This window comes from Delphinus delphis, chromosome 3 (genome assembly GCF_949987515.2).
Source record: "Delphinus delphis chromosome 3, mDelDel1.2, whole genome shotgun sequence".
NCBI lineage: Eukaryota > Metazoa > Chordata > Mammalia > Artiodactyla > Delphinidae > Delphinus > Delphinus delphis.
This window is the reverse complement of record NC_082685.1, coordinates 16,979,386-17,549,229: the sequence shown is the minus strand read 5'-3', so window position 1 is coordinate 17,549,229 and position 569,844 is coordinate 16,979,386. Positions and strand designations below refer to the sequence as shown.

General features: G+C 50.0%; 10 protein-coding genes, 2 long non-coding RNA genes, 1 other non-coding gene and 2 pseudogenes across 29 annotated transcripts; 8 read left to right on the top strand and 7 right to left on the bottom strand.

The window, feature by feature from the left end:
• The first annotated feature begins 21,134 nt into the window (after positions 1-21,134).
• On the top strand, positions 21,135-46,470 carry PRSS38 (serine protease 38). The gene is made up of 5 exons (XM_060007133.1): positions 21,135-21,306; positions 21,501-21,663; positions 22,251-22,522; positions 45,597-45,739; positions 46,216-46,470. The coding sequence occupies exons 1-5, from the start codon at positions 21,135-21,137 to the stop codon at positions 46,468-46,470; spliced, it is 1,005 nt and encodes a 334-aa protein (XP_059863116.1).
• Positions 46,471-116,288: 69,818 nt separating this feature from the next.
• WNT9A (Wnt family member 9A) lies at positions 116,289-140,301 on the bottom strand. The gene is made up of 4 exons (XM_060006747.1): positions 140,165-140,301; positions 120,826-121,082; positions 119,475-119,737; positions 116,289-117,214 (listed from the first exon to the last, which is right to left on the bottom strand). The coding sequence occupies exons 1-4, from the start codon at positions 140,257-140,259 to the stop codon at positions 116,732-116,734; spliced, it is 1,098 nt and encodes a 365-aa protein (XP_059862730.1). The 5' UTR covers positions 140,260-140,301; the 3' UTR covers positions 116,289-116,731.
• Positions 140,302-140,776: 475 nt separating this feature from the next.
• Positions 140,777-144,950, top strand: LOC132421904 (uncharacterized). The gene is made up of 3 exons (XR_009518785.1): positions 140,777-140,889; positions 141,114-141,257; positions 144,774-144,950. It is a non-coding gene; the product is annotated as an uncharacterized lncRNA (long non-coding RNA).
• Positions 144,951-185,075: 40,125 nt separating this feature from the next.
• WNT3A (Wnt family member 3A) lies at positions 185,076-231,476 on the top strand. Its single transcript, XM_060006746.1, has 4 exons — positions 185,076-185,237; positions 203,323-203,564; positions 224,780-225,045; positions 230,854-231,476. Exons 1-4 carry the CDS (start codon positions 185,167-185,169, stop codon positions 231,331-231,333), a joined length of 1,059 nt encoding a protein of 352 aa, XP_059862729.1. The 5' UTR covers positions 185,076-185,166; the 3' UTR covers positions 231,334-231,476.
• A 12,963-nt stretch (positions 231,477-244,439) lies between these two features.
• On the bottom strand, positions 244,440-246,639 carry LOC138414018 (uncharacterized). The gene is made up of 3 exons (XR_011246386.1): positions 245,763-246,639; positions 244,914-245,112; positions 244,440-244,795 (listed from the first exon to the last, which is right to left on the bottom strand). It is a non-coding gene; the product is annotated as an uncharacterized lncRNA (long non-coding RNA).
• Positions 246,640-248,063: 1,424 nt separating this feature from the next.
• On the top strand, positions 248,064-266,217 carry ARF1 (ARF GTPase 1). 3 transcript variants are annotated; one of them, XM_060008207.1, is made up of 6 exons: positions 248,087-248,200; positions 256,438-256,575; positions 264,132-264,316; positions 264,392-264,502; positions 264,611-264,735; positions 264,896-266,217. In XM_060008207.1, exons 3-6 carry the CDS (start codon positions 264,169-264,171, stop codon positions 265,055-265,057), a joined length of 546 nt encoding a protein of 181 aa, XP_059864190.1. In that variant the 5' UTR covers positions 248,087-248,200; positions 256,438-256,575; positions 264,132-264,168; the 3' UTR covers positions 265,058-266,217. The 3 variants fall into 3 exon arrangements, with proteins under 3 accessions (XP_059864188.1, XP_059864190.1, XP_059864189.1); XM_060008205.1 differs by lacking the exon at positions 256,438-256,575 and having other exon boundaries at positions 248,064-248,200; XM_060008206.1 differs by lacking the exons at positions 248,087-248,200; positions 256,438-256,575 and adding an exon at positions 248,224-248,362.
• Positions 266,218-267,504: 1,287 nt separating this feature from the next.
• Positions 267,505-269,752, bottom strand: C3H1orf35 (chromosome 3 C1orf35 homolog). The gene is made up of 8 exons (XM_060006745.1): positions 269,578-269,752; positions 269,337-269,487; positions 269,157-269,202; positions 268,985-269,064; positions 268,702-268,774; positions 268,424-268,509; positions 267,789-267,914; positions 267,505-267,706 (listed from the first exon to the last, which is right to left on the bottom strand). Exons 1-8 carry the CDS (start codon positions 269,669-269,671, stop codon positions 267,649-267,651), a joined length of 714 nt encoding a protein of 237 aa, XP_059862728.1. The 5' UTR covers positions 269,672-269,752; the 3' UTR covers positions 267,505-267,648.
• Positions 269,753-271,609: 1,857 nt separating this feature from the next.
• On the bottom strand, positions 271,610-275,706 carry MRPL55 (mitochondrial ribosomal protein L55). 7 transcript variants are annotated; one of them, XM_060008197.1, is made up of 4 exons: positions 275,569-275,706; positions 274,651-274,728; positions 272,244-272,448; positions 271,610-271,840 (listed from the first exon to the last, which is right to left on the bottom strand). In XM_060008197.1, the coding sequence occupies exons 2-4, from the start codon at positions 274,674-274,676 to the stop codon at positions 271,691-271,693; spliced, it is 381 nt and encodes a 126-aa protein (XP_059864180.1). In that variant the 5' UTR covers positions 274,677-274,728; positions 275,569-275,706; the 3' UTR covers positions 271,610-271,690. The 7 variants fall into 7 exon arrangements, with proteins under 7 accessions (XP_059864180.1, XP_059864184.1, XP_059864181.1 ...); XM_060008201.1 differs by having other exon boundaries at positions 274,651-274,731; positions 275,569-275,643; XM_060008198.1 differs by having other exon boundaries at positions 275,482-275,619.
• On the top strand, positions 275,598-284,907 carry GUK1 (guanylate kinase 1). 8 transcript variants are annotated; one of them, XM_060008192.1, is made up of 9 exons: positions 275,598-275,871; positions 276,335-276,487; positions 282,040-282,153; positions 282,403-282,444; positions 282,553-282,649; positions 283,885-283,996; positions 284,098-284,182; positions 284,337-284,452; positions 284,593-284,907. In XM_060008192.1, the coding sequence occupies exons 2-9, from the start codon at positions 276,421-276,423 to the stop codon at positions 284,626-284,628; spliced, it is 669 nt and encodes a 222-aa protein (XP_059864175.1). In that variant the 5' UTR covers positions 275,598-275,871; positions 276,335-276,420; the 3' UTR covers positions 284,629-284,907. The 8 variants fall into 8 exon arrangements, with proteins under 8 accessions (XP_059864175.1, XP_059864174.1, XP_059864173.1 ...); XM_060008191.1 differs by having other exon boundaries at positions 275,604-275,871; positions 283,885-284,023; positions 284,104-284,182; XM_060008196.1 differs by having other exon boundaries at positions 275,716-275,871; positions 284,367-284,452.
• Positions 284,908-293,076: 8,169 nt separating this feature from the next.
• Positions 293,077-295,442, top strand: GJC2 (gap junction protein gamma 2). Its single transcript, XM_060006744.1, has one exon. It carries the CDS (start codon positions 293,183-293,185, stop codon positions 294,464-294,466), a length of 1,284 nt encoding a protein of 427 aa, XP_059862727.1. The 5' UTR covers positions 293,077-293,182; the 3' UTR covers positions 294,467-295,442.
• A 6,516-nt stretch (positions 295,443-301,958) lies between these two features.
• On the top strand, positions 301,959-314,940 carry IBA57 (iron-sulfur cluster assembly factor IBA57). 2 transcript variants are annotated; one of them, XM_060008188.1, is made up of 4 exons: positions 301,960-302,076; positions 302,203-302,299; positions 312,196-312,539; positions 312,977-314,940. In XM_060008188.1, the coding sequence occupies exons 3-4, from the start codon at positions 312,440-312,442 to the stop codon at positions 313,366-313,368; spliced, it is 492 nt and encodes a 163-aa protein (XP_059864171.1). In that variant the 5' UTR covers positions 301,960-302,076; positions 302,203-302,299; positions 312,196-312,439; the 3' UTR covers positions 313,369-314,940. The 2 variants fall into 2 exon arrangements, with proteins under 2 accessions (XP_059864170.1, XP_059864171.1); XM_060008187.1 differs by having other exon boundaries at positions 301,959-302,299.
• Positions 314,941-317,333: 2,393 nt separating this feature from the next.
• On the bottom strand, positions 317,334-361,551 carry LOC132422347 (E3 ubiquitin-protein ligase rififylin pseudogene; annotated as a pseudogene).
• Positions 346,214-346,286, bottom strand: TRNAE-CUC (transfer RNA glutamic acid (anticodon CUC)). Its single transcript has one exon. It is a non-coding gene; the product is annotated as a tRNA-Glu (tRNA).
• Positions 361,552-363,100: 1,549 nt separating the features above from the next.
• LOC132422346 (ATP synthase subunit beta, mitochondrial pseudogene) lies at positions 363,101-364,438 on the bottom strand (annotated as a pseudogene).
• Positions 364,439-377,522: 13,084 nt separating this feature from the next.
• On the top strand, positions 377,523-553,409 carry OBSCN (obscurin, cytoskeletal calmodulin and titin-interacting RhoGEF). Its single transcript, XM_069540562.1, has 95 exons — positions 377,523-377,659; positions 380,912-381,925; positions 383,081-383,350; positions 383,599-383,859; positions 384,593-384,901; positions 385,371-385,637; positions 386,083-386,367; positions 405,806-406,081; positions 410,684-410,959; positions 414,790-415,065; positions 417,322-417,597; positions 423,976-424,251; positions 430,630-430,905; positions 434,757-435,032; positions 437,815-438,090; positions 440,337-440,612; positions 444,234-444,509; positions 448,376-448,651; positions 450,907-451,182; positions 454,806-455,081; positions 462,660-462,935; positions 467,665-467,940; positions 469,258-469,542; positions 469,701-469,967; positions 470,129-470,398; positions 471,347-471,613; positions 471,918-472,184; positions 472,611-472,723; positions 472,838-472,991; positions 473,176-473,337; positions 473,435-473,539; positions 474,319-474,585; positions 474,825-475,094; positions 475,216-475,482; positions 475,574-475,840; positions 475,948-476,214; positions 477,249-477,521; positions 478,241-478,507; positions 478,716-478,982; positions 480,532-480,804; positions 481,235-481,501; positions 482,473-482,739; positions 482,852-483,115; positions 483,439-483,702; positions 486,114-486,377; positions 487,487-487,750; positions 490,981-491,199; positions 491,558-491,821; positions 492,144-492,407; positions 492,963-493,226; positions 493,546-493,809; positions 494,129-494,392; positions 494,716-494,979; positions 495,299-495,562; positions 495,885-496,148; positions 496,704-496,967; positions 497,287-497,550; positions 498,259-498,525; positions 498,739-499,005; positions 499,108-499,380; positions 500,001-500,273; positions 500,593-500,789; positions 500,961-501,036; positions 507,398-507,670; positions 508,474-508,749; positions 509,076-509,363; positions 509,499-509,771; positions 511,043-511,416; positions 511,936-512,794; positions 513,593-513,871; positions 528,213-528,291; positions 528,515-528,639; positions 528,795-528,992; positions 529,647-529,679; positions 529,819-529,917; positions 530,080-530,298; positions 530,705-530,777; positions 531,141-531,208; positions 532,519-532,638; positions 532,793-532,932; positions 533,312-533,512; positions 533,638-533,720; positions 533,998-534,171; positions 534,939-535,095; positions 535,435-535,551; positions 535,635-535,799; positions 535,906-536,064; positions 536,199-536,376; positions 536,947-537,060; positions 543,106-543,273; positions 543,754-543,856; positions 544,209-544,338; positions 545,182-545,290; positions 548,337-548,379; positions 551,535-553,409. The coding sequence occupies exons 2-95, from the start codon at positions 380,941-380,943 to the stop codon at positions 552,658-552,660; spliced, it is 23,430 nt and encodes a 7,809-aa protein (XP_069396663.1). The 5' UTR covers positions 377,523-377,659; positions 380,912-380,940; the 3' UTR covers positions 552,661-553,409.
• The last annotated feature ends 16,435 nt before the right edge of the window (positions 553,410-569,844 follow it).

Below are 569,844 nucleotides of genomic sequence, written 5' to 3'. Positions count from 1 at the left end.
TCTTGCCTCATTTGTCATAGATTAGGTGACCATAGGTTTATCTCTGGACTTTCTATCCTGTTCCATTGATCTATATTTCTGTTTTTGTGCCAATACCATACTGTTTGGATGACTGTAGCTTTGTAGTATAGTCTGAAGTCAGGGAGCCTGATTCCTCTATCTCTGTTTTTCTTTCACAAGATTGCTCTGGCTATTTGTGGCCTTTTATGTTTCCATACAAATTTTAAAAAATTTATTCTTATTCTGTGAAAAATGTCATTGGTAATTTTATAGGGAATGCATTAAATCTGTAGACTGTTTGGGTAGTATAGTCATTTTCACAATGGTGATTCTTCCAATCCAAGAACATGGTATATCTCTCCATTTGTTTGTGTCATCTTTTATATTTCTTTCATCAGTATCTTATAGTTTTCTGAGTACAGGTCTTGATTTTTATGTCTGATAGAATTTACCATTGAAGATTTTGGAGCCTGGACATTTATTAGTGGGAAGTTTCTACTTATTCAATCTCTTTATTTGTTGTAGATCTATTTATATTTTGTATTTCTTCTTGAGTCAATTTTAAGAAATTGTTCATATACAGGAAAAGAAAAAAAATTAAATATCTTACGTACCACATAATGAAATAACAAAATTTGACAGTATAGTAGAACAAAACAATACTGTTTTATATCTGATATCTCATATTTTGATATTTGGCTCTAGTTTAGTCATTGGTATAAATTTTGTTTTATTGGTTTATATTAAATATTTCTAATAAAAATGTGATTTTCTAGTTTTCAAAAAGAAAAAATAAATTGTTCAGTCTGTCTATATTATCCCATTTGTTGGTGTAGTTGTTCTTGGTTTCCTTTATAATCCTTTTTATTTCTTTAGGGTTGGTAGTGATGACTTTGCTTTCATTCCTGAGTTTAGTAATTTGAATTTTCTCCCTTTGTTTTCCTTGGTCAGTCTAGCTAAATCACATTGATTCTTTAGGGTTATCAATAAGAGTATAAAGTCATTCTTTCCCAATTCTTCAGGTTATTTTCTCCTATCTGATATTGGGCTAATAATTTCATAGTAGGTTATTCAGTGAATTAGTTGCTTCATAGGGAATGCATCTGGGATTTTCCCTTAAAAATATGATGAATATTATGCATCCATAAATTCTTTTTTTAAAGTGTTTTAATGAGAAATGCATTGTACATTTAATGTAGTGTCATCATTACCCTTATTTCTATAGTGATGCAATTTTGGTTCTTCTTTCATCCTTTCAATGGGAAGAGAAAATGCATCTGTGGTACCCCCTCTTAAGTTGGGAGGGAAGTCAGTGCTGTCATTCTAACACACTGTGGTGTCATTTAAAAGGTTTGCTTCACAGAGTTCCTCTTCTCATCTCAGGCTGCATTACTTGGTTCTCACAAGGTTCCTGTGGCTACATGTATAGATCCCATTCATGTATATGCAAAGGAATCATGGAGTCCTGATGTCACAAAGTCAAATGAAGAAATCCTAAGGCCTCTCAGTTCATAAACCTTTAAGGAATCTATCAGTACCTTAGGGGCAATTATCATTCAGTAGAGACTATTTTCTCTTACATCTAGTCCCTGGAAATCTTGCATCCCATAAGTGTGCTTCAGGACCACCACCCTTCAAGGCTTGCCAGATCCATGCCCTGCCTTCAGGGGTGTCTGAAATCCTGAACTCTCTTCTTCAATCCCTCACCAAGCCCTCAGGCTGGAGCACACTCCTATGGATGGCCCTGACTCTTCGGACAATCCATGAAATTGGCAGAAAACAAACAGCAATTTTGAGAAGAAAGCCCACCCTATTTGAAAAGGCAAGGGCAGGAGAGGGATGGTGAAGCAGCCTGGGAAGGAGGGTCTTGAGAAATTTTGTATGAGCCTGGTAAAGAGACCACATCATGGTAAAGAGACAAGCATAGTCACCAGGTGATGAATTTGCCCACAGGTCTAAGACCTATATTTTTAGTGGGTTAGGTGGACCAGATGGATAGGGAGACAACTCTTGCAGTCATACTGACCCATTCAATATGGCTGGCAACATTAATGAAACATAAGAATATGGCATGTTTCCATTTATCCTTGAGCAATTTGGGCCAGATCATCATTCTGATTTGTAGCTGTTTTCTGTAAGTACAGCACCCTGGGAAGAAGGAGAGTTTGCTTTCAGCTAGAAAAAGAGTAGGCTTTCCTGTCTCCCACCCTCACAACTCAGTCTCCAGGATTTCATGGCCAAGTGCCCAGTGTGGCTATGCTGGGAACCAACCAAGGTCTGGATCTGGCCAGCTTATGAGGTGTCTCTTTCCATATGTTCCTGCCCTAAAGACATGTCTCACCTCTCCTCACCTCACCTAAGTGAGCTGAAGAGTCCAGGGGTTATGATTCTGTGCATGAAGAGTTAACCAACACCATCCTGCAAAGCTTGAAGCTCCACAGGACAAAGGAGAACTGAGGAAGAGAGTTCACTTGGAAGCCTTTCTCTCCACAGACCTGTAGGCCAGGGATGCCCATGGCTGCAGTTCCCACACCTTTGGGCCATTGTGCTATAATGAATCTTGCAGCCCTAGGCAGTTATCACTAGCTCTAGGCCTCAGGATTCTGGCCTTTTCTGCTTTTACTTCCTTGCCCCAGGTAAACCCTTGCAGAGACTTTCCCATAATCCAGACCAAAGCATGCAGTCACATTCCTGGGGTCAGTGACTAGTGTCCCATACTTAGACCCAAATGCAAGCTTCTATTTGGTGAAAGCAGTCCCTTAAAAAACTAGGGCCTTTGAAAACCATTAGCTTTTCCTTCTCATTTCTTCTACAACCATCCACCCACACATTTGTGGCACTCATTTCACAAGAAAACTTTGTTCTATCATCTTGACACATAGCATGTTACCTTGGACACTTCCTAGGTAAAAACTCTAAAATTTGTTAAAAAGAGCACCAGGATACATGTGCATTTCAAGCTCCTAGAGAAACTCTGAACTTATGGCTGTTAGAAGAAGGGCTAAGAGCTAATGGACAAGAGGAACACTTTCTTTCATTTCTTCAAGCCCCAGTGGAAAACATGAGGTGTAACCAACAAACCAGGCATAATAATCATTGAGCATAAATGGAAGCAAACGCACTAGGGCAACATGCATTCATGTACCAAGTCTTATCCATGCACCTGTGTTTCATGGTGGAGACAAAAGTGCTTAAATTCTCACTCCTTGAAAATGAAAGCACCAGCAAGCATAGTAACAATCATGGCTGAAGTTGACAGGGATCAGTGCTGAGGTAGAGAATTAGGTGAGGAGATCCAAAGCAATGCAAAATAGAATCGTGATAGCACTCTTTCTTATTCCTGATTTCAGAGTAAATGCTCTAGATTCTCCCCAGTGTCAAATAAAATGGTGATAGCATCTTTTCCTACTCTCGATTCTAGAATGAATTCTTCTAACTTCTCCCCAACGTCAAATTGAAGGGTGACAACATCCTTTTCTATTTTCAATTTTAGAGTGAATGCTCCTAGCTTCTCCCAATGTCAAATAAAACAATGATAGCATTCTTTCCTATACCTGATATCTAGTTTCTGCCCTGTGTCTTATATGATGGTGATAGCACCCTTTCCCATTCCTGATTTTAGAGTGAATACCCTAGCTTCTCCCCAGTGGCAAATAGAAATATGATAGCACCCGTTCCCATCCTGATTTTATAATAAATAGTCAAAACTCCTCCCCAATTATAATGATGTTTCCTACAGGCTTTGTTGGTGGTGGTGGGTTTTTTTTGATACTCTCCATCAAGTTAGGAAATTTCCCTTCTGTTTCCACTTTACTAAGATTTTTAATCATGTGTTTATAATGACCATTATTAAATGTCTTCTCTATTGAAATGAGCTCTCTTTTATTCTATTAATGAGATTGTTATTCTAATAATAATTCTATTATTTATATCATTACATTCCTGCAATAAAGAAAATGAGAAATAACTGTCATATATAGATAACCTGGGTTCTACACTGAAAAGTCAGAAGAATCTAAAGAAAAATTATTCTAGCTATAGAAAAATTTAGCAAATTGACTGGATTGAAGATCAAATGTAAATAATCATATTGTATATATAAGCAACAAACATCTGGACACAAATTTAAAAAGATGACAGCATTTACCATACAACAAAAATATTCAAGTATTTAAGATAAACCAACAGGGACATCCCTGGTGGTGCAGGGGTTAAGGATCTGCCTGCCAATGCAGGGGACACAGATTCGTGCCCTGGTCCAGGAAGAGCCACATGCCACGGAGCAATTAAGCCCATGCACCAAAACTACTAAACCTGCACTCTGCAGCCCACGAGCCACAACTACTGAGCCCACGAGCCACAACTACTGAGCCTGCATGCCACAACTACTGTAGCCTGCACGCTGAGAACCTGTGCTCCACAAACAAGAGAAGCCACTGCAATGAGAAACACATGCACCGCAACAAAGAGTAGCCCCCACTGTTGCAACTAGAGAAAGCCTGCACACAGCAACAAAGACTCAACACAGCCAAAAATAAATGAAATAAATAAATTTTAAAAAAAGATAACAAAGGATAAGATAAATTATAAATAGTGAGATACCCAATGTTCATGGATACAAAGACTTAATGTTATAAATATAGTTATCTTCCAATTAATCTATAGATTTAAAGAAACTTATTAAATTTTGATTAAAATTTTTATTTTAATCAAAATCCTGACATATTTGTAAATATACACTAAAAACTTGTATTAAAAAGTATAATTTATGTGGAAGGGTAAGGTCCAAGAAGAATATGGTAGATAAATTTTCCCTCAAGATACCAATTTATTATTATGATGCTATAGTACATAAAATTCAGTTGTGTGGGAGATTGATGGAGAGCACCGGTTTGCCATGTGGCTGACAGACTCTTGATGCTCTGGCTGGCTGTCAGGCCTGAGCCTCGGAGGTGGGAGAGCCGAGTTCAGGACATTGGACCACCAGAGACCTCCTGACCCCATGTAATATCAATCAGCAAGATCTCTCCCAGAGTACTGCATCTCAACACTAAGACCCACCTCCACTCAACGACCAGCAAGCTACAGTGCTGGACACCCCATGCCAAACAGCTAGCAAGACAAGAACACAACACAACCCATTAGCAGAGAGGTTAATTAAAGTTATAATAAGTTCACAGACACCCCAAAACACACACCGGATGCAGTCTTTCCCAGAAAGACAAGATCCAGCCTCATCCATCAGAACACAGGCACTAGTCCCCTCCACAAGGAAGCCTACACAACCCACTGAACCAAACTTACCCACTGGAGGCAGACACCAAAAACAATGGGAACTATGAACCTACAGCTGGCAAAAAAGAGACCCCAAACACAGTAAGTTAAGAAAAATGAGAAGACAGAGAAACACACAGCAGATGAAGGAGCAAGGTAAAAACCCACCAGACCAAACAAATGGAAATAGTCTACTTGAAAAAGAATTCAGAGTAATAATAGTAAAGATGATCCCAAATCTTGGAAATAGAATGGAAAAAATACAAGAAACGCTTAAAAAGGACCTAGAAGAATTAAAGAGCAAACAAACAATGATGAACAACACAATAAACGAAATTTAAAATTCTCTGGAAGGAATCAAGAGCAGAATAACTGAGGCAGAAGAATGGATAAGTGACCTGGAAGATAAAATAGTGGAAATAACCAGTGCAGAGAGAATAAAGAAAATAGAATGAAAAGAATTGAGGACAATCTCAGCGACCTCTGGGACAACATTAAACACACCAACATTCAAATTATAGAGGTCACAGAGGAAGAAGAGAAAAAGAAGTGGTCTGAGAAAATATTTGAAGAGATTATAGTCAAAAAATTCCCTAACATGGGAAAGGAAAGAGTAAATCAAATCCAGGAAGCACAAAGAGTCCCATACAAGATAAATCCAAGGAGAAACATGCCAAGACACATATTAATCAAACTATCAAAAACTAAATACAAAGAAAAAATATTAAAAGAAGTAAGGGAAAAGCAACAAATAAAATACAAGGGAATCCCCATAAGGTTAACTGCTGATCTTTCAGCAGAAATTCTGCAAGCCAGATGGGAGTGGCAGGACATATTTAAAGTGAGGAAAGGGAAAAACCTACAACAAAGATTACTCTACCCAGCAAAGATCTCATTCAGATTCAATGGAGAAATTAAAACCTTTATAGACAAACAAAAGCTAAGAGAATTCAGCATCACCAAACCAGCTTTACAACAAATGCTAAAGGAACTTCTCTAGACAGGAAACACAAGAGAAGGAAAAGACCTACAATAGCAAACCCAAAACAATTTAAAAATGGTAATAGGAACATACATATCAATAATTACCTTATGGGCTTCCCTGGTGACGCAGTGGTTGGGGGTCTGCCTGCCGATGCAGGGGACACGGGCTCGTGCCCCGGTCCAGGAGGATCGCACAAGCCGTGGAGTGGCTGGGCCCGTGAGTCATGGCCGCTGAGCCAGCGCGTCAGGAGCCTGCATGTCCAGAGCCTGTGCTCCGCAGCGGGAGAGGCCACAGCAGTGAGAGGCCCGCGTAATGTAAAATAATAATAATAATGATTACCTTAAATGTAAATGGATTAAATGCTCCCACCAAAAGACATAGACTGGCTGGATGGATACCAAAACAAGACCCGCATATATGCTGTCTACAAGAGACCCACTTTAGACCTAGGGACACATAGAGACTGAAAGTGAGGTGATGGAAAAACATATTCCATGCAAATGGAAATCAAAAGAAAGCTGCAGTAGCAATTCTCATGTCAGACAAAAGAGACTTTAAAATAAAGACTATTACAAGAGACAAAGAAGGACACTACATAATGATCAAGGGATCAATCCAAGAAGAAGATATAACAATGGTAAATATTTATGCATGCAACATAGGAGCACCCCAATATATAAGGCAAATGCTAACAGGCATAAAAGGGGAAATCGACAGTAACACAATAATAGTAGGGGAGTTTAACACCTCACCTTCACCAATGGACAGATCAACCAAAATGAAAATAAATAAGGAAATGCAAGATGAAAATGAAACATTAAACAAGATGGACTCAATTGATATTTATAGTACATTCCATCCAAAACCAACAGAATACACTTTCTTCTCAAATACTCATGGAACTTTCTCCAGGATAGATCATATCTTGGGTCATAAATCAAGCCTTGGGAAATTTAATAAAATTGAAATCATATCAACTATCATCTTTTTCAACCACAACGCTATGAGACTATATATCAATTACAGGAAAAAAATGTGTAAAAAATACAAATACATGGAGGCTAAACAATACACTACTTAATAACCAAGAGATCACTGAAGAAATCAAAGAGGAAATCAAAAAGTACCTAGAAACAAATGACAATTAAAACATGAAGACCCAAAACCTATGGGATGCAACAACAGCCGTTCTAAGAGCGAACTTTATAGCAATACAATCCTACCTCAAGAAACAAGAAACATCTCAAATAAACAACCTAACCTTACACCTAAAGCTATTAGAGAAAGAACAACAACAACAAAAACAACAAATCCTAAAGTTAGCAGAAGGAAATAAATCATAAAGATCAGATCAGAATTAAATGAAAAAGAAATGAAGGAAACAATTGCAAAGATCAATAAAACTAAAAGCTGTTTCTTTGAGAAGATAAATAAAATTGATAAACCATTAGTCAGACTCATCCAGAAAAAGGGAGAAGACTCAAATCAACAAAATTAGAAATGAAAAATAAGTAACATCTGACACTGCAGAAATACAAAGGATCATGAGAGATTACTACAAGCAACTATATGCCAATAAAATGGACAAGCTGGAAGAAATGGACAAATACTTAGAAAAACACAACCTTTGAGACTGAATGAGCAAGAAATAGAAAATATAAACAGACCAATCACAAGCACTAAAACTGAGACTGTGATTTAAAACCTTCAAAGAAACAAAAGCCCAGGACCAGATGGCTTCACAGGCGAATTCTATCAAACATTTAGAGAAGAGCTAACAACTATCATTCTCAAACTCTTCCAAAATATAGCAGAGGGAGGAACACTCCCAAACTCATTCTATGGGGCCACCATTATCCTGATACCAAAACCAGACAAAGATGTCAGAAAGAAAGAAAACTACAGGCCAATATCACTTATGAACACAGAGGCAGTAATCCTGGACAAAATACTAGCAAACAGAATCCAACCCCACACTAAAAGGATCATACACCATGATCGAGTGGGGTTTATCCCAAGAATGCAAGGATTCTTCAATATATGCAAATCAATCACTGTGATACACCATATTAACCAATTGAAGGAGAAAAACCATACGATCATCTCAATAGATGCAGAAAAAGCTTTTGACAAAATTCAACACCAATTTATGATAAAAATCCTCCAGAAAGTAGGCATAGAGGGAACTTACCTCAACATAATAAAGGCCATATATGACAAACACACAGCCAACGTCATTCTCAATGGTGAAAAACTGAAACCATTTCCTCTAAGATCTGGAACAAGACAAGGTTGTCCACTCTTACTAGTGTTATTCAACATAATTTTGTAAGTTTTAGCCACAGCAATCAGAGAAGAAAAAGAAAGAAAAGGAATCCAAACTGGAAAAGAAGAAGTAAAGATTTCACTGTTTGCAGATGACATGATACTATACATAGAGAATCCTAAAGATGCTACCAGAACATTACTAGAGCTAATCAATGAATTTGGTAAAGTAACAGGATACAAAATTAATGCACAGAAATCTCTTGCCTTTCTATATACTGATGTTGAAAAATCTGAAAGAGAAATTAAGGAAACACTCCCATTTACCATTGCAACAAAAAGAATAAAATATCTAGGAATAAACCTACCTAAAGAGACAAAAGACCTGTATGCAGAAAACTATAAGACACAGATGAAAGAAATTAAAGATGATACCAACAGATGGAGAGATATACCATGTTCTTGGATTAGAAGAATCAACATTGTGAAAATGACTCTACTACCCAAAGCAATCTACAGATTCAGTGCAATCCCTATCAAGCTACCAATGGCATTGTTCACAGAAGTAGAACAAAAAATTTCACAATTTGTATGGAAACACAAAAGACCCCAAGTAGACAAAACAATCTTGAGAAAAACAAAAAAACAGAGCTGGAGGAATCAGGCTCCCTGACTTTAGATTATACTACAAAACTACAGTAATTAAGGCAGTATGGTACTGGCACAAAAACAGGAATGTAGATCAATGGAACAGGATAGAAAACCCAGAGATAAATCCATGCATGTATGGTCACCTTATCTTTGATAAAGGAGGCAAGAATATACAATGGAGAACATATACACGTCTTCAATAAGTGGTGCTGGGAAAACTGGACAGCTACATGTAAAATAAGGAAATTAGAACTCTCCCTAACACCAGACACAAAAATAAACTCAAAATGGATTAAAGACCTAAATGTAAGCCAGACACTATAAAAATCTTAGAGGAAGACATAGGCAGAACACTCTATGATATAAATCACAGCAAGATCCTTGTGACCCACCTACTAGAGAAATGGAATTAACAAATATAAACAAATGGGACCTAATGAAACTTAAAAACTTTGCATAGCAAAGGAAAACATAAAAAATACAACCCTCAAAATGGGAGAAAATATTTGCAAATGAAGCAACTGACACAGGATTAATCTCCCAAATATACAAGCAGCTCATGTAGCTCAATATCAATAAAACAAAAACCCAATTCAAAAATGGGGAGAAGTCCTAAATAGACATTTCTCCAAAGAAGATATACAGATTGCCAACAAACACATAAAAGGATGCTCAACATCACTAATCATTAGAGAAATGCAAATTGCAACCACAATGAGGTATCACTTCATACCAGTCAGAATGGGCATCATCAGAAAATCTACAAACAACAAATGCTGGAGAGGGTGTGGAGAAAAGGGAACCCTCTTACACTGTTGGTGGGAATGTAAATTGATACAGCCACTATGGAGAATAGTATGGAGGTTCCTTAAAAAACTAAAAATAGAACTACCATACAACTCAGCAATCCTGCTACTGGACATATACCCTGAGAAAACCATAATTCAAAAAGAGTCATGTACCACAACATTCATTGCAGCACTATTTACAATAGCCAGGATATAGAAGCAACCTAAGTGTCCATCGACAGATGAATGGATAAAGAAGATATGGCACATATATACAATGGAATATTACTCAGCCAGAAAAAGAAACTAAATTGAGTTATTTGTAGTGAGGTGGATGGACCTAGAGACTGTCATACATAGTGAAGTAAGTCAGAAAGAGAAAAACAAATACTATATGCTAACACATATATATGGAATCTAAAAAAAAAAAAATAAAGTTCTGAAGAATCCAGGGGCAGGACAGGAATAAAGATGCAGATGCAGAGAATGGACTTGAGGACATTGGGAGGGGGATGTGTAAGCTGGGACAAAGTGAGAGAATAACATTGACATATATACACTACCAAATGTAAAATAGATAGCTAGTGGGAAGCAGCTGCATAGTACAGGGAGATCAGCTCGGTGCTTTGTGACCCCCTAGAGGGGTGGGATAGGAAGGGTGGGGGGGGAGAAGCAAGAGGGAGGAGATGTGGGGTTATATTTATATGTATAGCCGATTCACTTTGTTATAATGCAGAAACTAACACACCATTGTAAAGCAATTATACTCCAATAAAGATGTTTTTAAAAAAATGGTATTAAACTGAATTCAGCAACATAGTAACAGGATTATACACCATGACCAAGTGGGATTGGTCCTGGAATGCAAGGTTGTGTTAACATTCCAAAATTAAATAATATAATAAAACATATTAATAGAATAAAGACCAAAACCCCACATGATTATCTTATACATGTAGAAAAAGCATTTTACAAAATTCAGCACCCTTTCATGATTTAAAAAAACTCAACAAACTAGGAATTTGAGGGAATTTTCTCACCCTTATAAAGAGTATCTAGGAAAAATCCACAGCTAGCACCATAGTTAATAATGAAAGACTGGAAGCTTTCCCACTAAGACCAGAAACAAGGTAAGGATGTCTGCTCTTGCCACTTCTATTCAAAATTAGGTGAGAAAATGAAATAAAAGACAATTAAAATTTTAATCCAGGTTGGAAAGGAAGAAGTAAAATGATCTCTACTTGGAGATAACATGATCATGTATATACAAAAATCCTAAAGAAGCCACTAAAAATCTGTTATAACTTATAATAGTTATAGGACATAAGATCAATAGACAGCAATCAATTGTATTTGTGTACACTAGCAACAAATAATCCAAAAATGAAATTAGGAAATTAACTCAATTTACAGTTGCACTAAAAAGAATAAAATATTTAGGAATAAATTTAATAAGAGAAATGCAAGACTTGGGAGAAATATTGAAAGAAATTAAAAATCTAAATAAATAAAAAGACATTCGTGTTCATGGATCAGATTTAATATTGTTAAGATTGTGTATTAGTTTCCTAATCCTGATATAGAGGTCTTTGTTCCACAGAGAGGAATGCTTCCATAAGGAAACACAACAATGCCATTGAATTGGAATTTAAGGCTGCCACCCAGCTAGTTTTTGCTCCTCATGCTTCTGAATCAACAGGCAAAAAAAGGGAGTTACTAGCTGGGATGATTAAGCCTGATTACCAAAGGGAAATTGGACTACTACTCCACAGTGGAAGTGAGGAAGAATATGTCTGGAACCCAGAAGAACCCTTACAATGTCTCTCCATATCACCATGCTATGATTAAAATCAATGAAAAACTACAACAACCCAATTCAGGTAGGACTAGTAATGGCCCAGATCCTTCAGGAATGAAAGTTTGAGTCACCTATGACCTATGAGATAAAGAACCATGACCATCTTAGGGTGCTTGCTGGGCAAGGGGAATATGGAATGAGTCGTGGAAGAGGGAGGTGTAAATACCAGCTAGGACCATGTGACCATTTGCAGAAACTAGGATTATAGGTGTTATGAGTATTTTTTCCTCATTTTTCTATGAGAGAGAGAGAGAGAGAGAGAGAGAGTGTGTGTGTGTGTGTGTGTGTGTGTGTATACGTTTCAGGATGCCAAAGAGAAGAGATAACATCACTCAAGGACCTGAATTTTCTCCTGGGAAAAGGGTTACTGCATTTTCAGTTGTACTCAGGATGGATACATCATGTTAGACAGAAGTATGGCTCTGCTGTTGTCTTTATTTGGAGATTAAGTATGGATTAGATATGTATGGGTGCCAAGTTGAGAAGGGAGGACTGTCTTGGTTAATTTTATGTGTCAACATGCCTAGGTTATGATGCCCAATTGTTTCTTCAAATGTTGTTTAAATGTTGCTGTGAAGGTATTTTGTAGGTGTAATTAACATTTACAATCAGTTGACTTTAAATAAAGGAGATTATCCCTGATATGTTAGTGGGCATCATCTGGTCAACTGCTTCTTATAAAGACACCAGTTATATTGGATTAACGGCCCACCCTACTCCAGTTTGACCTCATCATAACTTTAATTTCATATTCAATAACCGTATTTCCAAATGAGGTCACATTCTGAAATACTGAGGGTAGGACATATCTGTTGGGGAATACAATTCAACCCATAACAGATGGTAATACTCTCAAAGTTGATCTACAGATTGATTGCATCCTTATGAAAATTCCAGCTGGATTTTCTACAGAAATTAACAAGCTGACTCTAAAATTGATATTGAAAAATACTCAGACTAGCCAAGACAATCTTGAAAAGAAAAAAGCAAAGTTGAAAGACTTAAATTTTCATGATTACAAACTTACTACAAGATTACAGTAATTGTGACAGTGTAGAACTGGCATAAGGATAGAAATATAGATCAATTACAATTAAAAGTCTAGGAAAAAAATCCCCTTACACTTATTATCAACATTTTTTGGCTAGGATTCCAAGAAAATAAGTGAGAAAAGATTAATCTGTTCAACAAATGATGTTGGGACAACTGAATATCCCATGCAAATGAGTGAAGTTGGACCTCCTACCTCACATCATGACACAAAATTTAACTGAAAATGGATCATAGACCTAAATGTAAGAGTTAAAATGATAAACTGCTTATAGGAAAACACAGGAATAAATCTTTATGACCTTAGGTTAAGCAATGGTTTCTTAGATATGACACTAAAGGCCCAAATGGCAAAAGAAAATAGATAATTTGGACTTCTTTAAAATTAAAAATTTTGTATGTCATAAAGCACATTTAAGACAGTGAAAAGACAGCCCACCTACTGTGAGAAGATATTTGCAAACCATATATCTGATGAGACTCATATCAAGAATTTATAAAGCATTCTTACAACTCAATAACAAAAAAAGTATCAATGTGAAACTATCACAAACTGAAAGAATATTCAGTAAAGTAGCATACAAAAACCAAATAGCCTGCATATATAAAATGATAACATGTTAAGGAATTCCCTGGCAGTCCAGTGGTTAGGACTAGGCACTTTCACTGACAGGGCCTGGGTTCAATCCTTGGTCAGGGAACTAAGATCCCACAAGTTGGGCAGCACAGGTAAAAATAAATAAATAAATAAATTAATTAATTAATAACATGTTAGAAGATACCAATATCAGAAATGAAGGTGGGTGATAACTACAGGCATTGAAAGAATAATAAGGGGATATTTACTAACTTTATAAATGTAAATTCAACAACTCAAGTGAAATGGATAATTTCCTTAAAAGATACAAAGTACTAAAATTAACTCAAGAAGAACTCAACCATTTGAATAGTCCTATATGTATTACAGAAATTAAATTCATGGTTAAAAACTCTTCAGAAAAGGAAATTCTAGGCCCAGGGATTTTACTGGCCATCATATGGATGAACCTCAGTTGCATTATGCTAAGTAGAGGAAGCCAGACTTAGAAGACTATCTATATGACATTCTGGAAAAGGCCAGACTATGTGGATGGAAAACTAGATTAGTGGTTTAAAGGGGCTGGGGGAAGAAGGAGGGCTTGACAATAAAGGTGCACAGGGAAAATGGTGGTGGGGCTGAGGGGGTACAATGGAACTCTTCTATAGCTTGATGGTGGTGGTAACAGGACTGTATATATTTGTCAAAACTTGCATGATTGGCTACCATTTACTGTTTGTAAATTATATCTTAATCAAAAAGGTCTTGGCAAGTGGATGGCAGATCTATAAATAGTAATTGACCCAAAAGAATTAAGTACAACATGGAGAAAGCTGAAAACAAAATGATCTATAATACAGAATTCTCAAAAAGAACCAGTGTGTCTAGATCTGACTAGGATGGAAGAACTATTGGGAGAAAAGTGGTTTGAGAAGCAGTTATATCCCTAAAACTTCTCCCCACTCCATATCTCTAGTCTAGAGTACCTTACAGACTGTTGCAGAAATCTGGAGTTTTGTTTTCTGCCAGGAGTGAAACAGGTAATTCACATTGAGGAGTCTCAGGCCAGTTTAAGGCCCTGGATGCCAAAACTGGAAGGTTAGGAGATGACATACTTAATGAAGAATGTTAAGACATAGCCATCTTTGGGCTTCCTTGGTGGCGCAGTGTTTAAGAATCCGCCTGCCAATGCAGAGGACAAGGGTTCAAGCCCTGGTCTGGGAAGATCCCACATGCCATGGAGCAACTAAGCATGTGCACCACAACTACGGGGCCTGCACTCTGAACCTGCGAGCCACAACTACTGAAGCCTGTGCACCTAGAGCCTGTCCTCCACAACAAGAGAAACCACCGCATCAAAGAGGAAATCAAAAAATACCTAGAGACAAATGACAATGAAAACACGATGACCCAAAACCTATGGGATGTAGCAGAAGCAGTTCTAAGAGAGAAGCTTATAACAATACAATCCTACCTCAAGAAACAAGAAAAATCTCAAATAAACAACCTAACCTTACACTTAAAGCAATTAGAGAAAGAAGAACAAAAAAACCCCGAAGTTAGCAGAAGCAAAGAAATCATAAAGATAAGATCAGAAATAAATGAAAAAGAAATGAAGGAAACAATTGCAAAGATCAATAAAACTAAAAGCTGGTTCTTTGAGAAGATAAACAAAATTGATAAACCATTAACCAGACTCATCAAGTGAAAAAGCGAGAAGACTCAAATCAACAGAATTAGAAAAGAAAAAGGAGGATTAACAACTGACTCTGTAGAAATAAAGGATCATGAGAGATTACTACAAGCAACTATATGCCAATAAAATGGATAACCTGGAAGAAATGGACAAATTCTTTTTTTTTTTTTTTTTTTTTGCGGTACACGGGCCTCTCACTGTTGTGGCCTCTCCCATTGCGGAGCACAGGCTCCAGACGCACAGGCTCCGCGGCCATGGCTCACGGGCCCAGCCGTTCCGCGGCATGTGGGATCCTCCCGGACAATGGCATGAACCCATGTCCTCTGCATCGGCAGGTGGACTCTCAACCACTGCACCACCAGGGAAGCCCGGACAAATTCTTAGAAAAGCACAATCTTCTGAGACTGAATCAGCAAGAAATACAAAATATAAACAGACCAATCACAAGCACTGAAACTGAGACTGTGATTTAAAATCTTCGAACAAAAGTCCAGGACCAGATGACTTCACAGGCGAATTCTATCAAACATTTAGAGAAGAGCTAACAGCTATCCTTTTCAAACTCTTCCAAAATATAGCAGAGGGAGGAACACTCCCAAACTCATTCTATGAGGCCACCATCACCCTGATACCAAAACAAGACAAAGATGCCAGAAAGAAAGAAAACTACAGGCCAATATCACTTATGAACACAGATGCAGTAATCCTGGACAAAATACTAGCAAACAGAATCCAACCCCACATTAAAAGGATCCTACACCATGATCAAGTGGGGTTTATCCCAGGAATGCAAGGATTCTTCAATATATGCAAATCAATCACTGTGATACACCATATTAACAAATTGAAGGAGAAAAACCATATGATCATCTCAGTAGATGCAGAAAAAGCTTTTGACAAAATTCAACACCAATATATGATAAAAACCCTCCAGAAAGTAGGCATAGAGGGAACTTACCTCAACATGATAAAGGCCATATATGACAAACCCACAGCCAACATCATTCTCAATGGTGAAAAACTGACACCATTTCCTCTAAGATCTGGAACAAGAGAAGGTTGTCCACTCTCACCAGTATTATTCAACATAATTTTGTAAGTTTTAGCCACAGCAATCAGAGAAGAAAAAGAAATGAAAGGAATCCAAACTGGAAAAGAAGAAATAAAGCTTTCACTGTCTTCAGATGACATGATACTATACATAGAGAATCCTAAAGTTGTTACCAGAAAACTACTAGAGCTAATCAATGAGTTTGGTAAGGTAGCAGGATACAAAATTAGTGTACATAAATCTCTTGCATTCCTATACACTGACAATGAAAAATCAGAAAAAGAAATTAAGGAAACACTCCCATTTACCATTGCAACATAAAGAATAAAATATCTAGGAATAGCTTTTTAGGAATATTTAGGAATAAACCTACCTAAGGAGACAAAAGACCTGTATGCAGAAAACTATAAGATGCTGATGAAAGAAATTAAAGATGATACCAACAGATGGAGAGATATACCATGTTCTTGGACTGGAAGAATAAATATTGTGAAAATGACTACACTACCCAAAGCAATCTACAGATTCAATGCATTCCCTATCAAAGTACCAATGGCATTATTCACAGAAGTAGAACAAAAAAATTCACAACTTGTATGGAAACACAAAAGACCCCAAATAGCCAAAGCAATCTTGAGAAAGAAAAATGGAGCTGGAGGAATCAGGCTCCTGGACTTCAGACTATGCTACAAAGCTACAGTAATCAAGACAGTATGGTACTGGCACAAAAATAGAAATATAGACCAATGGAACAGGACAGAGAGCCCAGAGATAAACCCATGTACATATGGTCACCTTATCTTTGATAAAGGAGGCAAGAATATACAATGGAGAAAAGAGAGCCTCTTCAATAAGTGGTGCTGGGAAAACTGGACAGCTACATGTAAAAGAAGGAAATTAGAACTCTCCCTAACACTGCTTACAAAAATAAACTAAAAATGGACTAAAGACCTAAATGTAAGGCCAGACACTATAAAACTGTTAGAGGAAAACATAGGCAGAACACTCTATGACATAAATCACAGCAAGATCCTTTTTGACCCACCTCCTAGAGAAATGGAAATAAATCAAAAATAAACAAATGGGACCTAATGAAACTTCAAAGCTTGTGCACAGCAAAGGAAACCATAAACAAGACAAAAAAACAACCCTCAGAATAGGAGAAAATATTTGTTAACGAAGCAACTGACAAAGGATTAATCTCCCAAATATACAAACAGCTCATGCAGCTCAATATCAAAAAAACAAACAACCCAATCCAAAAATTGGCAGAAGACCTAAATAGACATTTCTCCAAAGAAGATATACAGATTGCAAATATACACATGAAAGGACGCTCAACATCACTAATCAGAGAAATGCAAATGAAAACTAAAATGAGGTATTACCTCACACCAGTCAGAATGGCCATCATCAAAAAATCTACGAATAATAAATACTGGAGAGGGTGTGGAGAAAAGGGAACCCTCTTGCACTGTTGGTGGGAATGTAAATTGATACAGCCACTATGGAGAACAGTATGGAGGTTCCTTAAAAAACTAAAAATAGAGCTACCATATGACTCAGCAATCCCACTACTAGGCATATACCCTGAGAAAACCATAATTCAAAAGAGACAGGTACCACAATGTTCATTGCAGCGCTATTTACAATAGCCAGAATATGGAAGCAACCTAAGTGTGCATCAACTGATGAATGGATAAATAAGATGTGGCACATATTGCAATGGAATATTACTCAGCCATAAAAAGAAAGGAAATTGAAGTATTTGTAGTAAGGTGCATGGACCTAGAGACTGTCATACAGAGTGAAGTAAGTCAGAAAGAGAAAAACAAATACTGTATGCTAACACATGTGTATGGAATCTAAAAAAAAAAAAAGGTTCTGATGAACCTAGTGACAGGACAGGAAGAAAGACGCAGATGTAGAAAATGGACTTGAGGAGACAGGTAGGGGGAAGGGTAAGCTGGGACGAAGGGAGAGAGTAGCATTGACATATATATACTACCAAATGTAAAATAGAGAGCTCGTGGGAAGGATCTACATAGCACAGGGAGATCAGCTCGGTGTTTTGTGACCACCTAGAGGGGTGGGATAGGGAGAGTGGGAGGGAGGTGCAAGAGGGAGGAGATATGGGGATATATGTGTACATATATCTGATTCACTTTATTATACAGCAGAAACTAATACAACGTTGTAAAGCAATTATACCCCAATAAAGATGTTAAAAATATTATAACTAAAAAAATTAAAATAAAAAAGAGAAGCCACTGCAATGAGAAGCCCGCACACCGCAACAAAGAGTAGCCCCCACTCCCCGCAACTAGAGAAAGCCTGCGAGTCACAATGAAGACCCAATGCAGCCAAAAATAAAATAAATAAATTTATTAAAAAAGACATAGCCGTCTTCAACCTGAGCTGCCAGAACCCTGCAGTAAGACTCCTGCCATTCAGGAAGGAGTTTGGGATCCTCTGGAGAAGCTGACAAGCCCAAGAGGGACCACCTAATGATACTGACATCAGCAGCTCTCCCATGACTCATCCTGTTCTCTCACTTGGAAGCTCAAAGTAAACAAGCCATGTCCACATCCCAGAGTTTCCAATCACCTTTTTTTCCAACACTCATAATTTCAAATAGACCAGATATCCAAGGAAAGCCTCTAAACACAGAAAATAAGCACCAAATCAATCAAGTTGAAAATAGCAATTCGTAGGAAACAAACTCAGCTGGGAGAAGAAAACAATTAAGTTATTAAAGATTTCAAGTTCCTTAAGGCTTAGATAAAAATGATGAATACATTTCATTTTATTCCTCCCACTGATCACAAGGCCACAAATCACCTACTAGAAGATTCTGAAATGTAGACAAAAGGAGGCAGACTAGCTAGGGATTCCAGGACTTGAAGAACAACCCAGTGGGGAGTTTCCTGGGGTTTTCTTTCCTCCCATGTGTCCAACTTGGGGTTAGAGAAGCCTGCAACCTCGAAATACCAACACATGATCACACACACACACACACACACACACACACACACACACACACGCCTTACGAAAAGTCAAAGGCCCAGAAAAGGGTTGCCCACCATGACAGAAACATTTTCGCCACTCTGCCTGTTTTTGGGGCAAACATGAGGAGAGCTGCACCCCTCTGTTCCCTAACAAGCATCGCAGACACTGAGTTCACTGGTAATAGGCTATGTTCCAACCACTTTGCCCCGCAGTAAGGTGCTCCTCGTGGAACCTATAAGCCAAGATATCTCAACCTCAGCATTATTGACATCTGGGGCTGAAAAAGTCTTTGTTCTGGAAGGGTATTCTATGCATTATAGGATGTATAGCAGTATCCCTGTAAAACCCACCAGATGCCAATAGCACACTCCCCCAATTCTGAAAATCAGAAATGTATCCAGTTATTACCAAATGTGCCCTTGCAACATCACCCCTGATTGAGAACCAGTGCTATCTGACTTCCACAACCCCCTGCAGGAAGGATGGGACACACAAGCCAGACACATTGTGGAGACTGTCTTCTCTCCCCACCTGTAGTAGGAGGTAACACCATTCCCCATCTCAAGCCAGCACTGAGAAGACCGTGAGGTGGAGTCCTGTCATCTGGGAAACATGCAAGTGGACAGACCAGAATAGCCCTGCAGAGACGTGATAAACTAAACTGCTGTTGGAACCACAGTCCACCAGAGTGAGCCAGAATGTGCGTTCTGAACCTAAACAGGTTTGCAACTTGCTAAAATATCAATAGAAGATTTAAGTGGGAACCAGAGAGTCTCATAGAGTAATACTCAAAATGCCTAGGACACAGTCCAAAATGACTTGTCACACTAAGAACTAGTAAACTCTCAATTCCAATAAGAAAAGACAATTAATAGACACCAACATCAAGCTAACATAGCTGTTGAATTATTAGACAAGGATTTTAAAGCAGCCATTATAAAAATTCTCCATTGAACAGTTATGAACACACTTGAAACATATTAAAGGACAAGGAACAATGAAGAAAGAGAAATTATTGGCAATACATATAAAAGACAAGGGATTAATATCAAGAAATAGAAGGTACAGAGATTTCCCAATACCTCCTACCCTAACACATGCATTGCCTGCCCCATTAACAATATTTGTGCCTTGTTTAATTTTGCTGTGATCCCAAAACTGCTATAGAAAATAAAATCTATTTTAAAAAACGAGATATAAGAAACAGAGTAGAGGTTGGCAAACTACCTGTTTCTGTACATCTGAACTAATGTACATCTGTACATTCTGAACTAAGAATGGTTTGTACACTTTTTATTGCTTGGGGGTAAAACAAGAGAATATTTTGTGAGACGTGAAAATTAAATGAACTTCAAGTTTCAGTGTCTATAAATACAGTTTTATTGGAATACAGTCCTGTTCATTTCCGTATGTATTGTCACAGCAGCAGAGTTCTGAAGTTTCCAGAGAGAAGTCTTAAGTAGTATAAGGCATTTTTCCATCGCTTTTTTCCCAACACCTGTATAACTTGCTCTATTCAATGGCACATTAGCAAATGTGATCAAGAAGAGGCGTGAAAAGTGTTTGTACATTTCTGGAATGCTGCAACTGAGACATGACCAAACCCCAGCTTACTGGCTGGATGTTGGGAGACACAGGACGAAATTCTTTCCATTGCATCAGCCAAGAGTGGGGAGAGAAACCAATGACCACCACCATCCGGGGAGCAAGACCACCCAGAGTCTACTGACTACCCTCTAGGGAATGAGACCACAGCGAGCCAGCCATAGCAGGGTTGGGGGGTGATGGAGGGGAGGACCATTGAGATCTGGCTCCCAGCTGAGGAGTGACAGAGCCGGTGTTTATGCTGTCACGCTTTAATGCCATCGTGTGCCTGGGCACTGTCGCATGTTTGTGACGTCACAGGTTGCGTGCTCTAGCCCTCGCATCCATGAGGCACTCCCACCTCATGGCCGCCGATCTGACCGGCCCTCGCACTGGGCCTGGAGAGTCCAGGACCCCGAGCCTCCTTCTGCTCCTGTTTCTCCTGCCTCACACCCAGGCTGCAGCCACGGCCCACAGGCACCCTGCCAGTGAAGGGGTCGCCTTTAGCCGTGATGTGGGTAGGACCCCTCCAAGCCCGGGTTGGCGGTGGTCCCTGCGGTGAATCCCGGCCTTCCTCCCCCCAAGGGTGGAGACCCAGTCTTCCGCGGCCCTCCCCCTTTTCCCTCCTCCCACTCACCCTCCTCGGCTTTGCCTGTGGCCAGCCCTGCCCGGGTGCCACTGCTACTCGCATACTCGGTCCTTCTTTCCTCAGCTTGTGGCCAGCGTCATAGGCAGGGGAGGATCATGGGAGGCGTGGATACCCTTGAGAAAAAGTGGCCGTGGCAGGTCAGTGTACACTATGCAGGCTTCCACATCTGTGGTGGGTCCATCATTGATGAATACTGGATCCTGTCAGCCGCCCACTGCTTTGGCAGGTGAGTGGGCAGTGCTGGATACCATTCCCATGGAGGTCTAGGGCTGCACGACCAACCACGTGGGTCACATAGGACTGGGACTTCTTGGAGGCAGGGGAGAGAGTGGGACCCAGCACACAGCTCCATCCACTACAGTTTCTTGCACAAGGCTGAGGGCTCCTTTAGGGACATCAGCTCTTCCAGAAAGGTGTGGAACCACATAATAGGATGAGAGGTGAGGAGAGGAGCCACATCTTAGATGAGAGGAGAGAAGAGAGGACAAATCACAGGATGAGAGGTGATGAAAGAGTTATCTTCATTGGCAGCTCATTGTACATCTGACAAGCTCACCATCCTGGGCTGTCCAGCAGGTCTTGGTGGGTCCCTGAATCCTCCATGGGCTCAGGTCAGGACTTTGTTGGGAGCAATTCTGCCAGACAGTCAGGTCCCTAATGTGCTGGAAGGGCTTGCTTTCCACATCCTGGCTGAGAGCTTGGATACCCAGGCTGCCATGCTCCAGGACTCCCTGAGTCTGTGATCTCATGGAAGCTCCTCTTCCCAGGTTCAAAGTGCTCAAACCACTATGCCTTTGTCCTCTGTCCCTACAGGAACAAGGTCATTGAAGCATTTGATATGTATGTGGGCCTTGTGGACCTCAGGGTTGCAGGCAATCACACCCAATGGTTTGAGGTGAATAAGGTGATCATACACCCCACATATGAAATGTACCATCCTGTTGGAGGCGACATCGCTCTGGTGCAGCTGAAAACTCGCATTGTGTTTTCCGACTCTGTGCTTCCCATCTGTATTGCACCCCCAGATGTGACTCTTTCGAACCTTTCTTGCTGGGCTACAGGATGGGGATCCATCTCCCAACAAGGTAAGAAAACAAAGTGCAGGGTCGATCCCATTATTGGAGCTTGTGGAAGGGATGATGGCTCTATGACTTTACAGGAGAGAACATGTTCTGTCCATTAAGGGGTTGCAAGTATCTGAGGACTGGAATCCCTATCCATCAATCGCTATCTGTTTCTCTGTCAATGTAGACTTTTGTTTTACTCCTGGCTGGCTTTGTTGTTTACAGAGAAGTAGTTACATCTACTTTGAGTGTGGAATGAATATTTAGTATACTGAGAACACAAATTTCCAAACATAGTTTTTCTTACGATTTTAAATTCAATTTAGAGATAATCTTTTTTTAACCTATGAAAAAACATTTTATTTATTCTAATTATCCATAAAAGCCTTGCACTTTCTTTCTAGGTTTAAATCTGCATAATTTAGAATTTTTATGGTTATTTAAAAGATTATTTTTAATTGCACTTGCTAATCAGACACAGCTGTTGATTTCTGTGCGTTGATCTTGTTTCCAGCCACCATATAGTACTCATTTATAATATTTCATCAGTTGATTATTTAATTGTTCTAGATTTTTTAATATCATATTTTCTTAAAATAAATATTGTTTCATCACTTCCTTTCCTATATTTTATCTTTTATTTATTTTTCTTATTGCAATGGTTAGAACCTCTAGTAGAAATGTTGCTAGGTCTACTTTTCTTGTTTTTTATTTTAATGGAAATGCTTCTAATGGTTTACTATTAAGTCTGTGGCTTGGTTTGGAGATTACAGATTGATATCTTACACCAGTTTAAGAAAGTTTCATATCTGGTTTACTTAAGTAAAAAAACATTATTGCAGTTAAGTGGATATAAATTCAGATTAGAATGTTAAAACTTTAAATGTTAAATGTAGTCCCCATGGTAACCACAAAAGGAAATTAAGAAGGAATTTAAACATTTCACTACAAAAAATCAACTAAATGCAAAGAAGACAGGAATACAAGAAAATGAGGGGGGAAAAAAGCTATAGGTCATGTAGAAAATAAGTAGCAAAATGACAGAAGCAAGTTCCTCCTTGTCAGTAATTACTTTAAATGTAAATGGGTTAAACTCGCAAATCAAAAGACAGAGACCAGAGTTAGGGAGATATAGCCAAGATGGTGGAATAGGAAGACCCTGAGCTCACCTCTTCTCACTGGAGCACCAAAATTACAACTACTGATACAAAAACTATTGATGAGAAAGACTGGAATCCACCAGAAAAGGTTTTCTACAACTAAAGATATAAAGAAGGAACCACAAAGAGATGGATAGGAGGGGCAAAGTCATAGTATAGTCAAGACCTATACCCTTGGGTGGCTGACCCATAAACAGGAGAATGATTACAAATATGGAGCTTCTCCCCAAGGAGTAAAGGGTCTGAGCCCCACATTGGGCTCCCCAGTCCTGGGGTCATGCACCAGGAATATTTGGTTTTGGAGGCCAACAGGGCTTAATTTTGGGAGACCCAGAAAGCTGTGAGAAATAAAGACTCTTAAAAGGCACATGCAAAATCTTACATGCTCCAGGACCCAGAGCAGAAGCAGTGATTTGAAAGGGGCGTAGGTCAGACCCACCTACTGATCTTGGAGGGTCTCCTAGAGAGGCAGGAGGCAACTGGAGTTCACCCTGGGGACACAGACACTGGTGGTGCTATTTTGGGGAGCTCTTTCTACCACATGGACATTTGTGTTGACAAGCATTATTTTGGAATCCTCCATCTAGCTTATTAGCCTCAGAACTCAGCCCTGTCCTTGCCCACCAGCCTATAGTCACCAGTACTGGGACTCCTCAACTCTAGCAACTAGCTGGGCTGGATACAGGCCCATCCACCAATAGACAGGTTACCTTAAGACTTCCTGAGACAACAGCCACCACTGGACATGGCCCTGTCTACCAGATGGCTCAGGACCTGACCCCACATGTCACTGTGCAGGCAGTAGACCCAGGGCACACAAGGCCCTGCAGCCAGAGACACCAGGACACAGCTCCATCCACCAGTGGGGAGGCACAAGCCCCAGAAACCCCTGGGGCTTGTCCCTACTCATCAGTGAGCTGGCTCTGGCCTCAGGACCAGCCTCACCCACCGGTGGGTGGACAACAGGCCCAGGACAACTGCAGGCACACAGCCTACTATGGCAGGATCCAGCTCACCTTCCATCAAGCTGGCACCAGCCCTGAGACAAGCTGGGCCTGAGCACTGCCCACCAGCAGAGCAATACACAAGATTTGGGGCCCCTAGGATCTGCAACGAGAAACCTCAGGACCTGGCATCTGCCCACCAGTGGGCAGACACCAGGTCCAGATCTCCTGGCCACTGGCCCCACACACCACCAGGCGTATACCAGCCCCAGAAACACCACAGCCTTTCACCCCAGAAACAGCACAGCCTTTCACCCTATCTTGTAGAAAGCAGCCAACTCACCAGCAGACCAACACCAGCTCTGAGATATCTTGGACTCCTCAGCCAACCACCCTGGGATCCAGCCCCACTCACCAGTAGGCCAACACTAGGTCCAAGAATCTTGACCCCACAATCACCCACACCAGAACCTTGACTCTTTCCACGAGTGAGCCAGCACTAGCACCAGGACCCCACAGTGTTACTCAGGCAGCCACCTCATGACCTGGCACCAACAATCAATTGGCAGCCTCCGCACAAAGCAGGGCCTGGCAACCAATCTGACTGGGGGTCAGCCATGCCTACCAGACAGTCCTCAGAACTCAGCTTGCCACAGTAGGAGGACCCACTCAGCCCACATATGGGGCATCACTAGAGCATATAGCTCTGGTGACCAGAGGGGATTACACTGCTGGGATGCATAGAATGTCTCCTACAAAAGGCTATTTATCCAAGGTGGGAAAATGCAGTCAACATACCAGATACATAGATATTAACACAGCAAATTAGTCAAAATGAGGTGACAGGGGAACATGTTCCAAATAAAGGAACAAGATGAAACCCCAGAAGAAGAACTAAGTGAAGTGGAGATAGGCAATCTACCTGATAGATTTCAAGGTAGTGATCATAAAGATGACCAAAGAACTCAGGAGAAGAATGGATGAACAGAGCGAGCAGTTAGATGTTTTAACAAAGAATTTGAAAATATAAAGAAGAACCAAATAGAGATGAAGAATACAATGACTGAAATGAAAAATACACTAGAAGGAATCAACAATAGATTAGATGATGCAGAGGAACGGATCTGCAAGCTGGAAGACAGAGTAGTGGAAATCAATGAAGCTGAACAGAACAGAAAAAAGAAAAAATAGAGAGAAATGAGGATGGTTTAAGAGACCTCTGGGACAACATCAAGCATACTAACAATTGCATGATAGGAGTCCCAGAATGAGAAGAGAGAGAGAAAGAGGCAGAGAACATATGTGAAGACATAATAGCTGAAAACTTTCCTAACTGGGGAAAGGAAACAGACATCAGGTCCAGGAAGCACAGAGTCCCAAACAGGATCAACCACACCAAGACACCTTGTAATTAAAATGGCAAAAAATAAAGATAAAGAGAGAATATTAAAAGCAGCAAGGGAAAAACAACAAGTTACATACAGGGAACTCCCATAAGGCTATCAGCTGACTTTTCAGCAGTAACTCTGTAGGCTAGAAGGGAATGGCATGGTGTATTTAAAGAGTGAAAGGGAAAAACATACAACTAAGAATAATCTACCTGGCAAGGCTTTCATTCAGATTTGATGGAGAGATCCAAAGTTTTACAGACAAGAAAACTTAAAAGAGTTCAGCACCACCAAACCAGCTTTACGAGAAAAGTTAAAGGGACTTCTCTAAGTGAAAAAGAGCCACAACTAGAACATGAAAATTATGAAAGGAAGAAGCTCATCAGTAAAGGCAAATATACAGTAAAGATAGTAAATCAACCACATACAAAGCTAGTAAGAAGGTTAAAAGATGAAAGTAACAAAACCATTTATATCCACAATAAGTAGTTAAGTAATACACAAAACAAAAAGAAGTAAAATATGATGTCAAAAACAGTAATCTTGAAGAAAGGGGAGTAAAAATGCAGTGTTGTTAAAATGCATTTGAAAATAAAAGATCAGCAATGTAAAATAATCATGTGTATATATAGAAGCATTATATAATGCTGACCACATGTTAACCACAAAGAAAATCTATAATAGATACATATATTTATACATCATTTATCTTGGAATATTTTGATTTCACCTTCATGTCTGAAGGATAGTTCTGTTGGATACAGAATTCTTTCTTGAAGGGTTTTTTCTTTCAACACTTTTGAGCCTGTTGTTCTACTGCCTCTGGCTTTCATTGTTTCTGGTGAGAAGTCAGCTATTAACCATACTGTTTATCACCATGTAATTGGTTGCTTTTCTCTTATTGATCTCAGGATTGTCTTTTGTCTTTGGTTTTCAGGAGTTTAATCATATTGTGTCTAGATGTGTATCTCTGTGTTTATCTTTCCTGAGGTTCAGTGAGATTCTCAGATATGAAGATTCTTTTTCATCAAATTCAGGATGTTTTGGGCCACATTTTCTTCAATTTTTTTTGCACTTCTCTCTCTCCCTCCCCCGCTCCCTTTCTCTCTCTTTCCTCTCCTCTTCTCACCTCTCTCCTTTCCCCTCTTTCTGGCAGTCTTGTTACATGTGTGTTGATGTGCTTCATGGCATCCACAGGTCTCTAGGGTCTGTTCACTTTTCTTCACTTTTTTTGCTCTATTCTTTTTTTTAAATGAATTAATTTATTTTTGGCTGCATTGGGTCTTCATTGCTGCTCTTGGGCTTTCTCTAGTTGCGGTGAGCAGGGGCTACTCTTCATTGCAGTGTGTGGGCTTCTCATTGCAGTGGCTTGTCTTTGTTGTGGAGCACAGGCTCTGGGCACATGGGCTTCCGTAGTCGTGGCTCGTGGGCTCTAGAGTGCAGGCTCAGTAGTTGTGACACATGGGCTTAGTTGCTCCACAGCATGTGGGATCTTCACAGACCAGGGCTTAAACCCATTTCCCCTGCATTTGCAGGCAAATTCTTAACCACTGCACCACCAGGGAAGTCTATGCTCTGTGTTTTAAATTAGATAACTTCTACTCATCTAGCTTCAATTTCACTGATTATTTTTTCTGCTATCTCATATCTTCTGTTGATCCAACCTACTGAATTATTAATATTGGTTACTGAACTTTTCAACTTTAGAATTTTCATTTTATTCTTTTTTTATAGTTTTTGTATTTCTGCTAAGATTCCCTATGTGTTGACTCATTATCATGATATTTTCATTTAACTTTTTTAATGTAGTTAAAAAAATTCTTTAAACATACTTATAACAACTGTTTTGAAATATTTATCAACTAAAATCAACACCTGAGGCCACACAGAGCTTCTTTATATTGACTTGTTTTTTCCTGAATATGGGTCATACTTTCCTATTTTTTGCATAGAATTTTTATTGTTGAAAATTGGACATACATAAAACATTGTAAGAACTTTGGATTCTGATTTTCCCTGAAGGTTTTGATTTCTTTTGCTTTGTTTTGAGTAATTTGCCTGGACTTAGTTTGCAGAATCTCTCTTGTAGTTTGTAGTTGCTGAGGTCTGTGCTCATCTTTTTATTCTTAATTCTTCTATTTATTATTTTTATTCTGTCTTCCTAAGTGTCACCACTGTGTCTTAATATCTCATTGGTTAGCCAATGATTTGGGCATCTCAAACTTCTAAGTCTTCCACCTTTGACAGTGAGTTTTGTGTGGAGGCTGGTGAACACATTTAGAGTCTGTGTGACTCTTGAGTCTGCCTCAGCTTTTACTTTTCACTGAGCCCACTTGTGCCTCCATGTTTATACATATAGTTACACAGTCATCCCAGGGATCAGTGGGGATTTATCTAGCCTTTCTATTGCTCTCTTATTTCCAGAGTCCCCATAAATTTCCATCAGAGACACTGTTCACCCCACCCAGAATGACAGTCTCCGACCAATACTGCTTTAGGTCTTCCTTGCTCATTTCCTACAAACCTAAATACTTTAAATGACAGTACAAAGTGTTGTTTTTTTCAGCTGTCCCCTCCAAATCAAGTTCTCTCCCTCTGGCAGAAAAACTGCTTTCCCAGCCAGCCCTACCAAGGTAAAACTACCACAGTGACAGAGCAGAGATAGAGGAGTGTCAAGAGTGGTGAAGCCCCAGACAACTAGGTCAGACTTTTGCCATTGTTACCCAAAGTTCTACCAGTTGTTCATGAATAAGCACCTCTCAAGTTTCCTTTGCTTTTGTTTGACCTATGGAGCCCTGAAATTTTTAAAAATAATTTTGTTCAGTTTTATACTTGTTTATTGGAGAAAGGGTTTGCTGACCTCTTTACTCCATCCTAGCCAGAAATCTCATGTGTAGACTTATTTCTAAATTATTATTTTGTACTGTCTGTTTGCTGCTTTCTTTTAAATATTTTCCCTGTCATTCTCCCTTTCCAATAGACTGATTTCCTTTTTTTTAATTAATTAATTAATTTTATTTTGGGGTGTGTTGGGTCTGTTTCTGCATGTAGGCTTTCTCTAGCTGCTGAGAGTGGGGGCTACTCTTCGTTGTGGTGCACGGGCTTCTCATTACAGTGGCTTCTTTTGTTGTGGAGCATGGGCTCTAGGCATGTGGGCTTCAGTAGTTGTGGCACACAGGCTCAGTAGTTGTGGCTTGCAGGCTCTAAAATGGAGGTTCAGTAGTTGTGGCACATGGGCTTAGTTGCCCCGTGGCATGTGGGATCTTCCCGGACCAGGGCTCAAACCCGTGTCCCCTTCATTGGCAGGTGGATTCTTAACCACTGCGCCACCAGTGAAGTCCCTGATTTTCTATATTACTTTTTTACTGTCTACTGTTCGGCAAGTTAAATTTCCAATTTTTGGGCTTCCCTGGTGGCGCAGTGGTTGAGAGTCCGCCTGCCGATGCAGGGGACATGGGTTCGTGCCCCGGTCTGGGAAGATCCCACATGCTGCGGAGTGACTGGGCCCGTGAGCCATGGCCGCTGAGCCTGCACGTCCAGAGCCTGTGCTCCACAACAGGAGAGGCCACAATAGTGAGAGGCCCACGTACCACAAAAAAAAAAAAAAAAAAATTTCCAATTTTTAATCTTCTTGTAGCTCTTCTTAACTTTTTAACATGCACACCTGAACATACATGAGTTATGAACATATATACTCATGTATGTTCAGTTATACATGTTATCCAAAGGAAAAAATACCCTGTTTCATATATTTATATATATGAACATATATGTTTTATTATTTCATATGTTACTTCCATTTTGTATGTTACTGTTTTCCAGTATTTTCATTCCATCTTTTTTATACAATCAAGATTATTCTCTTTTATTGCTGTTTTATACAGCACATGCTTATCTGGCTTTATGCACATGTTAATCTAATTTCTTTATTCCTAGCATTATACTTCTTTCAATTAGGTTTACTTTCCTTATTTCCAAAGAATATGTTACAACTCTTAAACAAGGATTAAAGGAGAAATCACGTATTAAATTAGAAAATATTTTGAGATGAATAAAAACAAAAACACATTACCAAAACTTATAGGATGCAGTGAAATCAGTGCTCAGAGGGAAATTTATAGCTATACAAGAAGTCAGACCTCAAATAAATAGCTTCATTTTATGACTTAAGGAACTGTAAAAAGAACAAGCTAAACCCAAAGCTAGCAAGAGGAAGGAAATAATGAAGATTAGAGCAGAAAAAAATGAAATAGAGAATAGAAAAAATTAGAGTGAATGAAATAAAAGTTAGTTATTTGAATAGATTGACAAAATTAACAAAACTTTAGCTAGACTGACCACAAAAAAAAAAGATAAAGTACAAATAGCTAAAATCAGAAATGAAACAGGGAACATCACGACTGACCTTACAGAAATAAAAAGGATTATAAGATAATACTACAATGAATTCTATGTCAAAAAATTAAATAATTTACATGAAATGGGAAAATTACTATAACAGTCAAATTATCAAAACTGAATCAAGAAAAAATAAAATTTCTGGATAGATTTATAACAAGTAAAAAGATTTAATCAGTATTCAAAAACCTCTCAACAAAGAAAAGTCCAGGACCAGATGACTTCACTGGTGAATACTACCAAACATTTTAAGAAAAATTAACACCAATTATTTTCAGATTCTCCAAAAAATAGGAGAGGAGCTCATTCTATGGGGCTAACATTACGCAGACACCAAAGCCAGACAAAGATGCCACAAGAAAAGAAAATCACAGACCACTATCCCTCATGAATATATATGCAAAAATCATCAACCAATACCAGAAAACTGAATCCAACAGTATATTAGAAAGATTATACACTACAACAAAGTAGGATTTATTCCTGGAATACAAAGGAGGTTCAACACACAATAATTGATCAATGTAATATACCACATTAAAAAGTGGAAAAAAACCATATGATAATCTCAAATGATGGATAAAAAGTATTTGACAGGATCCAACATCCTTTCATAATTTAAAGAAACAGTCATAAAACTAGGGATAGGAAGATACTTCTTCAAGATGATTGAAGGCATTTATGAAAAACTCACAGCTAACATTATATTCAGTGAAGAAAGACTGAGAACTTACCCCTAATATCAGGAACAAGACAGGATGCTAATTTTCACCACTAGTGTTCTATGTTGTACCAGACTCTAGACAGATACATTAGGCAATAAAAAGAAATGAAAGGCATCCAAATAGGAAATGAAGAAGTAAAACTATCTCTCTTCGTAGATGACAGACAATAAACAAATTCAACAAATTTGCAGGGCACAAGATCAACACACACACACAAAATCAGTTTCTATACACATTAATGAACAATTGAAAAAGGAAATTAAGAAAACAATTCTATATCATCCAAAAGGAAAATTACCTATAAATAAATTTATCCAAGGAAGTGAAAGACTGGTATACTGAAAGCTACAAAACATTGCTAAAAGAAATTTTACAAGATCTAAATAAATGTAAAGACAAGTCACGTTCCTGAATTGGAAAACTTAATACTGTTAAGATGTCAGCACTCCCCAAAGTGATCTAGATACTCAGTGCAGTCTCTATCAAAATTCCAACATTTTGCAGAAATGGAAAAACTGATCCTCAAAATCCTACGGAATTGGAAGGGAACCTGCATAGCCAAAACAGTCTTGAAAAAGATCAAAGTTGAAAGACTCACACTTCCTGATTTCAAAATTTTCTACAAAGCTACAATAATCAAAACAATGTGGTACTGGCATAAGAATAGATATATAGATCAGTGGAATAGTATTGAAAGCCCAGAAATAAATGCATACATCTATAACCAATTGACTTTTGACAAGGGTGCCACTCCATTAAATGGGGAAAGAGTAGTTTGTTCAACAAATGATGGTGGGACAACTGAATATCCACATTCAGAAGAATGAAGTTGGACCCCCATCTCACACCATACACAAAATTTTAAATGGGTCAACAACCTAAAATTAAGAGTTAATATAAAACTCTTAGGGGCTTCCCTGGTGGCACAGTGGTTGAGAGTCCGCCTGCCAATGCAGGGGACACAGGTTCGTGCCCTGGTCCGGGAAGATCCCGCATGCCATGGAGTGGCTGGGCCCGTGAGCCATGGCCGCTGAGCCTGCGCATCCGGAGCCTGTGCTCTGCAACGGGAGAGGCCACAGCAGTGAGAGATCCGTGTACTGAAAAAAAACAACAACAAAAAAACCTCTTAGAAGAAAACATAGGAGTAAATCTTCATGACCTTGGATTTGGCAGTGGAATCTTAGATATGCTTTGTCTTTTTTTTTTTTTTTTTCCGGTACGTGGGCCTCTCACTGTTGTGGCCTCTCCCGTTGCGGAGCACAGGCTCCAGACGCGCAGGCTCAGCGGCCATGGCCCACGGGCCCAGCCGCTGTGCGGCATGGGGGATCCTCCCGGACTGGGACATGAACCCGTGTCCCCTGCATTGGCAGGCGGACTCTCAACCACTGTGCCACCAGGGAAGCCCAGATATGCTTTGTCTTAAACCTCATGTTTAAGAAATCACACAGCATGTATTCTTTTTTCTCTTTCCTTCATCCTGCTATTTGTGAGATTCATCCACATTGTTGTTCATATCAGTAGTCGTCTTGTTTTTCTGTCATTTAATCTTCCATTGTATCAACTTGGCAAAATTTCTTTTATCCATGTTCCTTTAGATAGACATCTGAGTTGTCCCCAGTTTTTAGGTCATATGAAAAAATCTACAACAAATATTATTGTATAAGTCCTTTTGTGAACAAACGTACTTGCTTATCTTGGGGATATACTTGGTAATATAGAATGTGTTGGCTATAGGGTGGGGTAATTTTAACTCTATTAGAAACTGCCAAACAGCTTTATAAACTGGTTGTGACCTTTTATATTCCCATCACCAATGTATGAGAGTGCTAGTTGCTCCACATCATTGCCAACACTTGATAGTATCAGTCTTTTTCACTTTAGCTATGCCGATCATTGTGTCGTGATAGCCTCTTGAGGTTTTATGATTTGTAGAATTTTTTATGTATTCTAGATACACGTACTTTGATAGGTATGTACATATTCTCTGCTAGACTATGGCTTGCTTTTTTTCTTTCATATGTAGGGTCTTTTGTATCCTGCTTATGAAGATTTGCTTATTGTAAGCTCATGAAGATAATTTCTCCATTTATCCTAGAAGCATTATGAGTTTAATTTTTACCTTTAGTTATAAGATCCATCTAAAATTAATTTTTTGCATGTGATGTGAGGAAAAAAAACAAGGTTCACTTTTTTCTATATTGATATTCACTTGCTCTAGAACCATTTGTAAAGAATATCGCCTTTTCCCACTGACCTGTATTGGCACCTTTGTCAAACATCTTGTGACCGTATGTGTGTGGGTCTACTTCCAGGCTTACTATTCTGCCACATGGATCTCTCCAGTACAACAGTGCTGTGTTTACCATAACTTTATGATGAGTCTGGTCTTAACACATCCTCCACAGTTGTTTCTCTTCTTCAAGATTATCATGAGCATTCTGGGTCCTTTGCGTTTCCATATGAATTTTAGAATTAGTTCCCCAATTTCTACAATAAACCTGCTAAGATTTTGAATGACTCATTGTTTTCCATGGCTCTTGGCACTGTTCTCTGAGATATCCTGCTCCTTAGCTACTTCTTAAAAGGGCCTTGAAAAATACCACATTGAGCAAATTTCCCAGCCTCTCCTGGGGCCCAGAGCCTTTTCGACATTTCGAACATCACACTACCTTTTAGCCCAGACTGGCAACACTTTTACATGAACAGGTCTTGAGCTGTGTGGTCCTGCTGGTTATGGCTGAGCTTGCCTGTGTATCTAATGGTTGTCTCTCTATGGGCTGGCCTGTGACAGACTGAGCTGGAGTGCTAGACTCTGATTCATGCATCTTTCACTGTCCAGCAGGCTGCCCAGAAAATGTACACAGGCAGTGGTGGAGAAACACAACACCTTTTTTAAAACATCTTTTTGGAGTATAATTGCTGTAGAATGTCGTGTTAGTTTCTGCTGTATAGCAAAGTGAATCAGCTATATGTACACATATATCCCCATATCCCCTCCCTCTTGCATCTCCCTCCCATCCTCCTTACCTCACCTGTCTAGGTGGTCACAAAGCACCGAGATGATCTCCCTGTGCTATGTGGCTGCTTCCCACTAGCTATCTATTTTACATTTGGTAGTGTATATATGTCAATGCTACTCTCTCACTTCGTCCCAGCTTCCCCTTCCCCTTCCCAGTGTCCTCAAGTCCATTCTCTACATCTGCATCTTTATTCCTGTCCTGCCCCTAGGTTCTTCAGAATCTTTTTTTTTTTTTTAGATTCCATATATATGTGTTAGCATACAGTATTTGTTTTTCTCTTTCTGACTTACTTCACTCTGTATGACAGACTCTAGGTCCATCCACCTCACTACAAATAACTCAATTTCATTTCTTTTTATGGCTGAGTAATATTCCATTGTATATATGTGCCACATCTTCTTTATCCATTCATCTGTCGATGGACACTTAGGTTGCTTCCATGTCCTGACTATTGTAAATAGTGCTGCAATGAATGTTGTGGTACATGACTCTTTTTGAATTATGGGAGAAACAAAACACTTTTTGAAGCCTTTGCTTGCAACACTTCTGCTCAAATCCCATTGACAAAGCATGTCATGTGGCAAAATTCAGACCTAAGGACTGAGAAAATACATTACACCTCTCAATGGGAGTGACTGCAAAGACATATGGCAAAGGGCATATATGTAGGAAAGTATGGAGAATTGGATTAATTAATGAAATTCATCTCCCCTCAGTTTATAGTTTACTGCTTAACAGATAAACACTTAACATAGTATAACTCCATTTCCCCCTTCAATTCCTTATGCTATTGTTCTATATTTTTCTTCTGCACACTATATTGACATTATTGTTGCTTTAAACCTTCAGTAATCTTCCAACATACTTTTCAATAGTCTCATTTTTAACCTCATTCAGGAAATGATTGACCCAACGCTCAAATTCAGTTTACTCTGAAACCAGGACCACTCATCTCCTAGCAATATTTCTCGTCCCCCAGGTTTATCTTACAAATCTCTGCACCCCAACCTCTGCAGGGGAACGGGGGGATGCACACCCACGATCTCTGTAGGCCCAGATCATATGAATTCTCCACGATATTCTCATTCTAGGAGACCTTTCCCAAGTTCATCCCAGTCCTCTCTCCCTTATCAGACATCCAGTGTCATTTCATATGTCTGGTATCTGTCTATCTTGCTTTCTTTGGCCATCAGGGGCAGAGGATGGGAGTCATCCTAATTCATGGTTCAAAAAACATTATTCATTGGTTCATACGTGATCCTCTTTATGTTTGTTTGTAATAATATAATGCATACCTATGTAAACATCTCTCAAATAGGGAAATTAGTACAGTGTAACTTGTATCTGCTTTATGATCCTGACCCTCTTGGGTCTTCTCATTTGAGGGAACTTCTTAGCACAAATCTTTTTTTTTTTTACTGTGTTAAAATACACAAAATATAAAATTTACCACCTTAACTGTTTTTAAGTGTTCAGTTCAGTGGTGTTAAATACATTCACATTGGTGTGTATCCATCACCACCATCCATCCCCAGGATTCTTTTCATCTTGTAAATCTGAAACTGTATACCCATTAAACTCTCTCTCTATATATATATATATATTCTTTTTCAGATATTTTTCCATTACAGGTTATTATAAGATATTGAATATAGTTCCCTGTGCTATACAGTAGGTCCTTGTTTATCTATTTTATATATAGTAGTATATATATCTCAGTTTGTCTCCCCCCACCCCCACTATCCCCTTTGGTAATCATAAGTTTGTTTTCCATGTCTGTGAGTCTATTTCTGTTTTATAAATAAGTTCATTTGTATCATTTTTATAGATTCCACATATAAGTGATATCATATGATATTTGTCTTTGTCTGACTTACTTCACTTAATATGATAATCTCTAGATCCATCCATGTTGCTGCAAATGGCATTATTTCATTCTTTTTATGGATGACTAATATTCTACTGTGTATATATACCACATCTTCTTTATCTATTCATGTGTCAATGGACATTTAGGTTGCTTCCATGTCTTGGCTATTGTAAATAGTGCTGCTATGAACATTGGGGTGCGTGTATCTTTTTGAATTACTCTGGGTGATATGCCCAGGAGTGGGATTGCAGGATCATATGGTAACTGTATTTTTAGTTTTTTAAGGAACCTCCATACTGTTCTCCATAGTGGCTGAAGCCACCAACAGTATAGGAGTGTTCCTTTTTCTCCACACCTTTTTAGCATTTATTATTTGTAGTCTTTTTAATAATGGCCATTCTGACTGGTGTGAGGTGATACACCAGTAGTTTTGATTTGCATTTCTCTAATGATTAGCAATGTTGAGCATCTTTTCATGTGCCTGTTGGCCATCTGTATGTGTTCTTTGGAGAAATGTCTATTTAGGCCTGCAAAATTCATTCCTTTTGAAGGCTGAATAATATTCCATAGTGTGCATACACCACATTTTGGTAATCCATTCATTAGTCAGTGGACACTTGGGTTGCTTCCATGTTTTAGCTATTGTGAATAATGGTGGTATGAAAATGGATGTACAAATAGCTATTTTAGCCCCTGCTTTCAATTCTTTAGGTATATACCCAGAAATAGAAGTACTGGGTCAAATGGTAATTATATTTTTAATTTTTTGAGCAACCTCCATTCTGTTTCTCATAGTAGCTGTACCGTTTTATATTCCCACCAAGAGTGCACAAGTGTTCCAATTTCTCCACATCCTTGCCAACCCTTGTTGTTTTCTGTGTTTTGATGGTAGCCATCCTTATGGGTGTGGAGTGGTATCTCATTGCAGTTTTGATGTGCATGTTGAGCATCTTTTCATGTGTTGATTGGCCATTCATATGTCTTCTTCGGAGAAATGTCTATTTGAATTCTTTGCCCATTTTGGAATCGGGTTGTTTGGGTTTTTTTGTTGTTGAGTTTTCTATATATTTTAGATGCTAATACCTTATAAGATATATGATTTGCAAATATTTATTCCTAGACCATACGTTGCCTTAAAAAGGCAACTGTGGATAGTGTCTTTCGTGTACAAAATTTTAAAATCTTCATGAAGTCCAGTTTGTCTATTTTTTCTTCTGTTACATGTGCCTTTGGTGTTGTATCCAAGAAATCACGGCCAAGTCCAATGTCATGAAATTTTCATCCTATCAATATTTTTAAATCTATTGAGATTTAATTTGTGGCCTAAAATATGGTCTCTCCTGGAAAATGTCCCACGTGTACTTGAGGAAAATGTTTATGCTGTTGTTGGGTGGAATGTTTTGTATATGTCTATTTTATCTAGTTGGTTTATTGTGTTAAGTCCTCTGTTTCCTTGTTTATCTTATGTCTGATTGTCCTATCCATTATTGTGAGAGAGGTATAGAAGTCTGCAAATATTATTGTAGAACTTTCTATTTCTCCCTTGAATTCTGCCAGTTTTTGTTTCATATATTTTGATGTAAATATTTATAATTGTTATATCTTCTTGCTGTTTAGAGTCTTTTATTAATATGTAATGTCCTTCTTTGTCTCTTATAAACTTTTTTGATTTAAAAATCTATTTTTTTTTTGCTGATATTAGAATAACCACTCCTGCTCTTTTTTGGTTACTATTTGCATGAAATATCTTTTTCCATTTTTTCACTTTCAACTTGTTTGTGCCTTTGGATCTCAAGTGACTCTTGTAGTCATCATATAGTTAGGTCACGTGTTTTTAATCCATTCTGAAAATCTCTGCCTTTTGATTGGAGAGTTTAAGTCTATTTAGATTTAAAGTAATTATTGATAAGGAGGGACTTACTTCTGTCTTTGTGATACTAGTTTTCTATATGCCCCATAGCTTTTTTGTCTCTAATTTCCTGCATGACTATTTTTTTCTATTTAGTTGATTTTTTGTAGTAAAATGTTTAAATTTCTTTCCTTTTGTGTATATTTTATAGCTATTTTCTTTGTGATTATCTTGGGGATTACCTTTAACATTCTAATTGGAATTTACAACAGCTTAACTTCAATAACATACAAAAACTCTGCTCCTTTAGAGTTCCATCCACAGCCAGTCTGGTTGTTGATGTCACAAAATTACATCTTATACATTTTGTGCTCCCAAACATAAACTAACAATTCTTTTAAATGCATTGGTCTTTTAAATCATGTAGAAAACAAAAAGTGCAGTTACAAAACATTGCTACAATAATATTGGCTCTTGGGGCTTCCCTGGTGGTGCAGTGGTTGAGAGTCTGCCTGCCGATGCAGGGGACACGGGTTCATGCCCTGGTCCGGGAAGATCCCACATGCCGTGGAGCAGCTGGGCCCGTGAGCCACGGCCGCTGAGCCTGCGCGTCCGGAGCCTGTGCTCCACAACGGGAGAGGCCACAACAGTGAGAGGCCCACATACCGCAAGAAACAAACAAAAACAAGAACAAATAATATTGGCTCTTATCACTAACAATGTATTTATTTTTATCGAAATCTTCATTTTTTCATATGCCTTTAAGTTACTGTCTAGTGTCCTTTTTTTTTTTTTAACCTGCAGTACTCCCCTGAGCATTTCTTGCATGGCAAGTCTAGTGGTCACAAACCCACTCTACATTTGTTTATCTAGGAATTTCTAAGAATAGCTTGGTTCCTCCCCACTTTGGAGAGACACTTTTGCCAGATTAAAATTCTTGGTTTGACAGTTTTTCTCTTTTATCACTTTAACTATATCTGTCCATTGTCTTCTGGTCTCCAAAGTTTCTGATGAGAAATATACTGATAATCTTATTGAGGATCCCTTGTATGTGATGATTCTCTTCTCTTTTACTGCTTTCAGAATTCGCTCTTGGGCTTTGGCTTTTGAAAGTTTGATTATAGTGTGTTTCAGTGTGGATCCTTTTGAATTCATCTTTCCTGGAGTTTGTTGAGCCCCTTGGATTTTTATATTTATGTCTTTCATTAAATTTGCAAAATTTTCAGCTATTATTTCTTAAAATACTCTTTCTGCCCCTTTATCTCTCTCTTCTCCTGGGACACCCATAATGTGTATGTTGCCTTCTTGATGGTGTCCCACAGGTCCCTTAGGCTCTGTTTGCTTTTCTTCCATCTTTTTTTTTGCGGTACACGGGCCTCTCACTGTTGTGGCCTCTCCCGCCGTGGAGCACAGGCTCCAGACACGCAGGCCCAGCAGCCATGGCTCACAGGCCCAGCCGCTCCACGGCATGTGGGATCTTCCAGGGCCGGGGCACGAACCAGTGTCCCCTGCATCGGCAGGCGGACTCTCAACCACTGCGCCACCAGGGAAGCCCTTCTTCCATCTTTTTTATTTCTGTTCCTCAACCTCAATAATTTCTATTGTCCTATCTTCAAGCTCACCGCTTCTTTCTTCTGCCTGCTCAGAGCTGCCTTTGAATCCATCTAGTGAAGTTTTCATTTCAGTCATTGTACTTTTCAGCTTTGGAGTTCCTTTTTGTTTTGTTTTGCTGTTGTTGTTGTTTGCGGCACGCGGGCCTCTCACTGTTGTGGCTTCTCCCGTTGTGGAGCACAGGCTCCGGACGTGCAGGCTCAGCAGCCATGGCTCATGGGCCCAGCTGCTCCGTGGCATGTGGGATCCTCCCGGACCAGGGCACGAACCCATGTCCCCTGCATTGGCAGGTGGACTCTCAACCACTGTGCCACCAGGGAAGCCCCTCCTTTTTGTTTTGTTTTTAGATTTTCTATCTTGGTTGATAGTTCCACTTTGCTCACACATTATTTTCTTGACTTTCTCCACATCTTTTAGTTCTTTGAGCATTTTTAAGACCATGTTTTAAAGTTTATCTAATATATCTGCCTTTATGTCTTTCTTAGGGACAGATTCTGTTAATTATATTTTTCCTTTGATTGAGCCATTTCCTGTTTCTCTGTATGTCTTGTGGTTTTTTTTGTCAAACACTGGACATTTTAATCTAACAATGTGGTAGCTATGGAAATCAGATCCTCCCCCTTACCCAGGGTTTGCTGGGTTTAAAAAAATTTGTGTGTTAGTGATTGTTGTAGGCTGTCTCTGTGCAGAGGACCAGTCTGAGGTTGAGATCTTATGTTTTTTCTGAACCTTTACCTGGGCATGCATGGTTACTTTCTAATTTTCCCCATATATTCAGTTGCTTTTGAATGTCCTAGTCTTTAATGTCTGGATCCCAAAAACAGAAAAATGAAGGGAGAAAAGGGCCATGGCCCCATAAATTCCCTAGAAGTCACTTCATCTGGAGCAGGAGGTGCTTGTGACAATTGGGAGAGATGCAACAACAATGGCTGCCTCCCTCTTTGTGTGTACCTCTGTGATCAGAACAGCAATCAAAGCACAGATCCCCAATATACAGAGGACAGGGTCTTCTTTGCTCACCTTGGCTCTCACATGCTGTGTGCAAGCTCTCCAGGAATATGTGTACAGCCGCCTGTCCCAGGGGTGGGGGTTTGTAGCTGTTACTGTGCTAAGAGCTGAAATTGACTAAAGTTGACTGCAATTTACCCTCCAAGCCTTTAACAGATTCTAGAGTTCCAAAATACATCAGACAAATTCTGCCAGTGCAGTTGTCCTGGTGGGAGACAGATTCCGTGTTTCCTGCTTGGCCATCTCCCAGGATCCTCTCCACAAATCTCTCACAGACAATCATGGTATATACATGGATTCCGGGGCATAGAATCCACTACCCCTCAGGAACTAATGCCACAGATTGGGAAGGTTGGACCTAAATAAAAGAATGGCAGGTTCCATTCTCTTCTAGCTGGAAGCTGCCTTTATATATCTTCTCATCCTGTATGAGACCCTGGGCCTGACTTACCCTTCATTCAAGATACAACCACAGCATTATGGCCTTCCCTCAGCAGAACTCAGTGAGAGAACCATCTAGAATGCAAGAACATGCTCTAGGATGCACAAATCAAAAGTGGTCCAAGGGCTTCTCTGGTGGCGCAGTGGTTGAGAGTCTGCCTGCTGATGCAGGGGTCACAGGTTCATGCCCCGGTCCGGGAAGATCCCACATGCTGTGGAGAGGCTGGGCCCATGAGCCATGGCCGCTGGGACTGCGCATCCGGAGCCTGTGCTCCACAATGGGAGAGGCCACAACAGTGAGAGGCCCGTGTACTGCAATAAAAAAAAAAGTGGTCCAAGTAACCCTAGGGCCACCTAATGCAGTTTTGCAGTTTCTCAGTCAAGGCCAACAAACCAAAAATAACTAGAAAGTAGCCCCATCTTTATTTAGGTCGCTTAGATAACATTACATGCGTTCTGACTTCAATACAATACATATTTCTTCTTTATTTCCCTCTTCTCCTATTCCACACCAGCAAACCTCTGAAAATTACCAACAAAAAGAACTCTCTGACACTCAGCTCACAAGACCACACTGTTTCCCACTCACTCACCTCTTCTTTGAATGTTCTTCAGTGAGCTTCTCTGGTCTTTTTTTTAGCTTTTAGGATTGTTTCTTTTTCTTATAAACATTCGTGAAACTCTCAAATCAATACATTTAACATTTTCATCATCTCAAAAAGTTCTCTTACTGCTTTGCAGCCAAACTCTTTCTTCTAAGGTAAGTATTGTTCTCATTTCTGTCCCCATTAATGAGTTTTATATTTTTGGACTTTATATAAATGGAGTTACAGTACTCTTTTGCTCAATATACTCTGTAAGATTTATTCATGTTTTGCATGTATCATTAGTTCCTTTTTGATTATTGTTGAGGAATATTTAATCACATAAATACCAAAATTCATTTGTCTATTCTTCTGTTGACTGACATTTGGGTTGCTTCAGTTTGGGGCTATTGTGAATAAAACTCTTATGAACATTCTCTTACAACTCTCTCTACATATGTGCTTTCATTGCTCTTGGGCGCATACATGACAATGTGTTTACTTATTTATGCAGTTCTGAGAAACTACAAAGGATTTCCCAAAATGTATGTACAATTTTACACTGTCAGCAATGAATAAGAGTTACAGATCTCTTTGTCTGAAGAAGTCTTTATTTTACCTTCAGTTTTGAAAGATAATTCTAGATACAGAATTCTGGGTAGATGGTTTTCTGGTTTTAATTTGCTTTGCAAGAGGCTGCTTCATTTTATTCTGGTTTGCATAGTTTTTGATGATAAACTTGTAACTCTTATTCGTGATATTCTGTATGAAATATTTCCCCACCCTCCCTGTCTTCAGGCTTTTCCTTGACTTTTTTTCTCAGCCATTTGACTATGATTCTTTCTTTCTCTTTCTTTCTTTCTTTCTTTCTTTCTTTCTTTCTTTCCTTCTTTCTTTCTTTCTTCTTTCTTTCTTTCTTTCTTTCTTTCTTTCTTTCTTTCTTTCTTTCTTTCTTTCTTTCTTTTCCTTCCTTCCTTCCTTCCTTCCTTCCTTCCTTCCTTCCTTTCTTTTCTTTCTTTCTGCCATGCGGCCTGCAGGATCCTGTTTCCCTAACCAAGGATTGAATCCATGCCCCCTGCAGTGGAAGGGCAGAGTCCCAACCACTGGACCACCAGGGAATTCCATTGACTATGATGTTTCTAAGTGTATGTGTTTGCTTGTTTTATTCTGGCCTGGGGCTCTCTGAACTTCTTGAATCTCTGGTTATTATAGTCTTTAATTTTGGAAATTTCTTGGCCATTATATTTCCACATATTTCTTATCCCCTGTACTCTCTTCTTCTGGGAATAATTCCACATATGTTACGCTGCTATTGTCCCACAGCTCATAAGTGCTCTGTTTTGCTTTATTCCCCACTCTTTTCCTTTTGTGTTTCAGCATGGGTAATAGCTATTAACCTATCTTCACATTAATTGATTTTTTCCTCATTTGTGTCCAGTCTGCTGATACACCCAATGAAGTAATTTTTTAATCTCTGATAATGTGTATTTCTGGCATTTCCAATTGGTCCTTTTTTTTTTTGTAGTTTCCATATCTCTGCTTAAATTCTTCATTCTTTTCATGCTTGTTGTTTACTTCTTAATAATTTCTTCAACATATTAATCATAGTTATTTTAATGTTCCTTAAATATACTTTCAACATTTTGGTCATCTCTGGGCCTGACTGTATTCAATGTTTTATCTCTTGACAGTGGGTCCAGTGTTTTATTCCTGCCTTCCCCATACCTTTGTGTCTGTGCATGTGTGTGTGTATATATGTGTATCTTTTAATTTTTGGTTGAATGTTAGACATTATAGAAGAATATTTAAGACTAAAGTCTCTGTACCCCAAAATAGGGATTCCTCTTCTTCTGCCAAAGCATTAGTAGGGTGGGACAGGGCTGATTCAGGCTAGTGAGAACTTGAGCTGGGTTGTGGCTTCTGTTGTTGCTCTTACTGACTTCAGAGCACCAGAGGCCTCAGGTCCCTCCATGGTGGGCTGCTGCAATGTTGTGCTCTGTGTGAGACCTGGGGTGTTTCTCTGTTCCTGCTTCACCCTTCACTTCACATCTCTGTACATCCACAGCACATTTTGCCTGCCCTCCAGAAGAAAATTGCTGTTCTTGGTATTCATTACTAGGCTGCTATTGAGAAGGAGAAACTTGATCCCCTGACCCAGCCTCAGCCTCAGGCAGAGCTGTAGGTCTTAGATTTGGAAATGGACCTCTGTGCACCACTACTCTACCTTTGGGGCAGCTAAGCTCTGCTTTGTGTCTGTGATGGTTCTGAGAGAATCTAGACCCTGCCCTCATGTTAGCAGACCTCTCGTATTACTGATGTGGGCTCTTGGCACCTCAGATTTTCCAGGGATGTAGGGCTTGTTTCTACTCTTCCTCCAGAATAGTCCACCTGTACCAGGTCCTGAGGGCAGGAGTATGTGGTGGCCCCCCACACACAACCAGTAGAAGGCTTCTGCTCCACATGTGAGTAGGGAAGTAAGCTGTGTTCTTACAGGTCCCCAGTGGTAGTGGTCATTTTCTGAACACCTGCACTGAGGTGCCCTCTCTGTGGACCCCTGCCGTGCCCCGAGTATATTTCATGAGCTGCTAGTGGAGACCTAAGGGAAAGACCTACCAGTGAGTGCAATCCTCCTCTTGTCTGATTTCTCATCATTCTGAACTGGCACACTAGCCCACAACTGAAGAACTCATTGAAATTACAGCTAGCTGACTTCTCCCTTCCACTTCTGTGATACACCTCTTCCTTTGTGCTGTGCTAATAATTGTGCAGAGCTCATCATTCTGGCCCTCTGTCCACCTGGTTCCATGTGGGCCTTGGCATCTGTGTAAGGGATATTTTACCCTGCATCTACACTGTTTTCACTCAATGTCTTGGTTGCTCCACAAGACTCTCCACTCTTGACTCTGGGAACTGTGAAGTCTAACCTGGCCATTCTGCCCTTCCTGTGGAATTGTACATTCTGCACACATGGCTCGGGGTCCAACGGCAGACTTGGGGCACTGAGGCCCCCTGTGTTCCCTCTAGGGTCCTTCTCTCTGGAGCACCCTCCTTCTGGCATCTGCCTTTGCGGATTCCAGCTGCCTGTGCTCCTCCTCATGCCACAGCCTGGAGTGTGCCCCAGACAGGATGATGGGGCCCTTGTAGACCGTGCCTCATCTGTTCTCTTTGCTCAGGGGCCACAGCCCTGCCCTGACTCAGGTCCAATGGGAAATAATTGCCTGCTGGGTAGACATGTTTACTGCTAGCTTCTGGTAGAGGGAAGTTCACTCCCAGTCACCCCACTGTGGGCACAATGAAAGGCCTCAGGTAGATTTTTAGCTGGCTTAGTAGTTAAAAGTATTTCCTAACTGCATTTCACTGTGTTGCTTCTCCAGCATCCCCCACCCTGAGTTTTTTGACTCCTTCTATTGCTCTGCATTCCTATTTGCAATCATCTAATTCTTCCATGGCTCCTCTCCTGATATTAACTTGCCAACACAGCAGCAACCGCAAACACTGCTGATATTCTGCTTCCCATTTTCTTCCTTCGAGGTACACATTCGTTAGCTCTAAAACTGATTCCACACCTACCGCAGGCTATGCCATCCCCAAATACATGCCCCCACTTGATACCCAATCGTTTGAGTCTTTAACCTGTGAGAACAGCTCCTCTCCAGGTAGAGCAGGCCCACTTGCACATTGGTCAGGAAAGTGCAAGTTTTCTGGGAGCAATTACTATATCCATTGGCATAGACAAGGACACATGGAGTGACAACCCACAAAAATTGGAGGCTACTTTCTTGCACACACTGTGTCATGTGCTCACTCTCACCCAGGGGCTCAGCTGATGGAGCTGTTTGCACTTGAGCCACGGCAATGGGAATGTAATGGGCTGAACCAAGTCCTGGCTCTTACATCTCTCTTAGGAAGTGTCATGTGACATATGTTTAAACTTTATTGACCAAAGCCTGAGTCCCCATTGCAGAGAAAGGAGCCATGTGGAGGGTGGGAGTAAGAGAAGGAACTCCAGTGTGAGCCCACTAGGCCTTGGGGCTTGGTGTGCCCTGTGGAACAGGTGTGAGAAGACCATTCACTGGGCCTGCACTCCTTTCTGACAGGAGACACTTCAGACAAGCTGCAGGAGGTGCAGCTGCCTCTGGTCCCATTGCCCCTATGCCAGATGCTCTATGGACACACGTCCTACATTCTGCCGGACATGCTGTGTGCCGGGGACCTCAGGAACATTAAGACTGCTTGTGAGGTACAACCCACTGTGGGGGCGGGAGGCTAAGCCCAGGGATTTCAGATCTTCCATCTGCTTTAAGCCCGGGGCACTTCTGCCAGTTGGGTAGGTGGTCCCAGACCACCTGGCTCCTGTGGGGATCAGAAGTACATCTCCATGCAGCCATGGGTTGAGTGGGAAGCCACAGGGTAGCTTATGTGCAAATGGAACACAGGCCTCAGTCAGGCCCTGTGGACCCCAGTGCTGGCCAGAGCAGCCCAGGGCTCCACGTCTGCCCAGGGGCCATGCCTGCTGACTGTCACTCCATAGCACCCACCCTCTACTTGCAGGACAATGCAGTGAACACTGCTTGCCTGCAGCAGGGCCTCTTCACTGACAAGGTGGGGCTGCATGAGTGGGAGGATCCTGGCCCCATCCCACAGTGTTGGCACTGGGCCACCCTCATGCAGGAGGCCCCAAACTCCCAGTTCACAAGAAACTCCTCTTTTTTCCAGGGTGACTCTGGGGGCCCACTTGTCTGTGAATTCAACAGCACCTGGATGCAAATTGGAGTAGTGAGCTGGGGGCGTGGTTGTACATACCCTATGTATCCTGCAGTTTATGCCCGAGTCTCCTTTTTCTCAGAATGGATTCGTTATCACATAGAAAACACACCCTTACCTCTTCAGCCACTCCCTACCCTCTCCTCCACTCTGGGGGCTGCCATCAATGTCCTTGTGACTTCACTGGCTGTCCTGTCAATGTTGTAAGGACCACAGCCCTCATCCAGCTTCCTCATGGCTGCATGCCTCTGTTCCTACCCAGCTCCAGCCGAAGTCTTCACACACCTGAGCAAGGTGTGGGCAATCAGCCAGGCCCACATGCGAGGTCCAAGAGGAGGCTGACCAGGGCCACACCCAGGAAGGCAGAGGCTGGTCTCATCACAGAAGGGCAGGGGTACATGGGAGAGCAGAGCACATTGGTTGAGTGCTCTGGGCACCTGAGATTTGGTAAGATATTAAATATTTACAAAGCAAGTGTCCCAGAAGTCTTATGTTCATCTTTCTATCCAGAGTGCAGGCTCTCTCATGCACACAGAGTATGTTCATCACCCTGCCTTATCACAATGACAGGCAGAAGGGTGAGAGGAGAAGGATAAACCAAACTGCAGCATCTCTAGAAAGGATAGCCATACAAACCCTGGCGTCTGGATATAGAATCCAGGGTGTGACCAAAGCCAGGGCAAAGGGAAGGTCGTCATCTTAAAAACTTAGACCTATCAATATCAAAGAGTTTTAAATATTCAAACATCTAATTTGGGAAATGGAAAACATGAGCTGAGAGTTGGCACACAAAGGAAACTAAAAAAGATAAAAGCAGAAATAAATAGCCAAACATCAGAAAACACTAAAACTAGCATTTTAGAAATATAGATTTTGAAAAAAAATCAAGAAGTAGGAAAATAAATCACGAATATAATCAAGATATAATGTGAGGGGACTTCCCTGGTGGTGCAGTTGTTAAGAATACGCCTGCCAATGCAGGGGACACGGGTTCGATCCCTGGTCCGGGAAGATCCCACATGCCGCAGAGCAACTAAGCCCGTGTGCCACAGCTACTGAGCCTGCACTCTAGAGTCTGCGAGCCACAACTACTGAGGCCCGCGCACCTAGAGCCCGTGCTCCACAACAAGAGAAGCCACTGCAGTGAGAAGCCCGTGCATCTCAACGAAGACCCAATGCAGCCACACACAAAAAGAGATATAATGTAAGACCAAAAATACACAAAACAAGAAACGACAATTAAGCGCAGAAAATTTAAGAAATCATGAGAGATACTGTACACCTCTATATAAATAAATTCAAAATGAAAAGTATCACTTTTTAGGAAATAACTAATTTACCAAAACTAACCACAGTAGAGACAGAAGACTAGAGACCAGTTTCCATAGAAGAAATGGGGAAATTTAAGAAAAAATTCTCCATCCTAGTAAAAGTCCTTAGCTGAGATGGCCTCCTTGGGAATCATATCAGACCTTCAACCACAGGATTGTCCCAGTGCTGTCCATGCTGTTCCAGACACAGACAAGGGAGCAGAATGTTGTGAAGACAAAAACTGATCACACAGAAAACAATTAAGACAATCCAACTTGTCAATTAAAAAAAAATCCTGATGAAAGATTAACAAACAATTCAACATTATTTTTTAAATAGTACATTATAATCATGTAGGATTTATTCCAGTAATGCAAAGATGATTAAGTATTAGAAAACCGATAGATATAATTCACCATACTAATTGCTTTTCTAAGGAGAATAAAATTAATGAAAAGGTGCTTAACAAATTCAAAACCCATTTCCAACTTTTAAAAAAGGAATCAATGGATAATAAGATATATATACCTCAGCCTAAATGTTAGCACTTTCCTTAGTGAGGAAACATTGAGTGCCTTTCTGCTGAAGTTAGGGTCACAGAAATGTTGCTCCTCTATCCCCTGCTGCTTAATTAACACCGTATTGGAAGATTGGCCACCACAGTGGCACAAGAGGATCAACCAGGGAAATGGAAAAGAGCCTTTAAAACTACCTCCTATTATAAAAAGAGAGCATATCTGGAACACCCAAGAGAAAACTATGAAACTACCACAAATAGTAAGAAAATTCGGTAAAGTCATTAGATAAAACATGACAAAACCAGTCTATATTCCAGTTAGAAGTTACATAATGGAAGACAAGACTCCAATTATAATAACAAAAGAGATAAGATACCTATGACCTTAACAAGAAATGTGAACATAGATATGAGGAAATCTTTAAAATACTCCTGGGGGAAAAAAAAAACCAAAACAAAACATCACACATACATACAAAAGAAAAAGATTTGGATGAATGATAAGGCAGCCTATATTCTTGAACAGATCAACTCAAAATGTGTGTGTGTGTATTTTTTTTCTGGAGCTAGATAAATTGATTTCAGAGTTTGTATCAAAACACAAAAAAGTGAGAAAACCCAGGAATAAAACTAAATATGAAGGCCATGGTGGGGACTAACCCAGCAGAAATTAAAATATCCCATAAAGATGCTGCAATTATAACATGTTGTAAAGACTTGACAGTTTGTGTCTGTGCATACACACCAGTGGATAAAACACTCAGAACTGGGCCCAAGTACATGTTGGAAAACCAGTATATGGGAAATGTGTCACTTTAAATCACTGAAGGTATTTAAGTTTTCAAAAGTGCAATTCGGCATGGCCATAAAAAGTTGGTCCCAGAAACAGTATACATCCTGACCAAGTAGACTTTATTCCAGGAATTTTGGAATGATTGAACACTACAATTATTTTAATAGTCAAAACATAACCACATTCATTCCATGCAACAGTCACAAAATATTTGTTGAACACTGCTGTGTGCCAAGCACTGTCAGGACCTTGGAGTGACAAGAGGCACCTTGGCGTGAAGATGAGATGAAGCTGCACTCGGGGCCAGAGCAATGCATTCCCATCATTGTGATCTGTGATGTTTGCAACACTTGAGTATTTTAACAGCAATTGGTTAAGACAAACTTTAACTGCATTTGGTGTCTTTCCCTGCCTCTCCTTCATTCTCATCCAGGGCCACTGGGGATCCAGTTAAGGGAGAGTCAGTGTGTGATACATCTTCCCACATTGCACTTATTTACATGGTATACATCCTTCTGTGAAAAGGTGAGTAACTGCTAGCCATTTGGGTGCAGCAATGCTGCCAGGAACACTCATGTCCTGTACTGTGCGGCACAGAGGCACAAGCTCGTCTGCAAGCGAGAGTTTAGTTCTTACCACACAGGTCAAGATGGAAGCTCTCTGCTGTCAGGAATATAGCTGATAATGCAGCATGTGCAGTAGTAAACATACTAAACATCTCCTGTTTGAATGGAATTTCAGGAAGTACAACTTACAAATCCCTGTGTCAGTTGGCCAGAAAACTTAAAGTACACAATGGCAAAGTGGCCATTGAAGCTGAGTGCTTCATGCATCCCAGATGACCTGCATGCCTTAGTTCCTCTTCCTGGTCTGCCTTGGCAAAGTTTTGTTGGTTCCTGGTGAAAAAACAACACACTGTGGCTGCAGATGCAGCCAAACTGCCTGGAAAAGTAAGTGCTCCAATGACACAACTCCTACACACATGTCAGTGCATCAGTGACCACCACTCAGTAGAACAAAGTGGCAACTTAAAATGCATCTTGAATTGCTCTTGTGGAGGCCTTAATATCAAATTAATTTGTACATTTTTTCAGTATTCTTGATCATATTAAAATGCAAATAATGACAGGCAGGGAGTAACCTAGTCAAACAATAATCAAGAGAAAAAGAAGCCAAAAATGCAAACCAGAAAAAAAAAGAAAAGACTTCAGAGACAAAACTTCTCTTATTACATCCAAATGCAAACTAAAGACTCTGGTAGTCAAAATCATGAAGGAAATAAGGATGACAGTCATGAGAACCAGTTGAGAGAGAATGGAAATGACAACAGAAGAGTCGAAGCAGTTTATGAGAACAAGGACATTCTAATCATGAACTGAAACAGCAGAAGTGAAAGTGACAACACATAGTGAGAGGGCCAGAAGGGTGGGCACAGCTGGTTGTTTTGATGAATTTGTTGATCTTGGTAAGTCCCATGTTCTTCCACTGTGAGTGCAGTTCATCAACACTGCTAATGTGAAAGAATTTGTTTTTCAGGCATGATCACAATAATATTTACAGAGAATCGAAGAGAACACACATCTAGAAGGTTCAACCAATGTTTAAACAAGGTATTAGGTGGTCAAACTTTCATGATGTCTTGGTAAGTTCTCCAAGACTAAAGTTTCCACTTACTGTTTTGTTTTAAACTTTTTTCTTTTTTTATTGTGGTAAATACACATAACGTAAAAATTAGCATTTAGACCATTTAAAAGTGTACAGTTATTTCAGTGGCATTAAGTTCAGTTTACATTGTTGTACAACCATCACCACTACTCATCACCAGAACTTTTTCACCTTCCCAAACTGAAACTCTTTGCCCATTAAACAATAACTCTTATTCCCTCCTTCCCTAGTCCCTGGAACCCACCATTCCACTTTCTGTCTCTATGAATTTGCTACTCCAAGAAACTCATATAAGCGAATGACACAGTATTTGTCATTTTGTGTCTGACATTTCACTTAGCATAATGTTTTCAGGGTTCTTCCATGTTGTAATCTGTACCAGAATTTAATTCCTTTTAAGAGTGAATAATATTCCATCAGATGTATACACTACATTTTGTTTGTCCATTCATCTGTCATTGGGCATTTGCGTTGTTTCTACCTTTTGGCTAATGTGAATAATGCTGCTATGCACATTTGTGTACATACAAATATCTGAGTCCTGCTTTCAATTCTTTTGTGTATATACCCAGAAGTAGAATTGCTGGATCATATGGTAATTCCATATTTAATTTTTTGAGGAACTTCCATACTGTTTTCACAGCAGGTGCACCATTTTACATTCTCAGCAGCAATGTACAAGGGGTCCAACTTCTCCACAACTTTGAAAACGCTTGTTTTCTGATTTTTTATAATAGCCATTCTAATGTATGTGTAGTCTTGTGTTTGGATTTACGTTTCCCTAATTATTAGTGATGTTAAACATCTCTTCATGTGTTTATTGGCCATTTCTTTGGAGAAATGTTTATTCAAACCCCTTGCCCATTTTTTGTTTGGTTGCTTTCTGTTGTTGTAGAGTTTTAGGCATTGTTTATATATTCTGAATATTAATCCTTTATGTGATTTGCAAATATTTTTTCCAATTCTGTGGTTTGCCTCTTTACTCATTTTTAGATTTTTTATTGTGGCAAAATACACATAACATAAAGCTTACCATCTTAACCATTTTTAGTGTACATTTCAGTGGTATGAAATACATTCATATTGTGTGCAGCCATCACCAACATCCATATCTTTTCATCTTGTAAAACTAAGACTGTATTTATTAATGACTCTCCACTTCCCTTCCCGCAATCCTGCAATCCTCATCCTACTTTCTGTCTCTGAATTTGACTGCTATAGGATCATATAAGTGGAATCGTACAGCATTTGCTCTTGGAATCATACAGTATTTATTCTTTCGTGACCAGCTTCTTCCACTGAGCATGTCCTCAAGATTCATCCACGTTGTAGCATATATCAGAATTTCCTTCCTTTATTGAGCTGAAACTATTCCATTGCCAACACTTATGTTCTGGTTTTTGATAGCAAGCATCCTAATGGGTGCGAGGTGATATCTCATTGCTTTTGATTTGCATTTCTCTAATGAGCATCTTTTCACGTGTTGGCCATTGGTATACCATCTTTAGAGAAATGTCTATTTAACTCTTTGCTGATTTTTAAAATCAGGTTGTTTCTTTTTGTTGAGTTATAAGTGTTCTTTGTATACTCTGGGTATTAACTCATCACATATATGATTTGCAAATATTTTCTCCCATTCTATAGGGTGCCTTCTAACTCTGCTGATTATGCCCTTTGATGCACACTTTTTAAATTTAGTGTAAACCATTTGTCTATATTTGCTTTGCCTTTACTTGTGGTGTCATATCCAAAAAATATCATTGCCAAATCCAATTTCATAAAGTTTTTCTCCTACGTTTTCTTCTGGGACTTTATTAGCTTAAGGTCTTATGTTTAGGTCTTTAATCCATTTTGAATTAATTATTGTATATGATATAAGATAAGGGCTCAATTTTTAAAAAATGAAGTACAGTTGATTTACAATGTTGTGTTAGTTTCAGGTGTACAGCAATATATATTCTTTTGCAGATTCTTTTCCGTTATAATTTATTACAATTTATCTCTCCCCCACACCCCACTATCCCCTTTGCTAACCATAAGTTTGTTTGCTCCTAAGTATTTTGTTCTTTTTGATACTATGGTAAGTTGAGTTATTTTCATAATTGCATTTTTGGATTATTTGTTGCTAGTGTACAGAAATACAATTTATTACTGTCTATTATTCTTATGGCCTACAATTATTATTAGTTAGAACATATTTTTTATTGAAGCATACTGGATTTGCAATATTGTGTTAGTTTCAGGTATACAGCCTTTGATTCAGATATATATGTATATATATATATTCTTTTTCAGATTCTTTTCCATTATAGGTTATTACAAGATATTAAATATAGTTCCCTGTGCTATACAGTAGGTCCTTGCAGTTTATCTATTTTATATATAGTAGTATGTATCTGTTAATCTCAAACTCCTAATTTGTGCCTCCCCACCTTTTCCCTTTGGCAACCTTAAGTTTGTTTTCTGTGTCTGTGAGTCTATTTCTGTTTTGTAAATAAGTTCATTTGTATCATTTTTTTTTTAGATTCCACATGTAAATGATACCACATGATATTTGTCTTTTTCTGTCTGACTTACTTCACTTAGTACGATAATCTCTAGGTCCATCCATGTTGCTGCAAATGGCATTATTTCATTCTTTTTATGGATGACTAATATTCCATTGTAATATATATACCATATCTTCTTTATCTATTCACATGTTGATGGATATTTAGGTTGCTTCCATATCTTGGCTATTGTAAACAGTGCTGTTATGAACATTGGGGTGCATGTATCTTTTCAAATTAGAGTTTTTATCTTTTCCAGATTTAGGTGCAGGAGTGGGATTGTGTGATCATATGGTAACTATTTAGTTTTTTAAGGAACCTCCATACTGTTCTCCACAGTGGCTGTACCAATATACATTCCCACCAACAGTGTAGGAGGGTTCCCTTCTCTCCATACCCTCTCCAGCATTTATTGTTTGTAGATTTTTGATGATGGCCATTCTGACTGTGTGAGATGATAACTCATTGTAGTTTTGATTTGCATTTCTCAAATAATTAGCCATGTTGAACATCTTTTCATGTGCCTCTTGGCGATCTGTATGTCTTCTTTGGAGAAATGTCTATTTAGGTCACCATTTCTTGACTGGGTTGTTTGTTTTTATGCAATTAAGTCACATGAGCTGTTTGTAAATTTTGGAGACTAGTCCCTCATTGGTCGCATCATTTGCAAATATCTTCTCCCATTCTGTGGGTTGTCTTTTTCATTTTGTTTATGGTTTCCTTTGCTGTGCAAAAGCTTTTGAATTTAATTAGGTCTCATTTGCTTATTTTTGTTTTTATTTCCGTTACTCTGGAAGACAGATCGAAAAAGATATTGCTGTGATTTATGTCAGAGAGTGTTCTGCCTATGTTTTCCTCTAAGAGTTTTATAGTAATAAACTTTTAGCCAGACTCATCAAGAAAAGAAGGGAGGGGGCTCAAATCAATAAAATTAGAAATGAAAAAAGAGAAGTTACAACGGACACCACAGAAATACAAAGAATCATAAGAGACTACTACAAGCAACTGTATGCCAAAAAAATCGACAGCCTGGATGAAATGGACAAATTCTTAGGAAGGTACAATCTCTGAACCAGGAAGAAATAGAAAATATGAACAGACCACCACAAGTACTGAAATTGAAACTGTGATTAAAAAACTCCCAACAAACAAAAGTCCAGGACCTGATGGCTTCACAGGTGAATTCTACTAAACATTTAGAGAAGAGTTAACACATATCTTTCTGAAAAGGTTCCAAAAACTTGCAGAGGAAGGAACTGTTCTATGAGGGCACCATCACCCTGATACCAAAACAAGACAAAGATACCACAAAAAAAGAAAATTAGAGGCCAATATCACTGAACAACATAGATGCAAAAATCCTCAACAAAATACTGGCAAACTGAATCCAACAATACATTAAAAGGATCATACACAATGATGAAGTGGAATTTATCCCAGGGATGCAAGTATTTTTCAATATCCACAAATCAGTCAAAGAGTTAGACCACATCAACAAATAGAATAAAAGCCATATGATCTCCCTCCCTCCCACCCTCCCTATCCCACCCCTCTAGGTGGGAGGGAGGGAAACGCAAGAGGGAAGAGATATGGGGACATATGTATATGTATAACTGATTCACTTTATTATAAAGCAGAAACTAACACACCATTGTAAAGCAATTGTCCTCCAATAAAGATGTTTAAAAAAAAACAATTTGAACATAAAACAAAAAATTAAAAAAAAATAAACTTCTAGGATACACAAATAAACCTAAATTTTGATGCCAAAATTTAAAAAAACATATGGTCACCTCAATAGATGCAGAAAAAGCTTTTGACAAAATTCAACACCCATTTATCATAAAAACTCTCCAGAAAGTAGGCATAGAAGGAACATACATCAACATAATAAAGGCCATATGTGACAAACCTACAGCTGACATCATTCTCAATGGTGAAAAGCTGAAAGCATCTCCTCTAAGATCAGGAACAAGACAAGGATGTCCACTCTTGCCACTTTTATTCAACATAGTTTTGGAAGTCCTAGCTATGGCAATCCGAGAAGAAAAAGAAATAAAAGGAATCCAAATTGGAAAAGAAGAAGTTAAACTGTCACTGTTTGCAGGTGACATGATACTATACATAGAAGATCCTAAAGACACTACCATAAAACTGCTAGAGCTCATCAATGAATTCAGTAAAATTGCAGGTTACAAAATTAATACACAGAAATCTGTTGCATTTCTATACACTAACAATGAAAGATCAGAAAGAGAAATTAAAGAAACAGTCCCACTTACCATCGCATCAAAAAGAATAAAATACCTAGGAATAAACCTACCTAGGGAGGCAAAAGACCTGTACTTGGAAAACTACAAGACACTAGTGAAAGAAATCAAAGACACAAAGAACTGGAAAGATATACCATGTTCTTGGATTGGAAGAATTAATATTGTTAAAATGACCATACTACCCAAGCAATCTACAGAGTCAATGCAATCCCTATCAAATTACCAATGGCATTTTTTACAGATCTAGAACCAAAAGTTTTTAGATTTGTATGGAGACACAAAAGACCCCGAATAGCCAAAGCAATCTTGAGAAAGAAAAATGGAGCTGGAGGAATCAAGCTCCCTGACTTCAGACTATACTAAAAAACTACAGTAATCAAGACAGTATGGTACTGGTACAAAAGCAGAGATATAGATCAATGGAACAGGATAGAAAGCCCAGAAATAAATCCCTGCACCTGTAGTCACTTAATCTACGACAAAGGAGGCAAGACTATGAAATGGAGAAAAGACTGTCTCTTTAATAAATGGTGCAGGGAAAACTGGACAGCTACATGTAAAAGAATGAAATTAGAACATTCTCTGACACCATACACAAAAATAAACTTAAAGTGGATTAAAGACCTAAATATAAGATTGGATATTATAAAACTCCTAGAGGAAAACATAGGTAGAACATTCTTTGACATAAGTTGCAGCAATATTTTCTTGGATCCATATCCTAGAGTAACGGAAATAACGAAAGTAAACAAATGGGGTCTAATTAAATTCAAAAGCTTTTGCACACAAAGAAAACCATAAACAAAACAAAGATACAACCCACAGAATGGGAGAAAAAAATTTGCAGATGATGCCACTGACAAGGGGTTTATCTCCAAAACTCACAAACAGCTCATGCAGCTCAATAGCAAAAAAAACAAACAACCCAATCAAAAAATGGGTGGAAGACCTAAATAGACATTTCTCCAAAGAAGACATACAGATGGCAATAGGCACATGAAAAGATGCTCAACATGGCTAATTATTAGAGAAATGCAAATCAAAACTACAATGAGGTATCACCTCACACCAGTCACAATGGGTATCATCAAAAAGTACTAACAATAAATGCTGGAGAGGGTGTGGATAAAAGAGAACCCTCCTACACTGTTGGTGAGAATGTAACTTGGTGTAGCCACTATGGAGAACAGTATGAAGGTTCCTTAAGAAAACTAAAAATAGAACTACCATATGATCCAGCAATCCCACTCCTGGGCATACATCCAGAGAAAAGCATGGTCAAAAGTATACATCCACCCCAATATTCATTGCAATGTTGTTTGCAATAGCCAAGACATGGAAGCAACCTAAATGTCCACTGATAGATGAATGGATAAAGAAGATATGGTATATATGTACAATGGAATATTACTCAGTCATTAAAAAGAATGAAATAATGCCATTTGCAGCAACATAGATGGACCTGGAGATTATAATACTAAGTGAAGTAGGTCAAACAGAGAAAGACAAATATCTTATGACATCACTTATATGTGGAATCTAAAAAAAATGATACAAATGAGCTTATTTCCAAAACAGAAACAGACTCACAGACTTACAAAACAAATTTATTGTTACCAAAGGGGAAAGGTAGAGGGGGAGGGATAAATTGGGACTCTGGGATTGACATATACACACTGCTGTATTTAAAATGGATAACCAACAAGGACGTACTGTATAGCACATGGACTCTGCTCAATATTCTGTAATAACGTAAATGGGAAAAGAATTTGAAAAAGAATAGGTATACGTATATGTATAACTGAATCACTTTGCTGTACACCTGAAACTAACACAACACTGCAAATAAACTATAGTCCAATATAAAATTAAAATTTTAAAAATAAAATAAAGTAAAAGACTGCATAACAGAACATATGATTAGGGTGGAGGAGGTAGAGCTATATGCAAATCAATCAATGTGATAAACCATACTAACAAATTGAAGGAGAAAAACCATATGATCATCTCAATAGATGCAGAAAAAGCTTTCAACAAAATTCAACACCCATTTATGATAAAAACCTGGCAGAAAGTAGGCATAGAGGGAACTTTCTTCAACATAATAAAGGCCATATATGACAAACCCACAGCCAACATCGTCCTCAATGGTGAAAAACTGAAAGCATTTCCACTAAGATCAGGAACAAGACAAGGTTGCCCACCCTCGCCACTCTTATTCAACATAGTTTTGGAAGTTTTAGCCACAGCAATCAGAGAAGAAAAGGAAATAACAGGAATCCAAATCGGAAAAGAAGAAGTAAAGATTTCACTGTTTGCAGATGACATGATACTATACATAGAGAATCCTAAAGATGCTACCAGAAAACTACTAGAGCTAATCAATGAATTTGGTAAAGTAGCAGGATACAAAATTAATGCACAGAAATCTCTGGCATTCCTATACACTAACAACGAAAATCCTGAAAGAGAAATTAAGGAAACACTCCCATTTACCACTGCAACAAAAAGAATAAAATACCTAGGAATAAACCTACCTAAGGAGACAAAAGACCTGTATGCAGAAAATTATGACACTGATGAAAGAAATAAAAGATGATACAAATAGATGGAGAGATATACCATGTTCTTGGATTGGAAGAATCAACATTGTGAAAATGACTCTATTACCCAAAGCAATCTACAGATTCAATGCAATCCCTATCAAACTACCACTGACATTTTTCACAGACGTAGAACAAAAAATTTCACAATTTGTATGGAGACACAAAAGACCCTGAATAGCCAAAGCAATCTTGAGAATGAAAAACGGAGCTGGAGGAAGCAGGCTCCCTGACTTCAGACTATACTACAAAGCTACAGTAATCAAGACAGTATGGTACTGGCCCAAAAACAGAAAGATAGATCAATGGAACAGGATAGAAAGCCCAGAGATAAACTCACGCACATATGGTCACCTTATCTTTGATAAAGGAGGCAGGAATGTACAGTGGAGAAAGGACAGCCTCTTCAATAAGTGGTGCTGGGAAAACTGGACAGGTACATGTAAAAGTATGAGATTAGATCACTCCCTAACACCATACAAAAATAAGCTCAAAATGGATTAAAGACCTAAATGTAAGGCCAGAAACTATCAAACTCTTAGAGGAAAACATAGGCAGAACACTGTATGACATAAATCACAGCAAGATCCTTTCTGACCCACCTCCTAGAGAAATGGAAATAAAAACAAAAATAAACAAATGGGACCTAATGAAACTTCAAAGTTTTTGCACAGCAAAGGAAACCGTAAACAAGACCAAAAGACAACCCTCAGAATGGGAGAAGATATTTGCCAGTGAAGCAACTGACAAAGGATTAATCTCCAAAATTTACAAGCAGCTCATGCAGCTCAATAACAAAAAACCAAACAACCCAATCCAAAAATGGGCAGAAAACCTAAATAGACATTTCTCCAAAGAAGATATACAGAGTGCCAACAAACACATGAAAGAATGCTCAACATCATTAATCATTAGAGAAATGCAAATTAAAACTACAATGAGATATCATCTCACACCAGTCAAAATGGCCATCATCAAAAAGTCTAGAAACAATAACTGCTGGAGAGGGTGTGGAGAAAAGGGAACACTCTTGCACTGCTGGTGGGAATGTGAATTGGTACAGCCACTATGGAGAACAGTATGGAGGTTCCTTAAAAAACTACAAATAGAACTACCATATGACCCAGCAATCCCACTACTGGGCATATACCCTGAGAAAACCATAATTCAAAAAGAGTCATGTACCAAAATGTTCATTGCAGCTCTATTTACAATAGCCCGGAGATGGAAACAACCTAAGTGTCCATCATCGGATGAATGGATAAAGATGATGTGGCACATATATACAATGGAATATTACTCAGCCATAAAAAGAAACGAAACTGAGCTATTTGTAATGAGGTTGATAGACCTAGAGTCTGTCATACTGAGTGAAGTAAGTCAGAAAGAGAAAAACAAATACCGTATGCTAACACATATATATGGAATCTAAGGGGAAAAAATGTCATGAAGAACCTAGGGGTAAGATGGGAATAAAGACACAGACCTACTAGAGAATGGACTTGAGGATATGGGGAGTGGGAAAGGTAAGCTGTGACAAAGCGAGAGAGAGGTATGGACATATATACACTACCAAATAAGGTAGATAGCTAGTGGGAAATAGCCGCATAGCAGATTGAGATCAGCTTGGTGCTTTGTGACCGCCTGGATGGGTGGGATAGGGAGGGTGGGAAGGAGGTAGACCCAAGAGGGAAGAGATATGGGAACATATGTATATGTATAACTGATTCACTTTGTTATAAAGCAGAAACTAACACACGATTGTAAAGCAATTATACTCCAATAAAGATGTAAAAAAATCAATCAATAAATAAAATAAAATAAAAGACTACGTAACAGAACATATGATTAGGGTGGAGGAGGTAGAGCTAAGTTCTCATATTATTCAGGATGACTAAAAGTTCTGGTTAATTTTATTCTTTGGTTAAATTATGATTATAAATTACAATTTTTAGAATAAAAACTGAAAGAATAGAAACAGAGTGTATAATTATAAATAATAAAGGAAGAAGTGGAGAACTTTATCAGCCAATCCAAAGGCGGCAGGAAAGAAGAGAAAATGAACCAGCGTAAGGGAAGGAAGAATAGGAAGCATGGAATAAAGTAGTAGATTTAAACCAAACACACCAGCAATTACTCTAAATATAAATGTACCAGACACTCCAATGAAAATCAAGCATGGTCAGGCTGGTAAAAAACAAACAAAAACAACAACAAAATCCATATACTATTACAAGAAATGTACCTAAAACAAGAGAAGTTAATTAAATAGAAACTAAACATGTGATAGAGAGGATCTATAAAGTCAAAAGTTGGTATTTTGAAAAGGCTATTCACTTTTCAAAGTCTTTAGGTGGTGGTTTTTTATGTTTTATCCAAGTTTATAGTTGTTATCTGCAGGAAGTTTGGTCTGATAGGCACTACTTAGCCATTCACAGAAGCAGAAAACATATTAATTGATTAACAGAGAAAAATCATGTTTATTCCAATCAATGCAGAGAAGACATTTCATAAGCTTCAACTCTATTTTTGATTAAAATACACCCAGGGCAAACTGACTATACATCAGGGAAACATCCTGCCTTGGCAAAGGCTCTACGCAAATGTGAGAACATTCACTGTGGGAAAACATCTCTGTGCAGCCTTGTCCAGACTGGGAACTCCAAAAGAGTACTCAGCATGCCCCTTAGTGCTTATAGCATACTGACATCTTGGCCAAGGCTGAGTAGAGGAAGGACTGGAAGGGAAGTAAATCTGATGATATTTCAGATGATAGGCTAGCCTGTCCTCCTAGAAGAATCAACAGAGTCAACAAACTATTAAAACAATGTTTAAAAATTCAGCACGTTTTCCAGACACACAATCAGCCTACAAAAATCAATAGCATTTTTTGACACAGCAATAACTAACCAGGAAACATAATCACAAATAAAGATAAATGGAACTGTAAAGGACACATAAAACTTCTCTGGAGGAAACTTTCCAAATCTAATAAAGGCAAAGAAGGCCTAGAAAGTGAAATGGAAGATAAAAAGACATTGCACAGTCTTGAAAGAGATAATGCAATATTAATAAATGTCCATTTCATTCCAAATAAATCTATAAATTCAAAATTCCAAAACTTCGGTTTGTAAAAGAAATTCCATAGATTTAATTTTTAAAATGTATACAGTGGAATAAAGGTTTTTAAATAGCTAAGTCAACATGAAATGTAAGTGTGAGTATATGATTGAATACCTACTTCAAATCCATGGTGGTTTTCATAACAAGAGTTTGATTTTGGTGAAAGACAGATAGGCCAATGGAACAGAAGAGAGAGCTCAAAGAGACCCAGGTGAAAAATGTGCCCCTGACAAGGAAAGGCCAGGCTGTTTAGTGTAGACAGCATCAGGAAGAAGGGCTCACCACAGGATGGAAAACAAAACTGGTTTTACCAGTTCCACCTATGGCAGTGGCCTCTAGACGAATTAAAGACCTAAACACAAAACTTAAAAATAAACATTAATCAAAAATGCAGAACATCTCTGCAACCAAGGAGTGGAAAGGAGCTTCTTATACAGAAGTTTCAAAGCACAAACCATCTGGGGAAAAACAGTCATTTAATTCCAGCAAGTTAAAGAACGTCTTTTCAATGAGGGACCACATGGACAAAGTTCATGGACAACTGGAAGAATGTAAGAAGTCTGAAATGCCTAAAACCAACAGGTGAATAATGTCTAAATACATAGTGTAATCTTGCAAATCAGTCAGAAAAGGCAACAGCTCAATAGAAAATGGACTAAGGCGTGAAGACTCAATTTACATATGAAGAAACCTGACAAGTTGCAGTATATAAGCAGAGATGCTCAGCCTCATCACCAGCCACTGCTGCTAGGAACGTCCACCGGTGCTGGCCTGCCAGGACACGCAGGCACTGCTGCTTGAGGTGAATATACATTCACCCTAGGACCCAACAAGTTCCTGCCTGTATCTCCTTCCCCCACAGATCCTGAAAGGGACAGGGGAGGATTCGAATCACTGCAATTTTGGGGCTGGGGGGCGGCTGCCCACCATTAGGTAGGTGAAATGTGGTGAGCTCACCATGGAATAAGCTGCGAGGCAAATAAAATCAGGGTCTAGGGGCACACGTAACACCGCAGGTGACCTTACAGACCTCACGTTTGGAGAATAAGGTAAAACAGAATGAAAGCTAAAACGTAAACTGTTTATATAAAGTAAAAATGCATGTGTACAGGCTCAGTGGCTGGGGTGATCACTGTGGTCGTTTATAAAGAGTTAAGCATGCAGTTACCATATGACCCAGCAATTCCACTCCTGGGTATGTACCCAAGAGAAATTAAAACAGCTGTTCAAACAAATGTTTGTACGAAAATGTTCACAACAGCATTGAGTAACAGCCCAAAGGTGGAAACAACCCAAATGTTCATCCACACAATGGAATATCATTCAGCCATAAAAAGGAATGAAATTCTGATACATGCTGCAACACGGATGAACTTCAAAAACATGTTAAGTGAGAGAAGCCAGTCACAAGAGGACACATATTGTATCATCTCATTTATGTGAAATGCCCACAAGAGGTAAATCCAAATAGACAAAGCAAATTAGTGGTTGTTAAGGGCTGGAGTGAGGGAAGTCGAGTATGACTGCTAATGGTTATGGGTTTTCCTTTTGGGGTGATGAAAACATTTGGAATTGGAGGTTGCACAATAGTGCAAATGTACTTAATGCCCCTGAACTGTTCACTTTTAAATGGTTAATTTTATACGTGAATCTCACCTAACTTTAAAAAAAGGCAAGCTCACAGAATAATAATACACACATTGCAAGGACACATTCCAATAAAAATGCACCTTGAAAATATGTAAATAATTGCCTCAGGTGGAGGGGCTTCAGAGGACTGGTGTGGCAATAAGTGGGCATAAAGAAATGCATAGATAAAACTGAGAAGAGGTGGACCTGCCCACCCAGCAGGACAGAGGTCCCAAAGAGAAAAGGAATGAAGCAGAGGATATCCTCCCAGTGGTCAAGGGGATGGCTGGTAAGCCCCCCCGACTGTCCCAGTCTCTGGCAGCTGGACCTCTAAGCGCACAGCCCCCCATAAATGGACACATTCCCTGGGGCTGGCGGGCCCTGGGCGGCACTCAGGCGGGAGAGACGCCCAGACCTGAGGGACAAGAGAGATGGGAGGCTGCTAGCAACACAGGCTTACTTACCTCCTGGGAGGCTAGGCAAGCCTATCCACTGTCTGTTTCTCCTCTGTGTGGCGGTGCTCGATCCTCTCTCTCACTGCCTAGTAAGTTTTGCTTGAATGCCAGGGTCCTCTGCATAAGAATGGTGGAAGCTACGGGTCTTTTGGTTCCCTCTGCTGGGCAGGCAGCAGGCGTGGTCTGATGACCTTAGTTATATGGGGACGACCCAGGATCAAGGCTCTGTGCAGTCTGGTCACAGCTCCAGGAACTTCAGAGAAATCCTGTGTGTTCCCCAAGGTCCTACTGAGGTCTCCACATCAAAGACAGCTGGAAAATGTGTTTGTCTCTTGAGACTTTTGTCTTGAACCTTAATCTGCTGTCTGAAGTTTCAGGATTTCTCCTATTTGGGAAACAGTCTTTGTCTTTGTGGCTCTTCCAGCTTGTCACCCAACCCAACAAGCTGCCAGGACTCTGCTGGTCCCTCTTTTCCAGCCACCCACAGCCAAGCCAAGCCACAACATGGCTGATAGGAGGCCCAGAACTGGCAAGTGCCCTTGGAAAGGCCTTCCTGGTCCTCAACTCACCCCACCAGGGCTCTCTCCAGCACTCCTCCCACTGACTGGCCTTTGTTTCCCCAATACCACAGGACTGTGGAAACATTTATTCTGTCTGCAGAGCATCTCAGCCTGTCCTCTAACGCTGCTGCCTACAGAGCTGCAGTCCTGAGAGGCCTGGCAGGGAGACCCAGCCCTGCATGGAGACCTCCTCAGTTTCAGTGTTACTCAGGTCCAACATGTCCATCCAGTGGTCTGCTGCTTCTCACCATCAACACGCAGGGGCCACGGAGGGCATGGACCAGCAGGTTCCTCCTTGCATCTGCCCTGAATTTCTGCTGTTCCTTGGGTGGCTGTCTTGGCATGTGGTCACATGTCAGCTTGCCTGTGAGTTTGTTCCAGGCTAGGCCATTTTCAATTGCTGTAGGCCATGTTAGGTTCTGACAATGTGATTTTCTTACAAATGAGACTGTGAGGACGGCAGGCACATGGGCTGCGGTTTTCTCCTGCTCCTGCCTCCTGTGAGCACAGTGATGCCATAGGGCCACACCCGCCACCAGCTCCTGGGCAGGCAGTTTCCAGGCACCCTCCAAGTAGGGCCATCCCTCGGTGGGCTGTAGAATCAACATTTGATCTCTGGCCTGACAAGGCCTCTGCAGAGCCACAAAGTCCCTTAGTGGCCACTTCTGAAAGTCTCACCCAGCTACTTGTTACTTAAGAGAGAAGCGTAATTATTCTGTATATTGATCTCCAATCCGTTAAATCTGATTAACTCTCCAAGTGTTACAATATTTGTCTGTAGATTCTTCTTAGGTTTCCAAGTTAGGTCATCAATCATCTGAAAATAAAGGGACTTTACTTTCTTTATTTCCTTTGTTTGCCTTTCATTTTCTTATTACTCCTAGGAAGGCAATGATAGTTTTACAGTAGAAAACGCGTTAACTACGATTAACATCAAAAGAATAAAAGAGAAAACACACAGGAGCGTTTCTAACACTTTTGATAAAATTCAACATGAAATCATGATTCAAACATCACAGGTCCATCCACCTAAACCACACTGTGCACACAGGCAAGCATGCAGGCAGACCTGTATCCAGAGTCCTGGCGTCAGCCCAGCACTGCTCAGTCCCCTGCCAGCTCCAGCTCACACCTCAACGTTCCTCCAGGAACTGACGAAGTAAGACAAGAGGCTGCTTTCTCAGTCATGGCCTGAGCAATCCCACTGCCAGGGGGTCTTTCACAGTCAGCCCAGGAGCAATCTCCTGTCTCCCAATTTGTCTGTGTGGGTGAGTTTCTATACCCAGAAAGACCTGCTGCAGGCAACTGTGAAGTGAGCAATGCCTGGCTTGGAGGTGCTGAGTTACAGTGGCAAAAATGGCAAGTTGAATCTAGCAGTTTCCAACATTTCACTTGTTTGAGCAGGGGGAACTTTGAGATGGAGTCCAGGTGTGCACAGATCATAGGGGCCTAGAAGGCCTGGCCCTAGGGACTCCAAGAGCACAGCTTCATGTCTAGTCAGGCCCTGCAAGAGCAGCTGAAGGGGTGCTTGTGGGGCAGGGACCAGCAAGCAGGGCGCCTGGCGTCCAATGGACTGCAGCATGTGCAGATCTCAGGCTGGGCACTGGGCCACTCCCAGTTGGCCCCTTGGGGCAGGGGTCCTGCAGTGTGTGTATGCCTACCCCAGCAGGGGTTGTGGGAAGGGAGCCTCAAGGGTGATGTTCTTAGTAGCCCTCTGTTCTGCAGGCCAGTGTCGGGGATACCAGATGCCCGTGTGCAGAAGGATTTCAACTCTGGCCTTTGGAGCCTGTGTCTGTGAGTGAGCAGGCAACTGAATCCAGAGTGGACAGAGGAGTTGCTCCCCACCAGCCTGGTCTGCCCCATCCAGCTCTTGGTCAGCTCCCAGGGGATGCCTGACCACCAGATTCTGGTGGATTATGGTGCCTGGTGATCAAAGTGAGAGTTCAGGAAACAGGAGGGCCAATCTCCTCCCAGCCCACAGCAAACTCTTCTCTTCGGGGGAATTCTGGGGGACTGCTGGTCTGTAAATCGAGCCACATCTGGATGCCACGTAGAAAAGTGACAAGGCTGCCCTCCCTGTGTTCCCAGGCATTCGTGCCAATTCTCATACTGTGCAGAATCGATGGATTTCATATCGCTAAGTATACTGCCACCTCCTCAGGGGTGTCTCAGGCCCCACAGGGGACCCTGCTTCCCTGACCCTGCCAGCATCTCAAGGTTGCTCTATGTCTCTCAAGACACAAAGGGCTCACCCTGCTCTCCAGGCTTCTTAAGCTCCAGCCTTTTAGGCAGCATATTCTCTCTCCCCAAATTGCTTTACCTTCTGTCCCTTTGCATCTGTCATAGTGGTCACCACCTGGGTAAATGGACTGAGGAGAGACTGAGTACAAGAAGTAAGAACAGGCTTTGGGTGCCAGAGCTTGAAGCAAGACTAGAAGGGGTGTGGTCCTGAAGTGGCTGATGGGCACCCAAGGATTACATGCAGGAGACGAGGGCTGCTCTGAGCTGTAATCGTGTCTGAGATTTTATAAGGTCATTGAAGCTTTACAAAAAGGGAGACCCGGAATTCCTGCATTTGTTACCCTAACATCAGGCCCCTTGACCCCTTTGCACACACAATGTCTCAGTGTAGCAGCTGCTCAGGGCCAAGGCCTTTTTTTGTTCACCAGTCTGGGCTCCTTGGTCTTGCTGGCAATCTTGCTACTTAGGGTCTGCTTGCATTCAACACCTCTGTGCTCTCTCCTCTAGACTTGAGGAAACCAAGATGGTTGGGTAGCTGAGCTCCTCAGACTGTGGCTTCCTGGGAGAGCAGAGGAATGAGGTCAGAGGACCCTCTGCCTAGAGAGGGTAGCTAGAGTATAGGTTGAAAGCACTCTTTACTATTGAACACACACAGACATAATAGAAAAAACAAACTTGACATGTACACAACCAAAAGTCAGTTGGGAAATAGCATAAAGAAGGTAAATCTGACAGAAGAGCTTAGATCAAAAGAAATGGAATAATAGAGCAGTTGCTTTGATAAAGAAGATGTGGTACATATATACAATGGAATATTACTCAGCCATAAAAGAGAATGAAATAATGCCATTTGCAGTAACATGGATGGACCTAGAGATTGTTATACTGAGTGAAGTAAGTCAGACAGAGAAAGACAAATACCATATAATATCGCTACATGGAATATAAAAAAAGGGGGTATAAATGAACTTATCTACAAAACAGAAATAGAGTTACAGATGTAGAAAAAAAATTATGGTTACCAGGGAGTAAGTGGGGGAGGCATAAATTGGGAGATTGGGATTGACATATACACACTACTGTATATAAAATAGATAACTAATAATGACCTACTGTATAGCACAGGGAACTCTCATCAATACTCTGTAATGGCCTATATGAGAAACGAATCTAAAAAAGAGTGGATATATATATACGAATAACTGATTCACTTTGCTGTGCAGCTGAAACTAACACAACATTGTAAATCAACTCTACTCCAATAAAATTTTTTTTTAGCTAGAGCAGTTCCTAAAAGGACTTTAATTAGCATATTTAATATATTCAGAGGAATAGAGGATAGAGTAGCACCTAGGGTACAATGACAGGATGCTCTGAAGTAAATAGAGATGGCTGAAAATGTTAATTTGGGGAATTAAAAATATATAATCACTGAAATTTAAAGATTAATAGTGTCTACAAAGTATTGCATAGCAGCAAAACTGTCCTTCAAAATGAAGGAAAAATGAAGACATTCCTAGATCAGCCAAAGGTGAGGAAGTGTATTATGAGTAGACTTGGTCTATAAGAAATGCTAAGAGGAGAACTGCAGGCTGCAATGGAAGGACACTGGACAGTAGTTTGAAACTGTGCAAGAAATAAAGAACACTGTTCATCATAACTGCACAGGTGAATATAAAGGCCAAGTATTACTGTGTTTTGGTTTGTGACTCCCCTTATGTTCTTATATGATTTAAAAGACACATGCATAATACAGTAATTAGAAATCTATTATAATGGGCACACAAATGTATAAAGGATGTAATTTGTGTGAATGTACTAAATGCCACTGAACTGTACACTTCAAAATGGTTACTGATTAATTTTATGTTATGTGAATTCTACCTCAATAAAAACAAATAAATAAAATCAGTAGAACAGCTTGTCTTAGGCCAGTCTCCCCAGGAGCAGACCCTGAGATGAAGATTGTTGTGCAAGCAGATTATTAAGAAAATATTTCCAGGAGAATACATGCAGGCAGAGGGGAGCCAGACAGAGATGAGGAAGACTTGATGGAGGTAACATCCAGTAGGAGGTGGCCTCAGCCTGGCCTTGCATAAGGACTGTGAGTGCCACTTATGCCTCAAAGCTGTCTTGACCTGATTCAGGACATCTGGGCTTTCAAACGTTCATACCCAACTTTCATTGGCTGTGGTCCACCCTGGGGGACACAAACTTCCAGGAACTTCCTGTTCTCTGCAGGCATACTGGCGCCAGAAGTCAAGGTCAGCTTGCCAAAGAGGGGTCACAGGTGCTGATGATTGAAGTTCAAGTATACTATGGTCTAAGGAAGAGAATCCCTGGAACTTGGGTGGTCTGCAAGGGTCTGCTCCAGGACTTAAGGTCAGAATTGGCCTCACTGACAGCCCTGTTAGTTTGCTTGCATATCAACTAGAGAGAAATTCCCAGCATACAAAACAGATAGAAGTAAAGGTTAAGAAATATGGAGGACAACGCAGAGCAACAACATACTTCTAATAGCAACTTTGGAAGGAGAGAATAGATAGAATGGTAGAGAGGTAAAATCTGAAGATACAGTGGCCAATAATTTTCCATTAGTGAAAAGAAAGTTATGAGTCTTCTGTTTGATTAATCTCACTAAAGACCTAGACGCACATTCTTTTAAAAGTCCACCTAGACATATCTTTGTAAAACTTTGGAAAACCAATAGCAAATAGAAAAATCATAAATGTTCAAAATAAAAAGATAGAAAGAAAGAGATGCAAATTGAAATCAGACTACCTAATAAGGAATATATTGAATAACAGAAGACAATGCAGTCATATTCTCGAAGATGAAGGGAAAACAAATTTGAAGTTTCTACACCCAGTTAAATCAGTCAAATAAATACGAATGGAATAAAAATATTTTGTCAGATATACAAGGACTCATGATGTTTACCACACAGAATCTCACTGAAAAATACTATAGAATATACTGCAGTGAGAAGAAAAATGAGCTCAGAAGTATGTTCTCTGATTACAGTGAAATTAGACTGGAAATCAGTAACAGAAAGCTTTTCTAAATGAAAATCCCAACGTGTTTAAAAATTAAGAAATACACTTCTAAATAACTTTTGAGTCAAAGAGGATACTAGAAAATAGTTCAAACTGACTAACAACAAAAATGAAAAATATCAAAATCTGCTCTGTAAGACCTACCCTACAAGAAATGCCAAGGGCATCCTTCAGGCTGCAAAGAAATAGGTAGCTTGTAGCCATACAAAGAAATAGCAGTGATACAGGTACCTATGTTGATAAGCATAAAGACCTGTTGAATTATATAATGGTTTGTAACTTCTCTTCTTTCCCTATATGATTTAAAAGACAAACACATAAAACAATAATTATAAATCTAAGTTAATGAGCACACAAGGTATGAAGATGTAATTTGTGACAATGACAACATAAAGAAGGAGGACAGAGCTGGATAGAAGCAGGGTTTTTGTACACTATTGAAGCTAAGTTGGTAGTAATTAAAACTAAATTGTCATAAGTTTAACATGTTAATTTACTTTAATTTAATTAATTAATTTATTTATTTATTTACTTTTTGCAGTACGCGGGCCTCTCACTGTTGTGGCCTCTCCCGTTGCGGCTCCGGACGTGCAGGCTCAGCGGCCATGGCTCACAGGCCCAGCCGCTCTGCAGCATGTAGGATCTTCCCGGACTGGGGCATGAACCCGCGTCAGCTGCATCGGCAGGCAGACTCTCAACCACTGCGCCACCAGGGAAACCCTAACGTGTTAATTTTAATCCTCAAGGTAACCACTAAGAAAGTAACTAAAAAATATACAGAAATGGAACTGAGAAGTGAATCAGAACAGTTTCGTAGAAAAACTCAAACAAAAAAGAAGGCAGTAATGGAGGAATTGAGGAAGAAAAAAGATATAAGACATATAGAAAATAAATAGCAAAATGATAGAAGTAAGTCCTTCCTTATCAGTAATTATTTTAAACGTAAATTGATTAAACTCTCCAATTAAAAGGCAGAGACGGGAAGAATGGTTACAAAAACAAAAGTATGACCCATCCATATGCTGTCTAGAAGAGATTCACTTTAGATACAAAGACACAAATAAGTTGAAAGTGAAAGAATGGAAAAAGATATTTCATGCAAATATTAACCAACAAAGAGCTGAAGTGGCTTTACAGACAAATTAGGCTTCAAGTAAAAAATGTTATAAGAGACAAAGAAGGACATTATATATTGAAAGAAGTCCCAGTCCATTAAGAAGATACTATAATTATAAACATATATACACCTAACAAGAGATCCCTAAAATATATGAAGCAAAAATTGACAGAATTGAAGGGAGAAATAGACAGTTCTACAAGGATAGCTGAAGACTTTATGCTGCACTTTCAATGATGGATACAACAACAGACAAAAGATCAATAAGGACATAGAAGATTTGAACAACACTGTAGATCAACTAGACCTAACAAACCTAAACTCAAGCTAGCAGAAGTAATGGACTTGAGCTAGCAGAAGTAAATATTAGAACAGAAATAGAGAATAGAAAAATAGAGAAAATCAATGAAATGAAAAGTTGGTTCTTTGAAAATATCAACAAAATTGACAAACCTTTAGCTAGACTTGACTAAGAAAAAAGGATAGAAGACTCAAATTGCTAAACATTAGTAAGTGGGGACATTACTAATGACTTTACAGAAATAAGACTGTAAGAGAATGCTATGCCAACAAATTAGATAACCTAAGTGAAATGGGCCAATTCCTAGAAACACACAAACTACCAAAACAGCCTCAAGAAGAAATAAGAAATCTGAATAGACATATAACAAGTCAAGAGATTGAATCAATAAGCAAAACCCCTCCAACAAAGAAAAGCTGAGCACTAGGTGGCTTCACTGGTGGATTCTATCAAACATTTAAAGAAGAATTAACACCGATCCTCCTCAAACTCTTCCAAAAATTAGAAGAGAAGGGAACACTCCCTAATTCATTCCATGAGGCCAGTATTATCCTGATGCCAAAACTAGACAAAGACACCACAAGAAAAGTAAAAACAAACAATATCTCTTATGAATATAGGTATAAAAATTCTAAGTAAAATGCTAGTAAAAGTGAATCCAACAGAATATTAAAAGTATTATACACATCAACTATACTTCAATTAAAAAATAACTTTTAGGGCTTCCCTGGTGGCGCAGTGGTTGAGAGTCCACCTGCCGATGCAGGGGACACGGGTTCGTGCCCTGGTCCGGGAGGATCCCACGTCCCGCGGAGCGGCTGGGCCCGTGGGCCATGGCCGCTGAGCCTGCGCGTCCGGAGCCTGTGCTCCGCGACGGGAGGGGCCACGGCAGTGAGAGGCCTGCATACCGCAAAAAAACCCAAAAAAACAAACAAACAAACAAAAACTTTTAAAAAAATAGTGCATACCATGACCAAGTGGGATTCATTCCAGAAATCCAAGGATGGGTCAACTAACAAAAATTAATCAATGTAAAACACCATATTAATAGAATAAAGGGAAAACACACATATCCATCTGAAATAATGGGGAAAAAAAAAGCATTTGACAAGGTCCAGCATCAGTTCATATATAAAATAACATTCAATAAACTAGGAATAGAAGGGAACTTCCTCAAAATGATAAAAGGCCTATGTGAAAAACCCACAGCTAACAACATACTCAGTGATGAGAGACCGATGAGTTTCCCCTGAGATTGGGACAAGACAAGGATGTCTGCTTTCCCCACTGCTATTCAACAGTGTATTGGAATTCCTAGTCAGAGCAATTAGACAAGAAAAGGAAATAAAAGCCATCCAAATTGGAAAGAAGAAGTAAAACTATCTCTATTCTCAGATGGCATGGTTTTATATATAGAAAATTTAAAGAAGTCACACACACAAAAAATCAGACCTAATAAGTGAATTCAGCAAGGTTGCAAGATACAAAATCAACACAGAAAAATCAGTGTATTTGTATACACTAGTAATGAACAATCTGAAAATAAAATTAAGAAATCAATTCCATTTATAATAACATCTAAAATAATAACATACTTAACCAAGAATATTCACCAAGGAAGCACAAATTTGTACATTGGAAACTCAAAACATTGTTGAAAAAAATTAGAGACCTAAATAAATGGAAATACATCCTATGTTCATGGATTGAAAGACTTAACATGGTCAAAATGGCAATACTCCCCAAAGTGATCTACAGATTAAATGAAATGCCTATCAAAACCCCAACGTACTTTCTGCAGAAGTGGGCATGCTAGAATATGTCAGTTATATGAAACCAGAAACCACCAGCTGCCACATTCCACAGGAGGACCTCGAAAACACTGCATGTATCAAGGGCATATGGTGTACCCCAGAGAGCTGTCCTCTGTGGGCAGAGCCAAATGTAGGAGATACTGTTCCCAAACTGGGCTCCCTGGTAACTGCGGGGATGTTGGGCTCTGGAATAATGGAGGTCAGGGCAATGCATGACTATCAGAAGCAGGATGAGCAATTACCATCGTGGGCAGCAAGGTCAGAATGGCAGCCAGGGGAATCTGACCCTCAGGCGTCTAGAGAGATGAAATTGATAAGAACTTGGTATTTCTGAGGCAATATAGATAGGCAGATAATACACAAAAATATCAGAATTAGAATCCACTGGACCCACCACCTCTCCCAGCAGTTGGAAGCTGCCTTTGATTGGCCTCTGGAAGGTGTAGATTAGGCACCAGCTTAGAGGTAAAACCCTGCAAGCATGGGGCACTGTGTCTCAGAATGTGGCATGCACTTTAAATCAATGGCTGCTATATGGTGTAGAGATCTTGGTTCTGAAAAAGAGAGAACTCTACCAGGCAGTGCAGTGAGAGTCCCACCAGACTTCAAGTGATAGCTTCCACCTGATTGAGCACCTCTGCTGGCAGGGCTAATGGGCCTTGATCATCATGAGGAGTTGGGCTGGAGCCATAGAATGGAGGCAGGGGCAGAAAGAATATGTTTTGGACCCAGGCAATCCCTGGGGGTGTCTCTCGCTCTTCCCATGCCCAGTTGTGACTGTTAAGTGGCAAATGAAGTCACTATGGCCTGAGGAGTGTCTCAAATTCCTCAGGGATGAGGACCTGGGTTACCCCCTGCCCCAGGTAAGCCACCAAGGCCAGCAAAGGGCAGTGGGAAGTAGAATGGGGAGGAGGAAGGTGATGAGTATCATTGGGCTCAGGACCTACTGCAGCAGCAGGATCATGGTCTATCCCACTGACTGTCCTCTTCAACATTTTCTAAGAAAGTGTGACCAACAAAATCTCAAGGAAGCTAGCCAGACAGAGTGGATTTAATAAGAGAAGTGAGGATGTGGTGGATGCCCTTGGTTTTTCTCCCAGATCCTCTGTAGCAGCCGGTGTGCCCACAGCCAGCTGCTGTGAGTGTTGGCTGGAGCAGCTCACAGCTGCTCTTCTCAAGAGGGTTATACTTGTCCAAGTGGGAGTGCCTGGTCTGGGAAGCTAGCACCACCCCCCTGCAGGGCAGACCTGAGCCTGGGACCATGAAAGATCTGACAGGATGGCCAGCCCTTTGCCTTAAGGCTGCAAAAACTCTGCCACCAGCTCTTGTGCAAGAGTTTTCCTCTGGGCTTCAGTGCAGACCATATCCCGGCTTAGCTTCCTCTTCCGCCTGCACTGCTGCTCCACGCCTCTTCTCCTGAGACCACTCCCTCCCTCCCTGAGTCTGCTTTAACACATTCAATAAACTCAGCCTAAGACAGGTCACCATTTACAACAGAATAAAAAAAAAATCATCTACCTAGGAATAAATCTAGCAGAATATGTGCAAGATCTCTACCCAAAAAACTACAGACGGTGTTGTAAGAAATTAAAGAACCCCTAAATTAAATGAGAGCTATGTCATGGCCATGAATTGGAGCACCCAATGCAGTAAGGTATCAATTCTTCCCAAACTGGACTACAAAGTCAATGCTATTGCAATAAAAATTCCATTGTATGAATTTATAAGCTGATTCTAAAATTTATATAAAAGTACAAATGTACTTAAAACGTACAAAAGCACACTATCTTAATTACTATGATGAAGCTATAGTAATTAAGATAGTGAGGTACTGGTATACAGATAAACAAATGGGCCAAGGGAATGGAATAGAGAACTGAGAAGTAGACATATCTCCACGTGGACACTTGCTACAAGACAAAATGACTTCAGAGTGGTAGAGAAGGGGTGGTGCTTTCAATATCTACCTGGAAAAATAACAAAACTCAACTCTTACCTCTCTCATTGTCAACTGCAGGTACATGTAGATCCAATTGTGAAAGACAAAGCTGCTAGAATGTCTTCACAACCTGGTTGTAGGCAAATATTTCTTTAAAAGAGTGTATGCACACACAGAAAAGCATTAGCCATGAGGGAAAATATGAAATTTTTGATATTGTAATTAAAATTTTCTTTTCATCAGAAGACACTATTGAGATAGTGAAAAACCGTGGAGTTTAAGAAAATATAACTCATAAAACTGACAAATATGAAGAATTCCAAAAAAATCAAGAAAGACAGATAACCCGATAGAAAAGTGGATGAGACTTGACTGGACACTTCTTAAAAGAGGATATTCAAATAACCAACTTATTACTCATCAGGGAAATGCAAACTTAAATCATAGTGAGATACAATTACATACCCACCACAATACCTAATATTTAAAAAAAAAAAGACCATATGGAACAATGAAAATTTTCATGCACTTCTGGGAAAAGTTTAAATTGGTTCAATTGTTTTGGCAATATCTACTGAAGTTGAATATGTCTCCATCCTTTGACTTAACAAACCATTTTTAGGTATATACCCAAAAGAAATATGTGCACATGTACACCAAGATGTACAAATAAATTATGTTCATAGCCTCATTATTCACAATTGTCCCAAACAGGGAAAAAAACCAAATATCCAGCAACAGAAGAAGGTATTTTTAAAAGTGGTATATTCGTACAGTGGAATATTATACAGCAACGAAAATAAACAGATTACAACAAGCAACAACATGCATGAATCTCACAGCTCTAATATAGAGTAAAAGAAGGTGAACACAACAAAACACATACTGTGTAGTTCTATTTATATAAAGTTCAAAAAACAGGCAAGGCTAAACTATGGTGTTTAAGAATACAGGTGTTAAGAAAAGCAAATAAATTGTTATTATGAAGTTGGGACAGTGGTTGCCTAGAGGAAGTTACAAGGGGGAGGAAAGAGAGAGTTATTAGGAGGAGTACACAGATGCTTCTGGGCTGCTAGATGCATTCTATTTCTTGATCTGGGTAGTGTTCCCACCATAAAGGCATTTCCTTCATGATAACTTGCAGCTGCACAATCTTGTTTTGTGAAATTTTATGTATGGATGTTATTTTTTAAATGAAATGTTTTTAAAAATGAAAAACAAAGGATGCAATTACACAGCTAGCTTATAAAAGCAAACCTTCAGGAATTAGCAGGATTTTTTTAATGTAAAAATGTAAAATATAATCACTGAAATTTTAAAGAGAGATGCACATAGTGGATGGGTTCAGCAGCAGATTAAACATAGCTGAAGAGAGAAGTTGTGAAGCAGAAGGTGTATCCAGTGAATTTATCCAGAATGCAACAGAGAAGATGGAAAATATGAAAAAGAGATTAAGAGGCACAAGGGGATACAATGAGAGGCTCTAGTCTGTGTCTGGAATCTCTGAAGAAGAAAGTGGTAAGAATTTATTTGGAAATGGCCACAAACATTAAGAGCTATATATTAAGAGAATTTCCCAGAAGTGATGAAAAATATAAATTCACAGGTGTAGGAAGCACAACATATCCTACACCTAGACATATTATAGTAAAATTGAAGGATATCCACAACAAAGAGAATATCTGGCAAGAACCCAGAGAGAGAGAGGAGAAATCACCTATAAAGGAAAGACGTATGGACTTCTAAACAACAACAATTGAAGCTATTGTTGTAGCCTCCAAAATGGCCTCCAGTAACCTTCACCTCATTTGTGCCTTTTTGTAGTCGCCTCCCACACTGAATAGGGTTGGCCCTGAGTAATCAACAGGATATTGAGGAAGTGATGATGTATGACTTCCAAAGCTAAAACATGAACAGCATTCATGCTTCCACCTCGGTCTCTTGCACTGCAAGTTCTGGAGAAAGTCAACAGCCATGGAAGGGGAACACTCAGTAGACCTGTGGAGAGGTCCTTGTGGAGAGAAACTGAGGCCTTTAATCAAGAGCTACGTGACTGGCCTACCCTGGAAGCAGATCTCCAGGCCTTCAGACAGTATCCAACCTCACAATAGATCTTGAAGCAGAACAGAACAGCCAAGCCACTCCCAAATTCCTGATCCACAGAAACTGTGGAAAATTATTTTTGTGTTAAGCCGCTAAGTTTTGACGTAATTTGTTTTGCAGCAATAGATTCAATTCATTAGAATAACAGTTACAAAGTTTTGAGAGAAAATGAATGCCAACATAGAATTGTATACTGAGCAAAAATCTATTCCTCAAGGACAAAAGCAAAATAAAATCATTTCAAGATGAACAGAAATGGAGGGAATTTAACATCAGAGCCTGCTCTCAAGGAATTCTCAAGTATGTGCTTTGAGAAGAAGGAAAATAATCCTAGAAGGACAGTCCAGTGTGTAAGAAGAAATGATCAACAAACAAAACAGTAATATGTGGATGAATCCAAACAACCATTGTCCATAAGACAATAAAACAACATCTAATTTGTGAGGTTAAAGAAAGAACTAAAACATTCAACAATACTAAGTTGGAAAGCGATGATTGGAACTAAAACGTTCTAAAGTACTTTTTTGCCTTGGAGGTAATCAAATATTATTTAAGTCTCTGTTAAACAGTCAGGTAACAGCTCAAGAGGCAGCACTGAAAGACTAGAATCAGCAAGTATAAACTTCAAGCCTGTATAGAGAAAAATCAATAAGTGGGGGGGTGGAATATTAAAACAAAACTCTCCATTAAGGCAAGAAAGTAGAAGAAAAAGAAATATTGGTTAAAGTGGAAACAAAAACATAAAATGAAAGAAACAAGTCCAAATATATCAATAATCACAGTAAATACTGGGCTATTCTTACCACTTAAAACACAGGATCATATTGTTTTTTTTTTTTTTTTAAAAAAAACTACAACTCCAAGTTCTATGCTGTTTTCAGGCAACACAGTATAACAATGGAATGCAGGGAAGTTGAAAGGAAGAACACAGGGAGAGATACATCAGGCAAATATTGGCCAAAAGAAAAATGATATAGGAATATCTGACTCTGAGAGAACACATGGCAGAGAGGACCAATACTGATGGGGAAAAGGTCTCACATAAGCTTGCTCTGGGGCACAGGCACTCCTGCTGCAGCAACAGCAACACAACTTCCCAGGTGCTGGCAGCCCCCATAAAAATTCCCCATCTCTTAAGCCATAACACAGTTTCCAACACCATGTGTCATATATCAATGTCTCTCACTGCAAAACAATTCAATTAGAAGTTAATACCACAGGACTTCCCTAGGGGACGCGGGTTCGAGCCCTGGTCCGGGAAGATCCCACATGCTGCAGAGCATCTAAACCCGTGTGCCACAACAGCTGAGCCAGCGCTCTAGAGCCCGCAAGCCACAACTACTAAACCCGCATGACACAACTACTGAAGCCCACATGCCTAGAGCCTGTGCTCTGCAACAAGAGAAGCCACCGCAATGAGAAGCCCGTGCACCGCAATGAAGAGTAATCCCCACTCGCCGCGACTAGAGAAAGCCCGCGCTCAGCAATAAAGACCCGATGCAGCCAAAAATAAATAAATGAATAAATAAATTTATAGGAAAAAAAAGTTAATACCACAAGATAATTTTTTTCAATCCCCATACATTTGGAAAGAGAGTTTCTAAAGAAGTTTAGCAAGGTGCATGGATTTGAGACCAATATAAGAAGTCACTTAATCTTTCTGTAGCAGCAGGCATTAGAAAATACTATAGAAACACCATTTACAGTAGCAATTGCAACCATTAGCAAAAAAAGGTAGCTGAGAATCAGTCTAGAAAACGTGCAAAACCTGCATATCATAAAATCATGTCACACATCATCACACACTGCCAAGAGAGTTAGGACCCACGACCGGAGCCTTCCCAGGACCATCAGCCCCTCGAGGACCCCTCCCACATGGCAGCCAGGCACAGGACCGTCGTCCAGGTGTGAGCAGCCATTGGGCACCTGCTCCGTCTCTGCAGCTGCCTGCTGGTGAGCTCGGTATCTCCACACCCTGTCCATCTGACCCATCGCCCCCCCACCCCCGCCAGCCTAGGAACCCCCAGGCGGTGGGCAGCCATCCTGGAGGCTCCAGTGGGCTCGGCAAGCAAGTGTAAGAGGAGCAGGTGCAGCCTGTCCAGCATGTCATGCCCTCGGCCTCCTTGCTGATCACAGTGAGAACAGGAGCGCACAGGTCTCTGAAGACCTGAGGGGTGGAGGACGCTGAGGTCTCTTTATAAGGTGGACATTCATGAATGCCGCATGCTTGCGAAGGACGCCTCCCCTACCCCATTCCCGCCCCAAATCAGCGTCAGGTGTGCCCCACAGACGCAAGGTAAGGTCTGGGCCACCACACCTGCCATGTACACCCAGTGTACATGTACAGTGTACCACCCAGTGCCTGGGCCACCACACCTGCCATGTACAGCATCACCATCCTCACCCACAGCTGGTGCTCACAACACCCACTGCTGCTGCTAGTGAGTCTACAGTGAGTCTGCAGAGCTAGGCTAGGGTGGCTGGGGACAGGCTCTCCATGGGTGGGCCAGGCTGGGGTGGGGCCAGGCCAAGGGTGGGGTCATGGTGGGGGGGGTCATGGTGGGCGGGCTCTCTGAGTGGAGGTGGGGCTAAGCTTGAGGTGGGGCTCTCCATTAGTGTGGTCAGGGCCTAACTGAGGCAGAGCCAGGTCACCCTGTGTACTTGTGGCCCTTCCGAATCGCAAGGGTGGAGGTGGTCTGGCAGGTCTGTGTCCAGGAGCGAGGGGAGAGAGCAGGACCCCTGTCAGTGGGCGCCATGGGTGGGTGGAGTTGCCCCTCGGGGAGGCAGCACAGGGGTCGGATCCCGGAGCGGGCTCAGCGTGGAGAGAAGTAGAGGATCATGAAGTGCAGAAATGTCATGTGGCCTTTAAACCCGGACAAACACCCCTATTCCTGGACATTTTCGAAATGTATTGCGTATACAGTAGTTTCATTAGCCAACGATTCTGAGGGCTACCCAAGGATGAGCCATGGAAGTCGATTTGTCCCCAGTCTCCAAGGGACATGAGCATCTGGGCCGGGAGTGGGCCATCCTCCCCTGCTTCGAGGTTCTGGGATGAGGGACATCCCCGAGTCTCCAACATCAGTTTGCTTGTCTCAGCAGCAGGCATCTATGCACCCCATGTGTAGGTATGCAGTAAGAATTAGGGTAGGTGGGGGCACTCCACAGTGAGGGTGAGGGACTCTGTTGTCTGAGCCCCAAAATATGCAAGAATGTCCTGGGCCCTGGGCCAGGGCAGGAGAAGGGCACAGGAGATAGGACAGGAGGAGAAGGGAGAAGGAGGGAGATGGGGAAGGAGGGAGGAGGGGCAGGAGACAGGAGGAAAAAGGAGGGCAGGAGAGAAAATGTGGGAAGAGGAAAAGGTGGGGTGGGAGGGGAAAAAGGGGACAGAGGGAGGAAGAAAAGGGGAGAAGAGGAGAAAGGAGGGGGGCAGAAGAGAGAATGGGGCAGGCAGGAGGGTCATCAGAACCAGCTCCCACCCCTGTGTGGTCTGTCTCTAGGGGCCAGGGGAAGCAAAGGCTGCCCAGGTACAGATACAAGAGAGTCATGAAAAGGTTAGAGGTCAGGGACCTGCTCAGGGTTGGGAGCTGCTGGGGCAGCATGGTGGGGTGTGGGGGGTGGGGCAGGGCAGGCCCAGGTCTCAAAGTGGAGCGACACAGGTCTTTCCAGGACTTTCTGGCCCCTGATAGCTAAGTTAAGCTACCTCTTCCCCTCAGGTCCATCAGAATCAAGGATTTGAGTCCTCGTGGTGTATCACCAGCCCCAAAAAGCAAAGCTGGACAAGCCAGAGGACCAGATAAAGTCTTGTGTCCTGCCCGTACTTACTGAGCAAGTCGAGGGTCCTGGTCACGTTACAGCCAGAGTGCTTCTTGACCACCATCCTCACACCTTCCAGACATGGCCACTGGGAAAGTTCTGGGTCCTAGACCAGGCCAGGGGCCAAGCTGTGGGCAGGTGGGCCACCTGGGTGTGGCAGGGAGCTTGTCCAATTCTAGCTGAACACATAGTGTCTAAGTGTTCAATGACCATGCAGGTGCCGGGACAAAAACAGCCTTCCCCTGCACACAGATGGGGTGGGAGAATTGCAGGCTGAAGCGTCCTCTGCAAGGCTGCACATGATGCAGAGAGGGGAGTGGAGACATGGGGGTGCTACAAGGTGGGAGGAAGGGGAGGGGATCTGAGTCCACCCCTCCCTCTCTCTCCAGCACCACCTCCACTGTGGCCCAGGCTGACAGCTTGGCCTCTGAGCCTGTTATCCACGTGTCTAGTGGGGATGTGTGGAGAGCATCTGGTGTCAGGAGCCTGGGGTAGTGATAACTGCTGACCCCTTGCTCCCCTCCCAGGTTCTGCATCTCACACAGTAGTGTCGAGGTTTTTTGGGGGGGGGGCAGTCAATAAGACTCTTGTTCCTCAGAAGTTCTCACAGCTCAACAGAAGAGATGCTCTCAGGCCCTCGAATCCCAAAAGTCAGACAGCCCTCCCATCCCCCAACAAAGACCTAGCATTCAACCTGACGAATGACACAGCCCCACGTGCCAGCCTTGTCTGCACACACCTGCATCCTCACAGCCATGGCTCTGCAGGCCACCTGCCCATACTTCACAGGGGGGGAGACCCCACAAGGAGCCTGAACCTGGTTTTGTTCCTACCTGGGTGTAATGAGCTATTTTAACCTTTCTGAGATTGTTTTCTCACCTGTGAGATGGATCACAACAGGCTGCCATCCTGAACAGCATTCAGAGCCAGTGTCCACGGGTGGTGCCCCTCCCCAGCCCCTGCCTGCTGAGCCCCGAACCAGGAAGGGCCTGGAAGTTACCTGGGACAGATGTGTCCTTCCTGGAGGGCCAATGCCCAGATGGACAAGCAGGTGAGGGGACAGAGCAGGAGACAAAAACAGGAGGTCTACTCTGGCCCAGCACAACGCTTCTCCACAGAATAGCCTGTGAAGACCCTCCATCAGGCCCAAGGGTTCAGAACGGACAATACCTGCCAGCTGTACCTGGGTCAGGGAGGAGGCTGTGCCCCACCAACCTCAGGGTCAAGGCTATGACCTCATGGGGAGGCATCACCCCTTCCCCGCCTGCTCAGGGATAAGTGTCCAGGCCAGGCCTGTTCCTGCCCCTGGCTGGAGACAGGAGGGTCATACAGACCGCGCCAACCCAGACCCCAGTCTGTCCCTTTGGTTGTGCTGCCTGTCTAGGATTCCATCATGGCAGTCCCCTCCTGGAGTCATTCCTGAGACAAGGGTCATTTGATCTCCTGCAGGGCCCGTCACTTCTGAGTGGATGGTTCCTCAGGCCAGTTCAACTGCCGTTCCTGGCAGGGGCCGAGGTCTCTGGTACCCCAACCAGGGCAGGATCTGGAGCATGGGATGGCAGCCCCTGCGAGGAGAGCTCCAGGGCGCAGAAACCCTTTCCCCTCTGGATTAAGCAGGATACTTGTTGTTGGGCCTGGGAGACGACCTCCCAGCCCCACCGCAAGCCCCTCCTCTTCCAGGGTCTCCAGGGGCCCCTGATCTGCGAGGCAAAGGATCCCTGCCCTGCAGCTCAGCGCTGAACTGGCAGGCTGGGCCGGGCTGCGGCCCCACCCCTACACCGCGTCCCAACTTACCGCAGAGAACATTTGAACCCTGGCAGCCAGTCCCACTCCCGCCCCTGGCCCAGCTGCTGTGGCCACCGCTGCTGCTCAGGCCACCTCCGGGCTTGCGGGAGCCTCCGCCCCTTCTCCTTCTTGGGACCTACCCCCACCCCTCTGAAATCCCCTCTCCTCGCCCAGCCCCTTTCCCAGGACTCTCCCCCCAGCCCCTCCCCTTGTCCTACCCCTCCCTCTTCTGGGGACTTCACCCCTCTGACAGCACCTCGTCTCGCCCCGCCCCCTCCGGGGGACTCCCCCCACCGCCAAAGGTTTTTCCCTTTCTCCTTCCCTTTCAGGCTCTCCCAGGCCAGTTCCGTTGTGAGCTGCCTGCTCCCTGCTCCAGGGATGTGGGACAAAGAGGATGCGGCTGCTGTGAGCAGGGTAGGCCTGGAGCTGCAGATTTAAGTTTAATGTATGTCTCTGTGCAAACCGCAGGTGGAGTGCTTGCTGCTGTGGTCGCATTCTCCTGCCAGCCCTTATTCTGAGGAGCTCTGTCCCAGAAAGGCGCCTGTATACTCCAAGGCATGCACCCTCTTCCCCTCTGTAAGTGAGTAACAAGCGGGAATGCAAACCAGGACGCTGCCTTAGACCCCACCCATTCACCCAAGGACCTCTCCCACTTCTGCTTCCTCCCCCTCTTCATTACTGGGTGCTGCATACTGTCAGTGCTTAATAAGTGCTGGGGACGGACACCCCACTGTGGCCTCCGGAGGGGTGGGAGTAAAGATCTTCACCCCAGGAAACGGGTGGAGGGGGCAGCAGGGTCCCCTCACCTACCCACTGCGCCTGGACAACCCCCCACCCCTTCTACCCTTGACTGTCCTGGAGGTTCAAGAGAGAGGCCCACTTTAAGTGCTGCACCCCCAGGCTATGTCCTGGGCAGGCCGCCCCCTAATCCACAGCCCAAGGTCTCGCTGACCACTGAGTCCTCAGGAACCCCAGGGAGGGTGGGGCCGTTGAACCACCCCCTAATCCCCCAACCCCAACCCTAGCTGTCCTCTACCCTTCTGCCTGGCCCACGTTCCCCAGAGCCGAAGAGAAGACCCAAGTGGGCTGGCGCTGTGGGGGTCATGGGAATGTGGGCTGCTCTGAGCTCCCACCCCACCCACCCAGGCCTCACAGTCGGGGGACCTTCTCAGGCTTCTCTTGCCCAGTGGCCCAGGCACACGCAGGCCCTGGTGATCACGAAAACAGCACTTCACCTGCCCCATGCTCCTCCCGTCCCCCCACCCCCCACCGCTGCTACAACTCTCCACATAGCTTAATGCCCAAAACAGACTGAGGCCACAGGCGCTTGGAGGCTGGGGCCACGACAGAACCCAAGAGTGGATCACACAGTGTTCCTTCCCTCCATCTCCATCTCAGAGAGCTGTGAGTCAGCTGGGGTGGCCCCGACGGAGGTGGGGGGCTGTTCTCATGCGCCACCGTCTCCCCAGCCCTGGCCAGAGCTGGCAAAAATACATACATACATTCAATCTTTAAGAAAGTGGCTGATATTTCTGTATGGAATTACAGCATCAGCTCCCAGCTCCCCCCACCCCACGAAGATCTCTGGGATGCTCTCCCAGGACAGAATGAGCCCAGCCCCTCTCCCTCCAGGAACAGGAGAGAACTTCTATCCCACGAAGGCCTGGGAAGGGAGGGGACTAGGGAGGGGTGTTCTGCAGCAGCAGGGAGCATGTGCAGGGTGGGAAGAAGTGGGGTGGTGGCCAGCGGATATCAGATCTGAGGAGGGGCTGACTGGGTCCCCTACAGGACCCTTCTCCCCAGGAAGCCCTTCTCCAGGACACCCTCCCCTAGAACCCCCTCCCCCAGAAGTCCTGCCTAAGCCTCCCTCTCCCTGACTGGGGAGCCAGCCCAGCTCTCAGCTCCTAAGTGGGGCTCTTGGTTCTTTCTGAGTCTCCTATCCCATAAAAGGATCACCGCTGCGCACAGTCCAGAACCTCTGGAAACAGCTGACAGCAGCCCTGCAGGCCCTGCCAGGCCCCTGGCAGCCCTGGGCTGGGCGGATGAGAGAGGGGCTGCTCTGAGCGTGGGAAGTATGGGCTCATGACCCACAGAAGCATTACGGTTGCTCCGTCTCAGGTCTTGGTTTCTCAGTGGGCCTGGTTCTGGTCTCTGTGGCCTGGGGAGCTGCAGCCAACCTGGCCTTGAACGTGGGACAGCTGCAGCCCTGCCCTGCCTCCAGCCCTCCCACTGACTGAGGCCCAAGCCCCTCCCAGGAATGTCCAGAGGGACCAGGTGGGGATTAACAGCAAATGCCTCCTATTAATAAAAGGTTTGATGGGAATTTCATATGTTGATGCGGATCCTAAACATTTTCCAGGAACATCTGGCAGAGGTGGAGCCCTGTTTATGCTCACAATGAGAGTGTATTTTTCCAGGTCCTCAGCCTGTCTCCCTCCCTGGGCCCCAGTGGGGTCTCTGGGTTGCCACCCACCGCCTCGGCCTTAGCCCACCCCTTACCCGGGAGCAGAGAGTCACTGGAATGGGAGCCAGAAGCCAGGCCCACCCCTGGGAGGGGCCTCAAGTCTGATTCTTCCCACTCACCTCTGCCGGCCTCCTTCCTCCTCCTACCAGTACGGGAGAAGAGTCCTTCCTGGACGCCATCAGCCCTGCAGGTGCACAACCTGGGGAGGGGGGCAGCCGGGAGGCGGCTCCAGGCCTCTGCAGTATGGGTTGGGCTGGGGTGTGGCCCCCTCTGGCCCTTACCCACGGTAGCTGCCTCCAGCCTACACACACACACACAAACACACACTCTCACACACACGCGCACACACACGCACGCACACACGCACGCGTGCGCACACTCACACCAGGGCCTGGGGCTTCTGCGGTCCCTGTGGGTAGGCTCCAGAAAAGACAGGGCAAAGCAAACCAAGGTCTGTCTGAGGTGGTGACAGGAGAGAGCTGGACTCCAGGGGTAGGTTGGGCCCAGGGTAGACCCGGAGATGAGAGGTGGGGTGAGGGGTACCCAGGGCAGATCTGGAGGTGACAGGTCAGGGGCGGGTCCCTAGAAGGGTCAGCACCACCCCAACGCCGCTGTTTGACAGGCCCTGTGGCTGCCGGCGTCCTCAGCAAAGACCTCATTTGAGGCTACGTGGGGCTCAAAGAGATCTCGTGACAAGTCAGGCTCCAATCAGAACTATGCCAAGGGGGTAAGGGCCAGGCGAGACTCGTCCCCCAAGCTGCCTCAGCCTTAGTCCCTAATGCCAGGGCAGCAGGTAGACAGTGAGCATGGAGTCCTGGACTGAGGCCAGTGAGACTCGTTCGTACTAATCCCACCCATAGGGCCCCCGTGGGGGTTGGGAGCCAGCGTCATGGGGGCGGGGCTCCTGTCAGCGGGGCACAGCTTGTGCCCCGCCGTTCCCCCAGCTGCCTCATGCCATCTGTGTGGCCCTTGTAGGAGCCACTGTTTATTTGTTTTCTTTTCTCTTTTTTTTCTAATAAAATGCAGCGGAGTGGCGGCAGATGCCACATCCAATCTCCTTATAAAATGCATGTGTGTGTGCTGCGGGCCCGTGGGCAGCTCCAGCCCAGCAAACTGTCCCCACTGCCCTGGGTCCCAGTGGATCTCAGGGCCGGCCTTGGAGACCCCCAGACACTTGCACATGGAGGCTGGGTCGGCTGGAGAGCATACCTGACTAGGAGGGTATGGGTGGCAAGGTCCCCCTCCACTTGGGGCAGCCTGAAAGACAGCCCCGGGCACCCAAAAGCAAGATGGGGCCCACAGTCCTGGGCCCTAACAAGGTGCCCCTGGGGCCTGGGAGCACAGGGCCACGCTTTGGCACTGGGGCTCAGGGATTATTCCTGCGTCCCGTTGGAGTGAGTAGATGGGGAAGGGGACTGTTCTCTATCCCCTACAGCTGGGCTTGCGGTGTGGAGCGAGAGGGGCATGTGTGGGCCTGTGTGAGGGTGCCCGGCTGCTGTGGGGCGTGGTGGGAGCGTGAGGCCTCCCTCAGGTTGGGGCGGGCCCGCATGTAAGTCTCAGCACCAAACATTTGCTCCAAATTACAGCCAGTGTGTCTCTTAATGTTTCATGCTTTTCCTACAGAGCTAATCTCTGCTGCCTGCAACACCCACCAGACAGACATCCTCAGCCAATCCTGTGTGAATAGGCCCAGCCCAGCCCTCCCGGTCAGGGCCCAGGGGACATGCCACCCCCACCAAACCACAGTGGCGCCTGGACTAGGTAGACACACGAGATCGCCTTAGGCCCAGATGTACCAGGCTCCAGGTGTCCACAACCCAGATGATGCCCACAGCCCAAAGGACAGGAGGGTGGATGGTCTGGGGCCAGCTCTCCATCTCCACCTCAGCCCAGCAGCAGGGCTGCGTCATGAGGCGTCACCTTCAGCTGCCTGCCCCTATCCATCCGGGAGCCTGTCCTTCTGCCAGCACTGATAGGACCTCCTCTCCAGCACTCGGCACAGATAGCTTACCTGTCAGCCCGGTGCCCCCCACCTGCCTGCATGGCCCCACATGCCAAGGAGCCTGGGAAGGTGGGGCCTGACCTCAGCGCCTCATGTGGGGAACTTGCCCCCATCACCTCCTCTCTGTACCCACCCACCCTGGGGCCCAGCCAAGCTACCCCTGAGGCCGGCTGTGTCCTGGCCACTCTCCTGCCAGCTGGGCCAGAAGCCACTTCTCTCCCCACTTTCCCCTAGCCATCAACCCTCAGGGCCAGCACCTGTCAAAGAGGCCCCTCCCAGGAGACCCATTCAGGAAAGGCCCCTCCCAGCTTCCAGCTCCCACGCCAGAACTGTCCAGCCACACACACCCCGGCCTCCCTCCAGCCGACAAGCCCCCTACAGTCCCCGCCTGGGCCTGCCTTTTAGGTCTCAGAGTCCCCACCTCCATCCTGCTCTGTTTACCTCTAGACTCCCCTGCCCAAGGGCACTGGAAGTCGCCCTCCTTCTATGACCTCCAAAATCAGCAAGCTCCTGCCCTGCCCCAGGATCAGTCACACTCACCTCAGGTTTCCTAGAAATGTCATCGCAACCACTCTGCTGCCCCCTGGGTGGAGATGGAGGGAGCTGGCTGTTTCTGCTACCCAGAATGGCTTCCGTCTGCTTCCTTCTCGTCCTGAGGAAGGACCTCTGGCCCCACCCCTATCCTTTGGAGAGTATCTGGGAGTGGGCTGTCCCCGGGCCCTCCCCCAAGTCCCTCAGCCTCTGTCAGAGGCATTGGTCAGTGCCTCTTGGCAAGAATCCTCCAAGGACACCTTAATCCGCGGCCTGGTTTCCAAGGCCAAAGGCCCCAAAGTGCCTCCCTTGCCTTCCAGATGAAGGTCAGTGACCCCAGGAGGGAGGGATGGTAGGGAAAGGAAGGACCCACAAAGGGTGGGGGCACAGAGGGGATGCAGCTGGACCCCGCACCCTACGATGCAGCTGGGGGTTCTCTCCATAGGAAGGTATCTTCAACGTTTCCTTCCCTGGGTCCCAGCCACTCCATGTCTGTCTGTCAGTCTGTCCTCTGTACTGGGCCTGGGGCTTCCAACTGTCTTGCCTGGGGTCAGGGTCAGGACTGGGAAGAAATGAAGCCTTTTCTACGAGACTGCAGCTTACCTGGCCCTGAGTCACAGACCCTGTTCAGCATCCCCTTGGTGTCAGCTGCCTGCTATTTTCACTAAGTAATCTATAACGAGCCTTCTGTGTGAAAGCAGCCATTCTCGAGAGGGACCTCCGGGCCTTCATGCCCTTGGGGCTTATTTTAACTGTGAGCTAAGGGTAGCCATGCAACCAAGCAACTCCTAGGTGAGGTGAGCACTGCTGAGGACCCTGGACCACCTGCTCTGGGGACAAACACCACTGTGTCGCTCAATCAGCACTGTGGAGAGACCCTCATGAGAGACACTGAGGCCTTGGCCACACCAGCCTTCTCCAGCCCAGCAGTCATGGGTCAACCCTCTTGGAGAACAGCTGCTAGTGAGAGGCCTCAAGGCAGAATGGCCGGGCAGACTCCAAAAAGAGGAAGCAGATGGTTGTTGATAATTGCATTGGTCACTCAGGTTGGGGCTATTTCTTACGTAACCAGAACACATTCCCCCTGAAGCCACTGCCGGGTGGTTTTCCAGGTGTCCATGTGTGTGATCTGCCATCCTGAGGGTGAGTCATGCCAGGCCCACCAAGGCATGCAACACATGTGTGCCCACAGAGCTGCTAGATCCCAGAGCTCCCGGGATTGTACCCAGTCACCCCCCTGACTGTCAGTAGGGATATCTGTCCACATGTATCATAGCCAGGGTGTGACATGAGGGCCCCTAAAGGGTGCAAGAGAGTTGTTTCCCAGGCAGAGGGAAGAGGGAGGATGAGGATGCACCCACTGGGGCAGGAGGCCTAGGACCCAACACTGGGTGCCATGGCTCCTGACCCCCAGGAGCCCATAGAAGGTGCAGAGGCAGGCAGGGCCATGGCAGTCAGTTGCCCTGCCCTGGGGCCTCGGCCTGATGCAGCGGATCCCCGGGCAACCTACAAAGCCCACAGCTGGGGAGCAGGTAAGGAAGGCCCGAGGCCCCAACCTGTCGTGTGCACCACCCGTGAGGAAGGCCCAGTCATTCTCAGGGCCCCTCCCCTGACAAAGCCACACATCCATCTCTGTCTACCTCTCCAGCGTGGCTTCTCCAGGCTCCTGGTTCAGAAACGGGGTATTATTCCCTACCCATCCCCCCTCACCTCACCCACCCAATGCCAGAGCCAGTCCTGTGTGCAGATAGAGAAACTGAGGCCCAGAGGGCTAGTGAGGAGAGCCTGACTCAGTATGGTCCCCTGGGACCAGAAGTCACCCCCAGAGCTTTGGGGAGCTTCCATCCATCTGTCTGTGCAGGGGAACGCCTGTGGCCATCGCCCTGGGAGCTGGGGGCTACCCTGAGGGGCTGGGGGCTTTGTCCAGGTGGGCCAGGAGGAGAAGCCTGGTCCTGGCCCATACAGGCAGAAGGCAATGCGTGCAGAGCTGTGAAGGCTGGCCTGGAGTGAATGGAGGAGCCAGGCCTTTGTTCAGCCACACTTGCACACTCACACACTCGTGCTCACGTATGCACACAGCCCCAGGAGAATGCACACACACTCATGCACACACACAGTGTACACTCGTATTGATATGTGCATGCACAAACTCCCAGAAGAATACACACCCCCCAGGAAAACACACACGCTCACATACACACCCAGGAGCATGCACACTGGCACACGCAGGCGTGCACGGCTGCCAAGTGCACCATGGGCGTTCCCTCAATTTCTGGCCTGGAGCTGGTGAAGGCTGTCACCAGCTGGCCCCACCTCCCTGCTCCTGTACTCAGGGAAGCTTTATAGGAGGCAAGGTGGAGGCAGCCATCAGCTGGACCCTACACCAGGCCCAAGGATCTCAAGTGCCAGCCCAAAGGCCTGGATCCTGGGAGGCGGCCGCCGGGTCAGAGCACATACGAGAGGTGTGGGTGGCGCCCTGCGTGTGCACATGATGGACCCAGGGGCTTGGTTTACGATGGGGCTCCCGCACATAAAGGTGCCGTGTTAAGCAACGGCATAAAAATAATATATAGGTTACCGCAACATTTTTATGACCTTCCCCGGCCCTGCCCTGGAATGCTGGGATCCAGCAGGTGAAATAACACACATGTCAGCGGCTATGCGGAGCTGAGTGCATGGGGAGCCTGGGCAGCCAGGATGCTGAATCTGGGCCCTAGTCCTCCTGGGGAAGCAGAACCAGGATGGTGTCGGGCACACCTCTGAACCCCAGAGAGCCCGCAGCTTGGACCAGGGTGGTGCAGGGGCATGCTACAAGAGGGGATGCCCTTCACGTACTGTGGGCAGGCTGCAGAGGAAGACTGCACTAGAAGAGCCTGCAAGGGCTTGCAGCCACTGTGGGGACCAGAGAAGGGTGAACCAATGCAGGTAGCCTTGTGACAGGGAAACAGGTCCCTTGCATTCATGACAACCTCTGGCCGCAACAGGGACAGAGAGCGATGTGGGTGGTAGGGCAGCTGCAGACATCCCCCCCATAGGGGAGGGGCATCCCCCTGGGGACACTTTCCTTGTCTGCGAGACAGGAAGCTGCAGAGTCTGTGAGCAAAGCCCTGTAAAACACCTGGTCCTGCACGAATCCCACAGCATCGTCTGTCTTGGTGTGCAGGCCAGCCCAGGTCTTGGAGCCAACAGGAATTGCCCTTTCCCTCCAGGCCCAGGAGAGCCTGAAGATCTGAACTGACAGTTGGTAGGGTAACCAGCCCATGTGCCCACAGCCCACGCTCCCGAGTCCACTCACCCACCTGCACAGCGTACCTCTCTGGACCTGGGGGCCCCTCCTCTGAAGCCTTCCTGAGCTGACCACATAGATGCCAGGCTGAAGCCTCTGTGGCCACAGGCAGACTCTGGTCAGCTGCAGCCAGTTGTCCTGAGCTCCCAATGGCCAGCAGAACCTGAATTTGGAGACCTGCCAGGCTGGCAGGAGAATGTGGCCAGCAGGGGCAGGTGGGGCTCAAGAGGCTGCCCCTCACCCTGCCCCAGGACCTCTAGCACCCCAAGCTTCCCCACTGGGGCTGGTTGCAGATGGACAGGGTCCAGGCTCAGGCCTCTAGCTGGGAGGGCCCTGGCTTAGCGTGGCCCTGGGGACTGGAGACCGATCCTGGAGAGCCCTCCATGAGATGTCCCTGACACGAGTCCAGTCCCTGGGGCTGTGGCAGCCTGGGGCCACACACTACAAGGCCCCAGAATTGCCCTGGTGTCCTCCAACCCTGGTGTCCTTCAACCTCTGCCTGTTGAGGGACTCCAGGTGGGGGAGGCCTCTCTGAGTGTGAGGCACCATTAAGGAAGCTGGGAAGGGAGGTGGGGTCAGCCTGCCCCAGGCGACAATGGACTTTTTGAGGGGGGCTCCATGGGGCTCCCGAGCACCCCAGGGCCCAGGTGATCAGGAGTGGGGGGACCTGTGGGCAAGGCAGGCATAGTCCAGGAGTCTGCACACCAGGACAGGGGTCCATAAAAGTGGCTACGGGAGGGCCTTGGAGGGAATCCACAGAAACACACATGTCCCTGCAAGAAGCAGAAAATGCCGACCGCCCCCCACCGGAGGGCCCCTCACTTGGGCAACCTGGGCCACCGTGGGCCCCACAGCTGCTCACCAACCCCTCATCCATGCCAGACCTGCTGGGGTCCTGGGACTGCAGTGGTGACAAAGCCAACTGGAACTTCAGCCAAGGTGGGGTGGGGCTGGCCGGGCCAGTGGGGGATCAAACAGCAGACAAATATGGAATTTTTATAGTACATCAAATAAATGCCAAGAAGAAAAAACCAGGACCCCAACAGAAGATACTGGGACAGTACCCTCCAAGGGTGGGTTGGCTGGGACAGGACCTTCCAAAGACAAAAGAACAGAGCTGGGCTTCCCTGGTGGCGCAGTGGTTGAAAGTCCACCTGCCGATGCAGGGGACACGGGTTCGTGCCCCAGTCCGGGAAGATCCCACATGCTGCGGAGCGGCTGGGCCCGTGAGCCATGGCCGCTGAGCCTGCGCGTCTGGAGCCTGTGCTCCACAACGGGAGAGGCCACAACAGTGAGAGGCCCGTGTACCACAAAAAAAAAAAAAAAAAAAGAACAGAGCAGCCTATGAGGCCCCTGCTACAGAGTGGGACAGAAAAGACAAGTATGAAGGGCATAAAGGCCAAGGAAACCCAGCAGAGCTTACCCTGGGAGCAGGGTCTCTACTGCAAGAGGGGGTACAGGCAACAGGGTTTTGTGGTGTGGAAACTGAGAGGCCAGGTGCTGTGTGTCTTTGCACCCACTTTGCCCATTGAGTTTTCCACAAGTACCACCACAATATTTTAAGCTCTACACGCTGTGCTAGACCCTTGCACACCCCTGCCAGGAAATGGGGGCTCTCCCGTCAGAGCTGGGGACTGTGTGATCGCTTGGACATGGACGTGGGTGCTCGCAGTGACCTCCAAGATCAGGCACTAAAGGGGACACAGCCTCCACCCGGAGCCTGTGCTCTCTCACTCTCCCTCTGCCAGGACCCCAACCCCACCCACGCCATACTGTGAGGAAGCCCAGGAGTGGATGCGCCCCACAGGTCCCAGCCTGGCCTTCCAGCCCCTGTGACCGAAGGGAGCAGGGATTAGCTGTCCACCAACTCCTGCCCAGTCGAGAACCCAGAGTAGGACAAGTGCTGCTGCTGGGAGCAGCTGCATCTCAGGGTGGGGGTCATGTAGCCCCCACCCTGGACCGGATGGCCAGCAACAGGTGCTGGTCTCTGAGAAAACTATGGGCACCACTTAGGGAGCTGGTCTGGACCTGAGCCTGGAGGCCACAGGGCAAGGACTCAGAGAGAAGCGCTGTGGTTCTGGATCACACCCAGCCAAAAAAGAGATTGAGAAGGAATTCTGGGAATTCACGGGGAGATGGGGATGAAAGGAGGTGGGGGAAGAAGGAGGCAGAGGGCACCATAGGACTCTGGCGTGGGTTTTCTGGGTACTCCAGACTCCCCGAGCAGGCTGTACAGGACTTACCTTTTTTCTGCTTTCCTGAAGTCCACAAGAGCTTGCGTCACATTTATGAGCAGAAAAAAGTTATTAACCCCTTAACGGCTCCCTGCCCTCAGGCTAAGGCCAGACTCCTGGTCTGCTCCCAGAGCACTGTGGGTGCAGCTGCCCACAGGCTTCCTCTCTGTCTTGTCCCTCCTCCCCAAGGCCTCCCCGCACTGGCCTCCAGGCAGTGCCCCCCACCCAGGTCCACAGGGAGGCAGGAGAATGGGGTAGGGCCCTCACAGAGGCCTGGGGAGGGAGAAGTCTTGCCCCAGGAGACGTGAGACTCAAGCATCAGGCATACAGCCAGCATCCAGGTGCAAAGGTGAGACAGGACAGGCCACCCAAGGCCACATCTCAGGGTCCAAGGGTAAGTCTGTGGGGCCAGGACCCACATCCAGTGTCAGGGATGCTCTCGGTGGCTAGCTCAACAAGTTACAGCACAGAATCTGGAGAGGGCAGTGGGCCCAAGGGCCATCAGAAGTCTCAGGGCTGTGCCCTGGAACCGAGGAAGGACCTCGGTGACTCTTAGTTCCTGAGCATGGCTTCTGGGTATCTATGTGGCCCCAGGACCCTCGGGGCCCAGGAAGGAGAGAGTGATGTCCAGGAGACACACAGCTGGGGGGCGGGGGTTGGGGGTATCCCTTCCTGCAGAGACCAAGTGGCTGCAAAGCCAAGACCTCACTCAGCACGCATGGGCCATCACGAGGGAGACCAGGCCTCTCTGGGGTTTGATACCATGGGAGGAAGGTGGGTGTGCAGGGCGTGCTCTCAGACCTGGGAGGGTGGGCACTGTCCCCCACCCAAAAGGCCATAGGCTACCTCCCAGTGGTCCTGTCCTCCCAGGTTGGTGGGCAGTGGTTTGGCTTCAGCCCTGCCAGGTAGTGAGCCCATAAAGCTGGGAGAAGGGAGGAAGCCATACCCTGGCCTTGCTGCCCTTCCCCCAGGTGAGGCTCCCTAAGCACGTGCAGGTTCAGGGTGGAAGCCTGAGCAGAGGTGACCTGGCCAGAGCTCACACTCCGGCCTCAGCCACAAAAACCTCCACAGGAGCAGGACATGCCATCAGCACGGGGGCCCTGAGGAAGACGTGTGAAGAGCCTGTGGAGAGTAACGCAGGGGCAGCAGGGGGTGAGCCTTGAGCCTCCCAGTCTGGCATTTGCGGCTTTCCAAGGATTGCTCCTCTCGGCCACGCTAACCTCCACAAACCCGGGGGCGCTGTCCCAGCCCAGCCAGCGCCTCCCCCTGCGGGAACTTCCCTGGCCACTCACTTCTTCCTTAGAGCAGCCACCCAGAGGTGGGGAGACACCACTGGGGGTGCAGGGAGATTCTACAATATAGAGCCCTGGGGGTGGGGTGAGGCCAACCTAGGAGCCAGTCCATGTTGGAGCATGTAGGGGGTCCCCAAATGCCCACCCTTCCAGCCACAGTCCAGGGGTCCTCCAGCATCAGGGGTGCTGGTGCTGGACTCTCCACCAGCCTCTCCACCCCCACCACCCCCACCCCCACCCCGCACCCAGGTCTCAAATATTCACAATCTGGAAACAGCAAAGACAAAACAGACAAAACACAAAAACAAGGCGAAAGAAACCACTTATCCCCTGGAACATCTTGGACCCGTTTCTCCTGGACATTAATAAAAGAAACCTACGCCTTTGAAACACAGCTTGGGGAGTGAAACTTTTCCCTGTAAGAAGGGGAGAAAGTGGTTAGGGTTAGTCAGAGCAGCTACAGCCTAGAGGCTCAGGACAGAGCACGAGCCAGAGGGCCTGGGAACACAGACACTGGTGCCAGCACACAGGACGCATCCAGGGTGCATGGCGCCCACGATCCACTCAGGATACACTGCACCCACACGCACACACCTGCTCTCGTGGGTTGCAGAGCCTGCAGCTGTATGCACACACATGAGGCCCTTCTCTCTGCTAATTGGGAAGGGAGAACACTCCCCTGCTCATGACACACGGGCACACAGAAGTCCTCCAGGAGCCCACGCCAGCCACCTCAGCAACATGGGGGACCCCAGGAGCCTGGAGGGCAGGAGAAACTTGGGGACCCCTGGGCCACGCTCAGCTCCAAGCGCAGTAGACCAGGCCGCAAAGCACTCCAAGCAGGGCCTGAGGCTCACCCCCATAGCCCCTTGGATTCCTGGATCTCAGCTTTCTCCAGTCTCAGCTGCCTTTCCCAGGAGGGACTCTGTGGGCAGTGGTGGGCACGTGGGGCCTGTAAGGAGAACCAGCTCGGGACTCTAAGCCTCTGCTCCCTGGGCAGTCTCAGCTCTGGAGTATGGCTGGCCAGGAGGGCAAAGTCCAGCTGGGTTCCCAAGCCCTCATTTCTTACATTCTATGCAAGGGCCAGATCTGATAGGCAGGATTCTTCTCACCGAGTGCCCCTGGGCCAGCCACCAGTCCTTGCTGGGAGCCTCACCGGGCAAAGGAACTCGGGGTCTAGCTGCCCCCCTCAGCCAAGTACCCCAGGAACAGTGTCTGAGCTGTCAGCCAGCAGAGAGCAGAGGACAAAACATGTTTGTCTGTGGGTCGAGGCGAGAGGAAGGGCACAGAAGGATTCTGTGTAGCCTCAGCCTGCTCCCTCCCCTGTCAAAGCCTCAGTTTCCCCACCTGGATGTCCTCCTGGCATCCATCGGCTCAGTGATTCGTGCATTCACTAAATGGTTCATTCACTCGACCCCTGCCAGGCCCTTGGGGCTGGGACCCCAGCCGGCCCTGGAGGACCCATAGTCAGGCCAACCAGCAGGGAGGAGTGGGGGCAGACTAGGATAGAGCAGTAGCCAGGGACCTATCAGCCTCCAGGGGCAAGAGTCTGCCCTCCCTCCAGGGAGGGTAGTCAGGGCAGGTAGCCCAGGCAAAATGCATTTGAGATGGGCTTTGCGGTGCAAATAGGAGTTCACAAAGCTGGAGGGGTGCTCTGGGCAGCAGGGGACTTGAAGGAGGGTGGTGCCTGTGGGTTGGGGGCTCTAGGGTCCTATGGCTGAAATCTGAGCCTGGGAAAAACGAGCAGGGCAGAATGAGGGCCAGAAGAGTTTGGGCAGGTCCTGAGGGTGGTGAGAAGGGCAGGGTCTGTTAGACTCCATTAGAAATAATCCTTCCTCCTCTTCCAAAGCCGTGGCCCCTGTCACACCCACCCATACACCCCACATGGGCCAGCCCTCACCGTAGCCCATGAGGGACACAAAGATGCTGCCCGGTGTCTTGACCCTGCCCCACACAGTCTGTCCCAGGGTGTCCTACCACATCACCCCTTCAAGAGGAAGAGGCCTTCTGCTCGAGGACGGGCCTGGGGACCACTGGAGTTCAAATGGTCCTTCTTGGGCTTTGGGAAAGCTTCAGGGATCCCAGCTTCTCTCAGAGCCCCCCACTGCACTCGAGGGAGGCCAAGCAGAGTTCTGAGTCCCCCCTGCACAATCTGTCCCTTGGAGCCTCCCTCACCCTGAAAGCTTCCATGTCCTCACCCAGGAAATGGGTAAATGAAGGCCACCACACAGGACTGCAGCAAGGGCAACATGAGGCGCTGGGTGTGAGGTCCATGCCCCTTCCATGTCCACCCTCCCTCCAGCGGCCCACACCCTCCTGGGAGGGTGGATGTACATGCGAGGGCCCTAAACTGTTCAAAGTCAAGAAGAAGCAGAGCCAGCTCCGAGCTCACACTCCTTTTTCATGTATTCCCTTTGGATTCATGTTAGCACTTAGAACAACTCCAATTCTCAAGTATTAATGAACTATATTAATTTTTTTCTTTAAAATGTACTGAAATTTGATTCTTAAAATCTCCCTTACACAGTGGGACTACAAGGAAGCAGAAAGTCCTGATTCACGGGGGCAGCACATCCCCTGTGAAGGATCTTCAATACAGCACCCATGCTCCACAGGCTAGGAATGATGCAGAACTCTCTGTGACCCCCACCCGGGCCTTTGCCAAAAGACAGATTCTGACCCACCAGGTGTGGGGGGTGCTGAGAGCCTGGTTAGGGTGATGTGCAGCCCACTCTCTCAGCAGTAGGGGCCACAGCAACACACATCCAGTCTCGCCAGAGAGGATAGAGGTGTCTATGCCAGGCCAGGCAGGGCCCAAGTCAATGCAGTAGTTTAGCCCTCTCCTCATGGTCCAAAGATGGCTGCTGCCCTCTGAGCCTCACGTCTCTAACCCAGGCCAGAAGAAGGGAATGAGGACAAGAGCCAGAATGGACCACAGGGCCTTGCTTCTCTCATACAAGTTTCACCCAGGCAGGTGAGCAGGCCTCCTCCCAACACCTGCCTTCATCTCTTTGGCCACAGGGACTCCACCGGGGGCCTCATGGCCCAAGGTGGGGTAGATGGGACAGTACTGCTCCTCAGTGAGGCCCAGGGCAGACCAGGGCCAGGACTCAGAATGACACTGGGGTTTGGGAAAATGTCCCTGAGAAGATGACATCTGAGGGAAGGATCAAAGTGGGTGCTCAGGGGGAATCAAACCAGGCCTCATCCCAGGGAGTCTTTGGGGCCAGAGACCTGGCGGAGTACTGCAGAGTCCCAGGTGGGAGCTGTGGGAGGACATGATGACCTGGATTTGAATGGTGCAAGAACTGGGGGTGGGGGGCTTCATCAAGCGGCCAGGAAGAAGGGGCATTCCAAGGTGGGCAGGTGGGGTCCACCTGAACAAGAGTTTGGCAAAACCACCCATTGGGTGCCCGAGGCCATGACAGACACCCTAGTTGTAACATGTGCTTTTTCTGCCAATATGCTGCACAGGAAGCTGGACCCCAGGCTCCGGGGGGGGACAGGCAGCAGGAAGCCGGGCCCTGTCCAGGCCCTGAGGCTCCCACTGAGGTCCCAAGTGGCTGGAGCCAGGACCTGGGAGGAGTGAAGGAAGCAGGCCAGGATCTGACCATGCAGGGCCAATGCTAGTGCAGACATCCTTCAGCAGGCTCAGAGGCCCAAGGCTGGAGCAGACGAGCCAGGGGTCAGAGCAGTAGATGCCCACAGGGTCCTCATCCCAACGTGCAGGGGAGAGAGGGTCACAGTGCTGGGCCCTGCTCTGAGCACACAGCCCTGCGGTTTGAAGAGGGAGCCCTGGCCACACATATCCCCTCCGCAGGTTTCCCCAGCCAGGCTTGAAGGCCAAGGGTGAGGCACGCCTGCCTTGGCAGGTCCCCGTGCTGCCACTCAGGGCCAGCCAGATGCTGGGGATGAGGGCCTGCCAGCTACTGATAGGTTATAAACCAGCTGCCCTGCAATGGGAAATCCCTACTTCCTGGGCTCAGGAGTGAGCGGCTGAGAGCAGGGAGAGGAAGCGGGGGCCCTTGGGTGGGGACACACAGATGGATTGGGGTGTGGGCTCAGCCTAGGACTCTGTGTCCAGCTGACCCTACCCAGAGATCCCTGCAGGGTCCTCAGCCATGGGGAGATCCTTACTTCCCAGAGCAGCCCACAGTTCTGGGGGAACCATCTCCCACTTCAGCTCTGCCAGGACTAGACCCACACAGTGAGCCTCAGATGGAAACAGGGCCATGCTCTTCCTCCAGGCTGAGTGGCCCCCACCCTGGCTGTTCCCTCAGCGTCAGCCTCATAGACATCTAGAGTATGAATGAATGAGTAGATGAATAAATGAGTGGGTGAACAAATGAATGAATGAAAGAATGGATCCGTGGATGGATGGACGAATGAACAAATGAGTAGATGAATGAATGATTGAATGAACAAATGAATGAAGAAATGAAGCACCTGCTCAGTGGAGAAGGAAACGTCTGTTCCTTAGCAAATATCTCCTGGGACAAGGGGTCAGGGTGGCTAAAAGGTGCGGGCCAGCAGGAAGCCCAGCTTCTTTTCTCAGGAGCACCCAGGGACCCATCCTGCAGGAAATCTGAGGCCCCGCCTGCAGCCCAGCCCACGATGCTCATGCATGCCCACGGGTCTCTTTCCTCACCTGTTAACCCTGAAGCGGGTGGGGTGGCAGGAGGTAGCAGAGCCAGCCATCACCACCCCTGGGACTTCATGCATCATAAACCTCCTGGTGCCTCAGTTCCCCCACCTGTGAAGTGGGTCCACGTAACTGTCCTCCTCTGGGGTCGTCTAAAGGGGGTGGTATACACACACGGCCATGCAGCCATGCATAGAATCATGAAACTATACACAGAACTACAGATCCACACATGGAACCACAAAGCCACACACGGAAACACGAAGCCGCACACGGAAACCACACATGGAACCAGGAAGCCACATACAGAACCATAACACTGCGCACAATCACACCTTTTGTCAGTCACGAGAACCTTGCACACAAACCACACTCTCCCACGCACACACATCGGAGAACTCAGGGTTTCCTCTGCGGCTCCCAGAGCAGGGACCCAACAAGTCCCAAAGAGTGTGGTCAAGCCTCCCATGGTGTCCTCAAACCTAACCTGACCCAGCCCGTTCCCTCTGCTACGCCTTTCTGGGGCTCACCCCTCTGTGAAGCTCTTCCCTCCTCCAAGAAGCACTCTCTGAAGGCCCAAGAGAAAGTGAGAGCTGGGCCTCCCAGATGCAGATGGTGGCAGTAAGTAGCAAGGGGACTGGGGCAATGAACACGCCCCTCTGAGCTTCCTTGTCCTGTGTGCACAATGGACTGTGCAAGCACTCACCAAGGTTCCCTGCCACCCACAGCTCCATGGCTCGGCCCCAGGTGTGCAGAACTGCCCTGTGCCTTCATGCAAGGTGGGCGAGGGGGGTTCCCAGGGACCAGGCTGCTGGACCAAGAAGCATGTGGCCACTTTCTCTATGAAGCAGACTGAGATCTCAGACTTCATGGCCTGTTCCCCCAGAATCTCGGGATTTGAACCCCCTCAAAGAGCCCTCCCCAACCTCTAGGCCCACAACCAAGACAGGGCATCCCAAGTTTCTAGCCTCTCCCAGGACATCTCCTCTCTCTAGTACCCGCCCCCCCCCCCCAGGAGCATCATAGGCGGCCACCAGGCCAAGGGGGATACTGGTTGAGCAGAGGCCCAGCTTATCTGGGGAGCCTGTCATCTGAGGGAGGGAAAGCCCTGAGGTGACAGGAGAGACACTGAGGCAGCCACACTGAGGGGAAAGGTGTCCTTGAACAGGAGGAGGTGGACCCAATGAAAACATTAGGAGCAAGACCCTTCCAGCATGGAGCGCCAGCCTGCATGGAACCTGTGACAGAGACCTCTCTGTCTGCAGTCAGCCCAGATCCACTGCCCACATCCTGGGTCCTATAGCAAGCCAGGCCTGGGCGCTGAACAGAAGATAGGTGGACTGTCAGATGGACTAGTGGGTGATGAAGGCTTCGTTTCTGTATGGCCAAGTGTAGATGAGTAGGGTGGGTGGAGGTGTGGACTGGTGGGGTGGGAGCTGGGTGAGGGGGTGGGGGTGAGGATGGGAAGTGGGGGTGGACAGATGGGAAATGGACTGATGCGGACTGTTGGAGGTTCCCACTATCTAGGAGACCACAGAGCATCAAAGCTTCCACAGGAGGCCAGCTGGGTGGGCAGGGGCACAGAGGTCCCTCCTTTTCTTCCCCACGGGCACAGACATGCTTTCCATCTCCCACTTTGTTTGCCTCCAGCTCCCTTCAAATCTTTTGGTCCCATATCAGTATTTGACTCACACTGTTGTGTGCATGTCGGCTCCTGTAGCGTGTGCACACGCTCACACACACACATGCCCCCAGTCCATCTCAGCTGACCACACTGCTCCCAGACCCAGTCTCTTCACCTGTCACCCCCTCTGCCTGCCTTGGGCACCCCCCACGCCGCCTGCCCAGCAAACTCTATGAGCGTCTATTAAGCTAACTTCTGTGCCAGTTCTCCTTTTACTGACTCTAGTGGGATGGGGGTGGGAGAGCAGGAGAGGGGGACACAGGGACTCACAGGGGAGGGACCAGGCAGGGGAGACTGCCGGTCTTCAACTCCCACACGCTGCATGAACAGCTGGATCACAGGACCACACCACCCCCGCCTGAGCTGCTGATGCAGGGAGACAGGTTGGGGGATACAAGGACCCAGTCCTGGTGGGAAGAGCACAGGCCCCAGGTCTCCCAGACACCCCTCTACACACAGCAGCTCCCACTAGGCCCATGAGTGATGGACAGACCCTCACCTGACTCAACTCTCCCCAGCCAACCTCCTTGGGGCCCCTCCCCACATCTCGATGAGGACCAGGCCATTGTCACCACCCTGTCACCTCAGCTTCCCCTGGTTATGCTTCCTGGGTCAGCAACACCTGACACATTGCTTGCTTGCTAGGTCTGTCTGACCCTATCTCTCTGTCTCTCCCTCTCTCTCTGTCCGTCTCCCAAAATTCTTCTCCCCTCCGAGGGTGTGGGGAGGGGTGACGAGTTGTAGCCAGCAACTCCCACACCTGATGCTCTGTTGTTGCAAACTTCCCTTCATGCAGGGCCCGGATGCCAGGGGTTCAGCACGGGAATAGGGCATAGTCTGCTATCCATCATGCCCTGGACACGAGGAACCCAAGTTCCACTCTGGGACGGGGTAGAGCGGCAACAATCCACCCACGGCTATGGAGAGGAGAGCCCCTCTGTGGTTCTCCCACACTGAGGCCACCCTGCCTGACTGTGGGCTCCATGCCATCTGAAAGCACGAACCTAACAGCCATATACATGGAGTGCTCATGGGGTGACCACATGTCCCCGATTCCCCCATCCCAGGTGATCTTGTGCATGTGAGGTGACCAGCCTTCTCCATTCTTGACATTTTTCTCCGGTTACTTATTCCTTTGCTCCTGGGTCCCAGTCACTGTCTAGAACATTCTCCCCTGAGGTTGGTTGGTACCCATGGCTGGGGCTGGTATGAGGTTAGTTATCTGTTCTCCCCTCCACTGAGTTGCCCTCAGCTGATCACTGTGGTCTTCACCCAGTCGTGAGCCTATGTGGCGTTGGGCCTCAGTTTTCACCTCTACAAAATGGGAACGGAAACCTCTGATCTGCAGCCTTGAAAAGGCCTGTCAGCAGCCAGGCAGTAAGAAACATGTGTCCTGGCGGGTGTGGCCAAGTCATGGGTGGCCTCAGGCCCCAGGCCCCTCCTGGCCCCTTCCCAGCACCAGAGCCTCGTTACTCACACCGCCAGCCTTCCTGCTGCATCAGCATTGAGGTCCCTCACTAGTTCGCTCACTCATTCACACTTGTGCAGTTATGGAGCACCGACAACATGCAGGTCCCTCCCTCTGGGCTCACAGTCTCCTAGAAAAGAACCAAATCACACAGGAGGCTGACTGGGCCCGGGGTAGGCAGCAGGGTCTCGGCCACCCTGGTGAGCGACCCTCTCTCCTACAGGCTGTGGGAGAAGGTCTGGGGCCAGGGAAGGGGCAGGTAGAGACCCCCACCCTCCTGGTCCCTCTCTGTCCTGATGCCCCCGTGGCAGGCTGCCTCTGTGTGCTTTCTTCTCTAGTTCTGCCTCTGGCACTCCAGGTGCACCAATGCTTCCCTTGCTGGACCCCATTCCGGGTGAGCCTGTCCAATCCCGGCCCCTCCCCAGCCCTCCTGGCCAGCTCTGCTCCCCCCAGCTACAGGAGGATGACTTCACCCTGCCAGAATCCAGCAGCACTCAGTATTTACATAAACATTCCCCCACTCCTGGAACTGGAGTGCGGAAAGGCAGGCGGGCGATCGGTGGGGCTGCTCAGCCCCCCACACGCCCTGAGCTCCAGGCAGCCAGCCCAAACTTCTGTCCCTCTCTGAAGCTGCTTCTCAGGCTGCAGATGGGGCCAGCGAGGCTTCCCCCATGCACAAGCCCAACTGGAGAGGCACTTTGATGGGCAGGAAGCCAGGATTCCCGTCGCCCCCCTCTCCTCCAAGGCCAGCTCACCCTGAACCCAGAAAGTCCCCTTCTCCCTGTAGGCTTGAAGGACAGACCCACCCCACTAAGAAAAGAAACATTCTCACTCAGGGGGGCACCTTGGTCTGGGGCAGGCAGTCCAGGAAGACTGTCTGTTGGAAGTAGCGGCAGCCTTAAGTCTTAATTGATGAGAGGCAGATGAGAGGGTGAGGAAGGTCCAGGCAGAGTTCAGAGGCCTTGAAGAGGAAAGCCACAGGAAAGGAGGGGACACTGGCCACTAGAACTGGGCAATCAGGGCAGGCCTTACCATCCAGCCGGGTGTGGCCCCAGGCTGACCCACAGGGGAAGTGGCAGCCCCTAGCTTTCTGCATTTGGGGCTTTGAGAAGAAGACTGGGTGGGGAGAGATGGTGGGAACTAGCCTCACAGGTGTGGATGGCCAGGGAGATGGTGGTGTGGAAGGGGTTGCCCAGGAGAGAAGCCCAGTGGGGGCTGCAGATGAGGGCACCCAGCTGCCTCTGGGCCTAGCTGACTGACTCCTCTTTCCAACAACCCCAAGAAAAGGAAAGAGAGAGTCCTGATGGGAGGAAGCCCGGCTTCCTGCTTTGTGGCTGCTCTCCTCTGTTGACCTTTCCCGGCCACCATCCAGACCAGGACCCCTCTCAGATCTCAGAGCATGTTTCCCATCAGTTCCAAGCTGGTTCCTCTGCCCCCTGGTTGCCATGACATTTGATGTGGATGCGGGAGTGGGCAGCTCTGGGTGTTCCTTGCTGACACTGTTCACCAGGGGTTGGGGGCGCTGAGGGCCTATCTAGGCCTGGGGCCCGAAGGGCTGAGGCACCCCGGTCTTAAGCTTGGGAGGGCTCCAGCCCTCCAGCCCTTTGGGCCTGAGTTTCTCTACCCATGCATTGAGAAGGTTTGGAAGGCCCCTCCTGCAGGTCCAAGGCCAGGTAGGTAGACAGAGGGCTCTGTTTGTCCCGGAGCCTACAGAACTGCTCCAAGACAAGGGTCTTGGGCCAAAACGGAAGAGAGGCCATGACTGCAGCCCCTGCCCAACCCAACTTGAGGGGGCAAGAGTCCCCCCAGGGCCCTCAGAGATCAAGGCAGCTGTGGTCACTGGACGGAGATAAGGTGGGAGAAAGAGCAGAGAAAGAGGAGCAAGGGGGCTCAGGCGGCCTCAAGTGTTCACTGCCAAGTACTCCCAGGGGTAGAGGCTGCAAGCAGCAGGGGCTGTCCTGGACCCTACCCAGAGCTCCGTGCTGCAGCTACTTGTGCCGAGACAGTAATGCCAAGGTGCCTGGGCCACCTTGCTGCCCCAGGTGAGCAAGAAAATCCTCCCGCACACCTCACAGCCGTACCAGTCTGAGGCTGGCAGCCTACAAGACCCGAGACATTGTGGAGTGAGGGGAGGTCCATCTACTCCACCCACCCTCCACCTCCCCAAGACCTCTGGGGTCTCAGACACCACCTGGGAGAGCTGCAAATTCAGGAAAAGCTAGCCTCAGAGAATATAGAACCTGTCCTTAGGTCTGGGGATATGGAAGATGTAGCTCTCCCTTGGGGACTGGTCTAGGGGACACAGCACTGCCCTGGGTCTGGGGGATATAGCCCTCCCTGCACTGGGGTCTGGTCTGGGGCCCCGACGATGATCATAATGGCAAACTGGTCCAGATACCCAGCTGAGCCAGAAGCCAAGCCCTTTCCTGGCCATGACCTGGGCGGCTCCCACCCTCGGGGCCTGGGGAGGGGCAGGATTCAGCCAGTGTACAGCTGGCTGGTCTGCAGGCCCTGCATTCCCAGCACCCACTGGAGCATGTCCCTGCTGCAGTCCAAGCTTCAGCTATTCAAGAAATTTCCACTCAAGGCTGGGACCCACCCTCCCGACATCCTGGACCCCAAAGTCTGCAGGGCTGAGCCCTCGCCTGACCTGCTGCTCTGGAGGGCCCTGCCACCTGGGCCCATAGCACAAAGAGGGGGACACTGTGGGGGACTGTCCCTACCAGCACACCTCCGCACAGACCCAGCCTGGAAAGGTGCGTCACTGCCACCAGATGTGGCCCCAGGATTCCACCCAGCCATGTGGGCAGGGCAGGCCAGGCACCTCAGGGGGCCCTCGAAAGGCACCTCTCATGGTGCCCTCGAGCTGCATTCAGTTCTCCCTTTTAGGAGCATGCAGGGGGCTGGGGGGCTGAGGGACTCTCACAGCTGCCTCCCAACAGGAGGGCCAGCTTCCGTGGGGCCTGCCTGTCTTCTCTGAGTCTATTCTATTCAGGGTTTGAGCATGCACTCACCACCACTGTTACCGGCTCTGTCAGCCCCTCTCAGCAGGGTCAGGGAGAGCAGACGTATGGCCCCAGCTCCCTCCTGGCCCTGAGCGGGTACAGGAATCCCGCCCAACCTCAGTCACTGAGACATTCCCCTGCACGACAGATCACATACTTGGTAGAAATCAGGCCCAGGCCACAGTGGAAGACCATGTGAGCCCAGATGCCCGTTAATAAAACGTTCACAGCCTCCGTGTCGTCCTCGGTGTCATGTGTTCATCACATGTGGCCCCGGTGAGCTATTTGGCATGGAAATTGCCCTTCCCCTCGGGGCCACAGAAATCTCACTGGCTGTGGCCACCATCACCAATGACAGTGACCAACGTCCTTCCTGGCTAGGGCAGGGGCTTCTCCACTCCACCCACCTGTTGTGTGACCTTTGGTGAGCTCTCTCACCCTCTACCCACACCCCGGAAGTGAGCTCTGAGACACACGCAGGGTGGGTAGGGAGCAAACACTGTAGGAGCACCATGATTGTGGATCTGATGCTAAATCGTGGCCACAAAGAAAAACTGGTCAGGGTGACACTCAAGGCCCCGCCCCTCCAGGACCACCGCCCTACCCTGGGCAGGAGGCTTCGTGGGTTGAGTGCCAGGACTCTGAGCTGGTGGGGCTGGGTCTTCATTGCTTTCCCATGCTGGTCCACACCATCCAGCCCCTGGGTAACCCTGAGTGTGTGGCCCACAGGAGAGAGGTTCCCCAACTCCACATACCGGAAGCTTCCAGGCCCAGAACCCGTGATCTGCTAAGAAGCATTGACTTAACAGTAGCCCTGGCCCCATGTCCCCTGTCCCTCTCAGCCCCATGTCCCCGTGTCTCTGTGTCCCAGGTCCCTCTCAGCAATCTCAGCTCACTTACACAGTCACACGCACACAGTCACACATATTCTTATACACACTTACATAGTCACACATGTTCACAAGCTCAGACATCAGCCCTCTTCACCTCCCCTCCTCCTCGACTTCTCTCTCCCTCCCTCTCCCCCTCCAACAATGGGTTCCCACTGCCCCTCCCCTCCTCCTCTCCCACTTCCCCCTCTCCCCACAGCTGGGTCTTCGGGAATGCCCTCTCTCCTGCACCATCAGTTGCTCTCTCTTGCTCTCTTGTTCGCTCTCATCTAGAACATGGTGCGGGGGTGGGGGCACCCTCTCCCTGTGCTCTTGTCTCTAGGATGCTCTTACGCTGTGTTTGCTCCCACACGTGGTTATGGATATGGTTATCCTGTACCCGTTTGTGTACTGCAGTTCAGACCTTGCTCTGCACCTGAACTTTTCCTCCAGTCTGGGCTATCGGGCTCCATGGGGCAGGCTCTCTGAGGACCTGCTTGGCAAAGCACGGACCAGAGAGGCAACAACACCATTCACTCTCTGCCCCTGCAACTCCTTGCTCGCCTGAGTTGTGACCAGTATTCAGGTGTGAGTCCTGTCCTACGGTGAGCAGCAATGGGGAGGTCACTCTGCCAGGCACCTGAGCACCTCTACGCCTCACACTGCAAGCCCATTTCCTGCTGGGGGCAGGTGTTTCCTCAGGCACTGGCTGGGGCTCCTTTGTGGGCAGAAAGTGGAGACGTCTTTTCCCCTTACTCTCTTCGCAGTGGCCAGCAGAAATACTTCTCCAAATATAACCAACATCGGTGGTCTGCTTTTTCCTTATGGTTTGTGCTCTTACGGTGTGTTCATAAAGTTTTTCACATATATATTTTCCTCCATTAAGCTGAGAGTTTCAGTTCTAAAGTTTACATCCTTAATTTCAGCATCTGCATATATCAGGTGCTCAACAGGTGTTTGTGAAATGAGTGAGTGAATGATTCTTTAAACAAAAGGTCTCTGGACTGCACAACCTCTCTCTGCCCCTTCCCAGCCTGTCTCCCCAAGGGGTCTACATTCCTGTCTCACTGGTCCTCAACCTCCCCCAGGAAGCCATCTGTGGCCTGGCCACTGACTTGCTGGGGCCAAATCCACCTGCTTGTCCTTCCTTCTTTCTCTTGGTCACCTCAGAGCATTGATGACATTGTCCGCACTTCCTTTACTTTCAGAATGACTTTTTAAAGAGGTGAAATTGATTAAACCTATTTATATTTTTAAATCAAGCAAAACTAAAATGTACCATGAGAGTAAATCATTACCCCAGACTCCTTCAGTCAGAAGTAAACCTTGTTTACAGGAATTGAATTTTAATCCAGGTCTTTTCCAGGCATCACACATGGTCCAGGGATCAACACATAGGCAGAAGAAAGGAGAGAGCAGGAGGGAGGGAGGAAGGAGGAAGGGAAAGAGGGAGGAGGGAGAAGCCAAGTGAGGGAATGAGATTCGAAGATTTACTTGCTGAACTTGGGATAAATGAGATACACGCATGTTTCTAAATAATCCTTCTAGGATTAAAAGAGAGAGAATATGCGAAATGAGGACATTGGACTGGTCTCCATTCAGCCAGCACTGGTATCTGAGAATGGATCTGTCCCTCCTCCTGGCCCTCTCCTCCCCCAAATCCAGGTGTGCCCTCCGCAGCCTCCGGACTTGGCAAGCTTTCTACAATTTGCTACAATCCCTTGTCTTTATTTCAGTGGGCTCAAAACTCACTCCTTCCCCTCAACCCATGCTTTCTACCAAAAACTTCCCCATTCTAAGCTCTGTACTTTAATTTGTCTTTCCAGCGGCTGGATCTAATCACAGGGAGGGGACCTGTTTTGTATTGTTTTTCATGAGGGCCCACACATCCTGAATTTCATCAATCCTGAGACATCTGCCATCTTCCTTGCACCCCACCCTATTCACACCTCTGGGGTCCCCCCGCCCCTGCCCCAGACATCCCAAGGCTTCCTCCCCACTCTCTGGGTGGAGCCCTGTTCTCTGCATCCCCTGAATTGCTCTGTGCAGCACTTCAAACAGTTTACTAGAAAGGGTGTGTAACAGAAGTGAACTTTTTGAGAACTTGCCTGCCCAGAGTGCCTCTGTTCTGGTTTTTTTATGCAAGCTTGGCTAGGCGTGGACTTCTAGGTTGGAGATGACTATCCCTTGGAGCTTGGAAGGCATGGTTCCATTTTAGTTTAGCAACCCCCCCCCCCCAAATTGCTGATGATGGCCAGTATCTGTTCAATCCTCAGGGCTCTATGTGCACATGAGTTAGGAATGATCTGGGTATCAGAAAACAAAACCCAACCAGTGGAGCCTAAGCAAACAGACGTTCATTTGTTTTATTTTATTTATTTACTTTTACTTTTTATTTATTTATTTTTTGGCTGTGCCACGCGACATGCGGGATCTTAGTTCCCTGACCAGGGATTGAACCCATGCCCCCTGCAGTGGAAGCGCAAAGTCCTAACCACTGGACCGCCAGGGAATTCCCATGTTCATTTGTTTTAAATCACATGCACAGAACAGAAACAGAAGAGGCAGCATGGGATTAGAGCAAGAGCTCTACAGGGTCACTGGGGACTTAAGCCTTTTCTATTTGTGTCCCTTCATCCTTCATGTTTGGCTTCTGTACTCATGATCCCAGGATGGCTGCTGCAACTCCTCCATCACAGCCTGTGTTTGAGGCAGGAAAAGGATGGAAGGGTATACAAGTGATGAGCAAAATGGGCATTCTCTTAGCAAGCTTTACCTTTTCATTAGAGAAAGGACGCGCTCCACAGGAATTTATCACCACATCTCCTTGGCCAAAACTGTTAGGTGACCACCATAGCTGGAAGATAGCCAACAAGAAGTTGGCCTATGTTTTTCTCACTAGATTTCTTGGGCTTTATCTTTCATTTTTTTATTTAAAAACAATTCTTATTCCCCCAGCCATATTTTCATTTCCAATAGTTCACTTTTGTTTTTATTGTTCATTTTCCATAGATTCTACACTTGTTTTATGTAATTCCTCCACAAATCTTTCTAATGACACTGATGAGTTTATTTAAGACTCCTTTCTGTGCCCTGAATTGTTTCTATTTCTTCCGAAGTCATTTTTTGGGAATATCTCTCTAGAGTCCCCAGAGTGACTCTCTGAGCACTTTCATTCTGTCTAAAAACCCTAGAATCCAGAAAGCAAGGAAATCTGCATAGACTGATGGAACAGAAAAGCCAACTTGGTGGGGGCGGGGGGCGAGGTTCCTCCTAGCCAAATTTGGAAAAATGTGAACACTTGAAGAGTAACAACGTCATTGCATTGTAACATTTTGAATTAAAAAAAAGAATCTGTGTGTCCTTGGCAATGGGAAAAAGCAAACAAAAGTTGGGGAGGGACATTTTCTTCATAGAACAATGACATGTAATACATGTAGCAGAAATGATAGAATTTGGAAATTGCCCTTTCACAGGCACCAGTGCAATCACTGCTTGGAGCAGAGTATCCATGAGTCACAGGACCACTGATGGAGTAGATTTCTCACCAGTCACAGGAAGACCACGTGCCTGCATGGCACAGAGAAAGGGCAGTTACCACTTCGCCCATGACCTGCCTCGGTATCCCTGAAGGGGCAAACAGGTGCATCCTCGATCGGTCCTGGGTCAGAAAACAAAAACCAAAAACAGCTACGCAGTGATGTTTGTTGTTCCACTGATGTCGAATAGTCAGTGTGAAGACAATAGGGAGTTATGTGGATGAGTGCTTGTGTTGCTGGAAGATACACTGGAGAATTACGGGGCTGAAGTGTCAGGATGTCACCAACATACTCTCAAAAGGTAAACATAGATGTGTATGTTTTTAGAGAGTAAACAAAGCAAACGTGACTAAATTCACAACTGTTGAATCAGTACAGGATACATGGGAGTGTGGCGGGTAGACTACCAGATGTCCCCAGGACCCCTGGCCCTGTGGCTTTAAACCACAACTCTGGATAATCTGTTACGCGACGATACATGACTGATGCGCATCGTAGGATGGTCACCAATTCTCTTTCAAAGTTGGGGAGAAAACCATGTGGCTATGCACAGTTGCCCCTGTGATAAAATCCGCACTGAGGTCTTGTTGGCTGGTCCTGGCCAGCGCTGCCCCCAGGACCTCGCCCCACTCTAGGCCTTGACCCTGCCAGTCCAGGTTTGGGACATCCCAGCACTTCCCACACAGGCTATGAGGGCTGTTCCACCTGCCTGGTGTGCTGCTCCTGTCTTCTCATCCCCCATGGCATCAGGGCCTCCCACTGTCCACCCCAGTATCACGAAACCCCAACTGCCCCTATGTTCCTCCTCTGGCCTCCTGCATCCCCTCCCCCACCTTCTCCTTCCCTTCCCCTCCCCCAACCTTCTTCCTCCTCTGCCTTCCTCCCTCTTCTCCCTCCCCTTGCTTCCCACCCATCTCCTCTCCCCTCTCAGCTTCTCCTCTCCCTTCCTCTTCTTTTTCATCTCTCTCCTCCCCTCTCTCCTCCTTTCTCCACTCCCCTTCTCTCCCCGCTCTGGAAGGTGGGCCTCTGGCTGCCCAGCTAATAACCACAGCAGGAGCCTCCCGGCTCCACTCCCCAGCTCCAGCCGTTTCCATGGACGAGGGCCCACACAAACACAGGATGCTGCAGCTCCCCCTGCCAGCCCAGGACCCCCCGCAGCACAGGGTTGGTGGCAGATGAGGTCATTGCCACAGGGGCCCCACAGGCCTGTTGGGGGGGACTATTTGTTTGGCCTCGTTTCTGTGGCAACCTGCTAGACCCCTCCTTCACTCCATCCACGGGGGTGTTTGCTGGTGCAAGGGACGAAGCTGCCCCTGGGCCCCCAGCTCCACCTCCAAGGTATGCATAGGGAAACTGAGGCGCAAGAGCCAGGCAGAGGCAAGCCCCTGCAGGGTCAGGACGCTTGTCCCCAGACCGGGGTCTCCCTCTGCCCGGGAACTCAGGCGAACATAGGCCAAGTGGGTCCGAGGCACACAGCCCGTCGCCCAGAGCAGGGGTCCTGGCTCTGCCCAGCATCTGTCCTGCCCAGGGATCAGCACCCTGACCTATGTGCTGGACAGTGGGCCGAGAGGGTCCTGTCCCAAGAGAGGAGGCCCTGGGCAGGGAGCGAGGAGGGGCTCAGAGGGCAGGGCAGTTTCCAGAAGAGGCACTGTGGCCAGGCACTGGGGAGGAAACCACGGGCAGCCCAGGTGGGGAGGAAAGAGGCACAGTCACAGGCTGGGGTGGCTCTAAGAAGAGGGGGGTGGAGACAGGAAGCTGGAGGAGGAGCTGAGAAGCAGGAGGGCAGGTCGAGGCAAGGCCGTATGTTCAGGGCACCAGCACATAAGCCCACGGCATGCTGTTGCCACTGTCCCGTCTGTCCAGTGGCCTTTGCAGCAGCCGAGAGCCTCCTTAGATGGGGGCAGTCCCAGGAGGGGTGGCGTAGGCTCAGGCCAAGGGCATCAAGACCCCCAGAGCAGGGCCAGGAATGGGGGCTGTGTGCTCACAGTAGTGGGGTCCAGGTGGCCCGGGCCCGCCCACAGCCTCCCAGCTTTCCGTACGTCAGTGCTCTGGGCCTTCAGCCCTCCTGGGCAGCCTCCTTCTCACACCCCTCGTGGGCTGCCCCCAGAGCACCTGCTGTGCATGGCCTGGCCAGGCCCTAACAGAGCAGCAAGTGCCACTTCCTGTGGTTCCTACGGTCCCGGGGCCTGCAGGGTCTCACAGCAAGAGGCAACAGGCCCACCGTGGCCTGTCTGAGCTCTCGGGCCATGGTGAATTGGCCTCACTTTTTCCACCCTTTCCCTCCCCCTCATCTTCCTCTCCCTCCTCCCCTTTCTCCAACTCCTCCCTCCTCCCCTCCCCCTTCATCTTCCTCTCCACCTCATCCTGTCTCTGAAGTCATCCTGGAAGGCAGGTGGGATCCAGCTGAATACCTTCCCAAAGTGCAGGCCCGTCTGAGACGTTACCTAACCGCACCTTCTTACCTAATCCCCCAGCCATCTACTGCTTCCTGCGCCTGCCCCCACCCCAGCAGGGCCAACCTGGGCTCGAGCCCAGACTTGCCTCTGGCCACCTGTGGTCTTGGGCTGCCTCCCCAGGATGTGGTCCTACAGGGCAGGCCTTCCCCTGCCTCAGATTCTGGGCGGGCCAGCACGAGCTTGTCAGCGGGAGGAGGCCAGAGACAGGGGCAGGAGAGACTACAGTCACTGGGCAAAACGGGTAGCTGGAAAGGAGAGTGACAGCCTGGCACTTTGTCCTCACAGTGCGCACATTCACACATACACACGCACAGACACGTGGACCCAGCGCCCCCACATGTTTGCACACAGGCACACAGACACAGACACATGCAGCGTCAGCCAGGTGCACAGAGCTTATCCACCGCATATGGAACCCAGGATCGAGGGGAGACCTGGGTGCCCAGATAGGGATCCTCGGCAGGGGGCCAAGTGCCCAAGTAGGAGGAGGTTGGCCCTGGCAGGAGGCTGTGCATAGTGACCTGTCCAGCCTGTCCTGCCTGGCTGGCCCCTTCTCTCCTCTGCAGCCCCCACCCGCTTGCAGCCCTCAGCCTGCACCTGGGTTGGTTTCAGCTACAGTTTCAGCCACCCGTCACCCAGGAAGAATGGCCACATTCAGGCTGCCTGCTCTCTAACCCAGGCAGCTCGCAACCCTCTCGCACCCGGGGCACAGAGGCCTGAGCCCTCTGCCTGCCCCTCCATAGCGGTGCCGGGCAGGAGGTCTCGGTTTTCACAACATGCGAAGACGGGGAGTTGCCCCCACGGGCCCCCCACGTGGCGAGAGGGCCCTCAGTCCCCCTCTGCCCTGTTGCCACCCACCCCCATCCCTCACCTGTGGATCCCGGTGCCTGGCTGAGGGGCCTCTTGGAGCTGCCAGGTCACCTTCGGCCTGGCAGAGGGTCTGGCCTCAGGAGGAACCATCCGGTCTCCAGTGGCAGTGTTCAGGAGGGCAGAGAGGGGGTACTGTAACCCTTCCACCTGAGTACAGTGATTAGGCAGATAATTCCACGTTCCTCGTGCAGCAGCTCCTCTCCTGGGTATCCAGGGGGACTTGGACAAGACCCGAGGTGTCAGGGAGGTGACCTCCCAGGAGAGGGACCACCAGGGGTCCAGCAGGGCACATCACAGCTGTGGGGGAGGAGGACACACGAGATGGGCTCGAGGGAAGACAGAGGCCAGCAGGGAGGGTGGAAGGGCTAGGGACTGGGGACAAACTCGGTGGAAGGGGGTTGTGTTGGGCCCAGAGGGCCCCAGACTCAGAGCAGGTGGACGGACAGATGGACAGGCTGTGTCAGGGACTCAGTGCTGGGATGAGGCACAAGGAACCTGCTTCTGGAAGAGGTTGCAGGCTTAGAGTGAGGGAGAGAAAACTGGGGGTCGAGCAGGCATCCTGAGAGGAGGCAGAGGGCGCCCTCCGGCTAGCCAAGGGCCCCCACACACATGGGGGGGTCACATGCCCCCGTGAGATAGGGAGAAGGTGGCCAACACAGGGGCCTAATTCATGTACTGCGGGATGGGCTGAACCTTCAGCCGCTCTCTGCAGGAAACAGGCCTTGAGGTGATGAGGGAAGAATTGCCAAGAAAGAGAAAGTCTTCTTTCCTAACTGAGCAAGAGAAGGAGATGTGCTCTGTCCTGTCCACCACAGCGCCTGGGCCCACCCTTGCTCCACACTCCTTTCCCTGCTCAGGGACCAGGTCCCAGGTCTCCTGGACTGCAGTGGTTGGGGCTCTGTCCCCCAAAGTTCACATCCACCTGAACTTCAGGATACGACTTTATTTGGGAAAGGGTCTTTGCAGATTATACTTAGTTACTTGAGTCAATGATTTCAAGATCAGAGCATCCTGGACTGTCTAGGTGGGCCCTATGTTCCATGGCAGATGTCCTCCTAAGAGACAGAGGGGAGAAGACAAAGAAGACACGGAGATGGCCACGTGAAGATGGAAGCAGAGACGGGAGTGATGTGGCCACAAGCCCAGGAATGCCTGGAAGAGGCAGGAAGGGTCATCCTCTAGAGCCTCCCGAGAGAGCTCAGCCTGCCCACTTCTGGCCTCCACAGCCGGGAGAGAACAAATTCCTGTTGCTGTAAGTCGTGCCCCTCACCCTGTTTGTGGTCATTTGTTATGATTGCCCCTTGACTAATACAGGGGACAAAGCCCCCCAGCAGTCCCCACACTCCTGCTCCAGAGGAGAGAGTGAAACAGGGCCTCAGCAGGCACTCTGGTGGAGATGAGGGTTTGGAGGCTCACTGAGAGCACTGCTTGAGGGTGTGCTGGGACAGAGGCCAAGCTCGAAGGAGCTGGGCATGTGGTCCTCCAGTGCCAGCCTATGAGAGGATCCATGGGGCCACTGAGTGACAGGGGACCTGGGATATGGTCCCTGCACATGAGAGCTGCTGCATCTCCAGGTGCTAACAGGGAACTACCACCCCCTCCCACCTCTGGGGAGGGCTGGGCTGGACTTGGTCTGTGAGAGGTCTGTAAACCCTCTCGTCTCCCTGGGCCCTCCTCCCTCAGGCCTCCTCCTCACGCAGGCCCTTCTCCCCAGGACCACTGGAACCCCGCTGAAGGCAGCCAATGAGATGAGGCTATAATTTAAAAATACATTTATTTAGTGTTTCCATTTGTTTCTGTTCTGTTACACAAGGCCATTAAATAAATACATTCTCCAAGTCACTCGAGTACACACCTACTCGCTATACAGATGAGGTAGAGAAATCAACAGGCTCACACAAGACTTCTCTCGTGTGTGAATGCCCCTCTCCTCCCGCCCGCCTGGACCTGGCCTAACCAAGCTCGGAGTCACGTCTGTGCATGCTGAGAAGAGAGCAGGTGGCCGGGACCCGCCTGGCCCTCAGCATGGCTCTGCCCCTGCGGCCCTGGGGGGGTCGGGGGATCTGGACCCCGCCACAAAACATGTTTTCTTTTAGAGATCCTCTGCTGCACAGAGAGAAGCATGTTAATGAGAGGCTCCGTCAGCGGGAGTTGTTTCTTTGCTTAGCAAGACATTTTGATATATATTTATGTATAAACAAACCAGCCAGCAGACGTTTTCAATCTGCCTTGTTTAAAAAAATACTTTTCTTAATATTTATGACATAGAGCTAAATGTGGTATTTGATTAAAAAAAATCCTTCCTCTGACTTGCCGCCTTTCCAGACCCAGTAGTGACCGAGCTACAGTCTTGTCATAGAAGCATGGCCAGGTCTGCGTGCAGGTGGGAATGCTTGGGGACAACTGGGATGCACCCCAGCCTATCCTCACCCTCTCCAGCCAGGCGTGAAGGAGACTGAGGGGCAGACCCACATCGTCCACTGTCCCCTCCCAGGGTACGTGCCTTGGCTGCACCACTCTGTCAGCATGCACTTATTCATGGGGCTGTTCTCTGAACCACAGGAGAATAAACTTTACTATTTACACTATAAAACAGGGACAAAGAGACCCACATCCACATAAATAGGTTTTCTTTTAAAAACACAGTCCCCAGGGTTCCTGAAGCCCCCCTGGACTCCGAGGAATCCCTTCACTCAGTAGTTCCCGTGTCCACGCTGCCACCCAGCTCTGCGCTTGCCCAAACCCCAGTGCACACCCTCGGGGCACAGTCATAGAGCTGAGCAGGATGGGCCCAGGGCTGGAGGCCCCACCAACATGGGAAGTAGAGCTCCACACTTAGGAAGGGCACAGGGCAGAGGCCACACCCCAACCAACCACTGACCACAACCCAACACAGTGTGCATGATCACACACACCACACACATGCAGACATGCTTACGCACATGCGTGCACGCACACACGTATGCTCACACATGCACACGCAAAGCACAGACACCACACATGCACAAACATGTGCACATGGTCACACGCATACATGCATCCGTGTACGTACATGCACACCCATGCGCAGATGTGCTCATTCTCATGCGTGAACACACACCACATGCAGATAATATACGTGCTCACGCAATGCACTTATGCATACACACATCACATACACACATGCACACTCATGCATGCACACAATCAAACATGCTCATGCACACACACCACACACTCACGCATGCATACACACATGCACACATGTGTGCACACACCCTCAAACCAAATCAGGTCAGCGCTGGCCATCCTTTTCCCTTCCCTGCAAAATCAACAGCATGGCCAAGGAGAACGGCCTTCCATTTGCCACATCCTAACCTAGACTCTCTACACCCATGTCTGTCCCCGCCCTGCCTCCCCCACAGTGACAGAGAGCAAGCTGTGCCTTCCTCATGAAATGAACCTCCAAGGGGCTGGCCCTGCCCCTCTGCCCATGCCCACCTCTGGGGGAGAACAGGCCACCTTCTGCCACCCCCAGCCCCAGAATCTGCATTGAGGAGGCTAGAGTGTGGAGCCACGTGCCCGCAGGGTGCAGAGCAGGGCCCGTCCACTTCCCAGGTCAGCCTTGCTATGGGTAGCCGGCCTGGACCATGGGACCTGGCTTCCAGAAACCCTGAGGGTGGTGGCCAGACACAGCCTGCTTTACTTCTTCAAAAACAACGACAGCATGTCTCTCTGGATTTAGTGGTTTCAAACGACAAAGCAGATCAGGCGAACAGTTTAGGAGGGGGCGTGGAGGGGAGGGAGAAAGGGGCCCCTCCAGGCGAGGCTCTGCTGAGAGGGGGAGGAGCCACAGCCTAGGAGACTGCAGGGATGGAGAAAATAATAATTATATATTAGTTAAATAAAAATAACTTAAAAGTCACTGATATCACTCCAAAGAGAAGTACTCGATGTCAGAGGGGGCCGGCAGTAGAACCCCCGCACCTGGGCAGCCAGGCATCTGCTCTCTACCCTAGTGGTTTGACTCTAAGCCAGTGCTGGTGCAGGACAGGCCACAGGCAGCTCACACAGAGGCCATGTGGTCACGAAGGTGTGCCCACTGCTCCTCAGAGGGCACCCAGCGCAGGAGGGCCACCTGGTGACTCAGGGGGACACAGCTTGGAAAGCATCTGTGCAAAGCTCTCAGGTCATGGGGAGGGACAAACAGAGGGGATGCAGAGGTCAGACTAGGCCTTTGAGATGGGGAGATAAAAGGGCAGAGATGGCCAACCCAGCCAACTCCCTGGCCTCTGCCCCTGCCTTGTAACCAAGTATACTGGGGGCGCCCGGGTCAAGGACTCAGCCCCTGCAGGTCTAGACCCCTCACATGGCACACACCACCTGTACCCCTGCAACAGCCTGGCCAGGCCCAGGGGCTCAGCCCCTGCAAGTGTACACCCCTCACATTGCACACACTGCCTGCACCCCTGCAGCAGCCTTGCCAGGCACAGGGGCTCAGCCCTTGCAGGTGTAGACTTCCTCGCGCTGGGTGCACTGCCTGCACTCCACATAGCAGCACCAGCGCACCTGGCACTGGCAAGGCCGGGTCACCACCCGACTCTGTGTGTTGTGACCACGCCCGCAGCAGATACTCTCGCAGTTCTTCTCACGGTGGCACCTGCGGCCGGCAGTGCCTGGGGAGAAGCGGCCGGCCAGGCAGAAGCTGGGTGAGTCGTCCAGGTGCACTAGCTCCGGAGTGCGGGGCAGTGGGTCGCCACCACCCGTCCCTGTGGCCCGGCCCCGCGGTGGTGAGATGGCGCCGGCCTCGCCGGTGGCCTCATTGGTGGTGCTGCCCACCTTGAGCGCTGTCTCGTACTTGTGCTTCAGGCGCTTGCCCACCTCATGGAAAGGCGCCAGCTGCCGCCAGCACGTCCGCACGGTGCACGAGCCTGACACGCCGTGGCACTTGCATGTGGTCTCCACCCCAGCCTTGATCACCTGGGAGGGAGGTGGGCATAAGGGCCACTCTGAGCAGATTGGAGACCAGTCCCCAAGGACAACCCTCAGAGGGGCTGGAACTGCCATTCACCCCAGGGCCAGATCTCATGGCCCCCCAGACCCGGGCCCAGGCAAAGGGGGTCACCACTGCTCATCACCCAGGCCCCCTGGTACCCACACATGTCCCTCCCTCTCCAAGTCATGAACCACCCAGGACAGAAACCCCATAGCCAGCACCACACCTTCAGAGAGGCCACTGCAGCACCCTGAACCCACCTCCTGCACCATCATGGTCCTCCCTTCCCATCCCTGCATCCCAGGCTGCCCTCTGCAAGGCAGGGCACACCTCCCCGCTAGCCCCCCTGTCAGCACCCCCCAGGACCACACAGTCTGTCCTCAGCAGTCTGCTCCTTGAAAAAGTAAGGACAAGCAAGTTAGCTTGCCTAGTGGACAGAACTGGCCATGCCCCTGCCTGAGCACAGGGATCAGATGCTACTGCATGTGCAGGCACCATCCCCCACCCTGCTACTTGGAAAGTGGGAGAAAGCCTCCAGAGAGGTCCAGATGGGAGGGGGCTGCACCCACCGCACACATGCAGGCAGGAGCAGGCATGGCCCAGCACCCACACTCCGCTTGGGATCTGGGAAGCTGCCCAAGACCCAGGCTGGGCCCTTCCCCTCCCAGGACTTGGGTCCAACCTGCAAAGCCGTGGAGTCAGCCCAGCTGTCCCACGGGGCCTCCTGCCTGACTTTCCACACTGGGGTCCCTAGAGGGACACGGGGAAGAAGAACGGCAGGGGAAGGGGAGGTCCCTCTCCCAGTGGGCCCCAAGCCAGGCCTGAGCTCCCACACTGCCCCCAGGGAGAGTCGGCTCAAGGGGGATTAAGAAACATAGCTGCCCTCCAGCCAGGCAACAGAAGAGTCACATTTAATGATACTTTGCTGAGAAACCCGGACAAATTTAATTAAAACGAGGCTTACCCAGGACCAGTGGAGCTAATGGAGCACTTTCATATTCTGACTTTTCATTAATAGCTTACAAAAGAGCGAGTGCAGAGGAAAAGAAAGGGCCTCCCATGGGGGATTTAATCAGCCTGCACCCCTCCCCAGAGGGTGGAAGGAGAGGCAGAGCTCCTGTGGAATAGGGGGAAATTGATTCTTTAATAAGCCCACACCTCAGAACTCTGGCTTCTCAATAAAGAGGGGCTCAGAGTGAGGCTGGCATTAATGACCTCACGCCCCCCTCCAGCCCCTAGGCTGGGGCTCCATATCGCAAGGGCTGCCCAGCAAGCACGCAGCTCCCCCTCCCAGCCCCTGACTATCCCCCAGCTCAGGCTGGGCCTTGGGAGGCGTTTGACTGGCCAGCCTGTGCAGGGACTAAGAGGGTGGGGTGTTCTGTCCACAGTGAAGGTGGTGGGACCCGATGCCTCCTCCAGCGGCGTGGAGCCAAGGGGCTGGCGGGTGGGTAGAGAGTGGCTGCGGAGCCAGGTCCCCCCAGGTCCAGCCATGCCTGCAGCCAGCAGCTCCCAGAAGGGCCCAGCAAGAGAGCTGAAACAGTCCTTTTCACCTTGAGTCTTTTGTTTCAAGTTTCCTCGGAACAGTCCTGGCCACAGACAGGGTCCCTGAGGTAGCAGCCGCCTCCCCAGCTTGAGCCAGCCACACCCCCAGCTTTTCCCCGGGACCCCTGGACCACACACTTACCTGTTTGCTGTCCACCTAGGTCCCTGGTGACAGGACCACCCACCCCTCAGCCCTGGCGGGTAGGGACCAGTCCATTGTCTTCCTGGTTAGATGGTGCCCAGCAGGGAGACCCTCCCTGTGGCCTTGACCAGCCAGGACCCACCTGCCTGTTCACCAGCCAGCAGCAAGTAGGCCTTCTGGTTCCACCCAACCATGGGAGACCACGGGGCATCCCTCCATGGAGTTCCCCACCATGACAACTAGTATCCCTGCCCATCTGGTAAGTAATGAGCCTTATAAGCAGAAGGACTGGAGGCCCTGGCTGTCACCAGTGGCTGGAACAGAGCCCCAGAGGCAGCCAACTTCACCTCCTCCCAGCCCTCTCCACCACCAATGCCCCTCCCTCAGCCCCTGCACCCCAGCCCTTAAACACATATGCACCCTGCCCACCCCTCTGCACTTTCCCGCCCTGCTCCCCAACTCACACCACCTGCAACCCCACACCCACCCCATGCCCTGCCCTGTGCCCTGTGCGCCCCCCACCCTGCACCATTTCCCACTCCACACCCCACCCCGCTTGCCTTCACACCCACGAGGTTGTTGTGGAAATCCACACGGGCTCGCAGATCCTTGCTAGACCGCCGACCCAGGAACTCCTTGACGAACTTGCTGCTGTACTTGAGATTGTCCCCGCAGCCACCCCACTGCCAGGCCTCTCGGTTCTCCAAGTCAGGGGCCTCATCACAAGTGCAGCGCTCCATGCGGCCTGCACTGCACGCCTTGGCCAGTGCATGCGTCAGGCCAGCAGAGGAGATGGCGTAAAGGAAGGCTGTCTCCTTGAAGCCTGGGGTGGTGGGGGCAGGGGCAGGTCAGCAGGCCACAGCGGCCCCCGTCTCCCTCAGGTGCAGCCAAATCATGGCATCCCCAGGCACACATTCCGTATAGAGCAGGGTCTGCGGGAAGGATCCTTCCTGGTGTGTTCCATGCAGGGAGGGGCGTACCTGCCTGGGCTGCCATGTGCACCTGGGGACAGGAGGTGCTCCCTCGTGCCCCAGACATAGGACTGGTCAGGGGCAGGAGAGAACCCAGAGTGTACTGGGCCACAGGTGTGCCCAGCAATCGGAGACCCTATCCATCTGGGTCTCCAACCTACTAGACTGGCCAGGGCCCTCTGTGAGCCTTGCCATGCCCTGGGCCTCAGGTCCCTAGTTTTGTTTTTTTTTTAACATCTTTATTGGAGTATAATTGCTTTACAATGGTGTGTTAGTTTCTGCTTTATAACAAAGGGAATCAGCTATACATATACATATATCCCCATATCTCCTCCCTCTTGCATCTCCCTCCCTCCCACCCTCCCTATCCCACCCCTCTAGGTGGTCACAAAGCACCGAGCTGATCTCCCTGTGCTATGCGGCTGCTTCCCACTAGCTATCTATTTTACATTTAGTAGTGTATATATGTTCATGCCACTCTCTCACTTCGTCCCAGCTTACCCTTCCCCCGTGTCCCCTAGTTTTTAAAACAACGCTGTTGAGAGACTCAGATGAGAGTCCCCCTCGGCACCCTCATGCAGAAGGAGACACAAGAGAGGAGGCTCCGTGCTCTGGGCTGGGGCACCAGCTGGACCCCTGCTCCTGTGCCCAGGCACCGGGCCTCAGCCACTGCCATGTGGCAAGAGCCATCAGAGCTGCCTCAGGCCTTGTCACAGCTGACCACATGTGCCTTGTGCCACCAGCAACTGTTTCATGCAGGTGTGAGAAGGGACCGGGCATGGGGGAGAGGGCAGGAGGCAGGGGAAGGGGTGATCGGGGGGGTCAGATCCCACCCACCGCCCAGTCACCTGGAACTCAGCTGAGGTGCTGCACTAGGGGCGCACACCACGGCCAGGAGGTCCTGCCTCCCTGCTCCGGCCCAGTGTCCCAGCACACTCACCTCGCTTGAGCAGACTGGCCCGGTAGCGACCCTCCAACGTACAGTTCCAGCGCTCAAACCGGAACTGGTACTGGCACTCGAGAGCACTCATGCTGACCGCTTCCACCAGCGTTTCAGCCACACCGGGGTCCCGGCGGCACATGCGCCGCTGCTTGCGCTCCAGCTTCAGCCGGTCGCAGGCCTTGTAGTGTGCCTGGGCAGCTGCTTCCGGCTCCAGGGTCAGCGGGAGGATGGTCAGGGGCTCACTGCCCGTCAGCCTGGGCACAGAGAGGCCAGAGTGAGCCCTGCCCCAGAGGCAGAAGGTGGGCGCTGGGCGAGGGCTGCAGATGCTGGGGCAGCAGAAGAACCTGCTCGGCCGGAAAGCATGGTGGCAACTGGATAGGAGCCCCAGTGGGCCCACCTGGGGGACAGAAGGGGCAGCAGGCCCAGGGACGGTATAGAAAGGTCACAGAGAACCTGGCAGCGGAGGGGTGGTGAGAAGGCCGTGGGACCCTTGCCCACCAGGCATCCTCTCTACACCCGCTTGCCCCCATATCCACTCACGCCCTGCCCTGCCAACTGCTTGTGGACCCCTGCCTGGCCCCCTGCACGCCCTGGGTTCTCACACTGGCTGCCCAGTGAGCATAACTCGGGTATCCACACCGATGCTGACCAATCCCCAACAAGTCCCTTCAGGGAGTCACACCCCAGCTGACACCAGCCTCACTGCCCAGGTCTGATGACAGGGGAAGGAACACACAGCTAGAAACTCATACACACACACCTGGGAAGACTGCCCAGCCCAGGGTATTGGCCAAGGGCAGACAACCAAGGCAGGGAGCGGGCACAGTTGCCTCAGGCCGCATGAGACGTACATCTACTGTACCCTCCCCGACCCACTCCCATGTCTGCTTACCCAGCTTGCTCTAGGACCCCCACACTCTGCCATCCCCAGCTAGGGGTGCCCCCCACGGCCCTGTGGTCCCTTGAGGATGGCCCTGGCTCACTCCCTGTCCTGCAGCCTGTGCAGATGGCCCCCATGGTTCCAATGGGGTCTCCTGGAATATGTGCACCAGAAGGGGCCTCTCGTCCCAGGACCCAGGTGCCACCCGGGAAGTGGGCTCCTGGTCCTTGTGCAACTCCACCCCTTCTCTTGGCTGAGCCAAGGCCCTGGCCTGGGTCCGTCTTCCTCTGTCTGGCCTGCCTGCCCTAACTCCTTACCAGCTGCTCCATCCAGGGACTGACTGGCTCTGGCCTTCTGCCTGCTCTGTGCTCAGAACCATGGGCCTCAGTGTCCCCAGACAGACAACTGCACATCTGGGCTCCAGGAACGTCCAGGCCCAGCCCCACCCAGACCTTCAGCCCTCAGGAGGGAGAGGTGCCCACCTGGACGTGAATGGGGCTCAGAGCCCACCACTAGAAACAAGCCCCAGCCCCCACCTCTCACCTCAGCCAACCCCAGGAACCAGGGGTATCAGGAGTTCACAGATACTGGAGCCCCACACCATGCCCCATCCCATTTCTTGCTGTCCTTCCAAAGCCCCCTCAGGGGTACGGTGGCCACTGGGCTGACAAGGAGAGCTGCAGCTTTCTGCAGGGGAAGGGATGTGGGCAGGGCCTTCTAGAACCCCACCCTCTAACAGACTCCAGCAGTAATGCTGCAGGTTGAGGTTCCCCTGGGGACAACCTCGGGTACCACATTTTGTAGCTGCATGCACACACCCCCCAGCATGCCCTGCCCTGCCTAGTGGAGAGGGGAGTCGCTGCATATCCACCCTGGTAAGGGTGGGGCCCGTGCAAAGCAGAATCGGCCCTACCCTGAGGCCTCTGGATCCCGGTCCCTGAAGGAGTTGCCCCTGTCTCACCCTTGCTGATCAGCTCCCTGAGAACAGCAAAGCAGGATGCTGAGGCTTGGGAACCAGGCTGACAGGAGGCCCAGGCAGCACTGGGCAAGGAGGCTACCGGAACACCAGAGCTGACTGGTCAGGCCTAGGGGTGCAGAGCAGAAAGGACCACTACCCCCCACCTCTGCACACTTAGGTGCAGCATGAGTGAGGCCATGGTGGGCACCCTGAGAAGACCCACCCCAGGCCTTGGCCCTGCTCTCCACAGTGCTCAGAGCTAGTGTACCGGTGAGCTGTGGGAGAGCAGAGGTGGCAACTGCTCCCAACCCTGAGACCAAGGGCGTGGGTGAGCAGAGCCCACAGAGGCATCCCTGCCAGCTCAAGTCTGTGCAGACGTTGCTGAAAGACCCGTGCCCCTCTCCGTAAGCAACACTCTGAATCAGGAGGCCCCTGGGTGTGCTGTGGGAGGCCAGCATGGGTGCTGGCTAGAGGAGAAGCTCCAAAGGTCCCTGAGACACGGACAGATCCTTTGTGGGCCACTGAGCAGTGGGGATGCAGAGGCAGTAAGACCTTCGGGGAGAAGACACGTGAGCTTGGGGCTGGGACGATGCATTGGAGGGGTAGCAGCACACGGCAGCCCCAGTTACCTGCACCCCTTATCTAGCATTAGGACTTCATGCCTAAGGACATGGGGATGTGGCAGAGGCTGACGTCAGGGGGCAGTTTTGTGGACTTCCAGGCCCCTGCCTGAGGACAGCTGCTGCACTGGGGCAGGGTGAGCAGGCAGGGGCCCGAGGACCCTGGGCTGGAGGCCGGAAGAGCCATACTCCTCACACAAAGACAGCTCACACAGTGGAGACTTGTCCCCAGACAGGAATGTCAACAGCTGTGCCCAGAACTGCGTGCCACATGGCTAAAGCGCTGTAGCCTCCAACCAGCACATCCCCCAGGCAGGATTCAGATTAACCAAGCTCCCACCGCTGCCAAAACATTCCGGCATCCAAGAAGACCCCTACTGTAAGGCCATCCTGGGGGGACCTGGGGCCAGGCTGGAAACGGACGAGGAGAGGGAGACAAATGGCAGGTGATGCTGCCTTGCAGTCTTCCAGGAGGCATTGGGGGTGCCTGTGTCCAAATTCTGCACATGGGCACTGAGGACAGGGCCCCCCCCCCCCACCTGGTGCCAGCCTGTGTCCACACTGCACATGAGGAGCTAACTCAGGGGTCCCCCACACCCAGGGCCAGTCTACATAGCTACAGGTAGTTTCACTCCCACCTGGCCTCAGCATGTCCACCAGGGTATCAGAGGCAGCTCCATAAACACAGCCACAGGCAAGCTGACACTCTCCTGAGGCCAGGTGGGGTCTACATCTGTTCTGGGCAGAAGGATGTTGAGGAAGGGTCAGCTCAAGTCCAGGAATGGCCATCTGAAAATCGTGTGGCCACATGGCTGAGGCCTGAGGCCCAAGGGCCAGGCCTTTCCCCTGAGCCATCACCCAGCTCCCATGGTAGGCATGAGGCTGAAACCCAAGGGGGCAGCACTGCTCTACCCCCCGGTGTCCCTCATCCCAAGATGGCACATCCCCACCTCCCTTTTATGGGGGCCCAGCTGGCCCCTGCCCAGGCCCCCTTAACAGTCAGTGTGGACTCAGTGCAGCCAGCCTGTGAACTTATGGCCCGGAGTGCAGCAACAGAGGACAAACCCTCACGGAGGTGCAGGGGTGAGACAATGCATGGGGTACAGGGAAGAGGGTGGCCATCAGGTGGGTCCGGGCTCAGTGGAGAAGGTCCCAGGGACAAGAGGCAGAAACGACAACACAACGAGGAACCCACAGAAGTGCTGGAGGAAAGATGAGAGGTTCATAAAACATTCTTAGAATCAGGGAGGCTTTTGTCAGAGTGACTCAGAATCCAAAATGCCTTTAAAATTTAATAAATTAGACTATCTAAATGTACAAGAATCTCTGCACAGCAAAAAGTAGCATAGAACCCCAAGACCAACAGAGGAAATGCTGCAATTCAGATCCCAGGCCAAGGACCAAGTTTCTTTGCTTGTGTGTGGGCATGTGCATATGGGCACATGTGCATGTGTTGCATGTACATATGTGGACACAGGCGTATCTTTTCCTCTAGATCAATAACAAAGGAATCAACTGTTAATTGGATACAGGATATGAACATACAGTTCAAGGGAAGGGAATATAGCTGGCTGTTAAAAACTTATTTGCATTTCACTCAAAAAAATGCAAAATAAAACTATATTGAGGGCTTCCCTGGTGGCGCAGTGGTTGAGAGTCCGCCTGCCGATGCAGGGGACACGGGTTCGTGCCCCGGTCCGGGAAGACCCCACATGCCGTGGAGCGGCTGGGCCTGTGAGCCATGGCTGCTAAGCCTGTGCGTCCGGAGCCTGTGCTCCGCAACGGGAGAGGCCACAACAGTGAGAGGCCCATGTACAGCAAAAACAAAAACAAAAAACTATATTGATAGGTTATTTTTCATTCATCAGAGGAGTACAAATCAATGTCTGATAGGATTATTGTCAAGGACACAGGGAAGGAGGTGTTCCTCCTTGGCTGGAATTCTGGACTGACATATCTATAAAAATTCACCCACCAATTCTCTTTCTAGAAATACAGACTACAGATATGTTATATTAAAACATATAAGCAAAAAAAAAAAATTTAATGTCAGCAGCAAGAAAAAACGTACAAGTGTATGTCACTCACATGTTACCCAATGCAATCAATGCTGTCGTGCAAAAACACTGGAAGCACTGTTTGGTATTCAAAAAGACTGGAGATTGGCTGAATAAATGGGCTCCATCCACTCCAGTATTCAGCAGGCCTCAGAAATGCCGCAGCCCACCTGCTGTGTACACTCAGTGCAAGGCACAGGCCTACCTCTGCAGAGTACCTGCGTGCACACCTGTGGGTGCACGGGGCAACCCAGGATAAAGGCAGCCTGGGGCAGAGGAAACACGTTCTTCTCCCTTATGGCGTGTGAGCCACTCACACGTTGTCCCATGCACTTGTGGCCCATTCAAAATGACAAAGTTCAACATACAGCCAGTGGCATGGAGAAGTCCCTCACAGGCTCTCAGCCCTGTATGCCAGCCTGGAGCAATGAGCCTCTGCCCACACAGCCTATCTCCAGGGGCTGCGCCTTCCAGCCCAGAAAGCGCCCAGGCCACCCGGCACAGCACAGACCCTCCAACCACCCAGCTGCCCACACCAGTGCCCCTGCCACTGTGCTCAACACAGCTGCCCCTCCCTCTCTGTGGGCATCTGGTCTGAGACAGGCGGGTCGATGGGCACATAAGCCTGCCCAGGAAGCCCATGGAGGACTTGAGTCCAGGTTGGCTGCCCTTGCTCCACCTGGCTGTCCTCTCCCAGCGCTGGACCCATTTCCTGGGAAGAAACGAGACCTAAATGTTGGTCTGGTACTTTACAACACTCAGGTATCTTCAAAAGATATAATACACACATGGAAGTGAGCAGCACAACTGGGAAACACAGCTCTCACCCAGCTCAAGAAACAGCCTTGTGCCCAGGCACTCTCAACTGCCACCACTAATGTCATAAACAATCTCCTAAACATCTTCCAAAAGCTTCCCCATCTTGCTGTGCACATCCAGCTCTCCATCCAGCTGACACCAACATCTGCCCATGAAGTATGGTGGGGCCAGCATCCCTCCCTCAGGATCCCAAAGGTTCCATCTCCTCGCTGCTCTGTGATGTCACAGCAGCCTCACATGTGGCTCATTTCCAGGCTCCACCCTGGGCTAGTGTCACGAGCTCCTGACGTTTTACTGGGATTCCGTCAGGAGCTCCTTCCAACAGATTCCAAGGGCACACGTTGGCTCTGCATTTGCACACACGTGACAGGGTTTGCTGGGGTGGTCATGACTGCTCTGTGCAATTTTTTAAAATAAATTTATTTATATATTTTTGGCTGCATTGGGTCTTCTTTGCAGTGTGCGGGCTTTCTCTAGTTGTGGCGAGCGGGGCTACTCTTTGTTGCAGTGCACGGGCTTCTCATTGTGATGGCTTCTCTTGTTGCAGAGCACGGGCTCTAGGTGCGTGGGCTCAGTAGTTGTGGTGCACAGGCTTAGTTGCTCTGCAGCATGTGGGATCTTCCCGGACCAGGGATCGCACCCGTGACCCCTGCATTGGTAGGCAGATGCTTAACCACTGCGCCACCAGGGAAGTCCCCTGTGTGTGTAATTTTGAATCTCTCCATTGGTGAGAACAGCATCTCTCTCCATTTACTCAGGATTCCTTCCTGCCTCTCTCTGAAGTCTTACACGTTCCCCCACTGAAGTCTGAAGTCTTACAGCCTCCCACAGGGCTGGCCTGTATTAGAGTCAGTCTGTGTTCCAGAGTGATAGTGTATAAAAATAAAATAACTTTATAAAGTCAGTCTTCCCTCTGTTGCTGACCTACAAAAGTCCAACTGACCCTATGCTGATTTAGTATTTGGTGACCTTGCTATGTGTTGTAATTCATCTCTGATGATTTTCAGATGCTCTGTGTACAATCATGCAGTCTGCAGAGACACCAGTCTATTTTCTTACTATGCGGTTCTTCCTGCCTTGCTACACTGGCTAGGGCCATCAGCATAATCGTGCAGAATCTGCCAGCTACCCTCTGGGACCCAGCCTCCTGACCCCCAGCTCCATAGCCACCAGCCAGCACAGAGCATATGTGGCCATGAAGTGAAGGAGAGAACTGTGGGCACCACCACCAGAAAGTGGGGACCCTCATCCTTGCTCATCTCTGCTACCCAGACCCACCCCTCCAGACGCAAGGGTGCCCTAAAGACTGGCACTACAAGGCGAGAGACCAGGAGTCAATGCACTCACAGAGCCAGAACGTGATTGCTACATGAGAGAAAAGACTCCCATCATGCTTGAGGGTCTGTTAAGACAATTGGCATCACCCAGATTTAGACAACGGTGACGACAGGCATCCCTGTCTGACTCTTGGTTTTAAAAGGGAAGCTTTTGCCATTTCACCGTTAAGCATGAGGTTTGCTGTGTGTTTTTCTGGACACCCTGTATCAAGTTAAAGAAGTTCCCTTCTGCTTTTAGTTTGCTATGAATGTTTTTAAAATCACAAATGGATGTTGAACTTTATCAAATGTCATCCCTGCATCTTTTGATGTGTGATTTTTCTCCTTTAATCTGCTAAATTGAGGAACTTCACTAATTGATTTTTCTAATGTTAGACATTAAGCATTCCTGGAATAAACCCAGTTGGCCACGATGGGTTTTATCCTTTCTCTGTTTTGCTGATGTAACTTGATGATGTTTTGTCTAGGATGTTTGCATCCGTGCTTGTAATTTTCTTCTCCCATGCTCTTCCTGCTGAGTTTCAGTGCCTTAGCAGGAGTTTTTTTTTTTTTTTAATTTCCTAGAAGAGTTGTGTCAGATTAGAATCGTGTCTTCTTGACTGTTTGGTGGAACTTGCCATGAAGCCATGCAGGCTGACCTTTTCTTGGTGGAAACATTTCTTTTCTGGTCCAATTTCTTTTTCTTTTCTTTTAGAACACCTTTATATATCAAGATATAATTCACTTACCATAAACTTTGCCCATTTAAAGTATATAATTCAGCATTTTGTAGTATATTTGCAGATATATGCAAACACCACCACAGTCAATTTTAGGATATTTTCATCACTGCAAAAAGAAACTACTTAGCGTACTCTTTAGCTATTACCTCCCTATTCCCCTCCCCCAACTCCTGGCAACCACTAATCTACCTTCTGCCTCTGTGGGTCTGCCTGATCTGGACATTTCCTATAAAAGGAATCAAACAACGTGTGGCCTTTTCTGACTGGCTTCTTTCACTTAGCACAATGTTTTCAAGGTCCCTCCGTGTGGTAGCATGTAATAATATCCCCTTGTATGGATATACCACATTCTATTTTTCTACTCCTCAGGTGATGGACGTTTGAGCTGTTCAGTCTTTTTATTTATTTTATTGATTTAATTTATTTTTTGGCCGCGTCCTGTGGCATGAGGGATCTTAGTTCTCTGACCAGGGATGGAACCCGTACCCTTGGCATTGGGAGCGCAGAGTCTTAACCACTGGACTGCCAGGGAAGTCCCTGAGTTGTTCACTCTTCAGCTATTGTTCATAATGCCACTATGACCACTCATGTACACATATTTTTGTGAACATATGTTTTCATTTCTCATGGGTATAAACCCAGGAGTGGAACTGCTAGGTCATAGAGGAATTCCATATTTAATTGTTTGAGGAACTGTCAGATTGTTTGCCACAGTGACTATACCACTTTACATTCCCAATGACCCAATTTCTTTGCTTACTATAGTGTTAGTCAGTATTTCTATATCTTAAATCTGTTTCTGTTACTTTTTTGGTTTTCTCCATTTCCTCTGAATTTGCAGATTTATCAGCATGGAACTGTTCATTACATTCCCTTGTTTTTGTTTGCAGAATCTGTGATGATGTTCCCCGTAGCTGGACACTAGCACTCTGAGCCTCCTCTTCACTGGGTTAGTCTCCTCAGGTGTTTCTAAGACCTTCCCAGAGAGGGATCTGTTCATCTCTAATGCACGTTTTTTTTGTTGATTTCTGCACTACTTCTACTTTCTTTCGGTTTACCTTACTTCTCTTCCTCACTTTTGTGATGGACACTTGCTGAGTGCTTTCAAATGTCTCTCCACTTCTAAAATATGCATTTAAGCTACCACTGTGGCTGCTTCAGCCTCTCCGAAACTGCAGCCTCAGGGCACCAGACTGAGTCTGACACAGCCCCAGGTCACTGACTAAAACAGTCACAGCTCAGATCACTGTGCTGAGTCTGAGTCTCTCTCTACTCTCATTTCCCTCTTTACCTTATGGCCCATTGAGCTGGTGTGTTCTCTCTCCATCCTCTTATGTTCTCTATCCTTACATCGTGTGTCTCTCACCCAGAGCCTATAATTAGACTCAGGACGTGACCACAACCCCAATCACCTCAGCCTTATGCCTGGAACATTTCATCCACTGGGGTCCTGGGGTCTCAGTTTATCCTTTCTGCTGGCCATGCCTCTTCTTTTTCTTTTCTCCTCTCCTGCCTTCTTTTGGGTTATTTTCATTATTCTCCTTTTCCTTTTGTTAATTTGAAGTCATATATTTCCATTATTTTCATGGTTACCCTCAAAATTACAACATGAGTCTATAAGTTACCCATGTTCAATGTTGGTCAATACCACCCCCTTCTCAGTAATATGAGGCCTGAGAACACAACCTTGCTGACTCCCTGGAATTATATGCTGTTGTGTATTTTAGTTCTACATTTAGGACCCAACAGGAAGTTGTTCAATGCTCCCTTATCCCCTCCTTCCCTGTGACCTTCTCCTTGCTGTTCACTCCTTTTTGTGTCTGGAACACAGCAGGGCCATTTCCCATGCCTAAGCTGCGGCGTCAACATTTCCTTCAGAGCAACTCTCAATTTGTCTGAAAATGTCTTTATTTCACCCTCATTTTACAGTAATCTTCACCAAGCGTAGAGTTCTTGGCTGGCAGTTATTTTCTTTTCATGCACCAAGGGGATGGTCCCACCACCTCCTGGCTTTGCTCTCAGTTCTGAACTTAGCTGTCAGCCTGACAATCCTTGGAAGGTAATCTGTATTTTGTTTTTTGGGATTGCTTTGGTGTTTTGCAGTTGCAATCTGTCATGTTCTGGCATGAGCTTTTTTTTTTTTTTTTCTGCTTAGAAAGACACTGGGCCTCTTGAATCTTCTTGATTGTTCTGATCAGTTTCAGAAAAACTCTCAGCCATTCTCTCCATGTATCACCCCATCAGTTTCTCTTCTCTTCTACCTCTGGGCCTCTGGTGGAGCATGTGGGACCTCCTCACTGTGTCCCCAGGTTTCTCACCCTCTCTGCTTTCTGTGTATCCGCCTTCCCATGCCACACTCTGTGTAATTTCTCTTGACCCATCTTACAGTTTGCTAATTCTCTTCAACTGTTTATAATCTGCTTTCAAATCAGTCTACTACTTAAAATTTTTCCCAGTGCTATTTGGTTTTTCCAAACTTGCTGGGTCAGTTTTTGTGGCTTCTCATTCCTTACAGATATCCCAAGCTTATCTTGCTCCTGCAAGCACAGTGAGAGTTGTTTTATTCAGTGTGGGATGCTCTGTTTACTGGTCTGCTGCCATCATTTCTGCAAGTCCTTTGGCTGCATTTCCCTGCACACCAAGCTATCTCTGACCATATGCTGGTCGCCGTATTTGAGAAACTGTTTGCAGGAATAATCTGAAGCACAGGATAAAGGTCCCCAAATTCACAGCCACCTGGAACCTCAGAATGTGCCTTCTTTGGAATAAGGCTCTTTGCAGAAGTAATCAAGGTAAGGATCTTGAGACCAGATCATCCTGGATTAGGTCCCACGTTGCTGAGGGCTCACCCCGCTGACGAGCTCTGCAGAGAGCACACTCCAGCCCTGGGGCAACAGGAAAGAACCTAGGACAGACAGAGCCAAGTCTGGGGATGCCCAACCCCCTCTGTGGACCAGGCCTGAGGCTGTCATGCCTGACTGCTTGGGGACTACTAGCGCAGCCCCTCTGAGCACCCAGCCAGTCACACATCCTCACATCTGCCCCAAGGACAGCCAGGTAGCGGGACGGGCATTGTCGGAAGAGGGTGGGTGCAGGTTTGGCCCGCGCTGGTACTGGAGCCATCCTTGTCCCACATCACTCAGCCCCTAGAACACCTCACCCCTTCTCACTCACAGTTGGGGTAGGGGAACAGATTTCGATTGCCCTTCCTCCTGCCTACAGGCCCAGCCACCACAAGGGCCACCCTGCCCGCAAACCCAGCTCCCCAGGCATGGGGAGCTGAGACCCTGGGCTGGGCGGAAGGAGAAGAGGCCGGAGTTCCAGAAGCCACAGCGCCCTGCCAAGGAAACCTCAGCCCCACCAGACGGCGTTTAATTTCTGTGTGAATCAAATTCAAAACAAATTCCAGTGCTGAGAACTGGTTCTGAGATTAACCCTCCATCCTCCCGTGGCCTGCAGCCTCCCACCCAAGCAGGCGGGTGTGGGGTGGGCATAGACGCCACCAGAGCCTGGGGCTCCCCGAGAGCTCCACCATCACTTGGTGCCCTGCCGTGCCAAGGAGGAGGTGAGGGCCAAGGGATGGGGCTGAGCAGGGCGGGAGGGCAGCTCCCCGCATACAGGTCACACTGTGGCAGAGACCTTGTGTCTGTGACAGCTGTCACCTCCATCAGCTGTGAGAACTGCCAGGCCCCGACTTCCCCACCTCATGGGGCCCGAAGATTCCAGGGCACGAAGAGCTCTTAGTCAGTCCGCAGATCCATCACTGTCCAGGGGATTGCCTAGCTAAGGCCTGGCCACCCTGGGGGTCAGCTGGCAGACACAGGACTCAGCAAACTCCACTACACTGGGACCCACAGCACTGCCCACCAGGCCTGGCACCCCCAAGCCTAACAGAAAGGTCCTCATCCACACGAGGCCCCTGAAGCGAGCAGAACTCGTGGGACCCCCAGACTCTGAGGGCCACCAGCCAACTGCCCCCTTTCCAGAGCAGGACGGTGGAGCCCAGATTGGACAGTGGCATGCCGAAAGCCCCCAGGAAGGTGGCTGAGGCTGCATGGGACCCCCACATTCACTGACTGCCACAAGGAGAAGACGGGCTGCAGTGGCTTCATGGAGGAACCAGAGTGACCAGGCCACCTCTGTGCCCTGGTCACCACACCCCCAGGCCTCAGAGATGGCTGTGGACCCACGACGGGGCTGCCACAAAGGACAGGCAAGATGCAGGGCAGGTGCTCGGAGAGCCACCGGACCCCACCACCACTGCCGCCACTACCAGCATCACTTTGATATCTGGTTTCCTTCCTGGAGCTGGCCTCCCAGGGGCCTAGCACCATGCCAGACACAGATGGGGAACACTGGGACAGCCTCAATCAACACCCCACCCTGGGGTGGCCTGAGGCAGCCACTGCTGCTCCCTCTGTCCAAGAGGGAGCCAGGTCTGGTGTGCTCTGGTCTGGGAGCCCCTGGCAGCCTCTACTCTCGGGCCAGACCACTTCCCTGGCCACGTCTACCTCAGGTATCGCTAAGAAAAACAAACGCAGCTTGAGGCTTGCCTTTTTCCATTCCCTCGTCCGGCTGCCGGTCTCGAGGTGCAGGGCCTGCCAGCTGGGCGGCCGGGTTTCCTCCTGTGGCTAGGGGCACCAGGCCAGCCAGGAACCTCACTGGGAGGAGCAGGGGAGCATGGCGGGCTGTGCCCGCAGGTCACAGAGCCAGATGGCCAGCACACCACCCAGGTTGATACTGTCCTGAGTGGGGCTGCCCTCCTCTGGAGACCCTGGACCAGCCCACAGATGTCCGTTAATGATTAGTCCCTGCAGGAAAACAGGCTGGTCATCGTCCAGCCCACGCTACCAAGCCCCACTCCAGAGGCCTGCTCAGACCTGCTATGCACCGTGGGCAGCCACCTGCTCCCACCTCCCCGACCCTCGCTCAGTGGGGTCCTCAACCCCCACCTCCCACCCTGGGAGCTCCAGCAGAGCCCTCTCCCCTCAGCACGGCACCACAGCAAAAACGCCCGCAAAGCCTCTGTCCAACATCTAGGCCCCATTGTCTTGTGTCTGCTGCACCTGGCCCACCATCCCTGCGCTGGAAGGTGTAATGGCCCAGTCAGCAAGTGTGGGTGCAGCGTGGTGGAGGTTAGGGCCAGGGGTGAGCAGGGGGCTGGGCCACCTGGAGAACGAGCACCTCAGACCCCACACCAGGCTCCTGGGTGCAGAGCCAGGAAGCGGAGGGGCCCCCTCACAGGCCTCGGAAGAGTCAGCCCAGCGCAGTTTGGAGGAGACACCACAAGGGAACCTCCTGGCTTCCCCAGAGGTGAGCTACAGGTAAGGAGTGATACTTCTGGGCTATGCTCTGGCTTCCTGGAAGAGGCAACAGCTGAGGCAGACGCAGGAGGATGGGTAGCCCCATGAGGACAGTGGCCCTGCTCCCCACCCACCAGAGGCTGACCTTCAAGCAGGGACCTGGCCTCACCCACTTCCCAGACAACTGCGCCTCCTCTGAAACCTCCTGCAGTCTGCTGAGCCAGGGTGGGCACTGCAGGGGCACCCCCACCTCTGGGACAATACACAAAGGGAGCCGGGTGCCCCCCAGGCTGGGATTAAGGGGGCTGAGTGCCGGCCCTGCTGACAGGTGTCATTTTTCTACAGCCAGGAAAGCCAAGCCAGGCCCCTTATCAGCTCATCGCTCCTCCCCGAATTCAGGGCCCACAGCCCCCCGGGAGGAATCGTGTGTGTGCATTCTTTTCCAGGAGAAAAAATACCCACACACTTCTATTGTCCTCTATATCACAAGGCCCCTGGGGTGGGTGGTGGGCGCCACCCTCAGTCTGGGGCCACCCTGAGAGCCTGGGCAGGATCATGCTAGTGCCCATGGCTCTGGAGTCAGGTCCTGGACCACAGTGGCAAGGACGGGGGTGAGATTAGGCCAGCTGTCCTCCCGTCCAGACGGCCGCCGGCTGTGGCAGAACATCTGCTCACACAGCTGAGGGGAGCCAGATGGCGGCGGCTTCCTCCTCACCTCAGACCCCACCAAGAGGCCACCGGACTCCACAGCCTGTGTGCACGAGATTCCCAGCCCAGAGGCCCAGGCCTGGCCTGATGCTCCCACCTGCCTCTATCTGGTCTCTGTATTAGGGGGCCAGGGCAGGGCCCCCCCAGGAGCCTATGGAAGGGGACAATAGGCCAGGCAGGGGCCAACGGTTTGGGAGTCCACAGCCCCCCAGAGAAGACTGGCCAGGAGAAGGGGGGAGGCAGGAGGGACTCTGGAGACGAGAGATGCAAGGGGCAGTGAGCTCCCCAAGGGATCCCCTCTGCCTCCCCCGCCTGCTCTTTCCAACTGCCTCCCCATGTCTGCCCTGGACCCATAGGCTGGGAACTGGAACACCTAGGTCCCTCTACTGGCCACAGAGGTCCTGGACCATAGTCCAAGAAGAATCCCCCCTCCTTTGCAGGCAGGAAGCCCAGGCCCCTCCACACACCACCCCTCTATCCTCTCCTGTCCCTGGAGCTCCCTTCCCTGACCTGAAGCCCTCCCCACATCCCCAGGCACCTTCCCTCAGCCTGCTGCCCCTGCCCTGCATCCCTCGTCACCTGCTGTTCTGAGGTCTCACCCACAGGGCTTCCAAGGGGCCTCAGCAATCTCCCTGCCAGCCCCTCAGCTGCCCTGGACACTGTGGATAGGGCCCCATCGCCTGGGCCCTCCCCCACCTCAGCTGCCAGTGCAGGCCTACCCTCTCCTGACCCTCTGAAGCACACTGCTCTCCATGGCCTCTCCCTCAAACACCAGACCTGAGGCCTTGCAGGACTGTTTCGGGCATGTCTGTCCAGAGGTGGGTCTCCATGGGTAGCACCTGCTCTGTTGCCCAAACCCACGTGACTCCCCAAGCTCCTGCCTGCTTAGCTCACAGCACCACCACCCCTGGCCGGGGAATCCCCTGGGATACCTCTCCCTCTGTCAGCCCCTCCCTAGCCCCAGTGGACTCTGGGTCTCCCCAGCCTCTCTGTGAAAGGCTGACCTCCCCTACAGGTGAGCCCCAGCCCTCAGCCCCATACACAAGCCCGCCCAGCCCCTGTCAGAGCTGTCTCGTTCTCTTAGCAGGGCTCCATCTTACCCCTTGCCCACTCACAGGCTCACCGTACAGCCTTGTCATTCTACCATTCTACCATTAGGCTCGCTCCTGCTGCCCAGGAAATCTTCCCTCCTTCTTCCTACTCTAGGGACCAGCTGGGAGCCCCTCCTCCAAGCAGCCAGCAGGCACGTGGCCACACAGGACTGCCAGCTGAGCCCCAGGCTCAGTATTCAGAGAAGCAGAGGAGATGCCCTCACCTCCTGGCGCTGGGCAGTCGACCCTCCCTGACCCGCACTCAGAGCCCTCCCTCACCCCAGTGACAGCAGCCCCTCTGGGGCAGACCTCGAGCACAGTGCCAGGGCCCCCAGCTAGCCCCAACCCCAGACCAGGCTCCAGCAAATGAACAGCCACCTGCACCCTGGCCCCCCACATAGTCCACTGGGGGCCAAGCAGGGGGAAGATCTGTTGTGAAGACCCATGGGTGCAGCCCCTGTATGAAGGGGTGAGAGCATGCCAGCTCACAGGTCAAGAAAACAGGTTTTCCTCAGTCCAAGAATAGATCTAGAACATTTAAAGAGCTCTTACAACTCAACAGAAAGACAAACAACTGAGCCAAAAAGTAGGTAAAGAAACTGAATAGACATTTCCCCAAAATAAGACAGTATAAATAGCCACTGTGCACATGAAAAGATGCTCAACATCACTAGTCATCAGGGAAATGTAAATCAAAACTACAACGAGACACCACCTCAAATCGACCAGGGTGGTCAGAATTTAAAAACAAACAAAAAAATATGTTTTCTTTAAAATCAGAGAATTAACAAGCATTGGCGAGGAGTGGAGAAATTGGAACCCTGGTGCATTACTGATGGGAATGTAAAATGATGCTGTGGAAAACAGTTTGGTGGCTTCTCAAAAGGTTAAACGTAGCATTACTATACGATCCAACAATTCTACTTCTAGGTATGTACCGAGAAAAACTAAAAACATACAGCCAAAAAAAACGTGTACACCAATTTTCACAGGAGCATTATCCACGATAGCCAAAAGGTTGAAACTACCCAAGCGTCTATCAACAGATGAATAGGTGGAAGAAAACTGCCCTATGTCCAGCTAGTCAAATATTATTTAGTCACAAAAAGGAATGATGTACTGATTCTTGCTACAAAGGTGAATAAATCGTGGAAACAGCATGCTCGGTGAAAAGAGCCAGACGTGAAAGGCCACATATGGTATGATTCCATTTATATGAAATGTCCAGAATAGGCAAATCCACAGAAACAGAAAGTGGATTAGTGGTTGCCAGGGGCTGGGGGAGGGGGAGACGGGATATGAGGTTTCTGGGGTGATGAAAATGTTCTGGAATTAGATAGCGGTGCTGGCTGCACAGCCTTGTGGGTGTATTAAAAACCACTGAACTGTATACTTCAACTAAGTAAATTTACAGGATGTGAGTTACGTTTCAATAACAAAAAGACCTTTGGCCCTAAGGCCAATTGCCCTCCCCCATGTGCAATGGTCCAGAGCACCTCAGCTGCCTTTCAAACTGGCTCCCAGCACCCCTCATGGGCTAGGGAAGCCCTTAGTGTCACGCCTGGTGCTGCCTCTTCCATGCAGGCCTCCAGGCTACTTGGACCAGAGAGTTGGGACGAGCCCAGACCTCACAGCAGTGCCCCACTCCCCCACATCACCCTGCAAATGCTTCCTGTATAATGTGGAGTGCTGAAGCCAACACCACGAAAGAGCCTCAGGGCTCACCGTGCCCCTTCTTACTTCTATAGAAGATTAATCACGTTGGAAGCCTCAGGCCTCCGCTGGCCTGTGCAGCCCCTGGATGCCTGTCTAGCAGTTTCCCCAGGGGCCTCTGCAGGGGGCTGGCTCAGCACACACACGGGACCTCTAAGAAAGAGGCAGCAAGGTGCTGGGGAGCCCAGACCCTGCTCTGGCAAGCACAGATCCCCCACATCCCCAGATCCAGCCCCTGGCTCCAGGCTCAGGGGAGCACAAGGGTGGCTTGCCCCAGTGCCTGGGGCATCCCTTCCTGAGCAGGTTTCAGCACACAAGGCCCACCCTTTAGCTCTATATTCTCACCTGAGGATAACGCCAAGAGAGGAGCAAAGTATGGGAGAGCCCACCCAGATCTATGGGGTGGGGCAGGGGGCTTGGTGGTTGGCAGCAGGGAGGGGTGTCCAAGTTTGTATCTCAAACTTGCCACAAGACCTTGGGACAGTCTTTTCCTCCTTAGAGCCAGGCTCCACTTCCTTCCAAGAGAGCATCAGGCCAGCTGTCTAGGCCCCCAGAGCACAGACATCTCTGTAGCCCCAGGAGAACCAGATGGAAACACCACCTGCTAATCACACCAAAAAGAATGGTCAGGCCAGGGAGGAAGAGAGGAGAGCCCCTTTCCCATGGCAGGCAGGTGACCTGGAGGGCCCTGCCTGGTGGCCAGAGGCTGAGCAGGACAGCAGGAGCAGGGCGGGTTGGGTTGCAGCCTGGGGGGGTGGGGGGGGCGGGGCGAGGAGGGCTCCCACCACCCACGTGATCCTCCCCCAGGCCAGCCTCTCTGGGTTTCTGGGCTGTAACTGGAGCTGCCCTGCCTGTGAGCCTCTGTGCCAGGCAGAGCTTTCAGAGTGGGGGAAGGGAGAGGAGGGCTGGATCCCAGCTCCTTCCCCCTGTTCCCTCTGTACTTGGGGTGGGGAGGGAAGCCCCAGCACAAGGCACAGAGAGGCCCCCTGGCTCTGGCCCAGCCCTGCCTGGCCCTGCCTGCCTTGGGCCATCTCCTCCTCCCCCTCCCCTCTGGCTCCTGCCCCTTTATTAAGCCCGGAGAAAGGGCCCCAGACCCAGGCTCAGCCAGTCACTGCTAGCCAGAGGCTGGGCCTCCATGCCTGGTGCTATCCTGAGTGGACTCCAGCACCAGGTCCCTTACCTTCCCTGCCTGTGGGGCTGGCACAGAGCCTGCCATCCTCCAGGACCTCCATCCACCAAGCTGAGTCTTGTCTCTCTTGTCTGGTGGCAGGGGGAGGGGGGAAGTGGGGTGTACCCCCAGCAGAGGCAGCAGAACTGCTTTCTATGCTACCCACGGGGCAGGACTTGGGAAGCCTCATTTGAGGGGGCCTTTGGGATTAAAGAGCAGGGCCAGAAGGGCTAGCTGGAGAAGCCACAGGGGCTCCAAGCCCTCCTGACTTGCCACACAGCCACTGGCCACACTTCCCTGAAGGTAACAAAGTGCAGAGGAAACACGGAGAAAAAGAGGGATGCTACAGGGGTTGGGATGGAGGGTGGGAGCCAGGACCCTGAACGCCACCCTGTGGGTCTGATCTTCCCAGAGAGAAAAGGCCAGCAGCAGGGAGACTCCAAGCAGAGCACAGCGTGGCGCAGACAAGCCTAGGGTGTGTCTGAAGCCTGGTGAGCAGACCCATGGCTGAGCCCGGACAGCGAGAAGGCACAGCTGGCTGACAGGCCATCGTGACTCACCGTGGACCTGCAGCCAGACAGCCAGCCTCTGACCCTCCCTCTGCCCGAGAGGGTGAGGCAAAGGCTGCACAGATGGCATGCAGGGGCGTGCCAGCCTCTGCACAGCCTGGGCCCCAGGCGGGCCAAACCCACAGCCACAGCTCTGGCTGCGGGGTGGGGTCTCCAGGGTAAGGAGACAGGGAGCTGACCCTGGAAGACAACCCAGGAAAAAAGAACAGGAGAAGGGGGAGGGGGGAGAAAAACACAAAGGGAAAGTTTCCCATGAAAATATTTTATTTTCTTTGAGAACAGGATACACCTGCAGGGCTTCTCGCCCAGTCGGCCTCTCCCCGCCCTGGCAGTGCCACATTTCTGGACCAACGGGGCCCTCTGCCGGCCAGGACGCTGCGCGCCGGCGCCTGGTCCAGGGGAGAGGGAACAGGTGACGACGGGTGGAGGGCGGCAGCCCGGGAACGGCCGCAGGGCACGCAGGACAGGGACTGGGCAGGACGCGAGGGTGGCCTCGGCTCCAGGAGTGGCACGGGGTAAGGAGGCGGGGAGACTGGGGAGATCCGGAGGGCTGCCCACACGATGCCACCCAGACCCCGGTGTGCCCATCTGCAGAGTACAGCGAGGGTCCCCAAAGCTCGCCCATCTGGACATCCCAGATCTGGGAGCGAGGAACGAGGAAGGGCAGGAAGGAACGTCGGAGAGAGACGAGCCCAAACCACACTAACTGCTGCTGCGGAGAAGCGCGCAGGACAGCGACCCTGGAGGCGGCGGGAGGCAGCATTCACGGCTGGGCTGGGCCCTGCGCACCGGAGAGGTCCCACAGACGCGCTCCCGCGGGCCGGGGCCCGAGCGAACGTCAGAAGCAAAGCGCAAGAAAAATAAAATTCCTCCAGTCTGGAGTTTTTTTTTTCCCTTTGGGGCTCAGAGCAAGGAACATCTGGATTTTGTACGTATTTTTTTGTTGTTGTTAAATTAACTTCTCGAGGAGAGAAAGGAGGGGGAAACTGCAAGGGGGGGTGGGTGTGCAGGGGCCAGGGAGGCTCCAGACGTTTGGCAAGAAATCCTGGCCTAAGGGAGCCGATAACCAGAGCTTGGTGCCGGAGCTCCAGGGAGCCTCACGCACGGCCGCGGGAGCGGCCGCAGCGACTACGGCTCCGGGGTCACGGAGGACCGGGGCCTCACGCCAGCCCGTCGGGTACGCCGGCCCCTCTCCGCGCTCCGCGCCACGGGGACACCGACTCGCGGACCCAGCGACGCGGGCTCCGCAAACAAACAGCTCCAGGCAACCCGGGGGCCCTCGCTAGCCCGGGCACCGCGCCCCGCGCACCTGGGTCGCCCCCGCCCTCGCGCCCGCGCCGGCCTCGGGCACGGCCCGCCCGCCCCGCCCGCCGGGCTGCCGAGGCACCTACCCGAAGTAGGCGGCCGAGGGGCGCAGCGCGGCGAGCAGCAGCGTCAGCGCGAAGGCCGCGGCCAGCCAGCGCGCCAGCAGGGGCCCATCCAGCATCTTGCCGCTCCGCGGCGGCTGACCATCGCGCTCCCGGCCCCGCGCTGGGCGCCCCGCAGCCGCCGCCCTCTTATAGCGCCCGGAGCGCCAGGCCGGGGGCGGGGCGCCGGCCAGCTGGCCCGGCCCCGCCCGCGCCCGGGGAGGGGTCACGCCGGCGCCGGGGGCGGGCCGAAACCCGAGCCAGCGCCCCGCCCAGCCTCGTTGCTGCCCGGCCACTCGGGTCTCAGGGCGCGCCTCGCGCGTGGGAAGGGAGGCACGCGAGGGGGCGGGTGGGAACCGGGGCGGCCGGAAGGGGCGGGAGCGTGGCGGGGGCCGGGGGAAGGGAACGAGCCCCAGGGCGGCTGTGGGGGTGGAGCCAAGACAGAGCGTTGGTGGCCTGGGGCAAGACGGCGGGGCCGGCGTTGGGCGGCTAGCCGGGTGGGAGCAAGCGGGTGGGAGCGTTGGGGGACCTGGGGGTGGGGGACTTGGGGCGGCCGCGGGGGCGGGGTGTGGCCTGGGGCGGAGCGAAGGCGGAGTTCTTGGCCGCGAGGCAAGGGGTAGTGCCGCAGGGGACTCCGGTGTCAGTCCGGAGCTGGAGCGCGCGCGTCGGCTCCCGGAGGAGTTTGCATGAAAGGGGAGACAAGCCAGCAGGTGATGCCCCTGCCTTTTGCGAAGGCTGACAGTTCAGGAAGCGAGGCCAGAGGGGCTCTGCTCCCTGGTTTGTTGTCCTGGGAATGAGGCGACCTGATGAGGGATGGTGCGGGCCGGGTCGCTCAACATTTTGGGACCTCTCTCTTCCTATCCTTAAATCAAGGGAGGTGAACTAGAGGCTGAGGTCACTGCCAGCGCTGATCCTCGGGTGACCTCCTTCTCAGAACCTCTGTACTGTGAGAACTGGACAAAGGAGTCTTGGCGCTGCTAGAGGCAAGAGGAGTTGCCAGGGACACGGAGGAGAGATGACGCAGAGCCACTGCTAAAGCAAGTCAGTGTCCGAGAACCGAAAACCAAAATTAAAACAGGTAACACGAATTACCAGACACAGGATGGGGTCAAGGAGAAACCTTAGAAACCCCTGAGCCAAGGGTTCTCCATGTCAACAGCCACAGACCAGGGAGGAGAGCACTGCTCTGGGGTCCAGGCTGTGGGATAAGTGTCCACGAAATGCCAGCCTTCGGATGACACTAGAAGCTCCATGGGCCCACTAGGCCAGGGCTGCCAGAGCCCTCAAGTCCTGGGCCTGAAGGGGAGAGCCCAGCTCCCTATCAGACATCTGTACTCAGAGTTGCTGCTTCTGGGCACAATGACCCAGAGTCTGGGAGTCTGAGCACCCCCCAAAGGCTGGGCTAGTGGGCTCTGAGGATCTACTGCTTTGTGACCTGTGTCAGGACAGTGCTGCGACGCAAAACAGGAGGGCCAAAGATGTACCCTGACAGTGGCCCGTAGAGCAGGACATATCCTTGGGCTCTCCCCTCTCTTAAAAGGCCACCCAGGTGAGCATACCCCATCTTTCCTGGGGACCTGGGTGCTTGGCTGGGTGAGAAGAGGGTGGGGAGAAGATGGGGCCTGAGCAAATCACTTCCTCTCTGGGCCTCAGTTTCCCCATCTGAGACCCATCCAACTCCAGGGAGTCGTGTTTCTAAGTTGTAATGTCACACTGTAGAAACCTCTGCCCATAGTTCTGCCTCTCTGTGGGTGTGACCAGCCTCACATCATTCCCCACTCCGGGGACTCTTCCTGTGGGAGGGGGCCCTCCAATGCCCTCATCTGCTCACACCACACTCGGCCACCTCACCAACAGGGCTGGCACAGCAAAGAGAACACCAACCAAAGCAGCCCCAGCCCACCTGGACTGCAGGGCTTGGGGACACCCTGTCATCCCCACCTCCGAGGGCCTCAACACAGCCCCCAGGGCCTCCACCTGAAGGGCTGGCTCCCACACCCGGGAAGTGTGAGGCATGGGGTGAGGGGACGCAAAGGGATGACATGTTTAAAGGCACAGAGATTACGTCCAAAAAAATGAAGTGTGAGATTGTAAATGTGTGTCTGGAAGGCGCTGTAGGCCTTATAGAGCTCCATTCTGTGGGGCGTGGAGGGTTCTCTTCTGGCCACCCAGAAAGTCCCAAGGAAAGAGGCGGCCAGCTGAGGTTCCAGCCAGTGACTGGCAGGGCTATAGTTGGCAAAAAGGGGACTGGAGAGATGAGCACCATCTGTGGAAGGGGAAGGAAGACTGGGGTTCTGCTTTCACTGGGGGCTGTCAGCTCATAGCAGCTTGGGGGGCTATCCCAGCCAGACTGAGTGGCCCTATGGCACCTGATTTTGAGTGCTAAGCCTCCCCCAGGTATCAGCAGGGGAGGAATTCTGAGAGACCCCTTCAGTCCAGGGAGTGAGAACCAAGGTCTATAGGAGGACCAGACTTTGCCTGGCCATGCAACATGGGAGTGGAGTGGAGGGGGGGTTGGGGGGGGCAGTGCCCGGTGCAGAGTGACGTTGGGAATACCCCTGAGGGTCTGGGAGAGGCTGCCCTTGCCCCCTGTGCCTGGGGTGACGGCAGCAACTGAGGTGGTGCCACCAGCTACCCCCACCCCAGCTGGACCTGGGGACACAGGTTCCCTCACCCAGGAGTCTCCCAGGCCTCATACCTCCCCATCAGGTCTGACCTCCTCACCCCGCCCCTGCCTGCATTCCCATCTCCTCCATGGCCAAGGTGGCCCTACTGCCTACAGACCTCAAGGCGCCCATGCAGTCTGGACCTCTTTGGAGGGGGCCAGGTGCTTCCCACCTCTGTGTCCACAACTCCTGCTTCCCCCACACCCAGCCCCAGCCCACCTTTGCAGCTTCTGGTCACCTGCAACACCTCCCCTGGCCATCCCACGTTGGCCTCGCCTCACTGTGTCTGCCCAGCGTGGAGAAGGAAGGTAAATTAACGTGGAACAGCCACTGACAGACCAGCACCTGGTTCAGTTGACCCTGGATGGTAAACTGAGGCCTAGAGAACTCGGCAAATTAGCTCAAAGGACGCAAAGCAAGTGGGGGTGGGGCAGTGGCAAACACATGATCCCAGTCTCCTGCTTTCACCAGCTAAGCCACCTCCAGATAATCTTGCTGGCCTCAGCACAGCATGAGGAGGGTGTGTTATCCAAGGAGGTCAGAGCTTTTTCTTCCAGCATAGCATGCTCTGGCCAATGGCAAAGTGGCCCCGTGTTTCTGTTAGAGAAACCTCGGCTTGGGGCTTTTTTTATTCCCCCTGCCATGGCCACCCAAGCCTGCTTGGCACAGGCCAGCTTTCTGGGAAAGGACATCCAGAGTATGAGGCAGGACAAGCTGACACTAATAAGGGGGCTGCAGCCACCCTGTGCAGCATGAGGGAAAGCAAGGAGTGGTCCAGGCTGGGCTGCGTCTCTACCCTGTACATGTTCCTAACCAGAGTTATGGCAGTGCTCTCCAAGGGGCTGATGGACACAGCTCCAAGAGGACCTCATCAGCGCCAGGGAGGGGTGTGTACTGTGAAACAAAGCCCACCCCGAGACAGGAAAGATAAGGGTGGTAGGTTGTGACGGCTCACTGGCACTTTTGCAAACATCCAACTTCATGGAGACCTTGGCGCTGTGAACTGCCAGAATCATGCACAGCAGTGGGTCCTGAGAATGTTGACACCCAGCCATGCAGAGGGGGCTACCCAGGTCTCAGCAGAACAGCAAACTCCTGCAAAGCTGGGGGTGCCCACCATGACCCCAAGCTGGGCAAGGGCAGCCCACCTCCCTGGGCCAGGCCCACCCGACATCTTTAAGGCCTAGTTTGGATGCAGAAGCAAGGCCTCAATTGTCAATTCAGTGGCTTTCTCAGTCGCCTCCTCCCAGGGCCAGAGACAGAGACCGAACGCACAGAGGACCGCCTTCCCAGCTGATGCCCACCCACTCCTCAGCCACTCAGGCCTCAGTTGCCCAGCCAACAGCATGATGAGAATGAGGTTTGGGGAGGATCTAGGAGGGCCAGACTGGGGAGCTTGCGCTGCCCAGATGCTGCCCGGAACAGGGAGTGGTTCTCTCAGGTGGTCTGGAAGGAGTGGGTGAGCAGCTGCTTATCAGAAAACATTGCCTAATTGGGGCCTAATTGGGAAGGTTTATGGGGCCAGTAAGGGGGGCTCCTTGGGGAGATGGTGAAAGCCACTCATGAGTCATTTGAAACTGAGCCGGACAAAGAGCTCAAGGAGAAATGATCCCACCCAGCCTGCTAGCCATGGGTAGAATGAGCTCATGGGCTCTGGGATGCACATGCGTGCATGTGTGTGCACGTGTGTGTGTGTGAGAGAGAGAGAGAGAGAGAGGGAGGGGAGGGGAGGAGAAGAGAGAAGCTGGTACTCATACAGCTGGTACTCAGAAGCTGAGCCCTGCAGAGCCTCCACTGCGGGCCCCATCACTGCATGGCCAGACTGCCCCCTGCAGGTCGGGGAGGGAAGGGCCCAGTATCTCAGCCAGCGTCCTGGCTTAGCATCCTCACCCAGCATCCAGGCCAGCATAAACATACCTTCTCTGCAGTGCCCAGCACAGGACCTGTCCTGGGACAGATGCCAAATGGACATGGAGCTTATTCTTCACAGTGGGACACCATCTGTTCACACCACTTCATCCTCTGTGAGATGTGTGTTGGAGACTTGGATGCATAATAAACATTTTAACATGTTTATTCAAATGTTTAAAACTTGTTTTGAAAGAAATGTAGATTCACATGCAATTGTGAAAAATAATAAGAGACTCTTTGTACCCTTCACCGGGCTTCCCCTAATGGACAGTATGACAGCCAGGAAACTGACATTGACAAAATGCATGGACCTTGCTACATGAACTCATCTGTGTGCATGTGTGTTTAGTTCTATGCACTTTTATCACACATGGAAGTTCATTTGTCCACCACAGTCACACTGAACATCTCCATCACTCATGGAGATCCCTTATGCTGCCCTGTTATAGCCACACACCCCTGGCGTCTACTAAATCCACTCTCCATCTATCATTTTGTCAGTTCAGGAATGCTATATACACGGAATCATACAGTAACCTTTGGGGATTGGCTTTTGCACTAAGCAAAATTTCCTGGAGATCCATTCAGGTTGTCAAGTGTATCAACAGCCCCTTCCTTTTGATTGCTTCATAGGATTCTACTGTATGGATATACCATTCACACACTGAGGGACATCTGGGCTGTGTCCAGTTTCTGGTTATTATGAATAAAACTGCTGTTAACATTTGTGTACAGGTTTTATGTGAACATAAGTTTTATTCGTCTAAGATAAATGCTCGGGAGAGCAATGGCTGGGTCATATGGTAGCTGCATGTTTAGTCTTGTAAGAAAATGCCAAACTGTTTTCCGGAGTGGCTGCACTGTTTTACATTCCCACCAGCAATGTACAAGAGATCTAGTTTCTCCACATTCTCACCAGTATTTGGGGTTGTCACTGTCTTTTTATTTTAGTTGTCCTTGTAAGCATGCAGTGGTATCTCATTGTGGCTTTAATTTGCATCTCCCTAATGGCTAATAATGTTGAACATTAATGGATTTTATTGCCTCTTTGGTGAAATGTCTATTCATCTTTTGCCCATTTTCTAATTGAATTTTTTAACATTGAGTTTTGAATGTTCTTTATATATTGTAGGTATGGTTTCTTTTGTCAGATGCTGGTTTGCAAATATTCTCCCAGTCTGTAGTTTGTCTTTTCATCCTCCTCACCTGGGCTTTTTCGGAGCAAAACTTTAATTTAGTATTTCCTTTTATGGTCATGCTTTTGGAGTTATGCCTAAACTCTTTGCCTAAGCCAAGATTCTGAAGATTTCTTCTATTTTTTAAATAAAAGTTTTATAGTTTTACAGTTTACCTTTAAGTCCATGATCCATTTTGAGTTTTTATATAAAGTGTGAGGTTTAGGTTGAGGTTCATTTTTTTGTCTATGGACATCCAGTTGCTTCAGCACCGTTTGTTATAAAGGCTTCTTCCTCCATTGAACTGCTTTTGTACATATTTGAGTGCAGCTATTTCTGGATTCACTGTTCTGTTCATGTATGTGTCTAACCCTCTGCTGATACCACACTGTCTTGATTTCTGGAACTATATAGCAAGTCTTAACGTTGGATAGGGTGATTCTTCCACTTTGTTCTTCTTTTTCAAGACTGTTTTAGGTATTCTAAGGCCTGCACCTTTCCATATAAATTTTAGAATAAGCTTGTGTGTGCCTACCAAAAAAAAAAAAACCTTACTGGGATTCTGATAAGAATTACATTAAACCTATAGACAAATTTGGAGAGAATTGGCATATTTGCTATGTTGGGTCTTCTAATCCGTGAATACAAAATGTGTATTTATTTAGGTTTTCTTTGACTCCTTAAAATCATCATTTTGTAATTTCAGCATAAAGATCCTGCACGTTTTGTCAAGTTTATAACTGAGTATTTCATTTTCTTTGGCGTGATTATGAACAATACTGTGTTTTACATTTCAGTTTCCACATGGTTGTTGTAGGTATATGGAAATGTGATTGACTTTTGTGTGTTGATCTTACACACAACCATACAGAGCTTACTTAGTGCTAGAAGGTTTGGCTTTTTTCTTTTGAAAGGTTCATTGGGATTTCCTACATACAATAGATAATTGTGTCATCTGCCAATAGAACTTCCAATACTATGTTGAAAAAGAGTGGTGAGAACAGACATCATTGTTCTCGAACATTAGGGGAAAGCTTTCATCTTTCACCTTTAAGTATGATGTTAGGTGTAGGGGGGGTTTTTAGGTGTTATTTATCAGTAGGGAAAATTCTCCTCACTTCCTAGTTTGATGAGAGTTTTTTTCATAAGTGGATGGGTTTTTTCAAATGCTTTTTCTATATCAGTATAAGCATATGATTTCTCTTCTTTAGCCTGTTGATGTGATGGATTACATTGATGGATTTTCAACGGTTGACCAAGACTTACATATCTGGAATGAATCCCACTTGGCCATAGTATTTAATTCATTTTATACATTGCTAAGTTCATTTTGTTAATATTTTGTTGAGAATTTTTATTTCTAAGTTCATAAGTGATATTAGTCTGTAGTTCTCTCCAGCTCTGTCTCTATCTCTGCCTCCCTGTCTCTCTCTATCTCTATCTCTCTTTGGTACTGTCTTTGCCTGTTTTGGGTATCACACAGGGTAATACTAACTTCCTAACATCAGTTGGGATCTATTCCCATCTCTTCTATTTCCTAGAAGAAATTGTATAAAATTGGTGTAATTTCTTCTGGTCATGGGGATTTCTTTGGGGGGGTGCTTTTTATTTACACCAATTTTTGAAATGGTTATAGGACTATTCAGGTAGCTTATTTCATCTTGGTTGAGTCTTGGTAGTTTATAGTTTGTGAGGAATTGATTCATCTCTTCTAAGTTGTTGGATTTATAAGTATAAAGTTGTTCATAGCTTGCTTTATTATCTTTGTAATGTCCCAGGGTCTGTAGTGATGTCCCCTGTTTCATCCTGATTTTGGTGATTTGTGTCTTCTCTCTTTTTACATTCTTCAGTCCTGCAAGAGTTTATAAACAATTTTAAAGACTAGCTTTTAAAAATTGATTCCTCTATTGTTTTCTGTTTTTTATTTCTTACTTCTTGCTTTGGTTTTATTTTGCTTCTCTTTCTAGTCTCTTGAGACAGGAACTTAGAATATTGACTTGAGACCTGTCCCCTTTTCTAATGTAGGCATTCAGTGTTATAAATTTTCCTCTCAGCACTGTTTAGCTGCATCCCACATATTGTGACATGACGCACTTTCATTTTAATTTCCAAATATGTACACAACAAACAACAGAGCCTCAAAATCCATGAATTGAAAACTGATAGAGCTGAAAGGAGATGTAGACAAATCCACAATTATAGTTGGAGACGTCAACACCCCTGTCAGCAATTGATAGAACTACTAGACAGAAAATTAGCAAAGACATTTAAGAACTCAACAACCCATTGACCAAGAGAGTTTGATAGACGCCACCCAAAGTACATTCTTTACAAACACCCATGGAACATTTGCCAAGATGGACCATACCTCATGGTGTGAAATAAACCCCAACAAGTTGAAAAGAATTGTAATCATACAGGGTGTGTTCTCTGACCACAGTGGCATTAAACTAGAAATCAGTGCCACAAAAGACATCTGGAAATCCTCTAAACACTCTGAAACTAGACAACACACTTCTAAATAATCTATGGGTCAAAGAGAGTCTCAATGGAAATCTTTAAATATGTTTTTCAAATTTAAAATTTTTAATTAAAGCAGAAATAATCTACCCCCTATTTGGAGAAAAGATTTCATTTCTATAATCTACTCCAAACCAACTTTCTGAATGGTCTCTTTTCCTCCCTTGGTTTATCCACAGCTAACAGGGACAGTGCCACTCCAGAGACACTCTCACATCTGTAGGGCGGGCAGAGAAAAGGGGAAGGCACTCAGACTGAGACACCATTCCACCTGGACCACAGGTTGGGACTTGGTGGAAGGGGAGCTATTTGCACTTAGGGGTTATACTGGAGTATGCCAGGTGCAGGGCCAGTGTCCCATTTTTGAAGTCCCATCCTCATGGCTGGGACTCCCGCCCAGCCTGCAGTCTCCCTGTTGGGGCTAGGGAGCACGAATCCTGCATCCAGGCTTTTCCTGGCCCCTTGCACCCATGCATTCCTACCCCCCCACCAGGGAACAGCCTCACTCTCCCATCCAGGCCTGGGTGGAGTTCTGACGCCAAGACCATCATATTCAGTCAGATGCCCAGATAAGATGCCCTGAAAGGTGTTCCTGTTCCATGGGGCTCACTGGCCTCCCCGGTGGTTAGCATGTTCCCCAGTGCCTGGCCCCAGAATTAGGAACCCACCCCAACAATTTCAGGTTCCTCTGAGGCCGCAGGGATGACTGTTAGGCTCAGCAACAGGTTCCAGACTCTGCTAGCTGCCACTTCATCTCTTGGAGCCCTGACTGCCAAATATCACCATTTGCCAGGTTGGACCTGCATTTCCCATGGCTTCTTCCTGAAGATTCAGGCAGCCTGGACACCCCAGGAACATTTTGTGTGGGATTTGGAACGAGTAAGTGGAGGAGAGCTATGTGCTTTTGTGCCCAAGGGGTGGATGCCAGGCCTGGGTGCTCCCCTGTGGTCAGTGAGGCCCTCCAGCTCATGCTGGACCTCCTGGATTGGCCAGGGTGTGCTTACCACAGTACAAAGGGCAATAGCACATCCTGCTAAGACACCTCCATCTGTCTCCATTCCCTCCTGGATTTCCAAATGAACAGCTTCATAGAGACTGTGTAACCATCTCCAAAACTGCATGAGGTCAAATCTTTGTCATGAATATGAACGCATCTCTGAACAGTTTACGTCTGTGCTCAGACCCTACAGTTTGATGACAAAGACTTCCTGAGATGCCAGTTAACTTGGTGGCTGGTAAAGGTGCTATTTCAGTGTCAGTGAGGGAGGCTGCTGGTGTCATAGTAGGGCTGCCAGGGAACAGCAGTCATCCTTGAGAGTCCAGGCCCAGAAGCTGGTCCCACCCTGTCTGTGTCCCTCCCAAATGCCAGGGCCAGCCCTAAGCCCAGTGTGAGGATGGAAGAAAGCATAAATGTGCAGCAGGGTTGAAAACTGATTTAACAAGAACTAATGAACTATTTGAAAAAGAAAAAGAAAGTCACACCCTAGCTTTGCCATAAACAATTTTCAGAGGGATCAGAGACTTTAAAATAATGAAAATATAGGACACCTTTCCATTGAAGGGTTAGAATGATTTTTGTAAGCATAAGTAGAAAACATTGGTAAAATGATGCACATTTTTAGGCCACCTGGCAATATATCTGAAAAGTTTTAACACTGTCAAAACTTTGACCCAGTCTCTGGGCTTTTATGCTAGAAAAGGAACAGAGATTCACAAACATTCTGGGAGGGGATAGGGATCAAAGCATCATTTTTAATAGTACAAAATTACAAACATTATAAATGTCTTCCAGAGGAGATCTGTTTCCAGAAATGTTTAACTGCTTAAAGATACAAGAAAATTTCTGGTTAAAGATGGCTGTTGGGGCTTCCCTGGTGGCGCAGTGGTTGAGAGGCCACCTGCCGATGCAGGGCACATGGGTTCGTGCCCCGGTCCAGGAAGATCCCACATGCCGTGGAGCGGCTGGGCCCGTGAGCCATGGCCGCTGAGCCTGCGCGTCTGGAGCCTATGCTCCGCAACAGGAGAGGCCACAACAGTGAGAGGCCCGTGTACTGCAAAAAAAAAAAAAAAAAAGTTGGCTGTTGGATGTTTTTTCAAAATGGTGGAGGAATAGGAGAATGTGGAGTTTATCTCTCTTCACAAATGCATCAGGAATATACCTACAGATGGAACAATTCACACAGAGCACTGGCTGAACACTAGCAGAAGACCGTGAACACCGGAAAGGACAGGAAAGATCCCTTCATAACCAGATAGGATGCAAGAAAGAGAAGGGGAAAAGAAGAGGAGAGGAAGGAGGGTGGGACCTGTGCCCCTGGTGGGGAGCTGAGGAAGAGGAGAGGTTTCCACATCTGGGGAAGCCCGCTCATCAACAGGGAAATCAGTTGGGACAGAAGGAGCATCTGAGGCTGTCAGAGGAGGGTGAAACAGCTGGTCTGTGGCAGACAGGACAGAGTGTGACCTACACAGATGGTTCATGCCACAGCCCTGTGGGGCCCAGACTGGGATGTGTGTCTGCCAGTGTATAAGGGCTGGGAGCTGGAATGTGGAGATTGGAGAGCAAAGCCGGGGAGAAGACTGTCATTGGCTGCGAGGAGACAGCCTTAGGGGACAGGAGGGAGGTAATCCAGAAATGGGAATGCTTATGGAGGAAATCCAGACTGCCACAGAACCAAGGTGACACTGTTGAGTGATGTGCAGGGGGTGGAGCCACCATTGCAGCCTCTCTCTTCCCACGTGCCAGCCTCTGCCCCCACCAGGCACTAAGAAAAGGCCCCTGCCAAGGCTGGCACACACGTGCCTGCCTCCAGGTGCTAGGAAAAGCCCCTTCCAGGGCTGGCCTTCTCATGCCTGTTGCTGGGCAATAGGAAAGGCCTCCACCAAGGCTGGCACACACGTTCTTGCTGCCAGGCACTAGGAAAAACCCCTACTAGGGCTGGCCTTCTCGCACATGCTCCTGGGTACTAGGAAATGTCCTGCAAAGGCTGGCGCACACAAGCCTGCTGCCAGGCACCAGGAGAAGCCCCTGCCGGGCTGGCCTTCTTGTGCCTGCTGTCAGGCATTAGGTAAGGCTCCCGCCAGGGCTGATCCTCTCACAACAGATGCCGAGTGCTAGGAAAGGCTCCCACCAGGGCTGGATCTCTTGCACCCGTAGCTACCAGTTTCCCCGCAGACCTCCTCACCATCCAGATGGATCTCTCGCAGCCGCCAATCCCCCACCCACCAATGCACCTGTTGCCACTGGGGCTCCCATGACCCCAGAAGTCATGCCACCTCTGTGTCCTGTCCTCACCAGGGCAGACCGACACACAGAGGTGGGGCTAAAACCACAGCTGAGCTCCACGGGCGGAGCAGCTAAGGAAGAGGAACGAAAATCTTTCTCTGCAGCTGCACAAGCCATGGATTAAATTCCCACGATCAGCTTGGTAAACCCTGCATTTATGGAATATCTGAATGGACAACCAGTGTTCCCACAACAGAGACTGGTCTATGGGGGTAAGTACATGTGAGAGTTGGGCCAGGTCACAGTCTGAGCTGCCCCCACAGTGCCCACAGTGGGTCCAGAGACCTACCTAGAGGTATTAGAGGGCCTCCTGGGGAGGCGGAGGTTGGCCGTGACTCATGGTGGGGGAAAGGACACTGACAGCTGAGACCCCAGGAAAATATTATTATTACTAATATTTTTAATCTGTTGTTCTGTTCTTATTTATTATTATTTTATTTTTTAATTAAAAAATTTTAATGGTCTTAATTTTTTATTGTTATTTTTTATTTTTCTATTTTTACTTTTTCATTGTTCTGTGTTTTTTCCTTGTTATGTTTTGTTTTTAATTTTTTTAATCATTTTTGTGCATCTGTTTTATCTTTTCTTCGCTTTTTTTTGTTTGCATTCTGCTTCTGTTTTGTTTCTTGTTTTTTGTTAGTTTTGGTTTAAATTGTTTGATTTTATTTTGGCATTCTTTTCTTTGTTTGGTTGTTCTCTGGTTCTTTGTTTTTGTTTCTTTTGTATGTGTGTGTTTCTTTGTTAGTTTTTGTTTGTTTTTGCTTTTACCATTTGTCTTGGGTTTTATTTGTCTGTCCATTTGGTTTCTTTTTTTCTTTTTTTTTTAACTGTTGTTACTGTTTTTTGTCTTTGTCTTTGCTATTTGTCTTGGGTTTCATTTGTCTGTTTGTTTTCTTCCCCTTCCCTTTTTTTTTTTGCCACACCATATGGCTTGCAGGGTCTTGGCTCCCCAGCGGGTGGTTGGGCCTGAGGCTCTGGGATGGGAGTGCAGAGTCCAGGATGCTGGATTGCCAGAGAATTCCCAGCCCCGGGAAATATTAATCAGCAAGAGCTTCCAAGGAAGTCTCCATCCAACTGGCCCCACCCAACTGCCTGCAGGCTCCAGTGCTGGAAGCCTCACACCAAACAACAAGCACAACAGGAACACAAACCCACCCATCAGCAGACAGGCTGCCTAAAGTCATACTAAGCTCACAGACACCTCAAAACATATCACTCAACGTGCCCCTGCCCATCAGAAGGACAAGATCCAGCTCCACCCACAAGAGCACAGGTACCAGTCCCTCCCAGCAGGAAACCTACACAAGCCACTGGACCAAGCTCATCCACCAGGGGCAGACACCAGAAACAAGAAGAACAATGACCCTGCAGCCTGTGGAAAGGAGAACTCAAACACACTAAGTTGGACAAAATGAGAAGACAGAGAAATATGTTGCAGGTGAAGGAGCAAGATAAAAACCCACAAGACCAAATAAATGAAGAGGAAATAGGCAATCCACCTGAAAAAGAATTCACAGTAATTATAGTAAAGATGATCCAAAATCTTGGAAATAGGTTGGAGGCATGGATCGAGAAAATACAAGAAATGTTTAACAAGGATCTAGAAGAAATAAAGAACAAACAAACAGTGATGAACAACAAAATAACTGAAATGAAAAATACACTAGAAGGAATCAATGCCAGAATAATTCAGGCAAAAGAATGGATAAGTGAGCTGGAAGATAGAATGGTGGAAATAACAGCCACAGAGCAGAATAAAGAAAAAAGAATGAAAAGAAATGAAGGCAGTCTCAGAGACCTCTGGGACAAAGTTAAATGCACCAACATTCGAATTATAGGGGTCCCAGAAAGAGAAGAGAAAAAGAAAAGGTCTGAGAAAATATTTGAAGAGATTATAGTTGAAAAGCTCCCTAATATGGGAAAGGAAATAGCCACCCAAGTCCAGGAAGCACAGAGAGTCCCATACAGGATAAACCCAAGGAGAAACACACCAAGACACGTATTAATCAAACTAACAAATTAAATACAAATAAAAAATATTGAAATATTGAAAGCAGCAAGGGAAAAGCAACAAATAATATACAAGGGAATCCCCATGAGGTTATCAGCTGATTTTTCAGCAGAAATTCTGCAGGCCAGAAGGGAGTGACAGGTTATATTTAAAGTGATGAAAGGGAAAAACCTACAGCAAAGATTACTCTACCCAGCAAGGCCCTCATTGAGATTCAATGGAGAAATCAAAAGCTTTAGAGACAAGCAAAAGCTAAGCAAATTCAGCACCACTAAACCAGCTTTACAACAAATGCTAAAGGAACTTCTTTAGGCAGGAAACACAAGAGAAGAAAAAAGACCTACAGAAACAAAACCAAAATAATTAAGAAGATGGTAATAGGAATATACATATTGATAATTACCTTGAATGTAAATTATTTAAGTGCTCTAACCAAAAGACACAGACTGGGGGCATCCCTGGTGGTGCAGGGGTTGAGAATCTGCCTGCCATTGCAGGGGACACAGGTTCGAGGCCTGGTCTGGGAAAATCCCACATGCCATGGAAAACTAGGCCCGTGAGCCACAACTACTGAGCCTGCGTGTCTGGAGCTTTTGCACCACAACAAGAGAGGCCGCAACAGTGAGAGGCCCGTGCACCACGATGAAGAGTGGCCCCCACTCACCGCAACTAGAGAAAGCCCACACACAGAAACGAACACCCAACACAGCCATAAATAAATAAATAAATAAAAGACACAGACTGGCTGAATGGATACAAATACAAGACCCATATATATGCTGTCTACAAGAGACCCACTTCAGACCTAGGGACAAATACAGACTGAAATTGAGGGGATGGAAAAAGATATTCCATGCAAAGGGAAATCAAAAAAAAACTGGAGTAACAATACTCATTTCAGACAAAATAGACTTTAAAATAAAGACTTCAAAGAGACAAGGAAGGTCACTACATAATGATCAAGGGATCAATCCAAGAAGAAGATATAACAGTTGTAAATATATATGCACCAAACATAGGAGCACCTCAAGACATAAGACAAATGCTAACAGCCATCAAAGGGAAAATCGACAGTAACACAATAACAGTGGGGGACTTTAACATCCCACTTATACCAACAGAGAGATCATCCAGACAGAAAATAAATTAGGAAACCCAAGCCTTAAGTGACACATTAGAACAGATAGACTTAACTGATATTTATGGGACATTCCATCCAAAAGCAGCAGAATACACTTTCTTCTCAAGTGCACATGGAACATTCTCCAGGATAGATCACATCTTTGGTCACAAATCAAGCCTCAGGAAATTTAAAAAAATTGAAATCGTATCAAGTATCTTTTCCATCCACAATGCTATGAGATTAGAAATCAATTACAGGAAAAAAAAAAACCTGAAAAACGTAAACACATGCAGACTAAACAATATGCTACTAAGTAACAAAGAAATCACTGAAGAAATCAAAGAGGAAATCAATAAATACCTATAAACAATTGACAACAAAAACACGATGACCCAAAACCTATGGGTTGCAGCAAAATAAGTTCTAAGAGGGAAGTTTATAGCAATACAATCCTACCTCAAGAAATAAGAAAAATCTCAAATAAACATCCTTACCTTACACATAAAACAACTAGAGAAAGAAGAACCAAAAAACCCCCAAAGTTAGCAGAAGGAAAAAAATCATAAAAATCAGAGCAGAAATAAATGAAATAGAGATGAAGAAAACAATAGCAAAGATCAATAAAACTAAGAGCTGGTTCTTTGAGAAGATAACCAAAATTGATAAACCTTTAGCCAGACTCATCAAGAAAAAAAGGGAGATGACTCAAATCAATAAAATTAGAAATGATAGAGGAGAAGTTAAAACAGACACCACAGAAATACAAAGGATCATAAGAGACTACTACAAGCAACTATATGCCAATAAATGGATAACCTGGATGAAATGGACAAATTCTTAGAAAAGTACAACCTTCCAAGGCTGGACCGGGAGAGAATAGAAAATATGAGCAGACCAATCACAAGTAATGAAACTGAAACTGTGATTAAAAATCTTCCAATAAACAAAAGTCCAGGACCAGATGGCTTCACAGACAAATTCTATCAAACATTTACAGAAGAGTTAATACCTATCCATCTCAAACTCTTCCAAAAAATTGCAGAGGGAGGAACACTTCCAACTCATTCTACGAGGCCACCATTACACTGATGCCAAACCCAAAATATCACAAAAAAAGAAAATTACAGGCCAACATCACTGATGAATATAGATGCAAAAATCCTCAACAAAATACTAGCAAACCAAATCCAAAAGCACATTAAAAGCATGATACACCATGATCAAGTGGGATTATCCCAGGGATGCAAGGATTCTTCAGTATATGCAAATCAATCAATGTGATACACCATATTAACAAATTGAAGGAGAAAAACCATACGATCATCTCAATAGTTGCAGAAAAAGCTTTTGACAAAATTCAACACACATTTATGATAAAAACTCTCCAGAAAGTGGGCATAGGGGGAACTTACCTCAACATAATAAAGGCCATGTATGACAAAGCCACAGCAAACATTGTTCTCAATGGTGAAAAGCTGAAAGCATTTCCTCTAAGATCAGGAACAAGACAAGGGTGTCTACTCTTGCCACTATTATTGAACATAGTCTTGAAAGTCCTAGCCATGGTAATCAGAGAAGAAAAAGAAATAAAAGGAATCCAAATTGGAAAAGAAGAAGTAAAACTGTCACTGTTTGCCGATGACATGATACTATACATAGAAAATCCTAAAGATGCCACCAGAAAACTACTAGAGCTAATCAATGAATTTGGTAAAGTTGCAAGATAGAAAATTAATACACAGAAATCTCTTGCATTCCTATACACTAACAATGAAAGGTCAGAAAAATAAATTAAGGAAACACTCCCATTTACCATTGCAACAAAAAGAATAAAATACCTAGAAATAAACCTACCTAAGGAGGAAATAGACCTGTACGCAGAAAATTATAAGATGCTGATGAAAGAAATCAAAGATGACACAAACAGATCGAGAGATATACCATGCTCTTGGACTGAAAGAATCAATATTGTCAAAATAACTATACTACCCAAAGCAATCTACAGATTCAATGCAATCCCTATCAAATTACCAATGGCATTTTTCACAGAACTAGAACAGAAAATTTTACAATTTGTATGGAAACACAAAAGACCCTGACTAGCCAAAGCAATCTTGAGAAAGAAAAAAGGAGATGGAGGTATCAGGCTCCTGGACTTCAGACTATACTACAAAGCTACAGTAATCAAGACAGTATGGTACTGGCACAAAAACAGAAATATAGACCAATTGAACAGGATAGGAAGATAAACTCATGCACATATGGTCGCCTAATCTATGACACAGAAGGCAAGAATATACAAATGGAGAAAAGACAGCCTCTTCAATGAGTGGTGCTGGAAAAACTGGACAGCAACATGTAAAAGAATCACACCATACACAAGAATAAACTCAAAATGGCTCAAAGACCTGAATGTAAGGCCAGACACTATAAAACTCTTAGAGGAAAACATAGGCAGAACACTCTATGACATAAATCACAGCAAGATCCTTTTTGACCCACCTACTAGAGAAATGGAAATAAAAACAAAAATAAACAAATGGGACCTAATGAAACATAAGCTTTTGCACAGCAAAGGAAAACATAAACGGGATGAAAAGACAACGCTCAGAACGGGAGAAAATATTTGCAAACGAAGCAACTGACAAAGGATTAATTTCCTAAATTTACAAGCAGCTCACGCAGCTCAATATCAAAAAAAAACAAACAACCCAATCAAAAAATGGGCAGAAGACCTAAATAGACATTTCTCCAAAGAAGACATACAGATGGCCAACAAACACATGAAAAGATGTTCAGCATCACTAATTATTAGAGAAATGCAAATCAATACTACAATGAGGTATCACCTCACACCAGTCAGAATGGCCATCATTTAAAAATATACAAACAATAAATTCTGGAGAGGGTGTGGAGAAAAGGGGACACTCTTGCACTGTTGGTGGGAATATAAATTGATACAGCCACTATGGAGAACAGTATGGAGGTTCCTTAATAAACTAAAAATAGAACTACCATATGACCCAGCAATTCCACTAGTGGGCATATACCCAGAGAAAACCATAGTTCAAAAAGACACATACACCCCAATGTTTATTGCAGCACTATTTACAATAGCCAGAACATGGAAGCAACCTAACTGTCCATCGACAGAGGAATGGATAAAGAAGATGTGGCACATATATACAATGGAATATTACTGAGCCATAAAAAGAAACAAAATTGCACTATTTGTAGTGAGGTGGATGAACTTAGAGACTGTCACACAGAGTGAAGTAAGTCAGAAAGAGAAAAACAAATAGCATATATTAATGCATATATGTGGAATCTAGAAAAATGGTATAGAATGATCTTATTTGCAAAACAGAAATAGAGACACAGACATAGAGAACAAACGTATGGACCCCAAGGGGGTAAAGGAAGGGTGAGATTAATTGAGACAATGGGATTGATATATATACACTATTGATACTATGTATAAAATAGATAACTGGGACCTCCCCAGTGGCACAGTGGTTAAGAATCCACCTGCCAATGCAAGGGACACGGGTTCGAGCCCTAGTCCAGGAAGATCTCACATGCCATGGAGCAACTAAGCCCGTGCACCACAACTACTGAGCCTGCACTCTAGAGCCCGCGAGTCACAACTACTGAGCCCGTGTGCCACAACTACTGAAGCCCACGCACCTAGAGCCCATGCTCTGCAACAAGAGAAGCCACTGCAATGAGAAGCCCGTGCACCGCAATGAAAAGTAGCCCCCGCTCGCCGCAACTACAGAAAGCCTGTGCGTAGTAACGAAGGCCCAATGCAGCCAAAAATAAATTTTAAAAATAAATAAATTTATCTAAATAAATAAATAGGTAACTAATGAGAACCTACTGTATAGCTCAGGGAACTCTACGCAGTGCTCTGTGGTGACCTCAATGGGAAGGAAATCAAAAAAAGAGGGGATATGTAAATATGTATAGCTGATTCACTTTGCTATATGGTAGAAACTAGCACAACATTGTAAAGCAACTATACTCCAATAAAAATTAATTAATTAAAAAAAAGAGAAGAGGGCTGTTGATCCCACATATTGATTTCTTCTTCCTCCTAAGACCACACTAAAATGATAATAAGTGAATAAAAAGACATGAGGCCCATGGAACAAAGTGATCCAGAGAAGCCAATGAGGGATTACAACAAATTTTTGAAGGAAAGAAAACAGGTGGGTAAGCCTGGGTTTGCGGAGTGTAGTATAGGTTGGGGTCCAGCAGACCCCCGACTGAGAAGACAGCTGGAGTCCAGGGAGGCTGTTATGGGCTAAATTGTGTCCCTCCCCACTCCCCGTTCAAATATTGCCCCAACCCTCAGGACCTCAGAGTGGCTGTATTTGGATGTAAGACATTTAAAGAGGTGATGAAAGTAAAATGAGGCCATCAGGGTGTCCCTAATCCAAGGGAGGAAGTGGAGATGAGAGCAGGGACCGCGCAGGATGAGAATGGAGGAGGGGGACAGGGCGGGATGGAGGGTCCTGTCCAGGGCATACCACTCTGCTACATCTGCAGGCAAGTCTTAACCTTCCCAGGCCTCAGTTTGTCCACCTGTAAGGTATGAGGACTCGTATTTGAACTGACATTCTGCTATTCTCTGTTACATAGCATGGCCTGGCAGGGTAAGAAAGGTTAGAGGTGAGAAATTGGCACCTATCTTCTCTATGTCATGATTTTTTACCAGGATCAGCAACAGGTGGAGACTGCTGCTATCTGAGTCACCTTTGACATAACCGGGCTTCCGGGGCCCAGGGCCCAGGTGACCTGCGGTGGGCCTTCTGTTAACTTCAGGGTCTTCCTCAACCAGGCCAAAGTGAGGCCCGTCCTGGACAGCTGAACTCCCCACTGTGGTTTTCCTGTCTGGCCAAAGCAAGCTGAGATGCCTGGAGGTCAGTGAGTGAGGGCCGGGGATGGGGGGGGGGGGGTGAGTCAGACAGACACCAGGAAAGAAGATCATTCAGGGTCTTGCACTGAGGAAGTGGTCACACAAGTCTGGAGCCCAAGGCTCCCGAGTCCCTTGGGCTGCTGCGCTATCAGACTACGGGGCGAACAGAAGAAGGAACCAGGTGAGAGTAGCACGTGCTTAGATCAGAGAGCTGGTAGTGGTGGGGCAGGCTCTGGCCATCCCTGCAGGGAGAACTGACAGGCCTCTCAACACTCCTGTGGGTGTGCGAGGAAAAGAAGAGCCAGACAGCTCCAACGGTGGGCTGCTATCAGCTCAGATGGGAGGACTAAGGGACCAGCAGTTTCGGGGACAGAGTAAGTGTGAGGTGTCAAGTTGATTATCGACATCAAGGTTAGAATTGAGGGAAGGTGGTCATCAGCGTATCAAAGGCACTTAAGGGAACAGATTTGAGATTCCTGTCACACTGGTAAGTAAGAACAAGCTGCATCCCCCATCTTACAAATTCAGCCCTGTATTCCAGGGACCTAGCACATCTGCAACAAAGCAATCAACAACAAACTGCATAGCAGCTACAGAAACCCCACCAGCACCTTGGACACCTGAAAACAGCTGTGGACTTGCACTTGGTGGAAGCAAGTCCAAGGTGGCAGGGAAAGGCCATTGTGAGCCTGTGGACACTGCATGTCCATCAGCATAAGGACTTGCTTTGAGAAGACTTTCCCCAAACTCATAGACAATGAGGATTTTGCTACCTGAAACCACGATGGTGAGAGTCACACAGCCCATTCTTTCTTGAGAGATAGGAGTCCCACGGATCACTCTGACATGGACAAGCAGTGTTGGTTTCCAAACCTGGTGTGGCAGGCAGGGTTCTAGGGTGCCCCCCAAGATTCCCACCCACAGGTGTTCACACCTTGCCTAAGCCCCAACCTTGAGTGGGAATGAATCCATGATTGTGATGGGGTCTTGCTACTGACCAGTTGGCTTTGAAAAGGCTGAGTATCTAGGTAGGCCTGACCTAATCTGGTGAACCTGTAGATGGGACTGGTCCTCTCTGAGGTCACAGAGGTTGGAGGTGTGAGTGGGGTCAGGGAGGGCCAGAAGATGAGAATGATCCTTAGCTGCTGAGAGCAGTCCCCAGCCAACAGCAGTGAGACAACAGGGACCTCAGCCCTAGAACCACAAGAACACAGGTTCTGCCAACGACCCACAGGTGTTGGGGTAGCTCTTTTCCTGGTCCAACCCCCAAGTGAGAACACAGCCTGCCTGCCCCTTGATTTCAGCTTGGTGATACCCTGCTCAGAGGCCACACTGCATCCAGATTCGATCTACAGACTGAGATGATACATGAATCTTAAGTGCTGACCCCGTGCTAATTTGTTATGTGGCAAAAGAAAACTAACTCAACTGTTACAAAGCTTAGATCAAGGGGTTTCTTCTGACATGACTTTCTACAACAATCTCAACTTATGGGTTCCAGCAGGTGAAGGCCATTTGAGCAACATTTCTCCCCAGACAGTGCCATCCATTCCCAAGTGACCGTTACTTGCTAACCTCTCCTTCTCTCCAGCCCCTATCCTGCCCCACCCCCACAAATACCACTGGGAGCCCCAGTTGCTGACAGCACACAGACCAGAGCTGACCCTGATCTCCCAGACCCTCTCAGAATCACTCAACACAACACCAGACCCTTTAAAAGGCCCCTCCTCCTCCCTAGGACACTTCGAGACTCCCCTTGGCATGAGGCCTCCCCAGCAAGTCAATGCACTCAATGTGGCTTCATTACAAGGGTGCCCCTGGTGGTCTTTACCTACCAGGCTTTATCAGCAGGTAGGAGGAGCACTTTGAATGTTCTGATCTTGTTTTCTCCCACCACCTAAATCTGTCCCTTGGACACAGAGATCAGTCATTCATCCTGTTCCTTGGTTCTTCTGTCCATAGATAAACTAATCCCAGGGCCATGCAAAAGCCCTGCGGGGGGTGGTGGGGGAGGATTAAAACCAGATTACATCTCTAGGCAGGTAGAGGCAGCTTCTTCCAGTCCTGTGTTTCCCTGAGTGTCAGGTGCCTTCCGTGCCACCAGAGCATGGAATGACAGCAACTGCAAATGTTCACAGCAGCTTTTGGGGGTCTGGACCCTTTGTTCTGGAGCTCATCCTATGCCATCTTCTTAAAATCATGAATTGACCCAGACCACGTCTGCCTCTGGCCCTTCTCAACTCACACTACTCGGCAGAAAGCTGGAACCACCAGAGGACAAAGAGCTGAAAATGCCAGCCATCTCAGGATAAAGGTCACTGGACACCATTCACCATCTGAAGCAGAAGTAGCATGATGCCATTACCTAAGGAGATAACATGAATCATGAACAGGAAATTAGTTCCAAAAGGATCAAATGAGACAAAAAGACTTGAGAGGTGGAGAGAAGACAGCCCACCTGTGGCCTTGGGATCTGAGAAAAGATGCAGAAGTGGGTCTCATGATTTTCTTTTTGCCTCCCAGTTCCCAGCCTGGGTGCTGGAGAAGCCAGAAACCCAGACACAACAAGGGGTGCATACCAAAAAAGCCCTAAGAAAATCTGCTTATCTCTAGCAAGAGGACCAAGAAAAGACACCTTAACAAGATAAGACATTTTAGATGGTAATTGCTCAATCCCAGCCAGACACCATGGGAGAAAACATGCCCACCACACCCCTGCCATCAAGGTGGGACCCTTGACCTCCTCCTCACCCAGACATAGTGACACTCTCTTTCCCACTCACCAGGGTGGTGTGACAGAAGGCCCTCGATGGGAAGCCAGGTGAACACCACCTTCCAGGGGTTACAGGCTCCTACCTCATCCTTCTGGTGTTGGTGGGAGCCTGATGAGGAGCCATACACTGGCAGTAATAAAGCAGTGCCTCTCCTTCTCCACTGATCAGTATCAGAGGAGGCCCGCTAAAACAGACTTAAATGTAATACCCTACATTCATGGTACCAACAGCCAGTAAAACCTCAACCTAAATGACAGAGACAATCAACAGATACTGACACCAAGATGACACAGATGTTGAATTTATCTGACAAGGAATTTAAAGAAGCCATCAGAAAAATGCTTCAACAAGCAATTACAAATGCACTTGAAATAAATGAAAATATAGAAATTCTCAGCAGAGAAACAGAAGATATAAAAAATAACCAGGGACTTCCCTGATGGTGCAGTGGTTAAGAATCCCCCTGCCAATGCAGGGAACGCGGGTTCGATCCCTGGTCCAGGAAGCTCCCATGGAGCAACTAAGCCCGTGTGCCAAAACTACTGAGCTGAGCCTACTCTTTAGAGCCTGCAAGACACAACTACTGAGCCCTCATGCCACAACAACTGAAGCCTGCATGCCTAGAACTCGTGCTCCACAACAAGAGAAGCCACCGCAATGAGAAGCCTGCACACCTCAATGAAGAGTAGCCCCCACTCGCCGCAACTAGAGAAAGACAACATGTGGCAATGAAGAACCAACACAGCCAAAAATAATTAATTAATTAAGAAAAAGAATAACCAAATGGAAATTTTAGAACTAAAAATGCAATTTAAAAAACTCAATGGATGGACTCAACCACAATTCTAAGTGAAAAGAATCAGTGAACTTGAAGATAGAATATTAGAAACCACCCAATCTGAACAACAGAAAGAAAACAGACTGTGAAAAAAATGAGCAGAACCAAGGAAACTGTGGGACTATAACAAAAGATCTATTTGTGTCATTGGGCTCCTGGAAGGAGAGGAGAAAGAGGGCAAAGCTGAGAAAAATTTCCCAAAGTTGGTAAACGACATAAACCTACAGATTTGAGAAGCTGAGCAAATCCCAAGCACGATCAACCCAAAGAAGGCACTCCAGGACACATCATAGTAAAACTTCTGAAAACATAAAGACAAGGAAAAAGTCTTGAAAGCAGCAGGAGAAAAGTGAATCCTTACTGATAAGGGGAAAACCATTCTAATTATAATGTATTTCTCATCAGAAACAATGGATGCCAGGAGGGAGCAGCACAACATTTTTCAAGTGCTGAGAGAAAAGAATTGTCAACCCAGAATTCCATATCTAGCAAAAAAAAAAAAAAAAAAAAAAAAAAAACCTTCAATAATTAAGGGGAAATAAAAACATTCTCAGAGAAAAGAAAATGAGAATTTGTCCCCAATAGACCTACCCTGAAAGGGTGGTTAAATCATGAAACAGAAAGGAAATGGTGAAAGAATGAATCATGGAACATTAAGAAAGAAGAAAGGGTGAAAATATGGATCCTATAATAGGATTTTCTCCCCTTCTTGAGTTTTCTAAATTGTGTTGATAGCTTAAACGAAAATTATAACATTGTTTGGTGTGGTTCTAAAAGTTTAGAGAGGAAATGTTTAAGACAGTTGTATTATAAATGAAGGATGTAAAGGAAAGTAAGTTTCTAGACTGTACTTGAATTGATAAAAACATCATATCACAGTCTACATCAGCAGACTATGATGTCGTATAAAATAGAATACCTAAACCAACCATTTAAAAAGCTAGACAAAGAGATATACTCAAAAGCACAGTGGAAAAAGCAAAAAAAATGGAACTCTAAAAAAATTTTCAGGTAACCAACAGGAATGTATGAAAAAGAAAACAGAGAAACAGAGGAAACAAACAGAAAACAAAAAATAAAATGGCAGACATAGCCACAACATATCAATAATTACACTAAATGGAAATGGCCTACTTTATTTTTAATAGCCAAAAATCCCAAACAACCAAAATATCCCTCAGTAGATGAATGGTTAAACAAACTTTAGTACAACCATTTATTGTAATACTTTAAAAAACTATTGATCCACACAACAACTTAAATGGAGCTCAAGGACAGTGAAAAAGCCAATTTCAAAGGTCACATGCTGTGTGATTCCATGTATGTAACATTCTTGAAATGACAAAGTTATAGAGCTAGAGAACAGATTAGTGGTATGAGGGTAGGAGTTTGTGGGGCGGGGTAGATGGGACTATAAATAGGCCGCACAAGGGAGAGTTGTGGGGTAATGGAAGAGCTCTGTATCTTGATTGCAGCAGTAGTTCCATGAATCTACACAGGTAGATGAAATGGAAAACTACACACAAACATCATATCAATGACAATTCCCTGCCTTTGATATTGTACTATAATTATGTAAAAATAACCATGGAGAGAAACAGAAAAAAAGGGCACACTTTATGTACTATTTTTGTGAATCTATGATTATTTTTAAATAAAAACATTTTTTAAGTGGTAAGAGATTTGAACTGACACATCACCAGAGAGGATGTATAGAAGCCAAACTGGTCCATGAAAAGATACGCACTAGTATTAGCCATTGGGAAATGTACATGAAAACCACAGTGAACTGTCATTACACACCTATTAAAATGGCTAAAATAAAAAACAGTGACAATAAAATGCAAAATGCTAGCAAGAATGTGGAGCAACTGGAACTCATGCTGTTGGTGGAATGCAAAATAGTGCACCACTCTGGAAAACAGTTTGGCGATTTCTTATAAAGTCAAATATACACTTATCCCTGTTCCTAGGTATTTACTACCAAGAGAAATAAATCTTTGTTCACACAAAAATGTGTACAATTTACCCTAGATAAACGAAACACTAATGCTTATAGCAGTTGTATTCATGATTACCAAATACTGCAAAGGACCCAAATGTCCTTTGGGACAGGAGAACAGGCAAACAAACCATGGTGTCTCCATACAGTGGAATACTCCTCCGTGACAAAAAAGGAATGAACTATTGTAAATTTAACAACTTGGATGAAGCTCAAAAGCAATATGCTGAGTGAAAGAAGACAGTCTCAAAGGTTCACATACCATATGATTCCGTTTATACGATATTCTCCAAATGACATTATGGAGATGGAGAAGACATCAGTGGTTGCAATGGGTTATGGGTGAAAGGACACACATAAGGAGTTGTTTGTGGTGATGGAGTAATCCCATATGATTGTGATGGTGGTTCTTCACACGTGGTAAAATTTCATAAAAACACACGTGCATGTGCACACGCACACACACACACACAAAGTGAGTGCCTGTAAAACCTGGTAGAATCCAGAGAAGGTCTGCAGCCTAGGAAACTGAATTATGCCAATGTCAGTATCCTGGTTTTGATAATGATATATATCATTATATATTTATATAACAGATTATCACTAGAGGAAGTTTGGTGAAGGGTACGTGAGAATCCTCTGTACTATTTCTGCAACTTCTGCTGGAACATGGGGGGTTTGCAGAGCGGACCCAGGGAGGGGACAGCTGTTGGCTGTGAAGAGACAGCCTGAAGGGACAAGAGTAAGGAGCTCCACAACTGGGAAAGTTTGCAGAAGAAGCCTGGGCCACCATAGATGCAAGGCACCATTGTTGCATGGTGTGCAAGGGGTGGGGCCACCATTGCAGCCCCCTTCCCCACCTGCCAGCCCCTCCCTCCACAGGCCCTAGGAGAGGAGCCCACCTGAGTGGGCTTGCCCACTCCTCAAGCCAAAGCCTCCTCCAGCAGCGCAGGCCCAGGAAGGCCCAAGCATAGTCCCTGCCAAAACCTCCTTGGGCCATGCTGGTCCCAGTGACCCATACACAGCCCCCACCAAAGCCTCCTCCAGCCCGCCTCAGTGTCCACACCCATCAACACCTCCACCGCTGCTGATCTGCTTGGGCACATGCACTCCGGGGCAGCCTCAGGAGCAGACACTGGTGGGAGGAACACACACAGAGGTGGGGATGAAACCACAGCTGAGCCCCAGGGGCTGTGCAGCTAAGGAAGAAGAGCTGAAATCTCTCCTCATGGCTATGTGAACCACGGAGTTACACCTCTGCTGATGGCTTCCTAAATTCAGTGCCAGTGGAACATCCGAACAGACAACGGATGCTCATGCAGCTGAGACGGATCTGGCTTTAGCAGCAATGGGCTTTGTGGGCATGTACATGTGAGGGTTGGGCCAGGCCAGAGTCTGAGCTGCCTCCATAGTTCCCACAGCAGGTCCAGGTGCATGACTACTGCAGTCCTGGGACCAGACTTCAGGGGATCTGCACCAGTGGCCTGGTGAAAACAACACCTGAGAGTCACCAGGACCATTTGCCAGCATACCCACAGTTAAGGTGGGACCGAGAGCAGTGCCAACAACAGTGTACTTTGTGAGCTCACATAACAGGCAAAAGGGGACACAACAGAGCACACTCACAGGTGAACAGCCCCAGACAAGGAATACTCAGAGGCTTCTCTCCCAGTGGGAGTGCTCCGATCCCACCCACCTCACACCACAGATCAGAAACACAGCTAAGAAACAGATCTCGGTGCCTCTACTTCAACAACTAGGAAACACACAATGCCCATGATAGGTCAGTAACAACCACAGAGCTAATGGGAGGCCCCTCTCAATATCCACCTCACCCACCAGGGGTCAGAGGGGAGCCCCACCAGAAGCAAGAGGAACTATGATCCTGCAGCCTGCAGAAAGGAAACCACAAACACAATAAGACAGACAAAATGAGAAGACAGAGAAATCTGCTGCAGATGAAGGAGCAAGATAAAAACCTACAAGAAGAACTAAATGAAGAGGAGACAGGCAATCTACCTGAAAAAGAATTCAGAATAATGAGGGTAAGGATGACCCAAGATCTTGGAAAAAGAATGAAGGCATAGATTGAGAAGTTGCAAGAAGTGTTTAACAAAGACCTAGAAGAACTAAAGAACAAACAAACAGAGATGAACAATACAATAACTGAAATGAAGAATACTCTAGAAGGAATCAATAGCAGAATAACTGAGGCAGAAGGATGGATAAGTGAGCTGGCAGATAGAATGGTGGAAATAACTGTCACAGAGCAGAATAAAGAAAAAAGAATGAAAAGAAATGAGGACAGACTCAGAGACCTCTGGGACAACATTAAATGCACCAACATCGAATTATAGGGGTCCCAGAAGAAGAAGAGAAAGAGAAAGGGCCTGAGAAAATATTTGAAGAGATTATAGTCAAAAATTTCCCGAACATGGGAAAGGAAATAATCAGCCAAGTCCTGGAAGAACAGAGAGTCCCATACAGAATAAAACCAAGGAGGAACACACTGAGATACATATTAATCAAACTAAAAAATTAAATACAAAGAAAAACTATTAAAAACAGCAAGGGAAAAGCAACAAATAACATAAAAGGGAATCCCCATAAGGTTAACTGCTGATTTTTCAGCAGAAACTCTGCAGGTCAGAAGGGAGTGGCAAGATATATTTCAAGTGATGAAAGGGAAAAACCTACAACCAAGAATACTCTACCCAGCAAGGATCTCATTCAGACTCAATGGAGAAATCAAAAGCTTTACAGACAAGCAAAAGCTAAAAGAATTCAGCACCACTAAACCAACGTTATAAAAAATGCTAAAGGAACTTCTCTAGGCAGGAAACACAAGAGAAGAGAATAAAAGAGGAAGTAAGAAAGAATACCTACATAAACAAACCCAAAATAATTAAGAAAATGGTAATAGGAACATACATATTGATAATTACCTTAAATGTAAATGGATTAAATGCTCCAAACAAAAGACATGGACTGCTGAATGGACACAAAAGCAAGACCCATATATATGCTGTCTACAGGAGACCCACTTCAGACCTAGGGACACATACAGACTGAAAGTGAGGGGATGGAAAAAGATATTCCATGCAAAGGGAGATCAAAAGAAAACTGGAGTAACAATACTCATTTCAGACAAAATAGACTTTACAATAAAGACTTCAAAGAGACAAGGAAGGTCAATACAAAATGATCAAGGGATCAAGCCAAGAAGAAGATATAACAGTTGTAAATATATATGCACCCAACATAGGAACACCTCAATATATAAGGCAAATGCTAACAGCCATCAAAAGGGAAATTGACAGTAACACAATAGTAGTGGGGGACTTTAACATCCCACTTATACCAACAGAGAGATCATCCAGACAGAAAGTTAATAAGGAAACCCAAGCCTCAAATGACACATTAGACCACATAGACTTAATTAATATTTATAGGACATTCCATCTGAAAGCAGCAGAATACACTTTCTTCTCAGGTGCACATGGAACATTCTCAAGTATAGATCACATCTTGGATCACAAATCAAGCCTTGGTAAATTTAAGAAAACTGAAATCATATCAAGCATCTTTTCCAACCACAATGCTATGAGATTAGAAATCAATTACAGGGGGACTTCCCTGGTGGTGCTGTGGTTAAGAATCCACCTGCCAATGCAGGGGACATGGGTTTGAGCCCTGGTCCAGGAAGATCCCACATGCCACAGAGAAACTAAGCCCATGTGCCACAACTACTGAGCCTGCACTCTAGAGCCTGTGAGACACAACTATTGAGCCTTCATGTCACAACTACTGAAGCCTGTGCACCTAGAGCTCATTCTCCACAACAAGAGAAGCCACCACAATGAGAAGCCTGCACACCGCAACAAAGAGTAGCCCCCTCTCGCCACAACTAGAGAAAGCCCACGCACAGCAACGAAGACCCAATGCAGCCAAAAATATATAATAAAATAATAAGTTTTTAGAAAAAAGAAATCAATTACAGGAAAAAAATTGTAAAAAGCACAAACACATGGAGGCTAAACACTGTGCTACTAAACAACCAATGGTTCACTGAAGAAATCAAAGAGGAAATTTTAAAAAAATCTAGAGACAAATGACAATGAAAACACGTTGATCCAAAATCTATGGAATGCAGGGACGTCCCTGGTGGAGCAGTGGTGAAGTATCACCTGCCAATGCAGGGGACACAGGTTCGATCCCTGGTCCAGGAAGACCCCACATACCGTGGAGGAACTAAGCCCATGCACCACAACTACTGAACCTGCGCTCTAGAGCCTGTGAACTCTTTAGCCTGCACACCACAACACTGAGCCTTCAGGCTTCAACTACTGAAGCCTGCACTCCTAGAGCTCATGCTCTGCAACAAGGGAAGCCATCACAATGAGAAGTCCATGCGCCACACTGAAGAGTAGCCTCTGCTCACCACAACTAGAGAAAGCCCGCATGTAGCAACAAACACCTAAAGCAGCCCAAAAAATCAAATAAAATAATAATTTTAAAAATTAAAAAATAAAAACAAAACCTATGGAATGCAGCAAAAGCAATTCTAAGAGGGAAGTTTATAGCAATACAATCTTACCTCAAGAAACAAGAAAAATCTCAAATAAACAACCTAGTCTTACACCCAAAACAACTAGACAAAGAAGAACAAACAAAACCCAAACTTAGTAGAAGGAAAAAAATAAAAACCAGAGCAGAAAAAAAAATAGAGATGAAGAAAACATGAGCAAAGATCAATGAAACTAAAAGCTGGTTCTTTGAGAAGATAAAAAAAAAATGATAAACATTTAGCCAGACTCATCAAGAAAAAAAGGGAGAGAACGCAAATCAATAAAATTAAAATGAAAAAGGAGAAGTTACAATGGACACCACAGAAATACAAAGGTTCATAAGAGACTACTATAAGCAACTATAAACCAATAAAATGGACAACCTAGAAGAAATGGACAAATTCCTAGAAAGGTATAACCTTCCAATACTGAACCAGGAAGAAATAGAAAAAATGAACAGACCAATCAAAAGTACTGAACTTGAAACTGTAATTTAAAAACTCCCAACAAACAAAAGTCCAGGACTAGATGTCTTCACAGGAGATGTCTGTCAAACATTTACAGAAGAGTTAACACCTATCCTTCTGAAACTCTTCCAAAAAATTGCAGAGGAAGGAACACTCTCAAGCTCATTCTGTGAAGCCACCATCACCCTGATACAAAAACCAGACAAAGATATCATGAGAAAAGAAAATTACAGGCCAATATCACTGATGAACATGCAAAAATTCTCAACAAAATACTAGCAAACTGAGTCCAACAACACATTAAAGGGATCATACACCCTGATCAAGTGGGATTTATCCCAAGGATGCAAGGATTCTTCAATATACACAAATCAATCAATGTGATTCACCACATTAACAAACTGAAGAATAAAAAACATCTGATCATCTCAATAGATGCAGAAAAAGCTTTGGACAAAATTCAACACCGATTTATGATAAAAACTCTTCAGAAAGTCGGCTTAGAGGGAAACGACCTCAACATAATAAAGGCCATATATGACAAACCCACAGCTAACATCATACTCAATGGTGAAAAGCTGAAAGCATTTCCTCTAAGATGAGGAACAAGATGAGGATATCCACTCTTGTCACTTTTATTCAACATACTTTTGGAAGTCCTAGCCATGGCTATCAGAGAAGAAAAATAAATAAAAGGAATCCAAATTGGAAAAGAAGAAGTAAAACTGTCACAGCTTTCAGATGACATGATGCTATACATAAAAAATCCTATAGATGCTACCAGAAAACTACTAGGGCTCATCAGTGAATTTGGTAAAGTTGCAGGATACAAAATTAATGCACAGAAATCTCTTGCCTTTCTATACACTAACAATGAAAGATCAGAAAAAGAAATTAAAGAAACAGTCCCATTTACCATATCATCAAAAAGAATAAAATACCTAGGAATAAACCTACCTAAGTTGGCAAAAGACCTTTACTCAGAAAACCATAAGATACTGATGAAATAAATCAAAAATGACACAAACAGATGGAGAGATATAAAATGTTCTTGGATTAGAAGAACCAATATACTCTCCAAAGCAATCTACAGATTCAGTGCAATCTCTATCAAATTACCAATGGCATTTTTCACAGAAGTAGAACAAAAAATTTTACAATCTGCATGAAAACACAAATGACCCCGAGTAGTCAAAGCAATCTTGAGAAGGAAGAACAGAGCTGGAGGAATTAGGTTCCCTTGTTCAGACGACACTACAAAGTGACAGTAATCAAAACAGTATGGTACCAGCACAAAAACAGAAATATAGACCAAATGAACAGGATAGGAAGCCCAGAGATAAACCTATGCACATATGGCCACCTAATCTATGACAAAGGAGGCAAGAATATACAATGGAGAAAAGACAGTCTCTTCAATAAGTGGTGCTGGGAACACTGGACAGCTACATGTAAAAGAATGAAATTAGAACACTCCCTAACACCATACCCAAAAATAAACTCAAAATGGATTAAAGACCTAAGTGTAAGGCCAGATACTGTAAAACTCTTAAAGAAAACATAAGCAGAACACTCTTTGACATAAATTGCAGCAATATCTTTTTCAATCCACCTCCTAGAGTAACAAAAATAAACAAATGGGACCTAATTAAACTTAAAAGCATTTGCACAGCAAAGGAAACCATAAAAAAGACAAAAAGACAACACTCAGAATGGGAAAAAATATTTGCAAACAAAGCAACTGATAAAGGATTAATCTCCAAATTATACAAACAGCCCATGCAGCTCAATATCAAAAAACAACAAACAACCCAATCGAAAAATGGGTGGAAGACTTAAATAGACATTTCTCCAAAGAAGACATACAGATGGCCATCAAACACATGCAAAGATGCTCAACATCACTAACTATTAAAGAAATGCAAATCAAAACTACAATGAGGTATCACCTCACACTGGTCAGAATGGCCATCTTCAAAAAATCTACAAACAACAAATATTGGAGAGGATGTAGAGAAATGGGTACCCTCCTATACGGTTCATGGGAATGCAAATTGGTACAGCCACTATGGAGAACAGTATGGACTTTCCGTAAAAAGCTAAAAATAGAGCTACCATATGATCCAGCAATTCCACTCCTGGGCATATATCTGGAGAAAACTATAATTCAAAAGGATGCATGGGGGCTTCCCTGGTGGCGCAGTTGCAGGCGACACGGGCTCGTGCCCCGGTCCGGGAAGATCCCACATGCCGCGGAGCGGCTGGGCCCGTGAGCCATGGCCGCTGAGCCTGCGCGTCCGGAGCCTGTGCTCCGTGATGGGATACTGCAGCACTCTTTACAATAGCCAGGACATGGAAACAACCTAAATGTCCATCAACAGAGGAGTGGTTAAAGAAGATGTGGTACATGTGTACTCAGCCATAAAAAGGAAAGAAATAATGCCATTTGCAGCAATACGGATGGATCTAGAGATTGACATACAGAGTGAAATAAGTCAGAAAGAGAAAAACAAATATCATATAATATTGCTTATATGTGGAATCTAGAAAAATGGTACAGATGAACTTATTTGCAAAGCAGAAATGAAGTCACAGAGGTAGAAAACAAACTTATGGTTAGCAAGGGGAGAAGGGGATGGGATAAATTGGGAGACTGGGATTGACATATATACACTACTATATATAAAATAGATACCTAATTATTTTATACTGTGATAATGGGAGGAGGACCAGATCTGCCCTGGAGAGGAGTTTGGGACAGGAGGAGATTCAATCTCCTCCTTGAAGCATTTCCTGATAACCCAGACAGAAGGGCTCTCTCCCTCTTGGAGATTTGAAAACTCTGAAAGATTGTATCTTGTTCAATCTTTAAAAAAAGAAAAAAATCTTATGGGAAAATTGAAGAGCCAAGTGAGCCTCTTTCTGCATCCCCTTTGCACTAGAATCTGTCCCATAACTAAATAGTCATGAACAGTGGGATGTCCACCTACCCTGGGTGTGGGCAATAAGGGAGAATATTGTCTGTACAGAGTTTTATAGCAAATAAAAGTTGGTCTACTTTTAATGATCACCATGTACCAGCAATTCTGAAAAATATCAGTGATAAAATGTTCCTCCATCCCCAAATATTTTGGTCTAAGTTCTAAATAATGACCATGTTTACTCCTAAATTTTAATAATATGTATGTAAGTTTCAAATTAGCACATTTTCAGTACTTCCCCTTTAAGAAACATTGCATCTACCTGAAAGTTAACTCAGAGAACTTCAAATTCAGCTATATGTGTTCACTTCAAGAGCAAATTCATAAATGTTCAGAATCACATGAGCTTGCTCTAGGCATAGTTTGTGTCTCCAACCCCTGTGGTACTGTATATTTCTACATTTAAACAGTAGATTTTAAATAAACAATAATACCACAGTGATTAGAGACAAGAAACAAAATGTGTGTTGTTTCATTTCTTTCATTCTATGCAACCATTTTGAATATTTATTTGTTTAAAATTTAAAACAGTGAAACAGAATACAAACTGTGAGATACAATTGTTTTCTCATGCATGAACTAAAGTTTATATCTGAACTGTTTTATTGATTAATATCTTTATAATTTATAATCTTTAAAGTGTTGTTTTAAAATTAAAGAATGGATCAAGAAAATAAAACTTTACATTAGCGATTAAAAAAAAAATAGATACCTAATGAGTACCTACTGTATAGCACAGGGAATTCTACTCAATGCTCTGTGGTGACCTAAATGGGAAGGGAACCTAAAAAAGAGTAGAAACATATATATATTTATTTATTTATATATATGTCACTTTGCTGTACAGAAGAAACAAACACAACATTGTAAAGCAACTACGCTCCAATAAAAATTAACTAAAAAAGAAAACAACTTCTAAAAAAAAAAAAAGCTACTAAGGGCTTCCCTGGTGGTGCAGTGGTTGAGCGTCCGCCTGCCGATATAGGGGATACGGGTTCATGCCCCGGTCTGGGAATATCCCACATGCCGCGGAGCGGCTGGGCCCGTGAGCCATGGCCGCTGAGCCTGCGCGTCCGGAGCCTGTGCTCCGCAATGGGAAAGGCCACAGCAGTGAGAGGCCTGTGTACTGCAAAAAAAAAAAAAAAAAAAAAAAAAACTTCTGTTCATCTAAAGACAATGTTGAGATAATAAAAATGCAAAGCATCAGACAGAGAGAAGAAATGTTCACAATATACATATGTGACAAAGGTCTTGCATCCAGCCTGTATAAATAACACCTACAAATCAAAAGTAAAAAGACAGCATAATAAAACAGTGTGTTAAACACTCAAACAGATACTTCAAAGTAAGAAGATATACAAATGTTATTAGAAAAATGCAAAGTAAAACCACAGTGAGCAACCACTTCACACCCACTAGCAGAACAAAAATTTAAATGAATGAATAACATCAGGATTTTTGCTTCCATGGAGTAACAGGGAGTGGATTTACCTTCCTATCTAAAACAACAGCAACAAAGACTAAAAAAGAAAAGAAATGGGCAAAATACATAAAACAACAGACAGTGAGTGTGAAAACAGTGCAAGACAGTGATCCCTAAAAGAGGGAAAGCGAGCAAGGTCAGCTCTACAATTGCTCAGTTGACTGTCTGGGGAGCGTCCACGTTGAGGTAGGGAGAAGGACCCAGAAGGAGCCTGGGGTCTTCCTGAGCTGAGGATACAGAGTCGGGAGTCTAAGAATCCAGATTGGATTGAGTTCACAACACAGAGCACTGGAGAGGAGAGAGCCGCATGGAGAGTGTTCTTGAGAGTTGCAGAGGGCTCCCTCAAGTCATCCATGACTGCTGATCAGCACATACATGCGATGAAACTACTCAAAGCCAGAGGAGGGACCACCTGAAAGAATCAGAGAAATAATCTCCGTAGCTCACACAGGTCAGCAACAGTTTATGTTCCCAACAGCCAGACTGGAAAAGCCTCATAATTCAGAGGACATCAAATGGAGTCATCAGAAGTACACTGCCTCAGTGCTAGGGAAAAGTTAGCCCTAGACTAAATCCTGCTCAGGTCCTGACAAACAAAGCTTTAAAGAAAGCGTCAGAAGAAGTGTTCAAGTAACTTAACTGTATTCAGAATAAAGCTGAAGAATTTTTATAAGAATACAAAAGTATTCAGCGAAATAAGCTAAAATTCACAATGTCTGACTCTCAATTGAAAATTACCAGACCTGCAAGTAAGCGGAAAAATGACCCATAATGAAGAGAAAAAGCAATCAAGCAATAGAAATAGACACAGGTGAGACAGATGAGAAAAAGAGTAGACAAGCACATCAACACAATGACTGTAGGGATTTCACATATTTGTGAAGGTAGAGGAAAAACTGAACAGGTTATGTAGAGACAAGGAACATAGGAGGGTAATCACACTTCTAAAGTTGAAGACTACAATATTTGAGATGACACATACACTGGATGGGACTGATGGCAGATCAGACATGGCAGAAAAGAATATTAGTGAACTAGAAGACATAGCATAGAAGAAAAGGCTGAAAATACGAACAATGAATCAGTGAGTTGTGGGAGAACTTCAGGCAGACTAATACTTGTATAATTGGAGTCCCTGAAGTTAGAACACAGATTTATTTATTATTTATTATTAGAATTGCCTCATACATTTGTGGAGGCAAAACAAATCCAAAACCCACAGAAATTTAGGAAGAGATCACAGGAAGGTTCAAACCATGGGCTCTTTGAAAAGATCACTCTAGCCAGGCTTATAAGGAAAAAGAGAGAGAAATTAATAATACCAAGAATTAGAAAGGTTACATCTCCACAGATACTACAGATATTAAAAATAAAAAATATTAACATCTATATGCCAATAAATTTAACAACTTCTATGAAATGAACAAATTCCTTAAAAGACAGACTATCAAAGCTCACTCAACAAGAAATAGATAACCAAAATAGCCCTACATTTATTATAGAAATTAAATGGATGGTTACAAACCTTCCTATAGAAAACTTTTCTTCCTGAGAACACTTTAGGCACAGAAGGCTTCATTGGTGAATTCTACCAAACATTCAAGAAAGAAATAATAGCAATATTCCACAAATTCTTCTAGATAATTAGATTTGGGAACACTCATGAGTAGTCTATGAGGCCAGCATTATCCTGATGGCGAAATCAGAAGAAGATATTATTAAAAAAAAGAAAATATCAGACCAATATCCCTCATGTACATAAATGCGAAAATTCTTAATTAAGTTTTAGCATATCCAGTTGAACAATATGTAAAGAGGACAATACATCATGACCAAGTGAGATTTATCCCAGAAACGCAAAGTTGGTTTGACATTTGAACATCAATTAATATAACTCAGTAAAATAACAGACTGAAAAATAAAAACCATATAATTGTCTCAATAGATGCAGAAAAATCAATTGACAAATTATGACATTTGTATAAAAACTTTCAGCAAACTAGGAACACAAGGGAACTTCCACAACCTGATGAAGGACATCTCTGAAAAACCTACCATTAACATCATACTTAAATGAAACACTGTGGGCCTGTTCCCCATTATCAAGAACAAAGCAAGGATATCTACTCTGACCACTTTTATTCAAAATTGTCTTAGAGTTTCTAGCCAATGCACAAAGGCAAGAAAGAGCTGAAAGGCATCCGGAATTGAAAGGCAAAAGTAAAAATGTCTTTATTCACAAACAACACCATTGTCTATGGAGAAAATCCTACAGAATCTATGAAAAAAACCACACTATAACTAACAAGTGAGTTTAGGAAGGATACAAGATCAATGTACTCAAATCAATGGTATTTCTATGTACTAGCAACAGATAATGGAAATAGAAATTGAAATAAACAATATCATTTTAAATAGCATCTATCTCCTAGACTAAGAGGAAAGAGCTGGTCTAGAGGGCAGGTGGAAGATTTAAGAGAGAGAAGAGCCTGAAGACAACGAGAACAAATGTCTGCTGAAACTTCTGGATGAACTGGGCTGGTGGAAATTTCATCCTCTGAGGCAGGAGAGATGGAAGCCCCACAGCAGGTCATATGGGGAACGCTGATGTCCTCGATTTCCCAGTACAACCCTCTGGACAACATGAGAGAGGAGGGATACCTATTGAGAGCAGGCAGAAGGAGCTGCACTGGTAGGGGGAGGTGGGGATGCTAGGTAGAAAGGCTCTGCAGAGCAGGGAGGTAGGGAAAAGGCCCACCAAGAGGCTGATGGCCTCGTAGGAAACATTTTGTCAAGTCTCATTGGAGCCAGAGAACAGCAAGAGGGGAAGGGAGTGGTCAGAGAAGACCTTGGACAGCCTCAGCCCCCCTCCCCTCCCTCCCATGATCACGCCTCACCTTTCCTGACCCACTGACCACGACCTGGAGGTGTGGGAAGGTAACACCCCAGCCTCGCTCAGCCCAGGGAGATGGCAGCCGATGGTGCATATTCTTCCCCCACCATCACTGATGGAGGCACCGAAGGTTATGCTGAGGGTTCAGTACACCAAAGGAGAGGGCAATCGAGTGCAGAGGGAGTTGCAGACTGTGAGCCTGGGCTACAGGGAGGCAGGAAAGATGCTGCGTAGGAGGCACCCAGTCCCTAACCCTAACCCTCTGAATGCCAGCCCCATGGATCTTGCGCTCAACTCCTCCAGGCCTCAGCTCTGACTCATGTCCTGAGGATGGTAACACCGCTTCTCAGGTGGTTCTGGGACCAAGTGATCACCCAGCTTGCCTAATGCAGACCAGCCGGGACTGTGGTCACTGCCATTACCAGGAGGAGGATCATCTGCACTCAAGACTTGGGAACACCAAAGGCTGGGGAGGTGCTGAGGCTTGTTCCACCCACAGCTGTGCCCAGCTGGGCACTGACTGCAGGTGAGGGACCTAGGAGTGGCCCCAGGTGTCCCATCCGTGCCACCTCATTCAACATCTCCACATGGTGGCAGTATTGTCCTAGAAGCGGAATTTTGGCAGGTGGCCCCTCAAACACTAATGGCACCACAGGGAGGCTGTCGCAACAGAACTTAGCACATTAGAATGGCTGGGATAGGACTTCCCTGGTGGCCCAGTGGTGAAGAATCCACCTGCCAATACAGGGACATGGGTTCGAGCCCTGGTCCGGGAAGATCCCACATTCCACGGAGCAACTAAGCCCATGTGCCACAACTACTGAGCCTGAACTCTAAAGCTCGCGAGCCACAACTACTGAAGCCCACACACCCTAGAGTCCATGCTCCGCAACAAGAGAAGCCACCGCAATGAGAAGCCCGCGCACTGCAACGAAGAATAGCCCCCGCTCGCTGCAACTACAGAAAGCCCACGTGCAGCAACAGAGACCCAACGCAGACAATAAATAAATATAAAAATAAAAATAAAAATAAATTTTAAAAAGCAAAAGAATGGCTGGGATAATATAACACCCTCATCTTACAGGTGAGCGAGGCCTCAGAGTCAGGATTCTAGGCCCCACAGGAAGCCAAGATTCTGGGACAATTAATCTACAGACCCTAATTGTTGTGATGAGAGTCTAGGATTCCAGAAATTCCACGACGTTGATTTTGAAATTCTTTTTTCTTATGGTTCTACGACTCTATCGGTGGCTTCCTGCTTTGAGAATCAAATGATGCCGAGATCTGACGGCTCTACTTATTCAGCTGCTCTGGGCCTCATGATTCTATGACTGAGTGCTGCCAGTATTTAGAGAGTTCATTCATTCCTTTAAGCAGAATTCACCACGTGGCTACTTAGGAGGTTAGAAAACTCAGTAGCCCTACTTCCATGACTCTTCGATTCCACCCTTCCTTCGCTCCCCACACAGAGATCCACAATTCCCACAACATCAGGCCACCTCTGTCCATCTGAGGAGAGCAGGCTCAAGAATCATGCAGCCTGGGAATTCCCTGGCGGTCCAATGGTTAGGACTCGGCGCTTTCACTGAAGTGGCTCAGGTTCAATCCCTGGTGGGGGAACTTAGATCCCGCAAGCTGCATGGTGTGGCCAAAAAAAAAAAAACCAAAAAGAATAATGCAACCTGGAACCAGAATAGGACCAGCCATGTCTCTTGCTCTCCAGGTCCTAAGTGGAGGGGATGGAAGGTTAGGGTGCTAACACAGAAAGACACATGAGGTAGGGCTGCACACTGGAGACTGGATTATGGGGGATATTTGTCCCACAAGCCTTTGATGATAGCTTCCCGTTCGACATCCAGAGGCTGGGTGCTTGGTGATCCGGGAGCAGATGTCCTGAAAGGCGTGAAGAATCCCTGGGGTATGAGATCTAGAAACCAGGGTGCATTCATCCTCACTCTCTGCTGCTCACCCTGAGCCTAGTTTCTCTGTGCAAAGAGGGGGCTGACCTAAGGTTCCAGTCATTTCCATAAATCAGACCCTCTGATCAAAATCAAAATGGAACTCTCAGGGGAACTTAGAAGAGGTAACCATGTGAGGGGAGAACCAGCTATGGGATGGTATCTTGAGACAGATGGATTTGTTCTCAAAGGGACTTCCTCAATCCTCTGCAAATGCTCTCTCCAGAGACTCCAGAGGGCAGGTAACCCAGCCCAACAGGTACCTCACCCTTCATCCACAGGAGTCAGCTCAGAAACATGAGCAGACACAGACCAAGTTTGCTCTCCTGTGGACACATGCCTCCCTGCATGCCCTCTCCATCCCAGCCATAAGCTTTTCAGGCTCCTGCCACACAGCCTTCAGAATTATGAGTCCCGCCACCAGTATTCAAATCTTGGAGGGACTTACTCTTGTGAGGAACACATTATCTCCAGATACACAAGTCTCAGAGAGACTGAGACCCCAATCCTTCCTTGACTCCCTCTGGGGACCCGGGGAGAGTTGTATCATAACCCTCACTGAGCCTCCTTGCCCAGAATGCAGAGACAGATGCTTCTAGCGGGTGCTGGGTGAGACCATGGCCCCACAGTACTGGGCAGAGCCCTGGGCACCCAGAGCATTTGGTATTGTCACCATCTCAAAGAGCACTGGGGAAGTCATCTGATCCAACAGCCTGTCTTTACAAGGAGAACCTTCCAGAGAGACAAGAGGAGGCAAAAATTTCACCAGGGATCTGAACTGGAGAGGAGAGGCTCTTAGAACATAACAAAACTACAGACTAAAATGGAAAGATGTGGACAATAGTAAGAGCCAATGAACACACAGCAGGATTAGACACAAGGTAGGACACATGAAGAGGTGCACCTGCAGCAAAGAAGGGGATGGGGGAGGCAGAAAAGCCAAGATGACCCATGCATCTCAGGCCCACCCAAGAATCATGGTTCCCAAACTTTGTGCCAAGGCACTCTGGGGTGCCACAGCAAATTCCCAGGGTACTGCAGCATATTTTAAATGTTCAAGGAACACGTGGTGATATGGTCCTCTCTGTAGGACAGACACTTACTGGATCCAGGCAGTTCTGTTTCAGCTTGGACGGTGGCACATTCCTTTGTGAAGCTGAGTTTCTGGCTTTTGCTGTGATTAAAAAACAAATACCGGGCTTCCCTGGTGGCGCAGTGGTTGAGAGTCCGCCTGCCGATGCAGGGCACACGGGTTCGTGCCCCGGTCCGGGAAGATCCCACATGCCGCAGAGCGGCTAGGCCCGTGAGCCATGGCCGCTGAGCCTGTGAGTCCAGAGCCTGTGCTCCGCAACAGGAGAGGCCACAACAGTGAGAGGCCAGTGTACCGGAAGAAGAAAAAAACAAGTACCAAATGAAAACTGCTGAAGAACAGAAAGTAAGCTGTCCTCCCTGGGGCTGCAGGCATACACTTCCCATTGGTAAGTAACAGCAGTTATGTGACAATGAAACAAAAATAGTATTTTTTCTTTTAACTTATAAACATTTCTTTTCCCAAGAGCTACTAATTAATACATTATTTGGACCTAATTATTTGCTAAACAAAACTTTTAGGCATTTCTTTTGGCCTGGGGCACTGTGAAAAAAATGACAGAGCATGGACAGAAAGTCTGCCTCTGAGTACAAGCACCCCACCCCTGAAGAGCAGGTGTTCCAGGAATGACAGCCCCCCAGGCAGGTCAGGGAAGCTTCCAGAAGGGGCTTAGAACCAAATGGGCCTGGGGGTAAGAAGAGCACCCGCTCTTCTGACCCTAGACCTTCATCCTGTCTGCTTGTGGCCCCTCTGAGGTGACAGCTGCAGGGCTCCTCAGCTTCCAGCCACTGACCACCCAGAGCCTTTCCTGCCTCCCCTCAACTTTTCAGCAAAGAAGGAAGTGAATGAATAATTAGGCAGTTAGTGTCTGAAAGTCTGGCTCCCTTCTCTCCAGTACAGGAAGGACCACTACCTAATACTTACCAGGCAGGGATTCAAATGCTACCACAGATGACAGTTCACTACCTCAGAAAGCAAAGTGCCCTCTCATCTGGCCTCTTTCCTCCACACCAGGTCCTTGCCTTCCCTCCCCCACCTCCCAGCAGGGGCCTCCAAAGCTCCTGGGACCATACCGTCCTTCCCCTCCAGGACTATTCTGGAAGGAACACAGCCCCAAAGGGGCCTCTGGAAGATCTATGGTGAGGCAAAAAAAAAAAAAAAAAAAAAAAAGATCTTTTCTCCAGGGGCATCCATAAATTCTTCAGAATGTTGAATTAGACCTGTGACCAAGGGTCCGTCATGGAAGCTCCCTCTGTGTGACAGCAGAGGGCGCTGCCAGGAAGGCATCCTCCCCTTCACCTTCAGGGAGGGAGCCCAGACTCCAGGGCCAGGGTGAGCAGCTGCGTGGAGCAAAGGCATGCCACACCACCCGGTTGACTCTATCCTTAAGTCAGGTTGCAGAATTTCCAGCTGAACATCAGGGAGCAGGAAAGAATCCCACTCACTCAAGTTATGATAGAAACATCCCCCTCCTGCACCTGCATTCTCTCTACCCCAACCTGGGGATGGCCCCCCATCCCCATGCTCCTGGGCTTCTGGGAAACAGACTTAGGGAGCTTCTATCATGCCCAGAAAATGGGGTGAGACCCCCGTTCCCCCATGCCGTAACCTCTATGTAAGTCTCACAGGGTCTGTGGAGGGCTGGAGGCCCCTGCCATCCAGACTCAGGTGGCACCACTCTCCAGCCTTCTCTCCGAGGTCCCGTCACCTGTCTGGAGATCCCTGCTCCCCCTCTTCTGTGCACTCACATGGCTTGTTTGAGGTCAAAGCTTTCAAAAAGACCACAGGATGGGGGCAAAGGAAGAGCGCCCTGCAAGATCACCATGTGGAAAGGGCCAGCTCTGGAAGCTTCCAGACCAGTGCCATCATGCAGCTTGCCCTGGTTGCAGCTCTCCCAAAGGAGCGCTGTGATGCACATTTTTCAAGGAACTCTAAAGAACTGGGAGTCTTCACGTGGGAGTGGGAGCGGGGCAGTTCTCAGCTCTCCCTCTCTCTCCCTGCACCATGGGAGGCTCCCCCAAGCTCAGGGTGCCCAGCTTACTCTCCCTGCCTACCACCTAGTGTAGGCAGAGGGCAGGGACCAAATGACGGAGAAGAAAGCAGCAAAAGGAAGAAAGAAGGGGCCTGGCAAGTGCGGTGGCAGGAGGGAGGACTGAGGCTGCAGCGCCCACCTGCTCCATTCTCTGCAGAGCCCATCACAGCGGGACAGCCAGTCCTTTGGTCCTTCGGTAGGGCACAGCCACCGCCCTTTGTGTGTGAGGAGCCAGCAGCCTCTAGGGGGCTCCTCATAACAGCTCTAATCCCAGGGCCCCACAGTTGGGAGGGCGGGGGTGGGAGCCTGCTGCACTGGGATTGGCCCCCACCCCACTCCCACAGCCCAGTCCCCAGTAATGCGATAATTGGGTGGGATTTTCACTGAGAGAGAGGGGAAGTCCAGGGGAAGACGAGCTAACTACCCACCCCGCCTCATTCCAGAATTCTTCCGTCCTTCCCTCTTCAGGTGAGGGGGCACAGTGACTCAGAGGAGGGGTAGAAGGACAAGGCATGCATAGACTCAACTGGATCCCACTGGCAGTGCAGAGAAAAGAGAACATTCCTTGAAAGAGAATGGCTTTCCCTCCACATCTGGGAAGGAGTCCCTGATGCAGTCACCGAGGTGACCCCTGGTCCAGAGTCCACAGGACCCCACAGGCTCCCTTTACAGATGGGAAAACCAAGATGGATAGGGGCAGCATGCCGTGGGGTACGGCCTGCCTCGTGTTCTCCAGCCACTGCCTAAACCTGGAGGGTTGCTGAGTCACTCCCTGCCCCGAGAAGCAGCCACATGCCGGCCAGTGGCCTCTGCATCGGGCCCCCACATTCTGCAGATCACATGGTGAGGCAAGGCTCAGGCGCAGTGGAGGAGCTGATGTCCACTTGAAAAGATACATCATAGAAGAGCCTGGAGTGGGGATTTTTATTCACGGCTCTCCTCCCCTCAGTTGCGAAACGGTGACATGGATTCCTGCTACCCTTTCTTCACAATCACTGAGACTGATTGGGTCTCCTGCTAATGCACAAGGTGGGGGAGAGAAGGGAAGTTGGGAAGACATCTCGACTTGGATCTTCCTCTTCCTCTCCCCAAATAACCCTGGCTCCTTTCTCCCTGGGCTGCAGGTGAATATGCAAACAGAGCTTTGCGTTGGACTGGGAGCTGGAGAACTGGCTAGCCACTCTTTGTGACCTTGGATAAGTCACTTTCCCTCTCTGGTCTTCTCTTTCTCCATCAGCAAAAATCATAAGGCTTACCTAAGTTGTCAGAAATCCCTTCTGGCTGAAGAGGCCAGCAGCCCTGGGCAGACTCGGCGGTCAGTGGTCGCAGAGCCAGGGCGCTAACCGGCTACACTGTCCCTGGGGACCGGAAGCACCAGGACTGCCGTTCCCTTTCCTGGTGGGGTGTAGGGGAGAAAGAGGAGCCGTCAACACCTGGGCCCTAAACAGAGCTGGACTGTTTCCCAATAGTGACTTTCAGAAACGTGGCTGCACCCTAGATGCACCCTAGATGCCCACCCAGCAGCTGTCCCCAGACAGGCCGCCCCCATTCTGGCCGCTCGCCATCGGCCCAGCTCCCAGCGGATCGGCAAGGGGCCGTTCGAGGAGACAAGCCTCGGACGAACGGAACCCCAGCAAGGAGATGGACGAAAGGGAGGCGCAGCCCGACCACCTAGAGGGCAAGGGACAGAGCGCGCGACAGAGCAGGGGCAGGAGCGAGAGCTGGACAGCGCGTCGCAGGTGAGCGCAGGGCGCGCGGGGCTCCACACCTAAGGAGCCGCCCATGAGCCCCGAGGGGGCGCGGCCCGGGAGGTCGGAGGGGATACCTGCGGACCATGCAGTCCTGGGTGCCGTCCGGCCGCCAGGCCAGCTGCCCATCTGGCACAGCGCAAAGCTTGGAGCCGGCGCACCCGCGCACCCCCGCGCACCCCGCGGCCACGGGAGGGGCCCGCGCTGAAGCCGTCACCGAGCTAGCTCCCAGGGCCCCGCCCGCCCCCTGCCTGCCCCGCCCCGGCCCAGGCCCCGGCGGGCGCCCCCCGCGGCGCTGCCCCGCCCCCGCCGTCCCGCGCCGCCCCGGGCCCCGGCCCGCCGCCCGGCCGCCGTCCCACCTGGCGCAGCGCCGCCCTCGGAGCCCGCGCACCCGCGCACACCCGCGCACACCCGCGCACCCCGCGCACCCCGCGGCCGCAGGAGGGCCCAGCGCCGCCGCCCGCGAGCTCCCAGGGCCCGGCCCGCTCCGGCGCCCGCGCTCTCGGGGCGGACTCCTGGCCCTCCGAGATCTCCCGCCCGGCGATGGCCCCGCTCGGATATTTCATATTCCTCTACGGCCTGAAGCAAGCGCTGGGCAACTACCCGATCTGGTGGTGAGTGAGCCTTCCTCACGTTCTCCCCGGCCTCTGTGCGTCCCCCAGCCGCCGTCCCCTCGGGCAGGGTCCCGCGGTGGCCCAGAGCCCGCGCTCTGCCCAGCCCTCCTGTTCCGAGGGTGGTTTGTTTTCCTTGGCGGCCAATTTCGACCTGTTCGGGCCGGGGCTGGGACGCGGGTGGCGGAGTTTCCGCGGACATTGATCCCTCGGGCATAGAGGGGCTCCCAGCGTCGGACGGGGCGAGCAGTGAGCTGGGGAGAGGCAGGAAGTGGGACAGCACAGATGGCATGAAAGCTCGGGCACCAGAGGCCAAGAGAAGCCAGGAGGGCGAGCTGAGAGAGGGAGATCCGCCTGAGACTTTCCTTAAGGACATGTCTCACACACACACACACACACACACACACACACCTTAAAACAAAGTCAGTGAGACAAGACCGAACAGCTCGGAGCAGCGTAGTTACGTAAAGACTGCGGGGACCCGGCCGGGAGTGGCGGGCGCATTGGGGCCAGCACCCGGCCTTCCTGCGCCTTCCTGCCGCTGTCCCGACCGCGATGCTAAGGAGGGGCTTCTGGAGAGGTAAAGAGGGAGAAAGCATCGCGTTTGAAGGCTCCTTAGTGAGAGGCTCCGCGAACCCACATCTGAGAGGGCTGGGGCGTTCCGTCTTCCACCCCAGACAAGACACATTCCCGTGAGACCCTCCTAAATCAGGCGATGGAAGTGCAGATAAACCAAGGGAAGGGTCCTGAGGGTCTGCAGCACATATCATGAGGGGAGGAGGGAAGCGAATTTGGTAGAGCTCCCACAGGCAAGGGCCACCCCGGCTCCCCAGTGGAGAGGGGAGGGGCGCTTTGAGATGCCCAACATTTGACGAACACAACTGGGGGGAATGCGGGAGCCGAGCGGCCTGGGCGCGCCGCTGGAGGAGACCCAGATCGGAGACAAGCCTTCACACACACATGCGCGCGCGCGCGCACACACACACACACACACACACACACACACACACACACAGCCAGGAACTCTCTCCGACGGCTTGCCTGGAATTATAATAATTACGCCGAGGGGAAGTTGGGGCGGGGGGAGACTGAGTGAGCCGAAGTACATCTAATCCGATAATAATTTTTCTCTTCGAGATTGTTCAGGAGCGGGGGCGCCCTAGGTGTGGGGCGCGGGTCCAGGCGCAGCCTGGCGGGACGGGGCGGGGCAAGAAGGAGGCACCGGCGGGTACGAGGGCCTGGGAGAGGTGGCGGGGCGGCGGGGACTTGCTTCGGGGACCCCCGCGCGTCCCGCACCCCCGCGGCACCTGCAGCGCCCGGTCGTCTTCTGGAGCACAGGATGCAGCGGGCGTGCCTCTTGACGCGGGGACACTGACGCCGGGGGAACCAAGGGAGCGCGTCTGAGAGAGCCCCGCGGCCGCCCGCTCCCGCGCAGGCTTCTAATTAGAACCCGCCGCCGCCGCCGCATTCCTGGGCGCTAGTGGAAGCGCTTTCGCCCCTGCGCTTCTTCCATAAACGAGGGCCGTGTCACCAGCCTCTGGCCACCCTACGCGGTGGAATCTTTGTCCTTTTGGCCCTGAGTGTCCCTGACCTTGCTCCCCTCAACACACATATGTCACCCTTTCCACCTGGGCCGTATGTGTTCCATTTGAAAGGATCCTGGGACATGCTTGGTGTATCCGGCATTCTCCAGATCCGTGGGGAGGGGCGTCCCCTTCCCACCGACTCCTGGTCAGTGACCCACCCAATCAAGAGTCTAGAGCAACCTTTTGGCCCCAGAGGGAAGACGGCGCCATGGACCCCCCCACACTTTGCTCTCCATAGGATTCTCACATTCAGTGATTCTCTTGTTTCCTGGGAAGAAGCATCTTCGGTGGCCACAACCTCAGGGCTTACTGAGGACCAGCAGTTTCCTCTCCTCCTCCCCTCTGCCCCCAGGCTGGACACAGGAAGGACGTGGTGTCTCCACAGTGGACATGAGCGTAATGAAAAGGAGGGCTCACAGAGAAAGAAATGGAGTTTCATAGCAGGCGGAAGGCTTTCTATCTTCATACCCTACCTGATGGAGTTTCCCACAGGTGGCTCCTTCTTTCTCTTGCCAACCCCCTCTCCCACTTCCCTCCCTTCCCCAAGTGAGGCCTTGGAGGGAGACCCTCTCTCTGTAACTTCTCACCTTCACACTCAGCCTCCCTAATTGGTATTCTGTTTCACCTTCCCTCCCCAAAATAAAGCCACTGTTCTCATCACTTCTCTCCACCCCACCCCCAGCTCCTCGCATATGAAAGTGAAAGTGACAGGGACTTCCTCACCTGGAGAAACAAGGAAACAACCCAAATTGGGAGTAATTAGGCTTTGAAGTTGGTGTGGTCTTGGTGGAAAGAGAGGAGGAGGTGGTGCTGCATCCTGTGGGAATTTAAAGAGCCAACTGCCTCCCCGGGACCGTCTCGGAAGAGTGTCCTTCACACTAGATGCTCAAGGTCCAAAGGCAGGTCCCGACAGAGGCACAGAGAGACAGCCCTAAGACCAGAATGTTGAAAGCTAAGGAGACCTCCAAGAGGTCTGTGCTCCTTGTGTGACAGACAACGGGGTGGGGGGTGGGATCCAGAGAAGAGACCTGGGAGGTGACAGGACAGAGGCCTGGGCACCTGACCCCAGAGGCATAGCATGGCCAGACGCCAGCTCCTCACAGGGCCATGTACTGCAAACCTACAGGGAGGCCCTAGCCCCCTCCCCCTCACTCCCCTTGTCCAGACTGAGCTCTTGTTTAATTAGAATTGATCAGAAGGATCCAAGCGAACACAGAACAGGCATCGTGGTCAAGGGGTGAAGACCAATACCCAGTGTGCACCTGTGCTCCATGATGTGCTTTGGGCACCTGCCTCCTACTTCCCGTGTCTGGGCTGAGGGCATCTTGTGATCCCCCTGTGGCCTAGCCAGGGCCCTGGAGGTCAGCCTGTTTTCTCCCCTGCCCCCTCACCATGGGGCCAGACCCCTTCATTTCCCCCCCCCCCCAGGTTGCAGTGCTCCATTCCCGCCATCTTCTGCCTCTGTTCTCACTGCCCTCCCACCCTCTGCTCTAACCCCATACCCTCACTGCCCCCAGAGCTCCAGCAGCAGTGCTTTTACCTGCCCAGAGAGCCCGGTCCCCCTTTCCCTATCGGGACCCCCTTCCTGCCACCCAGCTCCTCACCAGTTTCTGATGGACCTAGGGCTCCCCAGCACTGAGTGGCACCTGGAGTGGACATCACCCCAGCTGGCCCGGGAAGTTCCCATGTTCACGTCCCGTCGTCTCCCACCCCTGGGCCAGCTCAGTAGCCTGAGACATGCTCCCAGTGCAGCATTTCTGGTTCTCCCACCTTTCACTGCCTCTTCACCCTCCTCCTTAGTCCCCGGCACCCCACACTCATGTGCACGCAGACACCCTGCTCTGAGAATGTGTCCAGACCCCAAGGAAGGCCAGCTCAGCTGTCACCTGCCCCCCACCTTCTAGAACCTCTTCTCTGCACAGCCTTTCCTGGCACCAGCCCCACTGGTTCTTCAGGCCCAGGGGTCTTCTCAGTCCCAGGTGGGACACAGGCTTCCCTCAGTGGGACGCACTGTTTGGGGGTGAAGGTGCATGTGGAGTTCAGGGAGAGTGAACAAGGGCTCTGGAGGCACTGCCCAGGTCCCACAGCCTCAAAGGGTGGGTGAGGTGGGGGCTGAGGAGGAGGAGGGACGAGCAGCCACACAAGGTGAGAGGTTGCCTGTGTCAGATGACACGGGACCTGGTAGGGCTGAGCAAGGCTCTGAGGCTTCTCAGGCAGGCAGGGCCCAAGCAAGCAAGACTTCCTGAGCTGCCCTGCCTCTGTGAGCCTGCACCACTGCGAGTCCCTCCCCAGGGCAGCCCTGTCCCTCCCTCCAGTCCTTCCTTCTCACTCTGCCCTGTTTGCCCGTCCCTCTCTCTCTATGTTTCTGTCTCTCTCTGTATCTCTCTACCTCTCTGTCTCTGTCTATCTCTCTGTCTCTCTGTGTGTCTGTCTGTCCCTGTCTGTCTCTGTCTCTGTCTGTATTTATCCCTCTCTACCTCTGTCTCTGTCTCTAGCTCTCTCTGCCTCTCTCTGCAGCTCTGATGCTGGTGATGGTAGTGGCTAGCCTATGAAACTAGAGAAATCCAGACACCAGTTCGACACCCCCAGCGTTGTAGGATCTCAGGGTGCTGGGAACGATGTTCCTCCGCAGAACCACCAATGCACATCCTTGTCTTGAGGAGCAATGTTAGAAACAACCATAGGTAAAACATATGTGGTCAGAAAGCTTGTTTGGTACCACCAAGTTCAATACCCATCATCTTGATTCCTTGACAGCCCACCACGGCACACGCTCCTTCCGGAGCACAAGAGCATCACTCATCTCTCACATCCAGCTCTCTCTGACTTGGCCACCTCAACACTTGGGACTCTGTCTGGGGCTCAGGTGCAGCAGCTTCTCCCAAGCTGGCTAACCCTGCATTTTACTGGGCTTCTTGTCATTTTTTTAAAAAATAATTTTGTTTTATTTGCACAAGCCTGCTGGAATTCTTTGTGATGGGGAAGAGGGTGAATAAATACAGTTGAGGAGGAATACAGTCTGGAGGGGTTGTAAAAACCACACTTTCCGCGGTGGGTCCCAATGACAAATCTCCAGCCTGCAGGAATAGGAATTGCCTCGTTCCAGAGGGGCTCTGCCACCATCCTGCAGGTGTGGCCCGGGACAGGGCAACCAGGGCTTGGATGTACCACCTGTCCATGAAAGTATCAGTTATACTCAAAATGTAGTCCACAGACCACAGCCCATCCGTGAATGGTTGTCCATGGAGAAATAAGAACTGAAGTTGAAAATACGTGTTTGGGAACAGTTGTGGCAGTTTTTTAAATGTATTATTTTGTGCAGCATTTTAATGTCATCTATAAGAATGGGTTAGAAATTAAAAAAAAAAAAACCAAACCAAGTTCTCTAGCTAGTTTGAGAAGCCAAAGCCCCCCACGGTAGGCAACCCCTGCTGCGCCCAAGTCTGGGATCGTCCGTATGGACCACATCCCCTCAAGGCTTTGCCACCCAGCACTTGCCATTTGCGCTTTGGAACCAAATGCCAGAGTTTGTATTTGCCCCTTTTAAGTGTAGTTGAAGGACTGGAGCCACCCATTGTTGAGAAGTGTCAGGGGAAGACCCCCACTGCTGTTCAGTGTGTGAGAGGCTCTCGGGGAAGGAGGACTGGACTTCTGTGCGGCTCCAGCAAAGGCTGGGAGCAGAGGCTACAGGTGACCAAGAGGCAATTTTGGCTCAGTATAGGAAAGGCTTCCTGGGTCTGAGAGTGGTGGTGGTGAGCTGCCCATCCCCGGAGAGGTAGAAACAGAGGCTGAGGAAGGAGCAGCCTGCTTTGGGTGGAGGGTTCCCATGGACACGTCAGCGGCTGAGAATCCGAGGTTTACAAGGCCCACATCCTCCCCCCACCCCCACCGTGGTCAGCACTGCAGCTAATAGTCTTCCTGGTTAAGTCCCCTAGACTCTACCAGGCACAGCTGGGGTAGTTTGGTTCACAGTTACACAGCAATCGATGACCCCATCCTGACATGCCTTTACCCGCCACCCCCCAGCAGCATGCCCTCCCCACCGAGTGCACCTGCATCACATCACACTTGCCCCTAGCCTCGCTCAGCTGGTCTGGATCTGACTATACCCGCCTCCTCACTCCTCACCTGGCTGGGCTGGACGCTGTGGGGTGACATGAAGAGATGGAGAGTAAGGCTCTGACTCTGGCCAGGCTGCCTGATCCCAGGGGAACCTGTCCTTCCCTTTGTAGAATTGTCACAAGGACGGCACCTATATCACCATGCTGTGAAAGCCCATGGGGTATTTGTTCTCCTTCCTCCCCTCTTGACCCTTCACCCCTTGTAGCTCCTAGATAAGATTTGGTTGAACAAATGAATGAAGGAATGAATGGATGGAATCTTTCCTGTTAAAAACAGAAATTATCAGGTGGCCTGTGCTTGGGGACATGAGGACACAGCTGACTGTTTTTACAATCCCCCTGACTGAGCCCCGGCTCTGGGGCTGGGTCCCCACCATGCACCAGAGCAGCTCTGCCTCGGTCTCCCTCCCAGCCTCTCCAGGTGACACCCTGGAGGTGTCTCACACTTTGGTGCTTCCACATTCCATCCCCGACAAAACGTGCCGCTGCCGCCCAGGGAAGCGGGCAAATGCATGGCCGCGGGCACGGGAGCCTCTGCCCGCCTGCTGGGACTTGCGCAAAGTATGTGTCAGTAATCCCGGCTCGGCCCGCTGGGGCAGGAGGGGGTGCTGGGAGGGCTGCAGGCAGGGCCATGCAACCCAGGGGCTGGGAAGAGATGGCCCCCAACACCAGGGACCCAGGTCCTGGGACCCCTCCCCGTGGGCCCTCCTATCGCCAAAGGTGTTCCAGCTCCTGGGGAGGGGTCTTCCAGGCAGGAGAGAGAGAGAGCATGGAGGCGTGTGGGCTTTTCTCAGAGACGCCATAGTGGGTAGAAAGAGAAGGCAGAAGCTGGAGGGCTCTGGGGCAGGTGAGCACCCTTGGGGGAGTCTGGGTCCTGTAAGCCTCCTGGACAGCTCCATCCAGAAAGGACAGAGCCTACCCATCAAGCTGGGTAGCCATCAACCCACAGGGCAACCAGCCCCACACTCAGGGCCTCTGGTCTCAGGACAGCAACCTGGTCCAGCTGTGGAGAGGCCCTGACCTTAGAAAACAGCAATTTGGGACAGGACAGGCACTCTAGAATCCTCATGTGTCACCAAAGGGAAGACCCATGAGACCAGCCAGGGTCCTCCTCAGCAGAGGCCCTGCAGGCAGAGTGCAGAACAGGGGCCCCCAGATGAGGACTGAGCAGAGATCTGTGCCTTCGAAGGACAAGAGAAGATGTGGCCTTGCTCTCTGGGAGCGGCCCCTCCTGGCTCAGACATGGGAGGTTGTGCATGAGGAGTGGCAAGTTTCAGCAGGGTCCAGAGAGGGCGGCTAGCAGGGCTGGGAGCACAGAGCACTTCCTGGAGAGGTGGCCCCGGATGACGTGTGGACAGAATGTGCCCCAGCCCCGCCAAGGTGTGAATGAAACTGCCATGCCCATTGCTCACTTCCCCTCCAGGAGCCTCTGATAGAATGTGGTCCAGCACCTCCTTGGACAGACGGAGAAACTGAGGCCCAGGAAGGAAGGGCAAAAACAGTTAATTCAGTGAATAATACAGCTGGTGACCACATCCTGCCCTCCAGGCCCAGCCAAGCTGTCCTCTCCCCAGAACCCCTCTCTCTTTGAGAATTGCTGTGAAGTCCCAGCTCTCCCTCCAAAATGCGCACAGCCACAGGCAAGGGCAGAGCTGTGCCCACAGTGCACAGGTACCCTGTGTTTGCTGGTCTTGCAAAAAGAAATCAAACCAGCACTCAAGAAAACTAAGAGCCTATGACTCCGTTAAGATCTGCCGGGTAACGGTGCACAGGCACTTAGCCTCTCCGGTTGAGGATCCACCCCCAGAGGAGCCAGGCAGGGGCGGGCAGAGAGGGGGCCTGCTCCAGGTCCTGCCTTTGCCCCCAGCCTCTGTCCACAAGAAGAGCCTTCTGTCCTCTGGTTTCACGGCACATTTACGGTAAAATCCGCTTGAGTGAAGGCCGTCAGCTCAGGTTGGGGCAAAGCTGGCCCAGGCTGGGTCCTGAGTGGCCTCCTTCCCCTGCATGTCACAGCCAGCGCCTTTGCTCTATCTTGAGTAAGACTGCCTGGCAAGGCGCCTGGCCTTTCAACAGTGCAACAGCGCAGTCCTCAACAGGAGCAAACCAGGGAGGAGGGAGAAAAACCATTAGTACTTTCAGGAGGCAGCCGTGGCTCACGTGGCCCCAGCCACAGGCTGGAACCAGAGTCTAGGAGCCACTTTGCAAACTGCACACGTGGTTGCTTTGGGTTGAAAATAGTACCCCCACCGAGAAAAAAATTAGTACTAAAAAATTAACCAACAATAGCATTCACAAAAACCTGGAAACAAAAAAGTTCATCATCTTACCAACTTAATACAGGCATTTTCCTCACTTCAGGTTCTTATTTCATTCACGCATTTTTCATGATCGTAATAACAGGGTGCAGAGAAGATCGTGGTCTGTTTTCTAAGGCGTACCATCTCCCATTAAACATTTTGCATTTGTGGGGCCTTCTCAGCCTTGGTGCTAGCAGTTACTCAGGCCTGTGGTGTGAGCGTGCTGCAATCTGCTTGCCTGACCATTGGCCCTTTCTGCTGTGTGGATGTCCCTGCAAGGAGGATCTCTCCAGAGTTGGAATTTGGGGTAAAGGCTCAGGGCTCAGAGGAGGTGGGGGGGTCCTCCCATATCTGCGCAGGGAAGGGTGCATTCAGTTTGGGACAATCTGTTTTTTAGGGGCCTTCGGGACATCCGATGTGACATCCAGTTGAGCATTTAAAATTCTAGCTCCCAGCCAGGGGGCGGCTGAAGGTGAGGGTGTGGGTGTTTCCTGGTTGCCAGCCTGCACTTCAGGGTTGGCAGCAACAAGGGAAATGGAACAAATTCCTCGTAGGGTGAACTGTGGTGGCCAAGTGCAGGGTGAAGGAAATGGGTGCAGTGAGGGCAGGCTGGCCTCTTGGCCTCTGCCCGCAGACTGGGCAGGGCCTTCATGGCCCTGTGGTTCCCAGGCCCCCAGGCCCACCACCCCAAGGGAAGGGCAGCACAGCCCCCTCCTGCCTGGCTTTCCCTGAGGCCACAGGACGCAGCTTTCGCCCATTAGGGCAGGGCCAGCGACCCCTGAGGTCATTGTCGGTAGAACATCCTGCATTGGCGATGGCCGTGAGGAGGAGGAGATGCATGGTGATCCCAAGGCAGGGTCAGGACCTCACGGTGACCCAATACATGGGCCCGAGGGTAAAGGAGGGGTGACTGATTATGGGGTTCCCACCCCCAGCGCTCACCTGAGCACCACCACCCCTCCTGTGAGTGGCCCTAAGTCAGGCCCCTTCCATCTCCATCTGGTCCCCAGTTTGCACACCTGTCAAGCATGTGAGAGGCTGAGGGGGAGATTGGAAAATTAACCTGAAGCCCCAGACACCCAGGTGAGAGCTCAATGAGGCCTGGTCCACGCTTGTTACCCCTCCAGAGAACCCCTCTTAGCAACACTGGACAGAAGACCATGACTTTGCCTCCTCAGGGTTTGGAAACGGGCAGTCCATTCCCTGCCTCAACATCCCCCTTCCCACCACAACACTTCTGGAATGTTCACCATTGCTGCTTCCTTCGTCTGTCACCACCTTGCTCTTTCTAGGATCTTCACCACCTCTGGAAGAGAGATGTGGGGTCCGGCCCCTGCTTATTGCTGGCTCTGGGACACTGGACTGGAGGGAAACAAGTGGGCAGCCCCATGCAGACAGACGGGGCTGTGGAGGGCGGGGGCTCACGTCCTGAGCCTGGCTGAGTGCGCTCTCCCCTGCCTCTATAACAGACCTCGTGTTCTCAAAGAGCAGCACTGGAAGTTTCTGGAAGCCTTGGGATTCAGAAGCAGAAACCAAAGGAAAACCTTGACTGCCAGACCAAAGGGTTTGGACTTGAAGCCTTGGGAGGCTCCTTGGACTCAAAGTCCCAGGACTCAAAGCTGGGCTTACCTTCAGTGATCCCAGAATTGGTGGTTTTCAAACACCAGCAAGCATCAGAACCCCCGAAGGGCCTGTCAAAACAGGGCACTAGGGCTTCCCTGGTGGCGCAGTGGTTGAGAGTCCGCCTGCCGCTGCAGGGGACGCAGGTTCGTGCCCCAGTCCGGGAGGATCCCACGTGCCGCGGAGTGGCTGGGCCCGTGAGCTGTGGCCGCTGAGCCTGCACGTCCGGAGCCTGTGCTCCGCAACGGGAGAGGCCACAACAGTGAGAGGCCCGTGTACCGCAAAAAAAAAAAAAAAAAAAAGAAGAGAAGACACTAGAGTTCTCTGCTATGTGAGGACACAGCGAGAAGGGGGCCATCTGTGAACCAGGAACCCTTCGCCAGAACCCCACCATGCCTGCACCCTCATCTTAGACTTCCAGCCTCCAGGGCCGTGAGAAATGAATGTGTGTTGTTTCAGCCATCCTATCTACTCTTTGCTGTGGTGGCCCACACTGACCAAGATAATTGCTCATAAATGTTATCTTGTGTGTACTGGTATTTAATACATCTTAAGAGCATAATAGCATATTAGAAAGGGGGAGCCTTGGGAAGCCAACCTGCCAAAACCCCATCCTGCCATGTTAACTCGTTGACGTTGGTCAGGTGTCTTCCTCTAGCCCCAGATTCTTGGTCCAAGAGATTCCCCGGGGTTCCACCTACCAGGTTGTGTAGGTTGGAGAGAGTCATATAGTGGGCAGGGCCAGAGCCAGGACCACACAGGTGATGATGATGGAGCAGGTAGGCCAGTTAAGTAGCTAGGCAGTGGCTAATGGCAGGTGGTGGCAGAAGTGATGCCTGGGGCTTTGAAGGAGGAAGTAACCAGCCTCCAAGAGAGAGGCACTGGTCCCTGAGGAGGGGTGGTGCTGGGGACACAAGCAGAGGAGGGGGAGGGAGGGAAGAGCTGTCTAAAGGCTGTGGTAACCAGCCCTTGAAGGTGGCAGACCCTTGGGCTACACATGGAGGGGCTACCTCCTTGCGAGGTTCAGTTCCTTCTGGCCTGAGCAGCTTGGAGGATGAGAGAAAAGAGCCAGCATGAGCAGAGGAGGGAGATGGGGAATATTCAGTCTTCACTGCATGACAAATGACCAGAGTTATGGCTTCAAACATTCCCTGTGCATTCACAGAGTTCACGGCTCTGCAGGTCGGAAGTCTGCGCAGCTTGTCTGGGTTCCCTGTTCAGGGTCTCTAGAGGCCAAAATCAAAGTGTTGACCAGTCTGGGGCAGAATGTGCTCCCAACCTCCCCCAGCTGTCAGACTCTGGTCCTTGCAGTCCCCATGTACTTGCGGCTATCTGCCGAGGGTGGTTCTCAGCTCCTCGAGGCCACTTTCTGGTCCTAGAACACAGCCCCTTCATCTCAGAGCCAGCACCAGCTTCAGACGCTGCTGATGTCTCCAACTTCTGCTACCAGCTGGAGGCTCTGCTTTGAAAGCATGCGTGTGGATAGATTAACTCAGCGTGGTGGCCCTGATTTATGTCTGCTGTCCACTGCAGGTCCTGCAGACATAGCAAGTGTGATCTGTCTACGTTAAGAGTTCTGGACAGGAAGGTGGGCACTCTTCATGCCATATCAGAATCTGGGCCTGGGGGGTGGGAGAACAGGAGAGCAGCCACCTCCTTCCAGGGGTGCATAGCCGCCCTCTGTCCCATCCCCCCAAACCACGTCCCCTCCCAAATGCTCCTTAGATGTCCCCCTCTGGATGCCAGGCCCCTGGGGCAAGGAAATGACATCTTTATTTGTACCCACCAGTAACAGCAGTTGAACTCACCTTCAATTATGAATGGAGGTGACAAACTGCAGCAGCATTTGTGGCTTCTGTGATGCTATCACCAGGAGAAAGCAGATACTTTCGTCTCAGATGACAGTTTGTTCAGAGATTACAAAATGCCATTGAGCTCTCAGCCCATCATGTAGGCTCAGTAAAGAAACACACAGCCCTGAATCACAAGCTTGTTCCCTGTTGTAACCCTATGTCAGTCTGCTTGTTTTCTTGTAACTGTTTCTTTCTTCTCCACTTGGTCTGGGATGATGACTTGACTGTAGTGCAGAGAGTTTGTGCCGGCCAAACCCACTTCCCCTAGTGGTCACATCTTACATAATTATCAGAATGGAGACCACACTAGTGCACAGCCAGACACAGGCTGACTTCACCAGTCTCTCCACGGATGCCCTTTCTCTGTCCCAGGATCTGACTCGGGAGCCCAGGTCGCATTTGGTGTCATTGCATTTTATGCGCTCTGAGAACTTGGGGAGGCGTAGAACACCAAGATGGTGGTGCCCTGTAGTTGCAGCACTTTCCAGTTTACAGCATTCCTCTCCCACTAGGCTGTCTCTGGTCCCTGGCGAGACCCTTAGACAGGACAGTACGTGGTTATCCCTGGGGTCTGGGGCCCAGAGTCCTGGATGCTCCCCAACATCCTGTCCAGCCCCCAGCCCCAGGCCAGTGCACCCTCCACTTCCTCCTGGAAGGGCATGGGAGGAAGGAGTTACAGATCTTGGTTTTCCAAGTGTTAATTGACTGGGGGCAACTACCTTCTTCTCAGATTAGAAATCGGAATCCTGGGGGTGGTAAGGAGATAACATATGTCCAGTTTGGAATTTTTTCCAGCTTTATGGAGATATAATTGACAGATAACATTGTGTAAGGTTAAGGTGTACAACATAATTATTTGATGTATTTACATGTAATAGTGATGTATATATTGCAAAATGATTACCACAATAAGGTCAGTGAACACAGTTTGGATCTTTAATATGAACTTTTTATGAACCAATTTATCCTTCAAGGCCCAGCAAGATTCAGTGACCTGAGTTGGGCCCCCTTGACCCTTCCCTGCCCACTTTCTCCCACACACTGGACCCTCCTGTGTCTGACAGGACCCCCCCCACACAACTTTCTGCCCTCCTTGGGCAGGGTCTGCATCACCCAGATCCTCTTGGTTGCCCAGCTCTGGAACAGAGGAAACTTTCTGGAAATAATTCAAGGAACTAAAGGGGCCGCCAGGTCCCGAGGGGGTGGGAGAGGGATCCAGTCAGGCTTGGTGGAGGCCAGAACAGCTGGAGTGGCATCTGGGCTGGGAGCTGGCTGTCAGTACTCTGGCCGTGCTCTCGGAGGTGGTCATACAGGGCCTGACTGGGAGGAGGTCTGGGAGGAGACAGGGGTAGGGGAGCCGACTCAGCACCCCAACCTCGGAATGAGCCTGGGGAGAAGCTGTGAACTTGAAAGTCCCACTCTGCTTTCCCTGGAGCTGTGGCGCGGCGGCGTGAAGGGAGGTGGGGAGGGGCCGAGGTGGGGTCAGGCTCTATGCTTTCTGTGGGTGGTGGTGGGGTTCTGGGGATGCGCAACTCAACCCCCACTCAGAATGGGTCCTGGCCTCTGGTGTCTGGCAGAGGGACCAGCACCTCGGGAATGGTGAGGACCGAGAGAGACTTGAGTCTTCTTTCTCTTTCTGTCTGAATTGAGTGACCCTTCTTCTTCCACTTGTTCTGAGTCTCCGAGTACATTCAGCCAGTAAAAAGAAATCAACTGAGTGGATTTGCCTTCTGACGGACCCTCTTCGTCCCTTCTCCAGTTCGAGCCAGGCTGCCAGCAACAGAAGAGAAGAAGGAGAGAACCCCCATGAACCTCAGGAGCCAGCCCCTTCAGAAAGGCTCCATGGCCAGAGCCATGAAGGTCAAACCTTACCCTAATGTTCCATCAGGAAATGTTCAAACATCCAGAAAAGATGCAGGACGTCGACGGAGAACATCTATGTACCCACAACTCACATTTTACCTGACCCAGTGTATCCATACCTAAGCATCCCTCTATCCACCCACCTGTTCATCTCATGGTTTATGTGCCCTCAATCCACTCTTTCCCTGAACACTTTGGCTGGCTCATCGTTAACTAGAGTTCAACATTTGTTTACAAATCACATCCCACGTGGAGCATCAAAATGCGGCACAGATAGATGTGAAGTACCCTGGCTCACGGAGTGGAAGAGCCACAGCCTGTCACTGCAGCCTCGCCCGGAGTGACAGCTCAGCTCATCCCTGCTTCCAAATGGAAACCCCTAGTCCCAGGCACACTGGGACAGTTGGTTCCAGCCCCACCTCACCTGCCAGCCTCTGAGGCACCTCTGCTGGGGCTCCTGTGTGCTCCAGGGCACATAGGTTGAAGACCACTAGCCTGGCCCCCACAGTCACGTCTCTGGCCTGGCACTCCATCGAGGCCTCCAGGACTGGCCACAGCAGCCCTTTCTTGGCCTGAGACAGAAGGAGCCTGGTGAGTGACCAGCCAGGCCAGCCAGAGATGGACCCTGAGCTATGGGAGGTGCCATAGGAGCTGCCGAAGGATCCTGAGCCAGAGTCCTGATTCTCCCCCAATCCAGCTCCTGCCCTGTGTCCTACCTGCTGTCTTCACAAGGCTGCTCAGTTCCCGTGACCCTTCCGCATGAGCCTCTCCACCCTTTGCAGAAGATGTCATCCCAAACTCTTGTGCTGCCAGTTCCACGTTACATCCTGTTCATGCCGAGTGGCGTGGGGGAATAATGCTGGGCAAAGGTGGGAGGCGGGGAAATTCAGGGTCACCGGGAGGGGTACCACATGGTGGAAACAGATAGCCGACCTCAGCCAAGGGCAGTCGGAGGCCAGCCACACGCGCCGATATAGGCAGAGTGGTCACTGGGGCCGGGATGGGATGTCTCAGTGGGTGGAAGGGTGTAGAAACTGGCTGGAGTAAGTTGGGTAGGAAGTGGAGGTGATGATGTTCTGGAGGAGGACTGGGGCCCAGGGAGTTTTGCCCTCTGATTTACAGGTGGGAGGTTCTCCACGAAAGCATGGGCTGAGAGTGGCAGCGGGCACGCAAGTTAGACACGGCCTACCTCCCCCGCTGCCCACCACCAACCCGTCCTGAACATCTGACCTCAGCCTGGAGTGGGCAGAGCTGGCCCATCTTCTCCACCCTGCCCACTGGGTGCCTCCAAGAACAGACTGCTGACCTTGGCCTGCATGCCGCCTCTCAGTCCAAGGGCCAGCTTCCCTCCCACCCTCCCATCCGTGCATTCAGCCTGTCCATCAGGAAGCTAAGCACCTAGGGCAGCCCAGGGGTCCCGGAGAAGCAGCAGAGCAGCCCCTGTGGTCTCCGCTCAGAGCCATCTGTGCAGGACAGGGTGCAGGAGAGCGAGGCTCAGATCACAAAATACTTCCTAGAGAGGAAAGACCTCACAGCTGGGTGAAAGCAGAGGGCTGGCCTTTCTGAAAACCTTGGGGTCCCAGACTGTGGGGTGGGTGTGAGAGAGAGCTGGGGAGGGTCAGGCCTGGCCGGGCACCCAGCACCCAGTAGGCTCTGCAGGTAGTGAAGGAACAAGCAAGGGAATGAGCCAGCCCCACAGTTGAATGCCACTCGGGAATATGGACTCAGGCAGTGGCATGGGGATGTCCGTGATATCTGGCACGAGGTCATGGCTGGTCTTTGGCTCATCGAGTCATGAGGATGGACAGGATGGGGAGTGTGCCCAGGGAGGGGGGTCAGCTATTGGAGCATGGATGTGGGAGGGACCCAGGAGGCCAGGAGTCTGGTCTGGAGGCTTCGGGCCTTCCCCAGGAACGGGGATTCTAGGGCTGGCCACTCATTAAAAGAAGGCTCAGCTTCACTTGAACACCTGACTGCAAGGTGTCATGGACAGTCCCTGGGGAAAGACAGGTTTTAATTCTTGAGAGATGCACTTGATCAGGAAGGGAGAGCAAGCAGAGGACAAGGGCTGCATGGTTGCCCAGAAATGGTGGGCAGGAGGGCACGGGATGAGAGGATACCATACATGGAAACCCTGTGTTCAGGACTTCAAGGAGCAGTTGCCCTCTCCCAACCAGCTAACTGAATACAGAACTACATAAATGCTGCCGAGGCGAGGCGTAGAGGGTGGCCCTCACACAGAAGGGCAGGGGGACTGTGGGGGACACCAGGGACTCCGTGTGGCCATGGAGATGCATGGGACAAAGCCCCATGTCAGCTGAGAGATGGGTGGAGACAGGACGTGTGCGGGGAGGCTGGTGTGACAGGAGCAGGGAGCTCACAGGGTGTGAGAGGAGTGAGCTGGACAGATCCAGATTCTAACAGGACTGTGCAGTGAGGAAATGTTCTCTCTGGGTCATCCAATGAGGCACCTCCAGGTACTGAAGGGCGTGGGTTTTGTGCCTTAAGGCAAGGCAGCCTCTGAAGATTCTGAAGACGAAGAGGGAAACATGTTAGGATATGATGTGTATTTCCAGAGGGTGGGTGTGTTTCTCTGAGAGACAGTGATCCTGTTTCCTACCATTCTCACCACAGCTGAATGGAACTGGGTTAGACTCAGAGTAGGACTTCCTGAAAGTCAGCATCTTAATGCAGGTGTGTGGCTTGCTGAGGGACACAGAAACCTTTGTCCCACCTTCTCAGGGGTGCTTAGCCCTCCCAGGGGAGAGGAGGTGCCAAACAAGAGGAACCTCTCGGGGGGGGGGGGTGGGCAGCTGAAACGTTTATAAAGCTGCCATTGCTTTGGTTTCCCCTCCAAACAAAGGAAGGGGAAACAGACATTTCCACCTGGATCCCACCAGAGAAAGCTACCAGATAAGCAGGAAGCGTCCTGCCAGGCAGAGGGGCCACTCTGGGCCTGGGACACACCACACCAGACACCCCACAGGGAGGAGGAGACCCGGCTCCCTGAGGAGGAGAGAGTGCAGAGGCCAAAGGCCTGGGTGAGCGTGGGTAGCATCTGCACCTCTCTGTGCCAAGAGAGTCCACAGATCTCTGGGGACTAGGTAAGAAGGCACAGAATGCTGTTTCCCTGGAACCACCCCACTCCCAGTCGCCCTCCTAGATCCGTGGGGCCTCCCATGCTTTGGTCTTCTCTTACCACCCTAAGGGTCTTCATAGCCCCTTCCAAGAGCTGAAGAGCCTTTGTGATATCAGCGGTTGATGGGGGGCAGGCTTCCACAGCCGGCCCTGAAGAGTAGCAGTGGCCGCACAGCCATTCACATGGAACACCCACCCAGGGGTGAAGGAAACACTGAGACGCAGAGGAATCAAGCAGAGCTCTACCAGCAAGAGCTCATCAACCCACTACAAAGACAGATGCATCCACAGGTGAAGGACTGTGGGTCATCCATCGGGATGGGCAGATATAACAACATGGCACCATGGGATTGGAGAAGCTCTTTCCCCTCTGCCCCAAAGAGGACCTCGTGGTTCTTCCTCTTAAATCAAGGTGTAGTCACATATAGTAAAATGACCCCATTTCAGTCAGTTTTGACACATAAACACATGTGTAACCAACACCTCCATCAAACACAGAGCGCTTCCCTCACCCTAGACCAGTATGGTCCAGTAGAACCTTCCACAGTGACTGAAATATCTAACCATCCAATGTGGTAGCCACAGGCCATGTGTAGCTGATGTGACCGAGAAGCCAAATTTTTCTCTCATTTATTGTCATTTTGCTTAATTTAAATTACATAGGCATGTGTGGTGAGTGGGAAAAATTTTGCAAAGCACAGACTGAGAAACATTCTCTCATGCTGCCTTCAGGTCAGGCCAGTCCTCCCTATGAATGAGGAAACTACCCCGATTTCTGTCCCCATCCACAGTGTTGCCTGGCCTTGGTCTCCATCAGAGGAATCGTGGTCACCCACACTGGGTCAGGCCTCTCTTCAGCGCCCTGCCAGGGAGATCCCTGCCCTTTGCATCAGTTGTCCACTCCTCTCTGTTTCCAAGGAGAATTCCACTGCAAGCGTAAACACCGTCTGTTCAGCCACACTTCTATGGATGCATACTTGGGTGGTTTCCACGTTTTTCTCTGACGATCACAGCCCTGTGAATATTCTTGAGCACATCTTATTGTGGACATATGCTGTTATATCTGTTGGGTAAATAGCCAAAAGCCGGCTGGCATGGCCGGTATGAGTTCAGCGGTGATTTTCACGCATATGATTTAGCCACTGCTGTACCCCATCTCACCGCTGCTCCAGAAGTGGCCCTCCTCCCTCCTACCACAGACCCAGCCGCTCCTCTCTGTGCTGACCCAGCATCACACTGTATCCTCGAGTTCTCTCCTCTGCGCTCCTGAACAGTTTCAGGGTGCTACTGTCTCCACCCCAACAGAACGGGGGACACCTGCAGTTGCGCAGAGAAGCAGGCAGGCCTCCACCGCTTCCTTGATTTACTTTCTGTCAATCCACGTGCACATCATGATGTCTTGTGCTAAGTCTCAGGTACAGGTTAGGGACAGGCTTCCTGCACGGTAGAAGCACACCTTGCCCTGGAATGCACAAGCGTTTAGAAGGAAAGGGCCTGTGTGCATCCTCCAAAGAAGGTTCACACTAAGGCAAGCCTGGCTCCTGCTCCTGTTTCATGGGCCAGCAGTGCACCCCTCTTACTAACCAGGCCCCCTTGTCCTCCTCCCCCAGGTCCCTGGCTGTCGGGCCCCAGTACTCATCTCTGGGGACGCAGCCCATCCTCTGCGCCAGCATCCCAGGCCTGGTCCCCAAGCAGCTGCGTTTCTGCCGGAACTATGTGGAGATCATGCCCAGTGTGGCAGAGGGCATCAAGATCAGCATCCAGGAGTGCCAACACCAGTTCCGTGGCCGCCGGTGGAACTGCACCACTGTCAACAACAGCCTGGCCATCTTTGGCCCTGTGCTGGACAAAGGTACACGTGGCACCCGTCATGGCTTTTCAGGCAGAGGTGGCAGCCCAGGGATGTGCGTGCAGCAGGGTCCAAGCCAGCTTCCCCCTCAGTGAGGGTGGGCACAAGCCACTACATTCCCCTCTGCCTCCGTGTCTCACCTATGCTCAAGTGTGGGAACAGCACTTCCAGCAGAGGGGGCAGTGCTGCACAGACCTCATTACCGTAAGCATCTCCCATGTGGGTCCTTTCCAATGCTCACCCACTCTGGAGGGTGCTCCTGACACTGGGAAGGATGTAAGAGAACGCAGAGGTTCCTCCTGCTTCCCCTTTCCCAAAAGCAATTACGTAGTTCCACGGGGACAAGATTAACCATTGCAGGTTTCCTACAGGAGCCAGGACTTCAGGCAGGTCTTAGAGAGAAAATATAAAAACAAACAAAAAACACAGAAAGGGAGAGGGTTGGAGATCACAGAGGCACACAGCAGAAGTTATTCAGGGTCATGGAGCCAGGGGTTTATTTTGGGAAGGAGAGGAAGATTGGGAGTGCTGGGTATTGGTTAACTTACGGTGAAGAGCAAACGTTCACAAAACCTAGTAGTTTAAACAATATTAATCATGTGTTATATGTCCCAACATCTGCAGATGTAGACAGATGCAGTAGGCAGGGCTGGTCTCTGCACCTCTGCTGGTCCTCATTTCTCTTACATATCTGGTGGCCAATGCTGTGGTCAGCAGGAATACCCACAAGTAGCCTCTTCACGTGACCTGGGTTCCCTTAAATATAGTGGACAGGCCCTCCAGCAAGTGGGGAGAGAAGGAGGGAGAGAGAAAAAGAGAGAGAAAGAGGGAGAAAGGCTACTTTCACTGAGCAAAATGTTTTCAAGATGTATCCACCTGTAGCATGTTTCAGCACTTTATTCCTTTTTATGGCTGAATTATATTCTACTGTATGGATGGGTCACCTTCTGTTTATCCATTCATCTGTTGATGGACACTTGGTTGTTTCCAACCTTTTTTGGCTATTGTGAATAATGTTGATATGAGCACTTTTTACAAGTATCTGTTTGAATACCTGTTTTCAGTTCTTCTGAGTATACTCCTAGAAGTGGAATTGCTCAGTCATATAGTAATTCTGTGTTTTGAGGAATTACCAAACTGTTTTCCACAGCAGCTGCACCATTTTATATCCCCACCAGCAGCACATGAGGGTTCCAGTTTCTCCGCATCTTGTGCCAATATTTGTTATTCTTTGTCTGTTTTTTCCTTTAGCCCTCCAGTGGAAGCGAAGTGATGTCTCATTGTAATTTTTATTTGCACATCCCTGATGGCTAATGATGTTGAGCATCTTTTCATGGGCTTGTTGAACATCTGAATGTCTTCTTTGGAGAAATGTCTATGCAAGTCCTTTGCCCAGTTTTTAATTGGGTTGTTTGTCTTTTTGTTGTCGAGTTGTCAGAGTTCTTTATATATTCTAGACAATAGATACTTATCAGAAATACAATTTGCAAATATTTTCTCCCTTGTATAGATTGTCTTTTCAGTTTTGTGACAGTGTCCTTTGATGCACAGAAGTTATAAATTTTGGTGAGATTCAATTTACCTATTTAGATGTCATATCAAAGTAAGCATTGCCTAATCTAAGGTTACTAAGATTTACACCTGTGTTTTCTTCTAAGAGTTTTACAGTTTTACTTCTTACATTTAGGTCTTTGATCTGTTTTTAGTTATTTTTTGTATATGGTGAGAGGTAAGGGTCCAGCTTCATTCTTTTGCACGTGGGAAACCAGTTATTTCAGCACCATCTATTCCAAAGACTAGTCTTTCCCCCATTGAATGGTCCTGGCACTCTTGTCAAAAATCAATTGTCCATAGATGTCTGGGTTTATTTCTGGAATTTCAATTCCATTCCATTTGTTGATATTCCTGTCATTCTGCCAATATCACACTATTATGTTTTCTGTAGTTTTATAGTATGTTTTAGAGTTGGGAAGTATAAGTCCTCCAACTTAATTTTTGTTTTACAAGATTGTTTTGGCTTTTTTGGGATCCCTTGTAATTCCATATGAATTTTAGGATGGTTTTTCCATTTCTGAAAAAAAGGCAGTTGGAATTTGTTTTTTAACATCTTTATTGGAGTATAATTGCTTTACAATGGTGTGTTAGTTTCTGCTTTATAACAAAGTGAATCAGCTATACATATACATATATCCCCATATCTCCTCCCTCTTGCGTCTCCCTCCCTCCCACCCTCCCTATCCCACCCCTCTAGGTGGTCACAAAACACTGAGCTGATCTCCCTGTGCTATGCGGCTGCTTCCCACTAGCTATCGGTGTTACATTTGGTAGTGTATATTTGTCCACGCCACTCTCTCACTTTTTTATGGAGATTGCATTGAATCTTTGAGAAGTATTGCCATCTTAACAGTATTAAGTCCTCTAATCCATGAACATGGGATGTCTTCCACCTATTTAGGTCTTCCTTAATTTTTCAGCAGTGTTTTGTAGTTTTTAGTGAACAAGTCTTGTACATCTTTGGTTAATGCATTCCTAAGCATTTTTATTCTTTTTGATGCTATTATAAATGAAATATTGTTTTATTAATTTCCTTTTCAGATTGTTCACTGATTATGTATAGAAGTACAATTGATTTTTGTGTTTTGATCCTGTATTCTGCAAATTTGCTTAATTGTTTCATTAGTTCTAAGAGTTTTGTGTGGATTCTTTAGGATTTTCTATATATGAGATCATGTCATCTGTGAATAGAAACATTTTTGCTTCTTCCTTTCCAATTTGGAATCCTTTTATTTCTTTTTCTTGCCTAATTGCTCTGGCTAGCACTTTCAGTACTATGTTGAATAGAAGCAGTGAGAGTGGGCACCCTTGTCTTCTTCCTGATCTTAGGGGGAAAGCTTTCAGTCTCTCACCATTAAGCATATGATGTTAGCTGTGGGATTTTCATAACTGCCCTTTATCAGGCTGAGGAAATTCCCTTCTATTCCTAATCTGTTGAGTGTTTGTATCATGAAAAGGGTGTTAGATTACATCAAATGTTTTTTCTGAATCAATTAAGATGATCACGTTGTTTCACCTTCATTCTATTAATGTGGCATATTATTATTGGTTGATTTTCATCCATTGAACCACCCTTGCATTCTTGGGATAAACCCCTCTTAGTCATGGTATATAATCCTTCTAATATGCAGGACTTTTGCATCAATATTCATAAGGAATATTAGCCCGTAGTTTCTTTTCTTGCAGTGCCTTTGTCTGGTTTTGGTATCAGGATAATGCTGACCTCATAGAATGGGTAGGAAGTGTCCCCTCCTTTTCCATTTTTTTGTAAGAGTTTGAGAATGATTGGTGTTGACTCCTCTTTAAATGTTTGTTACAATTCACTAGTGAAATTCTTCTTTGCTGGGAGGTTTTTCATTTCTAATTCAATCTCTTTACTTGTTATAGGTCTTTTTGGATTTTCTATTTCTTCTTGGGTCAGTTTTGGTAGTTTGTGTGTTTCTAGGACTTTCTCCATTTCATCTAGGTTAGTCCTTCATTTTTGAAAGATAGTTTTGCCAGGTGTAGAATTCTTGGTTGACAGTGTTTTTCTTTCATCACTTTAAGTATATCATCCCACTGCCTTCTGGCCTTATTAGTCTCTGATGAGAAATTGACTGTTAGTCTTATTGAGGATCCTTTTTACATGATGAATAACTTCCTTCTTGCTGCTTTCAAGATTCTCTCTTTGTCTCTACCATTTGATAGTTTGATTAAAATGTCTCAGTGTGAAGCTCTCTATGTTTATCCAACTTGAAGTTTGTTGAGCTTCTTGGGAGTATCTTGAGTCTTCGAGGTTTTTTTTAAATCAAATTTGGAACTTTTGGCCATTATTTCTTTAAATATATTCTTTCTGCTCCTTTCTCTCTATTTTCTTCTTCTGGGACTCCCACAGTGTGTTTGTTGCTACATTTGATGGTGTCCCACAGGTCTGTTCATTTTTCTTCATTGCTTTTTCTTCCTTCTCCTCAGACCGTATAATTTCAGTTAAACTATCTTCAAGTTCACTGATTCTTTCTTTTGCCTGCTCAACTCTGTTGAAAACTTAAAGTGAACATTTCATTTCAGTTATTGTACTTTTCAGCTCCACAAATTTTATTTGGATTCTGTTTATAATTTCTGTCTCTTTATTGACAGTCTCTCTTTGTTGAGAAATTTTTCTCCTGGTTTCCTTTATCTCTCTGAGAACATTTAGGACAGTTGATTTAGAGTCATTGTCTAGTATGTTCATATTTGTGCTTCCTCAGAGATAGTTTCTGTTAATTTAATTTTCTTTTTCCTATGGATGGGCCATACTTTCTTGTTTCTTTGCATGCCTAGTAATTTTTTGTTGAAATGTGGAGTTTTTGAATATTATAATATGGTAACTCAGGAGATTAGATTCTTCTTCCTCTTCAGGGTCTGTTGTTGTTACTATGGGTTGTTGTTACTTGTTTGTTTAGTGCCTTTTCTAAACTATTTTTAATTACTGCATTCTATGTCATGTGTGGTTCTCTGAAGTCTGTTTCTTTAGCTTAGAGTCAGCTAGTGGTTTGGCAGAGATTTCCTTAATATCCTGGGATAACAACAACAACAAGAAAAAGGCCCCCACTCTGCCATATTGCTGATGCCACTTTGTATCATCTTTTGAGACCTAGCCTCAAAGGCTGGGCAGTGCCACATTCTGTTGGTCAAGGCAGTTACAAAGGCCCACCCAGATTTTAGGGTAGGGGACACAGACTCCACCCTTGATAGCATGTTAAGGTCACCTTGGGAAATGAGCATTAAGGATGGGACATTCATTGGTGTGGCCACCTATGGAACTGCCATCCAATGGGCCAACAGAGATTTGATGCCTGAGGTGGGTCCCCAGGGGCCACCGCTGAACATGCTGTCAGTAGCAAGAGTAGGCCACAGAAGACATAAGAAGAGAGGATGCCAAAGGAAGGCTACTAGGACAGAGGTAGGGTGGGTCACATCAGCAAAGATCTGCTGGGGGCCCTGTAGTCCCAAGGGGCATTGGTGACAGGATGGCAAAGGCCATGTACCACCTCTTCCACACACCTGCTTTCCCATCTTGTAAAGGGCAGCCCCATCCTTCTGTTACTTGGAGTCACCCATGATTCCTCTCCGTTGCAAGTCCCATCAGCAGTACCTTCAGAGTCATTCCTGAATCCAACAATTTACCACCAAGCCCAGCCACCCTGACACCCTGCATGATCAAAGTGGCTCCTATACAACTGCTCAGTCCCATTCCCAATGTCCCTGAGGCCAAAAGAGCTGTGTCAACCACACCCCTCCTTCACTTGGGCCCTCCAGGGCTCCCAGCTCTCTCGAATCCTCTGGCCCTGCTGCCTCTTTTCCCTCCACCTCTTCATCCTCCCTGTGCCCCTCTCCAGCCCCACTGGCCTCTTGGCTGCCTCCCAAACACTGAGTACAAGTCTATCTCCACCTTTGTTTTTGCATATCCCTCTGCCATTGCTCTTTTCTCTGCCTTGTGTGTGATTCCCTGCCCATTTCCCTCAGTCTCCTTCTAAATGCCACCTTGTCTCCTGTGTCATGTAGCATCCCCCATGCTGACCCTCTCTATCCCATCACGCGCTATCACATCTTGCTCCCCGTTGTCCTCAGTCCTTTACCATCACATCCATCAACCACCCCATGAGTACTGTGAGGCCCACCCCAGCTGCCCTGTCTGTCTTGCCAGCACGTGGCCTGTACATATGGGAGGAACAAATGGCCTTGCTCAGACCTGGCAGCCAGAATGCAGAGGAAGGAAGAACAAAAGATGTCTGGGAGGAAGACACACCAGGCCCTGAGACTGCTGGCATACTGTGGGCAGAGGTCCTGAGAGTGCAACTGAGCATTGCATTAAGGGCAGGTGGGGCCCGGTGGTGTTTGTTCAAGGGGTCGGGGCTCTCCGACATCAGGCAGTCATGGTCATGCCCCTCAAGGTTGGTCTGTATTCTCTAGGAGCAAGAAGGGGCAGAGGAGAGTCATGTCATGTGACCTTGACCAGCAAGTCAGCTCACTTCCTGGAGCACTAGCGTCCCCATCTATAAAATGGGAGAATAATTGCCACAGCCAACTTCACAGAGCTACTGGCTGGGTTAATTATACATCAGCTCCTGCGGGGATGGCCACTGACATGTGTGGGAGAAGTTAGGGCCACAGGGTGATGTGACACATTGAGTGTGGGGGCATATGTGTGTGAGTGTGTGTGTGCATGCATGTACATGTGCATGATTGTGTGTGTGGTGCCTGCACGTGTGTGTATGCATGTGTACGAGTGTGTACGTGTGTGTTTGAACATGTATGTGTTCACGTTTTTGCATGTGCATATTTGTGTGTAGTACGCGTGTGCATTTATGTACGTGTGTGTGTGGTGTGTAGTGTGTGTGTGGTGCAGGGTCCCATGCTGTGCCATGGTCAGGGAGGTATGCCCATCAATTTCACCATGCCCGGGAGGGCCCAGACAGGATCATGGTGCCATCTGGGTTCCTGGCTCCAGAGCCTGATGCGGGTGTCTAGGGTCCCCACACTCCTAAGTAAGAAGAAATGTCAGGGATTTGGGGAAGAAGGCAGAAGGCTGTACACCTGACACGGCTGCCATCCTGGTGGTGGAGGAAGGCTGTGTCAGGTGGGATCAGGCCCCACCTGGAAGCCAGAGAAGGAAATGTGGATTTATTTCTGGGCTCTCTTCTACCCCATTGGTTCACATGTCTGTCCTATGCCCAGGCCACACTGTCTTGACTTCTGTGGCCCTGTAGTAAGTTTGAAAACAGGGAAGTGTGAGTCCTCCAACTATGTTCTGCTTTTCCAAGCTTGTTTCAGCTTCTTGGGGCTCCTTATAAAGGGATTTTAGGATCAGCTCATCAATTTCTGCAAAAAAAAAAAAAAAAAACTTGGTTTTTTAGAGATTGCATTGAATCTGCAGATCACTTAGAGGAATATTGCCATCTTAACAATTTGAAGTCTTCTGATTCATAAACATGGAATGTCTTTCCGTTTATTTAGGTCTTTAACGTCTTTCAATGACATTTTGCAGTTTTCAGCAGACAAATCTTCTATTTATTCCTAAGCATTTTTTTCTCTTTGATGCTATTATAAATGGAACTGTTTTCTTCATCTCACTTTTGCATTGTTCATTGCTAGTGTATAGCAACATGGTTGATTTTCAAATATTGATCTCATACTCTATGACCTTGCTGAAGGTTTATCAATTCTAATAGATGTTTCATGCATTCCTTAGAATTTTCATGTCATTTGCTAATAGAGACAGTTTTCTCCCGTCTGGACACTCTTTATTTATTTATTTTTTTCTTGCTCAGTTGCCCTGGCTGGAGCCTCCAGGAAATGGTGAATAGCAGTGAGCAGAGCAGGTGCCCCTGATTTCTTCCTGATCTTAGAGGAACAGCTTTTGGGGCCCATTCTGTTCTTAAAATTTAAAGATCTAGGCATGAGGATCATCCTTCAGAAAAATAAACAGATAAAAGGGAGAGTTTTGATATAATGTCTCTTGATTCTTTGAATTTTTTCTGAGTTACCTGTGCCAAAAATCTCACAGTGATATATTATCAAAAAGTTTTAAAAATTTTGTCAGCTCATCATTCAATTGGGTCCTCTTTCATTCTGAAACAAGAAATTGGAAACACCTGATTTACACAGAGCTTGGTGTCCCAGTCTTTATAGATGGTACCAGGGCTGGACATGTGCCAGGAAAACTGGGCGTCTCTTCATGGGTCAAGTGGGAGATGGGTGGTCCTAGAAGGGGAGGCGGGAGAAGAAGCAACAATGCCAGTGAGGTTGCCTTGGAATCACCCATGCCGACCTACGCACCCCTAGGGATATGTGAACCTGCCTTGGAGACCCCTGGGGCATAGCATCACCCTCACAGGCCCACAGGCTTCGTCCCTTTTCTGCACGTTCAGACACAGGATCCTGTCATGCTCAGCTGCAAACCCGCAATCTTCCAGCTATGGTCAAACACACAAGCACCTTAGTCAGGACAGCTGTGGAGGCCCTGAGGCCTGCCTCTTGACCCCTGCCCATACTCCCTTCTGTGTTACCCACATCGGGGTGCCACATCAGCCATGCTGTCTCCCAGGCGACTTTTCCAACATCGTCATTATAGAGGGACCTTCCCTGCCAGTCCAGAGCTGCCTGCACCTGCCCCTCGCTGGACCCCACAGTCTGAAATGGAGTCAGTCTTTGTGGGCCCCATTTTTGCAATCCTCATCCTCTCCAGATCCTTCTTATCTTTAGCTCTCAGCCCACAGGAACTACCTGGGGGGCAGCTCCTGGCCTCCAGAGCAGCTCCTAGTTTCCTGCCTCCAACCTCAACATCACTCTCCCGGGACAAAAGCTGAGCCCTGCAGGGTGATCTCAGGTCTGGTGTGGGGCCTCCTGCCATGCACAGCAGGCACATAGGGCAGTACCAAGGTTTGCTCTGGCACAGAATGGGTGCTTTATAAGGATGTGAGTGACTGAAGGATGAGCACATATGCCTGAGGGTGCCCACATGGGTAGGGTTCCCTGGGGAGGGGGGCGTCTGAGCTGGATCTTAAAGGGTTTTCTCTCTTTCTTTAAAACATGTATACAGTGCTTTTGGAGCTGTGTGTTAAGTGTTTTACACACAGCAGTAAACTGAATCCTAGCACCCATCTCATGAGCCAGCACTATGGTTACAAGTTAAAGAAACTGAGGCACAAAGAAGGGGCTAGGCCAGGACTCCTAAGAATGTGCCAGCCTGTGGTGGAGGGGGTGGTGGTGTCTGTAGGGGCTCTCCAGGTGAGAACAGGCGCTGCAGGTGCCCAGGGCCTGCCCCAAGGAACAGACAAGTCACTAACTTCTGGGCTGGGGGCCCAGGGAGTTCCCCCTCTTCCTCTGCACTCCCTCACTTCCTTGAAAGCCTCTCAGGGGGAACCAAGACTCCAGCAGGCCTCTGGGACCCTCGTGTGGCCTTGGTGTCCCAGTCCCTTTGCCCCCATATCCACCCTTCCCATGTCCACTCTCCCCTCTTGTCCTCTCTCCCCCGTGTCCACTCTCCCCCATGTTTTCCCCTTCATGTCCACTCCCACATGTCCATGCTCCTTCCTCTGCCCTTTGCCCCCTCTGCTCCCCCCTCCCCCGACCTGATCTCTGCCCCTCCCTCCCTCCTCCATTTTCAGCTGGATGAAAGTCATCTCAGCTCCCATACGCCCTCACCACTTGGTCTAATGAGAAAGAGGAAGCCCTCTCTCCCCCATCGCTTGCCACGGGGCTGAGAAATGGCCGGATTCATTGTGGCGCAGAGCTGAATGGCCCAGGAGGAAGGAGCCTGCCAGGTGCCCCAGAGAGAGGCCAGCTCTGGGAGGCCATTGTGGAGGCCCCCGCCTGGCCACCGGGCCACACTCACAGTAATCAATCTGATTGGATTAGGGTCAGGGCGACCCTAATCGTGTCAGAGGTCACTCAGGCTTTGTGGCAAGGTCCGTGGGGTGCTTGACCACCCCTGCTGAGGCGGCCTAGTTGAACAAAGCTTAACACTGTCAGCTGAGCAGAGGGCCCCAGCCCCGTGTGGAGGTGTGCGAGTGTGTGCGTGTGGGGTGAGGATAAGAGGGAAAGAGCGTGTGCTCATGCCTCCTGCTTCCAGCTCACACACACACACAAACCACCATCTGCCTGGCCTGGGGCTGGGGGCTGGGTGGGCCAGGTGGACCCCTGAGAAGCCGCCACCGAGGAACGTGGGGTTGGGAGACAGAGGTGAGCCCGGGCTCGGAAGAAGTACCCTCCACCCTCACTTTCCACAGCAGCAGAACCATGGAACCTGCATTAGCCAGAAAGTATTTGAAGAATTTTGAGTGCATGAAGGCTGGCACACGATTGCGGCTTATCTGTCCCTCCAGGCAGGCCCCTGGACACCTGGAGCGCCTGCTTTCCCTGAGAGCTGCCCGACACCCACTCTTGACCCCCAGTGAGGTGAAGGGGTGGGGAGGCCAAAAGGCAGGGAAGGCAGGTCCCAGACCTCAGCGCCTTAGCAGACACTCCTGGAGGAAGCCCAGCCAGGGCCATGCCCCTAGGGAAGCACAGTGGGTGCAGCCGGTCCAAGGTCCAGGCCAGGGGGTTTGTGGGTGGCACACGACTTTGGGGGGACCTGGGTCTCAGCTGGGTGGGGCATTTGCAACTTACAGACATGGAAGGGGCCATAAAGAGGTGAGTCATCCACAGTGGGGAGCAGGACCCTTGATGCCTCTCCCACTGGTGTCCCAGCACGTCAGCACGAACAGGTGGGGCATGGTCCCCAGCTTCATCCTCAGTGACCTCTAGAAACTGGACCTCAGCCTGTGTCCATCCACTAGTTTAGGGCCCTCGGTATAGTGCCCTTGGCAGTGGCTTTCCCAGGCACCCCCAAGCCTGGGCTACAGTGGCTTCCCTAAAGAAGAGACTGGGGGAGCCACTCAACCCTGCCTCTGATTCCAGCATATGTGCCTCCAAAACTCCCTTCGGGGGTCTCAGGACCTGGAGGACACAGGGCCTGCACATCTGCATTCCAGGTGGGGCATCCCCATTGGCAGAGGGAGCCTTGCTGCTGGTAGAAGTGGACTGACTCTCACTGTGGGGTCTGCACTTGGACCTCACCCATTGGGCAGCTGAGCTGGGGACCCTGGCTGACCCCTCAAAGCACATCATGTCAGAGTCCTGGCTGGTTACCCTAGGGGCAGGGTCTGTGGGTGTCAATCAAGGTCTCCGCAAGTGTGTTCCGGGTGCCTGTTGCCTTCTCTGGCTCCCCAGACAGTGCTCCTATCCCCTCGCAACCCTCCGCCCGTGCCCTTGGACAGCCCTGGGACAAGCACCCACGTCTGCCTGCCTTCTTCCCCATTCTCCTTGGAGGTTGGGCTGGGGAGGATCAGGAGGGGGGACAGCATGGCCTGTCCCCTCCCCAGCAGAGCCCCTTCCCTTGGCCAGGCTCCAGGGGGTGGTCTGTCCACCTCCTTGTGTGTCCCGGCTTGATCTGCGGAGGGCCGGCGTGCAGGCACGGGGCCGGGGCAGGACAGCCAGGACGGCACAAGCCACAGGGCTCAGGAGGGGTCAGAGAGAAGAAGGGGCCCTTGAGGGAACCGGCATCCCTGAATCCAGGTTGCAACCCCTGACCCTCATCGGAAAGTGTTTCGGTTCACGGTGGTTGGGGAGCTCCGACTGTCTCTGCGGCCTCCCCCGTATATCATTAACTCTCCCCAGTTGGGGGTGTGTGTAAAGGGGCCAGGAGAGACCCCGGCGACACCCTGCCGCGCCCGGCTCAGAAAACAATATCCCCACGACGACGACAAGATTAAGCACAAGAGAAAAGTGAAAATGCTGCTGGCGATTCACACGCCCTCGGGAGTGCTGTGTTAAAGCGTGTGAATAGCGAGCTCCCCTCGCGCCCCAGGCCCCTGGGCTGCGCATACCTCCCGGTTGCTATGACTGGCTTGCTATGGCCTAATCGCCGACGAGGGGGGAAATTCATATAAAATATCGAGAGCCATTGTGGGCCTAACGCGGCGTGACAGTGGCTCACAAAGCCAGATTCATTAGCCCCAGCAGGTAATCAGGACGCCGGCCGTGCTGGCGGCCGGGCGGTGTCAGGGGCCGCAGCTAGAGCGGGGCGCAAGCTGCATTCCGCTCTCAGGTGGCTCCATCCTTTGTGCAGGACGGGCCAACGGGATTACCAAATGCCATTGCCCATTGCGACACCCCCTCCTGGCCGCCCCGCTAGCTCTGAGACCAAGGAAGGTGGGCTGTGTGGGAAGGGAGCAAACTGCCGGCTAGGGGCTCAGGCCAGTCTCCCATCTCTTCTTCCCTCACGTTGGGGCGTTGGTAGAGGGAAGAGGTGCCAACCTCTGAACGCTCTAAAAGTGCCCTTGAGGCCTTCATGGGCCAGGGAGACAGACACAGAGCATTTGCTGACCTCTCTGCACTTGCACAGGCACTGCAGGACTTGCTTGTCTTTTGGGGGGTGGCCATCCCCGGAATTGCCTCTCTGCATCCTCCCCCTCCTACAGCCTCTCACCTGCCAGGTGTGCAGAGGCCCAGGCCTGGCCCAAGGAGGCTGAGTGGTGCCTGAGAGGGAGCCACAGTCGCTGCCCTTGAGTGTGGGCTAAGGATGCGGCATGAGTGAGGGCACTGAGTTCTCTGTGTCCTGCCAGTGATGCTCTGTGGGCAGGTGGGAGCAGAGAGCGGCCCCCACAGAGGCTCCCGTGGAGGCTCAGTGCCCACAGGAGCCATTTGCCCTGACCTGGCCTCTCTGTAGTCCTGTCCAACTGTGAGCACCAGCAGCTGCCACAAAGAACTCTTTACCTGGAACGCCAGGGAAGACTCACAGAGGGTCCCCAGCTGAGTGGGGACGAGCCTGTAGGATGGGGGATTCTCCTCACATACCTGGCGAGAGAGAAGCTTCCCTGCAGGGCAGTAGACTGGTGGGGCTGGGGTCCAGGACTCCCCACCCTGGGCAGGTGATTGGGGTTGCAGCCATGGTCCTGACCGTGGGGATGGCGTCTCCATGGAGACAAGGGAGCCTGCCTTAGGGCTGCACCCTCTCTGCTGACCAACCCCAGCACCAAGGCAGGGAGTCTGACCCAAAAGTCAACACTGCCCAGGGGAGTAGTGGAGCCCCAGGTCTCCAGGGGCCACGGGGCAGGCACGCCCAGGAGAGAGAGGGCTGTCCCTCAGGCCAGAACTCAGGCAGGAGGAGGCTTTGACAGGCAGGTCCTACAGTTCCCAAGGAGGAGATCACACCCCACCCTGCCCCAGGCTGAATCCCCACCCAGCCACCAGATGATAGCAGCCAGGCCCCAGTGACCCAGGGCCTCACTTCACAGACGAGCCAGGCCAGAGATGCACAGCCCACTGCAGGAGCCCGGAGCAGGGGGAGTATGTGAGACCCTCCATGTTAGCCACCTCCACGTCCCTCTAATGGGGGGGGGAGTGTGTCAGAGACACCCTTGCCACGGTAAACTCCTCCCCTCTCCCTGCAGAATCCTGTCCTGGGACCTCCCTCCCAAACACCTCCTGAGTCTGGCCAACTTCCAGAGGAGGGGACTTAGGAATCTGAGACCACAATGGAGCCTGAGTTCAGCTCAGGGATGCATCAGAATCACCAGAGGACTGCTTACAGATATAGATGCCCCCCACCCAGAACAGTGGGCCTGGGTCCACTGGTAGGTCTGCAGTGACCACTGCTGGGGCACCTGGTTACCTGCAGAGCTTCTCAAAGGGTCCACTGGGTGGACTCAACAGATAGAACACCCAGGAGCTTGATCTCATTGGTCAGTGGTCGAATTTGAACCACAATCCCCTTCCAGGAACTTCCACTGCCAGGGGTCACACTCTATCCTCCGAAAAGCGCGCTCCAGCGCCCCCTCAGGCCAACGGGCTTATCCCAGAAGCCCTTGGCCATCCCCTTCTTCTCATCTGGTATCAGGCCTCCATAGCCTTCCCCTTCCAGGAGAGGACAGATGGGTCTCTCCTCACTCCCTGTGGCTGTGAAGTATGGGGCCCAGCAGGGCAGGTGGGCCCTTCACCTCCTGAAAGCTGCAACTACTGAAACAGCCTGGTGGTCATGGGACCTACGGCTGGGGGGGGTGCAGGAGCCTCTCCTGCGACCCCTGTCTGGGCACAGTACTCACTGTCGGGCAGCCTGGGACCGGGGCTGACCCATTTTGAGCCTTCACACGTCATTGGGACTGAGAGGGCCTGCAGGGTCCATGGGGGTGGCTCAGCAGAGAGGAGCCCTCTCTTTCTGTCCGGACCAGTCCTCTCAGCAGTTATAAAAAGATGCGCAGGGCCCAGGGCAGGGAGGCCTCTGGGCAGTGCTTTCCTATCAATCCCTGATAAAAGGGCCTTCTGGGTAATCTCCCAGAGGGAAAATCAGCTCTGGGACAGAGCCTGCAGCCTTCTTGTCCACTTAGAACACAGTCAGTGCTCAATAAGTAGTTGCCAACCACCAGCTTCATGGTGAAATGTGAAAGGCGAGGCCCTTGAGGTAATTTTTTTGAACTTTCTTCAGCATATTGGACTTTGGAACTGTATCCTTTTTTAATGTTAAAAGTTCCTTTTCTGAAATTATGATAGTCATTTCTTATGCGTCTTATTCTCTCAAAAAAGTGACAACATTTTGCAGTCCTATTTCAGTCCCCAAGTCATTTCTGGTACCTGCCAAGCCTATGAAATCCAAATCTGGAGACAGGATTTGTTAAAATCTCTCTAGTTCTAAAGTTCTGAGACCCAGGGAAGTGAAGTAACTGCCAAAGCCCATCTCACATGTGACACTCAACCCTTGTGCCCAGGGCTGGGCTGGCCTCAGTGATGATGCAGCCCTGCCAGGTGACTCCCCCTGCCCTCCCCCAGACTCCCAGCTCTTGCCATATAGTCCTCCTTCACCTGCCCCAGACTCTACCTCTACCCTTCCATCCATCCACAATTCATCCACCATTCCATCAATCCATCATCCAGCCAAAATCCACCCACTATCCTCTGTCCACCACCACACATCCATCCATCCACTCGCCCATCCACCCACTCTCCACCATCTACCCATTCATTCATCCATTCACCCATCCACCATCCATCCATCCCAGGCCTGCCCCAGAGCTCACATTGCCAAGCCTACTGTGTGTCCTTGTTCCCCTTACTCTCTTCATCATAAACTGTAAGCTCCCAAAGGCAGGTGACTCAGCACAGCCCAAAGCAAGGAACCTGACTTGCAATAGCAGGGCCTCCCACTAAAGGAATGCAAGGATTCCTCTGGTTCACCCTCCTTCCCAGTGCAGGGATTCCCTCCACCTAACAGTGGGTCATCCAGTTTATGCTTGATTACCGCAAGAACAGGTAGCTCCTTCAACCTTTCAGAAAGCCTGGGTTGTTAGACATTTCATCAGATAGAGCAGCAATCCACTTTCTTGCAGACTTCTTACCTTGGTTCTTGAGAATGGGCACCCTGCATCTTACTTATTTTATAGTCCTAGTGTATGGCTCATTATAGACTCTCAGGTCCTGGATGGATGGATGGATGGTAGAAGATGGTAGAAGAATAAATGGATGGATGGGTGGATTGTAGATGGATGGATGGCTAGATGGTAGAAGAATGAAAGGAAGGGTATATCACTGATACTTTGCATGAACTCAATAAATAATTGCTAATGAGACAACATCAAGTTTCTGGGGAAGATGTTTTTCTCGATGGAAGACGCTTGTCTTACAGAAAGACTTTGTTACAAGATTCCCTTTCTTCTTCCTTTTCCCAAGCCCTAATTGCAGTGTGGGATAAGAGTCCTGGGCTGGAACAGAGCAGGACTGAGATAGCTCAAAACACTCATGCAGGCTCTATCGCAGCAACTTGGTAAATTGACAAAATTGGTCCTTAAGCACCCCCCTCTCATAGCCCGTGTCCCCTCCTCCTCTCTTGACCTGTCATAGCCCATTCAAAAGAAGACATTTTGCTGGTGACAAAGGTATTTCCAGTCTCATCTCCGAGATGCAATTCTCTTCCCACAGGCAGGATGGTTCTCTCTCCCCCTCCCTAGCTGCCTGTGTTGTATAATCTCTGACAAGGCTGCTGTCTGTGGCTAAAAACTTTGCTGTAACTGGGGCAGCTGCTGGGCTTCAGACCCTGGTCTGAGTCCTGGTTGTGCCTGCCCCACCCATGACCTTAGGGGAGCCCTGTCCCCCTTCCTCTGTAAACTGAGGCTACTCCAGCCAGTCAGTCATGACCTTCTTGGTTCAAACCCCTGTGGAAATCTGATAAAAGCAATCTATCCAGAAAAACACATGAGTTTTCAGACATGCCCTGGAATTCCAGCTCATGATTTTGGCAGGGTTAAGAACCCCCTAAAGCCTGCCCATGGCTTCCTGGGTTAAAAGCCCCACCACTGTGGGATGTCATCTGGGCATTCAGGGGGTCTTCCTTCTGTGCAGTCTCAGGATGTGTTTTAACTTTTTCTTTGGAAATAGTTGTATACTTACAGAAATACTGCAGGAGTCCAGATCTCTTCCTAGGCCTCCCCAGTGCTGACATCACACAAACCCAGCTAGATCCATCAAAAGTAAGATCCATCACTACTAACTGAACTCCAGACTTTACCCAGATTTCACCCAATTTTCCACCAATGTCCCTTATCTGTCCAGGATCCCATCCCAAGTCCCTAAGCCCAGCCCAGCCCTGCCCTTCATGCCCTTGAGACTGGGAGGAGCTTGGTTAGGCCTTTGGGTTTGGTTTGTTTAACGTTTCCTGATAATTAGATGCAAGTTACGATTCTTTGGTTAGAATGTCTCAAAGGAGGTGGAATGTCCTGGTGGGAGCCTCGTCTTAGGAGGCACGTGGCATCCATCCGTCTTCTGTCCCATTGCTGGTGACCGCAACCCCTATTTCTCTGGTAAGGTGGGGTCTGTCAGATTTCTCCAATGCAGAGTTTCAGTTTTTCCCTTTGTGATTGATCAGTATCTCGGGGAACTACTTCAAGACCTGTGTCTTCCATTTGAAAAGGGACTTTCTTTGCCAGAATGGACCACCTCAAGTTTTTCTGGCTCCTGGTCTTCGTAAAGGCTTCTTTTCCTCATGAGCAATTTAAAGGCCGGCTCCAGGGTATCCTTGGCCCTCAGGACTTTATTTGTGAGGAGGCCCTCTCTTCATTTAGCAGAAGAGGAAATTGAGGCCCCCAAAGGAAAGAGAAGTGTGCAGGGTCACACAGCTAGTTGGTGACACAGCAGGGCAGGAATGAGTTCTTTTTCTTCCAAGTTCAAGGGGGAACACCCCTCCCAACTCCCGCACACCCTTCCCCTCAAGTGTGTCTGGCAGCCCTGAACTGTTTACCTGAGCTCGATAAGCAGAGATCTCCGAGCCCTGTTCGGGGCAGAGCAAAGCCCCAGGCCTGCTTTCTCTCCCCTTATCTCAGAAGCTGGAGAAGGGGAGGTAAGGAGGGGCTAGAGGAGGGGGCAGAGCAGAGGCAGAGACAGAGGCAGGATCCTCCTATAGGAGCTCACCCTGGGCCCTCAGGGGGCAGAGTCAGAGGGAGTTGGGGGAGCATATTCAAGACTTGGAGAATCTGAGCCTTGAGAAGGGCCACCAGAGAGGATGCAGTGGAGGAGGCGCCCGGTTGTGTGCAGTGGGTTCCAGGAATGCCCAGGACATACTGGCTCTACCCTGCCCTGGGAGGGGTGGTAAGGAACCCTCAGGCCACCAGCTCACAGCCCCTAACCCAGGGTCATTGCCTGGGCAGGAGGGCAGATACCACACCAGGGCCCTGGAAGGGTGAGAATGAGGATCTGAGCCCACCCTCTAAGGAGCTGGAGGTGGGGGACAACCTGAGTCCTTGAAAAGACAAAATAAGGGCAGGGGTTCTTCTGAGTGGAGGGACAAGAAGGAAAGGGGTCTGTGTCCATGCAGTTGTTTATTCATGGTGCTTTGAGTCAGCAGAAGGTGGCTCTAGGCTGGGCTGTAACTAATCAGTTGTATTGTAAAAGGAAAACGGGGCAGGGGCTTCAAGTGTCTTGAGGAGGCAGCTGCCTGGCTGACATTTGGGAAAGGGAGCAGTGAGGGGAGCTGTCTTGAATTCATTCAAGGATAAGCTGAGTAGAGAGGGGCAGAGAGCCAGGTCCCATGGGGTAGTCCTGCCCAGGTGGGCTCAGACCCTCCTGGACTCCCTGCCCCAGCCCAGGGCCCGTGCCCTCTCCTCTGACCAGGCTCTCACTCCCCAACAACCATCTGTGGGATGGGCTGGGACTCCAGGTTAGAAACAAAAGGTGAACAGGACACAGCCCCCAGCTCAGGGAGCTTTCAGGCAGAATGGATGTAAGAGGGTGCTCCTGAAGCACCTGGGGAGCCCGAGGGCTCCAGGGCCAGGTGTGGACCGAACCCAGACTGCAGGGTCAGGACCCTGGCCTGTGCCTCAAAGAGCAAGGATGGGGACATGACAGATGCACATGAGCAGAGAAGCAGTTGGAAAGAACCCAAGGGAAGGAGGAGGGCTGAGTGTGGCTGGAGGCCAGGGAGTGGTGGACAAGGCTGAGAGGGCAGGAGGTGGGGCAGAGTCAGCCTGTGTGTGAGCCAAGCAAGGACACAGTGGCAAGAACTGGAGAAGGGCTGGGCAGAGCCAGATGGGCACTGGACCAAACGCTCCTCCTGCAGTATGTGTGAGTGTGTGTATGGGCATGTGCGTGCATACCTGTGTAAGAGTGTGTGCCTACGTGTGTGTCTGTGGATGTGTGTGCATGCATATATTGGTGAGAGAGTGAGAGAGTGTGTGTATGTGTGTGTGTGTGTGTTACATGTGTGTGGATGGGTGGGGGAATCTGGAAGCTGGAGGTGCCTGTCCCAACTAGGAACCTCTTCTGGTGCAACTGGGAGATATTGCGGGCTGGACTCATGGTGAAGAGCCAGGAGAGGCAGGATGGGTCAGGGCCATTTCAGGAGGCCAGAGCAGCCTTCAGACTTGGGCAGTCCCCAACCAAGCTGTCAGTGGGAGGCTGACAGAGAAGAAATGGGGAGTCCCTTTCTGGGTTTGTGGCTGGGTGCTTACCACCTGGGAGTTTCCAGAAAGCAGCAAGAGTCCAGGCCTGCTCTGGGCAAAACATGGAGAGTACACAGGTTGGCCGGGGCCTGCAGAGGACCATCCAGAACTGTTGGCAAATCCACAGAAAGAGTCACCAAAAGCAGGGTGGGGCCTGACAGCTATCGGGAGGCTCGTGCAGAGGGCACTTCCTCAGACACATCTCACACTGTGTGTTCTTGGTATAGGAGTGAATGTGCTCTTTTCAGTGGCAGGTGTGTGTGGATGTGTATGAAGATGTGTGGATGAGTGTGTGCACATTGCTGGCTGGAGCTCTATCTTACCATTTTCCTGCCCCAGCCACCTGAGCTTTGGGACACACATGCTCAGATGCAAACCTGGGAGCAGGCGAGACCATGCAGCTGGAGGAAGTGTGGGGAGCAACCCAAAACTTCTACTCACTCCCCAGGGTGAAAGCCACCTGCCTCCAGGGCACTGATGTGGGGTGAGGAGACAGCAGCCCCCTTTGATAACTCTTCTGTAGCCATTTGGAGCCCTAGCAGAGTCCAGGCCTGCAGTGGGGCGTCTGCCCAAGAGGAGCTCAGGGACACAGCAGGGCACACACCCCTTGTCTGGCACAGAAGGTCCTAGTTGGTCCTGTTCCTACATCTCTCCTGCTCACTCCACAGCCCATAGCATTTTTTTTAACCTAGGATTTTAAAATTCCTGCTAATCAGCAGGTAAGCTCCACGAGGTCATCTTGCTCCCTGACGTTTCTCCAGCAGGGCTTGGCAAACAGCAGCTACTCCCACACACACATGTGGAATGGTGAGTCCAGGAGTGAGTCCTACCAGCTCACACGGGACCCAGGGCACCCCCAGGCCCTTGTCCTCCACCTGGAGTGGATCGTGGCTTGGTGCCCTTGAAGAAATGTTTACACACACTCAGGAGGCGTGATGCATTCATTCATCCCGTCTGGGGAAGCCTGGCTGGAAGTCCAGCCTCTGCAAATTCCAAGCTGTCCCCCACATGCCCTGTACTTCCCTCTGGTCCTGCCAGCCCAACCCCTCCCCACCTGAGGCCCTGCCCTTGTGGGCCTCCCCATGCAGAATACCCCTGCCCCCTGCTTTTCCTCTGTCGATTTCCTGCCTGTCCTTTGAGACCAGCTCCTTTAGCCTTCTGTCTACCAGGGTCAGGCTAGGCCTCCCACACCCAGCGACCCCCTGCAGTTGGCCTCGCCAAGGCAGGCCTCCCTTGACTCCCTCACATGCCTGTCTCACCCAGTTCGGCCCCACCGGCTTTTCCTTCCCAAGCTCCAGCCATCACCCACTGGCATTCTGAAAACCGATGCCACATCCCCTGACTCATTTTCTCCATGTGTAGAAAGAGAAGGCTGCATGCAGGCGGCAGCTCCAATACCAGGTCAGAGACATCCTGGATGAGGTTCCTGGCAGGCATTCAGTTCCAGACCCAAGCGCATGGGGCCAGCAGGAGGCGAGGTGCCAATGGAGGCACTGACCTTCGGAAGGTTCCAGAAGAGGCAGCCTTTCAGCTGGGCCTCTCAGTACCTGGTGTCCGGAGTGGAAGAGGGGAAGGGTGTGCAGGCAGAAAAAGAGGCACAAGTGGGCAGCATGTGGACCAGGAGCCATGCCCTGGGCAGGGCTGTGGGAAGCTTCCAACCAGGACATCTGGGCACGGGGGCTCCACCATGGGTTGGTGGGACACTAGAAGGACCCTTTTTTGTATGCGTTTTAATCAATCCGCATGATTGCTTTGAGATTCATCCATGCTCTCTCTCCTGGTATGCTAAATAGAATTCCATTTCATGGATGTGCCACAATTTTTAATTGAAGTGTAATTGACATACAACATTATATTAGTTTAGGTGTACAGCATAATGATTCAATGTTTGTATATATTGTGAAACGATCACAACAATAAGTTTAGTTTAACATCTATTACCCCACACAGTTACAAGATTTTTTCTTATGATGAGAACTTTTAAGATCTACGCTCTTAACTTTCTAATATACAATATTATTAACTCTAGTCACCATCTGTACATCACATACCCACGACTTATTTATTTTATGCCACAATTTTTCATCCATTCACCCGTTGATGGACATTTTGGAGCTGCCACTTTGGGGCTATTACAAATAACGCTGCAGTGACATTTGCTTCCTGGTCTTTGCAGGGACACAGGTTTCCTCCAGGGTAAATACCTCAGAGGTGAATGACCAGGTCATAGGGTAGGTGTATGTTTTCAACAAGCTGCCAAACCCATTTCCAAGGGGCAGCACCAGTTTCCTTCCAGCCAGCAGTGTACAGCGTTCTGATTTCTCCACATCCTCACCAGCACTGGTTATGATCTGACTTTCTGATTTCAGCCGTCATTGCTGTTCTCCATGACAAGTTATGTCCAGCATCTTGCCTTGGGCTCCTTAGCCCTCCGTATACTTTCTTTGGGGAAGCTCTCCCTCCTCCTTGGGTCCTCCCTCGGGGACGCGCGCTCCTGTCCCACCGAAGCCCTGCCTCCCCGACTCCCATTACTGTACCGCGGTTACCGTGCTGCGAGTCTAGCACCCCACGCCCACTGTGAGTACCCAGGACCCAGCCCGGGAAGAGGCAGCCACGCCCCCACGCCAGTCCCACCACCTCAGCCCTGCCGGGTCCTGCCAACCACGTCGCGTCTTTCCGCAGCCACCCGGGAGTCCGCCTTTGTGCACGCCATCGCTTCCGCCGGCGTAGCCTTCGCTGTGACACGCTCGTGCGCCGAGGGTTCCGCTGCCATCTGCGGCTGCAGCAGCCGCCACCAGGGCTCGCCCGGTGAGGGCTGGAAGTGGGGCGGCTGCAGTGAGGACATCGAGTTCGGAGGGATGGTGTCTCGGGAGTTCGCAGACGCGCGGGAGAACCGACCAGACGCTCGCTCCGCCATGAACCGCCACAACAATGAGGCTGGGCGCCAGGTACGTCCGCGGCCCCCGCCCCCATCCTGGGTTGTGAACCCGAGAGCCCTGAGACCACACCCCTGAGGGTCCCTGGGAAATAGCAGCTTTCTGAGCAGGGTATGTGCCCTGGTCCCTTGAGGAGTATGGCATGGTGTAGGCAGGGTGGTGGGCTGTGGGAGGGATGTATATGGTGGCCAGGCTGAGGGTCTGCTCACCTCCTGCCCAGCGGTGTCTGAAACAAGGGCTGTCCAGTTGCTCCACGAGGTCTAGGGCATTCCCACAGTATGGCAGGTCCACCTGTGCAGCTGGGGTCACAAGGAAGGAGGGATGGGAGAAAGGCCTGCCCTGCAGGAGCTCCTGCACATCCAGGGAGGGAGACAGCCAGGCTGCTACACCACAGTGTGGTAAGTTCTACGATGAAGAAATGTACACACACAAGGTGATCTGGACATAGTGGAGAGGTCAGACCCAGGCTGGATTCTCAAAAAAGACTTCTCGCAGAGGTGGTGAGTGGAGACAAGCAGAATAATTGGCAGTTATCTAGGTGAAGGGAAACCAGGAGAGCCTCTGGGTAGCTCAGAGGTGAAAGAATGCATGTGAATTAGTCCAGGTAGAATATGGAGAACAGAGGAAGAAAAAGATTTGGGGGATGGAAAGGCTGGCAGAGACCAAGCTGTACAGGGCTTTGTGAGCCCTTCTGAAAAGGGGGCTTAGTGAACTTAGTCCGAGGTTCAGTGGGGCACTGCTGATAGGAAGTGATATGTGTAGGGACTGAAAAGTGTTCAGCAGAGTTGGCCCTGGCCTTGGCCAGTGGAACCAGGGCACTGCAGAGAGCTGAAGAGTGAACACTTAACTTCTAGCAACAGGGAACTAGGTGACTCACATTAATCTTCCGGCTTAAAGACAGGTACAAATGTAGGATGAAATGTAAAAAGTACCCTTTAAAAGTATAGAATACTCACCTGTATAAGTTACCTGATTTATCACAGGGAAGATAGTGCAGCAGAGGGGGAAGTGGTCTTTTCCATAAATGGTGCTCAGTCAATTGGATAACAATGTGGAAAAAAATTAATCTTGACCCCTACCTCACATCATATAAAAAATTAATTTCCCATTTCCAAATGGGAAAGATAAAACAAAGAATGTTTAGAAGAAAACATAGAAGAACATCTCTGTGACCTTGGAGTAGGCAAAGATTTCCTAAACAGGCCAAAGAAGCACTCACAATGAAAGAAAAATGTAATAATGTGGACTATATTAAAATTTATAAAAAGGCACCACCATGAAACTGAAAAGGCAATCCACACAGAAGATGTTCACAGTATATACACACAACAAGTATATGAAAGTTATAGTATAAAAAGAACAAAAAGACTGATAACCCAATAGAAAAGTTGGCTGAAAAATGGAAAGCCACTTCACAGAAGAAAATCTAGAAATGTCCAATAAATATGTGAAAAGGTGATCAATATCATTAGTCATCAAGGAGATGCTGTTAGAATATATGCCCTGGAGAGGGGAGAGTGTAACAACTGGAACAGAGCACGGTGGGAGTTCCTGAGGAGCTGGTGTTCTGAGGCTGGTCATTTATGAAATTTTGTCATATTCCATGCTTACGATATATAAACTTTTGCATGTGTATTACACTTCCATAAAATAATTGTTAAGTGTCAAATAACTAACCATATAGTGAGGAATTAGCAGTCCAAAGTCCAGGAGAAGACAAGACTCTGAACCTGGTGCCTGGGGCAGCTTTTGTCCAGGGATCATTTGCTGGTCTGGGAAAAAAGTGCATATGCTGAGCTGCATTTTCAGCAGCCTCACAGAGCTAAAAGGGGCCCACCAAAGGTGCTATGTCTAGGAAAAAACTCCTCGGTTTAGGCTGGGATCCCGAGGAGTAAAGGCAGATCAGAAGTAGACAAGCCCTTATGCACATGTACAGGCTAGTAAAATCTCTAGACTGAATGGATTAAGGTGATCCCAAATTGCTGCTATCCCCATGTACCTGGAGAAGGCAGATAAATCCTCTTTGGAGGATGATAACCTTATGCTAGGCTGAAATTTTTTTCTACAAACAGCTTTTCAAACACAATGTTCCACACATAATCAAAGATAACCTGTTAAATGAGTGATAATCAGCAAAACAAAACAAAACAACAACAACAAAAAAAAACAGAAACAAGACTCAAATACTGGAATTATTAGACATAGATTATGAGAAAAAATATGCTTACTTATGTTCACAAAGCTAAAATGTAAGATCTGGGAAAGAATCTCATAGAAATTGTAGACCTGAAGAATGACTGGGAGTTTCCAGTTAAAGATGACAAACAAAATACAAATATTTTCCTCTGCATTCTCCTAGAACTCCACTAAAAGGACAATGAATTAATTTTAAGATACATAAATAGACTATTGAGAACATGGAAAACAGAAAAGGTGACAATGGCAACAAAATTTTGAAAGCAAAAAGCAGATAGATGAACACTCACTATCTTAGTACACTCGAGAAAGCTGAATCTTAAGCCAGTAGAGAGCTCTGAGAACCAACCAAGGAATTTCTAGTATCAGATATCTTGAGAACTAGAGATAGATATGGGGCTGGAAACAGAAAGACTGGTCATTTGCTGGTCTGGGGAAAAAGTGTGTATGCTTAGCTGCATTTTCATTTTGAAGTCTATTTTAAAAGCACTTTTTAACGTACCAGCTCTTCTATCCAACCTCTTGCATCCAGACAGCACCCCTCCATCACCACAGCCGAAGTCTGGAGGCTTATTCCCTAAAAAGGGTAGAGCAGAAGGCATCTGGACTGCTGAGGGTGAGGCTGCCCAAGTGAAAGTAGTCTGTCTACATACACATTTGTCTTCCTAATGTCCTAGTGCCACAGTGAAGCTTGATTATGCTCTAGGCAGGAAAATGGAAGATTCTCCCCTGAGAATCAGGCCATCCCAAGAGAAGAAACTAGAAGATATTGAGGTGGGGGTTCCCCCAAAAGCAACGTGGCCAGATCACTCTACAGTGAGGGCCCAAGTAGATGAGTCCCTCCCGTGTACAGGAGGTTCCAACAAGATTTTTGGCGCCCCACTTTCAAATATGAGCAGGCAGCCAAGGATCACTGAACATCTGAGGAAGGCCTCCAGCAACCACAAAGGTAAAGACCAAAATAAAGAAAAAAGAAACTCAAACTTATGGGAAAGAGACATTATAAAGGGATGAAAACTTCAAAAAACCATCAGTATCCCCGGAGAGATAAAACACTGAATCCATAAAATTGGAACAGGATGTTAATTTAAAAGAACATTCAGGGGAAAAAAGAAGCTCTTAGGAATTAAAAATAGGACAGCAAAAACAAAACTCTCAGCAAAAAGGTTGGAAGATAGTTGAGACACGCTTCCCACAAAGTAGAGAAAAAAAGACAAGGAGATGGAAAATAGGAAAGAATAGAAAATATGGAGGATCTGTCCAAGAAAGACAATGATGAACATGAAGATGAGGAATTTGGTAAAGAAATAAGACGAGAAGGTTCCCAGGGCTGAAGAGCAGAAGTTCAGACAAAACAGGCCCCGTAAGTGATTAGCACAAGAAAGGGGAAGACCCACATCAAAATTTGCTGTGAAATCCACAGCCTGTGACACAGAAAAGCCTTCCAAGCTTCCCAGAAAACGCTTTGGTTTCATGCAAAGGATCAGGAATCAAAATGTCATCAGAGTTTCTAAGAACAACAGTGAAATCTAGAATAAAATAGAGTAATGCTTTCAGAATCCTGAGAGGGGGAAATATTTTAAGCCAAGACTTTTATATCCAGCTAAATCATCTTTTCAACTTTAAGTAGAAAAGATTTGTTTTCAGACATGCACATTTCACAAAATTTACCAGAAGCCGTTTGAAAAAGATGTCTCCAAGAAGATGAAATCCATAGATCAGCTGGGGTGTTTGAAAGTCTTGAAGAGACTATTTAGACAACGAAAGGAGTTAGTGAGACTGAACCTGTGATGAGTACATTAAAAACAGCAACAACATGGGCTTTCCCTGGTGGCGCAGTGGTTGGGAGTCCGCCTGCCAATGCAGGGGACACGGGTTCGTGCCCCAGTCTGGGAGGATCCCACGTGCTGCGGAGCGGCTGCGCCCGTGGGCCATGGCCGCTGGGCCTGCGCATGCAGAGCCTGTGCTCCGCAATGGGAGAGGCCCCAACAGTGAGAGGCCCGCGTACTGCAAAAACAAAACAAAACAAACAAACAAACAAAAAAAAACACAGCAACAACAAAACGTTTTGTAGAAAAGGAAGAGTTATCATGGCACGTGGCTCAACTAAGTATGACATTTACCACAGCCCCAACACTGTCAGCACTAAATTTTGATCTAACTGGAATTATGCTATAGATTTTAGTGTAGGAAGGGGGCTGGGAAAAGTGTGCATCAGAGTTGTGGAGTGAGGTCCTATGGGACCTCCATGGTGAGAGGTCCATAGACAATGCCAAACACTGAAAAATCAAGAAGTAGCAAGACAAGCATCTTATCAGAGGTGTAGAGGTACAAGGTGCTGCCTCAAGTGGTCCGGAAAGTGCTGTGAATGAGAGTGTGGGATCAGAACTCCTGTTTTTCTTAATAGGTCTTAGGAACTCTTGGACTTTTCAAAGTATGTGCATATATAACTTTGATCAAAAGTAGAACTAAAACAAGAGACTGAGGAGGCAGAGATGGGAAGTGGCAGCTCCTCTCTGGAAAAGCTTGGTCACAAAAGAGAAGAGAATGGAGATTAGACAGAACTGGACTGCGGTGGGGGAATGTAATTTACAGATACTCCTAAAAGAGTGCCAGTATGAGAGGGAAGGGTTGAAGAAAGAGCAGGCAGAGGAGGACAGGGTAGAGGCAGCATCTGGACACGGAGCCCACAGGAAGCCTTAGATTTATCAATTTCTAGTAGCCACATTTTAAAAGGAAACAGGTGAAATTTGCTTTAATAATGAATTTTATTTAACCCAATATAGCCAACATGTTATTGCAATAATGCAATCAATATTAACATTTTGAATGAGATATTTTACATCCTCTTCTTTTACGAAGTCTGGGGACTTAGTATGACCCAGCATGTGGTTTGCACTGAACAGCACTTCTCAATTTGGACCACCAGCCGCATCTCAGGACCTCACATGTGGCCAGTGCCCATCATAGTGGCCAGTTCAGCCTTAGTTCTGATTATGCCACAGGACCTTTCACCCCCAGCCCCACTCCTTCCCCCAAAGAGAGAAGGGAAGACAACCTGACGTTGGGATGCCCACAGGAGAAACACACACAATCCTCAGCAGCTCCCCTACAATCTGATAAAACCAGCTTCATGGGCCCTGAAGGTACCCTGCTCCAGCCACTACCATTATCCGTGCTCAGGTCAGCCCCTAGCCTTGCCACCCATCCCATGTACATCTCCTGTAGACGGAGGTCTTGGGTTTCCCCAGTCAGAATGAACGACTTCCCTCCTACACCCCGGCACTTATATATCACGTTACAGCCCTTCTTTCCTTCACTCAACATAGATGGCCTAGAAGTAGACCCAGCCCAGGAGGGGGTCTCCCGGGCCCTGCCCTCCAGGGATCTTGGGTCTACCAGGAGAGCCACATGGCACAAGAACCTGTAGCACCACACGGAAGGGTGGTGCTGGGAGAGGGCACCTGCTCCACCCGGGAGTCCTGGAGCTTTATGGAGCAGGTGGGGGGACTGGGTTTGCCAGGTGAGCGGAGGGGGACTACAGGTAAGGAGTACAGCCACCCTACGTGGGAGGTGGGGAGACTGAGGGCCTGCCCTGACACCCCCGCTCGCACGCTCCTGCAGGCCATCGCCAGCCACATGCACCTCAAGTGCAAGTGCCATGGGCTCTCGGGCAGCTGTGAGGTGAAGACCTGCTGGTGGTCGCAGCCCGACTTCCGTGCCATTGGTGACTTCCTCAAGGACAAGTATGACAGCGCCTCGGAGATGGTGGTGGAGAAGCACCGCGAGTCGCGCGGCTGGGTGGAGACCCTGCGGCCACGCTACACCTACTTCAAGGTGCCCACAGAGCGCGACCTGGTCTACTACGAGGCCTCGCCCAACTTCTGTGAGCCCAACCCCGAGACGGGATCCTTCGGCACGCGCGACCGCACCTGCAACGTGAGCTCGCACGGCATAGATGGCTGCGACCTGCTGTGCTGCGGTCGCGGCCACAACGCGCGCACCGAGCGGCGCAGGGAGAAGTGTCACTGCGTTTTCCACTGGTGCTGCTACGTGAGCTGCCAGGAGTGCGCGCGCATCTACGACGTGCACACCTGCAAGTAGTGGGCGCCGCACCGGGCTGGGGGTCTTCCCGGTGGCGGCGGGGGGACTCCTCCATGGATGGGGCGGGGCTCTGGGATGGAGCTCCTGGAGGGTGGCGGGGTCCTCCGTGGTAGGGCGGGGGTGAGGCTCATGAGTGGGATGGAGTTCTTCCCGACAGGTGTGGGGCCCTTCCTGGGGTGAAACTCCAGGGATGGGGCTCCTGGAGGGTGGCGGGGTCCTCTCTGGGGGCGGGGCTCCAGGGGTGGGGATTTAGCCTGCCATTACCTTCCTCCCAAGACCACATGTTTCCCTCCACCTGACCTCGTCGTGTAGGGCAGTATCTCCTGGCAGAATGAGCTGTGGAGAACCTGTGGGGGGCATCTTGTCCCCTTACCCTTCCCACTAAGGTATGAGGCCCCTCCTACAACGATTCAGGTGCCTGGAGGCCTGTGGCACTCCTTCCTCAGTCTGATACCTGCCAACGCTCTCAACCAGGAACCCTATCAGGGAGAGCCCTTGCTGCGCAGAACCGCAAGAACCACCTGGGCTTGGGTGAAGGAGACAGGGCCTGACGGCAGTAGGCTGAGAAAAGGCCTGGAACACGAGGCCTGGCTCTGTCCTGGCTGCCCTGTGCTGGGCATCAGACACCCAGGCCCCGGCAAGGTGCCGCTCAGCCTGGTCTGCTGTGCCTTCTACTTTGCAGCTGACAGAAACTCCTGCGCCTGGCTCTCCCTCCTCCCTGTCTTCACATTCCCACTTGCACCCCATCGCATCCACAGAAGAGGAGCAAAACCTGCTGTTCCAGTCTTGCTGTTGCCTCCCTCTTGGCCTAGCACCTCTCTCCACCTCCCTCATTCACAGCCCCTTGTAAGCGGAAGGCAAGAAGGGAGCCACTGGCCTGTACTGCTGTCCAGGTCGTACTCAGCTCCATACCCTGCCTTGGAGCCTCACTTTGGGTTGGGTTGTTTGGGAGATTGGGAGTCGGGGGGTGATCCCACACTGGTGCTGCAGACAAAGGACCCAAAGACCCCAGAGGACTGGTCTCCTTCCCAGCCCCTCATAGCCAGGACGGACCCCCAGGTCCTGCTGCTGTGGCTATGGTACATCAGACCTACCCGCCACTGGCCACTGTTGTGGAGCCTCTGGTTGGCCGCTTGACTTGGCTCTGCTCACGTCTGACTCATCCATCCTGTCTGGGAATGAGTGAGACTGATGGACCTCTCAACCAATGCCCACAGGGGCTTCCTGCCAGGTGCTGCCATGCCAAGACCTCTCCTCCTCAGCCTCTGCCACTGTGAAATGTTGCCCAGCCCCCTGTCCCCGAGGCCCTACCCTCCAGGCAGGGGGAAGAGACAGTTGGGGCGGGGGGGTGGGGAGGACAAGCTGCACGGCTCGCTAGGGATATGACCTTCCTCTGCCTTGAATTTTGCATTTTTGGTTTTAATTTTATTTCCAATGCTGCTATATCCACCATACATAGGAACTAGACAAACAGATGTGTTATTGTTGTTTTCTTTTTCTTTCTATGAAAGAAATTATTTTAGTCATAGCTTGTGAGTTTCAAACTATGGGGAAAGTAAAAACAAACAAACAAAAACGAAAAGAAGAAACAACCAAACAAACCTGTGGATTGTGCTGGATTTTTGGTGGTGGGTCAGCAAGGCATGGGGCCTGGATTGGTTGTGACCCTCTGGGAGGGGCCACGATGGGAGGTGGGGTGGGCATGCTTAGCTCAGAGACTCCTGGGGCCTCTGCAATAGCCTCCAGAGCCAGAATTCCAGGGGAAGGAAGAAGGATGGCCACTCCAAAGAAAGGAGGAAGCAGCCAGTGGTCTTGAAGTCTGGGGCGGGGTAGACTAGAGACCAGGGCAGAAGACCCCAGTGGAAGTGCAGAGAAAGGGAAAAGGGGATGTACAGTGCAGTGAGCAGGGGACCATGGCAGCCCCAGGGGGGAGACCCCATGCAAGTCAGTGGTGCAGCAGGACATCCACCAAGTCAGCTGAAAGCCACTTCGCCAGACATCCACAACATGCTTCATTCAGCTGACATTTGAGCACCAGCTACGTGGCCATGCTCCCTGGGCTTGGGGACATGGCCCCTGTGTGGGGTCCCCTTCTCAGCCCACCAGGGGCATTCTAGGAGCCCAGTCTGGTTGGGAGGACGGACATGTTCCCTCAATTTGAGGCTCACCAGCCTGAAGCCTGGAAATCAGGCAGCCGCTTCTCTCTGGGCCTGGCCTCCTTCTACCTCCTGCAAAAGCCACTTTAGAAGTCCAGCTCATGCAGCTGGAATCCAGTTGGGAGGTCATGAGGGACATCCCTCACGGGCAGAGAGCTGCTGCATGAACCCAAGAACTCCCAGGGGCTCCCTCCTGCCTCTGTCCATCCTCAGGCCAGAGGCTAGAGCTGACGCTGGACCCCTGGCCTCCCCTCCACCATAAGGCATAGCTCAGGAATGCAAGTCTTGGCAGAGGTCAGCAGTCTCTCAATGTATGGTTGGCCAAATCCTGGCATCATGCTCAGAGCCTTGGGATGGGCATCTTTCCAAGGCAGACAGGGAGAGCCTCAAGGACAAACGAGGCATTCTGTTGGCAGAAGCCTCACGTTGTCCCTCCATGGCTATTGCCTACATCCATCCATCCAGGGTATCTGGGGTATGCAGAGCTGGGTGGGCCTCTGAAAACTTAGGCTGCAGGAGCCAGGGGGTGAAGGAGTGGCTTTCTCAAGGCCACACCTTCATCTCTCCAAGCCAGGAGCAGGGTCCTTGCTTCTCTCTGCGTCCTTCCATGCCCCTCTCCCCACTACTACCACCACCTCTGAACGCTGCCTTGATATCCCGCCAGACCCACAAGGAGGGAGAAAGCTGAGGAGGGACAGGCTAGGACAGGTGGGGGCCGGGGGGAGATGATGCTGGAGCTGAGGGGAGGAGGCCTAGTCCCACCCACTCAAAGGTCAGGCCCAGCATAGCCACCCTGCATGAGCCATATGCTGGAAGGGAGGGGGCTGGGAACAGACAGGAGCCTCGTAATTGGGAGGCCCGTGCCTGCTGAAAGCAGAGGGAGGGAAACCCAATTCAGCTGGCTCCGTGGCTAGACATCAGGGCCACATGGTATCCTTGAGAGTAGGGAATGAAGGGCCACCCTCTGCCAACAGAGAGTCGTGGCTGGCTGGGCAGGGGTCCTGGACAAGGCTGTGCAGACCCATCGTGGGCAAGAATGTCCATTCCACACAGAGCCCTGCACTGGGAGAGAGCTGTGGTAGGGTATGGGGAGCTGCCTGATGGATGGAGTGGGAACCCATCAAGGGAGGGAGGGAGGGAGGAGAGAAGGAAACATGGCTTCATCCCTCAAGACAGGACTCAGGGAACACCAACCCCACCACTTTACTGGCCACAGTGGTCTTTGCTGGAGGCTCCAAGCTACTGAAGACAGAGCCAGAAGAGGCCCAGTGAGGCTAAGGGACTAGAGACAGATGCAGGGCTCTGGACCCCAAAGCCCCTGCTTTCACACTCCAAATCACGCATCAGCTTCCCGGGCTGGCACACCAACGTCCCGCCCCAAGCCCATGGCCTTGTTGGCTCGGGGCTCACTTCTCTCCCACCACCAGGCCCATTTCAGGCCAGGTCACCCACTGTTCCGGGACTGTAGCTGACCACCAGCAATTCCCAAATGGGGCCCCAAGGGGTTGGCTGGGTCCAGACAGACTGCAGGCAGACACTCTATAAAGAGGGAGACAGTGATTAAGCACACAGGACAGTGTCCGAGACTGGAGTGCAGGTGGCCAATCTCACCCACGGGTGTGAGTCACCAGCCGGGAGGACCCGCAAGCCCTCACAGCCCACCAGGCAGTAGAGCCAGGTCAGACACTCCACACAGGGGTTCAGCCCTGGAGGTGGGGGGTGACAGGTGCCCCACTCGAGCTGCCTATGGGCCACATCCACAGTGCACGGACAGTACAAATGGTGCGGCACCTCTAAGTTAGGGTACGGGCAGGAGTTGCCCTAATTGGTACCTGCTGGGAACCAGGTGCCAGGGGCTCCTCAGATGAAAGGGTAGGGGAGACAGGTTGGGCAGGGGGTGTAGGCATAGCCACAAGGTCACAAGGGTGAGATGCCAAGAGAGGAAGCAGGGACAGAGCCGGGCCTCCTTAAGGGAGCAGAGCCCAGATACCCAGAAACAAAAAGGAGCTACCCTGGGAGCTGATGCAGAGGTAGGTTCTGCCTACCTGGTCTCAGCTCTCTACCAGGTGAAGCACCAGGCTCCCACTACCCATCGCCACGGCTCCAGGACAGAGAGGGGCAGAACCCCACCAGAAGAGGCCCATAGATCCACAGGACAGGCCCCAGTAAATGGGCGAGGGGAGCTAGCAAGAGCCTGTGTGAATGAGGAGGCAAAACTCTCAACTCTCTGCTGGCCAGGAGCAAGCCCCGCCCGGGGCCTCAGTTTCCCTCTAGTGCCAGAGGAAGTGGGATGAGGGGGCTCCCCAGGGCCTCTCTGCTCCTGCCTTTTGCTGATGTGGGATCTATCCGGAGCCCCTCTAGAGCCCAGCTGGCCCCCCTCACCTGCCAAGATCAGCATGTCCCCATGAACCCTGGCCCAGCCCCTCAGCCCCTGACCTTTACCCTCAACTCAGAGGGAGGGCAGAACACAGGGCAGCCTGCCTGGGCCTCAGAAGCACCTCTCCAGGGAGTTTACAGCCCCTCCCGCCAGCCCTGAAGAAGGAGGAAATGGGCCTGGTGGGCCTGTTCACAGGTAGTTGAGATAGGAGAGGAATAACCATATTAAAGGCCCGGAGGTAGTAGGGCCTCACCCCACCAGGGCCCCCCTTGGCCCAGCCCCCTGCAAATCTCACACCCCCAGGGCAGCAGCTTTGAAGTCCTGGAGGGTGTGTGGCCAGCCCCCTCCTCCTGGGGCCCCCACAGGCCCTCCCCTCCCCCCTCCTCCCCATACTCCCACTTTCTGGGTCCTAGGACCTCAGTTTCCACACATTTCAAGAAAGCTCTGAAGCACCCCGTGCTGGGCCAGAACCTCCAGGGCTGGGACCCCCCGAGCAACAGGTGCAGGGCCAGCTCTGGATCACCAAGCCCGGTACAAAGGGCTGAGGACCCCTGGCCAGGTTCCCTGGTCCCACAGTGATGGCCCACACTGCCTACAGCAGAGCCTGGGCTGGATGGGCTTTAAGGCCCTGCTGGCCAGGCCTTTGCCCCTGTCCTGAGGGTCTGGTCTGGGGGACATGACACAGCCCATCCTGGGGTCTGGCCTGATGGCCTGGGGTTGCCCCAATCCCTCAGCTTTCCCCTTCAGGGGCCTACCCCCACCCCAGCCCCCTGTCCCTCCCCAAGCTGCTTGGCCCTTTTGCCTGTGACTCATTTCCCTGTTAGAAACCTGTGTCCCTTCGTGAAACCCTCTGGTTGGGACACCCAAGGACAAGGCATCCTGGCAGTCAGCAGCTTCCTCTCCAGCAGCCCCTTGGCCTCCTGGCCTGAGCAGGAACAGGACACCTTACCCGCCCACACTGCCCTCCAGCCTCCAGCCTCAAGTCCAGCTTCAGTCTGGACTGAACAGACTGAAGCTGGACTTCAGGCTTGAAGTTGTCCCTGCAGGCAACCTCCCAGGGTGATGTCCAAGGCTTGGAGGAATGAGACAGCATCCCTGCAGGGGTGGGAGTGCTGCCAGCCCTTCTGTTCATAGGCACTGACAGGTAAACTGAGACCTACTGGGTGAGGTCTCTCTCCCCAGTGTGAGTTTATGAAGGCAAAACTACCCCATTTTCTCCCTCCCTCTCCCACCATAAAGTAGGGGGACAGGAAGCAGCTAACAGAGGGTACTCCCACCTGCCACACCCCTCACCCCCCCTACTCTCTCACCTTGGCCCCAGAGATTTGGGTGATGGCCCCTTCTATATCTTCTGGGTCATCTGGGAGGGCTCCCAAGAGGAGGTGAGCATGTGGTGCTGTTTCTATGGCTCTGACATCCACAGTCTGGGCCCCTTAGGCATCCTATACTACTGAGAAGTCCGTCCCTACAGATGCCAGGACGAAGGGGGGTGCCCAGGGCACTGGGGAAGCCCTGGGGAGGGCCCCAGCCTGGGAGCCACCACTGCCTGGCCTGGCAGCTGGGACAGAAGCTAGTCAGAAGGTGCTAATTGATGTTTAGATCCAGGCTGGCTCCTCAATCACGTCTTTCTCTTTCTCTCTCCCTCTCTCTTTTTTTATTTGAGTCTCTGGAGCACACAGTAAACAGTCATTTGGCTCTCAGGGCCCTGCAAATTGGTGTTTATGGTATAAGGACCAAGAGTCGTCCACCCAAACACAGCAGGCTGGGAGGGAGGCGCTGGGCTGGTAGGGATGGCACGCCCTCCTGCCCATGGAGGCCCAGCGCTGGGAGGGCCTTCCCTCCACTCTTAAAGGAGGAGGCAGGCCTACTTCTAGCAACCCCTGATGCCTGCATCCCAGCCTGAGGTGAGGAGCCAGCTAGTTCACCCACCGGCAGTGGGCCAGCACTGGCCAGAATCCTGCCAGCTGGGCACTTGTGTGGTTGGAGGTGGCCAACACTTGAGGAATTGCCATTAATCCAGGAGGGCTTCTAGGAGGAGGTGAGTTTCTGTGAAAGAAAGGACCCTCCAAGGGGAGCTCCAAAGGTTCGTCAGCACCCTCAGATTCCCCAGGGCTCTGTGTCCAGTCACAGCTCCTGTCCAAGCTCCTCTCAGGCTTCCATCTCCTTCAACCTTCTCCAAGTTCCTATGGCAGATGTCAGGACCCTCTACACACACACCCCCTCCCAACCCCAGAGGCCATCTGCAGAACTAAAGACAGGAATGTGGGGAGGTCTAGGTCTTAATGCAAGAGGTTGAATGGTGGAATTCCAGGACAGCAATGGGAAGGTCTTGGGAGAGAAGGGGGACTTCCCAACCTGTCTGCCCCCTGCCTTACAACCAGACTGCAGAGAGGCAGGCAGGCCTATGCAGAATCTCCAGCAGGGCTCAAGAGCCCTCCCCGGCTCCTTAGCTCCCTGTGCTGCCTATAGGTTACAGGGGTTCATTTCACCTCAACTGGCTCGCCCAGCCTGTCAGCCTGCAACCTTCAGACAGGCAAAGCCGGGAGCCCTGGGGAAGGCTGTTTGATGTTTGGATTTTGGAAGGAGCCCCATAGATCACATGTGCTTCTTCCCTGAGTGTGCTCTTAGCTCCCAGGTCTGGGCCAGAGAACAGGAACCTCAGGAACAGAGGACATGGGTCGCACATCCCCGAGCTAGCCCCCTCCGCTTCTCAAGATACTTCCATGGCTCCCCAGTGCCCATGAGTTGGAGTTGGAGTGCCTCAGCCTGCACCCATCACAAACTGGTTCCACTCTGAGCTAAAGGGGGACCTCTAATCCATGGATGGATAAACTGACCTGGGCAAGACATGACTTGCCCGAGGGCATTCAGCACGTTAGTCAGGACAGAGTCTTAAGGAAAACTGAGACCTCATATATACCTTCTGGTCCCACCCACAGTTCACTCTCACCTTCCTTCACCCTTGCCTCCATCCCTCCAGTCTCAAGTCTCCCCTGGCCTCTGCTGCAGCCTTCTCACCACCTCACTGCCATAACCTTTGTGGTTCCTGTATCACTGTCCCCTGGGGACATGGAAGGTCAGTGCCAGCCATACCTCAGGGGCCCATGCAAGGCAGAGGAGAAGCTGTGTATGTGTTGCATGTGGGGGTTGGTGGTGGGGGGATCTGATGCCAAGCTGGCCCGTCCCCAGGGCTACAGGCCTCTGCAGGGGCCCTGACCAGCTCCTAGGGCTGAGCTATCTCCCCAGCTCTAGACCCAGCTCCTAACAGATCCACCCTCCCCAGCTCCAGCCCTTGTGCAGGCCAGTCTAAGTAAGCCAGATTATCAGAACACCTGAGGGGAATGCCCCTTATCTGGGAGGCGATTTGGGAGTGGTTGGGACACCTGCAATGGGCCACCCTTACAACAAGTGGCGTCAGTATCAGCTGTCTCTGCAGCGATACCAGGGGGTCCCTGTGTGCATGCCCACCATGGAGCCTCACCCCAGCTCCCATATCAGGGTCCCCAGGAGGTGGCTGTGAGGAAAGGTGTCCCAGGTCTCTGGTCACATTGCAAACAGGGAAACTGAGGCTGGGAAAGAGGCAGGCCTTGTCCCAGCCTCTCAGAGTCAACGGCACATTGAGGACAGGCAGGATCCATACACTGGGTCACCCCTGCGCTGGAAGCCCACCAGGAAGGGGCTGCATCCAGCGCAGGCAGCTCCAGCTGGGCAAGTGTCCAGGAAGGACAGGTGCTGCTTGGGACAGGATCAGGGTCAGTCTGAGGTCAGAAGTCAGCCTGGCAGCTCAGAGCTGGGTCTGGGTCTGCTCCTTGCCTGTCTCCAGAGGGCTGGTTTTCATGGATGTCCCCCATGGTATGGGGTATGGGTGGCCTCACCCAGGCTCCTGGACACCCCTGCGGGTGCAGCAACAGCTCCCTGGTCCCCAGCCCATGCCTAAGCGCCTCAGCTCCAAGTCTCCCACCCACTGGACCACTGGAGAGCTGCCCTGGCACTTCCCAGTGACCCACAGCCCTGCCAGTGCTTGTTTGGCAACTACTCCTGGGGGTTGTGGAGGTTGGAGAGTTCTAGCCTCTCAGATGGGGAGGATGGACACCCCAGCCCACAGCTGGTGTGAGGAAGCTGGTAGAGCTCCAACCCAGCACCCACCCACTCAGACTAGGAGGACAGTGTGGTCTCCTCCCCCAGACAGCTCAGCTCAGCTTGCCCCAGAGTAGCCGAGGATAACAGGTATGCTGGGGACTCAGGTGGGGGTAGTGCAGCTGGGGACACTGCAGGTGAGAAGGACACTGCAAGTGAGGAGGATGCAGGTGGGAAGGAGAGAGTACAGGTAGGGAGGATACAAATGGGGACCCTGCTGGTGTGGATGCTGCAGGTGGGGACAATACAAGGGAGCATACTACAGGTGGGGTTGCACACAGCACAGGTGGGATACCTCAGGCTAGGACACACTCACAGGTGGTTCAGACCCGCTCTCTGCCTCTCCCTGTCACACGGCCTGCCCTATGATGGACAAAAAGAGAGGAGTTTTGTTCTTGACCCCGGGTTTAGCCCCTCCCCTGGGATGACCCTCGACTGTGAGCCAGTCGGGGCTGACCCACAGGGTCCAGCTCCTGCAACCCAGCCCAAGGCTGACACGACAAGTGGGACAGGCCACCATCCACTCTGATATGCTTCCTCAGCCAGCAGGTTCAGGAACAGGTGCGACCACTTCCTATTTCCCCTATCACAGGGCTTGGGGTCCCTGAGCAGGCCCTTGGGTTGAGGGACATGAGGACACACCTGGGTCCTGGAATGGGACCAGAGGCCTCTCCAGGGTTCCCCCTGCAGCTCTCCAGCTGCAGCTCAAACCCAGCCTGGCCTGACACGCTGGCAGGCAGCAGCACCAGCCCAGCTGATACCCCAGCATGGCCAGCAGTCTCCAGCTCTGGGTCTGTCCCAGGGTCAGGTGTTCTTTTTATATTTTCCTTGTTCAGTTATGAGGAATCATTTCTCTCCAGGCCCAGAAGCAATGCTGGGCCTCCTCACACCACCTGGCCCACCTGCTCAGGCTCCCCCAGCCCTCAGCCTAGCTCTGCTGGGCCTCTGGGTCTGGACTCTGCCTGTTGCCTGATGTTCAGGCACTGGGCAGCGGTGAGACACTCAGGCCTTCTTTATTCCCGTCTATGGCAGAACAAGGCCTGCTTTTGTCAGGGACTCGCCTTCCTCGGCCTATCCATGTCTCCCTCTCTCGAGCCAGGCCTTTGAAGGATCAGATCCCAGATCCTGATGTCCCTGACTTCTCATCTGGCAGGCCTCTGCCTGCCTACTGGCCTCCCTCACAGGGCACCCACCCCCTTGAGCACACCTGGGGAGCCAGGTGCCTTCCAGGGCAACCCTGGCCTGTCCTTCACAGACAGTTCTAACAAGGGGTGGTAGGAGGTAGCAGCCTGTGCAGGAAAAGGCTTGAGACACCCTCCCAGGAAGGGGACTCTCCAGGGCAGGTGCCCAGCTGGGCTTGCAGGTAGAGATGGGGTGCTGAAAAGGGCAGGGCCGGCCCACCATGACCTGGGAGCCAGAAGCAGCACCCAGCCCCCCAGGCTGGACTCAGGACCTGGCACAAACAGGCTGGTGTCCCCAGAGCCAGGCTGCCCTCACTCGGTGGGGACAGCAAGCCACTTCAGAGCCTCAGGATCCCTGAGGGATTTTCACTCTCTTGGAGAGACCAGAGTGGGGATCATGGAGCTGCACCCCAATGTGGGGTGGCAGGTGTGAGGCCAGCCCTCTGGGGTATGAGGCAGGGTGCACGCGGGCAGACCCTGGCAGCAGATGCTGGGACACCGTGATGCCTTTGGCTGGGCTTTTTAATTAACCTTGGCCACTCTGAAGGGCCCCAATTAAATGGAGAATGTGATGGCAGAGTGGGGTCAGGCAGAGAGATGAGTTTTAATTAAAGCACAGAAGGTTCCCAGCCAGGGTAGCAGTTGCCTAGGCAGGAGCGCCCCCGCCTGACCGCCTTTGCTCCAATCTTGCTCCAAAGGATGATGGCACACCTCAGATGGCAAGAGTGAGCACTGCCTGCCCTTGGCCTGGCAGGACACAGCATGGTGCCTGCAGAGCCTGTGACCTCTTATCCAGTCTGTGTGGCCCAAGATCAGGCAGCTCCTCTCTGAGCCACTGTCCCCTGCTGGCTGCCCCCCTGCTCTCCTTCCCATCTGTGAGCATCTATGGTGTGTCCACTGCAAAGGACCTGCTAGGTGGTGGAGGATAGACAAAAACAATGAAACAAATGTATTAAATACTTTCATGTGCAATGGAGGAGAGTGGAGTGAAGGGCTGAGAGAAGCAGGGAGGGCTGCTTCAAATGGATAGGGGGTACGGAGGAGCACCTCCTTCCTCGGAAGGAGGAAGGAAGGAGGGAGCGAGCTCACCTGGATGGGAGCAGTCAGTGCGAAGGCCCCGGGACAGGACCCTGGGCACAGCTGAGCTGCCTGATACCTGCAAATTAGAACGAGAGGGGGCCAGACGGCAGAAGGCCGTGGGCATGGGGGGCTTTCAGCTTCACTTAGGGGGACAGGGACCACATGCAGCTTCTGAGCAGGGCCACTTGCCAGGTGCCAGGAACCAGGGTGCCTGAGCCCTCCATAACCCAGACCCCAATCTGCTTGTTGTCCAGGCTCCCTAGCCTTGCTCAGTGGGATGGCAAGCAAGATGCTCATGAGTCCTTGAGAGATTCTGTGAATCCTGACTCCTTCTTCTGAGGATAATCCACACCTGGGCCTGGGCCTGGAGCTGGCTGGGGGAGGCGGTGGCAGGCAGGCACATGAGCCCGCCCCCACAGCTGCCCATCTTTCTTCAGGGCAGTTTTGCAATAACTGCAGCTACAGAGACATTCTCCACACCTGGCTTCCTCCAGACACGGGGCTTTGGGAGCGATGAGTGAAGGAAGCAGGGTGAGGGAGTGTCTTTCAGTATCAGCACGGACTGCCTCCAGTCCTTCCCCTAGTCCTGCTGAGGGCTGCAGGACAGGGGGCACCTGGGAAGGGACTGGTCTGACCCCAAGACCCAGAACCACTTCAAGGTGTGGCGGTCACAGCAGAGGACACATGCCCAGTGGGGGACACATACCCAGCTGGGCAGGCTAGGTGGCCACTTGCTAGAAGTCGGCCACCCTCAGGCTGATGTGTGCAGATACCACCCGGACAGGCAAGTGAAAGGAAAGAGGGGTGTCTAAGGGGCCCCCATCCTTTCAGCCCCAGGAACCAGCCCACATGAGGCCCTGGGGAGGCCATGACAAACTTCCACAAACGTGGTGGCTAAAAACAGAAATTTATTCTCTCCAAGGTTTGGAGGCCAGAGCTCTGAGATCAATGTGTAGGTAGAGTGTGCATCCTCTAGAGACTCTAGGGGCAGATCCTTCCTGCTTCTTCCAGCTCCTGATGCCCCAGGCGTCTCTTGGCTTATGGCTGCATCACCCTAATCTCTGCCTCTGTTGTCACGTGGCCATCTCCCCTTGTCTGTGTCTCAAATCTCCTTATAAAGACACTTGTCATTGGATTCAGGGCCCGCCCTAATCCAGGGTCATCTCATCTCAAGATTCTCAACTAATTACAACTGCAAAGATACCATTTCCAGACAAGATCCCGTTCGGAGATTCTGGATGGGTGTGATGTTGGGGGTCGCAATTCTAACCCCCTGCAAAGCCTGTGGTGTAAACCCAGGCACTGCCGCTGTCTGGCTGCACCTCACGCAAGACTTCATGCCAGTACATGTCACCAAGATGCCGCTAGGTCCTAACCCCCAAGAAGGTGGCATATATAAGGACTGTCATTTTAAGCCACTAAGGTTTGTGGAACTTGTGGAACTAGTCACCAGACCGCAGAACGGGCGGGGACCAACTTTTCCCTTTCCTAGGGTTTTTGGAACCCTGAATTCATTAGATGCCTCCCAGGCCAGGTGGAGTCCCTCCCTCCTGCTGTCCTCTGTCCGGGGATCGAAAGGGGAGAAGGGCCCCCAGAGAGAGGCACAGACACCAGCCCCCTCAAACCTAGGGGTGAGTCCCAAGAGAACAGCTTGGTCCAGGTGGAGACTAGTGTTGCATGCCCCCCCACAATCTGTGTCTCCCTACCCCCAGACCCATGAGGGCCCCACTCTTCCTCCCTCCCCTGCCCACCACCTTGCTGGGTGCTGTGGCTCCACACCCTGGTCAGCCTGGTCCTGGTGGCCTCCTCTGCTGGCTCCCTGGCCTCCAGCCCCTCCCTGGCCACACAGCAGGAACCACCAGGGAAAGCCCCTGAGTCACTGGGGCTCTTCCTCAAATTCCAGTGCAGACATCTCTGCTGGCCACCTGCGCTGCAGCCTGTCTTACATATCCCCAAGTGGGGCCTCTCTCCCACCCCTACTGACCTCCTCCAGAGGTTAGAGCAGAGAGGCTATGTAGGCACCAGGGACCCCCTAGCAGGCTGGTGAAGCCCATGGGCTCCTTCTCAGAACAAGGTTTTATTACTGCCTAAAATAAATGATGCACCATCACAAAAGAAACAGATCCAGTTATCTGTTTTAAGCTTTAAGACTTTTGTGGCATGTGACTTCAGGGGCAACAGGTTTCCATTACCTTGACAAGGGTGATGGCTTCCAAGACGTTCTAAGTGTGGTTAGAACTTTCCAGACCACACACCACCAGTGTGTCCTTCTAACTGCGTTCACCTCCATAAAGCCAGAAGATATGGAAGTGAAGCGTTGTGCAGAAGGGGGCACGGCATGCAGCATTGTCACCAGCACCAGAGATGAAAAGGCTGGCTGCAGGCTGACAACCTCTGTAATTTCAGTTGAGCAGGGAACAGAAACAAGATTTCATGGTTCCTGCAACAGCTATGACACGACATGAAAATGTCTTGAGGTTTCTGTTGCTGATGTCATAGGTCCAGCACATACTGCTGTTTGGGAATGTCACCTATATTCAAAATGGGAGGAAAAGCTAAATGTTAGTCAGAGGGTCCTAAAAACAAAGATGTGCTTTTTGGCACCCCTGTGCGAGGCTCACTGAGCGGGGCTCCCTGTACGCGCCTTACCTGTTGTCTGCCCAGGCATGGAGTGAGGCCGAAAACCAGGTGAGAAACATCCTTGCCCAGTGGAGCTGGCCTTCCAGGGAGGACCATGGTGCCCAGGAGAGCTGAGGTGAGCGTGCAGGAACCGCCCATTCCCAGACAGTGCCCCAGGCAAAGGGAGAAAGGCCCTGGGTGGGGAATGGTCCCGGCCTGTCCCTGTGAGCTGGGCCAGATTGAGGGGGCCATAGTGAGGATGCAGGGAGGGAGGGGCCTGCATGAGATGGGGAAACTGAGGCAGGAGCAGGTATGCTCAAAGGGTCCGAAGGTGAGAGAGACCCCAGAGCCAGCCCTCTCACATGTGTGGAACTGGGCTATGGGGGTCCTCACACTGCCCCTTGACCGCTGTGTGGCTCTGGGTGAGCCCACCCCTGTGCCAACCACAGGCTTCCCACATGACCTGGCAACCCCCAGACTCCAGCCCAGGCCCAGGACAAGGGGCAGAGCTGCCCAGGGGTGGGGCAGGAAAATGGACATGGAGGGTGTGTAAGTCCCCTCCTGGGATCCACACCATCAGAATAGCTGTAATAATCCCTGCACCTGCACCAGGAGGGACATGTAGGAGGGTGGGCTTGGAGAGTGCGCCTAGAGAAGAAGGGATCTGAGCTGAGCAGAGGGAAGGGTGCGGCCCTCTCCACACCCCACCTCTATCTGGACAGAAGCCTATCTCAGGGTCTCCTCTGGGCTCAGGAAATCTATAGAGGCCAGCCCAACAGAGCCAGGAGCAGGTAGGGGAGTGCAAATAGGCAGAGGACCCCCATCCCCACCCCACCCCCATCCAAGAAACTCTTTAAGAGGATAAAGTTCTACACTTACGTCCTGGACGTTGAGTGCCTTCACAAGTAGTGAGCTCCCCATCACCGGAGGAGTCCAAGATGTTGCAGCCTGCAGATGTACTGAAGCTCCAATGTCTCCAGAGGCAGGGTAGGGCCAGAGGAATAATGAAGGTGCTGGCAACAGGCTTTCTGGAGTCCCAGTTCCAGGGGCTCAATCCTAGCTGTGTGACCTTGGGTGGGCTTGCAACCTCTCTGACTGCCAATAACCTGGCACAAACGCTGTCCACCTCACAGGTGCCACACACAGAAGCTGCATGAGGTACCTGCCAGGCCTGGGGTCTTGGCATTTCCTATTCCCTCTCTCTCCTGCCTCTGCCCCTTTGCTCTTGCTGGTACTTCTGTCCCTCTAGCCACCTTCCCCAGGGGGCCTTCTTATTCAGCATCCTTGTGTCTGACCTTGTATTTGGACTCAGGGACCCCCAGAGGGGAGGAACTTGACGCCAGACCCCAGGCAGGCCCCTGGCGTGGGTCAAGCTGAAGGTGAGGATCTGGGCTGGGGACTCTGAACCTGACAATGGAGGTGGCCATGGATGTTGGCAAGCCCTCTAGCCAGCTCACCTCGCCCCCTCCTGGCCAAAGCTGGGTAGCCACCCTGTTCTGTCCATCCCGTGTTTCCATCGCTTGGACTCCAGGGAAGGGGGCAGGGAGGTCCTGGTGGGCACTGGGGCCTCACTCTCCCTAGGCAACTGCCTGACACCTCCTGGCTCTCTAACAGGTCTCCTGCCAAGGGCAGGGATCCTTCCCCTGAGGTGCCCACCATGGGCCTCCCATACCTGTCTGGCCTGAAGATGCCTCCTTTCCCCAAGGGAGGGGGGGCACCAAACCAGGAGAACAGAATCAGGAGGAAGGTAAATTCAGTAACCTGGGGATTACACAGGAATCCATCTTATTTTTTAAACTGTGCGTGTATCTTTCACATGCTCCTTCCTGTCTATATATATATATATATATATATATATTTTTTTTTTTTTTTTAAAGGAAGCTCTGAGGACACAATAATCATTTGCAGACAGTCAGCTGTGGGTCAGTTCTCTGGGGGTAGAGAGCCAGCACCACCAGAAGGTTCTGTGCCCCTCTCTGGAGATATAAACCCCTGAAGGCACTTTGAGTGAGCATTATGATGTGTTTACAGCATTGGGGGGGGCAGCAGCTGAGGTGCAGAGCACAGGCTGGGTCTTCCATAGATAGTGAGGTCTGCGGGAGGCTGGGTCTCGAGACAGGGGACTGGTAGGGTCTGGCTAACAGGGCCTAGGGCCCTCAGCCTCTCAGGAGAAGAGGTCATCAGTGTTTGGGGCAGGAGGGCTGCCCTGGGTGTGTGTGTGTGTGGCTGGGCAGCCCTGGGGAGGGCTGGTGAGGTCCTAGCCACCCCAGCCCAGTAAGGAGGCCCTGCCCAAGAGGAGTGGGTAGGTGAGGGGGGGCAGAGAAATGACAGGAGCCTGCCGGCATACTGCACAACACCTCAAGGCTTTTCTCTGCTGGGCAGGCTCCTGGGCCAAGACCCAGGTGATGGCCTGCTTTGCGCCCTCCACAACATGCAGGGCACTTGGGGAAGAGGGCCCCAGCAATCTCACCAATGACTCTTGATTTGGGGACCCTTCACAGCAGCAGGAGTGTAGTGGGGAAGAGAGTTCAAGTAGCACAGGGGTGGAGGGATGGTGCGGGACTGGGGGTTGGCGGGGGGCCACAGTCAGACCCCCAGCCGGGAGAACGTGCAGAGGGACCACGACAGGCCCCCTCTCCCTTCTGATCAGCTCAGGGAGGCTTCCCAGAGGAGAGGGCTCCCCCGTCTGTCACCTGGAACCCGCCTCGGTGGCTACCTCGGGGGAGCGCTGTTCCCTGCCCAGCTTGGCTCCCGGCTCCGCCCGTGCTACTAGACGCCAGCTTTATTTGATCTTGGGTCTTGCTTCTTCAGGTCGGCTCCTCGGGCGCGCATGGGGCTGCGTGGGTCACTGCAGTCACCCGAGCTGAGGCTGGGGAGGGGAGCTGGCACCTGGGCAGCGCCCTCCCGGGACCGCAGGGCCCACCCGGGACTCAACCTCTGCATCTGCGAAACGGACGCGAGAGCTCCCCCCACGGCCGACCACTGAGAGGCCCGCGCAGGCGCAGCCGTACTCTGCCGGGGCTGAAGGAGAGGGGGGGCTGGGGGCGGGGGGAAGGAGGGGTGCGCGCAAGCGCAGCGGTGAGAAAGGAGTCGTCCCTGAGCCCCGCGCCTTTCCGCGGTCCCGTCCCCACCGCCCGCCCAGAGTCTGCGTGTGCACGCCGCAGCGGGGGAGTGGGCGGGACTGCGGGCGGGACCGCCCCGTTCCCCAGCGTCCCCCGCGGCAGCAGGCACTGACGTGGCTGCCGTCAGAGCCGCCATCTTGTGGGAGCGAAACCAACGCCTGCCTCCGAGCAGCAGCTGCGCCGCGGCCGCCGAGGGTGAGGCTGGGCCCGGGCCGAGGGGGGGGCGGGGGCTGAGTTAAGGCCCGGCGTGAGGCTGGGCCGGGGCGGTGAGAGCCAAGACGGGTCCGAGGTGAAGCCGGGCCGGGCGAGGGGCGAGTTGAGGCCGGGCCGTGGGTCGAGGCGGGGAGCCGAAGTGAGGTAGGTAGAGGCGGGGAGCCGAGGCCCGGCAGGGTCCAGGGTCGAATAGAGGCCGGGGGCTGAGGAGAGGCTGGGCCGGTCTGGGGGTTGAAGCCGGGCCTGGGACCGAGGCGGGGCGGGGCAGATTGGGTGCTGTGTGCTGGGCCAGGGGTCTAGGCTGGGATGGGGGTCGAGTAGGGGCCGAGCTGGGTCGGGAGCCGAGTCGAGGCCGGGGAGGGGGTTGGTCGCGCAACCCTCTCCTCAAGCCCCCCAGAGCCGCCGGGGCGGGCGCCGGAAGTCCGGCCCGCAACGCGGGCTCTCCAGGAAGCCTCGCTTCCTGCTCCGCCTGCGAGGCCTCCTGCCTCGGGGTCGCGAGGACCAGGAAACTGAGGCCCGCAGCCCGGGACGCGGCCAAGGTCACACGATGGCCAGGGTTTGAGCCCAGTTCCTGTCTGTTCCGAGCACGGAGCCGGCGAGGTGGGGCGGGGTTCGGGGTCCGGGTTCCAGGGCGGGTGCTGTGGAGCTGGGGTCTGAGTGGAAGTGCCTGCGGCCCAAGGAAGCCCCCGATGGACGCGCTGGCGGCACTGTAGGGCCCCTTTATCCAAGCTTGCTGCAACCCCGGGATTGCTTCCTGGGTGCCTTTGGCATGGATTAGAACACACTTCCGAGCTGGTGAATCTTTAACCTACGTTTGGAACGACCTGTCCAGGGTTGAGGCGGCCTCCCTAGCAGAGCGTCCTAAAGCTTTCTTGTTGCCCAGTCCAGGTGGTTACGGGAGGTAAAACGGTAGCTTTGTTAATAAGGCTTGGCAATTATAAAGTCCTTAAAATATTAGCTAATCAACTGAGCACTTTGGAGCTCCTCAAAACACCAAGTTGCTGTTTTAAATGAATCGAGCAAAAATGCACAAGAAATCATTGGCAGGAGACAGAGGCAATTCGGACGATTTGGGGAGGCCCCGGAAGTCACTGTTGAGAGCTGTGTAGTTGATGTAGTTGTAGCTGATGTAGTTGGTGTTAGAGTAGTCAGCTCTAGTTCTTGTTTCAGAACTGGTGGTCAGCGTTTTTTTCTGCTGGCTGTTTGCGTGGTTGCTCCTACATATCTGGCAGTGTGTGTGTGTGTGTGTGTGTGTGTGTGTGTGTGTGTGTGTGTGTGTGTGTGTGTGTCTCTCTGAAGGAGTGTGAGATGCCATGGCGCATGCTGTGTGTGGTGTTCTTGGAGTTTTCAGAAACTCAAGAGTAGCCAGAACTGGAAGAACTTTGAATGCGTGGTGTTGTTAGCTGGGTCCAAAATTATGAAGAATTGAGTGTGTATGTGTTTTTCACAAATTTGGCCACTTTGTTAGAGTGTGGCATAAAGGTTTTCTCTAGTTAACGGGTAGAATGTAGTGTGCCTGTTCACTGGGCATGTCCTGTTGAAAACAGATCCTTGTCACTTGGGCATTAGAAACCTGCTGTTTCCCGTGAGGGCTAACTTCAGATACAGGTATTCAAAATTGCTACTTCAGAAAGATTTAAAATAGTTGGTTTGGATAATAGCTGACTCACATGCTGTCTGCTCATCATTGTAAGAAAGTTAGTAGAAAGCAAAAACTGGTTCTGTGCTTCTCACAGTTCTGGTTTTTAAATCATGTGGTTTAGCTATTTGCTTTGCCTCTTGCACAATGTGAAGAGGGCGTTCAGACCTGCTAAGCCACCTCTACCAGAGATCAGACAGGGTTTGAAACTACAGGAAGGTACACCTGGACTTTTCTGTTTACTTTAGTAGAACTCAGTATGGACCATCAGCCACTGAGGTGATCTCCAGGATCGAATGGCTGTAGGAATAAATCTAACATAGGGGAAAAACCCTTGTGCAAGTTCATAAATAGTATATTAACTTGGTTTGAGAGAGTTAAATCAGTTTCCTTCAAATTCTTCAAATTCAATGTTGCCTTGAGATATATGAATTTAAATCTGCTCTTGATCACAGTTCAGGCTCACCAAGCATTTCTGCAGCCTTCCTGAGGGTTGTGATCACTTACCGAGCTGGTGTTCAGACCCAGCTAGCCTGTGCTTGCCATAGCATTTATGACTGGTCTCTGTACACGTTGTCCCATAGATATTCTCCCCTTTGACCTTCCAACCTTCGTAGGATTAGGAGAAAGAAGGAAATAAAATGCACATCTGTCAGAGGTGGTTGGGAAAGAAACATGAAAAATTCCTTTCAGTTGGGATCTTAACATTAAATAAGAACTTACCTCTTTTGTGGTCTGTCTGCTCGTCATTGGTGTGGATGGTGTTAGAGATGTCCTCCCAGCACCATCTGAAGTGGTCTTTTGGAAATGTTTTTGACCTAATAGTGGGTTGGGTGTAACACTTCCTACTGGCAGGTAAAGGAGGGCTTGGGAATGTGCGAGTGTGAAAGAATAGGGGGTGAGGTTAATTTCAGAGTGTGAGCCAGGGAGAGGGGAATACTTCATCCTTAGGTTCTTATCCTCTCGTGATTGTTATAAAGTCTTTAAAATATAGTATCTGTTATAGCTATACAGCTCTATCACTATTCTGGAAGGTAGTTCAACATTCTCAGATGGTTCAGATGGCCTGATTAGCTAGAAAAAATGTGGCAGAATTTAACACAAAAACATCAAAGCTCCTTATTCCTAGGAGAATCTGTTAGGCCCTCACCCAGTTCTTTCAGCCAAGCTTCCTTATATGAGTGGGAAGAAATGGTGAAGCTATCTGTTGCAGGGACTAACCTCCATATTCCTAACAAACCCATGTTTCCTGGGTTTTGCATACATCGGAGACAAGAGCTTGGCAGCCTGTCATCACATAGAAAGGGAAGAGTGGGACTTATCACTCACTGAAAAGAAGAGACAGAAAAAAAGCATACAAGACAGGCAGATTTTACACACATAGCATTCGGGAGCGATTCTCTTTAGGAGGCAAACATTTTTACACACCTGAGGCTACAGGGGTAACTGTTAGTATACATTATAAATTAACAGAAGCCCCAGTTATGATCCATGCACATTTTCAGAAGTTAGAGATGTACAGTATATTTTAGAAACATTAATTAATGTTTAATCAGAATTTAGTAAGTTTTGCTCCTCAGAGGGATGCTAGCAAGCTAGAAGAGTTTGTCTCCAAAGAGCAAGTCATATGTAAAATAGCCAACATCTTTCAGTTTGTATTGTACATCAAATTATTTTTGCAGTGATGTATGTGGGAGCTAAACAGAAAGCTTAATAGTACTAGGTCTCTGAGGTCCTGGAAATTTTTAACGTGAAGTTTTTAAGTGTCCTATCAGTTTGACTTAGGGACAGATGGCCAAGAAAGCAGTTTCAAGATTCTGTCTAGACTTATATGTGAAGAGTAGGAACGAAGGCAAAGTTAGATGTGCCTGTGTTTTGATCACAGGTTTCAGAATAAAGGATGTCTTTAAAAATTGCTGTTAAGAGTGTGTTTTCCTGTCAAGTATTCTATCATCTGTAGATGGGCATGCAGTTCCTAACTGATTGAATCTATTAATTTATATTTAAAATACTGTATCTTTTGTCAATTTTGGTGATGTAACTTTGCTTAAAATAGCGTTTAGCATTTCTCTTTTGTCAAAGTGATATGAGATCTTGCAGATTCCTGGGGAGATCACTGAAAATATATTTTAAGTCACTGGTTGCATGTACCTGAGGGCAGGTTTAGGAAGCAGATTGTGTACACACCTCTCCTGTGGTATTGAACTTTGCTGAGATGGACGTGTTTGCCCTGAGTAGTTATCTGTGTCTCTACAGCCCAGATTTCCTCCTCACTGGAATGTCAAAGGAATGTTCAGATTCCGTCACACTCATGTATACTTTTAAACCAGTATGAAATTCATCATTGAGTTGATAGGGTTTTTTTTCTGACAAACTAATTTTTCAGAAAAGCATATGTGTATGATTAATCTTTCTACTTTTTCATACTTAAGGCCCTGATAAATGTTCTTTTATGATTCTTTTCTCCTCTTCTTGACAGTGAATCTCTTGGGTGCCCAGGGAGGTGGCCAGTAGAGAAAAAGACAGGTGGAGATAGAGAGATGGGTGGAGGAAGGTGCGTGAGTTCTGGGCAGAGGAGTACTCACTGGCAAAGTATAAGGCTGGGTGGAGACGCAGGGCCATGGCAGTGAATGGAATGGAAAAGCAGGCCAACAGGACACAGTAAAAGGAGTGGGCACTGAGTCAGACCTATCAGGAGGATAGGGGAGGAGGTGCGATTTGAGTAGAGGTATAAGGGAGTGGGGGTCCTGTGGGTCTTTGGGAGAAACAAGAAGCTTCTCCCAGGCAGGGGAACAGTAAGTGCAAAGGCCCTTAGGTGGGAGTGCACTTAGTGGTTTTGGAGACCTGCCAGGAGCACAAGAAAGGAGAGAAGCCTGCTGGTGTGTACCAGTGGTCCTTTGAGGGATAGCCCCACAGAAAGGGTATTTTGGGAACTTGTGGGAGGATTTTGGGCTCTGCCAATGGTGAGAGGCAATACTGATGTTTAGTACGTTTAGCAGCAAGAATGCATTCAGCATGACTTTCATATAGGTGAAAAATCTGTTTATATCTTAAACCTAATTCTGTTTATGTATGGAGTCAACGTGTGTGTGTGTGTGTGTGTGTGTGTGTGTGTGTGTTTGGTTTTAGTAGATGTTCTGAATTTTCTAGGAAAGAAACTACCTGGTAAATTAAGGATGATTGTATTTTGTTCTTTGCAGAACTTTACGAAGAGTTGTTCTCTGTTTCCGGTGGTGGGACATTTCATGGACACAGCAGGTTCTGAGTATCTGAGATGCTGGTGTATTTGTGGCAGTCTTCATTAGGTGGTTCTCTGACTACCTCCCTTGAACTTGTAGTGTGGTCATGACCAATACTGAAGGTCATGTGTTATATGACACCATCTTTCATTTCCGTGTTACATTTTAGTTGGGGCAACATGGGTTTTTTGCAGTCTGGTGTGTATGTTGGTTGTATTGTCTGCTAGTTTCCTTTCTGGATGGCAGGGGTGGTGCTGCAAAATGCCATGGGGGTGTTGGCTCTGATCTTCTTAAAGAGCCTGACTTAGTCTGACCTTTCCTAACAGGACCCTCTTGCTGGCATTGAGAACACCTTGCAGAGTGGAAGCTACAGGCTTTGGGAGTGCCAGAGGAGAGATGAGGTGCCTGGGACCAGGTGGATAGTGATGGGGAAGCACCTTTTCAAAGGGAGAGGTGATGGGACTTGCCAGTAAAGTAAACAGATTTGAGGATGAGAGGGACAGAGAGAGGAATTGTGAGTGTCTCTGGGGTTTGGGTCTGAAGAACTGGGAGGAAGTTGCAGAGAGTTAAAGTGGGAAAGAGTGGGTCCTTTATATTTGAGGATTAGATTTTGATGGGAAACCCATGTGTTAAGGGGGTAGTAGAAGAGACGTCTGGAGGTGAGAGGAAGCCTCAACTGGGGTCCCATGTAGGGGACTGCATTCCTCTGGGAGTGAATGGCTGGATAGGGGCAGTACTAGGGAGTGAAAGTGCAAGACACTGAGTGTGATGGGACTGCTGGTCACCTGAGGCGGGTGATGGGGACTGCTGGGAGGTTTTAAGCAGAGGATGGCAGGATTTCATATGAATGAAATTTCCCTGAGTCCAGGGCTGTCCAGGGTTTGAAATGTGAGCAGAGGTAGGAAGAGGCCTATTGAGAGGTAGCTGTGGCTGTTCAGGCCAAACAACGAGAAGTTCCCACAAGGACATTGTCCTCCCAGCCAAGACCAGCTGCTTGGAGAGTGAGGCAGAGGTTTCCCCGAGTGCTCTGAGCTGGTGCACCTCTGGGTGCTCCTAAAAAGGGTCTCAGGAGGGCAGATCTGGCAGGGGGCTTGCTTCAGAGGTAGGAGGATCTAACAGAGGCTCTCAGCCACTGCTGCACTTTGCTATTCTGTGTCTTCTGGGAAGCCCATCACTCAGAAAAAGAGGTGGGGCTGTAATTTTTTTTACATTTTGTTTTCAAAATGAAAGTTCTCTGCAGGCAAAAATCAAGTTTTAGAGATTGGTTTAATCATTTTAATCACTCACAAAGTCCCCTTGTGCTGAAAAAGCCTCAGGGGGCTGCCTGCCACTCTGAGAAGTTTGAGGAGGAAGAACTGGGCACTCTGACAGCTCATGGTTGGTTGCAGTTCCCTTTTTCTTCAAGGGTGTGGAAAGGGGTCCGAGCAACGCTGGCTTCTCCATAGCCCCACCCTTGTGCCTGGAGAGGGTCCTATGTCTGCACCATGGGTGCAGGTGGCCTCCTTGAGAAGACACCAGAACAGAAACCATAGGGGCTTTAGCATGTTTGTGGTGATCATATAATTAAAGGAGTGACAAAAACAAACTAATGTGATATACTTCACAACAGAAATCAGAATCCTGAATTGCCTTCTCTTCCTTGTTCTCACTACTGGAACTGAAACATAGGACTGTGTTATTTGACAGGTGTGCCTGTCCTTTCTGTCAGGATCATGGGGACTGAGACTTCAGCAGCTGGAGCTGTGTGTGTGTGTGTGTGTGTGTGTGTGTGTGTGAGAGAGAGAGAGAGAGAGAGAGAGAGAGTGTCTCTGTGCTCATGTTGAAGCTTTTAGCTGCATTGAAAGGACTATAGTGTAACTGTGGATAAGTCTTTGACATTGCTTGGCCCAGAGCCTTGTTTGCCATTGAGGTGAGGTTGGAAGGATGAGCACTCTGTTCCACTTGTGTTTCACCATCTGTCAGTTGGATTCATTGAGTACTCTTGAGCTTTTGTGTGCCCAGGGCTGTGCTCATCACACAGCTACTCCTTACATGAGTGTGCTGACTGTTAGCCCCACAGTGTGGAGGGTATGCTGAGAACAACAAAAAGGAAAGGACTCTTCCCTGTGGAAGATGGCATCTGAACTTGGCTTCAGAGGTTGAGTGAAGGGCTCGGTGGGCATGGCATAGAAAAGCAGTACGGAGAGGGGACTGGGAGCACAGCCAAGGTCAGAATATAGGCCTGAGTGACTTGCTGAGGAGTTCCAAACCAATGGTGCTCTGTTTGCCACTAGGATGGGTTGAAATACAATTCTAATTGATTTCCAAAGAACCACTGATGTGCAGAATTAGTAAGGAGTTGGTGGTCAACACTTTTCAGGGTATCTGGGTGGTTTACAGTTGCCTGTAGTTTCTCTAATCCTGCTTTGCATTTTAGTCATAAATTGCTTTGTTTCCTCCATTTTCAGTTTAATTTGTTATACATTTTAATGTTCTGAGGTTGATGCAAATTTGTTTTTGGTTTTGTTTTTTCGATCTTTTGATTTCTTTTTCCAGTAACAATTTCTTTAGACTTAAGTGTGTTTGGAGTCAGATGGAGGGTATATATGCCCTGACTTCTGGAGTAGAAGTGCTCGTTAGGGTCCATGGCACTGGCCCCACCACAGTGGGGGGCCCAGGTGCCCACCACCAGGTCTGCAGGACCTGGAAACCATTCCATCACTGTTGCCCCATCCCACGGGCTAGCATACTCAAATGGTCCTGCATAGCTACAGGGGGCCAGGAATGTAGGTTTACTCTGGAAGGCCTCAAGCCCAGGGACAGATCTGGGAGAAGAAAATACCAAGGAGCAGCCAGCGTCTGCCACCAGGATGAATGCACAGAACTGTGAGAGATGCTCCTGATGTAGCGTCTGAGTGAGGCCTCAACTTGTGGGTATCATCCACTCTTTGTTTTACTCCAGTTGGGGGCCGCATGACATTTGTGTTCAGAGGTCCTACATGGATATTGTTTTCATTTGGGGTAGACCATCTGGTTATTTGCGCCCATCTGTAGATTTCACGTCAGTGTAAGTATCTTTGGTAATGGGCTTTGAGAACAGTTATGTTAAAAAATAGTAAAACTTTAAGACTATGAATAAGGGAGAATTGCAAAAGATAACTAAATATATTCATCAGTTAAATGCTTTGGATTTTGTAGTTATTGGTAAGTAGGATTAATTGCAGTTTCGCTGTTTCCACGCTCGCCTTGTGGTTCATATGCTTGTTCCGTTAGACAATGGACAGTGACTCTTGGATGTTCATGTTAGTGTAGACCAAGAGCTACATTCATGAATGAAACTCATTTCTTGTTGTCATTTTAAGGATTTCACCTTGAATCTTAAGCTGGCCAAGAGGGACCTAAATTGAATTTCACTGGTTGCTCCTCCTAAGAATCAGACCTGACCGGAAACCCCTTCCTTCAGCTTTGGGAGGCAACTTGCAGGGCATCTGGAGACCAGGGTTAGTGTACTAGTCTATGGATTTCTGGTACTCATCATCCTCTGGGGGTGGTGGTGGGGGGGTTGTTGGGAACGGGACTGCTGCATAGAGGCCAGGTCTAGTGCCTAATTGATTCCTGCAAAACATCCTAAAAGTTTTGTTGTGAAAAACAAAAAACAGTCTCTCATTGGAATTCACCTTTAGCAGACCAGAACTATACAGTTCTAGAATGTTTTTGCATGTTCTTTCATTTATTCTTTTTCTTTGTATTGAAAGTTCAGAGTCAGTGTAGATGAAATGGGTGGAGGTGGTCAAAAGGTACAAACTTCCGGTCATAATATAAATAAATCCTGTAATATGAGGTACAGTATGGTGACTGTAGTTTACCATACTGTATTTATATTTGAAAGTTGCTAAGAGAGGAAATCTTAAAAGTTTTCATCACAAGGAAAAAAAGGGTGACTGTGTGAGGTGATGGGAGTTAACTAGACTTTTTGTGGTGATCACTTCCCAATAATATACACATATCAAGTCATTATTTTGTACAGCTGAAAATAATACAGTATGTCAGTTATATCTGAATAAAACTGAAAGGAAAAAAAAAGTTCAGTCAACTTAATTACATCCTTTGAGTGTCTCAGGCTGAATATTCTTCCTTCTGAGCGTGTTGTTGATTCTTACCTTCATTACAATTGTGTTAGGCCTGTGAGGTATATCTGCCTATCACTAGTATTGGCACATTCAGTATTCTTATGCTAATTTTAATGAAAAAGTTACAACACGTAACGCTCTACCCAATAGCAGAAAAATGTTAGAGCTACAGAAATGGAATGTTGGACTAATAGAGTAATGACTGAAGGCTTTATTTAGCTGATGGGGTGGAGCTACAAGTTGATGTACAAAAAGCAGTTTGTAGCAGATTATATTATGTGATCATATTGCCTATGAAAGTAGAGGACCCCCACCCCTTAAAATTAAATCCTACATGTCAGGGATGAATTAGGCTTTTGAGTGGTTGATAATCTAAGCACATATTTGACTGCTTGAAGAATGAATGAAACCCTTTTTTATAATGTATATCAATTCCTCAGGAAGATCTTCACTTTGTTAATTTTTCTCAAATTATATATTAAAATTGACATTATGAACTATTGAGCTGTACATTTTACTGTATGTAATTTACACCTAATAAACTTGACTTTTTTTTAAAAAAAGCAAAACGAAAAAAGTTCTGATGTCACCTAGCTGTTCATTTGAATAGGGGATTCATCCATGTGATCTCTCATTTACAGAGGGACCAGAACAGCCCATCACATCTGAGGCACAGAATAGAATCCAAACCCTTGTTTTTTGCCTCCTTGGGTCACATTTTCGTTTCCCAAGACATGCTCTAGGTTAGTGGTTTATTCTTCCTACTGATTCCCAGCAGTTTAGGTCATCTTGATATGCATACAGAGATTTTGTTAAGTAAACCAGCTCTAACAGTTTCAGAAAATGTGACAAACTTTCCTTCTGCAGAAGTAAGCTGCACGGCTCTGTAGGGGAGGGCTGTCCCGTGCTTATCTTGAATCCTCTGAGGCTTGTTAGGAGATGCAGCAGGCACAGGTAGAGCACGTGGGTACATATATTTCTCTTCAGCAGCTAAACCAGTCACTCTGGATTCATTTACTGGAGTGGAACGGGTGTAAACTCACGCTACATTTTTTCCTCCCTGCACTGGCTTCCCAGGGAGGCCTGTTGTTGGCCTTGGCCTGTAGCCTAGTAGGTCTTTGCATGCAGGAGTGTAGGCAGCCAGTTGTGTCCTGTTCTTTGCTATAATGTTGAACTGCCACCCTATCATTGTTTCTGGTCCTAACCAGAAAAAGGAAAAAACCATTCTTAAGGGGCTGTGTCCGCTCAGAGCTTTCTGTCTCAGGAAAGAGACGTGCTGTTGTTACTCTTGCATCTTATGAGCCAGCTCGAAGGTGCAAACTCAGGCAGGTGCGGGAAGTGCTCTTTTGAGAAAATCAGCGTCTTCACTGCTTACAAATACTCACGGCCATTACCATGAACCTGAAAAACAGGTTTTGACCTTAGTGCTAGGGATCCTGGTAGAGGAAAGGGTGAAATAGGCCTAGGCTGGGCATCCTACAAGTTAGAACCTGTGTGGAGAGGCCACGGAACAACTCTCATGGTCACTGTTGAACCTTTCCACTGTGATACTGTGTTAGGTCAGGAGCTGCCAGGGCCCCTGGATCAGGTGCAGGGCGGTTATAGATAGATGCTTGTATAGTGGGAGAGACCAAGTGCTGTGTGTAGCGTCTTAAACCCTAGAGTTTGTGCTCATCCCCATCCAGGTTCAGCCACCAAATATATGGCCCACTTCCCCTTTGGGGCTTCAGGACTTGAGTAAGTTAAAAAACTGTGTGTGGAAGGCAAGGACCACACTGATAATCAGGGCTCAGCAGACTGCACGGCCAAGGCAGGCCAGGGGTGAGTGGGCAGACACGCTTGGGTGGGGAGGGGAGGAGGCTCTTGGACTGCCATGGCTGTGACTGACTGCATTTTGAGGCTGACATGCGGGTGTGGGCCTGCTGCTGTGCCCAGTTTACCTGGAATGTTCCATCAGTCCCATGTGGGAGTTGGGAGAGTACACTTAACCTTTTCACCCCTTAGTGCCCAGGTTTTTGTGTCAATTTGTAGGAACGTAACACTAAAACAGGTATAAAACAAGTATAAACAGCAGTCTTCCATCCTGCCTCCCAGGGATAGCCTCTTTCATGCCTCACTGTACTAAATAGTGTGCTAATACTGTTTCTCAGTGTGTCAGCTTTGGACAGTGAGGGTTGGCCCTTGAGACCACAAGTTCTGGCCTCAGCTTTCCAATACCCAGCAATGACAGTCAAAGTATCATGACTGAGTAAATATTGTTCACTGCTGAGTCAAGTGGTGACTGGCTTATGGTTTCCCTCAGGAAATCTTAAAATGACTTCTTTGCATTTTCATCCTTGGGTTTTTTTCTGTGTACCTGTGATTAGTTTTTCCCAATTCCCCTAGAATTGCCAAACCCCACGTTTAAACCACATAGGTAACTGTTCCTCTTTTCCTGGAACTCTCCTCCTTCCTGCTGCAGCCTGCGCTGGCTGCTGTTCAGGCCTGCCTCTGTGTCTCCCTCCATCACCTTGGGGGCTCCCTCTGCCTGTGGCAACCTGGAGAAGAAGGCATGTGTGAAGCCTTGCAAATCTAACCTCTGTTCTGCCCTTTGGCTGATACAGAATTACAGATTGAAAGTGCTGCTTATGTCTCTCTTTTGGGGGAACAGTTTGAGGTTCACCACATAATTGAGGGAAAGGCATGGAGATTTCCAGTTCCCACATAGCCTTCCTCACTATATCCCCCACTAGAGTGGTGCATTTGTTACAGTTGATGAACCTACATTGATACATCATCATCCAGAGCCCATAGTTTACCTTAGGGTTCACTCTTGGTATTGTGTGTTCTGTAGGTTTGGAGAAATGCATATTGACACGTATCTACCATCGCAGTTTCACACAGAATAGTTTCACTGTCCTAAAAATCCTTTGTGTTCCACCTATTCATCCCTCCCTTCCTCCTAACCCCTCACAACCACTGAAAGGATCTTTTTACTGTCTCCACAGTTTTGCCTTTTCCAGAATGTCATATAGTTGGAATCATAGGTGTGTAGTATTCTTAGATTGGCTTCTTTCACTTAGTAATGCACATGTATGCTCCTCCACATCTTTTCATGTCTTGATAGCGCCTTTCTTTTTAGTGTTGAATAATATTGTTTGGATGTACCACAGCTTATCCATTCACCTACTGGAAAATATCATGGTTGCTTCCAAATTGTGGCAAAAGTTTGAATGAATAAAACTTTTTGGAATGAATAAAACTTCTGTAAACATCAGTGTGCAGGTGTCTGTGTGGATGTTAGTTTTCAGTTCCTTTGGGAGCATGATTGCTGAATTATATGTTCAGAGTATGTTTTGTGAGAAACCTCGAAACTGTTTGCGGACAGCTGTACCATTTTGCATTCCCTCGGGTAATGGAGGAGAGTTCCTGTTGCTCCACATTCTTGCCATTGCCAGCGTGTGTTCTGGATTTTGGCTTTTGGTCATTCTAATAGGTGTGCAGTAATAGCTCATTGTTTTAATTTGCATTTCTCTGAGGACATATGATGAGCATCTTTTCATTGCTTACTTGCCTTCTGTAAACCTTTAATGAGGTTTTCATTAAGATCTTTGGCCCATTTTTTTAATTTTAAAATTAAATTTGTTATTGTTGAGTTATAAGTGGTCTTTGTATATTTTGGATGACAGTCCTTTATCAGATGTATCTCTTGCAGATATATTCTCTCAGTCTGGTTTTGTCTTTCACAGAGCAGAAGTTTGTCATTTTAATGAAGTTCAGTTTATCAGTTATTTCTTTCATGGGATCATATCTTTGGTGTTGTGTCTAAAAAGTCATCACCATACGCAAGGTAGATGTTGGTCTTTTAAATTGCTCCTAGTTTCCTCCCTTTTTTTTTTTTTAATATTTATTTATTTGGCTGCGTTGGGTCTTAGTTGCAGCATGCAGGACCCAGTTCCCTGATCAGGGATTGAACCTGGGCCCCCTGCATTGGAAGCTCGGGGCCCTAGCCACTGGACCACCAGGGAAGTCCCAGTTTCCTCTTTTTTAAATCTTGTGTGTGTGTGTGGATTTTTTTCACTTTGGTTGTGAGGTCTGCTGTTCTCTGTGTCCTAATGCCCTGTTCTTGTTTTGTGGGCACCAGGTCCCCACCATGTCGATTCCAAGGCTGTGTGTGGGTTGGGGATTTTGTTTGTTTTTTATTGTTTTTTTCTTTTTAAATGTCTTCTGTCTTCTCTCCAAATTCTTTGTTTCAGTCACTTGCATTGGGGGCTTCTTAAAGGGAGATAGAGGCGTGGCTATTTGAGGGCCTCCAGGTGCAAGAATCCATAGGTCCTTGCTTTGAGGCCTCTGGGTTACATGTGAGGGTCTGCAGGGAAGTGTGCCTCCCTGTTGATTTTGCCCATATCCGTCTGTTTCCAGTACAGTGCACCCCATGCCCTCCTCTGCCTGGATAGTGGAGTCAGGGCCCCTGGTTCAGCCGCTCCAAAAAGGTCCCTTGGCTCTCCTGCAGAGCTGAGGATGAGCACTCGGTCAGGGTCAGACCTCACCAAAATTTGCTGACTTCTGTCACCTCTTTCCACCTCCCCCCACTTTTCTCTTTTGAGTCAGTCATCACTTATTTCTTCATTGGTAACGATTTCAGGAGTAAGCTGAGATAAATGTGTGTGTTCAGTTTATTCTGTCTTCCATAATTTATCATCATCTATAGGAAAAATGGCTGTCTGCAGAAAAGGAAATATAGTAAAGATATTTTTAAATTTTACTTTTATAACTAGGTAATATTCAAAACCAAAAAGCATTAAAGTGTTGAAAGTGCACTGAAGCCTGCTGGAAGCGCCTCCAGGGGACACCTCTAGGACCATTGGAGCATCTAAGTCACAGTGGGGTAGTGATTCTGACCTACTGAGTAAACTAGGAATGCACAAGTTCACACTATATCAATATATGGAGAAGTGGTTCCTTGCAGTAGAATGCTAACTAACTAATAGCTGGAAGGAATGACTCAATAGAAAATCACCATTTGACAGTCCTCATGGTAATAATTCAGCCAGGAAATGTCAGAGTGCTAAAACTAGAAGGTGGAAGTTGGATGAGGAGCAGGACATGGACTTAGTCACCAAATACTCACTGATGACTAAGGCAGAAAGTAACTTGCAGTGGAGGCCTGGCGACTCCACCTGAGCCTGTCATCAGAGGTGATAAGGAATGGTGGGGATCTGGGGCACGCCCCCCAGGTGGAGTGCAGTGGGGCGTGCCTGTGGCAGGCCCATATCTGTGTCCTTCATGGGTCTGGCCTCTGACCCCAGCAGTGTCCATCCAAAGTCCAAAGACTGGGGAGTTCATTGTTACTTCTAGGGGGGTTAGGTATGCAGGGCAAGGCTCCTTCCAAGCCTTGACAGTGGCTTCCACCAACACCCTCTCAGAGGTCAGGTGCAAGCAGCTCCTGCCTGCTTGGAACAAGTTCTCTGTGGTTCATTTGGTTTTCTGTCAACACTCACACAGAGTTCTTCCCAGTTGAAGGCTGCCCAGCTCTCCACAGCTTGACTTCACCATAGGTGCCAAAAGTCCAGATTCCTGGCTTCCCTGGTGGCGCAGTGGTTAAGAATCCGCCTGCCAATGCAGGGGACACAGGTTCGAGCCCTGGTCCAGGAAGAGCCCACATGCTGCGGAGCAGCTAAGCCTGTGTGCCACAACTACTGAGCCTGTGCTCTAGAGCCTGCGAGCCACAGCTACTGAAGCCCACATGCCTAGAGCCAGTGCTCTGCAACAAGAGAAGCCACTGCAGTGAGAAACCTGCGCACAGCAACAAAGATCCACCTCAGCCATTAATTAATTAATTATTTTTTAAAGTCCAAATTCCTAAGCATTTGAGAAAGTGACCGTTTTTTCCTAAGGCCTTGTTTGTAAATAAAACAGTTGAAGGAGGAGAGTACTGAGCATGGAGAGGCCAGGCCTGTGCAGCTCTGGTGCCTTGGGCACCTTTTGGGACAGGAGATCCTCTCCTCCTTGAGCCTCACTCTCCCGCAGCTGTGGTCACTTGTTCCTTCCTATAGGTCTGGGTGTCTGGGCCTGGTCTCTGACCTTGGGTCCAGCCAGCTCAGTGGTATCCTAGCGTTTCTGCCCTGCTGAGTGAGGAGAGCCTGGTGGGAGCCCAAACACAGCACACGTGTTCTCGTACAAGCATGTTGCTGTACCACACAGGCCCTCTCTGGGACAACACTGACCACAGCTCTTGGGAAGGTGTCCCCTGGCAGGCTCCCCAGGGTCATTGTTGTGGGCTCACCCTTAGACTGAATGCCCTGGTGTGCTGCCCTAGAGCCCAGGTGTTCTCACTCCACCGGTCCTGCCTGCAGGGTGTGCTAAGCTCTCAGCGTGTTGGGAAAGGTTGGTCTCTTTTGGTCTCTGCCATGGGCCCTCCTAGCTTCTTGTGTGTTAGTTGCCTTAACATTGGACTGTTTTTCACTGAGACTTGGAGCATTTGGGAGACATGGTAGGGCCTTGGAGTGGTTGTTTATGGCCCCTTGAAAAGCTCTGTATTAGATTATGGAGAATCTAGCATTCATTTGAAAGCCACACCTCTCCACGCATGTTGGACATTGCACCCCACAGTGACAGGTTGTAGGACTTAGAGGTAAGTTACCCTGAGGCCTTGGGCGTCACTTCCTGATACAATGGCAGTAGCTGCTTCAAAATCCGGTCAGCCCTGTTCTAAGATTCCCATTCTCTCCCTTTTAAGGGTGATTGTAGGGCTTGAGAGGCAGGCAGGCAGGACTTTCTCTTTTGGATAGGAACCAGAATTTCATCAGCTTATGCCTTGTGAGTTTTCAGGAGAGATAACAGGATGTCCATCTGTCTGTCTGTGGATGAGTCTGTCTCTGAGCTGCTGCTGCTTTGCTGGCCCTGGGCAGCACAGAAAGAGACACAAGGACTCCTTGTATCTGCAGGTTTCTCTGGCCAGTGTTGCTCCCACCAGTCTACAGCATGGGGAATATCTTTGCAAACCTCTTCAAGGGCCTTTTTGGCAAAAAAGAAATGCGCATTCTCATGGTGGGCCTAGATGCTGCGGGAAAGACCACCATCCTGTACAAACTGAAGCTGGGTGAAATCGTGACCACCATTCCCACTATAGGTGAGGAGGCTGGGCCTCGGGAGGCTAGGGGATAGTGGTAGCCCTAGGGAGAGCCTCACACTGGGTCTCCTCCAGGCTTCAACGTGGAAACCGTGGAATACAAGAACATCAGCTTCACTGTGTGGGACGTGGGTGGCCAGGACAAGATCCGGCCTCTGTGGCGCCACTACTTCCAGAACACACAAGGTGAGGGTGGGCCACCCCATTACAACCCTCAGGAGGGGGGCTATGGCCTTTGGGAGAGGTTGGGAGTGTCCCAGGTGCCTACACTAATGCTTACTGTTCCCTATGCAGGTCTCATCTTCGTGGTTGACAGCAATGACAGAGAGCGTGTGAATGAGGCCCGAGAGGAGCTTATGAGGATGCTGGCAGAAGACGAGCTCAGGGACGCTGTTCTGCTCGTGTTTGCTAACAAACAGGTACGCATGACTGAGCCACCCTGTGTGCTGGTGGTGGGTGCACGTTAGGCAGCCAGCCTCTCAGCGATGGAGGTCTGACGAGGCGGGGGTCACAGGTCAGGTGGAGAGGGTTCCGTGCAGTCCCCTTGACCCACGCCTGCTTTGCTACCCTCCCCCCTAGGACCTCCCCAATGCCATGAATGCAGCTGAGATCACGGACAAGCTGGGTCTGCACTCTCTGCGCCACAGGAACTGGTACATTCAGGCTACCTGTGCCACCAGCGGGGACGGGCTCTATGAGGGACTGGACTGGCTGTCCAATCAGCTCCGGAACCAGAAGTGAGCTGTACTCCTCTCTCCTCCCTTCACACTCCCTCCTTCTGCCCTCGCTTTACTCTCATGTGGCAAACGTGCCCCTGTGGTGTGAGTGCCAGAAGCTGTCTCCATGGTCGGTCACAGTGTGCTTCACCATGCTGTAAATGTGCAGACGCAGCCTGCAACTGGGTTTTTATTTAATGTAAATAGTTTTTGTTTCCAATGAGGCAGTTTCTGGTACTCCTATGCAATATTACTCAGCTTTTTTTATTGTAAAAAGAAAATCAACCCACTGTTTAGTACTGAGAAGGGATTTTAGGCACACGGGTCATCCAGGAGTCGCTGTGTCAGAAAAGCCCGATGTTCCTCTTCTGGGCTTTACGTCTGTGTTGAGATCCATTTTGGTGGTTGGTTTTTAACCCAAACTCAGTGCATTTTTTAAAATAGTTACAAATACAAGATAAGGAGAACACTTGAACACACAGAAGGGAGAAATGTGCCTAGTGTAGGTTCTGCAGTAATGGCCTGAGTCCAGTCCACCAGTGGTCTGTTTCCCGTTGGGAACGTGAAACGGGGCAGAACCAGCTATGATCCATTCTGCATGGTCACAATAGGGTCCCTGTGATTTGCTCTGTCTTGGGTCATCCCACACCCCATAGCGTTTGTGCTTGTATCTGTGCTTACATGGCTGCCCAGGAGATGGGCTGGAGGCTGCAGCCACCACTCTCAGACCCCTTGGAGGAACCCCAGCCTTTTCTTGGGTCAGCATGGGCACTTTGGTTGGAACGCTCTGGTTTGAGCGGGAGCCCTGCAGTCCCCTTGCTTGCCTGCTCCGGGCTCTCTGGGGTCTCACCAGCAGGAGCGCGGGTGGTCATCCTTGAGCCCCAGCCCCTCGGAGCCCCTGTCTATGTGTGCTTTCACTCCCTCAGCCTGCAAGGGTCAGATTTGCCATCGAAAAATGATAACCTCTACTTTTTTCTTTTGTATTTTGATAAACACTGAAGAAGCTGGAGCTGTTAAACTTTATCTTGGGGAAAACCTCAGAACTGGTTTATTTGGTGTCGTGGAACCTCTTAATGCTTTCAATACACAATTAGTAATCAACTGTTTTGTATACTTGTTTTCAGTTTTCATTTCGACAAACAGGCACTGTAATTACAGCTATTAGAATAAAATCTCTTAACTATTTCATGGCTCTCCCATTTTTGGGTGCCCCTGACTGACAGTCTGCCTCTTGGAAGCTGGGCAGGGACAGCTGCTTCCTCCTCACTTAGGGAGGGCAGCATTGATCTGACTTGCCCTGTTCCCTCTCTCTGCCCATCCCTTCCCTGCCACCCGACCCTTGTCGCCCTACCCCCCTCCCCCACCGCTTCACTTTCCACGGGTGGGTGTGGGTATGTCCCAGTGCCCTTGTGGTGACCACCTCATTGGTCTCATGCTGGCAGTCCAGCCCCCTGGTCCCAGTCTTGGCAATGCCTGGTTGTGAAAGGAACGGCAGGGTCACCATATGGAGTATGCCCAAAAGGCTAGGGCCAGGTGGTATGTGGAGGAAACCCCCCACCCTTCCTAACATCCACCCTCTGTGGTACCCCCCAAGCCAGCCAGCTTGTCCTCTGGAGGGGCGGGAACCCCTGGCCAAGCTCCACCGTCACTGCCACAGCGATTGACCCATGCCTGGCTGGGTGCTTTGTGCACCTGTGCCATAGACCCTGTCCCACTTTTGCAGGGGTTGTCCCTCTGACCTGGACCCCTTCTTGGCACCCTTGTTCCCCCCACTGGGTGCAGGCATTGGCAGGTGAAGTTCCAGGTGTCCTTTCCCCCAGAAGGCAGGCTGCCCCACCATAAATAATGATCTGCTCTAACAGGTTGAAAACCAGTGCTGAGTGCTCTGAAGACAGAATTGCCTTCAGCTCTCATTTCTTTGAAAATCAGAAGCAAAACAAGAACCTCCATAATGAATCCAGGCTGGGTTTTGTCTTTATTCCAATGTGGTTGTAAGATGTTTTCACTTTTTCTGTGGAGGGCCAGGTTGTATGTATGCCTCCCAGCCTTGGAGATGGGGGGCCGGGTGGAGGGAGCCAGTGCCATAGCACGCAAAGGGGATGGGGGTGAGACAGTGGTTAAGAGGTCCCTTGGTGGCCTGGAGAGACAAGGGTGGCTCCAGGTACAAGTCCAGCTCCCCATGATCTAAATGCCCAGGCTGCCCCTTCTAGCATGCTCACCTACCTGCAGCTGAGCACTCTTTGGCCCCTCTGCCTTCCCTGCTGGCCACACATGACCCGGAGCTCTTGGTACACCTGAAGTTGATGCAGGGGACCAGGCCAACATGGGACCCCAGGATGCTGACCACCAAAAGGACAGTGCCCCTCCCAATGGGCTTGCAGGTAGTCTTGCTGGAACTCAAGAGATTTACCACATTTTCACACATCACGTTCTACTGTGACACATGACAACAACCTTCCCTTTAGTATGAGACACTTTCCACTTAAAATAAGTTTATTTAAGTACAAAGAATGAGTCAACACAAAGAAGAATAGAAGTAGCCATACTTGGCCACAACTAAGCCTCTTTGGGGACCTGGGGTGACCCCCACAGGCCCGCCCTCCAGATCCCTGGGCCTCAGTCGCTGTCATGCCTGCGCTTCCTCTTGCAGCAAGTCGAGGAGTCTGAGTCATGCCTAAGGGAGACCAAGGGACACCTGGCGTGAGGGCCCCTGCCTGCCCAGCACTGTGTCTCCATCCCCAGGCAGCTGCACCTACTGGATGGGAGCAGGGGGCTGTGAGGAATCCGGCCCCTTCCCGTGCTCCTTTTCTTTCCTCCTCTTCTCTTTCTTGTGCCTCTTCTTCTTTTTCTTCTCCTTCCTGCTCTTCCTGTGGCTTTCAGGGCTGCAAAGGATGATATGGAGTGCCAGGAGCCTCTGGGGTTTTGGGGGTCTAGCCGGGGTGGGGCCACCACAGTAGCCACTGACCATGTGTAGCCATTTCAACCTCAAATCACTAAAGGAAACTCCTCAGTACCGTGTGTGGCCAGTGGCTACCATGGTGGGCATCACAGACACATTCCAACCACGGCAGAAAGGTCTGCAGGGCAGCACCTGACAATCTCATGGCTCCTTCCAGCCTTCCCATTGGGATGCCCCTGCACTCTTGGGGCCGGGTGGTGACCCCCTCCTGTGCTCCCCAGACCCTCGCACAAGTGGCCCATGTCTGAGCATCCTCCTCCAGGGCCCCTGACCCTGCAGGAGGTTGGTAGGCAGTCCTGAGGCTGCTCCAGGGCTCAGAATCTCCAGAGGCTCCTCAAAAGAAAAAAGGGGCTGGAGCTGGGGAGTTCACTGACTGGAGAAGCAGCCAACATGCCGAGAAAACAGTGAGTTCTGTGCCCTGGGAGGCCTTACCCCGGCTCCACCTTCTCCTCTGACCGAGGCTTCTTTTTGGCCGAGGCCGGGGAGGTCCCTGTCCGACTGCTCTCCACGCGGTGGTGCTGCCGAGAAAAGCCACAAGCCACTCAGGGGGTCTGCGGGGCGCCCTGGCATACCGACCGGCGAGAACCAGCCAGAAGCTGGGAGGGTATCCCCAAGGAGAGACGGCCTGCCCCCATGGCCCTCAACAGGAAGAGGCACTCAGACCGCCCCCCACCCCACCATGGGATCCCAGGATGTTTGGGGGTAGTTACCGTGAACACTGAAAGCCCCAGCTTAGCAGCCTCTTTGTCTTCCCGGGACAGCGCCACTCGACCTGCAGAGCCACTGCGGGGACGTGGGTGAGATCCCCCCATGGTGAGACACACCCCCACAGACACACCCACGGCGAGGACCGCCCATCCCCAGGCCTCCCTAGAGAAGTGGTGCGCCCAGACGACCCGTGCTAGCGTCCACCTGGGCGGCTGACAGTACGGAGCCCCGAGGAGCCACGCCCTCGCGATTTCTGGGGCCCCCAAGGACCCTCTGGCCCCGCACCTGGAGCTCCCCAGGCCCAGGAGCCGGTCCACTCCCTTCTCGGGGTCACCGCCTTCCCGCTTACAGACTTCAACAAAGTCCTGTTGGGGAGGGGAGTGCAAGTGCTCACCGCAGCGCAGGGTCAGACCCCTCCCAATCCCGCCCCCGCACTCCAGGAGGGCCCATCTCTCACCTCCTTGCTCAGGCCGGTGGGCTGCTTCCTTACGTTCTTGTAGCCTCTGCGGGGGCCGCGCGTGAGCTTCAGGGAGCTGCGGGCCTCGCCTCGGCCCCTGCCCCTGCCGCGCCCCCACCCGGAGGTAAACCAACACCCTCCCCACCCCCACCCCGGCCCAAGCTCTCAAGGCGCACTCACAGCGCTGCCATGAGCGCCTCCTGCTCCGCCTGCCTCACAGCCGCCAGCTCCTGCTCCCGGCTCAGACCCGCGCTGTGCTCCCGGCCCTTGGCGTACCAGGTGAGGTCACGGCCCTTCTGCCAGCGGCCCACCGGGGCCATGAGCGAGTTGCCTGCGGGGAACGGAGCGCCGAGTGCTCGGCACGGCCCGCGGGTCGGCGCATCCCCAGCCCGCGAGCCCCCGGTCCCTGCGCCCCACTCACCCAGGTAGTTCTCCCTCTGCTTATCAGTCTTCACATCCTCCCAGCTGAACTGGTCCTGCCCGCCGCGCACGCCGCCCCGGCTGGAGCCGAACATGGTAACAGGCAACCCTCTACCTCCGGACTTCCCGGTACCCAGGCCCCACAGGTCCCCGCTCCCACTCACGCGTCGCACGCGGTGACGTCACGCCTGCGCCAAACCCGTGCGCTTGCGCTCTGTTCCCCCCTCGCCTCCCGAAGGTGTCCCGCCCTGGCGCGCCTGTGCCTCAGTGCCGGCCCCCGAGCGCTTGCGCACTGCCACGGGCCCAGCGGTGGCGCTGGCAAAGGTGCGGAGGCTGGACCCGGGCACCCCAATGACAGGACAGTCGTTATTAGAAGTCACATAATGTGGGTGACGCCCCAGAGTCACTGTTCCCATTGTGTGCCGTGTTCCCTTGGCTGTGCCGGCAGAGGGGCAGGCACTGGAGAGACGTCTGCAAACCCGCACTGAGTTTCCCGGCTATAGCTGCTTGAGGTTTCGATCAGGTAGCAGGCTGCCCCATAGACAGGGAGCCGCCAAGGTCAGGTCGCGCCTGCACCGCTCGTCCTCCGCCCTCGGGGGTACCGGCTGTGTCCAGTTCCCAAGGAAGCACACCTCATCGCGTTCGTTCCCCAGACAGCGCAGAGAACGCCTCAGTCACCCACAAAGTGTTGGCAGATGCTTCTCATTCGGCACCGTTTCGGTCATTGCTGCTGTCAGGTGATGGCTCAGTATCCGAAGTAAATTGAGCTAGTTGTAGGGCAAGCGCGTTCCGTTTATCACCAGAGCGAACCAGACTAGATTCAGTGATAACGGTGCTAGTGAGTGGAGGGGTGCCACTCTATTAGCCAACCCCTGCTGAATTGAAACCGTCGGGTGAACAAATGTTCTCTGAGGAATTTACAGCAAGGTGTCAAGAGTGTTATTCTGTATGCCCTTTGTATTAGTCCTTTCACAAGACACCGCCCTCCTTCAGGTTACTCAGTGAATTCACCTGATGGGCTGGCAGGACATTAAATGAGAAGAGGCCTTTCACCTGGCCTTCCTCTGAACCTGCTTTCTCGGGGAATCCCTCACTTGCCTGACGGCTGCCGGGGGCATCCTTGAGCAAGCCAGGTTGGCAGGGCCTGAAGTGGACAGCTGCTGTGGGGGCCGGGGGGTGGTGCAGTGCAGTGGACGTCCCCGTGCAGCTGTACAGTGCTGGTGTGGTGAGTGGACCAGAAGGGGTTGGCCTTCTGATCTAGAGATAAGGTACAGGGTTCATCTCCCACAGGCTGCTGGTTCCTGCCTCCCAGGTCATGAACAGAACGCCGTCCCCACCATCTACTATATGACAGTGCTCTACAACTGGCCCTCAGGTTTATGAAAAGGAGCCTGACAACCAAGGACCTAACGAGAAGCAGCCTCAGGCCTGGGCCGGGTCAGCTGCCTTAAAAAGGCTGGGAATTGCTCCCTTGGGTCTTGCAGGAAGGCTGCCAGGGTAAAATCAACCCCTGGAGCAGAAAGGCAGCAGTCAACTGGAAGGCCTAGCAGATTATAGCTACAATGCACTGCAGACCTCAGTGGCGTTAACAAAGAGGGGCGGCCAGTCCCTTTGGCCCCTTTGATGGGGAGCACCTTCCCACTGCGTGCTGGGTAGGGCTGAGGGAGCCCTGGTGAGGGGTAGGGCAGGCCAGCTGTAGGCTAGGTGCAGATGTCCTTGGATCCCAGACACCCTGCTCCTCCCACCTATTCTTGGTGGCCACTGTGCTCCCCCAGGAGAGTCCCTGGTGCCCTGAGGCTGAAGGCAGCGCTAGAACCAAGGGGGCTCCAGGACCCAGAGGGGCAGGTACAGCAGTGGCCAGGCTTCCCTGCAGTAGGAAGAGCACCCATGACCTCGGTACTGTTGAAGGATCACATGCCCTTTGGACCTCATCCTAAAACCACAACTGACCTGATTCTAAGCTCTCCATTCAGCTCAGTTGTAGAGACCCTCAGGCTAGGGCACATGAAAAGGAAAGACAAGATGGACACAGCTTCGTGAACACATGATTTAAAGACACATGCCCCTCCCTGCTCCACAGCATCCCCCTCGATCAGAGCAGCTTCCAGGCACCATCACTTTTTGGTCCAAAACTGCTTGTACTGCTCCACATCGAAGTCGTCACCGAGCTCTGGCTCCTCCTCCTTCTCTTTGACCTGGGCCTCTCGTTTCCGGAACCGTGCACGCCTCTCCTCTGGGGACAGAGAGTCCAGGTCCACGGGCATCTGCGGGGAGGAAGGGATGTGTACATGGCTCAGGTGGAGTGTACTAGGATGTTCTCCAGGGTCTCCACTTCACCTTGTTATCATCTACCACACAGTTTAGGTCTTATGTGTTCTGTTGGGTTTTCTCTCCCTTTGAAGCTTTTATTTTTTAAAAAACTTTTTCTGCTTGTTTTCTCAAGACGTGATAGTTTTTTGAATACACACCTCACTATTGCTTTCTCATCTTGATGTGTGGAGTGAGCTCCAGGTCACCCTCCTCCCTCTCCTCAAACAATTCTGACCCATGACTCGCCTTCCCTCCCCAGTCCAGTGATGGTGGGTTCTGACCCCATGAACCCCTAGAGGAGCCGTTTCTACAGGCTAAGACCTGCACCCCAGGGGAATGTTGGGGAAGGAAGCTTACTGTGAGTATCTGTCGAGGCTCCCGGTAGCGGATGTGGATGGTGGAACCATCCTGCTTGACCAGGAGCACAGGATAGAGGCGTGCGTAGGTCTGCCGGTGCACTCGAGTGAGTGAGGCTCTGTTGCAATCAGCCCGCTGGGAGGACATATACAGTTGGCGGCGGCTCTCAAGGGCAGCCCCTGTCACCACACGCTGCCAGAGCAGGCTGCGGACACACACGTGCTGGTCAGCGGTTGGTGCCAGGACCAGAGTGGCCACGCAGCCCAGCTCCTATGGGGGCACACAGCAACCCGCACCAGGGCAGGATGTGGTCAGAGTAGCTCCACCCCACATCCAGAAAGAGGCTGCAGGGGTGAGCCCACAAAGCTCTCAGATGGGTGAGGACAGAGTCCACAGCCAGGACCCTGGTGGGTGTCTCTGGTGAGGCCTGGCCCCATAGCTAGGGTGCTAGACTACAACACTGAGTGGGAAGCTGACTTCCAGGGGACTGCAAACCTGGTGCTTGGACTGACCATTTGAATCCATCCCACGCCCCCTTCCCCATTCACACATTGAAGCCCTAACCCCCCGTGAGATGGTGTCAGGAGGTGGGACCTTTGGGTGGTGATTTGGATTAGATGAGGTCGTGAGGGTAGGGTCCCCCCAGTAGGATTGGTGCCCTTATAAGAGGAAGAGACCAGAGAGCTAACTCTCTCCTCCATATGAGGACACTGCAAGAAGGCAGCCATCTCTGAACCAGGAAGAGAGACTTCACCAGAACCCTGCTGGCACCCTAATCTCAGACTTCCAGCTTTCTTAAGCTGCCTGGTCTGTGGCGTTCTGCTAGGTCAGCCCAAGCAGACCGAGACAACTGGTCCACTTGGCTTCTGAGTGTGGTGGGCGCTCAGCCCTCCCGCACACAGCAGAGCACATGCTCCAAGGTGACAGGAAAGGGCTAGGTACTCTTCATGCCCCACTCTACCCAGCCACGTGACCCCACATTTGTCTCACCCACTCGGGACCTCGATTTCCCTGTCCCAGCCTTTCCCTGTGACCCCCCGCCCCAAAGTCCCTTCCAGGCTGGCTTTCATGCAAACTTGAATTCAGAGCCCCAGGCTGTGCCTCAGTCCATCCGTTTCCTCCCTCACAGGTTTGAGGAAGAATGCATTCAAACAAGTACCAGAATTTCCTGGAATTGTCGGGTACTCTGGAAGTGACCTTCTTCTCCTGGCATTCTTTTGAACACTCACGGTGGACAGGCATCCTGCGCACTCACCATGTGCCTCTTCCCAAACCCCTCACTGCATGGGCAGTCACATCATTGCAGACCTTCCCAACAGCCTCCCACCTGGTCCCCATTTCAATTCCAGTTAAGTTCTCCTGCTTTGTGGGTAGTGATTCTAAAAACCTGATATTCACATCACTTCAGTAGCTCCCACCAGACTTTCAGGACTTCTCTCTCCACAAAGCAGCCAGCATGAGCACATGGGCCACGCACAGCCACAGTATGGCAGCCTCTGCTTTGGTTGTGGTTCCCACCACCCCCTGCACTCCCCAGCTGACACCTCAGGCTGAGGGCCCATCTCCTCCACTAGCCTGATGGCCTGGGGCAAGAATTGCATCTTATTTGCTATCAAGTCCCAGACCCTCCCTAGCTAAGTGCTTGTAAATTTTGGCAAAATGAATCCAGTCCCTGCCTCCAAAAGTGCAAGACTGGAGAAAGGAGGTGGTGGGCAAACTCCAGCACCAGAGGAACCTGCAGTCAGTTGGGCAGGGCCTGTACCTAAGCAGCACCAGGGAGCCCAAGGGCACAGCTGCTCCAGAGAACCTGGGGTTGGTGACTCAGGAGGCTTCTGGAAGGGGCTGGAGTCAACCCTTGAGGGGAAAGAGTGGATGTTTTCCCACCAAATAGCAGCTGCAGTTCCAACATGAACCTTCTCCAGCAATGAGGGCCCTCCTGGGAACGCTGCAGCCCGAGTCCCTTCTCCATCTTCATACTAACCCACAGCTTCAGGTGCCACATCCCTCTCCCTAGATTCCACAGAAACAATTCAAAACCTACATTCATTTTCTCCTCCATCAATACTTCTCACCTGGGGGAGACCAGGGAGTGAGAGGAACATGCAGACGGGGAGGCAGTTCTGGTGGTAAGAGAAGGAAGGCCATGATCTTCTCCATGGCTGGCCCGCAGGCTCTGAATAGGACAGTGACCACCATCACATCTGTTTGGTGCCAGGTACTCACAAGTCACTTCCATTCCTCCTTCAACACTTAAGGTGTCCACACATATGTACTTGTATGTATTCTCTAGATAAACACACTGGCTCTGGAGGTTTTCCTGAGGCAGCAGACCCTAAGGCTCTTGAGTTGGCATTCTTTGGGTGGCCCCATTACAGCAGTCCCAAGAGGCCTGGAAGTCCGTGCTTACCCAAACAGTCTGCCCTTGGCCACCATTCCTCCTGCAGCACGTGAAAGCCCAGGGTCAGTCACTGGCCCAGTGTGTGACCTGCTAGGCAAAGAAATGAGAGACCTTTTTAAAAGGCAGGCTTTTCCACCTAACTGATTCTCACCAAATCCCAGCCAGGAACAAATTGGTCTCCGAGAAATTACCAGGTCAGTGCCAGTCTTGCCCAGTAACCTATCAGGCTTCCAGCCCTGACCTGGCATTAGAATCACCTGTGGAACGTTTTTGACCCGGAGATGCCCCAGTCCTACTCCCCAAAACTCTGACTTAGTACGTCTGCAGCAGGGCCCGGGACCTTTGTGGTGGGTTGCTGAGTCACGGGAGCCACTCTGAGGATGGAATGCAACGTAAACGGCGAAGACTAGCTCATACCTTGTTTTCCAAGGTCATTGCATTCTCACAAAATCCAGCGAGGTAAAGATTACAAAAGGGCAACCGCGGCTTACTAAACCTTGAGTCCCAGGGAAACTGAGGTTTCCGCGGTGACAAACCTGTTGTTTCAAATGTCGAAGACCTGATGTATCAGACATTCAGACCCCAGGAAAAGAGCCCTCCCGGCCGCGATGAGAAGGTTTGCCTCGCTATCCCCAGTCAGGGCAGGGCACCTGCAGGCTTCCTTCCGCCTTAGGACGTGACTCAGCAGGACAACGAAATGCTATAAACCTCCCAAGCGATACCCGCCCATTCTCTCGCCCTCGAGGGCGGCTTGCGGCGGGGCCCGGACCCTCCCTTGGGGGAAGCCCTCCAAAACCCGCGCGACGCGGCGCCTTTCCGGCACCAACTTGCCACCCTCACCGCCTCCGGAGCGGCCTCGAGGACCAGCGGCCAGGCCGCCACTGGCCAATCGGGCGCCGGACTAGCCAGAGCCCAATCCACAATCACCGTAAACGCGGCTTTCAGTTCTCCTGCAGCACCGCCATAACGTCATCCGGCGGGCGCAGCGTCGTGCTGCGCTGACGTACAGCCTTGAAAGGCGGGGCGAGGCCGGCGCAGCTCTGACCAGCTTGCCCGCTGGCTGAGGCGGGTCCGGCGCAGCGCTGAAGTGCTTCTCTGAGGGGCGGAGAGAGGCCGGCGCGGCGCTACTCTGTGACGTACGTCCCCGCGGGCGGTGGCGGCGGCCCTTCATGCTGCGGCGCCCGCTGGCCGGGCTGGCGGCGGCCGCCCTGGGCCGGGTCCCCTCGGACGGTGAGTGGCGGCCCCTCGCGTGGGGGCGGAGGTCCGGGCGTGCGCAGGCCCACGGGAGGGCCTTCCTGGGGAGTCCGGTCCCGGGCTCGCGTGTCGCTGTCTGAATCCGCGGAGGAGAGACGGGGACCGCCGCTGCTTGCGTGCGAGGGGCCGCCAGAGCCCGTGCTGAGCGCCGGTGTCGTGGACCTGCCTGAGGGACTCGTGGGGCTGTGCTCGTGAATTCTGTCATCCCGCCAGGCACCGAAATTGCCCTCGGCGGTCCTCAGTGGTTTCCAGAGTTCCGTCTCGGAGCGAGCAAAGCAGGGTAGACAAGGAGAGGGTAGTGTGTCTTCTCATGGAGTTTGCAAATTCAGGGAGGCTTTCCTTCGCTTTGAAGTTGTATCCCGTGTGTCTGTGTTTTAGAATTGCTTTTGGTAGTTACTATTTTACTTAGAGAAATTAAAAGGTGGTTCCCCTGTGTCAGTCCTCAAAATGTAGGAGGAAATTCTCCTGGCACGGGAAGCTCCAAACAGCTTGTAAAACCCCTGCAGCTTGAGGACTTCATGCTGGATGCCATTGTGGACCCTGCAGGATGCGTGGGGGCAGAGAGGGGAGCAGCCTGACACCCCTCTCCAAGGTGGGCCACACAGCAGAGCCGAAAACCCTGCGAGATCAGGGTTTTGAAAGACCTTAGGTTGCCCCTGGTATGGCAGAGTCGCAGAAGTCCCGATTAGCTCACCCGGCCTGTAGATGTATGTAGTCTACCCCGAGCTCAAGAGGAGCAGCACAGATAACAGTTGTGAAACCCTCCCGGTGGTCCAGCTTTGGTGCTATGTTTGGTTCCCAAATATTGCCAACGCAGGGGCGTCCTAGGTGGGCAGAGCTGACTGCTCCAAGGACTCCCAGCCAGGAGGGCCCCTGGGACTGCTACAGGTTCCTGGCCAGCGCCACAGCCCAGCGCTGCTGGACATTGCAGATATGGGTACTCCACGCAGGAGCAGGTGGTTGGTGGCAGGCCTTCCTGACTCGTGGGCGTGGTAGCTGGGGTTCAGCTTCCCTCAGGACAAGACACCCCAAGTCTAGGTTGCTGGAGCTGCCCATCTGCTGATTTTAGACATTGTTTTGGGAGCAGTGAGAGGGAGTGAGTCTCCACCCAGATGTTGGTTTGAGGAGGAGCAGTGAGGGGTGCCACCTCACATGTTATCAATGTCTTTTGATAAGGGTGGAGGAGGTGGAAGCTCAGGTGATGACTGGCCAGTGTGGGATGAGGCCCACGGGGACAGGAGGAGGGAGGCCAAGGTGTGCTTCTCATGGTCAGCCTTGCACGAGTCCCCTGTGAGTGCCCCTTGGCAGCATGCCTGGCCAAATGTGGACTTTTCTGTCATTCTTTCACTTCCCAGACCATGACTTGTGAGGGACCCAGGAAAACCTTCACCTTCACCACCAGGACGGATGTGGGGTGGGTGTGGCTTCCTGTCTTATCATTGACAAGCTGAATTTCCTGCCACGTGAGCCCCCACTCTGCCCTTTCCTTGTAAGAATTCCACACACTTGCCTGCACACACCAGGCCAGCTTGTGATCTGGGTTGGTGCCACACCAGTGATAGGTGTAGTTTGCTTGGGCTTTCCTTTAGACTCTGAGAACACGTTGATCCAGCCCTTGACCTTTGTCTGGAACTGGTAAGATCAGCAGTTTATTTGAGGAGCACATTCTGCAAGTTCTGAAGTTGTACATTTTTCTTCAGCCACACCCAAACTTTTTTTTTTTAAACACTTGAACTGTTGATCTCCATCGTTTGCGTCACATTTAGCATAGCCCAAGAAACACGTTCAGAGGATTTGAGGAAGAGCAAGAAGGAAGGTATTATGATGTGGTTGGGGGTGGAAGGAAGTGACCCCAGTCCTCAAGGAGAAAAGGGGAAGCACAGAGGGTGAGCTGTTGGGGCACTGGTATGGAGGCAGGTGCTCTTCAATCGGACTCTGACCCCTGGCTGCACCTGTGTACCAGGCCTCTGTTCCCCCTGGGTCCGTCTCTGATCCTGTGCGTGCTGGGCCTTGATTTCCCCTGGTCCCTGGCTGAGCCCGCATGTTCCAGGCCTTGGTTTTCCCTGGTCCCTGGCTGACCCTGGTTGTGCTTGACCTTTGTTCCCCTCTCTGTGAGAGTGAACGCTGCCCCAACCAGAAGGGCTTGGGCTTTTTCTTGCTCCATGATTTGTATGTCCTGGACCCCTTTCCCTTTCATGCTCCCTCTGCCTTCCCTTAGGGCTAGAACTGAGGATCTCACATGGGATTGAGTCCCGGTTCTTCTCCTTGATGGAAAGAGATCCAGATGCAGCTGTGTAGTGCCATGACAGGCCTGAGTCCTCCATAGTGTGGCTTCTTGCCAACACTTTTGAAGGACAGGCTTCCTCTCAGGGAAGGCATGGGCTCACCCCACTGCCGGGAGAGGAGGTGAGAAGAAAATCGCTGGCTGCGTTGTGGCTCTCCCACTTCAAGTCAGGTTCTTGAAGGTTAAGTGGTTTCTTAAGGTCATTGGGCCAGGACATGTCCCACACACGGAGCACCTGAGGCCAAGGCCAGCGTAGTCCTCCTGTCCCACACAGCCTTTTTGGGGGATAGGGCATGACCAGCTATCCTAACCCAGATCAACGCATGTCTTGTGGCTTGTGTTTCGCAAGAGGGCTGATGGAGTTTGACTTTCTCTTCTGTGTATCCTCAGAGGGTTGCACCTTGTCTTAGTGTCTCATGGAGGAGTGGGGAGGGAAGTGGGGTGGTGGCCATGCCCAGCCCTTGGGACAGGGCGGGAAGGCAGGTGGAAGCAAGAAGGAGAGCAGGAAATGCTTCTCGAGGCAAGCCTTCCAGGGCTGCCTGAGGAGCTCCTCGTGAGGGGTTCCAGCAGAGAGCATTCCAGAATGCACAGGCTTGCACCAGCGACTCCTACAGAAATTGCATCCCTGATCCTTATTGCTGTCCGTGTGAAATTTCCAGTTTCTTTCCAGGAAGCTGGGGTTCAGAATGGTGGAATAGTCAAGGAGTAGAGGATACAGAGCATTCCTAACTGCCAATCAGTTCTACCAGCTGCTGGGGCCAAAATCAGGCTCAGGGGTATCTGGCACATTTGATCACTGGGACTGAGAGGCCCTGAGGTCTGTCCCACACTGAGTGTGCTCCTGTCAAAGGTGGCTTTAGTGAGCACTCTATCACCATGATCACTGGGTGGAGCCCAGCACCCAGCGACTCCCCAAGTGCCTTCTGCAGGGCTAGTCCACTCCGATGTGGTCACTGTGGCTCGGGCCCTTGTGCTAAGAGGAGGTGACCTCAGGGAGGAGCCCCACGAGAGGAAGGACTCTGGATCCCACCCACCTCAAGGCAGTGGTGCTAGGTGGGTGCCCCCTCCCCTTGTCATCAGTAGCGTAACCTTTGAAGGAGGGCACGATGGATGGCCAGCACTGGGAAGGCCTGGGGCCTGGACTTGAGGGGCAGGTTGGGGCTCAGGAGGATACCCTGTGAGGAGTGGGCTGGCAGGGTAGGGTGATGATTTGGACCCAGGCAGGGAGTGAACTTTGCAGCCATCAGCCAATCCCCATGCGTGCGTACATACCTGCTGCTTACTGCCAGTGGTTGTTGGGCTGGGGATGGGAGGTCTCAGTGGGATGCAGGTGCCGTGCCCATGCCCCCAGGGTTCACAACATGGGGTAGAAAGCCAGATAGAAACCAGGTAAGATGATGAGTAAGACTTGTGCACAGCATGCTCCATGAGGGTTTCAGGCGCTGGGACTTCCACGTGTAGCGTTTGGTCCTGATTGAAGACATGTCTTCCCTATGCAGGTTTGCAGTGTCCAGATGTTAGAGCTTATGACCACAACATCTGGCCATGATTGCAGGCATGGGGGACAGGGCAGGAACTGCCAGGGAAACATGTTAGGGGCCTGTGTGCTGGCCTGGAGGCACAGGGCAGGTCAAGACCATGTAGCCTCTGGGTGTTGCTGGCAGGTTTACAGTTGAGGGCTGTGGGACGTGAGGGCGGGGCACCTGTTCAAGTTGGCAAAGGAGCATAGTGTTCCTGAGGGGCTTCTTCATAGATAAGCAGGATGGGTCCTCCCCTCCCTGGAGGTGGATACCCCAAGTTGGATCCAGAGCGCACCAGCTGCATCCACTGAGTTGAGGGTTTGTTGCTCTGAGCAGGGCCCAGGTAGGCTTTCTGGTCCATCTCTTGTGAGCATTGCCATGTGTCCACTTGATGTTGCCCCCGCCCTGGAGAAACTCACATTCCTGTGGCGCCTACATGCTGCCGGGTCCTGGGAAGACCTACACTGCTGAACAACCACAGCCCTCCTGCTTGCAAGGTGGGGAGGCAGTGTGTGTGCGGCGGTGACTCGGCCCAGTCCAGAGGCCAGGCAGTGTGGTGGCAGACCCCAGCCTCCATTGCCTTTCTCTTGCCAGGGCTCCTCTAGGAGCAGCAACCTTACTCAGGGACTGACTGGCCCCCAATATCTCCTCTGTCCTCCTATGCCCCTCCACCCCGACGTAGCTCTCTCCACAACCGTGGTCACTCACTGTCAAGTCAGGACAGACTCAGGGGGGTGGGCTGGGTTGCCCACAGGACATTCATTCTGCAAAGGAAGGAACTTTGTGAAGGCCAACAGTGAGCCGGAGATGAGACCTTTCCCATGCACCAGTCCTTAGGGTAGGGCGGGGGCTGCGGTCTATTGGGCCGCAACAGCAGTGGGCTTACAGTCGGACACACACACATGTGGGCATTTGTATGGTGGCACTGTGTCTGGGTGGGAAAGTCAAGACACCAGAAAGGAATTGGGAGTCCAGTGGGACCGTTGCTAGATAAAAACGGTGTACTGTTGTAATAGGAAACTTGGAAGAGACAAGGGAACTAAGAACGGGTCACTTAGAAGTGACAGGTAATTGATGAGCTCCTCTGGGTCCATTTCTTCTATCTCTCTTCAGCAGGGGAACGTATCTGTTTCCTGACTCCTTCTCCGGGGTGTTTGCATATGGCATGATGGTCCCAGAATAGCTAGCTATGCTTTAGCCAGATTACCCAGGTTGGCCTCATTGCGGATTAGGGAAGCAGTGACCACCTGGGGCCCGGCTGGAGAGCTGCCCTGGGCTAGATGACTGGGTGTCCCCAAGCAGAGTGGCCTGTCCCTCCTGGGCCTCATCGCTGGTCTGCTGGCCACTGACTGCTCCTCCACACCTTACCAGGCACCCCACAGACAGAGCCCTGCTGGTGTAGGCCAGCTCACCACACGCCCTCCCAGGGTCTCCCTCCGGAGCAACACATAGCCTCCCAGCCCCCTAGCTCAGTGCCTGCCTAGATTCCTGTCTTCTGAGGCTCCAGATGCACCTGACCTTCCTCAGCCCATCTTGTTCATGTGGCTGGGTGGGCAAGTGCGCATCTCTAGGGTGAGGAGCAGCCTTTGCCCTCTGCTGAGCAGGTGGTGCTGGCTGCCCTGGGAGGGATTTAGTGCTTAGAGGGTGGGGAGCAGGCAAGGATTACCACTCTCCTCTCAGCTCATCCCGAGCAGCCCCAAGGTGAGCACAGAGGCTGCACCCCACGCAGAAGGTAGGTCCTGTATGAGGGGTGCTGGGGTGATCCGATGGGCACAGAGCAGGCTAAGCTGATGCTTCCAGAGCTCCCCCACTATTCCTGCCCTCGGCGTGTTCACCTGTGGCAGGTGTCTGAGCCCTGTGCTATGAGCTGGGAGGGTGGCACCCATTGCTCTCCTGCTGGCTTCATGAGACCCAAGTATCAGAGAAGGGGAGTCAGGAAGCTGTGGTCGTTTGTGGTCAGCCCCTTGCTTTTCAGTGGAAGTTCCCAGAACAGAGCTTGGGTTCCGCTGACCTTGACCAAGGGCACCTCTGGGGTGTGGTGCCAGGAGACACAGGAATTGGGACCCGGACATGCCCCTCCCAGGAGCTCCTTGACGGTGGGATAGGAGTGGACAGCTGGGGAGGCCACACGTTTGTGGTCAGTGCATGTATTACCAGGTAGCACGCCCAAAGGGAGGCATAGCCAGGGTTTGAGCATGGCTCTGAGTGACTGCCCACAGCTCTGCCCAATTTCTGGGGTGAATTCACTTGGGGCAGAGGTGGGGGCACTGCAGCCACCTCGCCCACTTCCATAGGGAGCAAGGCCCTGCTGATATTTGTCTCCCCTGTCCCCCGCTACAGGGATGTCAGGACCAAGGCCCGTTGTCCTGAGTGGACCCTCAGGGGCTGGGAAGAGCACCCTACTGAAGAGACTCCTGCAGGAACACAGCAGCATCTTCGGCTTCAGCGTGTCCCGTGAGGCCCCAGGGGAGGTGGGGGAGGGTCTCAAGGAAGCTGGGGGCGGGGACCCCTGCTGACATGCTCTGAAGCCCCCCACACTCCCACACGGTGGGGCGGAAGCCCCCACACTGCTGACCCTAACCTGGAGCCTCCTCTCCCACACCCCGAGATGGGCTGAGCCAGGCCCTGTGGGCAAGGCCCTGGGGATGGGATGCCTGGGGCTCCAGGTGTTGTCCCAAGTCAGTCACTGGTACTTGTTCCTAGACACCACAAGGGACCCGAGGCCAGGAGAGGAGAACGGCAAAGGTGAGCTTGGCCAGCCTCAGTGCTCCAGCACAGGAGTGGAGCAGCCCTCCCTTTGTCAGAGTGATGCATGAGGCCTCAGTCTCCCCATCAGCTCCTCCTCCTTTGCAGATTACTACTTTGTGACCAGGGAGGTGATGCAGCGGGACATTGCCGCAGGAGACTTCATCGAGCATGCCGAGTTCTCAGGGAACTTGTATGGGACCAGGTGGGCCATGCTTGGGGCCCTCCCTTCCTCCAGTTCTCTCAGGAACCTAGAGTGGGCAGCCCAGGCAGGGATATCTCTCTGTGGGCACTGAGCAGCGGGTCTCCCCTTGGCTGGGCCCCAGGTGGGGGGTTTCTTTCTGTGGGCTGTCTGGGCAGTTGGGGCAAGGGACCCAGCCCCCCAGGGGTCAGGATGCAGCCACAGTCAGGGCTCTCTGGGCCACGCCCTCCTGGCCCAGCCCCACTTGTGTCTACCTGGCCAGGCTGCTGTGAGAACAGTGGGCCACACGAGGGCCTGGTATGCAATGAGGACTTGGAGGACCTGGGTCTCATAGGTCGGCAGGTTGCACTCCCCCCCGCACCACCTCCAACCCCTGGGGTAGCCTGAGAGGGTCCCTGGCACAACAGCAGCTGCCCCTCCCAACAACCCACCAGAGCAGGGTCTTTGCTGGCTCCTCGCACCTGGCTTGCAAGGCCTGGAAGCAGTGCCTTGACACAGGCAGGCGTGCCTCTGTGCATAGCCTGTCCCTGAGCCACCTAGCTGGGTGAGGCAGGGACCCCACAGGACCCAGCATACTCTGCCCCAGGTGCAGATGGGAAGAGTGGTGGGCTGCCGAGTGGGGTCATTTGGCCACTGTGGGGACACTCAGTGCCTGCTGAGGGGCAGTGCCCCCAGTGGATGAGGAGCACATGGCACGTGGTGACCCTAGGGTGAGGGGCCAAGGCCTACAAAGGGTGGCCAGGGGATGAGGAAGCCCAAGGGCGTGCCGTGTAGTTCTGTGGGGGCCATAGCCAGGGCATCCCTCTCCAAGCAGGGCCCCAGCATGCAGGATATGGGAGGGTGGTCGCCATCGCTAGCCTGAGGGCACGATCCAGGGGGGTGATGCCAGAAACTTCTGGAGGCATGCTTGGCGGGTGGGACTGATTGGGGTGATGGAGTGGTGTGGGGCCTGGGAGCAGGTGCCAGGAGGAGAGGCCCTGGGCCAGGGTCTGAAGGTGCCTCTCCCTACTGCCACACCAGACCAGCAGAGGGCCCCCTTGTGCAAGGGTTGCTCAGGGAGTACTTCCAGAAAGAGGGAGCAGATGCCACAGTTAGGGTGGGCCCCTGTGGGCACCCCCAGAGAGGCCCAGAGCAAGGGGTGGGCAGTAGATGGTCCCACTGAGGCTCTTCGAGGCCATGGGGTCTGCTAGGGCCTCAGGAGCCCACAGCTGAGTAGCCCCCCTCCTATCATCCCCCAGCAAAGCAGCTGTGCGGGCCGTGCAGGCCATGAACCGCATCTGCGTGCTGGATGTGGACCTGCAGGGCGTGCGCAACATCAAGAAGACCGACCTGCGGCCCGTCTACATCTTTGTGCAGCCACCCTCACTGGATGTCCTGGTGGGGGCTGAGGGAGGAGGGCGGGGGGGCAACCCTGGAGGCTCTGACCTTCTGACTTTCATACTTCGTCTCAGGAGCAGCGGCTGCGGCAGCGGAACACAGAGACGGAGGAGAGCCTGGCTAAGCGTCTGGCTGCTGCCCGGGCTGACATGGAGAGCAGTGAGTGTGGGCACCTATCCCTCCGTGTCCCTGGACCCTCTCCAACCCCCACAGTAGAACAGTCCCACCCAGCAAGGGGCAGAGGAGGGCTGGAGCCATCACCCAGCACTGTGGTCCACGTGAAGGGTCCCCGGACCCCCTCCTCTGTCACCAGAGCCTCCACTGACCCTGCCCCCACCCTCAGGCGAGGAGCCCGGCCTGTTTGACCTGATCATCGTCAACGACAGTCTGGACAAGGCCTACTGGGCCCTGAAGGAGGCGCTCTCCGAGGTGGGCTGGGAGTGGAGGTGGGGCCTCAGACCTCTGTCTGGCAAACGGGGAAAATAGGCTGGGACAGGTGATATGGCGGCCCCAGGCCCTGGGCGAGACCCTCTTCCTTTTCCCAGCCTCTCTTCCTTTCTCCCCGGCAGGAAATAAAGAAGGCTCAAGCAACTGGTCACTCCTGAGCAGGTCTACCGGCTATAACTCCTCAGGTGGGGCCTAGGGCCTGGCACCCACCCGCAGCGGGCCAGGATCTCCGGCGGTGGCTCTGCTCACCTCAGCTAGCACCCAGGGTTTGGGGTGCTGCGTATCTTCCCTCACTCCCCCACCGTGACTGGAGGACTTTTCTCTCACCCCCTCTCCCCATGTCCCTTTCTAGGCTTCCTCCCCACCCTGCCCTATCAACCCCCCTCCCATGGAAGCTGGGCCAACATCCAAATAAAAAACTGCTGGGTTAGAGTGTCCTTGAGCCCTTGGATCATGGCCCTGGGTGGGTGGGGCCACGGTATACCACTCCAGACCCACCCCCCACCCCACCCTGCTCTTGGCAACCACACCCTAACTGGCCAGCCCCTGGAGGTCCTTGGGCAGCAGCATCCATTTGACATCTGCTGCTCTGGGCTGCCGGCCCCCAGAGAGGGCTGCCCCTGAGCCGCTGCACGCTACTTGCCCAGGGCTCCCACCAGGTGGGTGCAGGGCCTCATCCCCCACTGTCTCTTTGAGTTGCCATTGAGGCCGGGGTCAGAAGGTCCTGGGGGCTCATCCTGCATGAACCACTCCTCCTGGTCCCTGAGCTGGGCTGATGGTGGCAGAGGGACAGACATTGCATACCTGAGGAGGGACTGAGACTACAGAGGATGGACCTCTGCATCTGGGGGCCTTGTGCATGGCCCACTGGGGGTCTGGCCGGCCGTAATGTTCCTGGAGAGGCCAGCCCAGGGAAGACACCTGGGGGCCTCTGTTAGGGTTCCAGGCTCTGCGGAGTCTCAGAAGATACCTCCAAAAGCTGCCCATCTCAAGTTGGGGCAGCTGAGTTGTACTAGGCACAGGAGGCACTCGCCTGAGCCCTGGTCCATGCCCAGGCCATGCTCCTATGGTGGAACCCAGACAGATGGTGGATGCAGACCTGGAGGAGGCAGGGAACCCAGACAAATAGAAAGGCTGGGCTCCATCCAAAAGTCCAGATGAACAGCGGAGGGCAGGCGGGAGCTGGGCCTGGACACTGGACGGTGGGCAGAGGGGCACTGGGCAGCCCCTAGGCCTGGGGGCAAGTGAAATGGGGCTGGGCTGCCTCCTGACCTACTCTACAGCCTGGGAGAGACTGGTTCCCTCTCTGGGACCCATCCAGCCCCAGGGACAATCAGGGATTCAGACCCCGAGCCTCAGGGGGAACAATGGAGCCCTTGAAGGCCCTCCCCCCACATTGTGCTTGGTGGTGAGAGGTGGCCCTGGGTCGGGTCGGGCCCTGGACTTAGCCGGGTGCACACCCTCAGGAGGGCTGGTGTCCAGCCGGCCAGCAGGTGGAAGGGCTCAGAAGGACTTGTTTCCTGGCCTGGAAAAGGTAGGGTACCACCAGGGGACCAGGTTTGGGGTGCCCTTTGGGGCTGAGCAGCACCCTGTTTACTCTGGGCCCAGGGTCTCAGGGGCCTGGACTCAACTCTCTTGGAACAGCCAACCCCGGGAGATAACGGGTGCTGAGCCTGGTCGGGTGGCCCTCCATTCTGGGGGTCTGTCCATCTCAGGCCCACTGCCCTCACAGGGCCATCAGTCTGGGTGGTGATTCAGCTGCAGTAAGACTCAAGGGTAGGAGGAGGTAGAGGCAGAAGTCTGTCCCTCCCCCTCCCCCAGAAGCTGCTCAGGCCAGCTGATGAGCAAGGGGGGAAGGGGGTGGGCCTCCGAGCAGCTGGGACCCCTCAGGCCATGTGGGACTGGCCAGCCCCTGCCAGCTAGGCAGCTGCAGTGTATCCAGAGGCTGATGCCTTGGGCTATTCAGCCCTGGGGGAAGGTTGGGGAGCCCCAACTCTTCCACATGGGCAGACAAGCTGTAGTTGGTACACCTGCCTGCTGTCCACACTGCTCCTGGTTTAGCCTTTATGTGGCCACGGGCACCTCCTAAACCCTTGTGGCCACCTGCTAGGTCTTGCGTCCTCAGATCTGGGTCCTGGAGGCTAGCAGAGCAGAACAGACTCCTGTTCTCCAGGAGCAGCACCCACTGCGCCACAGATGTGAGTTGTCTGGATGCGGATTGCATGCAGGGTGGCTGGACATGAATGGGGAGCGGGACTGGGCTGGGGTCCCGACAAGGGGCAGCACGGCTGACGGGCGGCAGCTGGTGCTGTGGTATGCCTGGCTGTTGGAGGAGCAGGTGGACACAACAGGTGTTCAGGGCAGGAAGGGGGTATGCAGGGCAGAGAGAGTGGCACTGCCACACACTGAGGGGGCAGAGCCTGCAGTGGCTTTAACGCGGCGTTTTGGGCCGCATCAGGGTGGAGGGTTGAAGGAAGGGTTGAAAATGTGGGCACCCCATGGAGTCCGAGGGGCACAGTGTCCTGCCCTTGGCCAGCAATGCCTGGGGAGGTCCTTGAGGGGGCACTGAGCTTGGGCAGGGGTCCTGGTTCAGCCTCACACCCTTGCTCCTCCTGACACCTCCCGCTGCCAAAGCCCAGGGTTCTACGGCCCAGGCCACCCTGTAGCAGCAGTTCCTGGCCTGGCTGCAGGACTGGTACAGGCTGCACCACCATGACTCACTCCCTAGGCCTGTCCCCACCACACCCTCCACTCCTGCAGGAGGCCCCTCACTTCCCAGGTTCCAGGCTGGAGCAGAGCAGAGAGGGGGCCCCCTCGTTCCTCCACAGACCCAGAGTGCCATGTCCTAAGGTCACCATGGGACATGGTTACCAGCCCAGCCACCTGCACCTCCAGAGGCCCTGGGAGGGAGGAGGGCCCTCCCACCTCAGGTTTACACCAACCCTCCCCAGAGCTTCCAGGCAAGGCTCCATTGCCTCAGACATTGAATCATCCCACTGGCATTTGCTGAGCGTTTGTGTGATTGGGGGCACTGAGCATGCGCAGTAGGGACACCTCACTCTTCTGGCTGTGGAGGGAGCTTCCCAGAGGAAGGCCATTGGAGCAGTACAAGGCAGAAGGCAGTGTGTGTGTGTGCCTGAGTGTGAGGATGAAGTGTGTGGGCGTGCAAATGCGTGTATAAGTGTGTGGGTATGCAGTTGTTAGAGGGAGGGAGTCCAGACATGGTCAGCTCTGAGGTGGGCAGGAGCAGGTCAGGAAGTTCCTGAGGACCTCTGAGGATATGGGCTTTGTGCTGAGAGCCCCAGGCTCCCTGGGACCCAACCCAGTGGGGCCTGTGTCCCCACCTTGGGGTGCCTGCAGGAGGGGAGATGGGGGTAGGGGACTGGGAAGGGAACCTGGTCACTAGCTGGTGTCTACACTGTGGGAGGCTGTGGTGTGCACTGGAGTTGCTGGGGGTGGATGGATGTGGCAGAGGGTCCCCAGGCCTGGGGTCTGGGTTTTGGGCACCTGGGTTGGGGGCGGGTGCACACCTCTCAGTGGCCAGGGGGTTCAGGCAGGACACAACTGGGGCATGCGGGACAGGGGCACAGGGAGGGAGGGACATGGAAGACAACCCACAGAACCACTACCAAACTGACAATGGGGAGACCTCGTGGGCATCCTAAGGCCAGGCTGTGAGGGAGGCCACCATTGGGAGGCCTGGGGGCTAGTGGAGGTGGAGAGAAATCAGATTTCTTCAGGCATACAGCACTGGGGACTGAGCAAGGCAAGTGCTGCAGCCCCACTCTCTGAGTAAGAACTCTCCCCCACAGGGCACTTCAGTGGGTGGGTAGGCAAGCAGCAGGAGGGAGACCTTAGCCTGGGAGGTGGGTGGATTGCAGGAGCAGCCCCTGGTCCCTGATCTAAGACCTCAAGTCTCCCAGGGCTGAGTCCGCCTTGGGCTACTTGTAGGTACTCATATGTAGAGGAGGGACCACCCAGTGCCAGGTACGTGCAGGAATCTGAGTCCTCAGGAAGGGAAAGAGGTTATCTGAGATGCCCAGATTCCCAGGGAAGGATTCCACCAGTCCTCTTGGTGAGCTGAGCACTCCACTCTGGGGGGGTGGGGGTGGGGCAGCCAGGCAGCCCCACCTCAGCCAGAGGAAGTCCACCCACCATGAGAGGGGGCACATGGGAGGAAGCTGGGCCAGGGATGGAAAGGAAATGGCTGGGCAGGCCCTGACCTCACTAGTACAGGAGGAGGCACTGGGCATCTCTGGTTCTCAGCCTTTGACCACCCCCCCCACCAGCCCAGGACCTTTGTTCAGACCCAGGGGTGAAAGGGGCTTGAAGCGGGGAGAGCCCAGCTGCCCACTCCTGCGGGAGCCACTCCATTGGTGCGAGAACCAGGTGTGCAGGGCCCAGCCCACCCCAGCACAAGTCATCCTGATGCCCACTGGAGCCCATGGTGCCTGCCCATCACTCTCCTCCCAATAGGGTGCCTCCTTGGGCAACTTGGTGAAGATGACCCCAGCCCCCTCCATGGGGATGCCCCATGTGTGCCCTGCACCCTGCCCAGTCACCCCTCCCTCCCCCGACCCCACACCCTTTACTGAACACTCCCAGGCCTGCCCCCTCCCAGACCTGACACCCAGGTGCACCTGGGCCCCTTCTCCCCAAACCTCGTCCTGGATCCCACTTGAGTGGCCCCCATCCACACTTGCTCTAATATGTAGCTTTGGATGAGATTCCCTCTGAACAAAGGTCCCAGCAAATGCCAGGGCCTTGTTCCCTGAGGGGCCAGCACCCCCTCACACACCCTCCTCTCCTGCTGGCCCAGCCCAGAGCCAAGCTCCCACTGGCTGCCTGCCATCAGCACTGGGCAGCCATGGGCCTGGCCTTTGCCTCCCACTGCCCCATCTCTGTGTTGGGGTCCTTCTTGCACCCCACAGCCCCAGGACAGGTCACAAGCAAAACTCCCAGCTCTGTGCTTGAAGCCTCCAGACATAGAGAAATACGTTCCAGATGGGACAAGACAGGGAGAGGGAACTTGAAGTGATGGAGTAGGAAATCATTTTAAATAAGGTTTTTAATTTTACAACACGTGTGATTTACAGAGAAGCTATAAAGAGACCAGGGAGAGTTCTCATTTGCCCCCAAACTCAGTTCGCAGTGATGTGCTTGTCACAACTGGTGCACCAATATTGATACATTGCCATTAGCCAAAGATTCCTCACTTTTCCATGTGTCCTTTTGCTGTCCCAAGGTCCCCAGGGGGAGGGGTGACTGTCCTCGTGTCTCCTTGGTCCCTCTTGGGGGTGACTCCCTCAGACTTCACTAGTTACTGATGCCCTTGGCATTTTGAAGGTCAGGTAGTTTGTAAAAGCCCCTGCTGGAACTTGTGTCAATGTATCTCATGATCGCCTGGGGTGAGGGTTTGGGAAGAAGCCTCTGGGGCAGCAAGGTCTGTGCTCTCAACTTGGCTCCTCCCTGCAGGTGGGGACCTCGGCCACCTGCCTGAGGTGATGTCTGTCAGGTTGTACTCCTCCCTCCCTCCTTGCTGTGCTCTCTGGAAGAGCACCCACCTTGAGGTCACAGTGACTACATGAATTATTCAGAATTCCCTTCTCCCCCATTTAGTTAGTTATTGTATCATTTGTATCAGTGGGGTCTCATACATTTTCTACCTTGGGCAACAATCTATAAACCAATCTATAATAGCAGGGTGGTGGGCTGGCCTCAGAGGCAATCGGGTGGAGAGACAGGACCGGGGGCAGGGCTCAGCGTGGAGTGGGGTGGAGCAGGAGTGTGGGCGGGGCGTGGACGCTCCTGGGACTGCGGCGTAGCAGAAGCCCCAGCAGGGGTGGTTTCCGCCTGTGTGGGAGCAGAATGCGGGTGCTGGTGCGTTGGGACCAGGTGCGCTTGGCATTTTACTGCAAAGTCGGGGGGAGTCTCAGGAGCACAGGTCGATGGGCTTCCTAAGGTGCTTGGCAGAAGCGAGGCAGGCCCAGGGAGCGGCAGGACCCGGCGGAGTCCGGTTCAGGGTTTTTGCTGATGAAGCGGAGGGGGTGCTGAGCGGAGAGCCGTCCAGGATAAGCCCATCTGAGAGGAAGACGCTTTGGAGGGAAGTTTTTGGGTCTGGTCTTCTGCGGTTTGCTGTGCCTGCTGGCATCCGTGTGCCGATCCAGCAGCTGGCACCAGAAGTCTGGATTTGGGGGACCCCTGCGCGTGGCACTGAGGGCCTGGGCTCCTCCAGGCCATAGCTGGTCAGCATCAGCCCCCTGACCATGGAATGACCCCGCCGTGACTGCGTGTGTGACACGGGCCCTGCACACACATGTACACAGCACGCAGGCACGGGCCCTTGGGTCTGAAGAGCCAGAGCCTCTGCTCCACACCCAGAGGGTGCCTGAGCTCCCCCACTGGCACAGGGGGAAGGAAGAGAGGAGGTTTGCTCACCCTTCCTGCTGCCCAGGCTGTCCCCTTCTGCTGACAGCCTGCAGGGCCTGCACCCTCTTTCCTCCACACGACTTATCTCTGGGGGGGCTCTGAGTGCACCCAGGTCAGCCCCCCAGGGCAAAGTGCCATCCTTCACACCCCAGGGCAGGGTCCACCCAGTGCCATGCTAGAGCTGGTCTCAAGAACCCTGCCCTCACCCCCCACTCCCCGCCCCCGTGAGTGTCTCCTCGAGCTGGTCATGGGCCTGGTGGGCGCATTTACACCACGGGAGTCAGCAAACACTACACCAAGGCTTTTCCACCGAGGGCCAGTTGTTAAATACCACACAGAAGGGGTCAGGACTGCCCTGGCACCCCCACCCTCCCTCCCATTTCTCCACTGGGCTCCATCTTGGAGGGGAGAGAAGTGGGGGATGCTCTGCCATCCCTTTTCTGGGTTCCTGCGTGGTGGGACTATAGGCCTCAGCCTCCTGGGATGTGGGACTGTCGAGGTCAGGGTTGGGGGCAGGTCCTGAAGGAGAGCTGAAGTTAGAGCTGAGGAAACACAGCCAGCTGAGGACATCATAGACCCTCATGCTCATTCCTCCTTGAGGCAGAGGTATATCAAAGATGGCCCTGAAGGGCTGGGCATGTGCCAGTCTGTGTACCTGTAAATGTGTGTGCCTGTGCATGAGTGCATTGCACATGTGAGTGTGTGTATATATATGTATGCACATGTGTGTCTGAGTGAACGTATTTGCATGTGCACTTGTGAGTGTTTGCATGTGTGTGGCTATGAGGGGGCGCTGCACACAGATGTGAGGAAATAGGGTCACTTCCCCAGGAACCCCGGCTGCCCCCTCTTCCTGCCCCCACCTCCTGTCCCGGGAGAGGCCCCAGCTCCATAAAGAGGGCCCGGAGCCCTGAATGCCCCTGTTGTTCCATTCCACACCTGCCCACGCTGCCTCCCAGGCCTGTTCCAGAAGGAGGGGGCCAAAAGCATCAGATACTCAAGGGTCTTCTGCCTCCAAACTACCCAGGAGCAGGTACTGGTGTGGAGGAGGGAGGGTGGGCATTAGGAGGCTGCAGCCCCCTCCCTAGAGGTGCAGGGGTACAGGGGTGTCTGGTCCTGCCCACTGAGCCCCTTCTAGGTACAGGCTCACTCAGGGGTAGCTGATCTAGAAGGAGCACTGGTCTGGGACGTGGTAAGTGGCCACATGGCTGTCTCCGAGTGTCACAGGTGCCCGAGTGTGGTTGTGTGTGTGCCTTACGGTGTCTGTGGGCCTCGCTGCACATGGTGCCACCCTGAACAGACACCTGGGCTCACCCCCTCACCCCCAGCCAGGATGTGCAGAGGACATGGGAGTGCTGGAACAAGAGGGAGGAGCAGCCTGGAGGGTAGGCCTCAGCCCCTGGTACAGCTGGACCAGTGGCGGGGGTGGGGGGGCGCAAACAGCACGGCAGTGGTCTTTTGTGGAGACGGGGACCAGAGCCCCTGTCCAGGATGTGGAGGAAGGGGGGCCCACTGTTGGTGCGTCTGGAACTGATGGGGCTGGGGGCTACAGGGGCTGGAAGCTGACAGAGCCGTTGGGTCTGGGGATGGATGGGATTAGGGGGTGATGAGAAGGCTAGACTAGGAGGCTGGGGGCTGAGGGCCACTGGGTCTAGGGGCCTGGAGAACTGTGGGCTGATGGGGAATGGAGTGGCTGAGGAGCTGGGGGGCCAGGCAGGCTGCAGGCCCAGCCCTTGATGGGCCCCTGGCATGCTGGCAATAGGAATCCAGCAACCTGGGTGCTGCAAGGTGGGAGCAGGCATCTGAGGTGAGGCCCAGACTCTGAGCAAGGCTGGTCCGTTTTCTGGTTGACCTTACAAAGGCAGCTCACCCAGTGGACTCCCTGTGGCTCTCGGGGCCTGGGGTGAGGTCCCCAGAGGCTGGGTAAGGGACACAGCTTGCACGGCACTGGGCTTTCCTAGAGAGCTGGGGGAGGGCAGGAGGGCTGGCCCTGCTCCAGGCCACAGGGACCTAGAGTCGGGTTTTGGGGGGAGCAAGGGTATGTGCTCAGCCAGAGAAGGAGACCCCTTGTCTGTCCTTGTAGGGTCTATCCTCTGGCTGCAGAGGCCCCGGCCTCTTGCTGATCCCTCCTAGGGCAGGGTCAGGACCCTAGGTGAGGGCGGCGCTCCTGGAGGGGCTCCAGGTGCCACTGTACACCCTCCCAACCCACCAGCCCTTGCCCCCATTACCCTCGCCCCAGGTTGAGCTCCTGCTCATGGCCTGCAGGTCCCATCCCCCGCCCCTATGACCAACATGAGCTGGAGCTTCCTGACGCGGCTGCTGGAAGAGATCCACAACCACTCCACGTTCGTGGGCAAGGTATGGCTCACGGTGCTCGTGGTCTTCCGCATCGTGCTCACGGCGGTGGGCGGTGAGTCCATCTACTCCGACGAGCAGACCAAGTTCACGTGCAACACGCGGCAGCCGGGCTGCGACAACGTCTGCTACGACGCCTTTGCACCCTTGTCCCATGTGCGCTTCTGGGTTTTCCAGATTGTGGTCATCTCCACGCCCTCCGTAATGTACCTGGGCTATGCTGTGCACCGCCTGGCCCGCGCCTCACAGGACGAGCGCCGGCGCGCCTCACGCCGCCGCCAAGGCCGCCTCGCGCCCCGTGCACCCCTGCCCCCACCGCCCCACCCGGGCTGGCCCGAGCCAACAGACCTGGGCGAAGAGGAGCCCATGCTGGGCCTGGGTGAAGAGGACGAGGATCCGGGCGCGGTCGAGGGCCTGGGCGAAGATGATGAGGCTGAGGACGTGGGTGCCGCCAAGGGCGCAGGAGGGGACACAAAGGCGACCGGGGTCCCAGGCCCGGCAGGTCAGCATGACGGGCGGCGGCGCATCCAGCGCGAGGGGCTAATGCGCGTGTACGTTGCCCAGCTGGTGGCACGGGCCGCCTTCGAGGTGGCCTTCCTGGTGGGCCAGTACCTGCTGTATGGTTTCGAGGTGCGGCCCTTCTTCGCGTGCAGCCGCCAGCCCTGCCCGCACGTGGTCGACTGCTTCGTGTCGAGACCCACTGAGAAGACGGTCTTCCTGCTGGTCATGTACGTGGTCAGCTGCCTCTGCCTGGTGCTCAACCTCTGTGAGATGGCGCACCTGGGCCTGGGCAGCGCGCAAGACGCTGTGCGCAGCCGCCACCCCCTGCCCACCACCCCTGGCCCCATGCCTCGCCAGCAGCCCTGTGGTCTCCCCGCCGCGCCTTCGGGCCTGGCCTGCCCGCCAGACTACAGCCTGGTGGTGCGCGCAGCTGAGCGCGCACGCACCCACGATCAGGACCTGGCCAACCTGGCGCTGCAGGCGCTGCAGGACCGGCGGTCACTTGGGGACCTCGACAGCCCACCAGGCCCTGGCCTTCCAGCAACCGCCCGGGGGCCCCCGAGGGCCGGTGCCCCTGCCTCCGGGTCGGGCAGTGCCACGTCGGGGGGCACTGCCGGGGGCCAGGGCCGGCCAGGGGCCAAACCCAGGATGGGCTCTGAGAAGGGCAGTGCGAGCAGCAGCAGGGAGGGTAAGACCACCGTGTGGATCTGAGGCCTGCATTGGTTGCTGTTCCTCCTCCCTCCGCACCAGGGCCGAGGTGGAGGGCTCTGGAGGAAGTCTAGGGTCTGGACACTGCCTAAGGGGCAGAGCACAACCTACCCTCCTCCTCCCCCTCAGGTGGCTGCTCTCCACCTCGAGAGGGGGCGGAGGGCACCAGCCTGCTCTGCATCACTGCCCCTCCCTGCCTGAGCCCCATCTTCATCCAGGATAGGGTGGGGAAGGTAGGCCTGGGAATCACGAATGGTCCCCAGCTCTGGTCCATAAGCCCTGATGGGTAGGTGGGACTGTGGCTGGGGCATTTCCACCCTCCCAGAGCCACCCTGGCCACCTCAGGACAAGGCTGCCCTCCAGGAGAGAGCTCCACCCGCTCCTGCCCCGCTTTCCCGGCAGTAGCCCATGTGCGACTGCCCAGGGATGCTTGGCCTGGGTCTTGGGGAGTACTGTGCTTGTCCACAGTACTCCCTGCCCAGCAAATGGGGCTCTTTTCCTAGCACCCACACTCTTCTAGCCCAGGTTCTGGTTCTTGCAGAGATGGAAGCAATGCCAGGTCTTCCTTGTACAGAAGGGAAAACAGAGACCACAGTGGGCAGAGGCCCCTGCGCCCAGCCCTGGTCTGTACCACCTCCTGCCTCACCCCCACTAGGCCCCAAGCATGAGCTGCCTCGAGTGCCAGTGGACCTGCACCCTGCTTCCTGTTCCCTGCCCAGGCAGATCTGGGGCTCAGGCCCTGCATGGGCCCCAGGGTGGATGGGACCATGCCCTCTCCAGCTCCTGTGCTGGCCTGGCGTGGCCCCTTCCTCTGGGACATACTTCAAGTTCTGAAAAGACATCGGTCCCCCTTACCACTCAGACCAACAGGATGGTGGTGAGGGGCTATGGCTTTGCCCATGCTAGGGGAAGGCGCTCTGAGGCTCCCACCACAGCCTCTTCCCTCCAGCCCCCTGTCCAATTCAGACACAGCCTCCAAAGGGAGTGAAATAAAACTAACTTTTGTTTACAACCACATGTGTATGTGTATGAATGTCCGCATAAATGTGTGTGTGTGCTTGTGTATGTATGTGGGAGTGTGGTGTGTGCACATATGTGTGAGTACACATATATGCGTGTGTGTACGTGTCCACCGCTGGCCTCTGGGGACACATGGCTCAGCTCTAGGATGGCTGGGAGAGGAAACCACTTTGCAGGGACCATCTGGGGAGCAAGGCCCAGGTTGAGCCCCTGCAGCTCCTTGGAGACACTCTGGTGCCTCTCTGTGCCAGGCAACAGGCTCTGCCCAGAGGGGAGGGATATGGCTGAATGAGAACAAAGAACAGCCGGGCCTGCACGTTTAGAGCCCAAGGTGGTAGCTCAAAGGATAGAGAGGCAGTCCTGTCTCAGGCCCCGGCATTATCCAGATGCTGGCCAAAGCCTGCCGTGGTAGCTTTTGGTGGGGAGCAAAGGTGAGCACAGTTGGGGAAACAGCTGCTGCTGTCAAGGAGCCACCTGGGTCTAGACTTCAGTGATCCTGCTGTCTACCAGCCTCCCTCAGGCCCAAGGCAGGCCCTGAGAGCTTCTCCCAGATTGCAAATCCTCTCTGGGGTCCCAGGGCCAAGCCCCAAGCCTGGGTGGACCCCAACCCAGCCTGCCTCTGGTCAGATGCCAAATGCAGGCTGAGTCCCTTTCCTTTGTGGGGTCTGACTGGCTGATCCCGGGTTCCAGGTGACCCCACCCCCAGGTAAGCCCCACCCCCATGAAGTCCCAGATGTCAATGCGGGAAGCAGAGCCTCAGAAGGAAAGCCAATCCAGACCCAGAGCAGGGACTCGCCACTCGCCTCTCCAAGAGAGGAAAGCCCATGGGACTGGCATCCCTGCATTTGGGGCTGTGCTGCTGGCAGTGTCGTCATGAGGAATACTGGGTTTCTGTGGTGGGGAACACACTGTCTGTCCAGCCATGCCTGGCTCCCATCAGTGTGACTGGGTGCAGCAGAGCTGGTGAAGGATATCTGCAAGGCACTATTGTTGGCTGACACCCTTGCCGTGGCCCCTCCGTAGCCTCCCTGCCCACCGTGTCCCTGAGAGCAGCCTCCTGCAGCCAGTGGAGGGCCTGGAGGACATCAGGACCTCAGGGAGTTAAGTGGGCATTCCAGGTGGGGAATAGTGGGAGGCTTTAGGGTTCAGAACCACCCTAGTGGCTGGAGAGGGCTGGTGAGGAAGGCAGGTGTCCACTCCGAGCAGGACACAGAGGTTGGCCTCGATCCTGATGGTCAGTGCTCCCACATCTCAAGGCCATGAGGCACACTTGATGGTGACAGGGTCCCACAAGGGGTGGAAGGTGGGGCATGGGCCCTCAGCATCTGCCTGAAAAGAAGCCTTAAGCCAGCAGACAGGGAGACCCTGGGCGGCTTTGTGTTTGGGGAAGAACATTCTGGATTTCACTGTGACAGTGTCCAGGGAAGCCTTCCCCCATCCTCTCTGTGGAGTAACATCAGGATCTCACCCTCTATAACTCGGGTTGGGCTCCTGGTGTAGTTTCAGCCTGGGAGTGTCTGGTGGGGCCAGGGCTGGCTCAACGATTTCCTCACTCACCGAGCTGGGGGTCCATGCTGGGGTCCCTCGATGTGGTTTGGACCTCCTTGCAGCATGGCGGCCCAAGAGGACCCAGCAAAGGCCAACTGACTCTTATCACCAGCCCTAAAATCATATCACTTCACATCATAGCAGTCACAGGCCTGCAGGATCCCTCTCAATGGGCCAGTGTCACATTTTAAAGACATGTGGAATAGTCTCTGTTGGCCTTGGTCCGCTGGCCCCCCTAGCCACGTGTGAAGCCCTTCAGCACCCCTCCCACCCGCACACACGGGCACGTGATCTTGGGGCCTCTGCAGCCACTGCTCCCTTCTTTTACCACAGTTCTGATATCGGTCCATAATTCGCCCCATACTGTTTAGCCTGTCCAGTTTCTATCATCTCAGTCCCCCACTCCTAATTGGTTTAGATACAATTTGAGGCAGCTGGGTCAATGGGAACAGGACACTGCCCAGGGGCTCCTGGGGAAATCTATTTGCTGCGTGTCTGTGACATGGAAGTCAGATGTGGGTCAAGCTGTGAGTCTCTGTGGGTTGGTCCAACACCCATCTAGATGTTGCGGTGAAGCTGTTCTTTTAGATGAGATTAGCATTGACGATCTGTGGACTTTGATAAAGCAGACCACCCTCCCTAATGTGGGTTGCCCTCATCCAATCAGGTGATGGCCTTAAGAACAAAGACTGAGGTTCCCAAAGAAGGGATTCTCCCTCCAGACTGCCAGTGATGATTACATTTATGGGTCAGCTTAACTGGGCCCTGGGATGCCCAGAACAAGCATGATTCTAAGTGTGTCTATGAGGGGGATTCTGGATGAGATTCACACTGAATCTGCACACTGCGTAAAACAGATGGCCCTCCCCAGTGCGGGTGGGCCTTGGCCAATCAGGTGAAGGCTTGAGTAGAACAAAAAGGTGGAGTAAGAGAGAACTCCTGCCTGACAGTTTGAGCAAGCACACTGGTCTCCTGTCTTCAGATTCAGACTCAGGCTAGAACTCTCCTGAGTCTCTAGCTTGTAGATGGCAGACCTTGGGACTCCTCAGCCCCCATAGTTGAGTGAGCCAATTCCTTATAATAAATCTCTGTCGAGTTGGTTCTCTTTCTCTGGAGAACCCCAACTAATCAACATCCCATCAGCCAGAGGTTGTTAAAAGGGCATCCCAGCTGTGAGGAAAACTGCAGATGGAGGCTCTATTCTGGGAGGTATCTCAGTCAGCTCAGCCTGTGTAACAAATACCATAGACTGGGGGCTCAAACAACAGACATCTATTTCTCATAGTACTGGAAACTGGAAGTCCGAGACCAAGGTGTCAGCACCTGAGGCCACTCTCCTTGGTGTGTAGACAGCTGTCTTCTCCCTGTATCCTCACATGGTCTTCCCTTTGTGTGAGTCTGTGTCCTCATCTCCTCTTCTTATAAGGAAACCAGTCTTATTGGATTAGGGCCCACCCCAGTGACCTCATTTGACCTTAATCACCTCTTTAAAGACTCCATCTCCAAATACAGCCCTGTTCTGAGGTCCTGGGCATTAGGGCTCCATAATGTGAATTTGGGGGGATGCAATGCAACCCATATTAGAAGGCAGATGCCTAACTAAAAGCTCAGTCACCACAGAAGGGGATCCTAATGCATAAGCCTCTTGTTTCAGGAACTTAGGGGCCTGTGTGAACCACTGGGGTCCTATATGTTTTGTGAGCTTTCAATGGGGGTGACTTAGGATTTACTGTCATGTCCTCCCAACTGATGTCACTGGCCATCCCAGGCTAGGGGAGCCAACCTCTGTGTCATACACGTTCCTACCTCTAACACCAATTTCTTGATGTTTTGAACCACCATAACCATGATCTCATGCCTGAGCCCCGATACCCTAACAGGGTGTCCATCTCCCACCTATGACATAGTATCTAGTATGCCCAAGTCTGTTAACTCTCAGAGGTGGAACCCAACCACTAAACTTGGCACTTAATGCTCACCTAACTACTTAAAAAAAAAATCCTCTCAGTGCCTGTATGGCCATGAGGCTGGAGAGCTGAACTGGGGTGCAAAGCCATCGACCCTCGCCCCCCATCTTCTGTGCTCTGGAGCAGGCTGGTGGGTTGAGCCCAGGCCTCCCCACCCCTGCTTCACTGTCTGGTGGGGTCCTCGGGCTGTGTGGGGCCCACCCAGGTCTGTATAGGGGCAGGGCCAGGCCAGGGGAGCGGCTGGAGTAGGATCAGACGGAACGGCCTTGTCTCATTCTCATCCGTTTCCATGGCTGAAGCCAACTCGCCGGCTGCTCAGGGATATCGTGGAGGGCTTCAGGGAGGGGGGTGCCCAGAATGGGGGCAGCTTCCTTCTTCTGACTTTGGGAAGGGAGGAGGCCATGAGGAGAGAATAACAGGAAACAACCCCTGGCCTGGCAGCAGCTGGGAAACAGGGTCTGGGACCCCCACGTCTGCTGATTTTCCAGCTCTCAGATCCCCACCCCTCCCGACAGCTCCAGGGCCCATGGCCTCAGAGGGAGGAGATGCACATGGGATCCAGCACCAACCTATGCCCTGAGCTGGACCCAGGCCAATGAGTGGGGTTCCTTGGGAGCATCCTGAGACCAGTCCACAGTTCCCTCCACCTAGACCTGTAGGCATGAGAAGCTGCAGTGAGAGGACCTGAGAAGGAGCAGTAGCCAGGCCATGCCCACATGCAGGGGTCCCTGCTGTCAGGCTGGCCAGGCTGGTGCAGAGATCTGGGAAGCCTTCCTGGAGGAGGGAGCCTGAAGCAGTGCTGGTTGGCAGACTCTAGAATGCTGGGAAGTGCTGCCTGCTCTGTTCACAGAGGCAGCCACCAGCTGACTGTGGCTCTGGACATTTCAGTGTGGCCCATTCAGTAAGAAGCTAAAAGTTTCATTTGACTTCATTTGAGTTAATTTGCATTTAGACAGCCCCAGGCGGCAGCAGTGGCCCTGCTGGACCAAGTGGGCTGGGCTTGGCCCTGGACTGGGAACATCAGGTAAGGTTCCGGGTGGCCCTGGGTCAGCCTGCTGGCCCTTCCCACAGGCTGTGCTGGTGGGAAGCAGGTTTTCTGCTGGCCAAGGGATGGGCTGATGTGAGGCTTGAGGAATGCAACCCCCCCCCATGTTGTCCTCGAATGGTTTCCTCCCTGACCTCACAGGGCTGACAGGGAGGTGCTGGGTCACCCTAGGAACACAGGCCCAACAGAGGAAGACCTTTTCCATGAAAGGCCAGTGGAACTGCATTCCAGGCCTGGCTGCTCACAACCAGGAAGCCGACTGGGAGGGGACCAAGGGCCTGGAAAACCCTAGGGAGTTCTGGTCAACCAGTTTATGTTAATGAGGTGACTTTTGAAAAGCCCCTAAGGATGGGGGCTGGTTGCCAGAACCAACCGTGTGATTAGAGGGTTAGAGCTTTCAGCCCGACCCCTTGACCTCTGGGGAGGAGTGATGGGCTGCAGGTTGAATCAACAGCCAATGGCCAATAATTTAATCAATCACATTTGGTAATGAAGCCTCTGTAAAATCCCAAAAGGACTGGGTTTGGAGAGCTTCTGGGTTGGGGAACACATGGAGATTTGGGGAGAGTGCAGTGTGCTCAGAGGGCATGGATGCTCTGTACCCCTTCCCACATACCTTGCTCTTTGCTCTCTTCCATCTGGCTGTTCCTGAGTTATATCCTTTTATAACAAATCAGTAATCTGGTAGGTAAAATGTTTCTCTGAGTTCTATGAGCCACTCTAATAAACTAATTGAACCCAAGGAGAGGGCTGTTGGAACCTCTGATCTATAGCTGGTTGGTCAGAAGCACAGGTGACAACCTGGACTTCGACTTGCATCTGAAGTGGGGAGGGGGAGAGTGTGAGTGTATGAGACAGTGTGTGTGGCAGTCTTATGGGATCTCATGCTATCAGGTAGATGGATTAAAAATTGAGTTAAATTTTAAGACACCTAGCTGGTGTCAGAGAATTGTGTGGTGTGGGGGACCCTCCCCCCCACATTTAGTGATAAGAAGTGAAGGGTAGTGTGAGAGTATAGGATACACAGGAGTGTCTGTTTTACAAAGGAACTGAAAGCAAAGTTGTACACCCATCTTCATAGCAGCATTATTCAAAACAGCCAATGGGTGGAAACAACACAAATGTCCACCAATGGGTGAATGGATAATTCAAATATGGTATACACATACAATTGAACATCATTCAGCCCTTAAAAAGGCTGACATATGCTACATCATGGTGGAACCTGGTAGACACAAGCCAGTCACAAAAGGACAAATACTGCATGACTCCACTTCTATGAGTTTCCCAGAGGAGTCAGGTTCATAGAGACAGAGTGGAATGGGGTTCCCAGGGACGGGGAAGGTAGATAGGGATCTGCGTTTGATGGGGATGGAGTTTCCGTATGGGAAGGTGAGAAAGTTCTGGATGATGGGGATGGCTGCAAAAGAGTGTGAACGCGCTTAATGTCCCTGAAATGTGCACCTAAAAATGGTTAAGATGGTAAAGTTTAGGTTATGAGCGGCTCACCACTGTAAAGCAAGCAGAAACTTCTCTGAGGCTCGAGGAGGAGGTCAACTGCAGGAGCAGAAGCCACCTCAGGGTAGGTGGGCGGGGGACTGACAGCCCGAGGCCTCGCCCCCGCGCAAGGTCCGCCCACCCTCACCCTTGCCACTCACGCGAGCAGCGCTCGCCCGCCTCCAGGGATTGCTGTGGTACTAGCCCGCGCATGCTCGCGCACACTCCGCCTCCACGCACGCTTCGCCCGCCCGCCGTCAGGGGCTGTTTTGGGGCCCGCCTGCACCGCCTCCACCCACCCCCCCACCTCCGCCCCGCGCACGCTCCGCCCGCCCGCCTCCAAGGTGTTGTGGCGCGCGCCCGCCCGCTCGCGCCGCCGCCCGCGCCGCCCCTTCCCGCCGCCTCACTCCGCCCCAAGATGGCGGCCGCAGCGCTGCTACGGGGTGCAGCTCCAGGGCGCGGCGGCCGGGCCTGGAGCTGGCGGCTGCGCGCTGCCCCGAGGCGTCGCCTGGGCCACAACTCCTGCTGTCAGCGTGGTGAGTCCGCGGGCAGCGCGGCGTGGGCCTGCTTCCTACTGGACGAGCGCGCCCTGGTGCGCGTGCGTGGGCCGGACTCTGCGCCCTTTCTCCTGGGTCTGCTGACCAATGAGCTGCCGCTTCCAGGTCCTGCGGCCGGCGAGGCTTCAACTTCGGCGCGTTCGGGCTACGCCCACTTTCTCAACGTCCAGGGACGCACCCTCTATGACGTCATTCTCTACGGGTGAGAGCGGGTTGGGGCACAGGCTCCGGGGGACCGGGGTAGGGGAGGGGGTATCACCCAGGGGAAGGGCACCCAGGAGCGGGCATGAGAAGGCTTGGAGCATGGGCTTCCATGGAGAGCTCTCAGGGGAGGGGTAGGCACCGGGGAGGGGCGGACAGGGGGCGGAACTAAGGAGACCCAGAGGCAGGGCACCTAGGGGAGGGCTACCAATGTCCCAGGACGGACATCCAGGAGAGGACATGCAGGACAGGGCATCCAGGGGAAGGGACACCTGGGAACCTGTGCATGGGGGGGCCGAGGTGGGTCTCCAGGGGAGGACACCTGAGGATGGGAGGCGCGCCCAGGGTAGGGAACTTGGGGACCCGCACACAGGGTGGGCTGGGGATGGGCACCTGGGGGAGGGCACCGGGGCAGGGCAGCCATAGGTGAGCTGGAGCCTGCACCCAGGGATGGGCCAGTGACACTCACCAATGGGAGGGCCTGGGCGTCCCTGCGCCTGGCCTCTGATCCTGCTCAGACCCACTGCACGGAGAAGGGGTCGTGGCACCTGCAGCCACACTGCAGGGAGCAGTCTCTGCGCGACTGGCTTGTGCTACTACTTCCTGAGTTCTCCAGTGTACACACATTTCTGTCCAAAGTCTCTCCGTATTCAGTGATTATTAGCGTTTGGTGTTTTACATCAGTCAGTGCTGATTTTATCATGACTTTCTGTGATGGTCACCAGGACAAGTCAAGTCAGTGGCCTTTAGAGCTATAGAGCTTTTGGTTTTCACTTGCTTAGCTTTCTCAGACTTTCTCAGAGGTTCTTCTAGAACCTCTCATGCAGTTGCAGGTCGTTGCTCTGCCTGAAACTGCCCTGGAAACTCCAGTGTCCCTCTTCTATTGTGGGTTCTTGTCTGCCTCTTCCTCAGTGCCTACCTGCTGGAGGAGTATGTTCTTTAGTGCCTTGTTGAGAGGTAGGATACTTCAGGTGGACCTTTGACTCCTTCAAATGGTTTTACCTGATAGCTTGGCCGGGCATAAAATTCTAGGCTGAAAATCGTCCCTGAAAACATTGAAGCCACAACTGGCATTGCTGTCAAGAAGCCTGGTGCCTTTTTATTTTTAAGCCTTTGTGTGTGACTGCTTTTTCTTTGGACACTCTTCGGGGCTCTTTTTCATCCTGATGTCTTGAAGTGTTACGACGATGTGTTGTATTTTGGGTCTTCTTTCACGTCATGTTGCTGGGCACTTGGTGGGCTGTATGACTCTGGAACAGGACTCAGTAAAGTATGACCCTTGGGCAGATCCAGCTCACTCTCTGTTTTCATAAGTAAAGTTTGGTTGGAATGCTGCATGCCCATTTGTTTGTATACTGTGTGGCTACTTTCATTTTCCAATGGCAAAAGTATAATTAGTAATATAATAATGTGGTAGAGACCGTGTGGCCGCAAACCTAAATTATTTACAGTCTGGTTCTTTACAGAAAAGGTTTGTTGTCATTATCTGTTTTATGTAATTATTACCTTCCCAGTAGTTGCTTTAATCTCTTTTAGAAACTGCGTTCTTTGATTATCTTAAACCCTCTGTGTCAGTAATTTTCAGTTAATCTATCAGTGTTGTAATGATGTTGTTTTGGTCCCCACATTTTCTTCCTTGAGTCTCCAGTCTGCCTTTACATCTTTATGCCTTTGCATTCTTGTTATAATGAATTTTATATCCTCGTAAGTCACTCTACAGTGTAAAATTTTTTTGTTTTAGGGGTTTTTTTCTCTTCATACTTTTCCTCAGGTCTGAAGCGTTTTTGCTTAGCTGCTGGGCCAGCAGTTCTTGTCACCAAGCATGTATGTGGTGGCTCTCTCCACACATTGTGGATGCCCCGATTTGTCCTATAGAGGAGTTTGTTTTTCTCTCTCTTGTTAATTCCTGAGAATGGGGTATCGCAGTGCCACTTGCTGTCTGTGTGCTAAGGGAATTGGGGTGCACTGTGATGACGCCCCATGACCCCAGGTGCTCTTCTGAGATTCCAACTCAAAGTCCTTTGTGGGGAGTGCTGCCCCGAGGGATGGAGTGGGGTCTTCATTCCATCAGAAAGAGACAGCCTGAGTTAGTGGCCCCACTTCTCCTGAGCAGTTAGAGGAGAGAAGATATGAGAACACTCCCTCAGATGGCTGCTCTTGGGCCTGGGGGCTTGGTAAACAATGTCCAGATTTTGCTCTCCCAGTTCTGCTCAGGGGCATGGGGTGCCAAGCCTGCTGGCCTTCCACCCCGTCGCTATGCCTTTGTTCTGGTCTGATGCCTGCTGTTAGTTCATGGGATGTGGTCCTTCCCCTCCTGGTTGCTCTTGGCCCTTTACCTACATCTGATCTCACTGAGGTCTGCTTTCTGGGGAGAGGGACACACTGGCAACTGGCTGTCCCGCCTGGGAGCCTGGGACCTTCCTGTTTTCTTTGTGCTTGCTCTCTGCCTGGTGTTTTCTCTGCACCGTCTCTCTGGAATTTTTCTTTTTTTTTTCTGGCCAACTGCGCAGCTTGCGGGACTTCAGTTCCCAGACCGGGGATCGAACTCAGGCCACGGCAGTGAAAGCCTGGAATCCTAACCACTAGACCACCAGGGAACTCCCTGGAATTTTTCATTTAAACTGTCATGCTTCTAGTTTCCCATCCTTGAGTTGTTCCTTCCTCAGTGCACCCTGGTCCGGATGTAGAAGCATCTCTCAGACAAAGCTTTAGCTTTTTGTTTTTGTCTTTTTTAAATAGATCTTTATTGGAGTACAGTTGCTTCACAATACTGTGTTAGTTTATGTTGTACAACAAAGTGAATCAGCCATATGCATACATATGTCCCCATATCCCCTCCCTCTTGAGTGTCCCTCCCACCCTCCCTATCCCACCCCTCTAGGTCATTGCAAAGCACCGAGCTGATCTCCCTGTGCTGTGCTGCTGCTTCCCTCTAGCTAACTATTTTACATTCGGTAGTGTATATATGTCGATGCTACTCTACTTCGCCCCAGCTTCCCCCTCCCCGCTCCGTGTTCTCAAGTCCATTCTCTATGTCTGTGTCTTTATTCCTGCCCTGCCACTAGGTTCATCAGTTCCATTTTCTTTGATTCCATATATATGTGTTAGCATACGGTATTTTTCTGTTTCTGACTTCACTCTGTATGACAGACTCTAGGTCCATCCACCTCACTACAGATAACTCAATTTCGTTTCTTTTTATGGCTGAGTAATATTCCATTGTATGTATGTGCCACATCTTCTTTATCCGTTCATCTGTCAGTGAACATTTAGGTTGTTTCCATGTCCTGGCTATTGTAAGTAGTGCTGCAATGAACATTGTGGTATATGTCTCTTTTTGAATTATGGTTTTCTCAGGGTATATGCCCAGTAGTGGGATTGCTGGGTCAAACGGTAGTTCTATTTTTAGTTTTTTACAGAACCTCCAACCATTCTCCATAGCAGTTGTATCAATTTACATTCCTACCAACAAGCTTTTTGTTTTTAGAGTAGACTTTATAGGGAGTTCCCTGTTGGCCTAGTGGTTAGGATTCTAAACTTTCACTGACGTGGCCTGGGTTCAATCTCTAGTCAGGGAACTGAGATCCTGCAAGCCATGTGGTGTGGCCAAAAAAATAAAGAAAAAAGAAAAGATAGACTTTTTAGACGAATTTTAGGTTCATAGCAAAATTTAGGGGAATGTACAGAGACTTCTTATATACTCTCTGCCCCCACGCATGCATAGTCTCCCCCGTTATCAACCTCTTCCTCCAAAGTAGTATGTTATTTACAATTGACGAGCCTGCATTAACACCAAAATTACTCAGAGTCCTTAATTCACATTAGGGTTCACTGCTGGTGCTGGACAAATTGGACAAATGTATAATAATGTGTATGTACTATTATAATATATATGGTAGTTTCACTACCCCTAAATATCCTCTGTGCTCTACCTATTCAACCCTCCCTTCCTCCTAACTCCTCACAAAGGATCTTTTTGGATCTGGAACTGTCTCCATAGTTTCACTTTTTCCAGAACGTCACGTAGTTGGAATCATAGAGTATGCAGCCTTTTCAGATTGACTTCTTTCACTTAATAATATACATTTGTGTCCTCCATGTCTTTTCAGGGCTTGATAGCTCATTTTAGTGTTGAATAATAGTCCATTGTTTGGATGTACCCATCTACTGAAGGACTTCAGCAGTTGCTTCCATATTGTTGCAATTATGAATAAAGGTGCTATAAACATCTGTGTACAGGTCTCTGTGTGGCGGTTAGTTTTCATCTCCTTTTAGGTAAATACCAGGGAGTGTGATTGCTGGATTGTAAGGTAAGAATATGTGTAGTTTTGTAGGAAACCACCAAAATATCTTCCAAAGTAGCTGTACGATTTTGCATTCCCACCAGCAATGAATGAAGACTTTCCGTTGCTCCATAACCTCACCAGCATTTGGTGGTGTCAGTGTTCTGGATTTTGATCATTCTAATAGGTGTGTAATGGTAGCTTGTTGTTTTTTTAATTTGCTTTTCCCCGATGACATACGACGTGGAGCATCGTTTCATACGCTGTTTGCCACCTATCTTTGGGGAGGTGTTTGTTGAGGTCTTTGGCCCATTTTTAATCAGGTTGTTTCCTTATTTGAGTTGTAAGTGCTTTTGTATATTTTGAGTGACAGTCCTTTGTCAGATGTGACTTTTCAAACCTTTTCTCCCAGTCTGTGGCTTGACTCCTCACCCTCTCAGCTGAGGCTTTGTGGTTTTTTTTTTTTTTTTTTTTTTTTTTGCGATACGCAGGCCTCTCACTGTTGTGGCTTCTCCCGTTGCAGAGCACAGGTTCCGGACGCGCAGGCTTGGCGGCCATGGCTCACGGGCCCAGCCGCTCCGCGGCATGTGGGGTCTTCCCGGACCGGGGCACGAACCCGTGTCCCCTGCATCGGCAGGCGGACTCTCAACCACTGCGCCACCAGGGAAGCCCGAGGCTTTGTGTTTTGAAAGTCTTTCCTCATTCTGACCATGTGTTTGTTTCCTGGGCCTCTGTCTTCATGATGGAGGCCTTAAGTGCTGGCTGCAGAGGAGATGCTCCAGGTTCTGGTCCTGGGCTGCTCTGGCTTTTGTGGGACACACTGAAGTCTCTGTCTACGGGTTTCTGGGGGGTGTCTCTGGGGGCCATCCCACCGGGGTTGCCTGGTGAGGATTCGGATGGTCCACTGCTCCCTTGTTTCTCTCCATGCCTGGTTCCCCTTGTGCTCGTCTCAGCTGGCTCCATGCTGAGTCTGGTCTCGGCAGGTTCCTGGTATGTGTGTACCCAGCAGAGGGAAGGTGGGCAGTGGGGCTAGTGCATCTCTGCCCAGGACCTCATGGTTCCTATGGCAACCCCACTGAGCCTCCATTTAACCCACATCTCTTCTGCCCTCCTGCTGTGGCCATGCTCTGTGGGCCCCTGGATTGTCCGCTTCCTGCCTTGTGGGGAGCGTGTAGGGCTCCATATACTCAGTCCCCCATGGGCACGCTGTAGGCTGTTCCCTTAGGCGACTTGGAGTATGCCAGCCTGACAGGGTCCTCCGTGTACAGTCCTGCAGCAGTCCAAGGCCCCTGGTGAGTGCCGCCACTCCTTGACAGGCATTTGGGTCTGGTCTCTGTGCACCTGTGTGTCCCTTACCTGCTAGCCCCCTTGGGCCCCATGCCTGCCCATGCCTCATGACCTGGTACCTGCAGTGCCCCTGAGGGGATCTGTTTATGTGTGAAGACCCTGGCCCTGGGCAGAGCTGGGTCCAGGGCTGTACTCGAGGCGTGAGGTCTCTGTGTTTATGGGGGTGGTGGGTACCGGGGTGTCAGGTACTGTGCAGGGCATTGGGCTGCTGGAGGAGGGCACTCTGGGCGTTCTGGATGAGGAGTTAGGTGGGCTTGACCCTCCCTTTTTGGGTTTTCACACAGCCTGCGTCCTGGGCAGGAGGGTGGGTGAGGATGGACACCTGGGATTGCACTGCCACCACATGCCATATCCAGGTCCTGCCCGCCAGGCCGTCTGGGGAGGCTGCAGGTGCCCCTCGACCTTCCTTTTCCTGCTGCTGCGGTTGTGCCGCTAGGAGGGGCTTCCAGGCTTAGCAAATAAAATTGTGGGTTGCCCAGCTAAATTTCAAACAGACATGGGTGACTTTTTAGGAGGTGACCTGTGCAGTGTTTGGGAAATACATATACTAAAGACATTACACTGTTTTCTGAAGTTGAAATTTGACTGGACATCCTGTGTTTTATCTGGCGGCTCTACTCAGGGGCACTTGGTGATGTCTGGGGATATTTGTGGTTGTCATTCAGGCGTGGATGCTCCTTGCATCTAGTGGCCTGGGCCCAGGGGTGCTCTCAGCGCTCAGCAGTGCCCAGGATGGCCCCACAGAGAGTGCTCCAGCCCACACATTGGCCATGCCAGCCAAGAAAGCTGCCCTGAGCATAGGCTCACCCTACTTCACCCCTTCTTCTGACCTGTCCCCTGTTACTCAACTGCAGCAGGGGCAGCAGACAGTCTGATTTGGAGTGGTGGGGAGCAGGGGTGCATTGCAGCTTTGTTGATCCTCAGGGGCTGAATGGCACATGGCCATTTGCACAGGTAGCTCAGAAAGTGTCTGAGCCCAGAACCTGGCCCTGCCCCACCCAATTTGTCTTGAACCCCGTGGAACATCGGCCCCATGAGTGAGATGGGGGCATCAGCCTGGGGCCTGTCTACCCCGGCATCCTGGTGGTCCCTTCACCAGCCCTTCTCAGGGCCCTCCCCATGCTGGGCCTCCTCCCTCCTTGGGTATGGCTTTACCCTCATTTCTCCCTCTTCCCTCCAAGGTTTACTCTCCCCTACAACCTCACATTCTGTCCACCCATGCCCAATTCCTCCCCTTGCCAGTATTTCATACTGTTTCTGTCTGCTTCCTTTATCGGAGATTAAAAAAATAAAAATGTATGTAAATTGATACAGCCACTGTGGAGAACAGTATGGAGGTTCCTTAAAAAAATACAAATAGAACTACCATATGACCCAGCAATCCCACTACTGGGCATATACCCCGAGAAAACCATAATTCAAAAAGAGTCATGTACCAAAATGTTCACTGCAGCTCTATTTACAATAGCCCGGAGATGGAAACAACGTAAGTGTCCATCATTGGATGAATGGATAAAGAAGATGTGGCACATATATACAATGGAATATTACTCAGCCATAAAAAGAAACGAAATTGAGCTATTTGTAATGAGGTGGATAGACCTAGAGTCTGTCATACAGAGTGAAGTAAGTCCGAAAGACAAATACTGTATGCTAACACATATATATGGAATTTAAGAAAAAAATGTCATGAAGAACCTAGGGGTAAGACAGGAATAAAGACACAGACCTACTAGAGAATGGACTTGAGGATATGGGGAGGCGGAAGGGTAAGCTGTGACAGAGCGAGAGAGTGGCATGGACATATATACACTACCAAACGTAAGGTAGATAGCTAGTGGGAAGCAGCTGCATAGCACAGGGAGATCAGCTCGGTGCTTTGTGACCGCCTGGAGGGGTGGGATAGGGAGGGTGGGAGGGAGGGAGACGCAAGAGGGAAGAGATATGGGAACATATGTATATGTATAACTGATTCACTTTGTTATAAAGCAGAAACTCACACACCGTTGTAAAGCAATTATACTCCAATAAAGATGTAAAAAAAAAAATAAATAAATAAAAAATAAAAATGTACCTGCACATGGTTAAAAAACCTAATAACATTAAAAGGCTTTTGATGAAAATTGACCGACTGCTGTCTTCCTTCTCACCGGCATGGACCAGTCTTCTCCAGAGGCAGCTCCTTTTTCTTCTTTCTTTTTAACTTTTTATTTCGAAATAATTATAGATTTACAGTAAGCCACAAAAAAATGAACAGGGATGTCCCATATACCCTTCACCCAGTTCCTGCAGTAGCATCATCTTGCCTCCTATAGTCCAGGGTCACAATTGGGACGGACATGGGCCAGCCACAGGGCACCCTCAGGTTCTCCCAGATTTCCACATGCTCTCATGCATGCAACTCTGATTTGATCACACATGTAGACCTGTGTAACCTCGATCAAGACAGAGCTGCTCCATTACCATCAAGCTCCCTTCCGCCCTCTGTGGGCATACTGCCCTTCTCATCCCCTTATCCCCGAGCATAAAGATGCTCGCTCTCCATGTTTATGATCATGTCATTTCAGGAATATCGTACAAACAGAGTCTTCTGAGATTGGATTTCACTCACCTTCATGCCCTTTGGCTTCATCAGTAGTCTTCCTTTTCCCTGCTGAGTAGTATTCCATTGAGGGAATGGACCACAGTTTGTTTAACCATTCACCAACTGAAGAATATTTTGGTTTCGTTTCTTGGCTGTTAAGAATAAAACTGCCTCTAACGTTCATGCACAGGTTTTATGTGAACACCTGGGGCGTTTTCTGGGATAAATACCCAGGAGTACAATGGCTGGGTTGTGTGGTAGCTGCATGTTTAGTTTTATAAAGGACTGCAAACCATTTTCCAGAATGTCTGTTCCATTTACGTTGCCACCAGCAAGGCTGAATGATCCAGCTTCTCTGCATCCTCACTGCCTTGGATGTTCTTATTTCTGATAGTTGTGCCGTGGTATCTCATCGTGGTTTTAATTTGCCTTTGTTTCATGATAAGTGACTTTGAACTTCTTTCCTTGTGGTTATCTGAGGCAGCGCCTTTGAACTCTTCTGTTTTTCTCTGTCATTTTAATTCCATCCGTAAATGATCCTTTTTCTGCCCCTCAGCTGATCTCATTTTTGACCTTTGAGGACTGTTTGGAAGGTGAGGTGCTAACCTGACTTGCTGCTACAGCCTGCTGTGTTCCACATGGTTGTCCCTGTCCTTATTGGACCCGTGGCTGATAGTTATATGCATGGACATGACAGGGTTTGTGCTGTAAGGTGAACCCACCAAGCAAGCCTCTGTAGCTCTTTCCTCGGGGTGGGGGTGGGGGTGACTGGCTGCTCCAGGGCAGCAGTTAACCCTTTCCTGCCTGGGGAGGGGGTTGGGGGCACAGCTGATGGGTTCTGGAGGAGGGGTCTGGGGTACCAGCTGATGACCTTTCTGTCTTACACGTGCTCCTGGAAGGTCTTACCCGCTTCTGTGTCTCAGCTCCCACCCAGCTGTGGGTCCTTGCTCAAGCCACATCTATAACCAGGACTCCAGCCATGTACTCTGGGTCCTGGATGTCTCCACTTAGGGCCCCTCCACCATGTCTGATGGTGCACTGGTCTCTCCTCTGTGCTCATCTGTCTGTAAGGGCCCCATCATCCATCCGTCAATGACAACAGGATCTGGGGTCATTCCGGTGGATGTGGGCTGCCTGAAGTGAGGGTTAGGATGGTTCTGGAGCCCTGATCAGGTTGCGGAGCTCCCTTAGGGGAGGTGGGCGGTGGGCATGGGTAGGGTGTGGCTTCACCACACATCTCACCTGTGTCAGCTGTCTGCTGTCCTCCCAGCTCTTCCTGCCTGCCCACATCCCTCCTGAAATCCATTGTGTGCCCTGCCTTAGGACCCTTGGCTTCTCAGTGGCTTCTCAGGGCTGGAGGAGACAAATCCTGGACTTCAGTGTGGCCGTCTGTGCCTTTCCGCCTCACCTTGCGCACCAGACACCACTGTGGTCCCAGGGCCCTGCTTCCCACCTGTTGGGCCAAGCCCTCTCCTCCACCTGCTAGACTGTTTCCTGGGGTTTCCTCCCTGGGCAGGGAGGGGTGGTGCCATGAGGTCTCCAGCACATGGCTGTGCTGTGCAGCTTTAATAGGTGGTCCAAGGTGCACTTGGGAGGCACAGCCACGTACGGCCGCGGCCTGACTCCATGCACTTTCCACGGTGTGCCGTGCCCGCCCCCATGCACCCTTTCCTCTCCCCGCAGGCTCCCTGAGGGCTCCCACGAGCAGCCCACTTTCCTCCTGGAGTGTGACAGCTCAGTGCTGGATGCGCTGCAGAGGCACCTGGTGCTGCACAAGATCCGGCGGAAGGTCACCGTGGAGCCATGCCCCGAGCTGCGGGTGTGGGCCGTGCTGCCCTGTGCCCCTGAGGAGGCCGGCAGGGCTGTGCTGCTTCAGGAGAAGGCCAAGTGCACCACCATCCTCACCCGTGATCCCCGGACTGCTCGCATGGGCTGGCGGCTGCTCTCCCAGGATGAGGGCTCAGCGCTGGTGCTCGGGGGCCGTCTTGGGGACCTCCAGGATTATCACCGACACCGGTACCAGCAAGGTATGGACATGGGGTTGGACCTGGGGAAGGGTCGGGGGTAGAGGAGTGGTGCTGGATGGGGGCGGGGGAAGGACAGGGTGGGATGGGAAGGGACCGGAGGGGTGTGACACAGAGCCCTGGGGAAACTGTGTGGTGAGCCCAGGCACTGGGAGGAGCCAGGGGAGAGAGCAGAGATCCGGGGTCAGGGGTAGGGTTGACTTCATTAGTGGGTGGTATTGAGGGCCAGACCAAGGTGCTCACCCAGGGACCAGAGCGGGGGGCTGGAGTAGGGCCCTGGAGGATGGGGAGGGACAAGAAGGGGTTCTAGGAGGGACCCAGAGGATTGTGGCGGGTCAGATGGTGGGACTCCTACAGGTCAGTACCCCCGGCCACTCTTGATTGAGCCCCCAGCTCTGGAGGACACCTTAGTCTCACCAAGCCTCTCCCTACCTCTACAGGCGTTCCCGAGGGGGTCCATGACCTGCCCCCAGGAGTAGCCCTACCGCTGGAGTCTAACCTGGCCTTCATGAATGGCGTCAGCTTCACCAAAGGCTGCTACATTGGCCAGGAGCTGACGGCTCGCACCCACCACATGGGTGTCATCCGAAAGCGCCTCTTCCCAGTACAGCTCTCAGGCCCCCTCCCTGTGGGCAGCATTGCCCCTGGCACCTCTGTGCTCACCAAGTCGGGGCAGGCAGCCGGCAAGTACAGGGCAGGCCTGGGGGACGTGGGTCTGGCTCTGTTGCGGTCCGAGAAAATCAAGGATCCTCTCCACATCAGAAGCTCTGAGAGTGGCCTTGTGGCCCTAACTGCATCTGTGCCAGACTGGTGGCCCACATCCACTAAGTAGTCCTGGATGTCCCTGCAGTCCTGTACAAGGCCTCTGTTTATCTGCTGCACCCTGTAGGCCAGCCCCCACTTCCTAGGGTGGCCCAGCTGAAAGAATACCCCCTTGGAGGGTCCCCAAGTATACGTGGGCCTCCCAGAGCTGCAGGCATGGTGGGGCATGCTGCTGCAGCCCAGGTGTTCCCAGCCCATCATGCTTCCTGTGGAGGGTCCTGTGCTGAGGCTGGCTGTCCTCTCGTGGTGGCTTTGTGGCTGGAGCATCAGGAGCCCTCCTGAGGACTGAGGGTGGGTAGAAGTGAGTCCTGCGCCTGCCTCTGTGCTGAGCAGAGGCCCAGCTTCCCCCAGGCCCTGGATGAGATTCCGAACCATATAGATCTAGAGGTAGTTCATCCATCAGCCAAGGGCAGGATGCCTCGGGGCTGTCCGCACCCCTCTGATCCTGCTTGGTCAGGCCTGGAAAGGAGGCTTCTTAGTGTCTGGGGTGGCTGAAGGGGCAAGTGGGCTCTGGGAATGGTCTTACCATGTTGGCTTGGGGGCATGTCTCAGGGTGGGAATCTCTTGGGGCCAGGTGGAGTGGCGGTGTCTGTGAGTGGAGGCACATGCACTGCTCACACCCACCTGAGCCCTCCAAGGTGTATCTCTGTGCTCAGGGGTGCCAGCTGGGGGAGCCCCAATACCATTTTATGCCAGGGTAGCACATCTCCACAGCTTCGGCCCCACAATGGCATTGGCAGCCCCCTCTCCCCACCATAGCCCTCATGAGCTCAGGGGAGGAGTGGCTGCCCTGGGACGACAGTGCCCAGGGTGCAGAGAGGAGTTTCTGCTTGGCTTACTTGCTGCTGTTTTCTGATGTAGTCATGTCTTCACAGTAAGGGGATGACTTACTTCCCCACTTTAAACCACTGACCTCCATTTTCCCACTGCAGTGTGAATCTCGTGGCTACTGGGTGTCCTACCTGATGCCTCAGAGTGGCTATTAAAGTGTGACGCACAACTGCCCCATGTGGAACTCTGGTTTTTTTTTTTCCCCCTTAACTTTATTTATTTATTTATTTAAAATTTTTATTGTAGTATAGTTGATTTGCAATGTTGTGTTAGTTTCTGCTATACAGCAATCAGTTATACATACATCCACCCTTTTTGAGATTCTTTTTCCATCTAGGTCATTACATAGTATTGAGGAGAGCTCCCTGTGCTATACAGTAGGTCCTTATTATCTGTTTTATATATAGTAGTATGTATATGTCAATCCCAATCTCCCAATTTATCTCTCCCCCACCCCTCCCCACTTCCCACCCTGGTAACCATAAGTTTGTTTTCTACATCTGTGACTCTATTTCTGTTTTGTAAATAAGTTCATTTGTACCATTTTTTTTAAGATTCCGCATGTAAGCGATATCATATGATATTTGTCTTTCTCTGTCTGACTTACTTCACTCAGCATGACAATCTGTAGGTCCATCCATGTTGCTGCAAATGATATTATTTTGTTCTTTTTTATGGCTGAGTAATATTCCATTGTATATATGTACATTTTTTTTAAAGCTTTCAACAAATTTTTACAATATATATTGAGCACGAATTCCTGTACAGCTTATTCTTACTAGTTGGGATCCAGCTATTCCAATGTATTATGAACCAGTGAGCTGTCCATGTCTTTTAAAACAAGTCTCAACTGAAATCTCAGAACAATCACAGCAAAAGCCATGGAATAATGGAAGAATTAGATGTTTCCATCATAATTAAGACCAAGGCTCCATGATGGGCAGGAGAGAGCATTCAAGGATAAAAATCAAGTTTTCTACCTAGGTTAGACAGTAACTGAATTGGGATCTTAGAATTCCCAACTTTTATTTGGTGTAGTAATAAGATACAAAAAAGGCAGGGGCACCTTTTTTTCCTAAATGGAAACCTTCACCAAAAGAGGTTAGAAGACTTCAAGGCAAGTTCTTTCTCCAAAATGAGTAAATGACATCAGTTCTAATTCTTACTGAGGTTACAAAACCAACCATCAGAATATTATTAACTCATGTCTAAGAGGGAAATTGGGAGGTAGGGAAAGGTAAGGCCTCAGCAGAGAAAGCAAGTTTTAAGTAGGGAGACAGCCAGCTTCTGCCCTGAAGTTATTGCTAGGTTGTAACTGAGTTGCATATATGTAGACCTGTTTCACAGACGAATTGAGTAGCTGAATCCTTTGTTAATCTGGTAGGCACTGTAAACTGTAGTATTTACTGTCCAGCAGAAAGGTGAAAGATGATGTCTTTCCAGGGAAATCTCTTGATTCCCCCAGTTTCTACAAAGGCTGTAGCCAAGAATCAAATCATCCAGGCCTTGGTATAATGTCAAGGTAGATGATCCAGTGTTCAGCTGACAACCACTTTATAAAATTATTTCACTCCCCCAAAAAGGGATTAGTGGTTGATGAGAGAAAGCATTAAGCATGTCTGTACCAATAAAGAGGTTCCCTTCGAAGTTTCCCACTGCTTTCCAAGGTCATGATTGGTTCTTCTAGTCTGAGAAATCTTGGCTGCAAGGGGTGGGGATGACTGCCAAGGCCTTTAGGTGTTTAAGGGTTTGCATAGCTCATCCAGTGGTAATGGGGGCACATACAGCTTTTCTGATAGTACATAGTATGTATGTTTGTGCTTGGCTAAGCTTCTTCAGCAAACTTAAGCTCTTCTAGTGGCGAAAAGGCCCTAGGAGGGCTCAAAAACATCACCTACTCATTGCATGGCCCTTCCTAAAGGGCTTAGAGAATGCTTCTTCCTGACCCTCTATCAGTAGGCTGAGAAAGGAAATGGGAGTAGCGAGTCCCCACCAACCTGGGGAACTAAGACTTCTAGCTGTCTGCTCAAAGACTGAATCCAGCATCATTCAGTACCTTCTGATACCTCTTAGGTGCTGTGTCTTGCATACTCAGTCGCCAGGAACTTCATAAGAAGTCTGGCTAGAGAAGAGTGAGGCTCTCTGCCTAAGAGTCTGTGCCTTCAGTGAGACCATGTTTAAAACCTCTATGGGAAGGAGGGACCTCATGCTCAGGGGAAAGTGGTTTAAGGCTGTTTGTTGGAGAAGTCAAGCCAAGCAGAAAGCCATTACTTCCACCCAACGCTTTGCTTTTTCTCATAAGCTAAAATTAAGGATGGCACAAAGTCAGGCCCCAAGAAAAGAAGCAGAGATGATCCATGCACCATCTCTTGCACAGAGGCTGGAATTTCCCAGCAGTCTGAAAGCCAGATGCTTTGTTGACTGCCAAGGGCAGGTTAGGAGACTGATAGCTTCCAATCCCAGCACTTAAGGAAGCAACTCTTAATGACTTCAAGTTTTTTTCAGCAGCATTTGTGTTTCATTTCTCACCAGAAATGAGTTTACTGGTCCAAATTCTGTCCTAAGGAGGATCACTACTGGTCTCATAAGCTAACGCCTTTTTGGTCTGAAGAAGCACATGGATTTTAGGTAATGCAGCAACAGACTTTAGCAAAGGTTGGTTAAAGCACAGAAAGCTGGAGGGACCAGAAATGAATCCAGATGTGCTGGGGAAGAAGAGAGCCATTTCTACCAGGACTTCTGGTGGGTGAAACAGAGGCATGCAGCTCAGGGGGATGGGCAGGCTACAGGAAGAAGGGTGAAACTGTTTAGGTTCTCAAAGGAAGGGAGGAAGATATGGTCCAAATTCCAGAAAGTCCTCTCTTCATCAGTTACCATCATCAACCCAAGATCATTGAAACAGGGACTTGCCTGTGTGATCTGTATTAGTTCCCACTGGCCTCGGCCTCTGCCAGACACAAGGTGCACTTCTGAAGCAAGACAGGCATGCCCGGAGGTGACACAGCATCTTTGCTTGCCCTGGTCTTAGGAACACTGCAGATTTTCTTGTTAGCCTGCCCCTCTATAAGCTGGCTAACTGTGGGCCCAGACATCTCGAGCTATGTCACTGTAAAGCACTGAAGAAGCCAGTAGAAGCCCTCAGGATCAGAAGACATGCACGGCTCAGATCACGTACTGCCGGCAGATGGGACACTGGTTCATGCACTTGCCACACTTGGTACAGGTGACCATGTGGCTGCACTCCAGCAGAACACAGTCGATGGGCGAGTCCATGCAGATCCGACACAGGTTCTCCTCCAGGCTGGATGGCACTGCTCCCCTGCTCCCCTGTTTTGGTCTTCAGCACCACACACCAGCTGCTGGAGTCCCTTCTGACCCTTGTACAGCCACCTCACCCTCCATCAGCTCCCACTTCTCACAGCAGCCCTTGTAGTTGATGAAGTTGTGAGCCAGGATCTCTTTGAGATGCCACACAGTTAGACCTTCAACGTCCTCCGGTTGGTCAGGTCAGACAGAGAGGCCCTCCAGCCTCAGCTATCCTCTGAGTCGATGGTCTGCGTCCACCCTCAGTAGGTGCTCTGGCTGTGCTCTCCAGGTAGACGGGTTCCTCTTGGTCCTGAGACACATGGCCATTGGCCTTCCTGGCCACGCTTGTGTGCGCCCCACAGGCCTTGCAGCTTGGTTCTGAGACTGTGGGGGAAGGGAAGGAGCTGTACCCAGGGTTAGAATAAGCCTGCGACCTGGCTTCATGGGGCAGTGAGGCCGCCTCAGGCTGTCCATCCAGGCAGAACGAGTTGCAGCAGGTTGCCCAGATAAAATCGGGGAGGGGAGGAGGGGAGGGGAGGGGAGAGGCCGGATCCTGCCTGTGTACACCGCAGGCAGGGGAGCTGTGGGCTGTGCCCTGGTGGCATCTCGGGGCTGAGGGGCGGTCACGACATCCTCATGGCAGCCCCAGGAGTTTGCTGTACAACATCTTTATCCATTCCTCTGTCAATGGACATTTAGGTTGCTTCCATGTTCTGGCTATGGTAAATAGTGCTGCAGTGAACATTGCGGTGCATGTATCATTTCAAATTATGTTTTTCTCTGGAAAAAATCCCAGGAGTGGGATTACTGGGTCATATGGTAGTTCTATTTTTAGTTTTTTAAGGAACCTCCATAGTGTTCTCCATAGTGCCTGTACCAATTTACATTACATTCCCACCAACAGTGTAGGAGGTTTCCCTTCTCTCCACACCCTCTCCAGCACTTATTGTTTGTAGATTTTTTGATGATGGCCATTCTGACCGGTGTGAGGTGATATCTCATTGTAGTTTTGATTTGCATTTCTTTAATAACTAGCAATGTTGAGCATCTTTTCATGTGCTTTTTGGCCATCTGTATGTCATTCTTGGAGAAATGTCTATTTAGATCTTCCACCCATTTTTTAACTGGGTTGTTTGTGTTTTTATATTGAGCCGCATGGGTTGTTTGTATATTTTGGAAATTGGTCCCTTGTCTGTTGCATCATTTGCAAATATTTTCTCCCATTCTGAGGGTTGTCTTTTCGTTTTGTTTTTGGTTTCTTTTGCTGTGCAAAAGCTTTTAAGTTTAATTAGTATTTAAGTTTAATTGTTTATTTTTGTTTTCATTTTCATTACTGTAAGAGGTGGATCAAAGAAAATCTTGCTGCTATATATGTCAGAGAGTGTTCTGCCTATGTTTTCCTCTAAGAGTTTTATAGTATCTAGCCTTACATTTAGGTCTTTAATCCATTTTGAGTTTATTTTTGTGTGTGGTGTTAGGGAGTGTTCTAATTTCATTCTCTTACATGTAGCTGTCCAGTTTTCCCAGCACCATGAACAAAAGAGACTTCCTTTTCTCCATTGTATATTCTTGCCTCCTTTGCCATAGATTAGGTGACCATAGGTGCGTGGGTTTATCTCTGTACTTTCTATCCTGTTCCTGTACTTCTGTTTTTGTGCCAGTACTCTACTTTTTGTTTGTTTTTTGTTTTGTGTTTGTTTTTGGCTGTGCCAGGTGGCATGTGGGATCTTAGTTTCCCAACCAGGGATTGAACCGGTGCCCCCTTGCAGTGGAAGTGCAGAGTCCTAACCGCTGGACTGCCAGGGAATTCCCAGTACCATACTGTTTTGATTACTGTAGCTTTGTGTATAGTCTGATGTCAGGGAGCATGATTCCTCCAGCTCTGTTTTTCTTTCTCAAGATTGCTTTGGCTATTTGGGGTCTTTTGTGTTTCCATACAAATTTTAAACGTTTTGGTTATAATTCTGTGAAAAATGCCATTGGTAGTTTGATAGGGATTGCATTGAATCTGTAGATTGCTTTGGGTAGTGTATTCATTTTGACAATATTGATTCTTCCAATCCAAGGACATGGTATATCTCTCTATCTGTTTATGTCATCTTTGACTTCTTTCATCAGTGTCTTGTAGTTTTCTGAGTACAGATCTTTTGCCTCCTTAGATAGGTTTATTCCTAGGTATTTTATTCTTTTTGATGTGATGGTAAATGGGATTGTTTCCTTAATTTCTTTTTCTGATCTTTCATTGTTAGTGTATAGGAATGCAAGTGATTTCTGTGTATTAATTTTGTATCCTGCAACTTTACCAAATTCATTGATGAGCTCTAGTAGTTTTCTGGTAGCGTCTTTAGGATTTTCTATGTATAGTACCATCTGATCTGCAAAGAGTGACAGTTTTACTTCTTTCTTTCCAATTAGGATTCCTTTTATTTCTTCTTCTTCTCTGATTTCCATGGCTAGGACTTCCAAAATTATGTTGAATAAAAGTGGCAAGAGTGGACATCCTTGTCTTGTTCCTGATCTTAGAGGGAATGCTTTCAGCTTTTCACCATTGAGAATGATGTTTGCTGTGGGTTTGTCATATACGGCCTTTATTACGTTGAGGTAGGTTCCCTCCATGCCCACTTTCTCGAGAGTTTTTTTTTAAATATTTATTTATTTATTTTAGTTGTGCTGGGTCTTAGTTGCAGCATGAAGCCTTTTTAGTTGCGACATTCAGACTCTTAGTTTTGTCATGCATGCGGGACCTAGTTCCCTGACCAGGGATCAAACCTGGGCCCCCTGCATTGGGAATGCAGATTCTTACCCACTGGACCACCAGGGAAGTCCCATCTGGAGAGTTTTTATTATAAATGGGTGTTGAATTTTGTCAAAAGCTTTTTTTCTGCATCTATTGAGATTATCATGTGGTTTTTATTCTTCAGTTTGTTGATGTGGTGTATCACATTGATTGGTTTGCATATGAATGAAGAATCCTTGCAACCCTGTGATAAATCCCACTTGATCATGGTGTATGATCCTTTTAATGTGTTGTTGGATTTGGTTTGCTAGTATTTTATTGAGGATTTTTGCATCTATGTTCATCAGTGATATCGGCCTGTAATTTTCTTTTATTGTGGTATCTGTCTGGTTTTGGTATCAGGGTGATGGTGGCCTTGTAGAATGAGCTTGGGAGTGTTCCTTTCTCTGCAGTTTTTTGGAAGAGTTTCAGAAGGATAGGTGTTAACTCTCCTCTAAATGTTTGATAGAATTCACCTGTGAAGCCATCAGGTCCTGGACTTTTGGTTGTTTGGAGTTTTTTATCACATTTTCAATTTAGTACTTGTGATTGGTTCATATTTTTTCCTGGTTCACTTTTGGGAGATTGTACCTTTCTGAGAATTTGTCCATTTCTTCCAGGTTTTCTATTCTATTGGTGTACAGTTGCAAGTCTCTTTTGATCCTTTATATTTCTGCGGTGTCCATTGTAACTTCTCCATTTTCATTTGTAACGCTATGGATTTGAGTCCTCTCCCTTTTTTTCTTGTTGACTCTGGCTAAAGGTTTATCTATTTTGTTTATCTTCTCAAAGAACCAGCTTTTAGTTTCATTGATCTTTGCTATTGTTTTCTTTGTCTCTGTATCATTTATTTCTGCTCTGATCTTTATGATTTTTTTCCTTCTACTAACTCTGGGTTTTGTTTGTTCTTCTTTCTCTAGTTGCTTTAGGTGTAAGGTTAGGTTTTTTATTTTCTTGTTTCCTGAGGTAAGATTGTATTCCTATAAACTTCCCTCTTAGGACTGCTTTTGCTGCATCCCATAGGTTTTGGATCACTGTGTTTTTATTTTGAGTGGAAGGTGCTGGGTCTTGGTTTTGGGTAAACTAGATACATTGAGATGCTTTCCCTGTGCACACCGGATAAAAGACTTTAGCAGAATTTCTCAGTTTGCTGGACTGACAAGAAGGGAAGAGGCCTCAGAGGCCTGGACCAGTGATGGAGCTCCGAGTCCAGAGGAGATTGGCCCCTGGTGACTCTGAGCTGTGGTCTGCAGACCCAGGGCAAAAGGCAGACAGGCCTGTCCCTGTGAGGCATGTGAGCAGTTCCCACAGAACTGGGATGGGATGACTGAGTGACAAAGGAGCCATCCTGGTGTTGGGGCAGCAGCAGTATCCCCTCCAAGAACCTGCAGCCAGATGCAGCCAGGAGTCACTCCAGGAGGAGGTGGGGACAGTGGAGCTGGGGGGTGGGGAGCTGCTGGGAGCCTGAGGGGAAGATGGGGCACAGAGACGGACTGGGAAATTGAAGGTGACTGAGACATGGGGGGCTCTGAGGGCTTGGCCAGCCCAGTGAGGCAAGGTTCCCCTCAGGGAAGGAAACAACCAGGCAGTTCTGACCCCTTCCCATTCCCCCAAACTGAGAGCAGGTGGTCCGGCTGGATGGGCAGCACCATTCTGAGGTTCAGTCTCCTGGAGTGAACAACATTAAAAAGGCAGGACATCCACTGGACCAGAACGGAGTAGGTGCTCATGACATATAAATAAAGGACACAGGGGCCCATGTACTGATGGTGCTGCCAGTATCTGTGCTGTGAATTAAAAAACGCTCAGGGTGGGACTTCCCTGGTGGTCCAGTGGGTAGGACTCCACACTCCCAATGCAGGAGGCCCAGGTTCAATCCCTGTTCGGGGAACTAGATCCTGCGTGCGTGCCACAACTAAGAGTTTGCATGCCTCAATGAAGATCCCACGTGCCGCAACTGAGACCCGGTGAAGCCAAAAAAAAAAAAAATCTTTAAAAGAATATAGTATATTAAAAAACTGCTCAGGGCTTCTCACTGTGGATGCCCAGAGTTGGGAGCCAAGTGTCTTCTCTGGGTAGTGGTATTTATGGAACATCAGTCCCTTGGCCTGAGCGTGAGCCGCTGTGCCGACATGTGACCTTATGTGGGAGCCATAAAGTAAATGAGAAAGGAGGTGTTTTATGTGTGGGCAGCTTCCGACTGAAATGCTGCTTGGAGATCATGTGTCCTGTAAATGTCTTCAGGCTTCTCCAGGTAACTGTGACCTTAAAATATTTGGTTCAGATCCAAAGAAATGCACATTCCATGTTTTACCTCAGTGCTTTTAAAAGGAGACTGCCATATGACAGAAGTACTACTTTTCTTGGACAACCAAGTCAGTTTTCACAGAAACGCTGGAGCTTGCAGGAAGCTCTGACTTTCAGGAGCTCTAAAGCCAGCCTTCTTGTGCACATTACCCAGAGGGGGATCAGTCAGTGTTTAATCTTTACATTTGCTTCCAATTTCATAAACACTGATCACTGGGAGAACTGGTGCAGATACTAGGGAAGGTTTTTGCTGATTTTCCTATTTGCTTTAGTTTGTTTTGTAGAAAGTATGTCATAGTTAAAAAAAAAAAATGGTAGCACCGGGTGGTAGTATTTCTAGAAGCCTGGCAAATGCAAGTGTAAACCTTTCTTTACAAACCCTTATCCAACTCAAGTTTTACAGAGAATAAGTTCTAAGGAATATACCTTTGTTGTTAAAAACCCCCAAAACCCAGAAACACTAATTTAACCCCAAAAGAAACATGAGTCAGCAGAAAAATCATAGAATCAAATCTACAAATTTTCAGATATTGGGAGTAACAAGGCATATAAAATAAGTGTATTTAGTATATTTAAAGAAATAAAGTAAGGCATTTAAATAATAGTAAGAAGCAAGAGACTATAAAGACGATTAAGCAGGTCATAAACAGATCAAAGAGAACTTGTAGAAATAAAAATATATTCTTTTAAAAAAATCCATGGGTGTATTTTCTGAAGAATTGGGAAATATGATAAAAAGTAAGAGATGGGAGAAGGGAGAGAAGATTTAGTATAATAACATAGTTATCTAAGTGGAATTACAGAAGGAGAGAAAAGAACATGGGGCAGAGGAAAGAAATAATGCCTGAGAATTTTCCAGAATTGGAAAATCCGCTCTAGCAAATTAATTGAACCCAAGGAGGGTTGTAAAAACCTATCTATAGCCAGTTGGTCAGAAGCACAGGTGATAACTTAGACTTGTGATTGCCGTCTGAAGTGGTGAGGGGGAAGTCTTGGGGGACTGAGCCCTTAACCTGTGGGCTCTGATGCTATCTCCAGGTACATAGTATCAGAATTGGGTTGAATTGTGGGATACCCAAATGGTATTGGAGATTTGCCTGGTGTGGGGAGAGAACATACACGTCGGAATTGGGTGCAGAATTGTACAAACAAAAAGTTTAGAATTTAAATATTCTCAAGGATGACTTTAAGGCAGAAGGAAAGTCCCATAGAAGAAATCCCATAAGGGAAAATATGAAAGGCAAGATTAGAATGAATGTGCGTGGGGGGGGAAGGTAAATATGTGGATAAATCTAAAATGCTGAATCTGAAAGTTGATATTTATAATGCCTAATTTGGGAGTGAGTTTATGCTAATGAGGTGGCACAGGGTGGGCCCATAGATGGCCTTAGAATGGGACCAGTCACCATGAAGACCAAGTGATGAGAGGGTGGGAACTTTCAGTCACACCCCAACCTCCAGGGAGGGAGGGGGTCTGGAGATTGAGCTCCATAAAAACTCTGGAACAAGATTTGATGAACTTCCAGGCCAGTGAACACTCGGAGGTGCTGGAAGGGTGGTGCCTGGAGAGATCATGTGCGCTCCATGCATTGAAGCCCCATACCCTGCCCTACATATCTCTTCCATTCGGCTGTTTCTGAGTTATATCTGGAATGCAGGTCATAAACCAGTAAACCTAAGTAAAGTGTTTCCTGAGTTCTGAGTCACTCTAGCAAATTAATCGAATCTGAGGAGGGGGTCATGGGAACCCCTGAATTTGTAGCCAGCTTGGACAGAAGTGTTGATGGCCTGGGTGCCTCATGGCAATTGGCATTTGAAGTGGGGGCCATCTTGTGGGCTGAGTCCTTGAACCTGTGGGGTCTGACCACTAACTCAGGAACTTAGTCTCAGAATTGGGTTGAACTGTTGGACACCTGGTTGGAGTCAGAGAATTGGAGAGTTGGTTGTTGGAAAAGGCACCACATATTTGATGTCAGAGAAAAAAAACACAGAAATCTCTCTCATTAATTGGCAAATCAACAAAAGTCAGTAAAGACAAGATGATAATAACAGAATCAATGAGCTTGATCTAAAGCATCTATCAACCATTGCACTCAGTGATTGAAGAGTACACATTCCTATCAAAAACACATGGAACATGTCCTTGTTCTCAACCCTAAAGTTTCCACAACTTTCAAAGAATTGGTTTCATAGAGACCATATCCTTTGACCAAATTTTACCTAAAAAGATACCAATAAAAAGAACTAAAAATCCTTCATCACTTGAAAGTTAAGAAAGTCACATCTAAATACCTCATGGGTCAAAGAAAAAAGTCATCACAAATTATCAGCTACTTAGAAATGAAATGACAATGAAAATACAACAAAATTTGGTTGTGGGTTTATATTAGGGGTAACTTTATAGCTTTAGTCATTTTATTTAAAAAGACCAAAAGTTTAAACAGTTGTGCCTCTGACTTAAGAAGTTAGCAAAGTAACGACATAATAGACTCAAAGAAAGTAAATAATAAACAGAAATTAAAGAAGTAAAAAACTGAAAAGCAGAGGAGCAACAAAACCAAGTATTTTTAGTTAACAGGGCAATAGGAGTGGAAAGAGAATCCTGGGGGCTGCATGGGAGGCAGGGGGGCCAGGTCTGCACTCTCCTTTTGCCCAGCCTTTTCTGGAAAAAACCCCTTTCTTCCCACCGGACTGCTGTGTTTCCTTGCCATGTTCCCCTTTCCACCTGGTGTTGCAGGTAACTTGATCTTCCAGAAGCTCTCTTTAAAAATATATTTTTTAAAAATATATATTTACTTTGTCCCATTTCTTCTTCTTCCCATTTTCATTTCTTTCCACCTGGTGTTGCAGGTAACTTGATCTTCCAGAAGCTCTCTTTGAAAATATATATTTACTTTGTCCCATTTTCTTCCAGGTTTATCTCTGTGTTGCTTCTGTGTAGTTGATGTCTTTCTATGTTTAATATGTCAGTTTTGCGTCTGTATTTTTTTCGCCACATTTCATGAGCACTTATCCCTCTGTCATCACCATGGATGTTTTTTGTGGCTTCCAGTATTTGGATATCACTTGGTTCACTCAACTAGGCCACAGATGGACATTCAATATGTTTTCTTTGTGCTTTCTCTCTCTTTTTTAGATGATAATATTTTGATACACATCTTGCAGATAAGTCTTGTGGGATGATTTCCTCTTGACTTTGTATTTCAGATTTCATGGTTCACTATGGGCATGGGCAGGATGCTAACCCCCTAGTGGGTGGCACTCAGCCAGTTGTGCTGCGTTCTTTTCTTGGCACTGGTTCCAGGAGTATTTGTAAATAGATTTGAGAAAAATTATCAAGTTGGAAAGCTGAGACTGAGTTGGATGGAGACCCCATTGTAAGAGGCCGGTACCAAGAGCTTGTACCTGATGCCCCCAGCATATCTGAGTGGAGGCTGGCGGATGCTGATCCCTCCTCCCCGTTTATGTTTAGACATGCTTTCTCCAACATTTTATTTTGAAAATATCTAACACAGAAAGTGAGGGTTTTTAAAAACATATTTATTGGAGTATAATTGCTTTACAATGGTGTGTTAGTTTCTGCTGTATCACAAAGTGAACCAGCTATACGTATACACATAACACCATATCCCCTCCCTCTTGGGTCTCCCTCTCATCCTCCCTATCCGACCCCTCTAGGTGGTCACAAAGCCCGGAGCTGATCTCCCTGTGCTATGTGGCTGCTTCCCACTAGCTATCTATTTTACGTTTGGTAGTGTATATATGTCCATGCCACTCTCTCACTTCGTCCCAGCTTACCCTTCCTCCTCCCCTTGTCCTTAAGTCCATTCTCTACATCTGCATCTTTATTCCTGTCCTGCCCCTAGGTTCTTCAGAACCTTTTTTTTTTAGATTCCATATATATGTGTTAGGATATGATATTTGTTTTTCTCTTTCTGACTTGCTTCACTCTGTATGACAGACTCTAGGTACATCCACCTCACTACAGATAACTCAGTTTTGTTTCTTTTTATGGCTGAGTAATATTCCATTGTATATATGTGCCACATCTTCTTTATCCATTTATCTGTCAATGGACACTTAGGTTGCTTCCATGTCCTGGCTATTGTAAATAGTGCTGCAGTGAACATTGTGGTACATGACTCTTTTTGAATTATGGTTTTCTCAGGGTACATGCCCAGTAGTGGGCTTGCTGGGTCATATGGTAGTTCTATTTTTAGTTTTTTAAGGAACCTGCATACTGTTCTCCATAGTGGCTGTATCAATTTACATTCCCACCAGCAGTGCAAGAGGGTTCCCTTTTCTCCACACCCTCTCCAACATTTATTGTTTGTAGATATTCGATGATGGCCATTCTGACCAGTGTGAGGTGATACCTCACTGTAGTTTTGATTTGCATTTCTCTAATGATTAGTGATGTTGAGCATCCTTTCATGTGTTTGTTGGCCATCTGTATATCTTCTTTGGAGAAATGTCTATTTAGGTCTTCTGCCCATTTTTGGATTGGGTTGTTTTTTTGTTATTGAGCTGCATGAGCTACTTGTATATTTTGGAGATTAATCCTTTGTCAGTTGCTTCATTTGCAAATATTTTCTCCCATTCTGAGGGTTGTCTTTTCATCTTGTTTATGGTTTCCTTTGCTGTGCAAAAGCTTTTAAGTTTCATTAGGTCCCATTTGTTTATTTTTGTTTTTATTTCCCTTTCTCTAGGAGGTGGGTCAAAAAGGATCTTGCTGCAACGTCTGTCATAGAGTGTTCTGCCTGTGTTTTCCTCTAAGAGTTTTACAGTGTCTGGCCTTACATTTAGGTCTTTAATCCATTTTGAGTTTATTTTTGTGTATGGTATTAGGGAGTGTTCTAATTTCATTCTTTTACATGTACCTGTACAGTTTTCCCAGCACCAAGAAACTGAGAGTTTTGCAGTAAACACTCCTTGGACATGCCCAATTTGCAATGAGCTTCTGCTGTGCTTTTTCCTTTGGGTATCAATCCCCGACCCTAATCCTCTAGCCACCCCCCACTCCTTGGCCTTTCTTAATTTTTGATGCATTTCCAAGCAAGTGGCAGACCTCAGCCACACCCATCCCTAGCGCCTTCATCCACATCATTTATGGCTTTTTTTTCCCTCTTGGAGGTAAAATTAGCAGATGGTGAAATGCACAAATCCTGCTGTTTGATGAATTCTGAAAAACACATACAATTGTGGTAGCTCTCTCCTGCCCCTTCCTAGTCAGGCTGTATGCCCCAACCATCACAGATGTGCTGAACCTGCTCTAAAGCTTCATGTCAGTGGAATCACACGATGCTGCACTTCCAAGGGAGGTTTTGTTCTCGGCACATTTTTGAGCCTCCCCCATGATGCATGTGTCCCTGGTGCAGTCCTTTTATTGCTGAGTAGTGCTGGTTGAGTGGACGGACCACAGTTAGCTTATCCATCTCCTATCGAGGGACCCCTGGGATATTTGCAGTTTGGGCTGTTATGGGGAAAGCAGCAGTGAGCATACAAACCATGACCAGACCATCTGTAAAAATAGAAATCTGACCTACAACCTTTGGCCACCAGCCCAAGAAACCAACCCACCATCTCCAGTAGCCAGCCTGTTATAGTCAGACTTGCAGGAAGTCAGCCTGCTATCTCTAGCAACAGTCCAGGCAGCCAAACAACAACCCCTGCAATTAGCCATCAGCTCCAAACCACAGGACTTGATCAATAACTGATGCTTCCCTATCTTTTGTCCTGCTTCCGACTTGGAACCAACCAGAGCAAGCCAAATATGCTCCCTAACCCGTCCCACGGGACACTCCACTGCTCGTCAGCTGTTCCAGCTCCGCAGGCCCACAGCCTCTGTTGGCACACCAGGGCCTTCCCTTTTCCCACAGGGAAGCTCTGCCACCCCTGACTGCCTCTCACTCCCCTGCTGCAGCGAGCTCTAAGCAGATAGCCTCTGCCCATTCTCTGCTCCGGCCATCTCCATTCATTCCCACACTCGAACAAGCCCTTTGTGGACACAGGCTTTCAACTCGCCAAGTCAGCGCCTTGGGGTGGGCCTGTGGGCCACACATAGGAGGAGGCTGCCTGCATTCTCCCACAGTGACCAGTCCGTTTTACACTCCCACCAGCAGCTAGTCCATGCCAACATTTGGTGCTGTCAGTCTTTCTAATTCCATCTGGAGATTTGGTGTTTACATTTCAAACATCTTGGGCAGATGCCTGGCTGTGCTGAGGGGAAGCTGGGGGAGCATTCCGCTCTTCAACCCTGGGGGGAGCCCCCTTGCACTCTCTGTGATCTGGGCACTTGGCCAACTCAGTGTCCTTGTCTTCAGTTTCTTTTCAAACGATGTTGATTCAGTTTGGTCACATTAGTGTTTGTGGGAAAAAGGAATTACTTCTGAATAAATTTTATTCAGAAATCTCTCAAGAAGTTCGTCAGGAAAAGGAATGACAGCAGGGACCCTGTTGATGAAAAATCTGGAGATTGCTGAGTTCTGATCTACATTTCACTCATTCGTTCCTCTATTCATTCAACAAATTATTGAGTGCCTACAAACCGTAAAAGTAAAATACAAAATATACTGGATTGCCGTAGCTCTGCGGTCAAGAATAAAGCAGAGAATGGGATGGGGTGTGTGCGGAGATGGGGTGAATTGGGGATGGGCTGTCTGTTGGTGGTGGGGATGGGTTCTGTGGTGGGGACAAGGCCGTTGGAGGGATGGGGCATGAGCAGGTATGGAGTGCATTGGGGGGACTGGGCTTGTTTGGGGTTGGGGTGGAGGTGGAGATGGAGCAGGGTTGGGGCAAGTAAGGGACAGGGTGGGTGCAGAGTCGGGATATGTTGGGGGGACAGAGCAAGTGTGGGGATGGAGTGTGTGTGGTGTCAGGGAGCATTGGGGGACAAGGAGAGGGTGGGGTTGGCGTGCATGCGGAGACTAGGTGCATTTGGGGGATAGGGCAAGGTCAGGGTGAACTGGAGGAATAGGACATGTGTGAAGTCGGGGTGCATGCGGAGACTGGGTGCACTGGGGGGATGGGACAGGGTTGGGGTGCATGGGGGGGTGGAGTACATGGGGGGGCTGGGCACATGAGGGATAGAGGTTGGGGGGCATATGTACTGCGTGTGTTCAGACAGAGGACACAGCAAGGAAAGGCCTTGAGACTACTGCATGTCTGGAATATCCTTCAAATAGTTGAGTCCAATGCGTCTTGGGGCAGGATTACAGGAGGCCACATCGGGCAGAGCCCGCGAGGGGTTTGCACAGGGCCTGGCACTATCCTGGGGCAGAGCGGGGGTTGAAGGAGAGCCCCTGCCCCTGGGTGATGGGTGAGGGGGTGCCAGCAGAGTGGGCAGAACTGAGTTTATCTTAAAGCACACAGGGCTTGTAGGAATTGTGGGGTGCTGTGGTGGCTGTCCTCATGGGGGTAGGGTTCAGTAGGGGTGGGTGTGGGGTGGCCTGGAGGTCGTGGGCACAGAGGGGGTACCACCGAGAGGGTGCAGACCGACGCAGAAGAGCATCAGGGGACAGGGCTGCTCGCAGACACACCTGGCCCAGGGCCTTGATTGAGTTTGTGCCGCCTCTCCTGACCTGCTCCAGATACCCCATCACCTTGTGTTGGGCTGTTTTGTTTAATGGGTATTTTTACAGAGATCATTGCCATTGTAAGACATAATACAGAGAGGTGCCAGTACCCTTTACCCAGTTCCTCCCCATGGTAACTTTTAGCAAAAATGTGCTACAATATCACACCAGGATATTGACTCTGATACCATTCACTGGCCTTATTCAGATCTCACCATTTTCTTTGTGCTCATTTGTGTCCATGTGTTGACTTCTGTCTCAACTAGAGTCAAGGTACAGAACACCTCTATCCCATATTAACCTGTCCCTAACCCCTGGCCACCACCAATCTGTCCTTCATTTCTAAAATTCTGTCATTTCAAAAACGTTATGTAAATGAAATCCTATAGTAACCTCTATGTGTTGACTTTTTCCACTCAGCATAACTCCCTGGAGATCTGTCCAGGTTGCTGCTGTGTCAGTAGTTGATTCCTTTTTGTGGCTCAGTCCAACTCCATGATATGAACTACCACAGTCTGTTCAACCATCCACCTGTTCAAGGACATTTGCGTTGTCTCCAGTTTGGAGTGATTACAAATAAAGCTGCTATAAACATTCATATACCGGTTTCATGTAAACTCAAGTTTTATTTCTCTGGGATAAATGCCCAGGAGAGCAATGGCTGGGTCATATGTTAGTTTCATGTTTAGTTTTATAAGGAACTGCCAACTTTTCCAGAGTGGCTGTATCACTTTACACTCCTACCAGTAGTGTACCAGAGATGCAGTTTCTCTGCATCCTTGTTGGCATTTGGGGTTTTCACTGTTTATAATTTTCTGATGGGCATGCAGAGGTATCTCACGATAGTTTTACTTTGAGTCTCCTTGATGTCTAATGGTGTTGAACCTCCTTTCATGTGCTTATTTGCCATCTATGTATCCTCTTTGGTGACATGTCTTTTCATGAATTTTGCCCCTTTTCTAATTGGGTTGTTTGATTTTTACTGTTGAGTATATATTTCGATACCAGTCCTTTGTCGATGTGGTGGATTCTCATTATTTGCTGGAGTTATATTCTATAACTTCCCTGCAAACACTGAATTAGTGACTATTGAACCACTGCTCCTGTGGAAAGAAGGGAGTTAGGTTCCCTCCAGCCTCTGGTTACATTTTTATCAACTGATCAACAGATACCTTTATTTGATATGTGTTTCTGTTTAAAGACACCTATATATGGCTGGTTCATTAACATTAAACTCACGGCCAACAGCACTATAACTTATACCTGAATGAAGCCCACCTAATGTATTGCCTCCATAAGGCATGTCACAGCCTTCTTGTGCTCAGGAACACTAGATAACACTTCAGCTCTATGCTTGGGGGCCATTTTAAACAGTGAAATCCACAAAAAGTACAAACATTCAAAAAATGTGTAATAAATCAACTATGAAAAGGACATTTGTCTGAGAGCTGGGACACAAAGACAGAGTATGGCTTGTTCCACCTCAGCTGGGAACGTGAGCATTGGGAGAGTCGAGTTTTCACTGCTCTGGGCATGTCTGCAAGGACTGCGAAAGCACCTCGAGTATTGATTTTGGGGTCACAAATAAACTTAGGGAGTAGGCGAATTTGAAAATAGAAACACCAAGGGTAATGAGGATTGAATGTGGTTTGAAATACAGTTGTCCCTTGGTCCTGGGGGGCTTGATTCCAGGACCTCCTTGAATACCAAAATCCAAGGGTGCTCAAGTTCCTTATATGAAATGGTGTGGTATTTGTGTATAACCTATGCACATCCTCCTGTATACTTTATTAAAATTTTTTTCACTGAGGTATAGTTAATTTACAATATTATATTAGTTTCAGGTGTACAACATAGTGATTCAAAATTTCTGTAGATTATACTCCATTTAAAGTTATTATAAAATATTGGCTGTATTCCCTGTGCTGTACAACAGCGGTCCCCAACATTTTTGGCACCAGAGACTGGTTTCGTGGAAGACAGTTTTTCCACGGACTGGGGTGGGGGGATGGTTTGGGAAGATTCAAGTGCATTACATTTATTGTGCACTTTATTTCTATTATTATTACATTGTAATATATAATGAAATAATTATACAACTCACCATAATGCAGAATCAGCGGGAGCCCTGAGCTTGTTTTCACTTGCCACTCACTGATAGGTTTTTTTTTTTTTGATGAAATTTTAAGAAAATTTAATTTACTTTTGGCTGTGTTTTGTCTGTGTTGCTGCACGCAGGCTTTCTCTAGTTGCGGTGAGTGGGGGCTACTCTTCATTGCAGTGCGCAGGCTTCTCATTGCAGTGGCTTCTCTTGTTGCAGAGCATGGGCTGTAGGCGCGCAGGCTTCAGTAGTTGCAGCACGTTGGCTCGGTAGTTTCAACACGCGGGCTCTATGGCGCGCGAGCTTCAGTAGTTGTGGAGTGCAGGCTCAGTAGTTGTGGTGCACGGGCCCAGTTGCTCCATGTGGGATCTTCCTGGACCAGGGATTAAATCTGTGTCCCCTGCATTGGCAGGCGGATTCTAAACTACTGTGCCACCAGGGAAATCCCACTGATAGGCTTTTGATATGAGTCTGCAAGCAATTGATTTATTATGGTCTCTGTGCAGTCAAACCTCTCTGCTAACAATAATCTGTATTTGCGGCTGCTATCCAGCACTAGCGTCACCGCCTCAGCTCCACTTCAGATCATCAGGCATTAGATTCTCATAAGGAGTATGCAACCTAGATCCCTTGCATGTGCAGTTCATAGTAGGGCTTGCATTCCTATGAGAATCTAGGAATCTAGGATCTAGGAATCTAGGATCCTGCTGACCTGCCAGGAGGTGGAGCTCAGGCGGTAATGCGAGCGATGGGGAGTGGCTGTAAATACAGATGAAGATTTGCTCGCTCACCTGACACTCACCTCCTGCTGTGTGTCCTGATTTCTAACAGGCCATGGAGCAGTACCAGGCTCTACCAGTGCACGGGCTCTAGGGTGCACAGGCTTCAGTAGTTGTGGTGTGCAGGCTCAGTAGTTGTGGCTCACGGGCTGTAGAGTGCAGGCTCCGTAGTTACGGTGCACAGGCTTAGTTGCTCTGTGGTATGTGGGATCTTCCCAGACCAGGGCTCAAACCCATGTCCCCTGCATTGGCAGGCAGATTTGTAAACACTGTGCCACGAGGAAAGTCCCCCTACTGCTATTCTTCCCTTCCTCTTTCTTCTCCCCACTGGTGTCCACTAGTTTGTTCTCCATATCTGTGCACCTGTTTCTCTTTTGTTATATTCATTCACTTTATTTTTTTGATTTCACATATAAGTGATAGTATACAGTATTTGTCTTTCTCTCTCTGACTTACTTCACTAAGCATAATACCCTCCAGGTCTATCCATGTTGTTGCAAATGGCAAAAATTTATTCTTTTTTTGGCTGAGTAATATTCCATCGTATATATGTATGAAATCTTCTTTATCCATTCATCTGTTGATGGACATTTAGGTTGCTGCCTTATCTTGGCTATTGTAAATAATGCTGCTATGAACATTGGGGTGCATGTATCTTTTCAGATTAGGGTTTTGATTTTCTTTGGATATACCGAGGAGTGGAATTGCTGGATCATATGGTAGTTCTCTCTTTAGAATTTTGAGGAAACTCCATACTGTTTTCCACAGTGATTCCACCAATTTACATTTCCACCAACAGTGTACAATGGTTCCCTTTTCTCCACATCCTCACCAACATCTGTTATTTATTTGTGATCTTTTTGATGATAGCCATTCTGACAGGTGTGAGGTGATGTGGTTTTGATTAACATTTCTCTGATGATTAGTGATGTTGAGTATCTCTTCATATACCTGTTGGCCATCTGTATTACCTTCTTTGGAAAAATGTGTATTCAGGTCTTCTGCCCATTTTACAATCTTTTTTTTTTTTTTTTTTTTTTTTGCGGTATGCGGGCCTCTCACTGTTGTGGCCTCTCCCGTTGCAGAGCACAGGCCCTGGATGCGCAGGCTCAGTGGCCATGGCTCACGGGCCCAGCCACTCCGTGGTTTGTGGGATCTTCCCAGACCGGGGCACGAACCCACGTCCCTTGCATCGGCAGGTGGACTCTCAACCACTGTGCCACCAGGGAAGCCCTGTTTTTCTTTTGATATTGAGTTGTATGAGCTCTTTATATGTTTTGGGTATTAAGCCCATACGGGTCATATCATTTGCAAATATTTTCTCCCATTCAGTAGGTTGTCTTTTTGTTTTGTCAGTGGTTTCCTTTGCTGTGCAAAAGCTTTCAAGTTTAATTAGGTCCCATTTGTTTATTTTTGCTTTCGTTTCCTTTGCCTTAGGAGACAAATCACACAAAAATGTTTCTATGATTTGTGACAAAGAGTGTTCTGCCTATGCTTTCTTCTAGGAATTTATGGTTTCTGGTCTTACATTTAGGTTTTTAGTCCATTTTGTTTTTTTTAAATCTTAATATTGAGTCTTTATTTTATTTTCATCAAACCTTCTTTATTACTTTATTACCTAACATTTTATTGGGTTGGCCAAAAAGTTCATTGGGTTTTTTTTGAAAGATATTATGGAAAAAACCCGAACGAACTTTTGGGCCAACCCAATATTATATATTGGAGTATAGTTGATTAACAATGTTGAGTTAGTTTCAGGTGTACAGCAAAGTGATTCAGTTATACATATTCATGTGTCTATTCTTTTTGAATTAATTAATTAATTTTTGACAGTCTTGGGTCTTCGTTGCTGTGCGTGGGCTTTCTCTAGTTGTTGTGAGTGGGGCTACTCTTTGTTGTGATGTGTGGACTTCTCATTGCAGTGGCTTCTCTTGTTGCGGAGCTCTAGGCTCACGGGCTTCAGTAGTTGTGGCACCCAGGCTCGGTAGTTGTGGCTTATGGACTTAGTTGCTCCATGGCATGTGGGATCTTCCCGGACCCGTGTGCCCTGCATTGGCAGGAGGATTCTTATCCACTGTGCGACCAGGGAAGTCCAACATGTGTCTGTTCTTTTTTGGGGTTATTTTTGTATAAGGTGTGAGAAAATGTTGTAATTTTATTCTTTTACATGTAGCTGTTCATTTTTCCCAGCACCACTTATTGAAGAGACTGTCTTTTCCCCAGTGTATATTCTTGCCTTCTCTGTCATAGATTAATTGACCATAAGTGCACGGGTTTATTTCCGGGCTCTCTGTTGTGTCCCATTCGTCTGAGTGACTGTTTTTGTGCAAGTACCTTGCTGCTTTGATTATTATAACTTTATGATTAGTCTGAAGTCAGGGAGTGTGGCACCTCTAGCTCTGTTCTTCTTTCTTGTTTTGGCTATTCAAGGTCTTTTGTGTTTCCATACAAATTTTAAAATTAGTTGTTCTAGTTCTGTGAAAAATGCCATTGGTGTTTTGATAGGGATTTCATTGAATCTATCTTGGGTAGTATGGTCATTTTAACAATATTAATTCTTCCAATCCAAGAACATGGGTTTCCGTCATCTTCAGTTTCTTTCGTCAGTGTCTTAAAGTTGTCTCAGTATGGGTCTTTTACCTCCTTAGGTTGATTCCTAGATATTTTATTGTTTTTGATTCAATGGAAAATGGGATTGTTTCCTTAATTTCTCTTTCATATAGTTCATTGTTATGTATAGAAATGCAACCCAATTTCTTTCTTATTTTTCTATTTTTTGGACATGCCATGTGGCATGTGGGATCTTAGTTCCCCGACCAGGGATCAAACCTATGTCCCCTGCAGTGGAAGCACAGAATCCTAACCACTGGACCACCAGGGAAGTCCCCAAATGATTTCTATATATTAATTTTGTATCCTGCAACTTTACCAAATTCATTGATGAGTTCTAGTATTATTTTGGTGGCATCTTTAGGATATTCTATGTATAATATCATGTCATTTGCAAACAGGGACAGTTTTACTTCTTCCTTTCCAATTTGGATTCCTTTTATTTCTTTTTTCTTGTCTTTCTTTTTTCTAGCCTTGGCTAGGACTTCCAATACTATGTTGAATAAAAGCAGTGAGAAAGGGCATCCTTGTATTGTTCCTGATCTGACAGGAGATGCTTTTAGCTTTTCACCATTGAGTATGATGTTACCTGTTGACTTATCATGTATGGCCTTTATTATGATGAAGTATGTTCCCTCTATACCTATTTTGTGGGGTGTTTATCATAAATGGATGTTGAATTTTGTCAGAAGCTTTTTCAGCATATACTGAGATGATTGTATGATTTTTATTCTTCAATTTTTTAATGTGGTGTATGACATTGATTGATTTGCAGATATTGAAACTTCCTTGCATCCCTGGGGTAAATCCCACTTGATCATGGTGTATGATCCTTTTAATGTATTGTTGAATTTGGTTTGCTATTATTTTGTTGAGGATTGTTGAATCTGTGTTCATCAGTGATATTGACCTGTAATTTTTTTTGTGTGTGATATCTTTGTCTGATTCTGGAATCAGAGTGATACTGGTCTCATAGAAGGAGTTCGGAAACATTCCTTCCTCTTCAATTTTTTGTAATAGTTTCAGAAGGATAGGTGTTAACTCATCTCTAAATGTTTGATAGAATTCACCTGTGACGCCATCTGGTCCTAGACTTTTGTTTTTTGGGAGTTTTTTTTTTTAATTATCGATTCAATTTCATTACTGGAGATTGGTCTGTTCATATTTTGTATTTCTTCCTAGTGCAATCTTGGGAGAGTATACATTTCAAAGATTTTTCCCTTTCTTCTAGGTTGTCCATTTTATTGGTGTATTGTTGTTTATAGTAATCTCTTATGAGCCTTTTGTATTTCTGTTGTATCAGTTGGTAACTTCTCCTTTTTCATACCTGATTTTATCAATTTGGGTCCTCTCTCTTTTTCCTTGCTAAGTCTTGCTAAAGGTTTATCAATTTTGTTTATCTTTTCAAAGAACTAGTTCTTAGTTTCGTTGAACTTTTCTATTGCTTTTTAGTCTCTATTTCATTTATTTATGCTCTGATATTTATGATTTCTTTCATTCTACTAACTCTGGGTTTTTTCTGTCTTTCTAGTTCCTTTACGTGTAAAGTTAGGTTGTTTATTTGAGATTTTTCTTGTATCCTGAGGTAGGCTTATATTGCTATAAACTTCCAACTTATAACTGTTTTTGCTACATCCCATAGATTTTGGATCATTGTGTTTTTTGGGGGGGGTTATTTTTTACTTTTATATTTTTAACGTCTTTATTGGAGTATAATTGCTTTACAATGTTGTGTTAGTTTCTGTTGTATAACAAAGTGAATCAGCTATATGTATACATTTATCCCCATATCCCCTCCCTCTTGTGTCTCCCTCCCACCCTCCCTATCCGACCCCTCTAGGTGGTCACTAAGCACCGAGCTGATCTCCCTGTGCTATGTGGCTGCTTCCCACTAGCTATCTATTTTACATCTGGTAATGTATATATGACCATACCACTCTCTCACTTCGTCCCAGCTTACCCTTCCCCCTCCCCGTGTCCTCAAGTGCATTCTCTATGTCTGCATCTTTATTCCCGTCCTGCCCCTAGGATCATCAAAAGCATTTTTTTTAGATTCCATATATATGTGTTAAGATATGATATTTGTTTTCCTCTTTCTGACTTAGTTCACTCTGTATGACAGACTCTAAGTCCATCCACCTCACTACAAATAACTCAATTTTGTTTCCTTTTATGGCTGAGTAATATTCCATTGTATATATGTGCCACATCTTCTTTATTCATTTATCTGTTGATGGACACTTAGGTTGCTTCCATGTCCTGGCTATAGTAAATAGTGCTGCAATGAACATTGTGGTACATGACTCTTTTTGAATTATGGTTTTCTCAGGGTACATGCCCAGTAGTGGGCTTGCTGGGTCATATGGTAGTTCTATTTGTAGTTTTTTAAGGAACCTCCATACTGTTCTCCATAGTGGCTATATCAATTTACATTCCCACCAGCATTGCAAGAGGGTTCCCTTTTCTCCACACCCTCTCCAGCACTTATTGTTTGTAGATATTCGATGATGGCCGTTCTGACCAGTGTGAGGTGATACCTCATTGTAGTTTGGTTTGCATTTCTCTAATGATTAGTGATGTTGAGCATCCTTTCATGTGTTTGTTGGCAGTCTGTATATCTTCTTTGGAGAAATGTCTATTTAGGTCTTCTGCCCCATTTTTGGATTGGGTTGTTTGTTTTTCTGATATTGAGCTGCATGAGCTGCTTGTATATTTTGGAGATTAATCCTTTGTCAGTTGCTTCATTTGCAAATACTTTCTTCTATTTTGAGGTTGCCTTTTTGTCTTGTTTATGGTTTCCTTTGCTGTGCAAAAGCGTTTAAGTTTCATTAGCTCCCATTTGTTTATTTATGTTTTTATTTCCCTTTCTCTAGGAGGTGAATCAAAAAGGATCTTGCTGTGATTTATCTCATGAAGTGTTCTGCCTATGTTTTCCTCTAAGAGTTTTATGGTGTCTGGCCTTACATTTAGGTCTTTAATCCATTTTGAGTTTATTTTTGTGTATGGTGTTAGGGAGTGTTCTAATTTCATCCTTTTACATGTACCTGTCCAGTTTTCCCAGCACCACTTATTGAAGAGGCTGCCTTTTCTCCATTGTTTATTCTTGCCTCCTTTATCAACAATAAGGTGACCATATATGCTTGGGTTTATCTCTGGGCTTTCTATCCTGTTCCATTGATCTATATTTCTCTTTTTGTGCCAGTACCATACTGTCTTGATTACTTTGTAGTTTTATAGTATAGTCTGAAGTCAGGGAGCTGGATTCCTCCAGCTCCGTTTTTCTTTCTCAAGATTGCTTTGGCTGTTCGGTGTCTTTTGTGTTTCCATACAAATTGTGAAATTTTTTGTTCTAGTTCTGTGAAAAATGCCATTGGTAGTTTGATAGGGATTGCATTGAATCTGTAGATTGCTTTGGGTAGTAGAGTCATTTTCACAATGTTGATTCTTCCAATCCAAGAACATGGTATATCTCTCTATCTGTTTATATCATCTTTAATTTCTTTCATCAGTGTCTTATAGTTTTCTGCATACAGGTCTTTTGTCTCCTTAGGTAGGTTTATTCCTAGGTATTTTATTCTTTTTGTTGCAATGGTAAATGGGACTGTTTCCTTAATTTCTCTTTCAGATCTTTTTTTTTTTTTTTGTGGTACGCGGGGCTCTCACTGTTGGGGCCTCTCCAGTTGCGGAGCACAGGCTCTGGACGTGCAGGCTCAGCAGCCATGGCTCACGGGCCCAGCCACTCCACGGCATGTTGGATCTTCCCGGACTGGGGCATGAACCCATGTCCCCTGCATTGGCAGGTGGACTCTCAACCACTGCGCCACCAGGGAAGCCCTCTCTTTCATCATTAGTGTATATGAATGCAAGGGATTTCTGTGCATTAATTTTGTATCCTGCTACTTTACCAAAGTCATTGATTAGCTTTAGTATTTTTCTGGTAGCATCTTTAGGATTCTCTATGTATAGTATCATGCCATCTGCAAACAGTAACAACTTTACTTCTTCTTTTCCGATTTGGATTCCTTTTATTTATTTTTCTTCTCTGATTGCTGTGGCTAAAACTTCCAAAACTATGTTGAATAATAGTGGTGAGAGTGGGCAACCTTGTCTTGTTCCTGATATTAGTGGAAGTGGTTTCAGTTTTTCACCATTGAGAACGATGTTGACTGTGGGTTTGTCATATATGGCCTTTATTATGTTGAGGAAAGTTCCCTCTATGCCTACTTTATGGAAGGTTTTTATCATAAATTGGTGTTGAATTTTGTCAAAAGCTTTTTCTGCATCTATTAACATGATCATATGGTTTTTATTCTTCAGGTTGTTAATATGGTGTATCACACTGATTGATTTGCATTTATTGAAGAATCCTTGCATTCCTGGGATAAACCCCAGTTGATCATGGTGTATGATCCTTTTAATGTGCTGTTGGATTCTGTTTGCTAGTATTTTGTTGAGGATTTTTGCATCTATGTTCATCAGTGATATTGGCTTGTAGTTTTTTCCCTTTGTGACATCTTTGTCTGGTTTTGGTATCAGGGTGATGGTGGCCTCATAGAATGAGTTTGGAAGTGTTCCTCTCTCTGATATATTTTGGAAGAGTTTGAGAAGGATTGGTGTTAGCTCTTCTCTAAATGTTTGATAGAATTCGCCTGTGAAGCCATCTGGTCCTGAGTTTTTATTTGTTGGAAGATTTTTAATCACAGTCTCAATTTCAATGCTTGTGATTGGTCTGTTCATATTTTCTATTCCTTCCTGGTTCAGTCTCAGAAGGCTGTGCTTTTCTAAGAATTTGTCCATTTCTTCCAGGTTGTCCATTTTATTGACATATAGTTGCTTGTAGTAATCTCTCATGATCCTTTGTATTTTTGCAGTGTCAGTTGTTACTTCTCCTTTTTCATTTCTAATTCTATTGGTTTGAGTCTTCTCCCTTTTTTTCTTGATGAGTCTGGCTAACGGTTTATCAATTTTGTTTATCTTCTCAAGGAACGAGCTTTTAGTTTTATTGATCTTTGCTATCGTTTCCTTCATTTCTTTTTCATTTATTTCTGATCTGATCTTTGTGATTTCTTTCCTCCTACTAATATTGGGGTCTTTTTGCTCTCCTTTCTGTAATTGCTTTAGGTGTAAGGTTAGGTTGTTTATTTGAGATGTTTCTTGTTTCTTGAGGTAGGATTGTATTGCTATAAACTTCCCTCTTAGAACTGCTTTTGCTGCATCCCATAGGTTTTGGGTCGTCATGTTTTATTTTGTTAATTTTATTTATTTATTTTTTGGCTGCGTTGGGTCTTCATTGCTGCATGTGGACTTTCTTTAGTTGTGTCGATGGGCTTCTCATTGCGGTGGCTTCTCTTGTTGTGGAGCAGGGGCTCCAGGCATGCAGGCTTCAGTAGTTGTGGTGCATGGGCTCAGTAGCTGTGGCTTGTGGGCCCTAGAGCGCAGGCTCAGTAGTTGTAGCGCCCAGGCCTAGCTGCTCTGCAGCATGCGGGATCTTCCCAAACCAGGGCTCGAACCCGTGTCCCCTGCTTTGGCAGGCGGATTCTTAACCGCTGCGCCACCAGGGAAGCCCCGTCGTGTTTTTGTCATTTGTTTCTATGTATTTTTTGATTTCCTCTTTGATTTCTTCAGTGATCTCTTGGTTATTTAGTAGCTTATTGTTTAGCCTCCATGTGTTTGCATTTTTTACAGTTTTTTCCCCCTGTAATTGATATCTAGTCTCATAGTGTTGTGGTTGGAAAAGATACTTGATACAAGGTCCATTTTCTTAAACTTACCAAGGCTTGATTTGTGACCCAAGATATGATCTATCCTGGAGAATGTTCCATGAGCACTTGAGAAGAAAGTGTATTCTGTTGTTTTGGGATGGAATGTCCTATAAATATCAATTAAGTCCATCTTGTTTAATGTGTCATGTAAAGCTTGTGGTTCCTTATTTATTTTCAGTTTGGATGATCTTTCCATTGGTGAAAGTGGGGTGTTAAAGTCCCATGCTATGATTGTGTTACTGTCGATTTCCCCTTTTATGGCTGTTAGCCTTTGCTTTATGTATTGAGGTGCTCCTATGTTGAGTGCATAAATATTTACAATTGTTATATCTTCTTCTCGGATTGATCCCTTGATCATTATGTAGTGTCCTTCTTTGTCTCTTGCAATAGTCTTTATTTTAGAGTCTATTTTGTCTGATATGAGAATTGCTACTGCAGCTTTCTTTTGATTTCCATTTGCATCGAATATCTTTTCCCATCCCCTCACTTTCAGTCTGTATGTGTCTTTAGGTCTGAAGTGGGTCTCTTGTAGACAGCATATATACAGGTCTTGTTTTTGTATCCATTCAGCCAGTCTGTGTCTTTTGATTAGAGCATTGAATCCATTTACATTTAAGGTAATTATTGATTTTATGTATGTTCCTGTTACCATTTTCTTAATTGTTTTGGGTTTCTTTTTGTAGGTCTTTTCCTTCTCTTGTGTTTCCTGCCTAGAGAAGTTCCTTTAGCAATTGTTGTAAAGCTGGATTGGTGGTGCTGAATTCTTTTAACTTTTGCTTGTCTGTAAAGGTTTTAACTTCTCTATCAAATCTGAATGAGATCCTCGCTGGGTAGAGTAATCTTGGTTGTAGGTTTTTCCCTTTTATCACTTTAAATATGTCCTGCCACTCCCTTCTGGCTTGCAGAATTTCTGCTGAAAGATCAGCTGTTAAGCTTATGGAGATTCCCTTGTATGTTATTTGTTGCTTTTCCCTTGCTGCTTTTAATATTTTTTCTTTGTATTTAATTTTTGATTAATATGTGTCTTTGCGTGTTTCTCCTTCAGTTTATCCTGTATGGGACTCTCTGCACTTCCTGGACCTGATTGACTATTTCCTTTCCCTTATTAGGGAAGTTTTCAACTATAATCTCTTCAAATATTTTCTCTAACCTTTTCTTTTTCTCTTCTTTTTCTGGGACCCCTACAATTCGAATGTTGGTACGTTTAATATTGTCTCAGAGGTCTCTGAGACTGTCCTCAATTCTTTTAATTCTTTTTTCTTTATGCTGCTCTGCAGTAGTTATTTCCAATACTTTATCTTCAGGTCACTTATCCGTTATTCTGCTTCAGTTATTCTGCTATTGATTCCTTCTAGAGAATTTTTAATTTCATTTTTTTGTTGTTCATCATTGTTTGTTTGCTTTTTAGTTCTTGTAGGTCCTTGTTAGGTGTTTCTTGTATTTTCTCCATTGTATTTCCAAGATTTTGAATCATCGTTACTATCATTATTCTGAATTCTTTTTCAGGTAGACTGCCTATTTTCTCTTCATTTGTTTGGTCTGGTGGGGTTTTATCTTGCTCCTTCATCTGCTGTGTGTTTCTCTGTCTTCTCATTTTGCTTAACTTGCTGTGTTAGGGGTCTCTGTTTCGCAGGCTGCAGGTTCGTAGTTCCCGTTGTTTTTGGTGTCTGCTCCCAGTGGGTAAGATTGTTTCAGTGGCTTGTGTAGGCTTCCTGGTGGAGGGGACTGGTGCCTGTGTTCTGGTAGGTGGGGCTGGATCTTGTCTTTCTGCAGGGCAGGGCCGCATCCAGTGGTGTGTTTTGGGGTGTCTGTGAACTTAGTATGATTTTAGGCAGCTTCTCTGCTAATGGGTGGAGTTGTGTCCCTCTCTTGCCAGTTGTTTGACATGGGACGTTCAGCCCTGGAGTTTGCTGGTCGTTGTGGGGAGCTGGGTCTTATTGTTGAGATGGAGATCTCTGGGAGAGCTCTCGCTGATTGATATTACGTGGGGACAGGAGGTCTCTGATGGTCCAATGTCCTGAACTCAGCTCTCCCACCTCAGAGGCTCTGGCCTGACTCCCAAGCTGGAGCAACCAAGACCCTATCAGCCACACGGCTCAGAAGAAAAGGGAAAAAAAAGAAAGAAAAAATAAATAAATAAAATTATTAAAATAAAAAAATAATTTAAAAAAGAGAGCAACCAAACCAGTAAACAAATCCACTAATGATAACAAGTGCTAAAACCTGAACTAAGATAAACATAAAAATCAGAAACAAATCAGTCGCAGACAGCAAACCCCAAGTCTACAGTTGCTCCCAAAATCCACTGCCTCAATTTTGGGATGATTCATTGTTTATTCAGGTGTTCCACAGAGGCATGGTACAGCAAGTTGATTCTGGGGATTTAATCTGCTGCTCCCCAGGCTGCATGGAGAAATTTCCCTTTCTCTTCTTTGTTTGCCCAGCTCGTGGGGTTCAACTTTGGTTTTGGCCCCACGTCTGCGTGTAGTTCTCCCTCAGGCATCTGTTCCCCACCCAGACAGGAGGCGGTTAAAGCAGCGGCTGATTAGGGTGCTCTTGCACATTCAGGCCTGGAGGAGGGAGGGGTATAGTAGTTATAATTGGAATGTGGGGTGAGCCTGTGGTGGCAGAGGCTGGTGTGGCATTGCAGCAGCCTGAGGCGTGCTGTGTGTTCTCCCGGGGAAGTTGACCTTGGCATTGGCGGGCTTCACAGGCTCCTGGTGTGTGTGTGTGTGTGTGTGTGTGTGTGTGTGTGTGTGTGTGTGTGTGTATAGTGACCTGTGCTTGCACACAGGATTATTGGTGGCTGCAGCAGCAGCATTAATGTTTCATGCCTGTCTCTGGGGTCCAAGCAGCATTAGTGTTTCATGCCTGTCTCTGGGGTCTACGGCTCATACATGTTTCTGCGTTCCACAGCTCACACCCATCTCTGGAGCTCATTTAGGCGGTACTCTGCCTTCTGTGGGCAGACGGGGAAGGAATCCCTTCTCCTTGCACACTCTGAAACAATGGTCTCTTGCCTCTTAGGCAGGTCCAGCCTTTATCCTGGACTCCCTTCTGGCTAGCTGTGGTGCACTAGCCTCCTTCAGGCTGTGTTCACGCAGCCAACCCCAGTCCTCTCCCTGGGATCTGACCTCTGAAGCCCGAGCCTCAGCTCCCAGCCCCCACCCACCCCAGCAGGTGAGCAGACAAGCCTCTCAGGCTGGTGAGTGCTGGTCGGCACCGATCCTCTGTGTGGGACTCTCTCTGCCTTGCCTTCTGCACCCCTGTTGCTTCACTCTCCTCCATGGCTCTGAAGCTTCCCCTGCGCCCATCCCCCATCTCCGCCAGTGAAGGGGTGTCCTAGTATGTGGAAACATTTCCTCCTTCATAGCTCCCTCCCAGAGGTGCAGGTCCCATCCCTATTCTTTTGTCTCTGTTTTTTCATTTTTCTTTTGCCCTCCCCAGGTACCTGGGGATTTTCATGCCTTTTGGGAAGTCTGAGGTTTTCTGACAGTGTTCAGTAGGTGTTCTGTAGGAGTTGTCCCACATGTAGATGTATTTTTGATATATTTGTGGGGAGGGAGGTGATCTCCACATCTTACTCTTCTGCCATCTTGAAGGTCCCTCCCTGTGTTTTCGTTTGTCTCCAGGTATTTTTTAAATTTCATCTTTGATTTATTCAGTGATCCATTGGTTGTTCAGTAGCATATTGTTTAGCCTTCACATTTTTTTGTTTGTTTGTTTTGCAGTTTTTCTAATAGCTGATTTTTAGTCTCATAGCACTGTGGTCAGAAAAGATGCTTGATATGATTTCAGTGATCTTAAGTTTACTGAGACTTTTTTTGTGGCCTAGCATGTGATCTATCCTGGAGAATGTTCCTTTTGCACTTGAAGAGAAGGTATATTCTGCTGCCTTTGCATGGAATGTTCTAGATATATCTATTGAGTTCATCTGGTCTAAAGTGTCACTTAAAGCTAGTGTTTTCTTATTGATTTTCTGTCTGGATAATCTGTCCATTTATGTAAGTTGGGTGTTATAGTCCCTTAATATTTTTGTGTTACTGTCAGTTGCTCCCTTTATGTTTGTTAATATTTGTTTTATGTCTAGTTGCTCCTATGTTGGGTGCATATATATTTATAATTATTATATTTTCTTTGATTGATACCTTGATCATTCTGTAATGTCCTTCTTTGTCTCCTGTTACAGTCTTTGTTTTAAAGCCTATTTTGTCTGATATAAGTATTACTATCCTGGCTTTCTTTTGATTTTGATTTGCATGGAATACCTTTTTCCATTCCCTCACTTTCATTCTGTGTGTGTCTTTAGCTGTGAAGTGAGTCTCTTACAAGCAGCATATATACGAGTCTTATTTTTCTATCCAATCAGCCACCCTGTGACTTTTGATTGAAGATTTAGTCCATTTACATTTAAAGTAATTAGGTATGTACTTATTACCATTTTGTTAATTTTTTGGGAAGGTTGTTTTTGTAGTTCTTTTTGTTCCTTCCTTCTTTTGTTCTCTTCCCTTGTGATTTGATAACTATCTTTAGTGTTATATTTGGATTCCTTTCTCTTTTGTGTGTGTATCTATTATCGATTTTTGGTTTGTGGTTACCATGAGGTTTATATACAGCAATCTAAAGACCCTGCATTTTTACTGCCCTCTCCCACAATTACTGTTTTTGACATCATATTTTACACCTCTTTGTTTTGTGTGTCCCATAACTACTTATTGTGGGTATAGATGATTTTACTACTTTTGTTTTTTAACCTTCATACTAGTTTTATACATTTTTTTCCATGCTGCACGGCTTGTAGGATCTTAGTTCCCTGACCAGGGATTGAACCTGGGCCCTTGGCAGTGAGAGCACAGAGTCCTAACCACTGGACCACCAGGGAATTCCAATATACATGGTTGATTTTGTTACTTTATATTTGCTTTTACCAATGAGTTTTTCCTCTCACACTTCTCATGTTTCTAGTTGTGGCCTTTTCTTTTTTGTTTAGAGAAGTCCCTTTAGCATTTTTTGTAAAGCTGGTTTGTTGGTGCTGAACTCTTTTAGCTTTTGCTCATCTGTAAAACTTCTGATCTCTGTATCAAATGTGAATGAAAACCTTGCCTGGTAGAGTATTCTTGGTTGTAGGTTTTCCCCTTTCATCACTTTAAATATATTGGGCTACTCCCTTCTGGCCTGCAGAGTTTCTGCTGAAAAGTCAACTAATAGCCTTAAGGGAGTTTCCTTATACATAACTTGTTGCTTTCCCCATGCTGCTTTTAATAGTCTCCCTTTATCTTTAACTTTTGCCATTTTAATTACAGTGTGTCTTGGTGTACTTCTCTTTGGGTTGATACTGTTTGGGACTGTTTGTGCTTCCTGGACCTGGATGTCTGTTTCCTTTTCCAGGTTAGGGAAGTTTTCAGCTATTGTCTTCAAATATGTTCTCTGCTCTTTTCTCTCTCTTCTTCTGTGACCCCTATAAGGCAAATGTTTAGTATGCTTGATGTTGTCTCAGAGGTCTCTCAAACTGTCCTCATTTCTTTTTATTCTTTCTTCTCTTCAGCTTTAGTGATTTCCACCACTCATCTTCCAGCTCTCTTATCTGTTCCTCTGTATCATTTAATCTACTGTTGATTCCTTCTAGTGTATTTTTCATTTCAGTTATTGTTTTCTTCATCTCTCTTTGGTCCTTTATATTTTGTAACTCTTTGTTAAAAACTTCTAACTTCTCACTCTTTTCATCCATTCTTCTCCCGAGTTCTTTGATCATTTTTGTGATCATTACCTTGAACTCTTTTTTGGGTAGATTGCCTATCTCCACTTCACTTAGTTCTTATTCTGGGATTTTGTCTTGGTCCTTCATTTGGAACGTGTTCCTTTGTTGCCTCCTTTTGCCTAATTTGCTGTTTTTATTTTGATGTATCTGGTAGGTTGGTTATGTTTCCTGACCTTGGATAAATGGCCCTTTGTAGGAGACATCCTATGCAACCCAGCAGTGCACTCCCTTCTGGTCACCAGAGCTATATTCTCTAGGGGTGCCCCTTCATGGATCCTTCTGTTGTGGCAGGCCCTTGTGTGTGGGTGGTCTGGTAGGCGTGGCTGGCCCCCAGTCCGGTTGGTTGCCAGGCTCTGCCTGTGAGGAGGCTGCTGGCTGCTGGTTGGCAGAGCCTGGTCTCCAGGCAGCTGGATGAGGAACCCCAGAGGGTTCTGAGACTAGTGCTGGCTCACTGGTGGGTACAGCTGGGTTCTGGGGTGGGTGGTTTTGGGTCAGGTTTCTTGGATCTAGTGTTGGCCTGCCAGTGTGTGGGGCTGTTTCTTGACTTGGCTGGCTGCAGGCTCTGCAATGTCCTAAAGCTGGTGCTGACCTGTTGGTGCATGCAGTTGGATCCTGGGTGGCTGGCTTAGGAGTCCAGGGTATCTTAGAGCTGGTCTTTGCCTGCTGGTGGGTGCAGCTGGGGCTTGGGGGTTCCTGGGGTTGGTGCCTGCCCACTGGTGGGGAAAGCTGGATCCTGATGCTAGTGCCAACCCACTGGAGGGCAGAGCTGGGTCCTGGGGTCTCTGGCTGCGGGGACCTGGTGGTTCTGGAGCTTGTGTTGTCCTGCTAGTGGGCTGGGCTGGTTCCTGACACAGCTGGCTATGGGGTCCAGGGTGTCCTGAAGCTTAAGTTGGCCTGCTTGTGGGTGGAACCAAATCCTTGGGCAGCTTGCTGATGGATCCAGTGTGTACTAGAGCTGGTATTGGCCTGCTGGTGGGTGAGAGCAGAGCCCACGGGCTCCTGGGGCTAGGTACAGCCTGTTGGTGGGTAGGCTGGGCCCTGCCATGGCAGGCTGTGGGGCTGGTGTCTGCGCACTGGTGTGTGAGGCTGGTCCTTGGGCTAGTGCCATCCCTCTGGTGGGTGAAGCTGGAGCTCACGTGTTCTGGGAATAGTGCCAGCTCACTGGTGGGTGGAGCTAGGTCCCAGGGTTTCTGGCTGCAGGGCCTTAGGGGTCCTGGAGTTAGTGGGCAGGACTCGGGCCCAAGGGGTCCTGGGGCTGGCATCTGCCCACTCGTCAGTGGAGCTGGGTCCTGTGGTCTCTGACTGGGGGGCCCGGGGAGTCCCGGGGTTATTGCCTTTACAGTGGTGTGTGGGATTGGGTAGTGGACCCTATGGTGGGCAGGGTTGTGTCCCAGGGTAGCTGTGGGTTCAGGGGGTCGTAAGACCACCTGCCTGCTAGTGGATGGTGCTGTATTCCAGCCCAGCTAGTTGCTTAGCCTGAGGCATCCCAGTATTGGTGCTGACCCCCTGGTGGATGGGGCTGGTTCCTGGTGCTAATGAGTTAGAGTGAGGACTCCAAGATGGCACTCGCCAGCACCAGTGTCCTTGTGGTGGAAGGAGCCCCCCAAAATGGGTGCCTCCATTATCTGTGTCCCCGGGTGAGCTCCAGTTGCCTTCTGCCTCTCCAGGAGACTTTCCAAGATCAGCAGGTGAGGTGACCCAGGCTCCTTTCAAATTACTGCTTCTGCCTTGGGTCCTGGAGCATTTGAGATTTTTTTTGTTGTTTGTTTTTGTTTTTTTGCTGCACCACACAGCTTGCTGGATCTTAGTTCCCAGACCAGGGATTGAACCTGTGCCCTTGGCAGTGAAAGTGTGGAGTCCTAACCCCTGGGCCTCCAGGGAATTCCCTGTTTATTTTGTTTTGTTTTGTTTGTTTATTTTGTTTGGTTTTTTTTTTTGGCTGTGTTGGGTCTTCATTGCTGCATGCAGGCTTTCTCTAGTTGCAGAGAGTGGGGGCTACTCTTCATTGCGGTGCGTGGGCTTCTCATTGCAGTGGCTTCTCTTGTTGCGGAGGTGCGTGGGCCTCAGTAGTTGTAGCATGCGGGCTCAGTAGTTGTGGCTTGTGGGCTCTAGAGCATAGGCTCAGTAGTTGTGGCACACAGGCTTAGTTGCTCCGTGGCATGTGGGATCTTCCCAGACCAGGGCTCGAACCCACGTCCCCTGCATTGACAGGCGAATTCTAAACCACTGTGCCACCAGGTAAGTCCACATATGAGATTTTATGTTCTTCCTTTAAGAGTGGAGTCTCTATTTCCCACAGCCCTCTGGGTCTCCTGAAAGTAAGCCCAGCTGGTTTTGCTTTTTTTTTTTTTGGCTCCATTGGATCTTCCTTGCTGCGCTTGGGCTTTCTCTAGTTGTGGTGAGTGGGGTCTACTCTTTGTTGCAGTGCACAGGCTTCTCATTGCGGTGGCTTCTCTTGTTGCAGAGCATGGGCTCTAGGCATGTGGGCCTCAGTAGTTGCAGCACACGGGCTCAGTAGTTGTGACTTGTGGGCTCTAGAGCACGCAGGCTACAGTAGTTATAGCGCATGGGCTCAGCAGTTCCAGCACACAGGCTCTAGAGTGCAGGCTCAGTAGTGTGGTGCCCAGACTTAGTTGCTCTGGGGCATGTGAGATCTTCCTGGACCAGGGATTGAACCCATGTCCCCTGCACTGGCAGGCAGATTCTTAACCACTGCACCACCAGGAAAGTCCCTATTTTTTAAAATTTATTTTTTATATTTTTGGCCACACCACGTGGCTTGCGGGATCTTAGTTCCCTGACGAAGGATCGAAACCGTGCCCCCTGCAGTGGAAGCATGGAGCCCTAACCACTGGACCACCAGGGAATTCCCAATACTTGTAGATTTTTAAAATGTAGGTAAGAGTGCAAATACAGCAAGCATCAAACCTTGTAATTCATCCAGGCTCTGTCCAATGGCAGAGATCAAGTGATGCAAATTCAGATCTAGTGCCATCATTGAAATATAATCATTATGGGGAGAATCAAGTCAGATGCAAATGCCGAGTTCTGAGAGAGACAGAGAGAGAGAGAGAGAGAGAGAGAGAGAGAGAGGGAGGGAGGGAGGGAGGGAGGGAAGGAGGGAGGGAGAGAAAAAACACGCAAGCATAGTTGAGCTAAGCAGACTGCAGGTCACAGCATTCTGGAAAGTGAATGTGTGTGTGTGTGTTGTAGGAAGGGGCACAAAAGCAAAGCAGGGCTAAGATACCAGAGAATTCAGCAGCCAACAGATCAGCATCAGGCTGCATTTGGCTTCAGGGAACAAATCTGCAGATCTGCAGCTGTTCTGCAAACCTTTATAGTTTCTAAAGTTAGCTTTAGTTAATTTAAGATTTTGGCTGATCTCTATTTTGCTGGGGTTCCGATAGGAATTGCATTAGACTTACAGAGCATTTTGGGGAGAACTAACCTGTTCTGTGAAGCAAGGTGATAGTCTTGACCCCAAAAGTTCTGTGTGGCCATGGTGGGCCTGTCCACCCACCGCACGGTGGATCTTCTGTTCTCAGAAGCTCCTGTCCTTAAAGTGCTAATAAAGTGCTTTAAAGGTCTCATCAGGGAATCTTTGCCAGCAATGCCCTCTGGTCACAGTTTTACTGACTTTCAATAAGAAGATGACACCACATGGGCCAGCCTGGCGGCAGCTGTGGTCAGGTGTGGTCCACAGTTCCTGGGATGTCCCTGCATCCTGATCACATGCCCTTGGCAAGGTCTTGCCCCCATGGCCCTGCTTGCCAAGTTGGTGTGGAACACACCCCACCCTCATGGGCCCTGAGGGTGCTTGCTCAGGCAGTGGGTGGAGCTTTGGTCTGTTCTTGGTGCTTAAGCTGTCAGCTGCCCCTCTGAGGGTCCCCCCTGCCCTTGGGGCCCTTGGGGAGCAGCCCAAGCAGGTGTGCACCAGTTGTCATAGAACAGACTACCTGGGAGGAGGGTAGGGGCTCTGCTAGGAATGCACTGCCTGGGAGGGGGAGGCCCCATAGGCACCAACAGACTGGAGGTCACCAAAAAGTAACTGGTGGACATCACCAAGGGGTCCGAGCAGCTTGGACTCCACTGTTCCCTATCCCCCTCCAAATCAGAAGTCATGTTTCTTCATCAGCTGCTTCTGGTGTTTATTTTGCCCTGATGCAACCTGGGTGTGGGGTAAGGGACCAGGAGAGAGTGAACTGCATTACTCCATGGGGGTGAGAGTGGGGGCAGTGCAGGCGGGTACTTGGGAATGGGAGCTTGCCTGGGGAGCAAGGGGTGGGCCATGGGGTGGCAGAGGTGGGATTTCGGAGGCAGGAGAGGGCACTTAGGATAAGAGGGGATTGGGGGGGTGGGCGTTGGGGGGGATGCGGACAGGAGAGGAGGGGCAGGGGCAGGGTTCAGTGGTGTTTTCCAGTCCCTGGAACAGTCGGACAGTGAACCCAGTTGTGCGTCAGCTCTCAAGTAGGTAGGATCCCTTCAGGAGACATCCTCGGCTGACCTGGCTGAGTGGGCAAGGGTGGGGATGGGGAAGTGGTGGTAGGGGGACGACAGTGGGAGAGGGAGGCTGGAAAAGCAGGAAGAAGTTGTTCTAGGAATCAATGAAAAATGGCAATTCAGTTTTTTTTAAAAAAACTTTTACTTAAAAATTGTGGTAAAATATATATAACGTAACAATTAACATTTAAACCATTTTTAAGTGTAGATTCCAGTGTCAAGCACATTTACATTGTTGTGTAAACTTCACCACCATCCATCTGCAGAACTTTTTCATCTTCCCAAACTGAAACCTGTCCATGTTAAACAATAACTCTCTATTCCCCGCAACCTGTAGTACCTACCCTTCTACTTTCTGTCTCTATGAATTTGACTTCTCTAAGTCACTCATGTAAGTAGAATCATTCAGTGTTTGTCCTTTTGTAACTGGCTTATTTGACCTAGCATAATGTCTTCATGGTTCATCCATGTTGTAGCACGTGTCAGAATTTCCTTCCTTTTTAAGGCTCAATAACATTCCATTGTATGGATGGACCACAATTTGTTTATCCATTCATCCATGGATGGACATGTAGGTTGCTTCCAACTTTTGGCTATTGTGAATAATGCTACTATGAACACAGGTGTGTAAATATGGGAATTCAGGTTTCAACACAATCCTAGACAGCATTCCATGTGACCTCCATCACCTCCATAGGAGAGGTGGAAATGATCAGCCTAGAATGGGGGACACATAGCCAGGCACTGTGTCTATGATCTTAACCACTGTGGGGAGTTTAGGGGGAGTGTTTAGAAACTGTACTTAGAGAAAGACAATATATGTTTATTTTTTATTTTTTTGTTTTGGCTGCATTGGGCTGTAGTTGCAGTATGCAGGATCTCGGTATCTTTTGTTGGGGCGCATGGGCTCTTTGTTGAATTGCGCAGGCTTCTCTCTAGTTGTGGCGTGCAGGTTTCTTTTCTCTCTCTAGTTGTGGTGTGTGGGCTCCAGAGTGCGTGGGCTCTGTAGTTGTGGCATGTGGGCTCTCTAGTTGAGGTGTGCAAGCTCAGTAGTTGTGGCTCATGGGCTTAGTTGCCCCACGGCATGTGGGCTCTTAGTTCCCTGACCAGGGATCGAACCCGCGTCCCCTGCATTGGAAGGCAGATTGTTTACCACTGGACCACCAGGAAGGTCCCGACAATATATGTTTTTGTTCCTGCAGCCCTTCACAAGTGCTGTACTGGAGTGCATGCAGGAAATTTTGGGTCCATAGGGTAGGTTCATCCTACCACAGGGAGTTCTGGGTTGGGGGCTGATGGATCAGAATCAGTGTTTCTTCAGTTTGATTTAATACTCCAATTGGAAATGGTATTGTGCATCATCCTCTGCTAGTCAACCACCATCGTTTCCTTTCTGTACAGTGTCTCAATCCTTTGTTCATTGTCTCTGGTGGCCTTTATCTTCTCCTAGATTTTATAAGAGTTATGTGTGAATTTCGAATACTAGTTCATCATCAGTTGTTGTATGCCTTGCAGATATTTTCTCTCAGTTTGGGACTCGTCTCTAACCTTTTTTTCTTTTTTCCCTCTAATTTGTAAAATGAACACATGAAAATGTAAAACACATTGGTGAAAGTAGGTATATAGTCATATTTAGGATACAGTAATGCTGTAATGTGTTGTGTTAACAACTTAACTCTAGAATAAAGGTTAAAGGACAGAAATGTTAAAAAATAGATATAGCTATAACAATTTGTTAATGGATACACAATATTAAAAAAAGTAAATTGTGACACCAAGAAAAAAAATGTGGTGTGGGGAGTAAAGGGTAGAGCTTTTGTATGTGGATGAAGTTATGTTGTTATCAGCTTAAAACAGACCTTTATATCTAAAAGATGTTTTATATAAGCTTCGTTGTAACCACAAAGCAAAACCTACAGTTGATTCACAAAAGATAAATAAAAAGGAATCTAAGCATACTACTATAGAAAATCAATTCACAAAAGAAGATTGTAAGACAGGAAGAAAGGAACAAGGAAACTACAAACAGCCAGAAAACAATTAAGATGACATCAGTAAGTCCTTACCTATCAATACAAACTTTAAATGTAAATAGATTAAATTCTCTAATCAAAAGGCATAGAGTGGCTGAATGAATATAAAAGAGACCCAAATATATGCTGCCTATAAGACACTCACTTTAGATGTAAGGACACACACACACACACACAGACTGAAAGTGAAGGGGTCAGAAAAGATACTCCGTGGAAACCAAATGAGAGCAGGTAGCTATACTTATATCAGATAAAATAGACTTTAAACTAAAATGGTAATGAGACAATGATGGTCATTTTATAATGATAATGTGGTCAATTCATCAAGAATATATACAATCATGAATATATACACACCCAACATCAGAGCACCTAAATATATTAAGCAAATCCTAACAGATCTGAAGGGAGAAATGGACAACATTACAATAATTGTATAATAATAATAATAACACTTTCAACAATGGATAGATCATCCAGGCAGATGTACCTAATAGACATATACAGAACATTCTCACTTTTTAAATGTCTTTTTAGGATAGAAGCTTTAAATTTTAACACAGTTAACTTTTCTCAGTATTTTTTTAGGGTGCATGCTTTAGGTACATTGCTTTAAAAATTCCCACCACTCTGAGGTCAAGAAGTTGCTGTCCTATACCAGATTCTAAAACTTCTGCTGTTGTACTTTTCACACTTAGGTTTTAATCTACCTGGCACTGATGTTGATGTGTGGTGTGAGGTGGAGGTTAACTTTAATATTTTCCTGTTTATGTAACCAGTGGTCCCAACCCTGCTCACCAAACAATACATCTTTTCCCACTGACCCACAGTGTTCTTGGTCACCCCCACAGGTCTACCTATGTGGGTCTGTCTCTGGGTTTTTCATTCTGCTCCACATGTTCTAGTGTTCTATCTGTCCATCCCTGTGCTAGTACCATGTTGTCTTAATTACTGCATCTTGAGGTTAATTCTTAGAACTTATATGTCTCTATAGCAAGCCAAGACCTTGAGATAGAATCTTGGCTATTTTTTAAAATTAATGTATAATTGACATACAACATTATATTAGTTTTGGGTGTACAATATACTGATTCAATATTTTTATATATTGTGAGATTATTACTACAACAATCTAGTTAACATCCATCACCATATATAGTTAACAGATTTTTTCTTGTAATGAGAACTTTCAAGATCTACCTCCTTAATAACTTTTTTTAAGCAGATAATTCTATTTATTTATTAAAAAATTTTTTAATTAATTAATTAATGAATTAATGTTTGGCTGCATTGGGTCTTCTTTGGTGCATGTGGGCTTTCTCTAGTTGCAGTGAGCGGGGGCTACTCTTTGTTGCAGTGCGTGGGCTTCTCGTTGCTGTGGCTTCTCTTGTTGCGGAGCATGGGCTCCAGGCATGTGGGCTCAGTAGTTGTGGCTCACGGGCTTAGTTGTTCTGTGGCATGTGGAATCTTCCCGGACCAGGGCTCAAACCCATGTCCCCTGCACTGGCAGGCAGATTCTTAACCACTGTGCCACCAGGGAAGTCCCTCCTTAGCAACTTTTAAATATGCAATACACTATTATTAACTATAATCACATGGTGTACATTATAGCCCCATGACTTATTTATTTTATAACTGGATGTTTGTACCCTTTGACTCCCTTCACCTATTTCACCGCCCCCCCCCCCACCTCTGGCAACTCCCAAGTGAGATCATGCAGTATTTGTCTTTCTCTGCCTGACTTATCTCACTTAGCATAATGCTCTCAGGGTCTATCCATGTTGTTGCAAACAGTAAAATTTCTTTCTTTTTTATGGCTGAATAATATTCCATTGTATATAAATACCACATTTTCTTTATCCATTCATCAGTTGATGGACACTTAGGTTGTTTCCATACCTTGGCTATTGTGAATAATGCTGCAGTGAACATGAGGGTTCATATATATATTTGAGTTAGAGTTTTCATTTTCTTTAGATAAATACCCAGCAGTGGAATTGCTGGATCATATGGTAGTTCTAGTTTTAATTTTTTTGAGGAATCTCTATGCTGTTTTCCACAGCAATTGCACAAATTTACATTCTCACCAACAGTGCAAAAGGATTCTCTTTTTACCACATCTTTGCCAATACTTGTTATTTCTCGTCTTTTTGATAATTGCCATTCTAACAGGTGAGAGGTGATATCTCACTGTAGTTTTGATTTGTATTTCCCTAATGATTAGTGATGTTGAGCATCTTTTTCATGTGGTTTTTTTTTTTTTGGTCATCTGTCTGTCTTCTTTGGGAAAATGTCTGTTTAGATCCTCTGCCCACTTTTAAATTGGATTGTTTGTTTTTGCTATTGAGTTGTATGAGTTCTTTATATATTTTGGACATTAACCCCTTATCAGACATATGATTTGCAAATATTTTCTCCCAATCAGTAGATTGCCTTTTCATTTTGTTGATGGTTTCCTTTGCTGTGCAGAAGCTTTTTAGTTCAATGTCGTCCCACTTATCTATTCTTGCTTTTGTTGCCTTTGCTTTTGGTGTCAAATCCAAAAAATCATTGCTAAATCCAGTGTCAAGGAGCTCACTGTCTATGTCTTATTCTAAGAGTTTCAGGTCTTATATTTATGTCTTTAATCCATTTTGAGTTAATTTCTGTGTATGGTGTAAGACAGTGGTCCAGTTTTATTCTTTTGCATGTGGCAGTCCAGTTTTCCCAACACCATTTACTAAAGAGACTGTCCTTTCCCCATGTATATTCTCAGCTCCTTTGTCATAAATTAATTATTCCTGGGCTCTCTACACAGTTCCACTGATCTATGTGCCTGTTTTTATGCCTTTATCCTACTGTTTTGATTACTATAGCTTTTACTATAGCTTGAAATCAGGGAGTGTGATGCCTCCAGCTTTGATCTTCTTTCTCAAAGATTGCTTTGGCTATTTGGTGTCTTTTGGGTTCCATACGAATTTTAGGACTGTTTGTTCTGTTTCTGTGAAAAACTCCATTGGATTTTTTAAAAAATAGGGATTACATTGAATCTATAGTTTGCTTTGGGTATGGATATTTTAATAATATTATATTTTCAACCCATGAGCATGGACTATCTTTCCATTTATTTGTGTCTTCTTCAAATTTTTTTTCATCAGTGTGTTATTGTTTTCAGTGTACAGATCTTTCACTTTGTTGGTTAAATTTATTTCCAGGTATTTTTTTCTTTTTGGTTCAATTGTACATGGAATTGTGTTCTTAATTTCTCTTTCAGATAGTTTGTTATTAGTATATAGAAATGCAACAAATTTCTGTATGTTGATTTTGCATCCTGCAACTTTACTAGCATCTTGGCTATTCTTGGTGCTTTGATTATTTATGTGAATTTTAGAGTCAGATTGTTTACAATCTGTTCGCACACACTTGTGCACACACACACACAATAGCATTTTGCTCAACACTGCATTAAATTTGTAGGTCAAGTTGGGGAAACTGCCATCTTAGTGTTATTGAATCTTCAAATCTATGAACATCATGTGTCTCTCCATTTGTTTAGGCCTACTTTGATGTCTTTCACAACAGTTGTATAATTTTCCTAAAGTTCTTATATATCTTTTGTTAAATTTATTCATGTGTTGTTAAAAATAATTTTGATACTGTTGCAAATGGTATCCTTGTGAAACTGCATTTATGTAAATTTTTGTTCACAGATGTATAGAAATAAATTTGCAAATGAGTCTTTTCTGTAAGTGATTTGGGGCTTTTTCTGTAGACAATCATATAACCTGAGGTGAACGAGAATTTTGTTTCTTTCTTGCAATCCCTACACCTCTACCTTTTTCCATGTCTTTCTATGATGGATTGAGTTGGGTAGAGATGTGGTACCACACCCCATTTTTGATCTTAAGAGAGATGCCATTGTAATTTTACCACTTGGTCTGATTGTTGCTGAGGTTTTTTGGTAGATATCCCTTTTCAGGTTAAGATAGTTCCTTTTGTTTTTTGCGGTCCGTGGGCCTCTCACTGTTGTGGCCTCTCCCGCTGCAGAGCACAGGCTCTGGACACGCAGGTCCAGCGGCCGTGGCTCATGGGCCCAGCTGCTCCACGGCATGTGGGATCTTCCCGGACCGGGGCACGAGCCCGTGTCCCCTGCATCGGCAGGCGGACTCTCAACCACTGCGCCACCAGGGAAGCCCTAAGATAGTTCTTATAACTGGAAGTCCTAGTTTGCTAAGTTTTTTAAAAAAATCATGACTGGTTGTTAAAGTTTATTGATTTTGGGGGTGATATGAATTGAAATGATGATTGTGTTTTCTAGGAATTTGTCTATAACATCTAAGTTTTCAAATTGTTGTAATAACATTGTTCATAATATTATACTGCTTTAAAAAATAATCTATAATAAGGTATAGTTGATATGTAATAAACTGCATCCATTTAAAGTATACAATCCAATGAGTTTTGGAAAATATCCTATTTAAAAAAAATCATGCTGTACATTAAAAAAAATCTTATAACTGAACATTTGTACACTTTAACCAATATCTCGCCTTTTCCTCCATCTCCACAACGCCTACAAACCGTCATTCTATTCTCTGTTATTATGAGCTCAACTTAAAAAAAAAATTTTTTAAGATTCCACATATAAGTGATACCATACAGTATTTGTCTTTCTCTTTCTGACTTATTTCACGTATCATGATGCCCTCCAGCTCCTTTCATTTTGTCACAAATGGCGGGATTTCCTTCTTTCTTTTTGGCTAAATAGTATTTCATTGTATATGCATACCAAATTTATTTATCCATTCATCAGTTGGTAGACTCTTGGGTCATTTCCATGTCCTGGCTATTGTGAATAATGGTGCAATGAACATGGAGGTGCAGATATCTCTTTGAGATATCGATTTTGTTTCCTTTGGATAAATACCCAATAGTCAAGTGCTGGATCATATGGTAGTTCTATTTTTAATTTTTGAGGGTCCACCCTACTGTTTTCTACAGTGCTGCACCAATTTACATTCTGATCAACAGTGCACATCCTCACCAACATTTGTTGTCTCTTGTAGTTGGATGGTAGCCATCCTAACAGATGTGAGGTGATATCTCGTGGTTTTGATTCATATTTTTGTGATGATTAGTGATGCTGAGCATCTTTTCATGTGTCTGTTGGCCATCTGTATGTCTTCTTTGGAAACATGTCTTCAAGTCCTTTGCCAGTTTTTAATCAGATTGTTTGTGGTTTTTTGCTCTTGAGTTGTGAATTCATTATATATTTTGGATATTAACCCCTTATCAGATATATGGTTTATAAATATTTTCTCCCATTCTGTAGGTTATCTTTTCAATTTATTGATTGTTTCATTTGCTATACAGCAGTTTCTAGTTTGATATAGTCCCACTTGTTTGTTTTTGCTTTTGTTGTTTGTGCTTTAGGTGTCACTCAAAAAATCATTTCTAAGACCAAGGAGAAATTTTCCTATGCTTTCTTCTAGGAGTTTTATGGTTTCAGGTCTTACATTTATGCCTTTAATCCATTTTGAGGTAATTATTGTGTATGATATAAGGTAGTGGTTCATTTTCATTCTTTTGCATGTGGATGTCCAGTTTTCCCAACCACATTTGTTGAAGAAACTGTCCTTTCTCTATTTTGTGTTTTTGGTGCTCTTGTCAAAGATTAGTTGACTGCAGATGTGAGAGTTTACTTCTGGGCTCTTGATTCTGTTCCACTGGTCTATATGTCTTTTTTTTAAATGCCAGTACCATTGCTGTTTCAATTACTATAGCTTTGTAACATAGTTTGAATCTTCTTATCTTTTCAATCTGTGCAGTGTTTGTAATTCTGCCATCACTTCATTCCTAATGTGGGCTATTTTTGCCATCTCCTTTTCTTGGTCAGTCTTGACAAAGGTTTGTCAAGGAAGCAACATGTAGTTTTATTTATCCTCTCTGGTTTCTCTTTACTCTTTATTCATTAATTTCTGTTCTTATCATTATTCTTTCATTCCTTATATGTTCTCTGTGTTTGGTTTGATGATTCTTTTCCTAGCTTCTGAAATTAGATGATTAACTTTCAGATTTTGGCCTTTCTTTTCTTCTACTCTAAGCTGTTAAGGCTGTTTCTTTCTCAACAGTATCCCATTGGTTTGACAGGCCATGTTTTTGATACGTTTTAGTTCTAAATATTTAAAAATTTCCATTGCAATTTTTTTAGCCCTTAAGTTATTTAGAGGTTATATCTAAATGAATGGAGCTTGTCTTTGTTTTGTTTTTGCTGAATTTTAACATTCTGGTCAGAGGCCATCAACTATGTTATGCCTTTCCTTTGAAGTTTATGGCTGCCTGCTGAATTGAACCTTTTCAAATGACCTCTGAACTTTGGTTACTATTTTCCCACAAAGCCAATTTTGTTTGCTGGTAATATAGCTGCATCAGTTTTCTTTTCGGTTATATTTGCCTTTTCTGTATTTTTCTGTTCTTTTTCTTTGAACTTTTTAATATCCTTATGTTTTAGGTGTGTTTCTAATGAAAAGCATTATTTAGATTTTTCTTCTTGTTATTCATCCCCAAATCTTTTCTGTTTGGCCAGAATACATATATGCACGTGTGCATGTATACACACACATACGTACGTTAATTCTGGGTCTGTTTCTACCACTCACACCCACAGCCATTAGTTTATGAACTGTGAGTCTTGAACTCTGTTGCTCAAAACCATTGTGTTCTTTCTTGTTTAGTGCTGTTGCTTTAGACTTATGTCCTGTACCAATCAGGGATTCCATGGGAGCTTTTCAGCCTCAGAATTATTTTAACTCCTAAAAACTTTCCTGCAGACCTCAAAGAGCTTTAGTTCCTGTGTGATAAATCTATTGATATCAAAACTGAGAAAATTTTAAATGTTTATTAATTCATTTAAAATAATAATAAGTCCATTATATGTTAATATAAATAACATATTTTTAATGGAAAAACCCCTGTATTTTCTAAAACCAACAAAGAACAAAATGTAGAGGCAAGAGTGGCATTTATTAGTGTGCAAATCTCTTTAATACCCAGCTTCATACAGGACAGCTGAATTCTCTGCTCTGGAGTCCTGCAACCTTGGGACAATGCCACACTGGTGAGAGAGTAAGAGTGAAAGAGACAACATGGAAACTGTCCGTACTGCTAGGTGTCTTGAAAGGGCTTCAGGGACCCACAAGTTGGTGGGACCACACTTTAAGAACCACTGCACTATAATATTTCTACTCTGATCAGCTTTTTATATTTGAGCTCTGATTAAGACTTCATTGAAAGAAACAACTCTGAAGGCAGGTTGAAAAGTGCAGGGTGAAGGGGAATGCCTGAACCCCAGGCCTGGCACTCACTACTGCAATGAGGCTACTTCTGCCATCAGCCCAGATGGACCAACCTTGTGGCCTTCACCTTGGCCTTCCTGGTGACTCTCACCATAACCATCAGGTGGCTTTCACCTTGATCTTCATCATAGCCCTCGCCTTGGCCATCACTGTGGCCCTCACCTTGGCCCTCATTGTGGCCCTCACTATGGCCCTTACTTTGACCCTTACCATGACCCTCACTGTGGCCCTCACCTTGGCCTGGCCATGGCTCTAACCCTAACCCTCACCCCAGCCCTGCTCAGGCTCGGCCTCCTGCACAGCACACTTGGGGGGCTGCTGCTTCTCCTGTTGTTCTAATGAACCAGGCTGCATGCTGTCCACACTGCTCAGAGTTGGGACACAAAACACCAATTTAGGCAGCTCTGGGTCTTCTCCCGGCTTTGGTCCTCCTAGCGTCTCTTCCTGACTGAGTTCTCCAGGATTCTGCTGTTCAGGCCCCCTCTCCTTGTCACGCTTGGCTCCCTCTGCCCAGGGCTGCATCTCCTGGAAGATCTCCCTTGTGGAGTTCCATGAGCAAAGCCCATTGGCTTTGTTTTCCTCTTTTAAAACTTACCTTGTTGTTATTTTTTAACTGCAAATGGGATGTGTGCCTGTTGAATACAACCTAATGGCACAGAAGCACATAGAGTGAAAAGCCTGTGTCCTCCCTTCCACCCTCCCGAAAGTCACTATAATTAGCCATCTGTGCTCACTTTCAGACAATTCTGTGCACTTACAGACATAGATTTATTTGTATGTTTGTGCCCACACACAGTGTTTTGTGTTGTACTTTTCCAAGCTTAAATGGAATTGTGTCCTCTATGTTCTGCAACTCACATTTCTGTACTGGGTACATGTGTTGTGAAGGCTAATTTCATGTGTCAACTTGAGTAGGCCACAGGGAGCCCAAACATTTGGCCCAACATGATTCTGGGAGTGTCTGTGAGGGTGTTTCTGGATGAGGTTAACCTTGAATTGGTGGACTGTATAAAGCAAGTGGCCCTCCCCAGTGTGGGTGGACCTCATCCAATCATTTGAAGGCCTGAATAGAACATACAGGTGGAGGAAGAGGCAACTCTTCTTGTCTGGCTATTTGAGCTGGACATCAGTCTTCTGTCCTTGGACTTGGACTGGAATATTGGCTCCCCTGGGTCTCCAGTTTGCCAACTCAGATGCATATATATGTGCGTGTTGGTTTTGTCTCTCTAGAAAACCCTGATACTGGTGTCTTCCCATGTCAGTGGGCGAGGACCTCTTGCATTCTTTCTATGACTGCATCCTGTGTTCGCCAGGTATGTCCTGCAATTTATTTGATTCTCCCCCCGGCAAGTGAGTTTGCTGACAATATTTTGCTGCCATGCACCATCTTGAACATCCTTGTATCTGTACTGTAGCGCACATGTGTAAGAATTCCTGCAACTCACACATGTGATAGGCATCCTTTCTGAAGTTTGTTTTTGGTATCTTCTTTTGGGCAGCCATCATGAATTTTATTTTATTGTTATTATTTTGGCCACGCTGCACGGCTTGCAGGATCTTAGTTCCCTGATCAGGGATTGAGCCCAGGCCACTGCACTGCAAGTGTGGAGTCCTAACCACTAGACTGCCAGGGAATTCCCCATCATTAATTTGAATGTAGTCAAAATAATTATTTTCCTTTTAGGATGTCTGTTGTCTTATGTTTTGTTCAAGAAATTTTTGCATATATATGTTCTCAATTTTCTTCTAAAAACTGTGGTTTTTTTTTGGCTGTGCCACACGGCTTGCAGGATCTTAACACCCTGACCAGGGATAAAACCCAGGCCCCAGCAGTGAAAGTGCCAAGTCTTAACCACTGGACTGCCCAGGAATTCTCATGTGTTGGTTTTTTTTTTTTTTTTTTTTTTTGAGGGATGTACATTTTATTGTAAACCTGAAATACTCTCAGACAGACACAATGTCTTCAGTCTAGGCTCTCATGTGGCTTACAGAGGAAACTGTGATTTCTGGATTAGGGGCAAGGAGAGGGACAGCACAGAGGATGAGTGCTTAGTTTGCCAAAAGGACCTCCTCACGAGTGCTCCTCAGCCAGCTTATCAGCTTTTGCCACAGCTCCTTCAATGGGTCCCACCATATAGAAGGCCTGTTCTGGGAGATGGTCATATTCACCTCCCAAAATCTGCTGGAATCCTTTGATGGCCTTCCTCAGGGGTACCACCTTCTTCACATGACTGGTAAAGACCTCAGCCACCTGGAATGGCTGAGACAAGAAACGCTGTATTTTCCATGCACGGGACACAGTTAACTTGTCTTCCTCAGAAAGTTCATCCATACCCAGGATGGCAATGATGTCCTGGAGGGACTTGTAGTCCTGTAGGATCTTTTGCACCCCACAGGCAACATCATAATGCTCGTTGCCAACAATATTGGGATCCATGATGTGAGAGGTGGAGTCCAGAGGATCCACAGCTAGATATCTGCCCAGTTCAGCAATAGCACGGGACAGCACTGTGGTAGCATCCAAATGGGCAAAGGTAGTGTCAGGGGCAGGGTCAGTCAAGGCATCAGCAGGCACGTAGATAGCCTGTACAGAGGGGATAGATCCCTTTTTGGTGGTGGTGATTCTTTCCTGCATGGTACCCATATCAGTGGCCAGGGTAGGCTGATAACCCACTGCAGAAGGGATTCTGCCCAATAAAGCAGACACCTCTGAGCCAGCCTGGGTGAAGCAAAAGATGTTATCAATAAGCAGCAATACATCTTGACCTTCTTGGTCTGTGAAGTATTCAGCTACAGTCAGTCCAGTCAGAGCTACCCGGGCCCGAGCACCAGGCGGTTCATTCATTTGACCGTACGCCAGCACGACCTTGCAGGTAGCATCTTTTAAGTTGATAACACCAGACTCAGTCATTTCATGGTATAAGTCATCGCTCTCATGGGTCCTCTTACCAACACCAGCAAACACAGAATAACCACCATGGGCTTTTGCAACATTGTTGATTAACTCCATGATCAGTACTGTCTTGCCAACTCCAGAGCCACCAAAGAGCCCAATTTTGCCACCCTGGGCATAGGGAGGCAGCAGATCCCCAACCTTGATACCAGTAGCAAGAATTTCCTGCTCAGCACTCATCTCCATGAATTTAGGAGCCTCAGCTTGAACAGCAGCAAATTGTTTGGTTTCGATGGGAACCTCTCTCATCAATAGGTTCTCCAATGATGTTCATGATTCTATGCAAGGTCTTAGGGCCAACAAGAATTTTGACTGGTGCACCAGAATCCAGGACTTTCTGGCCTCTAACCAAACCTTCTGTACCATCCATGGCAATGGTCCTTACCGTGCTCTCACCCAAATGCTGGGCCACCTCCAAAACCAGCCTGGTTTCCCTGCCTTGCACTTCCAGGACATTTAGGATGGGTGGCAGCCCCTCATCAAATTGGGCATCATCCACCACTGCACCAATGACCGCCACGACATGCCCAGTGGCGGTGCCCGCCTTTGGCGATGGATATGTTTGAGCAGCATAGTCTCTGGCAGGCTGGAGCGCTGCCGAAGCGGCCCGCAGTAAGAGCTGGGCTTGGGGTAGCGGTGCTGAAGGGCTGAGTCCCCGCAAGCCCTCAGAGGCTGAGGCAGCGGCACACGACCCATAGGTCGCAACATGGTGGAGCTGGGGTGGAGACTTTTAGTCAGGTTTTTAAATTCATTGCAGCTTGATTTTTTTAAATTGAAGTAAGATTCGTATAACATAAAGTTAGCCATTTTAAAGTATACAATTTAGAGGCATTCAATACGTTCACAATGTTGTACAACCATCACCTTTATGTAGATTCAAAACATTTTCATCACCTCAAAAGGAAACTCTATACCCATTAAGCAGTCACTCCCCATTCTCCTCCCCTAGACCCTGGTAACCACTAATCCACTTTCTGTCTCTGGATTTGCCTGTTCTGAACATTTCATATGAAGGAATCATATAGTTTATGGCCTTTTGTGTCTGCCTTCTCTAACTGAGCATGTTTTCAAAATTAATCCACATTGTACATGTTTCAGTATTTTATTCCTTTTTATGACTGAATAATATTCAATTGTAAGGATAGAGCACATTTTGTTTATCCATTCATCAGTTAATCAGTTGATGGACATTTGAGTTTTTTCCACTTTTTGGCTATTGTGAATAGTTGCTGTGAAAGTTTTTGTGTGGACATGCTTCAGTTTTCTTGAGTGCATACCTAGGAATGGAATTAAAGGGTCACATGGAAATTCCATGTTTAATCCGCTTGAATTTTGTGTATGACACTATATTCGTTTCCTAGGGCTGCTGTAATAAATTACCACAAATTGGGTGGCTTTAAAACACCAGAAATTTATTCTCCTATGGAAGTACAAAATCAAAGTGTCAGTGGGTCAAGCTCCCTCCAGAGGCTCTAGGAAGGATCCTTTCTGCCTCTTTCAGCTCCTGGTGCCCCAGGAGGTCTGGACTTGTGACTGTATCACTACAATCTCTGCCTTTGTCTTCACAAGGGCTTCTTCCTTTGCGTTCTTACATACATCATCTTCCCTCAGTGCATGTTTGCCTCTGTGTCTACATTTCCCCTTATAAGGATACTAGTTATTGGGTTGGGGCCCATCCTAATGACCTCTTGATTTGATTGCATCTGCAAAGACTCTACCTCTAAATAGCTCCCAAGCACAGATTCTGGGGGTAAGGACTTCGACATATCTTTTTCTGGGGATACCATTCATCCCATGATAGGTGCAAAGTAGTGATCTCGCTTTCATTTTTTTCAGAGAGCTGGTTGTCTAGAAAATTCTTCCCAGTCCTCTGGAGGGACATCTCAGTGTCTGAATGTGTGCAGGCCAGTTTCCAGGCTCTCTATTCTTCTCTTCTCTCCTATTCTATTCTTGAGCCACTGTCTTGTCTTGATTACTACAGCTTCCTAATTGAGCTCTCACATCCAAGAGTCAGTGGTTAGAAAAATAGGGTCTGTTTCTTGCTTGGACAGCTTTCTCTGTTCTTGTGACCCTTTTATATGTGCTAACCTTGGCTCTGGCCATTGAAGGTCCAACAGTGACCACATGGAGGCCCTGGAACAGCTTTGTGGTATGCCCTAGAAATAACTTTGTCCAGAGCATGTCCAGCACAGCCCTGGGCCGAGGTGACAAGGATGTTGTATGAACTGATGCCCAGGAGAAAATAAGTTGGAGTCTTGAAGCTCTTTGGAAAGGCCAAAGATACGGGGGTTGAGCTGGAGAAACTGAGTGACTTTGTAGCAAAGCCATGGCTGTGAAAAGGTCCAGTTTCTAACCATGATAAAAGGGCAAGATTGCCAAGTTAAGTCACCCAGTTAATTGTGGCCCTTAATTTCTACTCTAGGAATTTGTGCAGCCCTAATATTAGCATTTGCAGGGAGGGAAGGCAGCTGTTGGGGGCAGGAGGCAGTTCCATAGTGGCTCCCAGGCCCCATGGTCTCTAATTTTAAACCATGAGAGGGGGAGGGAGGGCTCACAACTGTACTGCTGACACCAGTACAAGGGCACCCAGAAGTTCATTTTCCTTGGACACGTCAAAAAGATCTTCCACAAGCCTTTTCAAAGATTTGGCAAATACTTTGGGGCCAAAAAAATGTTTTTCATATACATTCCCTGGCATTTATTTTAGTGGATACAGGATATATTATTAAAATTCTTGTGTTACTTTAAATTGTTTAAATTCTTTTTTTAAAACATAAATTTATTTATTTATTTATATTTATTTATTGTCTGCATTGGGTCTCTGTTGCTGCGCGTGGGCTTTCTGTATTGGAGCGAGCGGGGGCTATTCTTCGTTGCAGTGCGCGGGCTTCTCATTGCGGTGGCTTCTCTTGTTGCGGAGCATGGGCCTTAGGCATGTGGGCTTCCGTAGTTGTGGCTTGCGGGCTCTAGAGCACAGGCTTAGTAGTTGTGGTGCGTGGGCTTAGTTGCTCCTCAGCATGTGGGATCTTCCTGGACCAGGTCTTGAACCCCTGTCCCCTGCATTGGCAGGCGGATTTAACCACTGCGCCACCAGGGAAGTCCCTAAATTGTTTAAATTCTTATATCAGTGTTGCTTCCTGAAACTCTCAAATTACAGGATCATTTTTGGACTTTCACCCAAGTTAGTCATCACAACTGAATTCCTCTTGAACACTGTGAAAAAACTTCCAGGACTGATGAGAGAATTTCTAGAATTTAACCAGTAGCATTACAATTCCCCCAGTAGGTGGCCTAAAGCGTTGCCCAGGATTTGAAATCAATTTTAATGATAGTTACTAATTTGAATAATAGTAACATAATTTCAAGCATGTTGTGTTTACTTTAATGTTCTGATTTGGCATTTTTTAAGATCCTGTTTTGTTTGATACGCTGTTTTGGTGGCAGAGAATGATTTACCCAGGAAATCTGCTCTTTGCTACCTATCTCCACTGCATTGTAGCAGTCATGGTTTCTGATGAGAAATAAGCTGTAAATCATGTTGGGCTTCTCTTGCGTGTGGTGAGTTGTTTTTCTTGTGCGTATATTAGTGCACTTAATGGTGTCCCACATTTCTCTAAGATTGTCTATTTTCTTCATTCTTCATTCTCCCTGTTCTTTGGATTGCATAATCTCAATCAGTCTCTGTGTTCAAGTTCATGGATTCTTTCTTTTGCCATTGACATCTACCATTGGACCCCTCCAGTGTGTGTTTCATTTTATAATTTTTTTTACTGCTGTTCTCTATTTAATGAGACATCATCATGAAACCTTCCTTTACTTCTTCCAGCATGGCTTCCTTAAGTTCTTTGAACAGTTATGATAGCTGCTGTGAAACTTTGTTAAGTACAACATCTGGTCCCTCTCACAGTTTCTGTTGTCTGTTTTTTTTTTTTTCCTGTATGTGGGTCACTTTGCTGTTCTTTGCATGTCTCATAATTTTTTCGTTGAAAGCCAGATATTTTAGGTAATATATTTTGGTAACTCTGGATACTGATTCCCCTACTTTTTCTCTGGGCTTGTTTTTGCAGTTGTTTGCCTATTTATTTGCTTAGTGATACAGCTAGACTCTTTTAGTGAGTCTGTTTCCCCACCAGTGCAAAGCCTTTGGTGTCACTCCTCAGAGGGTGCAATTTAAGCATAAGCAAAGTCACCCTGGGATGCAGGGATTTTCAGAGGGCTCTCTGACTATCTCTTTCCTGATCCTTCCATTAAGCTGTTTCAGTTGATATCACACCCAGCTGTTGGGCTCCACTAACTGTTGGCTGACTGGTCTGCTGTTTTCAGCAATGCCCATAAACTGCTGCACAGTCTTCTGGCTAGTGTTCAGTTTTAAGGCCAGTCTCTGAGGTTTGTTCTTACCCCAGGAGGTTCTTCTTAGCTGTCTCTTTTTTTTTTTTTTTGCGGTACACGGACCTCTCACTGCTGTGACCTCTCCTGCTGCGGAGCACAGGCTCCGGACGCGCAGGCTCAGCGGCGGTGGCTCACGGGCCCAGCCGCTCCGCGGCACGTGGGATCTTCCCAGACCGGGGCACGAACCTGCGCTCCCTGCATCGGCAGGCGGACTCCCAACCACTGCGCCACCAGGGAAGCCCCTTAGCTGTCTCTTTCCATGGTTCTCTCTGGTGAACTGGCTTGGTTTAGCTTTTTTCTCTTAATTAAGAGGAGCTACTGTTTTCAAGAGCACCCTGAGGCTTGAACATTCCTGCACTCTGTTTCAAATGAGGTCAGTTCCTTTGTGGAGAGCTTTGGAGCCCTCTGTGAACTGCCTTTCCCCTGGGAAGAATCTGTGAGCTAATGCTCTTGTCAGCGGCAGCCTCTGGTCTTCTTGATTTGCTTCTCCTGGTGTGGAACCTCTGCTCTATGAGTGATTTGGGGTCGGGATAATCAGGACCCCCATATGTCAGTCTACCATGCCTCCATGCAGTGAGTAGGCACTGCATAGGGGAAGGGTGCCCCCAAACTCTCAGCCACACTCACCAGGAATTTCGCTGCTTCAGCCTTGGAGCTGGAGGGAATGAGAAATGCTGGTGGCCTGCCCCCTTGGTAAGATGCCATACCCCCTGATGAGGAGCTGAAGGGAGAGGGACCCCCATCTTCTTGGCCATACCCACCCCAGGTGGAGTTCTGTCAAACAGAGCTGGGGGTCGTTTGGGTAAATCCCCTCAGACTCATCATTCTTACCAAGTTTTAGTAGATTTTCTTGAATCAACATCTCTTCTTTTGCTGTGTGCGCTGAGGACAATTTTCTGAGATTATAATTTCTTTTTATTATTATTATTAGTGTTCACCAGTTATACGTGTTTTGCTGTGGAGTGGGTCTGCAGAGCTCGTCATGCTGCTATCCCAGAAGTGGACCCTCTGAACCTTGTTTCTGAACTAAGGCTGATGCCTGTGGTTCTCAAACCTCAAGGTATTGGAAGGGGCTTAAAACCCCTGCCACCTGACGATTGGACTGTTTTGCATTGATGTGAATATCATGGGGTAAGAAATGGGAGATGACAAAGGAGCCTTCTCTCTATGAAGCCCCACAAGGCTTTGTAGACTTGTTTTGGAGAAATATCAGCCTCATTCCAACGTTGGATGGACGTTCAACATAGCTGTGGATGCCAATGCACCTCCCAGCATTATTTGCAAAAATATGTGATGGTTCTTTAGTCTTGGTTACGAAATCTTTTAAAGGGCACAAGAAGAATTCTTCCAGAGGCATGAGGTCCCAGGGAGAGGTAGAGCCTTTTCGCACTAGGTAATTTCTGCAGGTGACTAATATTTTGCAAGCAAGATAGCTATTTATTTCAAGTGCTCAACATTTACAATATTCCATTGTATGATAGCATTTTATCAGATGTTAACAGAATCAAAGCTTGAAATACTAACTTGAATTTTTAAATGGATATAAAGGATGGCTGTGGGTATGCACGTAACATGATCAATACTTGTAACTTTATGGTATTATTTTTTCACATGTGTTAAATAAGTGTATCCTCAGTAAAGTTTTCTTGTTACTATTACAATGCCCCTTAAGATTTTAGAAGTAGATGGATCCAGGGGTGTTTTCCAGCAACTACAACCCATTCCCCCATTCTCAGTGGATATGAGCCGGGTGTCCAACAATTTGACTCAATTCTGACACTAACTATCTGGAGATAGCATCAGACCCCACAGGTTAAGGGCTCAGTCCCACAAGGCCACCCCCATTTCAGATGCCAATCGCAAGTCCAGAGCCACCCACACTTCTGACCTACTGGCTATACATCAGGGTTCCCATGACCCCCTTCTCAGGTTCAGTCATTTGCTAGAATGGTTCACAGAACTCAGGAAACACTTATGTATTTTTACTGGTTTATTATGTAATAAAGGAGATCAAAGGAGGTGTGATCAATTATTAACTCCATTTCCAGACTCTCTTTCTTCTCTGGAGTGGAGTGGAGTGGGGTTGAAGATTTCAAGCTTCTAATCACAGCTTGATTTTTCTGGTGACCAGCCTCCATCCAGGAAGCATCCAGGAGCCCGCCCAGAGTCACCTCATGAGAACAAAAGACAGTCCTATCACCTGGGAAATTCCGAGGGATATAGGAGCTCAGTGTCAGGATCCAGGGACAAAGACCAGATATATATTTCTCATTATGCCACAGACCCTGAACTGTTTTAGCTACCCAGCTGCCCAGTACCTGACCATGAACTCTGATGAGGCTTGGTGGTGTGCAGACTTGGTTCTCAGTAAGATTCAGCAATTGCCTCTGAGTCTACCAAATTAAAGTTGTTTAATCCATTAAAAATCTTTTTATGAAATTCTTTGTCCTGAGGATGTGAAAACTACAATTTTGAGCATGCAGGTGTCGCCTCTCCAATAACTGCTTCTGTAGTTGGTGTCTTATTTCGGGTTGCTATGGCCAAATACCATAGACTGGGTGGCTTATAAACAGCAGACATATATTTCTCACAGTTCTGGAGGCTGGAAGTCTGAGATCTAAGTCCTGGCAGTTTTGGTGTCTCGTGAGAGCTTGCTTCCTGGTTTATAGGCGGCCAACCTCTTACTATGTCCTCCTGTGGTGGAAGGGGCAAGGGAGCTCTCTGGGGTCTCTTTCATAAGGACCCTAATCGCATTTCTGAGGGCTCCACCCTCATAACCTAATCACCTCCCAAAAGCCTCACCTCCTAATATCAACACACTGGGGGTTAGATTTCAGCATATGAATTTTGGGGGGACACAAACGTTTAGTCTGTGGCAGCTGGTTTAGCTCCCAGTGTCATGCTGTGCTGCCCCTAACTGATGGAACAACATGTAGTCTAAAACCAGCCCCCGCTGAGAGTCCATTAGGTCTGCACTGTGGACTCAGAGCTCTCTCAGATTCCTTCTGGAATAAAAGGATCTCTAAATTTGTTCCTGCCTGGGTTGCCAATGAAGAAAGGCACCAAATTGCTCGTCCCAAACACACACCTGTTTGAATGGGAGTGGGCACAGCTGACTCCCCATGGGAGGACAGCCTTCGGGGTGAGACTGAAGGTCAGGCCCCCCTGCAGGTGAAGGCCCCTTTCTTCACTCATGAGGCCACCAGACTGTCTTAGGAGGGAGGCTGAGGCTGTGACTTTGCTTTCTTTGGGTTTGGCTCAGGTAGGATTTTAAAATTAAGCCAACAGTTTTCCTGCACACTTGTGATATGCTAGAGATAAACATATAAGACTGCATTCAGAAAATATGCGTGATTTTAAAAGGCCTTTGCCAATGCCTTCACCTAAGACAGTATATAACCGGTGTTGAGAGATGTGTGTGCATTGCCTTGGTGGGGCAGAAGAGCTTATAGCCTGCACCTGAGAAACAGATACAAAATCAAGGTGCACTTCCTTAAGGAGGGTCTGTCCTGGGGCATTAGGGTCCCCAGCGCCTCTGCCTTCGAGTGTCTGTTCCACATCTGTCCCTGTCTTTCCTTTCGTATAAAAGCTTTGCAGAATTCTGAACACAGAATAACCCCTGCATTATGTCATTTTTCTTCTAAACCTCGGCCAGAAGTACCCAGATGTAGACCGGATGTAAGCATTTGAATGATGTGGCCTCTGTTTTGCCTGATGGGCATGGAGCCTTCATTGTTACAAACACCTACAATTCAATCTTACAGTGACAGAAGTGAGCTTGTATTTCATTTGGTAATTTTCCAAACAATTTACTTTGTTTGAGAAAGTAACATTTCCTTTAGATTTCTCAATTATGGCATTAATCAGCCTAAGTTTGTAATGGATGATTTTTTTTTTAAAAAAGTGGCATCCAAAAATAAAAATGAGGAGGCTCCAAACTTTGGTCTTGAAATGGAAACAAAAAGGATAACCCAGTTTTGAACTATGTTTAGGAGAATGAGAGGATTGGAATCAGAGATCTTTTCCACCATAATAACATTTTATTGTCGTTGTATGAACGTTACGAAGTAGTCTGATGTGTATTACTACAGAGAGGAGCAGACCAGGGCAACATACGGAAAAAGACACAGATCTTCTTATCTTTATGGTGCAATTTAACACACATTAATAACATTGTGAATAAGGTTCTATTTTCAAAAACTGAATTAGGTTGTTTACATAAGGGAAATGATTTTAGTTTTTGAGGTATCTATTGTCGATACTTTACTATATGTCTATCAAGACTTTACTATCAATCTATTGTGTCTGGTGTCTATTGTCAGTACTTTACTCGGGGCAGAATCAACTTTATTTGCTCCAAATCGATTTTATTTTGTTCCTGAAATAGTACTGGAGAAAGTTTACTTTGAAGTGGGATATCTGTATTAAAGCTAGTTGAAAAGAAAACTGGTGTTTCCATGAAAACATTGCAGCATCACTTTACAGAACGCTTTATTTAGAATCTGCATTTCCCACCCCCTGGGACAGCTGGACTTTATCTCTTGCGTGGTCTTGGTGGAGTGTCTACTCTGCTCCACTCTTGGGTCACCTTTGTGGGGGGGCTGTCAGTAAGGGGCGGGTGAGGACACCTGCACCCCAGGGAACTCCCACAGCCACTTAGTTTCTTGGAACTCATTTTTGCCTTTCACTTCTTTTTTTTTTTGCTACACTGTGCAGCATGTGGGGGTCTTAGTTCCCCGACCAGGGATCAAGCCCTGCCCCCTGCTGTGGAAGTGCAGAGTCTTAACCACTAGACTGCCAGGGAAGTCCTGTCTTTCACTTCTTTTTCTTGCAAAGGAATACATGCTTGGTGTTCAAATTTTAAATAATATACAAGTACGTCAAGTTAAAACTCCCCCACTTCTAATGATAACCACAGTTATCAATTTACCAAGAGTTTTCTGGATGTTTTTCTCAGTCCTTTTGTGGTTTCTGACGTTGGAACGTGGGTGATGGTGGGCTCCGTTCCTGCCCTGGGCACGTATTTACTCCCTGGTGATGTCTCGAGGCTTCTCCACTAAAAGCCAGTCTTACCTACACCGACCCTGATGTCAAGCACGATCCATTTTATTGTTTTCTCTGCTGTCAGTTCTCCTAACATCTTGGAAAGCTGTCAATCACTGAGACAACCTTTTGTGGCCGTTGCTGAGGAAATCAGGTGCTTCATCTTCCAGATAACTGTGGTGTCTTGTGTAGCATTTTCTTGAAACCAAGTTTGGGCCTCACCATTTCTTGCACTGCACACGGTGCAATTTTGCGATAACCTCCTCTCAGTAGCACTTGTCTTGTCTCTTGGGTTTTGTAGCCGCCTTGCCGTGGGCCTGGCCCCTGGGCAGTTGGGGTCCTTGGACTGGAGAAAGCAGTCCCCTATCTTGGGGCTCACTGTGGTCCTGGCGGGGATGCTAAGCTCAGGCCTGGAGGTGACTGGCACACATCCTGGAACGAGGTCCCCAGGTGGGGACCAGGACAATTCCAGCCTTGGCATGGGCTGTGCACTCAGATCCAAAAGGAGACAGTCCACCATGTGGATGGGAAGACAAATGGGGTGCTGATAAGCCCCTCACCCCTTTGGTCTCTCTCCTCTGGATGTGAGTGTCCCTGGAGCTCTGGCCTTGCCTCTCACAGTGCCAGCTCTCCTTGTCCCCGGGGGCCCACGGATGCCTTCTCCCAGAGGCCCGTCCAGCCCAGTACGCCCAGAGCCAGCTCCCTCTTCTTGGTGGCCCCCCCACTTCCACCTGATGAGCGAGGCCATCACCTGTGCAGAGCCAGGCCTGGTCGCTAGCCTCTCCCACTGCCGGTCTGCATAGCTGGTGGTCAGCAGTCAGCCCAGGATATCCCTTGGGTTCCTCTCTTCCTCCTGGCCCCTCAACCCCAGGCCCCTTTCTAGTCCTGCCATGGGGAGGACATCCTGGGGCTGTTTCCGGGGTCTGCACTTCTGAGCTCAGGGTCCCAAAGGTCCTGTGGACAGACGAAGGCCCCGGGAGGTCTCTGCAGGTCCTGCGATCCTCACCTAGGCTGTCCTGCCTGGCAGGGCCTCCCTCCCTCGTGTTTCTGGCACATTCTTCTCCCCTGCTTAGCTCTGGCCTCAGCTCCTCTCTGACCCTCCACCTGCCCCTCCTCCCCCTCCCTCAGCTTCCAGCTGCAGGTTTAGCCTCTTGTGGCCAAGGGGAGGTGGTGGGCACACCAGAAACCAACAGAGGCTCGGGGAAATGCGAGCTCCTGACTTTGGATTGTTTTTTTTTTTCATTTGATTACTTAATTTATTTACTGACATTATGTGTTTTAGAGTTAGCCCTGTGGATACAATTCCAGTTCATTTTTTAAACTGATGTGTAGCACACATTGCCCGATGACACAATCATTTCTTTATCCATTATAATATAGGTGGGCATTAAATTCTTTCCAACGTTTCTCCACTAAAAGCCATAGTATGATTTAAAAACCCTTATCTACCTACATACGTGCAGAATTTTCACCTGGTCATCTCTCTTCAAACTTTTTGCTTTTTCACCCTGCCCCCATTACCCCACCAAGGAATTTTTAACCATTTACACAATTTTTCAAAACCAAACTCCAGATTTTATTTGGATTTCACCAGCTTTCCCATTAATGTCCCCTTTTTTTTCTTTTTTTTGCGGTACGCGGGCCTCTCACTGATGCAGCCTCTCCCGTTGCGGAGCACAGGCTCTGGACGCGCAGGCTCAGCGGCCATGGCTCACGGGCCCAGCCACTCCGCGGCATGTGAGATCTTCCCAGACTGGGGCACGAACCCATGTCCCCTGCATCAGCAGGTGGGTTCTCAACCACTGCGCCACCAGGGAAGCCCTAATGTCCCCTTTTTGTTCCAGGATGTTATGCAGGCTGTGGTGATACATTGAGTTGTTACATCTCCCTGGTCTTGCAGGCTGTTTGTCATTTATTCTCAGGAGAAACTTGGTTAAGCACTGTCATTTGTATAAAGATAAGCAAATCATTCTAACTTCTCTGAACCTCAGGTCTCTCTGCAGTAAAATTTTCAAAAACACCGTTTTGGGGAAGATCCAATAAACTCTTGATATGAAACACTGCAAAGTGTTATTGTGTGTTTGTTTTCCATATGGGAGTTTGCATCTCCTTCATCTGTGTTATTCACAAGCTGGTCGAGCATTTAAAACATTCAGAAGGGAAATGAAACCCTCTTTCTCCCCAGAATATACAACTTCATCTTCACAATTGCACTGGAACCACAGACTTTTGACATGATCACACAGGACTTGTACATGATAACATTTGAGACACCCTGGGAGACCCACTTGGTTTTGCATTTACTCTTCTCATGGGAATGTTAGCACAAGAGTCTCAGGCCAGGTAGAGAAGATAGATAGGGCCCAGGACCCTTGAAGCCTGTGGTCCCCCCAGATTGACAGGTGGGTGAGTCATAGTCCAAGGTGACCTGGTGGGTGATGTTATCCATTCTCCCTGCCAAGGATGATGAGGGTGGACGATGCAGTTTCCATGGGGTGCAGCAAGTATGTGGATTGTTGAAAAATACATCGGTTGGGCACTAGGCACCTTCTCTGCAGAGATGGAGAACACCCAGGAGAGCTGACATCTTTCAAGTGCACAGTGATGTGTAGGTCCATTGGCTGTAGCTGGTGACCAGGGATCTGTCTGCAAGCAGGGTGGGGTCGGGCTGGTCCTAAGAGCAGCTGAGGCATGGAGGTAGATCACAGGACAGGGAAGGAGGACAGAAGAGGAGGAGGGTGAGCTGTGGAGGACCACAGGCAGGGAGGAGGATGGAGGGGGGTGATGAATGGGGTTACATGAAGTTATGGGGTTGGCCCACATGGTGGGATTATTGCCCTTATGAGAAGACGAGGAGACATCAGAGCTCACTCTCTCCGCCAAGTTGGGACACAGAGAGAATGTGCCATCTGTTTACCAGAAAGAAAGTCTGTTAGCCAACATGGAACCTGCCAATACCTTCATGTCGAACTTGCAGCCCCTAGAACTCTAAAATAAATGTCTATGTTTAAGTCCCCCAGTCTGTGGTCTTTGTTTTGGTGGCCTGAGCTGACTGAGACTTTGGGTAGCTCAGGTACTGGTCTGTGCTCAGAGCCTGGGTTTTCCCACTGGATACAGGCCTGGGTGTAGAGGGCATAGATGGGTTGAGGACGTGGTTCAGCCCCCAGGCTGCGGGTACCGGGCAGGAACATAATGCCCTGGTGCTGGCTCAGGAGCAGGGGGTGATGGTAGGCAGAGAGCAGCTCCCCCACCGCCTAACACTGGTGGGTCAGCTTCTTCCCAAGAGAGGCCCCAGGACTCTTACCAGATGGCCTTCTCTGGCTCCCCATTAGGCCCCTGCTAAGCGAAGCCCACCTTCTCTCCTCGGTGGGCCCAGCACCCCATTCACCCTGTCGCCGCACTGGAGTCATGGGGATGGGGGGCAGCCATCCTGGGGCGTGAAGCATCATGTACCACCCACACCACCTGCCCCCGTCCTGCCTGCCCACCCCTTGGGGCTGGGTCCCTAGTCCCTGGGAAGTGAAGGTCTCAGGATGGGGTGTCAGGGACCCTCACTCCCATGTAAAGATGCCATGGACACCCAGCCAGGCCAGGTGCTGCCTGGAGTGACCAGGGATAAAGAACCCACCCCAGTCGCATGTGTGGTTAGGGTGGAGGGGCGCCAACCCTTGGGCATCTGTGCTGGGCTCCTAGCTGCTTGCCTCTACCAAGAGGCTGCAGGACTCTCAGGTGACTGGTCATCTGGGGGTGGTTCTGTTCCCCTCTGGGGGATGGTCCTGGGTGCTCCTGGGGGTGGTAATGGATCCCCCATTCTCCTTCCCTCCCTGCACTCCAGGACGCTGGTCTGAGCAGGGGTCCTCACGAGTTGGGGCCCCTGCCCCACCTGCAACATTACTGGAACACACAGGCCTCCTCCTCCCCCAGCCGCCCCGAGCCTCTGCCCTTTGCCTCCCTGGGGCCAGGGGTGAAACCAAATCTGGGGCAGTGACACCCAGGCTATTTTGGAGCTCGGCTGGGCGGGCTGGTGGCGGTGGGGGCGGGGTGGGGGCGGGCCCAGTCTCCTTCAGCTGATAGCACCCGCCTGTCCTTTTGTCCCTGTCCAGTTTGAGAACCGGCAGGAGTGCGGGCTGCTGGGTGGGAACGTTGTCGGTCCTGGGCCCTCGGAGGGAGGTGAGACCCAGCAGCCCCTGCCCCAGCATCTGAGCGCCTCGCCTGGGTGCTGCCCAGTGCCCCTGGTAGAGACAGGTGAGGAGGCAGAGAGCAAGCGGGGTGGGGGGCCATCCAGTGTCCCTGAGGACGGCTCTGCTGAAGGTCATGGCTCTGGGGGATGGAGGGACCTGGGGTAAGGTTTCAGCCAGGCGGTGCTGCTCCTGGGGTTGGGGCCATGGATTCTAGCCCCTGCCCCATTGGTGAGCTGAGCCAGACCCTCATGTGGGGAGGGAGCAGCTGGGGGAGGAGGGGGGCGTCAGAAGCACCCACCTCCTCCTTTGCCCAGTGCCCCGAGGGTCTGGCTGGCCCTGCCCCCAGCTCTGTTGAGATGGATGCCCGCTGACAGCTGGGGCTATTTTGGGCCTGTTGGCTCAGCGGAGGGGACAGCCAGAGGGCCAGTGACACCTGACTCCAGGAAAGAATTTCCCCTGGAGTTCAGGAAGCTGGAAGGCCCAGGGGTCTCAGGGAAAGGCACAGACTGCGGGAGCTTCCCTTTGAAGTCTCTTCTGGAAGGGTGTGGGGGCCACAGGGTTGGGGGCAAACTGGGGGGACAGGGCTTCTGGGAGGGGGCCGCCCAAGGTTCTGCTCTGAGGCTGTGAGCCACTTCCCACTCTGGACTCATCTGGAAAATGGCCCAAGACCCACAAGGACCCCGAGTTCTGGAAAAGCAAGGGTGGAGGGGCTGTGGGTGTGGCATGGGTCAGCCACAAGGCTCCCTGGCAGGCTTGCAAGGGGGGAGGGTCTTGGCCTCAGAGTGAAGATCCTGCCAGTGCCAAGCTGGGGCCTCCAAGGGGCTAAGGAGCCCGAGTGGGGTCCACAGGGAACTGCCTTCCCAGGTGGGCATCTGTGAGAGGAAGAGGCTTCCTTGAGAAGCTGGGGTTGAGGTCCTGGCCCAGTGTCTCCTCCTGAAACTCCTGTCCTTCCCTTGTGGCTGCAGCTCCAGTAGCCCCAGCCCCCAACATGGCAGGGGGAGGAGGGGGACACTGCAGGTGACCCTATGCCCAGAGGGGCCTTGGGTGGTCACTGCCCCACACTCAGCTTGGATGAAGGCAGCTCCAGAGTCCTGGGGCATACCTTGGGGTGCCTTGTCCCTGCTGCCCAGGGGGGATGCCTGCCTGGTATGGGGTGTCAAGGGGTGTCTTGTCTGGGTGAGCCCCCTTAGACCTCCACGGGTCTGCCGCAGTGAGGGTGGGGCATATAGGCCCTAGACAGGGAGCGCATCCCCGGTGGCTTTAGAGGTTCTTGGGGTCTCTGCCCACCCTTCTGCACCTGCTGAGAGCTGGCTCCCCCTGAGCCTGTGCAGAGATGAGACCTCCCTCCCCATCCCTGTCCTCCTGGCCCCCAGAGGCTGCCAGCTGTGGAACTGGCCCCCTGTCCCCTGCATATACTCACTTATGAGCTCAGAACAGTTGTCTCCCACAGCTGCTCTGGGTGTGGCAGGGGGAGGATGCCACGTCCTGCCTTGGGGAACCCACAGAGCAACTGTGTAATTCAGGAGGCGGTGGTGTGCTGGGAAGAGCCCAGAACTCAGGGCCCTGGGGAACTGGTGTCAAAGTAGTCTTTCCACAGAGGGACGCTGAGGCCCAGGAGGGTGTCCATGGAGGCGGGTGGCCACCTGCCCAGGTCCTTCCCAGGCCAAGAGCCCAGCCAGGCCGTGGGGGAGCTGGGGGCGGGGCAGAGGTGCTGACTGCACAGTGAGTCAGCAGCATGGTCCCAGCTCACCTCCTTGAAGGGGATTAAGGGAATTAGGTCCTAAATCACAGGATGGGGAGCTGGAGGGCCTGGGGACGTTGCCCCATTTGTCCCATGGTGGGCATCCCATGCTGATGGCCCGGCTCTTGGGGTGAAGAGAGTTAAGGCACTTGGGGACAGCCCAGGGCCCCGTGGGGTCCATTTGTGTTGGCTCTCTTTACAGAAGCCCCTGTGTAGGCAAGGCCCAGTTTCACCTCACCCACCTGTGCTGGAGGCCAGCGGTACCCAACCTGGAGTGGGCAGAGGCCAGAGTCAGCCTGGGGCCTTTGGCATTGATGGCGCCAGCCCCATCCCTGCACGGTGTCCAGTCGGCAGAGCCACAGCCAGTGGAGCCTCAGCTAAGATCTGCAGAGTGACTACGTTACCTGCAGGAACCCCAGGTGGGCCTGGCTAGCCGGCCTGCCCATTCTCAGCCTGGAACTCCTTGCCTCTTTCTGGGGGATTCTCTGATTGTCCTCCACAGACACACCATTGACTGACTGCCCCTGCCCCTCCCCATTCCAATTCCTGGGGGAAGGAAGCAGGCACTCAGGGTGAGGAGGGGTGGGCAGCCCTGTGTGCTGGAGGAGCCCCCACCCCACAAGCTGCAGGATTTCCATTTTTTGCTCATTGATGAGCACACCCCCTCAGGGGTCCAGAGGAGGAGGGGGATCCCAGGAGAGGTGAGATGTGACCCGGCCCAGGACAGCTTCAGGCGGGACAGGCCCTGTGTAGAGGGCTCTCTTGTGGAATGCCCAGTGAGGAGGGCTAGGCAGCTGTGCACACAGCCTGCAGTGGAGCCCAAACGCTTGGGTGGGGGAAGTCACCGAGGTGGGAGGATGGGGAACAAAGCAGACATGCCAAACAGATGGCTCGTACGAGAGTCTGCTGGGGTGAAGAACCTGTGACCTCTGGTGTGCCTTAGAGAGAGGGGACAGGCCAGTAGTGGGCACTTACTGTGAGCTTCCACAGCCAGGCCCTGTCAGAGTGCAGAGAGTGGCCTCTCTGTGACTGGGGGAGACTAGGTAGGTTGGAGTTTCAGACTCTAGGAAGCAACAGTGTGTGGGGAGGGGACGGGACACCTACTGGCAGGTGGAGTGGCCCAGGTGGGATAGGGAAGGAAGGTCTTTGTGATGAGGTACAGCGTGGCACATGCCGCACAGGGAGGAGGGCAAGCTTGGTGCTGGTGTGGTGTTTTGGGACAGGTGCTCAGCTGGACCTTGAGTTGGGGCAGCAGGCCTGGCGCTGGGACGAGAGGGAGGAGACACTCCTGCCAATGAAAAAGAGCCCATTTGGTGGTGGTGGGGGGTGGGTCCAGAAAGAGGCAAATCGACACTTCTGGACCACCATACCATCTGGTGATGCTACCTGCAGGGGTGGGGTGTGTCAGGGGAGACGGCACCCGGATGGGGAAGAGGGGCCATGTGGAGGGCTTTACCCTGGATTAAGCTGGATTTTCCAGGACAGGTGAAGTGGCCACGTGGGGAAAAGGCGAGGGCCTCTAAGCACAGCAGAGTCTCATCCCCACTCTGTCCTTCCCCCTCACACCACTCGCAGGTTCCCTCACCTCCCCCGCCCCCACCACCATGGATCACTCCTCGTTCAGTGGTGCACCTCGCTTCCTAACCCGGCCCAAGGCCTTCGTGGTGTCGGTGGGCAAAGACGCCACGCTGAGCTGCCAGATCGTGGGCAACCCCACGCCGCAGGTCAGCTGGGAGAAGGACCTGCAGCAGGTGGAGGCGGGCACTCGCTTCCGCCTGGCCCAGGACGGCGACCTGTACCGCCTCACCATCTTGGACCTGGCGCTGGGTGATAGCGGGCAGTATGTATGCCGCGCGCGCAACGCCATCGGCGAAGCCTTCGCGGCGGTCGGCCTGCAGGTGGACGCCGAGGCAGCGTGCGCCGAGCAGGCACCCCACTTTCTGCTGCGGCCCACATCCATCCGCGTGCGCGAGGGAGCCGAGGCCACCTTCCGCTGCCGCGTGCGCGGTTCGCCGCCGATGTCTGTGAGCTGGGCCAAGGATGGGCGGCGCCTGGGCGCGCTGGACGCTCCCCGAGTGCGCGTGGAGGCGAGCGGCGAGGCGAGCGCGCTGCGCATCCTGGCTGCGCGGCCGCGCGACAGCGGCACTTACACGGTGCACGCGGAGAACCCGCTGGGCGCCGCTAGTGCCGCCGCCGGACTTTCAGTGGACAAGGAAACAGACGCAGACTGCCCACCTGGGGCCTCCACAGCCATGCTCCTGGCGCACCTGCAGCTGCGGCGCGAGGCCATGCGCACCGAGGGCGCCCCGGCCTCGCCACGCAGCGCCTGCACGCGCACCTGCACGGTGACTGAGGGCAAGCACGCGCGCCTCAGCTGCTTCGTGACGGGTGAGCCCAAGCCTGAGATAGTGTGGAAGAAGGATGGGCAGCTGGTGGCCGAGGGCCGGCGACATGTGGTGTATGAGGACGCGCAGGAGAACTTCGTGCTCAAGATCCTCTTCTGCAAGCAGTCAGACTGTGGCCTCTATACTTGCACGGCGTCCAACCTCGTGGGCCAGACCTACAGCTCCGTGCTACTCGTCGTGCGAGGTGAGCTCCTGGCGCCGGGCACGAGGTCACTGTGCGCAGTGAGCACAGGCAGAGGCTCCTCCCCAGGCCTCCTGTCTTTTCCTTCCAGCGTTGGCTGCTGCTGCCATCTCCCCACCCTGTGCCTGTCTGGTAGAGGAATCCGTGGTTGGAGGTCTTGGCAGCTCTCGCTGTTCTGTTCCATTGTCTGTGTGAGAGTAACACGAGTATACAACAAAGTGCTTTGTCACTAACACCCCCTCCCTCTGGGAGATGGTCAGGGTGCCCAGTGGCTGAGCCTGCTCTCTCCAGGCTGAGGGTGACCTGGCTCTCCACCCCTCCTACAGGATGCTAAGGGGGTCTCCCTGGCAGAGCTGGAAGGAGGGCAGGAGCAAGGACAAACCTTGCGCTGTCGGAGGCCTCAGGCTGGGGCTGCACCAGGGTGCAGCTTGAAGGTGGTTCTGGGTCAGTGTGCAGGCTCATGTCCAGGTCTGGGGGCTCCCCCAGGGCACCGGGGCAGCTGTTATCAACACCATCAGAATTCGCTGGAGGGCTGTTTACTCTTGTTTCCTAAGACCAGCCTCTTGAAGTGGGTGGAGTCCCACCTCCACTTTTTACCCGCTGTAGGATCTCCAGCAGGGCGCTTCAACCTTTGTGTGTGTGCCTCAGTTTCCTCGTTTTTCACACGGAAGTGCGCTCCTGGAGTTGAGCGATTCCGCAGGCCAGTACTTGTCCAGTGGCCTCACTGCTGTGTGAACCCAACCCATCCTGCCTGTCCAGGACCAGCCTAGGGGCCTGCTCAGTGGGGCTGCTTGCTGTGGCTTCACCTGCCTCATTTCTCCTTTTCTCTTCCAGACTTCTCCTTATATTTTGGGCGGGGGGCTCTTTCCTTTAAGTTCTCTTCCCTCTCCTCTGTCCTCCCTCCTTTTCTATACCCCTACCTCCCTCTGTCCCCTCCTTACAGCTCCTCTGCCCTCCCACCCACCACCCTCTGCCCCCAAAGCCCCTCCAACCCCTGTCCTGGCTCCCTGCCCCCACCCCAGCCTTACACGTCCCTTTACCCTGCCCCCCTCCTTCCGCTCACCCTCCTCCTCGCCCCCTGACCGCCCCGTCCGTCACCCCTCCTGCCTGCCCCTCTTCCCTCTCCGCGCCCCACTCACCTGAGCTCTTTTTCCGCAGAGCCCAAGGTGCCCTTCAGAAAGCGGCTGCAGGACCTGGAGGTGCCAGAGAAAGCGTCGGCCACGTTCCAGTGTGAGGTGCCGCAGCCGCCCATGGAGACTGCGTGGTATAAGGAGGAGACGCGGCTGTGGGCCGGTGCCAAGTACCTCATTGAGGAGGCAGGCGCTGAGCGCCGGCTGACCGTGCTCAACGTCACCTCTGATGACGATGCTGTGTACATCTGCGAGACGGCAGAGGGCAGTCGCACGGTGGCCGAGCTGGCGGTGCAAGGTGGGCAGGCAGGGGGCCCAGGGACTGGGCAGGGTCCGGGTCTCACAGGAGCTGGGCAAGCGGCGTAGGTAGTGGGCGGGTGGGGTGGGCAGGACCCTGGCACGAGGGGTGCGTCAGGGAGGGGTGGGGTGGGCACTCGGGGGACAGGGGCGGGAAGGAGGTAGGGGTGGGACAGGCCTACAGGGGTCTCTCTGACCAGTTGCAGCCCTTCCCCCTCCCCTTCCCCACTGCTCCTCTGCCCACCCCAGGCAACCTCCTTCGAAAGCTCCCGAGGAAGACAGCTGGGCGAGTGGGAGACACGGCCGTGTTCTGTGTGGAGCTGGCCAAGCCAGAGGGCCCCATCCACTGGCTGTGGAACCAGAAGGAGGTGGTGGCCGGGGGCCGAGTGGCCATTACTGCCGAAGGCACGTGCCACACGCTGACCGTCTCCCAGTGCAGCCTGGACGATGCCGGTGAGGTGGCCTTTGTGGCTGGGGGCTGCCGGACATCCACCCAGTTCTGCGTGTCAGGTAAGGGCCTAGGGAGTACCTGTCACACAGAGGGTACACTGCCCACAGTCCACTGGGCCCTGCTCTGAGTTGTCGCCTGTTGCGGGGAGCGCCGTGCGGGGCAGGGAATGCCTAGGTTGGAGCTCTGGTTCTCTGGGGCTCATGGTTTGTTTGACGCCCTCCTCCACTGTGGTCACACTAGGCATCTGCAAAGTAGGAGTCCTGGTGGCCCCCCACCCTGTGAACCAGATTAGAAAGTGCAGGTTGTTCTAGAAGCACGGCGTGTAGGGGGTGACATCGCGGGTGTGTCCTCTTTCTGTGGCCTTTGGTGTTGAGATTGGCTCCCCCAGGGTCAGCCCTTTGCTGGGGATAGGGACCCTGCACGTGGGTCTCAGCACCCTTGGAAGGGTCATTGTGCCTTGCCTCAACCATCATCCAGCCCAAGATCCCCATGGAGTCAAGGCTGAGGACTGGAAAGACTTCCTTTCCAGGCCACGTGGACAGCTCAGGGTGGCCCCTGAAGCCCGGGCACTCTTTCCACTGCAAATGGCCACACCTGAGACTGGGGTTATGGGCTCACAGCGTCCTCTTGGGCTGGCAGTCCCCTTGGGCTGAGGCCATTCCAGACCACCAGGGCAGTGCGCCTGGGGAGGGCTGGGAATTCTGTGACAACCCCTTTATCCTCCTGTGACCCTGGAGCCAGGGCCTGGGGAGGGGGCTCCCAGCTGTTGACATGGGCCCGTGCTCTGCTCAGCCCCCAGAAGGCCGCTCCTGCGTGCTCCTGAGGCCCCTGTGGTGAAGGCCAGGACAGAGAGCTCCGTGACCCTTGGCTGGTCGCCACCACCCCATGGGGACCGCCCTGTTGCTATCGATGGCTACCTGGTGGAGAAGAAGCGAGTGGGCACCTACCCCTGGAGCCGGTGCCATGAAGACGAGTGGGTGGCAGTGCCTGAGCTGACTGTGGCTGGCGTGGCCGAGGAGGGGGAATTCCAGTTCAGGGTGTCAGCTGTGAACAGCTTTGGCCACAGCCCCTACCTCGAGTTCCCGGGAACTGTACACCTGGGTAAGTGTGGAAGGCTCTGTTCTCCCCGGCACCCTGGTAGCAACCTGTGGGGCCATCTGCCCCTGAATCACCCAGACCCAGAGTGTGGCCCAGGCTTGGAGAGGCCAGAGTGACTCATGGGTCCTCCTTACGGTAGTGGGGTGGGCCCAGGGTCCTGATGCTCTTGAAGACTTTTTTGTGGGAAGGCCAGGGGACCCAAAGACAGGACTCAAGCCCCCCAGGAACCTATCTGTATCCACCAGCCCCCGGGCACTGGGCTACCCAGCTGCCCTGCCACACTGGGTTTGTGGGATCTGAAGGGGATCTCGGGTGGCTGTAACTTGTCCTCACTCCACCCTGCATCTGACTTTTGCTCGCGGTCTCCATGCGCTTGTCCAGTGGACTTCCTAGCGCAGGGGTTATTTGGGCCCAGGCATTGGAGGAGAGGAGGGCAGGGGCCCAGCTCCTTCCTGAAGCCCCCATCCCACAGCCCCGCAGCTGGCTGTGAAAACACCTCTGAAGGCGGTAGAGGCAGTGGAAGGCGGCGAGGTGACCTTCTCTGTGGACCTCACTGTGGCCTCAGCGGGGGAGTGGTTCCTGGATGGGCAGGCCCTGAAGGCCAGCAGCGCGTACGTGATACACCGTGACGGCACCCGGCACAGCCTCACCATTCGCTTGGTGCCCATCAGCCTGCACGGGGCCGAGCTCAAGTTCGTGGCCAATGGTATCGAGAGCAGCATCCGCATGGAGGTCCGAGGTAGGGGGACCCCATCCCCTGACCCTGGGGCCCCTCTGAGCCCCGTTTCCTCCAGGAGTGGGGGTGGGATGGGGTCCCTGGGGTCTCAGGGCTCGGAAGATCTGTCGTTGCTCCTGGGGCAGGCGGGCTGCCGGATGAAGTGGGGCCAGGTGGTGGGGTGTGCAAGGTCCCCGGGTGTGAGTGGAAGAGGGGCTAAAGTGTCCCCGGTGGCGCCAAGCTTCAATTCTCTGTCTGTATGCCCCCCTTCCCTTCCCCTTCTCCCCTCCTCCCTCCTTGTTGATTCCTTCTATGCCACTTCTTGTCCTGTCTCCGCCTTTCTTGCCTCTCTGACTCCCCTCCACCATATCTGGCTCTTCCCCCTCTGTTCACTCTGCCTCGTTCCACTCCCCCCGTCCACTTCCCCCTTCACCCACACCCCCTTTTTCCGCCTGTCTGTGACTTCCAGCAGCCCTGGGGCTGACGACCAAGGGTCCGGCAGCAGCAGTGGCAGCACGGGAGGTGCTGGCCCGGCTGCACGAGGAGGCCCAGCTCCTGGCCGAGTTATCGGACCAGGCTGCAGCTGTGACGTGGCTCAAGGACGGACACGCACTGTCTCCAGGCCCCAAGTATGAGGTGCAGGCGTCAGCCGGGCAGCGGGCACTGCTAGTGCGGGACGTGAAGCGAGAAGACGCAGGCCTGTATGAGTGTGTCAGCCACGGGGACCGCATCACCTACCAACTATTGGTGCAAGGTGACACCAGTGTGTGTGTGTTCCTGTCCTCCCTGGGCCGCCGCCGTGGCCAGGGCCACGCATTCTGTCCCCCAGCTCTGGATGGGCTCTGGGGGACCTGGGTAGCAGGAGCCGCTGTTCTCTGTCCCCGTGGGGACGGTGGGGGATCAGGGGCTCTGCCAACCCCCTGAGGAGGGTGGGGAGTCAGATAGGCTCAGGTGACCCTGTGGGGAGGGCAGGGGTGTGTGTGGGGTGCTCAGCCCATGCTATGGAGACAGTGGGGGGGTGGGATGGAGTCAGGTGACCATGTGGGGAGGGCAGGAGTCTGGGCAGCTCTGCTGACCTTGTGAGGAGGGTAGGGGGTTGGGCAGGCTCAGGTGACCCCTGAGGGTAGGGTGGGGAACCAGGGACCCTGCCAACCCGGTTGGGAGGGTAGGGGTCAGGGACTCTGCTCAGTAGGGGAGGAGCTTCCTATGAGTGGGTGGCACTTGGGTGGTTGAAAGTCAGCAGCTGAGGCTGGCCCTGTCTCTGAAGGGGCCTAGGTTGGGGCGAGGGCCAGTGTCTCCCATGATCCTGAAGCCCTGAGCCCCTTCCTCTGCTAGCTGCCTGGGCACGTGTGGGGTTAGGGCTCTGTCGGCCCCCTGACCTGCCCATGGGCCCTTGTAGGCCTCACATCTTGTTTTGCACAAGGACATGGCTGGGGGCTGTGTAGACGCCATGGCCGGGGGCTCAGCCCACTTTGAATACCAAACTTCAGAGGCCCACATGTGTGTACACTGGTACAAGGATGGGGTGGAGCTTGGTCACTCCTGCCGGTACTTCTCACAGGAGGACATGGGCACACGGCACCGGCTGGTGGCTACCTCAGTCACCGTGCAGGATGAGGGCACCTACTTGTGCCAAGTGGGCGAGGACTCTGTGGACTTGCGGTCGCGTGTCTGTGGTTAGTGCACTGCCTCCCAGGCTTGGTGTGTGGGGAGCAGGTCTGGCTGCATCCAGCTGTGCAGCACTTGCAAGGCCAAGCTGTCTCTCCCTTCATTTCTTCTGAGAATACTTGGGGGTAGGGGCAGTTACTTCTGAATTTGGGTGAAGAAACGACCCATGAAACTAATATATATAGGTGAAGAATGCAGGCCTGGAAAATAAAAGATAAGAAGGAAATTTAAAGCCCTTGTCCTCTTTTTAAAGGTGAGGAAATGAGGCAGAGCAGACCTAGAAAGTGCTGGAAGTGTCCTTGGAAGGTTAGATTTGGATCTTGGTGAATCTGAGGCCCTGGCTCTTTCTAGAAGCCATTGAGGTCTCTTGGCAGATTCTCCAAGTCCAGTTCTGCCCCATCTTAGCCCTCAGAAGGGTCTCTGCCATGCCGCCCACGCCTCCTTCCATCTGAGCACAGGCACTGGGGCTGGGCTGCCCATCATGGAGCTCTGAGGCTGCTTCCCATCACAGCCAGGAGGGGTTGGGGCACCTGGACCAACTGTGCCCATGGAGGGTTCCATGTGCAGCACCTCATCACAAAGGATCCTCATGGGGGTGGGATCCGAGGCTGCCTGGGGTCTAGAGCAAAGCTCTGTCATGGCTCCAGGACTTGGGAAACCTCACCTTGGCAGAGCCTCTGCTGTGTATCCCTCCCTGTTGCCAGAGCCCTCGGCGATGTTTGCCAAGGAGCAGCCAGCACTCAGGGAGGTACAGGCCGAGGTGGGGGCCAGTGCCACACTGAGCTGTGAGGTGGCCCAGGCCCAGATGGAGGTGACATGGTACAAGGATGGGAAGAAGCTGAGTGTGAGCTCAAAAGTGTGCATGGAGGCCAAGGGCTGCACCCGGCAGCTGGTGGTGCAGCACGTGGGGAATAGGGACGCTGGGGAGTACAGCTGTGAGGCCAGGGGCAGAAGGTCTCCTTCCGCCTGGGGTGTCACAGGTCAGTTGACCATTTCATAGGAACAGGCCTGGAGGAACCAGGCCTGTTTTCAGTGCGGGTGATGGCAGTGCTCAGCTGACTCATCAGGCCCGTATCAGTTATACAAATAACCCCAGAACTTAGTGGCCCAATGGAACAGTCTGTGGGCAGGAATTCAAGCAGTGCTCAGTGTGGGTGGCTCATCTCTGCTCCACCTGGTGTTGACTGGGACAGGAGGATCCAGTCTGGCCTCATTTGTGTGTCTGATGTCCCAGTCAGGGGGCTGGCTGTGATGACAGGCCTCTCTCTTCTAGTGATGTTGTCTGGGCTCATTCCTGTCTGGGACCATGCTGTTCTCTCCTCTGGGGCTATGCTCTCCTTGTGACATCTCATTCTCAAGGCCTCTTTCTCCATGTGGGTAGCCTGAGCTCCTTCATCTTCTGGCTGGGTTCCCTTTAGGGATTAGGAGATGCTACAGGGTTTGTTAAGATTTGTTTTCACCAGTCCCAGAATATTACATTCTGTGTGTGTTATTGCACAAAGCCAGACATAAGGCCAGCCTAGTTCCAAGGAGTTGGAGAAGTAGACCTCACTGTTGATGAGGAGTCCCCTGGTTAATTGGGGACAATTTCTAACAATCTACCACAAGGACACAGGCTCTATCTGTCTAGATCTTTGCTTTCTTGAGCATAAGATAAAGATCTTTCTAAAGCTTATTGCCTCATGGTCACAAGATGGCTTCCCTAGCTCCAGCCATCATGTTCAAGGTGGGAAGAACATGTAAGGATTGTGTGTGTGTTTGTTTTTTTCCTTTTCACTGCTGTGCAGTAAATTATCACAAACTCAGTGGCTTAAAATAATGCCCATCTGTTAGTTCACAGTTCTATAGATCAGAATTCAAGATGTGGATTCTGGATTCTCTTTTCAGGGTCTCAAGGGCTGGAATCCATATGCCATCTGGCTGAGTTCTCTCAGGGTCCTTTTCCAAGCTCATCCAAGTTGCTGGCAGAATTCATTTCCTTGTGGTTCTGGGTCTAAGGCTATTTCCTGGCTGGCTGGCAGCCAGGGGCTGCTCTTAGGTCCTTTGCCACATGGCCCCTCATGTCCATTCGCTCTTACGCTCCAAATCTCTTTGGCCAGGAAGAACCCCCTCCCTTCTAAGGTCTCACCTGATTAGGTCAGGCCCAACCAGGATAATCTCCTTGTTAATGAACTCATAGTCAACTGATCTGGGACCTACATTCCTTCTGCAGAATCCCTTCACAGCAGCGCCTGGATTAGTGTTTGGTGGAATAGCTTGGAGGAGGTGCATGCATACGGTGGTGCACGGATCTTGAGGCAGTCCTACCTAGCACAGGGTGTCACCTGCTCTTTCTTCTATTCAGAGAACAGATGCTCTCTGAGGAGCCCACAGCAGATTTTCCCTATGCCTCCTAGTACTGTGTGGGTCCGATGGCCATGCCTTGCTCAGACACCTGGGAAAGTGAGTCCTAATCTTCCAGCTTCAGCAGTGGAACATTGAATGTGGTAGAGGTGGGCATCTGGTGGTGTGGCTGGCCTGGTTCTGCTGAGGGATCTGTCCTGCGGCACTGGCCCATGCCAACATCAGGGTGGCTGTGCCCTGGTTTTGGACACTGACTTCGAGGCATGCTGTGGAGGGATCAAAGTGAACATGGTCAGACCTCACTCCTGCCTCTTAAGAGACAGGTGACCTTAGGCAAGTCGTCAGTGTTGTGTCCCCCTGAAGTCTGTCTGGAAACTCAGAATGTGGCCTTAACTGGAAATGGGGTCTCTGCAGACAACATCAAGGAAAGGATCACAAGATGAGATGACCCTGGATTAGGGTGGGCCCTGACTCCAATGACAGGTGTCCTTTGAGAGAAAGAAGAGGGCTATTCGCGATACAGATACACAGGGACATGGCCAGTGACAATGGAGGCAGAGATTGGGGTGATGCAGTCACAAACCCCGGGATGCCTGGAACCATCAGATTATAGCCATCCTGGTGGATGTGAGGTAGTATCTTATTGTGGTTTTGATTTGTATTTCCGCGATGACTAATGATGTTGAGCATATTCTCATATGTATTTGGCCATTTGTGTATCTTCTTTGGAGAAATGTCTATTCAGATCCTTTGCTTGTTTTTAAATTATTTATCTTTTTATTACTCAGTTGAAAGAGTTCTTCGTATATTCTGGATAGTATAGCCTTATCAGATACATGATTTGCAAATAGTTTCTTCCATTCACTTTCTTAATTGTGCCCTTTGATGCACAAAAGTTTTAAAATTGTGATGAAATCTAGTTTATCTTCTTTGGTTGCTTGTGTGTTAGATGTCACATCTAAGAAATCGTTGCCCAATCCAAGGTCAAATAGATTGACACCTATGTTTTCTTCTAAGAGTTTTCCAGTTTTAGCCCTTGTATTTAGGTCTTTGATCCATTTTGTGAATATTTGTGTATGGTGTGAGTTAGGGGTCCAACTTCATCCTTTCCATTGGATATCCAGTTGTCCCAGCACCATTTGTTGAAAAGAATTTTTCCCCATTGAATTTTTTTGGCATCCTTGTTGAAAGTCAATTAACCATTAATTAAATATTTACTTCTGGACTCTCAATTTTATTCCATTGATATATATGTCTACCACAGTCTTGATTATTGTAGCTTTGTGGTATGTTTTGAAATTGGGAATGTGAATTCTTTAACTTTTTTTTCAACATTGATTTGGCTATTTGAGGTCCCTTGCATTTCCACATGAATTTTAGGATCATCTTTTTAAATTTTGCAAAAAAGGCAGCTGGTATTTTGATTGGGATTGCATCAAAATGTGTAGGTCAATTTGGGGTATATTGCCATCTTTTTATTTTATTTTAAAAATTTATTTATTTATTTTTGGCTGCATTGGGTCTTTGTTGCTGCACGTGGGCTTTCTCTAGTTGTGGCGAACAAGGTCTACCCTTCGTTGGGGTGCGCAGGCTTCTCATTGCAGTGGCTTCTCTTGTTGCGGAGCACAGGCTGTAGGCATGCAGGCTTCAGTAGTTGTGGTGCTGAAGTGGGATCTTCTCGGACCAGGGATTGAACCCATGTCCCCTGCACTGGCAGGCAGATTCTTAACCACTGCACCACCAGGGATGTACCCAAATGACTGGTATCAGATTTCATTTTTTTTTTTTCAGTACGCGGGCCTCTCACTGTTGTGGCCCCTCCCTCCCGTTGCGGAGCACAGGCTCCAGACACGCAGGCTCAGCGGCCATGGCTCACGGGCCCAGCCACTCCGAGGCATGTGGGATCCTCCCAGACCGGGGCACAAACCCACGTCCCCTGCATCAACAGGCGGACTCTCAACCACTGCGCCACCACGGAAGCCCCAGATTTCTTTTTTAATTTTATTTTTTTGGCTGCACTATGTGGCATGTGGAATCTTAGTTCCCTGACCAGGGATCACACCCGTGCCCCCTGTGGTGGAAGCGCAGAGTCTTAACCACTGGACCACCAGGGAAGTCCTCTTTGCCATCTTAACAGTGTTAGTCTCCTAATCCACAATATGAGATGACTTTCTATTTATTTTGGTCTTTTAAATTTCTTTCAATTATGTTTCATAGTTTTTAGTGTGCAGGAATTGTGCTTATTTTGTTAAGTTTGTTGCTAAGTATTTTATTCTTTTTGATGCTACTGTAAATGGAATTTTGTTAATTTCATTTAAAAATTGTTCGTTACTAATGTATGGAAATAGAATTGATTTTTGTATATTGGTCTAGTATCCTGCAGCTCCTCCGAATTCATTTATTCACTCTATTAGTTCTTTTGTGGATGCCTTAGGATTTGCTATATACAAATCATGTCATCTGCAGGTAGTTTTACTTCATTTCCAGTCTGGATGCCTCTCATTTTGTTTTTGATTACTGATTAAATCTCTTTACTTGTTATAGGTCTATTCAGATGTTTTTCCATTTATTCTTGTGTTAGTTTTGATAGTTTATGTGTTTCTAGGAATGTCTCCATTTCATCTAGGTTATCTAGTTGGTGTGCAGTTGTTCATAGTATTCTCTTTTAATCCTTTTTTTTTTTGGTAAGGTCTTTATTGATGTCCCCAGTTTTTTTTTTCCTGATTTTAATAATTTGAGTCTTCTATCTTTTTTATTGATCAGTCTAGCTAATATTTTGTCAAGTTTGTTGATCTTTTCAAAGAACCACCTTTTGGTTTCCTTGATTCTTTCTATTGCTTTTGTGTTCTCCATTTCACTTACCTATGCTCTAATCTTTATTTTTTTCATTGTTCTAAGTTTGGGTTTAACTTAATCTTTTTCTCGTTTCTTAAGGTATGAAGTTAGGTTATTGATTTGTGATCTTCTTTTTAAGATAGGCCTATAACTTATAGCTATGGATGGCAGGAAACTGAGCACTGCTTTCACTGCACCTCATAAGTTTTGGTATGCTGTATTTTCATTTTCATTTATCTCAAAATATTTTCTAATTTTCCTTGTAATTCTCCTTTGAGTGTGTTGTTTAACTTTGACATACTTTTTTTTTAAACATCTTTATTGGGGTATAATTGCTTTACAATGGTGTGTTAGTTTCTGCTTTATAACAAAGTGAATCAGTTATACATAAACATATGTTCCCATATGTCTTCCCTCTTGCGTCGCCCTCCCTCCCACCCTCCCTATCCCACCCCTCCAGGCTGTCAAAAAGCACCGAGCCAATATCCCTGTGCCATGCGGCTGCTTCCCACTAGCTATCTACCTTACTATGTTTTTTAGTGTGTATATGTCCATGACTCTCTCTCGCCCTGTCACAGCTCACCCTTCCCCCTCCCCATAACCTCAAGTCCATTCTCCAGTAGGTCTGCGTCTTTATTCCTGCCTTACCCCTAGGTTCTTCATGACATTTTTTTTCTTAAATTCCATATATATGTGTTAGCATACGGTATTTGTCTTTTTCTTTCTGACTTACTTCACTCTGTATGACAGACTCTAGGTCTACCCACCTCATTACAAATAGCTCAATTTCATTTCTTTTTATGGCTGAGTAATATTCCATTGTATATATGTGCCACATCTTCCTTATCCATTCATCCGATGATGGGCTCTTACGTTGTTTCCATCTCCGGGCTATTGTAAATAGAGCTGCAATGAACATTTTGGTACATGACTCTTTTTGAATTTTGGTTTTCTCAGGGTATATGCCCAGTAGTGGGATTGCTGGGTCATATGGTAGTTCTATTTGTAGTTTTTTAAGGAACCTCCATACTGTTCTCCATGGTGGCTGAACCAATTCACATTCCCACCAGCAGTGCAAGAGTGTTCCCTTTTCTCCACACCCTCTCCAGCATTTATTGTTTCTAGATTTTTTGATGATGGCCATTCTGACCAGTGTGAGATGATATCTCATTGTAGTTTTGATTTGCATTTCTCTAATGATTAATGATGTTGAGCATTCTTTCATGTGTTTGTTGGCAGTCTGTATATCTTCTTTGGAGAAATGTCTATTTAGGTCTTATGCCCATTTTTGGATTGGGTTGTTTGTTTTTTTGTTATTGAGCTGCATGAGCTGCTTGTAAATTTTGGAGATTAATCCTTTGTCGGTTGCTTCATTTGCAAATATTTTCTCCCATTCTGAGGGTTGTCTTTTGGTCTTGTTTATGGTTTCCTTTGCTGTGCAGAAGCTTTGAAGTTTCATTAGCTCCCATTTGTTTATTTTTGTTTTTATTTCCATTACTCTAGGAGGTGGGTCAGAAAGGATCTTGCTGTGATTTATGCCATAGAGTGTTCTGCCTATGTTTTCCTCTAAGAGTTTGATAGTTTCTGGCCTTACATTTAGGTCTTTAATCCATTTTGAGCTTATTTTTGTGTATGGTGTTAGGGAGTGATCTAATCTCATACTTTTACATGTACCTGTCCAGTTTTCCCAGCACCACTTATTGAAGAGGCTGTCCTTTCTCCACTGTACATTCCTGCCACCTTTATCAAAGATAAGGTGTCCATATGCGCGTGGGTTTATCTCTGGGCTTTCTATCCTGTTCCATTGATCTATCTTTCTGTGTTTGTGCCAGTACCATACTGTCTTGATTACTGTAGCTTTGTAGTATAGTCTGAAGTCAGGGAGCCTGATTCCTCCAGCTCCTTTTTTCGTTCTCAAGATTACTTTGGCTATTCGGGGTCTTTTGTGTTTCCATACAAATTGTGAAATTTTTTGTTCTAGTTCTGTGAAAATTGCCAGTGGTAGTTTGATAGGGATTGCATTGAATCTATAGATTGCTTTGGGTAGTAGAGTCATTTTCACAATGTTGATTCTTCCAGTCCAGGAACATGGTATATCTCTCCATCTATTTGTATCATCTTTAATTTCTTTCATCAGTGTCTTATAATTTTCTGCATACAGGCCTTTTGTCTCCTTAGGTAGGTTTATTCCTAGATATTTTATTATTTTTGTTGCAATGGTAAATGGGAGTGTTTTCTTGATTTCACTTTCAGATTTTTCATCATTAGTATATAGGAATGCCAGAGATTTCTGTGCATTACTTTTGTATCCTGCTACTTTACCAAATTCATTGATTAGCTCTAGTAGTTTTCTGGTAGCATCTTTAGGATTCTCTATGTATAGTATCATGTCATCTGCAGACAGTGACAGCTTTAATTCTTCTTTTCCGATTTGGATTCTTTTTATTTCCTTTTCTTCTCTGATTGCTGTGGCTAAAACTTCCAAAACTATGTTGAATAAGAGTGGTGAGAGTGGGCAACCTTGTCTTGTTCCTGATCTTAGTGGAAATGCTTTCAGTTTTTCACCATTGAGGATGATGTTTGCTGTGGGCTTGTCATATATGGCCTTTATTATGTTGAGGAAAGTTCCCTCTATGCCTACTTTCTGCAGGGTTTTTATCATATGGGTGTTGAATTTTGTCAAAAGCTTTCTCTGCATCTATTGAGATGATCATATGGTTTTTCTCCTTCAATTTGTTAATATGGTATATCACATTGATAGATTTGCATATATTGAAGAATCCTTGCTCTCCTAGAATAAACCCCACTTGATCATGGTGTATGCTCCTTTTAATGTGCTGTTGGATTATGTTTGCTAGTATTTTGTTGAGGATTTTTGCATCTATGTTCATCAGTGATATTGGCCTGTAGTTTTCTTTCTTTGTGACATCCTTGTCTGGTTTTGGTATCAAGGTGATGGTGGCCTCGTAGAAGGAATTTGGGAGTGTTCCTCCCTCTGTTATATTTTGGAAGAGTTTGAGAAGTATTGGTGTTAGCTCTTCTCTAAATGTTTGATAGAATTCGCCTGTGAAGCCATCTGGTCCTGGGCTTTTGTTTGTTGGAAGATTTTTAATCACAGTTTCAATTTCAGTGCTTGTGATTGGTCTGTTCATATTTTCTATTTCTTCCTGATTCAGTCTTGGCAGGTAGTGCATTTCTAAGAATTTGTCCATTTCTTCCAGATTGTCCATTTTATTGGCATAGAGTTGCTTGTAGTAATCTCTCATGATCTTTTCTATTTCTGCACTGTCAGTTGTTACCTCTCCTTTTTCATTTCTAATTCTATTGATTTGAGTCTTCTCCCTTTTTTTCTTGATGAGTCTGGCTAGTGGTTTATCTATTTTGTTTATCTTCTCAAAGAACCAGCTTTTAGTTTTATTGATCTTTGCTATTGTTTCCTTCATTTCTTTTTCATTTATTTCTGATCTGATTTTTATGATTTCTTTCCTTCTGCTAGCTTTGGGGTTTTTTTGTTCTTCTTTCTCTAATTGCTTGAGGTGCAAGGTTAGGTTGTTTATTCGAGATGTTTCCTGCTTCTTAAGGTGGGCTTGTATTGCTATAAACTTCCCCCTTAGAACTGCTTTTGCTGCATCCCATAGGTTTTGGGTCGTTGTGTCTCCATTGTCATTTGTTTCTAGGTATTTTTTTTTTATTTCCTCTTTGATTTCTTCAGTGATCACTTCATTATTAAGTAGTGTATTGTTTAGCCTCCATGTGTTTGCATTTTTTGCAGATCTTTTCCCGTAATTGATATCTAGTCTCATGGCGTTGTGGTCAGAAAAGATACTTGATACAATTTCAATTTTCTTAAATTTACCAAGGCTTGATTTGTGACCCAAGATATGATCTATCCTGGAGAATGTTCCATGAGCACTTGAGAAAAATGTGTATTCTGTTGTTTTTGGATGGAGTGTTCTATAAATATCAATTAAGTCCATCTTGTTTAATGTATCATTTAAAGCTTGTGTTTCCTTATTTATTTTCATTTTGGATGATCTGTACATGGGTGAAAGTGGGGTGTTTAAGTCCCCTACTATGAATGTGTTACTGTCGATTTCCCCTTTTATGACTGTTAGTATTTGCCTTATGTATTGAGGTGCTCCTATGTTGGGTGCATAAATATTTACAATTGTTATATCTTCTTCTTGGATTGATCCCTTGATCATTTTGTAGTGTCCTTCTTTGTCTCTTTTAATAGTCCTTATTTTAAAGTCTATTTTGTCTGATATGAGAATTGCTACTCCAGCTTTCTTTTGGTTTCCATTTGCGTGGAATATCTTTTTCCATCCCCTTACTTTCAGTCTGTATGTGTCTCTAGGTCTGAAGTGGATCTCCTGTAGACAGCATACATAAGGGCCTTGTTTTTGTATCCATTCAGCCAATCTGTGTCTTTTGGTGGGAGCATTTAGTCCATTTACATTTAAGGTAATTATCGATATGTATGTTCCTATTCCCATTTTCTAAATTGTTTTGGGTTCGTTATTATAGGTCTCTTCCTTCTCTTGTGTTTCTTGTCTAGAGAAGTTCCTTTAGCATTTGTTGTAAAGCTGGTTTGGTGGTGCTGAACTCTCTCAGCTTTTGCTTGTCTGTAAAGGTTTTAATTTCTCCATCAAATCTGAATGAGATCCTTGCTGGTTAGAGTAGTCTTGGTTGCAGGTTTTTCTCCTTCAACACTTTCAGTATGTCCTGCCACTCCCTTCTGGCTTGTAGAGTTTCTGCTGAGAGATCAGCTGTTAACCTTATGGGGATTCCCTTGTGTGTTATTTGTTGTTTTTCCCTTGCTGCTTTTAATATGCTTTCTTTGTATTTAATTTTTGACAGTTTGATTAATATGTGTCTTGGCGTATTTCTCCTTGTATTTATCCTGTATGGGACTCTCTGTGCTTCCTGGACTTGATTAACTATTTCCTTTCCCATATTAGGGAAGTTTTCAACTATAATCTCTTCAAATATTTTCTCAGTCCCTTTCTTTTTCTCTTCTTCTTCTGGAACCCCTATAATTCGAATGTTGGTGCATTTAATGTTGTCCCAGAGGTCTCTGAGACTGTCCTCAGTTCTTTTCATTCTTTTTTCTTTATTCTGCTCTGCATTAGTTATTTCCACTATTTTATCTTCCAGGTCAATTATCCGTTCTTCTGCCTCAGTTATTCTGCTATTGATCCCATCTAGAGTACTTTTAATTTCATTTATTGTGTTGTTCATCGTTGCTTGTTTCATCTTTATTTCTTCTAGGTCCTTGTTAACTGTTTCTTGCATTTTGTCCATTCTATTTCCAAGATTTCAGATCATCCTTACTATCATTATTCTGAATTCTTTTTCAGGTAGACTGCCTATTTCCTCTTCATTTGTTAGGTCTGGTGCATTTTTATCTTGCTCCTTTATCTGCTGTGTGTTTTTCTGTCTTCTCATTTTGCTTATCTTACTGTGTTTGGGGTCTCCTTTTTGCAGGCTGCAGGTTCGTATTTCCCGCTGTTTTTGATGTCTGTCTCCAGTGGCTAAGGTTGGTTCAGTGGGTTGTGTAGGCTTCCTGGTGGAGGGGACTAGTGTCTGTGTTGTGGTGGATGAGGCTGGATCTTGTCTCTCTAGTGGGCAGGTTCACATCTGGTGGTGTGTTTTGGGGTGTCTGTGGCCTTATTATGATTTTAGGCAGCCTCTCTGCTAATGGGTGGGGTTGTGTTCCTGTTTTGCTAGTTGTTTGGCATAGGTTGTCCAGCACTGTGGCTTGCTGGTCGTTGAGTGAAGCTGGGTGCTGGTGTTAAGATGGAGGTCTCTGGGAGATTTTCACCGTTTGATATTATATGGAGCTGGGAGGTCTCTTGTTGACCAGTGTCCTGAAGTTGGCTCTCCTACCTCAGAGGCAGAGCCCTGACTCCTGGCTGGAGCACCAAGAGCCTTTCATCCACACGGCTCAGGATAAAAGGGAGAAAAAGTAGAGAGAATTAGTATAAGTATGAGGAAAGAAAGAAGGAAAGGAAGGAAGGAAGGAAGGAAGAAAGAAAGAAAGAAAGAAAGAAAGAAGCAAAGAAGGAAAGAAGGCAAGAAGGAAAGAAAGGAGGGAGGGAGGGAGGGAGGAAGGAAGGAAGGAGGGAAAGAAGGAAAAAAGACAGAAAGAAAGAAGATACAGTAAAAATAAAATAAAGTATAATAAAGTTATTGAATTAAAAAATACATATTTAGAAAAAAAAAAAAAGGGACGGATAGAACCTTAGGACAAATGTTGGAAGCAAAGCTATACAGACAAAATCTTACACAGAAGCATACACATACACCCTCACAAAAAGAGGTAAAGGGGGAAAAATCATAAATCTTGCTCTCGGAGACCACCTCCTCAATTTGGGATGATTCGTTGTCTAAAGGAGGGAAGGAAGGAAGGAAAGAAAGAAAGAAAGAACGAAGGTAAAGTATAATAAAGTTATTAAAATTAAAATTAATTATTAAGAAAAAAATTTAAAAAAAAAAACCATGGACGGAGAGAACCCTAGGACAAATGGTGGAAGCAAGACTATACAGACAAGATCTCACACAGAAGCATACACATACACATTCACAAAAAGGAAAACGGAAAAGAAGCATAGATCTTGCTCCTAAAGTCCACCTCCTCAATTTGGGATCATTCTTGTCTATTCAGGTATTCCACAGATGCAGGGTATATCAAGTTGATTGTGGAGCTTTAATCCGCTGCTTCTGAGGCTGCTGGGATAGATTTCCCTTTCTCTTCTTTGTTCTCACAGCTCACAGGGGCTCAGCTTTGGATTTGGCCCTGCCTCTGCGTGTAGGTCGCTCGCTGGAGGGCGTCTGTTTTTTGCTCAGACAGGACGGGGTTAAAGGAGCCGCTGATTCGGGGGCTCTGGCGCACTCAGGCCGGGGGGCGGGGGTGAGGGAGGGGCACTGCGTGCGGGGCGGGCCTGCGGCGGCAGAGGCCGGCGTGACGTTGCACCAGCCTGAGGCCCGCCGTGCGTTCTCCCGGGGAAGTTGTCCCTGGATCCCGGGAACCTGGCAGTGGCGGGCTGCACAGGCTCCGCGGAAGAGGGGTGTGGAGAGTGACCTGTGCTCGCACACAGACCCCTTGGTGGCGGCAGCAGCAGCCTTAGCGTCTCCCGCCCGTCTCTGGGGCCCGTGCTTTTAGCCGCGGCTCGCGCCCGTCTCTGGAGTTCCTTTAAGCAGCGCTCTTAAACCCCTCTCCTCGCGCACCAGGAAACAAAGAGGGAAGAAAAAGTCTCTTGCCTCTTCGGTAGGTGCAGACTTTTCCCCGGACTCCCTCCCGGCTAGCCGTGGTGCACTAACCCCTTCAGGCTATGTTCAAGACGCCAACCCCAGTCCTCTCCGTGCGCTCAGTCCGAAACCGAAACCCGAGCCTCAGCTCGCAGCCCCGCCCGCCCCGGCGGGTGAGCAGACAAGCCTCTCGGGCTGGTGAGTGCTGGTCGGCACCGATCCTCTGTGCGGGAATCTCCCCGCTTTGCCCTCCGCACCCGTTGCTGTGCACTCCTCCGTGGCTTCGAAGCTCCCCCCTCCGCCTCCCGCAGTCTCCGCCTGTGAAGGGGCTTCCTAGTGTGTGGAAACTTTTCCTCCTTCACAGCTCCCTCCCACTGGTGCAGGTGCCGTCCCTATTCTTTTGTCTCTGTTTCTTCTTTTTTTCTTTTGCGCTACCCAGGTACGTGGGGAGTTTCTTGCCTTTTGGGAGGTCTGAGGTCTTCTGCCAGCCTTCAGTAGGTGTTCTGTAGGAGTTTTTCCACGTGTAGATGTATTTCTGGTGTATCTGTGGGGAGGAAGGTGTTCTCCGCGTCTTACTCTTCCGCCATCTTCAAGGTCCGCCTTGACATACTTTTGAATTTTCCAGTTTTCTTTCTAGTATTGCTGTCTAGTTTCATTCCATCATAATAAAAAAGATTCTTTGTATGCTTTCAGTCATTTTAGATTTATTGAGACTTGTTTTATGATCTAACGTGTGGTCTGTGTTAGAGGATGTTCCATATGTGCTTGAGTAAAATGTGTCTTCTGTTGCTGTTGGGTGAAGTGTCCTCTGTAAGTCAGTTAGGTCTAGTTTCTTGTATAGTGTTATTCATGTCCTATTTCCTTATTGATCTGTCTGGTTGTTCTATCCATTATTGAAAGTAGGGTACTGAAGTCTCTGACTATTCTTGGAGAACTGTCTATTTCTCCCTTTAATCTTTTAGTTTTCGTTTCATATATTTTGGAGCTCTCCTGTTAGTTGTGCTTATGTTTATAGTTGTGATATCTTCTTGATGAATTGACCCTTTTAATCAATATATAACATCCTTAATCTATATCTGTATATATTAAATATAATGTCTTGTAATGTTTTTTTTTCCTTTTGTTTGACAGTATAGCCACCTCAGGTCTCTATTGATTGCTATTTGTATGGAGTATCTTTTCACTTTCAACCTATTTGTATCTTTGGATCTAAAGTGAATCTCCTGTAGACAGCATTTTAAAAATTCATTTTGTATTAAGTTAATTCTTATAAGAAAGTGTTTCCTTCTGCTATTTTACTCTTTGTTTCTTATATGTCATATCTTTTTGCCATTATTTTCTCCATTATTGTCATTTATGATTAATTTATTTTTTCTAGTGTGCCATTTTTGTTACTTTCTCATTTCTTTATGTATATGCACATTCATTTTTTCTTAGTGATTACCCTGGGGATTGTCATTGACATCTAACTTTGTAATAATCAAGTTTGAAATTATATCATCTTAGTTTCAATAGAAAATCTCTGCTTCTTTACAGGTTGTGCCCCAAGCTGAATGTTGTTAATGTCACAAGTTATGTCTTCATACATAGTGTGTCCGTTAACTTTATAGTTTTATAATTATTGTTTATGCATTTGTATTTTAAGTCATATAAGAAATAAAAGGAATTATCTAAGCACCAGAAGAATGATCCAATATAAATGAGAGTTGGAACTTACAAACAAGAGCAGTATTAGAAGATCAGAAGTTCCACTAAGGAACTTCAGATGATAGAAAACAATCTGAAAGAGTATGTCAAATAAGTCTACTTAAAATGATTAAAGATATGTATGGAAGACTAGAAAATGTAAGAAAAAGTGAAATACTAGGAAAAAGAACAGGCAGATTTAAAGAACCAAATGAAATTTCTTGAATAAGAAACACAACTTTTGTAATAACAATTCAGTGGAGGGATAAACAGCAAATTAGACATAGCTGAAGATAGAATTATTGAATTGGAAGATAGATCTGAGAAAATTACTCAGGATGAATCACAAAGAGGTAAAAAATAAGAGATAATGACAGACATAGAGAAGAGAAGTAGAAGGCCACACGTATGTCTAAAAGGACTTCTAGGAGAGACTAGAGATAATGAGGAAGATGAAATAATGAAAGAAATAATGTGGAGAAATTTAAGAAACGGTAAAAGACATGAATCCTAAACGTCAAGATTCATAAGAAATAATGGGAATTGTAAAAAAAAAAAAAGTCACAGCTAGTGAATTCCAGAAGGCCAAAAACCAAGAGGAGATCTTAACCTCCAAAGGGAAAAAAGATTAATGGGATGATAGTTATTCTTCCTGTAGATTTTTCAACAGCAATGAAGAGCACAGAAAAGATGTTATAGTCTCCAAAGCACTGAGGGAAAATAACTGTTGATCTAGAATTCTGTACCCAGCTAAACTATCATTCAAAAGTTAAGTGAAATACAGACATTTTCAGAGAGTAAATGGAGAGAATTTATCATTCATAAAATCTCACTGAAAGAATTACCAATGAATATACTTTATAAAGAAGAAAATCAAGTCTAGAGTAGTAGAATGGGTTCTAGAGTGTGGTTCCCTACCTTTTTTTGCACCAGGGACCAGTTCTGTGGAAGATAATTTTTCCACGGACCAGGGAGAGGGGGATGGTTCAAGCGGTAATGCGAGCTATGGGGGGGATGGTTCAGGTGGTAATGTGAGTGATGGGGAGCAATGGGAAGCAATGGGGAGCAGCAGATGATGCTTTGCTTGCTCACCCACTGCTCACCTCCTGCTGTGAGGCCCAGCTCCTAACAGGCTGTGGACTGGTACTGGTTTGTGACCCGGGGGTTGGGGACCTCTGTTCTAGAGTAATGTGATGTCAAGCAAATAGAGTAAGTTAATAAAAAGCAGCATCTGATTCCCAAGGCCAAGGATTTGATTACACTAATGGTGACTGGCCTGCTAGAAGTTGTAGACTGCATTAACATATTAATGTTCCTGTGACTCAGGGGTATTGCCTGTTCTTGGCGACATGGTATAAGAAATTCTCCCTGAAAATACCAATGCTATGATATGCCAGCCACAAATTATGCCTCTCTTTGTTAGGGTAATTATGAGATCACAGGTGCTAAGTAGATGCCAGAGCCTGAACTGTAACATATACCAGTGTGAAAATTATTGAACTGGGAGCCTTCAGATTCTGAGAACTAACCTGTTCCCTGCTTTGTACATCTTCTGAGTGTGAAGTTCTCTGTGTTGAGAAAGCTAGGAATAGGACTGGCTTGTGGCCAAGGCATCATGGTTTTGAGATCCGGAAGGTGGGCCCTCATCCAATTCTAGAAATTTGATTGTCTCGTCTTCCTCCCTGTCCCCAGAGGCCACACTGATATTTGCCAAGGAGCATCCAGCATGCAGGGAGGTGCAGGCTGAGGTGGGGGTGAACACCATGCTAAGCTGTGAGGTAGCCCTGGCCCAGACAGAGGTGATATGGTTCAAGGAGGGAAAGAAACTGAGTTCAAGCTCAAAAGTGTGTGTGGAGGCCAAGGAAGGGCTGCACCCCGAGGCTGGTGGCGCATCAGGTGGGCAAGGTAGATGCTGGGTGAATACAGCTGAGAGGCCAGGGGCTGAAAGATCTCCTTCCACCTCAACATCACAGGTGGGTTCCTTGAGGTCCTTCTTCTGTTCCTCAGCTTAATTATTAGGGAGTAGGGGTGTGTGGTTATGCCACCTAAAAGTGTGTTTTCTCACAAAACTTACCACATAGCAGCTAGCGGATATTAATTACATGCCAAGGGCCAGATTTTATGAAGTGCTTCTTGTCTTTTTACTTGTCTAAACTTCACAACCACCTCAGGAAGAGGAATTCTGATTATTCCCATTTTAAGATAAGGCACAAGGAAATTCCATAACTTGCCAAAGTTCACATAGCCAGAGAATTACAGAGCCAGGATTTAGGCCCAGTATTCTGAGGGCTATTTTCTCTGGTTATCAAATTACAGTTTAACAATCCCCTGCCCATATTTAAAAAAAATTTTTTAAGAGACTATTCCACTGTCTTCCAGATTCCATGTATTTTTTTGGAATATCTACTGTCATATATATTATGTTCCCTCAAGGGTCATTTTTTTCTTTTCCTGTTGTTTTTAAGGTATTGTTTTTGATTTTGATTTTCAGCAGTTTACATTGATGAACCTAGGTGTGATTTTCTTTGTATTCATCCTGGTTAGGGTTGCAGAGCATTTTGAGTCTGTGGAGTTTTGTCTTTCCTCAACCATCCCCCCATTGCTTGCAAACCAGAGTGTGGTTTCTCACATGTCTCATATGTATCTCTCTTTCTCTCCACCTCTTAATTTTTTTTCTCTCTCTGCTTTAGTCTGGATATTTTCTTTAGATCTGTCTTCCAATCCACTAATTTTCTATTCTTCAATATCTAATCTGTTGTCAAACCCATTTATAGTGTGTTTACTTTCAGTTATTGTATTTTCCAGTTTCATAATTTCCATTTGTTTAATTTCTTATAGATTCTATAGATTCTAGACTCTGTAGTAAAATTTTTGTATTTGATATATTTTCTTTTCTTTCACATTAAAGAAATATTATCATGGTTATATCCTGGTCTGATCATCTGATATTGCTTTTTTTGGGGTTTCTATTCACTCTTGTCCTTGGCATGCCAGTGAATTTTCAGTTGACTGTCAGACATCGTTTGAGAAAACTTTTTGAATATGGATGATGTTATCTTACTTCAGACAGAGGATCAGTATTTCCTTTGCTAGGGAGGGAGAGAACAACTAAGAACTTTAGTCTCGTCAAGGACTGCACTGACTCAAGGCCGCATTACAGTTTTGATCAGGGTCATCTATCTCTGGTCTGCCCCCATTCCTGGGCATAGTCCTCCAAGGATTTCTACAGAGACTTGGGGTATGGAGGGGGGGTCTCTTTTCAGGCAGACACTCAGCTCTGATCTTTGTCTCTGGTAATGCAAGGTGTTTAAAAGTCTGCTCTAGTTTTCAGAGGTTTTCTGCTTGGCTTCGTAGTCTCCTGGGCCATGCAGTTGTGGAGCTCATCAAACATCTTGAGGGGAATGTGGCTGAGTGTGGGGCTCAATTCTACCAGATCTCTTTTTCCTGGAGGCTTGGCTCCTCAATCTCTAACTTTATCTTTCTGCTTATACAAGGTGTACATAGCCTGACCAGGTTTCCTGTTTCGTAGTAGCAGCCCTATGCCTTTTAGTGTCATGCTGTACCAAGGAGCAGCAGTGTCCAGAGGAGAAAATCAGATGCCCAGTGTGGTTCCCTTTTACCTTCCTCACTCACTTCACATCTATCCTTCTAGGAGAGCCCTGGCCCTAGCTCTCATCTCCGTTAGAATGACTCCCCTCAGCTTTCATCAAAGCTGCCTCCCTTTTATCATTTAGCACTTCACCTAAACATTAGTCCTTACCAAGATTTTCTCTGACCACCAAATCTAAGTCACTGTCAGTCCCTTCTCTCTAGCGCATCACTCTGTCTTATTTCATCACAGCATTGGCCGTAGCATTAAATCATTGTCATGTTTGTATGTTTGTTTGTTTTTCCTCAGTAGAAGGTAAGATCTGTAAGAACAGAGACTGTGTTACTCACGTTTCCAGCTATGGTATAGCATTCCCAGCACCACCATAGTGCCTGCAGATAATGGGCCCTCCACTGACATTAGTTGCATCAGTGATTGAATGAATGAATGAATGAATGACTGCATATACAGCATGGACTCTCTGAGATCCTATATGTATTTATACATATAGGGGATACAAGTGCACACAACCCAACCTGCTTGCCAGAGGTGACTGTCACATGGGAAAGACAATGAACTAGCTGTGACAGATGCTAGAATAACTTTGGCCACTTTCCTCCAGCCTTAGGAATTGACCTTGTGTCAGAACATCACCAAAATGCACACTTGAGATATATGTTTGTAAACACAACTCTACACCTTCCTGGGCACATGGCATCACTGGCTCCAAGGAGAAAATTTACTGAACTCTTAAGTTTTGGTCTCACAGGCTGGTACCAGCTTTGTGTCTCTGACACTGTGTCTCCCTTTCTGTGCCCAGAGTCCTCTGCGGTGTTTATCAAGGGACAGCCAGCACATAAAGAGGTGCAGGCCGTGGTGGGGGCCAGCACCACACTGAGCTGCGAGGTGGCCCAGGCCCAGACGGAGGTGATGTGGTACAAGAACAGGAAGAAGCTGAATTCAAGCTCAAAAGTGCATGTGGAGGCCAAGGGCTGCACCCGGAGGCTGGTGGTGCAGCAGGTGGTCAAGGCAGATGCCGGGGAGTACAGCTGTGAGGCCGGGGGCCAGAAGGTCTCCTTCCACCTGGATGTCACAGGTCAGTCCTTGGAGGTAGTAACTTAGCCTTGTCTGGAGGTGAGGGACTGGCTTGCATCCCCCAACAGACCCGATGATCTTCCCACTAGACTTCATCTCTTTTAGCCTTCTGTCCTCCCACCTCCATTTTCATACCCATGGCTGGACCAAGGGAGGCTGGATGGGTAGGCTGTGAACAGAAGGGATAATGGTGTTCCTATAAACCCTGAGTGGTGTTTCCACACAGTAATGCACACTCTTCAGTTCCCAGCATCTGCCCAGAACCTTCTGGGTATTCCTTGGTGTCTGGGACTCTGGTTCTGTCTTGCACTTGGGGTCTGAGGTAGACCAGATGTCTTTTAACTGTGGGTATGTGAATTTGCTCCTCCTGGATGTCCTGACAGCTCCTAGACGCCGTCACCTAGCAACGCATGTGGGTTCACACTAGGGAGAGATGTTTGAATTTCATTAAGCCAGGACAAGGGGAAATTTCTGCCACACAGTCATACTTGGATTTATCTCAAGACTGAACTATGGATTATCAAAGTTTTAGGTGTTCTGAACACTCTTTCTTCCTTGCACATGGATATAGAAGTTATCTGTGCATCTACATGTAACAAAATCTAGATCCATTTTTCTTGCAATATGTGTGCAAAGTAAACAGAGACCAGAGGGTTGGTTGATATGTGCCTGAGATATGCACATGTGAGGTCTGGAATTCTCTTTTCAAAGCAAATAGTGATTTCCTTTTGTTTTCTGTTAGAACATTCTATGTCAGAATTCCCCATGGAGTCTGATTTATAGATTTAGACTTGGAGAGGAATAGTAGCTTCTCCTATACCAACATGTATATATCTTTTAAGAATGGTATTTTAGAAGAATATGACAATATTTTTTCATGGCAATAAGTATGAAAGTTTTGACAAATTGATCAGATTCTTAGAAAACTATATAAAAAGTGACACAAGAAACATTCAACAACTCAAGTAGTCCTATAATATTTTTTTTTTTTTTTGCGGTACGCGGGCCTCTCACTGTTGTGGCCTCTCCCGTTGTGGAGCACAGGCTCCGGACGCACAGGCTCAGCGGCCATGGCTCACGGGCCCAGCTGCTCCGCGGCATGTGGGATCTTCCCAGACCGGGGCACGAACCCGTGTCCCTTGGATCGTCAGGTGGACTCTTAACCACTGCGCCACCAGGGAAGCCCAGTCCTATAATCTTTTAAATAATTGGAACCATAACGATAAATCTTCTCATAGAGAAAGATCTAAGCCCAGTAGTTCCACTGGTAAATTATATGAAATACTTTAGAAAGAAAATCCATGTTCATGGATATTCTTCTAGAGAATAGAAAATGGAGATAAACAGTCTCTGATTTGTTTCATGTAGATAGCATAACATTGATACAAATATCTGACAAAAAAATTTTAAGAATTAAAATTACAGACCAACCTATTATGGATATCAAGACCAATATCTGAAACAAAATATTATCAAAATAAATTTAACAATATATTAAGAGGAAAATTGGTAATACACTGTGATAAAAGTCATAGTCCAGAAATGCAAGGCTGTTCAAACACTAGAAACATTAGCAAAGCAATCTGTTCATGACATGCAGAATAAAGTATTTGGTAAGATTTGGCATTATAAATACAGAAAAAAAGTTTAATAAAGTTGGCATCAATTCATGATATAAAATTCTTAACAAATTATAAATAAAACAGTTCGTAATCTGATAAATGACGCTGCAGACAAACCAGCTAATTGCACACAAAAAAGTGAAAGTTTGTCTGGTTCGCTAACCAGACAAGGAAGCCAACTGTTACTACTTTTAACCAACATTGTACAACAGAGATAGGAGGAAAAGAAAGTAAAAGACATAAACGTGTGAAGAAACAAAAGTTGAATTCATGGATAATATGATTAATCCAAAGGATAAATTATGAGACTTAATAAGATAGTTGAGAATGATTACCATGTAAAAAGATCAATATGAAGAAAACACTTCTACGGCTACATAGTAGCAATAAACATCTGGAAAATGAAATTTTTATAAGAGTTACAGTAGCATCAAAAGAATCATTTTCTAATTCCAAATCTAACAAAGGGTGGTGAGAGGCTCTGTGTGTGGGGGGGAATTATTAAAAATGTTTTGAGAGACAGTCAAGAAGTTCTAAATAGTTGGGTAGAAATCCAGGGAAGAATAAAAAATGTTCAATACCAATTAAAATCCAAACAAATGTTTGTTTAGTGGGGATTTTGTAAATTCAGAAGTAAATTGCTAAGACCATGTACAGTCAATACACTATTGAAGAAGAGCAAAAAGTGAGTTATTTGCTATACCAATATCAAGATTGTTATAAAGCTATAGTAATGAATACAATAGTGTCTCATTGCAAGGATAGATACACAGACCAAGGGACCAGAGTAGTGATCTCCGACACAAATCTGCACATGAATGGATGCCCACATTCCCCTGCTCCTTTCTTTTAAAAAAAAAGTGGAATCATGCAAGGAGTAGAGACAACATGGTTTTAATAAATGACACTTAAACCATTTAACCATATAGAAAAACGATTAGGCTAGTAATTCATATCCCCCATGGTCAACTCATGTTGGGCTAAACACCACAGAATAGAAGGGAAAATCATAAAACTCTTAGATGATAACAGATGGTTTTAATTACCTCAGACTAAAGAATGATTTCTTTCTTTTTTAAAATAAATAATTAAGAAAAATTTTATTTATTATTTTTGTCTTCGTTGCTCCATGCGGGCTTTCTCTAGTTGCGGCGAGATGGGGCTACTCTTCACCGTGGTGTGCGGGCTTCTCACTGCGGTGGCTTCTCTTGTTGTTTAGCATGGGCTCTAGGTGTGAAGGCTTCAGTAGTTGTGACTCGCAGGCTCTGTAGTTGTGGCTCACGGGCTCTAGAGAGCAGGCTCAGCAGTTGTGGTGCACGGGCTTAGTTGCTCTGCGGCATGTGGGGTCTTCCCGGACCAGGACTTGAACCTGTGTCCCCTGAATTAGCCGGTGGATTCTTAACCACTATACCACCAAGGAAGTCCCAAAGAATGACTTCGTAAAATACAAGTGCACTAACCATAATGAAAAAAATTTGACATATTTGACTACCTTAAAACTAAATATGTATTGATAGATTCATCAGAAGATAGCATGAAGTACTGAAAAGGCAAACCATACAGATGTGGAAGACATTTAGAACACACACACTTGTCAGTGCCTAGCATTCGTATGTATAAAAATGTCCTTAAAGTGAACATACAAATGGCGGACAGTGCTATTGAAAATAGGGCACAAACGTTGAACAGTGACACCACAGAAGACCAAACACTGATGACCAAAAACATCAGAAATGGGTCTTTATTTTGAATCATCACAAAAAATGCAAAAGAGTGCCACAGGAGGTACATTTCACTCCCACCAGACTGCTGACAATGAGAGTAGGTGAGGGTAGCACTTCAGCAAACCTCATTCACTGCAGATGAGAACATGCCCTGCACTTTCCTGTGGGAAAAGACTCTGGCCTCATCTGGGAGGGATGAGGAATGCACCCATAATGACCCCACAGTTTCTGTCCTAGAAATTGTGCAATGAGGAACTTTATCAGAGTATCCCCATCAGATGCTTGTACCAAGTAACAATATGAAAAACTTAAATTGTACTAGCAATTCCCACAACACAGAAAAGTGAACTCGTGGTGGGGTAGAAACCCAGTGTAAAGGTAAAAACAAAAAACCCCACCGATGATACCGTGGTTTCTTTAAAGACTTAGGTAAGGAAACATTTCTAAATAGAACACAAATGCTCTAAACAAAAGGGCTGAAATGGACATCGCTGAAACTATTGAAGGGAAAAATTTTGATTCGTCAGAGGACTTGATCACACAGTGAAAATGGGAGTCCCACAGTTAGGAATAATCTTGAAAGCTAGCAATATTTCCTTCTAATATTTCAATGCATAAAGAGTGCCTAGAGATGGAGAGAACAGAGAGCCTACTATTAGTGAGTGGGCAAAAATTTGAATAGTGTCACCAGGAAGAACAAAAGAGTAATGGGGACACCAGATGTTCGGGGAAAGGTGCTCAGCTTCTTTATTCCTCAGACAATGGAAAGGAAAGCCATGGGGAGGTGCCAGCACTCCCCAGAGATTGCCACAAGTTGACCGTACTAAGTGTAGGCCAGGGCACCGAGCCTCAGTGATTTCCATGGACTGCAGGTGCAAAGTTCCTTGCTTAGGCGGATGGAGAAGACTGTGGCCCCATCTGGGAAGGTTTGGGAACTGTGACCCCGCAGTTGCCATGAGCAGGGGAGAAGTCTCTTCCAAAGCGCACCCTCCCCCGACACCCCCAACCCCCGGACCGGCTCACGCGGACGCGGGGGAGAATGCATCACGTGTGTTACTTGTCGCTGAGAAAGGCAGGGGGACTTCTGCGGGGCACACGGCTGGTGCAGAGCCTGGAGAAGTCTCCAGCTTGGCCCCCGCCCCACCTCCGCACCCCTCGCACCCCCCGGTCACGGCTCCCCACTCAGGTCTCCTTTGCCGAGGGCTTCCTTCCTGACTGAAATGGTGTCCTTGACCCGTGTATCCCTCCCTGACCCAGAACCCAAGGAGGTGTTTGCCAAGGAGCAGCCAGCACGCAGTGAAGTGCAGGCCGTGGCGGGGTCCAGTGCCACGCTGAGCTGCGAGGTGGCCCAGGCCCAGACGGAGGTGACGTGGTACAAGGATGGAAAGAAGCTGAGTTCGAGCTCGAAAGTGTGTGTGGAGGCCACGGGCCGAGGGCGGCGGCTGGTGGTGCAGCAGGCGGGCAAGGCAGACGCCGGGGAGTACAGCTGCGAGGCCGGGGGCCAGAGGGTCTCCTTCCACCTGGATGTCACAGGTCAGTCCTGGAGGAGGATACTAAGCTAGCCTATTTGGAGGTGATGAGGGGATGGTCTTGCGGCATCCACAGACGGGTGTTCACTTGCCTGTAGCCTCCCAGTCGTCCACGTCCCACATTTATAGCTATTTTTGCCCGGGGGGAGTATGGATGGAGACTGTGGGCATGGAAGGAAGAGGGGCCATTTGTGTCCACCTGTTTCCATGCAATAAGGCCCAGTTACAGTGTCTTAGCACCTGCCCAGAGTCTTCCTGTTGTTCCTGGTATCGGGACCCTGGCTGTCCCTGATGCGTGGGGTCTGAGGTAGGCCTGGGGATATGTGACTTTCCTCCCATGGTACTTCTTTCCTGACACCTACAACATGGCTCATGCCATGTTGGGTTGCCAGATGGGGTTTCAATTTCATTGATCGCAGATTAGTGGAGATGTTGGCCACCAAGTCCCGCTTGGAATTATCTTAGGATGAACTTTGGATGGTCAGATTTGAGGCTAATGCAACGCCCTTCCTTCAATTTCCTGGATAAGGAAGCTCTGGTTGCCTGTAGGTAGCAGAAGATAGGCAAAGTTTGTTGTCATGATCTTGCAAGGGAGAAAGAAAGGAGGATTGGAATAGAGTCCCCAGTGCTGCTTAGGGTCGTCTTCCTAAATGCAGTAGGCTTTTGCCTTTGTCTTCAAACAGTTTGGATGCTGCAGGTCAGTATTCCCAATGGTGTTATATTGATGAATTTAGGAACAGAAAGGAAAACGTCGCTACTGCCCCATCAGTCTGCTTTGCTAATGAGGAGTTAGTGTACTAGCAGCAGACTCTGACTGCCAAAGCAGTCTTTATTTTGTTGCATTTTCCTAAAGGTTAGTGAGTGTCGCTGCCTCGTGGCTGGAACATAGGGCAGTCTATGAAATCAGGTTACTCGTCTTCTGTGAAGAGAGCCTTCATGCTGAGTAGGGGTGGGCTGCCATTCCACATTGACTCCTAGGTGCCAGCCTGTAACTGTTTGAGACCGTGCGACCATACGATTATTTATGGGTGTGTATAGATATCCCAGATCCGAGAAGGCATTTCTGTAAAATGTGGCATTCGGAGAGTATTAGAGAGTGTTCTAAGATAAAAGCTTTGAAAAGTTGTGAAGTTTGACTAAATCCTGGACAACTGTTTGAAAACTGACACAAGAAGATGTAGAAAACTCAAAGAGTTGTATGACTTGTCAATCAGTAGGACCAATAATGAAAAATCTTCCCAAGAACTACCTGGTACTTCTCTGGTTCAGTCTACAAACTATCCTGGAAAACTGTTATTCCATGCTTGTGGAGATGGTATTAGAGGTAGAAAAAGGAGATGCACTCCATAAGTCTCTTTAAATTCAGAACATAACATCGACGCATACCAGAATCACTGAAGAAAGGCAGGAAGGATGAATGCAATTCCAGACGTATGTATTGCAAATATCGCAGCCAAAATCATAAATGAATTGTTACCAAAAGGAATTCAGCCATGCGTCCAGAGGGTGGAGTTAGTGATGAGAATCCTAGTCCAGGATTGCACGTTGTGTTGAAGGTTGACAAAGTTAATATATATAAAGCATGGAATTAAGAGATTGAATGCAAAAGGATGTGGTCCTCTGAACCAGTAGAAAATCAAATGGTTGATGAAATGTGATCATCCCAAATCCAGGCAAAAAATGTGAGAAAACTGAGCACGAGTTCCTGCCATATAATTCTTAAAATACTGTACAGAAGTGTTTTTGGGCCACCCTGGAAGCCCAGTGTTTGAGAGTCCGCCTGTCCATGCAGGGGACACGGGTTCGTGCCCCGGTCCGGGAAGATCCCACATGCCGCGGAGCGGCTGGGCCCGTGAGCCATGGCCGCTGAGCCTGTGCGTCCGGAGCATGTGCTCCACAACGGGAGAAGCCGCGACGGCGAGAGGCCCATGTACTGCAAAAAAAAAAAAAAAGGCTCTTTTTTTAACGTTATAATAAAATTACTCCAACAACAACAACAGCAACAACAAGACCAGCATCCCACTTAATGTGTCCCTGGAAATCTTTGATGTGAGGGAGACCACACGTGGGCCTCTGTAGCCACTGAGCGGATTCAGGAAGAGCATAAAATCACTGGCAAAGGGTTTAGAAAAACTCAAGGTAGAATTTGCTGATGATGTGATTATCAACTCAGACAGTCCGATGGATCAATTATTAGGCTGTGTACGATTGTTGAGTAAGATTAGGGTGTAAGAGAATGAACATGCAGAAGACATTTCCACAGCTAAGTCCTGGTGAGGAACGCTGGGCAAGTGAAACTTTTGTGAAAGAGTTAAAATGGCACAATTGTATCATGTTCCTAATTCCAGGTCTGATAAAAGGTGCTACGAGACTATGTGGGGAAATTAGCACACATTCTTGAGAGAGAGTCAGAGGTTTCCTTGGACGGGTAGTAATATGAGGAGAAAAATCAGAGATGTTGATTAACAATGAAAATCGAAGCAAATTTGTGTTTTGGGTGGTCAGATGGTAGAATAACAGGCAGATTCCAAAGGCAAGGTACAGCCAATGTGCTATTTGCTTGCAGAAATACGGTAGGAGCCCTTCCTGGGAGCCGTTGTCAGGAATGATCGTGAGGCTATATAGTTTTCAAGATAAGGGGATCCCAGTGCGGCGATATTTACCGCATCAGAGGAACGTAGTAGTGAGGTCAGAAGTAGCTCTTTGCAGCAGTGGTTTCCTGCACTACCACGGAAAAATCCCCCCTCCGTCTGTCTCCCAGCCCCCTCCCCGCCGTCACAATTTCGTCTGTTGCTGTGCTGTGCGTTCAAGAAGTCGAGGAGGGATGTTGTCTTCATAAATAGTGGTTGGACCACTTACCCACAGGGAAAACTTAAACTGTACTGACAATTCACAGCACACACAAAAGTACACTCGTGGTGGGTTAGAAACCTCAGTGTGAAAAGGTACAAACCAAAAGACAGTCCGGTGATACCGTGGTTTCCTTAAGACCGAAGGTAAAGGAAGATTTCTTAAATGGAACACAAATGCTCCAAACTGAAAGCGTGAAATGGACATTGGTGACACTATTGAAGGAAAATTTTGATTCATCGGAGGACTCGTTCACGCAGTGAAAATGCGAGTCCCACAGTTGGGAATAACCTTGAAAGCTAGCAATCTGTCCTTCTCTAGTATTTTAATGCATAAAGAGTGCCTAGAGATGGAAAGAAGAGAGAGCCTACTGTTGGTGAGTGGGCAAAAATTTGAATAGTTGCACCAGGAAGAACAAAAGAGTAGTGGGGACCCCAGTCATACAGGGAAAGGTGCTCAGCTTCTTTATTCCTCAGACAGTGGAAAAGAAAGCCACGGGGAGGTGCCAGCACTCCCCAGAGATTGCCATAAGTTGACCATAGTAAGTATAGGGCAGGGCACCGAGCCTCAGTGTTTTCCATGGACTGCAGATGTAAAGTTCCCTACTTAGGCGTATGGAAAAGACTGTGGCCCCATCTGGGAAGGTTTGGGAACACTTGCGTGTGACCTCGCAGAAGTCATGAGCAGGGGAGAAGTCTCTTCTAAAGCGCACCCTCCCCCGATCCCCCCAACTCCCGGACCAGCTCACGTGGACGCGGGGGAAGTTCATCATTTGTGTTACTTGTCGCTGAGAAAGGCAGGGGGACTTCTGCGGGGCACATGGCTGGTGCAGAGCCTGGAGAAGTCTCCAGCTTGGCCCCCGCCCCACGTCTGCACCCCTCGCACCCCCCTGGTCCATGGCTCCTCACTCAGGTCTCTTTTGCACAGGGCTGCTTTCCTGACTGAGATGGTGTCCTTGACCCATGTATCCCTCCCTGTCCCCAGAGCCCAAGGTGGTGTTTGCCCAGGAGCAGCCAGCACGCAGTGAAGTGCAGGCCGTGGCGGGGTGCAGTGCCACGCTGAGCTGCGAGGTGGCCCAGGCCCAGACGGAGGTGACGTGGTACAAGGATGGAAAGAAGCTGAGTTCGAGCTCGAAAGTGCGTGTGGAGGCCACGGGCCGAGGGCGGCGGCTGGTGGTGCAGCAGGCGGGCAAGGCAGACGCCGGGGAGTACAGCTGCGAGGCCGGGGACCAGAGGGTCTCCTTCCACCTGGATGTCACAGGTCAGTCCTGGAGGAGGATAATAAGCTAGCCTATTTGGAGGTGATGAGGGGATGGTCTTGCGGCCTCCACAGACGGGTGTTCACTGGCCTGTAGCCTCCCAGTCTTCCACGTCCCACATTTATAGCCATTTTTGCCCGGGGGAGGATGGATGGAGAGTGTGGGCATGGAAGGAAGAGGGGCCATTTGTGTCCACCTGTCTCCATGCGGTAAGGCCCAGTCATGGTGTCTTAGCACCTGCCCAGAGCCTTCCTGTTGTTCCTGGTATCGGGACCCTGGCTCTCCCTGATGCGTGGGGTCTGAGGTAGGCACGGGAATATGTGACTTTCCTCCCATGGTACGTCTTTCCTGACACCAACAACATGGCTCATGCCGGGTCTTGGGTTGCCAGATGGGGTTTCAATTTCATTGATCGCAGATTAGTGGAGATGTTGACCACCAAGTCCCGCTTGGAATTATCTTAGGAGTGAACTTTGGATGGTCAGATTTGAGGCTAATGTGACGCCCTTCCTTCAATTTCCTGGATAGGGAAGCTCCAGTTGCCTGTCGGTAGCAGAAGATAGGCCAAGTTTGTTGTCATGATCTTGCAAAGGGAGAAAGAAAGGAGGATTGGAATAGAGTCCCTTGTGCTGTTTAGGGTGATCTTCTTAAATTCAATAGGATTTTGCCTTTGTCTTCAAACAGTTTTGATGCTGCGGGTTAGTATTCCCCGTGGCATTTGTGAAAGAGTTAATGGGCACAATTGTATCATTTTTCTAATTCCAGGTCTGATAAAAGTTGCTACGAGACTATGTGGGGAAATTAGTACACATTCTTGAGAGAGGGTCAGAGGTTTCCTTGGACGGGCAGTAATCTGAGGAGAATAATCAGAGATGTTGATTAACAATGAAAATCGAAGCAAATTTGTGTTTTGGGTGGTCGGATGGTAGAATAGCAGGCAGATTCCAAAGGCAAGGTACAGCCAATATGCTATTTGCTTGCAGAAGCGCGGTGAGAGCGCTTCCTGGGAGCTGTAGTGAAGAATGATCGTGAGGCTATATAGTTTTCAAGATAAGGGGATCCCAGTGCAGCGATATTTACCGCATCAGAGGAATTTAGTAGTGAGGTCAGCAAGAGCTCCTTGCAGCAGTGCTTTCCTGCACCACCAGGGACAAATCCCCCCTCCACCCCCATCCCAGCTCCCTCTCCGCCACCACAATTTCGTCTGTTGCTGTGCTGTCTGTGTTGAGAAGTCGAGGAGGGATGTTGTCTTCATAAATAGTGCTTGGACCACTTACCCATAGGGAAAAATTAAACTGTACTGACAATTCACAGCACACACAAAAGTACACTCGTGGTGGGTTAGAAACCTCAGTGTGAAAAGGTACAAACCAAAACACTGTCCGGTGATACCGTGGTTTCTTTAAAGACGGAAGGTAAGGGAAGATTTCTTAAATGGCACACAAATGCTCCAAACTCAAAGGGCTGAAATGGACATCGGTGACACTCTTGAAGGGACAAACTTTGTTTCATTGGAGGACTCGATCACACAGTGAAAATGGGAGTCCCACAGTTGGAAATAACCTTGAAGGCTAGCAATCTGTCCTTCTCTAGTATTTTAATGCATAAAGAGTGCCTAGAGATGGAGAGAAGAGAGAGCCTACTATTGGTGAGTAGGCAAAAATATGAATTGGGTCCCCAGGAAGAACAAAAGAGTAATGGGGACCCCGGTCGTTCGGGGAAAGGCACTCAGCTTCTTTATTCCTCTGACAATGGAAAGGAAAGCCACGGGGAGGTGCCAGCACTCCCCAGAGATTGCCACAAGTTGACCGTACTAAGTGTAGGCCAGGGCACCGAGCCTCAGTGATTTCCGTGGACTGCAGGTGCAAAGTTCCTTGCTTAGGCGTATGGAGAAGACTGTGGCCCCATCTGGGAAGGTTTGGGAACACTTGCGTGTGATCCTGCAGAAGCCATGAGTAGGGGAGAAGTCTCTTCCAAAGCTCACCCTCCCCCCCATCCTCCCACCGCCCGGACCAGTACACGTGGACGCGGGTGAGAATGCATCACTTGTGTTACTTGTCGCTGAGAAAGGCAGGGGCACTACTGCAGGGCACACGGCTGGTGCAGAGCCTGGAGAAGTCTCCAGCTTGGCCCCCGCCCCACCTCCGCACCCCACGCACCCGCCTGGTCCACGGCTCCCCACTCAGGTCTCTCTTGCCCAGGGCTGCCTTCCTGACTGAGATGGTGTCCTTGACCCGTGTATCCCTCCCTGTCCCCAGAGCCCAAGGAGGTGTTTGCCAAGGAGCAGCCAGCACGCAGTGAAGTGCAGGCCGTGGCGGGGTCCAGTGCCACGCTGAGCTGCGAGGTGGCCCAAGCCCAGACACAGGTGACGTGGTACAAGGATGGAAAGAAGCTGAGTTCGAGCTCGAAAGTGCGTGTGGAGGCCACGGGCCGAGGGCGGCGTCTGGTGGTTCAGCAGGCGGGCAAGGCAGACGCCGGGGAGTACAGCTGCGAGGCCGGGGGCCAGAGGGTCTCCTTCCACCTGGATGTCACAGGTCAGTCCTGGAGGAGGATACTAAGCTAGCCTATTTGGAGGTGATGAGGGGACGGTCTTGCGGCTTCCACAGATGGGTGTTCACTTGCCTGTAGCCTCCCAGTCTTCCACGTCCCACATTTATAGCCATTTTTGCCCGGGGGGATTATGGATGGAGACTGTGGGCATGGAAGGAAGAGGGGCCATTTGTGTCCACCTGTCTCCATGCGGTAAGGCCCAGTCACAGTGTCTTAGCACCTGCCCAGAGTCTTCCTGTTGTTCCTGGTATTGGGACCCTGGCTCTCCCTAATGATTGGGTTTGAGGTAGGCCTGGGGATATGTGACTTTCCTCCCATGGTACGTCTTTCCTGACACCTACCGCATGGCTCATGCCAGGTCTTGGGTTGCTAGATGGGGTTTCAATTTCATTGATCACAGATTAGCAGAGATGTTGGCCATGCAGTCCCGCTTGGAATTATTTTAGAAGTGAACTTTGGATGGTCAGATTTGAGGTTTCTGCAACGCCCTTCCTTCAATTTCCTGAATAGGGAAGCTCCGGTTGCCTGTAGGTAGCAGAAGATAGGCGAAGTTTGTTGTCACGATCTTGCAAAGGGAGGAATAAAGGAGGAATGGAATAGAGTCACCTGTGCTATTTAGGGTGATCGTCTTAAATGCAGTAGGCTTTTGCCTTTGTCTTCAAACAGTTTGGATGCTGCGGGTCAGTATTCCTAATGGTGTTATACTGATGAATTTAGGAACAGAAAGGAAAATGTCGCTACTGACCCATCAGTCTGCTTTGCTAATGAGGAGTTAGTGTACTAGCAGCAGACTCTGACTGCCAAAGCAGTCTTTATTTCGTTGCATTTTCCTAAAGGTTAGTGTCGCTGCCTCGTGGCTGGAACATAGGGCAGTCTTTGAAATCAGGTTACTCGTCTTCTGTGAAGAGAGCCTTCATGCTGAGTAGGGGTGGGCTGCCATTCCACATTGACTCCTAGGTGCCAACCCGTAACTGTTTGAGACCGTGCGATCATATGATTATTTATGGGTGTGTATAGATATCCCAGACCCGAGAAGGCATTTCTGTAAAATGTGGCATTCGGAGAGTATTAGAGAGTGTTCTAAGATAAAAGCTTTGCAAAGTTGTGAAGTTTGACTAAATCCTGGACAACTGTTTGAAAACTGACACAAGAAGATGTAGAAAACTCAAAGAGTTGTATGACTTGTCAGTCAGTAGGACGAATAATGAAAAATCTTCCCAAGAACTACCTGGTACTTCTCTGGTACAGTCTACAAACTATCCTGGAAAACTGTTATTCCATGCTTGTGGAGATGGTCTTAGAGATAGAAAAAGGAGATGCACTCCATAAGTCTGTTTAAATTCAGAACATAACATTGATGCATACAGAATCACTGAAGAAAGGCAGGAAGGATGAATGCAATTCCAGACGTATGTATTGCAAATATCACAGCCAAAATCATAAATGAATTGTTAGCAAACGGAATTCAGCCATGCGTCCACATGGTGGAGTCAGTGATGAGAGTCCTAGTCCAGGATTGCACGTTGTGTTGAAGGTTGGCAAAATTAATATATATAAAGCATGGAATTAAGAGATTGAATGCAAAAGGATGTGGTCCTCTGAACGAGTAGAGAATCAAATGGTTGATGAAATGTGATCATCCCAAATCCAGGCAAAAAATGTGAGAAAACTGAGCACCAGTTCCTGCCATATAATTGTTAAAATACTGTACAAAAGTGTTTTTGGGCCGCCCTGGTAGCGTGGTGATTGAGAGTCTACCTGCCGATGCAGGGGACACGGGTACAGCCCCGGTCTTTGAAGATCCCACATGCCGCTGGGATCCCACATGCCGCTGGAGCAGCTGGGCCCGTGAGCTATGGCCGCTGAGCCTGTGCATCCGGAGCCTGTGATCCGCAATGGGAGAGGCCGCAACAGTGAGAGGCCCGTGTGCCACAAAAAAAAAAAAAAAGGCTCTTTTTTTAACGTTTTGATAAAATTCCTCCAACAACAACAACAGCAACAACAAGACCAGCATCCCACTTAACGTGTCCCTGGAAATCTTTGATGTGAGGGAGAACACACGTGGGCCTCTGTAGCTACTGAGTGGATTCAGGAGGAACATAAAATCACAGGCAACGGGTTTAGAAAAACTCAAGGTAGAATTTGCTGATGATGTGATTATCAACTCAGACAGTCCGATGGATCAATTATTAGGCTGTGTACGATTGTTGAGTAAGATTAGGGTGTAAGAGAATGAACATGCAGAAGACATTTCCACAGCTAAGTCCTGGTGAGAAACGCTGGGCAAGTGAAACTTTTGTGAAAGAGTTAAAATGGCACAATTGTATCATGTTCCTAATTCCAGGTCTGATAAAAGGTGCTACGAGACTATGTGGGGAAATTAGCACACATTCTTGAGAGAGAGTCAGAGGTTTCCATCGATGCAACGTAATCTGAGGAGAAAAATCAGAGATGTTGATTAACAATGAAAATCGAAGCAAATTTGTGTTTAGGGTGGTCGGATGGTAGAATAACAGGCAGATTCCAAAGGCAAGGTACAGCCAATGTGCTATTTGCTTGCAGAAATACGGTAGGAGCCCTTCCTGGGAGCCGTTGTCAGGAATGATCGTGAGGCTATATAGTTTTCAAGATAAGGGGATCCCAGTGCGGCGATATTTACCGCATCAGAGGAACGTAGTAGTGAGGTCAGAAGTAGCTCTTTGCAGCAGTGGTTTCCTGCACTACCACGGAAAAATCCCCCCTCCGTCTGTCTCCCAGCCCCCTCCCCGCCGTCACAATTTCGTCTGTTGCTGTGCTGTGCGTTCAAGAAGTCGAGGAGGGATGTTGTCTTCATAAATAGTGGTTGGACCACTTACCCACAGGGAAAACTTAAACTGTACTGACAATTCACAGCACACACAAAAGTACACTCGTGGTGGGTTAGAAACCTCAGTGTGAAAAGGTACAAACCAAAAGACAGTCCGGTGATACCGTGGTTTCCTTAAGACCGAAGGTAAAGGAAGATTTCTTAAATGGAACACAAATGCTCCAAACTGAAAGCGTGAAATGGACATTGGTGACACTATTGAAGGAAAATTTTGATTCATCGGAGGACTCGTTCACGCAGTGAAAATGCGAGTCCCACAGTTGGGAATAACCTTGAAAGCTAGCAATCTGTCCTTCTCTAGTATTTTAATGCATAAAGAGTGCCTAGAGATGGAAAGAAGAGAGAGCCTACTGTTGGTGAGTGGGCAAAAATTTGAATAGTTGCACCAGGAAGAACAAAAGAGTAGTGGGGACCCCAGTCATACAGGGAAAGGTGCTCAGCTTCTTTATTCCTCAGACAGTGGAAAAGAAAGCCACGGGGAGGTGCCAGCACTCCCCAGAGATTGCCATAAGTTGACCATAGTAAGTATAGGGCAGGGCACCGAGCCTCAGTGTTTTCCATGGACTGCAGATGTAAAGTTCCCTACTTAGGCGTATGGAAAAGACTGTGGCCCCATCTGGGAAGGTTTGGGAACACTTGCGTGTGACCTCGCAGAAGTCATGAGCAGGGGAGAAGTCTCTTCTAAAGCGCACCCTCCCCCGATCCCCCCAACTCCCGGACCAGCTCACGTGGACGCGGGGGAAGTTCATCATTTGTGTTACTTGTCGCTGAGAAAGGCAGGGGGACTTCTGCGGGGCACATGGCTGGTGCAGAGCCTGGAGAAGTCTCCAGCTTGGCCCCCGCCCCACGTCTGCACCCCTCGCACCCCCCTGGTCCATGGCTCCTCACTCAGGTCTCTTTTGCACAGGGCTGCTTTCCTGACTGAGATGGTGTCCTTGACCCATGTATCCCTCCCTGTCCCCAGAGCCCAAGGTGGTGTTTGCCCAGGAGCAGCCAGCACGCAGTGAAGTGCAGGCCGTGGCGGGGTGCAGTGCCACGCTGAGCTGCGAGGTGGCCCAGGCCCAGACGGAGGTGACGTGGTACAAGGATGGAAAGAAGCTGAGTTCGAGCTCGAAAGTGCGTGTGGAGGCCACGGGCCGAGGGCGGCGGCTGGTGGTGCAGCAGGCGGGCAAGACAGACGCCGGGGAGTACAGCTGCGAGGCCGGGGACCAGAGGGTCTCCTTCCACCTGGATGTCACAGGTCAGTCCTGGAGGAGGATAATAAGCTAGCCTATTTGGAGGTGATGAGGGGATGGTCTTGCGGCCTCCACAGACGGGTGTTCACTGGCCTGTAGCCTCCCAGTCTTCCACGTCCCACATTTATAGCCATTTTTGCCCGGGGGAGGATGGATGGAGAGTGTGGGCATGGAAGGAAGAGGGGCCATTTGTGTCCACCTGTCTCCATGCGGTAAGGCCCAGTCATGGTGTCTTAGCACCTGCCCAGAGCCTTCCTGTTGTTCCTGGTATCGGGACCCTGGCTCTCCCTGATGCGTGGGGTCTGAGGTAGGCACGGGAATATGTGACTTTCCTCCCATGGTACGTCTTTCCTGACACCTACCACATGGCTCATGCCGGGTCTTGGGTTGCCAGATGGGGTTTCAATTTCATTGATCGCAGATTAGTGGAGATGTTGACCACCAAGTCCCGCTTGGAATTATCTTAGGAGTGAACTTTGGATGGTCAGATTTGAGGCTAATGTGACGCCCTTCCTTCAATTTCCTGGATAGGGAAGCTCCAGTTGCCTGTCGGTAGCAGAAGATAGGCCAAGTTTGTTGTCATGATCTTGCAAAGGGAGAAAGAAAGGAGGATTGGAATAGAGTCCCTTGTGCTGTTTAGGGTGATCTTCTTAAATTCAATAGGATTTTGCCTTTGTCTTCAAACAGTTTTGATGCTGCGGGTTAGTATTCCCCGTGGCATTTGTGAAAGAGTTAATGGGCACAATTGTATCATTTTTCTAATTCCAGGTCTGATAAAAGTTGCTACGAGACTATGTGGGGAAATTAGTACACATTCTTGAGAGAGGGTCAGAGGTTTCCTTGGACGGGCAGTAATCTGAGGAGAATAATCAGAGATGTTGATTAACAATGAAAATCGAAGCAAATTTGTGTTTTGGGTGGTCGGATGGTAGAATAGCAGGCAGATTCCAAAGGCAAGGTACAGCCAATATGCTATTTGCTTGCAGAAGCGCGGTGAGAGCGCTTCCTGGGAGCTGTAGTGAAGAATGATCGTGAGGCTATATAGTTTTCAAGATAAGGGGATCCCAGTGCAGCGATATTTACCGCATCAGAGGAATTTAGTAGTGAGGTCAGCAAGAGCTCCTTGCAGCAGTGCTTTCCTGCACCACCAGGGACAAATCCCCCCTCCACCCCCATCCCAGCCCCCTCTCCGCCACCACAATTTCGTCTGTTGCTGTGCTGTCTGTGTTGAGAAGTCGAGGAGGGATGTTGTCTTCATAAATAGTGCTTGGACCACTTACCCATAGGGAAAAATTAAACTGTACTGACAATTCACAGCACACACAAAAGTACACTCGTGGTGGGTTAGAAACCTCAGTGTGAAAAGGTACAAACCAAAACACTGTCCGGTGATACCGTGGTTTCTTTAAAGACGGAAGGTAAGGGAAGATTTCTTAAATGGCACACAAATGCTCCAAACTCAAAGGGCTGAAATGGACATCGGTGACACTCTTGAAGGGAAAAACTTTGTTTCATTGGAGGACTCGATCACACAGTGAAAATGGGAGTCCCACAGTTGGAAATAACCTTGAAGGCTAGCAATCTGTCCTTCTCTAGTATTTTAATGCATAAAGAGTGCCTAGAGATGGAGAGAAGAGAGAGCCTACTATTGGTGAGTAGGCAAAAATATGAATTGGGTCCCCAGGAAGAACAAAAGAGTAATGGGGACCCCGGTCGTTTGGGGAAAGGCACTCAGCTTCTTTATTCCTCTGACAATGGAAAGGAAAGCCACGGGGAGGTGCCAGCACTCCCCAGAGATTGCCACAAGTTGACCGTACTAAGTGTAGGCCAGGGCACCGAGCCTCAGTGATTTCCATGGACTGCAGGTGCAAAGTTCCTTGCTTAGGCGTATGGAGAAGACTGTGGCCCCATCTGGGAAGGTTTGGGAACACTTGCGTGTGATCCTGCAGAAGCCATGAGTAGGGGAGAAGTCTCTTCCAAAGCTCACCCTCCCCCCCATCCTCCCACCGCCCGGACCAGTACACGTGGACGCGGGTGAGAATGCATCACTTGTGTTACTTGTCGCTGAGAAAGGCAGGGGCACTACTGCAGGGCACACGGCTGGTGCAGAGCCTGGAGAAGTCTCCAGCTTGGCCCCCGCCCCACCTCCGCACCCCACGCACCCGCCTGGTCCACGGCTCCCCACTCAGGTCTCTCTTGCCCAGGGCTGCCTTCCTGACTGAGATGGTGTCCTTGACCCGTGTATCCCTCCCTGTCCCCAGAGCCCAAGGAGGTGTTTGCCAAGGAGCAGCCAGCACGCAGTGAAGTGCAGGCCGTGGCGGGGTCCAGTGCCACGCTGAGCTGCGAGGTGGCCCAAGCCCAGACACAGGTGACGTGGTACAAGGATGGAAAGAAGCTGAGTTCGAGCTCGAAAGTGCGTGTGGAGGCCACGGGCCGAGGGCGGCGTCTGGTGGTTCAGCAGGCGGGCAAGGCAGACGCCGGGGAGTACAGCTGCGAGGCCGGGGGCCAGAGGGTCTCCTTCCACCTGGATGTCACAGGTCAGTCCTGGAGGAGGATACTAAGCTAGCCTATTTGGAGGTGATGAGGGGACGGTCTTGCGGCTTCCACAGATGGGTGTTCACTTGCCTGTAGCCTCCCAGTCTTCCACGTCCCACATTTATAGCCATTTTTGCCCGGGGGGATTATGGATGGAGACTGTGGGCATGGAAGGAAGAGGGGCCATTTGTGTCCACCTGTCTCCATGCGGTAAGGCCCAGTCACAGTGTCTTAGCACCTGCCCAGAGTCTTCCTGTTGTTCCTGGTATTGGGACCCTGGCTCTCCCTAATGATTGGGTTTGAGGTAGGCCTGGGGATATGTGACTTTCCTCCCATGGTACGTCTTTCCTGACACCTACCGCATGGCTCATGCCAGGTCTTGGGTTGCTAGATGGGGTTTCAATTTCATTGATCACAGATTAGCAGAGATGTTGGCCATGCAGTCCCGCTTGGAATTATTTTAGAAGTGAACTTTGGATGGTCAGATTTGAGGTTTCTGCAACGCCCTTCCTTCAATTTCCTGAATAGGGAAGCTCCGGTTGCCTGTAGGTAGCAGAAGATAGGCGAAGTTTGTTGTCACGATCTTGCAAAGGGAGGAATAAAGGAGGAATGGAATAGAGTCACCTGTGCTATTTAGGGTGATCGTCTTAAATGCAGTAGGCTTTTGCCTTTGTCTTCAAACAGTTTGGATGCTGCGGGTCAGTATTCCTAATGGTGTTATACTGATGAATTTAGGAACAGAAAGGAAAATGTCGCTACTGACCCATCAGTCTGCTTTGCTAATGAGGAGTTAGTGTACTAGCAGCAGACTCTGACTGCCAAAGCAGTCTTTATTTCGTTGCATTTTCCTAAAGGTTAGTGTCGCTGCCTCGTGGCTGGAACATAGGGCAGTCTTTGAAATCAGGTTACTCGTCTTCTGTGAAGAGAGCCTTCATGCTGAGTAGGGGTGGGCTGCCATTCCACATTGACTCCTAGGTGCCAACCCGTAACTGTTTGAGACCGTGCGATCATATGATTATTTATGGGTGTGTATAGATATCCCAGACCCGAGAAGGCATTTCTGTAAAATGTGGCATTCGGAGAGTATTAGAGAGTGTTCTAAGATAAAAGCTTTGCAAAGTTGTGAAGTTTGACTAAATCCTGGACAACTGTTTGAAAACTGACACAAGAAGATGTAGAAAACTCAAAGAGTTGTATGACTTGTCAGTCAGTAGGACGAATAATGAAAAATCTTCCCAAGAACTACCTGGTACTTCTCTGGTACAGTCTACAAACTATCCTGGAAAACTGTTATTCCATGCTTGTGGAGATGGTCTTAGAGATAGAAAAAGGAGATGCACTCCATAAGTCTGTTTAAATTCAGAACATAACATTGATGCATACAGAATCACTGAAGAAAGGCAGGAAGGATGAATGCAATTCCAGACGTATGTATTGCAAATATCACAGCCAAAATCATAAATGAATTGTTAGCAAACGGAATTCAGCCATGCGTCCACATGGTGGAGTCAGTGATGAGAGTCCTAGTCCAGGATTGCACGTTGTGTTGAAGGTTGGCAAAATTAATATATATAAAGCATGGAATTAAGAGATTGAATGCAAAAGGATGTGGTCCTCTGAACGAGTAGAGAATCAAATGGTTGATGAAATGTGATCATCCCAAATCCAGGCAAAAAATGTGAGAAAACTGAGCACCAGTTCCTGCCATATAATTGTTAAAATACTGTACAAAAGTGTTTTTGGGCCGCCCTGGTAGCGTGGTGATTGAGAGTCTACCTGCCGATGCAGGGGACACGGGTACAGCCCCGGTCTTTGAAGATCCCACATGCCGCTGGGATCCCACATGCCGCTGGAGCAGCTGGGCCCGTGAGCTATGGCCGCTGAGCCTGTGCATCCGGAGCCTGTGATCCGCAATGGGAGAGGCCGCAACAGTGAGAGGCCCGTGTGCCACAAAAAAAAAAAAAAAGGCTCTTTTTTTAACGTTTTGATAAAATTCCTCCAACAACAACAACAGCAACAACAAGACCAGCATCCCACTTAACGTGTCCCTGGAAATCTTTGATGTGAGGGAGAACACACGTGGGCCTCTGTAGCTACTGAGTGGATTCAGGAGGAACATAAAATCACAGGCAACGGGTTTAGAAAAACTCAAGGTAGAATTTGCTGATGATGTGATTATCAACTCAGACAGTCCGATGGATCAATTATTAGGCTGTGTACGATTGTTGAGTAAGATTAGGGTGTAAGAGAATGAACATGCAGAAGACATTTCCACAGCTAAGTCCTGGTGAGAAACGCTGGGCAAGTGAAACTTTTGTGAAAGAGTTAAAATGGCACAATTGTATCATGTTCCTAATTCCAGGTCTGATAAAAGGTGCTACGAGACTATGTGGGGAAATTAGCACACATTCTTGAGAGAGAGTCAGAGGTTTCCATCGATGCAACGTAATCTGAGGAGAAAAATCAGAGATGTTGATTAACAATGAAAATCGAAGCAAATTTGTGTTTAGGGTGGTCGGATGGTAGAATAACAGGCAGATTCCAAAGGCAAGGTACAGCCAATGTGCTATTTGCTTGCAGAAATACGGTAGGAGCCCTTCCTGGGAGCCGTTGTCAGGAATGATCGTGAGGCTATATAGTTTTCAAGATAAGGGGATCCCAGTGCGGCGATATTTACCGCATCAGAGGAACGTAGTAGTGAGGTCAGAAGTAGCTCTTTGCAGCAGTGGTTTCCTGCACTACCACGGAAAAATCCCCCCTCCGTCTGTCTCCCAGCCCCCTCCCCGCCGTCACAATTTCGTCTGTTGCTGTGCTGTGCGTTCAAGAAGTCGAGGAGGGATGTTGTCTTCATAAATAGTGGTTGGACCACTTACCCACAGGGAAAACTTAAACTGTACTGACAATTCACAGCACACACAAAAGTACACTCGTGGTGGGTTAGAAACCTCAGTGTGAAAAGGTACAAACCAAAAGACAGTCCGGTGATACCGTGGTTTCCTTAAGACCGAAGGTAAAGGAAGATTTCTTAAATGGAACACAAATGCTCCAAACTGAAAGCGTGAAATGGACATTGGTGACACTATTGAAGGAAAATTTTGATTCATCGGAGGACTCGTTCACGCAGTGAAAATGCGAGTCCCACAGTTGGGAATAACCTTGAAAGCTAGCAATCTGTCCTTCTCTAGTATTTTAATGCATAAAGAGTGCCTAGAGATGGAAAGAAGAGAGAGCCTACTGTTGGTGAGTGGGCAAAAATTTGAATAGTTGCACCAGGAAGAACAAAAGAGTAGTGGGGACCCCAGTCATACAGGGAAAGGTGCTCAGCTTCTTTATTCCTCAGACAGTGGAAAAGAAAGCCACGGGGAGGTGCCAGCACTCCCCAGAGATTGCCATAAGTTGACCATAGTAAGTATAGGGCAGGGCACCGAGCCTCAGTGTTTTCCATGGACTGCAGATGTAAAGTTCCCTACTTAGGCGTATGGAAAAGACTGTGGCCCCATCTGGGAAGGTTTGGGAACACTTGCGTGTGACCTCGCAGAAGTCATGAGCAGGGGAGAAGTCTCTTCTAAAGCGCACCCTCCCCCGATCCCCCCAACTCCCGGACCAGCTCACGTGGACGCGGGGGAAGTTCATCATTTGTGTTACTTGTCGCTGAGAAAGGCAGGGGGACTTCTGCGGGGCACATGGCTGGTGCAGAGCCTGGAGAAGTCTCCAGCTTGGCCCCCGCCCCACGTCTGCACCCCTCGCACCCCCCTGGTCCATGGCTCCTCACTCAGGTCTCTTTTGCACAGGGCTGCTTTCCTGACTGAGATGGTGTCCTTGACCCATGTATCCCTCCCTGTCCCCAGAGCCCAAGGTGGTGTTTGCCCAGGAGCAGCCAGCACGCAGTGAAGTGCAGGCCGTGGCGGGGTGCAGTGCCACGCTGAGCTGCGAGGTGGCCCAGGCCCAGACGGAGGTGACGTGGTACAAGGATGGAAAGAAGCTGAGTTCGAGCTCGAAAGTGCGTGTGGAGGCCACGGGCCGAGGGCGGCGGCTGGTGGTGCAGCAGGCGGGCAAGACAGACGCCGGGGAGTACAGCTGCGAGGCCGGGGACCAGAGGGTCTCCTTCCACCTGGATGTCACAGGTCAGTCCTGGAGGAGGATAATAAGCTAGCCTATTTGGAGGTGATGAGGGGATGGTCTTGCGGCCTCCACAGACGGGTGTTCACTGGCCTGTAGCCTCCCAGTCTTCCACGTCCCACATTTATAGCCATTTTTGCCCGGGGGAGGATGGATGGAGAGTGTGGGCATGGAAGGAAGAGGGGCCATTTGTGTCCACCTGTCTCCATGCGGTAAGGCCCAGTCATGGTGTCTTAGCACCTGCCCAGAGCCTTCCTGTTGTTCCTGGTATCGGGACCCTGGCTCTCCCTGATGCGTGGGGTCTGAGGTAGGCACGGGAATATGTGACTTTCCTCCCATGGTACGTCTTTCCTGACACCTACCACATGGCTCATGCCGGGTCTTGGGTTGCCAGATGGGGTTTCAATTTCATTGATCGCAGATTAGTGGAGATGTTGACCACCAAGTCCCGCTTGGAATTATCTTAGGAGTGAACTTTGGATGGTCAGATTTGAGGCTAATGTGACGCCCTTCCTTCAATTTCCTGGATAGGGAAGCTCCAGTTGCCTGTCGGTAGCAGAAGATAGGCCAAGTTTGTTGTCATGATCTTGCAAAGGGAGAAAGAAAGGAGGATTGGAATAGAGTCCCTTGTGCTGTTTAGGGTGATCTTCTTAAATTCAATAGGATTTTGCCTTTGTCTTCAAACAGTTTTGATGCTGCGGGTTAGTATTCCCCGTGGCATTTGTGAAAGAGTTAATGGGCACAATTGTATCATTTTTCTAATTCCAGGTCTGATAAAAGTTGCTACGAGACTATGTGGGGAAATTAGTACACATTCTTGAGAGAGGGTCAGAGGTTTCCTTGGACGGGCAGTAATCTGAGGAGAATAATCAGAGATGTTGATTAACAATGAAAATCGAAGCAAATTTGTGTTTTGGGTGGTCGGATGGTAGAATAGCAGGCAGATTCCAAAGGCAAGGTACAGCCAATATGCTATTTGCTTGCAGAAGCGCGGTGAGAGCGCTTCCTGGGAGCTGTAGTGAAGAATGATCGTGAGGCTATATAGTTTTCAAGATAAGGGGATCCCAGTGCAGCGATATTTACCGCATCAGAGGAATTTAGTAGTGAGGTCAGCAAGAGCTCCTTGCAGCAGTGCTTTCCTGCACCACCAGGGACAAATCCCCCCTCCACCCCCATCCCAGCCCCCTCTCCGCCACCACAATTTCGTCTGTTGCTGTGCTGTCTGTGTTGAGAAGTCGAGGAGGGATGTTGTCTTCATAAATAGTGCTTGGACCACTTACCCATAGGGAAAAATTAAACTGTACTGACAATTCACAGCACACACAAAAGTACACTCGTGGTGGGTTAGAAACCTCAGTGTGAAAAGGTACAAACCAAAACACTGTCCGGTGATACCGTGGTTTCTTTAAAGACGGAAGGTAAGGGAAGATTTCTTAAATGGCACACAAATGCTCCAAACTCAAAGGGCTGAAATGGACATCGGTGACACTCTTGAAGGGAAAAACTTTGTTTCATTGGAGGACTCGATCACACAGTGAAAATGGGAGTCCCACAGTTGGAAATAACCTTGAAGGCTAGCAATCTGTCCTTCTCTAGTATTTTAATGCATAAAGAGTGCCTAGAGATGGAGAGAAGAGAGAGCCTACTATTGGTGAGTAGGCAAAAATATGAATTGGGTCCCCAGGAAGAACAAAAGAGTAATGGGGACCCCGGTCGTTTGGGGAAAGGCACTCAGCTTCTTTATTCCTCTGACAATGGAAAGGAAAGCCACGGGGAGGTGCCAGCACTCCCCAGAGATTGCCACAAGTTGACCGTACTAAGTGTAGGCCAGGGCACCGAGCCTCAGTGATTTCCATGGACTGCAGGTGCAAAGTTCCTTGCTTAGGCGTATGGAGAAGACTGTGGCCCCATCTGGGAAGGTTTGGGAACACTTGCGTGTGATCCTGCAGAAGCCATGAGTAGGGGAGAAGTCTCTTCCAAAGCTCACCCTCCCCCCCATCCTCCCACCGCCCGGACCAGTACACGTGGACGCGGGTGAGAATGCATCACTTGTGTTACTTGTCGCTGAGAAAGGCAGGGGCACTACTGCAGGGCACACGGCTGGTGCAGAGCCTGGAGAAGTCTCCAGCTTGGCCCCCGCCCCACCTCCGCACCCCACGCACCCGCCTGGTCCACGGCTCCCCACTCAGGTCTCTCTTGCCCAGGGCTGCCTTCCTGACTGAGATGGTGTCCTTGACCCGTGTATCCCTCCCTGTCCCCAGAGCCCAAGGAGGTGTTTGCCAAGGAGCAGCCAGCACGCAGTGAAGTGCAGGCCGTGGCGGGGTCCAGTGCCACGCTGAGCTGCGAGGTGGCCCAAGCCCAGACACAGGTGACGTGGTACAAGGATGGAAAGAAGCTGAGTTCGAGCTCGAAAGTGCGTGTGGAGGCCACGGGCCGAGGGCGGCGTCTGGTGGTTCAGCAGGCGGGCAAGGCAGACGCCGGGGAGTACAGCTGCGAGGCCGGGGGCCAGAGGGTCTCCTTCCACCTGGATGTCACAGGTCAGTCCTGGAGGAGGATACTAAGCTAGCCTATTTGGAGGTGATGAGGGGACGGTCTTGCGGCTTCCACAGATGGGTGTTCACTTGCCTGTAGCCTCCCAGTCTTCCACGTCCCACATTTATAGCCATTTTTGCCCGGGGGGATTATGGATGGAGACTGTGGGCATGGAAGGAAGAGGGGCCATTTGTGTCCACCTGTCTCCATGCGGTAAGGCCCAGTCACAGTGTCTTAGCACCTGCCCAGAGTCTTCCTGTTGTTCCTGGTATTGGGACCCTGGCTCTCCCTAATGATTGGGTTTGAGGTAGGCCTGGGGATATGTGACTTTCCTCCCATGGTACGTCTTTCCTGACACCTACCGCATGGCTCATGCCAGGTCTTGGGTTGCTAGATGGGGTTTCAATTTCATTGATCACAGATTAGCAGAGATGTTGGCCATGCAGTCCCGCTTGGAATTATTTTAGAAGTGAACTTTGGATGGTCAGATTTGAGGTTTCTGCAACGCCCTTCCTTCAATTTCCTGAATAGGGAAGCTCCGGTTGCCTGTAGGTAGCAGAAGATAGGCGAAGTTTGTTGTCACGATCTTGCAAAGGGAGGAATAAAGGAGGAATGGAATAGAGTCACCTGTGCTATTTAGGGTGATCGTCTTAAATGCAGTAGGCTTTTGCCTTTGTCTTCAAACAGTTTGGATGCTGCGGGTCAGTATTCCTAATGGTGTTATACTGATGAATTTAGGAACAGAAAGGAAAATGTCGCTACTGACCCATCAGTCTGCTTTGCTAATGAGGAGTTAGTGTACTAGCAGCAGACTCTGACTGCCAAAGCAGTCTTTATTTCGTTGCATTTTCCTAAAGGTTAGTGTCGCTGCCTCGTGGCTGGAACATAGGGCAGTCTTTGAAATCAGGTTACTCGTCTTCTGTGAAGAGAGCCTTCATGCTGAGTAGGGGTGGGCTGCCATTCCACATTGACTCCTAGGTGCCAACCCGTAACTGTTTGAGACCGTGCGATCATATGATTATTTATGGGTGTGTATAGATATCCCAGACCCGAGAAGGCATTTCTGTAAAATGTGGCATTCGGAGAGTATTAGAGAGTGTTCTAAGATAAAAGCTTTGCAAAGTTGTGAAGTTTGACTAAATCCTGGACAACTGTTTGAAAACTGACACAAGAAGATGTAGAAAACTCAAAGAGTTGTATGACTTGTCAGTCAGTAGGACGAATAATGAAAAATCTTCCCAAGAACTACCTGGTACTTCTCTGGTACAGTCTACAAACTATCCTGGAAAACTGTTATTCCATGCTTGTGGAGATGGTCTTAGAGATAGAAAAAGGAGATGCACTCCATAAGTCTGTTTAAATTCAGAACATAACATTGATGCATACAGAATCACTGAAGAAAGGCAGGAAGGATGAATGCAATTCCAGACGTATGTATTGCAAATATCACAGCCAAAATCATAAATGAATTGTTAGCAAACGGAATTCAGCCATGCGTCCACATGGTGGAGTCAGTGATGAGAGTCCTAGTCCAGGATTGCACGTTGTGTTGAAGGTTGGCAAAATTAATATATATAAAGCATGGAATTAAGAGATTGAATGCAAAAGGATGTGGTCCTCTGAACGAGTAGAGAATCAAATGGTTGATGAAATGTGATCATCCCAAATCCAGGCAAAAAATGTGAGAAAACTGAGCACCAGTTCCTGCCATATAATTGTTAAAATACTGTACAAAAGTGTTTTTGGGCCGCCCTGGTAGCGTGGTGATTGAGAGTCTACCTGCCGATGCAGGGGACACGGGTACAGCCCCGGTCTTTGAAGATCCCACATGCCGCTGGGATCCCACATGCCGCTGGAGCAGCTGGGCCCGTGAGCTATGGCCGCTGAGCCTGTGCATCCGGAGCCTGTGATCCGCAATGGGAGAGGCCGCAACAGTGAGAGGCCCGTGTGCCACAAAAAAAAAAAAAAGGCTCTTTTTTTAACGTTTTGATAAAATTCCTCCAACAACAACAACAGCAACAACAAGACCAGCATCCCACTTAACGTGTCCCTGGAAATCTTTGATGTGAGGGAGAACACACGTGGGCCTCTGTAGCTACTGAGTGGATTCAGGAGGAACATAAAATCACAGGCAATGGGTTTAGAAAAACTCAAGGTAGAATTTGCTGATGATGTGATTATCAACTCAGACAGTCCGATGGATCAATTATTAGGCTGTGTACGATTGTTGAGTAAGATTAGGGTGTAAGAGAATGAACATGCAGAAGACATTTCCACAGCTAAGTCCTGGTGAGAAACGCTGGGCAAGTGAAACTTTTGTGAAAGAGTTAAAATGGCACAATTGTATCATGTTCCTAATTCCAGGTCTGATAAAAGGTGCTACGAGACTATGTGGGGAAATTAGCACACATTCTTGAGAGAGAGTCAGAGGTTTCCATCGATGCAACGTAATCTGAGGAGAAAAATCAGAGATGTTGATTAACAATGAAAATCGAAGCAAATTTGTGTTTTGGGTGGTCAGATGGTAGAATAACAGGCAGATTCCAAAGGCAAGGTACAGCCAATGTGCTATTTGCTTGCAGAAATACGGTAGGAGCCCTTCCTGGGAGCCGTTGTCAGGAATGATCGTGAGGCTATATAGTTTTCAAGATAAGGGGATCCCAGTGCGGCGATATTTACCGCATCAGAGGAACGTAGTAGTGAGGTCAGAAATAGCTCTTTGCAGCAGTGGTTTCCTTCACTACCATGGACAAATCCCCCTCTGTCTGTCACCCAGCCCCCTCCCCGCCGTCACAATTTTATCTGTTGCTGTGCTGTGTGTTCGAGAAGTCGAGAAGGGATGTTGTCTTCATAAATAGTGGTTGGACCACTTACCCACAGGGAAAACTTAAACTGTACTGACAATTCACAGCACACACAAAAGTACACTCGTGGTGGGTTAGAAACCTCAGTGTGAAAAGGTACAAACCAAAAGACAGTCCGGTGATACCGTGGTTTCCTTAAGACGGAAGGTAAGGGAAGATTTCTTAAATGGAACACAAATGCTCCAAACTGAAAGCGTGAAATGGACATTGGTGACACTATTGAAGGGAAAAATTTTGATTCATCGGAGGACTCGATCACACAGTGGAAATGCGAGTCCCACAGCTGGGAACAACCTTGAAGGCTAGCAATCTGTCCTTCTCTAGTATTTCAATGCATAAAGAGTGCCTAGAGATGAATGTAGAGAAGAAAGAGCCTACTATTGGTGAGTGGGCAAAAATTTGAATTGGGTCCCCAGGAAGAACAAAAGAGTAATGGGGACCCCAGTCATACAGGGAAAGGTGCTCAGCTTCTTTATACCTCAGACAATGGAAAAGAAAGCCACGGGGAGGTGGTAGCACACCCACCAGATTGCCACAAGTTGACTGTATTAAATGTAGGGCAGAGGACCGAGCCTCAGTGATTTCCATGGACTGCAGGTGCAAAGTTCCCTGCTTAGACGTATGGAGAAGACTGTGGCCCCATCTGGGAAGGTTTGGGAACACTTGCGTGTGACCTCGCAGAAGCCATGAGCAGGGGAGAAGTCCCTTCCAAAGCGCTCCCTCCCTCCACCCTCCCACCGCCCGGACCAGCACACGTGGACGTGGGGGAGAATGCATCACTTGTGTTACTTGTCGCTGAGAAAGGCAGGGGCACTACTGCAGGGCACACGGCTGGTGCAGAGCCTGTAGAAGTCTCCAGCTTGGCCCCCGCCCTACCTCCGCACCCCTCGCACCTGCCTGGCCCACGGCTCCCCACTCATGTCTCTTTTGCCCAGGGCTACTTTCCTGACTGAGATGGTGTCCTTGACCCATGTATCCCTCCCTGTCCCCAGAGCCCAAGGAGGTGTTTGCCAAGGAGCAGCCAGCACGCAGTGAAGTGCAGGCCGTGGCGGGGTCCAGTGCCACGCTGAGCTGCGAGGTGGCCCAGGCCCAGACGGAGGTGACGTGGTACAAGGATGGAAAGAAGCTGAGTTCGAGCTCGAAAGTGCGTGTGGAGGCCACGGGCCGAGGGCGGCGGCTGGTGGTTCAGCAGGCGGGCAAGGCAGACGCCGGGGAGTATAGCTGCGAGGCCGGGGGCCATAGGGTCTCCTTCCACCTGGATGTCACAGGTCAGTCCTGGAGGAGGATACTAAGCTAGCCTATTTGGAGGTGATGAGGGGATGGTCTTGCGGCCTCCACAGATGGGTGTTGACTAAATCCTGGACAACTGTATGAAAACTGACACAAGAAGATGTAGAAAACTCAAAGAGTTGTATGACTTGTCAATCAGTAGGACCAATAATGAAAAATCTTCCCAAGAACTACCTTGTAGTTCTTGGGTACAGTCTACAAACTATCCTGGAAAACTGTTATTCCATGCTTGTGGAGATGGTCTTAGAGGTAGAAAAAGGAGATGCACAACATAAGTCTGTTTAAGTTCAGCACAAAACATCGATGCATACCAGAATCACTGAAGAAAGGCAGGAAGGATGAATGAGATTCCAGATGTATGTATTGCAAATATCACAGCCAAAATCATAAATGAAATGTTAGCAAAAGGAATTCAGCCATGCGTCCAGAGGGTGGAGTTAGTGATGAGAATCCTAGTCCAGGATTGCACGTTGTGTTGAAGGTTGACAAAGTTAATATATATAAAGCATGGAATTAAGAGATTGAATGCAAAAGTTGTGGTCCTCTGAACGAGTAGAGAATCAAATGGTTGATGAAATGTGATCATCCCAAATCCAGGCAAAAAATGTGAGAAAACTGAGCACGAGTTCCTGCCATATAATTCTTAAAATACTGTACAGAAGTGTTTTGGGGCCACCCTGGAAGCCCAGTGTTTGAGAGTCCGCCTGTCCATGCAGGGGACACGGGTTCGTGCCCCGGTCCGGGAAGATCCCACATGCCGCGGAGCGGCTGGGCCCGTGAGCCATGGCCGCTGAGCCTGTGCGTCCGGAGCATGTGCTCCACAACGGGAGAAGCCGCGACGGCGAGAGGCCCATGTACTGCAAAAAAAAAAAAAAAAAGGCTCTTTTTTTAACGTTATAATAAAATTACTCCAACAACAACAACAGCAACAACAAGACCAGCATCCCACTTAACGTGTCCCTGGAAATCTTTGATGTGAGGGAGACCACACGTGGGCCGCTGTAGCCACTGAGCGGATTCAGGAAGAGCATAAAATCACTGGGAAAGGGTTTAGAAAAACTCAAGGTAGAATTTGCTGATGATGTGATTATCAACTCAGACAGTCCGATGGATCAATTATTAGGCTGTGTACGATTGTTGAGTAAGATTAGGGTGTAAGAGAATGAACATGCAGAAGACATTTCCACAGCTAAGTCCTGGTGAGAAACGCTGGGCAAGTGAAACTTTTGTGAAAGAGTTAAAATGGCACAATTGTATCATGTTCCTAATTCCAGGTCTGATAAAAGGTGCTACGAGACTATGTGGGGAAATTAGCACACATTCTTGAGAGAGAGTCAGAGGTTTCCATCGATGCAACGTAATCTGAGGAGAAAAATCAGAGATGTTGATTAACAATGAAAATCGAAGCAAATTTGTGTTTTGGGTGGTCAGATGGTAGAATAACAGGCAGATTCCAAAGGCAAGGTACAGCCAATGTGCTATTTGCTTGCAGAAATACGGTAGGAGCCCTTCCTGGGAGCCGTTGTCAGGAATGATCGTGAGGCTATATAGTTTTCAAGATAAGGGGATCCCAGTGCGGCGATATTTACCGCATCAGAGGAACGTAGTAGTGAGGTCAGAAGTAGCTCTTTGCAGCAGTGGTTTCCTGCACTACCACGGAAAAATCCCCCCTCCGTCTGTCTCCCAGCCCCCTCCCCGCCGTCACAATTTCGTCTGTTGCTGTGCTGTGCGTTCAAGAAGTCGAGGAGGGATGTTGTCTTCATAAATAGTGGTTGGACCACTTACCCACAGGGAAAACTTAAACTGTACTGACAATTCACAGCACACACAAAAGTACACTCGTGGTGGGTTAGAAACCTCAGTGTGAAAAGGTACAAACCAAAAGACAGTCCGGTGATACCGTGGTTTCCTTAAGACCGAAGGTAAAGGAAGATTTCTTAAATGGAACACAAATGCTCCAAACTGAAAGCGTGAAATGGACATTGGTGACACTATTGAAGGAAAATTTTGATTCATCGGAGGACTCGTTCACGCAGTGAAAATGCGAGTCCCACAGTTGGGAATAACCTAGAAAGCTAGCAATCTGTCCTTCTCTAGTATTTTAATGCATAAAGAGTGCCTAGAGATGGAAAGAAGAGAGAGCCTACTGTTGGTGAGTGGGCAAAAATTTGAATAGTTGCACCAGGAAGAACAAAAGAGTAGTGGGGACCCCAGTCATACAGGGAAAGGTGCTCAGCTTCTTTATTCCTACGACAGTGGAAAAGAAAGCCACGGGGAGGTGCCAGCACTCCCCAGAGATTGCCATAAGTTGACCATAGTAAGTATAGGGCAGGGCACCGAGCCTCAGTGTTTTCCATGGACTGCAGATGTAAAGTTCCCTACTTAGGCGTATGGAGAAGACTGTGGCCCCATCTGGGAAGGTTAGGGAACACTTGCGTGTGACCTCGCAGAAGTCATGAGCAGGGGAGAAGTCTCTTCTAAAGCTCACCCTCCCCCGATCCCCCCAACTCCCGGACCAGCTCACGTGGACGCGGGGGAAGTTCATCACTTGTGTTACTTGTCGCTGAGAAAGGCAGGGGGACTTCTGCGGGGCACATGGCTGGTGCAGAGCCTGGAGAAGTCTCCAGCTTGGCCCCCGCCCCACGTCTGCACCCCTCGCACCCCCCTGGTCCACGGCTCCCCACTCAGGTCTCTTTTGCACAGGGCTGCTTTCCTGACTGCGATGGTGTCCTTGACCCATGTATCCCTCCCTGTCCCCAGAGCCCAAGGTGGTGTTTGCCCAGGAGCAGCCAGCACGCAGTGAAGTGCAGGCCGTGGCGGGGTCCAGTGCCACGCTGAGCTGCGAGGTGGCCCAGGCCCAGACGGAGGTGACGTGGTACAAGGATGGAAAGAAGCTGAGTTCGAGCTCGAAAGTGCGTGTGGAGGCCACGGGCCGAGGGCGGCGGCTGGTGGTGCAGCAGGCGGGCAAGGCAGACGCCGGGGAGTACAGCTGCGAGGCCGGGGACCAGAGGGTCTCCTTCCACCTGGATGTCACAGGTCAGTCCTGGAGGAGGATACTAAGCTAGCCTATTTGGAGGTGATGAGGGGACGGTCTTGCGGCCTCCACAGACGGGTGTTCACTCGCCTGTAGCCTCCCAGTCTTCCACGTCCCACATTTATAGCCATTTTTGCCCGGGGGAGGATGGATGGAGAGTGTGGGCATGGAAGGAAGAGGGGCCATTTGTGTCCACCTGTCTCCATGCGGTAAGGCCCAGTCATGGTGTCTTAGCACCTGCCCAGAGCCTTCCTGTTGTTCCTGGTATCGGGACCCTGGCTCTCCCTGATGCGTGGGGTCTGAGGTAGGCCTGGGAATATGTGACTTTCCTCCCATGGTACGTCTTTCCTGACACCTACCACATGGCTCATGCCAGGTCTTGGGTTGCCAGATGGGGTTTCAATTTCATTGATCGCAGATTAGTGGAGATGTTGGCCACCAAGTCCCGCTTGGAATTATCTTAGGAGTGAACTTTGGATGGTCAGATTTGAGGCTAATGTGACGCCCTTCCTTCAATTTCCTGGATAGGGAAGCTCCAGTTACCTGTCGGTAGCAGAAGATAGGCCAAGTTTGTTGTCATGATCTTGTAAAGGGAGAAAGAAAGGAGGATTGGAATAGAGTCCCTTGTGCTGTTTAGGGTGATCTTCTTAAATTCAATAGGATTTTGCCTTTGTCTTCAAACAGTTTTGATGCTGCGGGTCAGTATTCCCCGTGGCATTTGTGAAAGAGTTAATGGTCACAATTGTATCATTTTTCTAATTCCAGGTCTGATAAAAGTTGCTACGAGACTATGTGGGGAAATTAGTACACATTCTTGAGAGAGGGTCAGAGGTTTCCTTGGACGGGCAGTAATCTGAGGAGAATAATCAGAGATGTTGATTAACAATGAAAATCGAAGCAAATTTGTGTTTTGGATGGTCGGATGGTAGAATAGCAGGCAGATTCCAAAGGCAAGGTACAGCCAATATGCTATTTGCTTGCAGAAGCGCGGTGAGAGCGCTTCCTGGGAGCCGTAGTGAAGAATGATCGTGAGGCTATATAGTTTTCAAGATAAGGGGATCCCAGTGCAGCGATATTTACCGCATCAGAGGAATTTAGTAGTGAGGTCAGCAAGAGCTCCTTGCAGCAGTGCTTTCCTGCACCACCAGGGACAAATCCCCCCTCCACCCCCATCCCAGCCCCCTCTCCGCCACCACAATTTCGTCTGTTGCTGTGCTGTCTGTGTTGAGAAGTCGAGGAGGGATGTTGTCTTCATAAATAGTGCTTGGACCACTTACCCATAGGGAAAAATTAAACTGTACTGACAATTCACAGCACACACAAAAGTACACTCGTGGTGGGTTAGAAACCTCAGTGTGAAAAGGTACAAACCAAAACACTGTCCGGTGATACCGTGGTTTCTTTAAAGACGGAAGGTAAGGGAAGATTTCTTAAATGGCACACAAATGCTCCAAACTCAAAGGGCTGAAATGGACACTCTTGAAGGGACAAACTTTGTTTCATTGGAGGACTCGATCACACAGTGAAAATGGGAGTCCCACAGTTGGAAATAACCTTGAAGGCTAGCAATCTGTCCTTCTCTAGTATTTTAATGCATAAAGAGTGCCTAGAGATGGAGAGAAGAGAGAGCCTACTATTGGTGAGTAGGCAAAAATATGAATTGGGTCCCCAGGAAGAACAAAAGAGTAATGGGGACCCCGGTCGTTCGGGGAAAGGCACTCAGCTTCTTTATTCCTCTGACAATGGAAAGGAAAGCCACGGGGAGGTGCCAGCACTCCCCAGAGATTGCCACAAGTTGACCGTACTAAGTGTAGGCCAGGACACCGAGCCTCAGTGATTTCCATGGACTGCAGGTGCAAAGTTCCCTGCTTAGGTGTATGGAGAAGACTGTGGCCCCATCTGGGAAGGTTTGGGAACACTTGCGTGTGATCCTGCAGAAGCCATGAGCAGGGGAGAAGTCTCTTCCAAAGCTCACCCTCCCCCCATCCTCCCACCGCCCGGACCAGTACACGTGGACGCGGGTGAGAATGCATCACTTGTGTTACTTGTCGCTGAGAAAGGCAGGGGCACTACTGCAGGGCACACGGCTGGTGCAGAGCCTGGAGAAGTCTCCAGCTTGGCCCCCGCCCCACCTCCGCACCCCACGCACCCGCCTGGTCCACGGCTCCCCACTCAGGTCTCTCTTGCCCAGGGCTGCCTTCCTGACTGAGATGGTGTCCTTGACCCGTGTATCCCTCCCTGTCCCCAGAGCCCAAGGAGGTGTTTGCCAAGGAGCAGCCAGCACGCAGTGAAGTGCAGGCCGTGGCGGGGTCCAGTGCCACGCTGAGCTGCGAGGTGGCCCAAGCCCAGACACAGGTGACGTGGTACAAGGATGGAAAGAAGCTGAGTTCGAGCTCGAAAGTGCGTGTGGAGGCCACGGGCCGAGGGCGGCGTCTGGTGGTTCAGCAGGCGGGCAAGGCAGACGCCGGGGAGTACAGCTGCGAGGCCGGGGGCCAGAGGGTCTCCTTCCACCTGGATGTCACAGGTCAGTCCTGGAGGAGGATACTAAGCTAGCCTATTTGGAGGTGATGAGGGGACGGTCTTGCGGCTTCCACAGATGGGTGTTCACTCGCCTGTAGCCTCCCAGTCTTCCACGTCCCACATTTATAGCCATTTTTGCCCGGGGCGATTATGGATGGAGAGTGTGGGCGTGGAAGGAAGAGGGGCCATTTGTGTCCACCTGTCTCCATGCGGTAAGGCCCAGTCACAGTGTCTTAGCACCTGCCCAGAGTCTTCCTGTTGTTCCTGGTATTGGGACCCTGGCTCTCCCTAATGATTGGGTTTGAGGTAGGCCTGGGGATATGTGACTTTCCTCCCATGGTACGTCTTTCCTGACACCTACCGCATGGCTCATGCCAGGTCTTGGGTTGCTAGATGGGGTTTCAATTTCATTGATCACAGATTAGCAGAGATGTTGGCCATGCAGTCCCGCTTGGAATTATTTTAGAAGTGAACTTTGGATGGTCAGATTTGAGGTTTCTGCAACGCCCTTCCTTCAATTTCCTGAATAGGGAAGCTCCGGTTGCCTGTAGGTAGCAGAAGATAGGCCAAGTTTGTTGTCACGATCTTGCAAAGGGAGGAATAAAGGAGGAATGGAATAGAGTCCCCTGTGCTATTTAGGGTGATCGTCTTAAATGCAGTAGGCTTTTGCCTTTGTCTTCAAACAGTTTGGATGCTGCGGGTCAGTATTCCCAATGGTGTTATACTGATGAATTTAGGAACAGAAAGGAAAACGTCGCTACTGACCCATCGGTCTGCTTTGCTAATGAGGAGTTAGTGTACTAGCAGCAGACTCTGACTGGCAAAGCAGTCTTTATTTCGTTGCATTTTCCTAAAGGTTAGTGAGTGTCTCTGCCTCGTGGCTGGAACATAGGGCAGTCTATGAAATCAGGTTACTCGTCTTCTGTGAAGAGAGCCTTCATGCTGAGTAGGGGTGGGCTGCCATTCCACATTGACTCCTAGGTGACAACCTGTAACTGTTTGAGACCGTGCGACCATACGATTATTTATGGGTGTGTATAGATATCCCAGATCCGAGAAGGCATTTCTGTAAAATGTGGCATTCGGAGAGTATTAGAGAGTGTTCTAAGATAAAAGCTTTGAAAAGTTGTCAAGTTTGACTAAATCCTGGACAACTGTATGAAAACTGACACAAGAAGATGTAGAAAACTCAAAGAGTTGTATGACTTGTCAATCAGTAGGACGAATAATGAAAAATCTTCCCAAGAACTACCTGGTACTTCTCTGGTACAGTCTACAAACTATCCTGGAAAACTGTTATTCCATGCTTGTGGAGATGGTCTTAGAGATAGAAAAAGGAGATGCACTCCATAAGTCTGTTTAAATTCAGAACATAACATCGACGCATACCAGAATCACTGAAGAAAGGCGGGAAGGATGAATGAAATTCCAGACGTATGTATTGCAAATATCACAGCCAAAATCATAAATGAAATGTTAGCAAAAGGAATTCAGCCATGCGTCCACGGGGTGGAGTCAGTGATGAGAGTTGTAGTCCAGGATTGCACGTTGTGTTGAAGCTTGGCAAAGTTAATAGATATAAAGCTTAGCATTACGAGATTGAATGGAAAAGGATGTGGTCCTCTGAATGAGTAGAGAATCAAATGGTTGATGAAATTTGATCGTCCGAAATCCAGGCAAAAAGTGTGAGGAAACTGAGCAAGAGTTCTTGCCATATAATTCTTAGCATATTGTACTAATGTGTTCTTTCTGTAAGGTTATAATAAAATTCCTCCAACAACAACAACAGCAACAACAAGACTAGCATCCCACTTAACATGTCCCTGGAAATCTTTGATGTGAGGGAGAACACACATGGGCCTCTGTAGCCACTGAGTGGATTCAGGAAGAGCATAAAATCACTGGCAACGGGTTTAGAAGAACCCAAGGTAGAATTTGCTGATGATGTGATTATCAACTCAGACAATCCGATGGATCAATTATTAGGCTGTGTACGATTGTTGAGTAAGATTAGGGTGTAAGAGAATGACATGCAGAAGACATTTCCACAGCTAAGTCCTGGTGAGAAACGCATGGCAAGTGAAACTTTTGTGAAAGAGTTAAAATGGCACAATTGTATCATGTTTCTAATTCCAGGTCTGATAAAAGGTGCTACGAGACTATGTGGGGAAATTAGTACACATTACTGAGAGAGGGTCAGAGGTTTCCATCGATGCAACGTAATCTGAGGAGAAAACTCAGAGATGTAGATTACCAATGAAAATCGAAGCAAATTTGTGTTTTGGGTGGTCGGATGGTAGAATAGCAGGCAGATTCCAAAGGCAAGGTACTGCCAATGTGCTATTTGCTTGCAGAAGCGCGGTAGGAGCCCTTCCTGGGAGTCATTGTCAAGAGTGATCGTGAGGCCATATAGTTTTCAAGATAAGGGGATCCCAGTGCGGCGATATTTACCGCATCAGAGGAACGTAGTAGTGAGGTCAGAAATAGCTCTTTGCAGCAGTGGTTTCCTGCACTACCACGGACAAATCCCCCCTCCGTCTGTCTCCCAGCCCCCTCCCCGCCGTCACAATGTTATCTGTTGCTGTGCTGTGCGTTCGAGAAGTCGAGGAGGGATGTTGTCTTCATAAATAGTGGTTGGACCACTTACCCACAGGGAAAAATTAAACTGTACTGACAATTCACAGCACACACAAAAGTACACTCGTGGTGGGTTAGAAACCTCAGTGTGAAAAGGTACAAACCAAAAGACAGTCCGGTGATACTGTGGGTTCCTTAAGACCGAAGGTAAAGGAAGATTTCTTAAATGGAACACAAATGCTCCAAACTCAAACAGCTGAAAAGGACATAGGTGACACTACTGAAGGGAAAATCTTTGATTCATCGGAGGACTCGATCACACAGTGAAAATGTGAGTGCCACAGCTGGGAATAACCTTGAAGGCTAGCAATCTGTCCTTCTCTAGTATTTCAATGCATAAAGAGTGCCTAGAGATGGAAAGAAGAGAGAGCCTACTGTTGGTGAGTGGGCAAAAATATGAATAGCTGCACCAGGAAGAACAAAAGAGTAATGGGGACCCCAGTCATACAGGGAAAGGTGCTCAGCTTCTTTATTCCTACGACAGTGGAAAAGAAAGCCACGGGGAGGTGCCAGCACTCCCCAGAGATTGCCACAAGTTGACCATAGTAAGTATAGGGCAGGGCACCGAGCCTCAGTGATTTCCATGGACTTCAGGTGCAAATTTCCCTGCTTAGGCGTATGGAGAAGACTGTGGCCCCATCTGGGAAGGTTTGGGAACACTTGCGTGTGATGCCACAGAAGCCACGAGCAGGGGAGAAGTCTCTTCTAAAGCGCACAGTCCCCAGACCCCCCCAACCCCCGGACCAGCTCACGCGGATGCGGGGGAAATTCATCACTTGTGTTACTTGTTGCTGAGAAAGGCAGGGTGAATTCTGCGGGGCACATGGCTGGTGCAGAGCCAGGAGAAGTCTCCAGCTTGGCCCCCGCCCCACCTCTGCACCCCTCGCACCCGCATGGCACACGGCTCCCCACTCAGGTCTCCTTTGCCCGGGGTTGCCTTCCTGACTGAGATGGTGTTTTTGACCCATGTATCCCTCCCTGTCCCCAGAGCCCAAGGTGGTGTTTGCCAAGGAGCAGCCAGCATGCAGTGAAGTGCAGGCCGTGGCGGGGTCCAGTGCCACGCTGAGCTGCGAGGTGGTCCAGGCCCAGACGCAGGTGACGTGGTACAAGGATGGAAAGAAGCTGAGTTCGAGCTCGAAAGTGCGTGTGGAGGCCACGGGCCGAGGGCGGCGGCTGGTGGTGCAGCAGGCGGGCAAGGCAGACGCCGGGGAGTATAGCTGCGAGGCCGGGGGCCAGAGGGTCTCCTTCCACCTGGATGTCACAGGTCAGTCCTGGAGGAGGATACTGAGCTAGCCTATATGGAGGTGATGAGGGGACGGTCTTGCGGCCTCCCCAGACGGGTGTTCACTCGCCTGTCGCCTCCCAGTCTTCCACGTCCCACATTTATAGCCATTTTTGCCCGGGAGGAGTATGGATGGAGAGTGTGGGCGTGGAAGGAAGAGGGGCCATTTGTGTCCTACCTGTTTCCATGCAATAAGGCCCAGTCACAGTGTCTTAGCACCTGCCCAGAGTCTTCCTGTTATACCTGGTATCGGGACCCTGTCTGTCCCTGATGTGTGGGGTCTGAGGTAGGCCTGGGGATATGTGACTTTCCTCCCATGGTACTTCTTTCCTGACACCTACCACATGGCTCTTGCCGGGTCTCGAGTTGCCAGATGGGGTTTCAATTTCATTGATCGCAGATTAGTGGAGATGTTGACCACCAAGTCCCGCTTGGAATTATTTTAGAAGTGAACTTTGGATGATCAGATTTGAGGTTTCTAGGATGCCCTTCCTTCAATTTCCTGAATAGGGAAGCTCCGGTTGCCTGTAGGTAGCAGAAGATAGGCAAAGTTTGTTGTCACGATCTTGCAAAGGGAGAAAGAAAGGAGGATTGGAATAGAGTCACCTGTGCTGCTTAGGGTGATCTTCTTAAATGCAGTAGGATTTTGCCTTTGTCTTCAAACAGTTTGGATGCTGCAGGTCAGTTTTCCCCGGGGCGTTATATTGATGAATTTAGGAACAGAAAGGAAAATGTTGCTACTGCCCTATCGGTCTGCTTTGCTAATGAGGAATTAGTGTACTAGCAGCAGACTCTGACTGGCAAAGCAGTCTTTATTTCGTTGCATTTTCCTAAAGGTTAGTGAGTGTCGCTGCCTCGTGGCTGGAACATAGGGCAGTCTATGAAATCAGGTTACTCGTCTTCTGTGAAGAGAGCCTTCATGCTGAGTAGGGGTGGGCTGCCATTCCACATTGACTCCTAGGTGCCAACCCGTAACTGTTTGAGACCGTGCGACCATACGATTATTTATGGGTGTGTATAGATATCCCAGATCCGAGAAGGCATTTCTGTAAAATGTGGCATTCGGAGAGTATTAGAGAGTGTTCTAAGATAAAAGCTTTGAAAAGTTGTCAAGTTTGACTAAATCCTGGACAACTGTATGAAAACTGACACAAGAAGATGTAGAAAACTCAAAGAGTTGTATGACTTGTCAGTCAGTAGGACGAATAATGAAAAATCTTCCCAAGAACTACCTGGTACTTCTCTGGTACAGTCTACAAACTATCCTGGAAAACTGTTATTCCATGCTTGTGGAGATGGTCTTAGAGATAGAAAAAGGAGATGCACTCCATAAGTCTGTTGAAATTCAGAACATGACATCGACGCATACCAGAATCACTGAAGAAAGGCAGGAAGGATGAATGAAATTCCAGACGTATGTATTGCAAATATCACAGCCAAAATCATAAATGAAATGTTAGCAAAAGGTTTTCAGCCATGCGTCCACGGGGTGGAGTCAGTGATGAGAGTCCTAGTCCAGGATTGCACGTTGTGTTGAAGGTTGGCAAAGTTAATATATATAATGCATGGAATTAAGAGATTGAATCCAAAAGGATGTGGTCCTCTGAACGAGCAGAGAATCAAATGGTTGATGAAATTTGATCATCCCAAATCCAGGCAAAAAATGTGAGAAAACTGAGCACCAGTTCCTGCCATATAATTCTTAAAATACTGCACAAAAGTGTTTTTGGGCCGCCCTGGTAGCGCGGTGTTTGAGAGTCCGCCTGTCCATGCAGGGGACACGGGTTCGTGCCCTGGTCCGAGAAAATCCCACCTGCCGCTGGGATCTCACATGCCGCTGCAGCGACTGGGCCTGTGAGTAATGGCCGCTGAGCCTGCGTGTCCGGAGCCTCAGATCTGCAACGGGATAGGCCACAACAGTGAGAGGCCCGTGTACCCAAAAAAAAAAAAAAAAAAAAAAAAAAGGGCTCTTTTTTTAAAGTTATAATAAAATTCCTCCAACAACAACAACAGCAACAACAAGAGCAGCATCCCACTTAACGTGTCGCTGGAAATCTTTGATGTGAGGGAGAACACACGTGGGCCTCTGTAGTCACTGAGCGGATTCAGGAAGAGCATAAAATCACTGGCAAAGGGTTTAGAAAAACTCAAGGTAGAATTTGCTGATGATGTGATTATCAACTCAGACAGTCCGATGGATCAATTATTAGGCTGTGTACGATTGTTGAGTAAGATTAGGGTGTAAGAGAATGAACATGGAGAAGACATTTCCACAGCTAATTCCTGGTGAGAAATGCTGGGCAAGTGAAACTTTTGTGAAAGAGTTAAAATGGCACAATTGTATCATGTTCCTAATTCCGGGTCTGATAAAAGGTGCTACGATACTATGTGGGGAAATTAGTACACATTGTTGAGAGAGAGTCAGAGGTTTCCATCGATGGAACGTAATCTGAGGAGAAAACTCAGAGATGTTGATTAACAATGAAAATCGAAGCAAATTTGTGTTTTGGGTGGTCGGATGGTAGAATAGCAGGCAGATTCCAAAGGCAAGGTACAGCCAATGTGCTATTTGCTTGCAGAAGCACTGTGGGAGCCCTTCCTGGGCGCCGTTGTCAAGAATGATAGTGAGGCTATATAGTTTTCAAGATAAGGGGATCCCAGTGCGGCATTATTTACCGCATCAGAGGAACGTAATATTGAGGTCAGCAAGAGCTCCTTGCAGCAGTGGTTTCCTGCACCACCAAAGAAATATCCCCCCTCCGCCTGCCTCCCAGCCCCCTCTCCGCCACCACAATTTCGTCTGTTGCTGTGTTGTGTTTCGAGAAGTCGAGGAGGGATGTTGTCTTCATAAATAGTGGTTGGACCACTTACCCACAGGGAAAAATTAAACTGTACTGACAATTCACACCACACACAAAAGTACACTCGTGGTGGGTTAGAAACCTCAGTGTGAAAAGGTACAAACCAAAAGACAGTCCGGTGATACCGTGGTTTCTTTAAAGACGGAAGGTAAGGGAAGATTTCCTAAACGGAACACAAATGCTCCAAACTGAAAGCGTGAAATGGACATTATGACACTATTGAAGGGAAAAACTTTGATTCATCGGAGGACTCGATCCCACGGTGAAAATGCGAGTCCCACAGCTGGGAATAACCTTGAAAGCAAGCAATCTGTCCTTCTCTAGTATTTCAATGCATAAAGAGTGCCTAGAGATGGAAAGAAGAGAGAGTCTACTGTTGGTGAGTGGGCAAAAATTTGAATAGTTGCACCAGGAAGATCAAAAGATAATGGGGATCACAGTCATACAGGGAAAGGTGCTCAGCTTCTTTATTCCTACGACAGTGGAATAGAAAGCCACGGGGAGGTGCCAGCACTCCCCAGAGATTGCCACAAGTTGACCATAGTAAGTATAGGGCATGGCACCAAGCCTCAGTGATTTCCATGAACTGCAGATGTAAAGTTCCCTACTTAGGCGTATGGAAAAGACTGTGGCCCCATCTGGGAACGTTTGGGAACACTTGCGTGTGACCCCGCAGAAGCCATGAGCAGGGGAGAAGGCTCTTCCAAAGCTCATCCTCCCCCCACCCCCCCACCCCCCGGACCAGCATACGTGGACGCGGGGGAGAATGTATCACTTGTGTTACTTGTCGCTGAGAAAGGCAGGGGCAATTTTGCAGGGTACACGGCTGGTGCAGAGCCTGGAGAAGTCTCCAGCTTGACCCCTGCACCACCTCCGCGCCCCTCGCACCCACCTGCCCCACGGCTCCCCACTTAGGTCTCTTTTGCCCAGGGCTACTTTCCTGACTGAGATGGTGTCCTTGACCCGTGTATCCCTCCCTGTCCCCAGAGCCCAAGGAGGTGTTTGCCAAGGAGCAGCCAGCACGCAGTGAAGTGCAGGCCGTGGCAGGGTCCAGTGCCACGCTGAGCTGCGAGGTGGCCCAGGCCCAGACGGAGGTGACGTGGTACAAGGATGGAAAGAAGCTGAGTTCGAGCTCGAAAGTGCGTGTGGAGGCCACGGGCCGAGGGCGGCGTCTGGTGGTTCAGCAGGCGGGCAAGGCAGACGCCGGGGAGTACAGCTGCGAGGCCGGGGACCAGAGGGTCTCCTTCCACCTGGATGTCACAGGTCAGTCCTGGAGGAGGATACTAAGCTAGCCTATTTGGAGGTGATGAGGGGACGGTCTTGCAGCCTCCACAGACGGGTGTTCACTCGCCTGTAGCCTCCCAGTCTTCCACGTCCCACATTTATAGCTATTTTTGCCCGGGGGAGGATAGATGGAGAGTGTGGACGTGGAATGAAGAGTGGCCATTTGTGTCCACCTGTCTCTATGCGGTAAGGCCCAGTCACAGTGTCTTAGCACCTGCCCAGAGTCTTCCTGTAGTTCCTGGTATCGGGACCCTGGCTCTCCCTAATGCTTGGGGTCTGAGGTAGGCCTGGGGATATGTGACTTTCCTCCCATGGAACTTCTTTCCTGACACCTACCGCATGGCTCATGCCAGGTCTTGGTTTGCCAGATGGGTTTTCAATTTCATTGATCGCAGATTAGTGGAGATGTTGGCCACCAAGTCCCGCTTGGAATTATCTTAGGAGTGAACTTTGGATGGTCAGATTTGAGGCTAATGTGACGCCCTTCCTTCAATTTCCTGGATAGGGAAGCTCCAGTTGCCTGTAGGTAGCAGAAGATACGCCAAGATTGTTGTCATGATCTTGCAAAGGGAGAAAGAAAGGATGATTGGAATAGAGTCCCCTGTGCTGCTTAGGGTGATCTTCTTAAATGCAATAGGATTTTGCCTTTGTCTTCAAAAAGTTTTGATGCTGCGGGTCAGTATTCCCCGTGGCATTTGTGAAAGAGTTAAATGGGCACAATTGTATCATATTCCTAATTCCAGGTCTGATAAAAGGTGCTACAAGACTATGTGGGGAAATTAGTACAAATTCTTGAGAGAGAGTCAGAGGTTTCCTTGGACGGGCAGTAATCTGAGGACAAACATGAGAGATGTTGATTAACAATGAAAATCGAAGCAAATTTGTGTTTTAGGTGGTCGGATGGTAGAATAGCAGGCACATTCCAAAGGCAAGGTACAGCCAATGTGCTATTTGCTTGCAGAAGCACGGTAGGAGCCCTTCCTGGGAGCCGTTGTCAAGAATGATCGTGAGGCTATATAGTTTTCAAGATAAGGGGATCCCAGTGCGGCGATATTTACCGCATCAGAGGAATTTAGTAGTGAGGTCAGCAAGAGTTCCTTGCAGCAGTGCTTTCCTGCACCACCAGGGACAAATCCCCCCTCCACCCCCATCCCAGCCCCCTCTCCGCCACCACAATTTCGTCTGTTGCTGTGCTGTCTGTGTTGAGAAGTCGAGGAGGGATGTTGTCTTCATAAATAGTGCTTGGACCACTTACCCATAGGGAAAAATTAAACTGTACTGACAATTCACACCACACACAAAAGGACACTCATGGTGGGTTAGAAACCTCAGTGTGTAAAGGTACAAACGAAAAAACAGTCCGGTGATACCGTGGTTTCTTTAAAGACGGAAGGTAAGGGAAGATTTCTTAAATGGAACACAAATGCTCCAAACTCAAAGGGCTGAAATGGACATCGGTGACACTCTTGAAGGGAAAAACTTTGATCCATTAGAGTACTTGATCACATAGTGAAAATGGGAGTCCCACAGTTGGGAATAACCTTGAAAGCTAGCAATCTGTCCTTCTCTAGTATTTCAATGCATAAAGCGTGCCTAGAGATGGAGAGAAGAGAGAGCCTACTATTGGTGAGTAGGCAAAAATATGAATTGGGTCCCCAGGAAGAACAAAAGAGTAATGGGGACCGCGGTCGTTCGGGGAAAGGCACTCAGCTTCTTTATTCCTCCAACAATGGAGAGGAAAGCCACGGGGAGGTGCCAGCACTCCCCAGAGATTGCCACAAGTTGACCGTACTAAGTGTAGGCCAGGGCACCGAGCCTCAGTGATTTCCATGAACTGCAGGTGCAAAGTTCCCGGCTTAGGCGTATGGAGAAGACTGTGGCCCCATCTGGGAAGGTTTGGGAACACTTGCGTGTGACCCCGCAGAAGCCATGAGCAGGGGAGAAGTCTCTTCTGAAGCGCACCCTACCCCGACCCCCCCAACACCCGGACCAGCTCACGCGGACGCGGGGGAGAATGCATCACTTGTTTTACTTGTCGCTGAGAAAGGCAGGGGGACTTCTGCAGGGCACACGGCTGGTGCAGAGCCTGGAGAAGTGTCCAGCTTGGCCCCACCCCACCTCCGCACCCCTCGCACCCGCCTGGCCCACGGCTCCCCACTCAGGTCTCCTTTGCCGGGGGCTGCCTTCGTGACTGAGATGGTGTCCTTGACCCGTATATCCCTCCCTGTCCCCAGAGCCCAAGGAGGTGTTTGCCAAGGAGCAGCCAGCACGCAGTGAAGTGCAGGCCGTGGCGGGGTCCAGTGCCACGCTGAGCTGCGAGGTAGCCCAGGCCCAGACGGAGGTGACGTGGTACAAGGATGGAAAGAAGCTGAGTTCGAGCTCGAAAGTGCGTGTGGAGGCCACGGGCCGAGGGCGGCGGCTGGTGGTGCAGCAGGCGGGCAAGGCAGACGCCGGGGAGTACAGCTGCGAGGCCGGGGGCCATAGGGTCTCCTTCCACCTGGATGTCACAGGTCAGTCCTGGAGGAGGATACTGAGCTAGCCTATTTGGAGGTGATGAGGGGACGGTCTTGCGGCCTCCACAGACGGGTGTTCACTCGCCTGTAGCCTCCCAGTCTTCCACGTCCCACATTTATAGCTATTTTTGCCCAGGGGAGGATAAATGGAGAGTGTGGGCATGGAAGGAAGAGGGGCCATTTGTGTCCACCTGTCTCCATGCGGTAAGGCCCAGTCATGGTGTCTTAGCACCTGCCCAGAGTCTTCCTGTTGTTCCTGGTCTCGGGACCTGGCTCTCCCTAATACTTGGGGTCTGAGGTAAACCTGGGGATATGTGACATTCCTCCCATGGTACGTCTTTCCTGACACCTACCGCATGGCTCATGCCAGGTCTTGGGTTGCCAGATGGGTTTTCAATTTCATTGATCGCAGATTAGTGGAGATGGTGGCCACCAAGTCCCGCTTGGAATTATCTTAGGAGTGAACTTTGGATGATCAGATTTAAGGTTTCTGGGGTGCCCTTCCTTCAATTTCCTGGATAGGGAAGCTCCAGTTGCCTGTAGGTAGCAGAAGATAGGCAAAGTTTGTTGTCACGATCTTGCAAAGGGAGGAAGAAAGGAGGATTGGAATAGAGTCACCTGTGCTATTTAGGGTGATCGTCTTAAATGCAGTAGGATTTTTGTCTTTGTCTTCAAACAGTTTGGATGCTGCGGGTCAGTATTCCCAATGGTGTTATATTGATGAATTTAGGAACAGAAAGGAAAACGTCGCTACTGACCCATCAGTCTGTTTTGCTAATGAGGAGTTAGTGTACTAGCAGCAGACTCTGACTGGCAAAGCAGTCTTTATTTCGTTGCATTTTCCTAAAGGTTAGTGAGTGTCGCTGCCTCGTGGCTGGAACATAGGGCAGTCTATGAAATCAGGTTACTCGTCTTCTGTGAAGAGAGCCTTCATGCTGAGTAGGGGTGGGCTGCCATTCCACATTGACTCCTAGGTGCCAACCTGTAACTGTTTGAGACCGTGACACCACAGGATGATTTATGGGTGTTTATAGATATCCCAGATCCCACCAGGCATTTCTGTAAAATGTGGCATTCGGAGAGTATTAGAGAGTGTTCTAAGATAAAAGCTTTGAAAAGTTGTCAAGTTTGACTAAATCCTGGACAACTGTATGAAAACTGACACAAGAAGATGTAGAAAACTAAAAGAGTTTTATGACTTGTCAGTCAGTAGGACGAATAATGAAAAATCTTCCCAAGAACTACCTGGTACTTCTCTGGTACAGTCTACAAACTATCCTGGAAAACTGTTATTCCATGCTTGTGGAGATGGTCTTAGAGATAGAAAAAGGAGATGCACTCCATAAGTCTGTTGAAATTCAGAACATAACATCGACGCATACCAGAATTGCTGAAGAAAGGCAGGAAGGATGAATGAAATTCCAGACGTATGTATTGCGAATATCACAGCCAAAATCATAAATGAAATGTTAGCAAAAGGAATTCGGCCATTCATCCACGCGGTGGAGATCAGTGATGAGAGTCCTAGTCCAGGATTGCACGTTGGCCTGAATGTTGGCATCATTAATATATATAAAGCTTGGCATTAAGAGATTGAATGCAAGAGGATGTGGTCCTCTGAACGAGTAGAGAATCAAATGGTTGATGAAATTTGATCGTCCGAAATCCAGGCAAAAAGTGTAAGAAAACTGAGCACCAGTTCTTGCCATATAATTCTTAGCATATTGTACAAAAGTGTTCTTTTGTAACGTTATAATAAAATTCCTCCAACAGCAACAACAGCAACAACAAGAGCAGCATCCCACTTAACGTTTCCCTGCCAATCTTTGATGTGAGGGAGAACACACGTGGGCCTCTGTAGCCACTGAGCAGATTCAGGAGGAGCATAAAATCACTGGCAAAGGGTTTAGAAAAACTCAAGGTAGAATTTGCTGATGGTGTGATTATCAACTCAGACAATGCGATGGATCAATCATTAGGCTGTGTACGATTGTTGAGTATGATTAGGGTGTAAGAGAATGAACATGCAGAAGACATTTCCACAGCTAAGTCCTGGTGAGAAATGCTGGGCAAGTGAAACTTTTGTGAAAGAGTTAAAATGGCACAATTGTATCATGTTCCTAATTCCAGGTCTGATAAAAGGTGCTACGAGACTATGTGGGGAAATTAGCACACATTCTTGAGAGAGAGTCAGAGGTTTCCATCGATGGAACGTAATCTGAGGAGAAAAATCAGCGATGTTGATTAACAATGAAAATCGAAGCAAATTTGTGTTTAAGGTGGTCGGACGGTAGAATAGCAGGCAGATTCCAAAGGCAAGGTACAGCCAACATGCTATTTGCTTACAGAAGCGCGGTGAGAGTGCTTCCTGGGAACCGTAGTCAAGAATTATTGTGAGGCTATATAGTTTTCAAGATAAGGGGATCCCAGTGCGGCGATATTTACCGCATCAGAGGAATTTAGTAGTGAGGTCAGAAGTAGCTCTTTGCAGCAGTGGTTTCCTGCACTACCATGGACAAATCCCCCCTCCGTCTGTCTCCCAGCCCCCTCCCCGCTGTCACAATTTTATCTGTTGCTGTGCTGTGCGTTCGAGAATTCGAGGAGGGATGTTGTCTTCATAAATAGTGGTTGGACCACTTACCCACAGGGAAAACTTAAACTGTACTGACAATTCACAGCACACACAAAAGTACACTCGTGGTGGGTTAGAAACCTCAGTGTGAAAAGGTACAAACCAAAAGACAGTCCGGTGATACCGTGGGTCTTTAAAGACGGAAGGTAAGGGAAAATTTCCTAAAGGGAACACAAATGCTCCAAACTCAAAGGGCTGTAATGGACATCGGTGACACTACTGAAGGGAATAACTTTGATTCATCGGAGGACTCGATCACATAGTGAAAATGGGAGTCCCACGGTTGGGAGTAACCTTGAAAGCTAGCAATCTGTCCTTCTCTAGTATTTCAATGCATAAAGAGTGCTTAGAGATGGAGAGAAGACAGAGCCTACTGTTGTTGAGTGGGCAAAAATTTGAATAGTGTCACCACGAAGAACAAAAGAGTAATGGGGACCCCAGTCATACGGGGAAAGGTTCACAGCTTCTTTATTCCTCAGACTTTGGAAAAGAAAGCCACGGGGAGGTGCCAGCACTCCCCAGAGATTGCCACAAGTTGACCGTACTAAGTGTAGGCCAGGGCACCGAGCCTCAGTGATTTCCATGGACTGCAGGTGCAAAGTTCCCTGCTTAGGCGTATGGAGAGGACTGTGGCCCCATCTGGGAAGTTTTGGGAACACTTGCGTGTGACCCGCAGATGCTATGAGCATGGGAGAAGTCTCTTCAAAAAGCGCACCCTCCCCCCAGCCCCCCACTCCCCGGACCAGCTCTCGCGGACACAGGGGAGAATGCATCACTTGTTTTACTTGTTGCTGAGAAAGGCAGGGGCACTTCTGCGGGGCACACGGCTGGTGTAGATCCTGGAGAAATCTCCAGCTTGGCCCCCGCCCCACCTCCGCACCCCTCGCACCCGCCTGGCCCACGGCTCTCCACTCAGGTCTCTTTTGCTCGGGGCTGCCTTCCTGACTGAGATGGTGTCCTTGACCCGTGTATCCCTCCCTTCCCCCAGAGCCCAAGGAGGTGTTTGCCAAGGAGCAGCCAGCACTCAGTGAAGTGCAGGCCGTGGCAGGGTCCAGTGCCACGCTGAGCTGCGAGGTTGCCCAGGCCCAGACGGAGGTGACGTGGTACAAGGATGGAAAGAAGCTGAGTTCGAGCTCGAAAGTGCGTGTGGAGGCCACGGGCCGAGGGCGGCGGCTGGTGGTGCAGCAGGCGGGCAAGGCAGACTCCGGGGAGTACAGCTGCGAGGCCGGGGGCCAGAGGGTCTCCTTCCACCTGGATGTCACAGGTCAGTCCTGGAGGAGGATACTAAGCTAGCCTGTTTGGAGGTGATGAAGGGATGGTCTTGCGGCCTGACAGACGGTGTTCACTCGCCTGTAGCCTCCCAGTTCCACGTCCCACGTTTATAGCCATTTTTGCCAGGGGGAGCATGGATGGAGAGGGTGGGCGTGGAAGGAAGAGGGGCCCTTTGTGTCCACCTGTTTCCTTGCATGAAGGCCCAGTCACATTGTCTTAGCACGTGCCTAGAGCCTTCCTCTTGTTCCTGGCTCTCCCTGAGGCATGGCGTCTTAGGTCAGCCTGGGGATATGTGGCTTTCCTCTCATCATATATCTATCATAACACCTACAACATGTCCTCATCCGGCAGCCCATGCTGCGTCTTAGTTTGTCAGATGGGGTTTCAACTTCCTTGATCCCGGATTAGTGGAGATACTGGTCCACAATCCAGCTTGGAATTATCTTAGGAGTGAACTTGTGATGATCAGATTCATGTTTCTGGGATGCCCTTCCTTCCTTTTCCTGGATAGGGAAGCTCCGGTTGCCTGTAGGTAGCAGAAGATAGGCCCAAGTTTTGTCACGATCTTGTAAAGGGAGGAAGAAAGGAGGAATGGTATAGAGTGACCTGTGCTATGTAGGGTGATCTTCTTAAATGCAATAGGATTTTGTCTTTGTCTTCAAACTGTTTGAATGATGTGGGTCAGTATTCCCCGTGGCCTTATTTTGATGAATTTAGGAACAGAAAGGAAAAGTTCGCTTCTGCCCCATCAGTCTGCTTTGCTAATGAGGAGTTAGTGTACCAGCTGCTGTCTCTGACGGGCAAAGTAGTCTTTATTTCGTTGCATTTTCCTAAAGGTTAGTGAGTGTCTCTGCCTCGTGGCTGGAAGAATGTGCAGTCTAAGAAATTAGGTTACTCATCTTGTGTGAAGAGAGTCTTCATGCTGTGTTGGGGTGGGCTGCCAATCCACATTGACTCCTAGGTGCCAACCCGTAACTGTTTGAGACCGTGCGACCATACGATTATTTATGGGTGTGTATAGATATCCCAGATCCGACCAGGCATTTCTGTAAAATGTGGCATTTGGAGAATATTAGAGAGTGTTTTTAAATAAAAGCTTTAAAAAGTTGTGAAATTTGACTAAATCCTGGCCAGCTGTATGAAAACTGACACAAGAAGATATAGAAATCTCAAAGAGTTGTATGACTTTTCAATCAGTTGGAAGAATAGTGAAAAATATTCTCAAGAACTACCTCGTAGGTCTCTGGTACACTCTCCAAAATATCCTGAAAAACTATTATTCCATGCTTGCGGAGATGGTCTTAGAGACAGAAGAAGGAGATGCACTCCATAACTTTCTTTATGCAAAGAATATGACATAGATACCAGAACCACACAAGAAAGGCAGGAAGAATGAGTGAAATTCCAGACGTATCTATTGTGGTTATCAAAGCCCAAATCATAAATTAAGTGTTAGTAAAAGGAATTCAGTCATGTATGCAGGGGGTAGAGATCAGTTATGAAAGTCATAGTCTAGGATTGCACCTTGGGTTGAATGTTGGCAACGTTAATAGATATAAGGCTTGACATTAAGAGATTGAATGCAAAAAATGTGATCATCTCAATGAGCACAGAATCAAATATTTGATTAAATTTAAATGTCCTATATCGAGGCAAAGATTTGATAAAATGGAGCATCAGTTCCTTCCATAATATTCTTAGCAAATTGTATAAAAGTGTTCTTTTTTTTATTATTATAAAATACATATACAATAGTAGCAACAGCAACATCCCAGTTAATGGGTATCTGGAGACCCTGCTGTGAGTGACAGTACACTGACTAACCACTGAGTCAAGTATGAAGGATCATAAAATCACTGGCAAAAGTTTTCATGAATCTAAAGTTGGAATATGCTGATGATGTGATTATCAATTCAGAGAACCCCCAAAATTATTTTTTGACTGTGTACGATTCTTGAGTAGGATTCGTGTTTAAAGAAGTCAATATGCAGAAAACATTTCTAAATCTAAGTTCATGGAAACATGGATTGTTGGGTGTATCCTGGAGGGAGAGAGGCAGTTCTTTTATATCATAGGTTGTTTTCCATGTAATAATCCTTAGTCACATTTTCCTAGCTTGTTCAGACTCCATTGGTGGTCTTTGGTGTCTGTCACTCTGGGTCTACCTGTTGCATAGGACTGAGGTAGACGAGATATCTGTCCACTGGGGTTTTTGTGGCAGATCATCTAGATCCTTACCAAGAACACTTGAGGTTCCTGTTAGTAAGAGATGTTTCAATTCATTGAAGCAGAATAAGGGAAAATGTTGGTCACACAATAATACTTGGAATTATTTCATGGCTGAATTTTGTATTATAAAGTTTCAGGTGTCCTGGGACAGCAATTTTCACATTGATAAGTAAGCTCTCTGAACACAGATGGAGCAAAATATAGATCCATATTTTGCTGCAATGTGAATACAAAATTCACAAAGAACAGAGGATTATTATTGATCAATTCCTAGAAACTATGGCAAAACTCACACAATGGAAAATAGACAAGTTGTACAGCCGATAATCATTTTTTTAAACATCTCTATTGGAGTATAATTGCTTTACAATGGTGTGTTAGTTTCTGCTTTATAACAAAGTGAATCAGCTATACATATACATATATCCCCATATCTCCTCCCTCTTGCGTCTCCCTGCCATCCTCCCTATCCCACCCCTCCAGGTGGTCACAAAGCACCGAGCTGATCTCCCTGTGCTATGTGGCTGCTTCCCACTAGCTATCTATTTTAATGTATATATGACCATGCCACTCTCTCACTTCGTCCCAGCTTACCCTTCCCCCTCCCCATGTCCTCAAGACCATTCTCTATGTCGGCGTCTTTATTCCTGTCCTGCCCCAAGGTTCTTCAGAACCTTTTTTTTTTTTTTAGATTCCATATATATGTGTTAGCATATGGTATTTGTTTTTCTCTTTCTGACTACTTCACTCTGTATGACAGACTCCAGGTCCATCCACCTCACTACAAAAAACTCAATTTCGTTTCTTTTTGTGGCTGAGTAATATTCCATTGTATATATGTGCCACATCTTCTTTATCTATTCATGTTGATGGACACTTAGGTTGTTTCCATGTCCTGGCTATTGTAAATAGAGCTGCAATGAACATTGTAGTACATGACTCTTTTTTTGGGGGGATGGGTACACGGGCCTCTCACTGTTGTGGCCTCTTCCGTTGCAGAGCACAGGCTTCGGACGCGCAGGCTCCGCGGCCATGGCTCACGGGCCCAGCCGCTCTGCGGCATGTGGGATCTTCCCGGACTGGGGCACGAGCCCGTGTCCCCTGCATCGGCAGGCGGACTCCCAACCACTGCGCCACCAGGGAAGCCCTGCATGACTGTTTTTGAATTATGGTTTGCTCAGGATATATACCAGGTAGTGGGATTGCTGGGTCATATGGTAGTTCTATTTTTAGTTTTTAAGGGACCTCCATACTGTTCTCCATAGTGGCTGTATCAATTTACATTCCCACCAACAGTGCAAGAGGGTTCTCTTTTCTCCACACCCTCTCCAGCATTCATTGTTTGTAGATTTTTTGATGATGGTCATTCTGACTGGTGTGAGGTGATACCTCATTGTAGTTGTGATTTGCATTTCTCTAATGATTAGTGATGTTGAACATCCTTTCGTTTGTTTGTTGGCAATCTGTATATCTTGTTTGGAGAAATGTCTATTTAGGTCTTCTGCCCATGTTTGGATTGGGTTGTTTGTTTTTTTGATATTGAGCTGCATGAGCTGCTTGTAAATTTTGGAGATTAATCCTTTGTCAGTTGCTTCATTTGCAAATATGTTCTCCCATGCTGAGGGTTGTGTTTTCGTCTTGTTTATGGTTTCCTTTGCTCTGCAAAAGCTTCTAAGTTTCGTTAGGTCCCATTTGTTTACTTTTGTTTTTATTTCCATTTCTCTAGGAGGTGGGTCGAAAAGGATCTTGTGATTTATGTTATAGAGTGTTCTGCCTTTGTTTTCCTCTAAGAGTTTTATAGTGTCTGGCCTTACATTTAGGTCTTTAATCCATTTGGAGTTCATTTTTGTGTATGGTGTTAGGGAGTGTTCTAATTTCATACTTTTACATGTACCTGTCCAGCTTTCCCAGCATCGCTTATTGAAGAGGCTGTCTTTCCTCCACTGTATATTCTTGCCTCTTTTATCAAAGATAAGGTGACCATATGTGCACGGGTTTATCTCTGGGCTTTCTATCCTGTTCCATTGATCTATATTTCTGTTTTCATGTCAGTACCATACTGTCTTGATTACTGTAGCTTTGTAGTATAGTCTGAAGTCCAGGAGCCTGATTCCTCCAACTCTGTTTTTCTTTCTCAAGATTGCTTTGGGTATTTGGGGTCTTTTATGTTTCTATACAAATTGTGAAATTTTTTGTTCTACTTCTGTAAAAAATGCCATTGGTAGTTTGATAGGGATTGCATTGAATCTGTAGACTGCTTTGGGTAGTATAGTCATTTTCTCAATGTTGATTCTTCCAGTCCAGGAACATGGTCTATCTCTCCATCTGTTTGTATCATCTTTAATTTCTTTCATCAGTGTCTTATAGTTTTCTGCATACAGGTCTTTTGTCTCCTTAGGTAGGTTTATTGCTAGGTATTTTATTCTTTTTGTTGCAATGGTAAATGGGAGTGTTTCCTTAATTTCTCTTTCAGATTTTTCATCATTAGTGTATAGGAATGCAAGATATTTCTGTGCATTAATTTTGTATCCTGCTACTTTACCAAATTCATTGATTAGCTCTAGTAGTTTTATGGTAGCATCTTTAGGATTCTCTATGTATAGTATAATACAACCTGCAAACAGTGACAGCTTTACTTCTTCTTTTCCGATTTGGATTCCTTTTATTTCTTTTTCTTCTCTGATTGCTGTGGCTAAAACTTCCAATACTATGTTGAATAAGAGTGGTGAGAGTGGACAACCTTGTCTTGTCCCTGATCTTAGAGGAAATGCTTTCAGTTTTTCACCATTGAGAATGATGTTGGCTGTGTGTTTGTCATATATGGCCTTTATTATGTTGAGGTAAGTTCCCTCTATGCCTACTTTCTGGAGGGTGTTTATTATAAATGGGTGTTGAATTTTGTCGAAAGCTTTTTCTGCCAGCTGATAGTCTTTTAAATAAATGGAACCATAATAAATAATCTCACAGCAGAAATCTAAACCCACTCACTCCACTGTTAAATTGTGCTGAGTATTCTGGAATGCAATTATTCCATGTTCATACAGATTCTTCTGTAGTATTGATAAATGGAATACACTCTCTAATTCATTTTATGTGTAGAACATATCATTGATACCAAAATCTGATAAGGTAAATATGAAGAAGTAACACAGTTTAATTTATTGATGATATCAAGGCTAATATCTTCAACAAAATAGTAGCAAACTGAATTCAACAGGTTATCAAGAGGAAAATACACTCTGAGAACAGTCCTATTGCAGGAGTGCAAGGTTTATCTAACACAAGGAACAGTAGAAAATGTATAGAAAGATTGACGTCAAGAAAATAAAAGAAAAATGATACTATTTCCCCAATAAATGGAGATTAAAAATACTTAATGAAATATAACATCATATATCCAGGAGAAATACTTGATAAAATTTAGCATCAATTCCTGCCATAAAATTCTTACCAAAGTATAAATAAAATGTTCTTCTTTCATTTAATAATTGGTAGTGTAGAGAAAACTAGCTAACATCGCACATAAAGTGAAACTTGAAAGCATTGCCTTTGAAGTAGGGAACAAGACAAGGAAACCAATTTTCACCACTGTAATGCTACATTTATAGCACAGTAAGGAGGGAAATTGGAACTCACAGATGATATGATTATCAGTTTAGAAAATCTAGAAACATTAATTACTACACTTAGTAAGAGAGTTGCGAAACATTACCGCATACAAAAATAATATAGAGGGCTTCCCTGGTGGCGCAGTGGTTGAGAGTCCACCTGCCGATGCAGGGGACATAGGTTCATGCTCTGGTCCGGGAAGATCCCACATGCCGCGGAGCGGCTGGGCCCGTGAGCCATGGCCACTGAGCCTGCGTGTGCGGAGCCTGTGCTCTGCAATGGGAGAGGCCACAACAGTGAGAGGCCCAGGTACCAAAAAAAAAATACAGAAAACAGTTCTATAGCTATATACCAGAAACAAGAAACTGGAAAATGAAATTTTCAGAGTTACAATAACATTAGATGGGTCATTTTACCGGTTCCAAGTCTAAGAAAGGATCTTGAGACACTTTGTGGGAGAAATGATTAGACATTGTAGAGAGGCAGGCAAAAAGATACAAATAAATGGATACGAATCTATGGAAGACTTAGAAGTGTTCAATTCCCATTAAACCCCAAATAATAGGTCTTTTGGGTGTGAGAATATTGACAAGTTGATTGCAAAAGCCAGTCAAAGAACAGAATGAGGACATTTGCTCTAACCTAAATCAAGACTTTTATTTTAAGTTACAGCAGTTTGGACAAGTGGGTCTCAGTGCAGAGATAGATAAATAGCCCAAGGGACTGGAATGGTGAGTTCACGCTGAGGTGGAGAGAAAGGAGGGTCTTTTCATAAATGGTACTAAGACCATTAACTATATGGAAAAATAAAATAACACTGGAATCTACCTCCTAGAACACAAAGAACCAACTCCAGGCAGGTTAGAGACCTCCGTGTGAAAGGTAGAACAAGCTTTTATCAGATAATAGAGGTTATTTAATGACCTCAGGATAATGAAGGATTTTTAAACAGAACATAAATGCAGAAACCACAAAGGACAAATTGATATCAAATTGATATATCTGCCTGTAACAGACTTAATTAAATAACTTAATTTCACCAGAAACATCATAAAGGAATGAAAAGGTAGAGCACGAAAATGGGGAGGATAGGTAAACACACATAAGCATCAACACTCTATAGCATTTATTTATATAAAGAGCTCCTAAATGAATATGGAAAAAACAGACAATGCTAATTTTGAAACTTGTGGAAAACTTGAACAGTGACACCACAGAAGAGTAAACCACAGAATGACCAAAAAATTCATAAAGATTCGTCACTTTGTGAATCATCAGGACCATGCAATAGACAGCCAGATGGTGTAACTTCACTCCCACCAGGTTGCCAACAGTCGACAATACTGAGAATAGGCAAGAGGGTGGAGTCTCAGGAACTCTCATTCACTGCAGATGAGAACATGACCTGCACAACTGTATGGGAAAGACTCTGGCCTCATCTAGGAAGGCTGAGGAATGCATGACTCTACGGCTCCTCTCCTAGAGGATTTGTGCAGGGGAGAAGTCTTTCCCAGCTTCTCACCGGAACAGCCTACATAGATCAGGAGAACGTAGAAATAAAGTGTGTCACTTGTTGCTGAGAAGGTGGTGGAGCTTCTCTAGGTCACACAGCTGGTGCAAAGCCTGGAGAAGTTTCCTGTCTTCCTGCCTTCCTGTTTAGTCGTTCTTTCCACAGTGCTGCATCTTGACTTAGATGGTATCTTTGACCCTATGCATCCCTCCCTTCCCCCAGAGCCCAAGGTGGTGTTTGCCAAGGAGCAGCCAGCACGCAGTGAAGTGCAGGCCGTGGCGGGGGCCAGTGCCACGCTGAGCTGCGAGGTGGCCCAGGCCCAGACGGAGGTGACGTGGTACAAGGATGGAAAGAAGCTGAGTTCGAGCTCGAAAGTGCGTGTGGAAGCCAAGGGCTGCACCCGGCAGCTGGTGGTGCAGCAGGCAGGGAAGGTGGATGCTGGAGTGTACAGCTGTGAAGCTAGGGGCCAGAGGGTCTCCTTCCACCTGGATGTCACAGGTCAGTTATTTGGGAGGAATGCTAAATTAGCCCTTTATGGAGATGATGTGACTGGCTTATAGCCGTGACAGACCCAGTGGTCTTTCCATCACATTTAATCTCTTTACATCTCCCATCTCCCCACCTCCCACTTTCATGCTTGTGCCTGATCCCAGGGACACTGGATGGGAAGGGGGTGTATGGAAGGAAAAGTGTCCCCTCTTGTGCACCATGAGTGGTGTTTCCATGTTGTAATGTTCCAGGTGATCTTTGGTGTCCAGGACCCTGGCTCCATCTTGCCCTTGGGGTCTCGAGTAGACCAGATGTCTCTCACCTCAGGATATGTGAATGTACTTTTGGATGTTCTAGCAGCATCCAGATTCCCTCACCCAGCAACGTATGAGGATTCGCCCTAATCAGAGACGTTTGTATTTCTTTGAACCTGATAAGGGGAAGTTTCAGGCACATAATCATACTTGGCATTACCTCAAGTCTGAATTTTGGATCAGCAAAGTTTTAGTTGTCTTGGGACACTCTTCCTTCCTTGCACATGGTTGTAGAAGTTATGTATGTACCCAAATGTTGCAAAATATAGGTTCCTGTTCTGTTGCAATGTCTGTGCAAAGTAAACCAAGAGAAGAGGGTTGGTAGATATATGTCTTTGATATGCACCTCTGAGACATGGCACATTCATCTGAAAGCAAATTTTGGTTTCCTTTTGTCTTTCAATTAGTATATTCTGTGTCAGTATTTCCTTTGGAGTTTGATGTGTAAATTTAGAAATGGAGAGTAGTAAGGAGCTTTTCTTACACTAGCATGCTTTGTTAAAGATGAGGTATGGTAGTAGCAGCCACTGACTGGTAAGTGGTATTTATTTCATATCATTTCCTAATGACTCTTGTGTGTGTCTGTACCTTCTGGGCTGGTTCACAGAGATGTCTGTGAACTAACTTTAGTTTCCTTTTGTTAAGAGAGGTTAACCTCAAATAGAGATGGGCTGTGGTCCTGCATTGACTCCTAAGTGCCACCACATAACAGTTTGGTATCGTATTAGTATATAATGATTCATAGGTGTATATAGATACCAAGAAACCCACTATGAATCATTTGACATTATTATAATAAAACACGATATTATTTCACACAAGTAAATTTGAAAAGTTTTGAAATAGTGGCCAATTCTTAGAAAATTATACCAAAACTTACACAAGAAGAAATTAACAACTTGAACAGTCTAATAACCTTTTAACTAAATGGAAGCATAATAAAAGAATCTTCTCATAGAACAAGATTAAGCTCAGTGGCTCTACTGGCAATTTATATAGAATATTCTGGAAAGAAATTATTCCATATTCATCGAAATTCTTTAAGAGAATGGAAAAGGGATATACATATATTTTTGTATTTTTTTACATCTTTATTGGAGTATAATTGCTTTACAATGGTGTGTTAGTTTCTGCTTTATAACAAAGTGAATCAGTTATACATACACATATGTTCCCATATCTCTTCCCTCTTGCATCTCCCTCCCTCCCACCCTCCCTATCCCACCCCTCTAGGTGGTCACAAAGCACTGAGCTGATCTCCCTGTGCTATGCGGCTGCTTCCCACTAGCTATCTATTTCACATTTGGTAGTGTATATATGTCCATGCCACTCTCTCACTTCGTCCCAGCTTACCCTTCCTGCTTCTGGTGTCCTCAAGTCCATTCTCTAGTAGGTCTGTGTCTTTATTCCTGTCTTACCCCTAGGTTCTTCGTGACATTTTTTTTCTTAAATTCCATATATATGTGTTAGCATATGGTATTTGTCTTTCTCTTTCTGATTTACTTCACTCTGTATGACAGACTCTAGGTCCATCCACCTCATTACAAATAGCTCAATTTCGTTTCTTTTTATGGCTGAGTAATATTCCATTGTATATATGTGCCACATCTTCCTTATCCATTCATCTGATGATGGACACTTAGGTTGCTTCCATCTCCTGGCTATTGTAAATAGAGCTGCAATGAACATTTTGGTACATGACTCTTTTTGAATTATGGTTTTCTCAGGGTATATGCCCAGTAGTGGAATTGCTGGGTCATATGGTAGTTCTATTTGTAGTTTTTTAAGGAACCTCCATACTGTTCTCCATAGTGGCTGAACCAATTCACATTCCCACCAGCAGTGCAAGAGTGTTCCCTTTTCTCCACACCCTCTCCAGCATTTATTGTTTCTAGATTTTTTGATGATGGCCATTCTGACTGGTGTGAGATGATGTCTCATTGTAGTTTTGATTTGCATTTCTCTAATGATTAATGATGTTGAGCATTCTTTCATGTGTTTTTTGGCAGTCTGTATATCTTCTTTGGAGAAATGTCTATTTAGGTTTTCTGCCCATTTTTGGATTGGGTTTTTGTTTTTTTGTTATTGAGCTGCATGAGCTGCTTGTAAATTTTGGAGATTAATCCTTTGTCGGTTGCTTCATTTGCAAATATTTTCTCCCATTCTGAGGGTTGTCTTTTGGTCTTGTTTATGGTTTCCTTTGCTGTGCAAAAGCTTTGAAGGGGATATACATATATATATGTATATATGGAGATATACATATATATGGATATATATGGATATGTGTGTGTGTATATATATATGCTCTTTAACTCATTTTATGTAGCTAGCATATAGCATCGATACCAAAATCTGACAAAGAAAGTATAAAGAATTGAAATTACAGGCCAATCTTTTATGGATGTCAATATCAAAATCCTATACAAAGTATTGGCAAAGTGAGTGGAGCAATGCATGAAAAGCACAATACACTCAGATCTTAATCCAGGAATGCAAGGGTGGTTCAACATCAGAACATAAGAAAAATCAATACAATCTATAATGTTAAGAAACTAAAAGAGAAAAAGCATGTTTTTACCTAGAAGAATGCAGAATAAAAGTGCTTGATAAATTTTTTACATCATATTCAGAATAAGAGTTTTATGAAATGTAGTAGCATATATTCATATTAATAAACTTCTTAATAAACTAGTAACAAAAGGATAGTTTCTTAATTTGATACAGGGTGCTAAAGAAAACCACAGCAAACATCACACTTATAGGGAAACCTTGAAAGCTTTTCTTTTTAACTGGAGCATTTCAAGTGGCTCCACTATCAGAACTCGTGTCCAACATTGTACAGCCTATAAGGAGGAATATAAAGCAATAAAATTTAGATAAAGTAAAAGTGGACTTCACCGATGAGAAGATTATTAATGCAGAAGGTAGAAAAGGAAGAATTTTTAGAGTTAGTAAGGAAGTTAAGGAAGACTGCCACATACAAAATACACAGAAAACGCTTCTATGTTGATGTACTAGCAACAAAGAGTCAGAAAAGGATATTTTAAGACAATTATAATAGCATCAAAAGTATCATGCTTCTAATTCCATGTCTAATAAAATATGTTTAAGGCTTCTGAGGAGGATATTATTAAATACTTTAGGGAGACAGTGCTAAATGAATGGTGGGATATGCATGGAAGACACAAAGATGTCCACTCCTAATCAACACCCAAAGAAAAGTCCTTTTGTGGGTGTGTCAAAATTGACTAGTTGATTCCAAGAGTCAAGTGGAACCGAAGCACTCATAAAGTGAGAGCATTTCATCTGCAAGATGCCAAACTTATTATAAAGCTACAGTAGTGAAGACAACTGGGTTTCAATGCAGGGATAAATACACAGAACAAAGGAACAGAATAGTGAGCTCTGAAACAGCCCCGCACATAACCAGACTCCCCCATCCCTTTTCTGTTTTTTAACTCTGTAGTGCTAGTGTGTGGTATAGAGAAAGGATGGTCTTTTCATAAACTGTGCTAATACCATGTAACTGTATACATATATCTCTATTTTTATATCTATTCCTCTATAATAAAAATGGACATCTCCCTCGCAGCACACACAAACACCAACTCCAGGTGGGTTAGAGACTCCAATGTGAAAGATAAAGCAAGCTCTTAGCAGCTAATATAGATTATTTAATGACCTGAGGGTAATAAAAGATTTCTTAAATAGGATATAAATGCATTAATCACAAGGGACAAATTGACATACTTGCCTGTATTAAAACTAAGAACTATATCAACAGAAGACACATAAAAGATGACAAAACAAGTGACAAAGATGGAGAAGTTATTTACACACCCATAATTCTCAAAGTTCTAACATAAATATATAAAGAGTTCCTGAAAATGAATAAGGAAAAGACAGACAATGCTACTGCTAACTGGGCAAAAGCCTTGCAATGACACTACAGAAGGGCAAACACCAAAAGCCAAAAAGATCAGAAATGGTGCTCCACTCTAAATCATCAGGACCATGCAAAAGAGAGCTCAGGAAGTACAACTACCAGACTGCCAACAGCTGACAACAGCATGGAGCCTCAGGAACTCTCCTGCGCTGTGGGTGGGAACGTGCTCTGCTCAGTTGTGTGGGAAAGACTCTGCATCCTCTAGGAAGGTTGAGGTGTGCACGCCTCCTGATCCCACAGTTCCTTTCCTAGAGGAATATGTGCATGGAAGAAATCTTTCACAAAGTCCCCACTTGGAACAACATGCACAGATCAGTGGTAGAATGTATAGATAAATTGTGGGTACTTGTTGCACAACTAGACCAGAGCCTGGAGAAGTTTCCAGCCCCCCTTCCCATCTGTCCAGGCCTTTTTTCCCTAGTGCTGCCTTCTTGACTGAGATGGTGTCTTTGACCTGTGTATCCCTCCCTGTCCCCAGAGTCTATGGTGGTGTTTGCCAAGGAGCAGCCAGCACGCGGTGAAGTGCAGGCCGTGGCGGGGGCCAGTGCCACGCTGAGCTGCGAGGTGGCCCAGGCCCAGACGGAGGCGACGTGGTACAAGAACAGGAAGAAGCTGAGTTCGAGCTCAAGAGTGCGTGTGGAGGCCACGGGCTGCACCCGGAGGCTGGTGGTGCAGCAGGCGGGCAAGGCAGACGCCGGGGAGTACAGCTGCGAGGCCGGGGGCCAGAGGGTCTCCTTCCACCTGGATGTCACAGGTGGGTGCCAGGGTTGGGTGTAGAGGCTGAGCACCTGACAAATTGGGGGAAATTAGCACATCTCCAGCAGGGTGGGGGACATGTGTGTGTTGGGCCTGTGCTGGGTTCTCCTCTGATGCAGTCAGCCCCGGGGCGCTGTCCACTGGGAAGGTCCTTGAGTTGTGGGATGCTTGCCACAGCCCCTGGTCCGGGACACTCTTGGCATCTGCTTCCCCAGGTTCCTGCATCTCTCCATCACATCCCCACCTCTCCCAGCATGAAACCTGCCACAGGCTTTCTCAGTCATCTGCAGGCTACTAAGGCCTGTAGTCTGCTGAAATGGCCATTCTTTGTCTGTCGTTGGCAAGGGGCACTGTTCCCATATTAAGTCTTCGTGGGCAGCTGTGGAGCCCAGTCCTGCTCTGAGGAGCTTCTGGCCTTGGATGCCCCTGCCCCCATTGGGTCTGGAGTCCCCGTCTCTGGCCTTGGGGCCCTGACCGTCCAGATGCATTGAGGTCAGCCCATTGTGTCGGCCTCTGCTCAGATGCCCATCCTATCCTGGGTCTGAGCCAAGCTGGTTTGTTGCCTGCTCCCGTCCCTCCTGGCTGCCGATGACATCACTGGGTTTCAGTGTCCTGAGGTGGCTGACACTGTCCCCGTCCCCAGCTGTGGCCCTTGCCCCCAATCCAGCAGCCAGTGTGGTCCTTCCAAGTGCTCCCCTGGGTCAGCCCTCACAGGGATGCTCTTGGGTCCCCACCCAGGGCCTTCCCCTTCCCCCTTCTCTGCCTTGGCTTTGCCCCCATGCTGGGCTGCTGGAGGCTCTCAGGCTGTTTCATCCCTCTCCGTCTTTGCCTGGTCTCTCCACTCCACATGGGGGTTCTTCTACCGAGACCGTCCTCCTCTGCCTCCCTTCCTGGCCCTGCTCCCCACTGCTCTTCTGGAATTTTGGCCCAGCCCCCAGGCTGTGTCAGGGTCACTGTGTGCCTTACTTTCCCTGCATTAGCTGCTCATGGGGCCCATCTTCCCTTGGGGGTGGGGGCAGGGATCCTCGACTCTCAGCTTTTGGTGGGACAGAGCTTGTGGCCCCAGGTGGTCCCTCCTGGCTGCCCTGCACTGCCCCTGTGAGCCGGGATGGTGCCTGGCACAGAGTGTGGCCCTGTTGCATTCACTGTCTGGCTTGCTCAGCAGAGAGGCAGCAGTGGAGAGCTGGACCGCCCGGGCACTTTCATTTCAAGTCTTCTCCCACCACGTGGCCTGGAGGGGGGACGGGACCCAGGCCAGGGATGCGAGGGTCTCCCCTCTAATGCTTGTTGGTCACCCCCCGCCCCCGCCCCCCAGAGCCGGAACTTGAGCCCCCGACCCTGGAGAGACCCAGACGCAGGGAACCTCTGGTGGTCAGGGAACACGAGGACATCGTCCTGACAGCCACGCTGGCCGCACCCTCTGTGGCCGCGGTGACTTGGCTCAAGGATGGTGTGGAGATTCGCAGCAGCAAGCGGCACGAGACGGCCAGCCTGGGGGACACCCACACCCTGACCGTGCGTGGCGCGCAGATCCTGGACAGTGCCGTCTACTGCTGCCGCCTGGGCGCAGAGGAGCAGGACTTCCCGGTGCAAGTGGAAGGTGAGTGGGGCCACGGGGAGGCCGTCTGGGAACCCCTTGTTTGCAGCGTCCTGGAGTGGAGACTGGGTGAGGCTCAGGGCGCACAACCGGGCAGCTCAGAGCTGGTCCTATGGCCCGAGCCCCACCAGGCTGACGTCCCCTCCCTTCCCCTCCCCCAGAGGTGGCTGCCAAGTTCTGCCGTCCCCTGGAGCCCGTGAGCGGGGAGCTGGGCGGCACAGTGAAGCTGGTCTGCGAGCTGAGCCCGGCACAGGCCCGGGTGGTGTGGCGCCGTGGGAACACGCAACTCCGGGCCGGCAAACGCTTCCAGATGGCGGCTGCGGGACTTCAGCGCTCGCTCACTGTGTCGGACCTGCGGGCGGAAGATGCGGGGGAGTACGTGTGCGAGAGCCGCGACGACCACACCAGCGCCATGCTCACCGTGAGCGGTATGCGGATGCCGGGCACAGGGGCTGGGCCGCCCAGGTGGGTGGGTGGCTTGGCGGAGCATTCCAGGGTTGCTTCCCGAAGAGGTGTCCTTCCGCGGCGTCTGCTAGGTGGGGGCCCCTGCGCCTCCTAACCGCCTCTCAAGTGGAGCTCTTGTCAGCAGTCCCCCGCGTGGTCAAGTTCACGTCTGGGCTGAGCGCAGTGGTTGCGGAGGAGGGCTGCGAGGCCACCTTTCAGTGCGTGGTGACTCCCAGCGACGTGGCGGTGACGTGGTTCCGGGATGACGTCAAGCTACAGTCCAGCGAGAAGTTTCTCATATCGCAGAAGGGTGCCAGCCACAGCCTGACTATCTTGGGCCTGGCCCTGGAGGATGCCGGCCAGATCACCGCGGAGGCTGAGGGCATCAAGACCGTGGCTGCCCTCCGGGTCCGAGGTGCGTGTGTGGGGCAGCAGGAAGGACGCACCGGCTCCTTGCAGCAGGCGTCTCCTAATGGGCTGGTCCCAAGGTGGCATCCTGCCGCTGGCCTGTATCCAGCTCATCTGGCTGACTTCAGAGGACACAGGGTTTGTCAGCTGCAGAGAGAAGAGTAGGGTCAGACCGAGGGGCCAGGCACCTGCTCTAAAGGGGAGATGGTAAACTCCTGTAGGGCACACCTGGTCGGGGAGTGGGTGGAGGCTCAGACACTCCAGGGAGTCATCCTAGAGGAGACGATCCTTGCTGAGCCCAAAGGATGGCAAGGTGGGAGAGACTGGAGTGGGCAGCCAGTGCAAGTGGATGCAGACGATGGGGGTGCGCTTTGCTCGCTGAAGCCAGATTGCATGGGGGAGGGCCAGCACGTAACCTGAGAGTAAGTGGGAGCCGAGCCATCTCAGGTTCTTGAGTAAGGGAGTAACGCGGCCAGATGCGCTTCTGCGGAGATCATGGCACAGCCCGAGACTGGGAGAGTCACTCTAGCGTTTCTCTTCCTTAATGTGACGCATCCAGGGCCTAGTTAAAGCAGAGACTGTGGTGCAGCCGGCCTGGGAGCTCAGAGTCGGCCTGTCTCAGTGGCTCCCTGTGTCCCAATGCTCCTGGCCACCGGCCACACTTAGGAGTTCCAGGCCCTGGTGGGGGATGGCAGGAGTTGTTCAGAGCAGGGGAGCAGGAGGTGGGAGGGGGACTGGGAAAGGAGAAGCCCCCCTGAAGTGTGATTTCCTTCCACAAGATTGTGCCTGTGCATGTGTGCCGCTGGGCCCTGAGTATGGCCAAGGCCTTGCCTAGCTTGGAGTCAGAATATGGTGGAGGGCAGCTCTGCTGGCTGGGGGTTGGGGCAGGGTCCCTCTGCCCTGCTTTCCTGAGAGTGGCAGTGGCTGTAATGACCTCCCTCTCCTGTGACTCCAGAGGCCCCAGTGTTGTTCAAAAAAAAGCTGGAGCCACAGACTGTGGAAGAGTGGAGCTCGGTGACCATGGAGGTGGAGCTGACGCGGCCATGGCCGGAGGTCAAGTGGACACGCAATGCCGCGGCCCTGGTGGCAGGCGAGAATGTGGAGATACACGCCGAGGGCTCAAGTCACCGCTTGGTTCTCCGCAGTGTGGGTTTCGCTGACCGTGGTTTCTACGGCTGCGAGACAGCGGACGATAAGACGCAGGCCAAGCTGACTGTGGAAAGTGAGCAGCTAAGGGGGCTTGGCCTAGGGGTTGGGCATCGAGGAGTTGGGGAGGGTAGGGAATCTCCCCCTGGGGGCAGGGCCCTGGAAAAGGGGGAAAAGGGAAAGATGGAGGAAGGGGTGGACCTTCACTTGCAGGGGCCAGGGAGGTGGGGAAGGGAGTGAAGGAGGGGGCAGGCATCCACCTGGAGGGGCAGGCCTCCCCTTCCAGAGCACCTTGAGGCTCCCTGGGGAAGTGATGGGGGCTGGACCGAGGGCCAGGGTCTTGCTACAGTGGCTCATCCTTCCCCTTGTTCGTCCCATAGTGCGCCAGGTCCGGCTTGTGCGGGGCCTGCAGACAGTGGAGGTGCAGGAGCAGGGCACAGCCACAATGGAAGTAGAGCTGTCTCATGCTGATGTGGAGGGCAGCTGGACTCGAGATGGCCTTCGGCTCCAGCCGGGACCCACGTGCCAGCTGGTGGTGCACGGCCCCACCCATATCCTTACGCTGTCTGGGCTGCAGAGGCAGGACAGTGGCCTGGTTTCCTTCAGGGCAGAGGGCGTGCACACATCTGCACGGCTGGTGGTCACTGGTAGGTGGACATAGGTGGGGCGGGACTCACTCCAGAGCACCTGCCCCTGTCCCCAAGGTGGCCCAGGGAGGCAGCTATGGGCAGGGATATGGAATCCTGGAGGAGCGGAGGGCTCATTCCTTCTTTTTTTTTTTTGCGGTACGCGGGCCTCTCACTGTTGTGGCCTCTCCCGTTGCGGAGCATAGGCTCCGGACGCGCAGGCTCAGCGGCCGTGGCTCACGGGCCCAGCCACTCCGCAGCGTGTGGGGTCTTCCCGGACCGGGGCACGAACCCGTGTCCCGTCCATCGGCAGGCGGACTGTCAACCACTGCGCCACCAGGGAAGCCTGGGGCTCATTCCGTTAACCAGCTGAATGATTCCAACCAGCTCAGGCCCTGTCCCCGCCCAGAGGCCCTGCTTCTCACCACTCCCGTCCTGTCTTTCCAGAGCTGCCTGTGAAGTTCAGCCGCCCTCTGCAGGACGTGGTGGCCACGGAAAAGGACAAGGTGGTCCTGGACTGTGAGCTCTCACGCCCCAATGTGGATGTGCGCTGGTTGAAGGTGCCTGGGAACTTGGACTCCTCTGCCCCCTCTTACCTCTCACCATGGGTGGGCGGGAATGGGACCACTCTGCTGGGCAGTTCCAGCACTTAACCTGGCCTCGTTCCTCCACAGGACGGTGTGGAGCTGCGGGGGAGCAAGACGGTGGGCATGGGGGCCCAGGGGGCCTGCAGGAGTCTCATCATTTACCGATGTGAGCTTGGGGACCAGGGCGTGTACGTGTGTGATGCCCACGATGCTCAGAGCTCGGCCTCCCTGAAGGTGCAAGGTGAGGGCTGGGTGGGTGGGTGCAAGCACCTCCTGGCCCCCCACTGCGTCACCCAGCAAGTGCTTGGCCCTCTGGCTCTGCTCTTGCCCCACCCATCCTGTACTCCCTCAGCAAGCTGGGGTGGGGGGTAGCCGTCAGATAGCTCTGCGTGTCAGGATGTAGCAGGGCCTGCTTCTTGCCCCAGGCCGAAATGTCCAGATCGTGAGGCCTCTGGAGGATGTGGAAGTGATGGAGAGGGAGGGTGCCACCTTCTCCTGCGAGGTCTCCCACGATGAGGTGCCTGCCCAGTGGTTCCGGGAGGGCAGCAAGCTTCGGCCCAGTGACAATGTGCGGATCCGCCAGGAAGGTGAGATGAGGACAGTGGGTGGGCTTCAGCAGGGCTTCTCCTCCTTCCCGCCCCCAGGCCACCCCTCCCTTTAGTGCTGAGTGGCCTTTGTTCCCAGGAAGGACATACACTCTCATCTATCGGAGGGTCCTGGTGGAAGATGCAGGGGAAATCAAATTTGTAGCACAACGGGCAGAATCACGAGCCCAGCTCCGAGTAAAAGGTAATGGCGGCTCAGGGCAGGGCATGGGCTGGACAGCGTGTGTGTGAACAAGCGTGTGTACTGAGTCTCACAGGGCTGAAAGGCCAGCTGTCCCTGTCCTGGGGTCCCTCCTGGAATGAGGACAGCAGTGATCCAGGAGGAGGGAAAGGGGGTATTCCCTCCTTGGCAGGAAGAAAGTGGTCTAGGGGAGGCAGCCTTGGGGTCTCCTTCTTTGTGTAAAACGGAGGTACCAATGAATTCTCCTTCCTGGGACTGCAGCAAGTGCTGGAGAGAAAAGGTGTGAGGCCCTGGCAGGAAGTAAGCACACAAGGCTTTACCTGGTGGCCTTGATGACAGTCAAAGTGGCTGTGGGGCATGAGGGAGAAAGGGTCTAGAAACAGGTAGGGGGCAGGGGTGTGGGACATTTGGATGCCTAAGGTGAGGGCAGGGTGCAAGGGATTCGGGGGTGCGCAGGATGAGGGTGAGGCTGTGTGGCGAGGGGACGGGCGGGGTGGGGGAGTGGGGCAGGCATGCGCGTGATGAGGCCCACTGGACGATAGCGGGTGTGGGTGTGTGCCCAGTGTCCCTGTGGTCAGATGTGAGTAGCGAGTCCCAGACTAGCCCGAGGGCAACACTCAGCCTAGCTATCTGCTGGCTCTGGTGGGCGGGCCGGCATAGGCTGTTTAGCCTGAGCCTGATGTCCCAGTCCGGCCGGTTGGAAGATGCACAGCCGCAGCACCCAGCCCTGGGTGTTCGGGATCACTGTGCACCTGCCCTGACCCTGCTGGGTGTACCCACAGAGCTGCCAGTATCCATCCTGCGCCCGCTGCGGGACAAGATCGCAATAGAGAAGCACCGCGGTGTGCTCGAGTGCCAGATGTCGAGGGCCAGTGCCCGGGTGCGGTGGTTCAAGGGCAGCGTGGAACTGCAGCCTGGGGCCAAGTATGAGATGGTCAGTGACGGCCTCTACCGCCAGCTAGTCATCAACGCCGTCCAGCCTGAGGACGAGGACACTTATACCTGTGATGCTGGCGATGTTAAGACCAGTGCCCAGTTCTTTGTGGAAGGTTCGGGCAGGGCTGGGTGGGCAGCTGTTCCTTTTTTCCGCCAGGGGAGGTGTTACAGCCTGTGGCACTCAGAGGTGGCCAGGTCTGAGAAGGACCTGACTGGGCGCGTTGGGTCACCCCAGGGAGGAAGTGAGCATGCCTGAGAGGGTTTGTTCCCAGGAAGTAACACCAACCCTGCAGGAGGGGTGGCTGGTGGTGCTCCCCCAGGACTGCCCCAGTGACTGGCCGCTCGCCCACAGAGAAATCCATCACTATCGTGCGGGGCCTGCAGGATGTGACGGTGATGGAGCCCGCCCCTGCCTGGTTCGAGTGTGAGACCTCCATCCCCTCGGTGCGGCCGCCTAAGTGGCTCCTGGGGAAGACAGTGCTGCAGGCAGGGGCTGACGTGGGAATGGAACAGGAGGGCACAGTGCACCGGCTGACGCTGCGGCGTACCTGCTCCACCATGACCGGGCCGGTGCACTTCACCATTGGCAAATCACGCTCCACCGCCTGCCTGGTCGTCTCAGGTAAGAGTGCACTGCCTGGCGGGTTGGCTGCACATGGAGAGCGGGCAGGGCAGGGGCAGGTGTTATGGCTTTGTGGTCTGGCCCACTTTACACAGTGCTTCCCTCTTTCCTTCCGCCACAGACATTCCCATGGTGCTCACGCGGCCACTAGAGCCCAAGGTGGGGCGCGAGCTGCAGTCGGTAGTCCTGTCCTGTGACTTCAAGCCATCCCCCAAGACCGTGCAGTGGTACAAGGAGGAGACACCCCTGGTGCCATCTGACAAGTTCAAGATGAGGCTGGAGGGCCACATGGCAGAGCTGTGTATCCTGCGGCTCAGACCCGCGGATGCTGGTGTCTACCGCTGCCAGGCCGGCAGTGCCCAGAGCAGCGCTGAGGTCACTGTGGAAGGTACAGAGCGAGGGGGCACAGGGCCACCAGAGGGTCTCTAGGGGAGGCGGTGATGGCGGTCGTGCTGAGCTGCCTGGTGTGCTCCTGGCAGTGCGGGAGGTGACGGTGACGCAGCCACTGCAGGACTTGGAGGTCACGGAGGAGGGCTGTGCCTGCTTCTCCTGCGAGCTGTCCCACGAGGACGAGGAGGTGGAGTGGTCGCTCAATGGGACGCCACTGTATAACGACAGCTTACACGAGATTACCCATGAGGGCCGCCGCCACACGCTGGTGCTGAAGCAGGTCCAACGGGCTGACACGGGCACCGTATGCGCCTCCTCGCCCAAGGTTATGGCCTCGGCCCACCTGGAGGTCAAAGGTGAGGTGTCCTTGTGGGGTCTCTGGGGACCCCTGGGATGTGCACCTGGCACCCCGAGGGCCAGAGGTGGCAGCTCGTCCCCTCAGTCGCCCACACCTTCCCTGCAGGGAAGCCGGTGGTGTTCCTGAAGGCGTTGGACGACGTGTCCGTGGAGGAGTGGGGCACGCTGGCCTTGCGGTGCGAGGTCTCTGACCACCAGGCTCGTGTGGTGTGGCGAAAGGATGGCATGGAGTTGGGCCCCAGTGACAAGTATGAATTCCTGTACACAGCGGGCACTCGGGGACTCACGGTGCACAACCTGAGCAGGGACGATGCTGGCCTATACACCTGCGACGTGGGCACTGATGAGACCCGTGCCCATGTCAGCGTGCACGGTGCGTGCTGCAGTGGCTCCAGATGGCGGGGCCAGGGCACTGGGGGCGTGGCTCTGGGCATGGGGGTGCCTCCGCCTGGGGGGCCCACCCAACCCTCCGAGACCAGGGGCTGCTCTGCTGAGCCTGGAGAGGTCAGGGCAGGCTCCTAGGAGGCCCAGGTGCACGCAGGTGGACCAGGGATGATGGGCAACAGAGCAAAGCTTGGGAGACTAGACTGGCTCTGCTTGATAGAGTCCCAAGGTGTAAAGGGTTCTACAGAGGCTGGAAACATTCACTCTGCACCAGGGGATGTGCACGGGCGGGCACAGGGGCCACAGAGGGGCGGTCAGGAGAGCCTCCTGGAGTGGGCGAGTGGGAGAGCCCCAGATGTCAGGCAGGGGGTGCCCCAGTAGGGCTCCCAGGGCGTGGCACAGCCTGGTGAAGGTGGCTGTGGGCAGGCCACAGGCTTTTCACATGCTCCGGCCAGTCTGGGCCTGGTTCCCCAACTATAGGGTGGATGCCTGACGTCCTGGGTGCATCACTGTCCTGGCTCCACTCCCGTAGTCCTGCTCTCTCTTGTGTGCATGGCAGGCCTGCTGCCCTGTGATCCCGTGGCTGGCCCCTGATGGTCTGGCCAGTGTTTGATGAGACAGGAAAAGGACAGGAAAGGGAGGGCGGTGTGGTGAGTTTGTCCTAGAGCTGGATTGCCTGTTCATTTTGGGTGCCTGTTCTTCTTCTGGAGCATAGAAGCTGGTGACAACTGTGTGCGGCGCTTATTCTCTCCACATTGTTCCATAGCAAATGTGAAGGCGGCCGCCCTGGTCATAACGCATAGCTATCAGCCATCCAAACACCAAGGTGTGGACAGCTGGAGGCCAAGAGGACATTCACTGAGAGGGGCAGCAGGCCCTCTGGGAGTGGGGTTGGGGACGGTGGGCTGGTCTCATCCCTCCTGGGGTGTGGACTGGGGCTGCTACAGGCTTGACGGTGCCTGTCTCGAGGGACAGGCTTCCGTGGGCCTGGCTGGCGTGACAGCTGTCTCCTCTGGCCCACAGACCTGCACGTGGGCATCACCAAGAGGCTGAAGACAGTGGAGGTGACGGAGGGCGAGAGCTGCAGCTTTGAGTGCGTCCTGTCCCATGAGAACACTAGCGATGTTGCTGTGTGGATGGTTGGTGGGAAAACGGTGGGCAGCTCTGGCCGCTTCCGGGCCACACGCCAGGGCCGCAAGTATACACTGGCCGTCCGAGATGCTCTGCTAAGTGACGCCGGGGAGGTGGTCTTCTCTGTGCGGGGCCTCACCTCCAAGGCCTCGCTCATCATCAGAGGTGGGTGATGGCGGCAGTGGGAACCGACTGGCCGGGGCAGGTTGGGGGTCTGTCTCTAGGGGCTGGTTTGGGAGCTGCTGAGCCTGGGCCCTCCCCAGGCAGCCTGGAGCAGGGGCCTTGGGCTTGGAAGCTGGAAGGGGGTGCCTCTGGGGACTGTCTCCCCAGCCCCTGGTTGGCACCTGAAGGCATCTGTCAGAGTACTGGGGGCTTCTGGTCATCCAGGGGGCTTCCTTTCTAGGATGAGGTTCTGGAGCCTTGGGGCAGAAGCAGGGTTTCTGATCTTCAGTCCGTGATTCGACTGCTGTGGTAGCTCCCAGGGTGCATGACTCGTGAAGCCAGGGAAGTTGCCATTGGCATTTCTGAGCTCCTACTTCCAGCATGAGTACTTGGCGCGAGTGGGTAAAGCTCAGCCCGTAGTCAGCGCTGGCCTATGGCCGTGCTTTGAGTCACAGGACTCTGAACAGTGCTGAGAACATAAGATTCTGTGGTCTAATCTTTCTCCCTCCCGGGGTCCTTCCCTGGTATTCCAGGGCTCTGAGGCCCCTGGGTCTGAGGTTCCAGAGTTGGAAGTTTTAGAGCTGTAGATTCTGTGGTCCCAACCTTCAGAGCCTGAAGGTTCCTGAATGCCTGCCTTGCCCTCACCCCAGGCATGGCTAGGGCTGTGGCCGTGGGTAGAGCTGCGGCCATGCTTCTTGGGCCACCATCTCTGTTCTTTTCAGAGAGGCCAGTTGACATTACGAAGCCACTGGAAGACCAGCGGGCCATGCTGGGTGAGGATGTGGTGCTGAGGTGTGAGCTGTCACGGGAGGGGACCCCAGTGCGCTGGCTGAAGGATGGGAAAGCCATTCGTAAGAGTCGGAAGTATGAGCTTCTCATCGAAGGCACTCGAGCCATGCTGGTCATCCATGCAGCCTCACTCAAAGATTCTGGCGAGTACACGTGTGAGACGGAGTCTTCCAAAAGCACAGCCAGCCTCCGAGTGGAAGGTAACCCCCATGAGAGACCCTGGGACAGCCCCTGTGGCTTCTCTTTCCAGGCAGGAATGGAGGGGCGCCCAGCAGGGAAGGGGCTTGCTCAGGTCCCTGAGGTTCTGTGGGTGGGCCAGGAGAACCACCTGTGATGGGAGTGATTTCCTGTCCTGAGGGCCTACATGGGGTCTGCACAGGCCTCTCCCTCCCATCCATTCTCCCACAGAAAAGCCAAACCGGTTCACAGAGGAGCTGGCTGACCTGCAGGTAGAGGAGAAGGGCACAGCTGTGTTTGCCTGCAAGACGGAGCGCCCCGCAGCCTCAGTGACCTGGCGCAAGGGCCTCACAGAGCTGCAAACCTCGGAGAAGCATGCTCCCAGCCAGGAGGGCGTGACCTTGAGGCTTACCATCAGCGCCCTGGAGAAGGCGGACAGTGACACTTACACCTGTGACATTGGCCAGGCCCAGTCCCAGGCTCGGCTCCTGGTGAAAGGTTAGGCCCGGTCACCGTGCTGTTGCTCTCATTTGCACACTATATTTCAAGGCCCATGGTGTGCTCAGGTGTAAGCTTTGTTTCAAGTAGACTTGGAGATGGGAAGAGATCAGAACTCTGCCTGGCCCTAGACAAACCCAGCCTTGGTTTCCCCATCTCCAAGGGGAGTTGTCCTGGGTGGTCTTGTCTCTGGCCCTCCCAGCTGGGCCTTGTGTAAATGAGTCAGCAGCCCTCGTTTATTTGTGCCTCCATTTGCTGGATGAATGTTTCTGGAACCCTTCCAGCGTGTGCCCCTGCATGAGCTCTGCATGTACTTACATGCAGATGTACCGCCTCTGCTCCTGTGGAAGGAGACTTGCTCGGGGAAATTTTCAGGTTGGAGCAGCAGTTTTCACCTGGCAGGCAGGGTGAGGGTTATCACTCTCCCACTTCGCAGATAGGGAGACTGGGCCTCTACTCGGGGTTGTTGGCTGGTTCAGGGTTGTAGGACAAGTAGGCATCAGGGCAGGGTTGAGCCCAGCCCTCCAGATCCCAGGGCCGGTGTCCAGGGTGAAGTCAGGTGGAGGTCCTTCCTGGGGGTCTCTCCACAGGAAAAAAACCCAAAAGAATAACAAAGAAGCCTCACTCTTGATTTTTTTCTCTTTTTCAGTGAAATACAGTGAATCCACTGAGCTCAGTGAAAACATTTTGTTAGTGCAGTAGAAGCACCGCTATCTAATGAAGTATTGGGTTGGCCAAAAAGTTCGTTCAGGTTTTTCCGTAAGATGCTACGAAAAACCCGAACGAACTTTTCGGCCAACCCAGTAGATGTTCATACTTTAAAAAAGTCAGAGTGTCCCATGATAACAACATATGGTCTTTAAAAACATTTAAAACACACAGACTTGTACCAGTCTAATAGTGTCAGCCAGAGCCTTTTCTTTGTGTATCAGTTCACGAATCAGAATTCCGTATCTCTTTTTGCGTACATCGCCCTCCTGATGTGCTATCTATGCTTTCTGGTGTGCAATAGCTTCAAGACACCTGTGAATGCAGAAGGAATCTGGCGGCCAATCTATCTCTATATTTATAACTTCTTCCTAAGGTTTCACCATACCTAAGACAACAGCAAAACATTTTCTTTCTAGCGATTCACGTTGTCAGTCCTCCAATGCATTTGATTTAAATGTTATCGTAGCCATGCATCTTTTTTCACACTCGTTTCTTCTGTTAATACAAAATTTAATTGCGTTAAGTGATTTCTGTGACAGGCATAACTGGCCTAGACAGGTTAGGGAGCACAGCTTAATGGAGGGGCCTTACAGTGGGTCACCTTGTGTGCTCTGCAGAAGGACCCCAGAGGTGGATTGGGGCTCACTGATGGATCTAAAACAAATACTTTTGGACAGCTCAGCTCGGACCCACTTACTGTTTTATGTTTTGTCATTCGGAGCCCGTTACAGTCATTTGCTCGATCTCTGTCGTGAGCCCACCCCAGGTCTTGGGAGCACCCTGTTTCCCTTGGCAGCTGGCTAGAGGGTCACTGACATGCCCGTTTGTGTCCCTGCAGGCCAGAAAGTGCTCATCACGGAGGACCTGAAGGACTTGGAGGTGCAGGAGGGCTCCTCGGCCACCTTCTGCTGCCGTATCTCCCCTGCCGACTACAAGCCCGTCCACTGGTTCTTGGACAAAACCCCACTGTCTGCCAGCAAACTCAGTGAGATCAAGGTCCAGCCAGGTGGCTACCATGTGCTCACCCTGCGGCAGCTGGCCCTCAAGGACTCAGGCACCATCCATTTTGAGGCAGGCGACCAGCGGACCTCAGCTGCCTTGCAGGTCATAGGTAGGCTGCATGTACCCAGTGCCGTCGTGGGGGCCAGTCTGTGTGACTAAGCATGCAACCTCAAGACAGTGGCTTGGCCACACGCTGGGTGAGGCCCTGGGGCTTACAGAGAAGGCACCATGGACTTCCCATGGGCTGGGGCCTTGGATCCCAGGGAGCGGGGCTTGGGAGGCTGAGTGGCGCTATTTCAAGATGCGTTGTTGCACATGGTATGCAGAGGTGAGCTCAAGGTCAGTGTAGAGGCTGGGCCCACCCCTCTGGTATGTGGAGCCACACAGAGCCTGTCCTGTTCCCCCAGCAGCCCTGTCTGCAGCCCAGACTGAGGGGGACAGGTGGGCACTGACCAGGAGTGTTGCCTGGTCTGCAGTGAGACCTGGGGCTTTTCCTGCAGGAGCCCACAAGTGTCATATGCATCCCTCTCTGTCTTCAGAGAAGCCAGGTGTCTTCTCCCGGGAGCTCACAGATGCCACAGTCATGGAGGGGGAAGATCTGACCCTGGTCTGTGAGACTGCTGCTTTAGACAACCCTGTGTGCTGGACCAAGGACGGGAAGGCCCTGCGGCCGTCGGCCCGGTGCCGTCTGAGCTATGAGGGCCGCCGAGCCCAACTGGTCATCACTGACACCACCCTTCAGGACGGTGGGCGCTACAAGTGTGAGGCTGGCGGTGCCTGGAGCAGCTCCGTTGTCAGGGTCCATGGTGAGCCCCTGGAGGGGGGTGCTGGGCAGCCTCCAGCCGCACTCTGGGCACCCCTGTTTCTTGTCTTGCTAAGGGCAAGGGGGACTCCAGGACTCTATCTGACCCTGTCTATCTCTGCCCTCTATGTGTGTGTGTGTGTGTGGGGGGGGTGCTGTTCTGAGGCTCCTTCTGTCCACCTGTATCTTTCCAGCAGTTCACCCATCTCGCTCTGCTCCCTACTGCCCATCTCTGGGTCTCTGATTGTCCTGATAGCATCCCTCACCCTCTCTCGGTCTTCTGACCAGCAATCTCTTTTTTACTTCATTCCCAACTTTGTTTTGTGTTCTGACGTCACCGTGTCTCCCTTCTCCTGGCTTGGCTCATCTCCATCTGTCTCAGTCAGCTCGGGTTCCGGGTAACAAATACCACAGACTGAGTAGCATAAAAAAAATGTGTCTCCCGGTTTATTGTCTCCCAGTTCTGGAGACTAGAAGTCTGAGATCAAGGTGTTGGCAGGCCTGGCTTCTCCTGAGGCCTTTCTCCTTGGCGTATAGATAGCTGTCTTCTCCCTGTGTCTTCACAGTCATCCCTCTGTGTGTGTCTGTGTCCTAATCTCCTTTTCTTGTAAGGACACCAATACTGTGGGATTAAGACCCACCCTAGTGACGTAATTTTACCTCAGTCTTCTCTTTAAAGACTCCCATCTCCAAATACGGCCCCATTCTGGGTCCTGAGGGTTAGGGCTCCAACAGATGAATTTGGGGGACACAATGTAGCCCATAACACTCCACCCTTCTCTGTTTCCTGCTGTTTGACTCACCCTTCTGGAGAGGCAGAGGTCTTGAGGTCACCGTCACTAGCCCCCAGTGTAGACAGTGAGGTGGGCCTGCCTGCACCCTGCAGCTGCTGCTCTCAGCCATGCTTGACCACAGGGGAGACCCCTGTAGGAGGCAGCGGGGTGAGGGCTGAGCTGAGCTCATGCCTGTCCACAGCTCAGCCAGTGCGGTTCGAAGAGGGGCTGAAGGACATGGAGGTACTGGAGGGTGGTGCTGCCACCCTACACTGCATGCTGTCATCAGTGGCCATGCCCGTGGAGTGGCGTCGTGGAGATGAGGTTGTGCAGCCTGGAGGCAAGTACAGCCTGCGGCAGGAGGGTACCATGCTGGAACTGCTCATCCGGGACCTGCGGCCTCAGGACAGCGGGCAGTACTCCTGCTGCTTCAGGGACCAGATAACATCGGCCAGGCTCACCGTACAGGGTAAGTATACTTACTCACTCTGCCCATGTGACCCTATGTGGTTCCATACAGCCCCTTTCATCCTTTGTGGGGGGATGAAGATGATGTCTGTGTCCATCGGACCTTGTTGCAGCCCTACCTGCTGAGTTCATAGGAAGACTGAGAAGCAAGGAGGCCACGGAAGGGACCACGGCCACGCTGCACTGTGAGCTGAGCAAGGCAGCCCCTGTGGAGTGGAGGAAGGGGCCTGAGACCCTCAGAGCTGGAGACAGAGTGAGCCTGAAGCAGGATGGAGCCGTGTGTGAGCTGGAGATCCGTGGCCTGACCATGGAGGATGCTGGGGAGTACTCGTGTGTGTGCGGGCAGGAGAAGACATCAGCCACGCTCACCGTCAGGGGTAAAGACCACATGTGACCACGTGGACTGGCATTTGGTGGCTGCCCATCACCTCTCTGCTCTCAGTTTCCTTTTCTACTCTGCTGTCTCACTATCCTTTTCCTTCCATAATTCTTTCATTGTCCCTGTCATGTTCCCTGTCTGCTGTGTGGCACATGTACAGGTTGGACCTTTAAATGTCACAGTCCACCGTGTGTACTGGGCACACCCATCAGGTGGTCCATGTCCAGTTAGGTTTTGTATCTTCTATGAGCTATCCACGTCCTGTTTCTTCTGCGTGTTCAGAGAGCGTGATAGTGTTTGTGTGTTTCTGACCATCTCCAGGCCTGCCTGCCAAGTTCACAAAGGGTCTGAGGAAGGAAGAGGCCATGGAAGGGGCCACGGCCATGCTGCGCTGTGAGCTGAGCAAGGCAGCCCCTGTGGAGTGGAGGAAGGGGCCCGAGACCCTCAGAGCTGGAGACAGAGTGAGCCTGAGGCAGGACGGAGCCGTGTGTGAGCTGGAGATCCATGACCTGGTTGTGGCAGATGCCGGGGAGTACTTGTGCGTGTGCGGGCAGGAGAGAACAGCGGCCAGGCTGACTGTCAGGGGTAAAGACTGTGTGTGGCCACGTGGAGCAGTGGCTTCGTGTCTGAGGGCTTGATCACGTCCTTGAGCTCTGCCCTGTCTGTGTACAGTCTTTCGCTTCTGTGTGCATCTCCTGCATTCCTGCAGCACGAGTCTCCCAGCACCTGCTTCTGTGAGGCTCGTCTCAGATAAAGAGCAGAGAATATGGTCCTCCCTGCTCTCAGGGGCTCATGCCTGAGGGAGAGAAGGAGGGCACCCACACAGTACAAGAGTGGAAGTATGGTCCTCTTGAGGGGGCATGCCAAGAGAGAAGCTAGGAAGTCGATCAAAGCGTGGCCCTCGAGGGTGGGATGTCAAACGGGGTGTCAAGAGGTGGAAGCTGGGACATGCATGCTGGGCCATGGGAGAGCCATGATGGGAGGTCCTAGGTTCTGTTGTCCAGCTCCTGGTGGTTAGGAGAGGTGAGGCTGGGTGTAGGGATAGGGTGGAGGTGAAGTGGGTATGGACAGTGCTTGACTGTGGAAGGAGAGGAAGGAGGGGCAGGAAGAGCTGCACAGAGGCACAGAGCCAGAGTCAGGAAGGGCAGGTGGACACCCGTGCTGGCGTTGGGGTCCCTGTCTGGCATCTGTGGCAGGTAAGCTGGCTCTAGGCAACTGCCACAGAAGGGGGTCCATCAGGCGTGGCGTGGTGACCTGTGGCTGGGACATGGGATGAGAGGTCACAGTTTGAGGGTGGGGCACAGTCAGCTAGAGCAGGAGGGCTGGCCCATGTGTTTAGGGGCCAGTAGAGCCACTTCCTTTGTGGGGTGGAAGACGGCCAGCTGGGTGGATATCCTTGAAGCGGGGTAGTGGGAGTCCCCTTGCATCAGAGCAGCCCACTGTGGGCATTTTGCCTGGTGTCCCCTCGGGGCCCCCCTTCCAACGGGTGCTTGTGTGGCCAGCATGGTGTCTGTGGCCCATTCCTTGTCTGCAAGCTCCAGAGTCCATCAGTCTATGTGTCCGTCTGACCTTCCCCAGGCCTGACCAGCCAATTCAAAAAAGTTATGAAGCGTGAGCAGGCTATGGGAGGAGCCATGTCCACATTCGTGCTGTGTTGTGAGCTGAGCAAGGCAGCCCCATGCAGTGGTGGAAGGGGCCTGAGACCCTCAGAGATGAGGACTCAGGACGGGGCTTTGCTGTGGTGTGGCTCGGTCAGCTCCCTGTGCTGGGGGTCCAGGTCCTCAGGGGCCTGCCCTAGTGAGGGCCTAGGCACTTCCTGTGGGGGTAGCAGATGGGACAGAGGATGAGGCCACCCACCATGTCCTAAGAGGGTCCTGTGAGCAACATTGATGAAGGGGCCCGGGGGCATCTCAGCGCAGAAGGAAGGACAGCTCTGTAGGTGCACAGGGGCCTCACATCCTGGACCCTGTTGGACCATGCTCACAAGACAAGGTGGACCCTGAAGAGGGTTCTGGAGGCTGGGCAGGGCCGTCATGTGCACAGATACGCAAATCTTTGGGGAGAGGCCAGGCCACCATGCCACCTTGAACTTCATGAATGGAGTGCAGCGTCTCCAGCGCAGAGACACTGGGCACTCACGCTGTTCAGACCCACCAGGAGACCACAGGGGATGTGGGCCTGGAGGCCTATCTCACAGTCAAGAGCAGCTTGCACTGCACGAGGCACCACCAGTGGCCAAGGAGCGGAGGACCCAAGTTGACCAGCTGCAAGCAGCCCAAGAGAGCTGCTTTTAAGAGTATGCAGGTCCCAAGGACACCTACTCCAGGACGACAGGCCAGGAGGAGGGTGGCTTCGGCTTCCCTTATAGCTGTGGTGTTCCTAGCTCTGTCAGTCCTGTTCAGGCCCAGTCATGCCGGGGCTCTGGCCCCAGCAGCAGCAGGAGTTGACAAGGCAGGAGTGCTGGTGCAAACTCGTGGGAAAGTTTAGGTAGCTCTCTTTGTGTCTCCGTCCCCAGGTATATCCCTCAAGATCATAAAATTGCTAAGAAATGAGGCCTGGAGGGGGCCACAGCCATGGTGTGGTGTAAGCTGGGCAGCCTGGCATGTAGAGTGGGGGAAGGGGTCTGGGCCCTTGAATCTGGCATCAGATACACTCTGAGGCAGGATGGGCCATGGAAGATGCTGAGAGGACATCCCTTCTGATTACTGTCCCTTTCCATCCATCCTGTGGGCACTGTGGCCATTTCTATGTGTCTGTCCATGTCATGAGGTCCTCACTGAGGATTCCATTTCCTTGCTGGTTTGTATCTAGATGGGCTCAGCCTAGTCTGTCCTCTGCGCCCATGCACTGCCACCTACCCATGTGTCTGTGGGTCCAAGCTTTTATTCCTTATTTGCTCCAAAGTGTGAGTGTTTTATTGTCAAGTGTCCACATCCTGATCTCCCGAAAGTCTCCAGAGAGTCTGATGTTTTCTGTGTCACTCTGACCCTGCCCAGCCCTGCCCACCAAATTCACAAAGGGTCTGAGGAAGGAGGAGGCCACAGAAGGGACCACGGCCACACTGCGCTGCGAGCTGAGCAAGACGGCCCCCGTGGAGTGGAGGAAGGGGCCCGAGATCCTCAGAGCCGGGGACAGAGTGAGCCTGAAGCAGGACGGGGCCGTGTGTGAGCTGGAGATCCGTGGCCTGGCTGTGGCGGACACTGGGGAGTACTCGTGTGTGTGCGGGCAGGAGAGGACCTCAGCCACGCTCACTGTCAGGGGTAAAGACCACGTGAGGCCAAATGGACTTGTTTCCATGTCACCACCTCCCCTGTTGGATCCTGTGGCTTTCTGTATCTTTTCAACTGGATTCCCCCAGCTGTCTCATGGCTCCTGTTTCCCTGTCCAGTAGATGTCATGTCCAGTGCTTTGTGTTCTCTGTTCCCTCTGGGGCATTTGCCTCCATCACCATCTGTGCATTTGTCCACTTGTTCGTACTGTGCTCTTTTGCAGTTTGTGTGGTTTTTGTGGTGTCCTGGACACAGAGTCCCCTGAGAGAGTCTGATGTTCTCAGTGACTTCTTAGCTTTCCTCAGCCCTGCCTGCCAAGTTCACAAAGGGTCTGAGGAATGAAGAGGCCACAGAAGGGACCATGGACATATTGTGCCGTGAGCTGAGCAAGATGGCCCCTGTGGATTGGAGGAAGGGCCCCGAGACCCTCTGAGATGGAAATAGAGGGAGCCTGAGGCAGGGTGGGGCTGTGTGGGAGCTGGAGATCATGGCCTGGCTATGATGGATGCTGGGGAGTACTTGTGTGTATGCGGGCAGGAGAGGACCTTGGCCATGCCCACTGTCAGGGGTAAAGACCACGTGTGATCAAGCAGAGCCATATTTTGGTGTTCAGTTATTGACTTCATTGCATCCATCTGCATTCATTCCACGTTCTCTCCCTGTCTCGGTGCCACCTTTTTTCCATAAGGCAGTGGAATCCCTTCCACCTTCCTGGGCTGTTGTATGAACCAGAAGAAACCAGCAATTAAGCCACTTCCCACCCCTCGTGTCACCACTGGTACTGTCCTGTTGTCCTGTTGGAGTCTGTGTCTTTTCCTCCATCCTGTCACATTCTGCCCCCAAACTTCTCCAGAGATTCCGATGGTCTCCATGTCATTCTGACCCTTCTCAGCCCTGCCTGCTAGGTTAATACAAAGTATTAGGCCTGAGGAGTCCACAGAAGGGGCTGGGCTGAGGGAAGCCACCAACCACAGTGTGTCCTCGGCACACCCAGCACATGGCCCATGTGTGCTTGGGTTTTGTGCTTCCTCTGTGTTGTTCACATCCTGCCTTTTGTGTGTGCTCACAGAGTGTGATTGTGTGTGTGTCTTTCTGACCAGCCCTGCCTGCCAAGTTCACAAAGGGTCTGAAGAATGAAGAAGCCATGGAAGGGGCTACAGCCACCCTGCGCTGTGAGCTGAGCAAGGCGGCCCCTGTGGAGTGGAGGAAGGGGCCCGAGACCCTCAAACCTGGGGACAGAGTGAGCCTGAGGCAGGATGGGGCCAAGTGTGAGCTGCAGATACATGGCCTGGTTGTGGCGGACTCCGGGGAGTACTCGTGTGTGTGCGGGCAGGAGAGGACTTCTGCCACACTGGCCATCAGGGGTAAAGACTGCATGTGACCACCTGAATGACTTCTCTCTGCCACCTGTTCTGTGCTCTCCCAACGTCACTGTCGTCTTAGGGTTACAGTCACCGTCTGTCTGATCCATCTCACAAAACGCACTGGCCAGCCCTGTCTAGACCTTGCGGGTACAGACCCAAGGGGCAGGTGGTGTGAGGACACCCCCAGGGAGGCATCATGGTCCAGGAGAGCTGCTCTGGGCCACTGGCACGTGGCTGGGGCTGTGGGTATGCATGGGGTCTCGACCTCGGGTGTGGAGTGGAGTCATTCATGTTAGTGACGGATGTGCACAGAAAGACTGAGGTGCAGCATTGAGGGGCTCAGGGAGCAGGTGGCCAGACAGGCCAGGCCCTCCTGTGTGTGGTAACAGCATTTGATTGACCTTGGTGATTGTGTGGAGGCTCTGAAGAGCTCTGTCTCAGAAAGCTTGGGCTGTATAACAAATACCACATATAGGTGACTTAACAGCACACATTTATTGTTTCACAGTCCTGGAGGCTGGAAGTCCAAGACCAAGGTATCTGCAGGGTTGGTTTCTTTTGAGGCTTCTCTGCTTGGCTTGTAGACAGCTGTATTCTCCCTTTGTCCTCACCTGGGCATCCCCTGTGTGTTCCTGTGTTCTAATCTCCTCTTCTTATAAGGACACTTATAAGTCAGATTGAATTAGTACCCCCCCCCCCCCGCCCATGACCCCATTCTATCCTTAATTACCTCTAAAAAGACCTTATTTCCAAATAAATTCACATTCTGAGTTCTTGGGGGTTAAGGCTTCAACATATGAATTTGAGGGGAGACATGATTCAGTCCATAATACTCTGTCATCTTGTCCCCCAAAATGCATGTTCTTTTCACATGCAGAGTACATTTACCTCATCCCCCAAACCCAAAAGTTTTAACCCCTTCCAGTGTCAAGCTAAGTCAAAAATCTAATCTAAATCTCATCTAAATCAAGTATGTGTGAGACTAGAGTTACGATTCATCCTGAGGCAAAATTCCTCTCCAGCTGTGAACCTGTGAAATCAGACAAGTTATACGTTTCCAAAACACTTCAGTGGAACAGGCATGGGATAGATATTCCCATTGCAAAAGAGAGAAATAGGAAAGAAGAAAGAGGCCACTGGTTTCACAGAAACCCAGCATCTAGTAGGACAGATTCTGTTAGATTTTAAGGCTGGAGAATGATCCTCTGGCTCAATGCTCTGTCTCTGGACCCACCAGAGTGGTGACCTCACCCCCTTGGCCCTGGACAGAGGTGGCGTGGCCCTCTGGGACCATGGATGCAGTGGCATCCCTGCTGACCTCTGAATTGCCATTGGGGTTATTCTTCCCAACTTTGAAGGATAGCACATGTTCCCAGCCGGATAGCTGTATTGACCCATCCTATAGAAATCCCAGCTTCCATCATTTTGTCCCTTCCGTGTCTGATTTAAGTCATGGCTGGCAGGGTTTCTGCTGATATAAGATTCTCAAAAGCCTTGTTGATCTTCTTTACAATTCACAGGAGTCCAAGCTTTCAGACAAGAGCCTTCCACACAGCCTTCCTGGATAATTCCATCTCTAGTCCTGACTTTGCTGAGGTGGCTGATTGGATCCAGGACTCACACTCATAATCTCTTTACTGAATGATTTTCCAGCCACACCCTTGGTATTCTCTCTAGAACAGGCATTCTCATTTTTTTGCAATTTCAGTGGGCTGGAAAATTTCTAAATCCTCAACTTTTGGTTTCCGTTTGCTTAAATACTTCCTTCTTTGACATAACTCAGTTTTCTCTCACATTTTACCATAAGCAACAAGGAGCAATCAGTCTGCGTCTTCAATGCTTGGCTTACGAGTCGCCTCAGCTAAATATCCAAGTTCACTTGTAAGTTCTACCTTCCACAAAACTCTGGGACACGTTTCAGCCAAATTCTTTGCTGCTTATTAAAGGATTGCCTTTCTTCCAGTTTCCAATAACACATTTCTCATTTCCATCTGAGGCCTCACCAGAAGCACCTTTAGCATTAATATTTCTACCCATAATCTCTTCAAGGCAATCTAGATTTATCTAACATGCACTCAGAACTCTTCCAGTTGCGACCCATCACCCAGTTCCAAGGCTACTTCCATAATTTTAGGTATTTGTTACAGTAGCGACCCACTCCTGGTACCAAAATCTGAATGGCTTAACAACATAACAGTGGCTTTAAACATCAGAAAATTTTTTCCTCCCAGTCCTAGGAGTTGGAAGTCTGAGATCAAGGTGTGGGCAAGGCTGGTTTCCCTCGAGACCTCTCTCCTTGGCTTGTAGACGGCCATCTTCTCTCCATGTCCTCACATGGTCATCCCTCTGTGTGTGTATCTGTGTCCTAATATCCTCTCCTTACAAGAACACCAGTCATGTTGGGTTAGGTTCCACCTCAGTGACTTCCTTTTTCCTCAGTCACCTCTTTAAAGACCACATCCCCCAATACATCTACATTCTGTGGTCCTGGGGGTTAGGGCTCCAACATATGATTTCTGAGGGACACGATTCACCCCACAACAGGTTGTAACCAGGGTGGGCTCTGGTCAGCTATAACTTGTGAAGCTCACACTCTTCCTGGAGTTGGGATGGAGGAGAAGACTGCAGGTTGGAGGGCTTGGGGCATGGTTAGAAGGCCACAGCTAGAATCCATTAGGGTCTAGGAGACCTGAGCTAGGAGAGTGCAAGTCCAGTGGGGTAAGGAAAGGAATGTGCGAAGTGGATGAGGTGGGGCCTGGTGTGGGCAGGGAAGGCATGCAGTGAGCCCAGATGTGGGCAGTGCTTGGATTGACACTCTACCTGGGGTGGGGAGCACAACTGAGGGATGTCAGTGGGGCACTTGATGTCATGACTGGAAGATGCCTTCTGGGGGTTCTCCCAGGAGAGATGTACATTGCATTGTTGCATGTATGAGCTGGAGGAGCCTGGTTCGTACTCTGGGTGCAGACGAGGTCAGCGCTTAGACAGTATGAATGGGTATAGGTAGGACAGATGCGCTCTGAGAAGACAAGAGGCCTGGATGGAACCATTCCCCTGCCACCCTGCACCTCACTGGGAAAGATGCAAGATGATCACACTGTCATATGTGCATTGGTCTGTCTCTTCACATGTCCTCCACATTGCTGCTTCTGTTCTCATCCTGAATGTTCCGGTCATACGCCCAGTCCTTTTGAGGGGTTGATGGTTTCTGTCCATCTAACCCTCTGCAGCCCTACCTGCTCGGTTCATCCAAGATCTGAAGACCAAGGAGGCCACAGAAGGGGCCACTGCCATACTGCACTGTGAGCTGAGCAAGGAAGCCCCGGTGGAGTGGAGGAAGGGGCCCAAGGCCCTCAGAGCTGGGGACAGAGTGAGGCTGAGGCAGGACGGAGCCATGTGTGAGATGGAGATCTGTGGCCTGGTTGTGGCAGATGCTGGGGAGTACTCATGCGTGTGTGGGCAGGAGAAAACCTCAGCCATGCTCACCGTCAGGGGTAAAGACCCGTGTGGCCAAGCAGAGCTGTCTTTTGGTGTCCAATTATTGACTTCCTGGTTTCCCCCTGCACTCATCCCATCCACCCTCCTTGTCTCAGTGTCACCCTCTTCCTATAACTCCATGGAATTCCTTCCTCCTTCCTGGGCTGTTGTATGAACCATGAGAAACCAGCTCTGAGCTACTTCCTACCCCTCGTGTCACTGCAGGTTCTGTCCTGCTGTCCTGTTGGAGTCTGTTTTTTCCTCTGTCCTGTCATGTCTCCAAAGTTCTCCTGAGACTCTGATGTTCTGTGTTCATCTGACCCTGCCCAGCCCTACCTGCTGAGTTCATAGGAAGACTGAGAAGCAAGGAGGCCACAGAAGGGACCACGGCCACGCTGCACTGTGAGCTGAGCAAGGAAGCTGCTGTGGAGTGGAAGAAGGGACCTGAGACCCTCAGAGCTGGAGACAGAGTGAGCCTGAGGCAGGATGGAGCCGTGTGTGAGCTGGAGATCCGTGGTCTGACCGTGGAGGATGCTGGGGAGTACTCATGTGTGTGCGGGCAGGAGAGAACATCAGCCACACTCACCGTCAGGGGTAAAGACCACATGTGACCACGTGGACTGGCATTTGGTGGCTGCCCATCACCTCTCTGCTCTCAGTTTCCCTTTCTACTATTGTGTCTCACTATCCTTTTCCTTCCATAATTCTTTCATTGTCCCTGTCATGGTCCCTGTCTGTTGTGTGGCACATGTACAGGTTGGACCTTTAAATGTCATAGTCCACCGTGTGTACTGGGTACACCCATCAGGTGGTCAATGTCCAGTTGGGTTTTGTGTCCTGTATGTACTGTGCATGTCCTGATTCTTCTGTGTGTTCAAAGAGGGTGATAGTGTTTGTGTTTTCTGACCATCTCCAGGCCTGCCTGCCAAGTTCACAAAGGGTATGAAGAAGGAAGAGGCCATGGAAGGGGCCACAGCCACGCTGCGCTGTGAGCTGAACAAGGCAGCCCCTGTGGAGTGGAGGAAGGGTCCCGAGACCCTCAGAGCCAGGGACAGAGTGAGCCTGAGGCAGGACGGGGCCGTGTGTGAGCTGGAGATCCGTGACCTAGTTGTGGCAGATGCCGGGGAGTACTCGTGTGTGTGTGGTCAGGAGAAAACCTCATCCACACTCACTGTCAGGGGTAAAGACCCATGTGGCCAAGCAGAGCTGTGTTTTGTTGTCCAATTATTGACTTCATGGCATCACCCTGCACTTATCCTCCCTACCTTCCTTGTTTCAGTGCCACCCTCTTCCCATAACTCCACGGAATTCCTTCCTCCTTCTGGGCTGTTGTGTGAACCACGAGCAACCAGCATCTGAGCTACTTTCCACCCCTCATGTCACTGCACGTTCTGTCCTGTTTCCTGTTAGTGTCTGTGTCTTTTACTCCATCCAGGCATGTGCTGTTCCCCAGTAATCTCCGGAGAATCTGATGTTCCCCACACCGTCCAACCCTCTCTAGCCCTGCCCAGCAGATTCGTACAAACATGTGGGCTGAGGAGTCTGCGGAAGGTGTCACAGCCACACATTGAACGGACTGGGCCGAGGGAAGCCCCAGTCCACAGCGTGTGCTTGGCACACCCAGCACATTGCCCGTGTCCAGTTGTGTTTTGTGTCTTCTCTGTGATGTCCACGTCCTGTCTAATCTGTGCCTTTAGAGAGTGTTATAGTGTTTGTGTCTTTCTGACTTTCCCAGCCCTTCCCACCAAGTTCACAAAGGGTCTGAGGAAGGAGGAGGCCATAGAAGGGGCCACGGCCACACTGCACTGCGAGCTGAGCAAGGCAGCCCCTGTGGAGTGGAGGAAGGGGCCTGAGACCCTCAGAGCTGGAGACAGAGTGAGCCTGAGGCAGGATGGAGCCGTGTGTGAGCTGGAGATCCGTGGCCTGACCGTGGAGGATGCTGGGGAGTACTCGTGTGTGTGCGGGCAGGAGAGGACATCAGCCACGCTCACCGTCAGGGGTAAAGACCACATGTGACCACGTGGACTGGCATTTGGTGGCTCCCCATCCCCTCTCTGCTCTCAGTTTCCTTTTCTACTGTTGTGTCTCACTATCCTTTTCCTTCCATAATTCTTTTATTGTCCCTGTCATGGTCCCTGTCTGTTGTGTGGCACATGTACAGGTTGGACCTTTAAAAGTCACAGTCCACAGTGTGTACTGGGCACACCCATCAGGTGGTCAGTGTCCAGTTGGGTTTTGTGTCCCCTATGTACTGTGCACGTCCTAGTTCTTCTGTGTGTTCAGAGAGCGTGATAGTGTTTGTTTCTGACCATCTCCAGGCCTGCCTGCCAAGTTCACAAAGGGTCTGAGGAAGGAAGAGGCCATGGAAGGGGCCATGGTCATGCTGCACTGTGAACTGAGTAAGACAGCCCCCGTGGAATGGAGGAAGGGTCCCGAGACCCTCAGAGCTGGAGACAGAGTGAGCCTGAGGCAGGATGGAGCCGTGTGTGAGCTGGAGATCCATGGCCTGACTGTGGAGGATGCTGGGGAGTACTCGTGTGTGTGCGGGCAGGAGAAGACATCAGCCACGCTCACCGTCAGGGGTAAAGACCACATGTGACCACGTGGACTGGCATTTGGTGGCTGCCCATCACCTCTCTGCTCTCAGTTTCCTTTTCTACCCAGCTATCTCACTATCCTTTTCCTTCCATAATTCTTTTATTGTCCCTGTCGTGGTCCTTGTCTGTTGTGTGGCACATGTACAGGTTGGACCTGTAAAAGTCACAGTCCACAGTGTCTACTGGGCATACCCATCAGGTGGTCAGTGTCCAGTTGGGTTTTATGTCCTCTCTGTACTGTGCACATCCTGATTCTTCTGTGTGTTCAGAGAGTGTGATAGTGTTTGTTTCTGACCATCTCCAGGCCTGCCTGCCAAGTTCACAAAGGGTCTGAGGAAGGAAGAGGCCATGGAAGGGGCCATGGTCATGCTGCACTGTGAACTGAGTAAGACAGCCCCCGTGGAATGGAGGAAGGGTCCCGAGACCCTCAGAGCTGGAGACAGAGTGAGCCTGAGGCAGGATGGAGCCGTGTGTGAGCTGGAGATCCATGGCCTGACTGTGGAGGATGCTGGGGAGTACTCGTGTGTGTGCGGGCAGGAGAAGACATCAGCCACGCTCACCGTCAGGGGTAAAGACCACATGTGACCACGTGGACTGGCATTTGGTGGCTGCCCATCACCTCTCTGCTCTCAGTTTCCTTTTCTACCCAGCTATCTCACTATCCTTTTCCTTCCATAATTCTTTCATTGTCCCTGTCATGTTCCCTGTCTGCTGTGTGGCACATGTACAGGTTGGACCTTTAAATGTCATAGTCCACAGTGTGTACTGGGCACACCCAGCAGGTGGTCCATGTCCAGTTAGGTTTTGTATCTTCTATGAGCTATCCACGTCCTGTTTCTTCTGCGTGTTCAGAGAGCGTGATAGTGTTTGTGTGTTTCTGACCATCTCCAGGCCTGCCTGCCAAGTTCACAAAGGGTCTGAGGAAGGAAGAGGCCATGGAAGGGGCCACGGCCATGCTGCGCTGTGAGCTGAGCAAGGCAGCCCCTGTGGAGTGGAGGAAGGGGCCCGAGACCCTCAGAGCTGGAGACAGAGTGAGCCTGAGGCAGGATGGGGCCGTGTGTGAGCTGGAGATCCATGGCCTGGTTGTGGCAGATGCCGGGGAGTACTCATGCGTGTGTGGTCAGGAAAAAACCTCAGCCACGCTCACTATCAGGGGTAAAGACCCATGTGGCCCAACAGAGCTGTGTTTTGTTGTCCAATTATTGACTTCATGGCATCCCCCTGTACTCATCCCACCTACCCTCCTCACCTCAGTGCCACCCTCTTTCCATAACTCCACGGAATTCCTTCCCCCTCCCGGGCTGTTGTGTGAACCACGAGAAACCAGCATCTAAACTACTTTCTACCCCTTGTGTCACTGCAGGTTCTGTCCTATTATCCTGTAGGAGTATGTGTCTTTTCCTCTGTCCTGTCATGTGCTGCCTTTGAAGTTCTCCCATGACTCTGATGTCTGTGTCTGTCTGATCGTCCTCAGCTCTACCTACTGAGTTCATAAGAAGATTGAGTAGCAAGGAGGCCACAGAAGGCACCACGGCCACGCTGCACTGTGAGCTGAGCAAGGAAGCTGCTGTGGAGTGGAAGAAGGGACCTGAGAGCCTCAGAGCTGGAGACAGAGTGAGCCTGAGGCAGGATGGAGCCGTGTGTGAGCTGGAGATCCGTGGCCTGACCGTGGAGGATGCTGGGGAGTACTCGTGTGTGTGTGGGCAGGAGAAGACATCAGCCACGCTCACCGTCAGGGGTAAAGACCACATGTGACCACGTGGACTGGCATTTGGTGGCTGCCCATCACCTCTCTGCTCTCAGTTTCCTTTTCTACCCAGCTATCTCACTATCCTTTTCCTTCCATAATTCTTTTATTGTCCCTGTCATGGTCCCTGTCTGTTGTGTGGCACATGTACAGGTCGGACCTTTAAGAGTCATAGTCCACCGTGTGTACTGGGTACACCCATCAGGTGGTCAATGTCCAGTTGGGTTTTGTGTCCTGTATGTACTGTGCATGTCCTGATTCTTCTGTGTGTTCAAAGAAGGTGATAGTGTTTGTGTTTTCTGACCATCTCCAGGCCTGCCTGCCAAGTTCACAAAGGGTATGAAGAAGGAAGAGGCCATGGAAGGGGCCACAGCCACGCTGCGCTGTGAGCTGAACAAGGCAGCCCCTGTGGAGTGGAGGAAGGGTCCCGAGACCCTCAGAGCCAGGGACAGAGTGAGCCTGAGGCAGGACGGGGCCGTGTGTGAGCTGGAGATCCGTGACCTAGTTGTGGCAGATGCCGGGGAGTACTCGTGTGTGTGTGGTCAGGAGAAAACCTCATCCACACTCACTGTCAGGGGTAAAGACCCATGTGGCCAAGCAGAGCTGTGTTTTGTTGTCCAATTATTGACTTCATGGCATCACCCTGCACTTATCCTCCCTACCTTCCTTGTTTCAGTGCCACCCTCTTCCCATAACTCCACGGAATTCCTTCCTCCTTCTGGGCTGTTGTGTGAACCACGAGCAACCAGCATCTGAGCTACTTTCCACCCCTCATGTCACTGCACGTTCTGTCCTGTTTCCTGTTAGTGTCTGTGTCTTTTACTCCATCCAGGCATGTGCTGTTCCCCAGTAATCTCCGGAGAATCTGATGTTCCCCACACCGTCCAACCCTCTCTAGCCCTGCCCAGCAGATTCGTACAAACATGTGGGCTGAGGAGTCTGCGGAAGGTGTCACAGCCACACATTGAACGGACTGGGCCGAGGGAAGCCCCAGTCCACAGCGTGTGCTTGGCACACCCAGCACATTGCCCGTGTCCAGTTGTGTTTTGTGTCTTCTCTGTGATGTCCACGTCCTGTCTAATCTGTGCCTTTAGAGAGTGTTATAGTGTTTGTGTCTTTCTGACTTTCCCAGCCCTTCCCACCAAGTTCACAAAGGGTCTGAGGAAGGAGGAGGCCATAGAAGGGGCCACGGCCACACTGCACTGCGAGCTGAGCAAGGCAGCCCCTGTGGAGTGGAGGAAGGGGCCTGAGACCCTCAGAGCTGGAGACAGAGTGAGCCTGAGGCAGGATGGAGCCGTGTGTGAGCTGGAGATCCGTGGCCTGACCGTGGAGGATGCTGGGGAGTACTCGTGTGTGTGCGGGCAGGAGAGGACATCAGCCACGCTCACCGTCAGGGGTAAAGACCACATGTGACCACGTGGACTGGCATTTGGTGGCTCCCCATCCCCTCTCTGCTCTCAGTTTCCTTTTCTACTGTTGTGTCTCACTATCCTTTTCCTTCCATAATTCTTTTATTGTCCCTGTCATGGTCCCTGTCTGTTGTGTGGCACATGTACAGGTTGGACCTTTAAAAGTCACAGTCCACAGTGTGTACTGGGCACACCCATCAGGTGGTCAGTGTCCAGTTGGGTTTTGTGTCCCCTATGTACTGTGCACGTCCTAGTTCTTCTGTGTGTTCAGAGAGCGTGATAGTGTTTGTTTCTGACCATCTCCAGGCCTGCCTGCCAAGTTCACAAAGGGTCTGAGGAAGGAAGAGGCCATGGAAGGGGCCATGGTCATGCTGCACTGTGAACTGAGCAAGGCAGCCCCCGTGGAGTGGAGGAAGGGTCCCGAGACCCTCAGAGCCGGGGACAGAGTGAGCCTGAGGCAGGACGGGGCCGTATGTGAGCTGGAGATTCATGGCCTGGTTATGGCGGACGCCGGGGAGTACTCTTGTGTGTGCGGGCAGGAGAGGACCTCTGCCACGCTGACCATTAGGGGTAAAGATGGCCCTGTGGACTTACTTGGGAGCCTGTACTTGTGCCCTTGTCCCTTGTGCCCACACTGGCCCCCCATGAGTGCTTGCCTCCTCTGTGCCATGTGCAGTTTCTTTATGTCACCCTTGTACTCCCCCGTTAGAGCTCTGTTCAGTGTCCTTGTGTCTGCGTACTGATCTCCAGCCAAATGACCTCACGTGGCTTACGCTTGCCGTAGGGAAAGAACTCCCACCTTATTCCCCTCCTTCCACCCGTCATAATGCAGTCAACTCTCTCCTTATACCCCAAAGCCTCTAGTCAGGATCTGACAGTCATGGCCCCGCCCTAGGGGTCCAAGGAGATCCCCCTGCCCCCACCTTGATGACCTGGAGGGATACAGGCCTGTCTGTGGGCTTCCTGGGTGGAGATCAGCATGAGAATAGCCTGGGTCAGATCCAGAGCTCCTCTCATAGCCCCCAGTTCAGTCCCTCCTTCCCCTTAGAGTGGACCCAGGCCCATGACTCCACTTCTACCCACAGCCTTCAGGAGCCGGTGGCATTGGGTGCTTTGGGCAGGTTGGGCAGCTGGGGTGAAGCCACAGGCCACAACTGGCCTAGGCCCTGGGTGGGTCGGACTGGGTTTTGGGGTGCCAGTCTCCTGGCTGGGTGTCTGGGCACCAGCCTCGGGGCTGACCTTCTCTCTCCCCTCCACCCACTGACCCCCACCCCACAGCCCCACAGGTGGTGTTCAGGAAGCCACTGCAGAGCCTGCAGGCTGAGGAGGGCACCTCAGCCAGCCTGCGGTGTGAGCTGTCTGAGCCTAGCGCCGCTGTGGTCTGGAGTAAGGGTGGCCTGGAGCTGCAGGTTGACGAGCGCTGGGAGCCACAGCAGCGGGGCCACGTGGCGGAGCTGGTGTTTCGGGACTTGCGCCGGGAGGACACTGGAGAATACACCTGCACCTGCGGCTCCCAGGCCACCAGCGCCACCCTCACCGTCACAGGTGGGCCCCGAGGCTGGCCCCACGTACTGTGGGAGATTGTCAGGGCCGCACCTCCACCCTGGAGGTGACATGGGCTCACGCGTGCAACACGGGGCAGACCTGGCCTGAAGCTCTTTCCCCCGCTACCCCTCCGCCTTAGCTGCACGCCTTTGGGCCCCGCTGCCCTCATAGCTGCTCCTGCACCTGCCCTCATATTCTCCCTCACCCCTGTAGTTGCACCCGTGAGGTTCCTTCGGGAGCTGCAGGCCCAGGAGGTAGACGAGGGTGCAACGGCACACCTGCGCTGTGAACTGAGCCGGGCAGGTGCCAGCGTGGAGTGGCGCAAGGGCTACCTGCAGCTCTTGCCCTGTGCCAAGTACCAGATGGTGCTGGAGGGCACAGCCGCTGAGCTGCTGGTGCACGGTGCTGAGCAGGAGGATGCTGGCCCCTACACCTGCGACACAGGCCACGCACAGAGCACTGCCAGCCTCTCTGTCCGCGGTGAGCTTCCCAGGGCCCCTGGCCTCCCCCGGCCCCTCAGCCCCCATGGAGCTGGCAGGCGCCTTGAGGAGCAGCCCTAAGAGCCCCTCCCTGACCCCCCAGCCCCTAGGCCCACGTTTAAGACGGAGCTGCAGAGTGCAGAGCAGGAGGCGGGTGGTGTGGCCCGGCTGTGCTGCCAGCTGAATGACTCAGAGCCTGGGGCCCCCGTGCTGTGGCTCAAGGAGGGTGTGGAACTGCAAGGGAGTCCCAAGTATGAGATGCGACGCAAGGGGGCCACGTGTGAGCTGCTGATCCACGGACTTGAGGCCAAGGACACGGGCGAGTACACCTGCATGGTGGGCAGCCAGAAAACCTTGGCCTCCCTCACAGTCAAAGGTGAGCCCTCCCTGCCACACCCACTCCCCACATAGCTGCCTTGGGGGCACACCTGGCCCACCACGGTACCCCCTGTTGCCGGGTGCTGTTCTGGGGTGGCTGTAAGACCCCTGGGGTTACAAGCTTTCTCTGCACCACTCTGGAGCTGGCGCCCCTAGAAAAGAGCGTCGACGGTGAGGAAACCGTAGCCCTAAACACTGCCCTGCCTCCCGCCCCTGCCAGCAGGTGGGGCAGCCTGGCCTGGGCCACCCTCTGTGAGCTCCTGCCTGTCTGTCCTGAAGGTCTTGCCTCCCTGGTGTCCCAGCCAGGGCAGGGCTGGCCACAGGTGGGGGAAGGAACGAAAGCAGCCCACCACCCCACAGTCCCTTGCCCGCTTCCTCCAGACAGAGGTGCCCCCAGCCCAAGCTCTGTCCCCAGTAGCTCAGTGTCGTGGTAGGGAGCTGTGTTGTGAGCCAGCTGGGTGATGAATCTCACGTGGGGCAGATAGAGGCTGTGTGGCAGGAGAAGAGCACGAGAGTGCCTGGGAGGGCTTCCTGGAGGTGAGTTGGGGTGGGGGGCACGGGAGCTTGGCCCAGGTGCTCTGACCTGGCTGGTAAAGGCCCCCTTTGCCCACACTCCAGAGCCTGAGGTGACCATTGTGCGGGGCCTGGTTGACACCGAGGTGCAGGCCGACGGGGAAGCAGAGTTCAGCTGTGAAGTGTCGCGGGCTGGGTTCGGGGATGTGGAGTGGCGCCTCCAGGGCCTGCCACTGCAGAGCAGTGAGGTGACAGAAGTGGCCGTGCGGGGGGGCCGCACCCACACACTGCGGCTGAAGAGCGTGACTCCTGAGGATGCGGGCACTGTCTCCTTCCGCGTGGGCCTCCACACGTCCTCTGCCCAGCTCACCGTCACAGGTAGCCGGAGCTGGGCCTCGCTGCTCACTGCGCTTGGGGCCAGAACATCCAGGTCCTCCTTGGGCCAGGCCCTGTCAAGGGAGAGTGATAGATGACAAGGTTTCCTGCCTTGGAGGGTGGGGAACTGGTGGTGAATGAGTGATTCTGGGGTGACCCAAGATGTTGGGGTAGAGTGGTGCCCAGTGTGCTTGTCTTCGGGGATTGGGGCAGGGGTGCTGGGCAGACCCTGGGGACTGGGAGGTGCTCCTGATGGTGGGGGAGGGGCATCCCAGACACGGAGGCTGATGCCATGCCTCTACCCCACCCCCAACCCATGCAGCCCCTGAGGTGACCATCCTGGAGTCCCTGCAGGATGTGCAGCTCAGCGAGGGCCAGGACGCCCACTTCCAGTGCCGACTGTCAAGGGCCTTGGGCCAGGAGGCCCACTGGGCCCTGGGAGGGGTGCCCCTGCAGGCCAACGAGATGAACGACATCACGGTGGAGCATGGCACACTCCACTTGCTCACCCTGCACAAGGTGGTGTTCCCCAGACCTGCCTGTGCCCCGCAATGCATCCAGGGGCCTTCCCATCCGCCAGGGGTGGGAGAGGGAAGGTTTCAACTCCAGTGGAAATGGGCTGGGGACTTGCAAAGTAGAGGTGGTTGAAATGGCACTGCTGGGCTGATGCCCCCATCTCTGCTTCCACAGGTGACCCCTGAAGATGCCGGAACCATCAGTTTCCAAGTGGGCTCATGTCGCTCAGAGGCCCAGCTGAAGGTCACAGGTGGGCAGCCCCCTCCTACACCCAGCCTTCCTGCTTGTAGGTGTCCATGTTTCCCTACTCAAGGAACTGTTGGCAGGTGGTAAGGCCAGAAACCTGAGCCTTCCAGCAGTGATCTTGCTGTGGGGTGACAGTTTTCCACTCTTGACCACTAAAGCCACTGGAGGTGGGCTAGTGAAGATAAGCCTGAGAAATTCTGGTGTATGTTGGGTCCTTGTGTGGGATCAGTGCTGTGTGTAGGAGGGGAGATGGGGAGTCTGGCTGCTGGGGACCTGGGCACTGAGATGGAGGCAGGGCCTTCTGGACTTGTACCCTCCATATAGCTACTCCTTGTGATGCAGGTTTGTGTGCTCTTGTCCACATTTACACACACCTGCATACCTGACAGGCTCCCAGATGTTGATACAATAGCACACCTGTGACACGTGAGTGGTTTGGGGCATAGTGTACCTGAGCCCAGACAAGCGAATAGGATTTAAGGACCTTCAACTTGTTATACCTTGTCCCCAGAGTTAGTCATCTCTGGATACCTGGCCATGAGAGACCCTCCCTTGCTGTCCTACTCCTGGTTCTCATACTGGTCCTGTCCGTCTACCATCCACTGGCCATCAACCCATCCACCATTTACCCATCCATCTATGCATGCATGCATCCATCCACCCCTCTATTCCATCCATCCTTCGATCCATCCGTCCATCCATTTATTCAGCATCCATCCATTCATCCACCATCCATCGTCCATCCATCCATCCACCCACTATTATCTACCATCAATACATTTATCCATCCACCATCTATCCATCATTAATTCATCCGTCTATCCATCCATGGAGCCACCATCTCCCCATGCATCTAGCATCTACCCATCTGTCCACCATCTATTCACCATCAATCATCCATCTATCCACCATCCATCCATCTAACCATCATTCTACTACCATCCATCCCTATGTCCATCCATTCATCCATCTGTCCACCAATTACCCATTCATCCACCTATCAATCCGTTTATCCATCTACCATTCAGCCATCCAGCCAGCCATCATTTATCCATTATCTGTCCATCCATCCACCATCCATTCACCCATCTATCCACTCACCCATCCATCCACTCATCCATCCACTGTCTGTCCATCATATATTTACTATCTACCTCGAGAGGGGCCATTTGCAGCTCTCCCCTCAGTGAGTCCCCAGTCTGCTGGGGGAGTTGTACATGGAGACAGTGTGTCCTGAGTCCCAGGTGTCCCCACCTCGAGTCTTCATGTGGCCTGTGGGGCTGGGAAAGTCTCCAGAGTGCAGTGCCCTCAAGTTGAGTGATGGGAAGGGGCAGTATCCTGTGTGTCCTGAGCAGAGTCAGGCCAGGAGGGGCCTCATGTATTCATCAGAGTGGGTGTCTGTGAGAGGCAGCATGGAGCTCGGTTGGGTCTTGCAGATCCCACTGAGGGAAGTGCCTTGGCCCCTCTCAACCCGGTGTCCCCAGCTGGGGCAAACTGGCTCATGTACAGACAGCAGGTATGGCTTCAGGCAGAGAGCCATGAGCATGAGCTTGTGCAGATGGGTGGTTGGTGGGATACAGGGAAGCTTGGGAACTGTGCTGAAGATGGGAATGGGGAGCTGGTGGAGAAGGTTGGGGATACAGTTAGATGTGCGCTCTTGGGAGAACATGGAGGGGCTGGTGTGGGCCTGGGACTAGAGAGTTGATTGTGCATGCCTAGGAGGGACGTGGAGGGCTTCTGAGGGAGAGCCTGGCTGGGGTGGGTGTGCAGGCATCTGGGAAACCCCCTGGGCTCACGCCCTGCTGTGTTACAGGTCAGGGGAAATTGCCATTTTGCATTAGGGCCCCAGAATCTTAGGGCCAAAGGGACCTTAGGGGACATCTGGACAAATGGCCCTCTGGGGATGGGAGAAGCATCTGCTTCCATACTCCCAGGAAGGAAGGCTCACTTCCTGAGCAGACCCCCTCCATCTCAGAGAGGTGAACCCCATGACCTCTCTATCCCACACCAAACCCCATAAAGATGGCAGCCATGGGACTTGGGGCTTGTCAATTCTGCCTTCTGAAAAGGGTGAGATGCAGGTCATTGGTCTCCTTTGATGAAACCGAACATGTTCTGAAGGGGGCTGTGAGGTGCAGGGGGCCTGAGCTGGCTTTCCACAGGCTATGGGTGGTCTTCATGTCTCATTCTGTGAGCAAGGTGTGCCAGCTGGCCTGGGTAGATTTCTAGACCCCAGCCCCAGGCTGCCTTCAGCATGGTGGACTTCAGGGTGGCCCCACAGACCCAGGGTACCCCCAGCTCCCCTCCTTTCACCCTCTTGCACAGAGGCAGCACCGTGCCTGGTACGTGGCTTACAGAACGTGGACGTCTTTGCGGGGGAGGTGGCCACGTTCTCCTGTGAGGTGTCCCGTGCAGGTGGGCCGGAGGCCCACTGGTGGCTGGATGGGACCCTGCTGCAGGACGGCCCCCAGAGTGCCATCTCCGTGCGTGATGGGACCTTCCATTCTCTCACGCTCTCAGGCCTGGGGGTCGCTGACTCAGGCACCATCACCTTCCGTGCAGGGCCCTTGGTCTCCAGGGCCAAGTTGTTGGTCAAAGGTACCAGCCGATGGAACCCTGCCCTATGCTGGAGCTTCTGCCCCTGCTGCCCCTGCACGCTTCCTGCGGGCTCCCAGGGTGGGAATTCAGGGACTGGCCTCCAGCACGCAGACTGGGCATCTCTCCGTGTGTACCATGAGTGCGCACTGTGGGCAGGCTGCAGTCCCACCTGGGGGATGAGAAAGAAGGCCGGACTCAGCAGTGAAACTGGAGGCCGACCACATTCCCACCTGCTTATAGGGCCCTGGGCACGGCTGCCCACCTGGCCACCACTCTGCAGTTGCCCCTCCCTCAGTCACATACCCAGAGAGCAGCCTAGAGGTGAAGGCAGCTTTCCCAGCCCCGGGCATGGCCTGCACTGTCCTTGCTTGTAGCTGCTTCCTGTGCTGTTGGCTTGGTCAGGGTCTTGCACCTTTACTGGGAAAGAGCTAGTCCTTGGGGAGGGTAGTGGGCTTCCAGGGAACCCCCTCAGCCCCCCTCCCAGTGAGGGCACTGGGCACTTCTGGCACAGCAGCCCAGTGTGGCTTCGACTGGCATATTTGTCAACTGGCTTCCTCCGTGCTCTTGCAGAATAAATGTGGACATTGGCCCAGGTCAGAGGGACAAACCATTTGTTGATAGGATTTCAGCAGATGGGAGCCCTGAGGGGGTGGGCAACAAGGCCCCTGGAGAAGGGATAAGTCGGGCTGGGGGTGCCAAGTGCCCATCGGAGCTGTGGAGCCCGAACGGGCCCAAGGGCTTTCAGGAGTGGTTGTTGTGTCCTACTGGGGCAACATGCGCCCTGGGCTAGAGGAAGTGAGGGCTCAGGGGAAACAGTGGCTAGGAGAGGCCCAGTGGATGGAGACTGAGCCAACAGTCTGCTGTGGGCGGGGGTGTATGGGGGCAAGGTTTGCCCCACATGGAGGGCCCTGGGTCACCGGGGTGAGTCCCCCTTCTACCACAGCCCTGCTTTTGCTGGCCTCCGAGTCGCTGATGCTGACTGCAGAGGGTGGGTGGGCCGCAGTCACACTGCTCCAGCTGACGCGTGCCTGGCCTGTCGGCCGACAGATCCCACAGTGGAAGTGGTCAGTGCCATGCAGGACCTGGCAGTGGAGGAGGGTGGCCCGGCTGAACTCCTCTGCCAGTACTCACGGCCCGTGCAGGCCACGTGGACGAAGGACGAGCAGGAGGTGTGCGCTGATGGGCGCCGTGTCATCATAGAGCAGGACTGGACCGTGGCCAGGCTGTCCTTCAGGCCGGCCTTGCCCTGCGACAGCGGCATCTATACTTGTGAGGCCGCGGGCACCCGTGTGGTGGCCCTGCTGCAAGTGCAAGGTGAGGCCGTCTGGCGGGCAGCCCCAGGCCCAGCACAGCTATGGTGCAGCTCGCGTGGAGCCATAGTGGTGAAATGGCAGGCAGGGACAGCGTGCTAGAAAGATGGGACCCCAGTAAGCAGATTCTAGGCTCTGAGCCTACCCACCCAGACCCCTTCTCCTCCCCAGGCAGCCTGCAGGACAGCACAGCTAGAAAACACAAGGGCAGAGGCTGCTTGAAGAATCTGTATCCAGCACAGCCTGTCGGGGAGGCGTGGAGGTAGAGGCAGGCAGGGAGGCAGCTTCCAGGCACGCAGGTGGGTGGGCAGGCCTGGGACCTGTGTGGCCATAGACGGGGCTGTGTCCTAGAGCAGAGGAGGGCCACTGGTTGAGCTCCACGAATACTGAGCTCAGACCCCAGCTCTGCCCCTTCCCGGGCTGGTCACTCAGAGGACGCCCTGAACCCCACTTCCCTACCTGCAACACAGCCAGGATACCCTATGGGGGGCCAGGGAGGGGAGACAGTGGGCTGCAGCTCTGCAGGGGCGGAGGTGCCATTTGGCTGAAGCCACTCTCTAGTGGGGAAAACCTGAAATGTTCCCAGTGGTGAGTGAGCTGGCAGCTGGCAGGCAGTGGTCAAGGGGCCATCCAAGCTGGGAAGAGCAGGTGGGACCTGGTCTGGGCCACTGACCGCCTGAGGTCGCTCACACCCCATTCACACACTAGTTCAATAACAAGTTTTTAAACACTTTTTTTTTGGCCCCTGGGGGCACAGCAGTGAACAGACAAAACTCCCTTCAGGGGGTGACGTTCCTGTGGGAGCTGAAGGAAAATGTGAGAAGAGCTGTGGGGAGGGGCTGCAGTGTGGACCTGGACCTGAAGGAGGCAGTGGGGGTGGGGGCTTGTGGACATCTGGGGCAGAGCCTTCAGGCCTCAGGCAGGGAGTAGAGAACAAAATGCAGAGAAGCAGATGTGGCAGGAGGGAGGCCTCAGGGGCTCACCACTGCTGCTTTAATATCTGGGCTTTTATAGAAATAAAGCAGCCTTGATCCTTGGATAGCAGCTAAGGAGGGTGAACTCCAGCGCTGCCTGCAGGCCCAGCCTTCTCCCTGTCCCCGACCCATCTCATCGCGACCAAGAGCAGCTGCAGCGCTGATGGGACTGGTCGCAGCCGTCCAAGCACAGTGGAGATGTGGGATGAACTCCTAGGTCCCCGTTGGTTCTGTCAGTTCTGACCTAGGGAGGAAAGGAGCCAGGGTTATGGGGGGGGGAGTCTGGTCTGTGATGTGAGCAGACCAGGGCCAGGAGGGTGGCAAGGAGAGGGATGTGGATGGGCCCCGTTGGTCCTCTGCTCTGAGATGCCCTCCCCTCTTAACTCCTCGGGGACCCCTGTCCAGAGTGGGCACCCCTGCCTGAGGGGTGTGTGGACTCTGTGGATGAGCTAGGAGGGAGCATCAGGGCTTTGTGCTGGTTCCATTCGGGGTGCATACCGCAGACAGCAGCTGGAGCTGTGGACCTGGAGCTTCGGCCAGGCTGCCACCCCCTCGGTGACCGCAGTGGCTCCTAGCTGTCGTGTGGGTCAAGGCCAGACCTCCCCAGCATCCTGTACAGCCTTGGGTGATGTGGTGCTCCTTTCCTGCCTGCCCTCACCCCTGCCTATCGCCCCCCACCTTGTTTTACATCCTTTACCCCACTGGCCTGGCTCCCTGCTACCCCCCTGCCACGAATCCCTTTTCAGTCCCATCATGGTGTCCCCTCTTATTTCTTCCCTTGCCTGGACACCTCCCCTACCCATCCTCAGAGATCCACCTCATTCAGGAAGCCCCCGTGGACTTTGAAGCCCACTGGATCACCTTGGGTCCAGGTGGCCTGTCATGGGAATTGACTCTTGGAGGTGGCAAGCCCTTGGGGACCAGGCATTGAGCTGGATCTGGGGCTTGGCATGCCCAGGCCTGACATCATGGCTTCCATGAAAAATTCATAGCTGCTTATGACTGACCCCTGGGCTGTATGTACAAGAGAATTAGGTCAGGCTGAAAATTAGGGCAGAGGTCTGTCTGGTCTGAGTGAGTGAGGGGAGAGCCCGGCAGGTCTGCCAGCCTGGCTGGGGGAGGAAAGGAATGGAGCACTTTTCCAGAGCCCCATGCTGCAGCAAAGCGGAGAGGCCTAAACCTCCGTCTGGGTTTGAGCCCGGCTGTGGCTGCCAGTGAATTTTCAGTCTGTGAACGTTCGTGAGGCTTCTCACATGTGAGGTGGGGAGGACCCTCCTTCCCAGCCGCAGGGCTGGTGAGGGCATGGGGATGGGCAGGGCCTCGGGAAGTCCCTGTGTGGCTACTTCAGGTGGACACCCAGACGCCCCCCACCTGGCTGCATTCTCTTAGGCCCTTTGTCCTGAGGGGGGCTCTTCCACGTGACTCTTGGGGGTGCTGGGCTGGAGAAGCCCTGAGAACGCCCTGAGCCACCTTCTTTCTGCAGCCAAGAACACCGTGGTGAGAGGCCTGGAAAACGTGGAGGCACCTGAGGGCGGTGAGGCGCTGTTCGAGTGCCTCTTGTCCCAGCCGGAGGTGGCCGCCCACACCTGGCTGCTGGATGATGAGCCGGTGCGCACCTCTGAGAACGCCGAGGTGGTTTACTTTGAGAACGGCCTGCGGCACCTGCTGCTGCTCAAAAACCTGCGGCCTCGAGACAGCTGCCGGGTGACCTTCCTGGCGGGGGACGTGGTGACATCTGCCTTCCTCACAGTCCGGGGTTAGAGTGGTGGGGTCGGGAGGGTGGGCTGGGTCCAAGGGCGGAGGGTGGTTCTCTGCGATCCCTCCCACTGATACCCCACTGCAAGAGTGTGGGAGGGTGGGGATGTAGGGGGGCGGTCAGTCGCTGAGACCCCTCCCACGGGATCACCCACTGCAGGGTTGCTGGGGGTGGAGCTGGGACCACAGGCTGTGTGTGAGTCTCTCAGACCCATCCTACCAAATACCACACGCTGCAGGGGGCGGGGGTGGGTGGGCTAGGGCCACTGTGTGGGAACTTGGGACTCTTCAACCTCTCCCACCAGACACCGGATACCTCACTGCTTGGGTGCAGGGGGAGGGGCTGAGGCCAGGGATGCAGGAGGCATGAGCCTCTTGGAACCCTCCCACGAGCACGAGATATCACACTGTGGGGTGCGAGGGGGGTGGGGTCCTAAGAGGGGGCATAGGTTACTGAGACCCCTCTCACTGGATATTTGGCTGTGGGTAGTAGGCCAGGGCTGGGGCAGCAGGAGGGCATGGGTCTCAGAGACTCCTCCCACTGGGTACCCAGCTGCTTGGTCAGGGGTGGAGTGCGGGGTTGGGGGGGGAAGCTGGGGCCTCTGGGAAGGGCATCGATTTCTGAGACTTGCCTACAGGAGCACGGGGTGGTAGCCTTGGGGACGTTGATCTCTGAGGCCACCTGAGGCTGGTGCCCTCCTCTTCTCGGGGGCGACGGGAGGGGGTGCATGGGTGTCTCCAAACCCCGCCCCGCCCCAGGCCACCCCTTGGCCCCTGAGCTCACACTGCCACCCCGCCCCGCAGGCTGGCGCTTGGAGGTCTTGGAGGCACCCCGGGACGCAGCCGTGCTGGCCGGGGGGCGGGCCAGCTTCAGCTGCACGCTCAGCGAGACAGTGCCGGTGGGTGAGGCGACCTGGTACATAAACGGAGCCTCGGTGCAGCCTGACGACGCAGACTGGACAGTCACCGCCGAAGGCAGCCACCACACCCTGCTGCTGCACCGGGCCCGGCCGCACCACGCCGGCGAGGTCACCTTCGCCGCCCGTGATGCCGTGGCCTCTGCGAGGCTCACTGTGCTGGGTGGGTGGCTTGGGTCTGCCTGCTGCAGCTCGGGTCCAGGGCTCTCGGGGAGACAGGTCGGGGGGCAGGAGGTTTCAGCTTCAGAGGCTGCTGGGGGCTCTCCGTGGCCCCCCACGCTTGGTGGCCTCTGGGCACACGGTCTTCCTGTGACTTAAACGCTCCATCCTCGCCCCTTCAGAAAGGCCGGGCTGTAGGGCACAGCTGCTCACAGGACTCTGAGGGGTGGACCATACTGTGCCCCACCAGCAGACCCCAGGGTGGGCGGGGCTGCGGGTGCTGACTGCCAGCCGCTGCACTGACCTTGTGCCTCCTGCCCGCCCCCGCAGGCCTCCCCGATCCCCCAGAGGACGCCGAGGTGGTGGGGCGCAGTGGCAGCTCCGTGACACTGTCTTGGGTGGCTCCCACGAATGACGGCGGAGGCGGTCTCTGTGGCTATCGGGTAGAGGTGAAGGCAGCGGCCACAGGAGAGTGGCTGCTGTGCCACGAGCTGGTGCCCGGGCCCGAGTGCCTGGTGGATGGTCTGGTCCCCGGGGAGACCTACCGCTTCCGTGTGGCCGCAGTGGGCGCGGCAGGTGCTGGGGAGCCTGTGTACCTGCCCCAGACAGTGAAGCTTGGTGAGTTGCTGCCTTGGTCCTGGTTTATAAGGGTGGGGGTTCAGCCTGGAGACCTCAAGGCCTCTCTAAGCTGGGGGTCCCTGCCCACGTCCTTACTGATGCACCCCTCCTGTTCCTGACTACTTCTCCCAGCAGAGCCCCAGGAGCCCACGCCTGCACCCCCTGCCCCTGAGAGCCGGCAGGTGGCAGCTGGGGAGGACTTGTGTCTGGAGTGTGAGGTGGCCGAGGCTGGTGAGGTCATCTGGCTGAAGGGAACAGAGCGCATCCAGCCCAGTGGGCGCTTCCAGCTTCTCAGCCGGGGTCGGCAGCAGACGCTGTTGATTCGGGACTTCTCAGAGGAGGACCAGGGCGAGTATCGCTGCGCCCCTGCACGGGACCTTGTCTCTGTGGCGGCTGCTGCCTTCCAGGGTATGTCTTCCAGGGCCCAGCGTGCCCAGTGGAGGGAGGAGCCCTGGGATGTGGAGTGGGCCAGCCCTTTTGCTCACTGGTTCTCTCGGGGAACTGCAGGAGGTCCTCCTGAGGACACTGCCTCACACCAAGAAAGACTGAGGCCCGGGGTGGGGAGATGCACAGATCCCTGTGGCTCAGCCTCCTGTCAGAACCCACATCATTGGCATCTGAGGTCACATCGCTCTCTGAGTGGGATCCTGGCCAATGCAGCCCTTGGTGCCCACTGCTGGTTCCTTAAAGCGTTGGATCCCTACACTCTGAGCCCCCTGCACTCTGAGCCCCCTGCACTCTGAGCCCCCTGCACTCTGAGCTCCCTGCATTCTGAGCCCCCTCCACTCTGAGCCCCCTGCACTCTGAGCCCCCTGCACTCTGAGCTCCCCTGCACTCTGAGCTCCCCTCCACTCTGAGCCCCCTGCACTCTGAGCCCCCTGCACTCTGAGCCCCCTGCACTCTGAGCTCCCTGCACTCTGAGCCCCCTGCACTCTGGGCCCCCTGCACTCTGAGCCCCCTGCACTCTGAGCCCCCTGCACTCTGAGCCCCCTGCACTCTGAGCTCCCCTGCACTCTGAGCTCCCCTCCATTCTGAGCCCCCTGCACTCTGAGCCCCCTGCACTCTGAGCCCCCTGCACTCTGAGCTCCCCTGCACTCTGAGCTCCCCTCCACTCTGAGCCCCCTGCACTCTGAGCTTCCTCCACTCTGAGCCCCCTACACTCTGAGCCCCCTGCACTCTGAGCCCCCTGCACTCTGAGCCCCCTGCACTCTGGGCCCCCTGCACTCTGAGCCCCTGCACTCTGAGCCCCCTGCACTCTGAGCTTCCTCCACTCTGAGCTCCCCTACACTCTGAGCCCCCTGCACTCTGAGCCCCCTGCACTCTGAGCTCCCTGCACTCTGAGCTTCCTCCACTCTGAGCACCCTGCACTCTGAGTCCCCTGCACTCTGAGCCCCCTACACTCTGAGCCCCCTGCACCTGCACTGACCCTGGCCTGGTGTTCCCTGTGGTCATCCCCTCCTGTGCAGGAGGAAGACTGAGGTCTGGGTTGATCAGGGGATGCTGAGGCCTAGAGAGGACCATTCAGAGCCTCGAAAACCTTGTACGCAGGGTGCATCAGAACTCTTGGGGGCCCAGGCAGGCAGCAGAGGCCTATAAGGGAAACCGTGGTCAGTAGCTAAGGCCGGCTTGGGGTTATGGCTCTGTCCCTGCCTGACTGACCCGTTTCCTGCCCTCCTCAGTGGTGCTGACCCCAGAATCTGGAGATGAGGTCCCCACACAGCCCAGCCTGCCCCCTGAGGCGGCCCAGGAAGGCGACCTGCATCTCCTGTGGGAGGCCCTGGCCCGGAAGCGCCGCATGAGCCGAGAGCCTACGCTGGACTCCATCAGCGAGCTGCCCGAGGAGGACGGACGCCCGCAGCGCCTGCGGCAGGAGGTAGAGCCGGAGGCTCCCGACCTCTCTGAGGACTCTTCCACGGCTGACGAGCTGGCACGCACCGGCGAGGCTGACCTCTCACACACCAGCTCTGACGACGAGTCCCGTGCGGGCACTCCTTCCCTGGTGACCTACCTCAAGAAGGCTGGGAGGGCCAGTGCCTCACCACTGGCCAGCAAGGTGAGTCTCCAGCTTGACCTACAAGGAGAGGCCTGGGTCTCTTAGATCTTTGCCACTCTGTCATTCATCCACACATCATCTCTCCGCTCTTGTCCGTCGGTCCATCCACCATCCGTTTATCCTTTCTTCCACCCACCCACCATCTGCCCATCTGTTGGTCATCCATCTACCCATCCAGCGACCATCCACCTACCCATCCATCCACCTGGCTGTTAAAACTTCTTTTCTGAAGAGCTGGAACCTACCTCTCCTTGGTATTTCTCACAACTCTGTCCTGCTCTGGGGAAAGCAGTTTTAGGGAGGGTGGGCTTGCTTTTTGGAAGCAACAGAAGCCATCAGGCATTTGGCCTCAGTGAAGGAGTGCAGTTGACAGCAGGTAGCAGGCAGCAGGCATGCAGGAGCAAGGCGTGGAGCTGGGGCAGGAGACCTGGGCTCTGCTTCCCCTTGCCCTGTGTGTGTCCCTACACGATCCTTTCCCTGTCCCGGGCCTCAGGTGCCCCACCTTATCTGTGCACACAGGTTGAGGCCCCAGCCACCCCTTCTGGGAAGCCACAAAAGCAGCAGGAGAAGCCAGCTTCAGTACCCCCACCACCAGGAGACCTGAGCGTTGGGGACTTGGGTGACCTATCCGTGGACAAGGCAGCAGTGAAGATCCAGGCTGCCTTCAAGGGTTATAAGGTCCGGAAGGAGATACAGCAGCAGGAGGGACCTGTGTTCTGCCACACGTTTGGGGACACCGTGGCACAGGTGGGAGATGTCCTGCGTCTGGAGTGTGTAGTGTCCAGCAAGACAGATGTGCGTGCCCACTGGCTGAAGGACGGTGTGCAGCTGACTGATGGCCGGCACCACCACATTGACCAGCTTGGGGATGGCACCTGCTCTCTGCTGGTCACTAGCCTGGGCCGGGCCGACGCTGGCCACTATACCTGTCAGGTGAGCAACAAGTTTGGCCGTGTGGCCCACAGTGCCTGTGTGGTGGTCAGTGGGATGGAGAGTGAGACCGAGAGTTCCTCCGGGAGTGAGCTGGATGACAACTTCCGCCGGGCCGCCCGGCGGCTGCACCGCCTGTTCCGCACCAAGGGCCCAGCAGAGGTTTCAGACGAGGAGATCTTCAGCGCTGACAAGGGCAAGGCAGAGCCCGAGGAGCCTGGGGACTGGCAGACATACCGCGAAGATGAACAGTCCATCTGCATCCGCTTCGAGACGCTTGCCGAGGCCCGCCGGGCAGCCACCTGCTTCCAGGACATGTTTGGCACGCTGGACAACAGAGTGGACATCAGCCTGTCAGAGCAGGGGCGGCATGGGGTGGAGATGCGCATTGGCAAGGTGGCCCCCACCCCTGCAGCGCCTCCGGAGCCAGTACTGGCCGCAGAGGCAGGTGAGTCTGCAAGCTGCCTGGGTCAGGGGTGGGGGGAGAGGAAGAGCGAAAGCAGCAACGGTGACCAGGGTCAGCTGAAAACTCAAGGAGGTTTAGCTGAAGGGGCTTTAGCTTCTGGCTGTTCGCACATGCAGCCCACTGAGCTGGGAGGAGCCCTGACTTTGGGGTTAGACAGAGCTCAACTGAAGTCCCCGCTCTGCCTGCTACTGATTAGCCTCTCGGAGCCTCAGAGTTCTGTTCTGTGAAATGGATTCGGGAATACTGACACCCTAAAGTTTAGGGTTATTTTTTCCCCCGTGAGGGTTTCAGATATAATCTGTACAAAAGGCGGGGTTCCACATAGTCCAGTGTGAACCCCATTTCCCACTCCAGCAACTAAAGTTAATTAAAAAGTCATTTCACTGTTTACTCGCATCTCCCTAGGAACAGCAAAGGGAGTATCGTTAAAAACCCACAGCATCATTCCTCCTCTTTAATCCTGAGCTACTAGCGTGCTTCCAATCCCAGACAACCAACCTTGGTCTTCCCTTTACTTCCCCTTCTTCCCCATTTCCTGTCTGCTATCTCTCTGGCCTCATGGTAGCTTGGGAACCAGGCTAATGAAGAGAGGGTTCTTCTAGAGCATGGGGAGGAGGGAAGAGCTCAGTTGGCAGAGACAGAATTCTGTTTAGCCGCCCATTCTGTGAGCGCTCATGTGAATGGGTGCTGTGCAGATGACGTACATTGAACTGCTGGCAGCTGGGGCAACTTGGGGGAGCCTGAGGCTAACGTGTCGTATGCCCTGCCCATCCCTCCCAGCCCCGGTGTTCCTGACCGAGCTACAGAATCAGGAGGTGCTGGATGGGTACCCCGTGAGCTTTGACTGTGTGGTGACAGGCCAGCCCGTGCCCAGTGTGCGCTGGTTCAAGGACGGGAGGGTGCTGGAGGAGAATGACCACTACATGATCAGTGAGGACCAGCAGGGCGGCCACCAGCTCATCATCACAGCTGTGGTGCCAGCAGACATGGGTGTCTACCGCTGCCTGGCTGAGAACAGCGTGGGTGTGTCCTCTACCAAAGCGGAGCTCCGTGTGGACCGTGAGTGCATGCTCGGGTCTGATGGGTCAGGGTGGGATCCTGGCTGGGAGAGGCAGTGCTGGAGACCATTGGCCTCAGGCCAGGCAGGATTTGGGGCTGGAATGTCTGTGGAGGATGGAGTGTTCTCTTGGAGCCCCCTTGAGAGGTGGCTGGGCTGGGGAGGAACCTGGAAAGGTTTGGAGGTACCCCATGGGCGCAGTGGGTGGTTAATGGCACTGTGGCACAATAAGAAATATATATTTGGTCTTTGTCCCTGATTCCTGGCGGGCCCTAGACAGCTTCAGCACAAATATATCCATCTGATTTTTGACAAAAATGCAAAAGCAATTAAATGGAGTAAGGATAGAATTTCAGATTCAAGGATGGAATTTCAAATGATGCTGGAGTAATTTGAACACTTGTAGTCAAAAATATGAACTTTGACCTTATGTGAAAATTAGCTCAAAATGGATTAAATACTTAAATGTAAAATATGAAGCTATAAAACTTTTAGAAAAAAGTAGGAGGAGATCCTCAGGACGTAGGGCTAGGAAAAGACTGCTTAGACTTGACCCATAAAAGGAAAAATTGGTAAACTGGACCTCCTCAGAGTTCAAACCTTTTGCTTTGAGAAAGACCAGGTGTTGAGGATGAAAAGCTATGGGTTGGGAGAAAATACCTGCAAATCACGTATCTTATAAAGGACTAAAAAATATGTAAAGGAAAGCTCAAAATTAAACAATAAAATTTTTTTAAAAATCCACTTAGAATAGGAGCAAAAGACCTTTCCATACATTTCAAGGGAGAGGACATACAGAAGGCAAATAAGCACACGGAAGATGTGCCTGTTTTTATTTCCACTTCCCTGATGGGATCTCCCGTGCATTGCTGGTGAGAGTGTAAAGTGGTGCAGCCACTCTGAAAAACAGTTTGCAGTTGCTCACAAAACTATGTAGCTACTGTATGATCTAACAATTGCCTTTTTTGGTATTTATCCCAGAGAAATAAAAACTCAAATTCATAATAAAACCTCTGCCCAAATACTCATAGCAACTTTATTCCCAATAGCCAAAAACTGGTAATGACCCAACTGTCAAACTGTGGTATGGCTATTCTATGGAATACTACTTGGCAAGGAAAAGGAACAAATTATTAACATGTGCAACAATTATGATAAAATTTCATTTTATTGCATAAAGTTAAACAAACACACATATACTCAGTGGACTTCATGTGAAACTTGTGAAATCTGAACAAGATCGAGGGATCATAGCAATGTCACCTTTTATAGCTATGAGACAAGTTAACATCGCTGGAAACTGGGTGAAGAGTAAATGGGATCTCTGTATTATCTCTTAGAACAGCATGAGAATCTATAATTCTGTCAACAAAAAGGAAAATAAAACTATTAAATATAACAAGTCTAGTATCTTAAATAAGACGAGATTTTCTATAATTACCTAAGTAGTTCCATTTCCAAGCTCTTTATTTTGCTATGTAGGTCTAGATTTCTATCTCGTAACACTTTCTTTCTGCCTGAAGGACATCTTTTAGCAATTTCTGTAGTGTGGGTATATCTGAAAAATGTCTTTATTTTGCTTTTCTTGAGGATATTTTTGCTAGGACAATTTTTTCTTTCCATACTTTAAAGATGTTTCTCCACCATCTATTAGCTTGCATTCTTTCCAATGAGAAATACGATGTCGTTCTTATCTTTGTTTCTCTGTACATAACTTATCTTTTCTATTGGGATTTAAAAGTTTTTAGATATTTGCACACCATAACATTCACCATTTAAAAATGTATAGTTCCGTGGTTTTTAATATATTCACAAGGTTATGCTACCATCTAACTCCGGAACATTTTCATCATCCCAGAAAGAAACCCCATACCTATTGACGGTCACTCCCCATTCCCCCTCCCCCAGCCCCTGGCAACCACTAATCTGTTTTCTGTCTGTGTGGGTTTGCCTATTCTGAATTTTCCATGTAAATGGAATTATACAATATGTGACTTTTTTATGTCTGTTTTTTTTTTTTTTTTTTTTTTTTTTGCGGTACGCGGACCTCTCACTGTTGCGGCCTCTCCCGTTGCGGAGCACAGGCTCCGGACACGCAGGCTCAGCGGCCATGGCTCATGGGCCTAGCTGCTCCGCGGCATGTGAGATCTTCCCGGACCTGGGCACGAACCCGTGTCCCCTGCATCAGCAGGCGGACTCTCAACCACTGCGCCACCAGGGAAGCCCTACTGAGCTTGTTTCCAACGTCTATCCATGTAATAAATATCAGTGCTCCATTCCTTTTTATGGCTGAAAAATATTTCACTGTATATGGATGATTTATCCATTCATTGGATGATGCTTATCCATTGGTTTATGGCTACTGTGAATAATGCTGCTATGAACATTCATGTGCAAGTTTTTGTGTGGACATACGTTTTCATTTCTCTTGGATCTATACCTAGGAGTGGAATTGCTGGGTCAGGTGGTAAACTCTATGTTTAACTTTTAGAAGAACTGACAAGCTCTTTTACACAGAGGCTGCACCATTTTACATTTCTGCCAGCAGTGTACAAAGGTTCCAATTTCCCTACATCTTTGCCAGCACTTGTTTTTGTTCATCTTTTCAATTATAGCCGTCCTAATGGATGTGAAGTGATATCTCATTGTGGTTTTGATTTGCGTTTCCCTACTGACTAATGATATTGAGCATCTTTTCATGTGCTTATTGGCCATTTGTGTATCTTTTATTGGAGAAATCCTTTGTCCATTTTAAAATTAGATTCTTTGTTTTTTAAATTTTGAGTTGTAAGAGTTTTTTGTATATTCTGGGTACTATCGATAGATCCTTATCAGGTATATGATTTTCTTTTTCTTTTTTTTTTTTGTAATAGATCTTTATTGGAGTACAGTTGCTTCACAATACTGTGTTAGTTTATGATTTACTACAAAGTGAATCAGCCACATGCATACATATATCCCCATAACCCCTCCCTCTTGAGTCTCCCTCCCACCCTCCCTATCCCACCTCTCTAGGTCATTGCAAAGCAACGAGCTGATCTCCCAGCAGCTATGCTGCTGCTTCCCACTAGCTATCTATTTTACATTCGGTAGTGTACATATGTCGATGCTACTCTCACTTTGCCCCAGCTTCCTGTGCCCCACTCTGTGTCCTCAAGTCCATTCTCTATGTCTACATCTTTATTCCTGTCCTGCCACTAGGTTCATCAGTACCATTATTTTCTTTTTTAGATTCCATATATGTGTTAGCATATGGTATTTGTTTTTCTCTCTCTGACTTACTTCACTCTGTAAGACAGACTCTAGGTCCATCCACCTCACTGCAAATAATTCAATTTCATTTCTTTTTATGGCTGAGTAATATTCCATTGTATATATGTGCCACATCTTCTTTATCCATTCATCTGTCGATGGGCATTTAGGTTGTTTCCATGTCCTGGCTATTGTAAATAGTGCTGCAATGAACATTGGGGTGCATGTGTCTTTTTGAATTATGGTTTTGTCAGGGTATATGCCCAGTAGTGGGATTGCTGGGTCATACAGTAGCTCTATTTTTAGTTTTTTAAGGAACCTCCCTACTGTTCTCCATAGTGGCTGTACCAATCTACATTCCCACCAACAGTGCAGGAGGGTTCCTTTTTCACCACACCCTTTCCAGCATTTATTGTTTCTAGACTTTTTGGTAATGGCCATTCTGACTGGTGTGAGGTGATACCTCATTGTATTTTTGATTTGCATTTCTCTAATAATTAGTGATGTTGAGCATCTTTTCATGTGCCTCTTGGCCATCTGTATGTCTTCTTTGGTGAAATGTCTATTTAAGTCTTCCACCCATTTTTTAATTGAATTATTTGGTTTTTTGATATTGAGCTCCATGAGCTGTTTATATATTTTGGAGATTAATCCTTTGTCCATTGTTTCATTTGCAAATACCTTCTCCCATTCTGAGGGTTGTCTTCTCATCTTGTTTATGGTTTCCTTTGCTGTGCAAAAGCTTTTAAGTTTAATTAGGTCCCATTTGTTTATTTTTGTTTTTATTTCCATTACTCTAGGTAGGTCAAAAAAGATCTTGCTGTGGTTTATGTCAGAGAGTGTTTTCCCTATGTTTTCCTCTAAGAGTTTTATAGTGTCTGGTCTTACATTTAGGTCTTTAATCCATTTTGAGTTTATTTTTGTGTATGGTGTTAGGGAGTGTTCTAATTTCATTCTTTTACATGTAGCTGTCCAGTTTTCCCAGCACCACTTATTGAAGAGACTGTCTTTTCTCATTGTATGTTCTTGCCTCCTTTATCGTAAATTAGGTGATCATATGTGTGTGGGTTTATCTCTGGGCTTTCTCTCCTGTACCATTGATCTATATTTCGGTTTTTGTGCCAGTACGATACTGCCTTGATTACTGTAGCTTTGTGGTATAGTTTGAAGTCAGGGACCCTGATTCCTCCAGCTCTGTTTTTCTTTCTCAAGATTGCTTTGGCTATTCGGGATCTTTTGTGTTTCCATACGAATTGTAAAATTTTTTGTTCTTATTCTATGAAGAATGCTATTGGTAGGTAGTTTGATAGGGATTGCATTGAATCTGTAGATTGCTTTGGGTAGTATTTTGACAATAGTGACAAATTTTGACAATATTGATTCTTCCAATCCAAGAACATGGTATATTTCTCCACCTGTTTATGTCATCTTTGATTTCTTTCATCAGTGTTTTATAGTTTTCTGAGAACAAGTCTTTTTCCTCCTTAGGTAGGTTTATTCCTAGGTATTTTATTCTTTTTGTTGTGATGGTAAGTGGGATTGTTTCCTTAATTTCTCTTTCTGATTTTTTGTTGTTATTGTATAGGAGTGCCAGAGATTTCTGTGCATTAATTTTGTATCCTGCTACTTTACCAAATTTATTGATTAGTTCTAGTAGTTTTCTGGTGGCAGCTTTAGGATTCTCTATGTATAATATCATGCCATCTGCAGTGACAATTTTACTTTTTCTTTTCCAATTTGTATTCCTTTTATTTCTTTTTCTTCTCTGATTGCTGTGGCTAGGACTTTCAAAACTATGTTGAATATGAGTGGCGAGAGTGGACATCCTTGTCTTGTTCCTGATCTTAGTGGAAATGCTTTCAGTTTTTCACCATTGAGTATAATGTTTGCTGTGGGTTTGTCTTATATGGCCTTTATTATGTTGAAGTAGGTTCCCTCTATGCCCATTTTCTGGAGAGTTTTTATTATAAATAGGTGTGGGATTTTGTCAAAAGCTTTTTCTGCATCTATTGAGATGATCATATGGTATTTATTCCTTAATTTGTTAATATGGTGTATCACATTGATTTGCGTATATTGAAGAATCCTTGAATTCCTGGGATATATCCCACTTGATAATGGTGTATGATCCTTTTAATATGTTGTTGGATGCTGTTTGCTAGTATTTTTTCAGGATTTTTGCATCTATGTTCATCAGTGATACTGGTCTATAATTTTCTTTTTTTGTGATATCTTTTTCTGGTTTTGGTATCAGGGTGATGGTGGCTTTGTACAATGAATTTGGGAGTGTTCCTCCTTCTGCAATTTTTTGGAAGAGTTTGAGAAGGATCAGTGTTAGCTCCTCTCTAAATGTATGATAGAATTCGCCTGTGAAGCCATCTGGTCCTGGGCTTTTGTTTGTCGGAAGATTTTTAATCACAGTTTCAATTTCATTACTTGTGATAGGTCTGTTTATATTTTCTAATTCTTCCTGGTTCAGTCATGGAAAATTGTACTTTTCCAAGAATTTGTCCATTTCTTCTTGGTTGCCCATTTTATTGGCATATAGTTGTTTGTAATAGTCTCCTATAATCCTTTGTATTTCTGCGGTGTCAGTTGTGATTTCTCTTTTTTCATTTCTAATTTTATTGATTTGTGTCCTCTCCCTTTTTTTCTTGATGAGTCTGGCTAAGGGTTTATCAATTTTGTTTATCTTCTCAAAGAACCAGCTTTTAGTTTTATTGATCTTTGCTATTGTTTTCTTCATTTCTATTTCATTTATTTCTGCTCTGATCTTTGTGATTTCTTTCCTTCTACTGACTTTGGGTTTTCTTTGTTCTTCCTTCTCTAGTTGCTTTAGGTTAGGGTTAGATTGCTTATTCGAGATTTTTCTTGTTTCTTGAGGTGAGATTGAATTGCCATAAACTTCCCTCTTAGAACTGCTTTTGCTGTGTCCCATAGGTTTTGGGTGGTTGTATTTGTGTTGCCATTTGTTTCTATGTATTTTTTAATTTCTTCTTTGATTTCTTCAGTGATCTCTTGGTTATTTAGTAGTGCACTGTTTAGCCTCCATGTATTTGTGGTTTTTACAATTTTTTCCTGTAATTGATTTTCAATCTCATAGCGTTGTGGTCAGAAAAGATGCTTGATATGATTTCAATTTTCTTAAATTTTCCAAGGCTTGATTTGTGACCCAAGATGTGATCTATCCTGGAGAATGTTCCATGTGCCCTTGAGAAGAAAGTGTATTCTGCAACTTTTGGGTAGAATGTTCTATATATATCAATTAAATCTATCTGATCTGCTGTGTCAGTTAAAGCTTGTGTTTCCTTATTTATTTTCTGTTTGGATGATCTGTCCATTGGTGTAAGTGAGGTGTTAAAGTCCCCTACTAAAACTGTGTTACTGTCGATTTCCCCTTTCATGGTTGTTAGTATTTGCCTTACGTATGGAGGTGCTCCTATGTTGGGTGCATAAACATTTACAATTGTTATATCATCTTCTTGGATTGATCCCTTGATCATTATGTAGTGTCCTTCCTTATCTCTTATAACAGTCTTTATTTTAAAGTCTATTTTATCTGATATGAGTATTGCTACTCCAGTTTTCTTTTGATTTACATTTGCATGGAATATCTATTTTGATCCCTTCACTTTCAGTCTGTATGTGTCCCTAGGTCTGAAGTGGGTCTCTTATAGACAGCATATATATGGGTCTTGTTTTTGTATCTGTTCAGCCAGTCTGTGTCTTTTGGTTGGGGCATATAATCCATTTACATTCAAGGTTATTATCCATATGTATGTTCCTATTACCATTTTCTTAGTTGTTTTGGGTTTGTTTTTGTGGGTCTTTTTCTTCTCTTGTGTTTCCTGCCTAGAGAAGTTTCTTTAGCTTTTGTTGTAAAGCTGATTTGGTGGTGCTGAATTCTTTTAGCTTTTGCTTGTCTGAAAAGCTTTTGATTTCTCTGTTGAATCTGAATGAGATCCTTGATGGGTAGAGTAATCTTGGTTGTAGGTTTTTCTCTTTCATCACTTTAAGTATATCCTGCCACTGCCTTCTGGCCTGTAGGGTTTCTGCTGAAAAATCTGCTGTTAACCTTATGGGGATTCCTTTGTATGTTATTTTTTGTTTTTCCCTTTTAATATTTTTTCTTTGAATTTAATTTTTAGTTTGATTAATATATGTCTTGGTGTGTTTCTCCTAGAGTTTATCCTGTATGGGACTCTCTGTGCTTCCTGGACTTGGGTGACTATTTCCTTTCCCATGTTAGGGTAGTTTTCCACTATAATCTCTTCAAATATTTTCTCAGACTCCTTCTTTTTCTCTTCTTCTTCTGGGACCCCTATAATGCGAATGTTAGTGTGTTTAGTGTTGTCCCAGAGATCTCTGAGATTGTCTTCAATTCTTTTCATTCTTTTTTCTTTATTCTGCTCCTCAACAGTTATTTCCACCATTCTGTCATCCAGCTCACTTATTCGTTCTTCTGCCTCAGTTATTCTGTTATTGATTGCTTCTAGTGTATTTCTCATTTCAGTTATTTTGTTGTTCATCTGTTTGTTTGTTCTTTAGTTCTTGTAGATCTTTGTTAAACATTTCTTGTATTTTCTCAATCCGTGGCTCCATTCTATTTCCAAGATCCTGGATCATCTTTACTATCATTACTCTGAATTCTTTTTCAGGTAGATTCCCTATTTCCTCTTCATTTATTTGGTCTTGGAGGTTTTTACCTTGCCCCTTCATCCATGACATATTTTTCTTGCTATCTCTTTTTTTTTTTTTTTTATGAGTGGGATTGTGTTCCTGTCTTACTGGTTTTTTGGCCTCAGGCTTCCAACACTGAAGTCTGTAGGCTGTTGGGTAGAGCTGGGTCTTGTTGCTGAGAGGAGGACCTCCGGGAGACCTCACTCTGATGCATATTTCCTGGGGTCTGAGTTCCTCTGTCAGTCCAGTGGTTCGGACTCAGACCTCCCACCACAGGAGCTTCAGCCCAACCCCCATCTTGTGAATCCAAGATCCCGCAAGCCACACAGGACAGCAAAAAAAAAAAAAAAAAAAAAAAGAACAATAATAAAGTAAAAAATAAAATTAGATTAGGAAACTAACAGATATGTTAGAAAAAATATAAAAATAAAAATATAGATGAAACAATAACTGGAAGGTAAAACAGAATCACAGTAGTAAAAAAGAGGAGGAGAAAAAATAAAAGGTGGAAAAGGCCTTGGCTATGGAGGGCAGGGCCTAAGCAGGGTCGAGGTTTAGGCAGTGGGTGGGGCCTATGCCTAGGACCCAGAAGGCTGGAAAAGGCCCTGAGGGTTGTGGGGTGTGGGGCTTAGGCTCAACAGAACAGAAGGGGCCCAGGCATGTCTCCCACCTCTGGTCTCAGAGGGTGGGGGATCCCACCTTGGAGCCCAGCAGGCTTCCTTGGTTTGAGTGGGTGGGGCAAATGCCCTCTGCTCCTTTCCTGCTCCTCTAGTCCCAGAGGGCCCCTCCCACCTTCCTCTCCTGATCTCCCAGGCCTCCCTCCTACATCCCCAGGACCAACCTGGCCTGGAGGGGACCTCTGAGGGCGTAGGACCTGGCCCGAGAGCTGGGCAGACTTCCCCAGCCGATTGGGCAGGGGAAACGCTGGGCCCGCTCCCCTCTGATCCAAGCCCCCACGGGTCCCTTCAGGCATGGGAACCCCTCCCTCCCCTCTCAGCCACCCCTCACGGGCACTGGCCCTGTCCAGCCTCCACTTCTCCTCCCCCTCAGTCCCCTCATGTCCTGCCAGTTTGCTTGGGGGTTCTTCCTGTCTCCTTGGGCATCGGGGTCCCCCACCAGCATCCAGCACGTGCCCTAGTTTTCTCAGATATATGATTTTCAAATCTTTTCTCCCATTCTGTGGGTTGTCTTGTCACTTTCTTGATTGTTCTTTGATGCACAAAAGTTTTAAATTTTGATGGAGTATAGTTTATCTACTTTTTCTTTGTTTCTTGTGCTTTACTTGTCACGTCTAAGAAACCACTGTCTAATCCAAAGTTATAAAGATTTACACTTATGCTTTCTTCTCTCATATTTAGTTAGGTCTTTGGTACATTTTGAGTTCATATTTGTATATGGTATGAGGTAAGGGCCCCAATTCATTTTTTTCCTGTGGAAATCCAGTTGTCCCGCCACTATTTGTTGAAAAGACTATTTTCCCTCATAAAATTGTCTTGGAACTCTTGTCAGAAACGAATTTCTATTAAATGTGTAGGTTTATTTCTGACTCGCAATTCTATTCCATTCATCCAGATGTCTGTCATTATGCCATTACCACACTGTTTTGAATATTGTAGCCGTGTATAATACTGTTTTGAAATTTTTAACTGTGAGTCTGCCAACTTGGTTCTTCTTCAAGATTTTTTGACCATCCTGAGTCTCTTGCATTTTCTTATGAATTTTAGGATCAGCTTGTCAATTTCTGCAACCATGATCTCTGGATACTTTTTAAGATTTTTTTTTGTCATTGGTTTTGAGTAATTTGATTATAGTCTTTGGTGCAATTGTCTTTATTTATGTTCCTTGTGCAGTTAATTGAGCTTCTTGGATTTTGGGTTAATAGTTTTCATTAAGTTTGAAATTTGGGGGAGGCATTATTTCTTCAAATATTTTTTCTTTCCCCCTTCATTTGGGAGCTTAAGTTACAAATCATCGAGCCACTTGAAGTTGTACTATAGCTTACTAATAATCCTTTTCCATTTTTATTAATAAAATTCTTCTTTCTCTATGCATTTCATTTTTCATAGTTTCTATTGCTATGTTTTTTATGGTCACTGTTCTTTTGTAGTATCTAATCTGCTATCAATCCCATCCATTGTATTGTTTATCTCTAGAAGTTCTACTTGAGTCTTTTTTATATGTTCTATATCTCATCTTAACTTTTCAAACACATGGAATACAGTTCTAATACCTGTGCTCATGTCCTTATCTCCCAGTTCTAATATCTGTGTCAAATCTGACTTGGTTTTGACAATTGATTATTCTACACATCATAGGTTGTGTGTTTCCTGCCTCCTTGCATGTTGGACAGTCTGGGCTGAATGCCTGATAGTGTGAATTTAACCCTGTTGGGAGCTGGATATTTTGGTTTCTGCAGGTCTTCTTGAGCAACACAGCGTGTTACTTGGAAGCAGCTCGATCCTTTTGGGTCTGGCTTGTGTGATTTGTTATGTGGGGCCAAGGCAGTGCTCAGTCCAAAGCTGATCATCTTCGTCTGCTGAAGTGAGAGTGTTCCTGAGTACTCAACCTGATGCCCTGTGCATTAAGAAAGTTTCTAATCTGACTGCAAACAGACATTATTCCAGCCCTTGTGCTCCTCTGGTGCTACTTCCTCTAGTCCTTTCAGATGGCTCTTTCCTGTGTGCATGTGCCAGTCAGTGCTCTGTGGCATCCTTGAGGGAGGGGGCCCTCTCTCTGTGCAGCTTTCTCTTCTCTGGTTTTCTGTTCCATGGGCACAGGCTGCCTTTGTCTCTCAGGACATCAGCTCTGTCTCCTCAACTCAGGGTCTGCCTGGCTCTGCCTCAGTTTCCTTTTCCCGTAAACTTAAGTCAGGAAGCTGGGGCAATTATAGGGCTCACCATTGTTTCCTATCTCTAATACATCACTGTCCTTCATTCATCTTAACCATTCTGATGATTCTGTACCCAATTCCAATGTGTGGGTTTTTTTCTTTCCCACAAAAAGAAATTCTCTGAGACACCAGCCAAGTGTCCTACAGTTCAACTCAATTCTGACACCATCCACCTGGAAATAGCATCAGATCCCATAGGTTAAGGGCTCAGTCCCACAAGGCTGCCTCCCCCACCACTTCAGATATCAACTGCAAGTCCAGGTTGTCACCTGTGCTTCTGGCCTACATGCTATAAATTAGAGGTTCCAATGACCCCCTTCCTTGGGTTTTAATAATTTGCTAAAGTGGCTCACAGAACTCAGAGAAACATTTCACTTACTAGATCAGTGCTTTATTATAAAAGGGTAAAACTCAGGAGCAGCCAGGTGGAAGAGACGTATAGGCAACGCGCGTGGGAAGGGGCAGGGCCAAGCATGCCACTTTCCCCCAGTGTCCATGTGTTTACCAGCCGGGAAGCTCTCTGAACCCTATCCTTTTGGGTTTTTATGGAGACGTCATTACACAGGCACAACTGATTAAATCATTGACCACTGGTGATTAGAAAAAAATATTTTATTGGAGTATAGTTGCTTTACAGTGTTGTGTTAGTTTCTGCTGTACAGCAAAGTGAATCAGCTATACATATACACATATCCCCTCTTTTTTGGGTTTCCTTCCCATTTAGGTCACCGCAGAGCATTGAGTAGAGTTCCCTGTGCTGTGCAGTAGGTTCTCCTTAGTTATCTATTTTACATATAGTATCAGTAGTGTGTATGTGTATATGTCAATCCCAATCTCCCAATTCATCCCACCCTCCCTTTCCCCCTTGGTATCCATAGGTTTGCTCTCTACGTCTGTGTCTCTATTTTGGCTTTGTAAATAAGATCATCTATACAGTTTTTTCAGATTCCACATATATGCGTTATATACGATATTTGTTTTTCTCTTTCTGGCTTACTTCACTCTGTATGACAGTCTCTAGGTCCATCCACGTCTCTACAAATGACTCAATTTCGTTCCTGTTTATGGCCGAGTAATATTCCATTGTATATATGTACCACATCTTCTTTATCCACTCCTCTGTTCATGGACATTTAGGTTGTCTCCATGTCCTGGCTATTGTAAATAGTGCTGCAATGAACATTGGGGTGCATGTGTCTTTGTGAATTATGGTTTTCTCAGGGTATATGCCCAGTAGTGGGATTGCTGGGTCACATGATAGTTCTATTTTTAGTTTTTTAAGGAACCTCCATACTGTTCTCCATAGTGGCTGTATCAATTTACATTCCCACCAAAAGTGTAGGAGGGTTCCCTTTTCTCCACACCCTCTCCAGCATTTATTGTTTGTGGATTTTGTGATGCAGGCCATTCTGACAGGTATGAGGTGAAAACTACCTCATTGTAGTTTTGATTTGCATTTCTCAATGATTAGTGATGTTGAGCATCTATTCATGTGCCTCTTGGCCATCTGTATGTCTTCTTTGGTGAAATGTCTATTTAGGTCTTCTGCCCATTTTTTGATTGGGTTGTTTGTTTTTTTGATATTGAGCTGCATGAGCTGTTTGTATATTTGGGGGATTAATCCTTTGTCAGTTGCTTCGTTTGCAAATATTTTCTCCCTTTCTGAGTGTTGTCTTTTCGTCTTGTTTATGGTTTCCTTTGCTGTGCAAAGCTTTTAAGTTTCATTAGGTCCCATTTGTTTATTTTTGTTTTTATTTTCATTACTCTAGGAGGTGGGTCAAAAAAGATCTTGCTGTGATTTATGTCAAAGAGTGTTCTGCCTGTGTTTTCCTCTAAGAGTCTTATAGTGTCTGGCCTTACATTTAGATCTTTAATTCATTTTTAATTTATTTTTGTGTATGGTGTTAGGGAGTGTTCTAATTTCACTCTTTTACGTGTAGCTGCCCAGTTTTCCCAGCACCATTTATTGAAGAGGCTGTCTTTGCTCCATTGTATATTCTGGCCTCCTTTGTCATAGATTAGTTGACCATAGGTGCATGAGTTTATCTCTGGGCTTTCTCTCCTGTACCATTGATCTATATTTCTGTGTTTGCACTAGTACCATACTGTCTTGACTACCGTAGCCCTGTAGTATAGTCTGAAGTCAGGGAGCCCGATTCCTCCAGCTCCGTTTTTTTTCTTTTCTCAAGATTGCTTTTGCTCTTCAAGGTCTTTTGTGTTTCCATACAAGTTGTAAAATTTTTTGTTCTACTGTGAAAAATGCCATTGATAATTTGATAAGGATTGCATTGAACCTGTAGATTGCTTTGTGTAGTATAGTTATTTTGACAATATTGATTCTTCCGGTCTGAGAACATGGTATATCTCTCCATCTGTTTGTGTCGTCTTTGATTTCTTTATCAGCATCTTATAGTTTTTGGTGTACAGGTCTTTTGCCTCCTTAGGTAGGTTTATTCCTAGGATTGAACTCAATCTCCAGCCCCTCTCCCCTCCCTGGATGTCAGGGGGTCTCAACCTTCTAGTCACATGGTTGGTTACCCCGGCAATCAGCCCCCATCCTTAGGGGCTTTTGGAAAATCACTTCATTAACATAAAAAACCCCACCTCTGTGCCTCTCCTCACTTAGGAAATTCCAAGGGTTTAGGAGCTCTGAGTCAGGAACAGGAGGAAGACCAAACACATATTTCTTATTATAAATCACAACATCACAACCATTGTTTTGTGTATTGTGTTTGTTTTCCTTTGGTTGTTTCAGGGGGCCAGTGTCTTAGTTCAGGCTGTTATAACAAGGTACCATAGACTGTGCAGCTTAAATAACAGAAATTTATTGCTTAAAGTTGTGGAGACTGGAAGTCTGAAATCAGGGTGCTAGCATGATTGGGTGCTGGTGAGAGCCCTCTTCCGAATTGCAGATGGCCATCCTCTCACTGTGTTCTCACACGGGGGAAGGGGGAAGGGGTCTCTTCTTATAAGGGCACTAATCCCATTCATTAGGCTCCACCCTCAAGACCTCATCTAAGCCTGATCACCTCAAAAAGATCCCATCTTCAAACACTGTCATGTTGAGGGTTAGGACTTCAGCATATGAATTTTGGGGGGACACAACATTCAGACCTTAGCAGAGGGTAAATCCAGGCCCTCTTCTCCATTGTGGCTAGAAGTTGAAGTCCCAGCTGTTGGTTTTGAGGCCTGTGTTATCCTTGTTCCTTAGTTGGCTGGAACTGGAAGATGCTGTTGTTGCCACTGTCTGCTATTTATGAAGCCCAGTATTTATAAGTTGTTGGTTATAGGCCAGTATTTATAAGTTGTAGTTAGTTATAGGCCTGGAAACATGGGCTGGTAACAGCCTGGGGACAAGGAGGGGCCATAGGGTAGCTGTGTCCCCCATGCCTTCTGACTCAGAAGTGTGAGTGGCTCCCAGGAATGGCTGCGCAGTGAGAATCAGGTAGCCTCTGGGGTGGGGCCCGTTCCCCAGGCAGATGGGGTGCAGGCCTCACTTCAGCTCCACCCTTCATCCTCAGTGACCAGCACCGACTACGAAACTGCTGTGGATGCCACGGAAACCTCGTCCTATTTCAGCGCCCAAGGCTACCTGTCCAGGTAGAGGGTCGTGCAGGGGTGGTCCTGGGCCCTTTGCGGGGGGTGGCAATGCTGGCTTGGACTGACAGAATCCAAATGCTGGAGCCTTCAACCAGGCCACGGCAGTCTCTGTCCAGGAAAGAAGAGACCTCAGAAGCCATCCATGCTTGACCCTGGTCCCCTCCTGTCCTGGACCCCTCACTGGTCCATCTCACATCTGCCCCTTCTTGGTTCTCCCTGCCAGCTGGGAGCAGGAGGGCACGGAGTCTACCCCAGAGGAGGGGCAGCTGCCGCAGGTCGTGGAGGACCTGAAAGACCTCCAGGTGGCCCCCGGCACGCGTCTGGCCAAGTTCCAGCTCAAGGTGAAAGGTAAGGGGGAGAGAGATGAAGGGAAAGGAGCTGCCTCCCACCAGAGGGAGGGTTAGGGTTAGGGTTAGATCACCCAGGGGTCTGTGAGGGCCTGTGGAGGGCATGGTGTCCACTGGGCTGTGGCCCTGTGCTAACCACTCCCCCTGCGGCCCCAGGCTACCCCACGCCTCGACTGTACTGGTTCAAAGATGGGCAGCCCCTGACTGCATCTGCACACATCTGCATGACGGACAGGAAGACACTGCACACCCTGGAGATTGTCTCGGTCACCAGCGAGGATGCTGGCCAGTACTCGGCCTACATCAGCAACACTGTGGGTGCTGCTTATTCGTCTGCTCGGCTGCTGGTCCGAGGTGGGTGCTCAGGGATGCAGCAGAGCTTGGTGTCCACACCCAGGTTGATGTTCACCTATAAACCATGCTGTGGCAAGCCTGGGAGCTAGGGCCCAGTGGTCACTGCCCCTGTGTGCAAAAGTCACAGGTGGCCAGAAGCTGGCTCCCAGAGAACATGGGCCCTTAGAGGGCGTGGGGCCCATGAAAAACTGACCAGCAAGCAGGGTAGATAGCTGGTGGAGTAGGCCCAGGCAAGCATGGAGCCCTCCGTAGACTGTGGAGGAAGAGGCAGGTAGTAATTGGGGGAGTAGAGGTCTTAACTTCCTTATTTTCCAAAGTTCTGAGCACTGCAAGGTGATTCCAAGTCTTGCCCAAATCTGCCCTGATCTAGGGACCCAACACTGCCCGTGGCATTGCTTCAGTTGTGGCGTTCTGAGCACAAGCATCCCCAAGTTAGTTTCAGAGCAACGCCCCAGACTCCTGGGCCGGCATGGGTAACATTCCATCTGGTCCGTGGGGACTGAGTGAATTCCATGTCTGCACGGCCAGGTTTAGGAAAGGTGCTGTGTGTAGGAATGGGCGGGGCCACCCTCGGGACTCACACCCTGCTAGGCAGGCCCACTCAGGGGAGGGGGCACCTTGGTGCTGTAGACCTGACTTCTGTGCTTTCTTCAGGCCCCAATGAACCGGAAGAGAAGCCAGCATTCGGTGAGCCAACTCCAGAGGGCAGAGGGAGGGAGGGTGGGGTGGACCCTGGGGACAGGTTCCGTGAGGGTGCGTGAGGGGGACGACCACGTGGAATTGGGGCTCTGCACTGTTTACCACCAACCGGCCCATGTCTCTCCAGATGTACACCAACAGCTGGTGCCACCCCGATTCCTGGAGAAGTTCACCTCCAAGAAGGTGAAGAAGGGCTCCAGCATCACCTTCTCAGTGAAGGTTGAAGGTGAGATGTCCTGCCTCCCTGTCCCACTCAGGAGAGCCCCCAGGGAGGTCCCCCCCCTGCACCCACTCAGGACCCTCCTAGGGAGGCTCAGAGGTGACCCCTGCCTCCCAGAGCCACCCTCTTGGTGTGGGGAGACTGTCCACCATCTACTCCCGCCTGCAGGAGACCCGCTCCCAGCTGTGCATTGGCTGCGGGAGGAGGCTGAGCAGGGTGTGCTGTGGATCGGCTGCCACACGCCGGGCTACACAGTGGCCAGCTCTGCCCAGCAGCACAGCCTGGTCCTTCTGGATGTGGACCGACAGCACCAGGGCACCTACACCTGCATCGCCACAAACACTGCTGGCCAAGCCCTCTGTTCCGCAAGCTTGCACGTCTCTGGCTGTGAGTGGGCATGAGTGACCCAGCCAGGAGTGGGAGAGGGGCAGTGTGGGTAGTGTGCAGCCTCAGAGCTCATGGGCCAGCTCCCACACCCTACACTGTGGGCTCCATTCAGCTAGCTGAGACTCTCCTAGAAGCCCCCCGCCGCCCTGAGTGGTTTCTTCCTGGGTCACTCTCAGCTCTTCCCAGGGCGGGTGAGTCAAGTGCAGACCCCATTCCCATCCCTACCAGTGGTGGGATGACTGTGGGCCAAGCTGGAACACTGGGCACAGTCTTCCTCGGGGCTCCAGATGACAGGGCCAAGGCCCCCTGGGGGGTGGTCCAGGCATCCCTGGCAGGGGTCCCGATCAGAATCAGAGCTCGAGGGTATGAGGTGTCATCCTGGTCGCTCACCCTGTTCTCCTGACAGTACCTAAGGAGGCTGGGGCAGCAGAGGAGCAGGCCGGGGTGAAGGAGGCCCTCATCTCCACCTTCCTGCAGGGGTGAGTGAGGGGCTGCTCAAGAGGCAGAGGGGCCAGGAGTGAGGTCCCGGGAGTGTGGGTCCTGGTAGTGCAGGAGTACAGGTCCTGGGAGAGTGGGTCCTGGGAGTGCAGGTCCCGGGAGTGTGGGTCCTGGGAGTGCAGGTCCTGGGTGAGTGGGGTCCTGGTCCTGGTGGGGGGCAGTGCTGCTGCTGGGAGGGAGCCCCATCGCAGATCCCAGCCCAGCTCTGGCCCTCTTGGGCCATGTGGCTTGGGTCCCCATTGTAAAGAGAGGACTTCCCCAGGGCCCCGACTGTGGCATCAAGGCCCACTGCCCCCAGACCCTCTTTTCTGTCAGGCCCTTCAGGATACCTCCTCCCCCTTTAGGACCCAACTTGTTTCTGAACAGATGTCGCAACCTTCAGGTTTCACTGACCTCGCTGGGCAGAGGAAAGGTACGGGCTGAGTGGGCACACGTCTGTGCAGGGTGGGGGACAGGGGGTGTGGAGGAGGCTGCCCCGCTGGCAGGCCCCAGGACCGTGTGGCCCTAGGAACACCTGCTTGCCTGGCTCTGGGCTGGGCCTCCCTGCCCTCTTATGGGCCTAATTCTGAGCTTTGGTTGGTCTCCGGGCCATTTCTGACCCTCGAGGATGTGGAAGCTCGCGGGGGCCCCTGGGCTGGACCAGCCCTTGGCTTAGAGCTCACGTCCAGGGGGCTGTATGGGTGCCTAGGAGCAGGCAGCTGCCGAGTCAGGGCTGGCATGGGGGCAGTTCGGGGAGGCGGGTGCTGGATATGCTGCCGACAGGGCCCCCACTTTGTCAGGGCTTCTCCCCCTGCCCCCAAGCTGGGTCCCCCTATTCCCAGCCTCTAAGTGTGCCTGCCCCCTGACATGTCCAGCTGCTTCCTGGCCACCTGCACAGGGCCCCAGCACCTTGGCATATTTAAAAAATTGTTTTATGGAGAATACTGAGTCTGCACAGAAGTCGAGAGGAGGGAGCCGTGCACCCCACGTACCCATTGCCCACCTTTGGGATCACTTCTCCACTGACCTGCTTTGTTAATTTACCCAGCCCTCCCTTCCCTGTGCTGCCCCCATCCCAAGCCGCCCTCATTCCCCCGTAACCCCAGCAACTGCTCCCAGCCCCTTACACCTGCAAAGGATCCCACTTCCATCAAGGTCGACCTGAAGCCATCAAACCACAGCTGCCAGGGGTCTGGCCCCCCCAGCCCTCGGGCCACAATTTGGGGTCCTGCCCCCTGCCTTCAGTGTCCAGGACCTGCCCTCGTATTATACTGCCTGGCTGAGGTCCTTGTGATCTCCGTCCCTTCTGAGCCCCTTCCCAGACCAGCGGCCAAGTGGCCAACAGAAATGGAAGTTTGGCACAAACCCCACTGGGGACCCCACAGCTCCAAGCTCCAACCCCAGCCTGACCATTTACCCAGCTTTGCCCTCAGCTGCACCTGCCCACCGCCTTGCAACCATGCTGGCTACCTGCTGTCCCCTGACTGCCTGCTCTCCCCACAGCCACCTGCTGCCCCCACTGTCATGCCTGAGTTTGTGGTCCCCTAAGTCACACCTTGGCTCAGTTGCCCTTGAGCCAAAGAGACCCCTAGTTGTGGTCAGCCTTCCCTGCTTCTGGCAGCTCTGGCCCAAGTCTGTGCGTCCCTGGGCTACTCTGACCCCAAAGCCCAGGATGGGCCTGGAGGCGGTGTTCGGGCACATCTGTGGAGCACATGGCTGGCTGAGCTAGGGTCTGGCCCCCAGGAGAGCTTCCGTCATCAGAGGCCTGCGGCCACCTGTCCTTGGCTGAGGTGGGCACGGAGGAGTTCCTGAAGAAGCTCACGTCGCAGATCACAGAGATGGTGTCGGCCAAGATCACACAGGGTAAGGGTAGCTGGCGATGGAGTGAAGTCCAGGGGTGGCCGTGACTGAGCCCCCAGGACTGGGGCCCCTCCTCACCTGAACGCCCTGTAGACCCATGGGAGGGCGGCATGGGGGGCAGGCCCTTCGAAGGCATCATGTGCCCTGTGTCCCCCAGCCACGCTGCAGGTGCCTGGAGGTGACAGCGATGAGGAGTCCAAGACGCCGTCCGCATCCCCCCGGCATGGCCGGTCACGCCCCTCTTCCAGCGTCCAGGAGTCATCTTCAGAGTCCGAGGATGGAGACTACCGGGGAGAGGTGCATGGGCAGGCGAGGGGTGGGGCAGGGTGGGCAAGGGGGTATGAGAGTGTCAGGGACAGGGTGAAGGTGGAGTTGGTGTAGGGGGCCGGGGGAGCTGGGGCAGAGGAGGTGGGCACACACCTGAGTGGCCAATATCACCACTGCGACCCAGGACACCCCCAGCACCCCAGAGGTTCCTCCTTGTCTCTTTGGGGTAGGCCACCTGGCACCCCCGGTAGGATTTCCATCAGTAGAGATGGGTTGAGCCTGTTCTAGAACTTCATGGAATCTCAGGATGGCTGCTTCTTCTCCACTGAATTCCAGAGGCCTTGTAGCCTGGGCCCTTAGGAGGCCCACTGGCCCCTCTCCAGGTCTGACTCAGTGACTTCCCCCCCAGATCTTTGACATTTATGTGGTCACGGCTGACTACCTGCCCCTGGGGGCTGAGCAGGACGCCATCTCGCTGCGGGAGGGCCAGTACGTGGAGGTACTGGACTCGGCGCACCCGCTGCGCTGGCTTGTGCGTACCAAACCCACCAAATCCAGCCTCTCTCGGCAAGGCTGGGTGTCTCCTGCCTACCTGGACAAGCGGCTCAAGGTACCTGGATGGCTGGAAGGGTGGTCCTGGGGTTGTACCCCCGTTCCCCATGAAGGCGGGAGCCTCGCCCTGGAAGGACAGGCTAGTGCTCAAGCTGTCTATGACCCTCTCCTGTCTCTCACCAGCTGTCACCTGAGTGGGGGCCAGCTGAGGCCCCTGAGTTCCCCGGGGAGGCTGTGTCGGAGGATGAGTACAAGACGAGGCTGAGGTGAGGGGCCACCGGCAGGAACTGTGGGAAGTTGGGTTCCTGTGGGGGGCCTCCAGGATGCTAATTACACCCAAGTCCCCTGGGGCTTGCCTCTACCTGGCGGGACCTTGCCTGGAAACTCCGTGTGGTGGGGCTGCCTGGTGTGTGAGGGTGCCCTCCCTCCACCAGCTTGCCAGGCCCATTCTGAAAGTGGGCAGCAGGATGCACGTGACTTGGAAGTGCCCGGTTCAGCAGCTAAGCTCCTGGGTCTTCCCCTCATGGCTGTCTCCCCACCCAGCTCCATCATCCAGGAGCTGCTGAGCTCGGAGCAGGCCTTTGTGGGCAAGCTGCAGTTCCTGCAGAACCACCACATGCAGTACCTGGACCACTGCCCCCACGTGCCCACGGCCGTGGCCAGCCAGAAGGCAGTCATCTTCCGAAATGTGCAGGACATCAGTCACTTCCATAGCAGGTGGGCATGCAGGGTGGGCCTCAAGGCTATTCCCCGGCCTGTGTGTACATGCATGTATACACACACATGCTTAGACACACACGTGGACACACTGTTCACATGTGTAGATACATGTGTGCACACACAAGTCATACATGCACAAGACACACGCCTACACACACGGACACACACCACACATGTGCATACACACGTGGATGCTCACACTCGCACATGTGTGTACCGACAGGGCTGTACCTCAGGAGAGTGGGCAGGAGTCGAGAAGAGACAGAACCTTTGATGACTCGATTCACCCACTGGTGCACCACACTCCTGTACACACATGTCCCCAGGAACACAGGCACGTGCACCTGGCTTATCCCCGGAAGTGCCTGTGACACACCTACCCACTGCAACCCAAGTACACAGACATACCCCAGAAATGTGTGCACACATGTCCATGGGCACACACAAGTACACGTGCATACCTGCACACTCACACACAGCCTTTCACATGTGGGCATACGTGTACATGGCACACACACGAATGCATGTACACCCACAGACACGTACTCCCTTACGTGCTTGCACACCTGCACATAAGTGCACGCCCTGCAATACCACATATGCGTGGCCCTCACAGCCCAGAACACTCACTGTCATCCACAGGAGCCCAGCCCTGGGAAGGAGCCTGTTTCTTCCCAAACCTGAGGGTTTGGGGCTGGGTTGTGGGTCGTGGGTGAGGGTCCTGATGTCAGCCCTCACCTGACCACTGTTCCCCTCCATGGCAGTTTCTCACAGGAGCTGCATAGCTGTGACACGGATGACGACGTGGCCATGTGCTTCATCAAGAACCAGGCAGCCTTTGAGAAGTATCTGGAGTTCCTGGTGGGCCGAGTGCAGGCTGAGTCGGCGATGGTCAGCACGGCCGTGCAGGAGTTCTACAAGGTGCTCCTCTGCCCGTCAGCCCTGCTTCCACTCGCCAGGCTTGATGCTGGCTTCCAGATCTTAGATCATCTTCCCTGACCCTGCTCAGGCCCCACTTCAGCCTGCCCAGGCCCCCTGGCCCCTAGCTTAGAAAAGCGGGCAGGGTCACCCCCCCCAACCCCAAGCTCTGCTCACCTGTTAGACAGTGACACCGGCCATCACCTGGGGCAGTGGTGGGGCCCACCTGTGGAGGAGGGTCTGTGTGTGGGACCCTGATCCACCAGCTCTGGGGCTCTGGGGACATAAGCCATCTGGAGGCTGTGCCCCCCCGCCCTGAACCCAGCCCTGCGATTTCCACAGAAATACACTGAGGAGGTGCTGTCAGCCGCAGATCCTTCGCAGCCACCCCCGCCGTCCCTGCAGCACTTCCTGGAGCAGCCGGTGGAACGGGTCCAGCAGTACCAGGCCCTCCTCAAGGTAGGCACGGCCGGCCAGGGACTGCGGGGCCACCCCCATGCCCAGCCACCCCAGGTCTCGCCCTGACCCGCAGTCTCCCCCAGGAGCTGATCCGCAACAAGGCACGGAATGGACAGAACTGTGCACTGCTGGAGCAGGCCTACGCAGTGGTGTCGGCCCTGCCGCAGCGTGCCGAGAACCAGCTGCACGTGTCGCTCATGGAGAACTACCCGGGCACCCTGGAGGCTCTAGGCGAGCCCATCCGCCAGGTCTGGGGCTAGGGGTGCAGTGGAGGGCCTGGGCAGGTGGCCAGGGCTTGTGGAGGGCTGGACTCCAGGCTGGGCATGGCTGACCACAGGCTCACCGCTCTCCCAGGGCCACTTCATTGTGTGGGAGGGGACACCGGGTGCGCGGATGCCGTGGAAGGGCCACCACCGGCATGTCTTCCTGTTCCGCCACCACCTGGTGGTCTGCAAGCCCAAGCGGGACTCGCGCACTGACACCTTCAGCTACGTCTTCCGGAACATGATGAAGGTTTGCAGGGTGCCAGCGGAGCCTGGGTGGGCAGAGGGAGACCATGCAGGATGTGCGGGCAGGTGGAGGCTGCTGGCCAGTCCTGCAGCCCAGTCCTGGGTGACCATGGCTCAGCCTGCATCCTCCCCCCACAGCTGAGCAGCATCGACCTGAACGACAAGGTGGAGGGCGATGACCGTGCCTTCGAGGTTTGGCATGAGCGGGAGGACTCAGTACGCAAGTACCTGCTGCAGGCGCGGACGGTCATCACCAAGAACTCCTGGGTGAAGGAGATCTGTGGCATCCAGCAGCGCCTGGCCCTGCCCGTGTGGCGTGAGTGCCTGGGCTCATGAGGCGAGGCTGGATGGGAGGCTGAACCTTTCAGCCTGGCGGTCTGGCTTGCGGGCACCCAGGTTGGCAGGTCCTGAGCCCTGGCGCCCTGCCCCTACCTGGGCAGGCACAAGGGAAGGGGCTCGATTCTGGGGCAAGTGGCTCTCTCTACCTTGGTTAGCCCAGCCTCTCGGGAGCCCTTAATCAGAGTGTAGGGCTGGCCCTGACCAGAATTGAGGGGAGCCTCGAGGTTCACTGGGGGCTTTCCAGCACAAGGCAGGTGCCCAGACTGTTAGGAATGTGAAGGGCCCGGAAGTTCCTCACTTAGAACAGGAGAGAGGATTCCATTTCAACATGCCCTCTTTTTCCACAGTCCCTACCACTCCCCAGCATACAGCCAACCTGTGTCGCTCACCCTAATGCCCATCCAGGCCCTAGTGTGGGACTATGGATAAAGGCTCACAAGGGGTGGTATCTGTTGCAACCACATCCTTGGTCATGGGGCTGTGGCCCTGCCAGGTGTGCACCTGAGGGGACGGGTGGGTGCTCCAGGCCCTGTGTATGTATCCCCAGGCCCCCCGGAATTTGAAGAGGAGCTGGCCGACTGCACGGCTGAGCTGGGCGAGACAGTCAAACTAGCCTGCCGTGTGACGGGCACACCCAAGCCCATCGTGAGCTGGTACAAAGGTAGGCCTTTGGGGGGCCGGTGGATACTGATCTTGCAACAAGCAAGAGCTGCCCAGAGGGAATCAGGCTGGGCAGGGGACCAGGGATCCAGGGTGGGACCTCTGGTCTTGGTCCTTGCATGCCAGCAGGAAGGAAAAGCGGGTGGCTGCAATGCCCAGGCTGAGGGGCTGGACACAAGAGACAGGCCTCCTGTTCCAGTCTCCTGCTCCTGAATCAAAGACAGGCTGGCCAGCGTGCACGGGTGGGTGAGGTGGGACAGAGGCGGAGGCTGTTTAGGTATGCATCGTGTTTCTGACGCAGTGACTCTGCCCACCACCGAATCTCACTCATTAGCTCTCTCATTTGCCATGTTTGTGCTGAGTGCCCAGGTACCATTCCAGGTGCAGGGAAGGTGCAGTGAACAGGCAGATCAACCTTGTCCAAGGAGGCTGACCTTCTAGGGGAGTAGACAGATGACAAGCACATAGACAAATGTGTAATATTTGTGACCAGCCAGAGAAATAAGGCAGAGTGAAGGGCAGAGAGTAGTCATCATGCAGACATGTTGGAGGAACTCCAAATAGGCAGTGAGGCTCCAGGCGGACAGGGGAGGGGGAGGCACTGAGGCAGGTGTAGTGGGGAATGAGGCTGGGGAATGCTGGGCCTTGAGGGCTGCCGTGTGGGTCTCAGATTTGACTCTGTGTGTGATGGGAGCTGCAAAGTTTGGGGGTCCCCAGGAACACTGAGGTCAGGAGCCCAAGACCATTCTCACTGGACACGAACTGCAAGGTTGGGGGTCCCATAACCGCCTTCAGGTTCAGTGATTCACTAGGACTCACAGAACTCAGCAGAGCCGTTCCGCTCAGGGTTCTGGTTTACTGCAGTAAAAGGGAAGAGGCACATGGGGTGGGGTCCAGTTGGGGATCCAGGTATGGTCCAGATGTCCCCCCCGTGGAGTTGTGTGGACATGCCTGTTCCTGTCAGTACAGATGTGTGCCATCACACGGAGTGTGGCCAACCAGGGACGCTCACTTGTTGAGCCTTGTTGTCCAGGGTTTCTGTTGGGGCATTCACGTAGGCTGACCACCTGCATGGCTGACCTCAATCTCTGGCCCCTCTGAGGTCAAGCTGATGCAGTATGGCCTAAAGCCCCCACCCTAAATCACAGTGTGGCATAGACCACCTGGCATGGTCCAGGTTCCCAGGTAAACCAAGATACTCTTATTAGGCCTCACCTGGCTGGCAGGTAGGTCTCCTCCGGGCTGGCAGGTAAATCCTGAATCCTTAGTTCAGTCCCAGTAGCCAAGTCCAGTCCTGGTTTTGGAGGAGCTGTCCCAGGGAAGTCAGTCCTCCTGTCCTGCTTGTTCACAGCCAGCTGGGGCATTTGTTCACCCACGAATGGCTAAGAATGGGGCTGGAGAAGACATGCAGGAGCACTTTGCTGGGACATGAAAGAGAGACTGTCCCAGTCCCACTGTCAGAGCTTCAGGCCAGAGTCAGTGGAGCAGCAGCTGGTCCCCCGCAGCAGCCAGGGGATCATGCTTCTGGAGTCTGTGGGGTCCTGGGGTCTGTGGAGCTCCCTTCCCAGCTGCCTCACAGAACCCATATGTAGTGCAGCTCCATTTCCCTGCCATCCCTTCTCACACCCCAAACTTGCACCTGTGACGATGTGTCCAGAGAGACAAAGCCATTCCATAAAAGTTATTTAGAAGTAAGAATGAGCCCCTCAGCCGCCACCTTTCAGCTGGGCTGCCCCCGGGAAAGTGTGCCCGCCGGGCTGCATCTGAGGGGAATGAGGGATGCACCATGCCCAGGAACAGTCAGAGTGGGATCCCAGGTTCCCAGCTGTATCCAGACAATCCACTGACCATTACCCTGTGAGCAGCTTGCAGGCTTTGACCCCTCTGAGGACAGCTGTGTCCAGTGAGTAGAGGAGGCGAGGGACAGTCAGATGGTCAATTCATGCTGGGCAGCTTCTGTGAGAGACAACACAGGTTCTCAAACCGCAGGTGGTCCAGGCAGCGTACACAGCCGTGTGGTGTGGCCAGAGCTGGCCGTTCACCGACCTAAAGCAGCATCTCAGTTGGAAACACCACAGATGGCCCTGAGAGGCACCCATCTGCCAGATGGGGGGGTCCACCCCAAGTGATGTGCACCTCTCTCATCTCAGAGCCTCTCTCGGCAGTCCCCTGTCTGGCATGCGCTGGAACTCAGTGCCACGTGCAATGCAACGGCTCCACACAGGAACCCTGGTGGGAGCCCTATCAGTGGCCTCACTTTGCCTCCATGGTTCATGGACCCAAGGAAGAGTGTCTTCAACCCACCTGTCTATAGCCTGTTAAGTGTCAAACCACATATCCAGGGCATTCACAACATCTCAAGGTCAGTGAGCACATAACCTTTGCCAGGAAAAGTAGCATCTGGCAGGAGAAATCAGACTCACCAGCCAGCAAAATGTCATTCATTTGGCAGAAGCTTGAGTGTCGGGGGTGAGGGCCAAGTCCTGATCCACAACCCCCCCGGGGGGGCAGCCAGCAGGGAGCAGAGAGCACCAGCGATGTGTATTAGAGATCATGCCCATGCGAATGCAGGGACCTCTGGTCTTGGTCCTTGCATGCCAGCAGGAAGGAAAAGCGGGTGGCTGCAATGCCCAGGACTCCCACCAGGAGCTGTCAGCCTGCACAGCAGACCCTATTACAGCCACCCTGTCCAAGCCAGCTGGAGCCACAGGACCGGTGACTGGATTGGGCTGGTGACGATCTCCTGCCAGCCACCACTCTCTCTGGCTGTTGATTTTGGACTCGGCCTCTCTCGTTAGCTTGGCTCCTTTCACATCACCCAGGAGGCCTGGAACTTCCTTTCTCCTCCTGGGGTTCTGTTGGCAATCTTGGGAAGTGACGGGTTGCTGGGCTGGACCTGGTTACATGCTCTATAGCCACCTATCCAAGTGTAGGGTGTCCCCACCCTTGTGTGGAGCAGGGAATTCCAAACAGAGGTAGAAGCCACAGTCACAGCACCCTGACTTGACCCCAAGGTGACATTACTTTTCCTGCTCTCTGGGAACCTTGCTCACATCCCATCAGTGGAATCAGATGCCTGTGTCCAGCAGAGCCATCAAAATCTAAGTTCTCCCCCTGCCTCAGGTGCCTGGCATATCAGATGCGCATGTAGGGCCTCTGGTCCCTCTGGGCACAGGGAGACGAAGGCCCACTTCTGATTTTTTTTTTTTTTTTTTTTTTTTGCGGTACGCGGGCCTCTCACTGTTGCGGCCTCTCCCGTTGCGGAGCACAGCCTCCGGATGCGCAGGCTCAGCGGCCATGGCTCACGGGCCCAGCCGCTCCGCGGCATGTGGGATCTTCCCGGACCGGGGCACGAACCCGTGTCCCCTGCATCGGCAGGCGGACTCTCAACCACTGCGCCACCAGGGAAGCCCCATCTTCTGATTATTTTTCTCTTAAACAGGGGTGAAGGTGGAGGACGAGGAAGGGGCCAGGGATGGAACAAGACACACTTCCATAGCTCAGTAATATCCAGTGTTTTGGGCTCATTCAAAGCCCTAAACGGGCAGCAAGATTGTCACTACTGATCCCATCTGTTTTAGCTTCAGGGACCGCTTGACTTAGAAACCACATCACATTGTTCTCAGGGGCTCTGTGCCCCTTGCCTGGCTGGGGTTTAACTTGCATGGTGGTGACCTTTTGGATGGGGTCCACTTAGCAGGGGTTTCCACTGGCCCAGAGCCATGGTAACACCTCCCATCCTCTTTCTGGGTCTTCCCATAAGGGCTGAGTGAGTTTTCCAAGGAGGCAGGGCCACCTGTCAGGAAGCACTTACATCTCTTTGGATCACCTTCTCCAGTGTGTCACCAGCATTCTAGACACCATCCAGGTGCCACGAGCCCATGTGCCAGCTATTGATGGTTCCCTGTAGAGGTTTGTCTATATCAGGGAGTTGTCCCGAGCCAGGGTTCACAGCAAGCACTGAGGTCCTTTATTGTTAACTCTAAAAGAATGCTGCACGTGTTTGGTGCCCACGCCTCTCACCCCTGAGTTCTAGCCCTGCTCCTACCTGCATTCTGCCCGTCAGGATTGGTGATGGCTCTCTCTTTGCACCCGATGTAGGTGTGTGTTTCTGTGACTGGGGTAAGAAGGGAATGGAACCTTCCTGGGACTCAGCATGGGTTCTAATATTTGTTGGGAAGTGGGGCTGACCTGAGGCTGAACCAGCAGTGTCCCCGCTGCAAGGAAAGAGTACATCCACCAAGGCACTATTCAAGTGTCTGTCTCTGAGCCCACTTCTCAGTGCTCAGATTGCAGCCACCTGCTCAGTTTCTCTCCATTCACAGCAAATAGCTGTTTCCTGCCCAGCTGACCATGAAGTGTGGTCAGTATGTTCACCACTGATTCCTGTGGACCTCCCTCATGTTCTGTTAACTGGCCCACGGACCACTTTCTTTCTCTTTTGGGATGCTGTGTCTCTGACAGGTATCCCTTCCTTGCTGCCAAAATTGCAGATCAGAAACTGTGAGACGTTTCTTGGCTTGCAAGCCAGCAAGCCAGCCTACCAGCCAGATACAAACAAAAGACACAAGACCCCAGGTCAGAGACAAAGGCTGTTTCTCACAGCAAGAGCAGCGTGGGCTGCCCATGCCTTGATCTGCACATCCAGGGACCAGATGTCAGCTTCATGCAGTGGGTTGTACCACAAGAGAGAACCCCCAAGTTTTAGGAGATGCTGAGCTTTTCTGGGGCTACTGGCACATCTTCCCATCCTTCCCTCCAGAGCAAGAAGTGACTTATGGCCCTGGAAGACAAGCAAATGTCTCATAGGGAAGGAAGGTGAGGGCTTGTTCCTGCTGCCCTGGATGGCTCCTGGGGTGTCAGTGCTGGCGGTAGGTGTCTTTGCCCAGAGGATCTGACTGTGCAGGAATGCCAGAAGTCCATGGAGAATTGTCTTCTGACAGCAAGATGAAGACTGAGATTTGACCACAGATTGACAGTGTCACCAGTAGCCTTGTCAAGGGCTGTTTTGTGTGCGAGGTGAAAGCCAAGAGGTGTGGGTTTGGGAAAGGATGGAAAGGGAAGCACCTGGAGACAGAGAGTGAGAACAACTCTTTCCTGGAATTATCATACAGGGGCACAGAGAAATGAGGTGGTAGCTGGAGGCTTTTGGGGGGATATATTTTTAAATTGTTTCTTAAGGTTCCCTGTGAATCAGAAGTCAAGGTGCTGCTTATGAACTGTTATAACTTAAACAACCTTGTTCAGAAAGTACAGAGTTATTGGAAAGTGTTCATCTATGAAATTTTACATATTTATGGAGGAAAGAATTCTTTGTAGTGAAAGATGCACATCCCACCATCCCTCTCCCAGATAAGAAACGTGTTACAGCTGGACATGTTAGATGAGCATTTGGATGAGGGTGATTAAAGAAATGGGTGGGGGCTTCCCTGGTGGCGCAGTGGTTGAGAGTCCGCCTGCCGATGCAGGGGACACGGGTTCGTGCCCTGGTCCGGGAAGGTCCCACATGCCGCGGAGCAGCTGGGCCCCTGAGCCATGGCCGCTGAGCCTGCACGTCCAGAGCCTGTGCTCCACAGCGGGAGAGGCCACAACAGTGAGAGGCCCGCGTACCACAAAAAAAAAAAAGAAAGAAAGAAATGGGTGGTGTCCGAGTATGTCTACTAGGTGGGGTCAGTACCTTGGAGGCCCCTGGATAGTTGCAGAATCATTGGTGAGGTGATTGAGGGTCTGGTTATCAGAAGGAGATGTCCTCTCCTTGGGTTTGGGTCCTCCAGCCCGGCCCCTGCCTCCAGCTAAGAGCTTGCCTTTAAGAGGCTACACTGTGCCCAATGAGGTCTGGGGAAGTAGATGGGGGACGGTGCGCCACGTCTCCATCCAGGGTTCCAGGTCAGCTTGGCTGGCTAGACCCCTGGCAGGGAACCCACACTGGCTCTTGTGTTGCAGGGACAGCCTCCTCCATCAAACCCTGCGACTGTGACCCCCAGGCAGGCCCAGTCTCTTGTCCCTGATGGGGTTCCCTCTGTGACGGCCCTCCTCTCCTTTCCAGATGGGAAGCCAGTGGACGTGGACCCTCATCACATCCTCATTGAAGACCCTGATGGCTCGTGTGCCCTCATCCTGGACAACCTGACTGGTGTCGACTCTGGCCAGTACATGTGCTTTGCAGCCAGTGCTGCTGGCAATGCCAGCTCCCTGGGCAAGATCTTGGTGCAAGGTGAGCCCTGGGGGGAAGGCCAGAGTGTGAGTGCCCAGGCCCCACCCTCTGGGCATTGGAAGGGTATCAGCCCTCATGGGGGGGGCACGGGCCTGTGGATGGAGCTGGCAGGGGGTGGGTGTGAACATCTTACTGAGGTTGGGGGACTCGCTGGTGGGCGTGGGGTCCTGCTCCGTCATGGTGTCTCTCTCTGTCTCTGTCTCTCTCTGTATCTCTGTGTCTCTATCTGTCCATCTCTCTGCCTCCATCTCTTTTTTGTTTCTCTGTATTTCTGTATCAATTTCTGTGTCTCTCTCCTTCTATCTGTCTCTGTCTCTCTCTGTCTTTTTGTCTCCCTGTATCTCTGTTCCTCTGTCTGCATCTCTTTGTTTCTGTGTCTCTCTCTATCTGTCTATCTCTTTCTCTCTGTGTCTCTGTCTCTTTCTCCATCTCTCAATCTCTGTCTCTCTCCCCTCTCCCCACATTCCCTGGACCCTGCAGTCCCGCCTCAGTTTGTGAACAAGGTCCGGGCAGTGCCCTTTGTGGAAGGAGAAGATGCCCAGATCACCTGCACCATCGAAGGTGTCCCACACCCTCAGATCAGGTGGGCCAGGCAGCTTGGGGCCAGGGTGGAGGTGGGCAGGTGGGCCTGCCCTGGGGCCATCCTGCCTGCCTGAAAAATGAGGGTGGGCAGCCCGTTCGCTGGGTTGGGGTAGGCTGGACACAGAACCTCAGCCTTTCCGATGAGAAGTGGGCGTGATGGGGCTGCAGCACATTCTGAACACAGCTCTAGCTGCAGCGAGGAGGACAGAGGATGTTGGGTGGGTGGCATCCAAGAGGGATGTAAGGGATGTCCTCTGTAAGGACATCTGGATCTGCAGGGTGGGTGAGGGGAGGGTCCTGAGCATGGGGGACCTGGGGAGACCCCACCTGACCACCCCCGGGGTTGGCTTTAGGTGGTACAAGGATAGGGCCCTGCTGACCCCTGGGGGCAAATACCAGACCCTGAGTGAGCCCCACAGCGGCCTGCTGGTGTTGAAGATCCGGGCAGCTGGCAAGGAGGACCTGGGCCTCTATGAGTGTGAGGTGAGGAGGGTGGGCCCAGGGGGAGGGGGCTGAGGGCACCTGTCTTGGGGATCCTGCCTGGTTACCACCATTCCTGACTACAATGAGAGAGGGGACAGCAGACCACTGTCACCCACCATCCATGAGGAGGGGACAGCAGGCCACTGTCACCCCCTGCCCATGATGAGGGGACAGCAGGCCACTGTCACCCGTTGTCCATGATGAGGGGACAGCAGGCCACTGTCACCCACTGTCCATGATGAGGGGACAGCAGGCCACTGTCACCCACTGTCCATGTTGAGAAGACAGGGACGGAGGAAGCGGGCCCTGGGTGGAGCCCCCTCAGTCCTCGTGGCCCGGGGGGAACTGGCAATGGTCTGGGGAAGGTGTGTGCTGGCTGTGGTTCTTCCTGGCTGCTAGCTACTGCTGCTGCCGGCAGCCTTCATGGGGGAAGTGTGGGGCCTGCTCCGCATGGCAACTCTCAGGGAAAAAATGGACCCATGTCAGCTCTGGACCTGTGCTGTCCATTTCGGTCACTGTTGTCCACACACAGTGATTTAAATTTAAATCAGTTAAAGTTAACTCTAGGTGAAGATTCACTTCTATTTCAAGTACTCAGAGCCCACGTGGCCACTACACTGGACAGAGCAGATAGTGTCCCCACCATCACAGGAAGCTCCTGGTCAGTGCTGGGGACACAGTGGCTCGCCCGGTACCCTTTTCCCTGTGGTCAGGCTCTGCAGCTCTAGGAACAGCCGTGGTGGGCCCCCCATGCTACAGCTGGCCTGTACGGCCTCCAAGAGACTGCCCAAGCCCCCTGGAGAGCCACGGGCTCTAAGTGAGCCTCTGCTGTCTGCCCTGCAGTTGGTGAACCGGCTGGGCTCCAAACGGGGCGGCGCGGAGCTATTCATGCAGAGCCCGGCGCTGCAGGCCCGAGAACAGCACCACATGGAGCAGCTCGCTGCCGTGGAAGGTGAGTGCTTCCTCTGCCAGTCTCGGCCTGGGCTGGACCCGCCACATGCCTGGGCAGCGCCAGGTGGGGTGAAACCATCAGCGCCTCTAATCAGAGCACACTTCCTGGATGAGGGGAAGCAAGGACGGAGGAGGGGATTCAGAGGTTGAGGGCAAGCACTTGTTGCCAGTTCCTGACTGGAGCAGCATGTATGTGGGCCGGAGGAGGGTGGGCTGTGAACCCAGAGCCCGGGGAAGGCTGGAGGGGCAGTCTGAGGGGCTGGGGGTGGGGCCCTAAGCCCTGCTCACCATCCCTGGGGGAATAACAAGTGCATACAAAGCCCAGACCTGGGTCCTGAGCAGCCGGCCAGGCAGTGGTCGGAGGGGTATTATAGGACGGGTGGCAGGGATGGTAAGAGGGACGGCTCCACAGAAGCAGGCTGCTGGATCTCAACTTGGCTCCTGGGAGAGGGAACAGGTGTCAGGGGCCTGATCCGTCCACACTGGGTGGGGCTGGCTGAGGAAAAGAGAGAATGCCGTGGCTTGGCCTCCCTGGCCTGGCCTGGGCCAGGCTGCGAGGGGTCTGGGCTGCAGAATGGGCCTCATTAGGGAGCCGTGTGCTCCCGGGCAGGAGGTGAAGGGTGGCAAGATGCCTCACTCCTCCACTCACGCTTGGCTCCAGGGTCCCAGCTGGGCCCAGCCCGGGGATGGCCCAGGGCAGGCAGCAGCCCCAGGGAGAGTTTCTCCCAGTCTGAACCGCCTCACCCGGAAGGGGCTGCCAGGACAGATGTTGAGCCTCCCATCCTCGGGGGCATGCAAGCAGAAGCTGCACCCAAAAAGCTGGTGGAGCTGCAGCTCTCACAGTAGGATGGGCTGGGAGGTACGTGTCCTCCCAAGTCCTGAAAGTTGGCTTCTCTGACGCCTTGAGCCACCGGATCAATCCCTCCCAGGGCCCAACGTGCAGGGGCTGCTGTCTGTCTGGACCCTCACAGAGTCGGCCACCTGGCGCCAGGAGCTCAGCCTTGGGGCCTTTGACGCCCTCTAGGGACTCTTCCTTCCCTCGTGGGCAGGGATCCTGTTCCTCAAGCCCCAAAGGGCACCGGTCCAGCCGGTTCCCATCGGAGGGCCCCATGGCATCTGCCGGCACCTCTATCCTGCCCTGTGGCATCTTACGTCGGACAGAGCAGGGCTCAGCATGCACCTCAGCACACCCTCTCGACTGGTGACAAGCACGTCCTACAGAGCCATTTACTTCATTGTCATGATGGGTCTCTGTCAAGGTCCCGTGGACACAGGGTGTGGAGGACGGGCGGCCCACCTGTGCCGGAAATGGCTTTCGTGCCTCATGAGGAGAGGCCAGTCTTCACAGACCCTGGAATTGGAGCCCGCTGCCTCCTGCTTCCTAACCCTATCCTGCCGCTTCATCATTAACCCGGTGGTTCTGCAGCCAGAACGGGCCCTGGCTGGCCCTGTGGGGTGGGGCGCTGCCCTTTCGCTTGTGAAACTGCGCAGGGCCAGGAGCCGCACTTTGCACAGCTGCACCCCTTCCACAGCCAGTACTCACTGGAGCCCAGAGGCCACCTGGTGGCAGGTTAGGTCAGGAACAAAGGTGCCAGGAATGTAGCAGCCCACAGGTGCCCTAGCCACCCCCCCCAAAAGCAACAGAATGAGGCCCCTGTCAGGGAGGGTGAGGCAAGGAGCCCTGGATCTCTCACTGCTTGGCCTACAGACCACAACAAGTTGGTGCTCTCTGGGCCCGACTAAGTCTAAACACACAGGATATTTTGGCTGGATCCCATTCTCTCTTCCAGTGGACTCGCCTCTCTCCAGGAGGCAGCTTGCACAAGCACATACGGACACACACACGTGTGCATGCAGACACACACATTAGCATGGACACACACAAACACGCACAGTAAATGTGGCTCCCAAGTGCCATACAGACACAGCTGGTACATTTCCTTCACGTTCATCTAACCGGAGACGAGGTTAAGATACCCACAGTCATCTAAGGGAAGTTCTTTTTCTATGTGGCACTGCAACAGAGCAGAAAATCCCATCGACCAGGGACTAGGAGGCTGTGCGCCCCAGGCCATGCCACTTGACTTTTTTGAGCCTCCCCCTCAATTTTCCCCACAGGATGGCGAGAGGGACTGTTGAGATGTATGGGTGCTGGTAGCTGGTGGGCTGCCTGCTATCCAACTGGGCAAGGCTGGGAGAGGCATCTCTGTGCCAAGCCTCACCCTGTCCAAAAGCTACAGAGGAAGAGGCCTCGAGATGGTGGGGAGTAGTTGCTGCCAGGTTCCCAATGGGTCCCGCCCTGTCCCTGGGACGTGGGTCCCCTATCAGCAAAATGGGAACCACAGGCCGTATCCTGCTGGCTCCAGCAAGGAGGAAAGCTAGGAAAGTCAAGAGACAGTTGAATTTGTGGGGTGCTCCTATGGGAAGACCTAGGCTTCCCTGCTCACTCAGAGCTCAGGACCCTGCTCAGGCATCCTCAGGTCACTCCCAGAGGGACAGGACTCAGGTGTGCTACCTCTAGGACTCCGGAGTCATTCTGCCCTGGAGAGACGCCCTTTGGTCTTTAGATTTTTTTGTGAAACAGGCACCAGCCACCCCGGTCCCAGTTTGGCTATCAGCCACAGGCCGTTCCTTTTCCCTCTCTAGGCCTCGGTTTCTATGAAAAATGGAACTTCAGGCCTGACAAGTTCACAGGGCTCCCTGGGCACATGGGCTGAAGGAAAAGCTTGGATTTCTGTGTGGGCAGCCTAGACAGAGCCCTTACTCTCCTTGAAGCTCCTGCAAGAACCCCTCAAGAGGGATTCTTCCCTCACGTGGGACACACTGTTATCACAACTCCTCATTCCCCAGCCACTCAAGGCAGGCTAAAGATGAGGGACCTGGGTCTCTAAGCTGAGACATTGCTACCAGGGCCACACAGTCAGGCAGGGTTTGGATCCAGTTTCCTAAGCTGAGCAGGTTACTACCCTGCCATGCCACTCAGATAGCTCAGCCCCCAAACACCCGCTGATCTGTAACCCTCGCTATTCCGACTGTTTTCTTTGTAGTCACTGAGCAGGAGACTAAAGTCCCCAAGAAAACCGTCATCATGTAAGTGCAGGCGTGTTCCTAACCTTCCTTCTGACTGCAGTGCTCCCTGCATGCCCACTAACCTCCCTGGACCGTGCCTGTGGAGCTTGGCCCCTTGCTTGTCTGACTGCTTTGCCCACATGGCCTTTGTGCACCACGCAGACTGCCAGCACCTCGCAGATACTCCCGGGGCATTCACCTCCCCCTGGGCCCTTGGCTACCTTCACACTTCAAAGCTGTCTCTTCCAGGGTCTAAGTACCCTTTTCATGGCCCCGTTGCCTCAGCAGGGTAGACTTACTCTGTGTACGTCACAGTGGCTCACCCAGGGCTTGGACCCAGAATCATGCCAGTTAGCGGGGAGCAGGGACTGAAAGCTGCTTCCCCCAGTGTACTAGAGGCAGAATGCTACCCTAGGATGCCCTAGGGCATTGTCCAATGGAACTTTGTGTGATGATGGAAATAATCTATATTTACACAGCCCCCTACAGCAGCTACTAGCCGCGTGTGGCGACTTGTCTAGTGTGACTGAAGAACTAGATTTTTTAATTTATTCGATTTTCAACACTTTGAATTTAATTAAAATAGCATAACCATAGTGAACAGCACAGCTCTAGGGCCCTCAGAGGTCTCCAAACTCAGCCCTCACACTAGGAAGGTGGGGACACTGAGGTTCAGGGAAGAGAGGAGGCTTGCTGAGGGTGGCTCACAATTGGAAGCCAGCCGAGAACTCATTTCCTCAGTGCCACACCCACTGTCCCATTCTCCATCCTTCAGTGCCTTCAAGGCTGAGGAGAAGCCACGCATGCTGTTGATAATTAAATAATACAAGAGGTCCAGAGCTAGGTGAACCCACAGAAGGCAGGATTGGTTTTGACCTGGATAATCTGGAAGGACTTCCAGCAAGAGATGTGTGACGCAGATGGGTGGAAGAGCTTGTAAAATCTGGGAGGAAGGAAGACTGTGATTTCCTAAAGCCAGGGGACTGGGAGGCTCCAGGATGGGGAACCTCTTAATTCCCCATAGGCATAAGACCTCCTATAGGTGCCTGCAGGTGGTGATATCGCTGGAGAATCCCGTCTTGATAAGCTCCTGGGTTAGCCCTTCCGTGACTTTCTCCCTTCTCCCCCAAAGCAGATTGCCACCTCACAATAGATGGGTCTGCCTGGGGCAGAAGTAAGTCCCATCCCTGGAGGCATGCAACCATGCCAGGGCTTTACACAGATCACCTCTGCATTGCATCTATGAGGGGAGCATTGTGATTCACATTCTACGGAAGACAAAATGAAGGAGCAGAGATGGGGCCGGGCAGCCCCGCTGAGGAGGCATTAGGGTGTCCTCGTGCTTATGGGAGGCTGGACTAGGTAACTCCCGAGGCATCCTGAAGTCCAGTCTATTCCAGGCTTAGTGGGGTAGCAACCCTCACGCTGCAAGGAAGCGTGTAGCCCTTCATCTTGAGGGATGGAGAGAGGCAACTGCCTGGCGCAGCATCCCAGCAAGGGCACGCCACACATTGCGCCTGCGCCACGATGAGGGTCTCTAGGGAGCCAAGGGGTACCAGAAGGAAACGGGAGAGAGACCCCTGCCACCTGGCAGCCTCAAGTGCTGTGCCGGTGGCCTCAGAGCAGGATGCCTACATGCCCTCGTGGGGGCAGCAGTGAGCGGAGCATGGGGTGCATTTAGGAGGAGGGATCCAGCTGTCCAGTTCCTCTGGACTCACTGTCTTGGCTCAGCAAATCAGGCAGTGTGAGGCCAGCAGATGGGGCCTTGCCCAGGTTTGGGCAGTCTCTGAGCCAGGGACAAGCCTAGTGCCACTGAGTCTTGTGTGAAGCAGGAAGGCAGGCCTGTGGCCCTGAGTAGGCCACGTCTCCGCGCCTCAGCTTCCCCGTGAGTTAAGGGGGCATGGCATTTCCCCTTTACCGGGTGAGGGCCGGAGGAGGCAGGATCTGTACTTCCTATGTACCCCAAGGTGTGGCCACACATCTCTGGGCCCATGCCTGGGAGTAACTGCTCCTGTATGGAGCTGGGAGTTAGACAAAAGCAAAGCTGAACAAGAGACAGACAAAGTCCCAGTCATTGCAGGCAGCTGGTGACAGCACTGAGTTGTCGCCATGTGCATGCCGGGTCCCTCTGCCTGAGCCCGCGAGGACATGCAGGTCCTGGGGCCCAGGAGAGCTGTGTGTTACTAAATGTATTCCTGCTCCCTGCCTATTACTCACTGCACCCTCAGCACCTGGCAAGGTCAGGCGTACTGGTTGGCATAGGAAGGCCTGGGCTGACTGGTGGACTTCTGACTCTTGGCTCTGGGCAAGTTTCAAGCCCTTTTCAGCCTTGTCTGCACCTGTAAAAGGGGGTCAGACCCATCCACCAGAATTGCTGCAAGGTCCCTGGCCAGCGCCCCATGCACACTCACGTGCAAATGGACTTGAGTTCTATCTCCTCTTCCCCTTCCATCCCCCTCCTGTTTTGGGAAATGGAGCCCAAGAGGGAGGCGGACTTGTCTGAGGTCACACAGCCCATGACTGGCCAAGCCATGCCTAGAGCCAGGTGTCCTTGCCGGGCCTCCCATCCCCAGACCTGGAGGCCATGAGCACAGGCCACGGGTCAAGACTCTGACATTCCTCCTGCGCCTGCGGCATCAGCTGCCCAGCCTGTCCCTAACCGAGGATCACTGAGGCACCTGCCGTCTGAGAGCCCCTCTAACCCCCACCACCCTCCTGCCGTGTTACAAAGCACAAAGCACTGATGGGCTCAACAAGGAGGGCTGTGTGGCTTGCACCCCTTCATTAGCGCTGTAAGGAGGGCTGGTGTCTCCAAAATGAGACAGCCGTAAACAAGGAGGGGAGATTGACACATGACGTTACAAACCAGGCTGGGGTTTGGAGGTACCTGCGTGATATAGCATGGGCCTCCCCTGATGCCTCAACCCTCATTTTGAGATCTGTACACTAGAGCCTGAGGTTGGCCAGATGAGACTCTGTGCTTTGTTTCCTTGGTTCTCTGGATGGGGATCTGGAGGTCCGGCTTAAGCCCATGTGTAGGAGTTAGTTTATGCAATTTCGCCACTCGCTTGCTTGTACATTAACCTGATCTCTCTCGCTGGCCCCCGAATGTGCTGATGGCAAGGGCGCTGGGTGAGGGTCTCTGTGCCTATCTCCTCTCGGCCCTCTCCCCACAGAGAGGAGACGATTACCACTGTGGTGAAGAGCCCCCGTGGCCGACGCCAGTCCCCCAGCAAGTCTCCCTCCCACTCCTATCACCCTGCCAGCCTGCCCAAGCCAGGCCTGTTGGCCCCTGAGCTGCTGCCCTCGCCAGGAGCCAGCCAATCCTGCAGGCCCGAGGCAGAGCCAGGCTGGAGGCCCACTGTGCCCACTCTGTACGTGACGGAGCCCGAGGCCCACGTGTCAGCCCTGCCTGGGGACGCTGGGCCCCAGCCCAAATGGGTGGAGGTCGAGGAGACCATTGAAGTTCGGGTGAAGAAGACTGGCTCGACGGGCGCGTCTCTGGCCAGAGAGACGCCTGGCAGCTCGGAGGGGCTTCTCTCCACACTGCCAGGCAGGATGCCTGGAGGAGACCCCAATACAAACAACTCCAACAACAAGCTGTTGACCCAGGAGCCCCCAGCCATGGCCAGTGTTGGCGAGCCCCTAGTCTTCCATGTGGAAACGGGGCCAGGGACCCCTGAGCTTTCCCCTCCCTGGGCTGCTGAAGAGGAGGCACCCCTGGAGGAGACGGAGGAAAGAGGTACCTACCAGATAGAAGAGCCCCTGAGTGCCGATGGTCTTCAGGGCCGGGACCCCAAGATCCTCACACACAACGGCCGTGCACTCACGCTGGCTGACCTGGAGGATTACGTGCCCCAGGAAGGGGAGACCTTTGGCTGCAGCGGCCCCATGCCCAGTGCTTCCGATGACCCGCCCTGCGAAATCTCAGTGCTTCAGAGAGAGATCAGCGAGCCCACCGTGGGGCAGCCCGTCCTGCTCAACGTGGGGCTCCCGCCAGGTTCCCGAACCTCCCCTGGCTTCTTCACACGCACGCCCAGCTCCCGGGAGGCGTTTCCATCAGGGCCGCAGGACCTTGGCCCCAGGGGCATCTCCTTCTGCTTTCAGGAGGCCCGGGCTGGAGGTACCATGTCCCGGAAGCCGTCCTTCTGCACTCAGGTTCAGCGCTCTGTGGACAGTGGCCAGAGCAGCTTCAAAACGGAGGTTTCCACCCAGACGGTCAGCTTTGGGACAGTGGGGGAGACTGTCACCCTGCACATTTGCCCGGATGAGGACGTGGACCCTAGCCCCTCCCAGGGCTGAGGCCAGCACCATCAGGAGCTGGGTGGCTAGGATTGAGACGAGAAACTCTTGGGGCTGGGACACCCCTGACTAAGCTGCCGTGGTTGCATGGGGCAGCAGAAAGAGGCAAATGGCTTTGGGGCCGAGGACCCTGCCTGGCACCAGCATCAACTCACCTCACAGCTGCCCTGGGTTTTCAACTCAGGAGAGAGTCCCAGAGCTGGCACCCCTCGGACACGTGTGCTCTGACCCTGCCCTGGCTCTCCAACAACTCAGGACACCTCCCTCTCCTTCCTCCCTGGGTGCTTCCTACCTCACAGGACTCGGTCTTCAGCTGAGGCCATTGCACACATCTGTGATCTCAGAGTGTACCGAAGCTGCTCTGAGAGCACTGGCCGGAGTGACTCGCAGACTGCAGCTCTGGGTTCGGGGGCTCCAGACACAGGGAAGGCACTTGGGCATCTTTCCTGCTCCGTTCATGAGGCAGTGGCTGCCACATGGGCCCTGTCTGCCCCGGCTTAGGCCCCCGTCCCAGTGGCCAGGCCTGGCACAGCCCTGCCTCTCACCCAGGCTGGGGGTTCCAGCCTCCCTCTCGATAGGGGGCTTCCCCCAAGCCACATCTTACCCGTGAACGTTGTTTCTTGGCCTCCAGGAGGCCTGTGTGGGGCCCAGCTCTACAGACCCTCCTAGGCCTTTTCTGCAGGGTGGACCAGGGTCTCTGTGTGGGAGCAGCCCCCGTCAGTCGGCCCTGATGATGCTAATAAACTGGTTCCTTGCACTGTCTTTGCTCTGCTCTTTTTTGCTTCTCCACCTGGTGACTCCGATGACTTGGGAGGGAGGGGCCCTCCTGGCCTGGCCCTGGAGACCAACCAGTGGACAGCCCAGGCCCTTTCCGTTGACAGCCCTGGGTGGACCCTCAGCATTGACCTGTGGGTCCTGGCTAGTCCTGGGGATCCTGGGTGGAGACGTGATAGTTGGCCTGTCCGGCTTGCTCACATGTGGGCTAAGGGGCTGGTGACAGGTGCACACAGTGTGGCTGGGGCAGCACATAGTGGTTGCTCCTGCTGGGGGCCTCCTGTGCAGCTGGATCCTTTGTCAGGACAGACATGGGGGTGTGATGTGTCAGGGGTCCTGATGACCTCCTTGGAGTGGGGAAGGACAGGATGGTTGCCCCAGCGCCATAGAGGGCAAACGGATGGCAGCCTGCCCAGTTGCCTCTTCAGCCTGGTGGGCCCTAGGATACAGAAGATCAACAGGAGAGAGGCTCTGGGGCAGGGGAGAGCTCCATAAAGGGGGACCTTCTAGAAATGGAGTGGTGGGCATCTCTGAATGGCCACACGGGGATGGCAGCCAGGTGGAGGAGGGAGCTACACTGAAGGCTGAGGGCAGGAAGCCGAGACACGGGAGGGTCTGAAGGTCCCCGGGGCTGGCACCAGGTGAGAGTGTAATGGTCTGGGTCAGGCCAGGCTGCAGGTAGAAGGGAGAAAGCTGCTGGGTGGAGGACAGGGGCTGCCCTGGGAGGGCAGGAATGCAGCCTACCCTCTGAGGAGTTCATGGCTCCTAATCTGGCATCTGGCTGTCCCTAGCTTCCCTAGACTGTGGGGCTGGGTCCACTTGAGCCTGGGTGACCCAGTACCCTAGGATCCAGAGTGGGCTACAGAGCAAGGCCAGCCCCAGGATGAAGGGATGAGACTAGCTGAGACTGAGGGGCCACCCAGAGCGATGGGTGGGAGTCCAGCCCAGCTGCCCCTATAGGAACTGACATCCTTGTGAGGGCATGTGTGTAACACCCTGCGGGTGGACCAGCCCTGAGCTTGCTGCCTGGAGTGCCATCTCCCCTGGCACAGTCTCGGGATCCCTTCTTCTCTCAGGGGCCTCCACCTTCGGCCCTTCCTGCACCCAATGTGTGGCTGGAGCAGGAAGGTGGGAAGGGTTGGCTGGGGTTGGCTCATCTGGGCAGTATCCCACTCCCCGGGCTCAGGCCAACCCTTATTCCTATGCGTGGACCTGCCTCTCCTACAGATGCTGCCATCGCACCCCCAGGTGCTCTGGGGCAAGTGGACCAGGAGAGCACATCCATCCAGAGGACACTGATGTGCCCTGAGGCTCCGGGACCCACCACAGGGGAACATACCAGCCCCGGCCCCAGACCTGGGGGGCCACCTGAACTCCAGGAGGCCGGCCAGAATCCCCCAGGAGTGGAGGCTGGGGATGCATCCGGTGAGGCCTGGCAGCAGGCTGAAGGCAAAGTACCACCTGCTTCCAGGACCACCCCCCCACCCCTAACCTCCCCTCCGTTCTGACACCAACCTTGGTTGATTTGGGTGCCCATCCCATGGGGGTGAACTAGCAGAGCCTGGGGACCCCCAACATTCTGATGGTTCCACATGTTGGGGACCCTGGACAAGGCCCACCCCTCACTCAGCCTGTGAAACTAGAGGGGTGGATGGGTTCTGGGAGGTCCTTCCCACCCTGAGCATGTCTGTCCCAGGAGCCAAAGGCCTCCTGTGGTCAGCCCTCAGGGGACAGCTTGGGTACCCTGTGCTCCTGGGAAGGTGAGGAAGAAGAGGGAACAGAGAGTGAGAGGAGGAGGAGGGGAGAGATTAGGGAAAGAGGTAGAGAAGGGGAGGGGGGAGAGGAGAGGAGGGGGGAGAGGAGGGGAGGGGGGAGAGGAGGGAAAGGGGGAGAGAAGGGGAGGGGGGAGAGGAGAGGAGGGGGGAGAGGAGGGGAGGGGGGAGAGGAGGGAAAGGGGGAGAGAAGGGGAGGGGGAGAGAGGGGAGGGCGGAGAGGAGGGGAGGGGGAGAGGAGGGGAGGGGGGAGAGGAGGGAAAGGGGGAGAGAAGGGGAGGGGGGAGAGGAGAGGAGGGGGAGAGGAGGGGAGGGGGGAGAGGAGGGAAAGGGGGAGAGAAGGGGAGGGGGAGAGAGGGGAGGGCGGAGAGGAGGGGAGGGGGAGAGGAGGGGAAGGGGGAGAGGACGGGAGGGGGGAGAGGAGGGAAAGGGGGAGAGGAGGGAAAGGGAGAGAGAAGAGGAGGGGGGAGAGGAGAAGGAGGGAGACCAGGAGGACGAGGGGAATAGGAAGGAACAGTAAGTGAGCAGTGCCCCAGGCAGACCAGACCCCTGGAATGTTCTATGGGGCCCCTCCCCCCAGTCCAGGGGGCTGAAGTGCACTTGCATGGCTGGAGCTCTAGGTTTGCGGTCACGGATCCTGTGCTCTTGGAGCCCCTACTCTGGCTGTCCTCCCCTCCTCTGGGCCCTGGAGGTCAATGCAGAGGCAAGTCATGAGGGATTGTCTCCAGCCCTATCCCAGGCTCCGTCTCACTGGGCCCCTTGCCTCCCACCAGGCGAGCCCCAGAAGGTGCCGCAACGTCTCTCCCACGAGGGCCTGGAGCAGAACTCTCGGGCACACTCTGAGGTCCAGGAACGCGTGGTGCCCATCCGGTAACTTCCCCAGCTGGCTGGGGCATGAGGGGACATCCTGGGGGCAGGGTCGGGCACGGGGACAGGAGACGAAGGGGTGGAATCCCAGCACCCCTGCACTCTCCATTCCAGCCCCACTCTAAGCCCAAGGGTAGGGCAGGGAGGAGAGGCCACCCCTGGAGCAAGGGAAGTTGGGGGAGCTCCCTTCTCACCCAGGGCTGGGGCCCCTTTCTGTACATCCCCTCCCAAAGAGTCTGCTGCAGCCCCCCATCTTATCTTGAAGCTCTGCCTCCCATACCCCAAAAGTGGAAGGGTGGGGCAGACAACTAACTCCACTCCATGGCCCCAGGATGGAGGGCGCTGCCTGCCCCAGGGCAGGTGCAACGGAGCTCTGGGACATCCACAGCCACGTGTTCACAGAGACCAAGCACAGGACGTATGTGTACCAGGCCAGCGACATGTATGCCACAAGTAGGTGGGGGCCCGGCACTTTACACGTGTGCCCACCATGCCCTGGGCAAGGGGGGACATTTGCATGGAGGGGCCTGCAAAGCCACCTGGCATGGCCCAGCCTTACTGTGGCCAGGGCCCCTGCTCCCACTCTCCCTGTGTCCCCTCAGAAGGCATCACTGGGAGGGGAGATGCAGGCAGCAGTGACCTTTTCCCCACTCAGAGTTAGCATATTCTGTGCGGCCTGCCCTCAGAGAGCCGAGGTTGAAGCAGGAGAGACAGGGGTTAGACTGAAGGAAGCACTTCCGGACCATCAGGGGCCTGGGGGGAGTCAAGATGGGGTCACCTTCACTTGGGAGGCAGGTGGGCTCTTTCACCCTGGGGTATATCTCGGGGCCTCTCTGCCCACCTAGGGCACCAGGACACACCCGGGGTTACTGCCAGCCCACCTGGGTCTCTGTGAAAGTAGGTCGGGGATCAAAGATTTCAACACAGGACAGGCTGTGGTGGGACAGAGCCAGGCTCCTTCCCAACGGCTCCCTCCCCTACCCCCAGGGCCCCCATCCATGCAGGTCACCATTGAGGATGTGCATGCCCAGAGGGGCAGCGTGGCGCAATTCCAGGCTGTCATTGAGGGCAACCCGCAGCCCACAGTGACCTGGTATAAGGTAGGGACAGGCCAGGGTTGGGGGCCTGCCGGCGGGAGGGGAAGTGTGTGAAACCCCACTGGACTGGACACAGCACTCACTGAAGGTCGTGCTGGGCCGTGGTGCTGGGGTCACCCATGGTGGGCTGATGGCCTCCCTGCCCTCCTGTGTCTCCAGGACGGTGCCCAGCTGGTGGATGGCCCCCGGCTCAGCCAGCAGCAGGAAGGGACCACGTACTCCCTGGTACTAAGGGATGTGGCCCAGCATGACGCTGGTGTCTACACATGCCTGGCCCACAACGCTGGCGGCCAGGTGCTATGCAAGGCAGAGCTGCTGGTCCATGGGGGTGAGTGGGGGACCCCTTCCCAGGCCTGTCTTGGCTCCACGCAGGCGTGTGAGGCTGTGGGTATGGGGGTCCTGTGAGCTCCCACAGGCTCGGGCACTGTAAAGTTGGGGGACAGAGAGACGGGGTGGTCATCCTTGCTCACACCTACAGCTTCCCCCTCCCTGGCTACAGGCGACAGTGAGCAAAGCTCTAGGAGGAAACTGCACTCCTTCTACGAGGTCAAGGAGGAAATTGGAAGGTATTGCCCGCCCCCCATCCCAGCCCCAGGAGCCTCACCCGCTGGACCCCCATCCCCTAAGACCCTCATCCGCAGCCTCCCGGAGTTCCTACCCCAGAGTTTCCATCCAGGAGCTCCCAGCCCTCCCCCCCACTGCACCCCTACAATCCCCACTTCAGCACTAGCAGAAGCCCACCCTGCCCCCCGGAACCCCGCCTCCACCGAGTACCTGCCTCCTCCAGCCCTCACCTTCTGGAGCCCCTGCCTCCTGCGAACCCTACCTCTTTCCGGAGCCCCTGCCCGCAGAGTACCTGCTGCCCCACACCTGCCGGGAATTCCGCCCCCTCCAGTACCCACTGCCCCAGCCCCTGCTCTCCCGGAACCTCCCTTCTCAGGAGCTTTGCCCCCTTCCAAACCCCGTCCCCCAGGAACCCCACCCCCAACGCGCTGTACCCTCCTCCCAGGGGTGTGTTCGGCTTCGTGAAGAGGGTGCAGCACAAGGGCAACCAGATGTCCTGCGCCGCCAAGTTCATTCCCCTGCGGAGCAGGACACGTGTCCAGGCTTATCGGGAGCGGGACATCCTAGCAGGGCTGAGCCACCCGCTGGTCACTGCACTGCTGGACCAGTTTGAGACCCGAAAGACCCTGATCCTCATCCTGGAGCTGTATCCCGTCTCACCCCAAGGGTGCAAGGTGGCGGGGGGAGGGGGATGTGCCCCAGACACACAGGGGTCCGGAGGGCTGCGTGGGGCCTGTGGTTTTGGTGATCCCAGCCCTGCCTGCCTCATGGGGGCAGCCGGTAATGCTGGCGTCTCGATGCTTTGTGACTAACCCCTCCCCGACCCCGAACACATTGCACAGACCTCATAGCTCCTAGGCCTTTGGGCCAGGAATTTGGGCAGGGCTGCGTCCAGAAGGTCCGAGACGTGCGCCTGTGGGCTCCTCCCGCTGTCCACGTTGCCTTTCCAGCAGGAAGTCTGGACTTCTTACCTGGCTTCTGCAGGCCCCAAGCGCTGACGCTGCTTCGGATGCCTACCCATGCTCCGAGGAGGGGCACACACCCTACCGGATCCATCTGCCACACTCGTGGCCCAGCTGAGGGTCTCTGAATGACGTGTGTGCTCACCACACCCCCACCTCCCCAGTCGGCGTCCCCTGCGGGGGGAGGGGGCACACGTGGGCTCTGTGCAGAGGGGAGAGGAGACCTCCACTCCCACTCTGCTGCTGCCCACTGGCCTCAGCCCCTCTACTTGGGGCATCTTGTCCCTCACATCCTCCTCCACTGCAAGCACTAGCCTCCCTAGAATAGCTCCCCCCGCCCCCCGCCCCGAGATAAGACTCCCCCCAGGCGGTGTGAGGCCATGAGCGTTCCAGACCCTAGAGCTTTCCTTGACAGTCCCAGGTGCTCGTCGGAGGAACTGCTGGACCGCCTGTTCAAGAAGAGCGTGGTGACAGAGGCCGAGGTGACTGTGCTGCCTGGGCTGCCCACCCAGCTTCAGGGCAGCCTGCATGCCTGGCCAGGCCTCCTGCTTCCCCTGCCCAGACCACCTGTCCCTCAGACTAGCTCCCCAGCATAGTACTGCCCACCTCAGAGACCTTCTAGGGTATTCCAGGGCCTCACAGAGTGTTGCAGCTCCTGTCGGGCTTTCAGAGCCCTCCCGTGCCCGGGGCTCGCTTCTTCCCCACCCCAGACTGCACTGAACTAGCTGGCCGGGCCTCGCCTGCTCTCCCAGTCTCCTCTTGCTTTGCACAGGCTGCTTCACACACCCAAACCTGCCCCGCCTTGGGGCTCAGAGGAATCCCCCAGCTCCAGGGGTCCGTGAGGCTTTGCATGTGACCTGCCCTGCGGGACCACCGTCCCAGGCTCAGGTCTGGAGGGAATTGGAGGCAGTGTGGGTGGGAGCAGGCAGGGAGGTAAGTAGAGGGGGTTCTCGAGGCTGGCTCACCTGAGCACCAGCCTTTGCTGCAGGTCAAGGTCTACATCCAGCAGCTGGTGGAGGGGCTGCACTACCTGCACGGCCAAGGCATCCTCCACCTGGACATAAAGGTATGTGGCTCCCTGGTGCCCCCAGAGCCCCGTGAGGGGCAGGTGGGAGCCTGGAGCCTATAAGCTGAGAGGGTGCAGGCCCAACACATCCAAATTTCCTGTCAGGATTTCCTCGCCTCTGGGGACAGGGAGCTCAGTATGCTATGACGGCCCCTTCAGGTGGGGTGCAGGTCTGATGTAGCAGAAGCTGTCGCCAAATGGCACTGAAACCTGTCCCCGGGGCTGCCCACTACCCCATGCTGGCCTCACCATCCTTGTGGGGCAGCCCCTCAAAGACCCTTGAGTGTCCTCCCCAGGCCCGGCAGCCCTGGGAGTCGCTTCCTTAGGGTACGGCCTCACCCACTCCCGGCTCTGCCCGACAGCCCCCCAACATCCTGATGGTGCACCCTGCTCGGGAAGACATTAAAATCTGCGATTTTGGCTTTGCCCAAAAAATCACCCCGGCAGAGCCGCAGTACAGCAGATACGGCTCCCCTGAGTTCGTGGCCCCCGAGATCATCGAGCAGACCCCTGTGAGCGAGGCCTCCGACATCTGGTGAGTGGGGGGCACCTGCTCTCTGCCTCCTCCTCCCCCTCACCGGGCCAGGTCTGGGGTGACTCACGGCGGTGGTTTTTTTCCTGCAGGGCCATGGGGGTCATCTCCTACCTCAGGTGAGCAGACCCCGGCTCCTGTCGGCTGTCTCCTCCAAAGCCGGCCCAGACCCCTCCTCAGCAGGCCCACGGGAAGCCGTTGAACTGCTGGCTGCTCCTCAGATCAGAGACCCGAGACCTAAGGGGCAACTATCTTGGGAACATGCAGTCAGCCAACTCCGATAAGGGGTTTCTGCCAAGTGCTTTTCACACACACCCTGTCACAGAGGAGCTCTGCTGGGTCACGGGGCAGAGCACTGAGCTATTTCCCTAAAGGGTATAGGTAATTTGTCCAGAGCCCCCTTATAACAGTTATTGCTGCCCTGAGGACGCTGGTGGTGTAGACTGAGCCTGGATTTCCTCTACAGGTGGAGCCCTGATTCCTCCACCCCCGGCTAAGGCCAGGTGCCCCCTCCAGACTGACCCTTGATCTCTGCCCCAGGCTGAGCCTGGATCCCTACCCCAGGCTGACCCTTGATCCCTATCCCAGACCAAGCCTGGATCCTCACCCCAGCCTGGGACCAGATACCCACTCCAGGCTTAGCCTGGATCCCAGCTCCAAGCTGAGCCTGGATCTCTGGGCAAATCTGAGACATATGCTGGAATTCTCAGGGCTGGATGACAGTGGTGTTCAGAGGCATCTCTAGTCAGGGCTGGGAGCCCCCAGCCACCACCATCCCCATGAGACCCAGCACTCCCTGTCCTGGCACCTTGCCTCCCATGGACCCAGAAATTCAGGTCCCGACTGAAGGCTAGTCATGTCTCTGCTTTCAGCCTGACCTGCTCGTCCCCATTTGCTGGCGAGAGTGACCGAGCAACCCTTCTGAATGTCCTGGAAGGGCGGGTGTCCTGGAGTAGCCCCATGGCCACCCACCTCAGTGAGGATGCCCAGGACTTCATCAAGGCTGCTCTGCAGAAGTCCGTGGAGTGAGTGCACACGCCCTTCCCTCTGCCTGAGGTCCTCATTCTTGCCCCAGTGACCACTTGGACCGATCCCGCCCTTCCTCTCTCCACAGGGCCCGGCCCAGTGCCGCCAAGTGCCTTGCCCACCCTTGGTTCCTGGTGAGTAGGCTAGATGCGGGCTGGCCTGGCTAACGGGGAGGGAAACTGAGGCCAAGAGGAATGGGGGCCTGCCTGGGCCACAGGGTGCAACATGCCTCTCTCGCCTGGGTTCCCCCAGAAGTCTGTGCCTGCGGAGGAGGCCCACTTCATCAACACCAAGCAGCTGAAGTTCCTCCTGGCCCGCAGCCGCTGGCAGGTGAGCTGTGCTGCCCTGTGGAGGGGGTGAGGGGGTGGGGTGTGGAGGAGGTGGGAGGCTAGAGAGGGGAATGAGGCCCAGAGAGCTGGCTGACTGTGTGTGCCCCTTCTGGGTCTGGGAGAGCAGGGAAGTGGGGCTGGGCATCCTTCATTTCAGGTCTTTGCTCCCTGAGACACCGGGGTGAGGTGGGGCAACATGCAACATCCCTGCCAAGATGGGGACACACTGGCAGAGCCCTGGGCCCACGTCTTTTAATGCCCACCATTTCCTGAGCACCCCTCTGGGCCCACCGAGAGCTGGGAAGGCAGCGGGCAGCCAGCTGACGACCCCCTGTCCTCCACACCCCCAGCGCTCCCTGATGAGCTACAAGTCCATCCTGGTGATGCGTTCCATCCCGGAGCTGCTCCAGGGCCCGCCCGACAGCCCATCCCTCGGGGTGGCCCGGCACCTGCGTGGTGATGTCAGTGCCTCCTCCAGCAGCTCTTCCTCCTCCGACAACGAGCTGGCACCATTCGCCCGGGCCAAGTCGCTGCCCCCCTCCCCGGTGACCCACTCCCCGCTGCTGCACCCCCGGGGCTTCCTGCGGCCTTCCGCCAGCCTGCCTGAGGAGGCCGAGGCCTGCCCACCCGCCACAGCGTCGCCCCAGGGTGCACATCCACCAGCTGCCCTGGGCTGTGTGCCCCGGCAGAGTGTCATCCGAAGCCTGTTCTACCAGCAGGTGGGGGAGGGCCCAGAGCTAGGGGGCCTGTCCGCAGGCAGCAGACGGCACCCCGCCCGGCGGCGGCACCTTCTCAAGGGTGGCTACTTCTCGGGCGTCCTGCCCGGCCTTCGAGAGCCACTGTTGGAGCACCGTGCGCTGGAGGAGGAGGCTGCCAGGGAGGAGCAGGCCACCCTGATGGCCGAAGCACCCTCCTTTGAGACCTCCCTGCGGATGCCCAGTGCAAGCACCCAGGAGGCCTCTGGCTTCAGCCGCTCCCTGGACCTTGACAGGCAGAACACAGCCAGCCCCTCTGCCAAGGCCTGCAGCAAGGGGCAGTGTTCCGCTCTGGGCCCCTCGAGCCTTCAGGGGGCCCACGGAGAGAGCATGCCGGGAGGGGATGCACATGCCAGGGAGAAGGAGCATCCAGAGGGGCCCCTGCAGGGGCTGAGGCTACTTCCGTCCACCGGTGGTGATGGGTGCTCCGCTCAGCAAGAAGGGTCATTGCAGGACAGCTGTGGAGGGCAGGCTGCCCCTTTCCTTCAACCCCAGAGGAGTCCTGCCCCCCAGGACTGTGGCACCCCTGCTGCTTTGGCATCACAACCTCCTGGCTCCTTTCCTCCAGGGCACTGCACAGAGCCGCTCTTGACATCCCCGAGCCCTTTCTTCTCAGGAAAGCCACAGGCCTCCCCCTCCCCAGCCCAAGCAAGCCCCCAGTCAGACTCTGAGAGAGGGCTGAAGGACACCCCTCTTGCTGGGAGGCCTGATCCACCCAAACCCCCAGAGCCAGCCTCCCATATGGGCATGGAGCCCGGCCCCTCCCTGGACATTGAAAGCCTGTCCCAGGAGACAGAGGGCCTGTCCCAGTCTTCGCCCAGTCCACAGCGGACTCGGAAGCTGGCGACCACACGGAAGTTCTCCCTGGGATTCCAAGGGGGCTACGCGGGGGTGGTGGGCTACGGCACCTTTGCCTTTGGTGGGGATGCCGGTGGCATGCTGGGTCAGGGGCCCCTGTGGGCCAGAATGTCCTGGGCTGCCTGTCAGTCCTCGGAAGAGGAGGAGGCAGGGGCCGAGAGCCCACCACCCCAGGCCAGCACAGTGCCTCTACCTGAGGGTGGCAGGGCCCTCCCGAGGGCCTCCCAGGAGGTGAGCTCACGGGAAGACTTAAGTGGGGGCTCTCAGGTGTCGCTCGTACAGATCCGGGACCTGTCCAGGGACCTGGAAGCGGCTGACACTGTGTCTCTGGACATCTCGGAGGTGGATCCTGCCTACCTCAATTTGTCTGACCTGTACGACATCAAATACCTCCCATTTGAGTTCATGATCTTCAAGAAGGTCCCCAAGCCTGTGGAGCCAGAGCTGCCATCCTCCCCTGAGTCTGAGGCTGGGGAGGAGCTGGCTGAGCTCCCAGAGGCCGCATGGCCGGGCATTCTGGGCCCGCCAGCAAGCCTGGAGATCACAGAGGAGCCAGAGGACATGGAGGCCCTGCTCGGGGAGGCTGCTGGTAGCAGGAAGCGCAAGTGGTCACCCCCTTCCAGCAGGCTCTTCCACTTCCCCGGGAGGCAATCACTGCTGGAGGAGTCCACAGAGCTGGGGCTACGCCAGAGAGTGAGGGCCTCGGTGGCCCACATCTCCCGTCTCCTGAGGGGCAGGCCTGAAGGTTACTACCCCCACCCTGCCCCAGGACTGGGCACATCCATGTTCCCCACTCTGCACCTTGGGTCTCCTTGTCCAAAAGGACAGCTCAGGAGCTCACCTGAGTGATGCAGGAAGCCCTCCCCTGTCCTGGTGCTGCCCACACCTCCCGGGACACAGTGGGTTGTTTTCGAGGTCACCTTTGCAGCTTCGATCCCTCCCCATGTGCATGTGAGGTCCAGCTGTAATTCAACTGCAGTTACACCCCTGCGGAAGTAGGAACCAGACCAGCCCTCCCTGATCCTTGACCCCTGGGCCCTCAGCCACGCCTCCCCAGGCACCTGTGGCCCCTTGAGCTGCTGCCCTTACCTGCCCGTGGTGGCCCTGCCTAGGATGGGCTGCTGATGGGGTAGGGAGGGTGGTGCCCTCTGCAGCAGATGTAGCTTGTTTTCAATAAGACCCCCTGGGATCTGGGCTTTTCTGCCACATGGGAATCCCACAGTTGGCCACAAGGGGCCCCAGAGCCTTCCTCCCATGCTCCCAGAGGAGCCAGGCCCCTCACGTGTGACCTCTCATGGCCACTTCCGTACTGCAGGTCTGGAGAAGGAGGGCCCCCCCAGGAAGAAGGCAGGCCTAGCTTCCTTCCGCCTATCAGGCCTGAAGAGCAGGGACCGAGGTGGGTACACTGCCCAGGGGCTGGGCCCCCACTGCAGCCCAAGGGACCTTACTGTGGGGAAAGGGAACCCTGCCAAGACAGTGCATGGCGGGGGGAAGCTCACACGCATGGGGTCTTGAGTACACAGAGGGACTCTGGCGCCCCAGCAGTCACGGCCCTGCAGTCCTGGAAGCCTTCCTGGAGTAGGCGCTAGTGTTGGAGATGAGCCGCTTGGGGGTGGGGCTCATCTGTATCCCCACGGCGGAGTCCAGGCCTTGCTCTCAGGCTTAGGGTCACCTCTGAAAGCTCACCTCCCCTCCCTTCCCCAGCACCATCGTTCCTAAGGGAGCTCTCGGATGAGATGGTGGTCCTGGGCCAATCTGTGACTCTGGCCTGCCAGGTGTCGGCCCAGCCAGTTGTACAGGCCACCTGGAGTAAAGGTAAAGAGCTCTCCTGAGGCTGAGGGGCGGGGAAGCAGGGAGTGCTCCTTTAGGGCATCACTCTCATTGTACAGAGGGAAACTGAGGCTCAGAGAGGGTGTGGGCCCCGGGTGTGACCATGAGGCAGGGCACCTGTGGGGAGCTTCTCTCGAGGTCCACTCTATCCTGCTGCAGACGGGGCTCTTCTCGAGAGCAGCAGCCGCCTCCTCATCTCCTCCACGCTCAAGAACTTCCAGCTGCTGACCATCCTGGTGGTGACTGCCGAGGACCTGGGCGTGTACACGTGCAGTGTGCGCAATGCGCTGGGGACGGCGGCCACCACAGCCATTCTCCGGAAGGCAGGTGCGTGGGCCGAGCAGGGCCCAAGGAATGTGACGCTCCCCACCCAGGCATCCACATCCTGGCACTACCAGGGCCTGGAGGGGTCACAGAAGGCAGTAGCCGGCTCTGCAGCCCGGGACTCCCGGGAGGGGATGCAGGAGGCAGCCGGGAGGGGTTGCAGGGTGACACAGCCGGCCGGGCCCTCTCCCTGACACCTCTTTGGGTGCTCCTCTCCTTGCATTTCCCACGGTACCTCCCTCTCTGTGTCTCCAGCAAATGCAGGAAGAGGCGGCTTCCCGTTTTGTATCTCTATTATAGTCAAACCAGGCTCTCAAAACACAGCGCTGGGGTGTGTTTCTGGGGGAGCCAAGACAGAGGCTGCAGGCCTAGCTCTCAGACCTCTGACCTGGTCCCCAGAGGGGGCTAACCCCCACGAGCCCTGCACCACAGCCCAGCAAAATAGAGGACCCTCTGACTAGAGGCTGGGATTGGTGGTGGGCTGTGAGCAAGGGCCATTCCATGGGGCTCCTGGGCAGGCACCTGTGGAAGGGGAGCCTGGCGGGGTTGGGTAGGGCAGACACCTCCTGAGGCCCCTCGGAGGAGAGGTGCTGAGCCCCTCCTACTAGTCAGCGTTGGTAGGGACCTCTGAATGAACTGGACCAAGTGAGGGTGGGCTCAGGGGCCTGGCAGCAGGGTGCAGGAGGATGAGGCAGGGCTGGCTGGGGCTCAGAGCTTCATTAGAGAACCCCTGGGAGCCCGCCTCAGATTGCTGTCTGTGGGCCCTGCAGAGCGCCCCTCTTCCTCCCCACGCCCGGACATCGGGGAGGTGTATGCGGACGGGGTGCTGCTGGTCTGGAAGCCTGTGGAGTCATATGGCCCCGTGACCTATATTGTGCAGTGCAGCCTGGAAGGTATGGGGCCACTCCTGAATCCTCACATCCTGGGGGGCCCCAGGGTCGCTGTGGGGGGACCGTGGGGAAGCACCTGGCTGCTCTGCACCCCTGGGTGGCCTGCGTGGGCCTCTCCACCCTGACATGGAGTGGGGAGGCCTTGGGCTGCCTCTCACCCGCTCCTGTGTGGCCCAGGCGGCAGCTGGAGCACGCTGGCCTCAGACATCTTTGACTGCTGCTACCTCACTGGCAAGCTTTCTCGGGGCGGGGTGTACACCTTCCGGACGGCCTGTGTCAGCAAGGCGGGCATGGGCCCCTACAGCAGCCCCTCGGAGCAGGTCCTCCTGGGAGGGCCCAGCCATCTGGGTGAGCCACTCTGCAGGGCTCTACGGAATGCGCCCTGCCACTTCAGTGAGTCACACGCTCACTTGGGATGGTTGGTTCTGCCTGCTAGGCCCCCCACCCACAAATGGCCTGAGGAATGAGAGGTCAGAGTGTTCGGGGGTTCAAAGAGGGAAGGGGTGATGGGAGAAAAGGCTGGGGGAGATGGGGCTGCAGGGGTGCCCTCCACCAGTCATCGGCTTCCCCTTCCCACAGCCTCTGAAGAGGAGAGCGGTGCCTCAGGGCCAGCCCAGCCGCTCCCCAGCAAGCAGACCTTCGCCTTCCAGACACAGATCCGAAGGTACGGGCCCTCCAGGGAGAGCGCGTGGCAACGTCACGGCCCCACTAGCTCTTCATGCTCCCACCCCAGCCCCACCTTCTCTCCCCTCTGATCACTTCCACCTACATTTGCCTCAGTGCATCTGCCACCCCCTCCTGGACCTTCCCCCTGGGCTTGCTTCTCTGAGATTGGGGTCCGGCCTGGGCCACCCGGCGGGTTGGCCCCTCACCAGCCTGGCCCGTGCTTCCTCCCTAGGGGCCGCTTCAGCGTGGTGCGGCAGTGCCGGGAGAAGGCCAGTGGACGCATGCTGGCTGCCAAGATCGTGCCCTGCCACCCCGAGGACAGGACTGCCGTGCTGCGGGAATACAAGGCCCTCAAGGGCTTGCGCCACCCCCACCTGGCACAGCTGCAGGCTGCCTACCTCAGCCCCCGACACCTGGTCCTCATCTTGGAGCTGTGCTCTGGGCCTGAGCTGCTCCCTTGTCTGGCCGAGAGGTGAGAGGGCGGGGCCTGGCCTGGATTCGGGGCTCAGGACCTGGCCGCCAGCACTGTGGTCCACCTCTGGCCCACCTCCGGGGCCCGCCTGCACCGGCCAGCTGACCAGCGTGGCTCAGCAGAGCTGGGCCTTCCCTCCTAAGCCCAGCAGGGAAGTCTGGTGCTTCCCCGTGGCCCCTCGGCTGTGGACAAAGCCTGGGTGCCCCTCCCCACATGCCCCCTAACTGGCCCTCTGCCCCCAGGTCCTCCTACTCGGAATCAGAGGTGAAGGACTATCTGTGGCAGATGCTAAGTGCTGCCCAGTACCTGCACGCCCAGGGTATCCTGCATCTAGACCTCAGGTCCGAGAACATGATTGTCACAGAGTACAACCTGCTCAAGGTTATCGACTTTGGAAACGCCCAGATCTCCGCCCAGGAGAGGGTCCTGCCCTCGGAGAGGTTCAAGGATTACATGGAGACCATGGGTGCGCAGGGCGCAGACACCAAGCCTGATCTGGGGGAGGGGGGTGCCAGGAGCAAGCCCTTCCCCCAGCCCTGTCTCCCTGCCTGCCCCACTGCAAACACCCAGCCCCTCACCTGTGACCCCCACCCATGCTGTCCCCAGCTCCGGAGCTCCTAGAGGGCCAGGGTGCCCTTGCACAGACCGACATCTGGGCCATAGGTGTCACGGCCTTCATTATGTAAGTCTCCACATGCCCTGTGGACTGGGAGGGCTGGCTGGAAGGGCAGGCCTGGGGTACACTGAGGGTGACCCCAGGCCCCTGTGACTCCCATCCATTGAGCATGACCTCAGTCACTTGACCCCCACCCATTCAGGTTGAGCGCTGAGTACCCGGTGAGCAGCGAGGGAATGCGAGACCTGCAGAAAGGGCTGCGCAAGGGGCTCATCCAGCTGAGCCGCTGCTACGCGGGGCTGTCCGGGGGCGCTGTGGCCTTCCTCCGAAGCACGCTGTGCGCGCACCCCTGGTAGGCACCCCCACCTACCCTGCCTGGCCCATCCCCCTATGACCTGACCTGCCCGTCGTGGGCGGGGGCACGGCTAACGCCACCCTCCCGCGCGCTCCAGGGGCCGCCCATGTGCGTCCAGCTGCCTGCAGTGCCCGTGGCTGACCGAGGAGGGCCCCGCCAGCTCCCAGCCTGCGGCCGTGACCTTCCCCACCGCAAGTCTGCGCGCGTTCGTGAGAGAACGCGAGAAGAGGCGGGCGGTGCTGTACAAAAAACACAACCTGGCCCAGGTGCGCTGAACGCCTGGCCCTGCGGGACCGCACCTCTCAGTCTTTCAGGACTCCCTTCATATGCATACACACATCAATAAAAAGCAGAACTGGATGAGGCGCTCTCTGTTTCATTATTTTGTTTGGGGGAGGGGGTGAGGGCCCTGCCACCTTCCTGGTGTTTGGCGGAGGGCAGAACTGCCCTTCTCTGTCCCGGCTGTGTGCCCGCAAAGACTTCATCAAGACTAGAGCCCTCTGAACCAGTTCAATGTGGAGGCAGCTCCATGCTCTTGCGGGTGTGTGCGTTTCTACTAACCGTGTCAGTGCTGCATCAGACATGGACACAAGCCCAGGTAGTTTGCCGGGAAAACCTGATTGTGGGCACGTATCAAGGATTCCGACTTGCTCCACCACAGCACCATTCCTGGGGTGGGGGAGGAGCTGAAGCTGGAGCGTGTGGACAGCAGACACTACCCTCTTAGTTCTCAGCGAGTCTCACGGACGTGGTGACAGAGACATGCTGGTGAATCCAGCCCTCCTTGCTTTCCTCATCTCCAGACAACGGTGTCCGCACACTGGACATCCACCCCTTAGATCTTACTTGAACACAAAACACTTCATCTAAAAACCAAACATCTCCAAAAGTGAACTGCCTCCCCGCCCAGCTCCCCGCCCCCACCACACACACACACATTAACCTTCTGCAGACTCAGTAAACATGGCCACTCAACCAATCCTTAAGCCCAACTGCCTAGGTCCTGGGCACTGTGACCTTACATTGCCACGTCAGCAGCTGACCCCACTCCATCCCCTCATTGGCTCACCTGGCAAGGCAGGAATGGAGGTGGGAAGGGAGCCAAGGTGGGCGCAGGCTCTGTGCTCTCTTGGGCTGGTAGGGTTCTGCTGTTAGCAGAGAGGCTTCTCCCTTAGCTCTTCCCATCTGCATTCCTCCCAACCCCCCCACCCCACCAACGTGGCTCCATTAACAGCCCCACCCCACTCTCCTATCCTCTGTGCTCTACCTATTCATCCCCTCCCTCTCTCTTAACCCCTGGCAACCACTGAAAGGATTTTTGTTTTTCTTTTTCTTTTTAACTATCTCCATAGTTTTGCCTATTCCAGAATGTCATATGGTTGGAATCATACGGTATATAGACTTTTCAGATTGGCTTTTTTCACTTAGT

Coding starts and splice junctions, on each gene's coding strand:
- PRSS38 (XM_060007133.1), top strand. CDS start 21,135: ATGAGGCACTCCCACCTCATGGCCGCCGATCTGACCGGCCCTCGCACT. Junction 21,307..21,500: donor CGCCTTTAGCCGTGATGTGG/GTAGGACCCCTC, acceptor TTCTTTCCTCAG/CTTGTGGCCAGCGTCATAGG. Junction 45,740..46,215: donor ACATTAAGACTGCTTGTGAG/GTACAACCCACT, acceptor TCTTTTTTCCAG/GGTGACTCTGGGGGCCCACT.
- WNT9A (XM_060006747.1), bottom strand. CDS start 140,259: ATGCTGGATGGGCCCCTGCTGGCGCGCTGGCTGGCCGCGGCCTTCGCG. Junction 121,083..140,164: donor CCCTCGGCCGCCTACTTCGG/GTAGGTGCCTCG, acceptor CTCTGTGCCCAG/GCTGACGGGCAGTGAGCCCC. Junction 119,738..120,825: donor GGCCAGTCTGCTCAAGCGAG/GTGAGTGTGCTG, acceptor CCACCACCCCAG/GCTTCAAGGAGACAGCCTTC.
- WNT3A (XM_060006746.1), top strand. CDS start 185,167: ATGGCCCCGCTCGGATATTTCATATTCCTCTACGGCCTGAAGCAAGCG. Junction 185,238..203,322: donor GGCAACTACCCGATCTGGTG/GTGAGTGAGCCT, acceptor CTCCTCCCCCAG/GTCCCTGGCTGTCGGGCCCC. Junction 203,565..224,779: donor TGGCCCTGTGCTGGACAAAG/GTACACGTGGCA, acceptor GTCTTTCCGCAG/CCACCCGGGAGTCCGCCTTT.
- ARF1 (XM_060008205.1), top strand. CDS start 264,169: ATGGGGAATATCTTTGCAAACCTCTTCAAGGGCCTTTTTGGCAAAAAA. Junction 264,503..264,610: donor CTACTTCCAGAACACACAAG/GTGAGGGTGGGC, acceptor TTCCCTATGCAG/GTCTCATCTTCGTGGTTGAC. Junction 264,736..264,895: donor TCGTGTTTGCTAACAAACAG/GTACGCATGACT, acceptor CCTCCCCCCTAG/GACCTCCCCAATGCCATGAA.
- C3H1orf35 (XM_060006745.1), bottom strand. CDS start 269,671: ATGTTCGGCTCCAGCCGGGGCGGCGTGCGCGGCGGGCAGGACCAGTTC. Junction 269,065..269,156: donor CCACCGGCCTGAGCAAGGAG/GTGAGAGATGGG, acceptor CCTCCCCAACAG/GACTTTGTTGAAGTCTGTAA. Junction 267,707..267,788: donor CAGCCCCCTGCTCCCATCCA/GTAGGTGCAGCT, acceptor GGTCTCCCTTAG/GCATGACTCAGACTCCTCGA.
- MRPL55 (XM_060008197.1), bottom strand. CDS start 274,676: ATGGTGGCCAAGGGCAGACTGTTTGG. Junction 272,449..274,650: donor GCCAAGGGCAGACTGTTTGG/GTAAGCACGGAC, acceptor GTGTGTCCGCAG/CCTGCTCTGGCAGCGTGTGG. Junction 271,841..272,243: donor AGCCTCGACAGATACTCACA/GTAAGCTTCCTT, acceptor TCCTCCCCGCAG/ATGCCCGTGGACCTGGACTC.
- GUK1 (XM_060008189.1), top strand. CDS start 276,421: ATGCCATTGTGGACCCTGCAGGATGCGTGGGGGCAGAGAGGGGAGCAG. Junction 276,488..282,039: donor GCCTGACACCCCTCTCCAAG/GTGGGCCACACA, acceptor CCCCCGCTACAG/GGATGTCAGGACCAAGGCCC. Junction 282,445..282,552: donor AGGAGAGGAGAACGGCAAAG/GTGAGCTTGGCC, acceptor CCTCCTTTGCAG/ATTACTACTTTGTGACCAGG.
- GJC2 (XM_060006744.1), top strand. CDS start 293,183: ATGACCAACATGAGCTGGAGCTTCCTGACGCGGCTGCTGGAAGAGATC.
- IBA57 (XM_060008187.1), top strand. CDS start 301,959: ATGGCGGCCGCAGCGCTGCTACGGGGTGCAGCTCCAGGGCGCGGCGGC. Junction 302,300..312,195: donor TATGACGTCATTCTCTACGG/GTGAGAGCGGGT, acceptor CTCTCCCCGCAG/GCTCCCTGAGGGCTCCCACG. Junction 312,540..312,976: donor CCGACACCGGTACCAGCAAG/GTATGGACATGG, acceptor CTACCTCTACAG/GCGTTCCCGAGGGGGTCCAT.
- OBSCN (XM_069540562.1), top strand. CDS start 380,941: ATGGATCACTCCTCGTTCAGTGGTGCACCTCGCTTCCTAACCCGGCCC. Junction 528,993..529,646: donor TGCTCGGCTGCTGGTCCGAG/GTGGGTGCTCAG, acceptor TGCTTTCTTCAG/GCCCCAATGAACCGGAAGAG. Junction 532,639..532,792: donor GTCGGCCAAGATCACACAGG/GTAAGGGTAGCT, acceptor TGTGTCCCCCAG/CCACGCTGCAGGTGCCTGGA.